General features: G+C 50.3%; 7 protein-coding genes and 3 long non-coding RNA genes across 37 annotated transcripts in view; 5 read left to right on the forward strand and 5 right to left on the reverse strand.

Annotated features, from left to right (window-relative positions):
* Positions 1 to 66542: 66542 nt before the first annotated feature.
* LOC122459611 lies at positions 66543 to 71029 on the forward strand. The gene is made up of 3 exons (XR_006280416.1): positions 66543 to 66552; positions 70314 to 70326; positions 70877 to 71029. It is a non-coding gene; the product is annotated as an uncharacterized LOC122459611 (long non-coding RNA).
* A 3774-nt stretch (positions 71030 to 74803) lies between these two features.
* Positions 74804 to 215322, reverse strand: EPHX2 (epoxide hydrolase 2). Of its 3 annotated transcripts, none has more exons than XM_043510023.1 (19): positions 215283 to 215322; positions 169673 to 169757; positions 168956 to 169115; positions 165757 to 165947; positions 165344 to 165466; positions 161914 to 161988; positions 161289 to 161384; positions 157390 to 157468; positions 154080 to 154114; positions 153264 to 153290; positions 121386 to 121471; positions 119606 to 119717; positions 95640 to 95714; positions 93194 to 93239; positions 91306 to 91408; positions 90833 to 90902; positions 87812 to 87892; positions 87209 to 87267; positions 74804 to 75972 (listed from the first exon to the last, which is right to left on the reverse strand). In XM_043510023.1, the coding sequence occupies exons 2-19, from the start codon at positions 169697 to 169699 to the stop codon at positions 75888 to 75890; spliced, it is 1530 nt and encodes a 509-aa protein (XP_043365958.1). In that variant the 5' UTR covers positions 169700 to 169757; positions 215283 to 215322; the 3' UTR covers positions 74804 to 75887. The 3 variants fall into 3 exon arrangements, with proteins under 3 accessions (XP_043365958.1, XP_038252677.1, XP_038252679.1); XM_038396749.2 differs by lacking the exon at positions 215283 to 215322 and adding an exon at positions 190403 to 190706; XM_038396751.2 differs by lacking the exons at positions 74804 to 75972; positions 215283 to 215322 and adding exons at positions 86220 to 86773; positions 190403 to 190584.
* On the reverse strand, positions 143046 to 145090 carry LOC122459156. Its single transcript, XR_006279655.1, has 3 exons — positions 144961 to 145090; positions 144567 to 144572; positions 143046 to 143055 (listed from the first exon to the last, which is right to left on the reverse strand). It is a non-coding gene; the product is annotated as an uncharacterized LOC122459156 (long non-coding RNA).
* Positions 215323 to 230787: 15465 nt separating the features above from the next.
* LOC119854036 lies at positions 230788 to 240682 on the reverse strand. Its single transcript, XR_005292320.2, has 4 exons — positions 240531 to 240682; positions 233636 to 233774; positions 232688 to 232899; positions 230788 to 232594 (listed from the first exon to the last, which is right to left on the reverse strand). It is a non-coding gene; the product is annotated as an uncharacterized LOC119854036 (long non-coding RNA).
* CHRNA2 (cholinergic receptor nicotinic alpha 2 subunit) lies at positions 237620 to 260746 on the forward strand. The gene is given in 8 exon segments (XM_038395481.2): positions 237620 to 238133; positions 246556 to 246707; positions 249614 to 249658; positions 250529 to 250638; positions 252091 to 253027; positions 253066 to 253110; positions 253112 to 253216; positions 258361 to 260746. Coding segments are annotated over 8 exon segments (1617 nt in total). The 5' UTR covers positions 237620 to 238036; the 3' UTR covers positions 258487 to 260746.
* Positions 260747 to 261328: 582 nt separating this feature from the next.
* On the reverse strand, positions 261329 to 376806 carry PTK2B (protein tyrosine kinase 2 beta). 12 transcript variants are annotated; one of them, XM_038394025.2, is made up of 31 exons: positions 376644 to 376806; positions 315825 to 316072; positions 299683 to 299861; positions 299274 to 299361; positions 298060 to 298139; positions 296048 to 296110; positions 294996 to 295050; positions 292312 to 292452; positions 287958 to 288032; positions 287584 to 287685; positions 285306 to 285423; positions 284621 to 284660; positions 284250 to 284296; positions 283558 to 283611; positions 282629 to 282726; positions 281887 to 281971; positions 281415 to 281515; positions 280628 to 280743; positions 278382 to 278482; positions 277983 to 278072; positions 276899 to 277103; positions 276117 to 276225; positions 274288 to 274353; positions 272623 to 272748; positions 271090 to 271236; positions 268518 to 268553; positions 265718 to 265745; positions 265118 to 265164; positions 264491 to 264634; positions 263797 to 263877; positions 261329 to 262474 (listed from the first exon to the last, which is right to left on the reverse strand). In XM_038394025.2, the coding sequence occupies exons 2-31, from the start codon at positions 316029 to 316031 to the stop codon at positions 262259 to 262261; spliced, it is 3045 nt and encodes a 1014-aa protein (XP_038249953.1). In that variant the 5' UTR covers positions 316032 to 316072; positions 376644 to 376806; the 3' UTR covers positions 261329 to 262258. The 12 variants fall into 12 exon arrangements, with proteins under 12 accessions (XP_038249953.1, XP_038249957.1, XP_038249952.1 ...); XM_038394029.2 differs by lacking the exon at positions 376644 to 376806 and adding an exon at positions 370609 to 370750; XM_038394024.2 differs by lacking the exon at positions 376644 to 376806 and adding an exon at positions 370236 to 370476.
* A 14264-nt stretch (positions 376807 to 391070) lies between these two features.
* On the forward strand, positions 391071 to 408060 carry TRIM35 (tripartite motif containing 35). Of its 3 annotated transcripts, none has more exons than XM_043510032.1 (7): positions 391071 to 391112; positions 392401 to 392827; positions 395835 to 395930; positions 398057 to 398287; positions 400864 to 400886; positions 401774 to 401895; positions 407100 to 408060. In XM_043510032.1, the coding sequence occupies exons 2-7, from the start codon at positions 392405 to 392407 to the stop codon at positions 407663 to 407665; spliced, it is 1461 nt and encodes a 486-aa protein (XP_043365967.1). In that variant the 5' UTR covers positions 391071 to 391112; positions 392401 to 392404; the 3' UTR covers positions 407666 to 408060. The 3 variants fall into 3 exon arrangements, with proteins under 3 accessions (XP_043365967.1, XP_043365966.1, XP_038249963.1); XM_043510031.1 differs by lacking the exon at positions 391071 to 391112 and adding an exon at positions 391883 to 392122 and having other exon boundaries at positions 392382 to 392827; XM_038394035.2 differs by lacking the exon at positions 391071 to 391112 and adding an exon at positions 391937 to 392129.
* A 24167-nt stretch (positions 408061 to 432227) lies between these two features.
* On the forward strand, positions 432228 to 458783 carry STMN4 (stathmin 4). Of its 13 annotated transcripts, none has more exons than XM_038397930.1 (7): positions 432260 to 432349; positions 433091 to 433148; positions 445759 to 445830; positions 447052 to 447147; positions 451783 to 451988; positions 453565 to 453756; positions 456880 to 458783. In XM_038397930.1, exons 3-7 carry the CDS (start codon positions 445818 to 445820, stop codon positions 456937 to 456939), a joined length of 567 nt encoding a protein of 188 aa, XP_038253858.1. In that variant the 5' UTR covers positions 432260 to 432349; positions 433091 to 433148; positions 445759 to 445817; the 3' UTR covers positions 456940 to 458783. The 13 variants fall into 13 exon arrangements, with proteins under 13 accessions (XP_038253846.1, XP_038253853.1, XP_038253852.1 ...); XM_043510035.1 differs by having other exon boundaries at positions 432276 to 432349; positions 451780 to 451988; XM_038397919.2 differs by having other exon boundaries at positions 432313 to 432349; positions 451780 to 451988; positions 453477 to 453756.
* A 28869-nt stretch (positions 458784 to 487652) lies between these two features.
* LOC122459127 (angiopoietin-related protein 7-like) lies at positions 487653 to 523437 on the reverse strand. The gene is made up of 7 exons (XM_043509911.1): positions 523092 to 523437; positions 520141 to 521118; positions 499822 to 500044; positions 496359 to 496496; positions 492846 to 493062; positions 490718 to 490913; positions 487653 to 488838 (listed from the first exon to the last, which is right to left on the reverse strand). Exons 2-7 carry the CDS (start codon positions 520522 to 520524, stop codon positions 488692 to 488694), a joined length of 1305 nt encoding a protein of 434 aa, XP_043365846.1. The 5' UTR covers positions 520525 to 521118; positions 523092 to 523437; the 3' UTR covers positions 487653 to 488691.
* A 46275-nt stretch (positions 523438 to 569712) lies between these two features.
* POMC (proopiomelanocortin) overlaps positions 569713 to 573894 on the forward strand; it is an 11885-nt gene continuing 7703 nt past the window's right edge. Inside the window, exon 1 of the mRNA XM_038395831.2 lies at positions 569713 to 569850. The gene's annotated coding sequence lies outside the window, so the exon portion shown is untranslated. The remainder of the gene's footprint in view (positions 569851 to 573894) is intronic.

Below are 573894 nucleotides of genomic sequence, written 5' to 3' on the forward strand. Positions count from 1 at the left end.
TTCCCTGTCACAAGCTTCACTGTGTGAGTTAAAGGAGTCGCTCCTTTCGCTGGTAGATCTATCAGGCTGTTATCCTCTTTTGTGGACCAGTCACTAGAGGAAGACCCAACTGAGCAAGTGGGTTCCATTTATACACGGGAGAAAGCAGTGCTGCCCACAGCCGTATGCACGTTAAACACAGGATGTATCCCAGAACGTGGGCAAAAGGGGCAGTTTGTTCCAGGCCCCCTGTCTGAGAAGCTCCGCAAACCTGAGTGGCATTGCAATGTGGCGTTGCAGCCTGGCACACAGGGATGCAGGGCCACTCACTGAAATCTGACCCGGCAGTGACCCTTGAAGTGAAAGCGGCTCAGCTGTACACGCCATGAGAAAAATTTAATGGGTGGAGGCACCCCCGGGAGAAGGCTCACAATGGGGGGCTCTGAATGCTGCTAGCTTTTGATTTCGTTGCTCTTTTCTGAATTGCCTCATTCTTTTCTTCCCGCTGTTAGTTTGTATTCCCTTGGAGCCTCTCTGACACCTACATCTTCCATCCCCATTTCATCCTCATGCATAAAGATTGATCTTTAAGGCTCAGCCTTTCTTCTCCTTTCTCTGCCTTCTGTGCATTTAGTGATCGCTATCTGACCTGATTGCAAAATTATTTTCCTCTACTCTCCTGCTGCGAATTGAGAGTAACACTCTGAATCCAGCTAAACCAGGCGCTGCTGACAAGGCAAACTGCTGCAACCTATGGGTATGTTCAAAGCACCTCCACAGTGAATCGTGTGGGAAAGGATGATGCAGTTAGCATTGAAATGCCACTGGCAGCTGGCCTGGCTCAGAGGTAGGAGGGAATCTCATGGATTTCATGCCATGCTATTTCTTTAACATCATGCAGCAAAGAATAGAGCGAAGCGGCCATGCACAGAGCAGGAGGTGCAATACTCCCGCTGTCTGCGGAGGCTTTCTCGGAAAATACAACAGGGACCAGAACAAGGTCAGGATGCGGCGTCACAATTATTTTCCTCCTGCAGGAGGCTCAGGGTACAGAATAACATTTGCCCTCCCTTGCAGGTGGGTTTTAAAGCTCGAGGACGGAAGCTGAGTAGCCTGCAGCAGCTATTCCTTTGCACCAGAGATGGGCCAGATCCTGACATTCAAAAGCTGGTGTATCTTTAAGATTGAACCCCGTCCTGCTCCCTCAGTGTTTGGGTCTAAACTCTGTGAACCGTCCAATCTGGATCCGACCCCGGCTGCTTCTTTCTAAGGTCCTTGCATAGCCCTTCTGCTCCCATGGGATGAGCACAGCTGAGTATCTGCACTGTGTTTATCCTCTCACCACCCCACAGAGGCTGGGCAGGGCTGGGATCTCCATGGTGCAGACAGGGAACTGAGGTCCAGACACATGGCGTATGTGGTAGAGCAGGGAACTCAAACCCAGGTCTCCCCGCTGCCGTCTGCTGGTGCTCTTCCCACTGCGTCGTCCTTCCTGCAAGGAGCCAGCTGGCTTCTGCAGTGGTGCACATGTAACAGGCTGTTCCGTGTTACAGCCCATGTGTCAGGACACATGTCTGATGGCTCCTGCTCCTAGCAAGGGACGGGATTCCTTTAGCTCCAGCTGTGAGGCTCATGCTCTTGGAGCTGCTGAGTCCAGGTTCTCGCCCTAGGCATGTCCGAAATGCCAGGCATTACATCCACGCTCTCCGCTTCGAGGAAAAAGGGGTGGTTGTGTATCAATCAGTCCCAACCCCTCTGATCAGTCCAGATGCTGGCACAGCCATCAGCTTCCTCCTTTTCTTTCCCTGTTCGTTTTTCATTCCCTAGTCAGGGCGTTTCATAGGCAGAGGGAAGATTCCTTGTCCCGTGTGTCTACTTCCTGACGTGGGGCTGCCTGGCTCGTGGCCAGCACCATGCTGGGTTCCTTAGCAATGCCGGTGCTGCAGGTCACAGACGCACTGTGCTCGAGGGATTGGAGAGGGGCAATGCGGGGAGTTCTCTGCCATGTACAATGGCTGTGCCCTGAACATAAGTATCACGAGATGCCGAAGGCCCAAATGGAGCCTCTCAGGGTTAAGGCAGAACTGGTGGATTTGCAGCAGTTTTTTTTCCGGGATATCCCCTGGGGGGGCTCCTGGATACCCAGGCTCTTCAGACAGGGCAGCCGAGCCCAAGCACATGGACCCCGGGACTAAAGCAGGGGGCAGCTTCCTTTAGCCTGGCCTCCCCTTCTGGTACAGGGCAGGATAGGGTGATCACTTCTCCTGTGCTAAAGCCTCTCTCCTGGCAGACAGAACCCAAGTTGGTTGTAGTTGCTGGGTATAGAAGTGGGCGGAGACCTGGCCCTCCGCGGGGAGGATCGCTGGGGCTGCCAGGGCTAAAGGGTGACTTGCCAGTGACTCCCAGCTGGGAGGCCCTGGATCTCGTGAGGAAGATGAAGGGTTCTGGGGAGGAAGCCTCCCTTGCAGAAACAACGCAGGGGTCTGCAGTGTGGGTCTTTGTCCCTGCCTTCTCCTCGCTGGCACTGCAGGGGAAGGCTGACCTGGGGCTAGCGTGGGATTCGGGTGACCTGCTGTGCCACGGGTGACCTGGAGACAGTCACTCTCAGGCTGTTTCTGTGCCTCAGTTCCCCGTCTGTACCGTGGGGATCACTGCCCTGCTTCCCGGAGGCACAGTGAAGGTAAATATAGTAAAGACTCGGCGGTGCTCAAGTACTACAGTCATGGGGGCTGGAGAAGCACCGGAGAGCGGCAGATACTTGCCTTAAAACAGTGTCTAGATCTCTGGGGGTCCCTCCACTCTGCCGCAGGAGGTGTGACTGCCGCACACGCAGCCACACGTGAACGAGTTCGGCTGGAGCCGTGTAAGGACGGGTGGCAGCACCGGCTAGCGCTCCAGTACTGTCCTGCTCAGGGCCCTGGGGACGTCCGTGGGCTGCTGGCCTGTGCCATGGTGGCTACACCGCTGTGTTTAGCGAACTAGCTCGTGTGCCAACCCCTGCTGCCCCGACTGTAGTGCAAACGGAGCCTAAGATGTGCCATGCCATGAGTCGCCAGCCAGTCCCACACCTGTGACGCTCTCCCACCCTCACCCCAGCCCCTCTGTTGTTTGACACCCTCCCATTGCACCAGTGAGACGTCAACCCTCCTGCTTCAGGGCATAAATCAAACTAAGTGCTGGGGGTCAGGAGGAAAGAGCCCCCAGGGGCAGGTTGCCCCATCACTGCTGACTGCAGGATTTCTTCCCCCGTCCTCTGAAGCAGCTGGTGCTGCCCCTTGTCGGAGTGGGGACCCTGGCCTAGATGGAGCTCGGGTCTCATCCAGTCTGGGAATTCCTGTTTCAATCCCATCTAAAATTAGGGCTTGATCCTGCCGGTGCTCAGTGTTTTCACTAGTAACGCCCAGTACAGGCAGCAGTACCGGTAATTGGCACCATGCCTGGGGGTGAGCACAGGTAGAATCTAGTCCTGAGAATGCCGGACGGGAGCTTCATCTCTGCAGACGTTAAGCACCTGCCTCACTTCTGGGACTGCGCTGAAATGTGCGTATTGATTGTTTAACATCTGTACTGCAGCAATTCCCAAAGGGGCCAAGCAGGGCCCAGTCCCAGCTCCAAGGAGCTAACCGGCTAATATATAAAATCACTTTATCCATCACTGCAATGCAGCCCCCTCTGGGATGAACCCTAGCAGCTTTTCAACAAGATACAGCAACACTGCAGTAGATTTAGATCCAAGAAGGGAAGAAAAGATCACAAAGCATTCTCTGCAGACCTAGGCATTCGTCGTAGCATCTTGTATCCGAGTCTTCCACCAGCTCCTCCTGGTTTCTTAGTCTTACAGCTGGATTGATCCATCTAAAGTGAGACACTAGAAATCTCTCTGCACACACTGCTTCTTGAGTGATGCTAGAGCAGACATCAGTGGGTCCTGCTTCAGCACCTCCTCCAGCTGCAGCGAGCATCGCGCTGGTGCTGCAAATTGATCCCAGTGCAGGGGGATGCTGAGGTGTAGAGCACCAAGGGCTTGAGGAGATGCAGGAGCAAACAGGAGGGATAGAGCACAAAGCAGCTGCCTCTGTGGCTGGAGAGAAGCAGGGAACAGAACCAGCGAAGCAGCTTCTCCAGCATTGATAAGGTGAGAGAAAAATTGTCCTTAATACGACCTCCAGCCGGGGATTACTGCAGGAGGCAGAGTTTCTTCCTGGGAGCGAGCAGGGAGAATGGAGGGGTTGGTTTGCTGGCACTGTCTCTGCTCAGCTGGGCTCCCCCAAGGGAACTGGTGCAGAATCTCAAGGCTTTGCTGGTTTGCTAGACACTGACAAAGTCCTCAGGATCTCTGAACTTTCCGATTCCTGGTCTGTGTGTGTGTGTGTGTGTGTGCGCGCGTGTGCGCACTGTTACTGCTGTTTATCTGCATTACAGCAGCACCAATCAGGGCTCAGGGCTCCATGTGCTACTAAGCGATGTGCAGACGCGCTGTAAAAACACAGTCCATGCCCTGAAAAGCTCAAAACCCATTTGAATGAGTCCCTGTGGATTTCCCATTGCATCTCCTCAGCTCCAAGTCTGCCTTCAGGGGGATGCTCACTGCCGTGGACTGGTGTCCATGCACCGTCCTACTCCTGGGAGGCTTTTCCAGCCAGTAGGCCAGTGGACTGGAACTCAAGACCTGGGTTCTCATCCTAACTTTGCCATTGACCCGCTGAGTGACCTGGAGCAATGGGCTTCCCATCTGTTTCCCCTTCCACCTCGATTCTAACAGTCAGCTTTCCGGGATAGAGACAGTCTCTTGGTAAGGTCTGTACAGTGCCTGGTGCAATCTTGGTTGGAGCCTCTAGGCGTTACGCTACTATAAATAATAAAGTCACTTGGGAGGCTCTCATGTTAGGATGGGGGCCTTTGACGGTGATCTCTTTGGGGCAGGGACCACGCTTTGTCTTGTAAAGAGCTAAATGACAAACGAAGCCACAGAGATGAGCGCTAGGGAGAGACGAGCTTTCAGTTCTACAAAGCTCTCAGACTAATTGTTTGAAGATTCTCCAAGCTAGTTTGAGTCCCAAACCTTTTTCTGCCCTGCAATTTAAACCAATCCCCCATCGTCACCTAAAAAGGAGTCTCTAGTTGAAGGAGTTCTGGGGTATAGACTTGGAATAGATGTTCCCTGCAAGGTTTGGCTGGCACCTGCTGCTTCCTCTCTGCACTGTATGTTGTCTGCACTCATTTCTTCTTTGAATATTCCTCTCGGCTCCATTCTTCACATGCTCACTCTGGATTTGCTTTCACTCTCTGCTCCTTTCCCCCCACTTGATTTCTTTCTCTCCCATTAGCTCTTTATCGAAGTCTTAGGATCTCTTTTTCAATCATTATCTGCTTCCACTCCAATTCTCACTGTATATTTTCACTGGTCTCTCCCCTCTGCTCCTTTTTGCAGCCTTTCCGTAGTGAAACGCAAACCCAGTCAAACTCTGGAGTGGGCTTAGAGCTACATTTAGAAGAATTAGCCCATCCCCACTGAAAATGTACAGGCAAAGCAATGGGGTAGCACTGCCTCCTGGATGCTGCAGGTTAATTATTAATTTGGATTTTGACAGTGCCTGGAGGCAGAAAAATCATAAATGTCATGGGCTGCTCAGGGGTGATTCAGAAACCAGGAGAAGGGTACTGATTCTCTAAGTAGATACTTCCTGATAAATAGCAACCCCAGATCTAATAGAGATTCGCGGGTGCCTTGATTGCATGGGTGCCCTCGTGCACCACAGCGAAATAGGGATAAACGGGACAGAGATTCTAAAACCCTCTAGGTTTTTTATCCCCCCCGCCCCCCGCTGTTAGTAATTTGCCAGCTGCAGCAGCTCAGTGCCTGCTGGGTTCAGTAATTGCAGCTCTTCAGATCTGCTAGGACAGCCCCAAACTGCACATTTATTTCACAGGGAAGCTTCCCAGCAATAGGGCCAGTCAGGGCTACATTGTGGCTGATTTTTTGCCTGACCCCAAGTGGCAGATTTGGAAATTAAACAATGATCAAATGATCCTGCAGTAATTTATACAGAGAGAGAATTGCCCAAGTTAAGACAAGGTTTGGGAGGCTTGTTTAAGAGAGTTTCTATTGCAGAGACTCCGAAACCAAAGTAGCTGCAGATTCTCAGGCTCCGATAGGCATAAAAAGGGCTTTTCCCCATTTCAGCACTGCTTTTTTCACATCTGGCTATTGCAGGGACTATGTTGACTTGAATTCAGAGCCTAAGTCTTCAAGTCCAAATAGTGACTTTGGGTGCCTCAGTTTGAGACACTGTAAAGGGGCCTGATTGTCAGCGGGCAGGTGCTCAGCACTTTCTAAAAGTCAGGGCCCTTTAAGGTGCCTGAAGTTACACTCCCCTCCTTGCCCCACCCCCCGAATCACTGAGCATTTCTGAAAATTCTGTCTTTTTAATTTTCTAAAAAGAGTTAAAAATCACAATTGCTATGAAATCCATCGAGCCAGACTCATGCTGGCAAAGAAGCTAGAAAGTGTATTTGCAGCATGCAACCCCTGTATGTCTGGAACCACCTGTAGGCAACTCCTATGACTTGAGCCGGATGTGCTCGTGTTGAGGCCGGGGCACAAAGGCCAGTAGAGCGGTGAGCTGCACAGACAGATTCCGTGCTTTGCTCCGAACAACTTTTAAAGAATTCAAAGCTAATGAGTGTAAATTACACGGGAAAGATTTAGACCTTGAGGGCTTTGAACTAAAGATGTTCAACTTTCTGTGCATTTGACGGGATTGTTTCTGGGGCGTTTCTCCTTACTTAGCTATACACGTTAATTATTAAACACCGAAATATACTGAAAAAAGCCAGAAACCTATGGAATTCACCAACAGTAAATTCTCTGAATGTTCAGTTTCAAAGAAAGAAGTTTAAGTAAAGGGAAATCCTTTACATAAGCTCTAGCTCAATTCAAGTTATTGGGCTGGAAAGCTTATTTTAAGATTGGTTTCAGAGTAGCAGCCGTGTTAGTCTGTATTCGCAAAAAGAAAAGGAGTACTTGTGGCACCTTAGAGACTAACAAATTTATTTGAGCATAAGCTTTTGTGAGCTACAGCTCACTTCATTGTATGCATTTGGTGGAAAATACAGAGGGGAGATTTATATACACACACACAGAACATGAAACAATGGGTTTATCATACACACTGTAAGGAGAGTGATCACTTAAGATGAGCCATCACCAGCGGGGGGGAGAGGGAAAGGAGGAAAACCTTTCATGGTGACAAGCAAGGTAGGCTATTTCCAGCAGTTAACAAGAACATCTGAGGAACAGTGTGGGGTGGGGTGGGGGTGAGAAATAACATGGGGAAATAGTTTTACTTTGTGTAATGACTCATCCATTTACAGTGTGTATGATAAAACCCATTGTTTCATGTTCTCTGTGTGTGTATATATAAATCTCCCCTCTGTATTTTCCACCAAATGCATCCGATGAAATGAGCTGTAGCTCACGAAAGCTTATGCTCAAATAAATTTGTTAGTCTCTAAGGTGCCACAAGTACTCCTTTTCTTTTTGCGAATACAGACTAACACAGCTGCTACTCTGAAACCTGTCTCTATTCTGTCCAAGATTTTTGGACTCTAGGAGAGTTATTAAGGTCCCAGGCTTGTCTTTTGAATGTGTTGTGCAGGTTTTCTTTGAGGAAAAGGACAGAGATCAGAGGAGGATTGATCTCTTCGTAAAAAAATGTTTGTCCATAGGAAATAGGGTGATTTTATGTTTTATGAGTTTTCTGTGTGAGCTCATTCAAGGGCATAGCAATTGTCTGTTTCACCCACATGGTGATAGCTGGAGCGTTTGATGCACTGGATGAGGTATACCACATGTTGTGATAGGCATGTGTAGAACCCATGGATCATGAAAGGTGTGTTTTGGGGGAGTATTGATCATCTCAGCAGTGGAGACATGTCTGCAGGCTTGCATCTGTTCTGGCAGGATCTGGTACTGCTTTGAGTTGGTGTGTCCTGGTCTGTGGGGATTTTGCTTCTGATTATGAGGTTAGCCAATTTGGTGGTTTGTTTGGAAGCCAGCAGAGGGGGCTTGGGGAAAAATTTCTTTCAGGGTGTGATCGCTATCAAATATGGCTTGTAACTGTTTGATAACCAGCGGTTGAGTGCATCAGCCACTCCATTATCTAACCGAGGATCAATGCCAGACTGACAAACCTATAATTTCCCAGGTCATCCTGTTTAAACTTTTAAAATATTGTCACAACATTAGCTTTCTTCCAGTCTTCCGGAATTTCCCCATGTTCCAAGACATAGTGAAAATCAACATTAATTGTGCAGTGAGCTCCTCAGCCAGCTCTTTTTATACTTTTGGATGCAAGTTATCTGGACCTCCTGTTTTTAAAAAATGTCTAATTTTAGAAGCTGCTGTTAACATCCTCCTGAGACACTAATAAAATGAAAAGTGTGTTATAATCATTGTATGATATGAGTAGATTGTGTGTTTTACCCAAATACAGAATAGAAATATTTATTCAATACTATTGCCTTTTCTGAATTATTATAGATTATTTTATCATTTTCAGCTAGTAATGGTCCACTACTATACATCCATTCAATAATGGACAATAATGAATAATGCTATTGTTAGGATTCTTTGTTTCTACAACATTTTAAAAACTCCTTCTTATTGTCCTTAACCCTGCTGACCAAAGTCTTCTCCTGTTATCCTTGTGCTTGCCTTACCAGTTTTCTATAACTCCTAGCTTCTGTTTTATATTAATTTCTATTAGCTTTCCCTTTCTTAGATAAACATAACTAACTATATGTATGTATAGATATATTGATTTTCATGCAGTTCACTATGTTTGGCTTTTCTAGATGAAACCTTAACAGATGGTCCTACTTTGAATAGTGACTGTAAAAATGGCATCGTGAGCATCATTTGTACCATCACTCCAGATGAAATGTGCTCTGTTTACAAGCCACCTGCCAGCGCTGTAAATTCCCTTTGTGATCTAAGGGTCAAGCTGGGCTCTTTTCTTCCTGCCTATCATAACCAGCAATAAAAGCTCGCAGGTCAAACAAGGTTCATAGTTACACCCGTGCAGTCCCACAACTTTCACATGATGCCCTCAGTGTAGTTGATTATGATGAGAACTTCAGACAATGCAGCTGGTGCTGCACCAGATGGCACAGACTCTGGTTCCCTCTCCCCTACCTGGGCTGGCTCTTAGGAGCAAAAAGCTGTGAGATCACTTCCAGGCTCACGTGCTGTGCAATGTGTTTGCTGCAGAACTACGTTATGACGAAGGTGCAGAAGGACATTTCCACCATGCTCAAACTCACCTTGTCTCACCAGGAAGAACTCACTGAGTGGCTGCCAGGTAAAACTCTGAAATCTCCTCCAAGGTATGCGTGTGGCTGGAGCCCCCTCTGTCCCCTGATAGTATGAAAAGATATGACAAAGGGCTCATTAGTCCACGTGCAGGCTTCGCCACAGGAGCAGCTGCTGAACCAGGCCCTGACCTGACATTTAAGTGTGAACTGGCCTATGTCTATGGGGAGAAGTCCACTGCCTTACTACATGGAGCCGCAGTGCTGGGGGAAGCAGGAACGTCCTCCCAGCAAGGGCTGGATGATTGAGCTTTGGCACACCGCTACTCCTCCCACCCTTCGGAAAAAGGGGTTTAACGCAGAAGGTCCCTGTGAGGGCAAGAGCTGCATTTGATGCAGGTATTCCATGGCTCCAGTACACAATCCATCATGGAAGGACTGAAGATGGAGCAGGGAAGGCTGCATGGCAGCCTTGCATCCTGAGGGCTACCTGACCTCCACACATGCAGCCTAAATATTCTGGGAGCTTTCCATTGATTTCAGTGACTGCAGGGTTGGAATAAGTGACTTAGATTCATAGATACTAAGGTCAGAAGGGACCACTCTGATCATCTAGTCCGACCTCCTGCACAGCGCAGGCCACAGAATGTCACCCACCCACTCCTATGAAAAACCTCACCCATGTCTGAGCTATTGAAGTCCTCAAATCATGATTCAAAACTTCAAGGAGCAGAGAAGCCTCCCTCCAGTCAACCATGCCCCGTGCTACAGAGGAAGGCAAAAAAACCTCCAAGGCCTCTCCAATCTGCCCTGGAGGAAAACTCCCTCCCGACCCCAAACATGGCAATCAGCCAAACCCTGAGCACATGGGCAAGATTCACCAGCCAGATACCCAGGAAAGAATTTTCTATAGTAAATCAGATCCCATCCATCTAATATCCCATCTCAGGGGATTTGGCCTATTTACCCTGAATATTTAAAGATCAATTACTTACCAAAATACCATTATCCCATCATACCATCTCCTCCATAAACTTATCGAGTAGAATCTTAAAACCAGATAGATCTTTGCCCCACTGCTTCCCTTGGAAGGCTATTCCAAAACTTCACTCCTCTGATGGTTAAAAACCTTCGTCTGATTTCAAGTCTAAACTTCCTGGTGGCCAGTTTATACCCATTTGTTCTTGTGTCCACATTGGTGCTGAGCTTAAATAATTCCTCTCCCTCTCCTATATTATCCTCTGATATATTTATAGAGAGCAATCATATCTCCCCTCAACCTTCTTTTAGTTAGGCTAAACAAGCCCAGCTCCTTAAGTCTCCTTTCATAAGACAAGTTTTCCATTCCTCGGATCATCCTAGTAGCCCTTCTCTGTACCTGCTCCAGTTTGAATTCATCCTTTTTAAACATGGGAGACCAGAACTGCACACAGTATTCCAGGTGAGGTCTCACCAGTGCCTTGTATAATGGTACTAAAACCTCCTTATCTCTACTGGAAATGCCTCTCCTGATGCATCCCAAAACCGCATTAGCTTTTTTCACAGCCATATCACATTGGCAGCTCATAGTCATCCTATGATCAACCAATACTCCAAGGTCCTTCTCCTCTTCCGTTACTTCTAATTGATGCGTCCCCAACTTATAACTAAAATTCTTGTTATTAATCCCTAAATGCATAACCTTACACTTCTCACTATTAAATTTCATCCTATTACTATTACTCCAGTTTACAAGGTCATCCAGATCCTCCTGTATAATATCCCGATCCTTCTCCGAATTGGCAATACCTCTCAGCTTTGTATCATCTGCAAACTTTATTAGCACACTCCCACTTTTTGTGCCAAGGTCAGTAACAAAAAGATTAAATAAGATTGGTCCCAAAACCGATCCCTGAGGAACTCCACTGGTAACCTCCCTCCAACCTGACAGTTCGCCTTTCAGTAGGACCCGTTGCAGTCTCCCCTTTAACCAATTCCTTATCCACCTTCTGATGTTCATATTGATCCCCATCTTCTCCAATTTAACTAATAATTCCCCATGTGGCACGGTATCAAATGCCTTACTGAAATCTAGGTAAATTAGATCCACTGCATTTCCTTTATCTAAAAAATCTGTTACTTTTTCAAAAAAGGAGATTAGATTGGTTTGGCACGATCTACCTTTTGTAAAACCATGTTGTATTTTGTCCCATTTACCATTGACTTCAATGTCCTTAACTAATTTCTCCTTCAAAATTTTTTCCAGGACCTTGCATACTACAGATGTCAAACTAACTGGCCTGTAGTTACCGGGATCACTTTTTTTTTCCTTTCTTAAAAATAGGAACTATATTAGCAATTCTCCAATCATTCGGTACTATTCCTGAGTTTACAGATTCATTAAAAATTCTTGCTAATGGGCTTGCAATTTCAGGTGCCAATTCCTTTAATATTCTTGGATGAAGATTATCTGGGCCCCCCGATTTAGTCCCATTAAGCTGTTTCAGTTTCGCTTCTACCTCTATATCCTCCTTCCAATTTGTCATGCTACCATTATCCCCAAGATCCTCTTTAGACTTATTAAAGACTGAGGCAAAGTATTTGTTTAGATATTGGGCCATGCCTAGATTATCTTTAACCTCCGCTCCATCCTCAGTGTTAAGCGGCCCCACTTCTTCCTTCATAGTTTTCTTCTTATTTATATGGCTATAGAACCTTTTACTATTGGTTTTAATTCCCTTTGCAAGGTCCAACTCTACTCGACTTTTAGCCTGTCTCACTTTATCCCTACATCTTCTGACCTCAATTAGGTAGCTTTCCTTGCTGATCCCTCCCATCTTCCACTCCCTGTATGCTTTCTGCTTCTTCATAATCACCTCTCTAAGATGCTTGCTCATCCAGCTTGGTCTACAACTCCTTCCTATGAATTTTTTCCCCTTTCTTGGGATACAGGCTTCCGATAGCTTCTGTAGTTTTGATTTAAAGTAATCCCAGGCCTCCTCTACCTTTAGATCTATAAATTCTTCAGTCCAATCCACTTCCCTAACTAATTTCCTTAATTTTTGAAAGTCAGCCCTTTTGAAATCAAAAACCCTAGTTGCAGATTTATTTTTGTTAATCCTTCCATTTAGTTTGAACTGAATTAGCTCATGATCACTTGACCCAAGATTGTCCCCTACAACCATTTCTTCTATGAGGTCCTCGCTACTCACCAAAATTAAATCTAAAATGGCATCCCCTCTAGTCGGTTCGGCAACTACTTGATGAAGGAATCCATCAGCTATCGCATCTAGGAAAATCTGAGCCCTATTATTATTACTAGCACTGGTCCTCCAGTCTATATCTGGGAAGTTAAAGTCTCCCATGATCACGCAGTTTCCATTAGTATTTACTTGATTAAAGACATTAAAAAGGGCTCTATCCATATCCAAATTAGATCCCGGAGGTCTATAGCACACCCCAAGCACTATCGTAGGAGAGGCTTACTAGTTTTCTTCCCCAATGTAATTTTTGCCCAGACGGACTCTGTCTTATCCATTGCATCGCTTCTTATTTCTTTACATTCTAACTCATCATTGATATACAATGCTACTCCACCACCTTTACCTTTGTTTCTGTCTTTCCTAAACAGCACATACCCTTCAATACCTATAGTCCAGTCATGACTACTATTCCACCATGTTTCTGTTATCCCTATAATATCTGGTTTCACTTCCTGCACCAGTAGCTCTAGTTCCTCCATTTTGTTACCTAGACTCCTCGCATTGGTGTACAAACATCTTAATTTTTTCTGTTTGGACTCGCTCACATTTTGTACCCTATTAGGCACAGTCATTCTACAGCCAGTATAACCTATTAGACTAGTATCCACACCGCCCTCGTTCCTTATATACATTCTCCTACCCATGGCTGTATCCTTTCTTACTTCATCTTCTTCCCTCTCAATGCTAAAATTTGGCGTGGAGATTTTCTGGACATCTCCCATCCATCTCCCCCCAATTCCTAGTTTAAAGCTCTCTTTATCAGTTGTGCCAGCCTCGATCGTAGAAATCTATTTCCTTCCCTACTCAGATGAAGTCCATCCCGAGAGAACTGACCTCTGTCCGTGAATGCCTCCCAGTGGCCATACATCCCAAAGCCCTCCTTATAGCACCACTGCCTAAGCCATCTGTTGACAGTCATAATCTTGTCAGACCTTTGTTGCCCTTCTCTAGGAACAGGAAGGATCCCGCTAAAGATCACCTGAGCCTCAATTTCCTTAAGTGTCTTCCCCAGCCTAGCATAGTCTCCCTTGATACTTTCCAGCGAGAATCTGGCTGTATCATTTGTTCCCACATGAAGGATAATTAGGGGATTCTTTCCTGCTCCCTTTAGGATCCTTTTCAACCTCAGGTCTACATCCCGTATCTTAGCACCCGGAAGACAGCACACCCTTCTATTCTCAGGATCAGCTCTAGTTACAGGCCTGTCTATTCTTCTCAATAAAGAGTCCCCGATCACATAGACCTGCCTTTTCCTGGTGACAGTGCTATTCTCCAGTCTCTCCCCTGTTCCCTCTGGCTGCAAGTTCTTTCCATTCCTATTTTCCCTTACAACCCTCTTCAACCCATCCTGTATCCTCTTGGGACTCATATTTGTTGTAGTCTCCCTTGACTCTTTCCCTTTTCCTATAGGACTAGCCTCTCTTCTCTTCTTCCTTACCCTTCCACCTTCAACAAGTACCTGCTGAGCCCCTTCTTCATTTTCCAACTCTGCAAACCTGTTTCTAAGCTCTATTTCTCCTTCACTAGCCCGTCTTTTTCTCTGCCTGGTTCTTTGAGTCACATGTTTCCACTGACCACTTTCCTCACATAGTCTTTCCTCAAAATTCCCCAGCCCTGCTTCCATCTGTGAGTCTGAGCTTTTCCCTTCAGATACCTCATATCTTTGCTCCATCATCTGCTCAAACCCCTTCCTAAACTCAACCAGACTTTCCACCTGCATCTCCAAACCTCGGATCTTTTCCTCCATCAGCTCTATCACACGACATTTCATGCAGAAAAAACTCTTACCGGTTCCCCCCTCCAGGATCATGTACATACCACAGCTTCCACATCCAGTCATCCTCAATGTGTCTTCCACTACAGGAGTCACTCCCACAGCTGCCTCTGTATCTGTCATCTCCTTCCCACCTAAATCCTGTTAATCTGGGAAACACAAGCCACACCAAAAAGACCACACACCCCCCAGCAAAAGCAAACCCCAAACAAGCACCACAAGCCAAACTCCCCTTGCAAACTCCCACTCAAACTCCCCTGTTTAGAGCTCTGTTACTAGCTCCTGTGCTGCTGCCTGACTGGCTGGCTACCTTTATAGGGCCCTTAGTCAGAATAACTAGGTTGGAATAAGTGACTTGCCTAAGGGTTCACAGGGATGCTGAGAGAGCTGGGAATCAAACCCACATCTCCTGAGTACCAGTGCAGTATCGTAACCACAAGGCCATCTGTTCTGCTGAATTCTTCTGTGTGGCCTTGGGTAAATCAGTTAATCACTCTGTGGCTCAGTTTTCCCATCTGTAAAATGGGAATAATGAGACTTTAGCCACTTTTCCAAAGTACTTTGAGCTCTATGGATGAAAAGCCGTAGGTGGGTGCTAAGTATGATTAACTCAAGAGTAAATAGATTAATAAGAATGGGGGTGTCTGCAAAGGCGTATGGCTCATTCGGAACTGTTACTGGCAAATGTCTCCAACAGCCAGAGATGGGGACACTAGATGGGGAGAGCTCAGAATCACTACAGAGAATTCTTTCCCAAGTGTCTGGCTATTGGGTCTTGCCCATGTGCTCAGGGTCTAACTGATCACTGTATTTAGGGTTGGGAAGGAATTTTCCTCCAGGCAAGATTGGCAGAGACCCTGAGAGTTTTTCACCTTCCTCTGCAGCATGGGGCACGTGTCACTTGCTGGTTTGAACTAGTGTAAATGTGGAATTCTCTGTCTTTTGAAGCCTTTAGATCAAGATCTGAGGACTTCGGTGACTCAGCCAGAGATCTTGGGCCTATTACAGGGTGAGGTTCTGTGTCCTGTGATGTGCAGGACGTCAGACTAGATGACCATGATGGTCCTTTTTGGTTTTAAAGTTGGAGTCTATGAGGTGAACGTATTAAAGCCCCAATCTAGCAAAGCACTTAAATACATAAAATTGTAACCCTTGTTTTCCTTCATTTGTGTGGGGGATTAGAACACTTTTCTCTCTACATAATAAAGGGAAACGGACAATTCTTTTTTTAAAAGAGAGACAACTAACCATGTTTTAATCTGCGGTTCTTTTTGCAGACTTCCAGGATGAATACAGAGAAATTAATCGGATTCATAAAATGCTGCAGGGAATGTGAAGTTCTTAAAAAGAGACATCAGAAATTCTCTATCATAAAATCTGTTTCTTTAATTGTGTGGAGTGTTAATTGAGCTATTTCAATTAATTATTTTCTCTAGGTCTATCAATGGCTATTAGCTAGGATGGGCAGGGATGATGTCCCTAGCCTCCGTTTTCCAGAAGCTGGGAATGGGCGACGGGATGGATCACTTGATGATGACCTGTTCTGTTCATTCCCTTTGAAGCACCTGGCATTGGCCATTGTCAGAAGACAGGATACTGAGCTTGATTGACTTTTGGTCTGACCCAGTATGGCCATTCTTATGTTATTTAAGAGTTGTAAATCTAAAATTTAAAACATATTTGATTGTAGTATTAATTAATTAGAACATGAAATATAGGTGAAATGTCCCCTCATTCTGTGCTGAGAAAGTGAACAAGATACAGTCTTATTTCAGGTTTCAGAGTAGCAGCCATATTAGTCTGTATCCACAAAAAGAAAAGGAGGACTTGTGGCACCTTAGAGACTAACAAATTTATTTGAGCATAAGCTTTCTTGAGCTACAGCTCACTTATTTCATGAATTTGCAGTGCATGTTAACAGCAGTTTGTAGGAGTTAAATGTGCTTTTGTACTTATCTTATTTAAAATACTTTGTTCATAGATTTTTAATTCCAAAATACAGGATATGCAGAAAACCCAGCTTGCTAATGATGGAGTCAATTGTGTACGTGTCAAATGCAAACTTGGGTATTTATAGCAACAGAACTAAAACTGCTCAGAAAATGATTTTTTTTATGCAATTTAAAAAAAAAAATCCAAGTTTTTTGGGGAAAAATAATCTGAAAATCTTGTTAGTTCCTAAAAACCAAAAAAGAAAAGTCAGTTTGGGGATTTTTTGGTGTTTTCATTAAAATCGAAAATATTCCTTTATTAGATGGACTTTATTTGCTAAAATTTCTGTTTCATTGAGAAAATATTTTGATGGAAATTTTTCTACCAGCTCTAGTGATGTCCTGTCCCTTGAAATGGTCAGGGGGCTCTGTGCCCTCCCCGCTCTCCCCAGTGCAAAGCCCCACTTTGGGTTACTTTCAGTTTTGCAACCAGAGCAATAAAATCTAACACAGCACTCTGCTGTGTGTTCATCAGCTCCCACTCTGTCTGTCTCCTTGTCTGCTGGCTCCAGAAATATAACATTTGATGACATAGAATTTATATCCCACGCATGTCCAGTGCTCCCACTGCCTGACCAAGAAGATGAACAAGTAAGCAAATGACAGGTTTCAGAGTAGCAGCCGTGTTAGTCTGTATCCGCAAAAAGAAAAGGAGGACTTGTGGCACCTTAGAGTCTAACAAATTTATTTGAGCATAAGCTTTTGTGAGCTACAGTTCACTTCATCCGATGCAGTGAGCTGTAGCTCACAAAAGCTTATGCTCAAATAAATTTGTTAGTCTCTAAGGTGCCACAAGTCCTCCTTTTCTTTTTAAGTAAGCAAATTATACTGTATGTAAGGGGGGTTCACTTCACCCAGAGGCACAGGCTGACCAACTGCTGGTTTTGCTCCTGGAACAGCAGGAACCAGTTAGCTAGAGGGGGGAGAGGAGGTAAATCAAGACAGAAGAGCGGATGGGGGTGTGCAATTACAGCCGGAACTGTTCGAACAGAGCAGTGTACGTGTGAGCAGGCAGACAGATTGATTGACCTCGTGCAAGTGGGCAGGCTGGCAAACAGCTTAGCCTGCACTGAGGACCTATGGCCAGCAGAAGGAGCCCAAGGAGTGTGTAAGCACACAGCCTGCAGTGTGATCAAGCAGGGATAGTGCAATAACACACACATTTCCCTGTGGAAGAGGTGTCTCAGAGGCATGAAGCCCAACAAGACAGCAATGAAATGGCACCTTGTGCGGGCAGTGTTGGTGATTGCAGATGTTTTAATTGCAAAACAGAGGATGATTTAATCTAAAACGATTCAAGCTGGCGCTCTCAGCTTTTTTAAAAATGGTCCCTCCTAACTAGGACCAAGATTTACCACAGGGGTTGGTGTGCCGAGTCTTCATTTATTCACTCTAATGTAAGGTTTCGCGTGCCGGTAATACATTTTAATGTTTTTAGAAGGTCTCTTTCTATAAGTCTATAATATATAACTAAAATTGTATGTAAAGTAAACAAAGTTTAAAAAATGTTTAAGAAGCTTCATTTAAAATTAAATTAAAATGCAGATCTTATCAGTTTAGTGTGATCCTTGCCCTTGCTTTTCCTTGCTGAGTTTTCCAATGTCTGGCATGTATTTGGATACTTTAAACTGCACACAGGCTTCTGAGTGATCGGTTGTTAACCAGCTCAGAGAAGGACAGAGGACAGATTTCATGTGTGAAAATACCTGTTCACACAGGTATGTGGATCCAAATGCTGAAAACATTGCAAACGCAGTTTTCTTCAAACAGTTAAATTTCACTGGTAGGAGCGTCCAGCAGGTCAGAATAGAGGCCCCATGATTTCTCTCGGTAGCTTCAAGTGCACTTTGCAGATCTCCAAACTTCGATGCCCACAATTCTGAGCATTTTAACTGAATGAGCTGCATTTCGAAATCTTCAGCACCCATCCACTGAAATATAGACAAATCCGAGTTGCTTTCGTTGAACTTTTCAGGTTTAATTAGAAAAGGAAAGCATTGGGCCAAATCGCTGGAAATCTTGAAATCTGTCAGAAAATTCTGATTCCAGTCTTTGCATGTACACTCTAATCTCAACGTCAAAGGCAGTGCGCTGTTCCACGTGGCATGATAGTGATGTAAGCAGCAAATCAGGACTTAAAAATATCCCAGCACAGTGGTGCTGGAACAATTTTTAAGGGGGGTTGCTGAGCTGCACCGCCTCTTGCCCCTGTCTGCACCCCTCATTGCCCCAGGCTGGGGCCAGTGGGTCACAGCTGGAGGCAGCTGCAGAGCCCCAGGCCAGCGGCCGGGAACCTAGGCCAGCAGCAGAGCTGGCAGTGGGTTGAGTGGGGCCAGCGGACAGAACCCCGGTTGGCAGGGGGCCAGGGGCCAGTACCCTGGGCGGATAGCGGAGCCCCCGGAACCGGTGGCCAGGACCCAGGTAGTGTGAATGCCACTGAAAATCAGCTCGCGAGCCACCTTTGGCACGCATGCCATAGGTTGCCTACCCCTGATTGACCATCTAGAAACGCAACCCATCCCCATGCGGTGTTGGGCTCTGGCCCTTCCTAGTGGAGTCTGGGCTGCACAGGGTATAGTGTTTTCTGACTGCAAAGTCTAACAGCTGTCTTGGTCTAGACAGGATGAAAGTGTGGGTATTTGTGTGTGCAACACTGTGATCCTGGGAGTCTCGGCAGCAAGAATCAAACCTGAGATCTCAGGATTTAAACATATGAGCCTCGACTGCCGACGCTAAAAGACCCTGCTGTGTAAACCAAGGCTACAGCAAACTACTCTGCCCCCATGGCTCTGTCTGCACGGCCCTCGGGGGTGTGACTGCAGCACATGTAGCCATACCCATGCTAGCTTTGACCTAGCTAGCTCGGGTGCCAATCGCAGTGAAGCCACTGCAGCATGGGCTAGCTGTCCAAGTACATACCCAGGCTCCCTGCGGGGTGGTATTTGGCACCTAGTCCGTGCCACAGCCAGTGCTGCCCTGGCTTCACTGCTGGTGGTACCCGACCTGTCTAGGTCAAAGCTAGCACAGGCATGTCTGCACACGCTGCAGTCATTGCTGTGTAGACAAGACATAGTCCTTTCGTTGAATACAATGGACCCTCCAAAGATGGCTTTGGGCTTGAAGGCTTTATTGGATTAAAGGGCAGGACCCTATTGTTGCTCCTCTGGCTCACTCAATTATTTGCATCCATTGCTGGGCCCTTCCCCTCGGGCCTCCCTCCAGCCAGTGAAGGCTCAGCTTAGTCCTCCCCTCCTGCGTCAGACAAATGGCTGTTTTTAAAGCCTCTGTTACGAAATGCGGGGCTGGTTTTGCGGGCTGACCTCGGCGGCCTCCGTCGGCTTCACAGCTTACCCAGAGCCATGCTTTGAACTCGCAGTGCGTTACAGCCCTAGCCCTGGGTGAGCTGGGCAGACCATCACCCTCCTGAACACTGGACATCAATTTGTCCTTGCCGCCCGCAGGCCACCCCCGAGGAGGAAATTAGCTACGAAGGGCCAGATTCTCTGCCAACAGCCCATGTAAGTAACACGGTGTCTACACAGACACGGTGTTGCTGTAACTACACTGACATAAGCCCTGCGCCTCTCACGGAGATGGCATTATGATGTCAGTATAGTTACATTGGTGGGACAAGGCTGTAGTGTAGACGCTGACATAATCAGGTGGACGTAAGCTGCCTTACATGGCCCTGTGGAGTGTAGACCAGGCCAGAGTATTGCTGTCCCCACCGACTGCTGTGTTCTCGCCCTAAGGGCCAATCACAGTGCTTTTCTCACGCCTTTTGGGGGGTCTCCCCTCCAATCAGTGCTTCGATACCATAGTGAATATAAATAAGGGAAGGGCTTAGCCATGCATGGGGCTTCTTATCCTTAGCAGTTGGGGGGGGGCACTCACTGTGTTGCTTTCTCACCTTAATCAGTCCTGTATGGGGCCCCCCTCCACATGGGACAATCCACCCCAGCCCCCCTGCTTGCAATCAGCTCCCCTCCCCCATCATGTAGGCGTGGAAGGGGTTAAAAGCTGCATGAAAGCAGTGGATGGGGGGGGAGGGGTGGTGAAAGCCACTGCAGGTGGGCAGGGTAACAGGGAGCTTGGGGCCACGGGGGTGTGGTGGAACGCGAAACCTGTAGTACACTGATCAGCAAGTAGGAGGCGCTGTGTGTGACATACCTTACCTGAGCCAGTAACAGCCACACCTGGCCGTGCATCAAAGCAGTGTAAGGAGACACACCCCTCGTAGCTCTCCCCGGGATGGACGCTCTGTCGCCAGGCCGAATCCGGTACACAAGCCAAGCTGCTGGGAGCGGCCCTGCAGCCTGCCGGGCACCTCAAGGAGTCCATGACGGTGCACCACATAGGCAGCACACAGGGTGATAGGCTGGGGGCACAGACACAGTGCGTTTCACGTCAGCCACTCTCAGCTTCCCGGGGCCTGTAGCCAGCCCCGGGGACCAGCGTGTGAGTTGGCGCAGCCCTGAGGCTGCTCTAGCCTACAGCAGGGACAGGCAGTGCCCAGCATAGACCCCGGCCTAGCGAAGGTAAAGATACCTGAGGATCCCCCCCCCGACCCACCATTCTTGCCCCAAGTGCACGAACGGGGTAGCTGAGAGCCTGGAGCTGCTGACATGTTCCCCGGTCGCTCTGCTCACTCCGGAGAGGCTGCTTTGAAGGGAGCTGGCCTCCTCTTCCCTGTTAAATCATTCTCGGCCTGCTCCTAGCCTGAGCAGCTCGGTGGAACCCAGCCCCGGGGGCTAATCCCGGAGACAAACCCAGCTGGGCTTGCTGCAGCGTGAGATCATCCAGAGCTGTTTGCTAGGGACAGCGAGAGCCTGCCAGCGAGGGGCACCGTGCCCACAGCCCTATTAACCCCGAGGCCAGGGACAGCCTGGCCTTGGCCCAGCCATTCCCAGGGTGCCATGTGGCAGGGCCATCTGCCTGCCGGGGGGCAAGGAGGGGTTGGCCTTGACAATGGCTCCTCTTAGCCCCCTATGCAGTGCTTGGTGGAACAGGGCCCCACTGGGCTAATCTATGGCAAGTCCCTGATGAGAACAAGGGGTGAGGGGCTGGGAGACAGGACTCTTGGGTCTCTCTCTGGTTGTATGGTGCAGTGGTTAGAGCAGGGGTTTTGGGGATCCAAGAGGCTGCTACTTCTGTGACCTTGGGCAAGTTACTTAGGCTCCCATTTTCCAAAGTGGCCACCAGTTGTGGGTGCTCAAGTGTTGTGTCCCCAAGCTGGGCCCCCGCCCCCCGCCCAAACAGAACCAACCACGGCTCTCAGAACTGTGGCCTTCACCTCACTGCACCTGACTGTGCCCCTCTGTAAAACCGGGGCAATGACACCGTCCCTGCCTGGTTAGTGCCTCAGTGCTGACCAGGAGCTGCCCACATACAGCGTGTGATGCACTAAGTCACTAGCTGCCAGCCTCAGCCCCAGCCCTGCGCCGGGGGCCCATGGGGCCGGGAGAGCCCTGCCCCCCCTTAGGGAGAGCACAGGTGGGATCACCAGTGAGCTCAGGCTGGGTTTGGAGGGCTTCCTTCGAGTGCTGTGTATGTTCAGGAGGGTTCCCCCGTCCGCCCACCTGGAGCAGGGGTGCCCGATGGAAATGCCCAGGGTTTCTGTGCCATGTGCCAGGCATGGTTGGTTTTGGCCGGACGGCCCAGCTGGATCTGTATTAAAGAGACTAAAGAACCCGCCTCTCGCTCGGTGTGAATCCGCGCTGGGGTGTGAATGCTCTGCGAGCGTTTGGTGCAGGGCTGGGTATGTGTGAGAGCCGAGTGGAGCCGTTTCCAACCAGGGGGGACTCGCTGACCAGGGGAGCCCTGGGGGTCCCATAGCAGATGGAGACGGAGCCGTTTATCCCGGGGGTCTCGGTAAATAAACCCAGCAGCGTTAGCAGGTGGCAGCTGATGGTGGTTGGAGCCAGAAGGGGCCCAGAGGGGGCTTAGCGGAGGGAGCAGGCCCTTCTCCACCGCAGCCAGCGCCTGAGGGGCACACGTGAGATGAGTTTGGGGATGCTCAGCACATTCCACCTGGCAGGCTCTGCTCAGACGGAAGCAGCCCCATATTAACCCCCTCCACACCACAGCCCTTGTGGAGAGGGTGTGGGACCTGGTCTGGCTCTCCTTGGCCAGCTGCATCACTCCCCCCGGTGCCAGGCTAGTGTAGTACCCCCCTGTTGGCCCCCAGCACTGCTTTACCCCCATGGTGCAGGCCAGCAACACAAAGGAAACGGCCAGCGGGGGGGGGGAGGGGCCATCAGGCCTGATTCCCTTTCCCTGGCACCACGCTGACCCTGATAAATCTCTCCGTGGAGCCGGCCCGACTCCCACCACGGGAGGGACTGTGGGATCAGCCCCACTGGGGCCAAGAGGGGCCGCCTGGCTCCGCATTAGCCGCGATGACACAGGGCCAGGCCATCCAGTAGGAGGGTTTAGGGATGGATCCAGGAAACCCGGAGCATCCTCTCTGGGTGCCCGGCCTCCCGCATGGGGCAGGCGAAAGGCAGGGTTCGGAGGCAGCAGGAGGAGCTCAGTCAGCAATTCAGGAGGAGATCTGGGAGGGAGGTGGAGCTGGGGGCTCAGCAGAGTGACATGGGCCTGGAAGGAAGAGGTCACGTGTGCCAGCCACCAGCACAGTGGCAATAGAGGAAACTCTTCCGGTGAATACGGCTGCCTAGGGATTAGGTGTGAAAGGAGCCATGGGGGTGCCAGGAGAGTGCCCCATGCAGCTCCCACAGAGGCGGGGACTAGAAGGTCCTTTGCACAGTGACCCTTGTAACATGGGCCTTGTTTGAATATGAATGATCTAGGGAATGGTGCAAGTGGTTATCCTTTGCTGGTGGAATGGGCTGGATGGGTCTCAGTCCAGTCCCCAGGGGACAGGTGTCCCCAACACAAATCTCACCTGTGTAAAGAGCATTGAGAGGCCTCTCTCACCCCCACCTTCCCTGTTGGCTCCACCCAGCCCCTCTCCACCACCTAACCCTAGACAGACCAAAGCCAGAGGCCTCCACAGAATCATAGAATATCAGGGTTGGAAGGGACCTCAGGAGGTACCTAGTCCAACCCCCTGATCAAAGCAGGACTAATCCCCAACTAAATCATCCAACACAATCCCGACTGTAGGGAGCAGTGCGTTGGCAGAACTGCGTGTATAGAGACCAGGACTGGAATAGCAGGTGTGGTGTGGGGGGCAAGAGGGGGGAGCTGCAGGTCAGAACTGAGGGGCCTGAGCCGAGGCTGGGGGCGCCCAGGACTGAGACAGCAGAGGGCTGTGAGTTGTGATTGAGGAGCGTTGGCACAGCTGGCTGTGGCGTTTGCATAACTGCTACCAGCACAATATCCGTCTCTAGCCAGCTTTATAAGCCCTCCTCTTCAATGAGCGCGACATTTACTCACCGAGGTGAAGTCACCAGCAGGAGGCGCTCTTTCCTCACCCTGGATCTGGCCCAAGCAGAGAAAGCTGTCCCGGTTCTGCATACCAACAGAAGATGGTCAGCGGCTCCTTTCCTTTGCCTCTGAGAGCCCGGAGCCATACTTGAGCCTGCAGCTAAAATGTTGTGTCTTTTCTCCAGACCCTCCCTGCTTTGCAGGCCTAGAATCCGGACAATCTTTCTGGAAAGTGCTTAAATGAGAAGGGTGCTGGAACTAGGGGTGCTGGGGGAGCTGCCGCACCCCTTGGCTTGAAGTGGTTTCCATCATATCCAGGGTTTACCATTTGGTTCAATGACTCTCAGCACCCCCACTATAAGAACTGCCAGAGTGGGTCAGACCAAGGGTCTATCTAGCCCAGGATCCGGTCTTCCTGCAGTGGCCAATGCCAGGTGTTTCAGAGGGAATGGACAGAACAGGGAATCATCACGTAATCCATCCCCTGTTGCCCAATCCCAGCTTCTGGCAAACAGGCTAGAGCCCAAAGCTAGTTCCAACGCCACTGTTAACGAGGAGGACTCCAAGAGCCAATAAACCAGTGAGGACATGTAAGGAATGTCCCATCAGCCACCAGATTGATTTTTATAACTCTGGTCAGGAAGGATTGCTGAGGCAAGGTGATGGATGCTTTGACAAAAAAATCAATACCAACATCCCCTGGGTCACAAAGAACTATTGGAACAACCGAGAAGGCCTGAGCAGAACAGCAAGTGAGGAGAGCAGGGAACTTGTATTATTCAAAAGAAATCAATTGGCTCCTTTCTTCTTCGCCTGACCTTTGTATGTTCCTGGTGTGTGACTATCTGGATACCTTTATGTCCCCTGTCACTGTGGGCTTTGATGGCCTGTCTTTACCACAAGATACAGAGGCTGGAACTTGACTGGAAAAGTCAAATTAAATAACATGATGCTGACGTCCCAGTCTCCCGGTGTGATGCCAAAAGAGTGAATGTGATCCTGGGCTGCATGAACAGGGAATCTCGAGTCGGAGCAGAGAGGTTATTTGACCTCTGTGTCTGTCACTGGTGCAACCGCTGCTGGACTCCTGTGTCCAGTTCTGGCACCCGTAATTGAAGAAGGATGTTGATAAATTGTGGAGGGGCCAGAGAAGAGCCAGGAGACTGATTAAAGGGTTAGAAAACCTGCCTTAGAGTGATAGACTCAGAGAGCTCAGCCTAGTTAGCTTCACAAAGAAACAGTTATGGGGAGACTTGATCAGTCTCTAAATACCTAGGAACAAATATATAATCACGGGCTCTTCAATCTAGCAGAGAAAGGCCTAAAAGGACACAGTGAAGCTAGGAACATTCAGACTGGAAATGGGGCCTTGGTTTTTAACAGGGAGGGTAATGAATCATTGGAACTATTTACCAAGGGTCAGGGTGGATTTTCCAGTCCTAGCCATTTTTAAATCAAGACAATGTTTTTTTTAAAGCTCTGCTCTAGGATTTGTTCTGGGGCAGTTCTTTGGCCTGTGTTATACAGGAGGCCAGACTGGACAATCACACTGGTCCATTCTGGGCTGGGAATCCATGAATCTATGATCAGGAATTTGCAGCCACATTCAACATCAGGTCACCTGCTCATGGTCAAACTCAGATACCCAGAGTGAAACACTGAAATTTTCAAACCAATCTAAGGGGGGATTTAGCCACATGACTGCCTTGGGGGCCATGCATCTAAATGTGCTAGCCAGCTTTGATGTGTTGACCGAACTGAACACTTGCTATAGCTAGACCAAAGGTGAAGTGGAAAACTACTGCTTGTGGCACTATAGTGTGGGTTCCACAAGGGTAGGTTCACCGGGGAAGAAATGGAATTGTACTGAGGACTGTGAAATTGGCTCTTGCAAAGAGAGGTATTAATGCAAAACACGTAAATGGCTTTACTGCTTTAGCTACAGCTGTGATTGGATAAGGTGTGTGGCACAGGCACCGACACCATGGCTGGAGCACCCATGGGGAAAAAATGGTGGATGCTGAGCACCCACCGGCAGCCCCTCATCAGGCCCCCCTTCTTCCCCCAGCACCTCCCGCCCACTGGTGGGCCCCACAGATCAGCACCTCCCCCTCCCTCCCACCTGCCGCAGTCAGCTCGTTTGTGGCATGCAGGAGGCTCTGGGTGGGAAGGGGGAGGAGTGAGGATGTGGCACGTTCAGGGGAGGGGGTGCAAAGAGGCGGGTAGGGGTGGGGACTTGGGGGAAGGGGTGGAGTGGGGTCGGGGTCGGGGCCTGGGGCAGAGCCAGGGTCGAGCACCCACTGGCACATTGGAAAGTCAGCGCCTGTGGTGGCATAACTAACATAAGAGAATAGCTAGTAGTAAACAGGTGTCACCGTGCCTCAGTGGGTCACAGCTGACGATGCCAAATTCAGGACAACCTGCTGAGAAACAGGGCAGACTCACCCCCAATGGGTGGTTATTCTATCATAGATTATACCAAGCAAGTAACAAAAGTGAACTTCTGTCTCGCCACACTGGTTAGCAAAAAGCCAAAAATGTAGTTTCCTTTAGTGTTTCAGCCCTTGTCTAACCACCAGACACTGGATTCTATGATGAGCGGTTACTGAAAAACAGTTTAATCAAATATAGGGTCCTTCTACTCCCAAGAGATCAGTCACTTAGCCAGGCTACTATATAACCCAGATCTTACCCAATAATCATGCTAATGCCAATCTTTTAGTAACTAAAACTAAAAGTGTAATAATAAAAGAATAAGAGAATTAATAACGGCAAATAGATCAGCTATATACAAATAATTGCAAAGTCCATATATCAGGTTTGTAGCAGTGATGGAATAAACTGCTGGCTTGTAAAGTCTCTCTGGTAACTTCCAAAAGATTGGAAGGTTCTCAGACCATCGTTCAAATGCTCCTTTTAGTTGTAAATCCACAGTCCAGAGAAGTCCAGGGCAGGAAAGAGGCAAAATGGAGCCTCTCAGGAGACCTTTTATATCCTCTGCCATGTGGATGGAATTTGTACCATCTCAAACAAAGCTCACAGCCTCTGTTCCTGAACCAAGATGGAGGCCAGGGTCACATGAGCATATCACACGTCTTTCCATGCTTTGATGATTCGGGGCAGCCACTGCCCCATATTCTAGCTGAGGTGTCCACAGGAAGCACTATCTGGGTGAAATGAGTTTCTTCTATGCCCCATTGTGAGAGCTAAGTGTCCTTGATGGGCCATCGATACATAGCTGTCTGGCCTTAATGAAAATCTTACCTGGTGGATTTTACCCAGGAATACAACACCCGTGTAAGATACAGTGCAGAGCAATTGATAACTTCAAATACAAAGATAATACATGCATATGAACTGGGTAATAGCAAATCATAACTTTTCCATGGACACCTGCCATGCCATGCTTTGCACAAGATTTATTGCAATTGTGTACCAGTGGCAATACCAATGATATAAGAAGTAATATTCAATCAAACATAAGACTGTGAGTCTGTCACAGATTCTGTGACTTTCCAGGACCTTTGGGACTCCTGTGGTTGCAGCTGCCAGGGCGGCTTACTCCAGGGCCAGCCACTCAGGCAGCTGCTGGGGCGGACCCAGGTAGCTGGCCCTGGGGACCGCCAGAGCAGCGGACAGTCCCAGGTGGCCATCGAAGCAGCGAAAGACAGAACCTATGAAGGAATCCAGGGTGGCTTGGCCGGTGCATCGCTCTGGCTTGGCCAGATGGACCAGGTTCTAATGATGCTGTACTCTTCGTCTCTCTAGCACCTCCAATGCGGCGTTCCAGCTGGCTGGTAACCAGCCGGGTTTGAGTGCCTGCTCTCACTGCAAATACCCGCTGGGGTGCCTGGGTCCCTGAAGAGTGTCCCAGGCTCTGCCAAGAGTCTGTCCCAACTGGACTTGCTGGGTGCGAAGCAGCAGTGTTGGCGCCCAGGGGCTCAGTCTCGGAGATGGCCTGCCGTGAAGGAAGAGGGAGACCCCTTGGGGGGGTCCCACCCAGAGACTATTTAAAAGCCAGGGCATAGCACCAATGCTGTACATCCACGACACCCCCTTGGGTGAGGCTCATTTCTCTGCTGAGGATCTGCTTCCCAAGCACCTACCCCAGCCCTGCTGGCTCGTGCACCCCACTGCGGAGCCAATGCGATGAGCATGACAGGAAGGAAAAAAGGAGGCTGTAGGAACTGAAGGAAGAATTAACCCAGGATATTTCAAAATCCTCACGAAAGGCATCTCATGTCCCAGCCTAATGCGTAAGGACAGGGGCAGGGCTTCTGAGCAGGGGGAGCTAATGAGAACAGATCTGCTACAGCGAGGGGAGCAGGACGGCGGTCTAGAGAGAGGCCAAAGGGCCTAGTGAGCGGCACAGCGAAGCTGCATGCCAAGGCAGCTTCCATTCGCACCAGGAGGTTGTAAACCGTTCCCTGTCACCGGGCGTAATGCGGTAATGAGGCGCATAATGCATCCGTGCCGAGGGACATAGGTCCATAGAGCATCCAGACCATACTAGACTCCTCCTAATCTGATCAAATAACTTGCTGCGTCCCAGCAACAGAGAGAGGAAAAAGGCTCGGAGGAAAAGTACTCAATATTTAATGGAGGTTTCTGTAACTGGCGGGGAAACGGGCGGTAGGCTTTGACGCATCCCTGGGAGAAAGAGCCCGTGTGTTAAAGCAACGGGCGTGGAATGAGAAGAACGGCAGCCCCGGAACATGTTACAGCGGGAACCGAGTCAAACCTGCAGCTGGGAGACGGGCTGGGATTTGTGGCTTTATTTAGCCGTGTGTTAATCAGAATCCCACGCCCCTGTGAGGGAAACTGGCCCAGGTTGGCGGTTTCTTCAGAAACTCGCTGAACATGTTCGGGTGCAACTAGAAATCCAGGGATTTGCAAATGCACCTCATTTGCATGCGGGACTAAGCATTGCCTCGTTTACATACGCGACTGCATCTGCACAGATTCCCCGGACCCATGCAACTGCCCCCAATCCCTCTAGTGCAGCGGTTCTCAAACTGTGGGTAGCGACCCCCTTTGAATGGGGTCACCAGGGATGGCTTAGACTTGCTGGGGCCCAGGGCTGAAGCCCGAGCCCCATTGCCCAGGGTCCAAGCCAAAGCCAAGGGCTACAGCCCTGCGCGGCAGGACTCAGGTTACAGGCCCCTTGCCTGGGGCTGAAGACCTTGAGCTTCAGCTTCAACCCCCCTGTTCAGAATGGTGCGGCTCGGCCTTTGCCCCCACCCCACCCCTTCTGAGGTCATGAAGTAATTTTTGTTGTCAGAAGAGGGTCGCAGTGCAATGAAGTTTGAGACCCTCCTGCTCTAGCGTTTCACATTAATGACAGAAGAACTTCAACCCAGGCCAGGTTCCTCATCTCTCTCCTCCCAAGCTCACGTTGGTAGAAAGGTTCATGGACCTACGTGGCGAGCCTGGGTTTGTTGGGTGGGTTCCCATCGCAACCACACCAAAGCCACACGTCTCAACATAGGGTTTCCGTGACCTCTGCCATGACTCTTTGTGAGTTCATGGAGCAGGCTACTGAGCCTAGCAAGAAACCATCAAGAAGAGGTTCTCTGGACCAAGCGCAAACTCAGCCCCGGGTCTCTACCACCCTATACCCAATGATCTTAACTCTACTCCCTGCACCCAGACAACCAGGGCACAGCAATGGGCCACAGCACATCTTGCATCTTAGCTACTGACAAGAGAGTCACATGCCCGCTAGCTGCACCACACAGATCTATGGAACACCCATTCCCTGCGTGTGCCACATAATCTGGAGATGGATCTCTGCTTTGCCCACCGTGGCAAATCGGTACCACTGTATATACAGACCAGAGAGCCACTCGCCTTCCTAATACACATCCCCACGTGCCCTGCGCTGGACATTTTCTGCCAAATTTAACCCTTTGCTATCCACATGAGTTGGCCCACAACCACTGCACACATCTGAAATCGACAATGCCAAGGTAGGAACTTGCAGACCGTGATCAAAGTCACCTTTTCATCTTCTTTGGGATGAACTGAATAGATTTCGTCACTTAAGTCTGACTACAAGACATGTCTCCAGACCTGCCCCTCATCAGCTGGGGGGGCTCTTTTCTGACCTCTTCCCAGTGTCTCAACTTCCTTGTTGAATTGTGGACACCAGACCTGCGCACAGTATCCAGCAATGGCCTCACTAATGCCGTACGTGGGATAATACCACACCCCTACTCCTAGTGATACACCCCTGCTCATGCATCCAAGGATGGCATTTGGTTTCTTAGCTACAGCGTCTCATTGGGAGCTCATGTCGAACTGCTTGTCCACCATGACCTGCAAGCCCTTTCAGTGTCCCTGCATCTCAGGGTACCAATTTCCATCCCCTAAGTGTGATCCACACCAGAACAGCCGACTAGCCTCACAGGGTCAGACCAATGGTACGCCTAGCCACTATTCTGTCTTTCGACAGTAGCTGGTGCCAGGTGCTGCAGAGGGAATGAACAGAACCGGGCAACTGCTGAGCTCTTGGTCCATTCAGCTTCTGGCCATCAGAGGTTGTGGGACGCTGACAGCATGGGGTGTGTCCTCCTGACCGTCTTGGCTAATAGCCATTGGTGAACCTATCCTTCAGAAACTTATTTGCATTTGGCTGTGTTAAAATGCGAGTTGCTCAAATGATCCCACTTTACTACGTGATCCAGTTCAGTCTGTATAAACGACCTGTCCCCATCACTATTTATCACCTCACCCATTTTTGGCCTTATCACCAAATTTTACATATTCTTCCTGATCGTTGATGAAGCTATTGAACAGCCTAGATCCCTGTGAAACCCAACAAGAACCCCCCCCCACCCGCCAAGGTGACCATTCCCTATTTACTGTAACTAGCTAGCCAGTTTTTAATCCATTGAACATGGGCTATATTGATTTTGTGTGGTATTAATTTTTTAATCAGAATGTCATGTGGGACTAAGTCAAATGCCTTACAGAAACCTAAACTATTATGTCACCTTTGAGGTAAACTTGAGATCTCCTAAAAAAAAATACACAATATCAAGTTTATTTGGCAAGACCTACTTCCCCAAACCCATATTCACAGACAAAGCCTCAAGGGACCATGATGATCATCTCATCTTCCCTGCATAGCATGGGTCATAAGACTTTCCTGAATTCACTCCTGTTTTAACAACAGCAGTTCTTTTATAAAGGCATCCAGACTTGATTTTAAAATTTCCAGTGAAGGAGAAGCCACCATAGCCCTGGGTATGTTGGTAAATGTGTGTGCCTTATTTCTAGCCTGACTCTGTCTAGCTTCATCATGTTAGTTACACTGCCACTGATTGCCTCCCACACCGGCCTTTCCATGATTATGTCTGGGACCAGGTCAGGTTAACCAGCCTATAAGTTGAATTTTAGATCTACTTTGATTCTCAAGGCACCTGTCCAGCTGGGTGCACCCATTTCCCCAGCAGGAACAAGAGCTGCTCATCAGTGGACAAAGGGGTGACAAATATGAAAACATTGGAGGACGGAAAGTGAAACAAAATGGAGCTGGGAATGTGCGTGGGGCCACATTACTCAGTCCCCAACCGTCTCTCCCTTAACCCTGCACATTGGAAGAGATCTTTTTGTTCCCATTTTCCATGGGAAATTGAGAGCAAAGCTGGCCATGGGGAGGGAGTGGCAGGGACAGAGCAATTTAACAGCTGATTGACTAACCTGGGGGGAGAGATTCATCATCATTTGCTGCTTTGTTGGAGGTTGAAAAGAAGTTCGCCTCACCTAGGAAGGGATTCATACAGCCCTTTCCACCACAGAACCTGAGTGCTGCACCACTGTTAATGGATCTTTGCCTCACAACCTCCCTGTGATGTAGAGAGGTATCATTCCCCTTGGACACACAGGGAAACTGAGGCATTAGGTAGCTTGAATGACTTGCCAAGGTCTTGCTGGGATTCTGCAGAGCCAGGACTAGGACCTACATTCGCTGAGTCTTACCCCAACAGCTTATTCCCTATGCTGTCCACCCTGCCCTGAAACATGGGCTGGCTGCTTTGCACCAAATACCTTCTTGCCATCCTGAGTTTGTTCTGAACTGACACAAATGACCATGGCTCGGTGTTTCCACCTCTCCCTTGACCCACAGCACTTTACAGTCTTTGCACAATCAAGCAGCTATCCGTTCCCTCGCCAAACATAGTTAACTTACAGCTAAGGCCATTGTGCTCAGTATAACCCTTACCCAATGCATGGAACAAGACAGATGGCCCAGTGACATGATCCTCTCGCTAAGTGGTTCCTAATGCCTGGTGGGATCAGTTTGCATGGCATCCTCTTCTCACACTGACAATGAGTCTGTGCAAGCCCCTGGTTCACACCTGTCACCAGCCTCCAGTTCGTCCAGGCATGCTCCAGTCTAGAGAGCTCACAGCCCCTTTCTTGCAATTACGAGCAGGTTCCAAGCAGCCGGTATGTGGGCTAGTCTAGTGGCCAGAACTGAAGCCAGGCAGAGCATGGAGGGGTGGGTTTGCAACGGCATCCAGGTGGGGAAGTCTGGGGCTTGGGGAACTGGAATGACGTCCACCCTCTTCAGGTTTGCTTGGATGAATTCAGACACCCTCCCCGCCAAGGGAACATCTCACCCGCCTCAACCCACGATGGTCCCTCACTCCCTCCATCTTCACCTCAGTGCACTGCTGCAACGTTCAGATGGGACCAGCAGTCTCCCTGGCCTCCAGGGACATAAGCTGGCTGCTCCCCCATCTTCTTTCCCTGGACAGTCCTTAGGCACAGCCGCTGCCCCCGTGAGGGCCATAGGAGGGATCAGGAAGTGTCAAATAGGACAGCAGAGAGAGAGAGAGAAATCCTTCCTTCAGCCACTGCTGTTGGCTCTGCACTGAGTTGTAAGGGGAAGTAAGACCCCATAAGGCCTCAGGGGCATCACGTCCCAGTACCTGGGTGCTGGGAAAGCCTGTCCCAGAACAGCGCACGGTGGGCAGGGGTTATCGTGCAGTTCCGGGGGTTCCGGGCCCTCTTGAGGGAGGCTTTGGGATGGCTGAGTGGGCAAACTGGGGAAGGGAGTGAACTGGCTGCTCTGCTGTCAGTCAGGGGAGGAGAGAGTCACACGGGGTGAAGTGGGGAAAACATTTCCCCACTGGGTGAACTTCTTAAAGTCACAAAACTCAGCCAACCTCAAAGCCAGGCTCAGCTCCAGTGACTGCAAGATTTGCTATGAAAATTTCACACCTGGCTCTACTCAGGACTCCTGGAGTCCACTGGTGTCTCTGCCACTTACTTCCCGTGCGACGTAGATCAAGTCACTTGTCTCAGTTCCCCATCTGTAAAGGTTCCCTTTCTCCTACCCCATGTCTTGTCTATTGAGATTGTAAACTCCTTAGGGCAGGGGCCATCTCTCAGGTCTATGCCCAGGACCCAACACAATGAGGCCTGATGTTGGATGAAATTAGTAGGCAGCAGGTTTAAAACAAACAAAAGGAAGTATTTTTTCACACAACGCACAGTCAACCTGTGGAACTCCTTGCCAGAGGATGTTGTGAAGGCCAAGACTCTAACAGGGTTCAAAAATAATTATGTAAGTTTATGAAGGATAGGTCCATCAAAGGCCATTAGCCAGCATGGGCAGGGACAAACCCCATGGCCTGGGTGTCCCTAAACCTCTGACTGCCAGATACTGGGAGTTGATGACAGGGGATGGATCACTCAATAAATGTCCTGTTCTGTTAATTCCCTCTGAAGCACCTGGCATTGGCCACTGTCAGACAGGGTACTGAACTAGATGGACCATTGGTCTGACCCAGTGTGGCTGTTCTAATGTTCGGGGCTCCCAGGACTCTCCCTTCTGAAGGATGACGACAAAATCCCACCTCCACTGAGTTACAGTAAGTGCATGTGTTGGGTTCCCATTAATTTCCGTCCCACAGTAGGTTAACTCACTGCTCAGAGCCAGCTCAGAGGAGGGATTGAACAAGGAGAGGCGGTGGCGTGGTAGGCTGGGCTGGAGGGCTGCGTGGAAAGAGTCAAGAGATGGCAGCAGGGCGCTAAACCTTTCCAAACTGGACTTGAATTTGCAGAATGGGTGCTCAGCACGTTCAGAAACTCAGGCCCCTTTAAGAGCTCTCAAATTGGGCTCCAAATTCATTAGTATAAATCTTGGCCTGGATAAGTAAAAGGAGGGAAAATCAAGGCTGGGGTCACTGGCAGAATGGAGATGGGGGCAGGGAATGTGGTAAGTATTGCAATGGGGTTAGGAGGAGTTTTTCACCTAACTTCCAGGAGTCTGTAAAAGACAGCTCCGTGCCAGAGATAGCCTGGTGCCGCTCTGCGATGTGCTCAGCATATGCCCCGCTGTACATGACACGTGACACACATTCTCATCCTCCGGGAGCATGGTTCCATCCTAAGTTCAGAAAAATCAACCTTTTCCCAGGGACCCACGCTGTGAGCTGCAGACACCTCCCTCCCCGCCCCCGGAACAAACCCAGCCCTAGTAAAATAAGGGGAACAGATTCACAACAAAAGCAAAAAATGCTGAAAAACTATTTTCGGTGACCCATGTGTCAGCGAAAAATCAAGGCTCTCTTGTGAGCTGAGCAGCAGAAGGCAGTGAAGTGGTGGAGTGTATCTCCCGGGAGAGGGAACGGCTCAAATTCCTTTCTCTGCAGGATCCCGCTATGGTCCTATAGCAAGCTACCTTCCTGTGCTCCCAAGGACCCTATTTCTCTCCAAAGAGTCAGCGATGCTGACCTGAAATTAGGGTAGCCCATTTCCCATGTGCTTATTCAGTCTCTGCAGCATTTCATGAAACAGCCTTGTATGTTTCTATTGGTTTGATTTTCTTCAACTCAAACATTCAGATGGCGACTGAAATTGACAGCCTGAAGGGGACCCATACATATGGGCTGTTGTAGGGTAGTAACCATTTATGCGATGTTTCATTGTAAACACACAAAATGGTGACAAAATCCTCATGTGGTAGACTGCCGAGCCATGTGACACCTCTAGCCATCTCACCGCACGCTCTCCGTTACATGAGATTGGCTGTCTAACATAGTGAACGCCAGTGAAAACTAGGTAGGATCTGAGGCTGAAATAAGGAAATAACAAGTTAAAAATTACTTAGACAAGTTAGATGTTTTCAAGTCTCCAGGACCTGATGCAATACTCCCTCCAACCCATTCCCCTGGACTCATTTTAACACTCGAAACCTCTGAGAAGCTCTAGACAAATGCAGTTTTAAAAAGCAAACTGTCCCCCCTCTCTTCTTCCAAATGACATTGGCTCGAGGCCCAAGATATATTTAGAAGCTCTGACAGAGATTTTTGGCTCTTGAGACAGAACACTTTCCATCTAGAAATGAAGCATATTTGATTGTCTAAAGGCTGAATTAAGCACGGCTCTATTTATTTCAGCACATGCCCATCCTGGAGACCTGCCCTCAGCTCCTCCATAAATCAGTAGGAGAGATCACAGACTGTGCATAAGCAGTGCGTTATTGTCGATCATTTATAACTATGTCTCCACAAATCCTTTTCTAGTCGGGCAAAGCCCCCATTCCTCAGGGAGGAGGAGCCTATCTGCTCAGTACCAGCTGTTAAAACAAAGCAGAAACATGCACGGTAGTGTTGCCTGGCAGTCAGAACAGGGGACTATGAGTCAGGACTCCTGGGTTCTATTTCTGTCTCTGCCACTCACCCTATGAAACGGAACTGGGCAAGCTGCTGATCTCTCAAGTCAGTTTCCTGATCTGTAAAATGGGAGATAATGCAGCCCTACTTCTGGAGCTTAATTAAATTTGTATTTGTAAAGTCCTTTGAGGTCAACCAGGGAAAGTTGCTATACAAGCCCAATGCACTATTGTTACAATAAGGCAAGTGTCAGTTATCTGAGTGCATAGGAAAATCATCAGAGAGCTCTCCGAGAGCGAGAAAAACCCTCTGATGTCCCCCACGCACCAAAGAACAACTCAAGTGGGAGTTCACTAGCGTTTGAAAGTGATTCTCTTGGGCTGTTGGTTGTAATCTCTTTGAGGCAAGGACCTTCTTTCATTTTGCATGTGCAGTGCCCAACGCAACGGGGACCTCCAGACAAACCGTGAAGCAGACAGGAGAAGTGGCATTGAGACACTCCCCCGAAGTACCGTAGGGGACGGGGTTGGAGGGCTAAGGGGACGTAGAACCTTGGCCTGGCTTGGCAGTGAGTGGAACCTGTCCCATCTGACAGCTGTTCAGTGTCCACTGTGTGAATTCAGTCAGTGCACCCTGCTCCAGTCCCTAGTAACCAGATGGCCATATTCCCAAAGCCACCAGCTGGACTGGCCCCCTTGTAGGCCGGCTCAGAAGACACGGGCCATGGAGGCTGAACTGCTTTCTTGCCCATAGAAGACTCACAGATGAGGCCAGAAGGGAGCACTGTGATCATCTAGTCTGACATCCTGCATAGGACTTCCCCAAATTAATTCCCGTTTGAAAAACAGGGCCCCTCCCTCTAGGCAGAGGCTGACGACCCTTGGCAGGGCAGTGTGAGCTAGTTTGAGCTAAACTACAATAGGAATCAGCTGTTCCTCTTTCAGCCCTGTCACTTCCCTAGGTCTCAACTCTCATAAGAACATAATAACAGCCACACTGTATCAGACCAAAGGTCCATCGAGCCCAGTATCCTGTCTGCCGACAGTGGCCAGCTCCAGGTGCCCCAGAGGGAATGAACAGAACAGGGAATCATCAAGTGATCCATCCCCTGTCACCTATGCCCAGCTTCTGGCTAACAGAGGCTAGGGCCACTATCCCTGCCCTAATAGCCTGGCTAATAGCCATTGATGGACCTGTCTGCCATGAACTTATCTAGTTCTTTTTTGAATCCTAGCAGCAGCTGCTCCCATTTGTGCCCCCAGAGCTTAGCTGCACTTCAAACACAATTCATCCCTGTCTGCAGAAACGCACATGTGTCAAATGGATTGGCCAATGTGTCCCTCTGTGCCGTGTGCAGATGCCGGAGAATGCAAGTGACACTGTGTTGCAGAGAGAAGCTGTCCAGAGTCCAGAGGCTGTGCCAAGCCTGGAGAGCCAGGGCTTTTTTAGATCCACAGGGGTGGGCGGACATGTGATCATGGGCTGGAAAGGGACAGTAAAAACAGCCCCATCCTATGTAAGGTGCCTTGGCCAGAATCAGGCTAACATCAGATGTGTCCTCTCCTGGGCATATGCCGGGGAGACTATGTCCTGCCCTGGCTGGGGGATGAGTGCTGCATTGTGACCTACCAGGTGTGTTCCATCTCTGGCTGCTGTAATGCCAGGATTCACTCCCTGCTGAGACCATATTATTAAGCAGGCCTCAAGTTGCCTCCATTTACAACATGAACATTGCCTGTGCAACTCTTTGCTCAGCATCCCTGGCGTGCACCACAGATCCCAAGACCAGAAGGGACCATTGCGATCATCTGGACTGACCCCCTGGGTAACCCAAGCCAGAGAACGTCCCCCCAAAATTCCTAGAGCAGAGCTTTTAGAAACACATCAAATGTGATTGAAACTGTGTCCGTGATGGAGAATCCAGCCCTTCATAAATTGTTTTCATGGTTAATTACTGTCACCATTAAAAATTTACACTTTATTTCCACTCTGAATTTGCCTCACTTTAACTTCCAGCCGTTGGATTTTTAGACTTTTCTCTGCTAGACTGAAGAGCCCATTATTAAATATTTGTTCCTCCATGTAGATACTTATAGACTGTGATCTGCTCACCCTTTGTCCGTCTCTTTGTTAAGATAAATAGATTGAGCTACCACTATCCGGCACATTTTCTAATCCTTTAATCATTCTCATGACTCTTCTCTGAACCCACTCCAATTTATCAACTTCCTTCTTGAATTGTTGACACCAGAACTGAACACAGGATTCCAGAAGTGGTTGCACCAGTGCCAAAAACAGAGGTAGAATAACGTCTGTGCTCCTACTTTCCCTGTATATGCATCCCAGGATTGCATTAGCCCTTTTGACCACAGCATCACACGGGGAGTTCATGTTCAGCTGATTATCCACCAGGACCCCCAAATCTTTGTCAGAGTCACTGCTTCCCGGGATAGAGTCCCCCAGCCTGTAAGTATGGCCTGCAGTCTTTGTTCCCACATGTACATATTTATATTTATCCATATTAAAATGCATATTGTTTACTTGAGTCCAGTTTACAAAGCAATCCAGATTGCTCTGCATCAGTGACTCGTCCTCTTCATTATCGACCAGTCCAATTTTTTGGTCATCTGCAAACTTTATCAGGGATGATTTTATGTTTTTTTCCAGGACATTAAGAAAAACGTTAAATAGAGTAGAGCCAAGAATCAATCCCTGAGGGACCCTACTAGAAACACACCTGTGAGATGACAGTACCCCATTTACATGTTGAGACCTATTAGCCAGCTTTTAATCTATTAAATGTGTGCCAGTTTTTTAATCAAATGCCATATGGTACAAAGTCAAATACGTTACAGAACTTTAGCTATATTACATCAACACTATTATCTTTATCAATCAAACTTGCAATCTCATTAAAAAAAGATATCAACTTAGTTTGACAGGATCTATTCTCCATAAACCCATGTTGATTGGCATTAATTACATTACCCTACTTTAATTCTTTTTTAACTGAGTCCCGTAACAGCCACTCCATTATCTTGCCTGGGATCGATGCTAGAATGACAGCCTATAGTACCCAGGTCATCCTGTTTACCCTTCTTAAATATTGGCAGAACTTTAGCTTTCTTTTAGTCTTCTGGAACTGTCCCAGTGCTCCAAGACTGATTGACATCAACACTCACTGTCCATAGAGCTCCTCATCCAGCTCTTTTACAACTCTTGGGGGCAAGTTATCTGGCCTGCTGCTATAACAATCTCTAACTTTAGTAGCTGCTGTTTAACATCTTCCAGAGATACTAGTGGAATGGAAAGAGTATTATCATATGCTATGACTACATACAGAACAGAAATATTTACTGAACACTTCTGCCTTTTCTGTATTACTATTGAAAATTATCCCTTTTCCATCTATTAATAGTCTGATAGCACTGTCAGGATTCCTTTTGTTCCTAATATATTCAAAACCTCCTTTGTATTGTCCTTAACCATCCATTTCTAATGGTGTCCCTTTGCTTCCCTGATCAATTTTCAACAATTCTTAGCTTCTGATTTCCATTCATTACCATCAGTTTCACCTTTCTTCCATTTGTTTTATATATCATTTTTTATCACGGCTTTCACCTCTCCCTCAAACCAGGTTGATTTTTAACCACTATGGCCTCCTTCCTCAATTGTGGCTTTTGGGGGATCTAGCAAAGTTTTTTTAAACAATTCCCAATGATCATTCCCATTTTTCTGATTAAATTCACTCCTGAGATTGGCGCTCCACCTCCTTTGCCTGAGATCCGGCACTTGAGCTCTCCAGTCAGCCCCGTGGCCCTCCAGGAGAAGCGGTGTACGTGGTACCCTGGATTCGGAGACTGAGATTGTGCTGCAGTGTCTGCACTTCCTTGGTGCCGCCCACCAGAGTGCGCAGAGTTATAAGCACAGGTCTAACTATGCACATCTGCCTGGCAACTCTAATGAGCAGCTTCCACTGACCCTGAGCCACCCACGTGGCAGCTGGAAGCAGACTCTGCAGAGCAGGGTTACCCGTGACAGGCCACGAGACCCACTGCCTCTCGCCCATGTTGTGACAATGGAACTCACCCCTAACATGGCCTGTCTTCGGGAGAGACCCTGATGGTTTAAGCCCTATGGACCGGTTCCTTGGGCTGAGTGGAGAGAACCCTATAGCATTTCATGGAGCAAAAGCGGCAGGAAAACAATCCCATAACCACCCCACCCCATATAATGATCATTGCCTCTCCCAAACACATTGCCTTCCTTGCAATTCTGCCCCAGTTGGGCCCTGCAGATTTCAGAACTAACTGGGGGCTGGGACCTGTGCAGGGCAGGTGCCGAGTGCCAGGTGCACACGCCCAAGGCAGAAAGTGCTGCACACAACGGGAGAGCAGAAGAAACAGATCCTGACTTGACTAGAAAGCTGCTGCACAACCCCAGGTCAGTCCTGCCTGGAACTGCTCATTAGCACCACGAGGAACATGCTTAAACCCCCGTCATGTCAGACACTCCCATTCGCCCGCTGGTCCCTGCTCATTTATTACCCTGCCCTCCTGTGAGTAAGGTGGAGGGCCTGGCATGAGGGCTGCACCTAGCACTTAACCGTGTTCACACGCACCACCTGAACTTGTGATGGAAAAAGATCAGCCTCAGAAGGGACACAACCAGGCCCACATTTAATAATACTTGGCTCTTACATAGCGCTGTTCATCAGCAGATCTCCTTGCAAAGGAGCCTGGCAAAGAAGAGCAGCGTCATTCTACCCATTTTACAGAGGGGAAAACTGAGGCACAGGGAGGGGAAATGACTTGCCCTAAGCCACCAAGCAAGCCCAGTGGCAGAGAGTCGGGAATAGAGCCCAGGTCTCCTGAGGGCCAGTTTTGTGCCCCACCCACCAAGCCATTTGCAGCACCCAAGATGTTTCCATGACATCTTTAAAAGAATGAATTCCATGAGAATGCTTCAGACATCTGAGCCTTGCCCTGCAGCGTTGAAGGCTGCTGCATTTGGCTAGTCCATGGACACCAAGACATGAAACTGACCAGAAACAAAGAATGAAACTGACTAATCCACTCTCATTCTCTAAAATGGGATAAATGCAAAAAACAAACCAACATCATCAGCCAGAAACAGATTTTCAAACATTTCACGCTTGAAAGCTATCTGGTGTTATTAGGAAGGCAGTAAAGACATTTTAAATGTGTATACTCTTCCATCTGTCCACATCCATCTTCTGTCTCTTGTCTCATACTGTGATTGGAAGCTCTCTGGGGCAGGGATATTCCCTTTGATTGGTGCTTGCAAAGTGCCTGGGGCGGATGGAGAGGAGAGGAGTTCCATGTCTGAGGCCCCCAGGCCCAAATCCTCAAAGATTTCCCATCAGTGCAATCTGTGGAAGTTGGCAGCCTGCAGCCCTTTGAGGACCTTTGTCCAAGGCACTGCTGCAGTATGACTAGTTAGAGGGCTTGTTGCTGCTCCGGCTGTAATTACACACACAGGGATCGCTCCAGCCAGCGGGAGGACAGATAGCCAAGAGTGCTAATCTTGGACTTGGGACACTGGGATCTGATCCCAGACTCTGCCACAGACTCCCTGCATGACCTTGAGCAAATCACTTAAACCCAAATCCTTAAAGATGCTTAGGTGCCTGACTCGCATGGAAATCAATGGGAGTTGGGGGATAGCCTATAAATGCGTTAGGAGTAGATATTAGGTTTTGGCCTAATTTAATATCTATTGGGAAGATTGACAATTCAAGGTCCCAGGTATCTAATGGCCTTTGAGGAGCTGGGCCTTAGTCTTTCCGTGTCTTGGTTTCCACATCTGTCTCATGGGGACAGTAGCACTGGCCTGCCTTGCAGGGCCCTGATGAGATTGAACAGCTGCTGGGTGTGGCAATGCAGCCCGGGAATTCCCTAGGACAGATGGCCTATTGACGGGCAGGCCCTGGTGGCCTGAAAGGTGATGCTGGACAGGACTGGCCTGAGCATGGCAAATGTTGGGACATCTGCAGCCAAGCTAGTGGTCTAGGAGGAGCATGTTGTGCTGGCCAGAAGCAGATCAGAATTAAAGCCCTAGGTCCCCTATGATAAGCCAGGACATGGTATCTGGGGGGGATGTGCTCAGTCCCAGGTCTGCATGTCGGCTGTTCTCAGCACTCCAGGGAGAGCCATGGTCAGAGAGCCAGTCACCACAACACAGGTGGGCAGAGCGTGAGGGGAATCCTGTCCAGACTAGCCTGCCATTGAGACCCAGATCCAGCCAGATGATGATGCTGGCGAGAGGCACATGATGTGCCCATCCTACGTTCTGGCGGCACTTCCAGCAGAAAGCAATTCCCCCACTCAGAGTGCTCAGCGCGGCCCCCAGGACTAACCGGGGTGAGGAGGGGCAGCGTGGTCTAGTGGTCGGAGCGCAGGAGCAGGAGCCAGCCTTCCAGCACTTGTTGTGTGGCCTGGCTGGGTCTGATTTCCCCACCTGTGGTTTAGGGTTCATGACTGGATGTGAGGAGGAGTCAGTAACTGAGAGGTGAAGGGCATGAAAGGACCAAGCGTTTGTTACTAGCCCCTCCCACTTCTCCCTGTTCAGGAACTGAAAGCAGCAGCAGGGCTGGGGGGCAGGAGGGTGTTGGGGTTGGGGGTGTGTGCAATATTCCAGCCCTGGGGAGGAAGGGATCAGCTCACTTGACCCCGGGGAAACCCGCCATCTGCCGGGGGCCGTGAGCAGAGACCCCCTTTGCGGGCAGCACCCTGGCAGCTCAGCCTCAGGGAGTTTCTTCCCTCGGAGGATGGGGGCTGGGCAGACGAACTGGACCCTGAGCTGTGAATTCTGAGATGGTTTACCATGCGGGATAAACAGCATCCTGTGTCTGATTTGAAAGGGGCCAGGCAAACTGTTCCCGGCCTAGTTACGGGTTCAAGGCCCTGCCCTGCCTGATTCAGTGCCGGCACTTGACTCGGGGTCCGTCACAGGCCAGGTGAGCGTGTCCTACTCCCCGGGAGTCTCCTTCTCTTCCCAAAGGGCTCATTTTCAACCAGACCTATTCTGAAACGTCGTCGTGGGCAGGATGCCGTGTTTGATGCCCGTGTTGTGTGTCCCCGTTCCAATAACCCCAGCGGCCGCCACTTCCGAAACGGCTCCTAGGCTGCACGCAGACAAAGAAACGTCATCGGCAGTTAGTTCTGGTTGTTGTTCCCGGACGCGTCTCTCGAGATGATATTGATTAATGTGACACCCAGAACGAGGGCCGTTAATTGCCAGCTGTCCCAGATCAGGATGTGCCAAGCCAATGTTATGCACCCGCTGCTTTGTATCAAACCGTGCTGAGATCACAGGCTCGCGGGTAGGGGGTCCAGACATGGGCCTGACTCTCCGATTCAAGACAATCCCTTTGATGCTGTCCCAGGGCCTTAGGCTGATCTCAAAGAATGTCACCCGTTCCCCAAATCCATGGCACGGACCCAGTGCCAGGCATGTGGGACTTGTGCATGGGACAGATCGAGCCCTGACTGCTTCTGGGCACTGAGGGGGCCTGTTCACATGACACCAGTTGAAATGGGACCCACGCCCCTGGGCCACTGAGTGCCCTGCCAGCATCTGAGATCCCCTGCTACTGGGGTAACCTGCAGGTCAGCTCCGCTAACGGGGAGCTGCCTGCCTGGCTGAGCCCAGCTGGAACGCAGCGTGCTGGGACAGCGCAGGGGGTAACGGACCCGCAGCCCCAGCGCACCGACCGCCTGGCCACTGGCTGTTTCCGGGCACAATGCAGGAAATCCAGGCAATGGGGAGACTTTAGCCTGGGATGTAATTCTGAGCGAGGAAAGCAGAGGATTGAGGTTACTGGCATGGCTGCGTCCCTGAGCCCTCCTGGCTGGGGGAGGTGGGGTATCGCCCGGGCTCTCATCACCGCAGGCTGTTTTTACAGTGTGCTCTTGATCTGCCAGGGCTCGTAAAACTGAGGGACTGACAGCATCGTTTACAGCCCCCAACTCAATACAGCATGCAGCCACCCCGGAGCCCTCCCATCCAGCTCTGCCAGGGCAGCTCAGTTCTCAACCGCAGAACCCCCTTCTAGGCCAGTCCCGGGCTCCCCACACAGCTCTGCCAGTGCCCCTCAATCCCAACCCTTCAGCCCCAGCCCCCGCTGTGCCACCCCTGGGCTCCCCACACAGCTCTGCCAGTGCCCCTCAACCCCAACCCACAGCCCCAGCCCCCGCTGTGCCACCCCTGGGTTCCCCACACAGCTCTGCCAGTGCCCCCTCAATCCCAACCCACAGCCCCAGCCCCCGCTGTGCCACCCCTGGGCTCCCCACACAGCTCTGCCAGTGCCCCTCAACCCCAACCCACAGCCCCAGCCCCTGCTGTGCCACCCCTGGGCTCCCCACACAGCTCTGCCAGTGCCCCTCAATCCCAACCCTGCAGCCCCAGCCCCCGCTGTGCCACCCCTGGGCTCCCCACACAGCTCTGCCAGTGCCCCTCAACCCCAACCCACAGCCCCAGCCCCCGCTGTGCCACCCCTGGGCTCCCCACACAGCTCTGCCAGTGCCCCTCAACCCCAACCCACAGCCCCAGCCCCCGCTGTGCCACCCCTGGGTTCCCCACACAGCTCTGCCAGTGCCCCTCAACCCCAACCCACAGCCCCAGCCCCTCCTGTGCCACCCCTGGGCTCCCCACACAGCTCTGCCAGTGCCCCTCAACCCCAACCCACAGCCCCAGCCCCCGCTGTGCCACCCCTGGGGCTCCCCACACAGCTCTGCCAGTGCCCCTCAACCCCAACCCACAGCCCCAGCCCCCGCTGTGCCACCCCTGGGCTCCCCCCCACAGCTCTGCCAGTGCCCCTCAACCCCAACCCACAGCCCCAGCCCCCGCTGTGCCACCCCTGGGCTCCCCACACAGCTCTGCCAGTGCCCCTCAACCCCAACCCACAGCCCCAGCCCCCACTGTGCCACCCCTGGGCTCCCCACACAGCTCTGCCAGTGCCCCTCAACCCCAACCCACAGCCCCAGCCCCCGCTGTGCCACCCCTGGGCTCCCCACACAGCTCTGCCAGTGCCCCTCAACCCCAACCCACAGCCCCAGCCCCCGCTGTGCCACCCCTGGGTTCCCCACACAGCTCTGCCAGTGCCCCCTCAATCCCAACCCACAGCCCTAGCCCCCGCTGTGCCACCCCTGGGCTCCCCACACAGCTCTGCCAGTGCCCCTCAACCCCAACCCACAGCCCCAGCCCCTGCTGTGCCACCCCTGGGCTCCCCACACAGCTCTGCCAGTGCCCCTCAATCCCAACCCTGCAGCCCCAGCCCCCGCTGTGCCACCCCTGGGCTCCCCACACAGCTCTGCCAGTGCCCCTCAATCCCAACCCTGCAGCCCCAGCCCCCGCTGTGCCACCCCTGGGCTCCCCACACAGCTCTGCCAGTGCCCCTCAACCCCAACCCACAGCCCCAGCCCCCGCTGTGCCACCCCTGGGCTCCCCACACAGCTCTGCCAGTGCCCCTCAACCCCAACCCACAGCCCCAGCCCCCGCTGTGCCACCCCTGGGCTCCCCACACAGCTCTGCCAGTGCCCCTCAATCCCAACCCTGCAGCCCCAGCCCCCGCTGTGCCACCCCTGGGCTCCCCACACAGCTCTGCCAGTGCCCCTCAACCCCAACCCACAGCCCCAGCCCCCGCTGTGCCACCCCTGGGCTCCCCACACAGCTCTGCCAGTGCCCCTCAACCCCAACCCACAGCCCCAGCCCCCGCTGTGCCACCCCTGGGTTCCCCACACAGCTCTGCCAGTGCCCCTCAACCCCAACCCACAGCCCCAGCCCCGGCTGTGCCACCCCTGGGCTCCCCACACAGCTCTGCCAGTGCCCCTCAACCCCAACCCACAGCCCCAGCCCCCGCTGTGCCACCCCTGGGGCTCCCCACACAGCTCTGCCAGTGCCCCTCAACCCCAACCCACAGCCCCAGCCCCCGCTGTGCCACCCCTGGGCTCCCCCCCACAGCTCTGCCAGTGCCCCTCAACCCCAACCCACAGCCCCAGCCCCCGCTGTGCCACCCCTGGGTTCCCCACACAGCTCTGCCAGTGCCCCTCAACCCCAACCCACAGCCCCAGCCCCTGCTGTGCCACCCCTGGGCTCCCCACACAGCTCTGCCAGTGCCCCTCAACCCCAACCCCCAGCCCCAGCCCCCGCTGTGCCAACCCTGGGCTCCCCCCCACAGCTCTGCCAGTGCCCCTCAACCCCAACCCACAGCCCCAGCCCCTGCTGTGCCACCCCTGGGCTCCCCACACAGCTCTGCCAGTGCCCCTCAACCCCAACCCACAGACCCAGCCCCTGCTGTGCCAGCCCTGGGCTCCCCCCACAGCTCTGCCAGTGCCCCTCAACCCCAACCCACAGCCCCAGCCCCCGCTGTGCCAACCCTGGGCTCCCCCCCACAGCTCTGCCAGTGCCCCTCAACCCCAACCCACAGCCCCAGCCGCCTCTGTGCCACTCCTGGGCTCCCCCCACAGCTCTGCCAGTGCCCCTCAACCCCAACCCACAGCCCCAGCCCCCGCTGTGCCACCCCTGGGGCTCCCCACACAGCTCTGCCAGTGCCCCTCAACCCCAACCCACAGCCCCAGCCCGCGCTGTGCCACCCCTGGGCTCCCCCCACAGCTCTGACAGTGCCCCTCAACCCCAACCCACAGCCCCAGCCCCCGCTGTGCCACCCCTGGGCTCCCCCCACAGCTCTGCCAGTGCCCCTCAACCCCAACCCACAGCCACAGCCCCCACTGTGCCACCCCTGGGGCTCCCCACACAGCTCTGCCAGTGCCCCTCAACCCCAACCCACAGCCCCAGCCCCCACTGTGCCAGCCCTGGGCTCCCCACACAGCTCTGCCAGTGCCCCTCAACCCCAACCCACAGCCCCAGCCCCCACTGTGCCAGCCCTGGGCTCCCCACACAGCTCTGCCAGTGCCCCCTCAATCCCAATGTCATCATGAGCAAGCCGGCCTCTCCCGCAGTGCAGTGTTAATGACATATGGATGCCTTTCGCTTACCGCGATGGCTGGAGCGCTCAGGTGAAGAACCCCCGGAAGCTGCGCCGGTGGGCTCTGTGTTACCGCTGTGTGTGCGCCCACTGGGTCCCATGTTTATTGGGGTGCAGGTGGGAGCTTGGTTGGGTTTTAAAAGTGCCTAGGCCCCAGATCCTCCATGGTATTTAGGCATATTAACATGTTGGCTGCTTTCTGTCTCCACAGTGCCTGCTCATGGCCAGGGGTGCCACCGCAGCGCCCCACCCTTGTTTCCTCCTTCACAGGGCTCCTCAAACAGGCTCCACATAGTCCATGGGAAAATTTGGGGCCCAAGTTATTCAGCCCTCAGGTACACACTGGCCCTCCAGTTCAGTGTCTCTCTCCCCTTAGTTGGGGGTTCCCAGCCCTCTTGGCCAGAGCTGGGTCCCAGGTCAGCGTCTCTGCAGGAGCCAGTCTTTGCTGCATCTTCACGCCAGACACAGTGTCTCAGGCGTCTGTTCCTGAGCATTCCCCAGGTTACAACCTGGCCTCCCCCCACACTACTTCTCCCCATCACCTGCCCCCTGGCAGCTCCCTGCTCCCTTGTGCAGAGAGATAGGAAGTCGCTGCCTGCTCTCAGCTGGGGCTCATCTGGTCCTCAGGGCTGGCTTAGCCTCAGACTCTCCAGCCCATGGGCAACCACCCTGTTACAAAGTGCCTAACTCCCATTGTAACCAATGGGAGTTAGGCACCTAACTATAGTTGAGGATCTGGGTGCCTAACTGCTATTGGTTGGAAAAATCCCACAAGAAATCTGCATCTTTAGGTGCGTAAACACCTTAACAAACCTGGCCCTGGGGCTCCCTGTGTGAACCGGGTGTGGTGAGAATAAGTCCATCTGGAGGATGATAACAACTGTCCCTAGTTCCCAGGAGACCTGCACTAATAACAGTGACTACCCCAGTGCCAGGTCAGCACGGCAAGGGGAAGAAAAATAAATGCCCCCAACTGTCCCATGCTACACACTGAGAATAGCTGGGCTGAGGTGTCCCAGGACCCCCTTCTCCCAGACCCTTGGCTGTCAGAGCTGGACCCAGCAAACAGAGGAGGTTGTAGGTTAATAGCCACGAGCATTCCAGGCCTGGGGTTTCCATCTCGTCTAAAAGCCCGCTCAGAAGTGCTGGGTCTCGGGAGCGTTCTCTGGGGGCAGACGGCTGCTGTGGGGCAGAGCCAAAGGAACCCCCCACACACACATACACGCACGCAGCTCATTAAAGGAAAAGCTATAATTATTCATCACGTCCCCCGGGACAATGAGTGCTGACCGCAGGAGGGACGATAAATCTGGGCCAGGCGATCTTTAGGAAGCGTGTGGGGGCCTCTGATAAATGATCTATGGCCAAATAAATGGCAGGTGGCGACAGGGGACTGGCTGTTAGCAGCTCTATTATTAAATTCATAATTAGCTGCAGCCGCTCGCAGGCTGGGTGCAGAGGTGCCCGGCTGGTCCCCGGTGAGAAGAGCTGGCCAGTCATAGGCAAGGCTGGGGAGCATGTGCCGGGCATCCTTTAGGTGGAGTTATGAAACAGTGTGTCAGGAGGCAAGGACATTGCTTGTTAACTCCAGGCCAGGATGTATTTATGTCATAGAGTTTCAGGGCAGAAGGGACGAGCGGATCGTCTAGTCTATCACAAGCCACCAGCACCTGCCCCATACGCCACTGAGCTCTGGCTCAAACCCCTGCTGGCGGAGAGGCAGCTGCTTTATAAAGCTTCAGAACCTGCTTAGAAGTCACTGATCCCCAGGAGCTGCCAGCTCGTGCTGGGCCAGGCCGTTTGCTGGTATCTAACAGTCCCACGTGTCTTTCCCGTGTTAAGGATGAGAGGGGAGTTCAGTCTCCACAGCTCATCAGTCGTTGCACTGCCCACAAAGGGTTAAAATGGTGCCCAGTGGGACACTGGCTTTTCTGAGCTGGAAAACTTCCTACCAGAGATCGGACTCCAGCTGAGATCGACTCTTCTCCCACTCCTTTTTGAACCAGGGGCGTAGAGGCCAAAGGCCCTGGAGCCTGTTCCCCACGTCTGATACTTTGCTTACCCCATTTCCTTAATAACCGACATATTCTCTCTAATGCTGATGACCTTGGGGCTTTTTGCTACTTGCCATAATGGTGTCTGCATCATCTTCTCTCGGGGCCTTCGAATCGCCCTTGGAAACTCCTTGAACGGATGGGATCTAACATTGCTCCTCGTTCCAATTCTCCACAGATGTTTTCTTAGCCACTTTTGGTACAAAGAAGTGAATAATTCTGGGTACAGCCCCTGTCCAAGTGACACATTCACGCCAAGTTCCTGGGCTCTGTAGCAGGGTGATCACCCCGCTCCTGCCCTGAGAGGGTTAAAGCAGCCCTGGAGAGGGCTGCGGCTGGGAAAAAGCTAGGCTGATTGGGGGAAAGCAGCCACGGCTGTGGTCAGCCTGATCAGGGCCCAGCTGGCCCTTATAAGAGGGCAGTGGGCCAGAGGCTGATGGTCTCTCTCTAGCTTCTGGAGAGACAGGACCTTGCTGCCTAGGAGCTGGACAGGGTACCTGGAGTGGAGCATGGCTGGGAGAAGGCCAAGGTTGCTGGGGAGCTCCAGCCTGGAGACCCCCCAGGCTGCAGGCCTTGTTAAAGGCTGGGAAGGGTACTGGGGTTGCAAAGATGCAGCCCATGGTAGACAAAGGCAGCAGGTCCAAAACCTTCCTTGCTGATAATGAATGGCTTATATACTGCAGTCTGCCCCAGTGAGCGGGGGATAGATGGTGATTGGCAGTAGCCACTGAGGTAAGGTGGGGATAGAGGGTGGGGGGTTTCCTGGGGAGGGGAGACCCAGAGATTGGGGGACACTGCTGGGAGCAGAACCCTGGTGTAGAAGGGAGGGACACGGGGCCAGTGGTAGGCAAGACACTGGCTGACAGAGGGCACTCTGGAGGCTGGAGAAGCTAATTCCCTGGATGACCAGCAGGAGGCGCCACGGTGGTGAGTCCCACCCCGCCACAGGCTCCGTTAATTCATGCTCCCGTTATCAGACCTCAGCAGGCTTTGGTCCAGCGGCGTAAAATGCAGTCGTGTCTGTGACCCTTGAATGAAAGGCTAGGTGACCATTGGAACATCGGCCTCTTTAACAGATCAGCAGCTTTGATTCAACATGCCAGCTGGGCAGGATCAAAGGTCATTAAAAGCTGCACAACGTGCCCACGGCCTATTCCACAGCTTCATCACCAGGCCGAGGACAAAATGCGACCTAGCGAATGAGCCGGTTAACAGAGGCTGGTTGGTACATTCCAACGTATCGGCGAGTGAACTAGTGCATGGTTCATCCTCTTCCCACCTTGCCAAAGGCTTTCCGGGAAGTCTCACCGGCTGCAGATTCTCAGCTCTGCAGTGGGTCCTTTGGGATTCTTAGAAGTGAACTTACTGTTGCTAAACAACGTGAAGGCTGGTGACCAATATGCTCTGCTCACAGAGCATAGGTGGAAGCAGTGGGATATTTCCATACACCATCATCCCTTATCAACGTCCTTCAGCCATTACCTGGCAGGGCCAGCTCCTTGGGAGAAACTGTGGTTTGGAGTTCTGTGCTCACTCAGCCCTAGGTAGCTGAGAAGACTACTCATGGGGTTTGCCAGATTGAAAAATGATTGAGACCACCCATGCATTTCACACAGGTTGCTGAGCAGCCATGAGATGGTAATTAACACACCCACCCCCACGGGGCAGATGGCTGGTATGTCTACACTGCAATTAAAACCTGCGGCTGGCCTGTGCCAGCTGACGAGCTCTTTGGACTCGGCAAGAGACTGCAAGGCTGTTTAATTACAATGTAAACTTCCTGGCTCAGCCTGGAGCCCAGCCACTGGGACCCTGCGAGGTGGTCAACATCACAGCACCTGTCCTTTTGTGACTCTAGCTCTTAGTCACTCTGTCTCAGTTTCCCCATCTCTACAATGGGTATTATAGTACCACCTGGCCACGCAGGGGTGTTGTGAGGAGAAATACATTAAAGGTTGTGAGGGGCTGAAATACTTTGCTGTGATGGGGGTCATATAAGGACCAGGGAGAGCTGGCCAGAACCCACTGATTTAGGGGAAAATTGGAAAATAAAGGGGGAACCCATATTGTGCTTGGTTTGACCATGTCTGAATAATTACACAAGGTGCCAGGATTTCAGAGACTCCAGCCCAGATGCCATCGCTCTTGCAGTAATTGTCCGCATCTCTCCTATTGCTGCTCTGTGCTAGGTTTCACAGTAGCAGCTGTGTTAGTCTGTATTCGCAAAAAGAAAAGGAGGACTTGTGGCACCTTAGAGACTAACAAATTTATTAGAGCATAAACTTTCGGGAGCTACAGGTCACTTCATCGGATGCATTTGGTGGAAAAAACAGAGGAGAGATTTATATACACACACACACACACACACACACAGAGAATATGAAACAATGGGTTTATCATACACACTGTAAGGAGAGTGATCACTTAAGATAAGCCATCACCAGCAGCAGGGGGGGAAAGGAGGAAAATCTTTCATGGTGACAAGCAAGGTAGGCTAATTCCAGCAGTTAACAAGAATATCAGAGGAACAGTGGGGGGTGGGGTGGGAGGGAGAAATACCATGGGGAAATAGTTTTACTTTGTGTAATGACTCATCCATTCCCAGTCTCTATTCAAGCCTAAGTTAATTGTATCCAGTTTGCAAATTAATTCCAATTCAGCAGTCTCTCCTTGGAGTCTGTTTTTGAAGCTTTTTTGTTGAAGGATAGCCACTCTTAGGTCTGTGATCGAGTGACCAGAGAGATTGAAGTGTTCTCCAACTGGTTTTTGAATGTTATAATTCTTGACGTCTGATTTGTGTCCATTCATTCTTTTACGTAGAGACTGTCCAGTTTGGCCAATGTACATGGCAGAGGGGCATTGCTGGCACATGATGGCATATATCACATTGGTAGATGCGCAGGTGAACGAGCCTCTGATAGTGTGGCTGATGTGATTAGGCCCTATGATGGTATCCCCTGAATAGATAGGTGGACAGAGTTGGCAACGGGCTTTGTTGCAAGGATAGGTTCCTGGGTTAGTGGTTCTGTTGTGTGGTGTGTGGTTGCTGGTGAGTATTTGCTTCAGATTGGGGGGCTGTCTGTAAGCAAGGACTGGTCTGTCTCCCAAGATCTGAGAGAGCGATGGCTCGTCCTTCAGGATAGGTTGTAGATCCTTGATGATGCGTTGGAGAGGTTTTAGTTGGGGGCTGAAGGTGATGGCTAGTGGCGTTCTGTTGTTTTCTTTGTTGGGCCTGTCCTGTAGTAGGTGACTCTTCTGGGTACTCTTCTGGCTCTGTCAATCTGTTTCTTCACTTCAGCAGGTGGGTATTGTAGTTGTAGGAATGCATGATAGAGATCTTGTAGGTGTTTGTCTCTGTCTGAGGGGTTGGAGCAAATGCAGTTATATCGTAGAGCTATCTGAGGGGTTACAGACAGAGACAAACACCTACAAGATCTCTATCATGCATTCCTACAACTACACTACCCACCTGCTGAAGTGAAGAAACAGATTGACAGAGCCAGAAGAGTACCCAGAAGAGTCACCTACTACAGGACAGGCCCAACAAAGAAAACAACAGAACGCCACTAGCCATCACCTTCAGCCCCCAACTAAAACCTCTCCAACGCATCATCAAGGATCTACAACCTATCCTGAAGGACGAGCCATCGCTCTCTCAGATCTTGGGAGACAGACCAGTCCTTGCTTACAGACAGCCCCCCAATCTGAAGCAAATACTCACCAGCAACCACACACCACACAACAGAACCACTAACCCAGGAACCTATCCTTGCAACAAAGCCCGTTGCCAACTCTGTCCACATATCTATTCAGGGGATACCATCATAGGGCCTAATCACATCAGCCACACTATCAGAGGCTCGTTCACCTGCGCATCTACCAATGTGATATATGCCATCATGTGCCAGCAATGCCCCTCTGCCATGTACATTGGCCAAACTGGACAGTCTCTACATAAAAGAATGAATGGACACAAATCAGACGTCAAGAATTATAACATTCAAAAACCAGTTGGAGAACACTTCAATCTCTCTGGTCACTCGATCACAGACCTAAGAGTGGCTATCCTTCAACAAAAAAGCTTCAAAAACAGACTCCAACGAGAGACTGCTGAATTGGAATTAATTTGCAAACTGGATACAATTAACTTAGGCTTGAATAGAGACTGGGAATGGATGAATCGTTACACAAAGTAAAACTATTTCCCCATGGTATTTCTCCCTCCCACCCCATCCCCCCACTGTTCCTCTGATTTTTGTTAACTGCTAGAATTACCCTACCTTGCTTGTCACCATGAAAGGTTTTCCTCCTTTCCCCCCCTGCTGCTGGTGATGGCTTATCTTAAGTGATCACTCTCCTTACAGTGTGTATGATAAACCCATTGTTTCATGTTTCTGTGTGTGTGTATATAAATCTCTCCTCTGTTTTTTCCACCAAATGCATCCGATGAAGTGAGCTGTAGCTCACGAAAGCTTATGCTCTAATAAATTTGTTAGTCTCTAAGGTGCCACAAGTACTCCTTTTCTTTTTGCTCTGTGCTAGTCAGCCACTGCCCAGCATAATGACCTTTCCTTCTCACCACCTTTCCCCTTTCCCCCACAGATCTCAGTGTCTCTTTCCACACACACAGCTCGCGGAGAAGGAGAACAAGAGGGTAGAGAAAAATCAGACAAAGGAGACGTCCTCCCAGCCCGAGGGCCGGGCAGACGAGACAGGCCTCAGCTGGAAACACGGCCTGTTCAATCCTCACACCTGCGGATCAGCGTCCATGTCGAGCGCTGCCCTCCAGCGCTGCCTCTTCTCTTGCGTGATGGGGAAGCTGGTTAATTAGCTCCAGGGTGGCCAGAGGCTTCCTGTTATGCTACAGAACAGCAGCTCCGCGGAGGAGGTCACGGGACGCGGTGACACGCACCTCTCCGGGCCCTTGGCCATCGGGTCTGAGGCGTGACGGAGCCGCCCAGGACCCCGCTATGAGAAGAGGCTGCGGGGCAGCCTGGTTGGTGTACGGAGCCAGACCCTCTGTTGGTATAAAGCAGGAGAACGTCATTGGTGTCACTGGAGCTGGGCTGATTTACACCAGCTGAGGATCTGGCCCAGCGTTACCAGGCTGGGCAGTCTCTGGGTCGCTGCTTCTGACCCACGTTAGGCTGGCAGTGAAGAAAGTTTAGGCCCAACTCTTCCAAAGTGGCCCCTGGTTTGCTCCCCCCTTCTCTTTTCTACGCCCAGCTGAGATTCCTGCAGGCAGCTTTTCCAAGGTGCTGAGCGCCAGCGGCTGCTGTAGGAGCCCAGTGGAGTTGTGAGTTCTGAGTGCCCAGCACCTCTGCAGCTAGCTCCAAGGTGTAGCAGGCTGGACACCCAGAAACTGGGACATAAGAACGGCCATAATGGGTTAGACCAAAGGTCCATCTAGCCCAGTGTCCAGTCTTGCAACAGTGGCCAATGACAGGTGCCCCAGAGGGAATGAACAGAACAGGTTAACATCAAGTGATCCATCCTCTGTCGCCCATTCCCAGCTTCTGGAAAACAGAGGCTAGGGACACCATGCCTGTCCATCCTGGCTAGTAGCCATTGATGGACCTATCCTCCATGAACTGCTCTAGTTCTTTTTTGAACCTTGTTATGGTCTTGGCCTTCACAACATCCTCTGGCAAGGAGTGTTGTGTGAAAAAAATACTTCCTTTTGTTTTCAACCTGCTGCCTATTTCATGTGGTGACCCTGAGTTCTTGTGGTATGAGAAGGAGTAAATAACACTTCCTTCTTTACTTTCTCCACACCAGTCATGATTTTATAGACCTCTGTCATATCCCCCCTTAGTCGTCTCTTTCCCAAGCTGAAAAGTCTCCGTCTTATCTCTCTTCATGTGGAAGCCGTTCCATCCCCCTAATCTTTTGTGTTGCCCTTTTCTGAACCTTCTCCAATTCCAATATATCTTTTTTGAGATGAGCTGATCACATCTGCACACAGTATTCAAGATCTGGGTGTACCATGGATTTATAGAGGGGCAATATGATATATTCTGTCTTATTAGCTATCCCCTTCTTAATGATTCCCAACTTTCTGTTTCCTTTTTTGACTGCTGCTGCACATTGAGTGGATGTTTTCAGAGAACTATCCACAATGCCTCCAAGATCTCTTGTTGAGTGTTAACAGCTAATTTAGCCCCCATCATTTTAGCTGTATAGTTGAGATTATGCTTTCCAATGTGCATTACTTTCTTTATCAACCTTGAATTTCATCTGCCATTTTCTTGCCCAGTCACCCAGTTTTGTGAGATCCCTTTGCAGTCTGCTTTGGACTGAACTAGCTTGAGTAGTTTTGTATCATCTGCAAATTTTGCCACCTCACTGTTTACCCCTTTTTCCAGATCATTTATGAATATGTTGAACAGGACTGTTCCCAGTACAGATCCCTGGGAGGCACCACTATTTACCTCTCTCCATTGTGAAAACTGACCAGTTATGAATCCATGAGAGGACCTCCCCTCTTATCCCATGACAGCTTAACTTAGCTTAAGAGCCTTTAGTGAGGGACATTGTCAAAGGCTTTCTGAAAATCTAAGTCCACTATATTCACTGGATTCTCTTTGTGCACATGCTTGTTGACCCCCTCAAAGAATTCTAGTGGATTGCTGAAGCATGATTTTCCTTTACAAAAACCATGCTGACTTTTCTCCACCAAATTATGTTCATCTATGTGTCTGACAATTGTGTTCTTTACTGTAGTTTCAACCAGTTTGCCCGGTACTGATGTCAGGCTTACTGGCTTGTAATTGTCAGGATCACCGCTGGAATCCTTTTTAAAAATTGACATCACATTAGCTATCCTCCAGTCATCTGGTACAGAAGTTGATTTAAATGATAGGTTTCAGAGTAGCAGCCGTGTTAGGCTGTATTCGCAAAAAGCAAAGGAGTACTTGTGGCATCTTAGAGACTAACAAATTTATTAGAGCATAAGCTTTCGTGAGCTACAGCTCACTTCATCGGATGCATTTGGTGGAAAAAACAGAGGGGAGATTGATATACACACACAGAGAACATGAAACAATGGGTTTATCATACACACTGTAAGGAGAGTGATTACTTAAGATAAGCCATCACCAGCAGCGGGGGGGGGGGGGAGGAAAACTTTCATGGTGAAAAGCAAGGTAGGCTATTTCCAGCAGTTAACAAGAATATCTGAGGAACAGTGGTCTCCCCTCTGTTTTTTCCACCAAATGCATCCGATGAGGTGAGCTGTAGCTCACGAAAACTTATGCTCTAATAAATTTGTTAGTCTCTAAGGTGCCACAAGTACTCCTTTTCTTTTTGCGAATACAGACTAACACGGCTGCTACTCTGAAACCTATTACTGTTCAGTTTATCAATTTGTTCCAAAACCTCCTCTAATGATACCTGACTCTGGGACACTTCCTCAGATTTGTCACCTAAAAAGAATGGTGTCACCTAAATTTTTATTTAATTTATTTATTTATTTTTGCTATTACTTTCCAAGTCTTTGGCTAGCTGTTCTTCAAATTCTTTTTTGGACTTCCTAATTATATTTTTATGCTTCACTTGCCAGAGTTTATGCTCCTCTCTACTTTCCTCACTAGGATTTAACTTCCACTTTTTAAAGGATGCCTTTTTGCCTCTCAGTGTGCTTTTTACTTTGTTGTTTAGCCAAGGTGGCATTTTTTGGTTCTCTTACTATGTTTTTTAATTTGGGGTATACGTTTAAGTTGAGCTTCTATTATGGTGTCTTTAAAGAGTTTCTATGCAGCTTGCAAGGATTTTACTTTTGGCGCTGTACCTTTTGAATTTCGGTTTAACTAACCTCCTCATTTGTGTAGTTCCCCTTTCTGAAACTAAATGCTACAATGTTGGGCTGCTGTGGTGTCTTCCCCACCATAGGGATGTTAAATTTAAATATATTATGGTCATTCTTACCAAGCGATTCAGCTATATATACCTCTTGGACCAGATCCTGTTCTCCACTTAGTACTAAATCAAGAATAGCCTCTCCTCTGGTGGGTTCCAGGACTAGCTGCTCCAAGAAGCAGCCATTGAAGGTGTCAAACTTTTTCTCTGCATTCTGTCCTGAGGTGACATGTACCCAGTCAACATGGGGATAGTTGAAATCCCCCATTATTATTGAGTTTATTTTAGTAGCCTCTCTAATATCTCAGAGCATTTCAGTCACTATCACTATCCTGGTCAGTAATATGTCCCTGCTATATTCTTATGATTAGAGCATGGAATTACTAGCCATAGAGATTCTATGGTACAGTTTGGTTCATTTCAGATTTTTACTTCATTCTACGCTCTTTCACATATAGTGCCACTCCCCCACCAGCACGACCTGTTCTGTCCTTCCAATATATTTTGTACCCTGGTATTACTCTGTCCCATTGATTATCCTCATTCCACAAAGTTTCTGTGATGCCTATTATATTAATATCCTCATTTAATATGAGGCACTCTCGTTCACCAATCTTATTATTTAGACTTCTAGCATTGGTATATAAACTAAAAACTTGTCACTTTTTAGCTGACTGCTATTAAATGAAAAAAAAGTCCCATTCAATTACATCATGTGATTGTTTCTCATCAGATCCTACCTCTATTTTATCATCTTCCATCCTCTCCTCCTTTAGTAGATCCTCCCCTAAGAGATGTCTCTGTCCGAACCATGTGCTCTTCTGTACCTGTCAGCTTTCCCCCAGCCCTTAGTTTAAAAACTGCTCTCTGACCTTTTTAATTTTAAGTGCCAGCAATCTGGTTCCATTTTGGTTTAGGTGGAGCCTATCTTTCCTGTAAAGGCTCCCCCTTTCCCAAAAGCTTCCCTAGTTCCTAATAAATCTAAACCCCTCCTCCCTACATCATCGTCTCATCCACGCATTGAGATTCTGCAGTTCTGCCTATCTAACTGACCCTGCGCGTGGAACTGGAAGCATCTCAGAGAATGCTACCATGGAGGTCCTGGACTTCATTCTCTTACTTAGCAACCTAAATTTGGCCTCCAGGACCTCTCTCTCCTATCTTTCCCTATGTCACTGGTACCTACATGTACCACGACCACCAGCTCCTCCCCAGCACTGCACAGAAGTCTATCTAGATGCCTTGAGAGATCCACAACCTTTGCACCAGGCAGGCAAGTCACCATGCGGTTCTCCCAGTCATCACAAACCCAGCTATCTATGTTTCTAATGATCAAATCCCCATAACTATTATGTATCTCTTCCCAATAACTGGAGTTCCCTCCCCTGGAGAGGTATCCTCAGTGCGAGAGGCCACCACGACATCACAGAATCATAGAATATCAGGGTTTGAAGGGCCCTCAGGAGGTCATCTAGTCCAACCCCCTGCTCAAAGCAGGACCAACCCCAACTAAATCATCCCATCCTCTGGAAGGAGGGTCCCAACTATGGGATTGTTTCCCTCTGCTCCAGTTGGATGTTCTCCTTCCCACAAAGAAGGGCCCTTGGGGGATATACAGGGCTGGCGGATTATCTGCCTGCTGCTGAGCACCCAGAATTCCTATTTGTTTCCTCTTTCAAGAAGAGGCCGCATGATGAATTTCTTTTAGTTCAGGCCACGGGGCTATTTAGGAGCAGTCAGAGGTGACTGGAGACATTAGGCGCCTGACTTGAGACCCTGATTGTCACCCCCCCACCCTCCAAAAATTAGACCCCTTTAAAGAGAGCCAAGCGGGGCCCTCAGAAAATGGGCCAGCAGAAGATCTTGGCTAGGAGGATGAGGGGTGTCATTTCGTAAGGCCCCAGTAGTCCTGGCACGCAGCACGGTGCAGGCCGACAAGGAGGGTGGAGGATCTGTTGTGGTGTTTTCGGCCACATTGCAGCCTATGCTCATGCTGTGCTAACTAGCCCGTAACTCCAAGTTGTAGTGATTTATTTCTGCCTCGTCCAGTTTCGCCCGGTCTGTTTCCCCTCGGAGTGAATAATAAGCCTGCTCTTTTGCTCACCACCCTGCCTTTCCTAGGGTGGCTGAAATACCCGCTTCCCAAACGCTGGCCTGTGGTCCTGCCTGCTCCATGCCTGAGCACATCCCCGGCCTTCTACCACCTAGAGCTCAGCACACGCCAACGCCGGCTGCTTTCGGCTATAGGGTCTCTGTGCGATTGGCACAAAGCGACTTCTCCTGGCCCTGAACAGAGCCGTTCTGGCTCCTGCCAGCTCACACGGGAAGCTCACCTGGCAGAGCCGCTACCTACAGGCTGCGAGGATCCCAGTATGAGTCCCCACTGCAGCAACAGTGAACGGCAGCGAACCAGCGGAGCAGCGGGGACAGCAGAGCAGCTCACAGCTGGAGTTTGCCTGGGACTGGTAAGTATCCGAGTGTGTGTGTTTGCTTGCTGAGGAAGTATCCGAGCGTGTGTTTGCTGGGAGGGCAGGGAGAGAGCCTGAGTGAGTGTCTGATTGGCTGCTAGCCTGCAGGGGGCGGGCATTAGGGTGTCTGTGTGTTTGCGTCAGGGAAGCCTGGCTGTTTAAAAATAGCCAGAGCCTCGCGAACCAGCTGAGCAGCGGGGACAGCAGAGCAGCTCACAGCAGGAGTTTGCCTGGGAGTTCGCCTGGAGTGAGCCCAGTGAGGCTTACATCTTGCCAACGTCTCTGAGGAAGCTCATAGTAGGTAGGTGATATGGAAGGGGGGGGTTCAGCTGCTGTGACCTGCACTGGATGTGCCATGTTTGTCTTTCTTCCACAGGACAGAAGCGACTTTGTCTGTACAAAGTGCAAGCTGGTCTCCATATTGGAAGAGAAGATTGAAGGTCTGGAGCAACAGGTAACGACCCTGCGTTGTATACGAGAGACTGAGGATTTTCTGGACCAAACTCAGGATAGCCTTCTAGGGGCACAAAGCTCTAAAGATGTAGAGCAGGTTGCACAGAGGAGCCAAGAGGCCAGTGAAGAAGCTTGGCAACATGTGACCTCCAGAAGAGGTAAGCGGAATGTCCGGGTTCCAGTAACACAGACACGGGTAACTAACCGCTTTCATGTTCTCTCCACAGGTACCAATGCGGAGAGTGGACCAGATGATATGTCTGGGGGGAGAAAGCAGAAGGAGACTCCGCTGGTTGGGAGGCATGAGATGCGATGTCCTGAGGTTGGGGGTTCCACGACCACCACTCCCAAGAGGAGAAGGCGGGTGGTGGTGGTCGGGGACTCTCTCCTCCGGGGGACTGAGTCATCTATCTGCCGCCCTGACCGGGAAAACCGAGAAGTCTGCTGCTTGCCAGGGGCTAAGATTCGTGATGTGACGGAGAGACTGCTGAGACTCATCAAGCCCTCGGATCGCTACCCCTTCCTGCTTCTCCACATGGGCACCAATGATACTGCCAAGAATGACCTTGAGCGGATCACTGCGGACTACGTGGCTCTGGGAAGAAGGATAAAGGAGTTGGAGGCGCAAGTGGTGTTCTCGTCCATCCTCCCCGTGGAAGGAAAAGGCCTGGGTAGGGACCGTCGAATCGTGGAGGTCAACGAATGGCTACGCAGGTGGTGTCGGAGAGAAGGCTTTGGATTCTTTGACCATGGGATGGTGTTCCATGAAGGAGGAGTGCTGGGCAGAGACGGGCTCCATCTTACGAAGAGAGGGAAGAACATCTTTGCCAGCAGGCTGGCTAACCTAGTGAGGAGGGCTTTAAACTAGGTTCACCGGGGGAAGGAGACCAAAGCCCTGAGGTAAGTGGGAAAGCGGGATACCGGGAGGAAGCACAGGCAGGAATGTCTGAGAGGGGAGGGCTCCTGCCTCATACTGGGAATGAGGGGCGATCAACAGGTTATCTCAAGTGCTTATATACAAATGCACAAAGCCTTGGAAACAAGCAGGGAGAACTGGAGGTCCTGGTGATGTCAAGGAATTATGACGTGATTGGAATAACAGAGACTTGGTGGGATAACTCACATGACTGGAGTACAGTCATGGATGGTTATAAACTGTTCAGGAAGGACAGACAGGGCAGAAAAGGTGGGGGAGTAGCACTGTATGTAAGGGAGCAGTATGACTGCTCAGAGCTCCGGTACGAAACTGTGGAAAAACCTGAGTGTCTCTGGATTAAGTTTAGAAGTGTGTGCAACAAGAGTGATGTCATGGCGGGAGTCTGCTATAGACCACCGGACCAGGGGGATGAGGTGGATGAGGCTTTCTTCCGGCAACTCACGGAAGCTACTAGATCGCATGCCCTGATTCTCATGGGTGACTTTAATTTTCCTGATATCTGCTGGGAGAGCAATACAGCGGTGCATAGACAATCCAGGAAGTTTTTGGAAAGCGTAGGGGACAATTTCCTGGTGCAAGTGCTAGGGGAGCCAACTAGGGGGAGCGCTTTTCTTGACCTGCTGCTCACAAACCGGGTAGAATTAGTGGGGGAAGCAAAAGTGGATGGGAATCTCGGAGGCAGTGACCATGAGTTGGTTGAGTTCAGGATCCTGACGCAGGGAAGAAAGGTAAGCAGCAGGATACGGACCCTGGACTTCAGGAAAGCAGACTTTGACTCCCTCAGGGAACAGATGGCCAGGATCCCCTGGGGGACTAACATGAAAGGGAAGGGAGTCCAGGAGAGCTGGCTGTATTTCAAGGAATCCCTGTTGAGGTTACAGGGACAAACCATCCCGATGAGTCGAAAGAATAGTAAATATGGCAGGCGACCAGCTTGGCTTAATGGTGAAATCCTAGCGGATCTTAAACATAAAAAAGAAGCTTACAAGAAGTGGAAGGTTGGACATATGACCAGGGAAGAGTATAAAAATATTGCTCGGGCATGTAGGAAAGATATCAGGAGGGCCAAATCGCACCTGGAGCTGCAGCTAGCAAGAGATGTCAAGAGTAACAAGAAGGGTTTCTTCAGGTATGTTGGCAACAAGAAGAAAGCCAAGGAAAGTGTGGGCCCCTTACTGAATGAGGGAGGCAAGCTAGTGACAGAGGATGTGGAAAAAGCTAATGTACTCAATGCTTTTTTTGCCTCTGTTTTCACTAACAAGGTCAGCTCCCAGACTGCTGTGCTGGGCATCACAAAATGGGGAAGAGATGGCCAGCCCTCTGTAGAGATAGAGGTGGTTAGGGACTATTTAGAAAAGCTGGACGTGCACAAGTCCATGGGGCCGGACGAATTGCATCCGAGAGTGCTGAGGGAATTGGCGGCTGTGATTGCAGAGCCCTTGGCCATTATCTTTGAAAACTCGTGGCGAACGGGGGAAGTCCCGGATGACTGGAAAAAGGCTAATGTAGTGCCCATCTTTAAAAAAGGGAAGAAGGAGGATCCTGGGAACTACAGGCCGGTCAGCCTCACCTCAGTCCCTGGAAAAATCATGGAGCAGGTCCTCAAAGAATCAATCCTGAAGCACTTAGAGGAGAGGAAAGTGATCAGGAACAGTCAGCATGGATTCACCAAGGGAAGGTCATGCCTGACTAATCTAATCGCCTTTTATGATGAGATTACTGGTTCTGTGGATGAAGGGAAAGCAGTGGATGTATTGTTTCTTGACTTTAGCAAAGCTTTTGACACGGTCTCCCACAGCATTCTTGTCAGCAAGTTAAGGAAGTATGGGCTGGATGAATGCACTATAAGGTGGGTAGAAAGCTGGCTAGATTGTCGGGCTCAACGGGTAGTGATCAATGGCTCCATGTCTAGTTGGCAGCCGGTGTCAAGTGGAGTGCCCCAGGGGTCGGTCCTGGGGCCCGTTTTGTTCAATATCTTCATAAATGATCTGGAGGATGGTGTGGATTGCACTCTCAGCAAATTTGCGGATGATACTAAACTGGGAGGAGTGGTAGATACGCTGGAGGGGAGGGATAGGATACAGAAGGACCTAGACAAATTGGAAGATTGGGCCAAAAGAAATCTAATGAGGTTCAATAAGGATAAGTGCAGGACCCTGCACTTAGGATGGAAGAATCCAATGCACCGCTACAGACTAGGGACCGAATGGCTCGGCAGCAGTTCTGCGGAAAAGGACCTAGGGGTGACAGTGGACGAGAAGCTGGATATGAGTCAGCAGTGTGCCCTTGTTGCCAAGAAGGCCAATGGCATTTTGGGATGTATAAGTAGGGGCATAGCGAGCAGATCGAGGGACGTGATCGTTCCCCTCTATTCGACACTGGTGAGGCCTCATCTGGAGTACTGTGTCCAGTTTTGGGCCCCACACTACAAGAAGGATGTGGATAAATTGGAAAGAGTACAGCGAAGGGCAACAAAAATGATTAGGGGTCTAGAGCACATGACTTATGAGGAGAGGCTGAGGGAGCTGGGATTGTTTAGTCTGCAGAAGAGAAGAATGAGGGGGGATTTGATAGCTGCTTTCAACTACCTGAAAGGGGGTTTCAAAGAGGATGGCTCTAGACTGTTCTCAATGGTAGCAGATGACAGAACGAGGAGTAATGGTCTCAAGTTGCAATGGGGGAGGTTTAGATTGGATATTAGGAAAAACTTTTTCACTAAGAGGGTGGTGAAACACTGGAATGCGTTACCTAGGGAGGTGGTAGAATCTCCTTCCTTAGAGGTTTTTAAGGTCAGGCTTGACAAAGCCCTGGCTAGGATGATTTAACTGGGACTTGGTCCTGCTTTGAGCAGGGGGTTGGACTAGATGACCTTCTGGGGTCCCTTCCAACCCTGATATTCTATGATTCTATGAACAGGCAGACAGCACGCTCAGAATAGGGCATGGGGCAGGGGACTCCTCCAGGGGCTGGCTGAGGGCACCCTGGTACCTGGCCCCCAGTTGCTGTAACCAACGCTACCAGGGGCTCTTAGCAGAACTTGAGCCTGCTACCTTCAGATCCTTAGCACAGACTTCTACCACCTGAGCCAAGGAGTAACTCCATTAGCTGGTAGTAGGCTCAAAGAAAGAAAAAGGAGGACTTGTGGCACCTTGGAGACCAACAAAGTTATTTGAGCATAAGCTTTCGTGAGCTACAGCTCACTTCATCGGACGCATTCCTTTTTCTGGTTTCAGAGTAGCAGCCGTGTTAGTCTGTATTCGCAAAAAGAAAAGGAGTACTTGTAGCACCTTAGAGACTAACAAATTTATTAGAGCATAAGCTTTCGTGAGCTACAGCTCACTTCATCGGATGAAGTGAGCTGTAGCTCACGAAAGCTTATGCTCTAATAAATTTGTTAGTCTCTAAGGTGCCACAAGTACTCCTTTTCTTTTTGATTCCTTTTTCTTTTTGCAAATACAGACTAACACGGCTGCTACTCTGAAACCTGGTAGTAGGCTGTTATCCTCCAGGTGGACCAGCCTCTGGGGGGGGCGGGGGGGAATGACACTGCACAGGGAGGTGTCCCACTGGCAGGCCGGGGAGCAGAACCTTTTCCAGGGCAGGGAAATGGCAAGTCAGTGCAATTCTCCTCACTGGCCTGGCCCAGGGGTCCATCCCTGTAACCTCTGGGGCTCAGAAGGCAGCAACCATTGACACAGACCCCGTACCCCAGCACTGCAGCCCTTCCCCAGTCTCTGCTCAGCCTTCCTCAGGAGCGTCCTGCTGATTTGTGCTACGTTCACACCTGTGGGCTGGGAGCTGGCCCCGCTGTTAGGGTTGCCAACTTTCTACTCACACAAAACCAAACACCCTTGCCCCGCCCCTGCCCTGCCCCTCCTCTGAGGCCCCACCCCCGCTCACTCCATCCCCCCTCCCTCTGTCACTCGCTCTCCCCACCCTCACTCACTTGCTCATTTTCCCCAGGCTGGCTCAGGGGGATGCGGTGTGGGAGGGGGTACAGGCTCTGGGCTGAGGCTGTGGGTTCCAGGGTGGGGCCAGAAATGACGGGTTCAGGGTGTGGGAGGGGGCTACAGGCTGGGGCAGGGGTGTAGGGAGGTGAGGTTTCCAGCTGGCGGTGCAGGCTCTGGTGTGGGACTGGGGATGAGGGATTTGGGGTGTAGGAGGGGGCTCTGGGCTGGGCCAGGGGGTTGGGGTGCAGGGGTGTGTGAGGGCTACAGCTGGGGGTGCAGACTTTGGGGTGGGGCTAGGGCTGAGAGGTTTGGAGTGTGGGAGGGGGCTCCAGGCTGGGTCAAGGTCCGAGGTCCCTTCCAACCCTGATATTCTATGATATTCTATGATTCTAAGGGATTGGGGTGCAGGGGGATGTGAGGGTTCCATTTGGGGATGCAGACTCTGGGGTGCAGCTGGGGATGAGGGGTTTGGGGTGCAGGAGGGTGCTCCAGGATGGGATTGAGGGGCTTGGAGGGGGATCAGGGCTGGGGCAGGGGATGGGAGAGGGTCAGGGGTGCAGGCTCCGGGTGGTGCTTACCTCAAGCAGCTTCCAGAAGCAAAGGCATGTCCCTTGTCTGTCTCCGACACAGAGAGGCAGCTCTGTGCACTGCCCTGCCTGCAGGCGCCGCCCCTGCAGTTCCCATTGGCCATGGTTCCCAGCCAATGGGAGCGGTGGAGTCGGTGCTTGAGGCGGGGGCAGTGTATGGAGCCCCCTGGCTGCCCCTATGTGTAGGAGCCAGAGTGGGACATGCTAGCTGCTTCCAGGAGTTGTGCAGAGTCAGGGCAGGCAGGGAGCCTGCCTTAGCCCTGCTGTGCTGCCGCCTAGACTTTTAACAGCCTGGTCAGCAGTGCTGACTCGAGCCGCCAGGTCCCTTTTCCACCAGGTGTTCCAGTCGAAAATCGGACACCTGGCAAACCTACCCATTGTACGAGGCATCACATCCGAAAACTGAGAGCCAGCCCATGCCTCAAAGAGCTGACACTCCACGTAGATGAGAGAGACAGGGTGGGAGATGGGAAGGATCATTACCCCCATTTTACAGCGAGGAAACTGAGGCATGGAGAGAAAAGGAGTACTTGTGGCACCTTAGAGACTAACAAATTTATTAGAGCGTAAGCTTTCGTGAGCTACAGCTCACTTCATCGGATGCATCCGATGAAGTGAGCTGTAGCTCACGAAAGCTTGTGCTCTAATAAATTTGTTAGTCTCTAAGGTGCCACACGTACTCCTTTTCTTTTTGTGAATACAGACTAACACGGCTGCTACTCTGAAACCTGAGGCATGGAGAGACACATTGATCCATCTACGGGCACCCAGGGAGGCTGTAGCAGAGCCAGAAATGAACCCAGATCTCTAGTGTCTTAGGTTATCACCATATCTGCTAGACTAGCCTTCCTTGCTCAGCCAGCAGGCTGCTCCTGGGATACAGATAATCATGAAGTTTTTTGTGTGTGTGTGTGTGTGTGTATATATATATATATTATATACACACACCCACCCACCCCTCCTCTTACCTAGCACTTTTCAGCAGTGGATCTCACAGTACTTCCCACCAGCCTGACGAGCCCAGGCAACGCGATGATCCCCACTGTACAGATGGGAAACACGAACAGAAAGGCTAAGGGCTCGTCGACACTAACTACACTGCCAGGAGGGGTTCTCCTGTCAGCATGGGTCACCCACCTCCCTGCGCGGTCGTACCCAGAGTGTCAGAATAACTCTGTCGACCTAGTGCTGGCTACACGGGGACTTCAGTCAGCTTAACAATGTCACTCGGGAGGTGAATGTTTTCCTCGTAGTTAAGCCAACCTAGTCTCCTAGTGTAGTCTAGGCTCTGTGACCTGCCCAAAGCGGGCCAAGAACGTGCCTGCTTCGCAGTGAGGATTTCCCAGCGGGCTCTGGCGCGGGAGTGACTCCTGCTCCGAGGAAGGCAGGCCGGTGTGCATGGCTCACTGCTGAAGATATTACACAATAAATTTTCTAAGACCTTCATGAACTGGGTCTTGAGCCTCAAAATACTTGATGTTCTGATGGGCCAAACTTGCGTGCAAAGGAGGTGTGGCATACACGTGATTTTACAACACAAAATTAAACAAGCAAATAGCTTACACGCACTGCTTGAATCACCAGGGACAGCCAACGGTTACTCATGCGTGAGAAGAACTCAGCAATGGCAGATACGTTCTCAAATAGTAAATAGGGTTTTTTCCTCACAGGCATGAATCAAGTGTTCTGTACTCAGGCCAGAACCTGCAAAGATTCATAGAAACAAGATGGACTGGCCACCTGAAAACTTTGGAAATAATCCCCAGTAATTTGGAAGAGATTCACAGCATCCTGTCAGACTCTGGGCATGGATCTGGCGACCTGTCCATTGAAGCAAGAGGGCTGTTGGAAGTTACAGAATCATCCAAATTCTTGTTCTTCACTGAGGTTATGAAAATGATTTTGAGTTGTTTTTGCTCCTGTGAAAAGTTACCTTCAAAAGGAAGTAATGCGGGGTGGCACGTCTAATAGGCAGGGGAAGGCTGTGCCTCCCCAAACAGCCCTGTGTGGCCCTGCCTATGCTCCGTCAGGAGGCCCCCCTCCTGCTGCTAGTTGGCCCCAGTCCAGGCAGGCTGCCCCTCTGCCAGGAAGGGAAACCCGCTGGGGCTGGGGCAGGGGCAGGTGGAACTTGGTATAGCTGGGGCTGCCCAGTACTGGGGGGCCCCGGCCCTGAGACTGCACCGCCCAGGAATTCAGGGCTGGGGGGAGAGGGGTCCACATGCTGCACGCCACTCCATGGCTAGGTGGGGGGATGTCCATGCACTGCCTGGTGCTCCAGGGCTGGGGGCCGCAGGCCCTGTGGTGCTCTGGGACTGGGGGGGGGTGGCTGCGCCCCTGCTCAGTGCTCTGGGGGGCCATGCACCACCCCGTGGTCCGGCACTGGGGGCCGCATGCCCGCCTGGTGCGCTGGGGGACCTTAACTCTGCAGCAGCTAACGTGGCTCTAAAATATCCACGGGTGTCACACTACATAGTTCTTCTCCCTCCAGATACTCGCAGACTCGTGTCCAATCTCAGTCATCTCATCGCCAAGCTATGCACTATTTAACCCTTTAACTCCTACTGTGGAATTCAGTCCCTGGATCATTTTTGTTGCTCTCCTCTGAACTCCCTCCAATCTGTCAGTTTCATTCCACACCTGCATGATGATGGCAATATGCAAGGTGTGTCTGCCCTGGAGCCAGCGAGAGAGATACCTTTCATGACCTCCCACCACTTGCTTTGCATACGCAGTCCCAAATCTCATTGGCCTTATTGGCTTCCACATCACACTGCATGTCTGCTTGTTGTCCATGGTACAGTACAGTTGCCTGTACCATTCCTGCCTTCCAGTTTCCATGCTCCCTTTGGGTATTTCTGTTTTAGATCATTTCCCTCCAAACTGGATCTCATTTCATTTCTTTGCTGCCCATGTTTCTGAGCTCTCCAAGTCCACTTCACTAGCCCCTTGTCTTCTGGGTTATCTGCAACCCCTCCTAGTTTACAGCAGTATCAGCTGTGAATTTCATTAACCCCTTTCCAGGTCATTAATGTTAAATATGACCCTGGCTAACACCGATCCCTCTAGCAATTCACTAGACCCCACCCCGCAACTCAACCCGTTGCTGTTTATCTTTATGCTTGTGCGGGCGGCTTTCAGTCATAACATCATAAGAATGGCCATACTGGATCAGACCAAAGGTTCATCCAGCCCAGTATCCAGTCTACTCCCAGTGGCCAATGCCAGGTACCCCAGAGAGTTACCTTAACAGGTCATTACCTGTGATCTCTCTCCTGCCATACATCTCCACTCTCTGACAAACGGAGGCTAGGGCCACCATTCCTTATCCACCCAGGCTAATAGCCATTAATGGACTTAACCTCCATGAATTTAGCCAGTTCTCTTTTAAACCCTATTATAGTCCTAGCCGTCACAACCTCCTCAGGCAAGGAGTTCCACAGTGGACTGTGCGCTGAGTGAAGAAGAAGGGCGTGACCACATCCCTTCCCAAGCCAATTTGAAGTACTTTTTCAACGAAGATTTCATGAGATGCAGTATCAACTGCTCTAATAAATTCCAAATTCATTACAGCATCTGCATGCCTTTCTAGCCACTTATTTTGTAATCCTATTAAAAAAGCAATCAGGTTTGTCTAGTAGGATTTATTCTTTATAAATCCTGTGCAGTTTATTGCTTCTGGGTTTCTATTATCCCATAGACATTCAGCAATTTTTCCTCTTCATATTAATTACATCTTTTAGGGGGGGTGTTGCCCCAGAATTGTATCAAGCTAATTGCAACCATACTGTGTGCATTCAGGCACCATGAATTAATAAAACAGAACACCACTTCATTAAGGGTTTATTTGAACAAGCAGGGCTTCTGGAGGCAAAGTCAAATACTAGCTGCAGGCTGGCAGTCTCTGCTAATGGGAGAAGGGGAGAAAAGAGGCAACAATTTGAGACTGAAAGAAAATAAGTGGACTGGAACATTGACTTTTGGGCGCCTTTACCAAAGAAGCTTTTTAGGAGATTGTTAGGAATGTTTGTTGAAGTCAGGAGAAGTGATGACCCAGTAGGGGTCACTATGAGCTGTGTGATTTGTAAAAGTTAGTTATAAAAAGACTACATAATAGAGTGTACTTTGGACAGGTTTCTGAAGCTAGCTGGAGAGACTTTTCTGACATCATACGCCCCAGCGGGGAAGCGACAGGCCATCGCTGACCTGCTGCTAATTACTCAATACCATCTCAGAGTCTAGGTAATTATTTGGGATGTTCTAAACCTATTGCTTATGTCTGCTTAAATCTAATAAATTAGTAGTTTTAGATAAGAGCACACTTACTTTCATCAATCTGTCATCAGCCGGAAGTGCTGTGTTCCAATTGATTTATTCTGGACACCGCCTGGAGTGAAAGAGTTTAAGTTACCGCTGCTGTGGGTTCTGAAAACCAGGGGTAACAGAAGGGGGAAAACCAGGGGTAACAAGGGGAGGAGGTAGATTTATAGACCTGCAACTGCAAGGATTGCTCTTATTTACTTATTAGAAGGCTGGTACTAGATTCATTTTTCTCCAGTCTTTTCAGATTTCTCCAGTTGCCGATATTTCTCAGACATGTCAGTGCCATAGTAGGTTTGGTAGCTAATTGCCTTAAGGTGCACGTCCCATGGAGCAGGGGATTTGAATAGTGTAAAAGATGCAGGACACCTTCCCCTGCCCCCTTGTGTCCAGGTGCCTTTAGGTATCAAACAGCATCCCCCTTCTGAGACTAATGAAAAAGACAGACAAGCAAGACGTTCACCCAGACTGCTTATCCAGGATACAAACTCCATCCGAGTGTACCAGTCTGACACCTAGAGCCTTTACCCACTGACACACTCAACCTTGATTCCCGTCCCTGGAGCCAAGACTTTCTTACTAACTGCAACTCTTCTCCCAGACAGGCCTCCTGCAGCTATCCGGGAGATCCCTCCGAGTTCCTTTCCTAGGAGCTCTCCTGGGAGCCCCTCTCCTCGGGAGAGCAACCCTCCGGCTGAACTCTGGGCGCAAGCTTTTCCTTATCTGTTCGTTACCAAAGATAGGAACAGCAAAGTGACTCATCTCACCAACAGCTCCCTCCCCGGAAACTCTTCACTGCTCTGGAGCCTGAAGAGCTGGGGCCACTAAAAGAGTTCAGTTCCCCTTCTTGGCTGTATCAAAGTCCAGGCTACTTTCCCAGTGGCGGGGGGTGGGAGGGAACCCTCTACTCCAGGACCCTACAGCGAGCAGCTGTGCCATATCCCTTTAAATAAACTATGTCACTGCTACAATTCCCTGGGCCACTTTCCCATGGCCCCAGCACATTCTTCACCCGTGCCTGGAGGCCTTGTCCTGGTTCAGTCCCAGTGGCCAGCCTGGAGCTCCTTTGCATTCTCCCACCCCTCTGGTCTCTGCCAGCACTGCCCTGTCCAGGGTCCTGTAGCTCCCTCAGCCAGCCAGGCACACCAGCCACACTCCTCCAGCTCCAGCAAGGAACTAACCTCACGCCCTGCAGCTCTTCTTATACGAGCCTGCTGACAACCACTCAAGGCATAGAGTAAGCTTGTCACTTATAATTATGGGTGGAACATAGTATAGTATAATGTAGCGTAGTGTTAGTATGTGTATGCTCAAGATGTGTGGGACTTTTAATTGCAATTTACATGTTTAAAATATAACTTTTAGAATCATTTCAACTGTATGATGTTGCAGTTTGAATGCTCTTTAACTTGCATTTAAGGATTTGTGCTTTTAACACGTCATTAAGGGATTTGTGTCCGATTTATGTTTTTAGATTATTACTGTATTAGGGATTATTATTCATATCAATAAAAGGTTTCTTGCTTTGGAAAAGAATATTGCCTCTGTCAATCACGTATTGGAAGGCCTTATCTGTATCCTTCAAGTATTTCCTTAACAACCCTGGATGTCCCATACCTTAGGAAAAACAGATTAAGGGAGCATTAAATAGATTACTTTATGGACTCCCCAAAACCTGTTTTTCAATGAGTTCCTGAACCAGTTCTTTTAAAACTCTTGAATGCAAATTATCTGGACCTGCTGATATAAAATTTCTAACTTCAGTAGTTGTGGTTTAACCTCCATCTGAGATAATAGTGGAATAGGAAGAGTGGTATCATCATCATATGATATGAATATATCTTTTTTGGTATTATTGAAAATTCTATCATTTCCCTCTAGTAATCGACCAATAGCATTGTTAGAAGTTTAAGGATATTAACAAAAAGAATCCTTATCGTCCTTAACTCTGCAGGCCATAGATTTTTCCTTATGTCCCTTTGCTTCCCTTATCAATTTTCTACAGTTCCTAGCTTCTGATTGATATTCATTTTTTATCAACTTCCCCTTTCTTCCATGTGCTATATATAATTTTAAAATTGTTTATAGCCTTCACTTCCCTTCTAAACAAGTCAGTGTTTTAACCAGTATGGCCTTCTTCCTCAACTGTGGTATTAGGCGAGGGAGGTGTGGGTTGTGGCTAAATCAGACCGGGAACTCCTTGCCAAACATTTCTTACTCTCCACCCCACACAAGGATGGGAAGGATCTTCCTCCTGGATGGACTCTTGCCATTTTCCTAAGCTTCATTTATTGATCTTCCTCCCAAGCGGGCAGTCAGCTGGCAGCAATCAGCTCTGTATTACAACTGTCTCTGGCTGTGGCTCCTCCAGGAGAGAGGGAGGATCAGCATCGTGCAGAGGAACACTGTTGCATGTGAATGGAAAGGCTTCCTTGCTCCTCACATCCTTGCTGTGGAAACTCGAGCCCAGCTGTGTCCCTGACATGAACCCCATGGCTGCTTTGAGGGGAAGTCAAATGCTTATTAATCACCAGCCTTGGATGCTGCATTTCTCCAGCACAGACTGCAGCTTGCATTGGACTTGCCTTACAAATGAAGCCCTGACAGCTCTTTCCCTGGTAACTGGGCCAGGCTAATCCATCAGGCAAGTATCTACATAGGTAGCTATTGACATCTGCATTAGGGATAAATGACTCAGGGGGGATGTATGAGCAGGGTTCATCATTCTAGCTCTGACTCCTTTTCTGTCTTTAAGAGTTCAGATGCTGGAGTACGGTAGTTGCTGTCAAGTGTCCAGGAAAGATTCGTCCCCAGCACCTGCTCCTTTGAGGATTCAACTCAAGGCTACGGAACTTGGGCTGGGAGATCCTGGGAAGTTGGGAGAGAGGTGCACGATTTCTCCTTGGGGCAGTGACACCACACCCGTCTCTTGTCCTTGTAGTTCAAAAGGTGCAGTATAAAGCTCTTGGCTTTCATACGTCTGAACCAAATCCAATGCCTGAAACTCAGTAACATCCAGTGGCTTCTCTGAAATGGGTTGGTGGCTTTTTATCCAGTCGTTGTGGCTGGGTGAGCCCATTGTAAACCACCACAGAACTGCAGTTAGCACTGAGTGGCAGCCACAGCAGAAGCCAAGAAAAGGGAGCTCACCTCCAATGTTATTCTCTCCTAGGGGAGAGCAGCGCTGGCCTCTCGGATGGGCATGCAGGGTGCTACCCATCTACCTCACCAGTAACACGGCAGCGGGGAGCAATTCCCCCGTCTTCCAAACAACCAGTTCCAACAGCTAGTTTGAATGACAGCGGAGCAGGCTATTGCCATTTGGGGCAGCCCAGAAGCGTCGGCTGAGCAGGGAAAATCCCCTTATTCAAATCCCAGGTGCCCTTTGCTTACTAGTACCCTATAATGTGGCACATTCATGGTGTCGGCAGTCTCCATTTGGGAAGGCACACTGCAGGGCTTTGTCGTGGCACAGGAACATCAGAAAGGAGCCGCTCTCTGTCTCGACCCCGTTTGACCCTGCTGTATCTTCTCCGATTTTCTTTGGGCAGGCACTTGGGGCCTATCGCCTCCAGCGTATTTAGGTTCCGAACTTCCAATGACATCAATGTAAGTTAAGAGCCTAAATATCTTTGAGGATTTGAGCCTTGACATCTAAAATCATCCTGAAATGACCCAATCTGACAGTTTTCACCCCCAGACTATTACTAATGAGGTCTCTAGCTGGATCAGAGAGACCACGGCCAGCTGGCTGTCAATCACAATGTTTAAAGCATTGCTGGAACGTGCCTAAATACTCCGGTGATGGAGAGAGTAGAAAGCGTGTGTGGAACAGTTTTGCAGTCAGTTATTGAGCATGTGGCATTCAACAGCAAGTGGGTTGGAAGAGAAAAGGGAGGGGGAAGGGAAGAGAGAAAGAACTAAGATCAAACTCCACGGACCCTTTAGGAGTTGGCAGCATGGAATGGAAAAAATTACTTCCCCTTGATGAGAGGCCATCAGCAAACGCAGCCCCATGGCTCTGTGCCTTTGATTCTTTACATAATGGGTCACCCATCTCCAGCTTTCCATGAAGAAACCGTCCTCTCGCCTACCTAATATCCCATTGCACCAATCTAGCAGAATGCAGGCTAAAGGATCGCTGGTTTTGCCTTTGCTAAAGAGCTGTAAGTGGAAATAAAAAGCACAATAATGACGCCAACAGACACTGCAAAACAGAGCACAGCTAATACTGGCAAAGGCATTCACATAACAGAGGACACCGAGAGCAATTGGAAACCTGGGCAGAAGAGAGAGAAATGTCTCTACCTGGTGGAATATACCCAGTCAAGAGGGGACAGAGTTAGTAATCAGCAATGCTGACAGAGCTACTGCAGAGGTGGACAGTGAATTTTTTTTTACTCTTGTATCCTACTGAAAATGGAGGTCTCTGGGTATGTCTACACTGCAGTTAGCCATGTGCCTGCTAGAGCAGCTAGACAGACTTGCATTACTTTGCTCGAGCTAGCATGCTAAAAAATGGCAGAATGGATGTAGCGCAGGAGTGGGTAAACTTTTTGGCCTGAGGGCCACATCAGGGAATAGACATTGTATGGTGGGCCATGAATGCTCACGAAATTGGGGTGGGGGTGTGGGGTTTGGGGTGCAGGAGGGTGCTCCAGGCTGAGATCGAGGGGTTCAGAGGGCAGGAGGGGGATCAGGGCTGGGGCAGGGGGTTGGGGCATCGGGAGAGGCTCCGGGGTGCAGGCTCAAAGCAGCACTTACCTCAAGCATGGTGCAGCCCCCAACCCAGCACCCCAGCCAGAGTGCTACCGAGCCACGTGGTGAGGCTTGCGGGCCGGTTTAAAACAGTTCGCAGGCCGTGGTTTTCCCACCCCAATGTAGCGGTTCTGACAGATGTTTGGGTTAGCCCCCGCCCCCAGTCCAAGCCCACCCCACCCAGCCCGGTTGGGCTGAGCTCGAGTGGCTAACCTGAGTCTCTGCTGGAGCTGCACTGTCCACACTGCTACTTTTAACATGCTAGTGCAAGTCTGTCTGCCAGGCTGGATGGCTTGCTCACAGCTGCAGGGTAGACACACCCTACGTGACTGTGTGGTGCACACACCTGCAGGAATAGCAGGGGGCTACAAATCAGGACTCAGGTGCAATGACACAGCTGTGAGTGTGGAGCAGACGACCAGAGGTGCAGGGTTGTTTATGGGATAGGCTGGCGGCGGAAAGAAACAAAAGGACGAATTCCTTCACACAACGCACAGTCAGCCTGTGGAACTCCTTGCCAGAGGATGTTGGGAAGGCCAAGACTATAACAGGGTTCAGAAAGGAACTAGGTAAGTTCATGAAGGATAGGTTCATCAATAGCTATTAGCCAGGAGAGGCAGGAATGGTGTCCCTCGCCTTTGTTTGCCAGAAGCTGGGAGTGGATGACAGGGAATGGATCACTTGATGATCCCCTGTTCTGTCCATTCCCTCTGAAGCACCTGGCATTGGCCACTGTCAGAAGATCGGATACTGGGCTCGATGGACCTTTGGTCTGACTCAGTATGGCCGTTCATATGTTACGGGAAGGAGAGCGGAGATCTAGATTCTAGTTGAAAGCTGTGTGTTATTAATCCCTCATTTTCAGAGCACAACACTTACTCACCTCAAGAGAACCCCCCATCCCACTTCTGGCTTGCAGCAATGGTCCCTTCTAAAAAGGATACCTCAGGATCTATGGGGTTATGAATCGGGTTCCACTGTTAACCCCACTGAGTGTCTTCCAAAAGCCCTGAGGGGTGACACTTACTGCAAACATGCCCTGCAAAGAATCTCCACCAGCATGAACATAACCGGGCCACACTTGGAAGAACACTGGATGCCATGAAATCAATTCTGCAATTTATTTCAGTTGCTGGTTTACAGAAGACGCTTGAAATAGTAAAAGCGGAAGTGAGTTTTCAAAGCAGCATAAAAGAGCAATTAGTATCCAGCAAACCCCGTATGAAACCCTCAAATGTTACAGCTTAAATTGACAACAAAAGCCTCAATCACAAGGAAAATAAACACTGGTGCCCAAGCAAGGCAGCGCTTAGGGCTTGACTAGCAGCTGGCCAGGATCCAAGGTTTGGGCATGCGGCCAGGTCAGAACTGACATCACTGGTCTCCATCTGAACAGTGGAGATCAAGGGGCGCTAGCTGCTTTCAGGAGATTTCATGGGACAAAAACTCCTCCACTCATCTCTTATCACAAAGGTATTGGACATGTCTGAACTAGAAAACAGGCCTTTTTGGTTCGGGGACCGAGCGAAACCAAAACCAGAGCAGTGAGTTTGAATGCCAGAGGTGGAAGCTTAACCCTACAAAATATTTACAGGGTTTCAGATGAGTGGTTCAGTATCATTAATAACTGAATTAGCTGTAGATGCAGGAGGCACTTGGGAAGTCACCCGTCCCCTCTAAACTCTATTTTCTAGCTTGAAATGTTCAGTCACTTCCTAGCCAGGGAATTTCCTCCCCTGCCCCCCCCCCCCCAGCCCCTCTATTTTTCTGCAGTTTATATTATTTGCTAAGTATATAACGACACTCAGTTTACTGCTCCCTGCAGCTTTCAGACTTCGATGTGGTCTCCTCATTTGCTAGGAAACGTCAGTGTCTTACGTCACAACGCATGCAGGAGAACTGCCTCAAATCAGAGCCTGATGCTAGAATCCCTTGCTGAGATGCTTGAATTCAGACACAAGTGCAAAGAAAGGCAGTTATCCGGCTTGATGTGGCTAGCTGAGCCCAGGCTTCCCCACCTTTTCCACTGGCTAGATTGAAAACCAAAACCCAGAGGCAAAACCTAGCTTAGAGAGTGCAGCTGTACCCAGTACAAAACTGGCAGGGCCCACACCGATGCACAAGCAGCAAGATACTCAAATGAAGCAGGAAGTTGGAGGTTGAAATCTTCCAAGGGCAAATTCAGAGTTTTGAAATCTTCTGCAGCAAAGAATTGTCGTGAACATCCTCTAGCCACTTGATGAGGATCTTATTCAGATCAGCTGCCCTGTAAAAAAAAAAAACCAAAAAACAGAAAAACACTCCATGAAGCTAGGACTGCTCCTTACTGTGCTTTCTCCAGCCTAGCTTTCATGTCCCAAGGAATTAGGCTTCCATCCATTTCCTAGGGAGACTGCTCCATAGCCGAACAGATCTCACAGCTGTCCTGCTTTGCTGTGGGGAAATTTTATTTCCCATGAAAAGTTTAGAAGAAAATGATACTTTTTATTAACAACTGGCAGTAACGAGATGGCATTAACATGGGGAAAATGCAGGCTGCCAATTAGAAGAGGCTGAAAATTTGACCCAAAAATGCCTTTTTGACTAAATAGAAAGTTAATTATTTTATTGTTCTAATTTTTCAATCAAAGCATTGTACCAAGTTCAATGCCCTACCAAATTCTATTACATCAACACTCCTGTTTTATCAGCCAAACTTGTAATCTAGTCAAAAAATGAGTTGGACCAAACCTATTTTCTATAAATCCATGTTTACTGGCATTAATTATTACCCTCCTTTAATTCTTTGTTATCACAGAATCATAGAAGATGAGGGTTGGAAAGGACCTCAGGAGGTATCTAGTCCAACCCCCTGCTCAAAGCAGGACCAATCCCCAACTAAATCATCCCAGCCAGGGCTTTGTCAAGCCGGACCTTCAAAACTTTTAAGGAAGGAGATTCTACCACCTCCCTAGGTAACCCATTCCAGTGCTTCACCACCCTCCTAGTGAAAAAGTTTTTCCTAATATCCAACCTAAACCTCCCCCACTGCAACTTGAGACCATTACTCTTGTTCTGTCATCTGCTACCACTGAGAACAGTCTAGATCCATCCTCTTTGGAATCCCCTTTTAGGTAATTGAAAGCAGCTATCAAATCCGCCCCTCATTCTTCTCTTCCGCAGACTAAACAATCCCAGTTCCCTCAGCCTCTCCTCATAAGTCATGTGTTCCAGCCCCCTAATCATTTTTGTTGCCTTCCGTTGGATTCTTTCCAATTTTTCCACATCTTTCTTGTAGTGTGGGGCCCAAAACTGGACACAGTACTCCAGATGAGGCCTCACCAATGTCAAATAGAGAGGAACGATCACGTCCCTTGATCTGCTGGCAATGCCCCTACTTATACATCCCAAAATGCCATTGGCCTTCTTGGCAACAACGGCACACTGTTGACTCATATCCAGCTTCTCGTCCACTGTAATCCCTAGGTTTTTCTGCAGAACTGCTGCCGAGCCATTCGGTCCCTAGTCTGTAGCGGTGCATGGGATTCTTCCATCCTAAGTGCAGGACCCTGCACTTATCCTTATTGAACCTCATCAGATTTCTTTTGGCCCAACCCTCTAATTTGTCTAGGTCCCTCTGTATCCTATCCCTACCCTCCAGCATTTCTACCTCTCCTCCCAGTTTAGTGTCATCTGCAAATTTGCTGAGGGTGCAATCCACACCATCCTCCAGATCATTAATGAAGATATTGAACAAAACCAGCCCTTGGGGCATTTCACTTTATACCGGCTGCCAACTAGACAAGGAGCCATTGATCACTACCCGTTGAGCCTGATGATCTAGCCAGCTTTCTATCCACCTTATAGTCCATTCATCCAGCCCATGCTTCTTTACCTTGCTGGCAAGAATACTGTGGGAGACCGTGTCAAAAGCTTTCCTAAAGTCAAAACAACAGGTCCACTGCTTTCCCCTCATTCACAGAGCCAGTTATCTCGTCATAGAAGGCAATTAGATTAGTCAGGCATAACTTGCCCTGGGTGAATCCATGCTGACTGTTCCTGATCACTTTCCTCTCCTCTAAGTGCTTCAGAATTGATTCCTTGAGGACCTGCTCCATGATTTTTCCAGGGACTGAGCTGAGGCTGACTGGCCTGTAGGTTCCCCGAATCCTCCTTCTTCCCTTTGTTAAATATGGGCACTACATTAGCCTTTTTCCATTCATTCGGGACCTCCTCCAATTGCCATGAGTTTTCAAAGATAATGGCCAATGGCTCTGCAATCACATTTAACAACTCCTTTAGCACTCTCGGATGCAGCGCATCTGGCCCCATGGACTTGTGCTCGTCCAGCTTTTCTAAATAGTCCTGAACCACTTCTTTCCCGACAGAGGGCTGGTCACCTCCTCCCCATGCTGCGCTGCCCAGTGCAGTAGTCTGGGAGCTGACCTTGTTCATGAAGACAGAGGCAAAAAAAGGCATTGAGTACATTAGCTTTTTCTATATCCTCTGTCACAAGGTTGCCTCCCTCATTCAGTTATGGGCCCACACTTTCCTTGACTTTCTTCTTGTTGCTAACATATCTGAAGAAACCCTTCTTGTTACTCTTAACATCTCTTGCAACTCCAGGTGTGATTTGGCCTTCCTGATTTCACTCCTGCATGCCTGAGCAATATTTTTATACCCCTCCCTGGTCATTTGTCCAATCTTCCACTTCTTGTAAGCTTCTTTTTTTGTGTTTAAGATCAGCAAGGATTTCACTGTGAAGCCAAGCTGGTCGCCTGCCATATTTTCTTTCTACACATCAGGATGGTTTGTCCCTGCAACCTCAATAAGGATTCTTTAAAATACAGCCAGCTCTCCTGAACTCCTTTCCGTGTCATGTTATTCTCCCAGGGGATCCTGCCCATCAGTTCCCTGAGGGAGTCAAAGTCTGCTTTTCTGAAGTCCAGGGTCTATATTCTGCTGCTCTCCTTTCTTCCTTGTGTCAGGATCCTGAACTCGACCATCTCATGGTCACTGCCTCCCAGGTTCCCATCCACTTTTGCTTCCCCTACTAATTCTTCCCGGTTTGTGAGCAGCAGGTCAAGAAGAGCTCTGCCCTTATTATTAGAGTCCTGTATCAGTCACTCCATTGTTTTGCCCAGGATCGATGCCAGGCTGACAGGTCTAAGACTACTTGGGTCATCCCGTTTACTCTTTTTAAAGACCGGGGGAGTTATGACAACTTATTAAAAAAAAAATCAACTGGAGGGACTCACAGGTTAGAACCCAGATCTGCAGGGCTCTGAGCAACTGAAGCATCTATGCTACCACGTGGCAGAGCCGCAATCAGAGCATTATAAAGCCTGGGAGACTAAGGACCACAGGAAGTGCCACCCACAGAGGACCTGATTGGTAGCACCTCCCACTGACTTCTGATTGGCCCAGGTGCACTATTTAAGCATGGAAGGAGTTCCAGGAAGTTGTCTGTGCAACTTGGTAGTACCCAGTCTTCTGCTACAACATAGCTCTTTCTTATTCCCTGTATTGGTCCCGGCTCTAACCCTTGGTTTGATTCCTGATCCCAGCTGCCAGCTACGATCTTCAGCTAGACTCCTGATCCCGGACTCTGGTTCCAGTCTTCAACTTGACTCTTGGTTTCCGACGCCAGCTCTGACCCCTTGGCTTGACCCCTGATTCCTGTTCAAACTATCAGGCCCTACTTCTGCTCCAACCACTAGCCCTGACTCCTGGTTCTACCCGCTAGGTCAGACCACCCATATCCCAGTTGTGACACCAGAGAGCCCCTTGGTCAGCTCTTCTAAAACTCTTAGACACAAGTTATCTGGAGCTGCTAATTTAAAATGTCTAATATTAGGGGCTGCTGGTTAACATCCTCCTGAGTTACTGTTGGCCTGGAAAGTATTTCCTCATCCTGTGATATGAAATCATCATCTGGCTTTTTCCCAGTAGAGAAACAGGTCAGCATTAACTCACTGACCTTTGTTTCCACTCATCCAAGTAGGAATGTGCATAGGAGGGGGTCTGCATCAATCCTCCAGCAAATCCATTTCAGGCCAATGGATCAGCCACACAACCCTGCTAGACGTCTTCAAAGGGGAAGACTCACTTGTCAGTGCCTACTGTCTCCTTCTTGGTACGAACCAGTCCCTCATTTTGTTCCCATCCATGCAGATACTTGATATTTTATCCAGTGGTGGGAAGCAGACACATGCATGTGACAGACACAAGGGTGGGGGGCTCAGTCTGCTCGGCTCTAGTGATACCTGGCAATAGGGCACAGTGACCTCAGCCGGTATGTGGGGGAAAGCTTGGGCTGTGATTTTTCTTCAAGGATTGAACTATGAGGCCCGTAAGATAGTCACAGCCCCTGTGGTTGTCAAAAATAGAGCAGTGAACTGGTTGTTGAAGGCTCCTTTACCTCCTAGGTTTTGAACACCTCCTTTTGGAGACACCCAGGATTCATGCAAAGAGAAGCAGAACATTTGCATTAATGGGTTGGTGCCCGGATACCATGGTGAGAGGTGCTGTGGAAACATCTGAGACAGACCAAATCAGCCCATCTTGTCCAGCAGTGGCCAACATCGGAGGAAAGCAACAAATTCCAGTGTGGGTGATTCCCTTCTGCCTCCCTGAAATTCTCCTTGGATATGGGATTCTTCATTTCCCACTCTACAGTGCTGCCTGGTATAGCAGTGCTGCCAAACAGCGTGATCAACAGAGGATGGCAAAGACGGTGCAAGTGAGGGTTGACGAGCTAGTGTTGTAAAGCACAAGGAAGTCTTTAAGTGAAAGGTGCCAAGTTCAGTAGCAGGATTAAGAGAGAGAGCAAGAAGGTATTTAATCATCTGCTACAGCCACAATTCAGCAAGCAGCCCTTTCCCCCTCCCCCCCAGGACATGAATGATCTTCCACGTCCTGGGCACATCTTGACAACAGTCAGTAAAAGAACCACCCAAGAGACAGTGTCACTGGGAAAGTGACAGGGCATCGCCTCCAGATGGAGTGAACCTCAAATATTTATTTCCAGTGATAGACACTGATGTTGACAGACATCGCTTCTGCTGACTCCAGTTTTAGAGAGCGTCAGTGCTAGATAATAAAAAGAACAGGAGGACTTGTGGCACCTTAGAGACTAACATTTATTTGAGCATAAGCTTTTGTGGAGTCCTCCGGTTCTTTTTGCTGATACAGACTAACACGGCGGCTACTCTGAAACCTGTCAGTGCTAGATAACGTCACCACTTTGTCTGACGGATGCTGGTATCTCAGAATTACTCACTGGACCATGATCAAAAGGCCGCTTGTTGATTGGCTCAGAGGATCACTTGTCTTCTATGTTAGCCAATCACATAGTAGCTCTCTCATACAAGTGCTTTTTGACATCTGTTGTAAGTAGTCCATGCATGTTGGCTCCAGGATGGTTGGCGGGGCCAGTGACTGAGTGGTAAATAGAGGTTGCATTTAATACAGTTAGAGAAACGTCAGCATGGAACCTTGACCTTTAAATCATGTTTCTAATCGCATTTAAAAAAAAATCTTTCTAGTAAAATTGGCGAGAGCTGCTAGCTCAGCAAAGAGTCAACACTCCTCAGAACAAATGCTTGTGGACTGAACGGCATTAGGGTTTCTCAGAGAGATTAAAGATGGAAAAGACCTGTTATTAACAGTCACTTGTTTAGCACCTTCCAGCCGAGGATCTCCCAAGTGTTTTACGACACTCCCGCGTTAAGCATCAACGCTGATCTTCATTCTACCAATGAAGCAACGCTGGCACATGAACATTAACAAACTTGCCCCAAATCACACCCAAGGAACTGGGAATAGACACCAGATCTATCTACAGAATAGATGGAATCACAGGGTTGGAAGGAACCTCATGAGGTCATGTAGTCCAACCCCCTGCTCAAAGCAGGACCAATCCCCAATTTTTGCCCCAGATCCCTCAATGGCCCCCTCAGGGATTGAATTCACAACCCTGGGTTTAGCAGGCCAATGCTCAAACCACTGAGCTATCCCTCCCACATCCAGGTCCTTATACTGGCGTCTATCACCAACACCTGAGCTCCCCAGTTCCTGCACCCAAAGCTTTTCCTAAGTCATATTGACTATTGATCAATGCAGAACTGGTCCTTCTACTATCTTCACCAGTGCCTCATCTGGTAGAGTTTGAAGTATCCAGGAATAGGGTTTCTGTTGGCTGATTATTCTACAATCTGACTGGCATGGGGTGAGAACAAAGCCCACAAAAAGAGCATCGAGCAAGAAATAAATGTTATTTTTAAGATGATGTTTTGATCTACTCTATTAGGATTTAGCAAGGTCAGCATTGCCCTTTCACGCAGTTAAAAACCAATTTAGGGAATACTAAGAGTACAGATTGCTGGTTTTGCAAGTTCATGTTACAAGCTCACCAACAATTTGTGCTTTCGTAGCTTCAACTTGTCACAATGTCTGGAATCCTTGGGAAATCCCTTGAAGATTGCATTTTGCATGTAGCTGGCATCCTAGAGTTCTTTATTAATTCAGCTTTTAGAGCCAAATCCTCAGATGGTGTCAGTCAGCATAGTTTGTGGGAAGTCTGGTTCATACACAAGGCAGTTTTCAAGGGATTTCCCAAGAATTACATGTTGGGACCTTGAAACTGAGACAAGCAGAAGCCACTAACCTGCAAACACGTGATGAGTCTGCAACATGAGGAACTTCTGCCAGAGCGCAAGAGAAACAAAATAAATCAGATGTAATCACATTAAACAGCCATGGAACCATTTAAGTTTTGAAAACATCCATTCTGACACTCCTGAGTTATTTGAACACTAAGGAAGAAGTGAGTTTTCACCCAAGGAGATGGTACAGATGCTGCTTGGCCAATGAATGACTAACCCAGCTTTGTTTCAGAAGTTCATCGGGAACGAGAAACTCAAACTTTGTCTTATCTGAGGAAACCTGGTTTTGCAATCAACCTGAACACTTGAAAAAAAATCATGTTCCAATGCAGTGATTGGGCTTTTTTGAACTATACATCCATACCAAGGTATGATACTCCATATGGGTGCATGCGAGCATATAGAACTGAAGGAGAAGGAGCCAGGAAACCTTGAGTTCTAACATGCCTAGACCTCTGCCAGTAACCTGTGCGGGGCTTGATGCAAGCCAATTAATCTCTCTTTGCTTCTGCTGCCTTATCTGTGGAATGAAGATTATAACGTCTATCACACGGGGTGTTGGGAGAAGAGACTAATTAGTCTTTGAAAGCAAAAAATGCTGTAACTCTTTAGTGATGCACTATCACATAATGCTTATGGGCCCAATTCTCCTCTCCTGTATCCCAGTGGAGCTGCCTTGACTTGAATGGAGTTACCCCAGCTTTACACCAAATGGGGCTCAGAAGACAAATCAGGTCCAGTGAGATCAGCTGGGAAAATCAGATGGGATCCAAACTCTCCCAAAATTTAAGGAGCGTTTAGGTCCCATGGCAAAATGATTCAAACCGCCATCGGGGAGAGGGAGAGGGAAACTGAGGAAGCTCTTCAAGCTGTTCCAACAGTCATGCAGGCAACTAACAAACCCTCTGCTGGTTCTTTTCAAGGTGATCTCTGCTTAACATCTTTCTCCTGCAACATCACTGCTCTCTGGGCCTGTCAATGGGAGGCGCTCCATGCAGCTTCGGATCAGGCACTCAAACCTCACATATAAATTATTACGCTTTAGTACAAAATGCTACAATCCAGTTCTGGTCAAGGAGCAGTTTCCATTACAAACCCACTCTGCGGGCAGCCGGTGCATGCAGAGAGGTGTGAGCCTGTTCTGTTACACGTACTAATAGAAAGTAACATTTTTCAGCACTGATCTCTCTCCAGCCTTTGGACTGTCTAACGACTCTGACGTTTACTGCACTAGGCACTCTTAACACTGGCATTCGTACCCTGTAAAGCCAGGACAATATTCCGCCTTGCAATTTAGTTGACGAGAGATTTTATATTATCTTGTAAAACTGCAGAAACCGAGTCTGATTCAAGCGGTGCTGCAGAGAAATTTATCTATCGGCAGTTAGCATTTATCATATTACACATGCACTTTGCAGAAATCCAATTGCTCCTGCTGACTTAACTGCCTTTCAGTCTATTGGCTTTTTTACAGCTTCTCTGACATTCAGGCAGACCCGTGATTTAATTCAAGGAGTCATGGATGAGCAGTCAGTGGGGAGTTATTTCCCAAGAAGCGTCCCTGGAGGAGAAGATGAAGTGCTCTCTCTCAGAGGTGCAGAGGTTTTGGGGCATGAAGAAGGGGTATGCGGGTAATTTGAGAGGATGGATCCTTTCTGTGGGGCTGAGCTCTAGGAGCGAAATGGAATGGAGACTTACATAGACAAGAGACAGAGACCTAGGGATGGTGATTTCACCCTCTGGCTGATGGGCAAATGTAAAGGAATCTCAGCAGTATCGTTTCCTTTCCAATGATATGAAGGTTTAAATTAAAGAAAGGGTGAAGCCTTTAATTTACACCTTTGGCCCCCCCACCTCCCATTGTGGGTCTCTATTTGCTTGAGCCAGGCCCTTTCAAATACCTGCAATGTCCTGCTAAAAGTCAGCGACAGCTAAGGGGAAGAGAGAACTCACTGCTCTTGTGGAAGGAGAAGGTAGAGGTGGCAATATGGTTAGTACGTCTTACACATCCCAAGTGACAGTGCTCCCCCCGCTTCCCTAGGCAGATAGCTTCTCAAACTCCTTGGGAGGAAGGATGGTCCAGCGGTTAGGGTGAATAGCAGAGACTTGAGCTCAACTCAACTCTGACTGCCTGTGTAACCTTGGGCAAGTCACTTAACCTCACTATGCCTCCGTTTCCCCATCTGTAAAATGGAGATACTAGTCACACCCTCCCTTCCAGGAGTGTGTGAAGATAAATATGTTTGTCACAGAGTGAAGTGTCACATGCGGGGAGGGAGAGAGAAAAAAAAAAGGAGTGACTCAAATTATCCAGTCCTCTCAGAGACTGCTGGAAGTGTGTGTGGGGGGGGGGGGGCGCTACATAAATCAGACCCAGTTCCTTGCAAGAGGGGAGAAGGATGAGGAAGGATGCACTCCGAAGCAGACCCTAAGGAAAAACCGGGGCAGGTGTTGGAAAAAAAAAATCAGCACCTGCTGGGGAAAATGTACTACGTTTGGGGTGCAGGTTCTCATACTAGAGCACCTGGGAGACTGGCCCCTATCAGGACAGTGCAATTAAAATGAAATAAATGCGCCCTCTTCCCAATTCTATGAACTCTTTACAGCTGTTAAATTAACAATGTAACGCTTCCACTTCTTAGATGAAGGATCTTTGCAGATCATTTCAGTGTTCCAGACTGTAGAGCTAAGTGTTAGTACAAATTCATAGCTCAGTAGCTAGTACACACGTTCTCTAAGCCTCTAGGGAATAGCAGCAGCAGGATTTCAGAAAGGGTGCCTGTATTCACATACCGGTGAACTATAACCACTGCATACAGCACACTTGTTTGCATTTCCTAGAAGAAAGCCTGGAGATGGCCATTCTGGCCCATATTTAAAATGGAAAATATACAGTGGAAGAATGTGAAGAAATGAAGTAGTCAGATAAAGGATGGATGAGCTAAGATACACTATTCTTGTGAGAATTTGGAGGAGCCCACATCCCATGACAAATATCAGGAGTATTACTAGTAGCACCTCAAATGCATTCACCCTGCACTAGGAGGAATCAGTGTCAGAGACAAGAATGACAGGTTTCAGAGTAACAGCCGTGTTAGTCTGTATTCGCAAAAAGAAAAGGAGTACTTGTGGCACCTTAGAGACTAACAAATTTATTAGAGCATAAGCTTTCGTGAGCTGTAGCTGTAGCTCACGAAAGCTTATGCTCTAATAAATTTGTTAGTCTCTAAGGTGCCACAAGTACTCCTTTTCTTTTAGAGACAAGAATGTACTCTATGAGGGAAATGTAGTGTAATGGTTTATTGCTAAACGAAAGTCAAATTGAATTTGCCATTCACACTCCTCCTAGACCCTCAATGCAGAAGCCTCCCCTAGAAACTGAGGCCTTGCCATAGAGGTAAGAGAACTAGCGACTTTGGGTGTAGATCAGGATACATTAAATAGTGACACAGCCTTTTTGATAAGTATTAGTACCTCAATGACTGTCTGAACTCCCTGGGGCCGGAGAGCATCCACCAGTTCACAATGCTCACGACTGGGGTGCTCAGACACTCCAGTAAAAGGGGTCATAAGGACCACAGAATGTATAGGTTGAACTTTGACTAACTTTTGCCTTTTCCTAACCAACCCCCATGACTCTGGCTCAGGCCCGCCTGCCTCACCGTCCACAATTCCCTTCCCCCTCCAGTGACCTGGAGATGCTGATGGTAATCGCCTCTCCATCACCGGGTATGCGACCTGCACACACTTAGCTGTTCTAATCCGTTCTTGTGAGACGATCCCTCCCAGCCTGGCTCATCTTTGGCTCTCTTTTGCTGATAATTACTTGTGTTGAAATAAGGGCCAGCTGATGACATGGGCTAAGCTAATGAGGCTGCTTTAATAGATCTCATAAAAAAACCCCACACACTCCAACAGGCTGGATCGCACCGTTCTTTACACAATCACAAGCTGCTGGAGGACAAGCTCGGAAGCTGCAACATAGTAAGGCAGGGATGCTCGGATTGCACATGAGCTTCCGGAGGTCCCAGCTGGGCTGATGTCACTGAAGACTTGCCCTGCAGCCCAGGGGAGCTCCCCGTGCGGCACGACTGGCGCGGTAATGAACTCTCTCGTGAGCTGGTGGGCAGGACGTGCATTTGGGGTCAAATCCAACAGTCCCCATGCAGGCAGAATCTCCACTGAACTCACCGGGGGATTTTGTCTGAGCAAGCGCCGCAGCAGCTGGCTTGGTGGGGGTAGTCTCTCCGAATTCTCGAGTTGGGCCATGGGATGAAGATGAAGGCTCGCGGCAAAGTCAGGAGCTGCGTCATGGCCCCAGGCCATCGAGGTAGGCTGGGTTATGCATAGGCCTAATTCATGGAGGTGCTGAGCCACCCTGGCTCCCTCTGAAGTCAATGGGAGCTGGGGGCACTCAGCCCACTGAAAAATCAGAGCCAAATATGCAGTGATCTGTCATGACCCATTTGGTCTGGTCCCTCCAGCATAGGCTCATACTTGTCACTAATTCATTTAGCTAGTTGGACAAGGCTTCATCATCAAGCCGGGGGTGTAGGGGGAATAATTTGTGATGATCTCTGTGGGCAAATAGGTTCACGGATCAGATCACAAGAGCTGACTGCCCTTACTAGCTTCGCTTGTAGGGGTGCAAGCGTTCTCAGTCACCAGACCTGTCCAAGCCTTTAGCAAACACCAGCCATGGTGCCCCACTCCCTTGCCGCACCTATTTAGACTTGCCAAAAGCTCGCTCTGGGCAAGGGCACTGGAGCGAGAGCTGGCTTCCAAGCAGCGCTTACATTCAGGCCCCCAGCGGGTCTTTAACCGCTCACCAACCCGCCCCCGCTGTGCACGCAGTACCTTTCCATCTGAATCCAGTGTCCACACTCTTCAATGTGGCCCCGAGTCAGCTGGGGAATCTGGAAAGAGATGCACAAGAACAATGTGACACAGTTTCGCTCCAAAGAGGCTGCCGTGCCCCTCAAAGGTACAAAGGCTTTTAGAAAAGGTTGCTGCTTAGGACCGGCCGTATGGGATCAGCCCTATCGAGCCTGGCACCATGACCCCAGCAGTGGCCAATTCCTGATGCCTGAGAGGAAGGTCAACTCCCCGGCCCAGGCGTGTGGAGCTGTACCTAGCTAGAAGAGCATTTCGGCCTGACCCCTGCATGTGGCCTGAAGCATGAGGTTTGATCGCCCTTCTCGGCTGGCACAGCTTGTGGGATTTATGCAGCTCGTTAGTCAAGGAAGCTGCAGGCTTTGGTTCAAGGCCCTCCTGCTACTGGGAACTCCCCACGGTTGCTTCACACATGAAGCATGAGCCACTTACGAGGGATGCATTCAACTGGGATGGAGTCCGAGGGAACCAACATCAGCCCAAATGACGCTGGATATCCCTGGCCGCCGGGGAATCAGGATGCCATCGGGCAGCATCTTATCAGGGTAGATAATGCTGATCACTTACCCACTCTTCCATGCCTTTACTCAGCTTAGGATGGAGAACAAAGTCCTTCCCAGCAGTAACCATCAAAGCTGGAACCAGGATCTGCAGGGGGATCAAGACAGGGCTAGGAAACGAGATGCCCCCAGATCAAATTGTCCACTCTGTAAACAATCTCCTTCTGCAGTGGGGTAGCGATCAATAGCCGCTACCAGCCATGCGGAGTGGGGCAGATTCACCTGGACTCCATGGGAGTGGGGTGGAGGGGGACAAGAACTATGGCTACCTGGCAGCTGCCCAGCTCACTGCGTGGCCTCCTGCACCACCTTAGGAGCCCACATCTGCAAGGATGGGGAACACGGCTAGGGAGAGTGGATTGTTCTCAGACCAACAGGCCTTTACAAGCCATGGCAGGGACAGGAGCTGAGCGAGCCAGGGGCTGCCACATGGCAGCGAGTCTGGAGAAGTGGCAGCCATGCCACCTGGCTGTCCCACTCTGTTGCCTGCCTGCCTCCCTCCCCAGGTGATGATGTGCTGCCCAAAGGCCACGCACATGGAACACCTGCAGAAGGAGCCCCAAGACTTGTTGCAATTGCTCCTTTGCAGATAACCACACTTGAATTTCAATCCATTTATCCAGTGTATGGAGAGTATGGGCGGTGCGTAAACCTCCCCCTTCGGGGAGGCTAGTCCTCTGGCCCCCTTCGCCTATAAGAGTCCCAACTGCCCCCACCCCTGCCGATGGAGGAGCCCTGGCCCACCCGCCCCGACCCCCAGGTCACTGGCTGGTCGAAGCCCCAAGTTCCAGGCCACCAGCTGGATCTGAGCCCCCACTGACTTCAGGGGAGAGGGGGAGTGTGGGTGGGGCCACAGCATGGGTTAGGGGAGGCTTAGCCTCCCCTGACCTTTGATACCCACCACCCCTGATGGAGAGCTACAGGCTGAAGCCCCAAAGCTTTGCGACCTTGGCAGGCGTTTCTGCTCTACTGTACAGGAAATCACTCGGGGATGCTCGCCTATTCAGAGGTACAAGGGCACGAGAGAGGAGCCCTTTTGAATTGCCCCAGTTAGGACAATTTATGCCTGTCCAATCACTGTGGCCATCCCAGCCAGAGCACCAGCAAACAGACTGTAGAGAGCAATTCTGCACTGGCACCAAAGGATCATTCCTAGATCTGAGACCACGCTGACCAACCAGTCTGACCTCCTGCGTCAACTAGCCCCGAGAAAACAGTTGGACAGAGGGAGTAGATGGGCTTTAATGAGCCTTTTCTGTCCCTCTTCTCTGAATTCCCAAGGGTAGCTGCTGACCCAAAGAGAGCAGGGCAGGGACAGTGCAAGCGAGACCAGAGGGACATGCCTGTCACACACTGCCCTGGGGGCAAGGGAAAGTGGCTGCAACATGACCACCGTCTAATATAAATCACGACCCAGTCAATCAATGCCCCAGCTTATCTGCAGTGCAGGAAGCCCTAGGCTGGAGGCTACCCATGGACTCAAGAGTTCTCATTTATATTTGTTGAGACTGAAAATGAAGCGAGGTCACAGAGCCGGCGCACGTCTGAGCATCGCATTCACTGCTCCAGCCAGTTGGTTAACCGCTCAGTGCCCTTTGGGTGGCTGGTATTGCCCTCTTACAAAGGCAGCCTTGCAAAGTGGTTAGAGCACAGAATTGCTGTGTGACCTTGGTCATGCCACCTCGCTTCTATGTGCCTCAGTTTCCCCAGCTCTGTAAAGCATTTTGAGATTTCCGGAGGAAGAGAGCCGCATGAGTGCCAACTCCTGTTCTTCCAAGCACAGCCGGGCTGACCCCACATTCTGGCGTGGAGAATAAGGGAAAGCAAGAAGGGGCAGGCCAACACCGGGCACTGCGGCAAGGCAGTTTGGCAACTGCTGAAAGCAAATTCTGGGACCGTGTTCAAATCCTGCTGGGGTGGGCAGGCAGATTCTTAAAGGTATTTAGGTACCTAAAGCAGGCATTGCAGTACCTTTACAAATGTGGCCCTAAGTCCATAACCTACTGGATCACCCCGTCCCGCTCCTGGCCAGCGGAGGATGGTTGACTCTGGGTGTTTTGTCCAGGTGACAGGGATTTCAGCCCTCCACAGCCCCATACTCCCACCCTCCGGAAACTTTTCCTTTCTTGCATGGAAAGGAGGCCCTGAGGGAATAGGCACAACGCTACTAGAGGCTGAGAAGGAACCAGTTGCCAGTTCACTCCATGGGATGTACTGAGTGGGGATGGGTGCGTCTCAATCCCAACTGCGGGATGACCCACAGGATCCCCAGGCCAGGCTCCCACATGGGGGTACCATGAAGGGCACCCTGACCTTTGCCAACACTTTGCCTCTGGCAGAGACACAGACATTCCAGATGCCGGATCCCGATGTGCCTGCAAGCCTAGAGGAGGATACACAGATGAGCCTAGCGCCTGTTACCAAGCTACTGTGGAAGTATTTAAAGGGAATTTGGATGCAGGCCTCTATATTGAGCTGGAGTCAGGCTAACTCTAGCTTTAATAACGGGAGATTTGTAGAAGCCCAGATAGTGCGAAGCGAGTGGAAAACAACTGTGAAAGAGGCTGTTGTGACCTTGTATTAGATAAGAATAGAATGCAGACTATAAGAGAAATGGTAAGAAAAATAAGATATCATGAATGAATATGTATAAACAATATGCAGTTGTTGCTTATTATTGTCTGTAATAAAGATATAAATCCTTTCTCTAATTGTTTTCTTGTAGAGACCTGCCTAGGTGGAGGAAACCCTGGGTCCCAGTGCATTCTCTCCCTCTGTGCAATTGCTGGAGGTAATACAGTGTATCTGATTTCCTGCACCCAACCTGAGAGTGAGAACTCCGTTTTTCTCAAACACTACTGTTAATTCTGCTCCAGGTAACGAAGGCACCGCGGGCTGCTCCCAGCATGTTCCCTCATCTGCGAGTGGCCCAGGGTCCGGGATGGCCGAACCCAGCTCCGGCCCCTGCTCTGAGATCAGAGCCCAGAGACAGCTGCCAAGTGACAACAATACTAGGATCCACTCTCACCTTCCTGTCTTTTGCAGAGAGGCTCCACTGCCAATTGGCTTGCATGTTCCGGTACCAGTTCAATGGTCTCCTAAGGGTGAGAGAGAGAGAAAGCTGGGAGGGACTTGAATCGTTAGTAGGGATCCCCGAGACTTTCTTGATTGCTGCATTCCTTGGGGAGGTGCAGCTGAATTGGCGGACCAAGATTTTGGCTGAGTTGGTATTTCCTTGCCATCCCAGGGCAGACCTCCCCAGCCCTCTTCTCTGGGCTTTCTATGGTGGTTCATCTTAGGATCCACTTGAGAACATGTGCTAGGCCTCCACGCAGTGGGGAGATTCTCAGGGGCCCCAGGCAGGGGACGGAGCAGTTTGTTTGCAAATGAAACAACCGAGGGCCTTGTAACAACTTCCCTGGGAATATTCCAGGCAGAGCCGAAGTTACCTCCCTCTCGCCAGCGCCAGACTCTTGCTTCGTTCTTTAGCTTAGCTTTTACCTGAAGCCAGACTTTTTATACTGCTGGATGAAGTACTGGAGATCCGCTCCCTGTAGGATCTGGCTTGGAGGTGGGTCTTCTGGCATGCCAGCCAGAAGCCCTCCTGCAGAGAGAAAGAGAGAGAGGGTGAGAATATCTGCTAGGCACCGTCATGGGCAGGATCAGCTGCAAATGATCCCGAGGCTGTGGCTCCAACAAAGGACTAAGGGCTTGCAGAGTTACCACCCTCTCTGTTCGTGCTGAGTTGTAAAGCCGGGTGATGCTCTGTGAATGGGATTTAGGCTGAGACAGGGAGCCCTGTGGTGACAGGTGGATGGCGTGTGTGTTTCCTGCTGGCCCAGGAGTTCAGGCTCCTCATTTAAACAGCTATAGCAGCAGCCTCCTCTCCAGAGGCACATGGCAGCTGCAGCTCCCACGGAGGGTGTTCAGTGCCTGTAATGGCAACACCGCTTATTTAGGCACTTAAATGTGGATTTAGGTGCCTTGACTTTACGCACCAGAGCTCGTGATGTTCGGCCCAACGGCTACAGGGGCAGTGGGACAGATGCCCAGTGGTGCCAGCTGGCAAAGGGTTCTCTAGTTTGTAACAGCTGCGCCTCACAGACTCACTACATCTACCACCCCGCTTTCACAGAATGTATCCGTACCGGGGGTCACGTGAGCCTCATATGCAGCCCGGGCATGTCTAGGTGAGAACACAGCACTGGTAGAACTCATAGTGTGACGTTAAGCCAATACGGTTAAACTGGTCCAAAAGGCGGGCCCACACTCCTCGTTCGCTGCGAGTCTCGTTTCTTTCGGCGTGAGACTCCTTTATTTCAGTTTCGTTTGCATGGCTTGAGAACAGGTTTCAGCTAAACCCAGATTAGCTGTTCACACTGAAATCCACAGAGAGGCTCGCTCTAGGCTGGTTTCGAAGCCAACTTCAAGTCCTACCAGGGCATCTTTCTCCTTTGGACTGGCCCTCAGTGCCCAGAGCAGAACCCTGTAGCCCTCTGCATAGGCCACCCCTCCAGCTATCCTGCAGGTTTTTGCAGGAGCCCCGTTTCTGGGCACGTGCCTCCAGCTGGAGCTGCTTAATGAATGCTTATCGCTGCTGCTATTTATAGCGCCTTTCTGTGGTGTGCATTGGTGGGTGATTTGATTAGAAAGCACTGCGTAAGTGGATTTGCAAGGGAAGAAACCCAAGGAGGGAGATAGGAGTTTCAAAGCATTGCCTTCAGGTGCTCTGGTTATCATTCAGCCGCTCCACTCAATCCCCCTGGCCGAGGCCTCCCTGATGCTGCCCAGCTTTTAATTAAGGGAACAGGACCAAGGGTGTTTCTCAGATTGGCTCATAGATTTCACTATTCCCACCCTCACCTAGCGCATGATCTACCCAGAGCAGCTTGCAAAGAAAAGCGATTTCTTTCTTAATACCAGCCTCTCTCCTCCCTGCAGGCACACGGGCCGGTTTGTTATTGCAGGGTTTCTCCCAAGCCTTGGGCTGCACACGCTGCGGTGTTATTGTAGGGTTGCACTATTATGGGACAATTCAACGCTTCTTTCTATCCACTCCTCCGTACACCACCTCTCTCTCCTCCATCCCCTTCTGTCATGTCCCTGGACTTTCTTTCATCCAATGAACAACTCTACAATAACATACCTGCGTGCATAGCCCAGCCCTTGCAAGCAAACCAATCCTTTGTTATTGTAGGGTTCCTTGTGAAGTCGGGTCCAATCATGTTTGGAGGGGAGGGGAGGGAGCCCTGGGAATAGCTTGGCAGTACCCCCCTCTGGCAAGTGTTTGAAATGTTGTTGATGAGAGAGATCCGCCTGCGCCACTAACAAGACGACTGGGGAACAGGGCAACAAATTCCTTCCCACCCGGCCCATTTCGTACCCTTACCTCGCTCCCGGACATTGGTGAAGTTGAGTGGAACAGGCAGGTGGTCCTGCAAGGGAAGCGGCTCTAATTAACAGGAGATAATTAAGTTAAGATAATTAAGTGAAGTTGAGTGGAACAGGGCAGCCAGCCAAAGGGGAACTCGGAGAAAAGCCATGGGAACAATTATGCGGTGCTGGGGATTGATGTATGGGGCTGGATTTTAAAAAGCTACATGCATATAGCTTGGCTGAGCAGTAATCAAGGTGAGAGGGTCAGGGGAGGGAGAAGGGGCGGGTGGCAACGAGAACAGGACCATAAATAGTTGAAGTGACCCAAGAGGCTACAGAGCAATGGGGTGAAATTCACAAAAGTTGGGAAAAGCTCCGGGGATAGCAAGACGGATCTGCCGGTGGGACAGACTCCATGGGGAGAGGTGGGGCACCCCAGTGCTGGTATGTTTCATACTGACCCTAGGGACCATGCTGTAGGAACAATCCTGCCTCAGGACTCTGACCCCACATCTCTGGCTCCTACAGTTCTACGGGCCAGACTGTGACACTTACGCGAGTAAAGGAGGCATGCTGGGAGTGGATGGGGCCACAGGGAGGATGGTCTGCCCCCTGGCAGGCTGACATTAAATATGGAGCCCTATCCAGCTTGTCTTGACATTTACTAGGGCAGAAAAATCCCAACAGCTCTTTTCCCCAGTGATTCCATGACTCCGTCTGCCCCATGCAGAGGCCAGGTTATGCAGCATTGCTCCTCGTTAAAGCTGTTGGCTCCATCTCCTATGAGGGCTGCACCTGGACAGGAAGCTAACGAGCCTGGAAACGTACCGTTATTGGTTAACTCCACCGTGACAGCTTGGCGTTGCGGGGCAGCTGCAGGGAAGTGATAAGCCAGGCTGTGGAATGGTTCCCCAAAGCTCCATATGAAAGTGCTTTTGTGGCCCACAGCAGCACTGGGCCTCCCCTGTGCTCTGCAATCAAGCCCAGCCACCAGAGCCACTGGGGAAGGGGCTTGCTGGGGCCTTCCGAAGCCAGGAGCCGACAGACCAAAGCAACGCCAGATTTGCTCCACGCACACGGAGGCCGGTGCTCTTTGTAGTGAGGCTGCTTGGATTTTAGGACCTGGCCCAGTCCTTCCCAGACCATGCACAGTCCTACCCAGGGCTTCGCTCGCCCGGCTCGGAGAAGACATTGCAGAAAGCTCTAACCTAGCCAACCCCAAGGAGTATGAGATGCTGCATTTGGGGCAAAGGAGGATCCCAGTAATTTGCGAGCGGGCCCCGAGTGCCCCACGCTGCTGCTGGAGCACACTCTCTCCGCTGGGACAGAAAACAGTCATTACTTGACGCCTGAACTCCGATGCCCCAGTGACATGCAAGAGAGTTGGTTCAATTCCCAGGCTGATCTCACTCCCTGGACTTTCACGGGACGGCCTATTACTCCATTGGCTCTGCAAAGGCCTGGAAGCCAAGCCAAAGAACAGCAGCAATGGGCCATATGTCCCTGCTTCAAGCATGTGGCTCCCCCTTCAGCCCCCCTGGATTTACACTGTATATTAGGTAAATCTCATTATCCCTGCATTAGTGATGGCAAAGGGCAACCAACAGTGAGTTAGCAATTGAGCCGGATTAAAAAAAGCCTTAACTATCAATCTTCTGCCTTCCAGACTTCGATTTTGTTTAAATTATAAAGCTCTATCAAGGGTTTTTGCCCTGAAGCTGCTGATAAATATTTACTGCCTCTGTTCTAGGTTAATGAAGTTATTTGTATTGTGCTCCAAGAAGGAGATTAAGAGACTTGATGCAACCCCTGGAGAGTGTTTAGGTTGTGCCTTATGCTCAAGGCCCTGCGCCCTCCACCGAGTCCACCCCCAGCCACAAAAGCATGGGGCAGGATTGAAGCATGTTTCCTTAAAGTACATCCCAAGCCCTTACTAGTGAGAACATGGTCTTCCAAACGTGAAATGGATGTAAGGCAGACAGCAGTGGTTGAGTCTGCAGACAGCCCAAATTATTGTCTTCAAGAAAGGTGTGAACTAACACCCTGTTCATCTCAACAGAGCATGTTAACTCTGAAACCTACCCATGATCTAAATGCCAACATTCTTCTCCAAACATCCAGCGGGCCCATCACCGTTGGATGGAGTCGCAGATATCGGGGTCGGGGGTTGCAACAATTGGAAAAAATTCCAGCTGAGTCTTGATGCCAAACCCCTCCCCCCGGAATTTCTGGTCAGGCCTCCCCAGGTGAGAGAGATGGGAGCAGAGAGTTAACCTTGTGTATGTTCATCTTCAGGGTTATAAGACTCCCTGGCCACAAACATGGCAGCTGTTTGGGTTCCGTGCTGGGTGCAGGCTGTGGCCGGACCATCAGCCTCTGATTCTCCTCCTTCAGACCCCAGTTATGGGATAAAGATCACACAAAGCTCCACCCTGCCCAGCCGCATGCCCCGCCCATACCTCCTTTCTGATGGATCGGATTATGATCCTGAACGTCCTGCTCAGGTCCTTCTCCAGCTCGAGCTCAGCAACACCCTGAAAGAGAAACAGCCTTAGCCACTTTCAATTACTCTCTCCAAAGAGGATCCAGAATCCTGGCGGGTGGCTTGGCGGGAAGCGGCCTGCTGGGTGGTACGGAACCCGTTTCCCAGGAATGGGGTGTTTGGTTGTTATCAGCGCAGCCAGGATGGTGACATTTCAAAAGGCAACAAAACGCTACGTTAGGAGAACCTGGGTCTCCCATGGTCAGGGGACCGGAGAGCTCACGGCCCTTTTGTCTCTGGTCACCCAGATGGCTGTTCAGTGACCTATGTGAAATGGGTACATGGCACAGCGCAGCACAGGGCAGAGCAGCCCCTCGCTGCCAGTGTCGCTGGTCCAAGGAGCTCCACCGCTCCCTATAAACAGTCTCACCCCACCTCAGCAAAATAGGTGACAGCCACTTCACAGGGACTTAACTTCTCTCCCCCACTCATTCTCCGTGTAAGTCCTGCGGCAAATCAGAGGTAGAGTAGGAAACAGCACCCAGGAGTCCTGGCTCAGAGTCCTCTGCTTGGCCCACTGGAGGAGATCAACAAGGAACGGTGCCAGACATGACAGCAGTTTTGTAACATACACACCCATCCACTAGGGACTAGACAGACACACCCCCTCCCCCCAACTCATTTAACCTAGGAGCTACCGAGCAGATGTCAGATGTGAAAACTTCTGGTGGCCATCCTGGTGAGCTGCAATCCAGCTGGTGACCTAAAGAGCAAAAGGCTCCAATAAACACATTACCAATCCCCTTCTGCCACCAATACAGGTGGGATGTGAACTGGCACCCGAAAGGTACAAGGCTCTTACACATTTAAAGATGCATTATCCTAAGACCCTGCAGAAGCCAGTCAATAGTCCTGGGCATGGGCTTTCTGGACTGGCTCTTTGCCAACACGCCAGAACAGATTGAATGGCCCTGCTTGCATTTCAGTTCTGCTTTCACTCACTCGAGCTGTCAATTAAAACGAAGCACCTATTAAAAGAAGAATTCATTTGGGAGAAAATCCAAATGTTCTTAGAAGAAGAGAGAAGGGGAAAGATCAATCAGCTTTGAGGCTGGGGGATTTTTTTTTTTTTTTTTTTTTTTTTTTTTGCAGGTTCCCCACAGCTCCAGCAGGGCCGATAATGCATTGGGCAGGCAGGCGTGTCTTGTCTACCAAGTCCAGTCTGGAGGCTCACATGTGCATTGGCTTCGCATGTACTGAGAACAGGGGAAGAGAGGGTTAAACGCAATGAGGGGTTCTGTCCTGCCCTGCAGTGACAATCTGTGATAGGGAGGAGACTGAAGTTGTGAGCAATGCCCGGGAAAAGACTAGAATGTTGCTTTTCATACAAAATAACCCCTAATTTTAAAGCCTCACAGAGAGCAAAAAAGAGAAAGCTGGGTGGCAGGCATGCACCCCAGATTTCTCACCATATTTTGCAGACCCAAGAGGCAGTGGTGCCGGAACAGGGGGGGCCAAGGCCCGCCCATTTTTGAAAGTGTATCAGCATGGCCCATCCACTTTTTGCCATGGGCCCGCCCTCTGCCCCTTCTCTCCCCCTGAGGCCCCAGCCCAGCCAGGCAGGAAGCTAGAGCCCAGCCCAGGTAAGAGCGGCCCGGGGAGCCCAGGCAGCTGTGGGGAGCCGCAGACCCTCCACCTGCCCTGGGTGGAGGGCCCAGGGGTTAGGGACATAGGCTGAGGGCTGCTCTCGGGTCCCCCATCCCAGGCAGACAAAGGGGCCCAGGCTCCCCAGCCCAGCTCCGGATTGGCCAAGGGGCAGGGCCACGGAGGAGGTGGGGCCTCATGCCCCCCCACTTTTAGGAAGAATCCATCACCCCTGCCAAGAGGCTCAGGCAGTCTGGAGAAGCAACCAAAAAGTGTCAGATTTTTTCTGCTGTGCACGGAGTGGTGCTAACCATGTCAGGGTTTTTTTTTAGGCTGCAAGAGACACAGGCCAGGTTCAATTCTTGATGTTGTGGTACCCTGTGTTTCTGGATATCATTTTCTTTTGACTCAATGTAACGGTTTGGAAGGGGTTACCTTATTTCAATGGGACTCAAGGTTTCATTATCCACCTCCCACAGGATGGACCATAGGGTAAAAAAAAAAAAAAATATACAGTAACATCCATCTCATTGGTGGGGGTGGCATGGGTTGATGTCCATTCTGCGATTCTAAGAAAGAGCCACTAAGTGCTAACAGCAAACAATAAATAATACCCAACTCTTATAAAGGGATTTTCATCAGTAGATCTATAAACACTTCACAATTTTAAATGTATTTATCTTGACAACACTCCTGTGAGGTAGAGCCGTGCTATGATCCCTTTTCCAGAGGGGAAACTGAGCCATGGAGCAGCTCAGTGACTTGCCTAAGGGCACACAAGAACGGACTAAGGAACTGAACCCAAGACTCCCAAATCCTATGCTATTGGACCACTTTTCCTGTACACGTATGGCATTAAGTATGGCATTTAGTATGGCATTGTTCCCACTCCACCATAATCTTGGACCACAAATCATACGTCTCCAAACAAGTATTACTCACCACTAGGTACTTCTCTCTAGTGAGAGATATGGGGGAGGCCTGGAGCATCCTCTACAGGTTGTCTACTACACTGAATTCCTAGAAGAGGAACTTTACTGTTGTGTAAGCCACTTAGATCAGAATCATTTTGGCCCGAACTGAACTGTAGCCAGCGCTGGGATGGAATGAGGCAGCATGCAGCACCAATTCACTCAATCGCGGTAGGATACGAAGAATCCGGCAATCGCAGGAGACAGAACGCAATTACCCAGCGTGGAGTTTACCCAGGGAAAACGGGTTAACTGCTTTGCTGTTGGGAAAAGCACCATGTGTTCTTTGATGACCACAACTGCCTTGGGTTCACGTCTCATCTGAGGGACGGTCCCTCCGCCAGCAGGGCCTAATGGCGTTGTTTACATGCACAAAAACACTCAACTATCTGTTCCCATCTGCAAGAAAGCCGTCCGCACCCGGGAACGGATTGCTCTTCTCAGAGCCAGTATCAGCCATCACCAATGGATCCCTCTTCCTACGTAATGCAGACATGCCCTGTCCCTCGGGAGCCCAACTATATCTGCCAACAGCCAAATCTCCTATGAACCTCCAAGACATTTGAATCATCCGCTTTCCGGGGGGCTCCATACCATACAGCAGTCGCACTGCTCTTGGCTGCAGCCTGCAACCTAGAGGGGAAGGCCCTGACGCGCGCACAGGGAACCCTTGAGAATAAGGGTGCTCGGATGCCAGGGAAAAGCTGCAGGGAGCTAATGTAGCACCACTGCCGCAAAGCGGCATGGGGCTCTCAACAGGGTCAGCCTGCTGCTTCCCGGAGTTGTGTTGATGTCAGTCAGCCGGAAGAGCCTCCCGCTTGAACTGACTGGACGCAGAAGGGGTCAGGAAGTGATGGCACCACTAAAACTCTTACGGGTCCTGCGCTCTGAAGCCCCAGATGCCTAGTGGCCCTGGAAAGCGCAAGAAGGCTGCCAAAGTGGCAAAACTATTGAGGGGAGAAAAAAGACAGTTGGAAATAGAAGCCCAGCAAGCAGAAAAGAGTAGCACGGGGCTGCTGCCTGGAGCAGAGGACAGAGAACAGCCATGGGCCAGAGAACAGAAAGGCTGAGGGCAACCACTGACTGATGGAGGTTAGCGAGAAACTTCTAGGTCAGGGCAGATTACTCCCTAATTACCCCTAGGGGTTTTTTTTTTTGCCCCGTCCACTGAAGGGTGGGATGCTGGACTGGGGGGGATCCCTGGGATGATCCAGACTGGCTGTTCCTGTGTTCCTAATTCTGCCCATCATTAACGTTCACTACCATTGGCCTGGTTCCTCGAGTGACCTCCTAAGTAGAGTGCCCATCCAATTTAAGGATGCTCTGCATCGCAAAAGCACCGAGTCAGGTGCACTCGTTCCCACACGGTTAATCTCGGCAGTGCAAACAAGACTTGCCCATGGTGCACTTGGGACGGAGGCCAGGACTCTTATGTCCCCTCTCAGTCTTCTCTTTTCCAGACTAAACAAACCCAATTTTGTCAATCTTCCCGCATAGGTCATGTTTTCTAGACCTTTGATCATTTTTGTTGCTCTTCTCTGGACTTTCTACAATTTGTCCACATCCTTCCTGAAATGTGGTGCCCAGAACTAGACACAATACTCCAGTTGAGGCCTAATCAGCGTGGAGTAGAGCAGAAGAATTACTTCTCTGTCTTGCTTACAACGCACCCTGGAAATATATCCTAGAATGATGTTCGCTTTTTTTTTTTTTTTTGCGCAACAGTGTTACGCTATCGACTCATATTTAGCTTGTGGTCCATTATGACTCTTGGATCCCTTTCCACAGTACTCCTTCCTAGGCAGTCATTTCCCATTTTGTATGTATGCAACTGATCACTCCTTCCTAAGTTGCATCCTTCCATCTAGGTTGCATTTCCCTAGTTTGTTTACGAGAAGGTCACGCATGACAGTATCAAAAGCTTTACTAAAGTCAAGATATACCACATCTACAACCTCTCCCCTATCTACAAGGCTTGTTACCCTGCCAAAGAAAGCTATCTTTCCGGGTACATGCTGGTGTTAGTGTGGTGATCTTCCCACTGGATGAGAAGGATCTTCTGGAGGGATCATTGGTGGTACCTATCCAGACTCTTGGGGTGCTGTCGATATGTCACCCAGGCTTTGCTTCCATACAGGAGTGTAGGAACAATTGCTCTCCATTACCCCTTATGGAAATCTGGACCCATCAGGCAAAATTGAGCCCACTCAGTGCTTCCTGCAGTTTTTCTGCTTCCCTCCAACGCTCTGCCAGGCTAACGTCCGCATGGCAGCAGCTCCACTTCCTTGGGAAGCTGCAGTGGTGGCGGCAGAGGGGGAGCACACGCAGCTAGGAGCTGATGCAGGCTTTCCAGGGAATACGCAGTAATTTCATTTACCTTTGCCCAGTGGAATCATTGGTCGACGAAAGAAGAGAATAAATAATAAATGACAGGGCCTGGCTCTCCAGCTGTTTGAAAGCAATCAGAATTAAAACTGTCTGCCTGACGCAGCCTGGCATGACAAGGGGAAATAAATCCAGCCTGTCACAGCCCTATTTATATTTGCTTCAGGCTGGAGGTGTTATTCTAGCAAATACCAGGTGCAGGGATATGTGGCGGGCGTCTGACGCAGCTGTGCCTTCTGCAGGGGGTAATGCACATAGCTAGCTTTGGGGAGCAGGACAAGAAAGCCCTGGAGGAGAAGACAAAGGATTTCTGGCTGGCTAAAACCGACTCTCTCTAGGGACAGGGTTCTATTGCTTGAGGGGACAGACCCACACAGACACCTGCTGGGGGTCTGAAGAAGTTAGGCCTTCCGAGGCACACCTCCAGGTAGAATAGACACAGGTACAGACCATCAGTGTTTTAAAATCCATTTACACTTCCATTAGTTTTGCTCCTACTGTTGAGATTAAACGATACTTTGGTTTAATCCCAGGTCTGGTCACTCTATTCGTTGCTGGTCACAGATGCCCTCAGGGAAGAAGTGCAGGGGCTGAACCTGCTGGCTAAGTACAGTGAACCCCAGGACCTGGTCTGAGACTGGAGAACTGCAGGATTCCATCCCAGGAGAGGTAAAGACCCAAGACCTGGCACCAGAGGGGGTGCATTTGAAGAGGCCAGAGTGGGGACAGAGGGTCAGCGAGCCCTGTAATGATGGCACCTGCATTCAGAAATCCTATTTATACTGGCTCTAGAGGGATTATCTCAATGGCCCTGAAGCCCCGGGCTGTTCTAGGATTTTGTACTGCTACCCAGCCCCGTAGTATCTAGGTGCCTTTCACCCCCCAATACTAGTTGAACTGGGATAGGAGCCACACTGCCAGGCTATACTGCACTTCCGTGAATATACCAATGCTCAGCTGCTCGACGACTGGGAGTTCTCTGGCCCATGTCAGAGAAGGCAGACCAAACTATCACAATGGCCCCTTCTGGCCTTGCTACGAGTAAGAATCGAGCTAGAGAAAACCTCACTCCACTTAAGGTGAGCTATTACCAGCAGGAGAGCGGGCGGGGGGGGGGAACCTTTTGTAGTGATAATCAAGATGGGCCATTTCTAGCAGTTGACAAGAACGTCTGAGGAACAGTGGGGGGAGGGGGTAAAACATGGTGAAATGGTTTTACTTTGAATGACCCATCCACTCCCAGTCTCTTCAAGCCTAAGTTAATTGTATCCAGTTTGCAAATTAATTCCAATTCAGCAGTCTCTCGTTGGAGTCTGGTTTTGAAGTTTTTTGTTGAAGGATAGCCACTCTCACGTCTGTAATCGAGTGACTGGAGAGAGACTGAAGTGTTCTCAGACTGGTTTTTGAACGTTATAATTCTTGACATCTGATTTGTGTCCATTTATTCTTTTACGTAGAGACTGTCCAGTTTGACCAATGTACATTGCAGAGGGGCATTGCTGGCACATGATGGCTCTGATAGTGTGACTTTGCAATGTGTCCTTCACTGCAAGCCTGGCGAGCCTAAAGGAGCCTATCAGCGGGGAACAAGTAACATACGTGCATATTCATTTGAAGCCCAGAAGCCGACACTGCGTTTCCTGAGGCTGTATCAGGCCTCTTTTGAGGTTTTGCTTTCTTGTTAAATGCTAGGGGCTCCCACTCTCCCCCTCAGTCAGCCAGCCAAGCCCTGGGCGTGCAGCCACCCTGCAAAGCCCTGCTCATGTTCCTGCCACCCTCTGGTGCTCTGCTTCCCCACATGCATCGTGAGGACGTCTGGGGGTGCAGCCCACGTGTTCCAGTGCTGCAGCAAACCAAGCCGCGCTATGATTCCACCCCACTGAATTGTGGGAGAGCTTGCCTGGCCTGCTGGGCACACGGAGGCAATTGTGGGAAGGCCCTGGACAACTATCAGCACCGAGCAGTTTAGCCTGCACCCTGGGCTACCAGCCCAAGTGAAAGCGGAACATTGGTTCCGCCCCACACCCCCAACGGGACCAGCTAGCCTGAGCAGAAAGAACCATGACACTCGCGGGAGAGGGATATATGTGTGGAGAGGGGAAGGTGGTTAGGGGCCACGCCCGGGTAAGGGTCTGACCTAACTGCAGCGAAGACGGATCTTCCCATCCTCACTTTTCTAACAAAGTTTTGCAGTGGGCGAGACATTCTGAACAGCCCTCAAAACCCCAGACTTCCCTTCGTCCTCAGAACAGACCCAATACCAACCGCTTCCCCGTCAACGTAGCCTGACTAAATGCAGTGCCAGGCTCAGGACTGGAATGGAGATGTGGGGGGGGGGGGACACAGGATTGGGGTGCAGTAACCGAGCTGTGTGAAAGGTTTGTGCAACACCTGAGTCTGGCCAGCATCATCAATCTGTCACTTTCATGAGCACTAATAAAAAAAATTCACTCCCAACCATCTCAAAGGGAATGCACTGGTTCACCAGCCTCTTTGCATCACTATTAATTCTGATCATTGTCTGGCAGGAACAGACTTCAAAGTATGTTCTCTGCCCATCCAGATTGGAAACTGCCTTCAGAAGAAATTGGTGCTCTCATCCACCCACCCAGAAATCACATGCAGAGGCTGAAGTGTAAATGCAATTCCCATTAGCTGGTGCTCATCAACTCACTCTCACTACATGCCTTTCACAGTGTCCCTGCTCACCCCCTCCTAGGGTGACCAGATCCCAACAGTAAAATATCAGGAGACATGAGGGAAGCAGGGCGTGAAGGTGGTGATATACCGTATCATACATAAATATGTAAAAAACCACTGATATTTATAGTAATGGTATATAGAATCATAGGACTGGAAGGGACCTTGAGAGGTCATCTAGTCCAGTCCCCTGCACTCGTGGCAGGACTAAGTATTATCTAGACCAGTGCTTCTCAAGCTATCTGATGTGGGGGACCCACAATTTTTTTCCCCAATGTGCACGCAGACCGGCAGCCGATGGCTTGCAGACTGGCACCGGTCCCCAGACCGCCACTTTGAGTAGCGCTGCTCTAGACCATCCCTGGCAGGTGTTTGTCAAACCTGCTCTTAAAAATCTCCAATGATGGAGATTCCACAACCTCCCTAGGCAATTTATTCCAGTGCTTAACCACCCTGACGGTTAGGAAGTTTTTCCTAATGTCCAACCTAAACCTCCCTTGCTGCAATTTAAGCCCATTGCTTCTTGTCCTAGCCTCAAAGGTTCAGAACAACAATTTTTCTCCTTCCTCCTTGTAACAACCTTTTATGTACTTGAAAATGGTTATGTCCCCTCTCAGTCTTCTCTTCTCCAGACTAAACAAACCCCATTTTTTCAATCTTCCCTCACAGCTCATGTTTTCTAGACCTTTAATCATTTTTGTTGCTCTTCTCTGGATTCTCTCCAATTTCTCCACATCCTTCCTGAAATGTGGTGCCCGTAACAGGACACAATGCTCGAGTTGAGGCCTAATCAGAGTGCAGTAGAGCGGAAGAATTACTTCTCATGTCTTGCTTACAACACTCCTGCTAACACATCCCAGAATGATGTTTGTTTTTTTGCAAGAGCGTTACACTGTTGACTCATATTTAGCTTGTGATGCACTGTGACCCCCAGATCCCTTTCCGCAGTACTCCTTCCTAAGCATCATTTCCCATTTTGTACGTGTGCAACTGATTGTTCCGTCCTAAGTGGAGTACTTTGTCCTTATTGAGTTTCATCCTATTTACTTCAGACCATTTCTCCAGATGATTTTGAATTTTAATCCTATCCTCCAAAGCACTTGCAACTCCTCTCAGCTTGGTATCGTCCACAAACTTTATAAGTGTATTCTCTATGCCATTATCTACAACATTGATGAAGATATTGAACAGAACTGGATCCAGAACCGATCCCTGCAGGACCCCACTTGTTATGTCCTTCCAACATGTCTGTGAACCACTGATAACTAGTCTCTGGGAACGGTTTTCCAACCAGTTTTGCACCTACCTTATAGTAGCTCCATCTAGGTTGCATTTCCCTGGTTTGTTTATGAGTAGGTCATCCGTGACAGTACCAAAAGTTTTACTAAAGTTAAGATATACCACATCTACCACTTTCCCTCCTATCCACAGGTTTGTTGCCCTGTCAAAGAAAGCTATCAGGTTGGTCTGACACGATTTGTTTTTGACAAATCCATGCTGATTGTCACTTATCACCCTATTATCTTCTAGATGTTTGCAAACTGATTGCTTAATTATTTGCTCCATTATCTTTCTGGGTACAGAAGTTAAGCTGATTGATCTGTAATTCCCCAGGTTGTCCTTATTTCCCTTTTTATAGTTTGACACTATATTTGCCCTTTTCCAGTCTGCTGGAATCTCTTCCCTCTTCCATGACTTTTCAAAGATAATTGCTAATGGCTCAGATACCTCCTCAGTCAGCTCCTTGAGTATTCTAGGATGCATTTTATCAGGCCCTGATGACTTGAAGACATCTAATTTGTCTAAGTAATTTTTAACTTTTTCTTTCCCTATTTTAGCCACTTCTGATCCTACCTCTTTTTCACTGGTATTCATTATGTTAGACGTCCAACCACCACCAACCTTCTTGGTGGAAACCGAAACAAAAGTCATTACGCACCTCTGCCACTTCCACATTTTCTGTTATTCCCCCCCCCCCCCCCGCGACCCTCATTGAGTAACAGGCCTACCCTGTTCTTGGTCTTCCTCTTGCTTCTAATGTATTTGTAGAATGTTTTCCTGTTACTCTTTTATGTCTCTCGCAAGTTTGATCTTGTTTTGTGCCTTGGTCTTTCTAATTTTGTCCCTACATACTTGTGTTACTTGTTTATATTCAGCCTTCTCATTTGACCTAGTTTCCACTTTTTGTAAGACTTTTTTTTATTTTTAGATCATTGAAGATCTCCTGGTTAAGCCAGGGTGGTCTCTTGCCAGACTTATCTTTCCTACACAGTGGGATAGTTTGCTCTTGTGTCCTTAATAATGTCTCTTTGAAAATTGCCAACTGTCTTCAATTGTTTTTCCCCTTAGACTTGCTTCTCATGGGATCTTACCTACCAACTCCCCGAGTTTGCCAAAGCCTGCAGAACAAGTACTGAGAACAGAGTCAATTCCCTACTGTCAGAAAGCACAAGAGGTGTCCCCAGAAGACAGTTTGCTACGAGGAACATTGAACGTGATTTCACAACCCTGACTGCAAGGGGATCTCTGGCGGAAGCCGTAGACGACACTCATGCTCCATGAGACAAGGCTCATGCTGTCTAACCTGAGAAGGGGACTTAGTGTTCTGGGCCCCGATCCTGCAGTGCAGTGATTCTCCTTTGCATCATGGTGCTGGTAGATCCTGGTGCTACAGTCAGCCATGGGTGGCTCAGCCCAGAGCACGGGTATGCTCCAGTGCCAGAGAGCCAGCAGAGCAGTTCCTATGCCACTCCCCTCCTGCTGCCAGGGGTAGCGGGCACGGTCATGCACCCAGCCAGCCCAGTAGTGGAGGAGCACAAAGGCCAACTGTCAAAAATAAAGGGAAGGGTAAACACCGTTCCTGGCCAGAGGAAAAACCCTTTCACCTGTAAAGGCTTAAGAAGCTAGGATAACCTCGCTGGCACCTGACCACAATGACCAATGAGGAGACAAGATACTTTCAAAGCTGGAGGGAGGGAGAAACAAAGGGTCTGTCTGTCTGTGTGATGCTTTTGCCAGGGACAGAACAGGAATGGAGTCGTAGAACTTAGTAAGTAATCTAGCTAGAGATGCATTAGATTATGATTTCTTTAAATGGCTGAGAAATTAGACTGTGCTGAATAGAATGGATATTCCTGACTTTGTGTCTTTTTGTAACTTAAGGTTTTGCCTAGAGGGATTCTCTATGTTTTGAATCTAATTACCTTTAAGGTATTTACCATCCTGATTTTACAGAGGTGATTCTTTTTACCTTTTCTTATATTAAAATTCTTCTTGTAAGAAATTGAATGCTTTTTTCATTGTTCTTAAGATCCAAGGATTTGGGTCTGTGGTCACCTATGTAAATTGGTGAGGATTTTTATCAAGCCTTCCCCAGGCGCGGGGGTGGGGGGGTGCAAGGTTTTGGTGAGGATTTGGGGGGGGGGGGAAGATGTTTCCAAACAACACTTTCCCAGTAAACCCAGTCAAATGTTTGGTGGTGGCAGTGGAAGTCCAAGGGCAAAGGGTAAAATAGTTTGTACCTTGGGGAAGTTTTAACCTAAGCTGGTAAAAGTAAGCTTAGGAGGTTTTCATGCAGATCCCCACATCTGTACCCTAGAGTTCAGAGTGGAGAAGGAACCTTGACATGGTGGCAGAGCAGTGGGATCAACTTGAAATCATTCTGAGATTTTTTGAACCAGAAGCACAGATTTAAAAGAAAATATTTTTTTTTCCTTTGGGCTGCTGGAAAGCAAGTTAAACTGAAAACAGAGGTTTTTTTTTCTCTGTTTTGGGGCCAAAGCAGAGACAAAATGGAATTGTCTTTTGTGAGGGGGAGTTTTCTCTACCTAAAGACAGGATAGTTAACCTCCTGCAGGGAAATTCACCAGTCTTCACAGACCTGAAGTTTTTTTTTTTCCCCTAAGAGAAACTAGAGGGATTTTCTGCCTAGTTGCCTGGAGCCAAAGGTGTTAGGGTTTTTTTTTTTTAATTATTTTTCTGTAGGCTGACAATCACTATCCAAGAATATAGGTATCCTATTACAGCACAGCAAAATTTTACAAGACAAGTTTTGTTTGTTTTATTTCTAACCCTCGGGGGTAAAGTTAGTAAAAAACAGAGAGGTTAGGATGACAGACTCCACGGTTCAACAAAAGCTGGAATTAGCCAGATTTGAGGCTGAGGAAAAACAAAAGGAATATGAAAGACTGATAGAACTCATGCGGATGAAGGGATGCACATGCGGCCAGGGAAAAAGAAAGGGAGGCTACCCACAGGAGGGAAATGGAGGCAAGGGATAAAGAAAGGGAGGAGAAGGAAAAAGAGGAAGCATATGGAGGAGGAGAAGGAAAAAAGAGAGGAAGCATGCACTGGAGATGGAGAAGGCAAAGGCTCAGCATAATATACCAACAAACCCTAGCAATCCTTCTCCAGGTACCACTTCCCATCCCAGAAAGTTCCCCACCTACAAGGCAGGTGATGATACCGAGGCCTTCTTAGAAAACTTTGAAAGGGTTTGCCTTGGGTACAGCATCTCTACAGACCAATACATGGTAGAGCTGAGGCCACAGCTCAGTGGACCCTTAGCTGAGGTAGCGGCTGAAATGCCTAAGGAACGCATGAACCAGTATGAACTGTTTAAAACCAAGGCGAGAGTCAGAATGGGGCTAACACCCGAGCATTCCCGTCGGTGGTTCAGAGCCCTAAGGTGGAAACCAGACGTGTCATTTACCCGACATGCCTACCACACTGTGAAACATTGGGATGCCTGGATATCAGGAGCAAGTGTTAAATCTCCAGCAGATTTGCCCTTCCTAATACAAATGGAACAGTTCTTAGAGGGTGTTCCTGAGAAAACAGAAAGAATACATCCTAGATAATAAGAAAAGGAGTACTTGTAGCACCTTAGAAACTAACACATTTATTAGTCTCTAAGGTGCCACAAGTACTCCTTTTCTTTTTGCGAATACAGACTAACACGGCTGCTACTCTGAAACCTGACATCCTAGATAGGAAGCCCAAAACTGTAATCGAGGCGGGGGAGATGGAAGCCAAATGGGTGGAGGTGGCAGAGAAGAAAAAAAACTGGTTGCAGTTGGAGCGGATACCAGAAGGGACAACTTCAGACCACACCGTACTACCCGGGGCCACCCAAGGCCCAACCTACCCCCCAAGGAACCTTCCAGCCACCTTATCGTCCCGCCACACCGTTCTCCAGCAACCCACCTCGCCCCAGTGACCCATCAGCTGGACAATGTTTTAAATGTAAATGAGCTGGGGCATGTAAAGGCCAACTGCCCCAAGAACCCCAACAGATTACAGCTCATTGCACCAGAATCACCCCAGAGATCCACAGGCCCAGATATCTCCCAAATACCCTTGGAGCGGAGGGAAACTGAGTGTGGTCGGGAAGGTCACCACATGGAGGGACACCAGAGCACAAGTGTCAGCTATCCATACCTCCTTCATGGACCCAAATTTAATCAACCCAGAGATCCAAGTGACGATTCTACCCTTCAAGTCCAACTCTTTCAATTTGCCTACAGCCAAGTTGCCTGTCCAGTACAAGGGCTGGTTAGGAACGTGGACTTTTGCAGTTTATGATGATTATCCCATCCCCATGCTGTTGGGGGAAGACTTGGCCAATCGTGTGAAGTCAGCCAAGAGGGTGGGAATGGTCACCTGCAGCCAGGCTAAACAAGCCGTCACGCCCAGCTCTGTTCCAAAAACTTCTACCAGGACCTGGTCAGAGGTGATGGACCCAGACACCAGGTCAATGTCTGCAACAGCAGTAGTGGATCCAGTCCCAGAGACCCAGACAGAGCCAGTCCCAGAACTGGAACTGGCGGAACAACCAGCACCAGACCCATTGCCAGCACTGAATCCAGTACTTGCAACCCCAACCCCAGAGGGCCCCACCGAACCTGAACCGGCAGCAGCTGATAACCCTATACAAGAGGCTCAGCTGGAGCCTGAACCCCAACATAGTGCACCAGCAGAGAGTGGTTCACAGTCATCAGAAACAGCCCCATCCCCTACATCGCTTCCAGAGGGACCAAGCCTAGGTCCACAATCCAATGAGGAACTGATGTCTCCAGCATCAAGGGAACAGTTCCAGGCCGAACAGGAAGTAGATGAAAGCCTCCAGAGAGCTTGGACGGCGGCATGGAGCAACCCACCGCCTCTCAGTTCTTCTAATCGATCCAGGTTTGTTGTAGAAAGAGGACTTTTATACAAGGAAAGTCTTTCCGGTGGACACCAGGGAGACTGGCATCCTCAGAGACAGTTGGTAGTTCCAACTAAGTACTGGGTCAAGCTCTTGAGCTTAGCCCTCGATCATCCTAGTGGCCATGCTGGGGTGAACAGGACCAAAGACCAGTTGGGGAGGTCATTCCAATGGGAGGGAATGGACAAGGATATTTCTACCTACGTCCGGTCTTGGAGTTTTCCCATTTTTTGGCATACCTCACAAGACCAGGTCAAAGCCCCTCTCCAGCCACTCCCCATCATTGAAGTTCCATTTCAGCGAGTAGCTGTGGATATTTTGGGTCCTTTTCCGAAAAGGACACCCAGAGGAAAGCAGTACATACTGACTTTCATGGATTTTGCCACCTGATGGCCGGAAGCAGTAGCTCTAAGCAACACCAGGGCTAAAAGTGTGTGCCAGGCACTAGCGGACATTTTTGCCAGGGTAGGTTGGCCCTCCGACATCCTTACAGATGCAGGAACTAATTTTCTGGCAGGAACTATGGAAAACCTTTGGGAAGCTCATGGGGGTAAATCACTTGGTTGCCACTCCTTACCACCATCAAACAAATGGCATGGTGGAGAAGTTTAATGGAACTTTGGGGGCCATGATACGTAAATTTGTAAATGAGCACTCCAATGATTGGGACCTAGTGTTGCAGCAGTTGCTCTTTGCCTACAGAGCTGTACCACATCCCAGTTTAGGGTTTTCACCATTTGAACTTGTATATGGCCGTAAGGTTAAGGGGTTGGTGAAGCAGCAATGGGAGGGATTTACACCTTCTCCAGGAACTAACATTCTGGACTTTGTAACCAACCTACAAAACACCCTCCGAACCTCTCTAGCCCTTGCTAAAGAAAACCTACAGGATGCTCAAAAAGAGCAAAAAGCCTGGTATGATAAACATGACAGAGAGCGTTCCTTCAAAGTAGGAGACCAGGTCATGGTCTTAAAGGCGCTCCAGGCCCATAAAATGGAAGCATCATGGTAAGGGCCATTCACAGTCCAGGAGCGCCTGGGAGCTGTTAATTATCTCATAGCATTCCCTGCCTCCAACCGAAAGCCTAAGGTATACCATATTAATTCTCTAAAGCCCTTTTATTCCAGAGGATTAAAAGTTTGTCAGTTTACAGCCCAGGGAGGAGATGACGCTGAGTGGCCTGAAGGTGTCTACCACGAAGGGAAAAGTGCTGTTGGCGTGGAAGAGGTGAACCTCTCCATGACCCTCGGGCATATGCGGCAACAGCAGATCCAGGAGCTGTGCACTAGCTACATGCCAACATTCTCAGCCACCCCAGGACTGATGGAACGGGCATATCACTCCATTGACACAGGTAATGCTCACCCAATTAAAGTCCAACCTTACCGGGTGTCTCCTCAAGCTAAAACTGCTATAGAACAGGAGATCCAGAATATATTACAGATGGGTGTAATCCGCCCCTCTGGCAGTGCATGGGCATCTCCAGTGGTTCTAGTTCCCAAACAAGATAAGGAGATACAGCATTTAGCTTATGGTAGTCCACGCAAAAACGTAACTCGCCCAAACAACTATCCAATGCCATGCACAGATGAACTATTCAAGAAACTGGGATGGGCCCAGTTCATCTCTACCTTGGATTTAACCAAGGGTACTGGCAGGTACCTCTAGATGAATCCACCAAGGAAAGGTCAGCCTTCACCACACATGTTGGGCTGTATGAATTTAATGTATTCCCTTTCGGGCTGCGGAATGCACCCGCCACCTTCCAAAGGCTTGGGGTCTCCTAGTGGGATTAGGAGAATATGCAGTCGCCTACCTTGACAATGTGGCCATATTTTCAGATTCCGGGGCAGAACACCTGGAACATCTACAAAAAGTTTTCGAGCGCATAAGGGAGGCAGGACTAACTTAAGGCTAAGAAGTGTCAAATAGGCCTAAACAGAGTGACTTACCTTGGACACCAGGTGGGTCAAGGAACTGTCAACCCCCTACAGGCCAAAGTGGAAGCTATCCAAAAGTGGCCTGTCCCAAAGTCAAAGAAACAGGTTCAATCCTTCTTAGGCTTGGCCAGTTATTACAGGCGATTTGTACCGCAATAAAGCCAAATTGCCGCCCCACTGACAGACCTAACCAAAAAGAAACAGCCAAATGCCATTCAGTGGACCGAAGAGTGTCAGAAGGCCTTTAACCAGCTTAAAGTGACACTCATGTCTGACCCTGTATTAAGGGCCCCAGACTTTGACAAACTGTTCCTAGTAACCACAGATGCGTCCGAGCGTGGTGTGGGAGCAGTTTTAATGCAGGAAGGACCGGATCAAGAATTCCACCCTGTAGTGTTTCTCAGCAAAAAACTGTCTGAGGGAAAGCAACTGGTTAGTCAGTGAAAAAGAATGTTACGCCATTGTCTACGCTCTGGAAAAGCTACACCCATATGTTTGGGGACGGCGTTTCCACCTGCAAACCGACCATGCTGCGCTACGGTGGCTTCATACTGCCACGGGAAATAACAAAAAACTTTTTCGGTGGAGTTTAGCTCTCCAAGATTTTGATTTCGACATCCACCACATCTCAGGAGCTTCTAACAAAAGTGGCCGATGCTCTCTCCCGTGAAAGTTTCCCCAGAATCAACTAGTTAAAATAGTCCTTGAGATGTGGAAAATACTGTTAGTCTTTATATACTTGGTAGTATATTTAGAGGTGCATGTGTCTTATTAACTCTGTTCTTTCCTAGAGCTCCAGGAGGAAATCCCAGCCAGCATTTCACCCTAGCTGTGATTTGGGGGGCATGTCATAAAAATAAAGGGAAGGGTAAACACCTTTAAAATCCCTCCTGGCCAGAGGAAAAATCCTTTCACCTGTAAAGGGTTAAGAAGCTAGGATAACCTCGCTGGCACCTGACCACAATGACCAATGAGGAGACAAGATACTTTCAAAGCTGGAGGGAGGGAGAAACAAAGGGTCTGTGTGATGCTTTTGCCGGGGACAGACCAGGAATGGAGTCATAGAACTAAGTAAGTAATCTAGCTAGAGATGCATTAGATTATGATTTCTTTAAATGGCTGAGAAAATAAACTGTGCTGAATGGAATGGATATTCTTGTCTTCGTGTCTTTTTGTAACTTAAGGTTTTGCCTAGAGGGATTCTCTATGTTTTGAATCTAATTACCCTGTAAGGTATTTACCATCCTGATTTTACAGAGGTGATTCTTTTTACCTTTTCTTATATTAAAATTCTTCTTGTAAGAAATTGAATGCTTTTTTCATTGTTCTTAAGATCTAAGGGTTTGGGTCTGTGGTCACCTATGCAAATTGGTGAGGATTTTTATCAAGCCTTCCCCAGGCAGGGGGGTGCAAGGTTTTGGTGAGGATTTGGGGGGGGGGGGAAAGATGTTTCCAAACAACACTTTCCCAGTAAACCCAGTTAAACGTTTGGTGGTGGCAGTGGAAGTCCAAGGGAAAAGGGTAAAATAGTTTGTACCTTGGTGAAGTTTTAACCTAAGCTGGTAAAAGTAAGCTTAGGAGGTTTTCATGCAGGTCCCCACATCTGTAGCCTAGAGTTCAGAGTGTGGAAGGAACCTTGACACCAACTTTCCCCTCTCCAGAGCTGAGCTGCGAGCTCCTCAGACTACGTACAAATGGAGCCATTAGCTACAGGGTGGCCAAAACCTCGAGCTTAGTCAAAAGCGGAGTTTTGGAGCTGGCAAAATTTTAATTCCTCCTTTGAAAGTCTGATTTCAGGCTTGATTTGAAAAAAGTAGATTCTCTTCCCTAAGGGCACGAATTCGCAGCTGCCCAGCTAACCACTGCTGTTTCTATCCGTGGGACCGGCGAGCACAGCTGGGTGAACTGTAGGCGCTAGTATGCGTACCTGCAATCACCGGCTCTTAACTCTCATCATTCTTGTGAAAGCTGCACAAGACAATCCGATCTGAAGCCAGCACTAGCAGGGACGGCAGCCCTGGTGTGGGAAGCTTTGGAAGCAGTTTGCGTGCTCACATCAGACCCAAGGAGGACACCCATCTCGTGCGCTCTCTGCACGGAGCCTAGGGGTTCTGGCTGGGTTTTCATTCATATTCCCTGCATAACCCAGGCGCGAGACCCCAGACTCCTCAAAAGCAAAAGACTCTTTGGCCTGAGACCTTAGGAAGTGAGACCAGCAAGCATCAGCTTCCCACGCATTTCACGACCTGCATTGTAGAATGCTGTAGCGATATAGGTCTGCTTCTTACTGCAGTGCCTAAACAGATCTCAGTGCTGGTCTCATGGTCCTGCTACCCCTGCTCTCCCAACCCTGTCCTGCTTCTGCTGGCCCTCACTTCCCTCCATCCATTGACCTCTTGCACATTGGGGCCCTAGTGGTCCATACATCCCTCACCTCCCTCCATACAGTGATTCACAACCTCAAACCTGCAGCCAGGCTGGGATTTTCAAAGGAGTTATGCACCTAACTCCCCACTGGGCTCTTTTAAAAATTCCAGCCTAAACTCATACGGTCCCTCCTGAGGCAGCAGTAATTCTCAATATTTCCCAACTCCCAGTCCTGTGCTCATTCCTATAGGCCACGCCACACCCAGGGGCCCTGGTAAGCTTCGGGGTGCGGGGAGATGAGTGGCAGGGCAGGAGGAGTTGTAGGTCAAGATCAAGGGCCATGAGCAGCACCATGTGTGCAGGGAACCCTGGTTTGGAAGAGCAGGAGTGCTGCAGGTCAGGAGTAAGGTGCATCAGCAGAAAAGGGTGTAGGGGAGCCCGGAGTCATGCGGGGTGCATGACTGAGCTATGTTGGCAGAGCTGTGCAGAGTGCAGGGGCGTGGTTCTGCCAGCACTGCAAGAACAGGGGGTGCTGCAGGCCAGAATTGAGGTGCCTCAGTAGAGCTGTATATACTCTGAAGCATATACAGCTCCTGCCCTCGTTAAGCCAAGGTATTTGTCCATCAATCTGCTAAGCAGACAGCAGTCCAGTTTTCATTGCTGACCACTACAGCTATGCACCACAGGATGCTGAACAGACTGCACCCCCTCCACTGCATTTAAAAAAAGCAGACGATAGAAATACTGCTCTGTCTGGATCCACTGCACCCTATCCAATTTGGTGTCACGCATGTGAAAGGGCGAAGAAAGGAGCCAAGAACATAAATGGGATTCAGTTGGATATAGAGACAACTTCCAGATGAAGACAGCGTGTTGATGGCGTTTAATAAACTGGCGGTTAAGGCAAAGCTGTGATTTCTGCTCAAACCTGGGATTTGTCAGGCTAGAACAGCACACATTTGCAAATCCTTGATGTTGAGAAAGATTACCCCTTGCTAGCTGGCTCGGGGGGACTGTTGCCTGCCAGAGGGGCGAGCTTTAAAGATAAAGGTTCGTCTTGAATTATAAAGCCAGAGGATATCTGACACGGCTCCTAGAGCCAGGTACAGAATGCTGGTTTAGGCGTGTGGTTAAAGGCTGTTTCTTTACGCTACGCGGTCGTCCTGGGATATTTATGAATGACCGTTCACTGCTGTTCCAAACTCCTGCCTGGGGAACACTCAGTTAGCCCTCGCCTGTGCAGTTATCCCATTTGCTCGTGCAGAGGCAGTCGGGATGCAGCTTCCATGCTCCCCTTGTGAATGTGGTCTCAGACATTCAGGCAAAGTGAAGAGATGCTCATGGCTCACCTGGAAGGAAACACCCACTGTGTATAGCACACGACTTCAATTGCCTAGCTCAGAAAAACAACTCAACCCCACCTAGTTTAATAGGATTCCAGAGTCAGGGGGTTTCAAACCGGGGACTGACGCAGCCTGGCTGCTGCTCTGTGTAAATCTCACACTAGAAAGACACAGTTTAAAACCCCTGGTCAGCAAAGCAGCTCCAAACTAATCACAGGTCAGCCACATCCTCAGACAGTAACTTCCAGGCCCAGCCAACTGCTTCTGATTCAGAGCCTCCCCTTCTTTCCCCAAAGTTTTCCAATAGCTCCTCAATCCTCCAGGAAAATGATGCTGGACCGTAATCTCCCCACCCAGCCACCACGCTCTGCTGTGAGAATCAATACTATGCCCACATCTAGCCCCTCTTAAAATCCCATCCCTAGCTTCCTGGTCCCTTCAATTCCCTATTCTCATCTTCAAGGCCCTGCGCAGCCAAGCCCCTACCTACCACTCAAAACATCTGCTTTCATTCCCTCTGCCAAGGCCTCTTTGCTCAAAGGGCAGGAGCGTCTTCCTATCTTGAAAGCACCAGAAAGTCCGTCTGTTCTTTATCTCCTCACTTACCTGCCAAGTGTGACAAACAAAGCTCAGCTCTGCCACTTGGGTGGAAAACACATGGAGGAGCCATCTGTCTAAGTATCATTTAAAAGACAAAGTGCGAAGGGAATATGCGAGACCAGGGCGAAATTCATGCTGAAAAAACTTGCCATGCACCACCAGAGTCAGCTAATCGAACTTCTAACGTGCTCTAAGTAATGCAAGGCTTGGCCTTCTGCCTCCAACAGGAGGAAATGCACTTGCCATCCTCAGCGCAGCTCAGAGGCTCAGCCCCCAGCTATGAGATGAGCACGTTAAAGGTTTGTTATCCACCTGCCCTCTGTCAAGAGAGGCTGCCCTCTACATTTCACTTTGCACAGAGAACAGGGACTGAACAGGTGGAGTTCCCACCCGTTCCAAACAGAGGGAACATCTACACTACTGCTAAAGTCGATCTAACTTATGCCGCTCAGGGGTGGGAAAAAGTGATGCAAGTTACAGAGACCTCCCACTAAACTGGGAGGAGAGGTAGATATGCTGGAGGGTAGGGATAGTATACAGAGGGACCTAGACAAATTAGAAGATTGGACCAAAAAGAGTCCTTGTTGAATCTCATTGGATAAGTGCAGAGTCCTGCACTTAGGAAGGAAGAATCCCATGCACCGCTATAGACTAGGGACCGAATGGCTCGGCAGCAGTTCTGCAGAAAAGGACCTAGGGGTTACAGTGGACGAGAAGCTGGATATGAGTCAACCGTGTGCCCTTGTTGCCAAGAAGGCCAATGGCATTTTGGGCTGTATAAGTAGGAGCACTACCAGCAGATCGAGGGACGTGATCGTTCCCCTCTATTCGACATTGGTGAGGCCTCATCTGGACTAGTGTGTCCAGTTTTGGGCCCCACACTATAAGGAGGATGTGGAAAAATTGGAAAACGTCCAGCGGAGGGCAACAAAAATTATTAGGGGTCTGGAGCACATGATTTATGAGGAGAGGCTGAAGGAACTGGGATTATTTAGTCTGCAGAAGAGAAGAATGAGGGGGGATTTGATAGTTGCTTTCAGCTACCTGAAGGGGGGTTCCAAAGAGGATGGATCTAGGCTGTTCTCAGTGGTAGCAGATGACAGAACGAGGAGCAATGGTCTCAAGTTGCAGTGCGGGAGGTTTAGGTTGGATATTAGGAAAAACTTTTTCACTAAGAGGGTGGTGAAACACTGGAATGCATTACCTAGGGAGGTGGTAGAATCTCCTTCCTTTGAGGTTTAAGGTCAGGCTTGACAAAGCCCTGGCTGGGATGATTTAGTTGGGGTTGGTCCTGCTTGGAGCAGGGGGTTGGACTAGATGACCTCCTGAGATCCCTTCCAACCCTGCTATTCTCCGATTCAATGATAAGCGATATCCACACTGGTGCTACATCAGCAGGAGACACTCTCCCGTTGGCAGGCAGAGTCTTCACCAGATGCGGTGCATCGGTGCAGCTGTGCCAATGTAGCGCTTCTAGTGTAGACCTGCACAGAGTAAAACCAAATCGCTTGTACTCTACCCTTTTTCCCTCCCTGGGGCTTGTAACTCAAATCAAAGGCCTCAACCTGAGTTCTCCCCAAAACGTATCTGTTCCTTCACTATCCTTGCAGGACCTCTTCTGACCTCAGCCCTTCATTCCCACAGCCCCCAAGAGACACACTCGTACCCTGGAGCTAGTTAACAAGTTCCACCTGCCAGCATCAATCCATTGCAGTCACTCCACTCCCGCATGTAATTACTCCACATGCCTGGCTTTAACGGCAGAGACTTTCCCAGGCAGGCTCCAGTACACTTATTAGGGCTCCGACACTTATTAGGGCTCCTCTTCATCTTGATCCACTCTGGACCTCTCTAGGAAGAGCCCATTTGGAACGGGTTTCGGTTCACGCAGACATCTGCCAGCTGTGGCGGGTTTCGCAGCCACGCGGCTGTGGGCGTGTCTCTCTAAGAGGGATACTGGGCTGCCCTGGAACTAACCCATTGCCCTTGAGGACACCACACAAAAAACGCGAGTTCGAGTCTCAGCTCTTGATCCATAAGCCGTTGGGTCAGAGAGCCGCACTGAAGCAGGATGTTTTGGCCCAGTGGGGAGAGAGCATAACATCCCTCACCAGGAACGGGCCCCGGTCCTTTCCATTCTTCTCCTGAACAAGGGTTGGTGGGGATCATGGAAAAATTGGGGGGGATCTTTTCAGGACACAAGGGGCACCCAGGGGACATAACGAAGCAGACAGGTTCCACAGCCGCTGCCGAGCCAGGGGCTTTAATATGGCCTCGGCAGCCGCCCTGTGAGTGGCTGAGGTGTGGACGTGTCACCTCAGCGATGCACAATAGCTCGGGGAGAAATGAGCCTGCTGACCCATCCTGGCTCAGCAGCGGCTGGCGGCTGCTTCCCTAGCAGGGGGCACGCAGCAAGGGAGAGTTCGGTTATATCTGATTCGAGGATGAACCCCACTCACCCAGCCCAGCCATGCAGTGAAGACCACTGGGACGCCCCCTGTTGCTGCAGAAGTCCAGCTAGGTACATACTGGGACGCAGTTCCCAGCTAGGGACTTGATGCGTGTGCACTGGTTGTGATGCAGAGTTCAGGTGCAGCTATCGGCCAGAGCGGCCAGACGCCGTGGTGAGCGTGTACTGGAGGCAGAGCTGCTTTAAGGAGGCCTGCTGCACTCTGCTGCTACAGGAGACTTGGGGATGCCTGTGCTAGCAGGGGACTTTACTCAATGTCCCCTAGGACTTACAAGCTGGTCATCGCTGGAGAGCGTCAAGGTAGCTAGAGGTGGCAAGTGGCCAGATGAAGACAATCCCGCCATGCCCTTTGCTGATCCCACTTCGGATTTGCTTGTGGTGGCTTGTGAAACTTTCCATGCTTTGGCTGTACTGGAAAAGGCCAATGGGAGCCTTGCCTAGTCCTGGCCAATGGCCTACGCTCCTGAGCGCCGCACACCCCCATTAGTGTTGCAAGCATCTACTGTCCTTAACCTGGCACTGCCCGCGTCCAGTGCCTGTAATGCATGGATAAGCCTCTTTGAACAAAGCCTCTGAGGCTCCGAAGGCAAGCGCTGAATTTGTTACGCAGAGTTCTTTAAAAAGGCAGGCAGGGGAACTCATGAATCTTGCAGATCCTTGCGCAAATCCTGCAGTGTCTTTCTCGATCCCATGACACTTCCTAGACATTTGGACATTGGAACTGGTTTCCACAGAGGTTAAGATGTCCAAGGGTGGTAGGATGCGGGGGGAGCAGTGCCCAGGAGTCTGCAATTGTTCGTTAACTCTTTTGGAATAGCACTATGGGATCTTTAACCCCCTGCCTTGACAGATACCAAATACAGCAGAATCAGGCTCAGTTTAACATTTCATCTGACGGACAGAGTGCACCCACTGGTACACACTATACCATCAGTGGGGGCATACGACCAAAAGCAGATGTCTCATCAGAAGGAGAGAGCATTACCAATGGAACCATCTCTGTCAGGCCAACTTTCCCTGCTCCAGCTGTTTTATTACCTTGCGAGCTCTCCTTTTCCGCTCAACTCCATTTATGGCACTATGAGGCTAGATCTTTGACAGGCAGAAACCATCAGAGCTAGACTGAAGACAATCCAGTTATATGGATTTACAGCAGCTCCAAATCTGGCCGTCTAGCCAGAGCCATCGTTTATATTTCCTCAGGTAGAGTTCTCTATTGATGCACTAACATCACGGGACTGGCAGGCAGGCAGAACAGAACCCGTGAACCACAGGTACCCAGCACACTGGAATAGAATGTCTTTGGCTTGTACTCACCGGCTCCTGGAAATAAAGCTGATAGTCAAACACAGGATGGGCTTTGATCATCTCCATGACATCCACTTTGGGGTTTGCGGGTTTGTACGGCGTGTTCAGCCCAGCCACCGCCCTAAAACACCAGCAGCAGGAATCAGAGAGGGAGAAACCAAAAGACCCAGTTTACAAGCAAGAGCGATATGCTCTGATTCAAAGGGCAGACTCCGAACTTACACGCTGGCATTGGGCTGCACATGCACACAGGGACATTTACATGGGTCAGGAAGTCGCCCATGAGCAGGCTTCAGAGAGAAGTGCAATATGGACCTTTTCAGGGGCTCCCTCTGAGCTTCAAGCACATGGAGCTCCTCAACTAGGACTCCACCGCGAAGGAGTCTGGGGGAAGCAGAGCCATTGTTTCTGTGATGGGAGGGCAGTGAGAGCAGTAATTGGTGAAATGGGGCGGGGGAGATGGATAGCAGAGACTGTCACTCCTATTACACCCCAGGCCCCAGGAGTAACAATATGTTAAGGACCAGATCCACAGCAGGCATAATTCACCATAATCATATTGGCCTAAACAGAACATCAATTTACACCATCTAAGAATCTGGCCCCGAGTGCCCAGAGCCGTACCCTATGGTGAAACATCACTTGTCAGTGGGGAAGGGCCCAATGAAAGAGGTCACTGAATCCCAGATCCACTCGGTCCACATACTAAGGCTCTAGCCACCGTCACCCCAGTTCTGCAGGCTGGTTTCAGATCCAGCTTCAACAACTGGCTGAATAATTCACCAGGAATTGGCTTAGGCTCTAGGACCCTTACCGTGGCAACATGCATTACATCCACATCGAGAGATCAGAGTCTAAGACCAGAGAGGTTGGGACAGACTGGCAGGAGGATGCACAGAAAAAACTCACTGGGCTGGGCTGCTCCTCAGGCTGTATTTGTTCAGTGGCTAAACAGAGAAACTCTGTCTCCCGGGCTGGCATCCCAGCAACTTTTCCCATCACTAGCTTCACCTAGTGAGGCTCTACTCTAGAAAGGGTCCCTACAAATGGCCTTGTGAGAGGTCACGTTTGTTACACCTCAATGACTATCAAGCATGCTCAGTTTGAATATAGAGGTTTTCCTCCACTAGCCAGCACTGGGAACTCAAGCTGGGCTCTTTCCTTCTCACATGGAACCACCACTTCTAAAGGTCCTGTGAGGAAAATTGGGTGCTTGGTGACACCTGTGCAACCCCAGTGCTTTCCAATTATGACTTCAGTAGCACCTGAGCAATGCCACCAATTTACACAGGTATAACTGACCAGAACCTTGTTAATGGTGCAATTGATGATGATGCCCCCAGAGGAAGAGAATCAAGCTCACTTGCTCTCAGCTGTGTTGGCTCTCGAGAGCTAACAAGAGTAAAGAACAGTAAAAAATAACCTTTCGCCCCTAAAACGAACAGTTCTGCCTCGGACATTCACAACAGGGAGTAGATCTGGTGAGTCGGCTGAGGCCTCTTTGTACAGTCACTTTTCAGAGCAGAACCTCGCTTCTAACCAAGTTTTGAGCAAATAAATATTTTCAAGAGTCAAGTTGGTGACTGTGGTGATAATTTATATGGTGGAAAAAAAAACACCTTCTGGTCACATTAGTGGAAATCGGGAGCATTTTCTCAGCATTCTCTTCCAAAAATAATCTAATTTCAGGACAGATTAAAAACAACCCATGACTAAGTCAGAAAGCTCATTCCATGATACCCCCCCTTTGGAGATTAAATTATAGGGGAGACATCCGATGGTGACTTACCTCACTCGCTCTGGATAAAAGAGGGCCATGTTCCACACCACAGCTCCGCCCCAGTCATGGCCGATGAACACTGCCTGGGAAATGCCCTAGAGGAGTACAGGAAACAAGGAAGGCATCATTGTGAGCATGGCAATGGGTCAGTGATTTTGGGGAGCAAATGTGGTTTTCAGGGCAGAAGGCACTCCAGATACTCTGGCTAGGAACCCAGGAGGGTGATCCAGCACTTACCAGGGGCACAAAGGGTCTTCGGGACAAGACGACATTTGGAAGCTCTCCACCAGCCAGGGTGAGAGAGGAGTGCGGGTCAGCTTGCCAACGTGGCAACGTCTTTCTCCCCTACACATTCAAAGTGCTCTGCGCCAGACCAGGGGTCTGTCCATCGGGGAGGGGAGGGTCAGGGACTGCGGAACAGGCCACCGCTCATTGTTCCCCAGTCCTGGGAAGATGGGGAAAGGGACAGCCAGAGGAGGTGCATTTCCACAGCTCAGCTGCAGAAGCGCTGAGAGCATGGCTCCAATGGAGCCGCAAAGCTGGGAGTTCTGCTTCGTCCCGTCCTCATGGCAATCACTGCTAGCAAAGCCAGGGAGTAGAGTTCTTTGCTTGCACTTGGCTCCTAATGCAGCAGTCAGGGTAGCCCACCCAGAGTGAAAACCAGCCTACTAGTGACCTCGCAAACCCTCAATCCAGCGTACCAGTCTGTTATCACCAAGGACAAACTTCCATTCACAATGCCCCGAACTCCACTCAGGGCCTGGAGCCGAGCACAGGAACCAAAGCTAGTCTCCCGCCAACCTACGAGCCGGCTGTCAAGTGCAATTCAATTAGCTGCTGGCTGGAGTTTTGCTGGATCTTTTACAGATGAATCAATTGCTCTCCTGACTCCCACTGGCTAGGAAGTTTAAAGCCAAAGGCTGGATTCAAAGGGCACCTGGGGCGTGGTGTCAGCTGGAGTCTGATGGTCTCACACCCTTAGCCCTCCTGACCCTGCTGTGCCAATGTGTAAAGGAGCCTCTATGATGTAACTTACAAAGGAGCTGGGAGGAGGGATTTCTTCCATGTAGCGCAGGGGCTGCTTTAATTCAAGTCACCTTGCGTCTCCTGCTAGTTGCGTTCCTTGGGTCTCTCGGCATGTGGCTTACAGAGATTTAGCCTCCCTTCCATTTACATCAGGTGGCCAAGTTTGAAGCGGATATGTAAGCAGCAGGGTCAGTTACATGTAGGCGAGTGGTACAAATCAAAGGCAGGGCAAGAAAATTTGCAGTAGCATAAATGATCAATTTAAGCAGGACAAACCCTTTGCATAAACACACAAACTAATTTAAACTGCTCTTAAGCTTAGTTCAGTAAGGCATGGTCCATACACAGAGTTTCACAGTCTAACTAGAGGTGTGAATTTAAACCAATTTAGTTAAAGCAGTTCAAAAGGGTACAGGGGCACTCTTACTGGGGTCTGAGAGGGGCTTATTACAGGTTAGCCTGAACAGATCTCTAACAGATTTAGGACAGGGCACTGGAATAAGTCAGGATATTATGGGTTCTAGTCCCAGCTCTGCTACTGGTCTGGGCAACTCGCTTCCCTGCCCTGTGTCTCGGTTTCCCGCTCTGTATAAAGGGGATAGCGATATTTGCCTTTCTTTAAAGAGCTGCAGGTGGACAGTGCTACGTGAGAGCTAAGCCTTGCTGTTAGCCACCACCTCTTAAAACAACGGCTTCGCCATGAGGGCTCAGCAGCTGTCACTTGTCATAGGAGGCATGGCCTTGCCGCAGAAGGTCAGAGGGAAAGGGGATCCGGCTCTCAGAAGATGCCACTAAACCAACTGCAAAACAGCAGCAAGACAGCGAGAAGAGGAAAGCAATTTGTTCTGGGTTCGATTGGCCAGGCCCTGCGTTACCTTGAAAGGACCATGGCCAGCTTTGAAGCCGCATCAGTTTCAACAAGATACAGCTCAATCCACGATGCTTCCTGTTTAGAGATGTTATTTGTGTGTCCAGATAGAGGCTGGGCCTGGCCAGAATCTCTCTCCTCCTCTGCACATCCAGCCAAGCTTCTTCAGATGGCACAGAACCCCCCTGGGAGCTGAGCCCCCTTGCGGGGATGGGGTGTCACATCTGGATTTCACAAATACTACTACTTTGTGTTCAACTGGAGCTCTCACAGCACTTACAAATGGAGGCACCATTATCCCCAGATGGGAAATTGAGGCAGAGAGAGGTGGAAGTGACTCACCCAAGGTCACAGAGCCCATCAGTGGCACAGGTGGGAAGAGAACCCCGTGCATTAGCCATTGGACAACACTGCCTCCTATTTAAAAGGGGACTGGATACCAAGATGAACCCAGGCCGCTGTTCTGCCTGCCTTATCTCTGCTAGTCTAAGCTACTTGCATGGCCCCTATTTCCATCATAGAATCATAGAATATCAGGGTTGGAAGGGACCCCAGAAGGTCATCTAGTCCAACCCCCTGCTCAAAGCAGGACCAAGTCCCAGTTAAATCATCCTAGCCAGGGCTTTGTCAAGCCTGACCTTAAAAACCTCTAAGGAAGGAGATTCTACCACCTCCCTAGGTAACGCATTCCAGTGTTTCACCACCCTCTTAGTGAAAAAGTTTTTCCTAATATCCAATCTAAACCTCCCCCATTGCAACTTGAGACCATTACTCCTCGTTCTGTCATCTGCTACCATTGAGAACAGTCTAGAGCCATCCTCTTTGAAACCCCCTTTCAGGTAGTTGAAAGCAGCTATCAAATCCCCCCTCATTCTTCTCTTCTGCAGACTAAACAATCCCAGCTCCCTCAGCCTCTCCTCATAAGTCATGTGCTCTAGACCCCTAATCATTTTTGTTGCCCTTCGCTGTACTCTTTCCAATTTATCCACATCCTTCCTGTAGCGTGGGGCCCAAAACTGGACACAGTACTCCAGATGAGGCCTCACCAGTGTCGAATAGAGGGGAACGATCACGTCCCTCGATCTGCTCGCTATGCCCCTACTTATACATCCCAAAATGCCATTGGCCTTCTTGGCAACAAGGGCACACTGCTGACTCATATCCAGCTTCTCGTCCACTGTCACCCCTAGGTCCTTTTCCGCAGAACTGCTGCCGAGCCATTCGGTCCCTAGTCTGTAGCGGTGCATTGGATTCTTCCATCCTAAGTGCAGGACCCTGCACTTATCCTTATTGAACCTCATTAGATTTCTTTTGGCCCAATCTTCCAATTTGTCTAGGTCCTTCTGTATCCTATCCCTCCCCTCCAGCGTATCTACCACTCCTCCCAGTTTAGTATCATCCGCAAATTTGCTGAGAGTGCAATCCACACCATCCTCCAGATCATTTATGAAGATATTGAACAAAACGGGCCCCAGGACCGACCCCTGGGGCACTCCACTTGACACCGGCTGCCAACTAGACATGGAGCCATTGATCACTACCCGTTGAGCCCGACAATCTAGCCAGCTTTCTACCCACCTTATAGTGCATTCATCCAGCCCATACTTCCTTAACTTGCTGACAAGAATGCTGTGGGAGACCGTGTCAAAAGCTTTGCTAAAGTCAAGAAACAATACATCCACTGCTTTCCCTTCATCCACAGAACCAGTAATCTCATCATAAAAGGCGATTAGATTAGTCAGGCATGACCTTCCCTTGGTGAATCCATGCTGACTGTTCCTGATCACTTTCCTCTCCTCTAAGTGCTTCAGGATTGATTCTTTGAGGACCTGCTCCATGATTTTTCCAGGGACTGAGGTGAGGCTGACCGGCCTGTAGTTCCCAGGATCCTCCTTCTTCCCTTTTTTAAAGATGGGCACTACATTAGCCTTTTTCCAGTCATCCGGGACTTCCCCCGTTCGCCACGAGTTTTCAAAGATAATGGCCAAGGGCTCTGCAATCACAGCCGCCAATTCCCTCAGCACTCTCGGATGCAATTCGTCCGGCCCCATGGACTTGTGCACGTCCAGCTTTTCTAAATAGTCCCTAACCACCTCTATCTCTACAGAGGGCTGGCCATCTCTTCCCCATTTTGTGATGCCCAGCACAGCAGTCTGGGAGCTGACCTTGTTAGTGAAAACAGAGGCAAAAAAAGCATTGAGTACATTAGCTTTTTCCACATCCTCTGTCACTAGCTTGCCTCCCTCATTCAGTAAGGGGCCCACACTTTCCTTGGCTTTCTTCTTGTTGCCAACATACCTGAAGAAACCCTTCTTGTTACTCTTGACATCTCTTGCTAGCTGCAGCTCCAGGTGCGATTTGGCCCTCCTGATATCTTTCCTACATGCCCGAGCAATATTTTTATACTCTTCCCTGGTCATATGTCCAACCTTCCACTTCTTGTAAGCTTCTTTTTTATGTTTAAGATCCGCTAAGATTTCACCATTAAGCCAAGCTGGTCGCCTGCCATATTTACTATTCTTTCGACTCATCGGGATGGTTTGTCCCTGTAACCTCAACAGGGATTCCTTGAAATACAGCCAGCTCTCCTGGACTCCCTTCCCTTTCATGTTAGTCCCCCAGGGGATCCTGGCCATCTGTTCCCTGAGGGAGTCAAAGTCTGCTTTCCTGAAGTCCAGGGTCCGTATCCTGCTGCTTACCTTTCTTCCCTGCGTCAGGATCCTGAACTCAACCAACTCATGGTCACTGCCTCCCAGATTCCCATCCACTTTTGCTTCCCCCACTAATTCTACCCGGTTTGTGAGCAGCAGGTCAAGAAAAGCGTACCATCGTACCTGAGCGCCTCACAATCTTCTGTGCGTTTATCCTCACAACCCCCTGTGAGGCAGGGCAGAGCCATTAGTCCCATAGTGCAGAGGGGAAACTGAGGCACAGAGGGACTAAGGCCCAGTGGTATTTAGGTGCTTCACTATTGAAATCAATGGGAGTTGAGCCCAGATCCTCAAAGGTATTTAGGCACCAAAGTGACTTGCCCAAGGTCACATGCAGAGCCAGGACTTGAACCCAGATCTCTCAAGTCCATGCCTTAATCATCCGTCTTCATGTCTGCTGGGGTCCAGGGGCTGATGTGAAATGAACTGGTAGGACTCAGTCTAGTTCCCCGGGGAACAGGCACACCAAAAATGACCCGCAGAAGTGGCACGTTGCTAGCAGTCTCAGCTGACAGGTTACAAACTGGGTGGGTCATAGCCGACGAACAGACTTCCCTCCGACCTCTAAGTGGGGGACACTCGCAGGAGTACAGGGAAGCTGCTGTTCTGTGTCTACTCAAGACCTTCAGCATGGCCCCCTTCCGGCTACGGCTGGGCACTGCCAGAGCCTCATTGGCACCATGCGTTCCAGCAGGGGCGCACGGAACAGATTTTGATTTAAAACTAGGCTCCTTTGTGAAGCACTTTTCCCCCAAGCTGTGCAACTGCTCTGATGCCAGCTACTGCAGCAGCAAGAAAGAAAGATCAAGGGCTTATCAAAAGGTTTTACAACCCGCAGCGGTCACCGGACCGGGAGGGTTTAATTAAAATGTATCGGGTTGGGGCTGCAGAAAGAAAAAAAAGCAATCAATCGGGAAACTGCGGGGCCTTCCAGGCAAATGATCCTTAACCGTCCCTAACCAGAGGGGAGCAGCTACCCAGAGCTATTGAGCAGAGCTGCTCCATATGGAACCACTGGCTCATGGCAGCGGCCTGTGCGCCAAAAGGGAGATTGAACGGTGCTTAAACAGAGCAGCCATTTCAGACCCAGAAGTTACACTGCAGATTAACGGCCAGTCCCCATCTCACAGCGCAGGAGACAGAGGGAAGGGCAAGGGGAGCAGATTTCCAGTCCCTTCTGCGGATTCTAGCCCCTCCCAGGCATGCTAGCTGCATCGTTGTAGGTTAGGGTGACCAGATGTCCCAATTTTATAGGGACAGTCACGATATTTGGGGCTTTTTCCTATATAGGGTCCTATTACCCCCCACCCCGTCCCAATTTTTCACACTTGCTATCTGGTCACTCTATGTTAGGTACATACAGTAGAGATACAGCCCCGCCGGCAGGGCCACTCTGGAGGCAGGCAGGCAGGGAAGGGAAGGGAAGGGGGCTCGGGGAAACCCCTGCGTGCACGGCACGGGGCAGCAAGGATTGGAATAGAAGGGACTATGCCTAGTGCTGTCGTCGTCTCCCCTCCTGACACAGCACCGGATCCACCTCTGCCACAGAAATAGTATGTCCCGTTAGCCAGCACATCGCCCCAGTGCCACAAGGGGCACTTGACAGAGGCATTACGCTGGCCAGCCACTGCTGTGGATGCGCTGCACCTCCACCCCCACGGCCTAGCTGAGCACACTGTCAGTGATACCGATGTACGAGATGGCCATGGGTAGCGCATCAGCTGCCTGTTCCGGGAGGCCAGTCCCCAGGCCTTCTTCCCCACTCATCCCCCGCTGGAGCCCCCGAACCCTCACATGACCACCAGCCCTGGGCCACCCAACCGGCCCCAGCATCCCCAGCCCCAGATTGCCAGGCACCAGTCTCAGCCGCCCTGAGTCCCGGCCACAGGCCAGCCCGCCCTAGCCCAGACCACAGGGGAAGAGCGAGAAGAAAGGAGGAGTCTCTGGGTGAAGTGTGAGTGGAGCCATGCCCAGCTGTTTGGGGAGGCTCAGCTTCCCCTGGCCTGTGATACCCACTACCCATGGGAATGGCCCAAGACTGGACCCTATAGGGGTATGTGGACAATAGGGTAGAGCTGGGGCTGGAGACATTACCAGAGCTGGGGCCGGGGAGCCTGGACCTGGAAATGGCACAGATTAGGATTGATCGTCGCCCTTCTTTGCTCCTTTTCCAATTCTAATAGATCTTTTTTGAGTCACATTTTCCTAAAACGTAAGGGTCCTTCTTGATTCATTCAGCAAACTCCGCCCCCCCCCCGCCCCACACCTGACAGGTGTGTAAAACATGGGTTAGAACGGCAGAATCCGTCCACATGCGTTTGCATTCATGAATGGGATATTAAACAATTTGGTAGAATACTTCTCCCAAGGGCAACACCAGCCTCACTCCTAGGACCAGCCACATTTATTGGCAAATCTTCCCACAGCTCTGCCCCGTGTAACATTTGCATGTGAACAATGGTGTGAACACTGGGCTCATCAATATCGGACTTAAATCCAGCCAGCCTACAATGCACACAGAGCTAGAGAGAGATTTATTCCACCTCTTCACAACAATCTGATCATTCCCCATACAGTCAAATGGATTGGCCAGCTCTGAAGTCTAGGTAGCAGTCACTGAGGAACAGCCCAATAAACTGGCACCTCCTCGCAGGGTGTCCTGAAAATCAGGAGCAGATATTGATGCGCCAGGACCTGCACCTTGAAAAGCTTACAAATATTGGTTCTGCTCTCGCTGCACCTTCATGAAGATGACTAAGAGCAAGGCTGTGGCTTACTTTCGCTGCCTGTTTTTGCCAAAGCAGATTCACGATTGAAATATGGTTGGATCTGAGGGAAGATGGGGGTGGGAGGAGAAAGGATGGTCAAGAGCATCCTCTCTTCCTCTCCTCAAATGGAGAAGAGGATGGTCAAGTGCAAAGGCACTTGACTGGAACTCAGGAGATGTGGAGTCGGTTCCTGGCTCTAGCCAGAGCTCTCCCCATTCCCATACTATCTCCCAACACTGCTGTGAGGCAGGGAAGTGCTCCTAACCCCATTCTACTGAGACTAAATGACTGGCCTAAGGTTCTTGGCAAAGGAAGGAACTGTAAGGAGACCTCCCGAGTCCCAGGCCAGCACCCTAACCTCTGGGCCATATTTCGTCCCCTCACTTTCATGAGCAGTCAATTCCATCTGTGGACTGAAGGGGCCCTGTTCCAGGTAGGAGCCCAAAGTGAAACCTGGCATTTGCCAAAAATGCATCCACAGAGCTGTAAGATGCCAAGTTAGCACATTGGCTAAGACTCAGCTAGAGAAAGGGCTCCATTTGCGACTCGCTTGGAGGAGCCTGCCAGAATCACAGCTTGAATCTTGGCTGGAGTAGCGCGGAACAGACCCACACACAGTCACAGCCTATCTGGCCACCAGGTTATTCCTGGGGGAATTCTGCACCACTGGGCACTCGCAGAATTCATCGGCTCACCCACAGATTTTTTTTTTTTCCCCCTCAGCAGAAAATACATTCTGGTGGAGAGGCGCTGCAGTTATGCCTTTCGCCCACCAGGGGCTGCTGTGGCACCAGAACAAAGGGCAGTCGGCTCACTGGCCATAGCAGCCCAGCAGCCCATACGGGGGAGGAGAGGCTGCATTCCCCACAGCATCCTGACCACAGGGCCAGGTGAGGATGCACAGGATATGATGGGAGGGGTGGGGGACAGACAGAGCAGGGCACATGGGGCTACTGGGGGATTACATAGACTGGGCTTCAGAATGGCTAGTGAGGGGACAGATGGGGCAGGGGCTGCATGGGAGAGGATGGTGCAGGGACACAGGGACGGGAGAAGAGGTGGCTGAGTGGGGTGCAGGGACACCTGGGGACAGGGGCAGATGTGCCTGACTGAATCGGAGAGGCTAGGGGTCAGCTGGGGACTGAATGGGAGAGGCTCCCCAACTCTAACAAGCCCACCCCCAAATAGGTTCCATACTTCTCCCACCCACACCCACAGGTTCACTCCCAGCCCCCTTCCCAGCAATTACGTTCCTCTCCCTCAGCTCCTCTGTTACCCCTGACTCCCCCAAGCCTTTGCACTGCTGCTGAGGGGTGTGGGAAATACTTTTCTGCATTGCAGTTTAAATGAATTACTCAGAGCTCTCTATTAGTTTGCCTAGTAAGGAATCTATTTGCCAAAAAACTGTTCCTGAATCTTTTTTGTTGTCTGTATTGTTACACGCATACGTGACCACAGGTGTTTTGAAATAAATTGCCAAAATAATTGAAACTGGCATGATATGTTATTTTGACAAATAAATTATGAAGAATTTTGCAAAATTTTTAATTATTGGCACAGAATTCTTCCAGGAGTAACCAGGTGCACTGGGGAGATTGCAGATTACTGGTGAACTGCAACAGTAATCCTGAAATACTAAGCCACCAGTGCGCATCACCTAGCTCCCAGATGCAACCCTTCCATAACAAACCAACAGCACGTGCAGCCCAGTGCTACATACAACCCTACCACAAACTGCAAGTGAGCCCAATAACCCGTCTGGGTACACACAGCAAAGAGAAACATCCCAGTTACAGCACCCTATCTCTATGGGGCTAGAAAAGAGTAGAGTAAGATGCACTTTTAACAATTATCAATACCTCTCTCAAGTCAAAGGAGTTGCATTAGGGAGCATTCTAGTCTGTAACGAACCTTGGATTCTCGCCAGCATTTGAATAATGAAGTGGACATGAACACTGGTCTTGGACTGAAATCATCTTGGCAGTGGATGGGGGTGTGAAATTAACAGCTGAACAGTTATAACAGGAGACACATGGACCATGGTGTGAAAAGGCCATCCGAAGAACCCACTAACCATTCCCAGCCTTTGAACGGAAAAGGGCCCAATGGAAGAGGCTGGGGCATCTCTCGCTGCAATCCCCTGGAGTAGGATTTAGAAATGCACTCGTGGGAACACTCTATAGAACAGCCTTCTAAGAGTTCCTGAATTGAACTAGACAGGCTTGATTCTCCATGGCCCTGCTCCATGCAGAGACTTGTACACTCCCGGACAAAGCAGGAGAAGAACTAGATGCTAATGACAATGCAACCTGCAACGCAGTGAAGGTTCATGGCTCAGCAATCCTAGCTCAGCAGCACTCATCAGCACATGGGCACACAATCAACAGCTGGAAATATCTGCCACTCCAAGTATGGAGAGTGTTCCATCATTAGGTGACTTGTCCCTCTCTTCCTGGAGCCACCTTGTCATGGGGAACTAGCTGTCCCCGAACTCCATACCATACTTAATACAATCCCTTTTGTAAAGCATCAGATGGAATGATGTTGATCTATCCCAGCCCTGGGCACCCACCTACCAAGAAAAGACCGCCCCACGCTGAGAACGTAATCAACCCCAATGACAGCAGCAAGGCCTGCCACAATGGGCTTATCAAGGCTAGGAAGGAGAGGCTCGCTCCTTGTGACATTTCACTTTTAAAAGCCTTTCACAACGCTTTCTACATAGCCTCTGAGGAAAGGAAATGTTAATTGGATTTCTGGCAGAATGTGGCAGTGTCAGAGAAGGACTAACATGTAAGATCTGACTTATCAGTCCGGGAACCTTTGTGCCACAGTTGAGTCTCCACATCAATTATATGACAAACTCAATTCCTCTATCTTATCTTCCTAATTATTTTTCTTTCACCCTGTCCATATTCACCGCCCTGGAAAAATGCATTAAATGGATCATCACAGATCCTAACAAAGCTAGGGAATAGCAGGAGCTGAATTTCCAGGCTTATAGGAACTGAAGGTCAGGCTAGATGAAAAAGTTTACCCTTAGGTCACAGATTTGACCTACTACCTTGAAGTTGAGAGATTATTCATGGTTTTGGGCTTAGCTAGGTCCCAAATTTTCTCCTACAAGCAATGAGGTAGCGCCGATGTCTTAGAGGTAAGAAGTCCCTTAGAGCAGTGGGCCAGCTGCCAGGCAAGCTTTGCCCCCAGATTTCACGTGCAGTAGAGCCCCTCTAGCAGTCCTGGAAGGTGCTACGGCTATGCTCTTACCCATAGAGAGAGGTGGTCGCTTGGGGAGGCTGAATGGAACCCAGAGAGCTGTAAAGCTCAGACCATGATACCCTGAACTTTCCTGGGGGAAAGCCAACAGCATGACTGGAGCACAGGGGAGACGAAGACCCATCCTGTTCACCAGGCATGCTGCCACACCCTTGACCAGTGGAAGCTTTCCTTGAAGGGCTTGCCTTCCCAGGCATGGTACATTGCAGCAAGCTAACCTGCAGCTCACAAGAGCAAACGTTAACCCTCCTAACACCCTTGGGAGGCATCCTCAGTCTGGGGAAACTGAGGCAGTGTGGGTAAGTGACTTGCTGGGAGTGAGTCACTCTTGAGCTGGAAGTTGAGCAACCATCCTGGGGCCATGGCAATTAGAACCTTGCATTCAGTCCAGGAAAGCTGGAACCCAGAAAGGAGCTGAACAAAGAGCCTCTGAAGCTAACAGCAGGCCGGAGGGGTTGAGTTATGAAGGAAGACAGAGGTAGGTAGGTTGATATCACTTGGTCGGGGGGCACTCATGGGAGCAGAAGGGCGACTCAAACTTTCAGGGGGTAAATAGAAAGAGCAGGAAGCAATAGTCAGTAGGTGGGTGACACACGCCCCTCCATTGTACCACCTGTACAGAAGACCCCAGCAATAAGGATGGCATAAATGATTGTACGTGGCAGATTCGTGGAATACCATTGACCTTTTAGGTCAGTTCCCTGCCCTGTCCAAAGATGGACCAGGGAAGAGTCTTCAAAGGAAACTCAGGGGCTTCTGTCATTTAGGACATTTAAGGAGAGGCAGCATGGTCTAGTGGATAGGATACTGGTGACCTGGGTTTTATTCCTGGCTCTCTGTCACTGAGCAGCTGTGAAATCTTGGGCAAATCTTAGACTGTAAGCTCTTTGAGACGGGGCTATCTATGGATATGTACAGCACCTAACACAATAGGCCCCAAATGAGATCTAAGTGCTCTCTGTATCAGTGCTTCTCAAGCTATCTGATGTGGGGGACCGGCAATTTTTTTCCCCAATGTGCGTGCGGACTGGCAGCCGACGGCTCGCAGACCAGCATCGGCGGACCACCACTTTGAGTGGCACAGCTCTATATAGATAACAGGCGGGCAAAAACCCTAGAAATTATACTATAGGGAACAATCTTGCATTGGCTGGGAGAGATGGACACAATCAGTCTCCTCCATTTCTTGAATCATGCCGTTGTTATAGGGTTCCTGTTCCGTTCTCACACACACACACACACACACACACACACGCACGCTCAAAGCTGTGTTTTCACAAGCAATCACAAAAACAACAAGAGTCCGGTGGCACCTTAAAGACTAACAGATTTATTTGGGCATAAGCTTTTGTGGGTAAAAAACCCCACCTCTTCAGACCCAGAAGTGGGTTTTTTACCCACGAAAGCTTATGCCCAAATAAATGTTAGTCTTTAAGGTGCCACCGGACTCCTTGTTGTTTTTGTGGCTATAGACTAACACAGCTACCCCCCGATACTAAGCAATCACGGTCACTCAAAACAGTTTAATAAAAGCACCAGCATTGCACTGAAGAGATCCTCAGACACACAATGCACAATTAATTAAACCTGCTAAACACATTTCCAGCCACCGCTAAAGTTGCAAAGAATTTCCAGGCTAGGCTTCTGGGATTTGGGCAGCCGACCGCAGGAGCTAAGCACACAAACAGCATTCCCATCAATCAGACTCATTAGGAGACAATAGATTTTCCTTTTCGGGAAGGATCAAACAAGCGAGTGAATAAATACTTGATTTTTCAAAAAGCGAGCGTTATCTGACGAGCAAGCAAAGTTTGTTTTGTACTTAAAGCAATTGGGACCTAGGGCCTCCCAAGAAACGTAGATTGATATGATCTCCTGCAAAACATTTTTCAGATTACTTACCTCCTGGGATCAGTAGCACGGCTCTTAAACTCCAACCCCATACAGTTATAGCTGGGCAGCAGATGGTGCAGAGAGCATTTCATCAGCAAGCGAAGTGAAACATGGAGCACACACCTCCACAAATGGATTAGCCACACAGATTTAGTGAGCTGTAGCTCACGAAAGCTTATGCTCTAATAAATTTGTTAGTCTCTAAGGTGCCACAAGTACTCCTTTTCTTTTTACAGATTTAACAATTAGCACTTATATAGCGTGTCCATGTTTAATTAAATTTCAGATGCTTACCACTGCCATCTGGATCGTGACAAGGGGGCGGCTGAGAAAGGGCCTTTAGAGTGGGGAACGGGCGAGAAAAATAATGGAAGAACCATTCAAGTAAGGACAAAGGAAAGGATGCTTTGAACAGTTCATCAAGTGCTGCCAGACACTACAGAGCATTTGATACAATGTCTGCAGGGGGATGGACTCCTGAGGGGTTCAAGATGAGATATGGAGCCTTTCATCTCTACTTTGCCATTTCAAAATCTGACCTGGGTTGGTAGTTAACTCAAGGGATCTCCCTTGACATTTAAGTGGCAAAGAGATGAAAGTACCTCTGGCTCTCAGCATCTGTAAACTGAATGGAGTGAGGCTGGGAAGAGATTGTCTCATGGCCTGGGGACAGCCGTAGCAGCTGGGAATATTCATCCAAAAGGACCCCAAGGAACATTATAAGCCACAAAAGGAACCACTTAGCCCTTCACCTAAATGCAGCAACATATGGGGTAAAACACAACAGCCACTTAACACCACACATCAATGCTACCCAATTATAGGACAAAGCAATAAACAGCCTTGTTCACTCTACAAGGGGGACGTTTTAGGGTTGGCAGAATGCAGTTGTATGCCCAAAACACTGGCTTTTTAGCCAAAGCCCAGCTCTTAGATAGGCTGCCCTGGGACCCTGAATAACCATCAGTAGCCAGGACAACACACACAACGGATAGCACCTCCAACAACAGTGCCCCCTAGCACCTAGCCGGGGCACTGCTTCCCTACCAATTAAAGGAAAGTGCTCAATATGAACAACACCTCCTGCCACATATGGGGGTTTCTTAAAAACTGCCCATCCACACACTGACCCAGCCTAGCTAGAGTTCTTGGTAGGTAAAGAGTTAATGACGTAACCTTTCTGAACTGGGAAGTCTGCTTACTCAGAAGAGTCCAGTACACACTAAGAGGAGGAGGAAGCTGTAGCGGGGTTGATACTTTATCAAGAGATTCAGGCATTGTTTAAAAATTATGTAGCAGAAGGTTCCCAATTAGCCAGCAGGTATTTAAGATGCAATTAAACTTCCCCTTCAAGCAGCAAAGCGAAAAAGTCATCACGTTCCTTGGAAGAGCCTGCAGATGGCAAAGAGGTTTTAATCCTGTCCCTGTTGCTTTACATTGGATTCTCTTTCAGCAGCACACGTCCTCGGAGGAAAAGCTGGCAACCTACATAGCAGGATGATGGGACTGACAAGGAATACATTAGAGAAAGGATTCAGAGTAGCAGCCGTGTTAGTCTGTATTCGCAAAAAGAAAAGGAGTACTTGTGGCACCTTAGAGACTAAAATTTATTAGAGCATAAGCTTTCGTGAGCTACAGCTCACTTCATCGGATGCATCCAATGAAGTGAGCTGTAGCTCACGAAAGCTTATGCTCTAATAAATTTGTTAGTCTCTAAGATGCCACAAGTACTCCTTTTCTTATTAGAGAAAGGAGCGAGCAGAGAGTTGGCCAACTGTTTGCTACTCTCCTTTGGGCCCTTGTGAAAACCCAGACAGATAATTCCTTCAGTAGTAAAGACCACAGAGGGCCATAGCAATTAGAAATGATGAGCATCTGTCAGGTTGTCTACACGTGGAATACAGAATAGTACATACATGCAGCCAGATATGGAGAGAGGCAGGGGACGAGAGTGGAATCTCGACCAAGCAGAGCCGATAGGGCTTGTTGCAACCAGGTCTACAGGGGTCCATCTACACGACCCATGGGCTTTTGAGCGTAGGGAAGAGCACCACACGATGTAGCATACTTCAAAACATGGCTGTATAGCAATGTATGAGAAAATGCTACTTCCCTCCCAGGCCTTCTCCAGACTGCTTGCACTGGGCAGGATACAATTCAAGCCAAACTCTACCTGTAATTGAGATGCAAAAATGCCCAAATTATTGATACCAGATTTGATCTCTTTGGTGGCTTGTGAGGCTGGGCCAAAAAGGGTTAAGCAACTTGCAGGCTAATTGATCCAGATTTAACCTTTAGAGACATAGTAGTAAACAGTTGTGCTTTTTGTGTTTACACATACATCTTGCTAGAGGTTGACAATGTAACCAAATAGTTCCTGTCTATGGCTGTATTCTGTTAATTCAGAGATCAAAAGAAGATCTTAACATTTAAATGTTCTGATATCACAGTCTTAATTTCTCTTTGAAGTCTTTGGTAAATCACCTGTAAAATGACGAAGATAAGCAACTGCCTTATGTTAATCCATGTAGCTAATTACCAGGTATGTTTGGGTACTGAGTCTACTTCCAAGCCAAAATAATTGCCTATTCTTCACCAAGGACTGCATGCTGCATCAGAACTATAAAGGGGACTCTTGGGTCCTGATCCTTTTTATCTCAAATCTGCTAAAGCTTTATCAAAGGAAGCATTGAGCCACAAATCTGAGGTCTCCAATTTCATTTTGAGTCACCCTGATATGGAACATTGGACTATACCCATGGACTAATTCTGAAAGAACTCTTTGCAACTCTCAAGTTCACCGTCTCTACTATGAAACTGGCCTACAAACTCGATTCATATCTGTATGTATAATGATCTTTTAACCAATACACGCTCTCCTTTTTGAATAAATTTTAGTTTTGTTAATAAGAATTGGCTATAAGCATATCTTTGGGAAAGATCTGAAATATTCATTGACCTGTGGAGTAATGTGTCCGATCCTTTGGGACTGGTAGAACTTTTTATATGATGAACAAGATTTTCAATAATCTTCATCGTATTTGACTTGGCTGTCGGGATGGAAGCCCAAGGCTGGATTGCTTTAACGAAACTGTGTTTTGGCTTCTGTGTAACCAGTATGGTATTTTTTCCACCAAATGCATCTGATGAAGTGAGCTGTAGCTCACGAAAGCTTATGCTCTAATAAATTTGTTAGTCTCTAAGGTGCCACAAGTACTCCTTTTCTTTCAGTATGGTATTGTAGAAGCTGTTTGTTTGCTAGCTGGGTGAATCTAAGTATTGGAATAACCACCAGCTTTGGCGATTATCTGTCCCATTCTTTGCAGTTTGCCCTAATCGAGCAACCTCAGTGTGCCCCCCTCCTCCCCCAGGACTCCAGTCACAGTGGCGTAGTCTGACTGGGATACAAATTACCACAGGTTAATTGGGTTTTTTGGATCAGAACCACACTTGTGTCTAAAAGCTCTCCAGTATCAAAATTAATTTTTAAGGTTAAAAATCAGCTACAGATCACATGAAGATCTTGCAGAAATTAACAGAAATTGAAGAATTGTGCTCACAGAGGAGGTTGTTTAAGAAAAAGGCCCCAGAGGAAGAACTGAAAAATCTGTTAATGGTCAGTGATCAGGAAGCAGAAGCAGTGAGAAACAAGCAGCAACTTGAACATGAACAAAAACTGGCAGATCTTTGAATGCAGGGAAAGTAAAATATAGCTGATATGGATTTAAAGAATAGCCTCAGAGATTTGAGATTGGTGAGGCATATGCAGAGAGATCAAGATTTGTATTAAAGCCCAGATCAGAATAAGTATAATCACAATACTAACGCATGAAAAGTATAACAGAACCACCCATGTTACATATACTGACGCATTTTATGGGGAACACACAATGAAGATGGAAGAGGAAACGCTTCTTCCTCGGGTTTGGTGTTAAGGTTCCCACTGTCCGACCATCCCCAACTAAGGGCTGGGCGTACTCCTCTTTTCTGTCCCTTTCCCTTTCCTTCACATGTCTGGGACCATATCTGCTTAAGTTTCAGCCCCCTGCCCATGTCTGGTATTCTGTGGGGACCAATTTTAGCTGCTTATATGGCCATGCCAGGCCAATGCATTTCACAGTGGCTTTGACATGTCAATACAGTCTCAAACATGCTCAGAAAGTACCTCAAATAAACTCTTAAAACCAGACTATTATTGCGGTTAATATGTTTATATTGCTCAACCTTATGACCCTTGGGTCAATTAGTCATGCTAACTCTTGAGGCCTTGTGCTAACTGCTAACTTATGGCCCAGCCTGTTTAAGACAAACATTCATTTTACATACTCTTACTTACATTACAGCTTTAATTGTTGATTTCTTAAACATTTTAAGATGTCCTGAAGGTACACAGGCCTGAACCCAGATTATGAATTACCCAAACTTAGGTCAGCTAATACTTGGAAGATCAGGTCAACATACCCACCTTCCACAACTCGCATGACTCCTTGTTTCATGACGGCCATAAATAAGGACCCAATCCTGAGAGGTGGCCGACCCCTCACTCACAATGAGCACAAACAGGAGTAGCAGGTGCTCAGCACCTCACAGGATCAAACACGCCACAGACAGGAAGAGCGGACTCTTCCAGCTTCTTGAAATGAAAAAACAGATTTGTTCCCAAAAGGCACAAGGCATTTTCAAATATACACATGGCCAGCAAGCCTCTGGACACGAAGTTTGAAAACGGGCGTAGCCTGATCAAATAACCCTAGCTGCAGCGAGAACCCTAGCCGCAGCATTCCTTAGAGTTCAATTGCTCACAATAGGCCCAAAATCCGGAGAAGAGAAAATTACGATGATCAGCTGAAGAGAGAAGTGGGGTTTTTAATCCACAAAAGCTTTATGCTCAAATAAATCAGTTAGTCTTTAAGGTGCCACCAGGCTCCTGGTTGTTTTTTCGGATATAGACTAACATGGCTACCCCCGATCCTTTGTTTCCTCTGAACCTTTTCTCAGTAGAGGGGAGCCTTACTCCAGCAAAATTAGACACAATTAAGAGACATTTTGGGGCAGGATTAAGCCCACTCACATTGTCCATGGCCGTGTTCAGATCTGTGGCAACGGCTGCCTTCTGCTCAGAAATGTACAGAGGATGGCAAACATTTTATCTATTGGGAGAGAGTGGCATTTCCTTGGAGTTTTTGCTGTCGAGGGCACAAACGTGCTCTGCAGTCACATTTCCCTATGCACTGCAGGATGGGGATTGCCAGCCGGGGGACATGTTTACAATATATGGTGACACTGTTCTTATAGTCTTATCAATAACGTAACATAGGAACGGCCACACTGGGTCAGACCAATGGTCCATCTAGCCCAGTATGCACTGACAGTGGCCAGTGCCAGGTGCTTCAAAAGGAATGAACAGAAGAGGGCAATTATTGAGTGATCCATCCCCTGCTGTCCAGTCCCAGCTTCTGGCAAACAGAGACTAGGGACACTCAGAGCATGGGGTTGCATCCCTGACCATCTTGGCTAACTGATGGACCTATCTTTCATGAACTTATCTAATTGTTTTTTGAACCCAGTTATAATTTGGCCTTCACAACATCCTCTGGCAAGGAGTTCCACAGGTTGACTGTGCGTTGTGTGAAGAAATACTTCCTTTTGTTTGTTTTAAACCTACTGCATATTAATTTCATTGGGTGATCCCTGGCTCTTGTGTTATTTGAAGAAGTAAACACTTCTTTATTCATTTTCTCCACACCAGTCATGATTTTATAGACCTCTGTCCTATCCCCCCTTAGATGTCTCTTTTCCAAGCTGAGAAGTCCCAGTCTTTTTAATCTCTCCTCATAAGGAAGCTGTTCCATCCCCCTCATCATTTTTGTTGCCTTTCTCTGTATCTTTTCAGTTCTAATTTCTCTTTTTTTTTCCCCCTCAAGAGATGGGGCAACCAAAACTGTTCAAGGTACCATGAATTTGTATAGTCTCATTATGATATTTTCTGTCTCATTATCTATCCCTTTCCTAACGGTTCCTAACATTGTTCGCTTTTTTGACAGCCGCTGCACTGAGCCAATGTTTTCAGAGAACTATCCACAGTGACTCCAAGATCTCTCTCAAGTGGCGACAGTTAATTTAGACACCATCAGTTTGTATGTATAGTCGAGATTATGTTTTCCAATGTGCATTACTTTGCATTTATCAACATCAAGTTTCATCCACCATTTTGTTGCCCAGTCACCCAGTTTTGCAAGATCCCTTTCTAAAACGTCACAGTCTGCTTTGGACTTAATTGTCTTGAGTAATTATGTATGATCTGCAAACTTTGCCACCTCATTGCTCACCCTTTTCCAGATCATATAAGAACATGCTGAAGAGCTCCGATCCCAGTAAAATATTTTGGGTATACAGTACCCTGCAGTACTGTTTAGGGGCCCCAAGGCATGGTTCAGGACCCCACTATGCCAAGTGCAGTACAAACAGAAAGATAGCCCCTACCCCCAAAGATTTTACAATCTAAGTAAACAGGTGTCTCTTGCAGGTACCACTGCCCTGTTAGCACAGAGGGATAATGGTGTAATGCACGCTTGTGTGAAACGAGTTTGTCAGATCTCAGCCCAGACCCACCAAGCAGGCAGGTGTCTGCATCACAAAAACTATCACTGCTGTTGGTCCCTTTTGTTGGCAGCCTCAGAGAGGTGGTCAGGGATTAAATAGACCAGGGCAAGCATGTTCACCTCTTGGCCAGAGAAGCGGTCCCTCCAGGTGAGGGTTGAGGCTCACTGGTGTGCTGTGTTTACGAAGATTAAGCATAGCCCCATCATGCAGAGGGCTGTTCCTATCTAGAGTCCCTTCAAACTAGGGCCCCTCGGGGCTTTGGATCCAGCCCCTCGGGATTGCCACCCCCCATGAGCCCTGTGCCGCTCCCGGAAGCACACCCCTCCTGGAGTCCAACTCCCTGCCCTGAGCTCCCTGTCTGCAACCCAGCCCCCTGCAGCACTCTGTACCCCAACCCCCTGCCCTGAGCCCCGTCCCGCACTCCACAGCCCTCCCTGCACCACTGCCCTGAGTCCCCTCCCACACTGTGCACCCCCGCCTGCACCCCAACCCCTTCTCTGAGCCCCCTTGTACACTCCACACCCCCTGCCCTGACCCCTTTCCTGCACACCGCACCCCCTCCCATACCCCGCACTCCCTCCTGCACCAACCCTACATTCATGGCCCTGCAAGCAATTTCTCCACTCAGATGTGGCCCTCGGGCCAAAAAGTTTGCCCGCCCCTGGCATATACACATGTATTATCGAAATACGTATCTCATGCAATGTATTGTATTTTCCTAATAAAAGCAAGTTATTTTTATCTATTTGAATGATATAAAAGTAAGGTGAAAAAAACAGAAAAAAAAATGAATACTACTTTTCGTAAAACCTGGGCATATTTCGGTAAAAATCAGTTTAAACTGAAAACAAAGGGGATTAATTATAACGCCGTGACAGGACAAACCAACCATTGGAATGAGGGGCACAAAGGCCAGCCCAGTACTTATGTTCAGTGTAGGGAATTTTGATCAATTTGCCCAACAGAAGACATGACAGCTCAGCCCTATAAGCACACATACAGGGTCAATACACTCTCCAAGTTAAGACTGCCAAGAAACAAAGTAATCAGACACCAAGAATGTCAAGTGTCAGCATTAAACAGATACGTACAGTCAAGGTAATTTAGATAAATCCCCAGCAGTTCAGACATTAGTTTAAAAAGTCTAGATGGAAAAACCATTCACTGAGGGAAGTTCAGTCCAATGGTTAGGACACTAGCCTAGGAGTTAGGAGGACCAGGGTTCGATTCCTTGCTCTGCCACATACTTCCTTTGTGACCTTGGTCAAGTCTCTCTGTGCCTTGAGGTACGTCTACACAGCAACTATAAACCCACAGCTCGCCCGTGCCAGCCAGCTGGAGCTCGCCCGTGCCAGCCAGCTGGAGCTCGCCCGTGCCAGCCAGCTGGAGCTCGCGGGGCTGTTTCATTGCTGTGTAGATTTCCGGGCTTCAGCTGGAGTCCGAGCTCTGGGACCCTCTCACCTTGCAGGGTCCTAGGGCCCAGGCTCCAGCCCAGGCCCGAAAGTCTACGTAGCAGTGAAAGAGCTCTGCAGTGTGAGCCCGAGCCAGCGGGCACCAGCCAGCCCTGGGTGTCAAGTTGCTGTGTAGACATATGCTCAGTTTCCTACCTGTGCTATCGGGATAACCGCCTCCCCTACCTCCCAGGGGTGCTGTGGGGATGAATACATTACAGATTGTAAAGCACTTGATACTATGATAACGGGAAGGAACATAAGAAAAATATTTTTTAAAAACCTTCTCTGACCCCCCTCGGCACAATTGTTATCCCAGCACTTTGCTTTTTGAACTATACCAAAGCTGCCTGAAAACTCCCACAAAACCTTAAGACTTTCACCTAGAGAAGACGCAGGAAGAAGAATTTGAATCTAAATCTGCTCAAAGAGCTGGTGGAGCCAGCTCATTTCCAGCTATAAGTTCCGCAAGATTCATAGAGTTGATGGCCAAGAGGGACCATGCGTTCATCTAGTCTGTCCTGCTGTGTCACACAGGCCATTAAATTTCAGCCAGTCACCCCTGTACTGAGCCCAATAACCTGTCACGGGCAGATAACGACACCTCTTTTGTAAAGCGCCTGGAGATCTGCTGATAAAAATAACGCTGTACAAGAATTAGGTTTTATATTATTGTGTTTGGCTAAAGCAAATCTTCCAGAAAGGCAGCCAAGTTTTGATATGGAGAATTAAAGAGATGGGGAACCCAACATGTCCCCTGGTAGTCTGTACCAATAATTAATCACTAATTAATAATTAATCAGCAGTGGTAAAAATCTGCCTTATTTCCAATTGGAAATGGTCTGGTTTCAGCTTCCAGCCATTGGTTCTTGCTCTGCCTTTCTCCACTAGGTTAAAGAGCCTCAGTACCTGGTATTTACTTTACACTGTAATCAAGTAACATCTGAATTTTTTTTTTAAATAAATTCAGCTCTTTAAGCCCCTCACGGGAAGGCACAGTCTCCAGCCATTCAGTTTCTGCGTAGCTCTTCTCTGCTCCATCACCAATATTTCAACATCCTTTTTAAAATGTGCTCAACAGAACTAGCTGCAATATTCCAGCGTCAGTCTCATCGGTGCAGCAGACCGAGGTAGAATCATCTCTCTGCTCCTACTCACCACTCCCATTCGCACACCCAAGGATTGCATTAGCCCTTTTCTGCTACCACATCCCACTGGGATCCCGAAATTTTCCTCAGCATCTTTTCTTTCTAGGATACAGTCCCGTCCCCCCCACCCCCCATTCTTTACTCCTACATGTATAATATTGCATTTGGCTGAATTCAAGTCACATTTTTGCTTGAATGGGCCCAGCTTCCCATGCAATTGAGATTGTGCTAACTTCCTGCCCTGATCATTTACCCTTTCATCAATGTTCAGGTCAGCTGCAAATTTTACAAGTCGTGACTTTTTATTTACTGCCAGATCATCGATGAAAACATTCAGCAGCGCGAGGCCAAATCCCAATCCTTGCATAACCCCATTAGAAACACCCTCGGTGTCATTGGAGATGCATCAATTAGAGAGCTTAGTCCACTTAATGTGTGCATGGTCGAAATTGTATAGGGTTAATTTTTTACCCAGAATGTCATATGGTAAGAAATCAACCATGTTACAGAAATCTAAGTATATTACATCTATGCAATTACATTTATCAACCAAACTTATAACCAAAGAATGAAATCAGGTTTGACAAGCTGCATTTTCCATAAAGCCACACTGACTGGCATTAATTCTCTTCCTATCCTTAATTCTCTATCAGTTGAATCCCATATCAGCTTTTTCCATTATTTGTCATGGAATTGATTTCAGGCTAACCAGCCTATAATTACCCATCATGCTTGCCAGTGACGAATTCTGTATCCATCATAACAAGGTCCAAAACAGAGTTTACCTCATGCTGGTTCAATATATTGTGCTAGAAAATCACCATCTATAATTATTAGAAACTATAAAGGGCATGTTAATTGTCCCATCACAGCGCTAATATCAAATTTCTTCTTAATGACACTTTTCCATTCTTCTTGCTCGTTACCCAGCCTCCTGCCACTGGTATAAAAGCAACTGAAAAAAACAAACAAACATTCTCTTCACATCCTTTGCCACATTGGTGCAACCCGTTTTCGACACTGAGTTTCAGTGTGTACCTCATTTGCCTCCTTAGCATGCTCCCTGTTAGTTTAATACATTCCCGGCTGCTCCAGCTAGTCTCCAGCATCCCCCCACCCATGAGATACAGGCCATCCATTCATACAGCCCCTTCTTTCACTGGAATGTGGCCCCTCTCCACCAACCCTCTCACTTCATACCAGCCATGCAGGCAATAGTTCATCTCCAGTATTTTCTGCCCTCTTCTCAGAGATCCTTCCAGACCCACAAGCAAGAGATCGCTTGGATTTTACTCTTCTTCCACTGCCCTCCAAGACCCTTGAAGTGTTCAATAATCTGTATAGTTCCACATGATGCCGTGTCATTGCGTCCAGCTTGCATCACCATGACTGGAGACTCACCAGACGACTTTGCAATCTCCTGTCTTCTCTCCAGGGAGACAGCACACAGTCCTGCTGTCCTTGCGTCTCTCTCCGAATTCTGTCTGCTCTCCTCCACCGATGACGACTGGCTTCTTAGGACGGTTGAAGAATCTTTCTTGGTAGCTGCTTGCTTTATACCACCAGGATGCTCATCAGGTGGGTCCACTGTAGCTTTCCATTCCATCCCATCAGAACAGGAACCCCAGTAGCTGACTTGCATTGTATCTGAGAACTGATACTTTGAAAGGGTGAACAGCTCCTGGTTCTCTTTCTCCTCTTGGTCACCAGTTGTCAGCCCACTTCTTTGGTTTCTATTCTCTCCAGTTCCATGATCACCGATTCCCCCCCACTGGTGTCTGTGGCAATGATTTTGGAATCTAGTCTCCAAGAATCATAAAAATGTAGGGCTGGAGGAGACCTCAAGAGGTCATCTAGTTCAGTCCCCTGGACTCACGGCAGGACTAGATATTGTCTAGACCATCCCTGACAGGTGTTTCTCTAAACTGCTCTTAAAAATCTCCAGTGATGGACCTTCCACAACCTCCCTATGAGGGAAGACTGAAAAAAATTGGGTTTGTTTAGTCTGGAGAAGAGAAGACTGAGAAGGGACATGGTAACAGTTTTCAAGTACGTAAAAGGTTGTGACAAGGAGGAGTGAGAAAATTTGTTCTTCTGAACCTCTGAGGACAGGACAAGAAGCAATGGGCTTAAATTGCAGAAAGGGAGGTTTAGGTTGGATATTAAGAAAACCTGTCAAAGCACCTGGTTAAGCACTGGAATAAATAGCCTAGGGAGGTTGTGGAATCTCCATCATTTGGAGATTTTAAAGAGAAAGTTAAACAAAACACCTGTTAGGGATGGTCTAGATAATACTTAGTCCTGCCACGAAAGCAGGGGACTGCACTAGATGATCTCAAAATCCCTTCCAGTCCTATGATTCTAATTAATTCTTCTCCTTCCTACGGATAGTGCTTTACATTTATCCTTACTGAATTTCATCCCATGTAATTCAGACCATATCTCCAGGTTGTCAAGATCATTTTGAGTTCTGATCCTGTCTTCCAAGCACAGATATGGACTGAAATTTAGATCTAGATCTGGTATTTGAGTCTAGACTCACCCACCCCGCTTACCAACATTCTTTCCACTCCTCCAGGCCAGGATCACTTTGCAGGGTTTACATGCAACATCAATAGCAATAGTAATATTTCTATGAGATTCTGGGCTCAACACAGGATTAACGATGAACTTCTCCAGCCTGTGATACACAAAGTCTGACTAGATTATCTTTGGTCCCTTCTGGCCTTAATGTATTAAGCATTTATTGATGTAAATGGGACCGCAATAAGACTTAGGCCAGGTCTACACTACAGGTGCTGCGATAGGTATGCTGCTACAATCCCAGAGTGTGGACACAGGGAAGGTTGTGTGGTCCCTGGAAATTAATCTCCCCATCTGATGGTAGCTAGGTCGATGGAAGCACTTGATCACCTTCTCTGTGGGCTGCCCTGCACCTGTTGTATCCCCTGCTGATGATCCTAATGGTCCTTTCAGCCCTTAAATAGAAATCAGAAATCCTGGCCCCAGCACTCTGTCATGAGCGGCTGACAGGACATCAGACGACAGGGCGAGCCCCGCTGTTACAGCACACCAAGCCCTGAATTCTTAACAGGTCCCTGTCAGCAGCTCCTTTTTTAGGACACACAGTCTCACCCTGCTGCCGGATGGAAAGGGGAACATGACGAGCCACACTTGTGCGGCTGAGGAGAGCAAAAAGACCAATCCCTTTTTTGCTGGAAGCACTAAGGCCACCGGCCTGCTCCCCCTCCCCGCCTCCCATGCTGCCCGCTCCTTCACCGATTGCCACAGCAATTTATTAACCCCAGACTCAGCACTGCAGGGGTGGGAGATGAGGGGGTTTCCATTCCACAGAGGGCACCAAGTGGCAGGCGCCCTTAGAGAGAAGACGCGCAGCCGGAGACGACCACCATGATTAGGCTGGAGCAGTTTTCCACAGCGAAGCATGGAGCCTTCACTCAGTTAGGAGCGCAGCCTCTGTGAGCTAACTGGAATCAAAGAACATGCTCCCCCCTCTGCCACAGAGCCGCCTGCTAAGAGGGAGGGAGGGACAGCAGCTTCAGAGGCCAGCCCTGAATCGTTCTGCACAAAGGCTATGAGGCTTCATGCTCTCAGACCAGCTCCCTCCCCATGCCCATGGCAGGGAGCTCCCCCAGGCAAGGTTGCTGTGACTGATGCATTAAGGCAAGTTTTCCTAGCTGAAGGGGCTGTAGGACAGGAAAGGCCATCACTGGGGTTGGGGCAAGGCGCAGGTCCCCAAGCCTCTCCCACACCCTGAGGCAGCTGCACAGCTGTAGTGTCGGTAAAATGGATGGGCACCGTGGAAGCCCCCCCGTGTTCTGCTGAGGCCTTGTCCATGCTGGGATTGTTACCCGTGTTTGCTCGATTAACGCTAGCGCCACATTACAATCACACCTTCCACTTCAGCGTAGGCATAACCCTAGTGAGCTGTCCGAGGTCACACCAAGAAATTGAACCCAGGAGCTCCCAAGTCCCAATCAAATCCTTAACCACAAAGCCAACCTGCCTCCCCAAGATCCAAGACCTTTCCCGTCTTTCTGAAGTCTTCACTATTTTTGATGCACTCTGATTATAAGGTGAAGTTCTTACTGATGGAAGATGCCAGCCTGGTAGCCTTGGAGTCCTTCCTTCACAGGGCAGGCTCACCACCCCCACTGCTCACTCCCCAGATAGCAGGTCCAAATCCTGACCTGGAAATATTGCCTTTAGGGCTAAGAGGGGCAGTTCAGTCTCATTCAATCCAAGGTTGCTGCTGAGAATGGAAGCCCAGTTTGCATCAGTTGCAACGGACATTTTGGGCAATGCAGCTACTTGTCCAGCCAGGACTGCACACAGGCCATCAACCCATTGGCCTTCAAACAACCAGATAACTTTAGTCTCTCGCGAAGCAGGGGCAGCTTGGAACTCGTCATTTTTTGCTGCCAAAGTCACATTATTCTAGCGCCAACCCCTTGACTGCCCCTTTAATGTAGGTGTCCAGTTAGCCGGGAAGAAATTTCACATACAACTGTGATTCTTCCCCTCCCACAACCAGGTGGAAAGTGCTCCTTGGCCTCCTGAAGCTCAGGCCAGCTCTTAAGAACCGGTCTTTCCCCTTCAGTTTTATTTTTTTGTTTTCCCCTGGAAGTGGGGAAAAACGGGTTGCACAGCACCCCAGGGCGACAACAGAGGCCTTCTGAAATGCTCTGCACCCATACACCTGGGGAGCCAAGTCCGCGACGCCTTCCCCAGCCTTAATGAGAGTCCTGATCAAAGATGAAATAAGCCATCAAGCTCTGCTGGTCATAGAGCTCAGCAGGGTTCCTTCCCGTCCCATGTTTACCCACAAGGCAGGCGCTAACCACCCAGAACTTCTTCCAAGATGCAGAGCAGGCTTCTTGGTGACCCCTGCCTGCATTTCCAGCTCTCCCCCCTCAGAGAAAGAAGAAGCTGATGGAGAAGCTCTGCAATTGGGCAAACTATAATCCCCTGTGGATTCAACCAAGTCGTCAGAACTCCTCATCCTGCAAGGAAATGGCTGCTTTCACCCACAGCAATGGCCCACCCTCCTGCATCATGAGATGCCATCCCGTCCGCTCCCCATAGGCTCTTTGGAAATAATAGACGTGCTTGGAGAAAGCCAAGCGCTTTTGAGAGTAAGCCGGCAGCCATGACTTGATCAAAGCACGAGAAGCGGCACATGTCACAAAATGGAGAGAGGCTTGACCAGTACCTGGATGGGAATCCTCAAGGGAATAGCTAAGTCTCACAGACAATCATATCCAGTCTGGTACACTGTTGGACTAATGTCCTAGCATAGCATTGGGGAATGCTGTACTGCCCTCTTGGAGAGGGCTATGCCGTGTTCTGCATCCCACTTATGGATCCTGAATCATTGAGGGGATGTGTGCCAGAGGATTGCTATTTATTTCCCAAGCAGAGTGAAAAGGAATAAGGAAGTCTCTTCAAATACAGACTTACATGACAGAGTAACAAGCCTTGTGGATGGGGGGGAAGCAGTAGATGTGGTATATCTTGACGTTACTAAGGCTTTTGATACTGTCTCGCATGACCATCTCATAAACAAACTAGGGAAACACAACCTAGGTGGAGCTACTATAAGGTGGGTACATAAATGGTTAGAAAATCGTTCCCAGAGAGTAGTTACCAGTGGTTCATAGTCATGGAAGAGTATAACAAGTGGGGTCCCGCATGGATCAGTTCTGGGTCTGGTTCTGTTCAATATCTTCATCAATGATTTAGATAATGGCATAGAAAGTACACTTATAAAGTCTGTGGACGATACCAAGATGGGAGGGGTTGCAAGTGCTTTGGAGGATAGGATTAAAATTCAAAATGATCTGGACAAACTGGAGAAATGGTATGAAGTAATTAGGATGAAATTCAATAAGGACAAAGGCAAAGTACTCCACTTAGGGAGGAACAATCAGCTGCACACAAACAAAATGGGAAATGAAATGACTGCCTAGGAAGGAGTACTGCAGAAAGGAATCTGGGGGGAGGGGGGAGTCATAGTGGACCACAAGCTAGATACGAGTCAACAGTGTAACGCTGTTGCAAAAAAAAAGCAAATATTCTGGGATGTATTAGCAGGAGTATTGTAAGCAAGACACAAGAAGTAATTCTTCTGCTCTACTCCACACTGATTAGGCTTTAACTGGAGTATTGTGTCCAGTTCTGTGCGCCACATTTCAGGAAAGATGGACAAATTGGAGAGACTCCAGAGAAGAGCAACAAAAATGATTAAAGGTCTAGAAAACATGACCTATGAGGGAAGATTGAAAAAAATTGGGTTTGTTTAGTCTGGAAAAGAGAAGACTGAGAGGGGACATGATAACAGTTTTCAAGTACATAAAAGGTTGTTTCAAGGAGGAGGGGAAAAAATTGTTCTCCTTAATCTCTGGGGATAGGACAAGAAACAATGGGCTTAAATTCTAGCAAGGTTTAGGTTGGACATTAGGAAAAACTTTCTAACTGTCAGGGTGGTTAGGCACTGGAATAAATTACCTAGGGAGGTTGCGGAGTCTCCATCATTGGGGATTTTTAAGAGCAGGTTAGACAAACACCTGTTAGGGATGGTCTAGATAATGCTTAGTCCTGCCTTGAGTGCAGGGGACTGGACTAGATGACCTCTCGAGATCCCTTCCAGTTCTATGATTCAATAATCTTTTAAATTTTAACAGTTTAAGTTGTGGCAACAAAAAAACAAACCATAAATTGAAAATTGTAACACATTAGCAACCCTCTCAGCTGCTGCATGGAGGAGTCTGTTACTAGAAGACTCTTTAATTAAGCGGATAAAGGCAGAATTTAGCTCCCAGCCACTGTATCTCAGCTCGTTAATTTCAAACTTGAAACAAGATGCACATTTTCAACAAGGAGGGTCATTAGCCATTGGAGCAGCTCCCCAACGGATGGGATGGACTCTCCATCAATCGGAGTCTTAATAGAGATTAGACCTCAAACCTGAAATCCTTGGGCATGATGCAGTAAACACTAGGGGAAATTCTGCAGCCTATGGTATGCAGGAGACGGTCGATACCATCCCTTCTGGCCTCAATGTCTTTGGGGAGAAGATGGTGGGTTCCATTGTGGAAGAAGGCACAGATACACGAGCAGGAGAAGGATAAAGAAGAGGACATGTCCTACTGGCAGGACGAAGGCAACGGAGCAGTAAGATATCAGAAATGCAGGCCAAGATGTGCAGACCCGCGGGGATGTGAACCGACAGCTTAAACGCAATAGGAAGAGAAGTTTCAGAGAGCACCGGGGCTGTGGGGAGAGACTTATGATTTGGAAGCATGCAAGCTATGCTATTCCTGAAAATAAAGGTTGGCAGCAAGTTTGCCCATCAGCTGGCAGGATATTTCTGAGACTTCTGTCACTCATCAGGTTAGACACCAGCTGGATTACACAAGCTCAGAACTTCCTTCATCCTCCCTCTCCTTTTCAGAGATGTCTGGAAGTAGGGTGGTGGGGCTGCAGCACTTATGGTCTCAGCAAATGGTCACACACACACAGTCTGAGACTGGCTTTTCCAATCCACCTGGGATCGGGGTCACTCCAGACCCCTCTTTTGTGCCTTATCCCCTGTAATGCAGGTTCTGGGGACCAAACTGGTCCCTCAGTGGAGCTGTTTGACCGTCAGTGGGTTTGCACGGATGTCACCAAGTGGGGCTCTGTGAGCAGAAGCTAGGAAACCATTCTGCTAAGGCACAAGGAAGAACACACTGCAGTTCATTCACCTGTAACCAGACTGGCCCTGTGGGGCTCTCAGGAGTGAAGCAAGAAGCACTGTCACTAGGGTCAGCTGCAATTCTGATGCTGACATACAGCAGAGCTGCTGAAGAAGCCCCCCGGGTATTTTTTTTGTTTTTTTAACAGTCTCTTTAAAAAGCAGGACAGCACTTCAAACTGGGCTAGCTCTCTTGGAAGATGTTCCAGGATATGGCAGGGAAAAACCCCTACAGATACTGACATTTGCCTGTGTCACTACTCTCCGCCCCAACCCACACACTGATCATCTCATTTAAAGGAATAGGGATTGATTCTAGTCTTTCAATGGGATGGAAGCCACTAAACACTATCCTAATTATATTGTCACGGCAGATGAATGGCCCCAGTGGGGCCAAGAGGGTATCTTATTTAATAAGATTGTCATTTGCTGCACACCCGCCCATGTGTCAAAAGGAAAAGTGTTCTCCATCACCGAAGGGCAGCGAGACAGGATTTGCACATAAGTGAATGAAAGGTGAATCAACTAACCGGCTAACGACATAGGACTTGCCATACTGAATTAGATCAGGGCCCATCTAAGTCCAGCGTCCTGTTTGCTACAGTGTCAGTAATAAATGCTTCAGAAAAATATGCAAGGATCCCTGTGGAATAACCTACCTATCTTTTTTTCTTAGCTCACAGCAGCAAGCGGGTAGCTTACACCCCAAGGCATGACTGTTTAAATACCTTCTTCTAGCTGGGCTACTCTGTTCACAGTATCCACAATGATTTTTGACTTCTCTTAAACATGGTCCTTAATTCTTGGCCCCCTGACACCTAGTTACAGCAAGTTCTGCAGGTTAATTATGTAAAAAGACAATTTCCTTTCATCAAGTTTTAAATGTTTGCCTTTTAGTTTCTCTAACTGCCCCTTTTCCATGGAGGGAAGGAAAAACAGGAGCATTCAATTCACCAGTCCAATACAATTCATTGCTTTGCTAATAGTTACCATCTTTCCCTCTTATTAAATCTCCTCTGTAGATGTAGCAATCCCAGGCTTGCCCATTTCTCTCCATACTGAAGTCTTCCCACGCCGCCACTCGCTGGCACCCTCTCGCTAGTGATGATTGAAACATGCCCTGTTATTCCAGCTTCTAGAGGAACAACTGCCAAATTACTCTTCCAAACTGTACAGTGACTTTGTAAATTGAGCATCCTTCTTCCAAGCACTCCAAAGGGACAAAACGTGTTTCATTTGCAACCTTCATCTAAATAAACCAACACAGTTCTCTAGAAGTGAAAGGCTAGCGCAGGAACCCACTTAAAGCAAGCCGCTTCTTCACAAAGCCAGGAGAGAGAAAACAGCTGGGGATTCCCCAGTAGCTGGATGCTGAATCTCTTACAGTCTCGAGCTGTGCAAGCTCCTGCGTGGATTACCTGCCCCTTGAAAGACACAGGGTGTCTACACTGCAGTTGCGTGCATGCTCCCCAGCCTGTGCGGGCCAGCCATGTACAAGCTCTGCTCGAGCAAGCATACTGAAAAGAGAAGCGTAGCTGGGAATAGCATGGGCAGCAGTACAGGCTAGCTGCCTGAGTACAAACCAGCCCGGAACCCCTGGGTACATACTTGGCTGGCTAGCCCAACCCACCAACCACACTACCCCCCAGCTGTACTGCTATTTTTAGTGCACTGGCTTGGACAGAGCTAGCTCATCTGCTTACTCAAGCTGGGAATCATGCTCCCAGCACAGACATACCCACACAGTGACCCGAGGGGAACGCACCACAAGTCTGCAATTCTTTGCATGTCCTCTACAAGATAGTAACATCCTTCCCTTCATCCACAAGGCCCCCTCTCTTCTCCATCAGCCCAAGGAACCACTTACTTCTGCAGTTAGTAAAAAGCGAAGCCCAAGAACTTATGCTGAGCTAGTCTAATGCAACAATTCTACAGGTTAATTGCTGTAAGAAGAGAGAAGAGACTGCAATCACTACCTTCATCTCTTAGGCAAGCACAACAATATCTCCCAGCAGAGGCTGTATCAGATATTAACTAATACTAGGTTTGATCATAGCCAAGAGGCAGAATTAAACCATCCATTCCAGCTGCTCAGCGAGTCACCAGGGATCTGCCTTTCATCTTCTCTCCCCCACTTTAATTCAAGATTACACGAGATAAAGCTTTACAGGCATTTCCAGCTCATCTCTTGTCTCTCCCTGGCAATTTCTGTTCCCAGCAAGTCTGGGGTAACATTGAACAAGGAGGAACGGTGGGTACAGGTTACACATCTCATAATGCTTTTCCCCAGGATCTCTGGCTGTGGCCCAAACTAATTCCACCATTTGGATTTGTACATCTCTGTACACTGAGCAAAGGAAAAACATAAGTCACAGGAGGTTTCTCACCAGTTTGTCCAGGAAAACCATAAGATCCTGTGAGGGGGAAAAAACAAAAACAAAAAACAAAAAACAGATAATCAGATCTTAGCCATGAACATGTCACTATCTTAAGTGCCAACAGGTTACAAAAGGCTGTTTGCCTTTACTAAGATCTCCAAAGTCTCCCGAGATCCAATACACCTCCCCATCCCTACAAGGTCAAGGCCCTGTACTCCAAGCCCTCTGTTTAAGATTAGACAGGAAGGATGGTCTGGGAGGGAGACACTGGGTTGGCATTCAGGGGATTTGGATTCAAATTGCCAGCTCAACCAGAGCCCGTGTGCCTACAGGAGGTCACAATTATGCTGAAGTTCCCCATCTATAAGATGAAAATAACGTTTTGTCTTTTTAGACCTTTGGGGGAGGGACTGTCTCACTATGTCCGTGTAGTGCTTTGCACGATGGGTCTTTGCCCCTCAGTGTTACTGTCACTACTAATGAAGATTATACAACAAGGAGACCTCATTCTGGCATTAGGGAGCCTTTCCTTCCAGGATCTGCGGTGTTGCATGTAGCCTCTCAGATGAAGAGCAAGCTTCACTGTACAACACTGCAAACCACTAAGCAGAGTCGGATTTATACTCTACTCCTTGCTGAACTAAGTTCAATAGCAGAGTTCCCCCGAGTTGGAAACAGCAGCCATGGAATTGCCTTTGTTCTCCCACCCCATCCTGTACCCTTTTCTATCGTCCATAGACACACCCAGGTCAGAACCTCAACTAGGGAGCTCCATAATACACACAGACCTAGGTCACAAACAGAAATCAGGACACAGTCTCCTACCTTGCATATTTCTTCCTGGGAATATTCTTCTATGTCTGCAAACAACAAAAATTAATCATTGAGCTCAGTTAAGTGCCCTTCCATTTAATTTAACATTCTAAATCTGCCATGTACCAGGCTGCGGCCCCCTGGCTCCCATCAGCTCTACAAAAGTTCAGTACAAACTAGGATTCATCTCATCAGCCACTGCACCATCTTTAAAAGAGGGCGGGAGGGGAAATAGGATTGTCCCTAGGATTTCCATAGGCCTGCTCTGGGACATTGATGAAGTATGGCTGCTGGGTTCAACCCGAGAAGTAGGTGCATGTTAGTGGTGGTGGCGGCAGCAGGTCGCGGGGGGGTGGGGGGGAAGGGGAGAAATGATCCTTCTATGGCAGGTTGCCAAGTGCTTTGGGGTTCAGGATTAGAGGCCTGGCAAAGCAGGAGGATGTGCTGATCCAATTTCAGATTCAAGGGCAGGAGGCGGTATCATGGAAAAGCTGTCTCTGCCTGCAAGGTAAAACAACAAGCCCTCCTGAAACAAATTCTGAAATCTCCTCCTATAAGCCCTGCTGTGGAGGAGTGTGGAGTAACTACAGGGGGGATTTAAGGAGACAGCAGGTACTGTCACTTCCCAAGCTGGACTATGACCAGGGCACCAGCCTCCAGAGCCACTCAGCGACTGGAGCGATGAACGGTGCTATAAGGGACTAGGTAGATGAAAACAAAGATCAGAAAGTCTTGCAAAAAAGCATCAAGGAGCTCTAATGACAAATGGGTCAGGGCTAATCTAGACCAACAGGAGCAGAGATCACATGTTGGCACAAGACCCTGCAGAAACCAATATAAATCAAGAGTGCACTATGGTCCTGAACCCCTGCTGACTGTGATCCTAGGAAAACCAAGGCCTTTGTACCTACCACAGGAAGGAAATTAACTGCAGTGGCCTTACAGGAGCTGCTCCCCATGCACCAGCAGGGGTTGGCTCCCCCACATCCACTCTGTCCAGACACAAAAGCCCTCTGGAAAAATGCCCCAGCTGTGCTCAACCAGCTCCTAGGCAAGTAGCTCAGATGTGCTGGCCTGGTTCAAACAACATTGTGAGTGATGGGATACTTTACCACAGGAACAAATGAGTATTTTTCAACCATATTAAAAAGGAACTCGTCAGTTCAACCACCGGTTATTGGGCTCGAGGAGGGAACCAGCCAGGTGGCGAGAGTCTACAGCTGGTGTAGGGGAGAGGACCAGCATTGTCCCTTCTGGCTTTAGATCTACCAATAAACATGGCAATGGGTGTAACTCAATGAGCAGATGTGAGGGGGCTGGGAAACATGGCGTGCTGGAAGGAAGTGGGCTCAGGGTAGCCATTAAAGAGGACAACGGGCACTGGCAGTACTTAGGTAGAGGCAGCTGCAGAAAAGGGAACTGACATGGCACATGCCGATCACCCTCCTGATCACTTATATGTAGTATCCCTTTTCCCCCCCACACCTTAGACTGCAGACTCCTTGGGCTGATGTTCTTCTGTGCTTCGTTAGGTTTGGAAAGCACCCAGGGCCAGATTTAGGTGCCTGAAGACAGAGGCACCAAGCAGGACTTACAAAAATGCCTAAGTGAGTTAGGTGCCTCTGCATCTTTAGGTGCCGAAATACCTGTGTCAATCTGGCCTCTGGTCCATTGTGGGCACCACAGCAACATTCATCGTGAAACGGTACTAAATTAACAGACCACAAAGCAGTGAGGGCTGCTGCTTTGATCAGGCCTCAAGATTAGCAATGGTATTTCACAGGGCCTTGTACCACCAGCTCCCCAGCCCTTCCCTTCCCAGCCCGCCTCGATGTTCACTCTGAGTCGTGCGTGAATACCCTGAAGCAAAAATGAAGATGCACTGTACAAGAGAAAGCTATTTGGCTTGACACAGATATTGCATAACAATGTGTTACAGCCTGGACCAAAACTCAGTTAGAACCAGCAGGTTAGGAGGGCTCTGGGGATCCCAGCCAGACTCCCAACCTCTGTAGTAGAGCCATGCAGGGGAAGACTCAGGCAAGCAGGGTAGGGTGGATGACAATAACAAACCCACTCTACCAGCTAGCCACACCACTCAGCTCCTCCTGCCTTGGGACAGGGGAGTGCGTGCTGCACTGTTATTGCTATTCATCAGGCTTGGATGGCTCCAATGACCCCTCATTCCCCAGGCTTCCAGATGGCTCAGGGGATCGTTAACGGGGGGCAGAGCCTCTCGCTCCTAGTTTGCTGCTTTAAATCCAGCCTAGGTTGATGGTGACAAAGTCACTGAGATCTAGCAGCTGTTGGGTAGTTCATGCAAAGCACCTTACAAGGAAAGAGGGCATTAGCTGTCAGCAGCCAGGGAATTCTCCCTACGGAACACAACCACTTGTTGGCAGCCGCAGCCAAGGCCAAGGATGGAATGTGTCAAGGAAGATCACCATCTTGGGTTTTCTTAGAAGGTTTCCCATTCAAGTACCAACCAAGCCTGACCCTGCTCAGCTTACAAGTTAAAGGGGCAACTTGGTTATCTACAGCCAAGTCACCTCTTCTTGACCTATTCTCCCAAGGCATCATGTGGGCAAGTTCACATCAAGGTTGTGCCAAGGATGGAAAGAGACAGGAAATTAAAATAAGACGGCCCGAAACAGTCCAGTGTCATGAGCAGCACTTCTATAACAGACACGCCAGGTGGTTTCCTCCTTGACACCATGTAAACACTGGGAGGCTTTTGTATTTACTTTCCCTGCTTCAGAAGCATTTCAACTCCAAGCCACTTCTTAGACAAACACTAGAAAAAAAATAGATTCCTAGGGTGAGCTCAAATCACACCAGGAGATTCTAGGAACCCTTGTGAGGTTATGGGGGAGGACAAGGGTGGGTCAGCAGACATACAGATACCAAGTGCACGTCAAGATGGTTGGGGGCTGCTGTTCAGTTTGTGCCACATCACAGACTTTAGAAGTTAGCGCAAGGGAAGAGATGTGTCAGACTATCCAGTTCATCTCCCTGCAAGGATGCAATTCTTCCCTACAGTCCCTATATTCCCAGGAACTTTAGCAAAGGATAGGACATTCTCCCAAGAATCAGGGCTTTCACTACTTCCCTTAGGAGACTTCTGCAGCCTAAATAGTTCTCACCAAGAGTGAATTCTACCCAATATTCAGCCTCAACTTCACCACAATAGTCCTAGCTAGGACCCAACACCCTTCCAAACAGACATGCCAGAAGAAGGCGGAGCAATTTCTCTCTGCCCTTTGTTGCTCACCCCCTCTAAGGGGGCAGAAGGGAGGAGGAGAGGACGCGAAACCTGACTGACCTGGGGGAGCAGTGGAATCTCCGTAGCCTTTCATATCCAAAGCCAGGACCCGGAAGCCAGCCTCAGCCAAAGCAGGGATCTAGAGCAGAAATATAAAGGAACATGTGACCTTGGGAAACAGACGTGCATCTGCTGTAGCTCACCCACAGCTGGGAAGTGGACTTCCATTTATTTGAACTGTCCCCTTTTAGCATCCGTCACTATAGCTACTATGAAACATCAGTCACAAAAGCTAAGATGCCACGTGAATTCCACATGCTGGAAGGGGTGTAAGAACGACAACAGACACTGTTCTAGCAAATATTTGTAGCTGAACAAACACTGGGAAAGAGAATCCAAGCCAGCTAGCACCACAGTCAGAACAAGACAAGAACGAGAAAGTCAGCCGCTAAAGAGTAAAGGTGCCTTATGGGGTGCATTGGCATTCTGATTCAGGCCAAGGCAAATTCCAGAGGCCGAGACCAAAAGAATAAACCCTGTGTCAGGGCAGAGATTCCTCAGGGGTTAGAGGTGGAACGTGAACTTCATACTAGACATTCAATCAGCAAGAGGGAAAGAGGGCTGAGGAGCAGAGCTCATTTGTGCAGAATCACCTCTTGGCTGTGGGTTTAAAAACGTGCTTTGGGTCATAGAATCACAGAAACATAGGACTGGAAGGGACCTCGAGAGGTCTAGTCCAGTCCCCTGCACTCAAGGCAGAACTACACAATAACCAGACGATCCCTGACAGGTGTTTGTCTGATCTGTTCTTTAAAACTTCCAATGATGGAGATTCCACAACCTCCCTAGACAAATTTATTCCAATGCTTAACCACCCTGACAGTTAGAAAGTTTTTTCTAATGTCCAACCTAAACTGCCCTTGCTGCATTTTAAGCCCATTGCTTCTTGTCCTATCCTCAGAGGATAAGAAGAACAATTTCTCTTCCTCCTCCTTGTAACAACTTGTTATGTACTTGAAAACTGATCATGTCCCACCTCAGTCTTCTATTCTCCAGACTAAACCAACCCTTTTTTTTTTTTCCAATCTTCTCCCATAGATCATGTTTTCTAGACCTTTAATCATTTTTGTTGCTCTTCTCTGGACTTTCTCCAGTTTGTCCACATCTTTCCTGAAACATGGCGCCCAGAACTGGACACAATACTCCAGCTGAGGCCTAATCAATGTGGAGTAGAGCGGAAGAACGACTTCTTGTGTCTTGCTTACAACACTCCTGCTAATACATCCCAGAATGATGTTTCTTTTTCGCAAGTGTTAAACTGTTGACTCATTTAGCTTGTGATGCACTATGACCCCCAGATCCCTTTCCACAGTACTCCTTCCTAGGCAGTCATTTCCCATTTTGTACGTGTGCAACTGATTGTTTCTCCCTAAGTGGAGTACTTTGCATTTGTCCTTATTGAATTTCATCCTATTTACTTCAGACCATTTCTCCAGTTTGTCCAGATCATTTTGAATTTTAATCCTAAACTCCAAAGAACTTGTAACCCCTCCCAGCTTGGTACCATCTGCAAAGTTTATAAGTGTACTCTCTATGCCATTATCTAAATCATTGATGAAGATATTGAACAGAATCAGACCCAAAAATGATCCCTGTGGAACCCCACTTGTTATGTCCTTCCAGCATGACTGTGAACTGCTGATGATTACTCTCTGGGAACGGTTTTCCAACCAGTTATGCATCCATCTTACAGTAGCTCCATCTAAGTTATATTTCCCTAGTTTGTTTATGAGAAGGTCATGCGAGACCGTATCAAAAGCCTTACTAAAGTCAAGATATACCACATCTACCACTTCTTCCATCTACAAGGCTTGTTACCTTGTCAAAGAAAACTATTAGGTTGGTTTGACGTGATTTGTTCTTGACAAATTCACGGTGACTTATTTATCACATTATCTTCCAGGCATTCGGAAATTGATTGCTTAATTATTTGCTCTATTATCTTTCCCGGTACTAAAGTTAAGCTGGCTGGTCTGTAATTCCCTGGGTTGTCCTTATTCCCCTTTTATAGATTGGCACTATATTTGCCCTTTTCCAGTCTGCTGGAATCTCTTCCCTCTTCCATGACTTTTCAAAGATAATTGCTAATGGCTCAGATACCTCCTCAGTCAGCTCCTTGAGTATTCTAGGATGCATTTTATCAGGCCCTGATGACTTGAAGACATCTAATTTGTCTAAGTAATTTTTAACTTGTTCTTTCCCTATTTCAGCCGCTTCTGATTCTACCTCTTTTTCACTGGTATTCATTATGTTAGATGTCCAATTGCTACTAACCTTTTGGTGAAAAAAAAAACCAAAAAAAGTAATTTAGCACTTCTGCCATTTCCACATTTTCTGTTATTGCTTTTCCCCCCTCATTGAGTAACGGGCCTACCCTGTCCTTGGTCTTTGTCTTGCTTCTAATGTAGTTGTAGAATGTTTTCTTGTTGCTCTTTATGTCTCTAACTAGTTTGATCTCGTTTTGTGCCTTGGCCTTTCTAATTTTGTCCCTACATACTTGTGATAGTAGTTTATATTGAGCCTAAGTGAACAGGCTCCTCAGGATTGGACTGGTGGGGTACATTGCAGCTAACAAGTGGGAGAGGTGCGGAGCCCAGACAGGCTACAGCAGGGGGCTGCAGAGCAGGACTGAGGTGCTGCAACAGGGTGGCTTGACCCTTCCGGGCCGGAGGGCCTGGAGCTAGCCAACCTTGCTCACTAAAGTGGCCCTGCTGGGTCAGACCAGGTTATTCCCTGTCAAGGGCAGCAGCTGGCTGCGGTGAAGGGGGAAGCTCAGGAAAACTGCAGAACGTACGAGAGGCTCCTGCAGGGCAGACCCCAGGACCAGGCGGTTTGGAAGTCAGAGCCAGAAACCTGCGGCTCCAGCCAGCTAGGGCCTGTGAGCAGCCTGCCAAAGCAGGAAGGGCTCCAGGCAGGAAGGCGTGGGAGGAGGGTGTGGCCAACAGGAGAAGGAAGCCAGGCCAGAGCCTGGGACAGAGGGAGAACTCCCTGTGTGGCAGATCAACCAGGGCCAGGTCTGAACTCTTGGGTTACCATGGTGGCCTTGGGCCCCCAAGGGCTGTGGGAATCACTTGTGTGAAGCCAGCCCCGGGTGAGGCATGGTCAGCCACAAGAGAGACTGTGTGGAGTTTAAGAGACCCAACATGAGAGCTCAGAGAGGCAGCAGGGTGCCTGCGAAGAGAGTGCTGGCCACGAGAGGCTGCTACAGGTGGCCCAGCAGAGCTGAGTGTAGACCCCAGGCTGGAAAGCAGTGTGGGGAGACAGGGCAGAAGTGAGGGGCCAAGCGGAGAGGACAAGGCAGTGCCCTGCAGCACCTAGCGCTATGCCTTCACTTGCTGCTCCCAGCCCCTCACGGGAAGCAGGCAGGTCATTGAACACCTAGAGATGCGTGCCAAGACTGTCGCTCAGCAGATCTCATTGGTGCTTCAGCCCAAATCATGCGCTCGGGGGACTTCCCACCAACACCCGGTAATTACCACCTGCCAGAGCATTGCTGGGCCAGGACAGTGTTATTGCTCTGAGTCTGCCAAGGCAAATTCTCCACTCCTCTGAACTGACCGAGGGGGAGCGTGGTTGCCATCACAGCCTGGCCAATCAGTCATTTCAGCAGAGCAGAAGGGGCTGGGAGAGGGAAGAAAGAGGTGACAGAGATGGAGGGAGGAGTTCAAGATTGCAGATGGAAGAGGGCGATGGGAGACATACCAGGAATGAGGTGGAGTCAGAAGTGGCCTCCACCCCTCACCATACAGTCACACGAGTGTGAGAGCCCCCCCAGGTCACCCCTTCTTTCTTATCACAGAAGGCCACACTACTGCATAACAAATGGCCACAACACGCTGCACAGAGGTGGATGATAACACACAGCACCGCTGCCAGCCATTGGCATGGCTTGGCATTACCTGGTACCTCCAGGAGAACCAGGATTCAGGGAAGCCATGGCAAAGGAACACCACTGGACCATTCCCCATTTCAACAAAATGCAGCTGGACTCCAGGCTAGAAGGAAGAACAGACAAATAGCACAAATTAATTCCCTGCCCCACAGTCCTTCCCCCTCCGTTTTACACGCAGTGGTTACACCCCATCCCCTTGCTGGAATATGGAAGCCGGCCACAGCACCTGGCACTCGGGTCATCGGCCATCCAGAACCTTAGCCCCTGGCTGTAAACATTTCCCACCTTCCCATAGCCTGGCCTACTCTGCAGCAGAGACCAGACCAGTGCTCTCTCTGGTCCAGTTTTAGAGGATTTGACTTCTGGCCTGGCCCTCAGGAAACAGTCTCACATGGTCAGAAAACATCCCCCCATGTAAAGTCTCTATCTGCCTTATTTGAATTTCAACCCATTGCTGTTAAACACCACACACTGTGACCCGACCCTTCATATAGCTCCTCTCCCTCCATGGTGTTAACACCCTTCAGATGTGTGAAGGGCGCCATCACTGGATACTTATGGCCTTCAACACCATAGTATGGGAAACCTTCACTATCAAGATGGCTTTCCCAACACTGTTCGTTACAGCCTACCTTGATTGACACATAACCGTGGGTCAGGTTCACTGGGTCACATGCAATTGGCAGAGTCTCTTCATGGCCAAGAAGCTACATGGTGAATAAAGAAAGTTCTCAGTTCTATACCAGACACCTCCACTGCCAATGATGGTGCCCAGCAACACTGGCCACAGGCTGTTTGCACCAGATATCTTTCTGCTGCTCAGCCAGCCTTCTAAACCAGCCCCACCCTCTTTGGGAAGCTTCCTTCATTCAAAATGGCCATAGCTCATTAGGCATCTAGCTCAGGGTTTCTCAAACCACCTGGTTTCTCAAAGCATCCCCTTCTGACCACAAAAATTACTACACAACCTCAGGAGGGAGGACCAAAGCCTGATCCCACCTGAGCCCCACCACTCCAAATGTGGGGACAAAGCCCAAGCCCGAGTCCTGGGTGAGGGGACTGAAGGCCAAGCCCCGCCGTCCTAGACCCCAGCAAGCTTAACATCAGCCTTGGCAACCCATGTTGGGGTCCCAACCCACAGTTTGAGTGCCACTGCAAATCTAGCCGTTTGCCCACGTTATGAAAACCCCAGGTGATCTGGCAAGACTGGCAGTATCTGCAGGAGAGAGAACCCGGACTGGCTAAGACAACTCTTGGCGGGGCTGCAGTACCGGAGTGCTCTCACAGTTGAGGGAAGAGGAATCAGCCTGACTCATCCAATGCCATTATTCCTTGGCAGTTCTGAATGGAAACAGGCCAGGAGGCAGCTTTCAGATCGAGAGACCAACCAGCAGGCTCAGGTGTGAGGTACTGATTTCAGTTCCTTTCTGATTAAGGGGATTAAATTAATTCACAGCTTTAAACATAAATACCTACACTAAGGGGGGAAAAGCATGGGAAAGAAGACTGCATGCATCTCTAGGTGTTACATGCACGTTGTAGAACACAAGATACCCCTGTTCGAGCTCCCCAAGCCCCATTAAGGGTGAGGATTCCCTGAGAATGGAGAGATGAGACCTGTAAAAGCAAGCAACAAAACAAGATTTCCTCGCCATTGTAGTACACCAAGGATACTACTTGGTCTCTTGCTTCCAGTGCTTGGTCTCTTGGGGAGACCATCAATGAGGAAGGCCAAATTGGCACTAACTTTGGTGGTGGTTTGCATGACATGGGCACCTGCCATTGTAGGAAACACAATGAAACACGTGGTTTGTTTTTTGTGGTAACCTAAGCTACCAATCAGCTACCCAATGGTGGTAGCTGCCAGTCAGGCCTGGATTGGAGCTTGTGAAGCTTACAGGCAAAAGGCTTTGTGCTCTACCACCAATCCTTCGAACTATCCATTTCCACTCAAGCACGTACGCCAATGCTAGGCACCCAAATGAAAAGCCATTGGGCACCTACAGCCTTATTTGGGCAGCCCGGATGGGATTTTCCAAAAGGTACATTGCTTCTTTAGCAGCACAAGTCCCATGACTGTCAGCGGGGTACTTTTAAGTCATTTGGATGCTGCTGAAAATCTCACCCCTACCAACCACCTCGTGTCAGGCACCTCCACAGCTCTCCGCTACATTACAAGACAGACTAAAAATCTTTTAAAATCGTAATTGCTACTATTTGTACTATTGTAGTGCCTAGAAACTCTAATCGTGGATCAGCGCCCCTCTGCGCTAGGTGCTGTACAAAGATACAGACTGTAAACTCTCTGGGGCAGAGATCAAGTTAAAGACAAGAAACAGGCAGATACAGCAAACAGGTAGTGGGGAGCACAAGGGAACAATGAGAATTCTGGTCAAGCAGTGGTCAGAGCACACCCGCTAACTAACTTTTTGGGTTTCAAATATTCTGCCAGTTTTGATAGTCAGAGTATTTACACCCCCAATGCGGATTTTTGCCTCTGCATGGTATTAGCAACCTAATCGCAACCATTTAACATTTGTAAGATGCTTTGAGATCTATGGAAGAAAAGCATCACATATAAGTGATAAGTACTTTCACATAACTAGAACAGCCTTAAAAATAATGTTGTGTGCGGTTGTTGTAGTCGTGTTGGTTAAAGGATATGAAAGACACAAGGTGGGTGAGGTAATATATTTTATTGGGCCAACGTCTTTAGGTGAAAGAGAAACTTTTGAGCTCTAAAGCTTGTCGCTTTCACCACAGAAGTTGGCCCAATAAAGTATCTCACCCACCTTGTGTGTCTGAAAAAATAAAGGTCAGAGTCACAGTGCACTTCTGCACAGCAAAGTCCAGCCTCTGCTAACATAGCTCGGTGAACCATTAACCATGCCAAACAACTCTCCCAAGGGTGAGAGAAAGGGTAGAAACGATAAGGAACCCTCTGTAGAGGGATGGGAGAGGAGCTGCATACAACAGAGCCGACATCACAACGGGTTAGGAAGAAGGAGTCTTGGCAGATGGCAGGCTCTGCAAGGTATTAACCTATGAGCAAGGGAAGCAAGGAAAGCTTCACTCAGGCTCTGCAGGTGGTAACATGATCTGCTTGTGATTAAATAAGCCACCATTAGTCAAACACAGCAAAAGGTGAGAAAGGCTGAGTGGAATTACAATCACTAGCACCTTACCTAAGGAGAAGCCACCTCTTAGTACTGATCCTCAGGGCACCACACTATTAACCGCCTTCCATGCTCATTAAAGTCTTACTTTAGTTCTTAGCTGACAGTTCTTAATCCATTACAGGGATTTACCTCCTTATCAGATCCACCTGTGGGATTTTTTAAATGAATTGTATCTGCCAGTTCTTTCGACACCCTCCTCTATTTTGCTACCTCTTCTACAGAATTCTAACAGATTAAAGCAGCAGGATTAACCCTTCCACGACTTTGCTCCCGTTTTATTACATTCACCCAGGTGCGTCGTAACGGAACCAAGTTCTGCTCTCACTCTGGATTGACAGCAGCGTTAGTAACACCATCACTACAACTGAGTTACTCTGGATTGACAGTGGCATAACTGACAGCCCAATTTGGCCCTCTGTCTTTAACAGAGATGGGCGAAATGAGGGCATTTTTACTTTCGGGCAGCCTCTTTTTATCTGGGTTTTGTTTTTGCAAAGTCAGGAGTGATCTAGACCTGGGCCAAATTTGACCAGAACCCTTAAAGGGCAAGCATATGACATTTTAGCCTAAAGGTGCAATATGTGAGGGATTCTGAGTCCGCTAACAAAAACAGGCCTTGGAATAAAATTAGCATCACAACCATACCTATAGCATCACTCAGAAAAACAAACAATGTACAGTGCAGGGTCAAGAGAGCCACTCTATGGAAATTTTGCTCTAAATTATAGTAGGCTAGGCAAGAGCAGGAGTCCCTATCTACAATAGGTTAGGATATTTCTACAGCACCCAGCTTTGTGGTATCTAAACTCAACTAGGTATTCTGTCCAGAAGAAGAAGGAGACAGTAAATGCACAGATGCATATAGCACTTAGCCACTAGACACCTGAATTCCACACAGGTCCTGCAGTTCCTTCAGGGCAGTATCAGTGTCCTTGACGAGGATGGTGGCTATTCCCATTTCCCGGGCTGGCTTTAAGTTAGCTCCAATGTCATCCAGAAAAATAACCTGAATTCAGGAGAGATTCAGAACCTGGGGTCAGTCAAGGGAGAGGAGAGTTTTGGGGAAAATGGGGGGGCGGGGGGAAGGGGACGTTGCTGTGATTCCCCAGTGATTTGGGCCAAGAGATTTTCACATCAGTGTCTTCTGATTTTGGATACCTAACTTGAGAAGCCCTGGTTCACAGCCAACAGGTGTGCCCAGCACTTTCTGAAAGCCAAGCCCCTTGCATATATGTCTAGTTGGGTCACTTTAGGCAGTCTTTGCCATTGTCCCTAAACTAGAAGTTGCGCCTTCACCTCCTGCGGTTTTGCCTTCAGCACGCCCAGTGTGTACTCATAAATTCGAGGGTCTGGCTTCTTCAGACCGACGCGGCAAGACTCTATCACCAGATCAAAACATCTCCTCAGCAGAGAGAGCGTGAGAGCTGTGATGTGTCTGTGAGGGCTGTCATCTATCCAGTTATTTGTGAGCACACACGTCCTGAACCCTGTAATGGGACAGATGATTAAATGGGTCAAGGGACTATTCAGACTGGGAAGGATTAAGGAGAATCCTTTTCTTTCCACCACCCAGCTGTCTACCAGCAATTACTCATCTTATATCTGTACGTCCACTTTAACCACAGAGGATCTCAAAGGGCTTTACAAACGAAGGTCCCAACTTTATGAGGCTCTACTCATTCAAGGTGTCTAACTCCTGAAGTCAGAAGGGACCATTCGAGTGACGACTCCATGTTGAGCAAGGGGTGCACGATCAAGACCTTCTAACACCACCCAGTCATGTAATTCTGTTCAGAAATTTACCAAGTTCCATCTTAAAGTCAGGTAGGTTGTTGTATAACACGAGCATTGTGCTCTTTATCTAACAGTTTGGGACAGGAAGTGAAGACAAATCCCATGTCCCAATGAGACTGTTGGTGGAATTTAGGTAGGCAGAATGGAATCTGGCCACCATCAGAAGTTTCTGCTTCTGGCCACTGGGTTGAAGAAACTGGCAGGACTTCATTTTGGGAGACTAAACAGTCCCTCTAAGGCAGCCGCTGCATGCAGATTTGGATGCAGTCTCTTTCTAAGGTGGTGGTTTGGTTGCTCGGGTCTGTTTGGCCTAGTCCCAACTGAGGATTGTGTTTTTCTGTTTGTTTCCAATAAATCCAACTGCTCCCAGGATCAATGAAAACCAGGTCTGACCAAAGCCTGTTTAAGTCAGGGGACTCTTTCCCCTGAAGCCAAAAGGCTTTGGGTCAGGCTCATAGTAACTATAATTTTCCCCTCCTCTGGGGTTAATGCCCTCCAAAGCGACACAGTGTTACAGAGATTGCTAGACTGTTTAGTTAGTTGTTGTTGGCTTGGTGACAGCATGCCCGATTTATTGGATAATAACGCACAGAGAGAATATCTAATTAGTCAAGTGGTGGTAAGTAAATATCAGGGAAGAACTTTGAAAATAAAAAGCCGCATCTAAGCCTCACAATTTCATTGGTTAGAGGATTTGGAATGGTTTGCTGATGAGTGATGGCTATCTGCTGCTGCCAGAGATCAACGGCAACCAGCGCTTTGGGAAGGGTGCACCATGGGAATTCAGGATACATTTGGGCCGGGGATGGAACATTATTATGTAAAGTTATGCACATTGGAAAAAATAACCCCAACTATACATACAATATGATGGGGGCTAATTTAGCTACAACTAATCAGGAGAAAGATCTTGGAGTCATCGTGGATAGTTCTCTGAAGATGTCCACGCAGTGTGCAGCGGCAGTCAAAAAAGCAAATGGGATGTTAGGAATTATTAAAAAAGGGATAGAGAATAAGACTGAGACTATCTTAATACCCTTATATAAATCCATGGTACGCCCACATCTTGAATACTGCATACAGATGTGGTCTCATCTCAAAAAAGATATACTGGCATTAGAAAAGGTTCAGAAAAGGGCAACTAAAATGATTAGGGGTTTGGAACAGGTCCCATATGAGGAGAGATTAAAGAGGCTAGGACTTTTCAGCTTGGAAAAGAGGAGACTAAGGGGGGATATGGTAGAGGTGTATAAAGTCATGAGTGGCGTGGAGAAAGTGAATAAGGAAAAGTTATTTACATGTTCCCGTAATATAAGAACTAGGGGCCACCAAATGAAATGAATGGGTAGAAGGTTTAAAACAAACAAATAAAAGGAAGTTCTTCTTCACACAGCGCACAGTTAACCTGTGGAACTCCTTGCCTGAGGAGGTTGTGAAGGCTAGGACTATAATAGGGTTTAAAAGATAAATTCATGAAGGTTAAGTCCATTAATGGCTATTAGCCAGGACGGGTAAGGAATGGTGTCCCTAGCCTCTGTTTGTCAGAGGGTGGAGATGGATGGCAGGAGAGAGATCACTTGATCATTACCTGTTAGGTTCACTCCCTCTGGGGGCACCTGGCATTGGCCACTGTCGGTAGGCAGGATACAGGGCTGGATGGACCTTTGTTCTGACCCAGTATTGCCATTCTTATGTTCTTATGAACAGCCACGGTCAGAAAGGTATCAGGCACAGCTATCCATTTATAAGGAATAGAGCTCTACTGAGAGACGCGTTCTCTGGAAGGGATGGCAATCCAAGTGAGACAAGATGAACACAGACGAGACACAAGCCATCAGTTCAGGGGAGGCAGGGTGTAGGGTTACTAGTGATGACAGCGAGGATGGATTGCTGGAAGCAGCAAGTGTTCAGGAGGGATCAGGAAGAGAACCACTTGTGTGATGGCAGAGGAGGGCAGCATGGCAGAAAGGCCAGGAAGGAAATGAAAGTCAGTGAGGGGAATGGGAAGAGCATAAGGAACAGGATCAGGTTTGGGGCAATGGGGGGGGGGAAATGAAAGCAGAGATCCAGATGGGAACAACATTGCTAAGACCATTTTTCAACATGGTTATTCTCCATTGTGGTTAAGCAACACCCAACACGGGAGGCACTATCCTGGTCCAAACCCTCCTATGGAGTGACTACCAGTTAGCCTGCAGCACAGTTGCTGTACCTGGCTGTACCACTGTCTGGGACAAACATTAGGGTGGATTACAAATCCACAAGACAGCCACACAAACTCTAGCATGGACAAGCCAGAGATTCTGCCTGCATTGTCTTCAAGATGCAAGTCAAAGACTAACTGCACTAAAGAGTCCTTGGAGAAATATTGGTAATCAAATACAGTGGGCCTATGGAAGGAAGAAAACTGGATCTTGTCTTCACTGCAAACATTAGCCAGGTTTAAACATGGTTTTAGTCCAAGCAATTTCTGTCCACAGTGGCAAGAAGTAAGCTCATTTCCTAACCACGTTTTAACCTAAGGACATACCAGGCTGGAGACATGGCCTTTCAGTGCATCTATGAACCTATTTTTTCTGTCCACATAGGCAAAGAGAAACTCTATTGTAGCAAGAATGGGCCAGGATCGCACCGGAACGTGGTTACTGGTGTAGCATAGCTGGGTGGGAAGGAATGCTAACAGCAAGTAGCCATCACTTACCATTGTTCCTGAGAGTTACAGCAGCTTGCAGAATAGCAGTACTGAGCTTTCCTTGTGTCAGAATATCCTCAAAGACCTGTGCTATGGAGAACTTCTCTGGGAGCGAAGCCCCTGAGGAGGCAGCAAACTTCTTGCAATCCTCTTCCAGCTCAGAAACCAGCTTAAAAACACAGAGTTCCCATCACCCAAAGGAGATCAAGTTATATCTCAACACAAAATCAGGAAGTCACTAAAAACTCTGAATCCCGTCAATACATATGCTCCACATTAACTATTTCCTAATGAAGTTTAAGGGTTACCAATAAGCTAGTATTAAAGACCCCTCTCCCCCAGAAAGCAGGAATGAAAGGACTTAGCTCGAAAGTATAGAGAAAACAAGTACATTGTGTTTTAGATCTAATGAAATATCATTGGACATAAGCCAAGTAATTAATCTACCACTGGTGGAAGCTATTTCTCATGGTGAAATTGCCAAACTATACTAAGCTATAACAGATTTAAGCCCATCCTGAGGCCAGACTAGCTAAGTGTGAAAGCGCAAAGTTACAGTTGTCAAGATTCAAACCTAGCCCCTTCATGGCCCAAAGGCAATAGCTTCACCATGTGAGCCAAGAAGAAACCTTGTCTTGGCAGGACATCTGCACAGCTTGTGTCCAACACATGTCGTGCCCTGCCCATCTGCTCAACTCTCAGCGCTCAGCTGAGATGATCTCTTACCTGAGATACGGTGATCTCTCCTCTCATTGCTCTGGCATAGGGACCACTGGGGCCTGCTCCAACAATGACATTTTGCAAAAAGTTCCTAAAAATGAATGAATACATTACAGTAAGGAACGAACAAGCAACAACTGGCTCCAGGCTGCTGCTGTCAAGTTACAACTTCCTGCAAGACAAGGACCGAGCATTGTCCATGCATGGGCCAGAACCCATTCAGCAGTTCAGTTCTACTCTAAAGAGGGACTGTCAAGAAAGCTTCTCACTCCCCATGGATCTTTGATTCATCGAGTGGAGGGGGAAAAGTTTTTCCTTTGTCTCCTGTTGACACTGCAGAGTGTTGAGAGAGAAAGCCAGATATTATTCTCCTTACGCATCATCTACCCATTGGTCCCGTAAGCCACAGAATAAAAACCAGTAGCGTGGGAGGGAAAGTCATTTACAGAAAAGACATCATCTTACTTAGGAGCACAAGGCCTCTAAGTCAAACAGAGATGAAAATGACCTATTAAGCTAATGGTCTAAATTAATCCCTGGTGCAACTCCAGTCAAGTTAAATCAAAGAATAAACTTGGTTCATCCCTTGCCACTGCAGTGTTGCTCACAATACTTCCCGATACTTTGTACAGTCCAGAACTGGAGCTCAACTGCTGAAGCTTCTATCGCTTCTACTAAAAGGATATTGGTGGTCTAGCAGATTTTACATCAGGAAAGCTTTTGTGATGTTCATCTCAGATTTTCCCTTTGCTTCGTTTCATCCCATCACTGATTTGTATTGGGAGGCAGCGCGTGACCTAGTGGACAGAGCGCTAGACAGACTGCTGGGCAACCTTTGGAAATTCACTTCACCTCCCTGTGCCTCAGTTTCCCCATCTGCTTAATTGGGATGATAGTGACCTCCTTTGTCAAGTGCTTTGCAATCTACTTTAAACTGTAGTTGTTTCAGGATTGGGGCCTCAACGTTAGAGCCCTGTGCGGATACAAAATTTGCATTTGCAGCCGATCCGCAAACATGGTCCACGGATATCCGCGGATTTGCAGGACTCTACTCATTGTGACTATCTTAGATACTTCTATGGCCCCATTACCCTAGTATCTCAGCACCTCACCAAGCGCTATTACCCCATTGTACAAATGGGGACTGTAGAGAGATTAAGTGACCTGGCCAAGGTCACACAGTGGGTGTCTGTGGCAGAGCAGGAATCTATTTCTGGTCTCCCACAGCCCAGGCTGGTGCTCTAATCTCTAGACCAGGAGTGGGCAAACTTTTTGGCCTGAGGACCACATATGGGTATGGAAATTGTATGGCAGACCATGAATGCTCCCAAAATTGGGGGTTGGGTGCGGGATAGGGTGAGGGCTCCAGCTGGGGGTGCAGACTCTGGGATGGGGCCAGAAATGAGGAGTTCAGGGTGAGGGAGGAGGCTCTGGGCTGGGGCAAGTAGTTGAGATGTGGGGGTGGGATAGGGTTGAGGGCTCTGGCTGTGGGTGCAGGCTCTGGGGTGGGGATGAGGGTATTGTGGTGCAGGAGGGTATTCCAGGCTGGGACCAAGGGATTCAGAGAGTGGGAGGGGGATCAGGGCTGGGGTAGGGGCGTGGGGAGAGGCTCAGGGTTGTAGGGTCCAGGCGGCACTTACCTTAAGCAATGCCGGAAGCAACGACATGTCCCCCCTCCGGCTTCTATGTGGAGGCATGACACCGGCCATGCGGCTCTGCGCGCTGCCCCGCCCGCAGGCACCACCCCTGCAGCTCCCATTGGCCATGGTTCCTGGCCAATGGGAGCTGTAGAGCCGGCGCTTGGGCAGAGGCAGCGTGCAGAGGCAGCATGTGGAGGCCCCCGGCTGCCCCTACACGTAGGAGCCAAAGGAGAGACATGCTCCTGCTTCTGGGAGCCATGCAGAGTTGGGCAAGCCCCTGATCCCGCTCCCCGACTGGAGCTCAAGGGCCGGATTAAAAGGTCTGACGGGCCAGATGCAGCCCACAGGCCGTACTTTGCCCATCCCTGTTCTAGACCATCCTTTCTCTTCCAATTCTCTGCACCTCCTCTCACAGCAGTACACAGGGTGGCACTTTCACCCTCTAGAGCAGTGGTTCTTAACCTTTACTGCAGCCTGCACCCCTTTGGTTCTCAAAATATGTTCTCGCACTCCTTATCAAAAATCGTTGAAGTAGGTCAGTTCTTTAAACCTAAATATATTTTTATTTGTATATTACAGTAATTGTTTAAAAAAAGGTATAATGTTAATACATAGGTTTGATGAAACAAGTATTTGTACTTACGTGCCTGTGCTTAATTTGTGTTTTCAATGATTTGCCGTCTAAAAAAAAAATCTGGCACGTCTTGCACCCCCAGAAAGGGCATCGTGCACCCCAGGTTAAGAACCACTGCTCTAGAGGAAGGATTCTTGCAATGCCGCTGCTCCAGTGCGCCTTCCCTTAGGGGGCACCCCCAGCAGCAGGACCTCAGAGAGAGCATCCATCCACACCAATGACTAACCCATCCCCCACAACGAAGGGCCGAGAGGGAACTTTTAAAAAGTGCCCTTATTTAAGGCTCGATCCTGTAAGATGCTGGATGCCCTCACCTCCCACTGGCTGCCCACCGGCATCAAAGCCTTGCTGGTCAGACTACAGAGCCGACCTGCAACTAGAGGGCTAAGCTACCCCACCTCAATAGTTTTGAGCCACCCAAACTAATGCCTCCCCCTCCCCCAATTATGCCCTGAAAACCCCTGAAGAAAGTGCCACAATCCCATCTGCTTTAGCAGCAGCTAAATGCACAGCTTAAACTACATTAGTTCATTTAATCTTCCCGCATTAGCTTAATCCTTCCGGCCCCTCCAGCCATTTTGGAGGACTTTGTTCTATCAAGAGTTGGAGCAACAATTTCTCAGACACCTGGCTCCCGTCTTGCAAGGATCCAGCAGGTAACGGAAAGTCTGACACATCAAAAGAAACATGAGAAGCAACAGGAGGAACTAAAAGGATAAATGCCTTTTGAACGGCAAGTCGCATCACAGTTCAAGTGGGGCTGCTCCAGTTTGTTGCTGACCTTAAGACTGTTTAAATAATCAGATCACAGCCAGTCCAGCTCCCTGCTAATGCAGGCTAAACCCCTGCAGCATGTTTTCTAGTGTATTGTCCACTCTGGTTGCCAGCACCCCAAGGAACATAGCTTCCAGTGCTCCCAAATAGGCACTGCTCCATTGACATGTTTCCTTCCCTGATTCATTTCACCTTCTTCTTCCACGTGCCATACTAAATCCTTAGACATCCTTGAAGATGGCTATGCTTGGAAAGATTTGATTTAAAAAAAAAAAAAACAGTAAAAGTCAATTTCACGGTACATGCACAAACCGAGGAAAAGTATTTCCATTGAGTGTAGTATAAAAGTCCTGCTGGAGACCTGACGGTTTGATTTAAGGATATTTACTTAACATATTTTGACTTGTTTCAGAGTAGCAGCCGTGTTAGTCTGTATTCGCAAAAAGAAAAGGAGTACTTGTGGCACCTTACAGACTAACAAATTTATTTGAGCATAAGCTTTCGTGAGCTACAGCTCACTTCATCGGATGCATTAGGTGGAAAAAACAGAGGAGAGATTTATATACACACACAGAGAACATGAAAACAATCCCCGATACTGTCCCTGACTGCTTGTAGTCATCATCTGGACCCATGGAAAAGAAGCTCTTGAGGAATTCCACCATGATTTCAACAATTTCCATCCCACCATCAACCTCAGCCTGGACCAGTCCACACAAGAGATCCACTTCCTGGACACTACGGTGCTAATAAGCGATGGTCACATAAACACCACCCTATATCGGAAACCTACTGACCGCTATTCCTACCTACATGCCTCTAGCTTTCATCCAGATCACACCACACGATCCTTTGTCTACAGCCAAGCTCTACGATATAACCGCATTTGCTCCAACCCCTCAGACAGAGACAAACACCTACAAGATCTCTATCATGCATTCCTACAACTACAATACCCACCTGCTGAAGTGAAGAAACAGATTGACAGAGCCAGAAGAGTACCCAGAAGTCACCTACTACAGGACAGGCCCAACAAAGAAAATAACAGAACGCCACTAGCTATCACCTTCAGCCCCCAACTAAAACCTCTCCAACGCATCATCAAGGATCTACAACCTATCCTGAAGGACGACCCATCACTCTCACAGATCTTGGGAGACAGGCCAGTCCTTGCTTACAGACAGCCCCCCAATCTGAAGCAAATACTCACCAGCAACCACACACCACACAACAGAACCACTAACCCAGGAACCTATCCTTGCAACAAAGCCCGTTGCCAACTCTGTCCACATATCTATTCCGGGGATACCATCATAGGGCCTAATCACATCAGCCACACTATCAGAGGCTTGTTCATCTGCGCATCTACCAATGTGATATATGCCATCATGTGCCAGCAATGCCCCTCTGCCATGTACATTGGCCAAACTGGACAGTCTCTACGTAAAAGAATGAATGGACACAAATCAGACGTCAAGAATTATAACATTCAAAAACCAGTTGGAGAACACTTCAATCTCTCTGGTCACTCGATCACAGACCTAAGAGTGGCTATCCTTCAACAAAAAAGCTTCAAAAACAGACTCCAAGGAGAGACTGCTGAATTGGAATTAATTTGCAAACTGGATACAATTAACTTAGGCTTGAATAGAGACTGGGAATGGATGAGTCATTACACAAAGTAAAACTATTTCCCCATGGTATTTCTCCCCCCCACCCCCCACTGTTCCTCTGATATTCTTGTTAACTGCTGGAATTAGCCTACCTTGCTTGTCACCATGAAAGGTTTTCCTCCTTCCCCCCCCCCCCCCCCCCGCTGCTGGTGATGGCTTATCTTAAGTGATCACTCTCCTTACAGTGTGTATGATAAACACATTGTTTCATGTTCTCTGTGTGTGTATATAAATCTCTCCTCTGTTTTTTCCACCAAATGCATCCGATGAAGTAAGCTGTAGCTCACGAAAGCTTATGCTCTAATAAATTTGTTAGTCTCTAAGGTGCCACAAGTACTCCTTATAGTTTGACTTGTGATGTTGACACTTGGTGTTTTAACTATGATAAAGCTTTAACAGTTTGAATCGCTATTCATAGATACTAAGGTCAGAAGGGACCATTCTGATCATCTAGTCTGACCTCCAGCATAGCACAGGTCACAGAATCTCACCCACCCACTCCTACGAAAAACCTCACCTATGTCTGAGCTATTGAAGTCCTCAAATCGTGGTTTAAAGACTTCAAGGAGCAGAGAAGCCTCCCTCAAGTGACCCGTGCCCCATGGTACAGAGGAAGGCGAAAAACCTCCAGGGCCTCTTCCAATCTGCTCTGGAGGAAAATTCCTTCCCGACCCCAAATATGGCAATCAGCTAAACCCTGAGCATATAGGCAAGATTCACCAGCCAGATACTACAGAAAATTCTTTCCTGGGTAACTCAGATCCCATCCATCTAATATCCCATCTCAGGGGATTAGTTCTATTTACCCTGAATATTTAAAGATCAATTACTTACCAAAAATCACATTATCCCATCATACCATCTCCTCCATAAACTTATTGAGTAGAATCTTAAAACCAGATAGATCTTTTGCCCCCACTGCTTCCCTTGGAAGGCTATTCCAAAACTTCACTCCTCTGATGGTTAGAAACCTTCGTCTAATTTCAAGTCTAAACTTCCCAATGACCAGTTTATACCCATTTGTTCTTCTGTCCACATTGGTGCTGAGCTTAAATAATTCCTCTCCCTCTCTGGTATTTATCCCTCTGATATATTTATAGAGAGCAATCATATCTCCCCTCAACCTTCTTTTAGTTAGACTAAACAAGCCAAGCTCCTTAAGTCTCCTTTCATAAGACAAGTTTTCCATTCTTCGGATCATCCTAGTAGCCCTTCTCTGTACCTGTTCCGGTTTGAATTCATCCTTCTTAAACATGGGAGACCAGAACTGCACACAGTATTCTAGGTGAGGTCTCACCAGTGCCTTGTAAAATGGTACTAAAACCTCCTTATCCCTACTGGAAATGCCTCTCCTGATGCATCCCAAAACCGCATTAGCTTTTTTCACAGCCATATCACATTGGCAGCTCATAGTCATCCTATGATCAACCAATACTCCAAGGTCCTTCTCCTCTTCCGTTACTTCTAATTGATTCCCCAATTTATAACTAAAATTCTTGTTATTAATCCCTAAATGCATAACCTTACACTTCTCACTATTACATTTCATCCTATTACTATTACTCTAGTTTACAAGGTCATCCAGATCCTCCTGTATAATATCCCAATCCTTCTCTGAATTGGCAATACCTCCTAGCTTTGTATCATCTGCAAACTTTATTAGCACACTCCCACTTTTTGTGCCAAGATCAGTAATAAAAAGATTAAATAAGATTGGTCCCAAAACTGATCCCCGAGGAACTCCACTGGTAACCTCCCTCCAGCCTGACAGTTCGCCTTTCAGTAGGACCCATTGCAGTCTCCCCTTTAACCAATTCCTTATCCACCTTTTGATGTTCATATTGATCCCCATCTTCTCCAATTTAACTAATTTTCCCCATGTGGCACGGTATCAAATGCCTTACTGAAATCTAGGTAAATTAGATCCACTGCATTTCCTTTATCTAAAAAAATCTGTTACCTTTTCAAAAAAGGAGATTAGGTTGGTTTGGCACGATCTACCTTTTGTAAAACCATGTTGTATTTTGTCCCATTTACCATTGACTTCAATGTCCTTAACTAATTTCTCCTTCAAAATTTTTTCCAGGACCTTGCATACTACAGATGTCAAACTAACTGGCCTGTAGTTACCCAGATCACTTTTTTCCTTTCTTAAAAATAGGAACTATATTAGCAATTCTCCAATCATTCGGTACAACTCCTGAGTTTACAGATTTATTAAAAATTCTTGCTAATGGGCTTGCAATTTCAGGTGCCAATTCCTTTAATATTCTTGGATGAAGATTATCTGGGCCCCCCGATTTAGTCCCATTAAGCTGTTCAAGTTTCGCTTCTACCTCAGATACGGTAATATCTACCTCCATATCCTCATTCCCATTTGTCATGCTACCATTATCCCCAAGATCCTCTTTAGCCTTATTAAAGACTGAGGCAAAGTATCTGTTTAGATATTGAGCCATGCCTAGATTATCTTTAACCTCCACTCCATCCTCAGTGTTTAGCGGCCCCACTAGCTATGTCTACTAAATAAATGTTTGATCCCCCCCTCTAGGGTTGCCAACTTTCTAATCGCACAAACCAAATACCCTAGCCCTGCCCCTTCCTCGGGACCTCACCCCCCACTCACTACATTCCCCCTCCCTGGTGGCTCGCTCTCCCTCAACCTCACTCACTTTCACTGGGCTGGGGCAGGGGGTTGGGGTGCAGGAGGAGGTGTGGTTCCAGGCCAATGGGAGGAGTGGGCCCCATGCCTGCCCCCCACCTTACGCGCCAGACCTGCTGGCTGGAGCACAGCACAGTGCCAGGACAGGTAGGGACTAGCCTGCCTTAGTCCCAACCAGCACCACTGACCAGACTTAATGGCCCAGTCAAAACCCAGACACCTGATCACATTTATCCCTATCTGCAGAAAAGGACCTGGGAATTACAGTGGAAGAGAAGCTAGTTATGAGTCAACAGTGGGCCCTTGTTGCCAAAAAGGCTAATGGCATTTTGGGCTGCATTAGTAGGAGCATCGCCAGCAGATTGAGGGAAGTGATTATCCCCCTCTATTCGGCACTCATGACGCCACATCTTGAATACTGCATCCAGTTTTGCTCCCCCCACTATAGAAGGAATGTGGACAAATTTGAGAACGTCCAGTGGAGGACAATGAAGATGATTAGAGGGCTGGGGTATATGACTTACGAGAAGAGGCTGAAGCAACTGAGGTTATTTAGTCTGCAGAAGAGATGAGCGAGGGGAGAATTTGATAGCAGCCTTCAACTACCTGAAGGGGGTTTCCAAAGAGGATGGAGCTCGGCTGTTCTCAGTGGTGGCAGATGACAGATCAGGGAGCAATGGTCTCAAGTTGCAGTGGGGGAGGTCTAGGTTGGATATTAGGAAACTATTTCACTAGGAGGGTGGTGAAGCACTGGAATGGGTTACCTACGGAGGTAGTGGAATCTCCATCCATAGAGGTTTTTAAGGCCCGGCTTGACAAAGCCCTGGCTGGGATGATTTAGTTGGGGTTGGTCCTACTTTGAGCAGGGGGTTGGACTAGATGACCTCTTGAGGTCCTTCCAACCCTGATCTTCTATGATCCCTCTTCCCAGATTGTCTGAGCCGTCCTCAGGTCCTTGCAATTGTGAACATTTAAATTGAAAAAAATGCTTAAAAACAAACACCAGTGTTATCAGTCAAAGTGATCTAAAGGTTAAAATTGAATTCCGCCAAGCATATAACAATGGCTCTAATGCAGCAGCAGTACCAGAGCACCCGGATGCATTGTGCCTACAGAGAACAAAATGCCTCCCAGCGAGCAGATGCTGCACAGCTGCTGCAACACCCTTTGAAAGGACGCATCAAAGGATCCACTCTCCTGCCCAGTGCAAGGTACCAAGCCAGGAGCGAGCCCCTCGCTGCCCACCAGTGTTATGAGACTCCAGCCCTGGCGCTGAGAGGTTTCCACGGATAGCAGCTGCATGTACAACCGGTGTGGGGATGCATGGCTCAGCACAGCCTTAGCCTGGCGCTTGCACCCTCCAGACACTGGGAGGGCATTGCACCTCCCTTGGCACATTCAGCTCTTGATTTGTGAGCAAAGATTAACCGCAGTGGAGGAGGGCTAGGCCTGCCTGAACTAGAGGGCACTGCAAAATTCTCAATTTTCAAGGGTCTCCTCCACTAAGAACCCAGCTCTCTGACGTTTCTGAGGTTCCAGTGTCAGCTCCATTTGGCATCAGTGCTGGAGCAAGGCCTCTTATGGCCACATGCTGGTCTGCCATAGGGGAGTGCAAGTTGCCAGGATCAGGGGTATCAGAACAGGGATTAGACACAGTTACGGCTGACGCCACTTGAGAGCATGTTCAGCTTCGTTCATTTCCCCGAAGGTGGGGCAAGAAAAACAGACAGGGCAAGAGTGTGTGGATGACATTCATCATAGCCAAGCTGTGAGAGGAAAGACAGGCCTGTCATACCAAGATGGCTGTCCTCGTAGCTGGACTGGGGCTCAGGAGATCCAGATTGAATTCCTGGCTCTGCCAAGCACCCAGCGGCAATAGCCCAGTTCCTCATCTGTGAAATGGGGATACTTCCTTTCTCCCACCTTGTGTCTATAGCTGCTTTCAACTACCTGAAAGGGGGTTTCAAAGAGGATGGCTCTAGACTGTTCTCAATGGTAGCAGATGACAGAACGAGGAGTAATGGTCTCAAGTTGCAATGGGGGAGGTTTAGATTGGATATTAGGAAAAACTTTTTCACTAAGAGGGTGGTGAAACACTGGAATGCGTTACCTAGGGAGGTGGTAGAATCTCCTTCCTTAGAGGTTTTTAAGGTCAGGCTTGACAAAGCCCTGGCTAGGATGATTTAACTGGGACTTGGTCCTGCTTTGAGCAGGGGGTTTGGACTAGATGACCTTCTGGGGTCCCTTCCAACCCTGATATTCTATGATTCTATGATTCTTATTTACTTAGCTTGTGAGCTGGTCAGGGCAGGGACTGTATTACTATGCGTATGTACAGTTCCCCAGCACAACCAGGATCTGATCTCAGCTGGGGTGTCTGGGCCCGACCATAATATGAAAACTATAAAAACCTTGTCCAAAAATGCAAAGTTAACAAAATCTTAAAAAAAAAAACGAGGAGTACTTGTGGCACCTTAGAAACTAACAAAGGTATTTGGGCGTAAGCTTTCGTGAGCTAAAACCCCCTTCATTGGATGCATGCAGTGGAAAACACAGGAGGAAGATATATACAAACACAGAGAACATGAAAAAAATGGGTGTTGCCATACCAACTGTAATGAGACTAATTAAGGTGGGCTATTATCAACAGGAGAAAAAAAAACATTTGTAGTGATAATCAGTATTGCCCATTTCAAACAGTTGGCAAGAAAGTGCGAGTAACAGTAGGGGAAAAATTAGCACGGGGAAATAGTTTTTACTTTGTGCAATGACCCATCCACTCCCAGTCTTGATTCAAGGCTAATTTAATGGTGTCCAGTTTGCAAATGAATTCCAATTCTGCAGTTTCTCGCTGGAGCCTGGTTTTGAAGTTTTTTGTTGGAGAATTGCGACTTTTAGGTCTGAAATTGAGTGACCAGGGAGGTTGAAGCGTTCTCCGACTGATTTTTGAATGTTATAATGCTTGACATCTGATTTGCGTCCATTTATTCTTTTGTGTAGAGATTGCCCAGTGTACATGGGAGAAGGGCATTGCTGGCACATGATGGCATATATCACATTGGTAGATGTGCAGGTGAACGAGCCTCTAACAGTGTGGCTGATGTGATTAGGTCCTATGATGGTGTCCCTTGAATAGATATGTGGACAGAGTTGGCAACGGGCTTTGTTGCAAGGATAGGTTCCTGGATTAGTGTTTTTGTTGTGTGGTTGCTGGTGAGTATTTGCTTCAGGTTGGGGGGGACTGTCTTACCCTCTCCGTTTAGAGATCCCACATGTTGATTTCTGAACCGTGGGGCAGTACAGGAGGACAAGTTAAAGTTAAACTCCATCTGCCTACTAATTTTGGCATCTGTCAATTTTTAACCAGTAATTATATTGACTGGAAAACTTGATTTTCAATGTCCAACTGTACTAACCAAAGAGGCTGCTAGGGTGTAGGTGGGCAGAAGTTTCACGCTCCTGCCAGTGGATTCTACTTCACTACAGGGCGAACAGATTCTTCTTCTATACCCCTGCCAACAATATGATCAACCATGTATTAACAGAACACTGAATGGTGTATACAGAGATCCCCTTCTCAGGTGTGGAACCCCAGAACCTCTGCTCTGTGTGGTACAGAGGCCTGTTCTCTGAAGCGGTCTATGATCATAAAAATTCAATTCAACCTGTTACATAAAAGTGTAGAAGACACCAGAAGTTAGACGCCAACAGACTGGTAAAAACTAGGACTGTTTATGTTAGAACTGTGCTAATGGGTCTGCAAGGCTCCTGGTATGCTGAAAGACCGTAGAAATGTTCACAGTGAAAGTCCTCATAATGTGTTTTAATGATGAATTTTGATGCAAGGAGGTTGCCCCCACATCTTAGACCATGTTTATCTGGGAGTCAGTACATGACTGGACTGGAAGGAGCAAGCTCTGTCTTCTTGGCTGTCACCCCCATCTCTTCCTGGGACCCCAGAATCCACCATCACATCACTGGACCTTCATTGTCCTGATCCTGAAAGGGATTCTGACCAGGCCAGGCCAGGCGGGTAGCCAGATGACATCACCACCTCCAGATGATTCAGCTGAATCCTGAACATCTAGAATATGAGACTTGGGTTCTAATGTTTCCCATTCCCTCTCTCCTGGGGAGATAAGTCATTTTTCTTCCCCATGTTACTGCTCCTCTTTCCTCTCTTTTTGCCTTCTGTGTAATCAGAGCCTGGTTTAGCCACCAAGACAACGCCAGTCTGTACCTCAGCACTGAGAGTCTGAGCTGACCGGCCACAACAGGCAATGTCTCAAAGGGCCCAACGCTGATAATAGTTTGCCAGGTTTTAGATGGCTGACTGGACCACGTGCTGGGTCTGCGTTTCTCCAACAGCAAAGCTGCAAGTGAGAGTCAGCCCCAGAGACAGAAGCTGTGTTTGTGATCTTTGCTACTCTTGTGTGGGTTTCATTTTGTCTTACAGCAAACGGCTCTGACTCCTAACTCCTCCAGCCCACCAAAACTAGACTTTTCTCCAAAAGAGGAGAATTAATAGCATCTTTAATCCCATCTAAAAGATTGCCAAGCAGAGTTCCCTCTCCCCCAAACTCTATACAGTGAAAGGGAACAAGGGACACTGTTATAATGAACATCTCAATAATTCATGTTTCAAATGCTTTAACTCTTTTCCCCCCCTGCTTTTTCTGCATCTGGAATAAAATATTTTTGATGGTTTTTACAATGGGAGTCTCTAGCAGTAACTTGTCCTGAAATCCCAAACCACATTGAACTGGATAGCGTAACAGTGAGCAAGGGTTTTATTAACATCTTCTCCCTTGCTGGGCCCAAGGCAGGCTCCTAACCCATGACCTCTCTTCTCACCCGAAATGTAGATGCCTTGTTGAGATGAGGAAAAAACACTGAGCTGAGAATGGATACCAAGCAATAAATCCAACTACTACGCCCAACCCGCTGCTGGTCTGGGGTTCCATCCACTGGCTCCTGCCAGCCAGGGTCCAGGCTGCTGGCCTGCTGGCCGCTCAGCCTGCTGCCGGTCTGGAGTCCCGGCCCTGTCCACATAGAGTAGGTACCGACCTTCTCCCTGGTTCTAGCCATTCTCTTCCTCTCTCTGCACTAAGGTGAGAGTGCACTGAGCACAGGGCTGCGGGTGAAGGAGCAGGCTGGGGGTTGGGGCGTAGGCTCTGGCCAGGAGCTAGAATGAGGGAGGGAGCTCAGGGTTGGGACAGGAGGTTTGGGTGTGGAGAGCTTACCTGGGCAGCTCCCATTTGGTGCAAGGGGTGCAGGTTGGAATGGGGGGGATATGCAGGAGCTCCTGTTTGGTGCTCAGGGTGGGAGTGGGGATGTGGGGGGTACAAGAGTCAGGGCACGGGGTGGCGGGGCTGGGTATGTGTGGGAGGTGCAGGAGTCAGGGCAGGGGGCTGGGTATGTGTTGGGGGTACTGGAGTCAGGGCTGGGGTTGTGGGGAGGGTGGAGGGGTCAGGGCAGAGGGCTGGGGTCGTGGGGGTGCTCCCAGCCCCCTGCCCAGAGCGGCTCACGGCAGGGGGCTGGAGGGGATATGCCCTGATTCCACCCCCTTCCCCAAGGTCCCCAGAGCAGAGAGCGTGCTGCGGCTAGACTTTTACCTCTCCCCTCTGTAGCAAGAGCCGTCAGCTGATCCACCGCAGGGAGGGAGAGGAGGGGGGGCAGGAACACAGCATGCTGGGGAAGAGGGGGGGAAGGGGGAAGCTTGCCTGCTCTGCAAGGAGAGAGCGGTGGGGGGGCAGGGGGCAGAAAAGAGCGGGCTGGACTGGGCAGGATTTTTAGTTGCACGCTGTTGTCTGCCCGGGTCCGGCAGGCAGCAGCGTGCCATTAAAAATTGGCTCCCGTGCCGTGTTTGGCACACGGGCCATAGGTTGCAGACCCCTGGTCTAAACCATCCAAGGCAGATGGCTCCAGCCTCCTTCTGAAAACCTCCAGTGAAGGAGCTTCCACGACCTCCTCAGGCATCTGCTCCATTGTCCCGCTGTTCTTACAATGAGGACGTTTTTTTCTGAGATTTAATCTAAATCTGCTCTGCTGGAGTTTGACCCCCTGCCTCTCACCCTGCCCTCTGTGGCAAGAGAACACAGGTTTTCTCCATCTTTTTTATGGCAGCCTTTCAAGGATTTGAAGACCACTCTCGTCCCCCCTTAATCTCCTCTTTTCCAAACTAAACATGCCCAGATCCTTCAGCCTTTGCTCGCATGGCTTGTGTTCCCTCCCTTTGATCATCTTTGTCGCTTGCCTCTGGATCCTTTCCAGTTTCTCTTCATCCTTTCTATACATTGGTGACCAAAACTGGACATAGTCCTTCAGCTGAGGCCTGACGAGCGCCCCACAGAGCAGTACTATCACCTACCGTGACTTGCGCGCTGTGCCTCAGTTAATGCAACCTAAAATTGCATTTGCTTTTTTTTCCTTTTTGCGCAACAGTATCACATTGCTGTTGTAAAAAACCTCATGTTAAGGTTGTGATACATCACAGCTCCCAGATCCTTCTCAGCAGTGCTGCTGCCAAGCCAGTTATCCCCCATCCTGTATTTGTGCATTTGTTTTTTATTCCCAATGTGTAGCACCTGCCACTTGTCTTTGCTGAATTTCAATGTGTTGTCTATAGCCCAGTTCTCCAATTTATCAAGATCCCTCTGAAACTTAGCTCTATCCTCCCAAGTGCTTTGTGTCACCTGCAAACGTGATCAGCAGGCTCGCTACACCTACATCCAGGTCATTGATAAAGATGTTAAACACCAGACCCAGAACAGATCCCTATGGAACCCCACTTGAGACCTCCCTCCAAGCCGACATCATTCCATTACTCTTTGTTCGTGGTTGTTTAATCAATTATGTATCCACCTAATGGTAGTTCCACCAAGCCTGCATTTCTCCAGCTTACTTATCAGAGTAGGGTTGTGAACTTTCTACTAGCACAAAATTGAACATCCTTGCCCCACCCCCTGCGAGGCCCTGCCCCCCACTCACTCAATTCCCCCTCCCTCTGTCACTCGCTCTTCCCACCCTCACTCACTCATTTTCACCATGCTGGCTCAGGGGATTGGGGTGCAGGAGGGTGTGAAGCCTCCAGCTGTGGGTGCAGGCTCTTGGGTGGGGCCAGAAATGAGGAGTTCAGAGTGCAGGAGGAGGCTCCGGGCTGAAGCAGTGGATTGGGATGCAGGAGTGGGTGAGGGCTCTGGGGTGGGGCCGGGGATGAGGGGTTTGGGGTCCAGGAGGGAGCTCTGGGCTGAGGCAGTGGGTTGGGATGTGGGAGGGAGTACGGGCTCTGGGCTGGGGATGCAGATTCCAGGGTGAGGCCAGAAATGAGGAGTTCAGAGGGCAGGAGGGGGTTCAGGCTGGGGCAGGAGGGTTGGGTGCAGGAGGTGGGTGAGGGCTCCAGCTGGGGGTGCAGGCTCTGGTGTGGGGCCAGGGATGAGGGATTTGGAGTGCAGAAGGGGCTCCGGGCTGGGGCTGAGGGTTTTGGAGTGAGGAAGGGGACTCCGGCCTGGGGTGGGGAAGTGAGGGCTCCGACTGGGGGTGCAGGCTCTAAGGTGGGGCTGGGGATGAGGGGTTTGGAGTGTAGTAGGAGGCTACAAACTGGGACTGAGGGGTTCGGAGGACAGTAGGGGATCAGGGCTGGGGCAGGGGGTTGAGTCGTGGGAGGGGGTCAAGGGTGCAGGCTCTGGGCGGCGCTTACCTAAAGCAGCTCCCGGAAGCAGCGGCACGTCCCCCCCTCCAGCTCCTAAGCAGAGGCATGGCCCCGTCTATGCAGTTCCCGGCCACTGGGAGCTGCGGAGCTGGCACTTGGGGTGGGGGCAGTGCGCAGAGCCTCCTGGCTGCCCCTACACCTAGGAGCCGGAGAGGGGACATGCCACTGCTTCCGAGAGCTGCAGGGAGCCTACCATAGCCCCATTGCGCCGTCAACCGGACTTTTAATAGCCTAGTCAGCAGTGCTGACCGAAGCCGCTGGGGTCCCTTTTCGACTGGGCATTCTGGTCGAAAACCAGATACTGGCAACTCTATATCAGAATGATATGTATCCATAACACACTATGTTGGGGATCTGGGGCATGGGTTCTCTCATCCCAAAATCCTGAGGTTAGCAATGCTGCAGTCCCTGGAATCTGGGCCTGGTGAACAATGTGGAACCCTGTTCCCAGCAGAGCATTCCACATTCAAACCTGTAGTAGAGAGATAGAGTCTGGAGCATGGGGCCAGGTGCAAGACCTGAGGCCTGAACTAAAATCAGCAAAAATCAGGCTATGAGCAAAAGTCAGGCCCTGTCATAAAGCAGATGCTTGCCTACAAGTTCACTGTCCGGTACATGAACTTGACAAAGGCATGCCTAGTGTTGCAAAACCCAGGCACTCCTAAGTAGTACTAGCTACCAGGTATTCACATAAACACATTCCAGAAGGTTAGCACCAACCTGGGTAAGACAAAGACAGGAGGACAAGATGATGGATGGAGATGTTTTGTTCGAACAAGGAGGGACAAGTTGCAGGGCTGGTAACTAACCACCTCAGAGATGTGATATCTAACTTGTTTGTGTCAATGTATAATAGGGTTGCCAACCCTGTATTATTGTCCTGAAATCTCCAGAAATCGAAGATTAATCTTTAATTACAGATTATGCCATGTGACTACATCCAACCAAAATTGGCCACCCTAATGTACGAGAGAGAAATAATAGGAGGGGCATCTTTGTCCAGCCGAGGGAGTAGCCAAGACTTCCGCTGCTGACTGAGCGGGTACCTTTGTCGTGAGCACACACGTGTTAGTGTACCTGTAACCAGAGCCAGGGCATGTGGACCGTGCTTCGTCAGTGAACCTGGCCGAGAGCCTTCGCCACTGAACCGAGAGATCTGTAACCTAGAGCACCGGTAACAACTCTAACGTGTCTATGACTGTGCTGTGAAGTTAGGGGTTAATTGATTGTGCTCTAAAGTTAGGGGTTAATTGACTTCTCTGTGCTTTATGCTTTAACAAAAGCCAAATTAGTTTAAAATAGGTATTAAGGTCCCAGCTCCTGGAGTCATGCGACTACTTAAGATGCTCAGCTTTAATTTTATTTGAAAGTTTCTAGCCCTCATGATTACACTGAAAAGCTTGAAAATATGACCTCCAATAGCTACACTAGAATACATACACCTCCCCCAATATTTATTCTATTATTCAAGTCACATGATTTTTAAGCCAAACTTTGATTTTTGGAAAGCATGGGGTGGGAAGGGATTCACAATCCGACCCACTTCACTCTAGAAGGGCAGACATCACCTCTTTGTAGTGTGTTGCGAAAGGTCAATACCACATGCCTTCCCATGTGTCCAGTTGCTCCTCCCACAGAGGTAAGTTCCCATAGATGTGTTCTGGGTAGAAGCTTGCATAGATTCCTGACCCACAGCTTGCAGATTTTGCTCTTAAGCGCACCCAAACTGCCTCACTTAATGTAAAGGCTGGATCATGAGTGGAACAGAAGAACCTGGCCCCACTCCAAGCTAGACACTGGGCCAAACTTTCCCCAAATATACAAACCACACAACCACAACAATGCTGATGCGATCTCACAGGTGAAAAGCAGTTTGGGATGAGGTGTGGGAGTGAGATGGGGATAACGTGCCCAGATATGTTGTTCTGTCACTTTCTTGTGCACTAGTAAGCATCAAAGGCACCAGCCATTTCATTCCACCTTGTGCTCTGCACCAATTCAAGAACCTGCCATGAGAGAAGCCAAGTCAAACCCAAGCAAAGATTCCCAGCTGTGGGGGAATTCAGTGCAGCCAATGGTGTTGTAACCATTTATGCCAGCTGAGGATCTGGCCCCAGTGTATAGTGAGAAAAATATTCAGGAAAAGATGGAGATGCGGAAGGTGAGTTTACTGGCACATGAACCCCAGGGTTAACTTACAAACCCTAGGGTAGGGGCAAGAGAAGCAAGTTAAAGTAAGGAGGGGCTGCCTTAATTCACGCTGTCCTGTTGACTGTTTTTCCTGCTATACCCTTCGTCAAGTTACATCATAGGCTCCAGTTCAAACCAAGAACAGTTGGACTCGGAGCAAGAATCACTGAGTGAAATTCTACAGCCTGCGTTCTGCAGGAGGTCAGACCAGATGGTCGTAATGGTCCCCTCTGGCCTTAAATCAAAAATAGAGAGATCTATCTAAACTTCGTTAGCCCCATTCACTGACATGCAATTTCCATATAATCTCCAAGTTTGGCTCATTATATTGGAAAGCCATTTCCCTTATTATAGTTTTTTTCCCACCCTCTCTTCCAGCTTTTTCTCCTTAACCTCAGTGTCGCTCCCAAATTGAAGTGTGATTTCCCCCACCTCTATTTGTTTAAGTCTTCTTGTCTATTAACAATCAGACATTAGAAATACAGCCAGGGCTCCCTTTGCTACCGCCTAATAAAAGGAAATGGGGGTGAATGAATTCGTTTAAACCATAAATTCTTTTTCTGCACTAGAACTTCGCCCAATCATTGTAAATTAATTTGGCTTTCTTAAAAGCCTAAGGCACATGTACATCAAACCCGTAACTTCAGAACTGCCGCACTTCACGGAACAGACATTGAGACTCACGTGAAAGCTACAGATTTAGGCCACAAATCTAAATTACGAGCTCTGAATGTGGAATGAAGTCCTGCAAACTAGGATCCCACATTGGCCCCCACCCAGAAACTATGGCTCCCACCCAGGAAGAGACCCAATAGAACACCAGATGGCCCGTAACATGCAACAGGTTCCACTCCCTTCCCATCTCCCACAAGTGCCCCTGCACTCCTCCATCCAGGACATACAAGCATTCTGATTCCCTAACAAAAGCCCTTCGGGTCAAGATATATGGAAATCTGGAGCCTCCCACACCAAGCACCTTGTGCTGCTCTATCCAAGGAGAAGAGGATCACAGAAATGTCAGGCTGGAAGGGACCTCAACACGTCCAGCCCCCCTATGCCGAGGCAGGACCAAGTAAACCTGGACCGTTCCTGACAGGGGATTGTCCAACCTCTTCTTTGAGACCTCTCATGACGGGGATTCCACAACCTCCCTTGGAAGCCTGTTCTAGAGCTTTACTCTCCCCGGAGGTAGAAAGTTTTCCCATAATATCTAACCTAATCTCCCTTGCTGCAGATTAAGCCCATTCCTTCTTGTCCCACCTTCAGCAGAAAATAAATCACTTCTTCTCTTTATCACAGCCCTTAACATACTTGAAGACTTATCAGGTTCCCCCTCAGTTTTCTTTTCTTCCAGACTAAACAAGCCCAGTTGCTTTGATGTTTCCTCACAGGTCAGGTATTTGTTTTTGTTGCTCTCCTCTAGACTCACTCCAATTTGTCCACATCTCTCCCAAAGGGTGGTGCCCAGAACTGGACACCCCCGCTGAGGCCTCACCCATGCTAAACTGAGCAGGACCGTTACCTCCTGCATCTTACCCACGGCATTCCTGTTAATACGACCTCCAGGATGATACTAGCCTTGCTTACCACTGCATCGTGTTTATGATTCTCATTGAACTTGTGAGCCACTATAACCCCAGATCCTGTTCAGCAGTACGGCCTGTCTAGCCAGTAAGCCCCCCTTTTGGTAGTTCCGCACTGGATTTTTCCATCCTTGTCTCTACCGAATTTCATCTTGTTGACTTCAGACCAACTCTCCAATTTGTCAAGGTCATTCTGAACCTCCTCCGACATGCCCTTCAACCCCCCCACTCCCCAAAATACACAGGTTCCCTGACCCTCCCCCCCACGCCCTTCAACCCCCCCACTCCCCAAAATACACAGGTTCCCTGACCCTCCCCCCCACGCCCTTCAACCCCCCCACCCCCCAAAATACACAGGTTCCCTGACCCTCCCCCTCCACGCCCTTCAACCCCCCCACTCCCCAAAATACACAGGTTCCCTGACCCTCCCCCCCACGCCCTTCAACCCCCCCACCCCCCAAAATACACAGGTTCCCTGACCCTCCCCCTCCACGCCCTTCAACCCCCCCACCCCCCAAAATACACAGGTTCCCTGACCCTCCCCCCCACGCCCTTAACCCCCCCACCCCCCAAAATACACAGGTTCCCTGACCCTCGCCCCCACGCCCTTAACCCCCCCACCCCCCAAAATACAGGTTCCCTGACCCTCCCCCCCCATGCCCTTAACCCCCCCACCCCCCAAAATACACAGGTTCCCTGACTCTCCCCCCCCACGCCCTTAACCCCCCCACCCCCCAAAATACACAGGTTCCCTGACCCTCCCCCCCACACCCTTAACCCCCCCACCCCCGAAAATACACAGGTTCCCTGACCCTCCCCCCCACGCCCTTCAACCCCCCCACCCCCCAAAATACACAGGTTCCCTGACCCTCCCCCCCCCACGCCCTTCAACCCCCCACCCCCCAAAATACACAGGTTCCCTGACCCTCCCCCCCACGCCCGTCAACCCCCCACCCCCCAAAATACACAGGTTCCCTGACCCTCCCCCCCCACGCCCGTCAACCCCCCCACCCCCCAAAATACACAGGTTCCCTGACCCTCCCCCCCCACGCTCTTCAACCCCCCACCTCCCAAAATACACAGGTTCCCTGACCCTCCCCCCCACGCCCTTCAACCCCCCCACCCCCCAAAATACACAGGTTCCCTGACCCTCCCCCCCCACGCCCTTCAACCCCCCACCCCCCAAAATACACAGGTTCCCTGACCCTCCCCCCCCACGCCCATCAACCCCCCACCCCCCAAAATACACAGGTTCCCTGACCCTCCCCCCCACGCCCGTCAACCCCCCCACCCCCCAAAATACACAGGTTCCCTGACCCTCCCCCCCCACGCTCTTCAACCCCCCACCTCCCAAATACACAGGTTCCCTGACCCTCCCCCCCACGCCCTTCAACCCCCCCACCCCCCCAAATACACAGGTTCCCTGACCCTCCCCCCCACGCCCTTCAACCCCCCCACCCCCCAAAATACACAGGTTCCCTGACCCTCCCCCCCACGCCCTTCAACCCCCCACCCCCCAAAATACACAGGTTCCCTGACCCTCCCCCCCCACGCCCTTCAACCCCCCCACCCCCCAAAATACAGGTTCCCTGACCCTCCCCCCCACGCCCTTCAACCCCCCACCCCCCCAAAATACACAGGTTCCCTGACCCTCCCCCCACATGCCTTCCACGTCCCCCAGCCACCACAGGGCCCTGCACCCCCCAACCCCACTCCGCCCCAGAGCCGGGCAGGTGGAGCAAAGGCTAGGGCGCTGAGAACGCAGCGCGGGCGACCCCGAGACACACAAAATTTACCCTTCATTTCAACGGGCTTCACACCCCCGGCAACCCGAGAAGCAGGCTCGGGCGGGCAGGGGCTAGCGCCTACCTGGGCAGGGCCAGCGACGCCTCGTAGCGGCCGAAGAAGGCCAGCGGGCTGGGGGTGAAGAGCACCCCGCCCACGTCGAACAGCACCAGCCGCCTCGCCACGGCCATGACCGCCGCCTGGGCTGCTCTGGGGAGCCGCGGCCCTCACAGCCCCACGCTATAGGGCGCCGCCGCGGGCCCCGCCCCGAGCGCCGCCTGACCACGCCCCCTCCCGGGCCACGCCCCTTCTGGCGCTCCAGCCCTGCCCTGAGAGCCGGGCTCTCTGGGTCCTAGAGCCCGTCGGGTTGCAGGGTGACCGGTGGGTGTGTGGGTGGCCTCACAGCAGTATAGGCCCTGGCAAGGGGCGTGGCTCCTTCTCTGGGCACGTGCATGGGGAGAAACAGGGGCAGAGGCGTGTAAGGGGTGATGGGGCTTGCTGGGCTGGGAGGCCTGTTGGTGGTAGGGGCTGGGGTTCAGCAGCCTAGTGCAGGCAGAAGGTCGGAGCGGCCAGACTGGGTCAGACCAAAGGTCCATCTAGCCCAGTATCCGGTCTTCCAGCAGTGGCCAGTGCCAGGTGCCCCAGAGGGAATGAACAGAACATGCAATGGCCAAGTGATCCATCCGCTGTTGTCCAGTCCCAACTTCTGGTAGCCAGAGCTCTGGGGACACCCAGAGCATGGGGCTGCCTCCTTGACCATCTTGGCTAATAGCCATAGATGGACCTATCTTCTATGGACGTATCTACTTCTTTTTTGGACCCTATTATAGTTTTGGCCTTCACAACATCCCCTGGCAAGGAGTTCCACAGGTTGTCTGTGCATTGTGTGAAGAAATACTTCCTTTTGTTTGTTTTAAACCTGATGCCTGTCATTTGACCTTAGAAGAGAAGGCCCGTCAGATACCACAAGGCCTTGTGGGAGTGGTTAGATAACCACACAGGTCTAGTGTACCCCAGAGTTCTGCAAGAAGGGAACTGGGGGAGCTTTGGCAATTTGGTTGCTGTGCAGCACCTAAGCAGCTGGACCCCATTTATGTATAGGAATTATTTTAAAATAATGTAAATCTTGAATATTAATGCTCGATGCTTAATTATGGACACTCCCAAGGCCACATATGGATAGAGGAGGCTGTTGACTTCATTATAATCAAGGTAAACAATCAGATCTGGTATATAGCCATACTAGAGCCATAAGGAAGGGTATAAAATACTACACCCAGTTCCCAGGTTCATCAGGTCCCTGAGCCAGTGTAAACTGAATCAGGACCTTTCTTCTGATGGGCACCACTTACTTTCCCTTCTATCATTGTTTCCAACGCTCTCCACAAGTTGTAAGTATGAGAAATGCAGGGATCCACTTTACTGTACTTGTCTAAGTGTTAAGCTTATTGATCCTTTTGTAGGATTTCAGTTAGCGTTGTTAGTAATAAATAATGTTTCTCTGTTTGTTTCAGCACATTCCCTGTTCTCAGTTAAGTAGGCCTCTCGAAAAAGAAGCTGTTAGCTGACAGTGCATGTTGCACGCCAATTCATAATCTTATAAGTGTAATAATTGTTCAGGTTACAGGCCGCTAGTTGCCCCTCCATCGGGCTGTGCCGGCCTGGGGGCAGGGCCACACACCGTCATGGGGAAGATAAGAATGAGTCCCACGGGGATGCAGGGTATGATAGCCCCTCCCCATCAGGGAGCCCCATTAGGTGACCCCCCCTCCCATCCACATGGGTAATGACTCCTCCAGGACACCAGGGTTCCCCACACTGCCCCCCCCATCCACAAGGCCACAGTCAGCACCCAGGACACCGGGGTCCCCCACACACAGCACCCCTCCATTCACAGGTCAGTGAGCCCCCCAAGACACTGAGATCCCCTCTACACAGCCCTCTCCATTCCCAAGGGCATCAGCTACCCCCTGGCCCCCAGGATCCACACACAGCACTCCCCTATCCATAAAGACAGGGACTCCCCCAGGACACCAAGGTCCCCACACACAGCACCCATCCATCCACAGGGCCACAACGCCACCCCAGGACACCAGATAAAACAGCACAGAGCCCCAACCACAGGGGCAGGGACTCCCCTTAGGACACTGGGATCCCCACACAGCACCCCATCCACAGGGACAGAGATCCCCCCCACACACACACCGGATACCTCTTTGGGTCTGCATCTAGAGGGCAACAGCACACATACACACCCCCAGTTCCACACTCCATTCCATGCCGAACAGCTGTTTCAGTAATCTAGAGCCTACTACTGGACTCTTAAGGATCAAGGACCAGGGCAGCCAGGAGACCTGGGCTCTATTCCAATCTCTGTCCTGTTTCTCTTGGGCAAGTCCTGCCCTCTCCCTTTGCTTCATCTTCTTCGGCTGCAAAGCTGGGATTATGTTGTTCCCCTGCATTTGTGAACTGCTTCAAGGTCTCTGGAAGAAACACCCTGTGTCAGCCCTAAGTCCTACATTACTGCTGGCTGGAATCCAGAATTCCCATGTCTTGGGAAATTCGGAAAGTAAACATGAAATTCATTGGCATGAAAGCGCGCAATTGTGAAACTTCCCATCAAATGGGAGAAGTGGGGAGTGGGCGGGTGGGTGCAAAATGTTCACTTCGAAAAATGCCATTGTGACCTCTTCTAAATGAAATTGACAAGGCTCCCCGAGCTGCCCAGATCGCTGGCCGCCTGCCAGGTGGGCGACCCAGAAGCCTGGCAGCCCTGAGAGCGTCAGCAGAAGCAGGAGGGCCAGAAGTCCTGGGAGCCCTGGCTTCAGGCTCTGCAGTCAATGGCAAGGCAGATGAGCTGGGAAGATATCAGGCTGGTTTCCCTTGGAAAAGTCTTCCATTAGAAAACTTCCATTTATTATTGTGCATCAGGGGAGTTAGCGAAGATGGGGACCTGTTAGATCGATGCAGCCCAGAGTACCACCCTCCAACAATATGACTGATCTTAGACTAAGGGAGCTCTTTGCTAGCCTAGTAAGGGCTCTGCGCCAAGGGGCCAGATTCCCAGCTGGAGTAAATTGACATAGCTCCACTGAAATCAATGCAGCCAAGGTGATTTACACCAGCTGAGGATCTAGCCCATAGTGAATTGAAGCTAATACCTGCTGAGCTATTGGAGTGTGTAGAAAGCACTGAGGTCACGCGGTACTAGTGACCATAATATAATTAAATTTAACATCCCTGTAGCGGGGAAAACACCACAGCAGCCCAACACTGTAGCATTTAATTTCAGAAAGGGGAACTACACAAAAATGAGGAGGTTAGTTAAAATGAAATTAAAAGGTACAGTGCCAAAAGTGAAATCCCTGGAAGCTGCATGGAAACTTTTTAAAGACACCATAATAGAGGCTCTACTAAAATGGAAAAATCATGGAGCAGGTCCTCAAGGAATCAATTCTGAAGCTCTTAGAGGAAAGGAAAGTGATCAGGAAGAGTCAGCATGGATTCACCAAGGGCAAGTCATGGCTGGCTAATCTAATTGCCTTCTATGACGAGATAACTGGCTCTGTGGATGAGGGGAAAGCAGTGGACCTGTTGTTCCTTGACTTTAGCAAAGCTTTAGACACGATCTCTCACAGTATTCTTGCCAGCAAGTTAAAGAAGTATGGGCTGGATGAATGGACTATAAGGTGGATAGAAAGTTGGCTAGATTGTCAGGCTCAATGGGTAGTGATCAATGGCTCCATGTCTAGTTGGCAGCCGGTATCAAGTGGAGTGCCCCAAGGGTCGGTCCTGGGGCCGGTTTTGTTCAATATCTTCATTAATGATCTGGAGGATGGTGTGGATTGCACCCTCAGCAAGTTTGCAGATGACACTAAACTGGGAGGAGAGGTAGATATGCTGGAGGGTAAGGATAGGATATAGAGGGACCTAGACAAATTAGAGCATTGGGCCAAAAGAAATCTGATGAGGTTCAGCAAGGACAAGTGCAGAGTCCTGCACTTAGGATGGAAGAATCCCATGCACCGCTACAGACTAGGGACCGAATGGCTCGGCAGCAGTTCTGCAGGTGTTACTAGGTGTTACAGTGGATGAGAAGATGGATATGAGTGAACAGTGTGCTGTTGTTGCCAAGAAGGCCAATGGCATTTTGGGATGTATAAATAGGGGCATTGCCAGCAGATCGAGGGATGTGATCATTCCCCTCTATTCGACATTGGTGAGGCCTCATCTGGAGTACTGTGTCCAGTTGTGGACCCCACACTACAAGAAGGATGTGGAAAAATTGGAAAATGTCCAGTGGAGGGTAACAAAAATGATTAGGGGACTGGAACACATGACTTATGAGGAGAGGCTGAGGGAACTGGGATTGTTTAGTCTGCGGAAGAGAAGAATGAGGGGGGATTTGATAGCTGCTTTCAACTACCTGAAAGGGGATGGTTCTAGACTGTTCTCAGTGGTAGCAGATGACAGAAAGAGGAGTAATGTTCTCAAGTTGCAGTGGGGGAGGTTTAGGTTGGATATTAGAAAAACTTTTTCACTGGGTGGGTGGTGAAACACTGGAATGGGTTACCTAGGGAGGTGGTGGAATCTCCTTCCTTAGAAGTTTTGAAGGTCAGGCTTGACAAAGCCCTGGCTGGGATGATTTAGTTGGGGATTGGTCCTGCTTTGAGCAGGGGGTTGGACTAGATGACCTCCTGAGGTCCCTTCCAACCCTGATATTCTATGAGTGCTGGGGTATGTGAGGTTTAAGTAAAGACCTGGCTAACATGGTAATAGGGAGTGAGGCATGGCAAACACTTTCTTCGTTTGATAGATCAGTTGCCATCCTGCCATAAAGTTCCCTTCTGCTTGTAAAGGAGAGAGAAGCGTTGCAGTTGCATAAGGAATATGACTGTCTGAAGGATCCCCTTTGTGTAAAGAAGTGTTATCTCCCCTTCGTCCCTTCCACTCCCAGCTACGTAAACAAGCTTGGGGTCGGGTGTGGCTGCTTCCTCCCTCCCCTGTGAACTGCTGATTATGGGAATTTGTAGTTACAATTACTGCAAAGAAATGTATCTTCAAGGTAAAAATGTCTGTAGAATATGCTTAATGCTGTAAACAGGGTGGGTATAATTACATTCAGGATATAGCTATCAATATTCATTATATGGGCATTCATATTATCAAGTAAGGGTTTTGGGGTGTTGTAGTAAATGTGGGTATTTACATATTAACTTAGATAAAAGAATGTGAGGTAATTAACTCAGTGCTTACTCAACAATTGGGTCGAGGGGAACAAGTACCACAATAAAGAATCCACCTCTGGGTCCTCCTGCTCCTTCTTTCCATCTCTAACAAGTTCAGCAGCTAAACCATTCACTGTAAAAAGCCCAACCAGCTTCAATTTGGGAGAAGGGTCCCCACAGCTCTGCCCTCATAGGGTCACAGAGCTTAATGCCAAAAGGGACCATCCAATCCTCTCGACTGACCTCCTGGATAACACAGGCCATTACATTTCAGCCAGCTACCCTGGTGTTGAGCCCAACAACTTGTGTTTGGCTAAAACATCTCTTCCAGAAAGGTTTCAGAGTAGCAGCCGTGTTAGTCTGTATTCGCAAAAAGAAAAGGAGTACTTGTGGCACCTTAGAGACTAACAAATTTATTTGAGCATAAGCTTTCGTGAGTTACAGCTCACTTCATCGGATGCATTTGGTGGAAAAAGCAGAGGAGAGATTTATATACACACACACACACACAGAGAACATGAAACAATGGGTTTTATCATACACAATATGTAAGGAGAGTGATCACTTAAGGTGAGCTATTACCAGCAGGAGAGCGGGGGGGGAGGGGACTTTTTGTAGTGATAATCAAGGTGGGCCATTTTCAGCCGTTGACAAGAACTTCTGAGGAACAGTGGGGGGTGGGGAATAGAAAGAGAGCCCATCTGGAGTTGATGGCACCAAGGGATGGCGAAGACCCCACAGCCAATGGTAGTTTGTTCCCATTGTGAATCACCCTCACTGCTAAATAATAGTGTCTTATTTCTAACTGGAATATTTCTGCCTTCAGCTTCCAGCCATCTGTCCTTGTTCTGCCTTTTGCTGCTAGACTAAGGAGCTGTTTAGGATCCAGTATTTTTCCCCAGGAAGGTTCTTGTATACTATAATCAAGTCCCTCTCTATTTTTTTGAAAAGGGAAGCAGATTTTCTCCACCCCTTGAATCATTTCTGTGGCTCTTTTCCAATATTTCAATGGCCTTTTAAAAATGCTGCACCTAATATTCCAGTAGTGGTTTCAGAAATGCCATACGCAGAGGTTAAAACCACCTACTCACCATTCCCGTTTTATACATTCGAGGACCGCACTAGCCCTCTTTGGCACAGCATCGCACTGGGACCTCAGGTTCAGTTGCTTGTCCCCTACCACCCCTAATCATCTTCTGCACAAGGAGTGCCCATGTGGTGAGGGCAGAAGTCATGCCCCCAGCCACCCTGCTGTATCAATGCCAAGGGCTCAGTCCTCCAGTATGTGTATCCACCCTTTCCCACAGGATATTTTCCAGATGGGGAAGTTGCTTTGGGTGACAGTATTTATTTCTGTGTTGCAGCAAAATGCACCATTCATGCAGAGATCTCGCTGTCGTCTCTGTGTTAGAGGGCAATGGAATAGAAAGAGATGCTGGGACTGCACAAGAGAACTGTCGCTCTGGATGATGCGGCAAAGAGACAACTCTCGTTTCGGTGTGCAGGGAAAGTCGTTTGGACAGGAACCCCTGAGAAGTGCCAAAGGATCTGATGGGGAGCTCTGGCCCCTGTCTGGGACTGGTCTCAGGCAAATCCATCCTAGTTAAGCTGCCTGCCTTCTTCCCATGAGCTCAGATGAATCAAACGGTTCCACTTTTCAAAGCAATGGGCTGGACCCTGGTCTGGGTTACAGTAGTTTAAATTTGGAGTAACCCCACTGATTTCCATGGGGTTAGTCTGAATTTGCACCAGCGTAGCCGAGCTCAGACTTTGACCCCCGGGAGAATGTCTAGGAGGGTTCTGGAAGAGGGGAGTCAGGATTTATTTTCTTTGTGCGGGGGACGAGGCAATTTGCTTCCAAAATGGTTAATATCAGGGCTGGTGGAAACTTGTAATTTCCATTTGGTGGGAAATTCCCATGGTTTGACATTTCCTTTCACCCTGGATCAGAAGGGGAAGTTGAAATTTCCCAAGAAATGAAATTGCTGAAGAATTTCAAAACTACCTTTAGCGAACCATTTTCATGAGGTTGACGCACTTTGTTTGGACATATAATATCACGGTCCAAACAATAATATGGCAACAAAGCATCTCCGCCTCAGCAAAATGAAACGTCACGATTGTTTTTCATCAAAAATTGGGATGAAATGGATACGTTTCCACGAAATCGTTTGATTTTGTGGAGTCGGCTTTTTCCTGATGGAAAATGTTCCATCAGAGTTTTTCAACCAGTTCCATTTAATGTTTTAAGCTCAGCATTTCCTGTGGATGGGCATGATAGGCTCAGTGAAGTGGCTTCGGTGTGTCACAGAAGCACATGTACTTGGATTCCATTCACATCACAGGAAATAGAAAAGGAAGAAGTCTATTAGAATCACGTCCCGTTCAACTCCCCTGAGAAGAGAATTGTTCCTTACAGCATATTTCCCCAGGGTTTTGTGCAATCTGGCTTTCCATGTTGCAAACTTCTACCATTTGGTTGTGGGATTATTGATTCCACAGCCTAGTATCTCTCTTTGAGGGAGTTTTCCTGATATTCAGCCTCTATTTTCCTTTGCTTAATTGCATCCCAAATCATTGGAGCTGTTCTGATTTATACTAGCTGGAGACAGAAACCGTAGAAAAGTCAGATTGGAAGGGACCTTGAGGAGTCATCAAACCCAGCCCACTGCACTGAGGCAGGACCAAGTAAACCCAGACCAGCCCTGACAGCTGTCTGTCCAACCTGGTCTTAAAACCTTCCGAGGATGAAGATTCCACAAGGTCCCTTGGAAGCCTGTTCCAGAGCTTAGCTACACTTAGAGTTAGAAAGTGTTTCCTAATAGCTAACGTAAATCTCCCTTGCTGCAGGTTAAGCCCATTATTTATCATCCTACTTTCAGTGGCTGTGGAGAACAAGTGAACTTTATATTACAACAGAGCTTAACACATGTGAAGACTGTTATCAGATCCTTCCTCAGGCTTCTTTTCTCAAGACTAAACGGACCCAGTTTTTTTAACCTTCCCTATAGGTCAAAAGAAAAGGAGTACTTGTGGCACCTTAGAAACTAACAAATTTATTTGAGCATAAGCTTTCGTGAGCTACAGCTCACTTCATCAGATGCATGAACCTATAGGTCAGGTTTTCTAAACCATTGATCATCTTTGTTGCTCTCCTCTGGCCTCTCCCCAGTATGTCCATCATTCATATAGTGCAGTGCCCAGACTTGGAATCTGTACTCCAGCCGAGGCCTCACCAGTGTCAAGCAGAGCGTGACATTGACATCCTTCGTCTTACATACAACACTCTTGTTAATACACCCCAGAAGGATATTAGCCTTTTTCGCAACTGCATCACATTGTTGACTCTTATTCAATGTGATCCACTATAACCCCCAGACCCTTTGCAGCAGTACAACCCGCTAGCCAGTTACTCCTTGTTTTGTAATTCTGCATTTGACTTTTCCTTCCTAAGTGAACTATTTTGCACTTATCTTTATTGAATTTCATCTTGTTGAATGCAGACCAATTCTCCAATTGGATCTGGCCCATTTGATGGAGCTATGCTGATTTACACCAGCTGAGAATCAGACATGTGGGTGGAAGACATAACAAATAGAAGCATGGATAGCTCCTTGTTCTTTGTTCTCAAATTCGCAAGACATTCACAGGACGTTTTGCCTGAGGGATGGCTGATGATGACTGTAAGATCTCGTCCTTTAGAAACTGATTAAACTGCTGGCTCCATGTTGAATATCTGATGTTTTACAGGCCAGATCCTGCCCCCATTGGCTTGATTTGATTCTCCATTACAAGGGTCAGATGTGGCCTGAAACTTACATAAACTGGGTCAATTTCATACATTAGGCCAAATTCTCTGCGAGTGTAAAGTGGCAGTGCTCCATTGACTTCAAAAGAGCTCCGCTAATTTACACCAGCAAAGAATTTGTTTTATCAACTGCAATTTAAGGTTAGATTCTAATCTCAGGTTTCAGAGTAGCAGCCCTGTTAGTCTGTATTCACAAAAAGAAAAGGAGTACTTGTGGCACCTTAGAGACTAACAAATTTATTAGAGCATAAGCTTTCGTGAGCTACAGCTCACTTCATCGGATGCAAATGCATCCGATGAAGTGAGCTGTAGCTCACGAAAGCTTATGCTCTAATAAATTTGTTAGTCTCTAAGGTGCCACAAGTACTCCTTTTCTTTTTATTCTAATCTCAGTTATCCACTAGTGTCAATCCAGAGTATCTATCCTGATTTCAGTGGGGCTGCTCTGGATTGACACTGGTGTTACTAAAATACAAAAGGGGCCCCTCAGGCTTTGTTATACTTTCTCAATTTCACAGAAAGCAGGCAGGTTCCAGGGTTTACAGCAGTTCCATCAAATTAAAGCAGAGTTGGGAAATAAACAGGGTTTTCTGGGTTATTTTTTTTTAATGCTAGGGTATAAATCTGCTCAAGATGTTTTTGTTACAGCTTCTGTTGCTTTTAAGTGAGTAAGAACAATGTCTGGGATGGCAGAATAGAATTTTCTGTCTTTTGAATAATAAAAGCAAAATCAACAGCAAGAAAGAGATGGAATACAAGGCCTTAGATGTGAGGAAATATTTTATTTTTTACTGTATTTCTTTTTGGTAACTCTTTGTAATGATCATGACTTACATTTATAGAATTTAAATGGCACAGGAACAGCCTCTCTCCAAATAGGTCTTCCGGATGTAACATCATGTGACACCAGCAAAGATTTTATAACGCTGTTTGCTCTTGGTCAGCTACTTTGTACAATAAGCAATAAAAATAAAATTAAAACAATGTAAAAAAGTAGAATATTCGTAATTTATAAACTATATTTTTTTAAAATAACTGCATGTTACAAAGTATTTAAACAAACTACACATACTGTTGAATTATAGGTCTAGGTAGATTCCAACTTCAACACAACAGCAAATAACTACCAAATATAGGGTATCATTCTTCCAACCATAAAATATATTTAGATATACTTGGGGAAGCAGATATGCTGACAATATTTTCCATTTACTGTACCTTCTAAGCGTCTATCTGTACACCAGCATTCTTTTATGTAAAATGCACCTTACTGCAGTTAGTCATGGTAATAAAATACATACATTCTTTGGTGTTTCCATTAACTGTTGTATCACAAAGTACTCCTAGGTTGTTCGAAGTCATATGTTCAACAGGCCTCAAGGGAATGAACAGACAGGTTATCATCAAGTGATCCATGCTTTGTCACCCAATCCCAGCTTCTGGCAAACAGAGGCCAGGGACACCGTTCCTGCCCATCCTGGCTAATAGGTCCATCAATGGCTATCTTCCATGAATCTATCTAGCTCCCTTTTGAACCCCGTTATAGTATTGGCCTTCACAACACCCTCTGGCAAGGAGTTCCAGAGGTTGACAGTGCGTTGCATGAAAAACACTTTCTTGTGTTTGTTTTAAACCTGCTACCTATTAATTTCATTTGGTGGCCCCTTGTTCTTGTATTATGAGAAGGAGTAAATTACACTTCCTTATTTACTTTCTCTATATCACTCATGATTTTATAGACCTCTATCATATTCCCCCCTTAGTCGCCTCTTTTCCAAGCTATAAAGTCCCAGACTTATTAATCTCTTCTCATATGGAAGCCATTCCATACCCCTAATCATTTTTGTTGCCCTTTTCTGAACCTTTCCCAATTGCAATATATCTTTTTTGAGATGGGGTGACCACACCCACATGCAGTATTCAAGATCTTGGTGTACCATGGATTTATATAGAGGCAATATGATATTTTCTGTCTTATTATCTATCCCTTTCTTAATGATTCCCAACATTCGGTTCGCTTTTTTGACTGCCGCTGCACATTGAGTGGATGTTTTCAGAGAACTATCCACAATGACTCCAAGATCTCTCTCTTGAGTGGTAACAGCTAATTTAGATCCCATTATTGTATATGTAGAGTTGGGATTATGTTTTCCAATGTGCATTACTTTGCATTTATCAACATCAATGTGAATTGTCTACAATGATTCACACCAACTGAAGATTTACATTGCTATTTGCTATATAGCTATGTTGAGCTATGAGGGGTGTGTGTGTATAAAATATGTGTCTATATGGGTGCATATATGTTTGTGTGTGTGTAAAAATGAACCATTACTCCATCCATTACTAAAATGGACCCACCTCTGGGGAGGAACATATCAGCTGTGAGTATCAGCAACATTATTATTTGTAGTAGGGCAGTGTCCAAAGGCTCCATTCTGAAGCAGGGCCCCACAGCACTAGATGCTGTCCGAGAAGGTAGGAAGACACAGTTGCTGCCTCCAAGAGCTCACAGTCTCAGAAGACAGATGAAGGGTGTGGGAGATGCATACATTAAAATGTCCCATGTGTGCAAGTACATTTTGGTTTTAAAACACGGGTGGGTTTAAAGTGCACCAACTGTTCAGGGCGGGAAGTGGAGAAGACTAAAATATTGGCAGGTCAGGGGAATTTAATAAAAATAAAGTAAATCTCATAAAGGAAGGTTGGTTCTGGGATGGCCAAGCACAGTCCGTGAGAGAGGTCAGCATTATTAATGCCCATTATTGAAAGGGTAAACTGAGGCACAGAAGAATTAAAGCCTACATTTTCTCAAGTGGACTCTGCTTATGAGTGCTTTTGTTTTGCCCAGTCTGGGACACCTGGGTCCTGACTTGCAGAACTGCTGAGCCCCTGCAGCTCCACTTGACTTCCATGAGAATCAGAGGTGCTCAGAATCTCGGAAGCCTGGATCCTAGGTGTCCTGGGCTGCGCACCTCTGAAATTGACCCACCCCAAATTCGCAGCTGCTCCTGAAAATCTTTCCTGGGGTAATATGTCCAAGTTTGATGGCAGAAGAGAACTGGGCTGGTGGGAGGCTATGGAAGGCTTGATGGGTGTCAATTGACAGCGAGATCTCTAGAGATGTCAGAGAGAGAGAGATACCAAGCTCTAGGTTTGCAGGAAGGCAGACAAGACCAGAGTGGACAGATAGACCTGCAGATCATCAGCATAGATATGATAGATGGAGCCAGGTGAGGAGACGAGATCACCGAGAGAGGGGATGTAGCATGTAAGATCATTGGCACTCTAATGACCGCAATGTGCTACTCTCATTAGGTTTTTATATCACACTCATCTGAGCACCTTCCAATAGGCCAGCATTGCCGCATTGCATCCCTATGCTCCTCTGTCTGCATCCACACATTATCTCTCACATCATACTTAGAGTGTAAACTCTTTGAGGCTGTGTTTTGTACAGCACCTAGCGCCATGGAGTCCCAGACTGTAATCGCAGCCCTTAGGTGCTGTTGCAGTACAAATAATTACAACAATATCCTCAGGATTGTTTCTCTGGATTCCTCTGGATTATTTGTGTTCGAATCTCTTCCCTACTCCGAAAGCAAATTAAGTAGGGTCTGATGCACCAGTGCGTGACTCCAGTTTCACACTGGTATAATGCCAGTGAAGCCACTGCTGTGAGGGGAGGTTGTGTATCCTGGTGGACAGAGCACTGGACAGGGGACTAAGGATACCTGGTTCTATTCCTAGGTCGGACCTACTGGGTGACCTGATGCAAATTGCCTCACTACTCTGTGCCTTGGTTTCCCCATCTCCAAATGAGGGGAGGGAGGGTAATGATGCTGACCTCCTTTGTAAAGTACTTTGAGATCTACAAAAGCTGGGTCTTGTTACTGAACCAGGGTAAAACAGGAGTGATGCAGTGGTGGATCAGCCTGCGGTTCTCTGGTCTAGATCATTTATTTCAGATTAAGTTCAAGAGCAAGGAAAGAACAAACCAAAGCTCTGGCTTGGTGGCTCCCTGGGTGAAATTAACTTGTTGGCTCTGTGTCCTCAGTAGAGAGGCTACAGGCTCCATGGGAATGATCCTCTACCCCTCCCCCCCGAGGGGGTCTGCTGGGGGGGGGCAGCTTCTGCTACCTCCTGTGCCATACCTCGTTTAGCTTCCAGCACTGATGAGCTCCTTTCACCTGTGCTACACTCACGTGAAACACTGGCTCTTCCTTACAGCTGTAAGAAACTCCGGTGCGCTAGGAATTGCTGGACCTTCCCTTTGCGGCTTTGACAGGGCAGGGCTCGCCCGCCAGGCCATCCAATTGAAAACAAATTTTTGAACCTGCTTAATTCAATGCTGCCCCGCAGTCTGCCTGAGTTCAGCCCCCAGGCACCAGGGGGTAGAGTAGACTCATGTGATCCATCCCACCTTGGACCGAATAGCCATATACAGTTTTTTCTCATGAGACAGAATGTGAAATTCAACGTGTTAGAGAGAAAGGGGGGGTCATATGGGTGAAATTTAAAGCAAGGGAAGCCACCGTCTGGGGACTCCTAGGCTGCCTCTTTGCTCAGAGAGGTTTGTCCGCCCCGCCCCCCAGTTATTAATGGAATGGAGTAAATCAAACCAGCTGTAAGAAATGGGCTATTGACAGGGTGAAATTCAGCATGTGCAGAAGGATTGAAATGGGATGTAAGAGGCGCAGACACCTTGTGTGATGGGCCAGCCTCAGGGGGTGTCCTTAAACCCTGAACATCTCATCTCTGAATAAACTAACAACTGGCGTTTCTATAGCCCCCTTCACCGTGAAAGTCCCAAGGCATTTTACAAACTGCCTGGACCGGATGACATCTTGAGGTGCCTACATTTCTATGATTCTTTACCCACCGCTGCTGGATCCAGTGTAAACTGCAGGGGGCGCTTTATGCACCCTGCGGTTCTCCATGCTCACAAGTGCTCAGGCGCTTGGCTCTATTGTTACCCGCACACTCTAGGGCACCCCACCTTTACCCTTCTGTGGGCTCAAGGCATAACCCCCATTCTTTCCAAGTTCCCTGGTCTCTGGGTGAAAGGCACCCACCCTTACTCAGGTCCTAGGGCTCACGGCCACCCATACACTGTTCTAGGGCTCAGGGTGTAACCTGGTTAATTTAACTACCCACCCTTACCCAGTTCCTAGATTTGCAGGGTCTTTTACCAGTGAAAGAGCCTTACGCAGTAATATCCTTAACCTCTATTTGCTAACAATTACCAACAGAGAATGTACATGCTAAGCATACAATGCTCACCACTCTCAATAAGGCAGATAAACTCTTCCTGGTGGCCAGTCAGGATCAAGTTGTCTGGGGATTCCAGCTTCTGCACAGTATGATTGGCAGGGTGTTGAGGTCTGGCAGCTCCGATCTTGGCTTATGTCCTGGAGTTAGGTTCCAACGTACTTCCTTTTGGACCCCAGTTTATAGAATGAAACTTGAGTCCTGCTTAACCAATCATTTTAAACTAAAGTACTGCAAAACAGTGGTGGTGGTGGTGGTGTTTTTTACCAATCCTAGCCCATTATGAAACAGGTCTTAAATCAATTAACGTGGTGGGGTCTGGTTGGTTAAAGTCTTGCAACACTAGTTATGCTACAGACAGAACCAATGAAAGAACCAGACAGCAACTATACAGATAAATAGTAGAGAAGTAGGGACCATAAAGGCAAAACGACGGAAGTATAGATTTCATACTCACAGCTGTTGATAAGTCATTCCTTGCCAGACAGAATGCTATCAAAGTTTTCCCTAAACATCTTAAGATCTGTTTCTTTATGGGGTTATGGTAGGTACTATTAGGACAGGAGACTTCTTAACAGCTTGATATTACATTGTTTTGGTGCAATTTAGATGGAATGTGAGGATGTGACTTTCTGCTTCTTAGGTCATGGCTACTGCTATCCTAACGTGGCTGCAGAAAGGGGCCTCAGAGCTTACACTATAAGGCAGAAAACCAAGGAGCAGCAGCATTGCCCTGCTAACACATCTCTGGGTTGTCGGATCTGGGCTGATAATAAGCAGCCCACAAGCTGGGAGTGGGCTGCAGGAATTCAGCTTTCTCCTCTTCCACTAAAGCTCTTGGGTTGGAGCCATGCAGAGTGTAGGTCAGGATTGGACTGGGTGGGTGTGGAATTTGGGTTTGAATGGGATGCCACTTGGGAGGATTTATTGAGAGAGCTGCGAAGGGAAGGCATAGCTGATCTGTGCATGGTGAACATAAGAACAGCCATACTGGGTCAGACCAAAGGTCCATATAGCCCAGTATCCTGTCTTGCAACAGTGGCCAATGCCAGGTGTCCCAGAGGGCATGAACAGAACAGGTCATCATCAAGTGATCCTTTCCCTATCACTCATTCCCAGCTTCTGCCAAACGGAGGTTAGGGACACCATCCCTGCCTCTCCTGGCTAATAGCTATTGATGAACCTATCCTTCATGAACTTATCTAGTTCTTTTTTGAACCCTGTTATGGTCTTGACCTTCACAGCATCCTCTGGCAAACAGTTCCACAGGTTGATTGTGCGTTGTGTGAAGAAATACTTCCTTTTGTTTGTTTTCAACCTGCTGCCTGTTAAATTCATGTGGTGACCCCGAGTTCTTGTGTTATGAGAAGGAGTAAATAACACTTCCTTATTTACTTCTCCACACCAGTCATGATTTTATAGACCTCTATCATATCTCTCCTTAGTTGGCTCTTTCCCAAGCTTGAAGCAGCCTGATGGTTTAACATCCAAGGGATAAGAGGATCAGCTTAGTTTTTTAAAGTAAATTTCATGCTGGTGAAAAGTGGTAGATAGAGAGCCCTGGAGACTGCATCCAATTAATAGGTGCAAGCTGGCAGTGGCTGTGCAAGCTTCTCCTATTGTTGCCCCATTCAAAGTGTCTGACCTGGAGGTCCCACCACTTGAGATGAGTAAGGAGTTCAATCTCCTTATGGTTCTTTGCTTCTCTGCTTGGAGGCAGTCATGAAGATGTTGTTTGCAATACAGACCCTGGTCTGCTAGCTACTGGACTGAGTCCCACTGAACTCATTTCACCTAGCAGCCAGTGAAAAGACACTGTATTGATGCTTTCTGCACCATCTGCTCCATCTGCCGTCAGCTGCAGCTCTCAGGGAGCGAAGAACAGGCATGGTTATAAGTGTTATGGAGCAAAGAAAAGAAACGCTCCGAGCACCCGGAATTCTAGGGCTTTAACTTAACTCCACAATAAGAACCAACTCAGAGCTCCTCAAGACACACAAACTAAACCTCACGTGAAACTTCCCATAGAAATTTGGGTTGAGATTTTCAAACTTGGCTGCCCGCAGCAGGGTACCGGGGAAGTCCTATGGCCTGTGTGATACAGGGGGGCCGACCAGATGATCACACTGGTCCCTTCCAGCCTTGGAATCTATGGCTCCATATTAATTTAGGCACCTAAATAAATGGCTAGATATTCAGAGCTGCTGAGCAGCGGCAGCTCCCACTGTGAGAAGTTAACACCTCTGAAATCAAGTCACTTCATTAGGAGCCTAAACTAACATGGACTGTGATGCCCAACCTAAGTAGGAATATTTTGTCCTTAGTTAAGCTTCTCCTATCCCCTTGGTTTCACCCACTGGTTCCGATCAGGACCAGGTGCCAAAATCTGAGAAGGGCCATCTTCTTGGAGCCTGATCCAATCCCCATTAAGGTCAATGGAAGAACACAAGAGCAGCAGTACTGGGTCAGACCAAAGGTCCATCTAGCCCAGTAACCTGTTTTCCAACAGTGGCCAATGCCAGGTGCCCCAGAGGAAATTAACAGAACAGGTTATCATCAAGTGATCCATCCCCTGTCACCCATTCCCAGCTTCTGGCAAACAGAGGCTAGGGACACCATCACTGCCCGTCCTAGCTAGTAGCCAGTAATGGACCTATCCTCCATGAACTTATCTGGTTCTTTTTTTATTTCTGTTTTAGTCTTGGCCTTCACAACATCCTCTGGCAAAGAGTTCCACAGGTTGGCTGTGCGCTGTGCAAAAAAACCCCTTCCTTTTGTTTGTTTTAAACCTGCTGCCTATTAATTTCATTTGGTGACCCCAAGTTCTTGAGTTATGTGAAGGAGTAAATGTCACTTCCTTATTCACTTTTTCCACCCTAGTCATGATTTTATAGGCCTCTATCATACCAGTCGTCTCTTTTTCCTAGCGGAAAAGTCCCAGTCTTATTAATCTCTCCTCATATGGAAGCTGTTCCATCCCCCTACTCATTTGTGTTGCCCTTTTCTGAACCTTTCCCAATTCTAATATATCTTTTTTGAGATGGGGCGACCACATCTGCACGCAGTATTCAAGATGTGGGCATACTGTGGATTCATACAAGGGCAATATGATATTTTCTGTCTTATTATCTATCCCTTTCTCAATGAGTCCCAACATTCTGTTCGCTTTTTTGACTGCTGCTGCACATGGAGCAGATGTTTTCAGAGAACTATCCAGGATGACTCCAAGATCTCTTTCTTGAGTGGAAACAGCTAATTTAGCCCCCATCATTTTAGCTGTATAGTTGGGATTATGTTTTCCAATGTGCATTACTTTGCATTTATCAACATTGAATTTTATCTGCCATTTTGTTGCCCAGTCACCCAGTTTTGAGAGATCCCTTTGTAGCTCTTCACAGTCTGCCTAGGACTTTTCCAGATCATTTATGAATATGTTGAATAGGACTAGTCCCAGTACAGACCCCTGGGGACACCACGATTTACCTCTCTCCATTCTGAAAACTAACCATTTATTCCTACCCTTGTTTCCTATCTTTTAACCAGTTACCAATCCATGAGAGGATCTTCCCTCTTATCCCATGACAGCTTACTTTGCGTAAGAGCCTTTAGTGAGGGACCTTGTCAAAGGCTTTCTAAAAATCTAAGTACACTATATCCACTGGATCCCCCTTGTCCACATGCTTGTTGACCCCCTCAAAGAATTCTAGTGGATTGGTGAGGCATGATTTCCCTTTAGAAAAAACATGTTGACTATTCCCCAACAAATTATGTTCACCGATGTGTCTGACAATTTTGTTGTTTACTATAGTTTCAACCAGTTTGCCTGGTACTGAAGTCAGGCTTACTGGGCAAACTGTAGTTGCCAGGGTCACCTCTGGAGCCCTTTTTAAAAATTGCCATCACATTAACTATCCTCCAGTTGTCTGGTACAGAAGCTGATTTAAATGATAGGCTATAGACTGCAGTTAGTAGTTCTGCAATTTCACATTTGAGTTCCTCCAGAACTCTTGGGTGAATACCACCTGGTCCTGGTGACTTATTACTGTTTAGTTTATCAATTTGTTCCTAAACTTCCTGTAATGACACCTCAATCTGGGACAGTTCCTCAGATTTGTCACTGAAAAAGAATGGCTCAGGTTTGGGAATCTCCCTCACATCCTCAGCTGTGAAGACAGATGCAGTAAATTCATTTAATTTTTCCATAATGGCCTTATCGTCTTCGAATGCTCCTTTGGCATCTCAATCGTCCAGTGGCCCCACTGGTTTCTTTAGCAGGATTCCTGTTTCTGAAGTACTTAAATTTTTTTTTGCTATTACTTTTTGAGTCTTTGGCTAGCTGTTCTTCAAATTCCTTTTTGGCCTTTCAGTTCAAAAACATCTTCCTCAGGATAACATTGAATGTGTACAAAGCAATGTTTATCGCCATCACAACATATGGCAGTGAGACATGGCAACTTACCAAGAAAGGTAAGCAAAAGCTGGATGCATTTAATCACAAACATCTGAGAAGAATATTGGGAATAACATACAGAGATAGGAAGATGAAAGAAGAAGTCAGAAAAATGAATGGACAAGGCACCTGCTCGCAAATAATCTACAAAAGAAGACCTGGCTGTCTGGGACATGTGCTGAGAATGGAAGAAGAATGCTTACCAAAATACCGCCCTCGAATGGGAACCAGAAAATGCAAGAAGAAAGAGAGGAAGACTTCAAATAATATGGAAACGAACATTAAATAGGAAAATTTGTAGAGAAGGGTAGTTGACAGGCAAGGATGGCAAATGTGGGTAGCCCAATGTGCAGCAAAGCACAGGATGGACTAAGGTCTACGGTAATTATATTTTTACACTTCACTTGCCAGAGTTTATGCTCCTTTCTACTTTCCTCACTAGGATTTAACTTCCACTTTTTAAAGGATGCCTTTTTGCTTCTGACTGCTTCTTTTACTTTGTTGTTTAGCCACGGTGACTCTTTTTTGGTTCTCTTACTATATTTTTCAATTTGGGGTATACATAGAATCATAGAATCTCAGGATTGGAAGGGACTTCAGGAGGTATCTAGTTCAACCCCCTGCTCAAAGCAGGACCAATCCCCAACTAAATCATCCCAGCCAGGGCTTTGTCAAGCCTGATCTTAAAAACCTCAAAGGAAGGAGATTCCACCATCTCCCTAGGTAATGCATTCAGTGCTTCACCACCCTCCTAGTGAAAAAGTTTTTCTAATATCCAACCTAAATCTCCCCCACTGCAACTTGAGACCATTACTCCTCATTCTGTGATCTGCTACCACTGAGAACAGTCTAGAACCATCCCCTTTCAGGTAGTTAAAAGCAGCTATCAAATCCCCCCTCATTCTTCTCTTCTGCAGACTAAACAATCCCAGTTCCCTCAGCCTCTCCTCATAAGTCATGTGTTCCAGTCCCCTAATCATTTTTGTTGCCCTCCGCTGGACATTTTCCAATTTTTCCACATCCTTCTTGTAGTGTGGGGTCCAAAACTGGACACAGTATTCCAGATGAGGCCTCACCAATGTCAAATAGAGGGGAACAATCACGTCCCTCGATCTGCTGGCAATGCCCCTATTTATACATCCCAAAATCCATTGGCCTTCTTGGCAACAACAGCACACTGTTCACTCATATCCAGCTTCTCGTCCACTGTAACACCTAGGTCCTTTTCTGCAGAACTGCTGCCTAGCCATTTGGTCCCTAGTCTGTAGCGGGGCATGGGATTCTTCCATCCTAAGTGCAGGACTCTGCACTTGTCCTTGCTGAACCTCATCAGATTTCTTTTGGCCCAATCCTCTAATTTTTCTAGGTCCCTCTATATCCTATCCCTACCCTCCAGCATATCTACCTCTCCTCCCAGTTTAGTGTCATCTGCAAACTTGCTGAGGGTGCAATCCACGCCATCCTTCAGATCATTAATGAAGATATTGAACAAAACCGGCCTCAGGACTGACCCTTGGGGCACTCCACTTGATATTGGCTGCCAACTAGACATGGAGCCATTGATCACTACCTGTTGAGCCCGACAATCTAGCCACCTTTCTATCCACCTTATCGTCCATTCATCCAGCCCATACAACAGCAAGGAAAGTAACCAACGCCCGGGGGGGAGTGTCAAACAACTACCAACAGTCATTATCCAGCATGGGAGTTATTATTCAATGACTCACCTGCATAAGGCCACACCAGGGGAATTGCTCAACTTTGCCTGGGGACTCAGCAATACCCCTCAGACATGCCTGGACTTGTGTTCTCCAAGCACATGGACTAAGAGTATAAAACATAACACAGAGGCCACATGCTTGGCCTTTGTCCTGCCCCCACCTACACTGCAAGCAGCAAAGACACTCAGAAGACTGAAGACTCCAACAGAGGGGATTGGCCCAGGTTTAAGGGACAAACCTGTATATTAAGGACTGCAATGTCCAGTGGGATGAGAAAAACTGTTTAATGTAGATGTTGCCCAGTCTAATAGGATTGAGAGGTTAGACTGCGTGCTTATATTTCATTTTATTTTGGTAGCTAACTCTGACCTTTTGCCTATCACTTAAAATCTATCTTTTGTAGTCAATACATTTGTTTTACTGTCTATCTTTACCAGTGAGTTTGCCTGAAGTTTTTGGCAAATCTGCTCAGATTTACAAAGGCTGCTGTATGTCCTTTTTCCATTGATGAAGTGGTGAACCAATTAATAAATGTGCATTGCTCATCTTGAGCAGTGCAGGACGGTATATTCCTGAGGTACAGTTCTGGGAGGATTTACCTGGTGCCTTTCTCTGTGTGATTCATGACCGGCTCTGGGAGCATTCATGCAATCTAGCTGGGTGTGGGGGCTCCACATGTGTTATGCTGAGTGATAACAGTGCCTGGAGGGGTATGCTGCTGGTCACTAGCAAAGCATTGTGGGAGACTACCCAGGCTGGAGAGAGTTAAGGGGGCACAGTGATCCCACAGTCCCAGGCTGCTCCCCGGGGGTCCTGTCACAGCTGGGTCAGCCAGAGGTCCATCTAGCCCAGTTTCCTGTCTCTGACAGTGGTCAGTGCCAGATGCTTCAGAGGGAATGAACAGAACAGGGCAGTTATCAAGTGATCCATCCCCTGCTATCCAGTTCCAGCTTCTAGCGGTCAGAGGGTTTAGGGACACCCAGAGCATGAGGTTGCATCCCTGATCATCTTGGCTAATAGCCATTGATGGACATGTGACTGTTGCCCCTCCCCCCTCCGGTATGCCACCTGATGTACTGGGGTCCCACTGAGCCCCCCCATTCCACCAGCCTGGGTTCGCTCACCCTTCCTACTGTGCCAGGCCCCCAAGTCTCCTCTAGCACACACACAGGTAGGGCCACACTCAGCTGCAGAAAGACACTGACACGGAGATCAGCTCTGTGTGGGAAGACTCAGCTCGGGGAATGCCCAACATTCAGGTGCACACCTCCTCTAGAGTGAGAGCCCAAAATTGTATTGTCTTGTGCTGCACAGAGATCTGTATGGCATAAGCTCATGAAAATCATCCCCTCCCTCAATGTGGAGGAAGACATGCACAGCTTTTTGCCCCCCAGTTACGAATTGCACAAACTGGTTTATAGAAAAAAATAAGTTTATTAACTACAAAGGATAGATTTTAAGTGATTATAAGGGATAGCAAACAGATCAAAGTAGATTACTGAGCAAATAAAGCAAACACACAAACTAAGTTTAATACACTAAAGAAACTGGCTACAAGCCTGCATCTGAAGTGGGTTTTTTACCCATGAAAACTTATGCCCGAATAAATCTGTTAATCTTTAAGATGCCACCGGACTCCTCATTGTTTTTGTGGCTACAAGTAGTAATTTCTCACCCTAAATTTTGTTTTAAGCAGGTTGCAGAGATTCTTGAAGACAAACTTCTTTTGCTTGCAACTTAGAATTCCAGATATTCCCTTCACAGGCCAGACCCCTTCTAGTGGGGGTCCAACTCTTCCCCAGTTCAGTCTTAGGTGTTTTTAGCAGTCATCTTGGGCCAGTATTCAGTGAAGAACTGACCCTGATTAACTCACTCCCCAGCCTTAAATAGGATTTACATATGGTGGGAATCCTTTGTTTCCCAGTTTGATCCCTACCCCCTACTAGTGGAAAAATACAAGCAGTCCCAGATGGGGTCCAGCACCAAGTGACTATCACATGGCCATGCAGTGTCAAAGCAGCATCCCAGGAAGTGTCTCAGGAAGGTGGGAGATTAGCATCTTCAAGGACGATTGTTCTCCCTAATGGCCCATCCGGACTAATTGCATTCTGTCTGGTGGGCATTCCCCAGATGTAAACACAGTTGTAATTAGAAAAGGAGTGCTTGTGGCACCTTAGAGACTACCTAATTTATTTGAGCATAAGCTCTCACTTGCTTATGCTCAAATAAATTTGTTAGTCTCGAAGGTGCCACAAGTCCTCCTTTTCTTTTTGTGGCTATAGACTAACACGGCTGCTACTCTGAAACAGTTGTAATTGTTATATAGTCAATATTCCTAACTTCAGATACAGAAATGATACTTGCATACAAATAGGACAATCATAATCAGTACATCATAACCTTTCCAATGATTCCTCATATGACCCATCTTGCATAAAACATACCTTAATTATGCCATATTCATATCATAACAATATCTGTATGAGGAATATGGGGCATAGCATCACAGGACCTATCCTCCATGACCTTATAAATATAAGTATAAATTTATAAATATAAATATAAAGGGAAGGGTAACCACCTTTCTATATGCAGTGCTATAAAATCCCTCCTGGCCAGAGGCAAAGTCCTTTCACCTGTAAAGGGTTAAGAAGCTCAGCTAACCTGGCTGGCACCTGACCCAAAAGACCAGTAAGGGGACAAGATACTTTCAAATCTTGGGCAGGGGGAAGGCTTTTGTTTGTGCTCTTTGTTTATGTGGTTGTTCTCTCTTAGGACTCAGAGAGGCCAGACAGAAATCCATCTTTCTAACCCATCCTAATCCAAGTCTCCAATATTGCAACCAGTAGAGATAAGCCAGGCAAGGTGGATTAGTTTATCTTTTGTTTTATGTGAATTTTCCCTTTATTAAGAGGGAGGTTTGTTCCTGTTTTCTGTAACTTCAAGGTTTCGCCCAGAGGGGGATCCTCTGTGTTTTGAATCTGAATACCCTGTAAAGTATTTTCCATCCTGATTTTACAGAGATGATTTTTACCTTTTTTTTAAATAAAATCCTTCTTTTAAAAACCTGACTGATTTTTCCATTATTCCAAGATCCAGGGGATTGGGTCTTTGATGATTTTGTAACAAATTGGTTAGGATATTATTCTCAAGCCTCCCCAGGAAAGGGGGTGTGTAGGAATTGGGGGGATATTTTGGGGGACAACATCTCCAAGTGGTTTTCCCTGTTCTTTGTTTAAAACACTTGGTGGTGGCAGCATACGGTTTAAGGCCAAGGCCAAGCTTGTACCTTGGGGAAGTTTTTAACCTAAGCTGGTAAGAATAAATTTAGGGGGTCTTTCATGCAGGTCCCCACATCTGTACCCTAGAGTTCAGAGTGGGGAAGGAATCTTGACACCTTATCTAGTTCTTTTTTGAACCGAGTTATGTTTCTGAACTTCACAACATCCCCTGGCAATGAGTTCCACAGGTTGACTGTACATTAGATGAAGTACTTCCTTTTGTTTGTTTTAAGCCTGATGCCTATTAATTTCGCTGGGTGACCCCTACTTCTTGCGTTACGTGAAGGAGTAAATAATATTTCCCTGTTCATTTTCTCTGCACCAATTGTGATTTTTATAGACCTCTATCATATCCCCCTCAGTCTTTTCTTTTCTAAGATGAACAGTCCCAGTCTTTATAATCCCTGTTCCATAACTCTAATCATTTTTGTTGCCCTTCTCTGTACTTTTCCCAGTTCTAATAGACCTTTTTTTGAGGGGAGCAACCACATCTGCACGCAGTATTTAAGGTGTGGATGTACCATGGATTTATATAGAGGCAATATGATATTTTCTGTCTGATTATCTATCCCTTTCCCAACATTCTGTTCGCATTTTGGACTGCTGCTACATATTGAGTGCATGTTTTCAGAGAACTATCCACAATGACTCCAAGATCTCTTTCTTGAATGAGAACAGTTAATTTAGACCCCATCATTTTATGTGTATAGTTGGGATTATTTTTTTTTCAATGTGCATTACTTTGCAATTATCAGCATTGAATTTTCACTGTTCCAGCTCTGATCGGTTACCCAAATCATATGGTGTGGTTTCTGCTCCCTGAATGGACAATCATAACTTTTATAGTTTCCAGCATGCATCGGTGTTCACACAAAAACACATGCTCATGAGTATCATGGGGCATGCCTGCTCTGCATTGCTGGCTGAGAATGCTGCTGCAGGGCACTCCTGGCCTCAGTTTCCTCCTCCCCAGGGCTTTCTGTCTTTTCCAGGGTTCACATGGCCCAGCCCTCCAGCTGAGTGATTGTGTTCAACCCCCTGTCAGGGTAACAAGACCAAACAAAAGTCCCACATCAACAAAAGGTCCTTCTAGCCTTCAGGGCTTCTCTTCAGCTTGATCTCTGTGCCTTATTCCCAGTCCCTTCTGGTTACTGTTCAGTCTCTCTCTGGCTCGGGCATAGAGCCCTGCCTCCCTGCTTCCTTACTTGGCGCTCCCTCACAGTCTCCTGCAGTCCCTTGCTCATGGCCTCCACTTGGTCTCAGGGGGGTCTTCCCTTAGACTGGAGTTCTCAGCCCTTTGAATGAAATCATTCAACTAATCAGGACCAGCTGGGGGGGGGCACGGGGGGGGGGGCTAATCCGGCACAGCTGTGCCTGAGTCCAGCTGTCCTTAAAGGGCCAGCCAGCCTGTGACAACATGCAAACCTAAGTCTTTGTGCAAATACTGGTTCCCCTCTGGACACCGGGAATGTCATGAACCAGGTGAAATTTACCCTGTGCAGAGGCCCCATGGGCTTGCGCTGGCCCCTCAGCACAAGGGTGAATTTCACCTACAGTCAGTAAAATGGGGCTGCAAAGCTCACTGAATAGACTCAACTGGCTTTATTCACACTCTCATCAGCAGATCCTGCTTTGCAGTATTCACCCAGCTCTTTACTAACCCCACATTGAAAACCGGGCTGGGAGAGGTAGAGTAGAAAGAGAAAAGTATCCACAGTTCAACACCAATGAATCCTCTTCTCCTTTTCTTTTGATTTCTTCTATCCATTCCCTTTTCCCCCTTTGCGTTCCTCTCACCTGTTAGCTACCTAACATACTGACACTGTTTGTCCTAGCACAGGGGTGGGTCCTACTGGGGAAGGGTTAAGTGGGTTCTGCTGACTCACCAGTGCAAGTAGTTCCTTACTCCACTCCAGCTATAAGGGAGGTGGGAGTGGCTGGCCAGAGGCAGAGATGATCTAGGGTGTGGGCTGAGCAGTCTTCAGGGAGGAGGCCACCTCCAGAGAGGAGGCTGATTTCTCAGTTAATAAAACCAACTCCAGGAAGGGTGTGAGCTTGGATTTTCTGTGGTGCATGTGGACTTTCTTTTTAAGGCCAATTGAGGTAGCCACCTATTCATACTGTCCTACTGTTGCATCATTTTTCATTTTCATATGAGGCCCTTACTGGTGTAAAACAGGAACGGTGCAGTGGTAACAATAGTGAAATTGATGGTGTAAAACTGGAGAGAGTCAGGCAGCGGTGACTCCAGCCCTTAGCTAGGGACTGTAACAAGTGCACCTTTTTTGTGTGTCTTTGGCCCAATTTCTGCCCCCTTTTTCGCCCATCCATGGGGTTGTTGACATAACTGAGGGCAGAATCTTGCCTTTGACCTAAGCCATTCTTTCTTTCCTTCATTCTGCTTTCTCTGACCCCTCCTGCTCTCTTCCATGCTTTTTATCTTTGCATTCTTCCTCCATCTTCTCGACTGGGGCGGGGGGAGATTGGGGAAAGGGGAACAGAAGTGACCTTCATACAGCTTTCAGGGCCCCTGGGACCCTCCTCCTAGCCCCCCGTCACATTCCCCATTCCAGCTGAGATGCGCCAGGTGCGGTTCTCTTTCACAGCCCTTGTGCTGTGCAAGGCGTTGCTCTAAGATGCACCAGCCTGGCAGAAACTGGAAGCCCCATAACAGGCACTGGTGCAAAATGAAAAGATCTCCATTTAATTCACGGATTAGCAGGCTTCATTGATCAGAATTCCCCCTGCGGGTAGGGCGGCCAGGTTTCTTCTGGCTTGAAAGTTTGTCTCTTTCACCAACCCAAGTTGGTCCAATAAAAGATATTACCTCCCCCGCCTTGTCTCGCTTATATCCTGGGACCCACACGGCTACAACACTCCAAAGGTACAATTCTTGAATTCCTGTCTGAGATCATGACCTCGCTGGATAAAACTACAAATGCAATGTTGACTGGGGGGCTTCTCTGCTTCCTTTTTGCTTCCGTGTTGTCCAGTTGTCAAATGCACCTAGGAGAGAATGTAAGTGTAACATCCCGGGGTGGTGAACCCAGCACCTCTAGAACAATGAGTATCCCCTATATGAGCGATAGACCCACAGCTGTCAAACAAGAGACAATAGCAGGCTTCTCATCTTCTACAGTGGTCTAACCACTACAGCCAGTCAAAGGCCGCACCCTGGGTCACCACACAGCAGAAAGTGGGAGAGGGCTAGTTCCCAATGACAAAATAGCTTCTGGGCCATATACATAGGCCAGCCCAGCCCGAGGACTCTGTATCCCTAACATAGAGCTCAGGCCTTCCCCGGGGTGTACGCAGGAATTTAAATCCCAGCACTTTCAGAGGGGCATGTTCTGTGCCTCTGCTGGGGGCTGGAGAAGTTGTCAGCTCCTGACATGGCCCTTGGGGCTGAAGGAGTTCTGTGACCCCTGCCTATTATGGGGGGGGGGGCAGGCCCCTGCTTGCTGTCCCTTGTGCATGCCCCTGGCTGCCCCTTAGCTAGATAAGCCTTCTGCAGACGAGGTTGAGATCGTTTCCTAACAAACTCTTTGAGCAGCTTCTTTCTGGGGCTGCCAAGCTGGGGCCCTCAGAAGGAGGGAGACTTTGAGGGTGGCACTGACACACATGGCATCAGGGGAGATGCTTTGAAAGCTGCCTTAGCATTAATCCCTCCAGATGTGTGAAGCTGGGCAGGGCTGGGGAGACGGAGGGGGGCTCTTTGGCTCTGTTACCTGCTCACGTTGTTGGGTTTGGAACAGGTTTTCCGAGTAGCTAAGCTGGAGATGAGGGTGTAACCAGTTGCCTAAGAGCAACAGCTTCCTGGTAACTGGCTAAGAAAATCTTTCCAATTTCTCTCTACCCCTCGGCGTGAGACAAGCAAGGTCTTAAAAGCCTGGCACAAGGAGACACCAAAGTCATTTTTCACAATAGGCTGCACCCTGCGCTTCACAAACCTTGGTTCATTAATAGAAGCCATTGTTTAGTTATGGTGTCACCATTGGGGAAACTGAGGCACGGAGCCAGTTAGGGCTAAATCATGCCAGAGTCCCATATGGTAGCACAAAGGTGGAGTAAGGCCCCCACACTTCCCAGTGCAGCTGCGTCCTAGACCTGGGAGAGCAGGGGCTGCTCACTTAATACAGTCTCCCACAAGCAAATGGGAGGGCAAGCTTGGTAATAGGGGGTACCTTGGCTGGTGGGGAGAGCTGACTCTACAGGGTGTATGGTACAACTTGCAAAGGGGTGGTCCAGTCCAACCACCGCCATTCCCCTCCCAATCCAGCAGACGCCTCTGAAGGACAGTGCTTTCCCAGGGCTCAGCAGCAGATAGCTGCTCCCCACCCAACGGCTCCATCTGCTCCTCAAACAAGTCTCCAACAGTCACGTGGCCAGCAACTCAACTGCTGCAGCACACCCCTGTCCTCACCACTAGACTGGACTGCCCTTATATAGGAGCCACGCAGTTCATCATGCTGATATAGCACCCCCGTTACTCTAGTACCTGAGCACCTCAATTTTAATCTCACAACCGCCCTGTGAGGCAGGGCTGTTATCCCCATTGTACAGAGGGGAAACTAAGGCACAGAGCAACTAAGTGACTCACCAAAGGCAGAACAGGGAATTGGACCCATGGTATTTCAGGCCTAGGGGACTCATCCTCTGGGCCAGCCAACTTCCCTGGAAGACTACTTCCATCCCCTCCAGTGGAGAGGAGGGCTTTGTGCCAATCTGAATGTCAAGAGCCCGCAGGCCAGCAATGTTCCTATGGTCTATACACAAAGCCAGCTGTCAAGTCTCCATTGATTAGGAGAAAGCTGTTTCTGTCTCCGTCATTTTTGGTACATCCATTGATTTCCCCAGGGCCCTCCATGCAGGCTTCATCTCAATTGACCAGAAAATACGGGGCGAGCCGGGGATGGGATTGTAATTGGAACGTGTCCCAGTGGACTTTGCCGAGAAGCCTGTCTCTATGTGACAGCTTAATCAGGTTCAGCCGGAAGGTGGGAAGGGTCTGTGGCGTTGTTACAGGCTGCCAGGAGAACACCTTTAGTCTTGGCAACTGCCAGTCAGTAACTTGCTTGGTGGAAAATGCCCCTTTCCACAGACACACAGAGAGGACACATGTGGCACAGGGAGGACAGTAGATTCATAGAATCATAGATACTAAGGTCAGAAGGGACCATTATGATCATCTAGTCCGACCTCCTGCACAATGCAGGCCACAGAATCTCATCCACACACTCCTGAGAAAAACCTCTCACCTATGTCTGAGCTATTGAAGTCCTCAAATTGTGGTTTAAAGACTTCAAGGTGCAGAGAATCCTCCAGCAAGTGACCCGTGCCCCATGCTACAGAGGAAGGCGAAAAACCTCCAGGGCCTCTCCAATCTGCCCTGGAGGAAAATTCCTTCTCGACCCCAAATATGGCAATCAGCTAAACCCTGAGCATATGGGCAAGATTCACCAGCCAGATACCCAGGAAAGAATTTTCTGTAGTAACTCAGATCCCACCCCATCTAGCATCCCATCACAGGCCATTAGGCTTATTTACCATGAATATTTATAGGTCAATTAATTACCAAAATCATGTTATCCCATTATACCATCTCCTCCATAAACTTATCGAGTTTAATCTTAAAGCTAGATAGATCTTTTGCCCCCACTGCTTCCCTTGGAAGGCTATTCCAAAACTTCACTCCTCTGATGGTTAGAAACCTTCGTCTAATTTCAAGTCTAAACTTCCCAATGACCAGTTTATATCCATTTGTTCTTGTGTCCACATTGGTACTGAGCTTAAATAATTCCTCTCCCTCTCCGGTATTTATCCCTCTGATATATTTATAGAAAGCAATCATATCTCCCCTCAACCTTCTTTTAGTTAGACAAAACAAGCCAAGCTCCTTGAGTCTCCTTTCATAAGACAAGTTTTCCATTCCTCGGATCATCCTAGTAGCCCTTCTCTGTACCTGCTCCAGTTTGAATTCATCCTTCTTAAACATGGGAGACTGGAACTGCACACAGTATTCTAGGTGAGGTCTCACCAGTGCCTTGTATAATGGTACTAAAACCTCCTTATCTCTACTGGAAATACCTCGCCTGATGCATCCCAAGACTGCATTAGCTTTTTTCACAGTCATATCACATTGGCGGCTCATAGTCATCCTATGATCAACCAATACTCCAAGGTCCTTCTCCTCTTCCGTTACTTCTAATTGATGAGTCCCCAGCTTATAACTAAAATTCTTGTTATTAATCCCTAAATGCATAACCTTACACTTCTCACTATTAAATTTCATCCTATTACTATTACTCTAGTTTACAAGGTCATCCAGATCCTCCTGTATGATTTCCTGGTCCTTCTCTAAATTGGCAATACCTCCCGGCTTTGTATCATCCGCAAACTTTATTAGCACACTCCCACTTTTTGTGCCGAGGTCAGTAATAAAAAGATTAAATAAGATTGGTCCCAAAACTGATCCTTGAGGAACTCCACTGGTAACCTCCTTCCAACCTGACAGTTCACCTTTCAGTAGGACCCGCTGTAGTCTCCCTGTTAACTAATTCCTTATTCATCTTTCAATTTTCATATTGATCCCCATCTTTTCCAATTTAACTAATAATTCCCCATGTGGCACAGTATCAAACACTTTACTGAAATCTAGGTAAATTAGATCCACTGTGTTTCCTTTGTCTAAAAAATCTGTTACTTTCTCAAAGAAGGAGATCAGGTTGGTTTGGCATGATCTACCTTTTGTAAAATCATGTTGTATTTTGTCCCATTTACCATTGACTTCAATGTCCTTAACTACTTTCTCCTTCAAAAATTTTTCCAAGACCTTACATACTGCAGATGTTAAACTAACAGGCCTGTAGTTACCCGGATCACTTTTTTTCTTTTCTTAAAAATAGGAACTATGTTAGCAATTCTCCAATCATATAGTACAACCCCTGAGTTTACAGATTCATTAAAAATTCTTGCTAATGGGCTTGCAATTTCAGGTGCCAATTCCTTTAATATTCTTGGATGAAGATTATCTGGGCCACCCGATTTAGTCCCATTAAGCTGTTCAAGTTTCACTTCTACCTCAGATATGGTAATATCTACCTCCATATCTTCATTCCCATTTGTCATGCTACCATTATCTCTAAGATCCTCTTTAGCCTTATTAAAGACTGAGGCAAAGTATCTGTTTAGATATTGGGCGATGCCTAGATTACCTGTCTCACTTTATCCCTGCATGTTCTGACCTCAATAAGGTAGCTTTCCTTGCTGATCCCTCCCATCTTCCACTCCTTGCAGGCTTTCTGCTTTTTCTTCATCACCTCTTGGAGATGCCTGCTCATCCAGCTTGGTCTACAACTCCTGCCTATGAATTTTTTCCCCTTTCTTGGGATGCAGGCTTCCGATAGCTTCTGCAGCTTTGATTTAAAGTAATCCCAGGCCTGCTCTGCCTTTAGATCCATAAATTCTTCAGTACAATCCACTTCCCTAACTAATTTCCTTAATTTTTGAAATGCTGATCCAAACCAGACAGTGTGCTCCAGTGGTTAGAGCCGGGCTGGGGGGAGCTAGCAGAGTGCAGTTCTATTAGCAAGTCTGCCACTTGATCACTGTCTGACTGTGGGCAAAGCATTTAAACTCCATAACTGACATTTCCAAAGAGACCCAGGGGAGTTAGATGTCATGCTCCCATTGGAATTCAATGGCAGTTGGCTGCCTAGCCCCCCCAAGGGTTTTCAAAGGCATCTGCGTGCCTTAGTTCCCCATCACTCAAACAGACAATTACAATATGGATTTGAATTTTGTGGCCGGTGCCCAGCTCTGCTTCTGGATGAAGCTGCTCTGGTTGCAGGTGAAATATGCCATTTCGAAATGAAACCAGGTGAGAAACAACTCCACCCACATGGTTCCAGATGAGTTTTGCTGTGTGCATCTGGGTTCCTTCAAACCTGAAACATAGTGAAATTCATGGGGCTGTGAAACACACGTAGATTTGAGCCAGAGGAATTGCTCACCCTCATTGCAACACGTGTACTAGCCCTAGCTGCCGTTTGACCCTGTTCAAGGGCCATCAAGATGCGATTACTTCTGAAGGAATCTGGTTAGCCCTTCAAGTCTAGACTAGGTCCCTTTCTTGAAGAATGAGGTGCTCATGTAAGGGAGGTGAGGCCAAGAGACCAAAGATAGCAAACTGGGAAACTCAGCTACATTCCCTCTCTACCCCCCTGTTCCCCTGCCCATCTCCTAAAATACTAAGATGTCACACCCTGGAGATGACAATGGATTGGTCTGGCCTTCGGGGAGAGGAGATGCAAAGATCAAAGGGCTAAATTGATGAGTCCCTCACACAGCATCTTACAAGTGTACTCCGATCTCTTATCCTCGCCCTCCGCTCTCACACACCATTTCTGAGTGGGGAACAATACTGGTCTATTGCTCACAGTGCTGATCGTTAGGAAGCTGTGCAATAAACACCAATTCCAGCCGCTACAGAGACACCAGACAAAACACCCCAGAGACCTCATTTTCATACAGGACATGTGTACTGCATGATGCGGTTTGCCAGGGGACTCATCTGCATTTGCTTACTTCGAGCACACAATGGGGCAGCGCTGCATTGGGACCCCAGTGACAGGATGGTGCTTTCTTATACCCTTCTCCTTAGCTCAGAGCGGAGCAGAGGACGCGAGGTCAGCCACTGGCTCAGGGTTTGTTATAGACAAGGCAGAACACAGCCCTGATAAACCTGAGACTGGTCCCCCTAAAGCCCCCACCCATGCAGACCCTCACTTTTCACACCCCGTGGTCTTGTGGATCAAACAGCTGCACGGGAAGAGCTGGACCATCTCAAGAACCTGCTGCAGGCCACCAGCAGCACCCTGAAGAGCCTTCAGAACACAGCAAGCCTGGAGGCCAGCAAGCGCAGGTGCCAGGAACTCATTTCTGAATCACTGAGGGCTATATTATATTATTATTATAATATTCATGGTAAATAGGCCCAATGGCCTGTGATGGGACGGTAGATGGGGTGGGATCTGAGTTACTACAGAGAATTCTTTCCTGGGTATCTGGCTGGTGATCTTGCCCATATGCTCAGGGTTCAGCTGATTGCCATATTTGGGGTCGGGAAGGAATTTTCCTCCAGGGCAGATTGGAAGAGGCCCTGGGGTGGTTTTGCCTTCCTCTGTAGCATCGGGCATGGGTCACTTGCTAGAGGATTCTCAGCTCCTTGAAGTCTTTAAACCATGATTTGGGGACTTCAATAGCTCAGACATAGGTGAGAGGTTTTTCGCAGGAGTGGGTGGGTGAGATTCTGTGGCCTGCATTGTGCAGGAGGTCAGACTAGATGATCATAATGGTCCCTTCTGACCTTAATATCTATGAATCTATAAATAAGAAGGGCCAACCCGGAGTTCTTTGAGAACCTGGACAAGCTGACCAGCCCCATGGAGCAGAGAAGAGAAGGACGGAAGGGAAATAGCCCTCAGCTTAGTTGGAATTGAACCAGGGACCACTAGAGATGAACACGTTTCTACAGCTTCCACTAGAGAGACAGACTCTATAATTGAAGCTATAACAGACTTATATCCTTATATCCTTATATATATATATAGACTTATATCCTCCATGGGTCAGGGACACACAACTCACACTGACCCAGTGGGTTACAGAAGCAAATCACACTGAAGCTCTTGGCAGACTTGCAAGGCAAAATCCTTCCTGTTGAGATGTTTAGAGCGGGGCTGATCGGAACAAAAATTTCATTTCAGAGAAATGTGCTCCAAACGCTCCCTGGGGACATACTGGTTCCTGCAAACCTTTCAGCAGGAAGATTCCAAAGACCTTCTAGGTGGGTGGGGAGGATATTAGGGATATGGGCAATAACCCATCGCTCTCACAATCTTGCTAATTCTTGCCCTTAACCACTACCCATGGCAGCAAGTTCTGCCGTCTAAAGACACATTGTGAGGAAAAAGTATTTCCTTTTACCAGTTTTGGATTTCTCCCCTTTTATTTTCATTACCCGTCCCCTGGTTTTGTGTTATGACAGCAGCCCCTCCTCTCCCCTCAGCAGGACACTCATTATTTTATAGGCTTATCAGGTCCCCTTGTATTCATCTCCCTTCTAGAGGTAATGATTCCAGCCTTTTCAGTCTCTCTGCATAGGAGAGCTTTTCCACGCCTTGATCATTCTCATTGCTCTTCTCTGAACCGCCCCCAGTTCTGCAGTATCCTTTCAGAAAAGGAATACCCAGCACTGTAGGCTGTAGCCACGAGACCACATCATTGATTTAGATGAGGACTGTATAATGTTTTCAGTATTATTCTCCATCTTCTTCCTTATCCGCCCTAATATCTTGTTAGTTTTTTTTGACCGCCGCTGCACACTGAGCCTAGGTTTTTGTTAAGCTGGTAACATCCCTTTCCTGAATTATTACAGTTAATTTAGAACCCTGTAAATTACATGAGGAGTTTACATTTTTCCATTCAACGTGCATTGCTTTGCATTGATCGCCACTGAACTTCATTTGCCATCACATTGCCCACTGGAAAATGTTATAAAGAGGACAATGATCTAATGTTCTCCAGGCCCACCAAGGACAGAATGAGAAGTAATGGAGATTTAGGTTAGACAGTAGGAAAAACTTTCTAACTTTAAGGGGAGTTAAGCTCTGAAATACGTTGTGGAATCCCCATAATCACAGGACTCTGGGAGCTGGGCCTGGAAGAAAAGCATCAAATATCATGAGACTTGTGATAAAATCACAACAGCTGGCAACACCCTAAGGTGCCAGGACTCAGAGGCAAGTGCTGAAGATGCATTAGCAGCTAGGCATTTGTTGGTAAGCTGTAGAGTCAATTGCTTGACTATCCTTTGGTTCAGTATGAAATATATCCAAAAGGCTAAGTGTCCGGTCAGCCAGGTTTATCACTAAACACCAACAATAGTAAAGTACAGGAAGAAAGGTTCAGTACCTTCTTAAAAGGGCACAAAAATAATGAGGGGGATGGAACAGCTTCCATATGAGGAGAAATGAATAAGGCTGGGGCTTTTCAGCTTGGAAATGAGAAGCCTAAGGGGGATATAAGAGGTCTAAAATCATGGCTGGTGTGGAGAAAGTAAGGAAGAGTTATTTACTCCTTCTCATAATACAAGAACAAGGGGTCACCAAATGAAGTTAACAGGCAGCAGGTTTAAAATAAACAAAAGGAAGTATTTCTTCACACAATGCACAATCAACCTGTGGAACTCTTTGCCAGAGGATGTTGGGAAGGCCAAGACTATAACAGGGTTCAAAAAGTAACTAGATAAGTTCATGGAGGATAGGTTCATTAATGGCTATTAGCCAGGATGCACAGGGATGGTGTCCCTAGCCTCTGTTTGCCAGAGGCTGGAAATGGGCAACAGAAGAGGGATCACTTGATTCCCTGTTCTGTTAATTCCCTTTGGGGCACCTGGCATTGGCCATTGTCAGAAGACAGGATACTGGGCTAGATGAACCGTTGGTCTGACCCTGTATGGCCATTCTCATGTCTGATACCAGTCACCGGGAAGCCATCTTGTACAGCGTTGTTACATTCCCCTTCCCCTGAAAGTGTGTTCCCAAAGTGACACCTTTCAGCTAGGAGTATTTATGGGATGATTTTAGAAGTTACAAAACTCTTTACCCATCACTAAAATCCAACCCAGCCGTTGGTACCAGTTCCTTAACTCATTGGTCTCTACCTTCCTTATCTATGTACCGGTCCATGAAAGCAACTTCCTCACTTCTACTAAGACACAGAACGAATGTGTCTTGATTTCTGACACGTTTCTTATCTGCTTATGCCCTTTGCTGAGTTGCACGTGCTCAGGGTATTGTGGGATGGAGCTTAGTGGGAGTGAACAGAATTCTGGGAAAACACAGGCCAGTTCAGCTCTTCGAACTGCCGGGCATGAGTATAACGTGGTCTATGGTAACCAGTTGGCTAACAACTTGTAGACACTAGGCCTGGGCCCCCAATAGCCACTCAGACACATTCCCTAAGGGAAATGGTATTTCCCTAGGGCTGGCAGGAAAGGGAAAGGTTGCAGATGCCTTACATACAGACAGAGGCTTAAACGGTTACAGTTCAAAGGATCCAACAGCGGGTCTTGTTAGGCCCCTGGGGCTGTCCCACAGAGAATCGGGGCTCTTCAGACCTCCGGCCTGGGGAGCCCACCCCGTCCAGTCTTTGTTTCAGGCAAATAGGCACTTGTGGGTTTCCAAGCCAGGATCAGGTAGTCTCTCATCGGGGCCCCTGTGCACTGGCTCACTGTTCAGCTGCGGCTGCTCCCCCATAAGTGCCCATGCAGATCTGCACCCGGCTATACCGTCCGGCAGCCACTGCCTGTTCCACTTGCGCCTCTGTCCACAGTTCCTGGAGGTCATGCTCTGCATCCGGCTTCTCAGACTCCTGGCTCGCCGTGTGGCAGCTGCGTCATAAAATCATAGAATATCAGAGTTGGAAGGGACCTCAGGAGGTCACCTAGTCCAACCCCCTGCTCAAAGCAGGACCAACCCCCAACTAAATCATCCCAGCCAGGGCTTTGTCAAGCCAGGCCTTAAAAACCTCTAAGGATGGAGATCCCACCACCTCCCTAGGGAGCCCATTCCAGTGCTTCACCACCCCCCAGTGAAACCCCCCTCTCATTTCTCCTTGTTCTGTCATCTGCTACCACTGAGAACAGTCTAGAACCATCCTCTTTGGAACCCCCTTTCAGGTAGTTGAAAGCAGCTATCAAATCCCCCCTCATTCTTCTCTTCCGCAGACTAAATAATCCCAGTTCCCTCAGCCTCTCCTCATAAGTCATGTGCTCCAGCCCCCTGATCATTTTTGTTGCCCTTCGCTGGACTCTTTCCAATTTTTCCACATCCTTCTTGTAGTGTGGGGCCCAAAACTGGACACAGTACTCCAGATGAGACCTCACCAATGTCGAATAGAGGGGAACGATTACGTCCCTCGATCTGCTGCCAATGCTCCTATTTATACAACCCAAAATGCGGTTAGCCTTCTTGGCAACAAGGGCACGCTGTTGACTCATATCCAGCTTCTCGTCCACGGTAACCCCCAGGTCCTTTTATGCAGAACTGCTGCCTAGCCATTCGGTCCCTAGTCTGTAGCGGTGCATGGGATTCTTCCCTCCTAAGTGCAGGACTCTGCACTTGTCCTTGTTGAACCTCATCAGATTTCTTTTGGCCCAATCCTCTAATTTGTCAAGGCCCCTCTGTATCCTATCCTTACCCTCCAGCATATCTACCTCTCCTCCCAGTTTAGTGTCCTCTGCAAACTTGCTGAGGGTGCAATCTACACCATCCTCCAGATCACTAATGAAGATATTGAACAAAACTGGCCTCAGGACCGACCCTTGGGGCACTCCACTTGATACCAGCTGCCAACTAGACATGGAGCCATTGATCACTACCCGTTGAGCCCGATGATCTAGCCAGCTTTCTATCCACCTTATAGTCCATTCATCCAGCCCATATTTCTTTAACTTGCTGGCAAGAATACTTCACTACTTCCTGGTTCAGCGTCTTTCCATGGCATTGCTGCCCTCTCCCCTCTCTGGCCAAGAGTACAGGGCTGGGTAGTGGGGAAAGGGTTTATGGGAATTGGAGTCTCCATCCCAGAAGTCAGCTGTCAATTAGAGCTGCTCTAATGTATACCCGGCTGGACCCGCAATCTGGGAGGCGTACGGCTAGCTTTGCCTTTCCACCTGATTTGTACCAAACACAGCCCTGGATCAGGGCCTTTGTGCCTTTACTGGAGCCTGCCCTGCCAAGAACAGACCCAACCCTGCTGGTAAGAGCTGAACAGATCCAAGCCCCAAGGAGCTGTGACTGTGGGTGAAAGCTGCCTGAGCGTAATTACCCTTACACACCACCTTAATCCTTGGGCAAGGTAACACAGCTCTCATTCCAGAGGAGTTCTGGGCCCAATTATTGCTCAAGTTCCCAATTAAATCGGAGCGCGGATGTGGTCCTAGCACGCAATCAGCCTGGGAAAAAGGGAGCAATTGTGCTGAGATCATTCAAGCAACCAAGGAAGGGCTCAGGAGCTGGCAGCGGGATATGCAGCTTCTCCCTCAGGCCCCAATGGGAATTTAGTGGTGAAACAGGTTGAGCTTGGACCCTGGTTTGCCTGTCATGGGTCCACTCACCGCTACGGGCGCCTCCTCCTGGCTGCTCTGGGGATTAGCTCCCTTCCAGTACTGCACCCTCCTCTGGTCATCTCTCCACCGTTGTCCTCTTTCATGGCCCCTCTTACTCCAGGAGCTTCCTCTTCCTGACTCAGCCCTCCAGCCGGGTCACTAAAGGACACCCCCTTCCAGGGTATCAGTCTTTCAAGGCAAACTCTCCCAGGCCGGCCGCTCTCCACTGCCTGCTCTGTGCCACTTCCCCAGGGCCAGGTGGGGGAACCCAGGCCCACCCTCTACTCCAGGCTCCAGCTCAGGGCCCCTCTGATCAGCAGCCAGGATCTGCACTGTCCTGCTTTCCCCCTAAGCCTTTCCTAGCGGCCTGGCTCCCCCACTCTCTGGGGTTGCCAGGGAGTAACTGTAGAGTACCTGTTTCTCTAGCCCCAACCACATCTCCCAGGGAGCAACTGCAGCTGACTTCCCTGCAGCCCCCTTTCTGTGCTCAGCTCCGGGGCTTTATACGGGCCCCTCCTGTTCCTGTCCAGCTGAGTCTCATCTAATTAATCCCGGCTCCCTGGCTTCTCCTCCAGATGCAGCCTGGGCAGTTCATCGGCCTGCCTGACCACCTTAACCCCATCAGGCCTTGCGTGGGGTGGGCACCCCATCACCTGCCCCACATTGCAGCAACCTAGGGGGGCCAGAGCAGCTATGTAGCCGGCCAGCATTGGCAGCCCTATGGAAGAGCTGAGCCATCGAATGGGCAGGGCAAGCTTAGGGTGCGTCTACCCTGCCCAGAAACACCTGCAGCAGCGAGCCTCAGCACCCAGGTCGACAGCCTGGGACTCCCACTACAGGGTCCTTGGACTGGAGCCAGGACTGTGAAACCCCATGAGGGAGAGGGTTTCAGAGCCCCAGCTCCACTCCCTGCTGTTTTTAGGCCAGGGGTCTCAAACACGCAGGTTATTTTCTGCAGCCCGCCAGCTCCACACGGCCCCCCCAGCATTTACCTAGAGCGGCTCCGGCCCGGCCCGCGCGCACCGGGGGCAGGGCAGGCTCCCTGCCTGCCTGCCCTGCCCCGCGCCACTCTAGGAAGCAGCCGGGACCTGTGGGGGGACACCCAGGGGTGTCTGTGTTGCCCTGGCCGCGCCTCCAGGTAGCTCCCCTGAAAGTCCCATTGGCCGCGGTTCCCCATTCCCGGCCAGTGGGCTGGAGCCCACCCCCCTGCATCCCTCCTGCAGCTGAACCCCCTGCCGCACCCCTCCTGCACATTGACCCCCTGCTGCATGCCGCACCCCTCCTGCACCCTGCCCTGAGCCCCCTGCCTTATCCCACACCCCTCCTGCACCTGGACCCCCTGCTCTGAGCCCCCTGCTGCACCCCTCCTGCACCCCACCACCCCTCCTGCACCCTGACCCCCTGCCCTGAGCTCCCTGCTGCACCCTGCACCCCTGGAGCAGGGAGGGGGTGGAGTTGGGGGGAATTCAGGGAAGGGGTTGGAATGGGGACAGGGAAGAGGTGGGGCAGGGGTGGGGCCTCATGGAAGGGGAGTAATGTGGGGGCGGGACAGCAGGAGAGGGTTCAGTGATGCAGCCCTCAGGCCAAAGTACTAGTCCTCATGTGGCCCTCATGGTCATTTGAGTTTGAGACCCCTGTTTTAGCCCCATAACACAAGCCCCACAACCCTGAGTCTGCAGACCTAGACTCTGAGACTTGCCACTGTGGGTGGTTCGTTTTTTTGCAGCGTAAACATACCCCGAGAGGCCAGGCTCCAGGCAAGCAGGAGAAGGCTGCATGACAACCCTCAGCGGGAGGTGCCAGGGCTCTGTGAGGGCACAAGGGTCTGCCTGCGTGGATCTGATCTCAGGATCGGAGCCGGCGATCTTATCTCCGTTGAGATAATGGGCCGCATCCGGAGGTGCTCTGGAGAACGGTGTGGAGCAGGCGTATGTGAGTCCACAGCCATACAGGCTACACGTCAAGGGGAGGTGTCGAGGGTAAATCAGTTATTGTTAGCAACCTGCTCAGGTCCTGCAAGGGTGGGGCTGTCTGAGGGTGTAGCTAAGTCCATTCCTATCAGGTCACCTTCACCCCAGGCAGATGGCCGGCAGGGAGGCCCCCAGGGCAGCTCTTGCTTAGTTGTATGATTGTAGCACCCGTTTGTGCTAGGTACTGTACAAAGCACAGAACACAGACAGTCCCTGCCCCAAAGGGCTCCCAGGCTGAGTACAAGAAGGAGACAGAGAGGGGAGTACAAGGAAACAGGCTGTGGTCTCTGCACCAGGAGTAGGGGAAGCTTCCTAAAACTGGGGGCAGGGGGGGCACTTGTGCCTAAAGAGTGGCCCCACCCCTTCTCCCAAAAGCCCCGCCCACATGCTGCCACTTCTTCCCGAGCCCCTGCCCTCACACTTCCCCAGACGCCCCACTTCTGTGCCGCCTCTTCCCCCCAAGACCCTGCCCCCTGCTCGGCCTTCTCTGCCCCCTTCTCCCCCCCTTGCTCGCCCTTACAGATGGTAAAGAGTGTGGGGCCCATGCCTCCCTCCTCTCCCCCCCCAGCACCCCTGCTCTGCACAGCAGCTGCATGACCATTGTCGAGTCTGTTCTTGGCATCCTAGCAGAGGAGAGTTTGAAGCAGGGGTAGGAGGTAGCTCTGTGGACGACTAGGGGAGTGAGGGGCAGCAGGGGAGAAAGCAGGAAGGTGCTCATTGGAAAACGTAACAAGTTGGCGATGGAGGCAGGCCTTGGGGACCAATCGGACCCTTAGATGGACCGGGGGTGCCCAGGGCTATTCCTGTCCCTCTGCACAGAGGGGAATTCCCCTCCCATGGTTCTTTAGACCTGCCTTGAGTTTCCAGCCTTGGATTCCCACGGCAGAAGCGGGCGCAAGGGGCATGTTTGAAAGACACAGAAGTTGCCGTGTCAGTCAAAAGCCTGCTAGGAAAGCTCCCGGGGTCAGCGGAAAGAGCGCCCCCTCTTGCCCACACACACACACACACACACACCCCATACGTTTCACCGCTCCCCTGGAATTCTGTATCCAGCCCTTCAAGCTCCGACCCTGCCAGAAATCTGTTGGTTTTTTACAGCTCTAAAAATGAACCGCAGGTTTGTAAATTAACTCCCCCTGGCCTCACAGGCTCAGTGTTGGTTTCTAATCTGGAGCCTCCTTTGTGCGCAGATGGCCCGATAAAGATGAATCGATAATCCCTGCTATACAGAACGTGAGACGGCTTGTGGGCTCTGGTCCTTCCCTTAACCAAGGCCAGCTTTTCGGTTGACTCATGCACACCCTAGTGGTCGATGCACATTCCCTCCTGCCCTGCTGTGGTAGCTTCAGCTTTGCTACAAGCTCAAATGTCCTAAAACATCAGATCTAATGACCCATCCCGCCCACTCCCCGGCGCCCAGAACAAGCTTCTGCTATTTCTTTGCAAATTTCAATCTCATAACCCAACAGGCAGAAAGTGAACTGGACCCACACACACACACACAGAGGAACGTACGAATTCCCATGCTGGATCAGAACCAGACGTGTGTGCACAGCTCCTAGCACAAAGAACGGGAGCCCCATTCCTGGCTGGGTGCCACTGCAATACAGACACTAAATAATAATACCACTGATGGACATAACGGACTCCCAAGCCTGAGGGAATTAACTCACACGATGACAAATGGAATCTGTCCAGAGGGGGAGAGAGAGAGCATATGTCCACAGGAACAGATTGTATCTGTGTGCTTGTGTCAGTGTCCAGGAGGAGAGATTCTATCTGTGTGTCCCCCCACAGGGAGAGATTGTATCTTTGTCTGTGTGTCAGTGTGTGCCAGAGGAAGAGATTGCGTGTGTGTGCGCGCATGTGCATGCGCATTGTAGCCCCTTCCCCTTTATTTTAAGTTCCCGGACATTTGCTTCCATTCCCCGTGCTTCCCCCAAGCACTCTCGTACATAAGATGCTCCTGCTCCAGATGAGCTGTGCCCTGGAAGGGCTGGTGAATAAATCATGATGCTCTGGTGCTTTACAATCTGGGGAAGTGGCTCCATTAGCTCCCCACAGAAGAGGAGCCTGACTGAAGCCAGAGTTAGCGGATCTATTTGTAAAATGAACCCTCTGTCCCCAGACCCCGAGCACCCCCCACCGCCATCACTAACTAGATGATTCCGCCAGTGCCTCCTCCCCCTACTCCCTTCATGTCGTCAGGGTTTAGTGTAAGCGCTGGGGAGATCTTCATCAGTCTTGCCAGTGCTGGCTGAGATGCAGCATCCCTGAGCAAGGCGGCCACACTCAGGCAAGGCATGAAACCGCCTGGACTGGGAGCGAGATCACAACTAGGACCACTGGGTTCCTGCAGCACTCTTCAGTGAAGCTAGAGAGAGGGGAGCAGAAGAGAGGCAGATAAGGAGTAGAGGGACAGGGGGAGAATAGATCATTTTGCTCCAGAGCTTGTGCATCTTCTCACCGGGGGTGTTGATCAGCCCCTGCTGCGCCGTGGGGGAGCAGTGGGACTGCGGACTGAGCAGGAAGCTTTCATTTCTGATTGCATGAAGAAACTTTGGTTGGACAACACTGAACAGGGCTCCAGCAGGCCTCTTCCTTAGGCTTCCCAACCCTTCCTCCTCCACGCGCTTCGTCCAACAGGTAAGGGGTCTCTTTCTGATCTTGGCAGGTTCGCTAGAAGAGAAGAGCACGCCCAGGGAGATGAGATGCATGTGCTTAGCAGCCAAAGGGGAGCAGAGCAAAGCTTAGCCAACAAACTCAGTGATGAGGAGAGCAAAGGTACTGGAAGTTTTCTTGCTGGTGCGTGAAGTTCCTTTTAAAACCCTCCTTTAGCCTGCCTTTGAAATCCAGACATGAAATAGATTAATATATACAGTGAAGCAAATTATCTGCTTCACTTTACGGCCTATATAGTATTTTGTACCGTGATGGCCTTTGATCTCCTCTTTGGCAGGAAGGAAGCATACATGATCTTACCATTTTCATTCATCAGATTTACACCATAGCACTTGAAATACACGTATACGCACAGCCCTTCATGGTACATATTTCTGTTCACACACACACACACACACACACACACACACACACACACACACACACACACCAGCCACACCATGCCCATCCATGCACACATTACACATACCAGTCACACAACAACACATATTACACACACACACACACACACACACACACACACACACAATCTTAGTTTCATAGATTTTACCCTGCCTGGACCTATGTATTTCTCCCTCTGCTATTATTTATCTATTTATCTCTGCACAGTCTTCAGCTATTGCATGTATAAAATACCCAACTTTCTTTTGCATCACATTGTATAATTATGCCCACAGAGATGGAGTAAATGCAGGCAAAGTCCACTGTATGCATTGCTAATTGTTTCACTTACATTTAGATTTCTTCTCCAAACCCGGGGAGATTATATCGGTAATTTTCTTTTCGACACACACGAGTGAGCATTATTTCTTCTTTTGTCTTCAAACCCTTTTACCATCAATGGATTAATCAAGGCAGCGGCAAGCTGACCACTGTTCAAGAGATAACGATGAGTTAACAAGGTCTCTTTTTTTTCTTAAACAAGTCAGCGAAAAATTAAGCCCAATGAAGCATCTTATTTACTAAATAAACTCATCCTGCTTCTGATTTGTGCTGAGTAAAATCTGAGATCTTTGCTGAATCCATCTCTTTGGGGATTAAAGAAGTTGTGTGTTACTTAGGTCTTTGGACCGGCATCTAGTGAGTGCTCTGTTTGAAACTCAAGGTCAGATTTGGACAAGCTACAGTGACAAACAAGACTGGGGAGTCTTTTCATTTTAAAGCCAGTGAGAGAGGTGATGCATGCCAAAGCTGCAATATGTATTCCCTACCCTTTTCGTGCTCTGATCAACAGCTGCTTTTCCAATTAATATGATCTACAGACTGGAATCTAGCTGTGCTGCATACAAATTCTGCCTTCTGGTCTTTTTCCAAGCATCGCCAATATCATTTCCCTCCTAAAAGGAGATATCATCATAGGAACCTTTCACTTCCTTTTCCCAGGAGGAAAGAGGAGAAGATTAGAGAGAATCTTTCTCTTTCAGAACTGAATTATATTAGTGATTCCATTTTCCCCCCTCTCAAGGAGTGAGATCTCAGTATGTACAAGGAATCCAAGTGTCTCTCCGCTCCCTTTGGGTTCAGGACCCAAATCAAATGAGAGCCACCCAATGAATTTGTTTTCCAAGCTTCAGGAAAAAAGCTCATAGGTACCAGGCCAGATTCTGTACCCACTGCATCCCCTTTATGTTGCCCCATTGGTGCAAAGGGGATGGAAAGCTGCCCTGGCAAAGCAGCTGGGGATGCCCCAGGTGGTGTACAGCCAGTGTAACTCCAATAATCTTTGCTGATGAAATGGCCATATCAGAGGTGTGTACCCTAGAGTAGCCCCAAGGCTGCTCTAATTTGTGCTGGGGAGTAAAAGGGCCCTGCCTGTCACCCAGATCAGGGAAGGCTGGAACAAGCTAGAAAGCCAGCTACACCATCCCACCTCGGTCCTGATCCAGCTGAAGATCGGGCCAATCTGATCCAAATGCACCAGCCTTATGCACCAGTCAGTGTCATTATTCAGGCTAAACTCCCACAGGTTTCAGTGGACGTTCTGTCTGACAAAGTGCTTTGGGACGGGGCCACTGGCAGAATCCAGCCCCCCCCCTTGCTCTGTCTTACTTCCCTCTGCTTTTTCAAAACAGGGGTGTTAGCACTGATTATTTCTAGGAATCATACTTTGCATAATGACACGAGGCTCGATGGGGTCCCTGAAGTGCCAATACCTTCTCCCGGAAGTGACGCTGCTAGAAAAATGGCTCTTGGCTGCCTGCTGCAGCCGTCTGGTCCTTGGCACTGCATGGTGAAGAATCGGGAAGCTGCTGTCGTTGCCTTTGCTCGGATGAGCCCAGAGACTTTGCATCAAGGTCCAGGGTAAAGCAGTAAAAAGGCATAAGTGACATAGGCACCTTGGTACTGTTTTATAGTGTCTTGGGCACTCAGGCCCAGCCCCTCAAAGGTGCCTAGGTGCCCATTTCCCAGGGAAATCACTTCCCAGGGCAAGAGATGAGCATTGGGCATGAGCTGAGATGAGTAAGAAATCTCCACTGCATCTGGGCACAATCAGGGGGACCATCCTCCTAAGCACCTGGCATTGGAGATTGTCGGAGGCTGGGTTGGATGGACCATTGGTCTGGTCTGATGCAGAAACTCCCCTGCTCCAAAACATCTGAAATTATTGCATCATGTGCAAACTGAAGGTTACAATTTGCCTCTCACCCTCCTGCAAAGTGGGTATTTTGCTTCCTCTGATTTGCAGTATAGCTTGATAAATCAGGCAGGTGTGTGAGAGGCCATGGGGCCTGGAAAAGCTGGAAGGAACCTACAGATCTTCACTTGTTTTTGTGATCCTGCAACAACCCACCACTGTGGTGCCATCAACAGGAATTGACCCCACAGCCTCTAACATAAGAACATGAGCATAGCCATACTGGGTCAGACCGAAGATCCATCTAGCCCAGTATCTGGTCTTCTGACATTGGCCAAGGCCATGTGCTTCGCAGGGAATGAACAGAACAGGGCAATTATCAAATGATCCATCCCCTGTTGACCACTCCCAGCTTCTGGCAAACAGAGGCTCGGGACACTCAGAGCATGGTTTTACATCCCTGCTCATCCTGGCTAATAGCCATTGATGCACCTATCCTCCATGAATTTATCTAGTTCTTTTTTGAACCCTATTGTAGTCTTGGCCTTCACAACAACCCCTGGCAAAGAGTTCCAAAGCTTGACCGCGTTGTGTGAAGAAATACTGCCTTTTGTTTGTTTTAAACCTGCTGCCTGTTAATTTAATTTGGTGACCCTGAGTTCTTGTGTTATGAGAAGGAGTAAACAACACTTCCTTATTCACACTCTCCATACCAGTCAAGATTTTATAGACCTCTATCAAATCCCCCCTAAATAGTCTCTTTTCCAAGCTGAAAAATTCATCTTTTTAATCTCTCTTCATATAAAAGCTATTACATACCCCAAATCATTTTAAGAAAAGGAGTACTTGTGGCACCTTACAGACTAACAAATTTATTTGAGCATAAGCATGTAGCTCACGAAAGCTTATGCTCAAATAAATGTTAGTCTCTAAGGTGCCACAAGTACCCCTTTTCTTTTTGTGAATACAGACCAACACGGCTGCTACTCTGAAACAAATCATTTTAGTTGCCCTTTTCTGTATCTTTTCCAATTCCAATATTATGTTTGAGATGGAGTGACCAGCTCTGCACATAGTATTCAAGATGTGGGTGTACCATGGATTTATAGAGAGGCAATATCATAAAATCATAGAATATCAGGGTTGGAAGGGACCTCAGGAGGTCATCTAGTCCAACCCCCTGCTCAAAGCAGGACCTAATCCCCAACTAAATCATTCCAGCCAGGGCTATATCAAGCTTGACCTTAAAAACGTCTAAGGAAGGAGATTCCACCACCGCCCTAGGTAACGCATTCCAGTGTTTCATTATGAATATGATATTTTCTGTCTTATTACCTATCCCTCTCCCTATCCCTCTCCCCATATTCTGTTAACTTTTTGGACTGCCGCTGCACATTGAGTGGATGTTTTCAGAGAACTATCCACAATGACTCCAAGATCTTTCTTGAGTGGGAACAGCTAATTTAGACTCCATCATTTTATATGTAGAGTTGGGATTATGTGTTCTAATGTGCTTTGCATTTATCAGTATAGAAATTCACCCCAAAGGGCAATCCCCTACTATTTGAGCTAAAGGTTAGCTTCATTCGATGGATCAGTAGTAGGCTGTTTTCTTGTGCATGGACCTGCCTCATAATGGGAATCCTGATGGCTTTGCTAATTACCTGTGCTATACTGTAGCTGCTATAAAACCCTTTTAATCCTTTACTGCAATGCAATCTTTACACCCCTTATGTAGTGATATGGCTTGGGGAAGCCCAGCCAGTCTCAGGAGACCTCCAGCAGCAATTGGGCTCTTGGGAAGTTCATGCTCTCATCAGCAGTGCTAGAGCCCCTCTGCCACAAAGCCAGGCCAGATCCTTGGTATAAGAGCCCCAAAGGGCACTGGAAATGCTGCTACTCTTTATCCATAAGGGGTCCGCGCCACATCTGGGGTAAATCAATGTAGACTCATTGGGGACAGTGCTGCAGTTAGTGTAACTCCAGTGCCATTCCACTGACTTCAGTGATCAAACCAGCTAAAACCTGGCTGAAAATCAAGGTCTCCGGGGCCCATTATAGGTTAAGCCCTGCCTAGCCGAGCCCTACAGGTCCCTCCAAATGGGCGTCTAACAGCAGTGTCCTCTCGTTCTGGCTTTCTAGGAACAAGGTGGCCCGAGTGTAGCACAGCTGAAGGAATGCAGCTCATCCCACCACGTGGACTAGCCCCTGGGATCAGCGCGGATTGAAAATCAGATCCGGGCGCAGAGTGCAGAAGGACTGGAAGCCAGCTGACTAGCAGCCACGCTTTCAACACTCCAGACAGCCCCTTGGCTCTCCCTGCTGCTTGCCCGCCCCTGACTCGGCAGCTCCCCACCTCCTTACTAAAGGACATTTGTTAACACTCGGGGACCTCCCCATCCCCAGCAGGAGGTCTCGGCTAAGCCGCATCCGCTGCCACCCTCCACCCAGATTCACTCCCTGCTCTCTTTTGCCCCCAGTGAAGACTTTGCAAACGAAAGGGTCTGTACTGGGGATTGCTGCCTGTGGGAGGATCAGTGTAAGGGGACGGGGTTGAAAATGGTGGTGCTGGCCTCCCGGAACATGGATCGATTCGCCAGCGGATTCCCACCTCTTAGGAACATGGTCATGTGGTGCTTCATCCTGCTCCGATCAGGTAAGGGACTGCTGTGAATATTGAGATTTGACAAAGGCCAGTGGCTGGACCACAGGACTGGGAGCCAGGAACTCCTGTGGTCTAATCCCGGTGCTGCTCCTTGGGGCCTTGGCCAGGTTGTTTAACTTCTATGAGCTTATTTCCCCCATCTGTAAAATGCTTTGAAAATTAAAAGCTACTGTTTAAATGCCACATAATAACCTTTCCCATTTGATTATCAGCAGTGTTTGAACTCAAGACTTCTAGGAATAAAAGCAGGAGCGTCTTTCACTTGAGTTAAAGGGGTAACTCCTTCAGCTAACAGTTGTAGTAGGCTGTTACGTGTATCAGCCATTGTGGGGCCAGAGAGTCACACCATGCTAGTATGGTCCTGAAGGATCCCAAATCAGTTTTGCAAACTGTCAAACCATTTGATATCAAACTGGGAGGGCGTCCCTCTCCCTTCTGAACGGGTATTTCCAGGTTGCGCAGGTCCCTTCCTCCTAAGTGTCTTTCCCAGATCAGCCAGGCTGCCCAGGGACAGCTGCTGGCTTTCTCTTCTGGGACAGTTAACGGTGTAATTGCTACAGTTATAAGACACAGTAACTCCTCACTTAAAGTCGTTCTGGTTAACGTTGTTTCATTGCTGATCAGTTAGGGAACATGCTCATTTAAAGTTGCGCAATGCTCCCTTCTAACGTCGTTTGGCAGCCGCCTGCTTTGTGCACTGCTTGCAGGAGGAGCAGCCTGTTGGAGCAAGCTGGGCGGGGGGCTTGGAACCAGGGTGGACTGGCAGCCCCCCATCCACTCCCTGCTCCCCTAAGGTCTCTGTGTAGCAGCCACCCAGCAGACTACCAATTGCCGGCGGTTCAGCTGTCCCTCCCCCCACTACCATGTGCTGCTCCTGCCCTCTGCCTTGGAACTGCTCCCCAAGCCTCCTGCATGCTGGGGGGCTAATGTCAGGGTGTCCCCCTTCCCCTTGCTCCTGCACCCCACTAACCCCATCTCCAAAGAGCAGGGGGACACATGACAGGGCTCAGGATGGAGGGAGCTTCCTGGCAGCAGCTGTGGTCTCAGCTTGCTGATTAACTTAACAAGGCAGTGTACTTAAGAGTGCGGTCAGCATACTTAAAGGGGAAATGCACATCTCTCTCCCACAGGGTGTGTGTCTCTGTCTGCCATGCTAACTCCCCAACCTCCATTCAATGCTGTCTTGTAGAGTGTGATGCCACATGAACACCAATGTGTTAACCCTTGAGGGCTCAGCTGAGTGCTAGCTCATCATTTAGCAGTAAAGCATTCCTTGGGAAATATCCCACCCTCTGACTTCTCCACCTCAACCAAGCTTCACAACCATCCTTGCTGTGTGCACTATTAAATTGTTTAAAACTTATACTCCGTCTGTGTGTAAATATAGTCTTCTGTGTGGCAAAAAAAAAAAAAAAATTCCCTGGAACCTAACCCCCACTATTTACGTTAATTCTTATGGGGAAATTGGATTTGCTTAACATCGTTTCACTTAAAGTCACATTTTTCAGGAACATAACTATGACGCTAAGTGAGGAGTTACTGTACCACCCAGTAGTTCCTGTGCAAGCCTGCTTTATTCTGAGGGTAAAATCATTACCGAGAAAACATACTGGAAACAAGCAAGGACTCTCCCTGCATGCTAATAAGCCCACCGGAGATCCCCCACTCCCTGGGCCCCTGCCCCATCCTGTACATGGATTCTGGCAGGTCCTTCAACCCCTCCCCCCATCTTAGGCATAGCCGTGTGGTTCCCCATTCAGCCCAGCTCCACCTCAGGACAAGCCCCCAGTCCTCCAAACCGTCCGCTAAGGACAGGGGTCCTATCCCTTTGCTGGCCCCGGAAGTAGGCCCTCAGCCAGTTTTAAACCAGGCTGTTTAACCACAAATACTTTCTTTGGCTGCGGGGCCCTGGAGAATCCAGTCTATATGCAGCTCCTCTCAGGGGCTTCAAAAAGCTGGTACCCAAGGAAGTACATTGGCCTCGCGCCACCCTTGAGGCCACCATAACATACCCCCAATTGCATGTTTAACACAACGGACCCCAAAGGTTTTAACCTTCATTCAAGCAGGTTTCCCAGGAGTCAATGAAGTTTATCTTCCGTCCATCAAGTTTGTTGGAGATATTACAGGAGATTGTTGGGGTCACAGGGGCAACCCCTAGGGGCATGGTGCGGTTCTGCAGGCATGCCACCCTCAGCTGCCTTAGGGTTCTTGCAATAATTCACTCCCAGGCCAGAATACATAAAAAGCCCCTCATCCTTGTGGAGCCCTATTTATTAAGTGGTATCAGAATACATCCCCTTTGGTCCCTAAGTCCCCAACCTTGTTCCTCCTAAAGTGTCTGGAGTTTCACCACCCTCTTTCTTGGGGCCTATGTCAGTAACTTACCTCAGTTTCCCCTCCTTGGTCTGGAGTATCACAGCCTTCCTTCTGGGCCCATAGCTCACGCTGCTGCAGTCCTTGAGTCCTCCTCTGAGATGGCCCCTCCTAAGTCTGCCCTTTGCTTCCCAGCTGGCTGCTCGCTCTCGGGGGTGACTCTCTTTTATCCTCAGGCTTGGGACTGATTTAGCTGCATGACCTTCCTGCCAGGTGGCTGAGGAACTTTTCCCACCTGGGGAAGATTGCTGAGGGAAGCAGAGATGCAGCTGGTGCCATTATCTCTTTAGATTGATTTCAAGGGGAGTTAGGCAGCTATATACCTTTAAGGATCTGGGCCTCAGCGTCTTTCAGGATTAGGCCTGTGGTCAGTGAATTCCCCCCAACTTGCCAGGCCACTGGGGGCCTGCCTGATTCATGCTTATGGGCACAACGCGGCCAGCTGGCCAGACACGCGAAAGAGCCGGTGGCGTTTTCAGCCCAGGGAGAAGAGATTTCACCTCCTGCTTGTTTGCAGTTAAAAGCCCAGCCAGAGGCAGTGTGGCAAACCACCCAGCCCGTCTGTGAGTGGGGGAGAAGGAAGGGAGATTACAGCTGGGCTGACCTCAGAAAAGCCCCAGTCAGAGCATGTAAACAGACAGAAGCTATCAGTCCAGCAGGCTGTAAACCAACCTCACCCTGAGCATGAATCTAGCCAAAGCCTTGTCAACTATCTTGGCTGGAATCACACTGCCCCAGCAAGGATGAATGATATTGTCTGCGCAGGCCTTTCCATCATGCATGTGGGCCCGATCTGCCACTGATGTAAACTGTGGTAGCCCCCTGGGGTGACCAGACTCCCAATATTATCGGCACTGTCCTGGTATTAGGAGCTTTGTCTTATATAAGTAACCATACCCCGCCCCCAAAAAAGTCCTAATTTTTCACACTTGCTGTCTGGTCACCCTAGGTAGGTGTGACACTCTGTACCACAGAGTAGGAACCCCCATATTCATCACTGTCATATAATTATGATACATTTTGGACAATGTACGTCTTGTGAAAAGTCTTGATCTGTTGAAGATTCTTATCCAGTTAGATTGTATGTGCTATCTTTGTATGGGAAGTTATGAAGTTTTGCTATGTGTGTTTCTTAACTATTTTGTGAGGTTGGGAACACCCACAACCAGCCTTTCAGTTACAACAAAGGAGTAGCATCAATAGCCGGCACGGCCGGCTCTAGCACCAGCAAACCAAGCACATGCTTGGGGCGGCAGTTTTCAAGGGGCAGCACTCTGGACCCTTCCCCCCCACCCCCACCCCGCCGCTCAGGCTGTACTTTGGCTTTTTATTTATTTATTTATTTTTTCACTTGGGGAGATAAAAAACCTAGAGCCGGTCCTGATAGCAGGATGGGTGATTAATGGCTCATCAACGCCCAATCCACTATCTTGGAGATTTCTTGGAGAAGGCAGGTACACAATGGAAGCTGCGCCTTATCCCCTGTCACGGCAAAGATCTTTCCAGAAAGCTGAAAGAAAGTACAAAGGGAGAAAGTGACATCATCACTTGGCCTTCCCCCACCCCCAGCTCAACACCTGGAAGAACATCTGGAGGACAAAGACTTTGAACTGAGGGAGTTTGCTCCCAGGTTTGAAGGGGGTCCAGTCTGCGTACTGAGGAACTGTAACCTGCTTGTACCATTGGTCAGGGTGAGAAAAGCTGTTTGATTCACCCCTTGCTTAGACTAAACATTTAGGATTTAGAATGCGTGCTTCTATTTTTATTTCTTATGGTAACTCTCTCTGACCTGTATGCCTACCACTTCTAATCACTTAAAATCCACCTTTCTGTAGTTAATGAGGTTATTTTAATGTTTTATCCTTCCCAGTGTGTTTGTCTAAAGTGCTTGGGGCATTTGCTCAGGTTACAAAGGCTGGGACACGTCCTCTTTCCTATGAAGAAGTGTGAACTAAGTAATGAACTTGCAATAGCCAGGCTTCTGCCCAGTGCAAGACGGTACAGTCCTGCGGTGCAGGACTGGGGAGCTGGGAGAATTGGCTGGAGCCTCTCTCTTGATGGGTTATGAGCAGCTGGGAGATCATTCATGTAACTCAGTTGGGTGTGTCCATGTCTGTGGATGGCTGTATACGTGCAATGCTAGTCAGAGGCTTGTAGCTTGACAACAGCATCACAGTGGGAAGGAGAGCCCAGGCTGGTGGGTTTGGAGCGCTCAGAGGTCCCACAGCCCAGGGACCCGGTCACAGTAGGCCCCTGGGGTTTGGTGGAGCTGTGCTGCTCTGCCCCAGCCAATGATCCAGCCCCACGATTTCACACTGGCCCCTGGAACATCTTCAAGTCACACCCGTGTGCTGTAGCAACACAGCCATGCTGGGGCTGCAGCCAGCGCAGCTATGGGAGGCTCAGCCATAGTCCATGACCCTTTGCTCCTCCGCAGCACTCTGCAGGCCTTCTCACTGCAGCCTCTTCCTTTCCCATGGAGCAAGAGGCGCAAGAGCCCAGCAGGGGCTGGCGATGGCAGGTGGTGACAGCGCCCAGGATTCTGGAGCAGAGACCTGGTCCGGGAGCCCAGGACAGAGCGTGGGTACGGAAGCCCCCTGTGGCCATGCCTAGCAGGTCTGCTGGCAGGTCAGACTCCAAGGGGGCAGGGGAGCGGGAGGAGAAGTGGCACTTTAACCCCTGCCACAAGGACTCCTGCTCCATCAGCTGGAAGTCGATGGCGATTTGCAAACCCCTTCCTGCTGCGGGGGCCCGTTCCCCACTGCCCTGCACCCGGTCATTTCCACCGGTCCAGTGGGAAGTAACGGTCCGGGGTCCGAATGGTTAGAAACATCCCTCCCTGCCTGTGCTCAACGACCCTCACGATGACGAGACCCATTTCTAAGTCATGGCCTGTGTCTCTGCTTACCACAGGTTCATTCAGGGTCACGCCGCTGGGCCCGATCCCCAGCTGGTGTCATCTGGCATCGTGCCATTGACAGAAATGTAGGGACAGGCATTTACACCTGCTGAAAATCTGGCCCCAGTGACTTTGATATGGCTGAGGGTGAGCAACACCAGCAGGGGATCTGGCCCTATGTGCTTTGTGTACAGTTTCTGCCTTTTCCTGGCCTTGCGCATTGTAAACAGAGGATGTGACTCGCTGCTCCATGACTCCAGTTTAATGCTGGTGTGACACCATCACAATCAGTGCAGAGAACCCTGATGCAAAACTGGAGTAGAACAGCAGTAACTCAGGCTCTGCATTTGGGGGCTAAATCTGATCTGACAGCATCTTGTTAAAACCTGGAGCGCGGTGTTTTCTGGGTTAGCAACAGCAGAAACTGCATTTCATAGTCATTGCTAAAGTGGTCGCTGGCTAACGTATGCAGTGTCAGTGTAGCTGTGTCGTTCCCAGGATACTAGAAAGACAAGGCGGGGAAGGTAACATCTATTATTGGACCAAGTTCTGTTGGTGAGAGAGACGCTTTCAAAGAGCTGGTCCTGAAGATCCACATGTAAGCTCAAAAGCTTGTCTCTCTCACCAACAGAAGTTGGTCCTATAAAACAGTGGTTTGCAACCTGTGGTCCGCAGATCCCCAGGAGTCCAGGCTATGTCTATGGTGTCCACGAAAGACTTGGATTGAAAACTGACTGAACGGAGTTCAACTCTATATTCAAACAATAGATCCGCACTCCAATTAAAATTTTTTAGGGGTCTGCAAATGAAAAAAGGTGAGAATTACCGCAATAAAAGAGATTACCTCACCCACTTGCTAATGTGACAAGTAACATTCCTGATTCCTGGAACCAGCAAGCCCCTTAGCACCCGTTGGGCCAGATCCCCCTGCCCTAAAGTCACCTGAGCCAGCCACAGAAGGTTCCTAACAGAACTGCTAAAGGGGGCTCCCCTCCGACCTCTCCCACCCATGCAGCTGCTGCAGGGGGCGTGGCTGGGGAAAAATGGGAGGGGCTTGGAGATCTTCCGCTGCCAGGATCAGCTGGTGTGAATTCAGGCTGGTCTAATGCACCGGGGAACTGACCTGGCATAGAGCTGCCCCTCCTCGGTTGGGCCCAGCTGCAGGGAATCTGGCCCCATGCTGCGAGAGGGCGTCCGCTTTGCTTTCTCCGTTGGACCGTAGCGCCAAATCCCATCGATCTCCAGAGCGGGTCTGGGTGCCCATGTTCAGACCTATGCAGAGTACAAGAACGTAGCCGTAAACTCCACCCCTACGGTGGTTCCCCTGCCCTGCAGTGCGGATTCCACTGAGATCCTGCTTAAGCAAAGCCAGCACCGCTGCCGTCGTACGGGCCAGCTGGGATTTTCCAGCCCCAGGGTCTCCAGCCTGTTGCGATAACTGGGCCTACAAACTTTCCCTAATGGCGAGCGCAGCAAGTGTGAGTTCATCAGACGTCACAACAGCGAATACTGTGGAATAGCAAATGTTGATAGGAAAGGGGTCAAAAGCAAGACCAAGAGGCTGAATGAGTCGAAAGGGGTGTATCAGGAAGTAGGCCTCATTGGTGGACAAAACAATGAGGGGCTGGGCTACTGTACCCACCAGTCCTTTGGTGGATGCGTAAAGAGACTTTGGGGAGAAAAATTGGCTCCTGGAGCGAGCGTCACCATCATGGCTGCCACCCCCACCATCTCCTGTGACCCCAGACCTTCCTCATCCGAATCCTGACCAGGCTGGGCCAGAGAGAGGGACCAGGTTACATCATCACCTTCCTTGACTCAGGCTAAATCCCAAACACCACTTAGGCTGGGACACTGTCACCCCACATCCCCCCCACATATACTTACTACTTTTTGTTCCTTTCTCTTTTTTCCTTCTGTCTTGTGAAAGTCTGGCTTAGCCAGCCGAGCCTGTGTATTTTGCAACCCTGCTGTAAGCCAGTGATCAGAAAGAGGCAGCTAAAAGAAATGCCCTAACCAGCCTGATACTGGGACAAGTTTGCCAGATCTCAGAGCGGCAGATAAAACCATGTGCTTCTGCATTGGTCCAGCAGTGAGACCTCAAGTGAGAGTCCACAGGACAGTTGAGAGGTGTCAACGGGCCAGTGATGGGACAATGCATGGGGAGGGCTCTGAGTTACGACAGAGAATTCTTTCCCGGGTGTCTGGTGCTGGATCTTGCCCACGTGCTCAGGGTCTAACTGATTGCCATATTTGGGGTCGGGAAGGAATTTTCCCCAAGATTGGCAGAGACCCTGGGTTGTTTTTTTTTTTTTTTTTGCCTTCCTCTGCAGCATGGGGCACGGGTCACTTACAGGTTTGAACTAGTGCAGATGGTGGATTCTCTGTAACTTGAAGACTTTAAATCAGGATTTGAGGACTTCAGTGACTCAGCCAGAGGTTAGGGGTCTATTACTGGAGTGGGTGGGTGAGGTTCTGTGGCCTGCAATGGTGCAGGAGGTCAAACTAGGTGATCACAATGGTCCCTTCAGGCCTTAAAGTCTATAAACTGATGAGTCTATAAAGCTGCATTTTCTATCTTTGCTTCTCTTTTCTTTCCTCTCTTGTGTCTGTTTGTCTTGTTTTGCCTTCTAGGAAATCGAATTGGACTTTAACACCAGCAATAACAGCTGCACCAGCCAACCTCGACTAACTTCTCTGTTCCCCAAAAGGACCATTACTGCCATTTGTGACACCTGCTAAGAGACTGCTGGACTGGGGGGTGGGGAAGGGGTTCCTTCTAAAATCTCTCTCCAGCTAAAGGGAACAAGGGATGTGGTTAAAATGAAAGCCTCATTTAATACGTCATATTCTAAATGCTTTAACTGTGTTTTGATTCTTTTCTGTCTCATTAATACAAGGTTAAAAGGATGTTTAATGGTGTGTTTGCCATGGAGCTAAGCAGGCTGAGGTCTCTGCATACCAGACCCTGAACCTCGTTTAACACTGTTTAACGTTGGACAGTGATAGGCTCATCTTAACACCTTTGGCCCATACAGTCTATCTGTATTAATCCAGCATTAGAGGAAGTGCTGAAGTATCCAGGCCAAAAGCAAACTAGCTCATCCGTATGGCTTTTTCTGTCTCTCATTGGTTCAGTGTCTGTCCAGGACCGGACTCACTTGCACGCCGAGGAGCGCCTCTTCAAGTACCTGTTCACCAGCTACAACAGGTGGTCCCGGCCAGTCCGCAACATCTCTGATGTCGTCATCGTCAGATTTGGGCTGTCCATCGCTCAGCTGATCGACGTGGTATGTAAGCAAAGCCGGACTCTAATTCCGCTTCTAAAACCCTCCACAGAAGAGCAGGGCATTTATACTAGCACCTGGGATTACAGCAGGCAATTTAAGCCTAGCAAGGGCTGCATCAGCCCTCATACTTCAGGGCACATGTGCAACACCAGCTGGGGTCAGGAAGGAACTTCTTCTCCCCCCCCTCCAGATAGTATATTGCACATTTAAGAGCTGTAAAAGCTTTTATCCTCTTATCCTTGGGATTAAGGCACTGAACTGCAGTTCAGGAGTGACGGCTACATTTCCTTGCTCTGCCATAGACTCACTGTGGGACTTTGGGCAAGTCAGTTTACTGCTTTGTGCCTCATTTCCCCAGCTGTAGAATGGGAACTACGAGACTTCCTTTGTCTGCCTTGGCTACGTAGGCTGTAAACGCTTTGGGTGCATCTACACAGCAAGCGGCAGCCCACGGGTGCAAGTCTCGGAGCCAGGTTCAACAGATTCAGGCTTGCACTCCGGTTCTGAAAAGAGCTCAGTAGACATTCAGGGTCAGGCTGGAGCTCAGGCTCTGGGGCCTAGGATGGGGGTGGGCTTCAGGGCTCGAGCTCCGGCCTGAGCCACATGTCTACACAGCTATTTTTAGCACCATACTTTGAGCCCCACTCTGTCGCCCTGGGCTTTGATACTCACTTGCTGCAGGCTGCATAGACGTATCCTTAGAGGCAGAGACTGTCTGTCACACTCTGTCCAGGAGGAACCCAGCACAATGGGCCCCAGGCCTCTCGGTACTTCTCTAGACCCAATATTTAGTAATAATAAACTCTCTAGAATTGGCCACAGCTGGAGACATGAAACTGAACTAGAGGGACCGTTGATCTGTTCACTGCAACAATTCCTCTGGTCTGCTGGTCACGTACTTTCTCACTTTCTAGACATGAAGATAAATGAGCTCAATTGGGGATGTTTAGCACAGCCAGTCAGCGTTGGCTGACACAAGATAAAATAGGAGCCAGGCCATGAAGTACTTTAAATGTAACGGGAATTAATATAAAGGGACCACATGTTGCCTCTTGTCTATAAAAGGAGTGTTAAGAAAACACAGTGACAAAGACAAAATGCGTTGGGATGGGTTTTATGTAGTACCCCGTCTTCTAGACAAGATCTCAGTTCTCAACCACACCATGCCAACCTTGGTTTGAGATGATGAAGTGTTCACAGGATGGGAGCTGGTAGGTTGTTCGCCCCCCATGCCCTGGCCACATTGCAATGTGAGTCATTATCTTCCACTTAACTAAACTGCCCCTGCGGTTCCAGCTGGTGACGGTATTCATCTTTATTTCCTGTCTGAAATTGTTGTCCGGTGTTGCTTTGTGGCTGTTAAACAGCTGTTGCGCTCCATCCCAGAGGTGCAGCAGAAAGTGATTCAGCTTAATAGATGTTTAAGGCCAAAATGGCCACTGTGATCATCTTGTCCACCCTTCAGCAGAACACAGGCCAGAAGAAGTCCCTGAATTCACTGACCAATAGCTGTGATTGAACTAGAAAAACATCCACTCTTGATTTTAAAATGGCCAGGGATGGAGAATCCCCCCCAGCCCTTGCCAAATTGCTCCAGTGGTTCATTAAAAATTGTCCCTGAATTTATCTGGCTTCAACTTCCATATAATGGGCTTTCTGTTGCTGTGAAGTGACTCCAAAGAAACCTCAGTCAAAACCGAACAGCAGTAAGAGTGAAAACAAAGTATGTTTGATTTATAAAACCCTTCTAGCCGCGATAATCTCAGGGGTGGCTAGTGTCACGGGGAAAGAAATTATTGTTAGTGTAACTGGGCCAAAATTCTGCACACCAGGATGATCCCTCTGAAACCAGCAGTAACTGATGTGAAACTGACAGTGCAGGGGGATTCCCGCTAACGTCATTCCTTTGCCATCAAGTGCCATGGAATCTTTCCAAGAACCACAAGGGGTCAGGAGCTCAGATTTATATCAGCAACACAAGTCTCCTCAGCCTGGTGGGGAGCTAGTCGCTTCATTTGGAAGCTGTTCCCTTTTTTCGCTGAAGCATTTGAGTGCCTCTCAGTTAGCTCTAAGCACTTACATTAGGAAGTCTCTCGAATAGTCTTTCCCCTATCGATCTATAAATCTATCCATCCCACATTAATCACCACGATATTTAAGCACTGTTGCCCCTGGAAAAGGGGTAAACAATGAGATGGCAAAATTTGCAGACGATGCAAAATTACTCAAGATAGTTCAATCCAAAGCAGACTGCAAAGAGTTTCAAATTAATAGGCAGCAGGTTTAAAATAAACAAAAGGAGGAACTTTTTCACACCATGCACAGCCAACCTGTAGAACTCTTTGCCAGAGGATGTCGTGAAGGCCCAGACTATAACAGGCGTCAAAAAAGAACTAGATAAATTCATGGAGGATAGATCCATCAATGGCTATTAGCCAGGAGGTGCAGGGATGCAAAACCGTACTCTGAAGCGTCCCTAGCCTCTATTTGCCAGAAGCTGGGAATGGGCAACAGGGGATGGATCACTTGGTGATTACCTGTTCTGTTCATTCCCTCTGGGACACCTGGCATTGGCCACTGTCGGAAGACAGGATGCTGGGCTAGATAGACCTGTGGTCTGACCCGGTATGGCCCTTTTTATGTAATGCCCATACTTTGGTAACTACTAATGGCATGCCATTGCCATTTAGTGGCCACACACCTAAAGGAGATAAAATCTCCCTCTCTCCATAGCTGATATTCATTCCTACCAGTATCCGAGCTCTGGAGGAGGGTGGGAAAGGTAACAATTGGGTCTTGCGCTGAACTGACCCAGTGGAAGCAGCTGGTTTCAGGTCTGACATTGGTTTTCTCCATGATGATCAAACAAACTCTCCTCTCTCCCCTCCCCACCATACTTCTAACAGGATGAGAAGAACCAAATGATGACCACAAACGTCTGGCTGAAACAGGTGAGGGATCATTTCCCAGTGGGGTGCTGGGAGGATAGGTGGGTTTCCCAAGTCACGAGGAACCTCCTGGGGCTTAAGAGTTTGGTTCAGAGAAGTCCCGACCAGCCTGGCAGCTGTAGTCTAGCAGACCTTTTGGGGGTCAGAAACTTCATGAGAAGAACCTTGGATACTGGATTTCAGCCTCGTCCCCCTAATCTGTGTGAAACCTGAGAGATAGGATGCCCCAGAGGTTTGGCAGTGGTGCATGGTGACTTTACCCATGTGGACATGGCTGAAATCTAGCCCACGTGAGAAGTGGCTGGAAGCAGTTCCCATCCCACAGCTGCTCAGACTTTGTGAACTGGGTTGGTGGGTCTCAGCCCAGGTCCTCGGGGATGGGCACTGAATGGACCCCAGTGACAGGTCTCTGAAGCGGCTCTGCTAATGCCGGATTTAAAGCATGTTGATGGGACCATCCATCGGGAGCTGATGGCGGTACAGCCTGTGCTATACCTGCCCTATACAAAGAGACCTTCACTCAGCAGGATTGCAGCCTGGGACCTTTTACCAGCACTGAATTCCCACCAGCACCCAGACGCTGTGCGGATGGGCACTTTAGCAAAGTGCCTAATAATGATGAAGACGTGTTTGAAAAGAGAAAATCAGCTCAGGAGGAACCTCTTTAAGCTGAGCAGTGACCCAAGACCCCTTTAGCTCATGTAGGAGGGGCCCATGCTTTGGACACTAAACATCCGTGGGGCCCCATGATGAGCTTGTTACACGAGGACACTGTACAGCAATGGTCGCCCCTGCTCCCTCTGACGGCTGGATCCCCGGCCCTCACTGGGCAGCACGTCCATCTCAAACCGTTCTTGCTCTTTCCTCCCCCAGGAGTGGAGTGACTACAAGCTGCGCTGGAACCCGGCGGACTTTGATAACGTCACCTCCATCCGGGTGCCCTCTGAGATGATCTGGATCCCTGACATTGTGCTGTATAACAAGTAGGTGGTGCCACGGCGCAGATCCGGCAAGGCCAAGAGCTTAGGGATGGAGAGGAGGCCTAGGGGGTCCCATTGGGCATTACAGAGCTGGCAGCATCCAGTCCATGCCTGCCGCCTGCAGGCCAGGCCTTACGGAGATGCCGGTCCTGATCCCACTTGCAGTTGCACCGATTGAAATCAGGAGTAACTCCTCTGAAGTCAGTGGGTTTACAGTGGTGTAACTGGGAGCAGAATCAGGTGCATGGCAGCAGGGAGCCAGAGTGAACCACATGGTCTGTCTGTGTCCAGCAGCCTGAGCAACGAATCCCCTTCCTATGCATTACAGCCCAGTTTCCCATGCTATTTCCACCAGGCAGGGCCCTTCAGTCGACAGCATGTTCCTGCTTATGTCTTGCTGCCACCTTCTGGTGCATCTTGGTCACTAAAGGAAATAGAAAAGCAGTACTTGTGGCACCTTAGAGACTAACAAATTTATTAGAGCATAAGCTTTCGTGAGCTACAGCTCACTTCATCGGATGCATCCAATGAAGTGAGCTGTAGCTCACGAAAGCTTATGCTCTAATAAATTTGTTAGTTTCTAAGGTGCCACAAGTCCTCCTTTTCTTTTTGCGAATACAGACTAACACGGCTGCTACTCTGAAAACTAAAGGAAATGCTATTCTTGACCTGAGAAGGGCCTGTTTTTAAATTAACATCTGGCCTCATTAACAGATTCAGTCACAGAGCAACCGCGGCTGGGGAATTGGGTCGGAGCCGGGTTCCTGGGTTCCAGACCTGCACTGCGTCATTTCATGACCGGCTGCCTTGACAGACTGGGTCTTCATCGGACCCAGGCCCGGCCATGAGTTTGCAGAGTTTCGTGCCACACGCTCAGCATTCTCCCTTGCTGTGGAGACAGGAACCTTGCTGTGCTCGGCTGCAGAGACATCTCAAAACACCCCCAGGCTTGATCTCCTGCTCTGGGGCAGCCCCATTGACTTCTGCCTGATCTGTCCATCCAGCCATGCTCATCACCACAGTATCTGAGCACCTGCCATGGGGTTGTGTTGGGTCACTGAGCCCCTCTGTGTCTACCCATCTTCATCATACATCTCAGCTCCTCGCAAGGACCTGATCTCCCCCCCCCATTTCGTAGATGGGGACACTGCAACCCAGAAGAGTTAGTGGTGACATTCACTCCCATGCAAAGGGCCAGGCACCACTTTATCCCTCACGCCTGGGATGTAAGTGGTGCATTGGCACTGGCTATTTGCATGGGGTGGAGCGATTTGCACAGAGGGTCTGCAGCAGGGCCAGGAACTCAAACTGAGCTCTTTTGAACCCCAGAGCTGAGCTAATCACAAGCCCTTTCTCCTCTTTTACTGCTCCTGGTGGATTTGGCCTTGCCTCCCCCTTGCCCACCACTTTCTCCAAGTCTCTCACCACTCTGACCCCTGATCCTCTGTCCTGCAGCGCCGACGGGGAGTTCGCAGTGACGCACATGACCAAAGCCCACCTCTTCTCCAATGGCAAGGTGAAGTGGGTGCCGCCAGCCATCTACAAGAGCTCGTGCAGCATCGACGTGACCTTCTTCCCCTTTGACCAGCAGAACTGCAAGATGAAGTTTGGCTCGTGGACGTACGACAAGGCCAAGATCGACCTTGAGAGCATGGAACGTGACGTGGACCTGAAAGACTACTGGGAGAGCGGGGAGTGGGCCATCATCAACGCCGTGGGCACCTACAACACCAAGAAGTACGACTGCTGCACGGAGATCTACCCCGACATCACCTACTTTTTCATCATCCGGCGCTTGCCCCTCTTCTACACCATCAACCTCATCATCCCCTGCCTGCTCATCTCCTGCCTGACCGTGCTGGTCTTCTACCTGCCCTCCGACTGCGGGGAGAAGATCACCCTCTGCATCTCCGTGCTGCTCTCTCTCACCGTCTTCCTGCTGCTCATCACCGAGATCATCCCTTCCACCTCGTTGGTCATCCCCCTGATCGGCGAGTACCTCCTCTTCACCATGATCTTCGTCACCCTCTCCATCGTCATCACCGTCTTCGTCCTCAACGTCCACTACCGCTCGCCCAGCACCCACAAGATGCCCCGCTGGGTGCGCACCGCTTTCCTGGACTTCATCCCCCGCTGGCTTTTCATGAGGTGGCCACCAGTGCTAACGCCCCAGCAGGGGCTGATCGGGGAGTATGACCCGCCTGGTGCCAGGCTCAGCACCTCCAGGGGCTGGCTGGAAACGGACGTCGATGACACATGGGGGGACGAGGAGGAGGAGGAAGAGGAGAGGAGGCATCCCGGACGCGCGCCCCTCCAGACAGGCTCAGAGGAGGAGGAAGAGAGGAGGCACCTCAGACGCGCACCCCTCCAGACAGGCTCCCACAAACACAGCGTCCAGTACCACCCTGGCTGCGACCGCCACCTGGGCAGGGGGCCGGGGGCCCGGGCGCAGTGCCCGCCTGCCAAAGGGGACAGCTTGGGGTCAGATCCCAGCCTGCTGCTGTCCCCCAGGATCCTGAAGGCCTTGGCGGGGGTGCACTATATCGCAGACCACCTGAGAGCTGAGGACGCTGATTTCTCGGTGAGTCTGTGCCCTGCTGGCTTGGGAGGGCTGGGCCCAGGCATCTTGGGCCTTTCCCCTCCTCTAGCCATCGGTGGGAGTCTGGCCCATTCCAGGCGCCTCTATCTGATGGCTATTCAGGGGCCCGCGTGGGGCGAGTGGGCGGGAGTCAGTCTAGCTCCCCGTGGCGAGGCACTCCCTGCATTGCCACTGGGGGAGCAGTCACAGCAGAGAGGACCAGGTAGGGATGGGCATGGGGAACTGGCTTTCCTCCTCTCGCCCCAGCGGGGTCCAGGCCCCGGGACTGGGGGGAGGCCCGTCACTCGGGCAGGGTGAAGGGGGCTTGCTCCGCTTGCTGGCCCTGTCCCAATGCCCCCAGCTGTCCAGCCGGTGCTGCGTTTACCTACAGCCGTCGTCTGCAGCTGTTCCATGACCTCTTGGTCGGTTGTCTCCTTGCCAGGGATCGGGGGAGAGCTAGGAAGAGGTGGGGCTAAAAATGAATTAACTATTCAGAGGCCAGTGATTGCCTGACAGGAGAGGCCTGTCTAGTTAAGGAGCATGTGATTGGTCAAATGCAATGGGCCAAATTCATTCACTGGTGGGACTCCATTGAGGCCCAAATGCTGGAGGAGGCCCTAGGGCAGGACAAGCATCTGCACTCAGCTGCAAAGCAGAGCCACCAGACCATGGCTTGAACGGCATTTACTCTCCTCGGGTGTCGTGTCCCAAGAGACTCTGAATTAGCAGACACCCAGGCTGAGCTCTGCAGTGAGGGACACACACACCTAGCTTGGGTCTTCTCAGCACTGGATTAAAGCTACATGTGACCTGGATAGGCCAATTCTGCGGGGCCTCAGTCATTGCTCTTGCATTTGCAGCCGGCTGGGCAGAAGTACGGCTTGGTTTCCCTCTCAGAGTTGGCTTTATTTGCCCCTGAACAGTGGTCTTAGGAGGGGAGTATTGTCTAGTCTCGTTGCTCTGTTCTCACAGTTTCCTTCAGTGTATGCTGAAGCCCCATTGAGGTATTTCTCCTCTCCTAAGATGCAGGGGAGGTTGTTGGCCCCAGGAAACTAAGGCATAGGGAGAGAGATGAGGTGACTTGCCCAAGTCGCCTGTAGTAGGAACAGGAATTGAACAGCTTCCAAGGAGAGCTGGGATTTTTTTTTCACAAACCCGCCCCCTCCCCCGGTGCCAATTCATCAAAACTGAAACTTCATGCAACGGGGTCGGTGCTGACAATGCTTCTGACTTGGAACATTTCTGGGAAAAGAAGTTTCAGACCTGTCCAAATGTCCCACTTGGACATTTTCGAACAGGAACTTTTGAGTCAAAACTCCTTTTTATTTAGAAATGTGAGTAAAGTCAGACTAAAAACGGAATAAAACTTGAAGTAACTAGAACCCTTCTGCCAGTTGTAGTCAGCAGCAACCAGGGCCAGGTTCGATATCTAAGGGTTCCCGTTCAACAGTACAACACAGACCCAGCTCGAGCCCCCACCCAGGAACGTGTGACAACTACACCCCATCCCTGGGTGTCTCAGAGGAAATACATCCCCTCTTGCAAGCACAGTATAGAAAAGAAACTTTTAATGAAAGGAGAGAAGTCACCCAACATTAACTTGGGAAAATGCCGCAAGCAGGATTCATAGACATAAACTAGTGAGCAAAACGCCCACCCCAGAATACACGGGGCAATGTCTTTTGCCTCAGATTTGTGAGTTCTACTACCAAAAGTTCCTTTAACGTGCCCCCTTTCTCCCTCCGCCGCACCCCACTCAGAGTTACTGTCCTTGGTCAGGGAAGACCCAGAGTTCAGAGGTGCATCTGTGTGAATTCACCTCCCACCCTGGAGAGGGGGGCCCCGGCTCACTCTGCTGTCCAGGCTCACACACGGCCAGCCACCCACCCCTTAACACGGCTTGCTGTGATCCCAGCTGTTAGCAGTGGAACCTCACTACTAATGCACGCTGGGCAGTTTCTGGCATCACAGATATCAACCCAAAGCAGGTCTAATGGTTAGGCCGGGTTACCAGTGATTTCAGTTCTATTAGCACACAACAGGCCTTTCAATTCATTCTTTACCAGCTCTGTTGTTACACAACTTTTGTAGTAACGGGAAAAACTTTTTCACTAGGAGGGTGGTGAAGCACCAGAATGCATTACCTAAGGTAGAGTCTCCTTCGAGGTTTTTAAGGTGAGGCTTGACAAAGCCCTGGCTGAGATGATTTAGTTGGGGATTGGTCCTGCTTTGAGCAGGGGGTTGGACTAGATGACCTCCTGAGGTCCCTTCCAACCCTGATAGTCTATGATTCTATGACAACAGACAGAGAAAGGGTCAGGTGGTGCCTAGGACCCTTGGACAGGCACGGCACGGCACGGCACGGCACGGCACCGCACCGCACCGCACCGCACCGCACCGCACCCTCTCTCAACTCACTGGGCTTTGGCACCCCCATCCCCTGCCTAGCAAGTGCAGTTTAAGTTAAGGGTGAGTCTGTTAATCAGGGTGGCCAAGCACAGTTCTGCTGCCCCTGGTTCAAACTACAAGGATAACAACCCTTTAGTACCGCTGCCCCCATAACAAAGAGACTGGGGAATCCATCACCAGCCAAAAGTGATCGTTTGGGCCAAGCAGCCCCATCATGCTGCGCACCTAGGCAGGGTGGGCAGGTCTATGCAAACAAAGGTGGCTCAAGTCCTCTTCCCCAGCTCATTACTAGATGTCAGGGGAGACATTCATTCAGATCCTACTTACATAACAAGAAAAGGAGTACTTGTGGCACCTCTGAGACTAACAAATTTATTTGAGCATAAGCTTTTGTGAACTACAGCTCACTTCATCGGATGCATTCAGTGGAAAATACAGTGGGGAGATTTATATACATAGAGAACATGAAACAATGGGTGTTACCATACACACTGTAATGAGTTAGTCTCTAAGGTGCCACAAGTACTCCTTTTCTTTTTGCGAATACAGACTAACACGGCTGCTACTCTGAAACCTGTAATGAGAGTGATCACTTAAGGTGAGATATTACCAGCAGGAGAGCGGGGGGTGGATGAGGGGGAACCTTTTGTAGTGATAATCAAGGTGGGCCATTCCAGCACTTGACAAGAATGTCTGAGGAACAGTGTGGGGGGGGAGGATTGGAATAAATATGGGGAAATAGTTTTACTTTGTGTAATGACTCATCCACTCCCAGTCTCTATTCAAGCCTAAGTTAATTGTATCCAGTTTGCAAATTAATTCCAATTCAGCAGTCTCTCCTTGGAGTCTGTTTTTGAAGTTTTTTTGTTGAAGAATTGCAACTTAGGTCTGTAATCGAGTGACCAAAGAGATTGAAGTGTTCTCCAACTGGTTTTTGAATGTTATAATTCTTGATGTCTGATTTGTGTCCATTCATTCTTTTACGTAGAGACTGTCCAGTTTGGCCAATGTACATGGCAGAGGGGCATTGCTGGCACATGATGGCATATATCACATTGGTAGATGCGCAGGTGAACGAGTCTCTGATAGTGTGGCTGATGTGATTAGGCCCTATGATGTCGTCCCCGAATAGATATGTGGACAGAGTTGGCAACGGGCTTTGTTGCAAGGATAGGTTCCTGGGTTAGTGGTTCTGTTGTGTGGTGTGTGGTTGCTGATGAGTATTTGCTTCAGGTTGAGGGACTGTCTGTAAGCAAGAACTGGCCTGTTGCCCAAGATCTGTGAGAGTGATGGGTTGTCCTTCAGGATAGGTTGTAGATCCTTGATGATGCGTTGGAGAGGTTTTAGTTGGGGGTTGAAGGTGATGGCTAGTGGCGTTCTGTTGTTTTCTTTGTTGGCTTGTCCTGTAGTAGGTGACTTCTGGGTACTCTTTTGGCTCTGTCAATCTGTTTCTTCACTTCAGCAAGTGGGTACTGTAGTTGTAAGAATGCATGATAGAGATCTTGTAGGTGTTTGTCTCTGTCTGAGGGGTTGGAGCAAATGCGGTTATATCGTAGACCTTGGCTATAAACAATGGATTGTGTGGTATGATCTGGATGAAAGCTAGAGGCATGTAGCTAGGAATAGCGGTCAGTAGGTTTCCGATATAGGGTGGTGTTTATGTGACCATCGCTTATTAGCACCGTAGTGTCCAGGAAGTGGATCTCTTGTGTGGACTGGTCCAGGCTGAGGTTGATGGTGGGATGGAAATTGTTGAAATCCTAGTGGAATTCCTCAAGGGCTTCTTTTCCATGGGTCCAGATGATGAAGATGTCATCAATGTAGCGCAAGTAGAGTAGGGGCATTAGGGGACGAGAGCTGAGGAAGCGTTGTTCTAAGTCAGCCATAAAAATGTTGGCATACTGTGGGGCCATGCGGTACCCATCGCAGTGCCGCTGATTTGAAGGTATACATTGTCCCCAAATGTGAAATAGTTATGGGTAACGACAACTTAGGCTTGAATGGAGACTGGGAGTGGATGGGTCATTACACACAGTAAAACTATTTCCCCATGTTTATTCCACCCCCCCCCCCACTGTTCCTCAGACATTCTTGTCAACTGCTGGAAATGGCCCACCTTGATTATCACTACAAAAAGTTCCCCCTCACCCACCCTCCGCTCTCCTACTGGTAATATCTCACCTTAAGTGATCTAACGAGAGTGATCACTCTCGTTACAGTGTGTATGGTAACGCCCATTGTTTCATGTTCTCTATGTATATAAATCTCCCCACTGTATTTTCCACTGAATGCATCTGATGAAGTGAGTTGTAGCTCACTAAAGCTTATACTCAAATACATTTGTTAGTCTCTAAGGTGCCACAAGTCCTCCTTTTCTTTTTGCGAATACAGACTAACACAGCTGCTACTCTGAAACCTGTCATGCTTACATAACGTTTCGATAGACCCGTTTGAGATTTGAGTTTGTTTGGGGTTTTATAGTTTGGGAAGATTTTGAGATTTTATTTTTTTTCTTTACTTTTTGCCATGATTTGAAATGGGAAAAAATGTCAAAATCTCAAAACTTCTTCTGGAATGGAAAAAGTCTTTCCTGCCCACCCCAGCTCCTGAGTCCAGCCGCAGACTACACCTGCATGACCAACCTCTCTCTCAACAAAACAGCCTCTCTGCCAGGACCTCCCGTGACCCCATGCTGCTCTCGGTCCCCCCACCTCACTCTGACTCTTGTCTGCCTGCAGGTGAAGGAAGACTGGAAGTACGTCGCTATGGTAATAGACCGGATATTTCTCTGGATGTTTATCATCGTCTGTTTGCTGGGGACCATCGGACTCTTCCTCCCTCCCTTCCTGGCTGGGATGATATAGGGTCTGTGCCCTGCGCTGAAGGTGGTCCTGCTCCCAGACCTGCGCCCAGGGCTGGGGAAGGGACAAACTAACTCACCCTGACTGCTGGCTCTGTGGAGCCCCTTTGGGCTTGTCCACACTGGAGAAACATTGTCAAGCCGCGACCCCATTTGAACTCTCACTCTCCCCGGCTTCTACCAGTGCCGAAGCCACACATCAGCTGGGCCCAACACCTGGTTTGTACTACCAAGTGAACAGTGCAGCGGGATTGGGGAGGGGGAACCCTACAGTGAAACCCCAACAAGATTTTTTTCTTGAGTCACGGAAACTGCTTCAAAACTAAGCGGATCAGAACAGAACCACATGGGGTGCTCTGCGTTTGAAATTAACATGCTCGTAGCTACCTAGCAAGGCAGCAGGTGCGCCCCCTAAGATGGGAACACGTTGCTCAGGTGACAAGGTCCATTTCATACTGTTCCTCCCAGCCACACACAGTTACTGAGTCCAATTTATCCCCCACATGCAAACGTAACCCACTGGCCATGAGGTGTGAGAGGTCCCCATCAGCAGCCTGCAGCTGGGAACCTCTAACTACAGCAGCTCATGCTTTTAGCTAGGGAGATCCCCAGGGGTGCAGCCATGGGATAAGCATCCCAGGAGTTAATTCAGCCTAGCCCAGGTGGGAGCAGCCTCACTGCAGAGCCGTGCCTGTGTCCTCACTAGCACTGTGCTCTGCATCTGGCGTTAGGACTCTTGGGGGTCCGGCCCGTGGTTCTTTGTGCTGCCGTCAGCTGAGCTGCTCTTCGATTCTTCCCCATGGAGCCGGGAGAGAACTTGTGGGAGCTGAGCCTGGAACCTGGGCATCCCAGTTCCCCCAGTCTAGCCAGCCAACCTGGACGTAAAGTCAAACTAAAGTTCTGCCTGGCCCAAGTCAGTGCTCCCGCGGAGCTGTTCAAAACAGTACCCTGAAGCCCACCAACACAGGAGGGAAGACAAACATTTCCTGCCTTTTCGGAAGCACCAGAGAAAAATCAAAGAAAGCTTCTCTGATTTTTATCCTTGCAGCGGGCAGGGTCATTGATTGACATGTGTCAGGGCTAGTGCACCCGGGGGAAGTAGGACTCATGTCTAGGGCCCAGTTTCACTGCAGAAGGGATGATCACTAGACAGGCATTAATGTGGTGACCGAGTGGCATGATCCTGGCTTGTGGTGCTGAGGGTCCATGCTTCCAATCCCAGGGAAGGCCTGGTTGTGGATGTATAAACAGGCCCATAAATGTGGATGTCTGGGTTTATTTTTAAATATATATAGCTACATTCTAGCCCAGCTGTAAGATATGGGCTGGATGCAGGAAGGACTTGAATTCCCAGTGTTGCCAGCTACTGGGGTATTTGGTGTTCTATTTAATCCCCAGCCGTTGGACACAAGAGGCTGTAGGAGACACCCCCAGCTTTCTATCCAAAACTAAAGGAAATTGCCAGCCCTCCTAGAGAGCTTGAAATTGTGAAGCAAGTGCAACCTGAAAGCAGAGAAAAAGACCCCCCGCCCCGTTTATTATCTTTAAAAAAAAATCTCGAGTGTTAAACCGATCTCAGGATTGGGGGCAGGGATATGCTTTTGGAATGCTTGAGGGTTGGCCAACACTGCCCCTGAGTTCTGCAAGACATCGACTAGGCATTCTGTGTTTGGACACCACCTCGCACGAGAAGGTCCTGGGGCGCCTACAGTGATACATGTAATAAGTAATAATGGTCCCGTCAGGCCTCACGATTCCATGGCTCTCGAACATCAAGGTGACCTCCCAGAGATGTTTGGTGTTATCTTCCGGGGAGGCTGGATTGTCACCCATAAACGTGCCCCCTTCTCCCTCATTCCAACATGACTGTTTTGGCCTTCCGTCGACCCAGCCTGGCCACGTACGTATGAAGCACCCTTACAAACAGCAGCTTTCCAACACGCACCTGCTGCTGTGGCCACGTGTGATGGCCCTGGGGGCTGGCCTAGTGAGGAGACGGGACTGAGGCCATTTTCAGCTGGGACGCGTTGAATGAATGGACCAGGACGCAGAACGATCGGCGAAATGGAGCCGGGGCACAGGAGCAGACTAGCGAGCTGGAATACATTTTTCAAACACAGGCTTTAGCATTTATATTGGCAGGGCCGTACGGCATACAGGAGTCCGTGGCTGGACATTTGTGTTTCCAGATAGGAGGATAAAGATGTGTGTGCGTGTGTGGATGCGTCTGAGTGGATGTGTGTAGAAGGCCAGGGAGAGGGGTAGGTGGGTCTGGGTTTGAATCTGTTTCACTCAGATATAGCTTTGTAAGTATGGGGAGGAGGGGGATGGGTATATAGGAGTGTGTGAATGGCTATGTAGAGAAGTGTGTGTGGATGGGGGGGTGGGGGGTATCAAATAAAATGTTTTGCACCCGCGATGTCACTACAAGAAGCAAACCCCACAGCGGCTGTAACTGGCCTCCCGTTTAGCCCTCAGAGATAAACAGAACCGATTTTGTTATGGGAGTTGTTCTCCGTTTTCATGAGTCCTTGGACTTGACGTTCCAGCTGACCTATCCTCACAGTATGGTCCGTCTGAGCAAGAGAAACATCGCAAGAAAACCTGGGAGATGTCCAGCCCAGGCTGAGTCTCGAGCTTCAAATAACCCTCATGCTCCAGGGCCTTTGATGCCTGCCCATAAAGAATACCCTTGATCTTGTGTCTAGCACCCCGAAAGCTTCTGCAGCCACAAGGAGCCATTTGAGAGGAAGGGGGGGCGGGAAACACAAGGGATCTTGCAAGCCCCATCCCCAGCCATATAAAGTCCCTAACTCACACACCACAGAAAAGCAAAGGCACAATCAAACTTTGTACATCATTTATCTCGACCAGAATAAACAGCTTCATGGGAATTAATGGCCACAGCCAAACGGTACAATTTTGAATTCACCCACAAACCAAATAGAAAGATTTTTGTCATCGTTGTTGCTTTGTTGTTCTTCCCCCCTTCCCCCCAAGAATCTTACAGAGAAGCAAAGATCAGAAATACCATCCTCGGGGCTGGTTTGTGTTTTTAAACATCAGAACAAAGGCTACAATTCGGCGCTGTCCATGCGCTGGGATCGGTACATGCCAGCTGCAGACGGGGAGGGGGGTGAGCGGATAGGTTCCAGAGATGCACACAGATCACGCACGGTCATTAAATAAACTCTTCTATACAATGTACAAGAAAATAAACAGTCTCTTCATGACTTAGTGGAACATTTCCAGAGCGCCGGGTGTCTAACACCTGGATCTCAGCCAGCAACGTCCAAACGCCCTAGTCTCCCAATGCCTACAAATGTAACAAGGGAAAGAGTGAACCTAAAAGCCACCTGCACCTGTGAAATTCACCAGTCTCCTGTCAACTCAGAGGGTACTATGGAAGTAGAATTGATATGAAAGCTCCCTGGCAGGGCTGGGACTGGCAGGTGGCTGGGTGATTTTGCTGGTCTTTCCCCACCCCACGCTCCCCACCCCTCCAGTGTCTTGTGTGTACAGAATCATCCCCAGCAGCACATTCTATGGGATACAGGAAGACAGTGAGTTCCCCACAAGCATGCCCTGTAAAGGGGAGGAACCAGGAGCGTCTCCACCCTGTTCTCAGAAGACTGACACGACAAAATACAAGACACGAGCGATTGCAGGGAGGGGGGCGGAACATCGAGGCTGGAGGAGATATTTAAAGCCGGGCCTTCTGGAGCAGATTCCTCTCCCATCTCCACCAGCAGCGTGTCTTTCTCTCTCTCTCTCTCTCACTCCAGAACAAGCTTCACCAGGTTGGCTTGGACCTTAGCCTGGTCCACAGCGTCCAGCAGGTTCTTGGCATCCACGGCCAGGGTGTGGGAGGCCGTCAGCATCTGCCGCTTGCACTCCTCGCTCAGCGAGGTGATGGCATTCTGCTGCGCCAGGCGCATCTTGTTGATCAGCTCGGCCAGGTCCTTGTTCAGCAGCTTCTGGGTGCCCTCAATCTGCCAACGCAAAACACATACATGTGGCTGGGAGTGTTAGAGGCAGCAGCAGAAGAAGAGCATGAAGGACACTCCCAAAGCGGGAGGCCTTCTAGTGGCCAGACCACATAGGGGATAACAGCCTACCACTGCTGCCAGCTAATGGAGTTACTCAGCTTTGTGCACCCTCGTTTATGTGCGTGATTCAGGGATGACTGCAGTCCGTGTGGTCAGCAGTTCCTTCCAAGATAGCCTCATCCAGGCCAGGATTTAGGAAGACCCTGTGATGTCATTAGGCAGCAAGTCTGCGCAAGTCACTGAGTGTGAGAGACAACCACAGGGTCTGTCTATGTCCAATAACCTCAGTCAAGAATCACCTTTACATTCATTACACCCAAGCTCTGTCTCTTTTCCAATCTGCCTTGCCGGGCGAAGACGCATGGGGGATTTACCAGCAAAACGTAGGTGTTCCCTATTGAAGCTGCATCCTTGGATTTATCACTGGTCCTGACCATCTAATGCCCTCTCCACCTGCTAGGCCTTTGGTTTGCCTCGGCCTTTCCCTTTGGACTGTGAAATCCACTAAGAGGGCCCGATTCACTGCTGGCTAGTGCTGCTACATTGTGTGGCCAACTCTCCCGATTTTAATCATGAACCTTGCTATGTTTGATGATTTTCTTAAAGCCCCAGTTCCTCGAGTCATGTGATTGGCCAGGCCTCTCAGCTGTCCTTGACCAAAAAACACCACGTTTCCAGCTTTTCCGGGAGAAAAAAGTTGGAAAATGCGCCTCCTTACGACTCAGAGAGCAGAAGTGAAATAAAAAGAAACCCTTTGTGCTGCTGTTGATCCCATGACTTGGGGCGGCCTGACTCATGATTTTGGCACATTCGGAGCCGGCTGTAGCATTGCAAGGGAAGCTGGAAATATATTAAAAACCCGCCTCTGTCCATGTGGGATGAGCTGTCAGCTGGCATTTATAAATAGTGGCTCAAGGAATTCTCTAATCAACTCTGTATGGCCCTGGCAAGCCCTCGTGAGTGTCACTGGGTTTCTTTAGAGCCAGGCCCGTATTGTCACCCTGGCTGGTAGACGTAGCGTGCAGGGGACCGACTCCGGCGAGAACAAAGGACCCTCTGGGAGGGGGGCAGGTGGGGAAGGTCCCTTGTTCTGTGTGAGCCATAAAAGCACTAACATCTGCAGACTGGGATCTGCTCCCAGGATGTGCAGGCAGGGAGCTGGGAGTGGGGAGAGACCATGTGCTGGCATCATCCATTACACCAAAGGCAGGGGATGTCCCACCCAACGGCTCTCCACCGGCAGTAGGGGGCACAGGAGCCCTTACCTCTGTGCGCGATGCCATGGGCAGAGCTGGCAGAATCTCATCTACGCTGGTGATCAGCTTCCGAAGGGACAGGCCCACGTTCTGTGAAGGGGGAAAGGCAGCGTGAAAAGCGTCTCCGGCTTTGGCGAAAGGCTTCGTTCTTAGTAATGACCTGGGCCTGGTTTGGCTCAGGAGGGCTGCTGCAGAGAGATGCACTCTGGGAAATGTTCCCCGCTCTTGGGTCAACACCACGACTGGGGAAAGATGCATCTTGGGAAATGTTCCCCACTCTTGGGTCAAGGCTGCCACCGGGGAGAGGTGCATCTTGAGAAATACGACATGAGCACAGAAAGGTCTAACATGATCCAATGGCTGGAAGTTGAAACTAGACAAATTTAGATTGGAAACGAGGTGTCAGTTTGTACTAATGAGAGTAATTAACCACTGGAGCAGTTTCCTAAGGGTCGTGGTGGATTCTCCGTCACTGGCAATTTTTAAACCAAGACCGGCTGTTTTTTTAAAAGCTCTGCCCTGGGAGTTGCTGTGGGGCAGGTCTCTGGCCCGTGTTATATGGCAGGTCAGACGAGGTGATCACAATGGTCCCTCTGGCTTTAGGATCTGTGACTCTAGGATGTGTCTTAGTCCTTGCCAGTCTTCCCCGGAGGCAGCCTTGGTTGCCTACCCCCTCGCCCCTCACACACCCTGGGTGCTTTACCTTCACCACACTGATGTACCCCTCTGGGGGCAGCTGGCAGATCTCATTCTTGAGCTGCAGCACCGCCTTCACCAGCTCCATGACATTACTGTACACCATGTCGTCCGTCCGGTCCAGGTTGGCAGTGGGGGCCGGCTGGATCGGCTGCCCAGAAACCAAGAGAGGAAACATGATCAGCTTGTCCACAGGGCCGGCTTGCCAAAGGCTTCAGAAGGAAGCCCCAAGGGGAAGGGCCAGCAGCCACGCACGACGCAAGCCCTTCTGCGCCCACATGGTGGATTCAGCTGCCCCGGGATGGACTCTCCACCTATCGGCCAGGCAGCTGATAGCATCATGGTGTGTGCAGACCCACGAACAGCTGGGTGGAGGGTCAATGCTTCCATTGCCGAAGCAGGGCATGGGGGCGTAGCATCAGACCTCTAATCGCTGCCCCCGACTCCAGGCTCAGGTCCGTACTAAGGGGACACTGGGCAAAGTGCAGTGACCATGGGCCATCACTCCCTCCCTCCAGGGGGCCCTGAGTAGCTAGGGCCAAGAAGGGGGCTGAGGCTGGCTTAAAAGTGGAAGAGAAGGGACAGATGCAGGCCGGGAGGGAGAAACCCAGCCTGGTTCGTTTTCACCACATACCTGAGCTCCCAGCCTTGTTGGATTCTGGGGTGTGCCTGTAAACTCGGCTGAACCATGTGTGAAAGAAAAGAAGAATTGTTGTTCCCTTTGTTATTTCTATTGCCGTCGCCCTCGGAGACCCCAGTCAGGCCTCACCCTGCGGGCACATATGGGACCTCTCTACACTTCGAGCTGCCCGGTGTAACTTCCAGCTCAAGCAGACATGCCCATGAGAGCTCTGATCGATCTAGTGTGCTAAAAACAGAGTGTAGCCGCAGGGAAGCAGCAGGAAGGGCTAGCCGCCCGAGTACGTACCTAGCCTCTTGGACAGGTACGTCCTCCCCACCCCCACAGAGCTCACAGTCTGGGTTAATAGGCACTGTTGTCTTGACCTTTAAATAGATTCAACCCCCAACACTGGTTTGGCACCGTGTGTTAACCAGTGGAACTCCCTGGCTCAGGATATTATATAGACAAACAACTTAGAAAGCTCCCCCCACCTCAAAAAAAGGATTAAACAATGTGTCTGAATGAGAGCTGCATGTGCCGCCGGAACAGCTGCTGCCAGAAACCCCACCCCTACACGGGAGGAGGATGGGACAGTCTGGAATGGGCACTCACTGTAGTTGGTCTCCTTCTCCAGGAGCAGCTGCAAAGAAAAGAGAAACATCGTCAGTCAACCTAGGTCCTGAAAACCTGAAATGAGGGAGGGCATGAGCTGGAGCCACCTCTCCTATCTGGCACCAAACGAATCCCAGCAGCAGCAAGGCGCAGACACACTCTCCATGGTCGGAGTATCAGGCGGGCCCCAGGCTCATTCAGATCCCCGAGGTTCCAAGCAGACATGGGCTCCAGCTGGACAAGTTGCACCTAGCGCCCCCTTCTGAACAAAGTCTGAGGGGGCATTGGGATCGTTGGGAAGAGGGGCCATTTGCAAGATCTGAGTCCAGATCTCAAAGACGCCCGGAGGTCAGAGGTGTTGGGTTCAGACCCAGCCTCCAGGCTCTGTAGAACAGAGGGACTTTTCACACCAGTTCGCACATGGCTGGGTGCCAAGAGCAAGTCCAGCCTTCCAGAGAACTGAGGTTCAGCTAGTGGAGGTTTTACTGTAATTTGCATTGTTCAGTTGGGGAAGCAAGTCAGAGATGATCAATGGTAACGGTTAAAGGGCTGGAGGAACTTGCTTACCAGAGAAAGGCCTCCAAGCGAGTTATGTCTAGCTTGGCTGAGCCGTGACTGGGGGTGGAGGGAGAGGCGGGCTATCTAGGAGCATGGCAAGGATGTAAACACCAAGGATGGGGAGTCATGGTTTGGGATGGGATGAGGGCTATTGTCCTGTCCACCTGTCAGGGATGGTCTAGATAATACTTAGTCCTGCCATGAGTGCAGGGGACTGGACTAGATGACCGTTCGAGGGCCCTTCCAGTCCTATGCTTCCATGATTCTACAATTATCCCTATTGTACAGATGGGAAACTGAGGCCTGGGAGGGTAGGTGGCTTGCCAAAGGTCCCACAGGAAGTCTGTGGCGGAGCAGGGAAATGAATGAAGACCTACCAGGTCATAGGCTAGTGCCCTAACCACTGGAACAGAGAGATGTCCCCTCTAGTCCAACGCATGGGCCAGCCAAGTCCCACTCACATTTCTGAGTCTCTGAAAGCACCTTTCATCCCAGGTTCTTAGTTACAAACAGGGATTAAAAAGGTATTTCGATAACCCAGTGAGACAGGGAATAACTAGGGCTGTCAAGCAATTAAAAAAATTAATCGTGATTAATCACACTATTAAACAATAATAGAATACCATTTATTTAAATATTTTAGATGTTTTCTACATTTTCAAATATATTGATTTCAGTTACAACACAGAATACAAAGTGTACAGTGCTCACTTTATATTTATTTTTGATTACAAATATTTGTGCTGTCTTTTCAATTCACTTCATACAAGTACTGTAGTGCAATCTCTTTTTCATGAAAATTGAACTTAGAAATGTAGACTTATGTACAAAAAATAACTGCATTCAAACATAAAACAATAAAACAAATCAATGTAAAACTTTAGTGCCTACAAGTCCACTCAGTCCTACTTCTTGTTCAGCTAATCGCTAAGACAAACAAGTTTGTTTACATTTGCAGGAGATTCTGCTCCCTGCTTCTTGTTTACAATGTCACCTGAAAGTGAGAACAGGCATTTGCATGGCACTGTTGTAGCTGGCCTCACAAGATATTTACGTGCCAGATGAGCTAAAGATTCATATGTCCCTTCATCTTCAACCACCATTCCAGAGGACATGCGTCCATGCTGATGACAGGTTCTGCTCGATAACAATCCAAAGCAGTATGGACGATGCATGTTCATTTTCATCATCTGAGTCAGATGCCACCAGCAGAAGGTGGATTTTCTTTTTTGATGGTTCGGGTTCTGTAGTTTCCACATCAGAATGTTGCTATGAAAGCACGCTCCACACCTCATCCCTCTCAGATTTTGGAAGGCATTTCAGATTCTTAAATCTTGGGTCGAGGGCTGTAGCTATCTTTAGAAATCTCACATTGGTACCTTCTTTGCACTTTGTCAAATCTGCAGTGAAAGTGTTCTTAAAACAAACAACATGCCGGGTCATCATCCGAGACTGTTATAATATGAAATATATGGCAGAATGTGGGTAAAACAGAGCAGGAGACGTACAATTCTCCCCCAAGGAGTTCAGTCAAAATTAATTAACACATTTTTTTTAAACGAGCCTCATCAGCATGGAAAATGTCCTCTAGAATGGTGGCCGAAGCATGAAGAAGCATATGAATGTTTAGCATATCTGGCACATAAATACCTTGCAATGCCGGCTACAAAAGTGCCATGCGAATGTGTGTTCTCACTTTCAGGTGACATTGTAAACAAGAAGCAGTCAGCAGTATCTCCCATAAATGTAACCAAACTTGTTTGTCTGAGCTTAGATTGGCTGAACAAGAAGTAGGACTGAGTGGACCTGTAGGCACTAAAGTTTTACATTGCTTTGTTTTTGAGAGCAGTTATGTAACAAAAAAAATGTACATTTGTAAGTTGGACTTTCAGGATAAAGAGATTGCACTACAGCACTTGTATGAGGTGAATGGAAAAATATTATTTCTTTTATCATTTTTGCAGTGCAAATATTTGTAATAAAAATCATAATATAAAGTGAGCCCTCTGCGCTTTGAATTGTGTTGCAATTTAAATCAATATATTTGAAAATGTAGAAAAACATCCAAAAATAGTTAATAACGTTCAATTGGTATTCTATTGTTTAATAGTGTGATTAAACCTGCAATTAATTGTGATTAATTTTTGAGTTAATTGTGTGAGTTAACTGCGATTAATTGACAGCCCTAGTAACAACTGGAAGACAGTTTGGTTCCTATCAGAATTAGCATTGTGTTACTCACTGGAGGAGAATTGTTGTTCATATAGACCATAGGGTCCTGTAATGGAGAAGAACAAGAAATATGAATAGCACAGAACCAGTGAAACAATTATCTTTATACGTTATAGCTATTGGACTGTCACAGACATGTGGCCCCCTAGGAACTTGAGAGCTGTTTTCATTTTGCTGCACATCTACTTCATGAATAAACTAAGATCTTCCCAGGCCCCTGAGCTAAGAGAGACTCTCCTTTAGCCATTACCAGTATAGGGCACATGACACACAGTAGAACAGTTCCAGTGCTGCCCAGCAGAGGGCAGACAAACATATTAGTAGAACAGGTCAGGAATTTTTTGACTAAGCGATTTTTTGATTCATCTAAAACCAAATTTTTAGCAGAGAAGAGCTGGCCTTGACAAATTTCCTTTTTCAAAAAATTGTTCGGAAAAAGAGTTTCAAAATTGACAAAATGGCCCATTTCAACATTTTCAAACCACAACGTTCCATTTTTGGTTCAAAATGACTTTTTGCTTTGAAATTTAAGTTAATTTATAGTAAAAAATGTTTTTAATTAAAAATGGTCGAAATTGAAATGCATCATTTTGATTGACCCAAACTGATTTTTTTTCCGGATTTTTGGTTTATGAGCAATTTTGAGCTTTCAGGTTTTCGTCCCAGTTCAGGAGAAGAAGTAGTTTCAAAATCTCGAACATATTCCCAGGACAGGAAAACCGCTTCCTGATCAGCACCACACATTAGCCATTTAGTGATGATACTGAATTCTCCATAGCAGAGCGTGTTACTCAGCCAGTTTCACGGTAGAGGAAACCAAAGCTAATCCTGTTTTTATCGTGGGATCTTTCATGTTCACACACTTAGATTGCTACATATTAGCCAATGCAATCATTGTATCTACTTTAAAAATATACTACTACAGCTGATTAAAATACTATTCCAAGAATTTTCAAAATTCACAGTTGTTTCCATACTCCAGGGTTCAAAAACTTTTCCATGAAATTTTCCACAATATTTTTAACCAAGATTCATATGGAAACCATTACAGACATTTTTCATGTCCCAGAAACCAGGTTTTCTTACCAAAAACTGGGGTTTCCACACACAGAAAATTTCTATAACAACTTTGGTACAAATTTTGATCAAAAAGTACAACGTGGAAAATTTAGTAAAGAACAGAAAATGTCCATAGCAGGGGTGGCCAACCTGTGGCTCCAGAGCCCCATGCGGCTCTTCAGATGTTAATATGCGGCTCCTTGTACAGGCACCGACTCCGGGGCTGGAGCTACAGGCGCCAACTTTCCAATATGCCGGGGGGTGCTCACGGCTCAACCCCTGGGTCTGCCACAGGCCCTGCCCCCACTCCACCCCTGCCCACCTCCTCCCCTGAGCCTGCCGTGGCCTTGCTCCTCTCCCACCCACCAGAGCCTCCTGCACGCCACAAAACAGCTGATCAGGAGGTGCAGGGAGGGAGGGGAAGGTGCTGATCAGTGGGGCTGCCAGTGGGTGGGAGGCACAGGGGGAGCTGATGGGAGGCTGCTGACGTATTACTGTGGCTCTTTCGAATGTACCCTGGTAAATTCTGGCTCCTTCTCAGGCTGAGGTTGGCCACTCCTGGTCTATAGTTTTGACAACCTTTCGTGAGAAGTTTTGGGTTTTGAAAAAAAGGCCTTTTTTTGACCAAACAAACAAACAAACAAAAAAGGGTGTGAGAAAAATGTCAACCACCTATAGATACCACAGTACAGTATTCTCTGGTAACAGCCCCAACCTCCAGACTAGCTCTGTTATAAGTGTAGTATATTGGATCATTAGTATTTTTAAAATGTATTTAACCCCATAAATCTATCTTAGGTACTTCTATGGCCCTCATTACGCTAGTATCAGAATATTTCACAGTCTTTGATGTATTTGTCCTCACAGCACCCCATGAGATAGTGCAGTGCTAGTATCTTCATTCTACATATGGGAAACTGAGGCATAGCACAGAGGAGCTAAGTGAATTGCCAAAGGAAGTATGTTGCAAAGCCGGAACTGTGACTAGGTCTCCAGAGTCCAAGCCCAGAGCCCTGACAACTGGAGCATCCTAGCAGAGCAATACGCTGGTCTAATAGTGACCAGAGCTGGGCTGGAACCGTATTTTCTATGTTGCTGGAAATTCCATGATTTCGAAAACATTTCTGTTCCGATACAGAACAAAAACAAAAAAACAGAAAAATTTCCCTTGGGATTAAATTCGGAAAAAAAAAACAACCCTGTTTGGGGTCGATCCAAAAGTTTTGTTTGGTTTTTGACTTTTTAAAATCTTTTATATTATATTAAATACAATTTTAAATCCTGAAAGGAAAAGTCAGTTCAGAACAGAAAAGTGAAACATTCCCTTCCAAGAATATCAAAGGGAAGACTCCGACTCAGCGGAACGCTCTGATCCGGGGTTATCCCCAAAACAAAATTTCCTCAAACTTGACACATTCCTGGGCAACGTTTTGCTTATGACGAATTGGCATTTTCCGGTGGACAAACGTTCCACCGCAAAATGTCTGGCCAGCTCTCTGGCTGAACCCGCTAGGCCCACTCACCAGGGATTTCTCTTCTTGCTTCAGCCACTGATAATCCTCCACCATCTGCTTATGCTGCTTGTCAAGCGTTTGCCGCATCTTGGCCCGCTCCATCTCCCACAGCTTCTGCGCTTCCTCCCTGCTAGTGGGCCTGAGGAAGTCCTCCTCCTTGGAGACAGAGGGTGGACTGTGACTGCGGCAATCTCGGCTCAGGGACTGCCCACCTCCCGCGCGAGCCAGGCACCGCTGGAGAACTCAGCCCCGAACCTAAGGCAATGGGCCACTCTCTGCCCATATTGACATCCCATTGGAAGCTTGAAACCAAGACCGTGTTTATTTCTTTCAATATATTTCCTTCATTGTATGCATAGACATTGGTTACTTATTGCAGGGCTGCCCATGCTGGTTTGTTATGGTAGGGTTACTCAGCGAGAGCTGGGTTGCCTATGCTGGTTTGTTATGGTAGGGTTACTCAGCGAGAGCTGGGTTGCCTATGCTGGTTTGTTATGGTAGGGTTACTCAGCGAGAGAGCTGGGCTGCCCATGCTGGTTTGTTATGGTAGGGTTACTCAGCGAGAGAGCTGGGTTGCCCATGCTGGTTTGTTATGGTAGGGTTACTTAGCAAGAGAGCTGGGCTGCCCATGCTGGTTTGTTATGGTAGGGTTGCTCACAAGCACTGGGCTATGTACTCTAGGTTATTGTATTTATTTGTATTGTGGTAGCTCACAAAGGCACCAATCAGTGCTAGGTTCTGTGCAGACACACGCGGGGCAAGCCACAGTCCCTAACATAAGAACAGCCACACTGGGTCAGACCAATGGTCCATCTAGCCCAGTATCCCGTCTTCTGCCAGAGCCTGGTGCCAGGTGCCCCAGAGGGAATGAACAGAACAGGCAATCATCGGGTGATCCTTTCCCTGTCCTCCAGTCCCAGCTTCTGGCAATCAGAGGTTTAGGAACACCCAAAGCAGAGGGTTGCATCCCTGCCCATCTTGGCTCATTTGTGGAAAGTCCCTTTAATGAAACTAATGGCAGCCTATTGGAGAAGGGCTACCAGGGCCTAAGGAACATCTAGCCACTGTGCTTTTCCGAGCTCATCAGCAGTTCAGTCCCAAGTCCCTGGCTGCTGCTGCTGCCCATGTGCCTGGGGCCAGTGTCGCTGCAGCTAACGCTTCCCCAGTGGGTGGCCCACCAGGCCGGTGAGATGGTGCTGCACAGTGCCGTCCAGCAGGCTTGCCTGGGCCCAGCATACAGCGACACACCTGGGCTGCAGGCCAGGCTGGCACTAAAGGGGTCAATGTCATTTGGGATCAGCTCCATAGACGGGTCAGTACAGCGAAGAACAAAGTCACATGAGACAGCACCCGCTAGTGAGCCCCCCCCACCCCGGCTGCCGGCAACACAGTGCCCCCTAGTGCCACGCCGGGGCATTGGGGTCAGCACTGATTGAGGGAAGAGCACCCTCCTGCTGGCTTACACAGCACCTCACCCCGAAGTGCTCCGCTTAATGCTCCGTTCGGATCAAGCAAGGTGGCAAGCAAGCCGGCGCGTCTTACCCTCATGCTGTGGCGCTTGAAGACATTGTGCCGGTTGAGAGGCGGGGTGTGCAGGGAGTTGACTGGCGACTGGTACTCTATGGGGCTAGTGAGCGTAGGCGAGCTGGCGCACAGACCCTCGGGCACCTGTTCGAGGGGAGCAAGAGGCACCGGGCCCAGAGCCAGACACGGACAATTAGCAGCAACAGACAGAGAGGGGCGAAGAGAGCAAGTGAACAGAGCAGGGAGCGCTTCAGAGAGGGACCTTCGCACTGGGGCAGGCGTGTGGGGAGGGTGGCTGCTGGTGGTTCTTCAATAAGAGATTCCCTTCTCCTCCTGCCAGCTTGGTATCTCTCCGGTCTCATCCCGCAGTGAAGAGACAAGGGGAGGTCTGGCCTAATGGTCTGAGCACAGATCTGGGAGCCAGGAATGCCAGGCCTTTACTCTCCTGTCTGCCAAGACCGTGGGCAAGTCAGCTACGCCCCGGGCATCCAAAACATTGAGGGTCCCAACAGGAGTGACCAGGCCTGACTATTTCGGCCTAACTTTCCAGGGTCCTGAACATCCACAGGCTCCCACTGACTGTGGGTGCTCAGCACCCTCTGACAATCAGGGCCTCTGAGGCATAGAATTGGGCCCCAGAAAAACAGGCCACCAAAATTTGAAAATGTGGGCGAAACCTCTTCCTGCCTCAGTTTCCCCATCTGTAAAATGGGAATAATATTCCCTCTTTCCCAGGATAATAAAGCTTTGTCCTTCTCCTGCCCCTTCTTTCTTAGGATCTCTGAAAGCTTTACAGAGATTAGCCTTTTAATTCTCCCAATCCTACCCCCTGCAAGGTAGGTCAGGATCATCATTTCACAGATGGGGAAACTGAGGAATGGGGAGGTAAAATGGCTTCACCAAGGTCTCACAGCATGTCTGTGGCAGAGCCAGGAAGAGAATGTTGAGCCCCCAACCCCAAATGCTGCACTGGAACCACTAGACCCCACTTCTCTAATTCCCATAAAGTGCCTTACACCTGGTTCTGGTTCTGATCTCAGTTACACTAGTGTAAGTCAGAGGAAACAGCATGGAAATCAGCAGAATTCTGCTGGTGTAAATCCAGCGTGGGATGAGAATGAGGCCCATACTGCGCACTGTTTGTGCGAAGATGTCACACACTGTACTTCACTGCTGGGAGAGGATTAGGGGCAAGGCACGGAGAGCCAACTTCGGCTCCCAGTTCAGCGGGCCCACACAGCGCGAAGGAGAACAGAATTCCAAGACCCGGACATCTTCAGCGAGCAGCAGAGAAGGAAGAAGGTTGGAAACCGTTTTTCTCTCCTAGCCCCCATGTAAAAATCAGTGTGTGCTGGGAGCCAATCGACATCAATGCCATTCCCCAGGGCGAAAGTCTCTCTTTAAGCTTCAGGGCACAAACGGACACCCCATTAGAGCTGCTTGGCCCCTCAGAACTGCACAGGACCAAACCCCAAGAGGTGCTGGGCACCTGCTTGACGTTGCGAGGAGCCGGGGGTGCTCTGCAGCTCTAAGGAGTTGGCTCAGAGTAAGCGACATACAGTAGCTCTTCAGCTATACCCCTGACCGAAATGCAATGATCTCATCCCATCAAGCACTGGGAGTTCTCTGCTAGCCAATATCTTGTTGCTTTCGGGCTGGTCAGTAACAGCCATGAGGCCTTACCTGGAACTGCAGCTTGGGCTCTAATAAGTTTGTCTGGGGAGACGGCTTGTATTTCGGCCTGCTGGGCTGTGGGACGAGAAGGACACGGAAAAGCACAGGGTGAAGTGATCGCCGCGTGACTAGCGCTCGGCCACTGGCAGCAAGAGGAGGAGCAGAACTGGCCGATGCAGGCCACAGCCATGGGCATTACCCGCTGCAAACTCGCAGGCTGGGACTCGTCAGCCAACCGTTACGAATGTAGCAAGGGGCAGGTCAGGAAAACCAACCAGGAGGATACTAGCCCTTTGTCCGTGTGTCTCACAACGCAACCAGGTGGCCGGGTGCCCGGTACACGAGTGCAACGCTTTGCATCTGACTGGGTCTGTGACGTGTATCCGGCGTAACGTGTAGCATGGTCCAGGGGCTTTCACCTGAGGTCTGTCACACGTTACTGCTCCCTGCCTCATGCAGGCATCTAGATTCACTCTCCAGCGGTTGCCTCTAAGACAGGTGAAACCACACATCTTGCTAGATTCGAGACACAACAAATCCAGCACCTTGACAGGGGTTAGACTAGACGACCTTGCAGTCCCTTCTAACCCCATGGGTCTATGAGTCTCTATATGTCATTATTAAGGCTACATTTTAGTCAAGGGTATTTTTTAGTAAAAGCCATGGACAGGTTACAGGCAGTAAACAACAATTCACAGGCCGTGACCTGTCCATGACTTCTACTACGAAAGCTTATGCTCAAATAAATTTGTTAGTCTTTAAGGTGCCACAAGTACTCCTTTTCTTTTTTGCGAATACAGACTAACACGGCTGCTACTCTGAAACCTGTTATATAGCTCTGACTAAATCTGGGGTGCTCTGGAGGGGGGAACTGGGGGGGGGCACCACTGCTGGTGCTCTGGGGCAGGAGGCAGCAGGGGATCGCTGGTAGTGGGGGGGGGGGTCGGTGACATGCAGCCTGGGACTGCCGCTGGTGCTGTGGGGAAGGGTGACTGCCCCACCAGCGGCCGGTGCGGCTGGCTCGGGAGCCACCCGAGCTGCTTGGGTGGCCCTGGGGTCTGTCGCACCAGCCGCTGCAGAGTCATGGAGGTCACGTGACTTCTGTGACCTCCATGACAGACTTGCAGCTTTACCCATAACATGCTAGACTTTACCCATAACATGCTAGACTTCATATTTAAAGGGACAGCGTTAGCTTAAAACTCATGCATTTATTTTAAAAAAGAATTTCTCCTCTCTGTTACTAACCTCAGCTGGGATTCTCTCCGAGCAAACAGGCTGTATTGACACCACAAGTGCACTTGTCACTTCGCACACTGATAAGAAAACACATGCTCTGCCCCAAACAGCTTGCTGTCTAGGAAAGGCAGGAAACTCAAAACATGGTAGACCGCAGGGATGGACCACAAAGGTCATGGTAGTCTCCATCAGTGACAAGTTTTCAATCAAGATTGGATGGTTTTCTAAATGATCTGCTATAGGAAATATTTTGGGGAAATTCTACAGCTTATACAGATGATCCCAATGGTCTCTTCTGGCCTTGGAATCTATGAAAAACCAGATCCCCATGTATGTGCATTCGGGGGATCAGAACCCATGCCCTTCAGGTCTAAACAGCATCAGCTTCAGCTTCTTGAGCTAAAGGAGAGATTCCACTAGGTAACAGGTGTAGTGGACTATTATCCTCTTACGCAGACCAGCCATTACAGGGGACCACATTCTCCTCCTGTGAGTGATGTATGCACTATAGGGATGGTTGTGGTAGGGTGGCAGCTCCTCCACAGCCCAGGTGGGAGCTAGCAGCTTGTTACAGACACGCTGCTCGGCTCCCTTCTTACCTTTGGAGGGGGCTCCTGGAAAGACATTGGCGCCATGATTTTGGGAGGCCGGTGGCGATTGTTCCTCTCTTGCTCCCTGGCGATGTCCTTCTCCATCAGATAAATGTCACTACAGGCAGTAGCAAAGGGAAAGGAAAGAATTCAGCATTTCGCTACCGGGAAATGCCAGGCAGTTAGCACGGGAAGACTTGCTTATGCCAGCATCCCTAACGAGCTGTAGCTCTCGAAAGCTTATGCTCTAATAAATTTGTTAGTCTCTAAGGTGCCACAAGTACTCCTTTTCTTTTTGAGAATACAGACTAACACGGCTGCTACTCTGAAACCTGCCATCTACAGCGTCTGCGGAAACCAATGACCATGGCGGAGAGACGGGGAAATGGTTGTGAGCACACCCCACCCTCTCTCGCCTCTTCCTGCCCCAGCTCCTCCCTCTCCCTCCCAGCGCCTCCTGCCTGTCTCTGAACAGCTGATCAGCAGCGGGCGGGAGGAGTTGGGGAGGGAGGGGGAGAAGCTGATCGGTGGGGCCCACAGGGTCAGCACCTATGGCGGGTTCAGGGTGACCGAACTCTGCGAGTAGAACCAGATCTCTGGAGAACTCCCCCCACTCAGGGAGGCAGGCAGCAGTCACCGCAGGGCTCTGGCTAGCCAGTAACAGGCCCTACAGTGGTGGCAATACTGCAACCTCCACAGCTCCCCGAGTTACCAGCATCGCTAGAGCCTCTTGACTGATCCATCTGGCTGCCCCAGGTCATTAGCACCACGTGATCCCCCCAGCCGCCTACCTCAAGCTGCAGACCAGCTCCTTGAACTTGGGCCTGTCATTGGGGTCATAATCCCAGCAGCGTGTCATGAGGGTGTAGAGGGTGGGAGGGCAGAGGTCAGGCTTGGGGAGGCGATCTCCCTTCTCCAGCACCGCAATCACGTCTTTGTTCTCCAGCCAGAAGAAGGGCTGTTTGCCATAGCTCAGGATCTCCCACATGCACACGGCTGGGCGGGCAGGAGACACAAAGCACCACGTCTCAGGGGTGGCAAGCGAGGCAAGGAGATAGGAAGCACTCACCAGGCGGGTTGGGCAAGGCACGGGCACCAGCGCCGCAGGCTCCCACCACGCTGCACTGACAGACCAGTGATTAGACCCCAATGTGGGGGAGCTGAGTTCAAATCCCTGCTCTGCCACAGATGCCATGTGTGGCCTTGGGCAAGTCACTTAGCCTCGCTGTGCTTCAGTTTGCTATCTGAACCATGGGGTAGTAGCCCTGCCCTGCCTCGCAGGGGGGTGGGAGGAAAAATACATTAAAGAGTGGGAGATGCCGAGATACTGTAGAAATGGGGCCAGACAAGTACCTTAGACAGAGCATGCCTCCTGAGGGGTGAGGGTCCTGTTTAGCCTCTGAAGCCCAGTGAGTCTTTGTCGTGGGGATTCCTGGCCACTCAGAACTGTCCTGAGCCCCCCAAAACTCTTATCAGCTGCAGCCGCGCTGCATGTTGAGTTGCCAGTAGGGGAGGGGTTTGCTGGGGGAGCCGGGGTGCTATCTGCTCTCTTCATTCAATCGACTTCCCTGCTGTCTCCCCATGCTCGAGACAGGATCTCTTCTCTTGGGCCGAATCTGCATGGATCTCCGACATATCGCCCCCCAAAAGGACATCTCTGCTTTCTGCCTGGGCCCTGCCCAGTTCCCGCTACACACTCTGTTGGCATAACTCTAGGATAATGGCACTGAACTGGCTCTGCGTTTACCCCAGGGGAACTGAGAGCAGGATTTGGCTCTGGGTATTGGGAAAGACACCGGCCTGAGATCGATATCCTGCCCCGGACCCTTTCTTGCCCCACGCCGCACCCTTCTCGTAATCCGCAGTCCCGCTCACCAAACATCCACACGTCACTGGCCGACGTGAAGCGACGGAAGTTGATAGACTCTGGAGACATCCATTTGATGGGGAGGCGAGTCACGGACGCTTGGGGAGCAGAGAAAATGATCACAGACCTGCAGCCCCCCTCTGCTCTTCCAGCTTTGGGCTCCCCACCCCGCAGCTCTGCCCATGTCCTGCAATACCTGTCCAGAGCCCCCCTGCTCTCCCTCCCAGTCCTGGGCTCCCCACATACGCACACAGCTCTATCAGTGCTCCTCAGCCCTGACCTGCAGCCCCTCGCTGCTACTCCAGCTTCTTCACCTGACACTGCTAATAGTGCATAGTAGCTTTCTGATAGGGAGAAACGTCCCCCAGCTTTGGGCCAGGCCACTGCAGACGCAAGTTGCCCCTTACCTTTGTAATACTCGTCGTCTTCTATGTACCGGGAGAGACCGAAATCCCCCAGCTTCACACACTCGGAAGAAGCCACCAGGATGTTCCTCACAGCAATGTCCCTGCGGAGACCAGGGAGAGCAAGTCAGTCCCACGGGAGCGTGTTGGACATCGGCTTTGGAGAGAGCCCCGCATGGGGTGACCAGGTAATGGGTGAGCTCTGAGGACCCACTTCTCCATTGCCTCGGACCTAGTTGTGCAGAATGGGTGGAACAAACGAAGAATTCGTGTGGCTCCTTGATTGGATGAGCATAGCTCTTATCCTCAGGAGTGGGGCTTAAAAGCCCACTGGGCTTTGACTCTCCAGGTCTACACGTAGCTGCACGGGACTACATCCTACCACACCCCACGCAACATTGCTACGCCAGCAACACCCCTAGTGTAGATGCAGCTACGTAGCTGACATCATTCAGGGAGGCAGTATTCCTACAGGGGCAGAAAAACCGCTTCTCTCTGTGTACGCTGCGTCTACACTAGGGGCCTAAGCCGGCATGGATTCTGTAACGTAGATACACCCTAAATGTAATTTTACATCTCTCATCCCAATCCCACCATCGAACTGTGGGCAAGCTAGGAACAGTGCGTTCTCAACCCTCTCTCCTCATTTAACTGCCTCTGTAATGGTGCTCCGGTATGGGATGGGGGAGCCTGCTCCCCTTGCTTCGTCAAGCAGGGCCCCAGCCATCTAAAACAGACTAGCCGTGTGACAGAGACCCCGCAGCAAAGCGGCCCCTGTTCAGCTCTTTCCTAAGACCTGACCAACTCACTGCACCCAACATATGTCTTACAGGATATTTATCCCTATAGGGTACCATGTAAGATATATACAGAAAGCTTGGAACCTATCAAGACTCATAACCATTACAGGGCAAATGGACGGGTAATATTTAAGGAGCAATGTATTTATATTGAAAGTCTGATTTGGAGTAGAAATTATTCCCCAGGGCATAATGTGTCCCCGTGACCCCCCATTCAAGCAAGAGGAAGTTGCCATCTCCCCAGTTGGCCAGTGAGGTCACGCAAGGTTCAACTGTCTACTCTTGCCACGATCAATGGAAAACCATCATAGACCAGGACAAACATTCAAGACCTCTTACAGGCGGGAAGGAAAGTGCCACAAGGCCGGGGGTCACCCTGCCTGTGAACAGAAACAAAGGGCCGTTTTCAGTAGAACAGAGAGTACGGCAAGGCACTCTGCCTGCTTTCACAGAGGAATCCCCTTTGGGAGCGGGGAACTTGCGTGGACATTTGGATCCTGGTTTCGGTGAAGCCAGCCAGCTCCGCCACGCACCGCACTTTGCAGGGGGAGCCAAATTTATGAGCCAGGACAGGTAGCTATTGTTAAGACGCAGGTTCCACTGTTTTCGATTTTATTTCGTGTTGTAACTGGCTATTTCCATCTCTGTCTCTCGCTTCCTGTTAAATCTTTGTTCTCACTCACACCAACCTACTTTTGTGTTGTTCTAAGCGCGGTGTGGTTTACAGGAGCAGTGGTTTAAAGGGAAACTGGGGTACACTGCACCTTTGGGTGCAGAGGAATTGGAATTTCTGTGCGGAGCCAGTGTGAGGGGCTGGGTATCACAGCGCTACGATCCAAAGGCATCTCGTTAACCTGCAAGGTGACAACAGGGGTGGCGTTTGGCTGAACGGCTGGTGGTGGCAGGGATCGGACACCAGCTACCACATGAAAGACACCTTCTTGCTAGAGGCAGGGGGTAGCAGGTGACTCACTCCTGGGCACCCCAAGAACAAGCCAACGCCCTGTAATTTGCCATCGTCACTGCAGTTGCTAACCGTGTGTAGAGCTGAGCGAATCACTGGTTCTTTGGTCTGGCTGCTGAACCAAATGGGAAAAAAAAATGCAGTTTTCGTTTTCTAGTTTTTATAACTTTTTTTAAAATAAAACTGCAGTTCAATTGAAACGAGAAGTTGCTTCCGGTGGCAAAATCCAGTGTATGTGTGTGTGTGGGGGGGGTCATTCCCCCCCACGACTGAAACGATTCATCAGCTACAGGGCCAATTCGCAACACGCTTCGGTCGACACGAAGCTGCATTTTTCACACACCCGCCCCCCCCAAATTTTGGACGAAAAATTGTGCCCGGCTCCAGCGCTTGCGTGTGTCAACAGTTCGGCAGCTCTCTGCCAATGTGCTAGCTACTGCCTGCGGCCTTGGTAATGCCCTTGGAGCGCCGTTCCCCAGCTTTACCTGTGCACACAGCTGATGGTCTCCAGGTACGCCAGGGCTTTGCCGATCTGCAGCGCGTACAGGATGAGGGTAGGCACCCTGAGGGAGTTCTTGTTCTGCTCGAGGTAGTGGCCCAGCTGCACGGGAGCAAGAGAGCTGCGGTTGGGGCAAACCCAGCAGCTGGGGGGGACCCAGGCAGTACAAGTCAAAGGAACTTGGGTGTGGGGGAGGAGCAGCCACGCGAGGAAAGAGACGGGAGTCAAAGGCGGCCACGACGGGCAGATATCAGAGACGCTGGAGCTGGGGCGGGTCTATTGGGATGAGCACCCAGAAGTCCCAATGCCTTTCAGCACCATCCAAATCTCTTGAGACTCGTGGGGCCATAATTTTAAGGCCCACCCACTCCGGAGCAGGCAGGAATCAGTATTTCTATTTTATGGGTGGGGAAACTGAGGCACGGAGCGGTGAAGTGACTTGCCCCCAAGGTCATTGGCAGCACTGAGGGTTCCCTGGAATCCACTCCCCTGCTCTAACCACTAGGCCACACTCCTTCTGGCAGGGGCCAATGGGTGAAGGGCATTCCTTATAGCAGCAAGATCTCCATGTTAAGTAAGCTTCTCTCCCGCCTGGCCCTCCCTCTCCCCACCAACGACAGATCATTGCTGCTGAGGAAATGTTGCCTGATGCACATTTCCAATGGCTTTGCTATCTGATGAGGAGCAAGGAGTCCTGCTGTAAAGACCATCCCCCCACTCCCAGGCCCTCCAGCTAGTGAATGCCCCCCATGGGTTTGTTTCCCCCCCCTCACCTCCCCATAGGGGTACAGCTCCATGATGATCCAGGTTGGCTCCTCTTCTGTGATGCCGATGAGCTTCACGATATGGGGGTGGTCCAGCTTCTTCATCAGCACTGTGAGCGAGAGAGAGACACCGGGGTTGGCTCAGGCACTGAGACGGCATGGCTGATGGGGGCAGGCTGAATGGGGGACCAGCAGCAATGGGAACGTGAGCATCCCCCACCAGAGCGAAAGAAGCAGCTGCCCTGGTAGCGGTGGCAGATTCATGACCGTCATAGGAGGCCCATGTGTAACACAGACAGACACCTGTCATCAGCGGGCAGCTATCTCCTGAGCTATCTCCGGCCCCCTATTGCCCCAACACCCCATGGGCCTGCCAGCCCAGTGGATCCCCACCAGAGCAATACAGGATATGGCCAGAGGCGCCCCCGGGGTGGCAGGGGCAGGCTGTCACCATGGCAAGGGGCAGCCGGGAGCTACGTACTGGCTTCGCTCATGAACTTCTCCTTGTTCTCGGGGATGCAGTCCTTCTTGCAGGTCTTCACGGCCACATTGATCCGCACCCCCTTCTGGAAGGAGAAGAAGGCGGAGGAGGGGCTTTCACCCAAGGCCTTGATCACGGGGCAATGTCCAGGGGGTGGGGGAATTAGCGCAGCCTGGGGCTAACCACGGGGGCCTGAGAAGCAGCTGAGGGGGTTTGTCGGGAGGAAAGCGCAGGTAGGAAGTGCCTCCAAAGGGGGTATGGAACAGGCCCTGGGCTGAGAAGAGCCAGGATGAAAGGGAAGCCGGGTTTCAGGGGAAATCCACATCCCTGTGCAGCCGGCCTTGACGGGAAAGGGCCAGGATTAAGGGGAATCAGGCCCTGGGGGCTCATGGGCCCAGAAGAGAAGACAACAGCTGAGAAGGGACAAGAGGACTGGGTGAAGAAGACATGAGCCAGTGATCCCAGCTTCCCAGTGGCTGATGACTGGTGGGTGGAATATCACTGGACTGAGGAGGTAATAGACTGAAAAGACCTAGCCTCAGAAAGGGCTGGATATTAGAGAGGCCAGGCCTATCACAGGGGTGTGCCCACACAGCAACATGGGGGTGCTTTGGGACTGGCACTTTGCCACAGCTTTGTCTGTGGCGGGGCTGGCATCTGCCCTCTTACGCCCACCCCTGCCAGCCCCATGGTGAGGATCAGTGGTTGAGAGTCGGCGGTAGCAAAGAGAAAGCAAACTCACCTGGTTGGTGTAAATGCCCTCGTATACCTCCCCGAAGAAACCTTCCCCCAGGATCCTGCCCAGAGTCACATCCTCTTGGGAGACCCCGTACTGCTGGGCTGGAGGGACAGAGAAACCGGAGGGACAGGGTTCATTGGTGCCACCAGCTAATCCCTGGAAGTCCCTGCTTGGAGATCCCCCAGCGGGCGATGGATCCATGGGGCTAGTACATTCGGTGCAGCCCCTGAAAAGCCAGCTGCTCTGTCAGGTGTGCAAATCCAGAGTCCACTGAGTGTGACTGATCCTATGGCCAGCCACACCTCCGTTCCCAGCCCCGGGGGATCCCAGAGGACAGAGACTGTCCTCGGTATAGACAGAGCCCTTGCTCATCTCCTGCAGGCAAAGCAGAGTCTCCAGGGCTAATGAAACATCCCCCCACGGTGCCTGTTCAGTGCAGGATGACGACGGTATCTGAGGGGCCGAGTTTATAAAACATGAGGCGGGGGGAGGCTAACCAAGGGAAGGATGAACACATGAACCTTTCCACCCACAATCAGTCGGGGGAAGCCAGAGCCGGAGGTTACGGATAATAGGACACATCCAGTGCAGTGTGAATCAGTGCCGCTTCTTCTCCTCTAATGGAGCTATGTGGATTTACACCAGTGATGGATGGAGCCCCCCCCTCTAACATAGAAAAATTACATCCTTCAGACCATGCCCTTAAGGAGCACCTAGTGGGAGGGGCTTATTGACCCCAAGCTCCTCCCCCTCGCAGCTCAGCTCCTCCCATCACATCTCCATGGTCATTTGGGAGCCAGCAAATAGGCGCTGACTGGCCAGCCCCTTTCCCCTGGAGCTGGCGTCCCTTCCTCCAGCATGTGGGTTCTCATGTCTTCAAGGAGAAGCGTCTCTAGCCAAGCAAAGCTGGAGGGGCCAGGCAGGGCACCTACCTCCAGACTTGGGTCTCGAGGCCTTTTCGGGGATTTCAGCATAAATATCCGAATCTAGGGCAAGAGATTCAGCAGTAAAATCAGCCGCAGCACTAGGAAGGGGCTACCTGTGCAGGGCCCGGCCTGGGGTGTTTCTTTTAATAAACCAGCCGGTCTGAGACCCATACGAGCTGTCCCTTATCCTGTGACACCGTGGCAAGCCCGGGGCCTCCGCCTGGACAGCCCATCTGCACCAACCCTACGCATAAGGACAGGCTGTGCAGACCCGCCGTGCCCACAGAGGCCGCTGGGCATGGGAACCGCCACGGTGAGCCATCTCAGGGGTCCAGCTAGGGCAGCGTCCTGCCTGACAGTGGCCAGCACCAGCTGCTGCCAAGCAGGGTCTAAAGAGGCAGGAAGGACCCACATTGGGGCTGCACTAACGGCTTGGTTCCACCCAACTCTGTGGCCATGGGACAGAGAGGAAAAAGAAGCGAGGGTCCCCCAATCAGGGGGCGGGGGCAAGAGGTAGAGGAAGGCTGGATCTGGGGCTTTGCCTCGGGTCCGTCTCTAATAAAAGAGAGCTGAGATTCTCTCTCCCCTTCCCCAAACACTCCCATCCCTCTGTTTTCTCCTTCTCCCATTGGCACCAGCTGGCTTACTCTCCAGTTCCCAGCCATGGCCGGATGGCAACAGGGGTGAATGAAACTCACCCCCACTGATGCTCTCAGTTAACATGGGTCTTCTCTCGTCTATGTGCCTACAGGCGAAAGCATGGGTGAAAACAAGCAAGAGACAAGCTCCGACACCAGATGTCCTATCCATTCATGCATCCATCCATCCGTCTATCCATCCATCTCCTCATTCTTCCATCCATCCACCCAGTTCCAGTATTTCCAAGGTGCCTATCACCACCAGGGTATCTAAGCCCTGTTCTGAAGCCAGGCGTTCGTGCGATCTCTGAGGACCACACGTGGTCAGGGCTTTAGTTTTATGACCCTTCCTTCCAACCTGGACATCCAACATTTGTGGCCTCTCTGCCCAGTGCCAATACAGGTCCCTTGAGTGGTTATGTTCTACTTACTGTGTGGGGATCCGTGGCAGGCTCACCCGCTTCTCATTCTCTGTGGGGAAAGGGGGAAAAGGGTCTTTACTGTGCATCTCCTGTCACCCACTCCTCCCCGCTTCCCCCCCCCCCCCGCAGTTTGGCTGCCAGACTCTGAGGACATCTTAGCCTCCACTCTCCCTTCCTCGGCCATTCTGCTGATCCTCCGAGGAAGATATGGGACAGAAGGCAGAGTGCAGTCGGAGGGGACGAAGAGACCAGCCCTCCCCCACACACCCAGCTGCTCAGCAACCTGCATATGAACATCAAGCCGAAATAGCCCGACACTACCACTGCACCCGCCTTTCACCTCAGGACGCCATCTGGGGTTCAACGCCAGCATGGATCACAAGTGCAGTGAGTTTGGTGGCTCTCAGCTGAGACTGAAGGGATGCTTGCCCCTCTCCTGTAATTTAGCAGGATCGTGGCGATGGTCCAGGACAGGGAAAGAGGGGGCTCTGTGCAGGCACTCCGAACTGGAATGGTCGGGGGACTGTAAATCAGGGCTGATGGATGCTGGGAACAGGGGGTTAAGAAAACTCCCTGCACTAAGCCTGGCTCCAGTTTGGGACATCACCCCTTGATGTTCATGGGCATTGCAATCCCACTGCATCTGCTCCCCCTCTGGTCTCCCAAGCGCCTGTGCTCGGAACGAGTCGCTCACCTTTCTTGGGACGGACGATGAGGGAGATTTTCAGGTCCCCCTGCAGCCGGCAGTAACCGTCTATCAGATCAGCCATGTTCTCAGCCTCGGCCAGGGAGGAAGTTTTAATAGCCAGGGACTGTGAAACATGAAAGGTGGGGTGGAGGGGTGAAACCCAGGTGAACATTTGCATCCAGATTTGCACGCTCCCAGCTGGACGGACAACGGCTGGACACCTGGAGGCCCCAGGGGCTAGTGTTAAGATGCGCTGCCATACTGAGCCCACCCTTCTCCCTTCTGGGACACTGGGGTCCAGTAAACCCAAACCACTCTGGGCCAGACTCAGAGATGAACCTGGGGCCCCAATCACGGGAAGATTTGCACAAGTGAAACCACACCCATGTGGCTGCACTGCTGCAGGTGCCGAGCTTCCACTGAGCCCCCCCGGCGTGTGAGTTACACCTGCTCAGGCTCCATTCGCATCAGAAGGCCAAGGTCACAAGCGACGGGTAAGGAGGTGTACGTGACACACCGGTGCCAGGGGGTGCATCTAACCGTCCCCATTACAGGCTGGAGCTGGGGTCATGTTCCCACTGAAGGGGCAGCAGGAGGTGCAGGATTACACCATGTTACACCCTCTGAGATGCACCTTTGTATCTGGCCCGATGCATTAACATCTTTAAAGTACACCCGGGCAAGCCCATTGATTCCAATGGGGACAAATTGGGTGGCCAGTGCTGGTGCCATCTACAGCTATTGGCCTGCACTCATACCCTGTGCTAAGAACAGCTGGTGCAGTGTCCTTGTAGCCCTGTCTGTCCCAGGATATTAAACAAACAGAAGTTGGTCAAATAAGAGATATTGTTCCCCCCCCCCGCCCTTGTCTTTCTGGTGGCAACATGTGACTGTTATAGAATCATCGAACCATAGGGCTAGAAGGGACCACAGGGCCATCCAGTATAACCCTCTGTCAAGATGCAGGATTCGTTGTGTCTAAACCATCCAAGGCAGATGGCTCCAGCCTCCTTCTGAAAACCTCCAGTGAAGGAGCTTCCACGACCTCCCCAGGCGTCTGCTCCATTGTCCTGCTGTTCTTACAGTTAGGAAGTTTTTCCTGAGATTTAATCTAAATCTGCTTTGCTGGAGTTTGACCCCCTGCCTCTCGCCCTGCCCTCTGTGGCAAGAGAGAAAAGCTTTTCTCCATCTTTTTTATGGCAGCCTTTCAAGGATTTGAAGACCACTCTCTTGTCCCCCTTTAATCTCCTCTTTTCCAAACTAAACATATCCAGATCCTTCAGACTTTGCTTGCATGGCTTTCATTCCATCCCTCTGATTATCTTTGTCGCTCGCCTCTCGATCCTTTCCAGTGTCTCTACACCCTTTCTACACAGTGGTGACCCAAACTGGACACAGTTCTCCAGCTGAGGCCTACCCAGCACTGAGCAGAGTGGCACTAGCACCGCCTGTGACTTGCATGCTATGTCTCTGTTCATTGCTAAAATCCTTTTGCTTTTTTTGCAACAGCATCACATTGCTAACCCATACTGAGGCTGTGATCCACCACAACTCCCAGATCCTTCTCAGCAGTGCTACTGACGAGCGAGTTAACCCCCATCCTGTATTTGTGCAGTTGGTTTTTCTTCCCAACATGTAGCACCAGCCATTTGTCTTTGCTGAATTTCACTTTGTTATTCACTGCCCAGTTCTCCAATTTATCAAGAACCCTCTGATTTTTAGTTCCATCCTCCCAAGTGTTGATAACCGCCCCAGCTTTGTGTCATCTGCAATTTGATCAGCGTGACGCTGTGACCTTATTTATGTTACTACTAAAACCATGTGACGCTTTTTTTGCAGCTATTTTTAGAATAGTTGTCTCCCAAAATACCTCGAAATAGTTTTCTGTCTCCCCTTTTTCTCCCCTCATTTCTCTTTTCCAACCTTGGCACTGGGGGAACAACTATTTGATAATCATGGGCTCTTCAGTCTAGCAGACAACATTCAATGGCTGGGAGTTGAAGCTAGACGAAATCAGCCTGGAAACAAGATGTCATTTTTTAACGGTACGGGTAATTAACCACTGGAACATTTTATCAAGGGTCGTGGTGGATTCTCCAGCACTGGGCATTTTTAAATCCAGCCTGGATGTTTTTTTCTAAGAGATCTGCATTAACTCAGAGGAGTTCTGTGGCTGGTGTGGTACGGCAGAGCAGATGATCAGAGTGGTCCCTTCTGGCCTTGGACTCTACGTGGCTCTAGGACGGTAAGAGACATCGAAGCACTGTTCATCTCCCCCCTTTACCTGGGGGGTCCCGGTGAGCGTCAGCTGCAGCATGGCTCTGCCCTCCTCCACGCTGCAACACTTGATGGATTTGATCTGCTTGAACTCCGCCAGGCAGGTGGGCTGCAATGCACAAAAACTTCAGCGTGATCACAACGCCTGCGGGGGCTGGGAGACAGCTAAACAAGGATGTCACACACGCACACACACCACACACACACGCACGCTCTATTTTGGGATGCCCGTTGCAGCTCCCTCATTCCATAAGCAGCTCCACTTCCTTCAATTGCCAGAAGAGGAACATGCTCTGGGTCCCAGCCCTGGTGGGTGCGGGGGAGAGGGGGGACTAAGCCCTTTCATCTTTTGGGGATTTAGCCCTGCCCCCCTCCCCATACCTTTGCTTCCTGGCTTGTCATCTGCCGGATGCCCTTGGGCCCGATCACCAGATCCACCGTGATGTTCCACCCTTGCTGGAAAGGAAAGACAAGGACATGGGTGTGGTCTCTGCTCTGCCTCCGAAACAGCCCCGTCCCCCTTCCCAAGAGCTTCTCGGTCTGGGGTTGCTGGAGCACCCAGCACTGGTCAAGAGGGCTGGAGAACGGACCCCAAAAGGGGAGCCCGAGCAACAGCACAGTGAACGTCCCCACACAGTCCTGCCCGTCATGCCGGAGCCCAGGCCTGCAGAGAGCACCGTCAGTTCAGTCTCCACAGCCCATACAGTCCTTGGCTTCTCCACTGAGGCCAATCAGAGCACCAGCAAGGGAAGGGGGAGTGTGAGGTGGACGCTTGTCCGAGAACTGGGCTGAGACTCACCCCGTAATTCCCTGGGGGCAAACTCATCTCGGCTGAGTGGAACTGAGAAGCCGACCGCTCTGTCTAGCGCTGGGTGCAGCGCAGATGGCGGCTTCATTGGTGTTCCACACCCGTGGCTCTGCCGGCCCACCTCAGTTCCCGCCTGCAGCACCCCACTGGATGGGGAGCTGGGACCCGTCCCCTGCCAACATCCCCTGGCTGGGCCTCTCGTGGGCTGCAACCGCTGGCCGTTCAGTGACGTGCACCAACCGCAGAAATTCAACCAAAACCGCAGGATTCGAAGCCAGGCCCCATCGTAAGTCCCTACTAGATCTCGCTAATGATAACAGTGCTGGGGGATTCAGGTATCTCCTGGGCAGCTGCGGGGCACTGAAGGCTTCAAACCACTCGCTCCCACCCTGCGGTTAAAAGGGTACGTACTACAGCAGCCGTGAGTGGAGCTACGGGGAAGCCCCCTGGCATCTAGTGGGAAAGTCAAGCTGAGCTGGGGAGCCTGGATCAGGTTTGGGGATGAGCCTGGGTCCAAATGCTAGGTGGAAACTCTGTGAAACTTGGGGTCACAAAGCTGAGTGGTGCAGACCTTGCACAACTCCCGGGGAGCTGAAACAACCAAGCTTCCCACAGCACTCGCCATGAGCACTGGCGGCTGCCGATCCACACGGGATCTGCCCCAGCCAGCCCCACCCCAAAGCGACGTGAAAGCCACCAAGACCGGCTGCAGGGTGTTGTTGGCGGCTAGTGGCTTGAGCTACCTCCAAGCTGCTGGAGAAATTCTGTGAGGAACAGGATATTGGCTAGTACAAACTCAGACACAGACGCTGCCTGGGAGACAGAGTAAGGGGCCACCTTTATGATCAGCTGGAGCCCAGAAAGTAGAAAGCCGGGAGCAGCTGAAACCAAAGCCATGTTACAGTGTATGACCAGGGCAGGGGTCCCCAGTGGGGGAGCCACTTGGGGTTGCGGTATGGGGCGCAGAGGTTTCCAGGAGTTAATCTGGGGGTTACTTTCCGAGATGGGAACATTGGAATGGCCTGTCTCAATCAGACCTGAGGTCCACCTAGCGCAGCATCCTGTCTATGACACTGGCCAGCCCCGGCTGCTCCAGAAGAAGGTGCAAGACACCCGAGGGGAAAGTCCTACCTAACCCCCATCAGTGGTTGGCTTAGTCCCCGACGGGAGAGGGTTTATAACCCTAATACATTTTATGTCTTATCTAATGGACTTGTAATTCAGGATGTTTTTATCCTTACAGTGCCTGTGTTATGCAGGAAGCCAGACTAGATAACCACAAAGGTCCCTTCCAGCCTTATAATCTACGACTCTACCAGTGCCTAGACCTTTTGGGAACCCTGCTGGTACTTTGCCCTCACAGATAGCTAGTGGCAGTGAGTTCCACAGGCTGATTGTATCAAAAAGTATTTTGTTGTATCAGCTTGAAATTGGCTGGGACCAGCTGGCATCAATCAGTGTAGTTGGCGTAGCCAAGTGGAGGATCCGGCCCAGTATCCCTAGGAAGCTTCACCACTGATGTATACAATGGCCCCTATAATATCTTATATCCTCTGATACTTAATATCTTCAGTGTTGCTGTTATGCTGGAAGGTGGTCATGGCTGACAGCAGGGGGCAGTCTTGGACCTAAAAACGATCACAGACCGCCTTAAAGCCAGCACGTGCCCACCACTCTCTGTCAGGAAGAGCAATCCACCCCCTGTATGTGCTCCCAACAGCTGGCTCCTTGAAGCTACTGCCTGGGGCGCCAGACCACGTGGAACGAGGGCTTTCCCGGGTTGTGAACGCGGGACGGGGTTAGGATGTTGGGTTTGCAGCCTCTGTGCGCCGGAGGCAGAAATAAGTCAGCAGGAGGCGCTGCCAGCGTGACCCTGGGAAACAGAGGGGCAGAGCTCCTTGGGCGCAGTGCTTGCCGGAGGGGTGAGCATGCGGATTTCTGAGCCAGGAAGCTGCCTGCTGTTTGTTCCGGCCCACGTTCAGGGAACCGGCCTCTGTGTCCATTCTTTGTGAATCACAGAATATCCGGGTTGGAAGGGACCTCAGGAGGTATCTAGTCCAACCCCCTGCTCAAAGCAGGACCAGTCCCCAACTAAATCATCCCAGCCTGGGCTTTGTCAAGCCTGACCTTAAAAACCTCTAAGGATGGAGATTCCACCACCGCCCTAGGTAACCCATTCCAGTGCTTCAGCACCCTCCTAGTGAAAAAGTTTTTCCAAATATCCAACCTAAACCTCCCCCACTGCAACTTGAGACCATTACACCTCGTTCTGTCATCTGCTACCACTGAGAACAGTCTAGATCCATCCTCTTTGGAACCCCCTTCAGGTCGTTAAAAGCAGCTATCAAATCCCCCCTCATTCTTCTCTTCCGCAGACTAAACAATCCCAGTTCCCTCAGCCTCTCCTCATAAGTCATGTGCTCCAGACCCCTAATCATTTTTGTTGCCCTCCGCTTTTTCCAATTTTTCCACATCCTTCTTGTAGTGTGTGGCCCAAAACTCGACACAGTACTCCAGATGAGGCCTCACCGATGTCGAACAGAGGGGAACGATCACCTTCCTCGATCTGCTGGCAATGCCCCTATTTACACATTCCAAAATGCCATTGGCCTTCTTGGCAACAAGGGCACACTATTGACTCATATCCAGCTTCTCGTCCACTGTAACCCCAGGTCCTTTTCTGCAGAACTGCTGCCTAGCCATTCGGTCCTTAGTCTGTAGTGGTGCATGGGATTCTTCCCTCCTAAGTGCAGGACTCTGCACTTGTCCGTGTTGAACCTCATCAGATTTCTTTTGTCCCAATCCTCTGATTTGCCTAGGTCCCTCTGTATCCTATCTCTACCCTCCAGCGTATCTACCTCTCTTTCCAGTTTAGTGTCATCTGCAAACTTGCTGAGGGTTCAATAAACGGGATGGCGCCCAAGAACCGCCTGGTCTCATGGCCCTGATTTCTCATCCTGACGGAAACAACCCTGCAAGGCTGGGCAACTCCAGCTAACTGCTCAGGCCCTGGGCCAGCACTAGCCTCTGCCCTCTTCTGTACGCACCCTGACGTTTTCATCGCTGCACATGAAGCAGAATGTTTCATACTGAGCTGCCCAGTTCTCCCCCCGCTGCAGGTGGTACAGTGAATATAGAAGCCCCACCATTAGGGTACAGTTGCAGGGTATTTCCAAGAGATCAGGAATCCCCCACAGGGTCCTGCTGTGTGTTCCAGGGTTTCCCTCGGGGAATTGTTCCTCTCCTTTGGCAATTCCCAGCAGGTACCTCCCAGGGCTCAATCATGGCCCGACCAGGGATCCAACCAGGCATTCGCAGCTGGAACGCGGCAACTCAGCTCTGCTCCTCAGCCCCTCCCCGGCTGGCTCCCATTCACTCACAGCAAGATAACTGGAAGAAGCCTGCCGCACAACGCCTGGGCCACAGGACAGCAATGCCCGTTAAGGATGCCCAACTCCCCACCCCCACTCAGGCCTCCTCTGCTGGGTTTGCCCTGACTGGGGGCCTGATTCTGCTCTCCTGCTGGTGTAAATTAGAAGCAACTGCACTGAAATGGTGTCAGAGGGAGCAGAATCAGGCCCTTGGTATGGTGAAATGCATCCTGGGCAGAGAGGCCAGTGCCCAGACCTTTGCACCAGCCCCTTGGCGGGCGGCGAATTTCACACTCAGAGCCCTGGGGCTGGGCATACCGTGTATACTGGCCCGAAACCCCAGGCCAGCAGGAGATTTGGGAATACCGTATTTCCACCTCTATCCGAGCACTGATCCCCAGCCCTCCTCCCGACGCTGGCCATGGAGCGATGCGCTATTAGCCCGCTGAGGTTGGATGATCAGGCTCTAGACAGGTGCTGGCTGGAGGCGTGTGACGGAACCGTACAGATCCCAGCCCCGGCCACAGCGCCCCGTCTTTCCCCGGCAGGTACTCACTATCAGCTCGCAGCGGTAGCTCTCCTGGTCAATGTTGGTGAAAGAGGCGAGGGTGTGGAGAAACTTGATGATACACTCCTCCTCCCGCAGCAGGGCGTACTGCTGGAACGTCTGCTGGATCATCTTCCGGAACTGCTTGGGCTGAGGAGAGAACAGCGCCCGAGCCGGAGAGTCAGCGACGGGCCCCGCTGGCTGGGCATAAAGAACCGACAGCCGGAAGCAGCCCGGTCTGGGAGGCGTCCGTGGCTTCCCTCTCCACATGCACAGTATCTCCGCCAATGCACTTGAGTCCTGACCCCCCTCCCCCCCGCCCGCTATTCCAGTCCTGACCCGTCCCCAGCTGTGCCCGTGCCCTTCACTGCTGACCTGCAGCCCTGCTGTGGTTCCAGTCCTAGCTTCCCCGGCTCTGCTGACGCCCTCAGCCTGGACCCCCAGGCCCCCTGCATCCCCAGCTATTCCAGTCCTGGGCTCCCCCCACACACAGCTCTGCCAGCACCCCTCAACCCTGACCTCCACCCTCTCCCCACCCCCCACTGTTCTAACCCTATTAGTTAAGGACATTGAAGTCAATGGTAAATGGGACAAAATACAACATGGTTTTACAAAAGGTAGATCGTGCCAAACCAACCTAATCTCCTTTTTTGAAAAAGTAACAGACTTTTTAGATAAAGGAAATGCAGTGGATCTAATTTACCTAGATTTCAGTAAGGCATTTGATACCGTGCCACATGGGGAATTATTAGTTAAATTGGAGAAGATGGGGATCAATATGAACATCAAAAGGTGGATAAGGAATTGGTTAAAGGGGAGACTGCAACAGGTCCTACTGAAAGGCGAACTGTCAGGTAGGAGGGAGGTTACCAGTGGAGTTTCTCAGGGATCGGTTTTGGGACCAATCTTATTTAATCTTTTTATTACTGACCTTGGCACAAAAAGTGGGAGTGTGCTAATAAAGTTTGCAGATGATACAAAGCTGGGAGGTATTGCCAATTCGGAGAAGGATCGGGATATTATACAGGAGGATCTGGATTACCTTGTAAACTGGAGTAATAGTAATAGGATGAAATTTAATAGTGAGAAGTGTAAGGTTATGCATTTAGGGATTAATAACAAGAATTTTAGCTATAAGTTGGGGACGCATCAATTAGAAGTAACGGAAGAGGAGAAGGACCTTGGAGTATTGGTTGATCATAGGATGACTATGAGCTGCCAATGTGATATGGCTGTGAAAAAAGCTAATGCGGTTTTGGGATGCATCAGGAGAGGCATTTCCAGTAGGGATAAGGAGGTTTTAGTACCATTATACAAGGCACTGGTGAGACCTCACCTAGAATACTGTGTGCAGTTCTGGTCTCCCATGTTTAAAAAGGATGAATTCAAACTGGAGCAGGTACAGAGAAGGGCTACTAGGATGATCCGAAGAATGGAAAACTTGTCTTATGAAAGGAGACTTAAGGAGCTTGGCTTGTTTAGCCTAACTAAAAGAAGGTTGAGGGGAGATATGATTGCTCTCTATAAATATATCAGAGGGATAAATATAGGAGAGGGAGAGGAATTATTTAAGCTCAGCACCAATGTGGACACAAGAACAAATGGGTATAAACTGGCCACCAGGAAGTTTAGACTTGAAATCAGACGAAGGTTTTTAACCATCAGAGGAGTGAAGTTTTGGAATAGCCTTCCAAGGGAAGCAGTGGGGGCAAAAGATCTTTCTGGTTTTAAGATTCTACTCGATAAGTTTATGGAGGAGATGGTATGATGGGATAATGGGATTTTGGTAAGTAATTGATCTTTAAATATTCAGGGTAAATAGGCCAAATCCCCTGAGATGGGATATTAGATGGATGGGATCTGAGTTACTATAGAAAATTCTTTCCTGGGTATCTGGCTGGTGAATCTTGCCCATATGCTCAGGGTTTAGCTGATTGCCATATTTGGGGTCGGGAAGGAATTTTCCTCCAGGGCAGATTGGAGAGGACCTGGAGGTTTTTCGCCTTCCTCTGTAGCATGGGGCATGGTTGACTTGAGGGAGGCTTCTCTGCTCCTTGAAGTCTTTGAACCATGATTTAAGGACTTCAATAGCACAGACATGGGTGAGGTTTTTCATAGGAGTGGGTGGGTGAGATTCTGTGGCCTGCGCTGTGCAGGAGGTTAGACTAGATGATCAGAATGGTCCCTTCTGACCTTAGTATCTATGAATCTATGAATCTAAACCCTGGGCTCCCCATACACAGCTCTGCCAACAGCCCTCAATCCCGGCTTCCAGGAACCCCTGCTAATTCCTGTGAGCGGCTTTCCCAACTCCACTCCTTGACCGAGAGACCTGACAACCCAGTGCGGGGCGCCGGAGAGCTCTGCCAAGGAACTCCTAGGTTTAGGTGAGTTCGCGCCCGGCCTGCCCCTTCCCCAGGCCGGCTCCCCAGCTTTGTCGTTTCTTGACGAAGGGTGAATTTCTCAGCCCACGTCCTAGGTGCTACTCAAGTCCCACTTACACTCGTAGGGTTGGCTTAGGCCCCAGGCCTGGAGTGGCACCTGTCTCCTCGCTCTGCATCAGGCCTAGATTTCACCCTAACGGCTTAACCCAGCTGCACTGAGCTGTTCTCTGAGGGAGTCCTGGCCTCCTGCGCTGGCCACAAGTGTCCTTTGTCCATAACACCCCAAGGCCGGGCTCTGCAGCACCTCACCTTCAAATTCTCCTGCATCTGCTTGGGAAAGAACAGGTCCAGTCCTACTTCCTTTCTGAAAGGCAGAGAGAGCAAGAGACGCACACACAGGTTAACGATCCCACAGGGACTCTGCAAAACCGACTCCTTTCATCTGCATTTCAGTGGCATTTAGGCTGGCTTTAAAATATCCTGCCTCGCGCATGGAGGGGTGCCAGGGGATGAGTGACAGGCACCCTGAGTCCCCCGGGTCATTGACTTGGATGGGTCTCTGATCAGCGATGACTGGAGCTCAGTGCCACCTGATGGGTGACTGGTGGCCCCTAAAGCGGTGCTCCCAGCCCTGTTCCCTGTTGAGGACCGTCTGCACCGCAGCGAGCAGCCTCAGCAGAGATCCCCAGGGCCACAGAGACGGACCATCTCTCAGTGATCCCTGCCCTCGGGACAGGGACTCTGGCACTGCCCCACTTTGATCGCGATCTATTGTTGTGCTCAGTAATGTTGCCTCATGCACCTGACGTGGTAGGGGATGATATAAGGGGGTTCATCTCACGGCTTTTCAGGCTTCCTGCACTTATGAGGATCCCAGCTTCCCTCACTCTGGGTTTTATTCCCTGCAGTAGGGCCATGACGCTTCGAGGGGCACACACCCACCCCCACCCCCACACACATTTCTGCAACGTCTCCAGGGCAGCCCACTCCAGGATCCTGGCCAGGATCTTGGAATAACCATCAAAGAGCCCAAACCCTAGAACATCCATTCCAGGCTTCACACTGAGCCCAGTAGATTCTGCAGGGATCGGACTCTGGGGGAAGAGGCTGTGTGTGGATACAATCAGCCACAAGTGTCCTTGTGGTTAGGTACTTAACTGGTGAGTCTCCCTCTGTGCTGGGATCTAGGGAGCTGCCTAATCCCCTGGGCCGTAAGTATAGGAGGAGATTTCCTTGCCTTGATTAAGAGATCACGGTGGATTGGACACCCTGTTATTTGTGAGGACTGGGGAACTCCAAGGAGTGGGGGTCGGGGGGGGGGGGGGAAGAGAGTCGAGAAGAAATAGAACCTGGCCACTTACTCCAGGAACTCAAAGTTGGATTTCTTATCCAGGGCATTGTGTGGCATGTCCTTATAGAACCTCCTGCAAGAAGAGTGAACGTCAGGCATCAACATACCGACCTCATGCGTGCGCATCCTACACGGGGCGGGTGGGGAAGGGGGTGCCATGCAAGTAGGCTGCAAATGCCAGGGGAGCAGATTAGCCATCAGCCCCTGGTGGCTCATTCGTACACTCAGTATGCAAAATGAGCCGTACAAAATGATAGGAGGGTGGCAGACACCCCGTTAACCTCACACTCTGACCAGAGTCAGGAAAGGGACCATTGAACAGATGGGCCCAGATAAGAACTGCAGATGCAAAGGTAATAAGTTAGCTAAATGTGTCACGGCCCCCTTTAGTGGCTCATTCTCAGAGAGGATACCAGCCTACCACTGCTACTAGTCAATGGAGTTACTCCATTAGCTCATGTGGCAGAGGCCTGTAACTTAGAGCAGAAAGTCTAGGGTTCTGTATCTGCTGCTTACATGTGGTAACCAGGGTGTTACACAAATTTGGAGAGCTTTATACTCCAGGTCTGGATCTAAATTTGCATATAGCCCCTGGGCTAAATTCTGCTGTGAATTAGATATGTGACGTTCCCACTGAAACTGAGCACAGTGTGGCTCCCTCTCTGCATAACGGGCAGGACCCAAACAATCCCAAACTTTTGAGGTGTCTGGTTCTGGATTAAGCCCAGCTGGACTATGGAGAGTGACAGTCAGAAAAGCAGGTGGCTCTGGGGTTCTTCCCCCATCCGTGACTGTCAGCTTAAACGTGCTTAGCTCCAGACTTTTGCTAACCACCAGCCGTGGCAGTTCCAGTCCAGCTGGGGTCCTCCTGCCTCTTATCAGCAACAAACTCACTGCAGAACTCGGATGGATTCCAAGAGTCCTGGGCTTCGCCTGGCTGGCTGACGAGGCACGAGGAGTACAGAATCCGCCTAGCTCTATCATAGCAAAACCCCGGGCCAAATCCTCAGCTGGCATAAATCAGGAAAGCCCCCACTGACTTGCAGCTGGAGTGTTTCCTCACCCTAGCGAGCAACGGTTGCCCCTCCCGACCCACGCCGGCACCGCCCATGCGCCTGCGTCTCACGGGGGCTGATGGCGACCGAATTCAAGCCTGCCGGGTGGCATACCTACGTGCCACCGCCACCCGCCTTGGCACTGCTCTCTGCCAACTACAGACGACCGTGGGCACGGAGAACGGAGGAGCCTCCTGGGGTTGAATCTCTCCAGTTATTGTTAGGGCCCATCTAACATCCTGCTGCTCGAGTCCATCTGGCCTGTCAGAGTGATTCAGCTGGAACGCACCCCCTCCCACCACCATGTTATTCTAGCTGTAGGGCATGAGAGAGCCATTCCCCAGCGCCCCCCAGGAGACATGGGGCACCAGAGCCCATAGCTCAACTGTGCCAGTTTCTTCATCCTCATCTTTCCTCTCTTCTACCTCCTCCTGACCCCCCCCCCCCCCGCCCCGTGCAGTACCATGGCACTGGAATCTGGCTTGAGCTTCCCAGCCCATCACGTCCAAGGGGGATGGGACTCGGTCAAAAGAAGCTGCTCTCCCAGCCTGAACAAAACCTGGAACTTCTCCCTGGTCCCTTTGCTGGGGGCTTGCTCCAGGCAGCCCCTGTTTTGCTCCAGGTGAGCCTCTGGCTTGGGGCAAAAGGAGCCGCAACAGGAAAACACTCTGCACTAAATGAGCCCTATTGTCCAAGGAGCTTCAAGCTGTTTACAAAGCGTGATCCCCTTTTGCAGAGGGGGAAACTGAGGCACGGAGTGGGGAAACGGCTGGAAACTGAGCCGGTGGCAGGGACAGGATTCACCCCTGGTAATCCCTGGCTCCTTGCCCTCCACTGTTTTAACCACTAGCCAGTGGTTCCTCCCACACTTCTCTGGATCCGGTTTGGGGCTGGGATGCATGTTTAAGAAGGGTTCTTTCTCCGGCCCCCTGGGGACGGTCCCCTACCGCTCAACGTAGGTACGTACCTGAGCTCCAGGCAGCCCAGCTGCAGGGCCATGCCCTCGCTCACCTTGCTGGCGTAGTGCTGCATGTAGTTGGCCCGGAGCTGCAAGGCCAGAAGGAGAGGTCAGAAGGCCAGTCAGGTGTCCGGCATTCCCCACAATCCCTCCTTGCCTCTCCCCTTTCCTGCAGCGACGGGGCTGCAGGCCCGAGTGTGAATGCCGCTGAGGCACATGCAGGGCAAAGAGATTTACTTCAGGAACCGGAGCTGTTCGGTCTCCAGGCAAAACGATTGCCCTGGGGATTCATAGCTGCAAGGCCTGAAGGGGGCATTCCGATCGTTTTGTCCCGCGGTTCTCAAACCGTGGATCAGGGCCCCATTTTAATGAGGTTGCCCGGGCCAGCGTTAGACTCGCTGGGACCTGGTGCTGAAGCTGAAGCCCGAGCAGCACACTCCCAGGGGGCTCGGGCTTTGAACCAGCCCCCCCTCCTCCCACCCAGCTCAGGCCTCTCTCCCCCCACCTAGGGCATCGGGGCTTGGGCTCTCCCTCCGCCCCCGGGGTCACGTCGTAATTTCGCTGTCCGAAAGGGGTCCCGATGCAATGACGTTTGAGAAGCACCGGTCTGGCCTCCCGCAGAACAGGGCTTAGCGCCTCGCCCAGCGATTCCTGCCGGTCGTCCATAGCTTTTGGTTGAGCTATGGTGGAGCTTTAAGAAAGAGACATCTGGTCTTGACTTAAAAGCCACCAGGAATGGAGATGCCACCCCGTCTCTAGTAAGTGGGTCCCGTGGTTAATGACTCTCCCTGGTCAAACGTGTGCTTTAGTTCTAGTCTGAATTTCTCTAGCTTCAGCGTCCACCCCTTGATCTCATTCTGCACTGAGATGAGAGAGTGGCTGGCCCCCTGAAGCTCACGTCTTCAGACACGTCCCCACTCTAACCATCACTGCTGCTGGTCAGCCACACCCGCACGGGGACTGCTGGCCAGGTCTAGGTGCCCACAGTTCTCAGTGACTTCTCTGGAATTGGTAAGTGCTCAGAACCTTTTTCAATCAGGCCCCGGTGTGCTGAGAGCAAGAGAGGAGACAGATTCCCGGGAGACGTATGAATCCAGGGGGATCACGGGTGGGTGCGGACGGGAGGCCAAATTCAACACTGGTGCAAGAGGGCACAATGCCACAGGGAGTTGACAGAATCGGGCCCACTCATGCCCCAGAGAACGTGTTGCAAATACTCTGACCTGTTGGTAGAAGTACAGTAAGGTGGTCCTGTCCTCTAGGAAACACTTCATGTAGTCCTCAGGGAGGTAGCGGATTTGGAGGTCGTACCTTCAAGAAAACAATAAGGCAGCTATTTGGGGTGTCTGCTCTTCCGGGGAAGGGTCTTTCTTTCTGCAACGCGCCTAGCCCCGATAGCTACCACAGCCCTGCCCTGCCGATGCCCCTCGCCCCTGCTGCCCCACTCCGCAACGTGCATGAGCTGAGAACCCTGGATCGAGGTGCGGACCCAACAGCCCCCGACCATCCTCCCGCCATGGCGATCTCCCATGCAGCCACTTGTTCTGGCTGCGCCTGCCCATTTCCCAGGGGCGGGGTGTGCTGGAGGATGATCTCTGGTTCTAAAGACGGGCATGCGGGGTCTCTCCGTACCTCCACTCGGCCTCCAGGTGCAGGCACTCGTACTTGTCCAGCACCTCGCCCACCGTCAGGTCCGGGTGCAGCCAGTGGATCTCGTTGGACTTCACGTGCTTGAGCCGCAGGCCATAGCACTCGGCCAGCATGATGTTGGGCCCGATCCTGCCGCTCTGCAGGATGGAGTGGATGACCTTCTGCAATCGGGGGAGGGGAGATGGAGTGAGAGTGAGAACACAGACGCCCCTTCCCCCGTGGCATTACCCCTTCCCCCAGCACAAGCTGTACCTTGGCACAGACATCCTGGAGTGCTGGGCTTCCCAGTGCATCTCCCGTAATAAAGAGATTAGATTAGATTCTCATGCTCTCTGGAGCAGGAGCTGCCTGTAGCTTGTGTCTCGTGCTGGGCCAGGGCCAGAGGTGCTGGAATTAGGGGTGCTGGGAATGCAGCAGCACCCCGGCTTGAAGTGGTTTCCATCTTATGCAGGGTTTACAATTTGGTTCAATGGCTCTGGGCACCCCCCACTCTACACATTGTTCCAGCTCCCCAGGGCATGTGATAAACACCAAGAAAAACCATCAGTGTCATTTGAACTATTCCCACTAGAGGGTGCTGTGACACAGGCTTTCAGACTGGCTATGACCCCCACGGCCACCAGACACACTGGCTCTGGGGCGCACAGCCAGCTAGCTGTTCATTTCAGGGGGTTTACAAAGCAGTGGTGTGATAACAGGCCGTACTTTTAACTAAATACAACAGGCCTGATGCTGAGCTGGTGTCAACTGGTGTTGCCCCAGAAGATCTAGCCCAGCACCTGAAAATCTGGCCCAGTGACGGGAGGTTAAGGAATTAATTTATTTCAAATGCTGCTGTTTTTCCTGTTAAAATTTACATACCCCCTCTGCCCCAAAACTGAAATCAGAACATGAATGTCTGCAATATAAGCCAGCAAGGCTTTTTAGTGAAACAATGTTCTTTGGGTGCAACAATATATTGAAAGAAAGAAAGAAAGAAAGAAAGAAAGTGCAGTACACAAGGTTTTTAGTGGTTGAGTTGTTTGCACAGCTGACGTCATGCCATACTAGCTTGTTTAGGTACAGACCGGCTATAAACTCTTCTCTTCAGGGTTACACTGCAGACATCTTTTGTTTACAGTTTATCACTCTAACCTTGGAAAAATCAACAGAAATCGGTTTGCAGCTAAATAAAGGATATTTTCCATTTTTTCTTTTCCTTGCTTGGCTTAAGGTACAACGGGGCCAGATCCCCACTGTTGTTAGTCAGTAGCACTCTGTTGACTTCACTGGAGTCTTGCCAGTTGATGCCAGCTATCTATGTGAATGCCACCTGCCTGGCCTGCCCGTTTCATCACATCAGCAGCCTCGCTGCTGTGACCTTCCCCCTGGAAAGCTGTTACCGGCTCTGCACTTCTGGCCTCCTTGGACTCCTTCTTCGAGCCCCCACTGTGAGGCTTGATAGGAACAGGAGCACGCACAGTAGGAAGAACTAGGCCAAGAAATGCTTCTGCTGTCACTAATTTTAGCAGCTTCCTGGCCATGCAGAGTTACCTACCTCTGCCATACTAGTGAGGGACTCAGCTGAGATATACAACACAAGCCTTAACCATTCCTGGTCACTGAAGATTCCCACACGCCCTTCTGCAAGAAGAGGAGTATTAACCCTAGTGCGTTGGCCAAATGCAAGCTCAAGTAATTACATCCTGCCTAATTCATCCCCACCCACTTTGATACGGTAACATTCTTCCCCTTCCACTCTTTCGTCACTGTGTCCTGTTAGCTGCCACGTTCTGCCCCAGAGGAGGCTGCATGTCAGTGCTGGGGGAAGCAATCCCCAGAGCCTGTATGTAGTTTGTAAATCCGTTTGGCGATCATCAGGAGACGGAAGGCAGGTTATGGGCCAGGTTCATCCCTGCTGTAACTGGACTCAAGTCAACGGCTCTACACCTGAGGTGAATTCATCTCTAAACGCGGAAGGTGGGCGTTATACTTGCTGCCGTTGTTATCCCAACATGTTGGTCAACGATCCCAAGCAGCTTTTGAACGTTAACCCTAATTCACAGTTTCCTGTCCTAGTAGTGTCCATTTATTTCCAAAACTACAATGACTTTCCTAGCTTGGGGGCCACCGACTGGTCCTTTCAACCTTCACCTCACCTAGGCAACCCTTTCCCCACGTAACGCCTTCCAGGGCCGTGGGTGAGTGCAGAGCCCGTGACACTGAAGAGAAAATACAGAACTACCCTGCTCCAAGAACGATAGCACAGCCATTCTCCACGGACCTCCTGCCACGAACGTTTACGAGCTGCCTCTTTAAAGCACAGGTTTCAGAGTAGCAGCCGTGTTAGTCTATATTCGCAAAAAAGAAAAGGAGTACTTGTGGCACCTTAGAGACTAACAAATTTATTTGAGCATAAGCTTTCATGAGCTACAGCTCACGAAAGCTTATGCTCAAATAAATTTGTTAGTCTCTAAGGTGCCACAAGTACTCCTTTTCTTTTGTTCTCTTTAAAGCACAGTGAGCAGCTAAGAACTAACCGCCGCACCTGGAGGCCCCAGCTGAGATCAGGGAGCCATTGTGCAAGGTGCAGTACAGAAAACATATTAAGAGACCATTCATTTCCCATACAGCTTTCAATCCATACAAGGTGGGAGAAAGGAACTATTCTCCTACTTCTACAGATGAGGAACTGAGGCTGAGGGAGACGACGGGATGGACGTGCAGTAAGTCTTCGATACTCCAGGAATCAAATCAAGAGCTCCTGAATCTCAGCGCAGTGCCACAAAGCTGTTCTTCCTCTCCAAGTGATGAGCCAATGAAGGGCCAGCAGCCTGTGACTCTCTAACCACTCTCCTATTGAGCTCAGAACCAAGAGACAAGAAGCCAACTTGTGAGCTAGCCAGTCCCTCCCATAGCAGGCCCTTATCTACCACTAGAAATGCACAAGTTGCAGATCTCCTTGGGCTTAGAACATAAGAATGGCCATACTAGGTCAGACCAAAGGTCCATCCAGCCCAGTATCCTGTCTTCGGACAGTGGCCAATGCCAGATGCCCCAGTGGGAGTGAACCTAACAGGCAATGACCAAGTGATCTCTCTCCTGCCATCCATCTCCACCCTCTGACAAACAGAGGCGAGGGACACCATTCCTTACCCATCCTGACTAATAGCTATTAATGGACTTAACCTCCATTAATTTATCCAGTTCTCTTTTAAACCCTGTTATAGTCTTAGCCTTTACAACCTGCTCAGGCAAGGAGTTCCACAGGTTGACTGTGCGCTGTGAAGAAGAACTTCCTTTTATTTGTTTTAAACCTGCTGCCCATTCATTTCATTTGGTGGCTCCTAGTTCTTATATTATGGGAACAAGTAAATAACTTTTCTTTATTCACTTTCTCTACACCATTCATGATTTTATAGACCTCTACCATATCCCCCCTTAGTCTCCTCTTTTCCAAGCTGAAAAGTCCTAGCCTCTTTAATCTCTCCTCATATGGGACCTGTTCCAAACCGCTAATCATTTTAGTTGCCCTTCTCTGAACCTTTTCTAATGCCAGTATATCTTTTTTGAGATGAGGAGATCACATCTGTACGCAGTATTCAAGACGTGGGCGTATCATGGATTTATATAAGGGCAATAAGATGTTCTCCGTCTTACTCTCTATTCCATTTTTAATTATTCCTAACAGCCTGTTCGCTTTTTTGACTGCCGCTGCACACTGCGTGGATGTCTTCAGAAAACTATCCACGATGACTCCAAGATCTCTTTCCTGATTACTTGTAGCTAAATTAGCCCCCATCATGTTGTATGTATAGTTGGGGTTATTTTTTCCAATGTGCATTACTTTACATTTATCCACATTAAATTTTATTTGCCATTTTGTTGCCCAATCACTTAGTTTTGTGAGATCTTTTTGAAGTTCTTCAGTCTGCTTTGGTCTTAACTATCTTGAGCAGTTTAGTATCATCTGCAAACTTTGCCACCTCACTGTTTACCTCTTTCTCCAGATCTTTTATGAATAAGTTGAATAGGATCGGTCCTAGGACTGACCCTTGGGGAACATCACTAGTTATCCCTCTCCATTCTGAAAATTTACCATTTATTCCTACCTTTTATTCCCTGTCTTTTAACCAGTTCTCAATCCATGAAAGGATCTTATCCTCTTATCCCATGACAACTTAATTTACATAAGAGCCTTTGGTGAGGAACCTTGTCAAAGGCTTTCTGGAAATCTAAGTACACTATGTCCACTGGATTCCCCTTGTCAACATGTTTGTTTGTAGATGCTCAGTGCAAGGGAAAGGTTTTGGAGAGGAACCCCTGGGCAAATAGTCTTCAGGAGAAACAAGTGGCCTGGGACATCTGCTATGGGAGAATCACCAGTCCCCACTTCGGTGTTAAGCCTGAATTTCCATGGATGAACCAAGCTGCGGAGAGGAGAAGAAGCCCCTAAGTGGAGAAGAGCTCATCTGGATAACACATGACTTTGGAAAGGCTTTTGATACTGTCTCACATGACCTCATAACCAAACTAGGAAACAGCCTAGACAAAGCTACTACACCGTGGGTGCACAGCTGGCTGGAAAACCGTACTCAGACAGTAGTTAGCAATGGCTCACAATCAAGCTGGAAGGGCCTATCCAGTGGGTTCCCCCTGAGATCTGTCCCACATCCGATTCTTCATATCTTCAGCAATGATTTAGATAATGGCATAGGGAGTACACTTATAAAGTTTGCGGACCATACCAAGCTGGGAGGGTTGCAAGCACTCTGGAGGACAGGATCAGAATTCAGAATGATCTGGACAAACTGGAGAAATGGTGTGAAGTAAATAGGATGAAATTCAATAAGGACAAATGAAAAGTACCCCACTTAGGAAGGCACAATCAGTTGCACACACACAAAATAGGAAATGACTGCCTAGGAAGGAGTACTATGGAAAGGGATCTGAGGGTCATAGTGGACCACAAGCTAAATATGAATCAACAGTGTAACGCTGTTGCAAAAAAAGCAAACATCCTTCTGGGATGTATTAGCAGAGTGTTGTAAGCAAGACACAAATAGTAATTCTTCCACTCTACTTCACACTGATTAGGCCTCAACTGGAGTACTGTGTCCATTTCTCTGGGCACCACATTTCCGGAAAGATGTGGACAAATTGGAGAAAGTCCAGAGAAGAGCAACAAAAATGATTAAAGGTCTAGAAAACAGGCCTACCAGGAAAGATTGAAAAAATTGGGTTTGTTTAGTCTGGAGAAAAGAAGACGGAGAGGGGACATGATAACAGTCTTAAAGTACATAAAAACTTGTTATAAAGAGGAGAGAGGAAAATTGTTCTCCTTAGCCACTGTGGACAGGACAGGAAGCAATGAGCTTAAATTGCAGCAAGGATATTGGGAAAAACTTGCTAACCGTCAGGGTAGTTAAGAACTGGAACAAATTACCCAGGCAGGTTGTGGAATCTCTGTCATTGGAAGTTTTTAAGAACAGCTCAGACAAACCCCTGTCAGGGATGGTCTAGATCAGTGTTTCTCAACCTTTTTGTGCTGGATACCCTCTTTGGACTTAAAAAGAAATTGCAACCCCCTACTTTAAGCCTGGGCTTGAACTTCAGCTCCTAGTGGCTCAGGGCCAACACTGGTTGCCAACACTCCAGGACTCTCCAGGAATTAAAGATTAATCTTTAATGAAAGATTATGTGGTGTGATGAAGCCTCCAGGAATCTCCCCGCCGCCCGGAACTGAGGTGAGTAGCTTAGCTTCACGGGGCCCCTGGGCAATTGCCCTGCTTGCCACCCCCTAACGCTGGCCCTGCACTTGTGACCCCACTAAACCTGGCCCATGACCCTTCCCAGAGAGAGGGGGCGTCACAACCCATAGGTTGAGAAACACTAGTCTAGATTTCAGAGTAGCAGCCGTGTTAGTCTGTATCTGCAAAAAGAAAAGGAGGACTTGTGGCACCTTAGAGACTAACAAATTTATTAGAGTATAAGCTTTCGTGAGCTACAGCTCACTTCATCGGATGCATGGTCTAGATAATACTGAGTCCTGTCTCAGAGCAGGGGACTGGACTAGATGACCTCTCAAGATCCCTTCCCATCCTACAATAATACCTCGCTCTGGTATACCACTTTTCATCTAGAGAGCTCAGAGTGCTATACGAGGAGGTCAGTGTTATCGAATGGGAGGTAAAGCGATTGTCTAAGGTCACCCAGCAGCCTGGGGGCAAAGCTGGAACGAGAACCCAGGTGTCCTAAGGCCCAGGCCAGCACGCTATCCACTAAACCACATTGTTCCCCAAGCGCCCCTCTCCTCGCATGTCCATCCTCTTCTTCATTCTATGGCAATGTTCGTCTGCAGCCCCACGGCTGAAATCTGCTGCTCTCGGGCAGGGTGGTAGATCAGGGGAATGTCAATGGGCTACAAAGCCTGACAGCGCTGGAGCCCATCCTGCCCAGGAAGGCCCCAAAAGCCCTGTGGCCTGCGTGAGATGGGCAGACGGCTTTAATGCAAATCCCACCAGACAGGTGTCGACATCGTGACTGAGCACAGGGGATGGCTGGCCATATTCCCTAGCCCCCGGCTCCGTTCCCAGACAAGGACACAGAAGGGTAAGCACAGACGCCACGCTCGCTGAGTGAAACGGGGTCACCCCGCTTCTGGGGGGTTTCCTGCTGTCTTCTTCTTGACTTGCAGCCGAGCCATGGCAGCAGCAGCCTGAGTTCAAAGCTGCGCACCAGCCATTCAGAACCTGGTGCGTTACAGGAGGGATGCAGCGCGCTGCAAGGGGACCCGTGGCACTGAATTCGCAATGCAATTGCATTGAATTGGGAATCTAGCTGCAGTGCCTTCTGGGCATATATTCCACAAGCCCCAGTGCCGCTCCTGGAAGCAGTGCATCCTGGGAGGTTTCGCAAGGCCTCTGGCACGCTCTGGGAGCATCCACGCATTCACACTGGCACTAAACCAGTTCAGACCGAACCTCTTCTGCCCTATCAGCTTATTTAAGGCCATCTGGTTTAACCGGTTCTTAGAGCATGCTTGAGGTGGCTAAAAAGTGGTGCTGCAAGCAGAGACAGGGTCTGAGTGGCCGAGAACGTCGAGCAATGGTGGCAAATGTATCGAACCCCTCGGTAACACTGCCGCGCCCACGAGGCTGGCTCCCCAGCTTTCCATCACACTCCCAGCCCCCCGGGAAAGCTGCCCGACAGGTCGGAACATAGAGTCAAAGCCAGCTTACGCTCAGTCGACCTGCAGCCCAAGAGAGAGAGGACGGAGGTCAGTTAAAGGGCACAGGTGAAATCCCGGCCCCACTGACGTCAATGGCAAACCCCATGAACGCAACAGGGGCCAGGATCCCACCCCAGAAATTCTCCTCATGCGATCTGCCTGCCTTCTCCCTGTTACCAGGGGGACCACATCTTCCCTCTCCTTAAACTACTGAAACCAGGAATCCTTGCTTGTTTTATAACTTCCCCACCCTCACCATCTAGCACCAGCCCGCACCCACTGCGACATGTCACTAGCCCTCATGTTACGGGGGGGAACCCATGGACTGGGAAACTATGGGAGAGCCAAGAGCAGAACTCGCATCTCTCCACTCCCAGGCCAGCACCTTCAACACAAGTGCAACCTCCCTCTGTCCCTTCAGCCTCCCTCTCTGCATGAGAGCCTTCTCCTAGGCAGCTCTGGCCACCGGACACAGCTTCTCTGTATCTCCAGGCCTCTCCCTGTCTTTTCAAAGCTCAGGCCAAAGCCTCTCTTCTCCCCTTGGCTCAGGTCTCTCGATGGATCGGCTTCGGCTCTGGCTCAAGGAAGCACAACTGAAATCGGGGCTAGAAGGCCCGGCAACCTCCTCCTCCAGGCTGCTTTGTGCCCAGCCTGAAAGGAAGACGTCCCACAAAACACGGTCTGATCCTGAGACACGCTGAGCCCTTCCTGCTCCCGCTGCAGCTGGCAGGGAGCAGAGGGAGCTCCGCACCCAGCAGGATCCGACCCTCGGGCTGTTCCGCCTTGCATCCCAAAGAAGAAACCACAAATCTGGACAGAAAGGGTCGGTAGTTTCATAACCGTGGAGGGACAGCAAAAAGGAAATCAGGGTGCAGACAGAGTGGGCTCGGAAGCCATCACTCTCCATTAAGATTTTTATTCTTTGCAGAGGTGATAAAATAGTAACAATCCACCCCCCCCCCACACACACACACATAGATCCTTGAATATTTTTGCAAATAATTTGCTTTCTTGTGATTCATAGGGCCACAGATTCAGCATTCTCTTGTGTTCGGACAACGGCCGCCCGGGGAATGGGTGGAAATGCCTGCAAATCCCTAGGGAACCATACATTTTAGCCCGTGTGCGGATTTGTCCCCAAATCTCCACCAGAAGCCTGGTCTTCTCTAGGCAATGCTGTCCCAGTTATAAAGCTTGCCTTGTCCAATCAGGGAGCATAAACAATACCAGCTGACTTGGATGACCAATCACACAACAGAAATGGCAAACAGCATGTAGTCCAGGGGTGAATTTCAACCCTGTGCAAAGGGGGCTGTCCCACAAGCGCCTAGGCACCACTCAAAACTAAACACGCTTGCCCCGCCCCCTGCCCCACCCCTAATCCGAGACCCCGCCCCCACTCACTCCATCCTCCTCTTTCTCTGTCACTCGCTCATTTTCACCAGCAGACTGGGGTGCAGGAGGAGGGGAGGACTCCAGCTGGAGGTGCGGGTTCCGGGATGGGGCCAGAAATGAGGAGTTCAGAGTGCAGGAGGGGGCTCGGGATCGGAGAGGGGGGTGAGGGCTCTGGCTGGGGGGTGCAGGTTCTGGTGTGGGGCCGGGGATGAGGGATTTGGAGTACAGGAGGGGGCTCAGGGCTGTGGCTCAGGAGTTTGGAGTGCGGGAGGAGGCTCTTGGCTGGGGCAAGGAGTTGAGGTGTGGTGGGGTGAGGGCTCTGGCTGGGAGTGCAGACTCTGGGGTGGGGCTGGGGATGAGGAGGGTTTGGGGTGTAGGAAGGATTATGGGACCAAGGGGTTTGGAGGGCGGAAGAGGGATCAGGGCTGGAGCTGGGGGTTGGGGTGCAGAGGGGTGGTGAGGGCTCCGGCTGGGGATGTGGGCTCTGGGGTGGGGCTGGGGATGAAGGGTTTGAGGTGTAAAAGGGTGCTCTGGGCTGGGATTGAGGGGTTTGGAGGGCAGGAGGGGGATCAGGGCTGGGGCAGGGGGTGAGGCTCAGGAGGAGGTCAGAGGTGCAGGCTCTGGGCAGCGCTTACCTCACGCAGCTCCCGGAAGCAGCAGCATGTCCCCCCCCCTCCGGCTCCTATGCAGAGGCACAGCCAGGTGGCTCTGCATGCTACCCCATCTGCAGGCGCCACCCATGCAGCTCCCATTGGCCATGGTTCCCAGCCAATGGGAGCTGCGAGGGTGGCGCTGGGGTTGGGGGCAATGTACGCATAGGAGCCAGAGGGGGCCACATGCTGGCTGCTTCCCGGGAGCCACACAGCACGGAGGCTAGCAGGGAGCCTGCCAGCCCCACTGCGCAGTGCCGCCAACCGGACAGTCAACGGCCCAGTCAGCAGTGCTGATGAGAGCTGCCACGATTCCTTTTCAATCAGGTGTTCCCATCGAAAACCAGACACCTGGTCATCCTAGTGCTGGGGGAAGTTTCACCCTCTGGGTGCTGGGCTCTGACTCAGATTTGAGCCCAAGCCCCGTTGGTGTCCACCCACACATCAGAGAGCACTCAGGAGCCAGATCCTCAGACTCTACTACTGGACAAGGTTCAGAGCCTGAGTCCCACTGCGACTTGGGTCCAAGACTTGTCATTTTGCAGGGTGGACGCAACTCAAGCTGAAGAGCCAAGTCAGAAGGTCAGCGTAGCACGGTGTGGACACATTAGCATGGCTCTGAGACCAGGGCAGGAGTGCCGGAACCTCGGTAGAAGTGGGGGGCCATGAGGCCCCACACCTCTCCAGGGCCCTGGTCCCCCCCTACTTCTCCTCTTCCCCCATAGCCAGGCCGCAAGCCAGAGCCAGGCCATTGTAAGAGCCACCCAGGGAGCTGGAGCCACTGTGGGGATCCCTGGACCTTCCACCTGTGCTGAGCAGGAGGCCAGGATACCCAAAAACTTCCCCCACCCCATGTCCCTGCCCCCCGGGGCATGCTGACCAGGGCAGGGGCTGTGCTTCGCGGCGGGGGAGCTGATCACCTCCCTCACCACAAAGCTCAGCCCCTGCCGGCGTTGCTCCGCACCTGCCCGGGGCTTGCAGTCTGGGGAGGCAACGCAGCCTCCTTCCCCCCAAACTACGCCCATGCTAAAAAGTGGGGGGGGCATGGCCCCCCTGGACCGGGGTCCAGCAATTGTAAGCCCAGGCGGTGTGGACGCTTGAGCGTGGCCTGGCAAACACCCAACCCACCAGCCCAGGTTTACAGTGCGGTGCAAACATACCCTCAGCGAACGGTTCACCAACAACTCCCAGCCTCGGAAGGACTCGTCCAAGCTACCTGGTGGATCCTGATGAAGGATGAAAATCCAGCGGCCGAGTTCCCCTCCCGCGCCGGCTTGGGGACACTGGAGCCACCGCTGCATCTCAGGGGTGTGGGCAGAGAATCCAGTCCCGGATCAGCCCACGAGCCACTGACAGAGCACTCAGCAGTGTGACAGTTCAGACTCCCTGTCCCCCAGCAGCCGGGCCATCTGCGGAGATTTTCCTCCGTTTCTCTCGGTCCCCCCGATGTTTTCATTTGAAGGTGCCTTTTCCGCAGTCTCCCAGGCTCACTGCAGCAGCCGGTCCTGTTTTCCAGGGCAAGCACAGCAGCCGCTGTGTATCTGTTCCCCGGTACGTCGTGTACTCCGCACCAGCCCCTTCCAACAATGCTCTGGTCCCTAGATTCAACACATCCTGCTGTTTTCTGGCTTGCTACATTTCTCCTGGCCAGTCTCCCAGGTCTGCATCCTCTCCCCAAGTAGGACGCCAGAGCTCAGTGCGCAGGCTGCTGGCCCGAGAAGTGGCAAGGGAATCAGGTCTCCTGGGGCCTATCCCAAGAGCCGGGAGGCAGCAGGACTGGGGATTAGAGTGACAGGCTGAAGGTCAGGATACCTAAGGTGTAACCACAACTTGTTGCCTTGTCGTTAAAACACAGGACTGTGCCCCAAGACTCCCGGGATCCACAGCCAGCTGAGTTAATCTCTCGCGGGAAACCTCTTTGTCTAGCCACCGACAGCCCTGGAGAATGTCTTTTTCCTCCCACATCTCAGAGTCTCTGACCTTTTCTGCAGGATGAGGACCGAGCCGTGGGTTGGTCACCTCTAGATGAGATTGTTGCGAGGTGCTGCCCAGGGGAAGACCCAGATGGTGCCCCCTGGAAGCATATCACATTGCAGCCCCTCTGCTAAGCAGGGGATGTTTCCCCAGTGCTTCCTGATCTTCACCACCAACCACGCCAGTTCAAAGATCAAGTCAATGGCCCAGTCCTCCTCTACAAACACCTAAACAGGCTGGGAGTCACTCTCTCCACACCCTGTGTGGGCAGGCTGCTGCCTCCAGGGCACCCCCTTACAGCCAGGAATGGCTCTACAACAAGTCTGCCTCAGTTTCCCTCCCAGGTGCTTTGCAATAATTGACATTAGGACCAGCATCCTTGCAATAAGATTCCCCTTTCATGGGGTCTTATTTATTCAGTACCTTATCAACTGCAGACTCTCTAGCCCCACAGTCCCAGCCCTTCATCCCACCGGGGCCTGGGGTCTGAGGGTGCGGCCTCAGACCAGCTTGTCTTCCCCTCCCTGGGCTGGGGGAGGTCAGAGGCCGCTTCCTTCCCTGCTGGCTGAGAGAGAGGGGAGCTCTGCCTCACCCTCTACAACTCTTAAAGGGGCCAGACCACCCTGTTATACCCTGGCATTGCAGCTGCGATCAGCGGGGAATACCCGGACTGATGGGCTCCCCATTGTACATGGGACGAGCCCTCTCCCAGAGGGCAGGCAGAGTCTGAGTCTTGCTACCTTCCAGGCTCATCTCCTGGGTCCCCGGGACCCCAAGCTGGGTCTGCTCCTTTGGGCTGGAGGTTGGGAGGCTTGGGGAAAGCTAATGATGCTGAGGTGCATGCTGAGGGGTGCACAGCAGACAGAGCAGCTCGGAGACAAGGGAGCAACCACGGGAACCCACCGACGAACGACTGCCAAGGACGGGCTGGGGATCACCCTGAGGACCCTCCAAAGGCCAAGGGGTCTTGGATGCTCTCACCCCCTCTGTTCGTATTAGGCCAATTCTCATCTATTCCAACAGGTGGCTGCCTCCCAACACTGGCAAAACAGCTGATTGCCGCAAGGGGCAACTTGCTCCAGACCCACACGCATCCGGGGGCATACGGGGCAGCAGCCGACCAAACCCAAATGTAACTCTCGCTCACTCTGGGCTACGTGGTCTCGTCTGCACAAGATGTGGGAACGTTTCTCTTCCCCGAGCAGCCTCTCGAGCCAAGCTTCACGCTGCTGCCCATCCCCCCAGCTCTGCCAATGCCCCCAATCTCACCCACCCCAGTGCACAGTCACCCCCCTGCCTTCTTCCACACAGCCCCTGTGCTCCACACAACTCCCTGCGCTCATCTGCCAGGCCCCCGCCCTGCCCACGTGTAGGTCCGTCTGAGAACCGGCCCCTGCCCTGCTGCCACAAGGCAGCTTGTGGGTCTGCACAGCAATTGTATGTAAATTGCCTATTGTCATCCCACTGGCCTCTGTCTTCAGCCTGAGAGCTCCTCAGAGCAGGGACTGAGCCTAAGTGTTTGGGAAGTGCTAGGACACCAGGCAGAGACAAATAATAATCATCAATCGTGGACCACCGCTCACAATGAGCCCAAAGATCTACAAATGCATCAACCGTCCCTCTCGGTCAGGAAGTGGGCTGGTGGGAGCGCTAAGTGCATTTCTAGCTGACGGGCTCACAGCCCTGGGGAACTGATGACAGGATAGTTACAGAACAGCCAGCACCACCCATGCTGTGACACCTGCCTCATCTGGAGAGCTGAGCTCCATTTCCCTGACTTAGCCAGGCTTTGCCCAGGCTGCCAACGAGAGACAGGTCAGCGGGTGGGGACATCACAACAGCGACTGCTACTCACTGCTGACCCACGGCAGGATTTGAACTGCTGACCTGGAGATCCAAGGGTCTGTGTTGCTTCACCAACCAGGAGAGGCCTCCAGAGTCGGTATTATACATAGCTGCACACCCCAGGTTGCCTCCAGACTTCATTGCCTAAGAGGGCCCAGGTCATGGAATTCCTGGCATGTCCCAACAGCGCGAGGGATGAGATGCGGGGTCAGCTCTGGCTCTGGGGGTCTGCAAAGCAGCTCCGGGGCAAAGCCCCCGTGGAGTCAAACTAAGCAGGAAGCCCGATCAGCTGCGGGTCTGAGCACCTGCAGCTTACACTGACTTCTATGGGGCTTGGGGGAAGCGCTATTCGCCTGATTCGCAGAGGTGCTGAGTCCCTGTAGCTCCCATGGACTTCAAAGGGACAGGAGAGTGCTCAGCTCTTCTGAAAATCAGCCCATGATCCCCGCCCCTGACTCTCCAGCCCTGCCTCCCCAACAGCTCCACCTTCTACCAAAGCTGCCTTGCTGCACTGCATTACCAGCATGGCAGAGGTCGATGGACCCTTAGAGGTCCATGGTCCTTAGAGGTCCAGAGGTAGATGGACGCTCAGAAGCCGGTGAGCCCTGTGGCTGAGGAGTCAGATGGGATTCCTCTAAGGGTCCATCTACACTGCAGCTGGGAGATGTGATTGCTGGCTCGGGTAGACGGACATGCACTGGCTTTGATGGAGCAAGCACGCTAAAACTAGCAACGTTCCCTGGCGGCAGAGGGATGGGCCAGCCACCCAAGTACAGTAGCACCTCAGAGTGACCAACACCAGAGTTATGAAACGACCGGTCAGCCACACACACCCCCCCCCCCCCGGAACCAGAAGTACGCAATCAGGCAGCAGCAGAGCCAAAAAAAACCCCCCAAAGACAGTACAGTCCTGTGAACTACAGGAGACCCTCAGCGTTAGAGACACCTTGGGAAGGGAGGTTGTTCGTAACTCCAAAATGTTGGTAACTCTGAACAAAACGTTTTGGTTCTTTCAAAAGTTTACAACTGAACATTGACTTAGTACAGCTTTGAAACTTTACTTTGCAGAAGGAAAATGCTGCTTTTAACTATCTTAATTTAAAGGAAACAAGCAAAGGAACAGTTTCCTTCCTTCTTTTTTTAAAAAAAAAAAACTTTCCCTTTTTTCGTTAGTAGTTTAGGTTTAACACAGGACTGTCCTGTATTTGTTTTTGGTTTTTTGGTCTTTGTTGCTGCCTCATTGCATACTTCTGGTTCCGGATGGGGTGTGTGATTGACCAGTCCATTCGTAATGCTGAGGTTCTACTGTACGTCCCTAAGACCTCGGGTTTGATCTCGGGTCCGTCACAATTACCTGTCTCTGTAAACCAGACAGCAGCCATGGGGTCCACCGCAGCTCAGTGCAGAGCATGGTACAGTTGACGAGCCTACGATTGCTCGGCTTTTCTGCCTCAGCCACTTCACTACTGCCCGGTACACAGGGCACAACGCTTCCCTGTGCTGCCAAAGACGCCTCCCGGCATGCTTTAGCAGGGAAAGAGTTAATGCCACAGACCTGGACACAGCTGTCTCCACATTCCTCACCCAGCCTAGCACCTTGGCTGCAGCAGCAGTAAACCACACCAAGCGAGCGAGCGAGCGAGCGAGCGAGCGAGCGAGCGTTAATACCTCCAGAGCAACAGGAAGGACATGTCTGCTGCGCAGAGGACAAGGACATGCCCAAGAGCTGCCCCAGCCCCAGTGTTCCCTAGAATGGCTACATGACTGGCCCTGGCATGACAGCTCTCTCCCTGCTCTTGCGGGGGCCACGCTCCAGAACAGCCTTGAAAAGGGAACCGAAAGCTCAGCAGAATCTTGGTGACTCACTCCAGCATCCCGTGCAGAACAACCCACTGAACCACAGCAAGGAACCAGGCCCAGCTCCTGGCTGCCCACACCAGATTTTCCCAGCAGGCCATGCCGTAGCTGTAGTCTCACCGGGGCCATCAGTCGGGGAGCCGACTCAGACGCCAATCAAGTGAAGAGACCACAGGGGACATCCCGTCCTACTGCACACCCAGCCTCCGTGCACCACACTCCTCCATGCATGAGGCTGTCCTCCGCTAGTGGCTGGCCTCAATCACTAAAACAGTCTGTGGCTTAGGCTGCAGCGAGTTGCTTCTTTAGCCCTAGTGGCCAAGGCCTCTGGCTTTGGGACTGAAGGTCCCAGGTTCAATCCAGGCTGCCGGTATATATGCAGCCACCGTCTGTTACATCAGGGAGCAACAGTGCAGTGCCCTTAACAGGGCACAGCAGTGTGTACCAGGTCTGGGCTTGAGGAAATCCAGATGAGGCAGCTTCCACCCCACTGACCCGGATCTCTGTCACGACTCTGCATCCCGCCCCACTGACCCGGATCTCCATCACGACGCTGCATCCCACCCCACTGACCGGATCTCCATCACGACGCTGCATCCCACCCCACTGACGGGATCTCCATCACGACGCTGCATCCCACCCCACTGACCGGATCTCCATCACGACGCTGCAGCCCACCCCACTGACCCGGATTTCCATCACGACGCTGCAGCCCACCCCACTGACCAGGATCTCCATCACAACCCTGCATCCCATCCCACTGACCCGGATCTCCGTCACGACCCTGCAACCCGCCCCGCTGACCAGGATGTCCATCACGACCCTGCATCCCACCCCACTGACCCGAATCTCCATCATGACACTGCATCCCACCCCACTGATCCGGATCTCCATCACAACCCTGCATCCCACCCCACTGACCCGGATCTCCATCACAACCCTGCATCCCACCCCGCTGATCCAGATCTCCGTCACAACCCTGCATCCCACCCCACTGACCCAGATCTCCATCACAACCCTGCATCCCACCCACTGACCAGGATCTCCGTCACGACCCTGCAACCCGCCCCGCTGACTCGGATCTCCGTCACGATCCTGCAACCCGCCCCGCTGACCCAGATCTCTGTCACGACACTGCATCCCACCCCGCTGACCCAGATCTCCATCACAATACTGCATCCCGCCCCACTTACCTGGATCTCCGTCACGATGGAGCATTTCACCAGCTTGAAGTTCTTCCCCATGTTGAAGCTGTTGCTGTGAAAACACACTTTGAGGATCCGCATTTCCTCCTTCTTCAGGTCAATGGGCATGGACACCATGGTGGGGTCCAGGGTCCCACCCAGACTCCGGAGTGAGCTCCCCCGCAGCCGGGTCAGGGCCTCCGGGATTCCCGACATCCTGAGGGGCACGGTGCTGCTAAGAGCACAGCATCACTCTCCTGCAGGAACAAAGACACAGGTGGATGAACGAAGAAGGAACAATCCTGGCTCAGGCTGTTTAACCAGGTGATGCGCGGCTCTGGCTCAGCGCTGGACAGGGGACAGGACAGCAAGACAGCTGGGCTCTCAGCAATCACCCCAGGGGCCAGGACCCTCCCAGCATATGAACTGAGTTGGGCGGGAAGGGTGGTAGGGAGAGGTCAGCAAGGGGGTGGGTGGGGAACCTGGCCTGAGGCCAGTGGGGGAAAGGCAGGGAAAAAGCACATGAGATGGGGTGGGATGGTGGAGGGGCAGGGAAGGGAGAGGGCATCCAGCATGGATGGGGAGGGGAAGCCGGCATACAGGAGATCCCCAAAGCACTCCCCCCCAGCAGGAATCCTGTCCCATGCCATGTTTACCGGAGGGGATTTGAACCCCCGCCCCCAGGCCTGTGCTCCAGCTCACCGGCGAGAGGCGAGAGGCTCCGCAATTCCGCCCCGCACCGGCAGCCTGGGACAGCGGCACGGGCAAGCCGGCCTGGGAAGCAGGCGTGTGCTCCAGATGGGCCTGTCGGGGCAGGCGGGCGTGACGTGGGCTCGCTCAGCCGGCAGGGCGCCACTCCCCTGAGACGCTGCGGCCGTCCGGAGCACAGAGACGCTGTGGCACCCCGGCCCTGCTCACTTCACCCGTACAGTGTAAAGGTCCCAGTTTCCTCTGCCCCGACAGCTGGGACGCGACCTGACCCGACACACAGCATGAGGCTGTGAGCGCCCGTGTCCTGACCAGTAGCGGAGCAAGCCAGCTGGGCCTGCACCCTCCAGCACAGGGCATTACAGCCGTGGGCAGAGATGTAGGAGCAGTCATGATCCCACCATGCTTAGCTGCTACACTCGCCCATCCCGCCAGCTGCTAGGCCGATGTAACTTGATGGCTGCTCTGCAGCACTCTCGTTCACGCAGGATCAGATCTCCCTCACCCAGGGCTTTCTGATCTGCTCATTACTTTCCACCTTGGACCTACACACCCAGCTCCCCCCACCCTCTCCATCTGCCCCAGGCCGGATCTTTCCTGCGCTGGGAAACTACGGCCGAAAGTCTGACCCACTCTGATCCTCCAAACCTTGATTTTCTTCCCTCTTCTTTTTAGTCAGTTCAGCCAAGGCCCCCGGCTACGGCTTTGGATTTGGGGTTTTATGCGGAAGGACCAAATGGTGCATTTCCCAGCCTTCCTCAGCAACCCTACAATAAACAAGCCAATGGGCACAGCCTAGCACTCACAAGCAACCCTACAATAACAAGGAAGTGCAGACAGCTATGCACTTGCAATCAACCCTACAGACGTATCACAATCCGGCCCTCAGAAGCAACCCTATCATGACAAAGCAGCGTGCACTGTTGCACCTTCATCAGCAACCCTACAATAATAAACCAGTGTGCACTGTACAGGTGGGTACAATTTTCTAAGTCTGCAGATCTATACATCATGCATCCACCACTATGGGCTAGGTTGTGAGCCCTTTACTGGCATGGGTGAGCAGTGTCACACACAAATACTCTTGTGTCCTTGAAGGGCATTATTTGTGTCAGTAGCTGCTTGTCAGTTCATGGGCTTTACAATCTGGCCCCTAGTGAGACTTTTCCCCTGAACAAAATCTTTGCAGTGCCCCTTTATAACAAACCCCTGCAATGCCAAAATCGATTGTGAGTCACAACTGCCTTGATTTCTTATGACGGGGCATGGCAGAACCAGGAAGCACACACACATGAAAAATGATTCGCCAACTAAATGATTCACCAACTATACCACTGAGATGCTGCCACCTCTGGGGTGGAGGGCAGCAGCTAACTCACCCAGCAGCTGCCCAAGACAAAATGTTTTCCCACAACACCCAGTGGAAGTGTTTTCATGGAATCACAGAAAGGCAGGGCTGCAAGGGACTTTGAGAGGTTATCTAACGCAGCCCCCTGCGCTGAGACAGGACCAAGTAAACCCAGACTACCCCGACAGGAGTTTGTCTGGCCTGTCTTAAAATCCTCCCATGACAGGGATTCCGCAACCTCCCTTGGAAGCCTGTTCCAAAGTTTAATTCCCCTGAGAGTTAGCAAGTTTTTTCCTGATGTCTAAGCTAAATCTCCCTTGCTGCAGATTAAGTCCATTACTTCTTGTCCTGCCTTCAGTGGACACAGAGAACAATTGTTCACCACCCTCTCTATAACAGCCCTTTACATAGTTGAAGACTGTTGTCAGGTCTCCTGCTCAACTGTCTTTTCTCAAGGCAAAACATGTCCTTTTTTTTTTTTTTTTTTAACATTTCTTCACAGGTCAGGTTTTCTAAACCTTTGATCATTTCTATTGCTCTTCTCTGGACTCTCTCCAATTTGTCCACACCTTTCTTAAAGCGTCTCACCCAGAACTGGACACAGTGCTCCAGCTGAGAGCAGAGCAGGACAGTTACCTCCCGCGTCCTACATGTGACTCTTCTGTTAATACACCCCAGAATGATATTAGCCTTTTTCATAACTGTATCACACTGTTGGCTCATATGCAAATTGTGACCCACTATAAGCCCCCCAAGCCTTTTGCAGCAACACTACATCCTAGCCAGTTATTCCCCCATTTGGAGTTGTGCATTTGATGTTTTCTTTATGGCACTTTGCACCTGTCTTTATTGAATTTCATCTTGGTGACTTCAGACCAATTCTTCAATTTGCCAAGGTCGTTTCAAATTCTAATCCTGTCCACCAAAGTGTATGCAACCTCTCCCGGAGAGGTGTCATCTGTAAATTTCATAAACCTACTCTTCACTGCATTATCCAAATCATTCATGAAAATATTAAATAGTACCAGACCCAGGGCTGACCCCTGTCGGTCCTCACGAGATACGCCCTCCCAGTTTGACAGTGAACCATTGATAACTACTCTTTGAATAAAGTCTGTCAACCAGCTGTAAACCCACATCATAGTAATTTCACCTAGATCACATTTCCCTAATTTGCTTATGAGAATGTCTTGAATGACTGTGTCGAAAGCCCTACTGAAATCAAGACATATCACTTCTACTGCTTCCCCCCAGCCCCTAGATCAGTGACCCTGTCAAAGAGAGGTGGAAGAAGACAATGACAATTCCAGAGAGGCCCTGGAGACCAAGTGACCCTATAGCAGTCCATTCATGGTGAAGCTGAAGCACACGGAAGTGTGAAGCATTTACCCTACAACTGCATATGCTCAGTCACTGGGACAGCCAACCCATGACCTTTCACTAGCATTAAGGGAAACAACCCAGGCTGATGACCGGTGACCAGCTCTCGCTTGTCCTACTTCGAATTAAAGCCAAATGTCTCGGCCTGAAACGTAAATCACCTCCGATAATGAGGCAGGAGAAGGATCGATCAACCTAGGGAGAGAGAACTCCCTGGAGCAGAATAAGTGGTTGATGGTCGCCATTCCCCCTGACACATAGCAGGGGGAGGACTCACTAACAGATGGGGATTCCTGCCAAGACTGGATATTATTCTGCCCATGCAGAAGCAGGAATTAAAGCAGAGTTGGGCCAATGCTACTGAAAAATGATGCCCTACCATCCGCTCCAGTTTGTATTCACTGTTGGGCGCTGGCCCCGCCGACTCAGGCTGGCCTGGACCCAGTGCAAAAGGAAATTTCAAAGTCACATCATTCAAACCAAATCTCAAATACTTTTGCACACAGGAGAATTTGTGCCATTATCCAATGGAGGGACAGAAAAAATACCATGTGACTCAGCTGACCAATCACAAGAGTTCAAATACTGAAAATTCTGATATTGCTCACAATCAAGCCACCTTTGGAAAGGGTGAGGCTGGATTTCCGCTAAGGCACATGCACTGCACTGTTCTGCAAGGGGATGGCTGGATCCCAGCTAAGGTGCATTAATTGCATTATTCTGCAAGGGGATGGCTGGATCCCAGCCAACGTGCATTAATTGCATTGTTCTGCAAGGGGATGGCTGGATCCCAGCTAAGGTCCATGTTATACAAGGGAGTAGCTGGATTCCAGCTACCAAAGGGGGCCAAGGGAGGGGCTACAGGTGACCAAACAGATCTTCTCCAATCTTGAATACAGCATTATTCCAAGTGAAGCCTTAGTACGTGAGACTTCTGGGTTCTGATGTGTCCGAGTGCTCCGGATAGCACACTTTGTGCATTGCTGAAGCTACAAAATCTGTGGATATGTACCTCTGAATGAGCCTCTGTCCACAAAAACCTCACAAAGCATGTTCTGTGGCACTGAAATGGCTCCACTGCACCCCTGCCCTGGCCGGGGGAGATGGACGGGGTAAACTCCTAGGTCTTTTCCATCTCTAGTATTTATAATAACGTGACGAGAAACTCCTAGAATAACATTACACTCCAGTGCACAGCCACTGACCTGCCTGCCATGCCAAACCCAGCTGGTTGCTGCTGTTTATACCCTGACACTGTTCACCCCGGGAGCGGAGGTGGTTGATGCATGAAGGAGCTCTCGGAAAAGGACACATCACTGCAGGCAAAGCTGGAGCCTCAGACCGAGGAAAACTATAAGAAGCAGAACTCCTGAGCCAAGAAACGACCAGCAGCAGTGAAGAAGGTGTGTTCTCTGTACCTCAAAGACAGGGCTGTTGGCATGTGGCTAGTTCCCAGCTATTTCCCTTACAGGGACGAGAGGCCCTGCCCTCGGGTAGCTAACGCTGGGCAGCAATCCACAGCCCAGAGTGTGATGCTGATGTTTGCACAGTGCTCAGATGTTATCGGCAACATAGCAGCAAATGAGGGGGGGAAAGCACTGATACAAAGCGTGGCTGGCCAAAAGGTCAGGGCACAGGCATGTCTTGTAGCAGGGGATATCGCTATTATTTATTATGTGGATCACAGCAGCCCGTGTTGGGATCGGACCCCACATTGCACTGAATGTTGAATGGACACGGCCCCTGTCCCGGAGGAAGGTAAGTGACATCCACAGGGCTGAGAGCGGGGGATACAATCAGAGAGTTTCTCCGTCGGTGTAAATCAGTGCAGTTCTGTTGCTGTCAACGGATGTACACCAGCTGAGGATCTGGCCTTCATGCATAGATGCAATGGCAATTTTTCTCTTTCTTTCTCAGAATGATGACAATTCCGAGTCAGTGCCAGCTAGTTCCACCTGCCCATGGGGTGTCATGAATGGGCTGAGCCGGGTATACTGCGGAGGGGCGTGAAGGAGGAGTCCAGCTGTTGAAAAGGGACCTGGAGAAGGGAGATGGGACAGTAAGTGGAGAAGCAGGAGGGAGTCAAGACAAAGGACAGTGTTAGAGGGAGTCAAAGGCAGCGAGTGATCAGCTGGGATTAGGGGCGTAGGAATCGCGCAGGCCAGCAGGAAGCTGCGGTTTGCCCAGGACCAGGGCAGAGCTGAAGGAAGAGGGGAGGCACCTACAATGGAGGAAGCCGGTGGGAGCATGGGGCGGGGGGTGTTTGCCAGCAGTGGAGGAGACGGGGCCCGTGGGGGCTGAGCCAGGGCTGGCTGATGGAGGGACGCGCTTTGCAGAGGGGCCGAGAGCAGACAGGAGCGGAGGGAATCACCAGGTGAGCCAGCTGAGGAGGGAGCGGAGAGAGAGGCTTCGGTGCGCTGGAAGCACGTGGGAGATGCTGGAGGGGGCAGTGATGGTCACAGGGAACATGACCGGGGGCACTGAGGGAGCAGCATTTAGGGGGATGAGGTGGGGTGGGCCAGAGAGCCGGGCCAGGCATGAGGCGAGGGGAGGAGCCGGGCGGCTAGCCCCGTGGCTGAGGCCAGGCACAAGGGGGAGACCCGGCCAGCTCGCGACAGCACATCCTGGCAGACGGAGACATTTGCTCATCTCCGGGCCCGTTCCTAACAAGTACAGCCGCTTCCCAAGAGCCGCAGTGAGCTGGAGCCATCCTCCCGCTTCTCAGCTTCATGCCAGTGAAATGTCTCCATCTGTTCCTCGAAACGCTTCCTTCTGCTGCCTGCTTTTCAGGGCACAGAGCTGGCGACGGGTGGGGGAGTCTCCGTTCCGCCTTCGGTACGTTCCTCTTTTCAAAAAGCCGCCTTTGAAATCCCCCACAACAAGTCAGCTGCGTGCCGGGCGATGGCCCCTGCTCGTCCCAGAACGGGCACAGCCCGGAGGGGGAATATCCTTGATGCCACCAGCCTCCCATGGGCCTCAGCCCTGCCCAGGTGGGGGAGAAGGGCAAACAGGTCCAGCGCCCAGTCAGCTGGAGAAGGCTGAAGGCCAGGGAGCAGCTGCCTGCTGGCTCTAAGCCGGAGCCAAGGGCCACGAAGGGGCTGAAGGAAGGGATGCAGCTACCACTGATGTCTCCTTGTCACAGCTGGGCCCAGGACTGTGAGAGGGCCCAGCTGGGTGAGGGGTGCACCCCTGGCTAGGACGCTCCCAGCAGAGAGGCTGGGGGAGTCCCATCCCAGAAGGCAGGGCGGGGCGGCTGTCTGGGCAGAGGGACAGTGGCGGACTGACAGAGAGGCCGGAGGTGGCGGAAGATGCCCGAATGCTGCATGTGTTATGTCAACGGCCAAAAGGTGCCGTGATTTTTAAGGGTGCCGGGGGGATAGGGACTACGCTTTGGGACTTTAGCACTCGGTTTTTTTAATAAACGATGAGAATGGACTTGGGGAGAAGATTCCATGGAGTTACTGGGGGGTGCAAAAGGGAAACTGAGGCATGGAGCCACTCGCAAGGCTGCCCCGAGGCCTCTGGTTTCCACTGATCTTCAGGGGAAGCCTAATCCCAGTCCCACTGAACTATCACAAGTCAGCATAGCCCAGTTCTCACATGCCAGCCCTATGGCAACATCCCCCCTAGTACAGCAACCTAAGAAAGCCAATGCAGCAGGGACTCTGTTAGTAAAAGAGCATTAACCATTGCCCTAGGTGTGCCCCCTGGAATTACTTCCTAAGCCACTGCATCCTGCTCACCCCCGATCCTCCGGTATCCATGCAGCCACCTCCCAGTGGGGACCATGCACTAATGGAGATGCTTTCACCATGCTCCCAGACCAACATCAATGTCTTCTAACACAAGAGCTAGGCTCACCCACACTAACTGACAGCTCCTTCTTTTTGGATTTCTCTCCCCTCAACCGCCTGGCAGAGCTATCTGCTGGCCTTCAGGTGTATTTATTCTGTTTAGCATTGGACTGGCTTTTTTGTTTTGGAGGTTGGGTGTTTTGTTTTTAATTTTCTGTACTTAAAGAGACAATGCCAACATATAAATAGAAATTTGTCTCCATGCTGTATTCTGTCACTACTTGGAATCTAATGCCAGCAGTAGGGATAGAACTCAGATCCTCCTGCTCAAGCTAAAAGAGAATCTCCGTTATCAATTGGCAGTACAGGGCATAGGGGACACAGCTGTGCAGTTCTTACTTCATCCAGCAGAGAGTAATAGCAACACACACATACATCCACACACTTACTTTTCATTACAGTGTATTGTTAAACCTATTTTCTTGCCAATGTTACCAATAACAATAACCATGGATGGTTAAAATTCTCTCTCTTTTAATCATATAGTTTACTGTTGATTCTTTTACACTCTTTATTTGCTTGTCCATCGCTTGGACAATGGGAATCAACAAAGCGAGTATCACTTGGGTTCATAGGGACACACAGTGGGGAGGTAATATCTTTTATTCGACCATCTTCTTCCAGAAGTAAAGATTTTACCTCACCCACCTCGTCTCTCTAATATCCCAGAACCAACAGGGCTACAACAACACTGCAGATAACTTGAGTTCATAGTCAACTACAGGCTCAGGTGATCAGCCACCCATGTTTGGGCTGCAAATATTCCAGAAGAATATTTCATTGTTTGCAAACAATCGTATCTGGGAAATGACACAGAAACCCTTCTATTTAGTCTTCTTTCTCCCCCCCCCCCGCCCCCTTGCTTTTCTTCTTTGTAAATTTGAGGCTGGATCTCTGCTGAGATAGCTTCATGGCCCCACGTTTGCACAAGATCTAAATTTTGGAACAACCACAGCGACACGGATTAATTAAAAATAAATTAGCAAAAGAGCCATAATCAGTGTGGAATTTCAGATCAAAATTAGTGAAACAGAGAACCTGGCCATTGAAATCTAACTTGAGCCTCAAGGCTGCTGTCCCTGGTCAGGACAAGGGAGGAATAAAGGGGGCTCAAAAGGGAATTGCACCTGTGGTTGGCTTGCATAAATTCAAGCAACGGCAGGAAATCTACTCAGGTTTGGCGGATTGATCCATCATTTGTGGGGGAACATGGAAAGGGCAAAGGCATCAGTTCCCATCTCAGACAGCTAGAGCTGAAGACGGGATCAGAGCAAGCGTAACATGGTGGCAGTGTGTTTTGTGTCCCTGTCTAGTGGCTGGGCCACTAGAGGATAAAAGTCTACTACTGCCGGTGGGATCCTCCTTGAGCTCAAGTGGCAGAGGTCTGTGTGAAAATCCTGAGCACCACTTTACAGGGACAGGCCTGGGTAGAAAAGGCCCCAATCCTGCAAAGTGCTGAGCACCCTCAACCCCCGGGACCTGGGAAGCATTCAGCAGCAGGCAGGATCAAAGTGCTGCGGGAGAGACCTTCCCGGTTTTTTTCAGCCCAGCCCTCGGAAGATTGGCAGGTTGAGGAGCATGCCTCGTTGTCTGTGAGCTGGGCAGGGTTCTTGGACAGCAGCTGGAGTAATGCCCTCCCCCCCCCCGAGGGAGATGGAGTGCCCCGCTCAGGGGGACTGGGTTCCAGTGGCATTTCTGAACCTCACTGGCAAAGCCGAGTGTGGGGTTCCCTGGATGGATGGCGATTCAAGTCAGCCTTGAGCGGCATCAGCAGAGCCATGTATGTGCACAGCAAGGGAGACAAACGTGCACAGCTGAGAGGCAGTGTGGCCTAGCAGATGGAGCACTGGTCTCGGACTCAGATGACTGGGTTTTATTTCCTGCTCTGTCTGCTGGGTGACCTTGGGCAAGTCACTGTGCTGCTCTGTGCCTCAGTTTCCCCATCTGTAACACGGAGATCATGATGCTGACCCCCTTTGTAAAGCGCTTTGAAATCCACTGATCGAAAGTGCTACCGAAGAGCTGGATTTATTATTTTTACTTGCCTGCACCATGCCTGGTTCAAAGCAGCCCTATTAACCCCTAGCTGCCACAAAGACAGAAAAATAACTCATTAGACTGCAGGCCAGGATGAGGATTTGAAAACACGTCTGTTGCATTAAACAGTGAACCTGCCGTGGGGAAACAGCTCAGCTAATTCCCTGTAAATTTTCCCGGCTATTTAATAGCTGCATAGATTTTAATAACTCATGATAAATAAAAACAATCTGCAGATGGGAGAAAAATAGGTGTCATAACGGCCAGAGTGATGCACTGGCAGGTATGGCCTTTGCTAATTATAAGGATGCAGAGAAGGCCCAACGGAGGTGAGACACCGGGGAGCATGCATGCGTCATGAATACAGCTCTCCTTTCACTTCTGCTAACAGGTCTGACAAAATAGGATTCAAATATTTTTATTATACACACACAACCACAACAATGCAGCTGCTACCTCCACAATCCACATGGACAAAGGCAATTTAAAACTGGCAAAATCGGCCAGATTAGCAGCCCACAACACTGAAATCCCCATCCACACCGGCAACACACACCGTGGCTCATCAGACCTGCTAACAATCATCCACGAACACTTTTGTATCTTCTCTCCGGCAGCTCCCTACATGCACGACACCCTCCTTGAACTCGCCCCTAAGCCATCCCTCTTCCTTCCAGTCCCTGCCTCAGACCCTTTTGTTCCATGATGACCCCAAGACTGGGAAGGGGCAGGCAGGTGGAGCTGCGGAATGACAGGGATCTGATAGTCTTTCTCCCCGTGTTGCTTTTGAGGCTGCAGGCTCCTTGGGGCAGGGACTACATCGTCCTATGGGTTTCTGCAGCACCTAGCACAGCGGGGCCCTGAACCCAATTGGAGACTGGGGCTGACCACCATGGCAATAATGCCAGCATGAGCACATTCCTTATCCGCCCCCAACTCTGACACAGAGTCACCGCTTTTAAGGGGTGGAGTTCAACATCCAGAGCCTCATCACTGATCGGCCCCTCCACAGACGCTCCCAATTAATACCCAAGGTGACCGTTACACTGAGGATGTGGACGCCACTCTAGCCGGAACTGGACTGAGACCCAGCAAACCCATTTCACTAAGCCACCAAGCAGCCTCTTTGCTAGCAAGTTTGGATCACCACTGACCTTAAGAACGTAGGCATGGGCAGAATGGACCACAAGTCGTCTAGCCCAGTATCCTGTCTCCAGCAGCGGTCAGCACCAGCTGCTTCAGAGGAAGGTAGGAGAAGCCCTACTATGGGCAGCGATGGGATAACCTGCCCACAGGGGAAGATTCTTCTTTACTCCTAGTAGTTAGGGCCTGATGCAGGAAGGGTCAGATTCCCTTCCCAACACTTGGATAGGGGTTTGTTTGTTTTTATCATCTTTATTCTAACTCTGGATCTCCTTGTTATCCATGGAAATGTCCAATCCCTCTTTGACTCCTACGAGGTTTCAGTTATATCTTGTGGCAATGAGTTCCACAGGCTGACTGCACACTGTATGAAAAAGTATTTCCTTTTCTCACTTTTGAACTTGCCACCTTTCTGTTTCATTGAACGCACCTTTGCTCTTGCATCTCCCTTTCTACGAGATTTTTTCCATACCTTCAATCATTCTCAAGTAGCCTTGGCTGTATGTGAACCAGCAGCCTAGAAACAAAAGCCTCTCTAGCCCACTGTTCACCAGTCCTCCATGACTGACTGAGCATATTCTGCTCTGAAGTATGAGTCGATTCTTCCTGCTTTTCTGGTGTCATGTGTTTATGGTACCAGTCCTGCCACTGAATCACTATGTGGCCTGCAACAAACCCCGCCCTGGCTTTGTGCCTCAGTTTCCCCACTGGGGAAATGATAATCCTAGGCCATCTTTGAAAGCAGTGCCTTTATGCAGCCTCATGTTCCCCATGCACTCAGAAAGCATTGTGGTCACAGCAGCAGGGCAGTGGGAGAAGAAGGGAGGGGCTAAAAGTTTTGCTAACTTTGGTGAATGAGCTATTTTCCTAGCCAGGTCAGTGAGTAAGGTCAGTCAGCAGGCAATCGGAACAGTTGACACCAGCGCCATTCAGTGCAGCAGAAGAAAGCGTCCCCAGCAGCCTGCCTGCTGCGAGGGCTGTTTTTATTTTTCTTTCTGTGCCAGTGTGTGCTCTTTTTAGCTTTCAAGGAGGAATAATGCAAACCCCACCCCCCCACTGCCCCTAACTGGGCTGCCCTCCCATCTGTTGACGGCATACATCAGCAGAGTCAATGCCTCAGTGCCTGTGCCAGAGCCCTCGCTGACTCATTAGGTGCAGTCTGAGTCGGGGGTACATTGTTTCACGTAATGCATGGTTTAAAACAAATCTGCTCACCCCAAGCCCTGGCTTTTGTCCACCTGAGTCTCCTCCTACGTCTTTATCTCAGCTGGCTCCCTCCCCCAGCGCCAAGGATTTGGGAATGCTAGTTAATTCCTGGAATTTAATCTCTCCAGCAATGTCACCTCCCCGGCACTCCAGGTTCATACACAACGTCTTTCCGTCCCTTCCCCTGGTTCCTTGCGTCTTCTCTCCCCAGCTGCCTGGCACAGGGCCACGGCACCGAAAGAACTTTTCAGACGCAGGCACAAGGTTCTACTCTAGATCCAAAGTTTGGTGCGTGCCCATCACTACGTGCCTCTAGCTCCGGTGCAGTCCCGAATGACGTCACCCCTCTGCTTGTCCATGATACCAGCCTGGCCCTTTGGCCCACTTCTCCCACAAATCTTCACGTCCTTTTCCATGCCTGGTTCACCCTCCCAGCTCTGCTCCGCTAACCCACTAGCCCCTGTCCCTTGTTCAAATCCCCCTTCGAGACTCATTTTTTTTTGCATTTAGTTGTCCGAATCCCATTGACTCTCTCTGCATTAGGTGCCCAGCTGCCACCTGTGCCTTTGAAACGTCTCTCCCACAGCACTAATTGTACTATCAAGGCTATCTCTGAAGAGCCCAGAGCATGACTAAAGGATTAGAAAATATGTCTTATACTGATAGACTCGAGGAGCTCCATATCTTTACCGTGACATAAGGTTAAGAGGTGACTTGATCACAGTGTAGAAGTACCTACATGGGGAACAAATAGTTCATAATGGGCTCTTCATAGGATTGCCAACTTTCTAATTGCTGACAACTGGACCGCCCTGCCCCACCCCTGCCTCTTCGCCTGAGGCCCCGCCCTTGCTCCGCCTCTTCGCCTGAGGCCCCGCCCTTGCTCCGCCTCTTCGCCTGAGGCCCCATCCCTCGCTTACTCCTCTCCTCCTAGCCCCCTTCCTCAGCTGGATCCTCTCCACCTCCCTCCCCCCAACAGCTGGGCTCTCTCTGCTCCTGCCTATGAGATGCAGGTAGGAGGCGGCCCTGGCTGAGCAGCAGCCAGCGCAGGTCGATGACCCAGCGCCTCCCCCACGCCCTGCCCGCTGTAACTGGACTTTTGGTGTCCGCTCAGTACTTCTGACCACACACGGCCAGATCCCCTTTTCGACTGGATTTTCCAGGTCAAAAACCAGGCCCCTGGTAACCCTAGCTCTTCAATCTAGCAGAGAAAGGTCTAACACGCTCCAGTGGCAGGAAGTTGAAGCTGGACAAATACAGACTGGAAATAAGGTATCAATTTTTAACAGTGAAAGTAATTAACCGCTGGAACAATTTACCGAGGGTTGTGGTGGATTCGCCAACAGGGACAATTTCTAAATCGAGATTGGATGTTGTTCTGAAAGCTCTGCTCTAGCGGGGCAGGTCTTTGGCGTCTGTTATACAGGTCAGACTAGATGATCACAATGGTCCCTGCTGGCCTTGGAGTCTACCCCAACGATTCCCACAGCCAGTGCGAGGACAGGAATAGGGCTATACGCTCCGTGGAAAAGGGAACTTTCATTCTGGAGACATGTGAAATAAGCACAATTCCGTTTCCCTGTCACCCAGCCTTGGCCAAATCTATCCCTAGTGTAAAGCCAGTGGCTTGGATGGAGTTACCCTAAGCCAGAATTTGGCCCTCTGTGTTTTGTAACTTGCCCCTCTATGCTTTGCTGCTGTGGTTAAATATTAAACGTGTTCGGGGAGAGTGGGAAGCTGGAGACAGAACCTTTCACCTCTCAGAGGTGGAGTTGAATTCAGACCACATGCGCCATGGTCAGAGGGTGTTGCCTTGCGAAGACTGTTAAGGGCTGATATGAAATGAGATTGGCAGGTCTCAGCCATTAAAATATAAGAACGGCTACATTGGGTCAGACCTAGGGTGACCAGATGTCCCGATTTTATAGGGACAGTCCCAATTTTGGGGTCTTTTTTTTTTTTTTAAATATAGGCTCCTACTACCCCCCACCCCCATCCCGATTTTTCACATTTGCTATCTGGTCACCCTAGGCAGACCAATGGTCATCTGACAGTGGCCAGCATCAGATGCTTCAGAGGGAGTGAACAGAACAGGGCAGTTATCCAGTGATCCACCCCCTGTTGTCCCATCCCAGCTTCTGGCAGTCAGAGGTTTAGGGATACCCAGAGCAGTGGCTGATTAGCCATTGGGCCCCATGTCCAGCGGTCCCAGCCAATTTGGGGGGCCCTGGAAAAATGCGTGCCCCCACATCCTGACCCGCTCTGCCCGCCTGCTGGGGAGCGGGGTCAGGGTGAGGGAGCTTGCCCCGCTCTGCCCATCCGGCACTCCCGCCGGGGAGAGGGAAAAGCCCTCACGCCGAGACCTTGCTCCCCAGCAGGAGCGCTGGGTGGAGCAGGGCAAGCCCCCATGTCCTGACCCCATTTTTCCAGAAGGAGTGCCAGGCAGGGAGCCAGGGGGACTGCAGACTGAAGGGGTGAGGAGAGGCCCCTACACACCCTTGCCCAGGGCCACACAAAACAGTAATCCGCCTCTGACCCAAAGCATCAGGTTGTATCCCTGACCATCTTGGCTAATAGCCATTGATGGTCCTATCCCCCATGAACTTATCTAGTTCTTTTCTGAACCCAATTGTACTTTTATCTAATTCTTAGATTAGTCCAATTCTTAGCAAGATGGACGTCCACGGCACAAAAACCACCCTAGCAATTAGCCCTAATTACTCCCCTCGGTGGTGGTCTCAATGGAGAATGCAGGGACTAAGTGGGCTTAAAGGATGAGCTACCAACCGCTGACGTGGTCCCCCCATGTCGTGGTTGAAGCGTGTTGGTGGGGTGATGGGAGGGAAGCTTGCAAGGCTACGGCCTGCTCTTTATCTGCCCTATGAACAACCCCTGTGCTTCTGCATCCCGCACCTTCCAGCACTACATCTAGTGAGAGAAGAGAAAGGCTTAGGCCGAGATGAGACTGCTGCAACCCATGGTTTGTGAAGTCCACAGCAGGGCATGGTCATGAGACTGCCCTGCTGACACGGGCCAGCGAAGACTAGAACAAAGGGCTACAACTACTCCAGGGGAACAGGCCAGATGCAAGGGAAAAAACACAAAGAGGGTGTGTATGAGGAAATAAAGCCCAGGTGAGGCTAGCAGGAAAAGACTGGGAGGAGGAGACCTCCTTTGTCCCCCCTCTCATTTCTCTCTTGGGGAACGAGCCATGTGACAGAGAAGTGAATGAGCCCCTCCCAGATCTAAACTCCAGCCCACGTGCACTCTGCCGCCTCTAAATCGCATTAGGCAGGCGCTGACAGTTCCCCAGCCAGATGCTGGTAGATGCACAGGCACATCCCATGCTCAGCTAATGCAACTAACAAGCGTGAAGAGACCTAATTAGTGCACAGGAAGACTAATCATAGATCAGCGACTCATGCAGACTGAGCGAGGTGTTAAGCCCCAGGATGTATGGGGAATAAACCAGTTGGCCAAATGGAGGCTTTTCTATGGTTCAGCTGAGAGTTGTTTCAATGGCGGGTTTGAGGCTTATGTACCTGGTGCAATTTAGCATTGAGAACTCAAGATGACTAATGGGCAGTAGAGGACAGATGCCACGGTGATGGACGCGAGGTAGACAGACTGGGTGGATGGAGGACGGATGGTTACTTGGCTATCACATGTCTTGGCTCACACATGGGAATAGATGCTCAACCAGGTGGATTCTTGCTCCTCATTAATTTGGGGGTAGAAAAAACTCTTCCTATAACTGACTGGTGGGGTCCTGGGAGTGATGGTGGATTGTCTTTCCCCAGAGCATGGAGTGAGGATCATCCATCAGGATCGAACGGCTCATTCCCATATGAGGATCAATTCCTTGTGATTGCAGCCTGCAGGGGATGGACAGAGGACACTGGTAGAGCCACCCATCTCCCTCTGAAGCAATGGTATGGACAGCAGCTGGAGACAGAATACTCGAGAGCATGGACCTTGGTCTATGGCAATTCCTAGATTCTCTTTCTCCTGTTCTATGTATATTCCTAGCTTTGAGGAAGGCCGCTTTGGCTGACACAGCAGTGTCCAGCTCCATGCATGGGACCTTTATTCCAGACTGCAGCAGGAGGTGGCATTAACCAACCAGAGTTCTTTCATTTTCATATGGGAGGAACGAATAGTGAGATAGGGACAATTCTTGGACTCTGGCTTTGCACAACAGTTAGTCCAACAGGGCCCAATTCTGACTGGGGCCCTTAGCCCTACTGTAATACTAATAACAGCTGGCAAAAATTCATGTGGGATTGAAATTGTAGTGACCCTTTCCCCATGTAAATTTCATCTTTAGCACCCTGTGGTTCTTTCTTTGCACATCCCACACTCCCATGGCCTGCAGTGGAGGCGAAGGACCTCAGTGGATTGCATCTTTTTACATTTGATTCCAACACAGCAGATTTGGTCCATGGACCTTTTGGGAATCCATGGACCAAAAATCAAGCTAGCACGCTAAAAACAGCAGCATGGACGTTCTGGCTCAGATGGCAGCTTGGGCTCTCAAGCACACTCAGTCCACTGGGTCTGAGCTCAGGTGGCTAGCCCAAGTTTCCGCTGGAACCGCAACATCCAGACTGCTATTTTTAGCATGCTAACCCGAGACCCACCCAGCTCCCAGCCACACCAATGAGAGATGCATGTCGAGACAATAGTGCAGTCTCTGTTGACGCTGTGCTCTGTCTCCGGCTGCAGGGCTGGCGTCAGAATTGACCACAGTTCTCTGGTCAGCAGCAGCCACTCTCCTGGCCTCTGATGAGTCTCGTGTTGTCAGTCCCTCGTTAACTGCGGGCCAGCAGTGTCTATGCACCAGGCACACTACTGGGGAGAAAATGACAGCAGCTGTTTAGGCAGGGTAAGTGCAGTCCAATACTCCTGCTGCAGGTAGATATCCTCCTTCAGCTCAAGCGCTAGGGGCATCTGGTTCTAGGACAGAAGAGTTCAAGGGCTAGCCCTACTCCCTCTATAAAGTCTCGCATGGATGTGCTTCTCAGCAGCGTGACGTCATAGGTGGTCGCGGCTTTGTTAGAATGGGCGCTTGGAGGTAAACCCTAGATGCTCATGGATTAGCTCTGTCTCACTTCAGGGAGTATGCGGTGTGTGACGGCGTGCCTTTGCTGGAGTCCAAGGAGCGACTGCAGCTTGGCCAGACATCCCTGAGCTGGAAGGGCAGGCTGTACAAACAGGCCAGAGACCCTGGGTACCTGCTCACGTTGCTGAAGCCAGAGCTGCTGCAGGTACTGTGACAGATATGGGAATGGCCTGCCACATCCTTGGGAGACAGCATCTTTAGGATCCATTGTGTTCAATGAATGGTTTATGTATTATTGTGGGCCGGGGTTCTAGGTCACCAAGCGAGACCTGGGAATTCCAAGGACTGTATCACTCAGATTACCCAACTCCAGTTAGGGCAAAACCCAGCCTTTTGCCCAAGAGAGGTGACAGCTCAGAATCTAGAGCAGGGCTCTGGAGGGACCACAAGGGGAAATACAGATGCAGTTGCCTGAAACTGTGACATCCACTCGGCTATTTTTAGCAATGGTAGTGCAGGTATGTCTACCTGAGATATAATCACCCTTGGATTGTAGTGTAAACATACCCCGAGTGTCACAGCTGTTCTGTGCTGGATGGAATGTCAGATGCTGAATGCGTACAGTTTAGAGGGAGACCCTGGTCTGTGTTATTAATGACCATGGATTTGTTAAATCTGGCAATGTAAAGTAATGCTAAAAGTAGCCAATGGGCAGCAGAGGTCGGTCCCTTTGGACACCTTGTGCCCGATTCCCAGCAGTGCTGAGCATCCACAGCTCAGTGGAAGTCAAAGGGCGTTGTGGGCACTCAGCATCTCTGAAAAGCAGGCTGTTACCTTCAGTCAAGCCAATAAGGCCAATCAGACCTCACGTTTCAGGCCGCCAGCAAACAATTGTTTCCGCTAACTTACAGCAGCGCACAGATGGCAGCTGGCTACTTTATGGTGCGTTGAGAGTTCTCTGCTCTCCCAAGAATCAGGTGTAGCTCACCTGGATTAGAAAAGCTGTGTGAACGCACAAAGCCAGGCCTGGTTACTGGGAAGAGATAAAAGGAGCACAGTAGCAGGAAGTTGTCTACAGAAAGCCACTTGGCTAAGCTGGCTGGGTGAAAGTTGTTTGTTCCAAATGATCTAAACTGAGCTGCCACTAAGATGCAGTTTCTGACTTTCCCATCCCCCAGTTTACTCTCTGGTGATGTGTTTTGTGCTGTAATTTGCACAGCACTTAGAGACAGCTTTGATCTGCGAGGTGCCACTCTAATTACAGCCTGCATTGTGATGCTGTATTGTACAGAACGAATCCTGAGGGCTCGCTGCTCTGTGTACATCAGAACTCAGCCAGGATGCTGCACGCTGGCTCCTCGACACTGCAAGGTTCAGCTTTTTAAAGTAACTTGATGTAATCACAATTATGTAAGAATACATAATTACAGGTCTGACCCTCCTTTCTACAGGAAATCAGTATTCTTCACCCTGCGTGGGTTTTAAAGGGACAAGCCTCTCTTTTTCAGATTTCTCTAAGGGGAATTTTGGAGTAGAAAGACCCAAGCATATGTCATCAGCAGGATTCGAACCCAAAATCTTCAAGTACTGCAACACAGAGCGCGACCACTGGAGCTAAAGGAGTTGCTCCATTAGTCAGTAGCAGTTACAGGCTGTTATCGACTAAGGGACAGCCACTAAAGGGAAGCACAGCACACACTCTGCCAAAGTGTTACAGGGTTAATTGGCTTCCTTCCTTCCTGCCCCCAACAACTCCTGCTCCTTTTTAATCCTGCAGCACCAGGGCAAAGAGGGGTGAATTTTGAAATTACCCACAATGTTTGGCAACATACATGATTCTCCCAGATCCGCATTTAAAAAAAATCAGGTATTCTTCCCACCCTGCCCCCTGTTGTGATAACTGGGCCTACAAATTTACCCTAGTGCTGAGCTCAATTGTGAAAAGTTAATAAAATGTCACAACTCCGTATATCAACAGTAAACGGTGAAAGGTGAAAAAGTGAGACAGACTGAATGAGTCCAAACACAAAGGCTTCCTGCTGTCACTCAAGGACGGTGTTAAGGTGATGGCTGGTGAACATGAAAAGTGTGAGACTGGAAATTGGTGAACCAAAGCGGATGTGTCACAAATTAGGCCTAACAGGGGGACAAAATGCTGAGGGGAGGGGCTATTCCACCCACCACTCCCTTTGTAGGTCCTTAAAAAAAGAGAAAAATTGGCTACTGTAGGGAGTTTCACCATCATGGCTGCCACTCCCACCATCTCCTGGGACCCTGGACCTCCATCCTAACCCAGAGAGATTTCTAGGCCAAGCCAGAGAGAGGAACCCACTACCACCTCCACCAACTCAATCGCAACCTCCACCTGGGGTGTTAAACTCTCTCTCTCTCACACATACACATACACACACACACACACACACACCCTCTTCTTTCCTTTCTCTCTCATTTGTCCTTCTGTCTAACAAGGGTCTGGCTTAGCCAGTCGAGCCGGCGTATTTTGCCACATAAGCCTGTGACCAGAAAGAGGCAGCTTTGCCCTACCCGGCCCGAAGCTGGGACAAGTTTGCCAAGTCTCGGAGTGGCTGATAAAAAAATCTATGTGCTGGGTCTGTGGTTTTTTCCAACAGCAAGAATGCAAGTGAGGGTCAACATCACAGCATCGCAGGCAGGCTGTGGACGGTCAGACACTGTAGTTGGAGCCAGAGTCCACAGTCAGGAGTCGGCTGGGTCAGAGGCAAGAGGTAAACTGGAGTTAGGAACCATGCGTCAGCACCCAGGATCAGGATACCAGGGGTTAGAGATAGGAGCCAGACTAGAGATCAAGAGCCACATGTCAGATGCCATTGGAGTGGGGTGCACACAGTCCACCAAAAGCAGGATGAAGCCCTGTTCAGGAGCTTCCTCTACCTCTGTAACACTGACAGACCCCGGTCGTCGGCAGGCAGGATCGAACCTGGGACCTCTGAAGCTAAATGCAAGAGCCTCTACTGCATGAGCTAAAAGCCATATAGCTCAGCTAAGGCTGTAAAGCAGACTCGTTAATCTCTCGCTCTACATGGTCTCAGTGCCACTAGATGGGACAGCACACCACGCCCATGAGATGTGTGGGTTACATATTTCCCCTACCTGAGGAAGCACATCCCAAGCTTCAGAGACTTCCCAGTTGAAATCCCAGATGAGCTCCCACTTGTAACACCGACAGACCTGGTCGTCGGCAGGCGGGATCGAACCTAGGAATCTCTGGAGCTAAAAGCATGAGCTTCTACTGTATGAGCTAAAAACCACCTGGCCCTTCATTAATGCTGTAGAGCAGACTGATTTTGTGTGCCTCTGTCTCTCTCTAGGTGGGCTCGGTGCCACTAGATGGGACAGAACACCACATCCAGCAGGTGTGTGGGTTACACGTGCTGCTGACTTAAATAGAGCCAGCGAGCTGATCAGCTGCTCTGGGACTCTGCCACTCGGACCTCAGGTGCAGAACCACTGGGGCTGGGGTTCAGGGGTCCCAGGTAAGCCATCGTCAGCAGGCTGCCCCATGGGCCCAGGGTCAAGCCATGGTGCTTGTGACAGACAGAAGTTGCATTTTCTGTCTTGGCTGTTCTTTTTTTTCCCCCTTTTGCATTTGGCTTCTTAGGAAACAGGGTCAGACTTTAACAACCTCAGCAACAACCCCAGCTCCAGCCCATCTCAGCTGACTTCTCTGTGCCCCCAAAGCACAGTTATCCCCATATGCAATACCATCAAAGAGACTGTCAATCCAGGTCTGATTTTTCCTTCTAAAAACTCTCTCCAACTAACAGGCGTGAGGGCTGTCGTTAAAATGAAAGCCTCCCTTCATAGGCTACATTCCAAAGGCTTTAACTCTTTTTCCTTCTTTTCTGTCTCTTTAATAAAAGATTAAAAGGATGGAGAACGGTGCACTTGCCATGGCGCTAAGCAGGCTGAGGTCTCTGTTTGCCAAACCCTGAATGTTGTTTCAAATTGTTCCATGTTGGATGGTTTCAGAGCCCTTAACTCTTTGGGCCAGTCGGTTCCATCTAAATTAATGCAACAGCCCCCACTGTAACGCCCACTGGCCTTCAGGCTCCAAGTGTTAGTCACTCCTGGAGGCTGGAGCTGGTGACTGCTGCTGTTTAAAATCCCCACTGATGCCGTGTGTCAGCCTAGGGAGTGGGTGTCGGAGAGGTGAGCCGGCTCCGAACTGCGGAGGACTCGGCACCGGGATCTGGCGCTGGCCTGTGTCAGCTCTAACGCCTTGTTGGCTTGGCTGCTTCTCTCCGTCTCTGCGCAGAGGGGCACGCTACAGAACATTGTGAGCTCTGCAGCTGGCACGCTTCCATCAGAGCTGCTGTAGCAGGAAGGAGACGGGTGGCTTCCTGCAGTCGGGAGAGGGCATCTGGGTAGCAGCGGCCTGGGGGAGCTGTAGGAGAGGGCTGGCAGGCAGCGCTGACATGCTTCCCTGCACCATGTGCATCACAGAGCTGGCTGCTGTGAGGGACACACTCCTACTGTTCCCTGTCACTACAGGGCCCCATATGCAGAAGTTCTCCTGGGGCAGCAGCCTGCAGGTTACCCTGGGGCAGGGAGTTCTCATAGTGCAGTCCACAGGCTCCCCCCGCCAGTCCCTGTGTCTGGTGCTCATCCTTCTCCGGTTCTCGGTCTAACAGAACTAGTCATCTAAGTCCAATCCAAGAGCCAATGAGATTTCTCAGAGCCAAGTTACCACACCCAATGGCTTCCAAAGCACCAATCCGGTTCCCGTAGTCAATCTCTTTCCCGCCCTCCCCCACCCCGGAGTGCAGTCTTATCGGCGGCAGAACCTGAACCTTTGCCCCCTACCGGTCTAGAAAGGTTTCTGATTGGCTGGCGTTTTACTGGCCATCAGCCCCCAGAGCTGCCTGGAGGAGGTAAACACCAGCGTGAGAATTTACCTGCAGCTGACAGGACAAAACATCCTTCAACAATATCTTTAAAAATGCATGACAGCAGTCCTGCCTTGGCACAGAGCTGACTCGAGTTCAGATCTCAGTGTCCGGCTCCCGCTGGCGGATGAAGACCTCGCCTCAGTGATTCGCACCTTTGTCACTTCTCGGCTGGTCTACAGCAACCCAGTACATCTGGCCAGGAAGCCATCGGCGCTTGGGCAACTCCCACTAGTACAGAACACTGCAGTGTCTCTCCTCAACAACCCAGGCTACTCCCATCCTCTGCCCCCTCCACCAGCTTCCCACAGAATATCCAATCAAGTTCAAGGGCTTGGTCCTTATTCATGGCCTGGGCCCAGAGTATGTAAAAGATCTAACCGAGCTCTGGGATGAAACTGTGGTTGACAACTGCTCCTCCGGCACCATGGAGCTCTCAACAATAAGGGTGAAAAGCTCATCTGGGCAGGAGACAGAACCTTCCCCAGGGGAGGTCTGGGACTGCAATGAACTCCCCCAGGAACCGAGGACCATCCCCACCCCACCACTTTCTGCTCCAAGTGCAAGGCGCATTTCTTCAGCCTGCCTTCTCGAATACAAACACAAGGAAATGTGCATGTGTGTGTACATATTCCAAACCAAGACCCTCCACGTCTCCCCCTGGGAGAAGAGGACAGAATGTAGTCACGTGGCTTCATGCATGACTGGAAGAATCATAGAAATGTTGGGCAGGAAGAGACCTTGAGGTCACAAGTCCAGCCCTGTGCTGAGGTAGGACCAAGTAAACCTAGTCCATCCTTGACAAGTGTTTGTCCAGCCCGTTCTTAGAAACCTCTAGTGATGGGGCTCGCACAGCATCCCTTAGAGTTAGAAAGTGTTTCCTAAGATCTGTTAGAATCCATAGGTCCATAGCACCTGGGACAGCTGATGTCCCCACATCACCACCAAGAGGCTACATATAGTTACCTCCAGGGAGCACTGTGGAGATTAGGCACTGCAGGAAGTACCTCCCAAAGGGTCCAGAGTGCCAGCGCCCTGCAGCCTTCTGATTGGCCCATGCTCACTATTTCACTCTGGAGAGTGGCCCAGGCAGTTGTCTATGCAACCACATAGACTTTGGGCCTGTTGTGATGCCGGGCCTCACCTGGCTTTCTGATCTCCAGTCTCGGAGCCCAGCCTGCCTCTGATCCTGATTCCTGCCTGTTGATCCTGGCTCATTGGCTGCTGCCTTGTGGCTGTCCTTGACCTGTGGACAACAGCCCAGCTGTGGCTGCTAGGCCAGACTGGGCACATTCTCCAGATGTGGCATCACCAGTGCTGAGTAGAGAGGGACAATTACCTCCCATGTCTTACCTACGACACTGCTGTTAATACATTCCAGCATGATACTAACCATTTTTGCAACTGCATCACACTGCTGACTCATATTCAATTGGTGACCCACTGTAACCCCCAGATCCTTCTCAGTTGTACGGCCACCTAGGCAGGTATTCCCCAGTTCGTGGTTGTGCATTTGACTTTTTCCTTTTTAAGTGCAGTACTTAAGTGAAGAAGCTCAGGTGCCATGCTGATGAATGCAGTCTATGAGTCTATACAGGACAGAACGTCGGAGTATTTCCCTGATATTCAGTCCACATTCAGTCTTCCTCTATTCAATTTCCTCCTAGTTTCCTCTTTATACCGCTGGCTGGAAGAAGTGTGGTCAGAGTGCAGGCCATGGAGCCAGGAGAGACAGGCTCCTAATCTAATGTGCCTTCAGCGATTACCAGAGGCCTCAATCACCAACACTGCTCTCCGGTCTGTGTGCTGCTGGTTATTGGCCACTCCCCAACATGTATTTGCCAGAGTAGCTCTATATCAACTCCTGTTTCCTGCCCATGATGGCTAGTTGACTGAAACTAAACTAAAGATGGAGGTGATGCTTGTCAGCCAGGGGGAGCACTTAGAGGAGATGGCTAAATCTATTGTTGCTCCCAGCCAATGAAGGCACCTGCCTGATCATTGTGGATTGCAAACTCAGAATCCTCCTACACTCAATGCTGCTCCACGCCTCTCAGAACTGGTCAGTGCCCAAAATCAGCCCCTCCTCTGAGATGCACACTTTTCAGGGTTTCAATTTGGGTGGCCACCCACCACCATCTCCTCCTCTCTGAGGTGCCCATTTGTTCTCCAGAATCTCAGCTTTCATCCTCTGGTCCTCATGGTTATGAACTAAACTTTCAGAGTCTGACCTGAGTGTAACCAATGCAGTGATTCCTGCCTGAGTCTGCAGGCAGCCTGAAGCAATAGCTCTGAGAGGGGCCAACTGCCCCTGTTCGTTATGGAGGGTTGGCAGCCCAGATGCCCAATGGCGATTGTCACAGCATGAAAGGGAAGGCACCCAGGACTGATTGCCTAATGCCCGAATGACTGAAAGGAAAGGCACCTGAGATCAATTAACTGCTGAGGATTGAAAGGGAAGGGGCTTATAAAAGAGGGAATCGGGCGGGCTGCTGACACAGAATGATGAGAGGTCTGAGCAAGGATTAACCAGCGAACTGAAAGGGGCCTGAAGAAAATAGCTGGGAAAGGGGTCAGAAGAGCTGCTCTGAGCAGGAGTTACACAGGTCTCCTGCAAAGTCCTTGGCCAGGGGAAGGGTTTGGTCCCAAAATCCAGAGAGCTGGAAAAGGCTGAGGGCCCGGGAAAGCACACTCCACAAGCCTTCAGATGGGAAGGGCTGAGAGTGAAGTGCTGAAGCAGGGAAGAAATGCAGAAACCAGGCAGAGAGGAGGAGCAGAGAAGCCTCAGGACTGAGCATTGGTTGTATTAGATGCCAATAAATTAGACCCTGGGCAAAGGGCATTTCTGGGCAAATAAAGGCAGTTTATTGAAGGAGCCCCATGAAGGGGGGAAAACAGAGGCAGGCCCATGGCAGAATCACACCTGGTCAGCAGAACTGCATTTATAGTGATTGCTGTAAAAAATATCACCTCCGTTAACTATTTCCCAGCTGACCAAAGCAGATACAAGAGCAGAGGACGGATGGCGTTTGAAGATCTATACATGCAACATCTCCCTTTGGCCCTCCAAGTGGGCAGTTATTTAGGAGATGCAACTACTTTCCCCCACCCCCATCCTCCCTCGAGGAGGAGGGAAGCCCCACAAGCCTAGCAGGGTACGTAAGCCCCACAGAGGGGCAGCCAAGACCAAGGACCGAGGTGGGGCAGCCCAGTCACACAGTAGAGGGATCCGCAGGGCACCCAAGAGAATATTTTGAACATCTGCACAACAAGGCATCTCACAAGGTTGGAGCCTGGTTTGTGGGTGGAGCTTGAAAGGTACCGCGACTCCGCCCACCGCCAATTCAGTTCCTGAGTCCTTGCCTCTGCCATTCCTGACCCCTAGGCTTGACTGGGGCAGCGGCCGCTAGCTGGGACTGACCACAAAAGCCCCCCAGAACCTCAGGCTCGTGCAGACTGCAGCTGCCCACCTTCAGAGTGGAGCGGACTGGCAGCAGACTATTGCCCCATAGGCTCCTATCGCCGTGCGGCTGCTAGTCCACACCCAGGTGAAATTCAAGGTGCTGGTCGCTATCTACAAAGCCCTAATCTTCCATGTGAGCACTGGAAGCCCTGTCTTGATGGGGCTGAGGCATATCGTTACCCAGGCTTCCCACTGCTATGGAAATCTGGTCAATCAGCTCCCCAGTCCAGTCTATTTCTACTGTCTATACCAGGTTTCAGAGTAGCAGCCGTGTTAGTCTGTATTCGCAAAAAGAAAAGGAGTACTTGTGGCACCTTAGAGACTAACAAATTTATTTGAGCATAAGCTTTCATGAGCTACAGCTCAATCTCCCCACTGTATTTTCCACTGAATGCATCCAATGAAGTGAGCTGTAGCTCACAAAAGCTTATGCTCAAATAAATTTGTTAGACTCTAAGGTGCCATAAGTCCTCCTTTTCTTTTTACAGCACACTCTGACTGCAAAATTGCTGACTTTCTCCTTTTTACCATATAAATATAAAATTAAGCAATTAGAATATAAATACTGTACTTACATTGCAGTGTATAGTATAGAGAGCAGTATAAACAAGTCATTGTCTGTATGAAATTTTAGTTTGTACTGTCTTTACTAGTGCTTCTTATGTAGCCTGTTGTAAAATTAGGCAAATATCTAGATGAGCTGATGTACCCCTGAAAGACCTCTGCGTACTCCCAGGGGTATGTGTACCCTGGGTTGAGAACCACTGGTCTATACAGCTGCAGGGTGAAGGGTTTAGCTCTTCCAGTGTGGCATATTAACATGACTCATGCCATGTCACAGTGACATGCTCCTTATACACGCACGTAACTACAATAATAACCTGCCCAATCACCCTGGCCCCCTTCCCATCCTATCTCTCCCCTCACTGCGGCTAATCCCACCACCCAACCTCGAATAACCCATGCATTTCATCATGCTGGTCATTCCCTCTTCTGGGAAAGGGAACATGTTAAATTGACAGTCAGAGACAAAATAAGAGCAGACCGAGCACCTACCCCAGCAGCTCCCCATCAGATGCCTCTTCCCCACAAGATCCCTTCTGCATACTGTTCCCTTAGCTCACCAGCTGTCGCAGCAGGGTTAGACGCAGCAGAAGATCCAGAGACGGATAATCTAGAACTCCCATCTAGTCCAATCCCTTCCCCCAAGGCAAGCTTGTTCCCTTCCCGCTGCTCTCTCTGTCCAGTCCAGCTGCGAGAGGATCCTCCACCACTTATACTGGGAGTTTATTCCACATCCCCATAGATTTCAGAGTTAAGTAGGGTTTCCTGATGTTCAGCCTAAATTCTCCTCGGCTGCTTTTCACCTCCAAGGGAGAGCTCATCCTCTTTCTCTCCCAATCTCACAGCTCTGTTTATTTTGGGCTGCCTCTCTAAAATAAACGCTGGTAATTGGAGCGAAGGCTGCTGAGCCGTTGTGCCCAGACCCGAGGTGTGGTCTGGACTCTCCTTTCTCTTCTCCCCCCAGACCAGGGTCCATGTTGCAGTGCCTGGCTTGTCTGACTGGCCCAGGGGAGCTGGACATAGCGCCTTGTGGGTCCGAGCGACACTGAGCTCCCTGGCGTGTTCCTACCCCCCCAGGAGGAGGGCAGTGCTGGGTAGCATGTCTGATGGGTAGCAGCCAAAGGCTGGAGCAAACCCAACTCATGTACAGAGTAATCTCCCCTCATTCAGGCTAGAGCACTGGACTGGGACTCAGGAGACCTGGGTTTCATTCCGGTCTCTGCCACTGGCCTGCTGGGTGTCCTTGTTACGAACCCTGTTTGTGCCTCAATTTCCCCATCTGTAAGAGGGGGGGAAATGATACTGACCTTGGTAAAGCTCTTTGAGATCTGCTGATGGTCAGAGTTAGGCGCTATTATTTATTATGGACGCCTTTCGGTGCATCCCTTCCTCGGGACACCCCCGACTCTGAAGGAGGGAGAAGGGTGGGTGGGGAGTAGCTACAGAGACCAGACGTGGAAGCTGAAAATCCCAGGGTGGAAGACACATGCTTTCCCTCCCACCAGAAAAGTTGGTCTCTTGACATACAGCAGCCCTGACTTCGGTTACCCCTTTTCTGCACTTGAGCTGGGGATCGGAGGCAGGGGGGCTTTCAGCCACCTCCGCAGTCCCCATATCCTGAGGCCTAGACGTGACTTCCCGTGGCCCTGGGATAGAGCAGAACAGAGCAATACCCTGCCATACCCTGTCCACCGAGAGCTGAGAGCTGGGGACACCCCCATACAGGCTATTTCTGCCCCCTTTCATTGTCAGGACAGCTTAAGACGACATTGGCATAACTGAGTGAGGGCCCGGGTCTAATCCCCTCCCAGCGGGCCAGGGTTCTCCCTACACATCCCCCCTCATCCTCTGAGCCTGGCTCTCCCGCTACATAGGCCCTATCCATTCACCGGGCTGGGAGATCTCCCTGCGGCTGCCTGGCTAGCAGGGTGACCAGGGGCTCATGAGCCTGGGGCTAGGAACGCCCCTGCATTCCCCTTCATCCCCTGAAATGCCCTGCACGTCCCCAGCTTGCTCTCCCCTGTCACCCCAGGAAACCAGCTGGCCACTGGGAAGCCGAACCCCCGGGCTCCAGTTTGACTCCGGCCTGAGCTGGTGCTGACCAAGAGTTCCTGTGGTATGGCTGTATGGGGCAGCACAATGACTGTGCTGGGCCCCAACCCAGCCCCTGGTGGGCACCTCAATACCCATCACCATGGATGGCTCCCCCTGACAGGCTCAGCCCCTGCTGCAGTCATCCTGCAACCCGCCCCTGCCCTGTGTATATTTCTGCCCCTGCAGCGGTGTCCCTCCTCCAGCTCTGGCCTTCCAGGGCCCCCTCGCACAATCCTTTGGGCTAGCTAAGGTAGCGGCGCAAAGGATTCTGGGATGCACCTGAGACCCACCGCTGCCCACCGCACCTGCTGGCACAGAGCGGGCCCACCCTGGCAGACACCCTGGATCCAGAGAAGGGCCATTTGGGGTGCCCCCACACCTGTCCCAGGGCTGGGGGCACCCATGGGACCTGTGCTAAAGGCTGCCCCGGCAGCATCCCGTCCCCCTCAGGGCTGAGCCACAGAGCAGGAAGCTTACCCTGCGGCTGCCCATGCCCTGGTCTGCGGATATCCAGAGGATTTCACTGCCCAGGGCTCCTCTCACCAGCACTAAATCCAGCTCTGGAGACACCCAGGGCCAAAGCCAGCCCGGCTGGTACTCCACTGACAGCACCCTCTTGTCCTGGGGGCTGACACTGACCCATCACTGTTTGCACCCCCGTTGCAGAGTGTGACTCACCCCAGCCTGTCCTCCCACGGTCCTAGTGGCACCTGAGGGGCCAGCCTCAGCCAAGCTCAGGCACATGTCTGGCAAAGGGCCTCAGAGTCCGGGGCAGCCTGGGAAAAATGCCACTTACTGTCGAGACAGCTGTCTCCGCACACCTCGCTGCCTCTCACTCTACCAAGCCCGCTCTGACAGAACAGACGCTTCCTTCCTTCTCGCACAAGTGTGCAGAGAGGAATTTGCATATTGCAAAGGCAGCCGGTGAAACCGCAGCATCCAATGCATGAGGAAAACCTCCCTGCACGAGGCGGGGGGGGGGGCTAAGGAGATGAACCTGACAGCTGCAAAACCTGCTCCCCTACCTCAGCCAGACACTCCCTGAATGGGCCATTCCTCGAGTCAGTCTTTAGCCCCCTTTCCTTCGGCACTTCCTTTTTTCTTCCCAAGTGGCTCCGCTCGGCTTCCCCTTCTCCAGCATTCTTGGAGGGGAAACTGCTCCCACACACACACCAGTCCGGCTTCTATCTGCCTTCGGCCTCCCCACGTAGTGGGCGAAGCAACCAGGTTTACATTCAGTTCACCTGTGCTTCTAGCCCCACCAGAGCCTAGCTGGGGATGTGGGCAGCTAGCTGTATCCTGGCCAAGGTTAGGACATGTCTTTAACCCTGGTCCACACAGGCTGGCCAAACGATGCCTGAAACCTGATCAACTACCGTGCCTCCATTCAGCGTCATGGAGTTGCTACCGCTGCCACAGATTTGCAAAGCTTGAAATTGGGCTGACCTGGGACACGAGATGGCTCCGCAGTGATGCTAGAACAGTTCCAACAGCTTTCCTGCAGAAAGGTTAGCCCAGAGGTTGGGGAGGGGGTAGTCTACATTTCTGTAGAGCTCGGGTCAAGTCCCTGCTTGCTGCAACTTTCAAGTATGACTTTGGGTGAGTCACTCCAACTCTCTGTGACTCAGTTCCCCATCTGTACTGGGGGATAATGATGCCAAGAGGATAAATACATCAATGATTGTGAGCCACTATGGTACAGGAAACCTGCCAAACAATCAGTGGGGCCACTGGGTGATCGAGGTGGTAAACGAGCATTCAAGGATGATAAGGCCATTGCAAAGAAGTTAAATGAATTCTTTCCATTGATCTTCACTGCAGAGGCTGTGAGGGAGAGGCCCACACCCAAGTCATTCTTGTTAGGTGACAGACCTGAGGAACTGTCCTAGATTGAGGTGTCATTAGAGGAGGTTTTGGAACAAATTGATAAATTAAACAGTAGTACGTCACCAGGACCAGACAGTATTCACCCAAGAGTTCTGAAGGAACTCAATGTGAAATTTCAGAACTGCTAACTGTGGTATGTAACCTATTACTTAAATCAGCATCTGTACCAAATGACAGGGGAACTGGGAGGCAGTGACCATGAGATGGTCGAGTTCAGGATCCTGACACAGGGAAGAAAGGAGAGCAGCAGAATACAGACCCTGGACTTCAGAAAAGCAGACTTTGACTCCCTCAGGGAACTGATGGGCAGGATCCCCTGGGAGAATAACATGAGGGGGAAAGGAGTCCAGGAGAGTTGGCTGTATTTTAAAGAATCCTTATTGAGGTTACAGGAACAAAGCATCCGAATGTGTAGAAAGAATACCAAATATGGCAGGCGACCAGCTTGGCTTAACAGTGAAATCCTTGCTGATCTTAAAAACACAAAAAAGAAGCTTACAAGAAGTGGAAGATTGGACAAATGACCAGGGAAGAGCATAAAAATATTGCTCAGGCATGCAGGAGTGAAATCAGGAAGGCCAAATCACACCTGGAGTTGCAGCTAGCAAGAGATGTTAAAAGTAACAAGAAGGGTTTCTTCAGGTATGTGAGCAACAAGAAGAAAGTCAAGGAAAGTGTGGGCCCCTTACTGAATGAGGGAGGCAACATAGTGACATAGGATGTGGAAAAAGCTAATGTACTCAATGCTTTTTTTGCCTCTGTCTTCACGAACAAGGTCAGCTCCCAGACTACTGCACTGGGCAGCACAGCATGGGGAGGAGGTGACCAGCCCTCTGTGGAGAAAGAAGTGGTTCGGGACTATTTAGAAAAGCTGAACGAGCACAAGTCCATGGGGCCGGAAGCGCTGCCTCCGAGAGTGCTAAAGGAGTTGGCGGATGTGATTGCAGAGCCATTGGCCATTATCTTTGAAAACTCATGGCCATTGGGGGAGGTCCCGGACGACTGGAAAAAGGCTAATGTAGTGCTCATCTTTAAAAAAGGGAAGGAGAAGGATCTGGGGAACTACAGGCCAGTCAGCCTCAGCTCAGTCCCTGGAAAAATCATGGAGCAGGTCCTCAAGGAATCAATTCTGAAGCACTTAGAGGAGAGAAAAGTGATCAGGAACAGTCAGCATGGATTCACCAAGGGCAAGTCATGCCTGACTAATCTAATTGCCTTCTACGACGAGTTAACTGGCTCTGTGGATGAGGGGAAAGCAGTGGACGTGTTGTTCCTTGACTTTAGCAAAGCTTTTGACATGGTCTCCCACAGTATTCTTGCCAGCAAGTTAAAGTAGTATGGGCTGGATGAATGGACTATAAGGTGGACAGAAAGTTGGCTAGATTGTTGGGCTCAACGGGTAGTGATCAATAGCTCCATGTCTAGTTGGCAGCCGGTATCAAGTGGAGTGCCCCAAGGGTCGGTCCTCAGAGCGGTTTTGTTCAATATCTTAATATAAATGATCTGGAGGATGGTGTGGATTGCACCCTCAGCAAGTTTGCAGATGACACTAAACTGGGAGGAGAGGTAGATACGCTGGAGGGTAGGGATAGGATACAGAGGGCCCTAGACAAATTAGAGGATTGGGCCAAAAGAAATCTGATGAGGTTCAACAAGGACAAGTGCAGAGTCCTGCACTTAGGATGGAAGAATCCCATGCACCGCTACAGACTAAGGACCGAATGGCTTGGCAGCAGTTCTGCAGAAAAGGAACTAAGGGTTACGGTGGACAAGAAGCTGGATATGAGTCAACAGTGTGCACTTGTTGCCAAGAAGGCCAATGGCATTTTGGGATGTATAAGTAGGGGTACTGCCAGCAGATCGAGGGACGTAATCATTCCCCTCTATTCGACATTGGTGAGGCCTCATCTGGAGTACTGTGTCCAGTTTTGGGCCGCACACTACAAGAAGGATGTAGAAAAATTGGAAAACGTCCAGTGGAGGGCAACAAAAATGATTAGGGGACTGGAACACATGACTTATAAGGAGAGGCTGAGGGAACTGGGATTGTTTAGTCTGCGGAAGAGAAGAATGAGGGGGGATTTGATAGCTGCTTTCAACTACCTGAAAGGGGGTTCCAAAGAGGATGGAGCTCGGCTGTTCTCAGTGGTAGCAGATGACAGAACGAGGCGTAATGGTCTCAAGTTGCAGTGGGGGAGGTTTAGGTTGGATATTAGGAAAAACTTTTTCACTAGGAGGGTGGTAAAACACTTGAATGGGTTACCTAAGGAGGTGGTGGAATCTTCTTCCTTAGAAGTTTTTAAGGTCAGGCTTGACAAAGCCCTGGCTGGGATGATTTAGTTGGGGTTGGTCCTGCTTTGAGCAGGGGGTTGGACTAGATGACCTCGTGAGGTCCCTTCCAACCCTGATATTCTATGATTCTATGACTGGAGGATAGCTAATGTAACACCAATTTTTTAAAAAGATCCCAGAGGTGATCCTGGCAATTAAAGGTCGGGGGTAAGTCTAACTTCAGTACCAGTTGAAACAATAGTAAAGAACAGAATTAACAGACACATAGATGAACATGATTTATTGGGGAAGAGTCAACATGGCTTTTGTAAAGGGAAATCATGCCTCACCAGTCAATTAGAATTCTCTAACAAGGTCAACAAACATGTGGACAAGGATGATCCACTGGATATAGTGTACTTGGACATTCAGAAAGCCTTTGACAAGGTCCCTCACCAATGGCTCTTAAGCAAAGTGAGCAGTCATGGGATCAGGGGGAAGATCCTCTCATGGATCAATAACTGGTTAAAAGACAGGAAACAGAGGGTAGGAATAAATGGCCAGTTTTCAGAATGGAGGGAGGTAAATAGAGGGGTGCCTCAAGGATCTGTCCGGGCACCAGTGCTGTCCAACATAGTCATAAATCACCTGGAAAAAGGGTTGAACAGTGAGGCGGCAAAATTTCCAGACAATACAAAACTACTAAGTCAAAAACTGGCTGTGAAGCATTACAAAGGGATCTCACAAAACTGGGTGATTCAGCAAGAAAATGGCAGATAAAATTCAATGTCGATAAATGCTAAGTAATGCACATTGGAAAACATAACCCAATTATACATACAAAATGACGGGGTCTAAATTAGCTGTTACTACTTAAGAAAGAGATCTTTGAATCATTGTGGATAGGTCTTTGAAATCATCCACTCAATGTACACTGCCAGTTAAAAAAGCTAAGAGAATGTTTGGAACCATTAAGAAAGGGATAGATAATCAGACAGAAGATATCATATTGCCACTACATAAAGCCATACTATGTTCACATCTTGAATACTGTATGCAGATCTGGTTGCCCCATCTCAAAAATATTTGTTAGAATTGGAAAAGATGCAGAGAAGGGCAGCAAAAATGATTGGGGTATGGAACGGCTTCCATATGAGGAGAGATTAATAAGGCTGGGACTTTTCAGCTTGGAAAAGAGACGACTAAGGGGGGATATGATGGAGGTCTATAAAATCATGACTGGTGTGGAGAAAGTAAATAGGAAGTGTTATTTACCCCTTCACATAATACAAGTCACCAAATGAAATTAACAGGCAACAGGTTTAATACAAACAAAATGAAGTATTTCTTCACACAACGCACAGTCAACCTGTGGGATGTTGTGAAGGCTAAAAATATAACAGGGTTCAAAAAAGAACTAGGTAAGTTCATGGAGGATAGGTCCATCCATGGCTATTCGCCAGGATGGGCAGGGACACAAACCTCAGCGCTGGGTATCCTAAGCCTCTGACTGCCAGAAGTTGGGAGCGGATGACATGGGATGGATCACTTGATAATTGCCCTGCTCTGTTCATTCTCTCTGAGGCACCTGGCATTGGCCACTGTTGGAAGACAGGATACTGGGCTAGATGGACCACTGGTTTGACCCAGTATGGCTGTTCTTATGTAGGTACTTCTAGACTGTGGTCAAGTCACCCTTAACCTTCCCTTTGTTAAGCTAAATAAACTGGGATCCTTGAGTCCAAGACATGTTTTCTAGTCCTTTAATCATTCTCATGGCTCTTCCCTGACCCCTTTCCAATTCATCAACATCCTTCTTGAATTGTGATGACCAGAACAGGAACAGGATTCCATCAACGGTTGCACCATCGCCAAACACAAAGGTAAAATAATCTCTTTATTCCTAATCGAGATCCCCCCATTTATGCATCCCAGGATCACACTAGCTCTTTTGGCCACAACATTGCCCTGGGAGCTCCCATTCAGCTGAATATTCACCAGGACCCCCAAATCTTTGTCAGAGTCACTGCTTCCCGGGATAGAGTCCCCGCTTCCCGGGATAGAGTCCCCCAGCCTGTAAGTATGGCCTGCAGTCTCTGTTCTGTGGTGTATGCATTTACATTTAGCCACATTGTGTGTCTTGATCACAAGGACCCTCCATGGTTCCAAAGGCCATCACCTCTTTAACACCACATGGCTGACCTGGGGGTTTCTTCCAGACCCATCTTTGTGGTTCTCTAGCAGGGCAGGAGAGTCCAATGAGCCCTGAGTGTCAGAAGCACATGAAGACATTGCGTTGCTCCACCTTGATATGACATCATCACTAGGGCCCTACCAAATTCACAGCCATGAAAAACGCGTCACGGACCATGAAATCTGGTCTTTTGTATGCTTTTACCCTATAGGATACAGATTTCACGGGGGAGACCAGCGTTTTCCAGATTGGAGGTCCTGACCCAAAAGGGAGTTGCAGGGGGGGGGGTCGCAAGGTTATTTTAGGGGGGTCGTGGTATTGCCATCCTTACTTCTGTGCTGCCATCACATCTGGGCATCTGGAGAGGGGTGGTTGCTGACTGAGGGGCCAACTCTGCAGGCAGCAGCGCAGAAGTCAGGGTGGCAATACCATACCACACCATGCCATCCTGACTTCTGCACTGCTGCTGGCAGTGGCTCTGCCTTCAGAGCTGGGCTCCCGGCCAGCAGCCGCCGTTCTCTAGCTGCCCAGCTCTGAAGGCAGCACCGCTGCCAGCAGCAGCAATGCAGAATGAAGAGTAGCAGTACAGCAACCCCCCTTGCAAAAACCTTGCAACCCCCCACTCCACCACTCCTTTTTAGGTCAGGACCCCTACAATGACAACACCGTGATATTTCACATTTAAATAGCTGAAATCATGAAATTTATGATTTTTCAAATCTTATGACCATGAAATGGACCAAAATGGACCGCAAATTGGTAGGGGCCTAATTATCACCCGTCAGGGCAAGCACACTGATGTCTTGATACTCAGGTGCTGGCAGAGTAGAGGAAGTTCAGGAAAGGGCAAGGAAAACGGTCAGGGCAGAGGTGGGAAGGGCTGACTAATGGAGAAGGATTGAAAAAGCTTCCCAATTTGTCTAGCGTGGCTAAGGCATCTGAGGAGTGTGAATGCCAAGGTAGTTGTTTCTGGTGGTCGAAGTGCAGGGACAGGAGCAATGGGATGAAATTAAATGGGGAACACTTCGGCTGGAAGTGCACGCTGGCCAACCAGGCGGGTTTTCTGGGTGCTCCTAGTTGTCTACGCTCCTGGCCCTTTGCACACTTGCCGCTCCTCATCCTGGGTTTAGGGACAGACAGGGAGTGACGCACAGAGCGTGGTTGGGGGGCAGGAGCGTGGGGAAGGCGCTGGAGGCCAGGGAGAGGTCACCTGCAGATTCCCACAAGTCCACTTCCTAGTCAGCAGGAAAGGGAAGGGGTGGAACGGCCCCCAACGGGAAGGGATGGAGCGCTCAAAGAGGGACTCTGCAGACAGTGAGGGAGCCAGGAATCCCAGGGCGGGAAGGAAGCAGCAATGCTCCAGGTGCCTTTCACGGAGAGATCCAAGCTAGATACACAGAACAGATCGGTGCTTCCCAAACTGGGGGGCACCAGGCTACTTCAGGGCTAGGTGGGGAAGGGCACAGCGAGGCAGCGTAGATGGGGAAAGCAGCAGGAATCCTGACGGAGGAGACCAGGACTGGCGGGGGGGGGAGGTGGTGGCGGGTTTGTGAGTCAGGATTGAGGGGCATAGGCACAGCTGTGTAAAGGGGGAATGGAGACACACCTGTATCATGAACTGCTTTGAAACCAGGCTGCCCTAGAAGCACAGTGAAACAACACGGATGCCAGCCTGCAGCAGTTAATCACGTGACTCCCTCACAGGAAGTCTGGCTTCCACAAAGCAGAGGAAATGACACATGACACATGTTCCACTCTGACAGGTTTCAGAGTAGCAGCCGTGTTAGTCTGTATTCGCAAAAAGAACAGGAGGACTTGTGGCACCTTAGAGACTAACAAATTTATTAGAGCATAAGCTTTCGTGAGCTACAGCTCACAAAAACCATTTTCCACCAAATGCATCCGATGAAATGAGCTGTAGCTCACGAAAGCTTATGCTCTAATAAATTTGTTAGTCTCTAAGGTGCCACAAGTACTCCTTTTCTTTTTATGTTCCACTCTGTAGCAGATGATTCCCCCGGGGTGGGGGCTGGAGGAGGCCTCTAATGGCAGGTGCAGGGAGACACCAGCCCATGAGACCGTCCCCATCACCCTAGATTCCCCCAATATTGGCCAGGCCATTGAAGTTTGGCTGGGTCTCTCTTCCCACCCAGATTTGGACTAGGCTGGTTCCCAGGGGCTATCCCTGCGACATCTGGAACCCTGGATCCGAACACAGCAGTGCTGTGGGGCCTGCACACCCCACCAGAATGGACAGCACCTGCAGACCTGGGGCAGAGACTGTAGGCAGCACAAGGAGCTGAACTCTTCCCGCTGGTGAGCCAGACATGGGGCCAGCTAAGTGTGACTCAGCAGTGTCTGCCTGATTGTTGTTTACAGCCTATGCTGGGGCTCTGGCAGTCCCAGGTTCAAACCCTGTTGCACCTGACAAATATGAACTAACTCCAGTTCACAGCTGTGCCCAGCGAAGCGGTGAACTATCATCCCCAGATGGGGAAACTGAGGCACAGAGCAGCAAGGAAGAAATAGGCTCATTTGGGGAGCTGAGCTGCAAACACCACAGAATTCAGCTGTGTTCAGATCCAGGGTTGCGGCTAGCCCAAAGCCTGGACTTCTGTCTCCCAGTCCCGGGCTCTCACCACCAAACCAAGGTTCTCTTACAAGGTCACTTATTAACCCCTGTTTATTTAAACAGGCCTCGCCTGGGAGCTAATAATAAATGCCAGGGGCGTTCTAACGAGCCTCCTCGGGGTTCCAGGGGATGCAAAACCCTAATTTCCCCCCTCGCCCAACAGCTCCTGTCAAACCCACGCTCTGCATCTCAGCCAAGAATGGGTGAAAACAGATCTTCTTGTACCAAGCACAGCAGCGTAACCATGTTTATTTGGAGCCGATGAGAGGACAAAGCAGGGACCATCTGGGAAGCAATTTATCACCAGCTGGTGGAGACAGCATCCTAGAAGGCAGCTGCTTTCAGCTCAGGCGACAGGCATCTGAAGAACTGCGCAGCCCTCTAAAGGTTCACAGTGGGAACCCCAGATTCACAGGACCAGATTGCTCCCATTGAGCCGGACCCCCGCTCCCTCCACGGTTAGCCCCACTGATTTCAACAGGGCTACTCATACAGCCTGGGCAAAGGGTGAGTGAGAACAGAGCCAGGCCCACAGACTTCCAGCTCGGTCTCGCAGACACCAATGGGGTCACTGCATTTACACAGGGGGGAGTGAGCCCAGATCAGGCCTCTACAGTTTAATGGGGCAGCTCACTTTGTATTTACACCGGGTTGGGGGGAGGGTGAGCGAGCTCAGGATCGGGCCCACCACACTGATTTCTCTTGCCTTTCCCAGCGTCTCTCCCAGACATCACGTATAACATTGGAGCCCCTAGCCTCGTTGGCAGGGGCGTGGAATTTGGCCCCAGTTCGCCCCGCCCTAATCCTTATGCTCAGCACTTTCCTTCAGCCGGGAGGGATTTCGGGGTTCAGTGCTGGGGAGTTGGTTTGTCTCTCACTGGACAGGGGCCCGCACCTCACCAGGGGTATGATCACAGCTGCCCCTCTTGTGTCTCTGTCCCAGCTGAGAGCGGCCAATGAGGCAGAGCCCCCTGGCAGTGCCCTCTCCAGGCCAGGGTTGAGATACACCTGTGATGGTATCTCACAGTTTTGGGGGTCCAAACCCCACTGAAATCAATGGTAAGACTCCCCCTGATCGGGATCAGGCCTGTAGTGAGATGGACACACCTCGGCTGAAGGGAACTGGCCTGAGACCTATCACACTCATTGCATGTAAGCCAGCAGCTGCTTCCTAGGCACTGTCCCTCCCTGGGGAAATGCAGCTCCACATAACCCCTGAGTCAGGGCAGCGACTACTGCTACAGTGTCCCCTTTGGCATGACAGCCACTTGGGGACTGAATACAGGCGGTGCTGAGTGCACACAAAAACCACCAAGCCAGCCACACACGTATTCACACCACCACCTACACAGATCCAGCCAGCTTCCCATGTACACACACAGACATACAGCCACACGCTTGCACACAGAACACCCATCTAGATACACACATCCATCTAAAAACACATGCACACCCATCTAGGTACACACACATCTAAATACATACACACAGAGAGTACACCCATCTAGATAGATACACACCCACACCCACACACACACACACACCCATCTAGATCCACACACCCACCTCTAGGTACACATGCACACTGATCTAGTTACACAAACACACACATCATTCTAGACACACATACACACAGCGTATACCTATCTAGATACACACACATCTAGCTACATACACACACAGAATACACCCTACACTCATCTAGATACATACACACATTCACACCCCAACATACTCATCTAGATATACACCCACCCAGTACACCCATCTAGACACATATGCACACCCACTTAGACACACGCACGCACACCTCTCTAGATACTCACACACCGCATGGCCACATGCATCTTCCCAACTTTACAGACACAGACACGCCCTGCCACGTGCACACACATACGTGCCTACCCCCAACCACAAACACACCCTCACACCCCCCACGGCACCAAGCCCTCACCAAATGGAAAGGAGCCGTGGCCACAGTCCCGCCTCACAAGGCCTGTCCCAACCAGCCTGGATGCTGCTGGGCACGCAAAGGGCAGACGGATCCACCAGACTGCTCTGGTCCTGAATTGCCTCCCCGCATCAGCCAGGGCTCCTCTCCCCACTGGCTGGGAGGAAGGTGTTATCGGCCCCATCCCATCCTCCCGCCCCCCGCTACGCACACACAGCAGCCTCCACCACAACCCAGCTGCCGTCCCCGTGAGAGGGGTGGCTGGCACCCCCCATCCAAGCGAGAGCGGCTTGGACAGTTTCAGCGCCTCTGCCCCTGTGCCCTAGGGGCAGCTGCAGCTCTTGTGAGGATCCCAGCCGATCACAGCAGGCACGTGGCGTCCCCTGAACAAGGGACAGGCTGGTGGGAGCGGTGCTACCTGTCCTAAACTTCGCCCAACTCTCCCAAATTGCCCAGGGCCCTAGAAATCCCTATCCTGGGTCAGACTCAATGTCTCTTCTGTCCCCAGCACCAGATCAAAGCCCCCTTTACCACAGTGCCGAGTCAAGTACCTGACTCCCAATGAAATCAGTCGGAGCTATGCACTCAATACATTTAAAATAGGGCCCTTCGTGCCTTATCGTCTTTAATATACTTTTCCTCACCAAACCCCCTGAGGCAGGACAGGGCTATTAGCCCCATGGTACAGAGGGGAATGTGAGGCACAGAGCAGCTAAGTGACTCACCTAAGGTCACACAGGGGTCTGTGGCACAGCAAGGACATGACCCAGGTCTCCCAAGTCCCAGATGAGCAGCCTAATCACGGGACCCTCCTTACTCACTAGCTGCTTCAGAGGAAGGTGCCAGACCCCCACAGCAGGCAGTCGTGGGGTGACTTGCACCTCATGAAGGCCTCACCCTAATCACCAATACTTATAGAGTGGGGTCAACCTTGACACGTGAGGTTTTATCTCCCTTCCAACACTAGCGCCAGCATGAAGGAGCATGCACTGGGGTTTAGGGGACCACTGTTTTAGTCCCAGCTTGGCCTCTTAGATGTGCCTCGGTTTCCCCATCTATAAAAGGGGGATCCTGCCCTCCCTTTGTGAAGCCGTCTGAGATCTACTGAGGAACAGCTGCGTGGTGGTGATACCACTATTTCCCTGGGGCTGCTAATCAATGCCCTGCTCTTCAGCGGGGCCATGCTGGAAAACACCAGGATATTTCCCAACTCCATGATGACTCTTCGCTTGTAGGAAATTGCCAGGACCCTTGAGCTCTGGATTCGCTGCGTGAGCGGCACCGGGAAGGAGTTCCCACCACAGAGGGGGGAAATTCACTCCTGGGCAAGGGGACCCAAGGCAAGGCCAAAGCACGACTTCTGTCCTGTCCACCCTCTGCTGAGACAGCTGTGGCAGAGAGCCTGATCCCAACCTCCCCCCAAAGTCAGGGGAAGACTTTCCACTGCCTTGGGATCAAGCCCTTAGTATCTGGTAACGCGAAACCACTTTGTTCTGATAGGAGGCCAGGGCTGAACTGAGCCCTTGGGGATTCTCCTTATGTTTCATAGGTCTGCCTGCTTGGGAGATTATGCACATAAGATTATGATGTTCTCCTATTGACCCTTTTTCATCATGGGCTTGGTGGACCATTGGTCTGACCCAGTACGGCCATTCTTCAAATACAAGCAAGAGGGGTTACGAAATGGAAGCCGGAACACATTTCGCACACCGTGTTTCACAATGTTAACCTGCGGAATTCACTGCCACAAGTATCTTAGAGGCCGAGTCAGGAAAGGATCAGACATTTATATAGACAATAAGAACATCCACTGTTGTGTTAGACAGTAGTGTAACAAAGCATCAGTGGCAATGGGGGAAAGACAAACACTAGCTCCTGTAAGTTACATCTGAAGCAGCTGGTACCAGACACTGTCAGAGACAGGATACTGGATAGGCCACCAATCTGGGATGACGTGTCCTATGTTCCTGTTCACCCAGCCCACGAGATCATGCCAGAATAGCAGGCCCACGGGTTTGGCTTCTCAATCGCATTCAGACCCCTTCCAGCATTTCGCTCCCTGCTTAAAGCTCTTTGTTTAACTGTCTGTTCTGAAGCTCAGAAATACAATCGCTTGTAACAGCCGCTCAGCGCGCACGGGAGAAATTAGGCAGCAGAACAAGTGGCGCTCCCCTCCTCCCATCTCCGCCCCCACACCTGGAACAGCAGCCTCCATACCCAGGGAAAGGGTCAAAGAAACTCCCAGCGAATTAAATTTAAAAAGAAAAAAAAAAATCAGCGTTGGCACTGAAGAGTGGAAAGTTGCTCTTGCTGCACTCCTGAATTCCAGCACAGCACATTGTGAGGGGAACGCATCAGCCAGCCCCCTCCTTCACAGCAGGGGGCGGTGACTCATCCCCAGCTATTGTGGGGGGGCCTTGTGCGTTGGCATGTTAGCATCAATTGTTGGGTTTGCAACTGTAGCCTTCCCAGGAGGCACAATACCTGTGCAGAATAAGATGCTCTCTGGAGAGATCTACAAGCCCATGTCATGAATGTTTCTGCAGCGTTATCATGACTGGAAGTATCAGCCCAGCTCTCAGGACTCCTGGGTTCTATTTCTGGGTCTGCCACTGACTAGCCTTTGACAAATTCACGAGGCCAAAAGTTTCCAACTTGGGTAGGCCTGACTTTAAGCATCCAATTTTGTACATCATCCCTCTATGTCTCTAATCCTGTGTGTGCCTGATTGGAGGAGTCTAACTTTGTACCTCCCCTCTCTAGGTCTCTATTCCCTCTGTACAAAAATGAGGTTAATAATAGTGTAATGAACCTGGCTGGTGTGTATGTCTCTGTGCAACACTGCTCTGTACTGGATGGAACTGGAATGTCTCAAAAGTGTGTCCTAGGCCCTACACTGCTAATAGCTGACAATGATTTAGCTAAGCCAGTAGGGACTTGGGCTCTATAGGCAGGAAAACTGGAGTTCTATCTTTGCTCCTGTCATGGTGCGCAGCCAAATAACTAAAGGAGCTGCTTGGAAATATGCAATTTCAATGAAAGTTCAGCTTTTAAAGAGATCATATTTTTCCTAAAAATGTCCAGGAAAACCATATGCGAGTTCCAACCCATTCTAGTAACTGCAAAGTCCTCCAGTGCCCAGATTTGTTACAATTCCTCCCCTCCCTGCCCGACAGGAGTGGTGCAGGACTTAATCCATCTGCATTTGCTACCCTTTGTTAATACTGTAATTTACAAATTACATTCTCTAGACCCTTCTCCATCCCCAGCACTCACAAATTAAAACATAGCCAACGCAGCGTCGACGCAGAGAACTTGTCAATGAATGAGCTGGACCCCTTTGGTGATCAGAGTTAAAATGGTCTAAGGGCCTAAGTCACTAAGGAGCTTTTGAAAATCGGACTTGGCTCCCAAGTCTCATAGACTTTAAGGCCAGAAGGAACCAGCCATGATCATCTAGTCTGACCTCTCCTGTACATTGTAGGCCACAGAACCTCACCCACCCACTCCTGTAACAGACCCCTAACCTCTGGCTGAGTCACTGAATTCCTCAAATCATAATTTAAAGACTTCAAGTTACAGAGAATCCCCCATTTACACTAGTTTAAAGGTGCAAGTGCCCCATGCTGCAGAGGAAGGTGAAAAACCCCCAGGGTCTCTGCCAATCTGACATGGGGGAAAATTCCTTCCCAACCCCAAATATGGTGATCAGTTGGACCCTGGGCATGTGGGCAAGACCCAGCACCCAGGAAATAATTCCCTTACATGCTTTTGCCAATGTGAGCTGTGGGCTCCAGGCTCCAAACATCTGCGCCAAGCGTTTGGCAGGCCTCACTCACACTCCCTGGGGGGCATTTGCCCACAATCCCAAACCCCACCGGCTTTTGGCCCCCGGGGGCTGGGTTTGCACCATCACTGACGCAGTGCTACAGGTCCGTGCGGTGCTGTGCAGACAAAGTGCAAGAAAAGGTCCCAAATCCTGACTGGTGCAGCCCAGGGATGGGCAATCAGGGGTGCCCGACAGCTCTTTGGAAGTACTCAGGCCCAGATGCTCAAAGGTATTTAGGCCCCTAACTCCCATTGGAACCTGGTGGGGGCGGGGGGCAATTGATGTCTGTAAGTGAGGAGCGAGGCAAAACATCCCCATAAACACCAAGTCCTACTGCACAGAGCTAATATCTGACCCAGAACCGCCCAGCGTACAAGAGGAAGAGGACACTGCAGCCTTGAGCAAGCGGAGCTGGTTGCAGCAATCGCAGATCCTGCGCGTGTTCTGAGCTCAGCTCTTTCTCGGACACTGCAAGCACAGGGCGCGAGTGCTGCTCACATGCACATGCTCGAGCTAGCTTGGATCTAGCCAACTCTGGTACCAAGGCTGTGAAGCCACGGCAGCAAAGGTAGCCCCATGAGCAATGACCTGGGGGCAGAGGTGTGGGTAGGAGCCCAGGGCTGGGATAACAGGGGGCTGCGGGTCGGGATTGAGGGGCATTGGCAGAGGGGTGGGTGTCGGAAGCCCAGGGTTGGGATAACAGGGGGGCTGCGGGTCGGGATTGAGGGGCATTGGCAGAGGGGTGGGTGTCGGGAGCCCAGGGCTGGGATAACAGGGGGGCTGCGGGTCGGGATTGAGGGGCATTGGCAGAGGTGTGGGTGGGAGCCCAGGGCTGGGATAACAGGGGGCTGCGGGTCGGGATTGAGGGGCATTGGCAGAGGGGTGGGTGTCGGGAGCCCAGGGCTGGGATAACAGGGGGCTGCGGGTCGGGATTGAGAGGCATTGGCGGGGGTGTCGGGAGCCCAGGGCTGGGATAACAGGGGGGCTGCGGGTCGGGATTGAGGGGCATTGGCAGAGGGGTGGGTGGGAGCCCAGGGCTGGGATAACAGGGGGCTGCGGGTCGGGATTGAGGGGCATTGGCAGAGGGATGGGTGTCGGGAGCCCAGGGTTGGAATAACAGGGGGGCTGCGGGTCAGGATTGAGGGGTGTCAGCAGAGCTGCAGGGAGTTATACCCATGTTATTAGCCCATCACTTTCACAAGAATCAAAACCAAAAATCCAACAAATGCTGAAATACTAAAAATAAATCCAACTCCGCAATGAAACGTCCCCTTGGGGAGGGGAACCCACTTGCAAGGAGCAGGGTGGGCGTGTTTCCCGGTAACCTTTATCTGCGGGAAGGAAGGAAGCAAGCAGAGGAACGCTTGAGTCCTGTTCTGCACCAGGGGAAACTCTGGGAGGTGTGATCACAGGTCCCTCATTGCCCACTAAGCACGTTGGCTGCTAAGCACAATGGTCGCTAAGCAACCAAAGTGAAACCAGGTGTGATGCTGCTGTCTCATTTGGTGGGAAAAGGAAAATAAAAGGGTCTGTTTTCCATATTTGGCTGCTTCTGAGAAAACACCAAGAGCAGCAAGAGACAGGCTGGGGTGGAGGGACGAAGCTGGCAAGATGCAACATCCCTGGGATGCCCCTGTGAATCCCATCAGCGAGCCTCCTGAAGGGCACGCAAGTGCAGCCTGGCTTGGCGACTTTCCAGTCACTATCTTGCAAACCCACAGTATGATGGGGACAACACAGAGCTCTTCCCAACCAGCCTCCCCTAATGGTCCATTTAGCCTGGTATCCTTCAGGGAGCAAATAGTAAAGCCCCCAGGATGTCCCATAATAACTTTGGGAGCTTATACAGCACGTATAGATCTCAAAGCACACTATGCAGGTGGGTGAGCATCATCCTCGGCAATTTAAAGATGGAGAAAGCAAGGCAGGGCACGTACTAAGTAATCCGTGTAACGGAGTGGCCTGTCCCTTTAATGGCCAGAGGCCCTCGGCCCAACCAACCCTATTAATTTATCAGACCCAGCGGGGAACGGGGGAGAAGGGGGTTTCAGGTGACCCCCATAAACAGCCAGTAAGTGGCTCAGCTGAGAGGCCTGCAGGTGGCTCTGAAGCAGGGGAGCAAAGGGAAGCTAAGACCCCCTTCCAGCCCTGAAAGGGACCGGGGGAGAATGGCTGGAAGCTGTAGCCCAGGGTGGGTAGAGGGACTGCTTTTTTATTTTGAAGAATAAAACTGAGCTCAAAAAGAGTCTTGAGCCTGGCTTACAGCACGGGCCACAGTGGGGCCCTGAGCTCAGTTGGGGGCCTCTAGATTTTTGTCCTAATGATTACCTCATTAATTAGGCTGGCTTATCTCCTGAAGCGGGGCAGGGGGTGGGAATTTTACCTCCCTTCTAAAGCTCTTGTTTATTTTTTTTAGGCTGGGATTTTCTTCAAAGAAGCCTACATTTGAGTTCCCAAATCCCATAGCCTCCTTTGGAAAGGAAACTCGGGATATTTTTGTTACTCCTATATCAGGCTGGTTCTTTTTTTTTTTTTTTTTTTTTAATCCTACTGTGCTCTTAGCCTCATTGAGATCTTGTGGCCATGAGTTGCACAGGCAGCTTTTGCACTGTATATAAGTCTTTCCTTTTCTCCCTTTGGAATTTGCCACCTTCCAGGTTCATAAAATGCCCTTTTGCCTTTGTGTTAAAAAAAAAGGGAGGGGGTCAAATGTTCAAAAGCGCTTAAGTGACATCTACATGGTAGCAGTAAAAAAAAAAAAAAAAAAGCAGCCCCAGGGCAGCAAGTCTCAGAGCCCAGCTCAGCCGACTCGGACTCAAGCTACAGGGCCAAAAATAGCAGTGTAGACGTTCCTGCTTGGGCTGGAGCCTGGGCTCTGAAACTCAGAGAGTAGGGGAGGGTCTCAGAGCCTAAGAACTCCCATTGATTTAGGCACCTACAAACCTTTGTGAACCCCACCCTTGGGCACTTTTGCCCAGGATCAACACATGTCCCCCAACTGCCTTCTCCATACCATGCATTATTCCGTATACCTTTGCCACATCCTCCCTTATTTGTTACCTCTCCAAGATAAAACATCCCAGGCTTTGCAATCACCAATGTGCTCGTCTTGTGATTAATATTTTGTTCCAGCCTCAGTCAACAGCAGTAAAATCGTTTCATAACACATGGGAAAGTTGACACTTCCCAGGATATATCTGCTGTCCGTGTTTTTGGCAATTCATTTCATAGTTTAATTAAGTATTTTGTTTCATTTATGATCATTAGTAACAACTGTTGTGTATTATTATGCTCTTTCCTCGTCGTGAGAGGTCTGGTAGATTTTACAAGAAGTAATATTATTATCTATCAGACCTGGCTATGTCTAGTGATTACAGCTGCTTAGGGATTCGCCCACAGAAAATTCAGCTTCCTCAACACTGAATTTTCCATGGGAAAATTTTGATATTCCAAAACATTTTCAAGTGTTCATAGGGAAAACCAAAAATGAAATATTTTGTTTGGGGTCATTTGGACCAAATCAGAATATTCTGATTTTTTTGTTATCTGACTTGAAACACTTTCAGATCAGTTCAATAAAACATTAGATTGAACATGAGAACAGCCATCCTGGGTCAGAGCAATGGGCCATCTAGCCCAGTATCCAGTCTTCTGACAGGGGGAAATGCCAGATGGTTCAGAGGGAATGAACAGAACAGGGCAATTTTGAGTGATCCATCTCGTCATCCACTCCCAGCTTCTGGTTGTGAGAAGCTAGGGACACCCAGAAGATGAGGTTGCATCTCTGACCCTCTTGGCTAATAGTCACTGATGGACCTATCCTCCATGAACGTATCTAATTCTTTTTTGAACCCAGTTATACTTTTCGCCTTCACATCATCTGCTGTCAATGAGTTCCACAGATTGACTGTGCACTGTATGAAGAAATACTTCCTTTTGTTTGTTTTAAACCTGCTGCCTATTAATTTCCTTGGGTGACCCATAAGAACATTAGAATGACCACACAGGTCCATCCAGCCCAGTGTCCTGTCTTCTGACAGTGGCCAATGCCAAGTGCTTCAGAGTGAATGAACAGAACACAAGACCCCTTGGTGAAGGGGTAAATAACAATTCCCTATTCACTGTCTCCCCACCAGTCATGATTTTATGGACCTCTCTCTCATGCCCCCTTTGCATTTCCCCATCCGTGCACTGCTTTATGGGAGTTGTAGTTTAGACCCCCATTCTCTCCTATGGGATGGGCTCCCCAAAAGACTTAAAAAAACAAAAATAACCAGAGTTAAAGCAATGATCATGAAAGCTCAGCTGAGCTGGATAGAGCACATTATCAGAATGGGTGATGGCAGATGCCCAGAAAAAAGTTTCTGTGGTGAATTGAGACTCAGAAAGCACAGGAGGGGCAGTCAACGAAACCCCTAGAGAGGTATCATTAGGCTGAATAGCACCTCACGTAGCACAGATACTGACAACGTCGAAGAGGCAGCCACGGACAGATGTGAACGGAGAGCAAGTAGCAATAAAGGCTGCAAAACTCTGAGGAAGCCCGACGTGAAAAACTGAATGAAAAAAGGGCCAACCAACATGCCAAGGCTTCCGTGGGAGCCTGCACATTCCTATGTGACATCTGTTCGCGATCCTGCTCTCAAGGATCTGACTATACAGCCACAGGAGAACACATGCGAGGCCATGATGTCATCACTGGATATGCTTAAAACATGCCCATAACACAATGCAGATTTCCCTCTGACCGAGCCGCCTGGTGCATCATGAAAGTCCGATGACTCCAGATGCACTATTGGTCCAGTCAGAGTGTTCGGTCCATAGGGCGAATGAGGGCCTCAGTCTCCCAAACTACATCTCCCGTAAGGCAATGCACCAGCATGGCGAAAATGCAGTTTAAGATTGAACTGGCTTGAAAATAAGCATTTTGTGCCGATCCAATAAACCCAAATGAAACACATCAATTCCAGGACTGTCAAATGTTTTCTTTTGATTGAAAACGTTGAAACAAAATGTTCCCCTATTTCCAGATTGAGAGGTTTTGGAACTGCCGTTCCACACAATAGTTCAAAACTTCAACTTTTCCTCCCGTTTTGGGATGAAAACAAAAGTTGGAATTTCCCATGGGTTGGAAATGCTGAATTTCCCGCTGCTCTCTGAGTGACCCTTAAGGCCTCACCCAGACCCCACTTAAGACCTATTTTGGGGTGTACATGGGCTTTAAACGGTGCATTTGTGCTGACACTCCATTCAGGGGCAAATTTTACCCTTTGTAAGTCAGATTGTAACACACAGCAGCGGCTACACCACAGAAAAGCAAAATACCAAATGCTAGCAATAAGTGATGGCATTTCTCCCTTGGCTCAAGTAGCAGAGGTGTGGGCTTCTGAAGATGAAGGAGAAGGATCATCTCTCCAGTGGGGTAGAATTTATCTAGTAAATCTGCCTGGAGCCTGGAGCGCACGAACTCCCTACAACCCTCCTGTTACAGGGGTACTTGAGTTGCGTATAGTGGGATTCTCGCTGCAGAAAGATGTGGGAAACAGTAGCATATAAACAAGAGCATACAACCCAAGACACGACAGGCAGCGAGTCCCATCCGAGTTGAGCCTGTGGCGAGACTGGAGACGGGAGGAAACCATAATTGGCCAGAAAACAAAACATTTCAGTTTGGATCAGTGTAAACATTTTGATAAAATTGAAATGTTTTGTTTCACACCTTTACATTCCATGATAATTGAGAATAGAATATATAAAACTCTATGCAAATGGCGTTTGGAAACACGTTGAAACGAAACCATTTGATTTTTGTCCCTGGGAAATGTTGCTGAAATTGACACCTTCCCACAGAATGATTCAATAGCACCGAATAAACGTTTTCTGATGGGGAAAAGGCTCCATCGGAAAATTCTCAGCCAGCTCGAGTCATGACAATTGGATGCGTATTCAAAGGACCCCCGGCTCAGAGTCGTTTTTGCAGTTCGACCTGTCGTAGTGACAGGTCTGGAGGGTGGAGATTGGGCCAGAGATCGGTATGGCCTCTTTATGGGAACGTGCCCCATTCCCCTGTGACGGATACGATCCTGCCTGCTGGGCTTGATGGGGATCAGTTGACATTAATAAAAGGACGGCAAGAAAGCTCCCAGCAGAGGGGGAGGGGTCCTAGTAGATCGATTACCACAAGCCCCGAATGAAAGGGGCAGAGAGCAGGGAAAGGCCTATGCCAGGCAGCCGAACTTGCTTCGTTTGCATTGGACAATAAAGCGAACGACTGAGAAAAAGGCATGCAGCAAGACTTGAGAGGTGGCGTCTGTCCTTACGGGCCAGGGAGACAGGACTGACTGGGCAATGAGAGGGGAAACTGAGGCCTGGCACACTTGCCGAGTGGTGACCGGCCAGCAGAGGAGACTTGGTGACAGTGAACCCGGCACAAGGTACAATGCAGCAAGCTGGCACCTCTGCACGCTGCAGCGTGGACAACGGATCCCTCCAGGTGGAACGTGTGCAGGCCCAGAAACTAGAAAGCCTGCAGGCACCGCTTGTCGGGATGCTGTCGAAGGAGCAGCCGGGCAGAGGTCGCACGAGGGGCCAGGCTTCCAGAGCTAGGAATCTGCTGGCTGCAGGGCGAATACGCTGAGTGGGTGTTCGCAGGTGCTAGATGGCAAACTCCACCGTTATCTCCAAGGAGGTACGGCTGTACTGTGAAAGCACAACACAAACGCAGATCGGTGCCAGGGCAGGGGCAGGGTAAATCAAGGAAGATCAACACTCGCTTTCATAATAGCAGGTGAGACTAATGTGAGATCCCAGAGAGCTCTCCGACAAATAGTAATACATGATGCATCTTCAGAAGCGGATTAACTACCCAGGAGATGGAGTTAATGATCCTGACCTATTTCACAGAGGGGGAAACCGAGGCACACACAGGGCAAGTGGCTCGCCCAAGGTCACAGAAGACGTGAGCATCTGTGCCAGAATTAGCACCCATGTGTTCTTGGCTCCCAACTCCATGCTCAGATCTCCAGGCCGCGCGGCTTTTGTGATTACCTGCCTCCGATTCCCGAAAGAATCTCAGCATCTCTTGGGACGGGGTGAGAGACTAAATTAAAGCAAGTTGCCCAAGTTCTAGCAGCTCCGTGTGGAGCATCGACACCAGGTGGCTACTAGTTATCTATCTGCAAGTGAAACTTCGATTCTATTCATCAGCATAGGATTTGATAGCTGCTTTCAACTTGGAAGGGGGATTCCAAAGAGGATGGATCTAGACTGTTCTCATTGATAGCAGATGATAGAACAAGCAATGGTCTCAGGTTGCAATGGGGGCGGTCTAGGTTAGATATTAGAAAAAACTTTTTCATTAGGAAGGTGGTGAAGCACTGGAATGGGTTATCTGGGTGGGGGAAGGGAGGGAGATCTCCTTCCTTAGAGGTTTTTAAGGCCCAGCTTGACAAAGCCCTGGCTAGGATGATTTATTAGTTGGTGTTAGTCCTGCTTTGAGCGGGGGTTTGGAATAGATGACCACCTGAGGTCCCTTCCAACCCTAATCTTCTATGATTCTTTGATTCTACAGCATCTAGACACTGCATAGACAGAGGCCTACCAAGGTTTGGAGGTTAACCCAGGTTAATCCATATGCTTCATGCACTTAGACGGTTCCATGTGAAACTCACCCCCACCATGGGATGTCAGGAAGCATCAAACCGGGGACCTCCAGCACCAAAAGGACAGGCCTCTGTCGTTTGAGCTAAAAGAGCAGCTGTCTCCTCTGATGGCAGGGGTGAGCTCTTCCTCTCCATGTCACATTTAGCCAGCGTGTTACAGATATGGTTTTTGGGGTCCCAATCCTGCAGCCTTTCCTTACCAGAGACACCCCTGCTTGCATCAGGAGTCTCATTCGTTTCAATGGCTTTTCATGCCCTAGACAGTGTTACAACATGAGTCACTATCCTGGCTTAGGCCTTGCTGAATTCCTGACAAATCAAAAATATCAATTCTGACATGCCACCACGGTGCCTCATGAGGGATCTAGTTCGGGAGCTTCATTCTCCTCTGTGGGCTGGGCTCTCCAGCTGGATGTCATCTCCCAGGATGCACTGCCTTCTCTCACCAAGGGGAGAAATCAGAGTGCATCATGGGGGATTGTAGTCTGACTGGGCAGTCCAACCTGTAGAGGGGAATTGGGAGCATGAGACCCCATAACTATAGCTCCCATGAGTCACCATGGTCGCATTTCCAAATTGAAATATTTCAGTTTTTGATTTGTTATTGAAAGTTTTTCCATGGTTGTCAAAATTTTCTGTGTGTGTGGGGGGAACTTTTCCAGCTAGTTCTTCCAGCAGCTCAGGGAATTACTGCTTTATCTATTGCATTCCTGCCATAACCTGTAGGGTTACAATGCTGGGGCATTCCACAGACCCGTACGTTATTATAATTTTAAATATAAGCAAAGCTTGGTACAAAGGCCTCGCTCCTGCGTCAACCCACTGTGAGTAATAATTATGCCGAAGGAAAAGCAAAGTGATTCAGAAGACATTGCCTTCCCTGCCCCGTCACCCCGAGGAGTTTGCACAGTGAATGTTAATAATAGCCCAAACGTGAAGGCAATGGAAAAGCAGAACTCGGAGGAGCGCCTGGGTTCCACAGGACAGGGCGGAAGGTAAAAATTACAAACCCAGAGCCGGAGAGCTTTCAGAGCAAGCAGGAGCAACAGCTGGGGAGGCTTTCCCATTCAAGGGGACGCAGAAAAAGCCCGAACGCTTTATTCAGCAAATGCACTGGGGAGAGAAGAAGGGGAAAGACACTCAGGCCAAGCAAAGTGCTGCTCTCAGGGCTTCCCAGTGTCCCACCGGCTCTAGAAAAGCCATTCACATGCCCACTGCCTCATCTGCACAATGACCCACGGAGAACCTGGGGATCTCGGAGAAACGGTCCTTTACCCTGCTCTCCCACACACACATGGAAATCCAGCATCTCTCTCCCACACACACACACACTTATACACCGAGTCTGTCTTTTTCACACACCCTCAATGAACGGCCCACAGAACGCGTCTGTCCCCTGGACACCAGTAAAGACACACAGTATTTCTCTCCCTCTCAAGCTCCTTCAGACACATACTATCAGCTGCAAGTTTTAACTCCAGATCTCAAGTTTAAAGGTGTTTACCTCTCTCCCCCTCCCCCGATTTTGGGCTAGGGACCTGCTGCAAAGATGATATCGAGGTGCACAGATGGGGGAGGGGGAACTGATTCAAGCCTGTCATAAGAATCTCACTGAAACACAGAGGCCGATACACACCTTCTCATAGGTCTTGACCACCGTTCTGAGATGATCATAGCACCCACAGATGCAGACACAGATAAGCCTGAACATCTAGCCTGCGCAAACAGGGCCTCAATGCACCCAGCCAAGAACACTGCGTTGCTTTTAATAACTCAACTCATGGGGTGGTGAAAACAAATCCTTCTCTCCCCTCTCCGTGTACCAAGGGGAAACTGAGGCCCAGGATTGCAGGATAAATAGGAAGGATGGCCCAATGGTTAAGGCACTAGTCTGGGACCTGGCATCCTTGGGTGCATCACTTAGCCGTCCTGTGCCTCAGTTTCCCCTTTGTTCAATGGGGACATTAGCCCTGCCCTGCCTCACAAAGGCATGTGAGACTGCGTACATTGCAGAGCGTGAGGCACTCAGATCCTATACAAGCCCCTGGGGGAAACAAGGCTGAACAGACTGCGGGCCTGGAGCGATTGAGCACCATCTTCCCCGGTCGGGTGAGAAGCCCAAGCTTGGGCTGACACACACAGACTCTCCAGCCGGGGCTGCAACAGTCTTGCATCTTCCGCGGTTCAGCACACGCTCTCCAAGGGTGACACTTGCACGGATCCTAGCACACAGTGTGGGAAAAGCCGGGGCCATCCGCAAGGAACCTTCCCCCCTCACCGAGCACCCTGCAGCATCCCAGGGCAACCCAAGCCAGGCCTTTGTTTCTAGTTCTGTCATGCCTCTGCGGGCAGCTTCCTGGGCCAGATGCTTCCAGGGGGTAAACAGGCTCCCTGGGCTGCAGCGGAGCGAGGCTGGTTTACGCCAGCGGAGGCTGTGGCCCTGGAGGATGAACCCCGAGGCTGCGTGTTTCTGCTATGAATGGCATGCGCTGGGCAAGAGCCAGCGGCATCGGTAGCAAGGGGGAAGGCCAGCCACGCTTTCACTGCAGGAAGGATCGGGAGCTTTTTCAGCGCTGTGGACGGGGCTTTCCCAGGGACCACATTTCATGGTATGAGGGGGTGGGGGAAAAGGCCAGCAGGCGTTTTAAGGAGACTTATCTCCGTTGCCATCTGAGCTCTGCAGACGCCCCCCTCACCTTAGCTTCTGCGGCCTTTAGGGATCAGAGGGGAAGAGGCGAAGCAGGGAAGGAATAAGAAATGAGAGGAAACCGATGGAGCATGAAACGCCAGGAGCTTGTGTGATTTCCTCCTCACTATCAGAGCACAGGGGAACTCCAGACAAAGCCACACGCTCGCTCAACATCCCCTGAGAGCTGGTGAGCCCTGTGTAGAGCACAGAGGTTTGGGCCCAGCTGAGCTGAGGTGGGTGGAATTGCACTTTGGGACTTGCCAGCTCACAGTCGGCTCTGGTTCAGGCTCAGGGAAGTTTCCAGTTTGTATCTCTGCAGCTACAGGCGGCGTTTGACCCCCTGCCCCTACAAAGCCGACAGCAACCCAAGCAGGGCAGGATCCACTCCACCCCCAGCACCCAAGGCAGGATCATTCCCCGCTGCCTGTTCTCCAGTGCTTTGGCCAGCACGACTTGCGGGAGCAGCCACCCCTCCCCCTGGCAGACCCTCATCCCCATCGCTCTCGCAGGGAGGAGGAGCCGTCTGATACCCAGCCTGCGCTCTCCCTTTGCTTCCAGCCCTCCTCAGCCCATCCCCTCCGCGGTGCTCACAGCCTTCATATGGCAACGGGGACCCCTCTCTGACTAAGCTTTCACAGCATGTCCTCTAGGATCCCGTTCCAGACAAGAGTCCCGCAGACCACCCCTCCGAGGCAGGTCTCTCCCCGGGGGCAGCCTCCACAAGCCGCCGGGCCACGGGGACGGACTTGGCCAGCAAGTCAGCCAGCCAGTGGCTGGGTTCATTTAGGAGGCCATCTCTCCTTGCATGTGGCAGACTTTAACGGGGATATCGATAGGCAGACCCCCAACACCCAGTCCAGGGCTAGACCCCAGCTCATCTCGGACACATGGTGCTCTTGGCATCGGCCATCACGAGACACGTGCCCCTTCCCTTAGCAGACAGCCCTACCTGCTGTCCCCTCGGAGCATGCCACCATCCCCAGCTCTCCTGGCCCGGGTGCCGTACGGCAGGGCCTGTCTCAGCCCCTCTCCAGGGCATTCCGACTAGTAAACACAAGGAGCCATGCTCCCCACGTACAGTTACGCCGGGGATGGATTTGGCCCAGCCACGGCAAATATTTACCCAGCTATCGGCATACCGATGGCCCGGGAAGGTACGTGCCGTCACGTGGGGGATCCAGTCCAGAGCCTGGCACTGTACACCTCAGGGTTCAATCCCAGCTGACAAGCTACAGCAGCCTCACACCAGAGAGGGGAGTGGGGAAGATTTTGCACGGAGCCAGAACACACACATGTGTCCACAGGAGCATGTACTAGCCTGGCACATTCACACCAGCGGGGCCAGGCGCCCTGCCTCAGTCGCAGCGATTCCCCCAACGATCAGGAGCCGATCGCCACCCCACACAAGCCAGAGTGCTCCCACAGGCACTACACAACAGGACACCTTCAGTGCCCGGACCCCGGCCATACCCTCTCAAGGACCCTTCAAGCAAGGGGGTTAACAACCCCAGCTCTCTCCTACCTTTTCACCCACCTTCGAGGACCCCAGTGTGTTAGCAAAAAAGCCGTAGATCCGCAGGCCCCACCTCCTCCCAGCCCCGTGACTGCACCCCAAACCTGGGGTACCGGGGTAGGGACAGAGGTATGGAAAATGGGATCTTCCTTCCCCGAAGGCCCTGGAGAAAACACCCTGGCAGTTACACACCCTCAGTGCGCTCACTTCCTGGTCTGGGCTGCCTTGCATTCCTCCGAGCACCGCCCTCCCTCTCTCCTTGCCTGCATCTCCTGCCAGCCCCAGCAAGTCCCTCGGGTGCAGAGGCTGCCCTGTTCCTCCCAGGAGGCTGACAGCTCTGCCTGCAGCACCCTGCTGCCTCCCAAGAGCCTGAGGGACTCACCTATGCAAGGGGGAAGCCGGTGCCAGAGCCCGGGGACCTCAGGTGGGTTCCTTTGCTCCTCCTCTGTGCAGGTCTCTGGCTTGCCAGGCAAGAGCAGGACCGAGGAACTTGCAGGGTCTGGCCCACGTGGGAGTTGGTGCTAAGGGGAAGGGCATCATTCTTACTACTACTGAAACCACACCCCAGCGGCCCACTTCCTGGATGGGTTCGGGGCAGGTGTCAGTGACATGAATCCTCGAGCCCACATTTCCATGACAGCAGCCGTCACAACTAGTGTGCCAGGCAAGATAGAGAGCAGACCGCCCCATGCCCCTCTCTGGGAAAGGGCTCCACAAACAAGGAAACCCACCCCCATCTTACTCAGAACGCGGGTGCAAGGGTCTGATCCCCAACCGGCCACATGGAGAGTCAGGCCCGGATCCTCAGGTGCATTCAAGGACCATACAGCATGGTGCCAAGAGGCCTTTAGGCCAGTGGTTCTCCACCAGGGGTACATGTCCCCCTTGAGGTACACAGAGGTTTTCCAGTGGGTACATCAACTCATCTAGATATTTGCCCAGTGTTACAACAGGCTAAATAAAAAGCACTACCGAAGTCAGTACAAACTAAAATTTCATACAGACAATGACTTGTTTATACTGCTCTATGTACTATACACTGCAATGTAAGTACAATATTTATATTCCAATCAATTTATTTTATAATTATATGGTAAAAATGAGAAAGGAAGCAATTTTTCGGTAACAGTGTGCTGTGAGACTTTTGTATTTTTATGTCTGATTTTGTAAGCAAGTAGTTTTTAAGTGAGATGAAACTTGGGGGTACACAAGACAAATCAGACTCCTGAAAGGGGGACCATAGTCTGGAAAGGTTGAGAATCACTGCTTTAGGCCACCGATGTGCTTCCCTGATCTCGGGCCAGCTCTGCACCAGGCCAGTCCCTCTATGTAACTGAGAGCAGCCTCAGGGCTGCTCTCCATTACTCACAGCCCCACTGTGAAAAAGGTAATGGGTGTATACATTGATCTCTTCAGCCACCTCTTCTGGGGTGGGATGCAGCAGCTACTTCACAACAGCCAGCAACGCTACGTAACAGTTCTGGTCAATTAAATGCTGAAGGACTTTGCATCCAGCTGAAATGGGGGCCAGCTGGGGAGATAGACCATTCCTTAGCTGGAAGGTGGCCAGACCCCGGAGCTAACCCCACAGCCCTTGGAAAATGCACAGGCGGTCTGGAATTATTGGACAGAAAATGACTATTTGTCAAAATCAAAACCTGTCGTAAAAACCTGTCACTAGCCACAAGACTGTCACTGGGAAGGTGTCTCAGGTCCAGGGTGAATTTCTGGGAGAGAAGAAAATAGCCAGGAGGCCAGGACATTCACATGGGATCTGGGCTCAAATGTGAGTCTCCAATGCTCCCAGGGCCTACCCTCACCACTGGGCTGTAGAATCAGTCTCTAGCTAGTCCTCAGTATTAAAAAGCAGGCAAAAGAGAGACTGATTCTGTAGTACCCAGTGGTAGGTGTTATACAGACATATGGTAAGAGACGGCACCTGTCCCAAAGAACTAACAGTCTATACAGCTAAGGTATTACCATTTTAGAGGCAGGGCACTACAGCACAGAGAGGGCATGTGGCAGGACTTGAACCCCTATTTCAACACAGTCAAGCCAGTTCTTTAACTACAAGACCACGCTGCCCTTCCACCTGTGGGTTAAGCTTTCAACAGCCCAGGGGATGCAATCATGCGTGTTGCAACCTGTTAGCCGCATTTGTTAACAGTGGGTACAAGCAACAATACACATTCAGGAAGTCACCATAGATCCAGCCACCTTTCTTCGGCCTGTGTTGGTACTGGCTTTTTGTTCCCTCATTGTACACCCAGAGGGTGCAAAGCCTCCGGCACAACCGAGCTCCCTATCACATTGTCTTATTGCAGCTATTATATATACCCAAAATCACTTTCAGCCTATGAGCTGTTATTGTCCAATGTGCTGGCACTTCATAAGCTTTACTATGCGTTTGTACAGCGCCCAGCACACTGGGGCGCCAGCCATTTGTAACCTCTAGGCGTCGCTGCTATTTAATAAATAACTACACTTTTCATCTACAGATCTTCAACTCACTCTACGAAGGGGGAAGCAAGCATCATCAGCCCTATTTTGCCAATAGGGAAACTGAGGCACCGCAGGTGCAGCAACTTGCCCAAGGCTTCGAACCCAGGAGTACACCGAGTTGGGAATTTTTTGACTGCTCCTTTTTGGCAAAAAATAATGTGGGTTCGTCAGAACTGAAGCTGTTCATGAAAGTGGGTCAGTTTCAACCCATCTCCCCACACAAAACATTTGTGAAAAAAAAATCTCTCTGAAATTGTCCAGATGTCCCGTTTCAATGCTTTCAATTCAGAGAGTTTTGGCTTTTCAAGTTGAAATTACTTTTTGGTTCAAAATTTTAGTAAATTTAGAATAAAATAAAGGTTAAAAAAAAAAGAGGAAAGGTCAAAAATGAAACGGACCATTCTGAAATGATCAAAACAAAACATTTCCACTGAGTCAAACTGATTTTTTTTTTCTCGGTTTGTGAAAATTTTGAAGATTTTGACTTTTCGTCCCAATAGAGGCCAGGAAAAAATTTCAAAATCTTGCAAAGTTTCAGAGTAGCAGCCGTGTTAGTCTGTATTCGCAAAAAGAAAAGGAGTACTTGTGGCACCTTAGAAACTAACAAATTTATTTGAGCATAAGCTTTCATGAGTTACAGCTCAGCTTACCTTAAGTGATCACTCTGGTTACAGTGTGTATGATAAAACCCATTGTTTCATGTTCTCTATGTATATAAATCTCCCCACTGTATTTTCCACTGAATGCATCCGATGAAGTGAGCTGTAGCTCACGAAAGCTTATGCTCAAATAAATTTGTTAGTCTCTAAGGTGCCACAAGTACTCCTTTTCTTTTTGCGAAAATCTTGCAAACACTCCCAGGACAGGAAAGCCATTTCCTGCCAAGCCCTACCCAGGTGTCCTGCACCCCTCCCCACATCAGCCTCTCTCCTTAAAAGTAAATGCATGGAAGGCTCCCAGCCCAGATCCTCCGACAGCACCTGCCACCTGAATTCATGATGCACACTGCCTGTGACCTCCTGGAAGATCCTCCTTCCTGCTCCTGACCAGGACCTGAGAACACCCGAGGAGGAGAAAGCCTTGAAAAATCCACCCCAGGTTTCACACAAGACACTGCATGTACCACGACAGGATGCTTGAGGCCTCAGTTGCATATAGCCCTTCAGTCATTCCTACATCTCCGGGCTATCCACCTTCCCCAACGTATGGTTATCATCCACTCCACTGCCCCTTATTACAGCCCCTCCAGGACCCCAAGCACCATCTCTTCCCCCTCCCATACACTGCCACCTTTGACTCTGCATCCTAGCTACACTCCGCCATTGCCCCCATTGCCGTGGTATCTGGGCATGCACTGCTTTCTAGCGCCCCCTCTGCCTGGAGCATATCTGCCAGCATATCGCACAGAGCTCCGGCCAGAGGGGGTGCTAGCGTGCAAGGCACGCTCAGGTACCAGGGTGATGCGTGCAGGAGGGATGGAGAGATGCTGGCCTCGGAAGCCTGGACCCCCAACCACAACCCCTGGGAGGTGGCAGCACAAGTTTGCTGAGCCAGGTGAGCGGCTGGTGGGGAGAGAGGCTGTTCCCCACTGCCCTGTGCTGGATGCAATCAGACCTGCTCAGGAGTATGCGCTGGAGGCTTACGCAGGTCGCGATCCCTCGCGCACTAGTGGCGGCTAATCGAGCTTATCCTCTGACCATGACCATCTCCCCAGGCTAGCACGGAGAGGGCATATTTATGTATTTAAAGGTCACACAGCTCTGCCCCAACAGAGGCCGGGGTGGCTGTTCTCTGCAGCTCCCTGCATTCCACAGCCCCGCCTTGCCAAAGGGAGGGGGACCCTGCACCCCACATCCTTACACAACAATGCCAGATGCTCCCCACGTCACCCCCTTCTGTCCACCATGGGTTCCTGCCAGGCCCCACAGCTGGCCCACCGCTGGATCTACCTTCAGCCTTGGCGCATCGCTCTGTCCCTCCTCGCTGACATCAGAGTTCCCCGCTCTTGGGAAGACCCTGGGGCGTCTCAGAAGATTTAGGAAGCCAGCTAGCACCCCTGGGGAAAACTCTGTCCGGAGCCATGGGGAGCCCACACGCTGGAGCCCTGCAAGCAGGCTAGGGAGAGGAATAAGAAGAGGAAGGCGGGGCTGGAGAGAGACGATATCTGCCTGTCCCTGGGACTGGGGAGGGGGGTAGATTAAGGGGCCAAAGACTGACCCACCCACCTAGAGCCATATTTAAACGAGACACTTCGGCAAGGCGTGGGGGACAGGTGCCCGTGGAGCTGTGTTTCTGCAGCAGAAGGGCCTGAATCCCATTGCTCACGGCTTGGGTGGTGGCCGGGGCGTGTCGGTGAATCCGCGGCAGATGCGCCCTGTCGTTAAAGCTGCTCGGACAAAGTGCACAACTGTCCGGAAACGAGCTTGCTGATGGCACAACGGTCCCAGTGAGTGGGGGTGCAAGGCACCAGTACAGGTGCCTTGGCTACACCGTGATCAGGGCTGGTTTAGCAGCCACTAGCCCTGAGACTGTTGGGGCACAGGTGCCGCTTCAGGCTGTGCTGTCTCATGCCTTTCCCTGCCCCTGGACAGGGCCAGGGCCAACAAAACTCACCTATGCAGGGGGTGGGACATCACAGCGTTGGCATCCTTTGCAGAGCGCCCTGATGGTGCAAACTTTCCAACCCCTTGGTCATCACCCCTAGTGCTTTTCAACCATAAATCACAAAGGGGAGGGGAGTAGCCTATTTCAAAGAGGGGGAAACCGAGGCATGGAGCAATGAAGTGACTCTCCTAGTGCCAGAGTGAGTCAGGCACAGGGTCAGGGCTCCCAATTCCCAGTCCCTCTCCCCTGGGCCATGCCGCCTGTCCTACCACAAGGCAACAGTTCTGTGATACACCTGTATCCTTATAGAGGGCTCATGTACAGCTCCCTGCACTGCTATTGGGCTGGCACTACAGGACCTCACTGCCATTATGGTACCACATGAACTGTAGACATTGTCAGGTCAGCCACGGGGGAGGAATCAGGGAGGTCCAGGGCACAGACTGGGGATCATGGCAGTGGCCCAGCTCATTCCAGGCTGCAGGGGGGACTTGGAGCCATCTTTGCTTCTCCGCCTCAGCCCAAACCCGCTCTAGTCCCTGGCCCGTGGAGCCTCCGAGCCATTTCTCCAGCGCCTGCCCTCATTCTGCTGGGGGAGAAGATCAGCAGCCAGGAACTCCGAGCAAGGCTCCTGCAAGAAGGGAGTGGCTGGGGAACCCCGCAAACCGTCCGTGGGGACCCACTCACCTGCCCCAACTCCCCGGCCGCGCGCGGGTTTGAAATGGGAGGCGGCAGACAGACCATCAGGCAGGATGCCAGCCTACAGCCTGCCCGCAGCCACCCAGACCACCTAGGCAGACCACCCCTGCCTCGTGCCCTCTTCCACAGATCCAGCCAAGCACGGGCAGCCGGCCTCAGTCTCGCCTGTGCCAACTTCCCCCCACGCCGCACCCCGTGCCCAGAACTGCCCAATGCCCGCCCCGCACGACAGTAGCTGACTCCGGCTCCATCCGTCCTGGACGGCTAAGATGGGGAAAGAGCCACTTGCTTCACCAGAAACCTGGGCACCTCCCCACAGAGGGCAACAGCGTTTGACCATCCTCAGTGGGCTTGGGGCTTAGAAGGGACAGGGTCTCGTAGCCCCTTCTCGTAGCCCCCCAGCCCTGCCCTCGGGAGACTGGCTGACTTTGTGTCTCCAAACCCTCGCCAGCCACACATTCCTCCCCCTCGCTGGGAGAAGCTACCAGCCATGCCAGGGGAAGGATTTATTAATAGCCCCTCATCGCCCACTCCAAAGCAATGGCTTCAAGCCTCCAGCGTGCAGGAAAGACCCCCCCCCCCCATCACATTTACACACCCACACCAACTTACTGTGAAGGAGAGGCGCCAGGGGCTGGGCAGGCAGGCGGGAGCAGCTGTTGGCCCCGCAGCCGGCCGGCTCCGAAAGCGATCGGCAGCGGAGCGCACGTGTCCCGGGAGTGGGGAAAGGCGGCGAGCCGGCTGGGGGTGGCCGTGCCGCGGCAGAGCTGGAGCGTGTCTGGAGGCGGTTCAGGCGCGTTGGTGCTGCCCCCGTGTGGACCTGTGCGCACGCTGCCGGCGGGCGGGCGGCCCGGGTCCAAGTCGGGCGCTGCTCAGCCGGTGCGGGGCGCTGGGCCACCTAGCTGCGGGGACGAGTCTGCGGCAGCCAGGGCGCCAGCCGCTTGAGGTCCCGCCAGCCGGGCTCTGGTTCAATCCGGCGTGACAGCCCGCGGGGCAGGGGCAAAGAGGACTGTGGCCTGGCAGGGGTTGGGGCCACCCTGACCCCATCGGATCACCCCGTCTGCTGAGGCCCCTTGCACCACCCAGAGGGACACCAGGCTTTGTGCAGGGCCAGTCCCGCCAACGCACAAGGGCCTGGTAGGGCTGGAGCGTCTGAGAGCCCCCGGGGCGCCGGGTGTCACAACCGAAGCGAGTGGCTCTGGGCTCAGTGGACGACATTAGAACAATGGGCAAGGAAGGCGAAGATAACATGGCAGAGACGGGGGCCTGCTGCGTCCTCAGCCGCACCTGGTGCCCTTGTGAACCCCAGCACGAAGAGGGCGCAACCTGCGGCCCCATCGCACCCACTTTTGGGGCGTACTTTGCCCAATCTCACCCACGCTGTCGACCGAAGCAAGTCAAACACAGGCACCCAGGTGCCACTGGCCTCCGGGTGGCGCTAATGTGTGTCTGGGCTTGTCTGTTTAGACTGGGCATGTCCCCCAGAAGCACCAAGTGCATTGTGCTTATCTTATCAAAGGAAAAACTATTAGTAACACTAGTAAAATAACAAAACAAAACAAAACAAAATAGCTGTAGGGCCAGGATACCTGGGTTCTGTTCCTGGCTTGGCCTCTGACCAGCTGAGTGACCTTGAGCAAGACACTTTCCCTCTCGGGGCCTCTATTTCCCTCCCCCCTCTTGTCTATTTAGCTTGTAAGCTCCTTGGGCTGGGAGGGTCTCTCACTGGGGGGGGGGGGTGTACAGAGCCCAGCACAGTGGGGTCATGCTCTCTGCTGGAGTGTTCTCCAGATGCAACTGTCACACTGCTGCTCAGGGTTGCCAGCTCTAAGGCAAGTCTCACGATCTTTAGTGAGTCTCCTAAAGACCCAGCTGCTGGAGTCATGAGATCATCAGAGAGCTCAGCTGTCTTTTAAGTATGTTTCTTGGCCTCACGGCTGCAGGGAAAAACTTGAGAAGCACACCCTGAAGGCTCAAAGCCAGAAGACAGAGAAAAAAGCCCCAACATTAGTTATTTAACATTAAAGGCACCTTTTTGAGGCCCGTCTCATGATTTGTGAATGTTCTGGGGTAACAATACTGAATTACTGATAATGAGCTACACTCCACATTCTGCATAACTCAATGTACCAAACCTGTACTGTTTGGCCCAGTGTTTGCATAATTGGCTTGGAGAAAGCCTTGCGCTCTTAGGCAAAATGTCTCCTTGCCCTTTCCTGTATCGCAGCTTCCCTCTCCACTGCAGCACAGATCAGAGGGTCGTCTTTTCAGGATTTAGCTGTGTTTATATACATTCCACAGAGTTAAATCCCTGAGAGACGTAGTGACAAAAGGGAAAACCATTTGCTAAAGCTGTACCTATATCTAGACCGATAAATGTGCATGCATTTGCTTACCTTTAATCCATGAAATAATTGTCTGTAGTGTCAATTACAAGTTTTTAAACATTTTAGGGGGGGGGCCCAAGTTTTAGTGCTTCTTACTATCCAGTTCAAATGCAAAATATAATTGCATGCACTCCCACACACGCTCCCCTAAGTCAGTGGTTCTCAACAAGGGGTACACGTACCCCTGGGGGTGAGCAGAGATCTTCCAGAAGTACATCAAATCCAGATATTTGCCTAGTTTTACAACAGGCTACATAAAAAACACTAGGGAAGTCAGGCAAACTAAAATTTCATTCCGAGAATGACTTGTTTATACGGCTCGATATTTTCAGCGGTTTTCAACCAGTGGGTCGCGACCTCAAAGTGGGTCACGAGTTTATTTTTTTGGGGTTGCCACAGCCGCCATTAGACTTGCTGGGGCCCAGGCCAAAAAGCTGAAGCCTGAGTGGAGCTGAAGCCAAAGCCTGAGTTTTTAAGTGAGGTGCAAGTTGGGATAGGCAAGACAAATCAGAGTCCTGAAAAGGGGAACAGTTGTCTGGAAAGGTTGAGAGCCACTGTTCCAGGTGTCTTCTCTAGGCAGACTTATCCATCTCAGCCTCTGCAGGATGGTATCTGTAGCGCACGCCAGCTCCTTAAAGTTAGGAAACAAGCGATAGTCCCACTTTGTCCTTGAGTCTCTTCAACAACAGCCTGCAATTTGCCCAGCCTGCAGCAGTTCTAGCCCTCTTCCTCTTCGGTGGGGGAAGGGAGCCTGCCCCAGGCTAAATCCAACAGACTGGCAGAGTCCCTGGAACACAGGGTGACCAGATAGTAACTGTGAAAAAATGGAACAGGAGGTGGGGGGTAATAGGCACCTATATAAGAAAAAATCCCCAAAAACAGGACTGTCCCTTTAAAAACGGGACATCTGGTCACCCTACTGGAATACAGCCCCTGGCACTGCTCCACTGCTGAGTTTTCCGGATCACTCTGGCTCCCACTCCTATTTATTCACTCCTCCCCATTCCCTTGAGCTCCCCTTGGTTCCACGTTCAGAGGGCGACTCTGGGTATGTCCTGCCAGGCTCCTTGCCCACAATGGAAATCATCCAGGCATTTTCAACCAGCTAATGAGCATACCTAGTACCTGCTACACCCAATTTCGACATGATTTTGACCCATCCTGCAGAGACGCTTCACCCAGCTCTGTGTGGTCTGCAGGCACACACTGTGCCCCTAAACAAAAACGAATAACTGTGTATCTCCCCCCTGTTTCTTCCCTTCTTTATCTCATTAAATGCTGCAATGCAAGCGTGTGGCTTAGATTTGCTGCCTCTGTGCCCAGGCAGAGCCCTGGTGGCTAGTGGATCCAACTGCAGAGCGGAGCCATAAGTGTTTGTAGGACAGGGGCCTGTTTTCAGGACCAGCCTTATGGGTGGGCGACCACCCAGGGCACCATGGTTGCGGGGGCACCGTGGTCAAGAGGCAAGGAGCAGGGCGGGCCTGGGGGGCAAGGCTGCAAAAGGGAGCTTGGAATAATGGGGGAGGGGAGACAACGGGGCCCAGGGGAGATGAGTGGGGAGCCCAGAGATGCAGCAAAGGCCTGGACGATTGGAGGGAGCCTGGGGAGACAGCAGAGGCCAGGGGCACCAAAATGCAAGTTTGCCCAGAGCATCATTTTCCCTAAGACTGGCCCTGTCCATTTTCACTGCTGGCTCTGCTCCTATGCCATCTAGCGGCTTCTCCTGCGATAACAGGCAAGCGACTCCATGGGCCGGTGCATTCTGATGAAAGCAGGCAATGCCAGTCACCCCTGGCTTGTCAGAGACCAGCTGCTCCGTGTGGAAAGAGGAACAAACCGACCTTTGCATAGAACCAAAAACATATCTCTGCCTTCATTATTAGGATTATTATTTGTAGTCTCAATACTCTCAGGGCGTGTCCACCTCTCTCGTGACCCCCCTGCTGTTTGCGACCATCGATTCCTGGCCAATGCACACTGCATCACGCTCATGGAGTGGTGGCAGGCCTCAGGATCCCAAATCATATTGTCGGTCTCTTTCTATGTCGGCACAATTCCTCTGATTATCAGCTTCCCGCATTACAGGCATCGTCGTTCTCAAGTTTTCTGTTGAACAAAGCGTCTGAAGGTGACAAACCACATTTCACTAGTGCTGCCTTGTAATTTGACTCATCTGAGTACAGCTTGGTCTCATGCTGTAACCATTTCCTGTAGCCATTTTCTTATTTTAGCACTGGTTTCCACCAGCCCATGGGTCTGGGGACAATGGCGACTGTGGCGACATAGAATCATAGAATCATAGAATATCAGGGTTGGAAGGGACCCCAGAAGGTCATCTAGTCCAACCCCCTGCTCAAAGCAGGACCAAGTCCCAGTTAAATCATCCTAGCCAGGGCTTTGTCAAGCCTGACCTTAAAAACCTCTAAGGAAGGAGATTCTACCACCTCCCTAGGTAACGCATTCCAGTGTTTCACCACCCTCTTAGTGAAAAAGTTTTTCCTAACATCCAATCTAAACCTCCCCCATTGCAACTTGAGACCATTACTCCTCGTTCTGTCATCTGCTACCATTGAGAACAGTCTAGAGCCATCCTCTTTGAAACCCCCTTTCAGGTAGTTGAAAGCAGCTATCAAATCCCCCCTCATTCTTCTCTTCTGCAGACTAAACAATCCCAGCTCCCTCAGCCTCTCCTCGTAAGTCATGTGCTCTAGACCCCTAATCATTTTTGTTGCCCTTCGCTGTACTCTTTCCAATTTATCCACATCCTTCTTGTAGTGTGGGGCCCAAAACTGGACACAGTACTCCAGATGAGGCCTCACCAGTGTCGAATAGAGGGGAACGATCACGTCCCTCGATCTGCTTGCTATGCCCCTACTTATACATCCCAAAATGCCATTGGCCTTCTTGGCAACAAGGGCACACTGCTGACTCATATCCAGCTTCTCGTCCACTGTCACCCCTAGGTCCTTTTCCGCAGAACTGCTGCCGAGCCATTCGGTCCCTAGTCTGTAGCGGTGCATTGGATTCTTCCATCCTAAGTGCAGGACCCTGCACTTATCCTTATTGAACCTCATTAGATTTCTTTTGGCCCAATCTTCCAATTTGTCTAGGTCCTTCTGTATCCTATCTCTCCCCTCCAGCGTATCTACCACTCCTCCCAGTTTAGTATCATCCGCAAATTTGCTGAGAGTGCAATCCACACCATCCTCCAGATCATTTATGAAGATATTGAACAAAACGGGCCCCAGGACCGACCCCTGGGGCACTCCACTTGACACCGGCTGCCAACTAGACATGGAGCCATTGATCACTACCCGTTGAGCCCGACAATCTAGCCAGCTTTCTACCCACCTTATAGTGCATTCATCCAGCCCATACTTCCTTAACTTGCTGACAAGAATGCTGTGGGAGACCGTGTCAAAAGCTTTGCTAAAGTCAAGAAACAATACATCCACTGCTTTCCCTTCATCCACAGAACCAGTAATCTCATCATAAAAGGCGATTAGATTAGTCAGGCATGACCTTCCCTTGGTGAATCCATGCTGACTGTTCCTGATCACTTTCCTCTCCTCTAAGTGCTTCAGGATTGATTCTTTGAGGACCTGCTCCCTGATTTTTCCAGGGACTGAGGTGAGGCTGACCGGCCTGTAGTTCCCAGGATCCTCCTTCTTCCCTTTTTTAAAGATGGGCACTACATTAGCCTTTTTCCAGTCATCCGGGACTTCCCCCGTTCGCCACGAGTTTTCAAAGATAATGGCCAAGGGCTCTGCAATCACAGCCGCCAATTCCCTCAGCACTCTCGGATGCAATTCGTCCGGCCCCATGGACTTGTGCACGTCCAGCTTTTCTAAATAGTCCCTAACCACCTCTATCTCTACAGAGGGCTGGCCATCTCTTCCCCGTTTTGTGATGCCCAGCACAGCAGTCTGGGAGCTGACCTTGTTAGTGAAAACAGAGGCAAAAAAAGCATTGAGTACATTAGCTTTTTCCACATCCTCTGTCACTAGCTTGCCTCCCTCATTCAGTAAGGGGCCCACACTTTCCTTGGCTTTCTTCTTGTTGCCAACATACCTGAAGAAACCCTTCTTGTTACTCTTGACATCTCTTGCTAGCTGCAGCTCCAGGTGCGATTTGGCCCTCCTGATATCTTTCCTACATGCCCGAGCAATATTTTTATACTCTTCCCTGGTCATATGTCCAACCTTCCACTTCTTGTAAGCTTCTTTTTTATGTTTAAGATCCGCTAAGATTTCACCATTAAGCCAAGCTGGTCGCCTGCCATATTTACTATTCTTTCGACTCATCGGGATGGTTTGTCCCTGTAACCTCAACAGGGATTCCTTGAAATACAGCCAGCTCTCCTGGACTCCCTTCCCTTTCATGTTAGTCCCCCAGGGGATCCTGGCCATCTGTTCCCTGAGGGAGTCAAAGTCTGCTTTCCTGAAGTCCAGGGTCCGTATCCTGCTGCTTACCTTTCTTCCCTGCGTCAGGATCCTGAACTCAACCAACTCATGGTCACTGCCTCCCAGATTCCCATCCACTTTTGCTTCCCCCACTAATTCTACCGGGTTTGTGAGCAGCAGGTCAAGAAAAGCGCTCCCCCTAGTTGGCTCCCTTAGCACTTGCACCAGGAAATTGTCCCCTACGCTTTCCAAAAACTTCCTGGATTGTCTATGCACCGCTGTATTGCTCTCCCAGCAGATATCAGGAAAATTAAAGTCACCCATGAGAATCAGGGCATGCGACATGTAAACCCAAACTTTGCTGCAAGCTGCTTAAACACATGCCTGCTGCACTGCAGCCCATCATCAGACATCGCTTGGTCAGGCAAACAACGTCCAGCTAAAATAGATCTGACATGCACAATCACCTGTTTAGCCACAGGATCTGCTAATAAGGCTATCTTGGAGAAGTGAAAATAATCATTTAGACCAAGTACATCATTTTCCCCCCAGACAACGTAAACAAATCTATGCCTGTTTTGCTCCAGGGGACAATTTTTTCCCGTGTCATCACCAGCATAGTCACTTTCACTTGCCTTTGACAATTTCCTCAATGTCGCTCTTCATTTGTGGCCAGTATAAAAAATCTCTGGCCCTTCTCTTAGCTTTCTCAGTCCCTCAAGGTCCTTCCTGTATCCTTTGTAACATATTCCTCTGTAGCACCTTAGAGAATTGCTACCCTGACGTTTTTAAACAAAATCCCACCGGATTGAGAGCTCCACCCGAATCAGTGATAGGGACTGAGAAGATGCTGTCCTGGCCACCCTGTGCTAATAAGCATTATCTGCTTTCTGCAGGTTCTCATCCTGAACTGTTGCTCTGGCAATCAGAGTCCACATTTCATCAGAGACTGGATACTTGGTGTCTAGCTCTGGATTTTGCTCCATTGCACTTTTGTCAAATGCCTAGAGAGCACATGTGTAACTGCCAGGTCTCTCCCTGCCACTTGCTCCCGGCATGAAATCAAGTAAGTTATTTGCTCTCTTTGTGCCTCAGTTTCCCACCTGTAAACTATGGATAATTATACTTCCTTTACCTGGCTTGTGTTGTTAGATTGCCTGTCTTTGGCCATGTGTGTGTCCGGGACCCAGCACAATGGGACCTCTCGGTAATACTGTCATGTACATAATAATGAATTCATAAAAAGCACTATCTGATGATAAAAGAGAAATACAAGGCTAGATCTGTTGACTAAAAAACCCAGAGATCCGAGCCAGCCACAGAATACATTATGAGCAATTTCTTCACAAATGTAGCCCTTTTTCTTGGTGTGTGGGCTTGACATGTGCTTCCGAGGAACAGAACTCCACTTGCGCAAATGTGTGCAGAAAAGGTGTGAATGTGATTGGCCTGAAACATGACAGCAACTCTACCACAGTGTTCCGGGGAGACGCTGGCATGGATGCCGGGGTAGCAGCTGCATTGCTTTAGAGGACTGCTGGGGCACCACGAAGAGACTACTGGAGTCCATATGGTGACACGTTCTTTCCCCCCGATTGCTGTCCAAAGAGCAAGGAGATTTTGGCCTTGTGATGGGGCATTCTTTGCTCCATTCTCTTTGCCTGGCATAGACCCGCCCAGAGACTTCTTGCATAGATGCCACCATGCTGTTTATTTACACTCCTCCACCTACATACTAGTGCATTTGCAGGGGCCTCTAGCTTTACTACCCCTCCTCCAAAGGGGAGGGTGGCAAAGGTGTCTCCTCCCAGAGAATTCCCTTGTCTCAGGCCCCACTGGCCTGTCTTTCTCTTCCGTTTCTCCCCTCACATTTCCTGCCTCTGCCCTTTTGTCCAGCCCCCTTGTTAATGGGCTAATTAGCTGGGTAGCTATCCAGCCCCCATCTGACCTGGTCATCAGGAACGCCTCTCCTGGACCAGGCCCCTGGGGAGGGTCTGACTGGTTAAACAGTGATCCAAGCGCTGGTTCGGCTGCTGATTTGCAGCACTCTGCCACCCACCTCCCGCCCAGGTGTTTCTATCTCCAGGCTACTGGAGCCACTACTCAACTTAGCCACCCCTTTGCTTCTCTAATGGGAAGGGATTCCAGTCTGTGTCTAACAAGAGAGGGTGGGGCAACCCATCTACTACCCAGAACCGACCATAGGGTGGGTGACAAGGGTGACTGCCCAGGGAGAAATGGTTGGGGGGGGGTCACCATCCAAGTGCCGCAAGCTGACGGGCCTGGGCTGCTGGAGCAGGGGTGAGTGTGGCAAGCCCAGGGCTGGAGCCTCTGGGCAAGGGGTGGGTGATGCCACCCAGAGCTGCCAGCCTGGCGGGGAGGTGCAGGCAGCAGGGCTTGTGTCTGCAGAGCCAGAGAGACAGCTTCTGTGTCCCCCCTCTTCCCATGGGCACGGTGGTCAGGGGAGGGGGCTCCCCTGGCTCAGAAATTCCCCCCTGTGCTGCCCTCCCGATAGGCGATGGGAGGGGGAGTCTGTGTGTGACGCAGGACCGGGAAGCATTAAGCATCCTGCAGGATACATGACTCAAATTCAACCCATAATGTTTGTGTTTTTGTGTATTTACATATATATTGTTAAAGGTTAACAGTGTTATCAAACAGTCCCTGTCTGTGCTGTATTCTGTTCATTCAGAGATCAAAAAGACATCTTAACATTTAGATGAACTGTAAACATAGGATATCACTGTATTCATCCATCTTTGAAATGTACAGAAAATCATCTGCGAATGGTGGAAAAACAGGCAATTGCCTTATGTTAATCTGTGTAGATAATTACCAGTGATTCTTAGGAAATGGATCTACTTCAAAGTCCCCATAATTGCCTATTGTTCACCAAAGGACTCCGAGCTGTCACAAGAAGGCCTGAAACTGTATAAAGATGTTTGGGTCCCAGTCTTTTTATCTCAAATCTGCTTGAGGCTTCATGCAGGGGAAGTCTAAGCCATAAGGACTGAATCCCAGTCCTGACTGGACCACCCTGAATATAAACATTGGACTATAACCTGTGAAATATTTCTAAAAGAACTCTTTGCATCTACAAAGCTCACCGTCTGCTATGAATCTCAATCTCAAGAACTGAACTCATGTCTGCATGTGTACTGATCTTTTTACCAAAAAGCTCTCTCTTTGCTTTTTAAATAAATTTTAGTTTAGTTAATAAGAATTGGCTGTAAGCGTGTATTTGGGTAAGATTTGGAATATTCATTAACCTGAGAGGTAATGTGTCTGATCCTTTGGGATTGGTAGAACTTTTTTATATGATGAATAAGATTTTGAGTAATCCTCATCACATTTGACTTGGGTGTCTAGGTGGAGGCCTGTGGGTGGGTTACTTTAAGGGAATTGTGTTGTTGGCTTCTGGTAACCAGTGAGGTATTATAGAAGCTGTTTTGTGCGGTCTCGGTAAATCTAATCATTGGAATATCCACCAGCATTGGGGATTTCCTGCCTGATTCTTTGCAGTTCACCCTAATTGAGTGACCTCAGTTGGCTCCCCTGGGACTCCGGTTACACCGTGGAAGCCAGGGGAGATGGGGTAGGGAGCCCGGGGAGCCCATGGTGGCCAGAGGCAATGGGGGGGGGGAGCCCATGAGGGCCAGAGGTGATGGGGGGCCCACAGGCACCAGGGGTGCCAAAAAACAAATTCACCCAGGGCACCATATTCCCTGAGGCCAGCTCTGCCACTACCCCAACCTGCTTCCATTTAAACATCTTCTGAACTTCTTGGGGCACCTGTGCCATAGGGCAGAGGTTCTTACATTGCATACATTCAAGCTTCACTTGTGCGCCGGTCTTCCTCCCTGGATCCAGACCCTTAAACTGCTGACCCCCTCCGGGAATGTCTCCACAAACTCCTCTGTTCCTTTAGCTGCCCTCTAGGGTGATGGATTGATGCTGCCTGACCCATACCCGGGCATTCTCTGGGAGGCTCTGCAAGAATTCACTACCTGAAAGGGGGTTTCAAAGAGGATGGCTCTAGACTGTTCTCAATGGTAGCAGATGACAGAACGAGGAGTAATGGTCTCAAGTTGCAATGGGGGAGGTTTAGATTGGATATTAGGAAAAACTTTTTCACTAAGAGGGTGGTGAAACACTGGAATGCGTTACCTAGGGAGGTGGTAGAATCTCCTTCCTTAGAGGTTTTTAAGGTCAGGCTTGAGAAAGCCCTGGCTGGGATGATTTAACTGGGACTTGGTCCTGCTTTGAGCAGGGGGTTGGACTAGATGACCTTCTGGGGTCCCTTCCAACCCTGATATTCTATGATTCTATGATTCTATGATAATTGTTCCAAAATGACAGCATGCATAATATTGGCCATGCCTTGGGCACCTGGCCTCAGCCGACGCATGGCCCAGTCTGGCAGTTTGGGGGCAAATGTCCAGGGCCGTAATCCCCTAGTCCATCTTGCGGCTCAAAGTTTTTGCTGGTATTTTTCCATCAAAGCGCCACCCAGTCTAGAATGGCCACCTGAACCTTTTCATAGACTCTTGCTTGCTCATCACTGAGAGCCATGTAGGCCACATGATCTTCTCCTGTTAAACAGCATACTAGCATAGGGCCCAGCTGCCCTTATCCCATCCTGCCCCCACAGCCCTCTCTCAAACGTGACCAAAAATGGATCATCTGTGGGGCCCCTTTTGCCGAGGCATATCCCCTGAGTGCGACTGCCAATCCCTGCCACAGACTCCCCGTGCTTTGTAGCAGCTCTTGCTGCACCTGGGTGGCTCCCTTATCAATTCCTGCAGGCGTTTTTTGTTGTTTTTTGAGCAAGGTCTCTCCAAGTGGTGGGACAACTGGAAGGTCTGCAAGGTCTTCCGCGTTTCCTTCTGTTGTTTGGCCAGCCACCGTGTCTCCTCCATCTCTGAGCCTGCCGAACCTTTACACCGGCTCCCCCTTCTGGTTCTCCATCCGCATGGATAAAGGCAGGATCCCAGACGAGCCCCCAGGCACCCAATAGGTTAACCAGTGATCAGAGTGCTGGTTCAGTTGCCGATTCCCAGCTCCCTGTCACAGCCTCTTTAAGAGACGAGGAGGAGAGTTGGAGGCTGGGGGTTCTTTGCAGTTTGAACCGGGCAGAGGGACTCAGAGGAGAGGGCAGGATCGTACGACAGGGACGAGGGGACAACTAGCAAGCTCAAGGGAGCCCAGTGATGGAGCAAAGGAAGGAAGTGAGAACGGAGGGTGGAGCAGCGAGAGAACAGCGGGAGGAATCCGCTTGAAGAGATCCAGCGAGACCCCGCGTGTTGTGCATAAGGGCCTGGCCGATGTGTGGAAATACCAGGGATTTGCTGCTGATCCTTCGCTTGGCCCGTGTCAGCAAGGGAGGGGCTGCAGCTGGCGGACAGGAAGACGGAGGGACAAGGAAAACGTGCGCAGTCGTCTTCTCACTTAAAAGAGCAGTCTCAGAATAACCGTGCTGGGCTCGGCGGGGCTATTCCGATGAGTGAGCATCACTCCCGTGAGTACGGGTTGGCAGGATCAGGCCCATTCACTACTGAGCAACAGACCCCTTGCTGCAGGGCATGTGCCAATGCACACTGGTCTCCTGGCTGGTGGAAGCCGCAGGGCTGTGGGACACTACGGTGCTTTTGTTTGTGGGTTGCTACGGCGAGGAGGGAGTTCGGTACCAAGAAATGAGCGAGTCGCCCAGGCCCTGGCTAGAGTGTTCGCGATGTAAGCACAGGGGCAGGGTGGCCACGTCTCATCCACAGGTAGCAAATATCCCCAACGGCCGGTGGTGGGAGGGCTCTGAGTTACTACAGAGAATTCTTTCCCAGGGGTCTGGCTGGTGGGTCTCACATGCTTAGGGTATAACTGATTGCTGCATTTGGGGGAATTTTCCCCCAGTCAGATTAGCAGAGACCCTGGGGGGTTTTCACATTCCTCTGCAGCATGGGGCACGGGTTACTTGCACCTTTATACCTGCTCCTGTATTTTCCACTCCATGCATCTGATGAAGTGGGTTCTAGCCCGTGAAAGCTTATGCCCAAATAAATTTGTCTGTCTCGAAGGTGCCACAAGGACTCCTCGTTGTCTTTAAATTAGTGTAAATGGTGGAGTCTTTATAACCTGAAGTCTTTAAATCAGGATTTGAGGACTTCAGTGACTCAGCCAAAGGTTAGGGGTCCATTACTGGAGTGGGTGGGTGAGGCTCTGTGGCCTGCAGTATGCAGGTCAGACTAGATGATCATGCTGGTCCCTTTGGGCCTTAATGTCTACGAGTCTATGAGCATTCTCTAGACAGCAGCCGCTCAAATGTAAGCATTGATGGACGTGTGCGATGTGGGGACAAGCAAACCAGAGACCAGAGCGGAGGAAGCAGCCTAGGGCTGGGGGCAGGATCCAGCTGCCCTGGGTTCTTGCTCCCCGCAACACATACACACGCTCTGGGAAGACGTGTCAATTTCATGGCTCAGCCGTGAAATTGACAAGATAGTCAATATTCCCAGCGGGGAGCCAGAGGGGGGAAGCCATTCTGGCTTCTTGCCTAGCTGGGAGCAGGGTCCAGCCACCCAGCTCTCCATGGTAGCAGGGGGCAACTGGGCTCTAGCTGCCTGGCTTTCTTGTCAATTTCACAGCTCCTGACGACAGCAGATGTAAGACCCACAGCGTCTACACAGACACTGCATCGCCTTAGCTACACTGACAAGCCCTATGTCTCTCGTGGCGGTGGAGTTATTATGTCAGCGTAGCAAAGCTACAGTGTAGACACTGACATAATAAGGTCAACGTAAACTGCCGTACGTGGATCTAACTGTGTTGTCTAGACCAGGCCTGGGTCTCTCGGTGCTACGATGAAGGGCAGTTCTCTTGGAAGTCCCTGGGGCTCCCAACATCAATTTGTATTCCTGGTGGTTCTCAAGATGCGTTCAGCTTGGCCACTGGCCCCCAAAAGGAGGTAAAAGGTCCCATTCACTCTGCCATGATGTGGCTCTGAAGGCTGCCTAGGAATCGAGGATCTGAGAGCCCCATTGTGGCCAGTGATGTACAAACACCAAGAACCCAATGCAGAGTCAAACCGACTGGCATATAGATTTGAGTATGGGGAACCAGAGCTGTGGATTTGCAAAGATACCCCATTGATCGGTGCTTAGTGATACCGGCACAGTGGCCACCTCGCTGCTGCCAGATGGTAGCCACTCCCAACCACGGCTGACGGGGAGCAGGAAGCTGCAGCATACATCACACACAGTGCGAAGAGGCAAACTGTCTTTGGCCCATCTGTATCCCAGGCTAGCCACTGCTGTTCCATACAGGCGCTGGGCACTCTGCAAACAAATCATGCAGGAAATGGAGTGACACTGAGATCCAGAACTTCCCTGCTAGTACACGGCTTGGCTGGGGAGTGATAGAAAGATGCTACCCTCCCATGGTAGAGGCGGAATGAGTAAATCCAGTTCCTAGTAGACACACATCTGCTTCTCTCACACACAAAATGCAACCACACCTCCTGCTGGCATCATGCTGGGTGGGGTCCAGGTAGCACCAAAAGCTAAAGATATTTATTACGCACCAGCAATGCACTTGGCAGTGTAGAAGACCCATAAGTCTCTGCTCTGAAGAGTTTACAGTCTGAATACGAAAAATACAGATGAGACATAATGCATTGGGAAGCCAAGAGAAGTAAAAACAAGGGTCTGATTCTCCACCACCTTGCACGGTGGATTGTCATTTACACCAGGGTCACATGGGTGTAAAATTGTCTTACCCTCACTTTCCACAGCCACAAATGAGGACACACAGTGCAAGACAACGGAGAATCAGGCCCAACACAGTGTTTTCTGCTCTCACAATTTTAATCACAAGTCTCATGATGTTTGGGGCTTTTCTTAATGCCCCAGCTCCCGAAGCACATGAGAATCTCCACTTTCATTTAAAAAAATAGTAAACGTCTAGCCCTTCCTGCTTGAAAATGTGACCCCCTAAAGTAGGGGTGGGCAAACTAGGGCCCGGGGGCCACATCCGGTCCTTCAGATGTTTTAATCCAGCCCTCAAGGTCCCGCTGGCTCCCAGAAGCAGAGGCATGTCCCCGCTCCGGCTCCTATGCCTAGGGGCATCCGGGGGGCTCCACAAGTTGCCCCTGCAGCTTCCATTGGCCGGGAACTGAGGCCAATAGGAGCTGCATGAGCAGCGCCTGTGGATGGGGCAGCATGCAAGGCTGCCTGGCCACGCCTCCGCATAGGAGCTGGGGGGAGGGGGGGACATGCTGCTGCCTCTGGGAGCTGCTTGAGGTAAGCACTGCCCGGAGCCTGGACCCCTTACCCCCCTCCCGAACCCCCAGCCCTGGTCCCCCTCCCACCCTCTGAACCCCTCAGTCCCAGCCCATAGCATCCTCCTGCACCCCAACCCCTCATCCCCAGCCCCCACCCTCTCCACACACGCCAACCCACTGCCCCAATCCCCTCCTGCACCCTGAACTCCTCATTTCTGGCCCCAGCCCAGAGCCCACACCCCCTCCTGCACCTCGACCCCCAATTTCGTGAACATTCATGGCCCGCCATACAATTTCCATACCCCGACGTAGCCCTCGGGCCAAAAGGTTTGCCCACCCCGGGGCTAGCATCACCGTTGGGGGGTGGGCTCTGTGCGAGCCTCAGACCCGCGCCCTGGGTCCAGGATGGTAGCCAAGCCTCGACAGCACCCAGGCCCTGTTGCGCCAGCCCCTGTAGCATGGATTTAGGTAGGGAACAAAGGGCTGGACAATCATTAATGTAGGGCGCTAATAAACCCCAACGCCGGCCCCTCTCAAGGCCGGGGCAACGCGCAATAGACACGCAGGCCCCGGGACAAAGACTAGCCCAGCCCCGCCCAGCTGGATCATGGGGCGACAAGACCCGTGGGGTCTCCCTGGGGATCTGGGCCCCGTGTAAAGGGGTCTCCGCCGGGGGGGGGGGGGCGGCTTGCGCAGCGGCCGCAAAGCGAAGCCTGTTTCCCTCTGCGGATCCCTCTCCTTGTTCAGGGTTGGAAGAAAGCGACTCTTCCGTCCGCCCCCCCCCCGCTCCCGGGCCGCACCCCGGCGTGGGCTGCCGGGGCCGCTCCCCAGCCCCGCAGGGGCCGGCCGGGGGTGGAGCCCGGCTCCAGCCCAGGGACATACAAGGAAAGAGCCGGGCTGCGGCGGCTCCTCTCTCCCGGGCTCCGATCGCCCCAGCGATGCCCGGGGGCTCCCCCCGGCCGCCGCGCAGGCAGCGCCGAGCCCCGGGCGGCTGCGAACGGTGCCTCCCGGCCTGGGGCCCCGCCGCCGAGCCCAGGTAAAACCCGGGCGCTCCCCCCCCCCAGCTGGCAGGCGGGAGCGAGCCCGCCCGGGGCAGCGACCGTCCGATCCCCTCCCCGCGGCGGGCGGGCGGGAGCAAGAGGCCCCTTCCCGGCCGCGCCCCTCACCGCGGCGCTGCGGCGGCTCCTACCGGCCTGACGCCGCGTCGCCCCGCCCCGAGTCAGCGGCCGGGAGCGCGGCGGCGGCGGCTTTCCCCAGGCGGGGGGTTTCTCTCGGCGCCGCTTTGACTCCCTCTCCGCCCCCTGCAGGGCCATGGCCGCCGGCGCTGCTTCGGCCGCCTCCCCGCCCAGCTTCAAGGAGGAGCTGCTCTGCCCCATCTGCTACGACCCCTTCCGAGAGGCCGTGACCCTCGGCTGCGGCCACAACTTCTGCCGGGCCTGCGTGAGCCGCTCGTGGGAGCGCCAGCCCCGCCACGCCTGCCCCGTGTGCAAGGAGCTGTCCGCCCTGGGCGACCTGCGGGTCAACCACACGCTCGACAACCTGGTGGAGATGCTCCTGCGGGAGGAGAGCCGGCGGGGCGCCCCGGGGGGGCCCGCCCTGTGCGCCCTGCACCGCGAGGAGGCCAGGCTCTTCTGCCAGGAGGACAAGGAGCTGGTGTGCGCCTTGTGCCAGGGTGCCAAGCAGCACGCGGGCCACAGGGTGCGGCCGGCGGCGGAGACGGCCAAGGACTACAGGGTGCGTGGCCCGGGCCGGGGCGTGCCCTCGGCGACCCGGCCGGGCGGGGGGGTCCACGTGCCAGGGCGGGAGGGCGGTGACGGGGAGGGCCCGGAGACGTGTGCCGGGCGGCGTGGCGCCCCGGCGTGCACGAGGGCCTTGCACTGGCATGGGGGACCCGAGATTCACCCTCGGCGGGTGCCCCGTGGCATGGGGGCACGCAGCTGGGATGCGCCCGGGGGCGCGTCGGACACAGGGATGTGCACGGCTGGGATACGGGGATGCACCCGGTGGCACTTGCACGATGGGAGTGGACTACCCCGTGGATCGCCCAGAGGCAGGTGTATCTTGCTGCGGGGAGGTGGGCCTCAGATTGGGGAGGGGGTACACAGAGCTTTCCCCCCTTGCAGAATGACATGTATGTGCAGCCCCTCCTTACATGGGAACTGCCTGAGGTCCCGGGACTGAGAATTTGATAGCGCTCCCCTCAGGAAATAGCAGGAAGTAGGTGCGGCTGTAAGCAGGAAGCCAGTTGTAGGGTGACTGTGTGTTGGGGGGTCCTGAGTGAAAGGCACCAGGTCTCTGCTCTTGCTCTGATTGCTTCCAAGGTACCCTGTCTGTAAGGGTGCTGCTTCGCTGCTCTGCCAGCTCCTCTCCTCTCCACATGGCCCAGTTGCTGGGGTGTGTTAAGAAAGCTGGTGTGCCATGTGGCTCGCCCGCTCTGTGCCCCGGCAGGACACCCAGGGCTGTCGCTGGCCCTGTTAGCAGTATGGCAGGCGCTGGAGAGAGCTCTGGAACGGGGCCCCACGGGGTCCAGCCCCCCACTATCCCCGGCCTGGAGACAGTTTGTGTCCTTGGACAGTGAATGGCCCCTTCTCCAGCAATGATCCTGCCACGGCCCCAGGCCTGGAGAGCGGGATCCATGGGGCAAGGGCAGTGAAGTTTGCTTAGCGCTGGCATGGGGGGAGGACGAGAGACCGTGGCAGAGCGGTGGTGCTCTGAGGCCTCTCCCCGCTCACGAGCCAGGGAGCAGGGCCGATCTCCAGACGGCCGTTTTGCTCTTCCAGCCGGAAAAAGGAAACTGGAGCTGCTGTCGTCACTGGCTGAGTGAGTCACCCGGGAAGGGGCCGCGCCTTAATTCAAACGCTGCAGCAGCCCTTGGGGCAGGCTCTGAAATCTGTTTATAACCCTGACTGACAGGGCACAGGGCAGGTAGCATGGCCTAGTGGTTGAGACACAGCCCTGCCAGTCAGGTCTCCTGCGCTCTCATCCCAGCCGTGCTGTGAGCGGGCGTGAGTCACTGACCCTCTTGCCGGGCTCTTCCTGTCTGTAAAACGGGGAGAATCAGCATAGGGAACATCGGGATTGCCAGACAGGATCAGGCCCAGGGCTCCTCTAGCCCAGGATCCTGTCTTGGACGGTGGCCAGGACCAGATGCTTCAGAGGAAGGTGCAGAAAACCCTGCAAGAGGCATTCACTGGCTCATCTGCCCCCGGGGCAGTGCCTTGGGGGTTGTCTGCTAAACTCTCCTGCTTCAGCGTAGATTCCTGAGTGTTGTGAGGCTAGATTGATGTTTGTAAGGTGCTTGGAGGTCCCCAGAGGGAAAGGGCTAGCGAAAGGCAACTCGTTATTATTAATGAGCTAGCCGGGAGACAGGACTCCCCCCACCTCTACCCCCCAACGCAGGCGCTCAGGGCTGCGGCGGGGAGAGATGCCTCTCCCTGCCGGCCCCAACCCAGCCCCGGGGAGAGGTGCCTCTCCACCCCAGCCCAAGTGCTGCTGTGGGGGGAGAAAGCTGGGGGGAGTCCTGTCTCCTTGTTGTAGCCCTGGGGCAGCCTGCACCCCAAGCCCCTCATCCCTAGCCCCATCCTAGAGCCTTCGCCCCCAGCCCTGAGCCCCTCATCCTTGGCCCTACCCCAGAGCCCACACCCCCAGACGGAGTCTTCACCCCCCCCCGCACCCCAACCCTCTGCCCCAGCCCTGAGCCGCACCACACGCCAATCCCCTCGGCCCCACCCCTGCCACATGTCACCCATCAGCTTCATATTGGTGCACATGACAAAATTCGTTCCGCACATGGATGGGAAAAACTAGAGGGAACACTGTTAATGAGCTGGTGTGATTTCACACCGGGGGGGGGGGAGAGGAGAGAGAGAGAGAGAGAGTGTGTGTGTGTGTGTGTGTGTGTGTGTATATATATATATATATATACACACACACACACACACACATATTATATGTATATGTATAAAAATAAAAGGGGTCCCTGACACAGGCCTGCCATTGAGGAATAGGGTGACCAGATTACAACAGTGAAATATCGGAGGGGGACACCCCCACTCCTTCCAGGCTCTGCCCCAGGTCTTGCCCCCTCCCCGCTCAGCCCCCGCCCTGCACCCTTCCTCATCCCCCAGCCCACCGCTGGCTTGCTGTGTCCCTCCTCAGTTCCCCACCCACTGCTGGCCTCTTCATCCCCCCCCTCGCCCGCCACTTGCCTTTTCACCCCACTGCTTGCTCGCCCGCCACTCGCCTTTCATCCCGCCCACCGTTCGCTCGCTCGCCCGCCTTTTCACCCCGCCACTTGCCCCTAAGGCACCAACTTCCCCTCTTCCAGGTGCGTGCTCGCCTGCCCCCTTCCCCCAAGTCCCTGCCCCGGCCCCGCTGTGTTCCCACTCCTCCCCCTCCCTCCTGGAAAGTCCAAAGTGCCTCCAAACAGCTGTTAGGTGGCGGGATGCACTGGGGGGAGCAGGGACACAGTGCACTGGAGAGAGGGAGGGAGAATGAGGTGAGGAGGGGAGAGCTTGGCTGCATTTTTCCCTGTGGGTGCTCCAGCCCTGGAGCACCCACGGAGTTGGTGCCTCCTTCCCACTCGCCTCCTTACCTGAATATCGGGACAAATGGCGTTCCGATCGTACATCGATCGGGATGCAGGACAAAGGGTTAAATATTGGGACAGTCCTGATTTTATTGGCACATCTGGTCACCCTATCGAGGAACATGTCCTATAAGGAACATCTCCTTCCTACAGGCCAAATGGAAGAACATGGAGAACTCCCTGCGGGAGAAGGTGAAGGATTTCGGGACAGTCCGGCGGTCGTATGAGTCCATCTCCAAGCACAACCAGGTAAACCACCAGGTTGAAGTGGGTTGGTGGATTACACCATCCCTGCCCGGACAGCCGGGGAGATAGTCCTACAGGAGCTGCAAAGGGGGGGGTCTTAGCTGATAGCAAACCTGGAGCTGGCCTTATTGTTTGTGGGGCCCAACCCACAGGGAATTGGCTGCTGAATCTTTCTCACTGCTGCCAGGGGGGGCCGAGTTGAGCCATGAGTTACTGAGTTGGTGTCACAGCCCAGGGCCCCCTAGTCTCCCTGTGTGAGGCTGGACCTTGTTTGAAAACGTCTCTCAATGGAACCTTTTGTCCCGCAGGATCCAAAGGCCCTTTGCAAACTGTACCTAGCGGCTCACACTCCCATGGCAGAAAGGCAGCCACCTCTGCGATGGAACGCTGCCCCTATCCCGTGCCAGCAATCCCACGTAACGGCAGGAGGGTTGTGGGGAGACAGGCTGGGGTCGCAGGAGGGAGAATCCGCCCCTGTCGGTTGTGTGCCTAGGGGTCAGGCCTGGGGATTGGGAGGTTGGGGGCTGGAATAACGTGGCAGCAGTGGGTGCACCGGCACATGCCGCAGCCCGGCAAGCAGCTGGGAGCCCTGGGCTTTGCCCTTCTTAGTCCCTTCGCGACAAGCAAGGGCAAGTCCGCAGAGATCTTTGGGAACGTACCAGAGGCCCCTGGTGAAGATGCCTGAAACCCCCCCGCAATGGACAGTGTAGGGAGGCGGAGAGATTCCCAAAGGCACAAACGGGAGCCGGGCACCTGATTCCCATTCCTTTGCAATGGCAGAGAGGCCTCCAGCTGCCCTCTGTGCCTTGGAGAATCGCCCGCTTGTGGGATGCCCTGGGCTGGGGAGGGCTCGCCCTGGCCTTGTCCTCTGAGAGCCCTGGGCAGTGGGAGGCCTGTGGACCAGGTTTGGTGACCTGGGGAGAAAAAACCAAACTCCCTTGAGGGTGACATCGGCGAGGTGAGGGCAGTTGCTGCTGCGAGAACTCGGGGGAGCTGAGGTGAGTGCCGTGTGGGGAGGGGGGATTATATGGCGTTGGGGGGGCACTCAGCCCGTGTCGCTCATCATTCTCCAGCACGCTTAAGCCCTGGGAATGGTTAGTAGAACGATTGGCCGGGTGGCCACAGGTGTGGCTGGTTTAACTATTGCAAGCCCAGCGGAGGTCTGTAGCTTCCCCTACCCCGGAGCGCCCCTTGACTCTGAAATGGATTGAGCGGTCGCGGAGGCTGTCGCTGGATGGGAAATGCTGGCCGGTCTCTAGAGCTCCGGCCCACTGCTGGGAAACCCAAGGGCCAATGGCTCTTCCGGGTGATGGCAGCCGGTGAGGTTCTGCTGGTGTCCAAAGGAATAAGCTATAATGTGGCAGTCATCCAAGGGATTCCCTGTGGGAGCGAAGGCATGCCCTGGGGACTGGGGGTTGGGGAGTGGGGCTCAGGATTCAGGGTTCAGCTGCTGGCTCTGTCAGACTCTGTGGGACTTTAGGCAAGTCATTTCACCACTTCTGTGTCCATTCCCCATCAGCCCAATGGGGCTTCTGCCCTGTGCCCTATTTAGCAGAGCTGGTCAAAAATCCTTCCCCCCTCCCCCCCGGAAAAAACATCAGTTTTTGGATGGAAAAAAATTAGATACATTTTCATTTTGAATTGAAACGTTTTGATTTGCGCTTTGAACTCCCTTCCCCGCCATTTGGGTTTTCAGCTCTCCCCCTCCCTTTTCAATTTTTCCAGGGGGCCCGAAACACAAAATGTTTTCCACCGGGGAAACACAAAACTCACATTTTTTGCTTTGTTTTTTGAGTTGAAAAATCAAAAGATTCTTCAGCCTCAGACGGTTTGAGTGCCACCAAGATTTGGACAGAACGGACTCTTTTTAATGAAAAAGTCATTAGAAAAACTCTGATCAGTCTTTTTCGGTTGTAAACTCCTTGGGGCAGGGGCCCTCCGGCTATGTGTTTGTGCAGCACCCTAGCTAGGTGCCATTGCCATACAAATAACATTCTTCCCTTCCTGTCCTAGAGTGGGGTTCTGTTGACCTGAGGGAGTCTGTTGGGTGCAGTGACCCCGTGGGGGCGGAAAGGGCCAGGTCTAAGTCAGGTCGCTGCTATGGTCCTGCTCTTCCTCCCGCCGGGCAGATGGAGGTCGCCAGGCTGGAGGATCAGATCAGGAAGGAGTTTGAGAAGCTGCACGAGTTCCTGCGGGGCGAGGAGAAGGCCGTGCTGTCGGAGCTGCACGAGGAGGCCCGGCACAAGCGGGGCCTGATTGAGGGCAAGCTCAAGAAGCTGTCGGAGGACAGCGATGCTCTGCTGCACGAGGTCAACCAACTGCAAGCTGACCTGACGGAGGACGACGTCTCCTTCCTCAGGGTAATGCCACCCTCCCGCCCTCTTCCCTATGCCTGCAGTGCTCACCTGGGCCCCCCCCCCCAAGTCAGATGGGGGAGTTGTGGGTGGGGGGGGTGGTCAAACTACATCCTAGCTCCGCCCACTGTCAAATCTCCACCCAAGTTTCTGCTCGAATGATCTGTAGTGCAGTTGTTGACACACGGTCATCGTTCGGCTATAGCCGGTGCAGCCGCCTGCCTCTCCTGGGACCAAATAACCACAGGTTTCCAGAGCCGCTGTGGGCCTCTGTGTGGGAGCCTTTACCCCCCGAGAAATAACAGAGAGGATCTAGGGACCAAGGCAGGACATAACCTGCAATTTGTCTGGAAACAATCATCTGAAATGGTGCTTAACGGGGTGGGGGCAGGTCATGAGACCTAGCCAGGGGTGAAAGTAAGTTGAGTGACTTACCGGTACGCTGGGGCCAGCTCTGGCCCCCGGAAGGGGCGGGGCCTAGGGCAGAAGGGGGTCAGAGCCAGACCCTGCCCACCCTGTAAAGGAGGAGGGGGGGCACTTACCTCTCCTCCTTCCCCTCTCCCCCACCAGGGTAACTGCAGCAGCCCGGAGCTCCGGGGGTTATTTAAAGGGCCCGGGGCTCCCCTGCTTCTACTGCCCCTGTCCTTTAATTAGCAGCTGGAGCTCTGGGGAAGCGGCAGGTCTCCAGTGGCTATTTAAAGGACCGGGGCGGCAGAGGCAGCTGGAACCCCAGACCTTTAAATAGCCCCTGCTACCCCAGGGCTCTGGGGGCTATTTAAAGGGCCTGCAGCTCCCCTGCTTCTACCGCCCTGGCCCTTTAAATAGCCCCCAGAACCCTGGAATAGCGGCGGTGGGGCTCTGGTGGCTATTTAAAGGGCCAGGACGGTAGAAGCAGGGGAGCCCCAGGCCCTTTAAATAGCCGCCGGAACCCTGCAGCCACTACTCCCGGGCTCCAGCAGCGGGGCTCTAGAGGCAATTTAAAGGGCCTGGGGCTCCATCCGCTGCTGGGAGCCCCAGGCCCTTTAAATTGCCCCCTGGGGACAGGGCTGCCCAGAGGGGGGAGTAAATGGGGCAGTTTGCCCCGGGCCCCCACGAGAGTTTTCAGGGGCCCCACACGAGAGTTTTCGGCTCCACTTTGGCAACGGGTCCTTCAGTGCCACCGAACACACCCGGAGTGAAGGATCCGTCGCCGCTTCTTCCGCTCCGGGTCTTCAGCGGCGAAGTGCTCCAAAGACCCGGAGCGGAAGGACCCCCGTCGCCGAAGACCCCAGGCCCCCTGAAACCTCTGGGTGGCTCTGCCTGGGGAAGCCGGGCTGCCCCAGTACGGTGCACTGGCTCTTGCCGGTATGCCGTATCAGGGCCTACCAGCTTACTTTCACCTCTGGACCTATCTCTGATGTGAAGTGGCAGCGAAAAACGACTGTTGCAATTTTGGGTAAGGAGTGGTGGGTCCCTCTCCATATGGCTCTTGGTAGCTGGCATCCGTTCCGAGAACCGTTTCGCCAAGGACGTTGGTGCATTGGAGAGGGTTTGGACAAAGGGTCAAGGGCTGGGGGGGGTGGGCATGACTTGCAGCGAGCGAGAGGGTTTCCGGTGCTAGATACATGCAGCTCAGCTAAGGGCATAAAAACTCTGAGCCAGGTGGAGCTCCCCTGATTGACACCAGCTGAGGATCTGTCCCTGTATTTGAAGGGTGTAATCACTTGGGATGAAAGCAAACCCCTTAGGGCGGGTCTGCACTAGAAAATGAGATCAACCCAGCTTCATCGCTCGGGGTGAGAAAAATCCACCGCCTGAGTGACGTAGGTAAGCCAGCCTGAGTCCTGTGTAGCCAGTGCTGAGTTGATGGAAGAATTCTTCCGTTGACCTAGCTACCGTCTCTGGGAGGTGGATTACCTACGCCAGTGAGAGAACCCCGGAGTGTCTACACTGACACTGCAGCTGCGCTGCTGTAGTGTTTCAAGTGTAGACGAGCCTTAAGCATGCTACAGAAGGGACTGGGAGGGGAGGGAATAACTAGAAGGGAATGGGATGCAACCGGAAAAGGAGACCTTGCCTGTCTCCTGCCTGTGTTGTGAGTCGGCACCTCTTCCGGACTGTTTGGTCAAAACAATCACGTTTTCAGTGTAAAAACTCTGAAAACTGCTCAGAAGCATGTGGTTTTGTTGTGGGGGTTTTGCACTTCGGGTTGCCCCAGTCCTGGGCATGAGAATAGCAGCCTCTCCCCCGCCCTCCACAGATGGTGCAGTCAGATGCTACAGTGCATAAGAGTCTGGTCTCCAGGGCACGTTTCTGCCCACCGTAGTCAGGGAGGGGAAGGGATAGCTCAGTGGTTTGAGCATTGGCCTGCTATATCCAGGGTTGTGAGTTCAATCCTTGAGGGGGCCATTTAGGGGTCGGGGCAAAAATTGGGGATTGGTCCTGCTTTGAGCAGGGGGTTGGACTAGATGACCTCCGGTCCCTTCCCACCCTGATATTCTATGATTCCTCTGATCATTGCAAAAGTGCTTTGTGCAGGTTTAACGTGCGACTTCTCTCTCTCTCTCTCTCTCTCTCTCTCTTCCCCCCCCCCCCCTTTTCAGAAACACAAGAACCGCAAGCGCAGGTAGGTTCCTGAGCATTTGAAATCCCGAATGTGCAGCTGGGGTTTATTGGATCAAACCTGGCCCTCTTACGCCGATTCCCACGGCATTACCAATCCCGAGCAAAACGGCTTTGTCTGTGACATAGACCCCACATCGAAACCTTCCCGCGGGGAGACGTTAAAATGCTGCAGGATACATACGGCCGCTGCTCTGAATAGGTGGAGGTGGTACTTTCGGAGAGATCCTTGTTTTCGAGGGTGCAGAGTACCATCAATTCCTGCCAGTGCCAAGCACCTCTGACAATGCAGTTCACGGTCCCGTGGGCCCCAGAGCAATTTACAAGTTGCACATGGTAAAGATGAGCCTGAGGTGCGAAATTTGGCTTGAAACCATTCTAATCCCACCCTCCCGAGCTCCACCTTGGGCCCTGAAGGGCTGGTCCAGGGCTAATCTCCAGTACCTGAGGCAGGAATTGCAACTCCGCTCCCCCCCAGGAATGACTCTAGGCTGCCGTTCAGGCCTGGAAATGAAGGGTCCCATCTCCAAATGAACGAAGGGCATTAGCAGACAGGCTGTAACTACCCAAGCTGGAATCTAGCCAGGGAAAGTGCTCTGGAACCACTGAGGATTTGTCTTTCAAACGGGGCTTTGAAACCACCCCCTCCCTCAGCACAGTGCCTCCTATTTTCATGCTGGGCTGACCCTGAGAATGGAGTGCTGTCCTGACTCAGCAGTGCCTTGGAGATCTCCATCCCTGGCCCGGCCTCAGTGGTGGGACGTTGGACTGTAACCATCGCCTGCAGGCAGGACCAAATGTCCTCCCTGACTTAAGCGACCCTTTGCATTAACCCCCTAGAACATGGCCTCTCTCAACCGGTTCCGTGTAACCTTCTCCTGCATTCCCCAGGATTGCCTGCACGGCAGAGGAGCCAGAAGCCATCCCACCGGGCATGCTGGTTGATGTCCCCAAGTTCCTGGGGTCCCTGCAGTACAACGTGTGGAAGAAGATGCTGGACATCATCACAGTGGGTAAGGCGCTGAGGACACTGGGCAGTGAGTGAGGCGGGCAGGTGGTGGCCGATGCACCGGGTAACTTAGAACCACAGGGCTGCTCAGACTTCAAGGCTGGGAGCGCCATGGAGCTTTGCATGCCTTCAAAGGTACTCAGGCTGGGCCACGTGGAGGCTAACAGCCTACTACTGCTGATGGACTTACTCGTTTAGCTCAGGTGGTAGAGGCCTGTGGCATTGAAAACTGTGTGTTCAGACCCTGCTGACGACCTGGTTATGGGGTTGTTACACTTGGACATGTAACCCAGGCTGGTTTGTGTCTTATGATGCAGAGCTAAGAGCCTGACCAAACCCGCTGGCTGGGAGCTATAACCGATTCCTCCTCCATCCCCGATCTGCAGAGAATAACACACCCTGAACCGTGGGTTACATGTAGCAGCCACAGATGCTGCATAAACAGACTCCAGATGCTCTAAACTGAATTGTAAACTGGTGGAGAGGAAAGCTCAACTCTCCCCTCTTTCGTTTGAGCTAGAGAGGCAGCCCCGTCTTCACTTCCCCCCCCGATCCCCATTTTATCCACTAGAGGGCAGTGGGACACACGCAAGAGCCTAAGAATGACAATCGTGGATCAGACCAATGGTCCGTCTAGCCCCGTATCCTGTCTGCCGACAGTGGCTGGTGCCAGGCGCTTCTCAGGGAAGGAACAGAACAATTACCTAGTGATCCACCTCCTGTCGGCTAATCCCAGCTTCTGGCAGTTAGAGGCTTAGGACACCCAGAGCATGGCGTTGTGCCCCTGACCATTGTGGCTAATAGCCACTGACGGACCAATCCTCCATGGGAACTTCAGTTCTTTTTTTGAACCCAGTTATATTTTTGGCCTTCACAACATCCCCTGGCAAGGAGTTCCACAGGTTGACCATGCGTTGCGTGAAGAAATACTTCCTCTGTTTCTTTTAAACCTGCCGCCCCTTAATTTCGTTGCGGGACCACTGGTTCTTGTGTGTTCTGAGAAGGAGCAAATAACACTTCCTAATTCACTTTCTCTGCACCAGTCATGATTTTATAGACCTCTCTCATATCTCTCCCTTACTCGTCTCTTTTTCTAAGCTGAACAGTCCCAGTCTTTATAATCTCCTTATTTGTTGCCCTTCTCTGTACTTTTTCCAATTCTAATACATCTTTTTTTGAGATGGGGCGATGAGATCTGCACCCAGCATTCAAGGTGCGCGCGTACTGTGGCTTTACATAGTGGGAGCATGATATTATGAGTTTTATTATCTGCCCCTTTCCTAATGGTTCCTAACATTCTGGTTGCTTTTTTATGGCTGCTGAGTATTGAGAGGATGTTTTCACAGAACTCTCCACAATGACTCCAAGCTCTTTCTTGAATGGTAACAGCTCATTTACACTCCATCAGTTTGTGTGTATAGTTGGGATTGTTTTCCAACGGGCATTACTTTGCTTTTATCCACACAGCGTTTCATCTGCTCTTTTGTTGCCCAGTCACTCAGTTTAGTGAGATCCCATTCATAATTTTCGCAGTCAGCATTGGACTTAACTTCTATCCTGAGTAGTTTTGTATCATCTGGAAACTTAGCCACCTCACTGTTTACCCCTTTTTCCAAATCGTTTATGAATATGTTGAACAGCACTGGCCTCAGTGCAGATCCTAGGGGGAATCTGCTATTTCCCTCTCTCCTGTCGAAACTGACCATTTATTCCTCCCGTGTGTGCCTTATCTTTTAACCAGCTACTGATCCATGACAGAATCTTCCCTCTTATCCCATGACTGCTTGGTTTGCGAAGAGCCTTTCGTGAGGCTCCTTGTCAAAGGCTTTCTGAAAGTCCAAGTACACTATATCCACTGGATCACCCTTGCCCCCATGTTTATTGTTATTGACACACACAATGAATTCTAATAGATTGGGGAGGCATGATTTCCCTTTACAAAAGCAGTGTTGACTCTTCCCCCGAAAAATCGTGTTCATCCATGTCTCAGCATGACCTACTCTATTCTTTACTCTAGTTTCAGCCAGTTTGCCTGGTACTGAAGTTAGTGATCACTGGCCTGTAATTGCCAGGATCACCTCTGGAGCCTTTTTAAAAAATTGGCATTACATTAGCTACCCTCCAGTTATCTAACACAGACTGATTTAAGTGATAGGTTAAATACCACAGTTAGTAGTTCTTCAGTTTCGTATCTGAGTTAATTCAAAACTCTTGGGTGAATACCATCTGGTCCTAGTGACTTATTACTGTGTAATGTATTGATTTGTTCCAAAACCTCCTGTACTGACACGTCCGTCTGGGACAGTTCCTCAGGTCTGTCACCTAAAAAGAATGGCTTGGGTGTGGGAATGTCCCTCACGTCCTCTGCAGTGAAGACCAATGCAAAGAATTCATTTAGCTTCTCTGCAATGGTCTTGTCTTCTTTGAGGACTCCTTTAACATTTCAGTCGTCCAGTGGCCCCACTGGTTGTTTGGCAGCTTCCTGCTTCTGATGTACTTAACTTTTTGTTTTTTTGCTGTTTAGTTTGAAGAGAACTAGCAAAAGACAAATTCTTTTTTTGGCCTATCTAATTATACTTTTACACTTGACTTGCCAGAGTTTATGCTCCTTTCTATTTTCCTCAATTGGGAGTTGACTTCCAATTGTTAAAAGATCCCTTTTTGCCTCTAATCACTTTTTTACTCTGTTTAGCCCTGGTGGCATTTTTATTTTTTTGGTCCTCTGGTTGGTTGTTTTTTATTGCGGTAACATATAGTTTGAGCTTCTATTATGGTGGTTTAAAAAAGTTTCCCTGCAGCTTGCAGGCATTTCACTCTTGTAGCTGTGCCTTTTAATTTCTGTTTAACTAGCTTCATCATTTTGGTGTAGTTCCCCTTTTAGAAGTTAAATGCTTCTGTGGTATTTTCAACCCTACAAGGCTGTTCAAATGTAATTACATGATAGCTGAACCACACAGTGATAGCAACCATATTTACGACGTGGACCAGATCCTTTGTGCCACTTAGGACTAAATCAAGAATCGCCTCTCCCCTTGTGATTTCCAGGACAAGCTGCTCCCAGAAGCAGTCATTGGCAGAGTGTAGAAATTTTATCTTTGCATTCTGTCCTGAAGTGACATGTACCCTGTCAACATGGGGATAGTTGAAATCCCCCATTATTATTGGGTTTTCTGTTGTTGTTGTTGTTTGTTGTTTTGTAGCCTCTCTAATCTCCCTGAGCATTTCACAATCACTTGCTGAGGTGTCGGTAGTATATTCCTGCAGCTAGACTCTTTATTATTCAAGCATGGAATTTCTATCCATAGAGATTCTGTGGCACTGTTTCTTTCACATAGTAGATTCTTTCACATACAGGGCTTCGCTCTAGGCTAGCCAGGGGTGCAACATCTGAAGATGAAACGGTTATGTAAGGGGTTTCCACCAGGGGGTGCTGCTGCTCGGGACTGAGGTGTATTGGCGGAGCTCATCTGCAGGTTTAGGCGTGCAGCAGCAGGGGCTTAGCTGGGGATGTGCAGGGAGAGCCTTGGGCAGGGGGACCTTGCCCAGAACATCAAGCTCAGGTCCAGCCTCGCTGTGGCTTTGGCACATAAGGGGTTAACCATATGTGGCTGGTTCTGCGCTCTGCACACACGCTGCTGTCATGATAAGAAGGTGAGGAGCCTGCTAGTCATGGTGAATCTGGGCTGTGAGGGGCGAGGCCCCTGCTCTGAGTCTCCCCCTCCGACTGCACACAGGACAGTACCGGGTACAGGATGGGGCTGTCTGGCCAATTCATGCCCTGCAATGAGCTGGTGGCTTTGATCCATCAGTGCGGTACAGGGTGGAGAGAGGGGAGGCCACTCCTGTTAGCACAGTAGGATCACATTGTCTGGGCTAAGGGGTGAACAGCCAGGGCCGGCTGGAGTCGAGTTGCAGCGGGGATGGTGGCGTTGGGGGAGCTTGATAAGAGCGTATAAAAATCCCTATGGGCCAGCTTCATCCTGGGTGTAACCCACTGACTCCAGGAGTCACACCGGGGTAGAGAGCACTCTGGGCTGAGGCCCCTGGGCAATGCATGTTGGGTGCCGACACTCCATGCTGTCTGGGACGTGGAGGGTGACGATCCCGGCCTAAGAAACGTTGAGCTGGGTGCAGATCCACGTTCACCCGCCATCACGGCAGAACTTGAACGAGACCTCCCTGGTCCTGATCACACCGGCCACGGGCTGGAACCTTCCTGAGAGACGACCGAGGCTGATCGCAGGTCACTCTGCACGGGCGACGTCGGCATTGCTGGTAACTCTCCAGCAGCGCCGATGGCCTGCCAGTGCAGGCCGAGCCGGGGGGCTACAGGGTGGAGGGCCCAACACTCATCCAGTTCCTAAAAAATTACAGGTGTTTCCATGCCAAAAACAGTTAAAATAGAATTAAGGTGGAGACTGTGTTGCCCTTTGAAACACTTAATAGGAAAAAACCCACTGAGCTCTGCCGGGAGGGTCTCATTCGGACAGGTCCTAGAAATCTTATCACTGACATGGGTTTAGAGCCAGAAAGAGGGAGGGAAGATGACCTGTGGTGCTCTGGGACTTGGGGAATGTGGTCACGTTCTCAGCTCTGCGACAGACTCCCCGCATGGCTGGGCTGTGTCACTTCCAGCTGTCCGGCTCCGCTGGGAAAGGGGGCTGTAGCTGCTCTGCCTCCCCGGGGTAGCCTGTAGCAAGGCGCAGCGGTGCTGGGGAGATCTGACGTACTTAGGTGGTAGCGTTCCCTGCAGGGCGTAGGTGTGGCAAATACTTCCCCTGCCGCAATGCCTGGCCACCCCCCAGCAGTGCCGTGCTAGGTGTTGTACAAACACCCAGCCAATGAGAGCCCCAGCCCCAAAGGGCTGACGGTCCTAAAGACGAGCCAGAGCCAGTGGAGAGACGGGGTTGTGCAGACAATCGGAGGTGCGTGGGGCTCAGCCAGTTGGGAGCAGCGTGAACCATGTGCCACCTGGCGTTCCCCATGGACACTCCAGCTGGGGTTGTTCTGAGGGGAGACTTGAAGGTGTGTTGGTGGGGGTTATGAGTCTGGACTGGGGCTTTCCCCAGCCACAAGCGGTGGGCTGGGGGAGCGGTTGGGTGATGGAGGCTGGCAGGTGGGATGTTTGCCCTGGGCTATGCCTGGCACTAGCATGACAGTAGCTCCGAAGGCAGTTCCTGGCACCTCCTGACAAATCTCCTTTCTCAGTTCCCTTCAGCTTTGACCCCAACTCCGCTGCAGGCTGGCTCTCCGTCTCCAGCAACCTCACCAGCGTCACCAACGGCAGCTACAAGCTACTGGTGGACAACCCGGAGCGCTTCTCCTCTGCCCCCTGCATCCTGGGCTCCCGGGGCTTCTCCAAGGGCTCCCACGCGTGGGAGGTGGACCTGGGCGGGCTCACGAACTGGCGCGTGGGCGTGGCCAAGGAGCGGGGCAGCCGCCGGTGGAACTTCCACCACGACGCCCGCTCGGGCTTCTGGTACATCTACCGCCTGCAGGGCGCGGACAGCGAGATGTGCCGGGCCTCCAACTCGGCCAGGTCGGAGACGGCGCTCCGGGACCTCAAGCGCATCCGGGTGGAACTGGACTGCGACGAGGGCGAGCTCTCCTTCTACGACGCCGACCAGAAGAGCCACATCTACACCTTCCATGAGCAGTTCAGTGGTGAGGTTTTTCCCTATTTCTACGTGGGCAGCCCAAAGCCTGATATGCCTCCCGGGTCTCTCAGGATCTGCCCTTTGCGCGTCCTGATCAAGGAGGACCTTCCACTTTAGGCTGTTCCATACAACCAGTAAAGGCTCCTTCTCCTGGCCTGCCCCTTTCGCATCCTCCATTCCCCCTGGCCTGCTGCTTCCAAGCACCGTTCTACAGTGCGGCCCATCAGGATGTCCTGCTCCAATGGACCAACCCCCTCAGGCCCCTGGTTTCCTGCTTAGGCTTTCTCAAGGGAAGCTGTTACTGGTGGGTTTTTATTTTCTGCTGTTTGCCTTCATAACAGATTGTGGCTCTTTTTTTTGTCTTTTTAATAAAACTCTGTGGTGGCAGGACCCAGCAGTGGCTGCGGGGGGCTTGTGTTTTGGGTCACAATTTCCAAGCGTCTCCCTTCGAATCTTCGTCAGGAAGGGTTCCGTTAGCTGCCAAACCCCCCCTTCCCCCTCCTTTTTTGGGGGGGGAAAATCACAGCTGAGTTGGGAAAGCATTTCCTTTTGCAACCGGAGCCTGTGGAACTCCTGGTCACATGATGCTGAGGCCAAGAGCTTCTCAGGATTCAAAAAAATGGGTGTGAGCTAATGAGACTGTTCTGTTATAAACCCCCCCCCCCGGCCCCAGCACATAAACCAGCTACCCGAGGACAGGGTAGCAGATACTCAAGGAACTCCCTCAGGGCAGAGGGTATTCCAGAATTACCCCGTGTAAGATTTCTTGCACCTTCCTCCTTGACTATCTGGTGTAGACCCCTGTTGAGACAAGATCCTGGACTAGCTAGACCACCGGTCCATTGTAGTGCAACGTATCAATCCTCTTCTTCACTCTATCCCTTGGCTGGCATAAAACCAACACCTAGCTCTCGCACAAATAGTTTAATGAGTTTGACAGACTAAAGGGCTGTAGCTGTTTTTCCTATATGAAAAAGGGGGGCACCGAAAGCTTCAGGGGATTGGTCATAACCTACGAAGCCTCTTCGTCCAAGGTAATAGGCTCAAATCCAGGCCAAGTCAATAGAGATAACCAACAGGTCCTGTGTTCTGGCTGGGTGGCCAAGGGGAAATGAGCGAATGTTCCTGATCTCAGACTCCTGCCTGTCACAGTGGGTAGCTCAAGTAGCCAGGAGCTCTGACCTCCCCTTGTCCATCCTGTTCACGGTGAGAATAATCCCTAAATGAGTAGCATCAACAGGAGTGATCAACCTTGCACCTTTTCTTTAGTGTTAATTTCTGCGTAACCCGTCATCTCCCTGGCCCCAGCTGCTCCGTGTCCTGACTGACTGGATGCCTCTACCCAGGCTGACGTGAATCCATCTAATAAAAGCATTTTTCATCAGGAGCTCTCAAAGCACTTCCCAAAGGAGGTCAGTGTCCCCTCCATTTTACAGATATGGAAGCTGAGGTTCAGACGGCTTTGACTTGCTTAGGTCTCCCAGTGGCAGAGCTGGGAATAGAATGCAGGTCTCCAGAGGGTCTCCAAAAAAAGAAAAGGAAGACTTGTGGCACCTTAGAGACTAACCAATTTATTTGAGCATAAGCTTTCGTGAGCTACAGCTCTGTGCTCCCCGGAGTTGTCTTCTGTGCCTGTGGATGAGAGAGAAAATAAAACTGCACCTAACCCACCTGGCTTTGGTGCTCTAGCAGTTGTTGTGTAGAAAGTGACTGAATCCGAAAGAGTGGGAGACTCCTCAAACTGGCTCTGTTGGTCGTAAGCCAAACCTGATGTGCATGGCAGGGCTTTGGTGTGTTTTCAACCCAAAGTGCCCTAAGGAGACTCTGCCTAGATAACTGATCACTTCCCATTTTATATAAAGTGCAAAATTCAACTCCCCCTCAATCGCAGAGCTCTGGCCAGGACTTCCACAACAGGCAACGTCTCGTGTCCTGCACGACTCCAGTGTTTCATCTGAGCGTGTTCGATCCTTGTGCTGTAGCAGGGAACACAGGCCGTACGAAACGCAGACTCAGATGCTTCCGGGAGCTATACAGCACAGATGTCTAAGAAGGACCCGAGACTAAGACGAGTGGCTTTTCACCCCTTCCTTGTCGAACCTCAAAGAGTTCTGACGGACTGTTAACTTTTGGAGCCCATGGCTCTGAGTCTGACCTCACACGGGCTTTAGATTGGTGTAACCCTGTTGCTTTCAGTGGAGTTATTCCTGGTTTCCCCCCAGGGCACCTGAGATCAGAATCAGGCCCTCAGTATAACAGGGCAACGTGAACTGTATTCAATCAAAGACATGAGAGCAACGTGCCCAAGATTCAAAGGCAGTCTGGAGCTCTTGCAAGCAGCCATGGGGAGATCTATGCCAGTATGTTCTTAGAATCAGAACTGCCTCCCTTTGAGCCCCCAAAATGGGCTAAGCAGCCACTGGAAGATGTTGTTCCTGTCTACTGGATACTGCCGGGAATGCAGCTCAGCTGGCTGAGAACTCGGGAAATGCACCTGATTGGCAGATCCCATTACGGCTTGTCCTGCCTTCGGTGGCCATGGAGAACAATTAATCAGCGCCCCCTTTCTAACCGCCCAGAACAGATTTTAAGCCTCTCGCGTCGTGAAAGCTGCCTCAAGCTGCTGTAACTCCTCTCCTCCAGTCAGAGAGTTCAGAGTCCGGTTGGGAGCCAAAACCAGACCCCCTGGATGACAGAGGAACTGGGCGGGACTGAGGGACTCCATGCAGTGGTGAGCGCGAATTCCAAGAGTCCCACTTTTATTTTCACTGTGGTCTCAGACACCTAATTTATAGCTTGAAATCTCAGGTATTAAGTGTGTGTGTGTGTGTGGGAAGGTGGGAATGGGGAGACATTAATGGCGAATCAGGTATTGTCCTTCACCCGGCTGAAGGGAAAGCCTCCAAATTGCCTTCACACCAGCCCCCTTGAGTGCCAAGGTGGACGGATTTTGGTGGAGAAAAGCAGGAAAGTATTTTAAGAATTGTGTGTGTGAATTATTTTTCCATTCTTCAATCAGGTCCAGACTTCTTCCCCCTCCATGCTCCCAGCAAACATACATTTCCCTGGGCAATGGGGCTGCTCCTCTGTGGAGCCCACTGAGCTAACCTCCACATCAGATACACCCACCCTCCTTTCTATTTTAAGCTATTTGAATCCAGCTCTGCCCTTTCCTGCCTGCCCGTTAATTCCCCGGGAGAATCAGGAGAGTGGAGGTGAATTTGAATTGAAATTGACACTGATTCAAACTGCATTATGTCCCTGGGTAAGATATAACACATGGTGCATCTTATGTGTTGCCATTATATAACTTTAGCAGCAGCTAGAATTACTGCCACGACAGAAATAGCCTGAAGAGCTCTCTTATTATTATTTAACATGTATAATGTGGTAGCACCTAGAGGCTGACCAAGTCTGGGCCCCGCTGTGTCAGGGGCCGTACAAACTCTCCAAACATGTAGTAGATCTCCAGGTCAAAAGAGCATCTAGTCTGACCTCCTGCAGAACACCGGGCTGTGAACTTACCCGGCCTGTGACTGTCCGTGGCCCAGAGAGCTTTCAGTCCCAAAGACAGGACAGAAGAGGTGGATTAAGCATTTAAAGGTAAGAATTGCTAGTTGCTTTCCTGTAGCTTGGGATGTTCAGAATCTCCCTTAAATCCGTTATGTGCCTCTGAATGCTTTGGGCTCTCTGGCTTTCCATGCACACTTACCTTAAAGGCCTGGTCTGCACTCATTTTGTGTACCTGTATAACTATTTGTTATGGGTGTGATTGTTACCTATATGGTTGTGATGGGATCCCTGGGGTGCAACCTGGAATTGGGGTACCACTGTCCAGCCAGGGCTGTCTCTCACAATCTTTGCTAGTGACACCCCCAGGACTGCTGCTGCTCTGGCGGTCCCTGGAGCTGCCCCCGGGACCAATGCAGGGCCCTCCCCAGGGCTGCTCCTCCAGCCGCCCTTGAGACTGCTGCTGATTGGTCGGTTCTTGGGGCCATCCCCAGGACCAATGCTGGGGCAGTCCCCAGGGCTGCTGCTCTGGCCGCCTCCACTCCCAAGCGCCAGCTGCACCAGTCACCGCTGAGGCCAGCGGCTTGGGCAGCTGGTGGCCAGCTGCACTGGCCACTGCAGCTGCAGAAGTCATGGAGGAGGCAGAAAGTCTTGGAATCCGTGACTTCCGCAACCTCTGTTACAGAATTGCAGCCTTATTTATTACCCAGTCTGCCCCCCCTCGATGTGGAGAGGACACGCACTAGCCTTTGAAAACTGAGCTGAGATTTCCCAAACACTTCAACCAAAACACACTGTTTTAGGTAAAATATAATACAGGTTTATTAACTACAGAAAGATAGATTTTAAGTCGTTGGCACAAAAGGTTAGAGAGAGTTACCAAAGAAAATAAAAGGTCCTCGCACAGTCTAAATCTTAACCTTTATTAGACTAGGCAGTATTTAGATCAAGCAACTTTCTCACCCCAGTGGATGTTGCAGGCTGGTTATAGTTCTTAATACACAGGCCTCCCCTTTGAGCCTGGGACCAGTCTCCTCAGTTCAAGTCTTTGTTCTCCCACCGTTCTTGTTGCTTCCTGTGTAGGTGGGGGAGGAGAAATGCCAAAGCATGATGCCCCTGTCTCCCTATTTTATATCGTCAGTCCATGTGCCTAGAAAACACTAACTCAGATATGTCCTGGTGGGCTTTGCTGAGTCACAAAGTTGAGTAGTCCCCCATTGTCTGATGCTTCTCTTGCAGAATTGTAAAAACCTGGGTTACAACTCCCCTGCTGACTAATGGTCGCTTAGCACCCTCCTGGGAGTGGATCACCTCCTGTGTTGTAAAGACACTCAAACATACAACACATTTCAGTAACAACCATGCAGCAAAATCTCATAACTTCATACATGCTAACGGTATGCATATTTGGACAGAACAATGGTTTTTTGGCAGATCAAGACCTTTCATCTGATATCTTACATGGCATGCTTTGTATGAAATATACCATAATTATATGATGGGGAGAATATGGGGGCTCCAGGGGTCTGCTTTGAGGTACAGAGTGCCACAACGATACAATCCCTCTACTGTGAACACAGTTATACTGATATAAAGGTGACTTATACTGGTATAGCTTATTCCCCTTCCTGTTCAGGAATGTAATGGGGTATACTGGTCCATTAAGCCTGAGAGCGGGGGAAGACACTGTTCCAGCCAGGAGCACAGGCTCAGAAAGCAGTGAAAACTGGAAGAGAGGAACTGGTCCAGGGGAATTAGCAGTGGGGTGGGAAGATCCCAGGACACTGTCACTTTCAGGGCCCGGGATCAGAAGTCCTGTTGGGTAGGATGGGGCAGAGCTTCCCTCTCCTTGGGCCAATCAGGGGAAGCTTTCAAAAGGAGGGCAGTATATTTACTGCATTCCCTCGCAGAACAGGGTGTGTGTGGGCAGAGAAGGAAACCTGGGCCAGAAAGCTACATTTCTGTTGAGCGGAATAGGGTCTCCATGACCAACAGCAACATTGTGGGGGGGAAGCAAGGGGGAAAACCATTTTTCAGGTAGGACTTGCCCTGGGATGGGCAAGGTTCTCAAGGGGGCTGGTGTGTACTGGGGTGGCTTGCCCGTAGGCTGGAGAGCTGGGGGCTAAGCCAGCCCTGATGAGCCCCACCTTAGAGGAATCAGGGATTCCAATATAACAGGCAGCACAAGCTGCAGGGGGGAGTTGCGAGAGTAGCAGAGACTGCCAGAGGCAGGAGGCTCAGGAGACTGGAGGTGTGTGAACTCTGGGGTTTGCTGATCCATTGTGTAGCGAGTGGCTTGATTACACTTCGGTTCGTTATGAAATATACTCAAGAGCCCAAATAACCAGGGCCAGTGAGGGTTATTGCCCTAAGACGATAAGAATATAGGATGGGGAAAAGGTTCAGTACGATCTCAGGCCCTGGGAAACCGTCCTGTGCAGCATTGTTACATTCATCTTACCAACGGGACACACTGCAGCTGGCATTAGTGACCTGAGGATTTCCCACATGACACATCTCTTGGCACGTCACGAAAATCCAACCCAGCCATTCGGCCCAGTTCCCTCATTCGTCGTTCTGTTCTTTCTAGGGCGACCATATGGTTTTGGCCGGGATGGTCCCTTTTTTAAGCCCTGTCCCGGCCGTCCTGACTTTTTTTGGCAAAAGTGGGCATTTGTCCCGTTTGCTCTTGCTGACTTGAACAGTTGGCAAGAGCAATAATAGTGGGGTGTAGAGGAATGTGCTGGGGGGAAGGTATGGTTCAAGTGGAGGGCAGGCAGGGCTCAAGCGAGTAGCAAAGCCAGCATCAGCCTTCTGCATGGTGGTGGGGTGTCCAGCTAGCATCTCGGGCCTGTGAAAGGGGGATAATGACATATCTGTCCTTTGTAAAGGAGATTTTGAGCTCTACGGATGAAAGAGTGCTAGATAATAACACCGCCAGCCAGCCTTACTATTGTATTACTCCTGTGCCCTTCACAAGGGGAAATCTAACTATTCAGCTTTGCAATTTAAGAATTTGCAGGTCTCACTGCTCAGGGGACTCGCTCCTTCCATTCATGCTCACAGTTGGACTGAGGTGTTGGTGCTGCTCTGGGCCTCAGTTTCCCTCCCCCCCCACTGGGAGTGACAGGGCAGCGTGGGAAAGCTTGTGTGATCCACGCTGTTGGACTCCTATGAGATTTCAGTCACCAGCATTGCCGGGGGGCACCTTTCACCAGTGCTAATGTCAGAAATCCAACAATGTGCAAAACTTAGGGCTGGAACTATCCTTAGGTTGTTCCCCGTGCAGGCCTGGGAGAGTCGGAGTCTGAATGCAAGTGCCTCTGTAGCTGTTGGGAAGCTGAGAAGGGGGCCCGACATAGTCCACACGAGGCTTCGGGTATCCTCCTTTCTAAAGCATGGCTGGGGGAGTAGTTGCAATCGGCCCCAGTAGGGCGGTGGTGCTGTTTCTCCTCTTCTTCCTTGTGTCGTGTTCGCACCCAGGGGACCATTGTGCCAGGCACTGTGCAAACGCAGAGCAGAAAGGTTAGATTGTAAACCAGGGTCTGTGAAGTGGCCATCAGGGGCCCTCTATCAGGCAAAATGTGGGTGCTCCTGTGTCCGTCATCCTGGCCAAGCCAGGACTGGGAGGGTGAAGTGGGCACTGATTCTGCCGGAAGCGGAGGCTGGTTGGAACTGAGCTGTAAGATCGCAGAGGACAATGATCATATCGTCAACCTAACGGACATCTGAATCTTGGCTGACATTAGAATTTTGTGTGTGGAGCTGATGGTGCCCTGCTCTGTCTCCTGAACAAGGGGTTCGTTAGCCGCTCAGACAGCCACGATAACAAGCAGAATACCTAACAGATCAATGGAAGTGATTATTTCCCTCTATTCGGCACTGGTGAGGCCACATCTGGAGTATTGCATCCAGTTTTGGTCTCCCCCACTACAGAAGGGATGTGGACAAATTGGAGACAGTCCAGCAGAGGGTAACGAAAATGATCAGGGGGCTGGGGCACATGACTTGCGAGGAGAGGCTGAGGGAACTGGGTTTATTTAGTCTGCAGAAGAGAAGTGGGGCAGGATTTGATAGCAGCCTTCAACTACCTGAAGGGGGGATTCCAAAGAGGATGGAGCTCGGCTCTTCTCAATGGTGGAGATGACAGAACGAGGAGCAATGGTCTCAAGTTGCAGTGGGGGAGGTTTAGGTTGGATATTAGGAAAAACTTTCACTAGGAGGGTGCTGAAGCACTGGAATGGGTTACCTAGGGAGGTGGTGGAATCTCCATCCTTAGAGGTTTTTAGGCCCAGCTTGACAAAGCCCAGGCTGGGATGATTTAGTTGGGGATTGGTCCTGCTTTGAGCAGGGGTTTGGACTAGATACCTCCTGTGGTCCCTTCCAACCCTGATATTCTATGATTCTATCGTTATCTTGGCGGCTTTGTGTAACAAGCTCACAGTTTCTCTTCCCTCTCTGCCATCCAGAGACGCTCAGCTGCCGTGCCTGTAGTCCATCATAGAAGCAAACTGATTCAGCAGAAGGCTGATCCTGTGAGTAATGCACTAAATGGGGAGCCAGGCGAGCTGGGTTCTCTTCCCTGATCTGCAACAGCGTCCATGTGTGACCTTAATCTGTCTGCCTCAGTTCCCTGCCAGCAGAATGGGGATGGTGCTTCCTTTATCTGGGCAGATTGGAAGCTCTTTGGGGGCGGGAAATATCTCTGCATTCAGGGCCTAGGGCAGTGGGGCCTTGACCTCAGCCAGGTGCTATTATTGAATAATAACTTCCATGGCAGGCTCCCATGCTTATTTCTTCATCCAGATGCCTTTCACCCTCCAACGCCATCTCATAACAGTAAATCATCCCAGAGCGGGTTTCAAAAGCTGACAGGCTGCTTTTATTATCCCTGTAACATCGTCCACCAGGCTTGACAAGGCCGCGCTCTGGGAAATATGGAAATGGTTCTCAGGCTGCCCTCAAATTGTTGAATTACAGCTGCCTGCCAGCTTTTAGACGGAGCAGGGTCTATATCTGACTTCGATATTGCCGTCGCTCCAGAAAGAGACTCGGTTTACAAGGAGCCTTTACGGTACCCGCTTGAAAGGAGGCAGATAGATCTGATGCGGATAGATCTGATAGCACTTTAAAAAAGATGGCGGGGGGGGGAGCGGGTGAGGGGGGCAGACCAAGAGAAAGTGAAAGTGATGTGAGATATGATGAGAAGCCAAACAGTTACAGCAAAGTCTTTTTTCAAGGCGTATGCCCATGATGGGTAGCGAAGCGAATGGGCAAACAAGCTAGCCTTAGATTGCTCGAGCTCTGTTTTCAATTCTCACTTGTCATGAGTGTAGCGTTTTCAGCAGACATTTATTATTATTATTAAAGTAGCAGCTAGAGAGCCCAACTGAGATCAGGCCCCCAGTGTGGTGAGAGAGTGTCCCGGCCCTGAAGGGTTTACAACATAACTAGACAAAGGAAGTATTATTACCCTCATTTTACAGATGGGGAAACTGAGGCACAGAGCAGCAAAGTGACTTGCCCCAGGTGACACAGGAAGTCTGTGACAAATCCAGGAATTAAACTGAGGTCTCCTGCATCATAGTTAAGCACCTTCACTACAAGGCCATCCTTTCTTTTGCCTGGGTAGATCACCTTTATCACAGAATAACCCCAGAGGTGGGAGATTCTGCTTAGCAGCCTTTTCCCTGGAGCTGGTAGGGGGTGGACCCGGTCAGGCCTGGCATGCGTCGGAAGAGAGGTGGTGAGTAGGATTCCAGTCACCTCTGAGTGCTGGTGCTCAGGGGTGCATTGACCAAGCCTGGGGACAAGGAGATGATGCAGAGCCCCTAACTGCATTTTGTCTGGCTTTAACCAGTGTGATTAGCCCCTCCATTTAAAATTTTATTCCCAAATTAGAAATAAAAAGTATGCATCTAACCCCTTCAAATCCATTTCAGAACTTCTGTCTAACAAAACAGTGTAACAGTGTAAGGGCCAGATCTTCACCTGGTGTAAATCATCATTGCTCCATGGATTTGCCATAGCTGAGGGTCTGGTTCTCAGTTGTTAGTCCTAAACTTTCCTGGTCTAAGAGCCTGTCTGGGGCGTCATTCATTGACCTACTGGCTCTTTAAGAGCTGATTTTCCTTTCTAAATCCTAAAGCAAAAAATGATTGAATCTTAACACTTGGTGAGCGACAGCTCGTTGTAGCTGCTGTCGGTCAGTGGCATGAGATCTGAAGAAACGTTTCTTCCCTCTGCTCGAAGTATTAAGTTTCTGTGAGCTTGGTGCTACCAGTGGATATGGCCCTGGACCAAGCATCAAGCGCCCTGGGTTCTATCATGCCTCTCTGCACCTCATTTCCCACCTCTGTCAAATGGAGATGCTGATCCTTCCCTTGTTATATGCTTTGAGAGCTATGGAGGGAAAGTGCTGAACGGTGTTTGTTATTTCTATCACTTGCTATTTGTTTTTTGCATTTTGCTTCCCTTAGTCAATTTCACTTTCTAGTCAATTTCCTGTTCCCGCTCTTAGGCACTGTTGCTTTTAAGCTGCCAGTAATATAGGTGAATATTTTCAGTCCCTCCCCATAAGACACAAAACTGCTTGCATTTGTTTTTTTCCCCCTAAATGAAAACATAAGAACGGCCACACTGCATCAGACCAAAGGTCATCTAGCCCAGTATCCTGTCCTCTGATGTGCCCAATGCCAGGTGCCCCAGAGGGAATGAACAGAACAGGTAATCATCAAGTGATCCACCCTGTCGCCCATTCCCAGCTTCCGGCAAACAGAAGCTAGGGCCACCATCCCTGCCTCTCCTGGCCATTGATGGATCTATCCTTCATGAATTTATCTAGTTCTTTTTTGAACCCGGTTATAATCTTGGCCTTCACAACATCCTCTGACAAGGAGTTCCACAGGTTGACTGTGCATTGTATGAAAAAATACTTCCTTTTATTTGTTTTAAATACTTCCTTTTGTTTGTTTTAGTATTGTTTAAATATTTCCATTCACACTGGGTTTTATTAAAACAGACCCCACTGAAAGCCAGAACTTGGGGCTTAAAATTATGTTGTATTCCTTTAAGCTAAAGATGTTAATATTTAGCATTTACATTACAGATCCTGCTGAAACACCAACATTGGTTTCAGGGGAGTTATTCTGCCTTTACACTAGTTAAGACAAGATTCCAGTCTGTCTATGCAAATGGCTATGCAAGCATAAGCCATTTCCACTCATGTTACCAAATTGTCATTTATCCTAACCCTTGTATTTACCAGCTGAAATCTTCTCTGTCTGCTCCTCTGAATTTTTTAAACATAATGATTTGGAGAGAAACATGTTATAGTTCATTCGGATCTAACACATAACGTATTATAGTTTGCGGTGCAATTGCACCATCTCACGGCTGGCCAAGAAGAACGGGCTCACAAGAGGAAGATATTAACAATTGGTTTCCATGGTTTCGCCTACTCCATTTGCATAGGATTCTCCTTAGGAACAGGAACCCAGGAGTCACCAAGGAAAATACAAAAGGAGGATGTTCAAGCTACATTAAGGGGGTGTTGAGCAGCGTTAATGGGGGTGAGGAAGCATCTCCAGAGGGTTGGACAAGGCCACCTATTCCGTGGTGAGTACAAAGGGTGATGCAGAATGCAGCCTGGAAGATAGCTGTTAAGCTTGGATTCACATACACAATGCAGCACTTAATGAAGCAAATTGAACGGGTTGTGTGGATGTCTTAAAGGCTTCCCATCAAAGCGAGTGAAACCCAGTCATGGGACATCATAGATGTTAGCAATGGAAAAGTCCTACGAAAGAGCCAGTCTGGCTCCCTTCTGATGCAGGATAAGTACTTTGTTATCAAATCCTCGTTCCTTGCGTGATGCATGTGACCTAATTGATTCCAGGGTTGTTGGTCCCAACCGTTCAAAAAACCTCGACTCAGGCCCCCCGAATTATAAGATTTTTAAAATAATAAATGCTGGCTTCTTCTTATTTGGCTTATGGGTTAGGAGGAATGGTCAGCAGGACACATTTTGTCCCATTCTATGAAAACTTTCAAGACTTCAAAGCTTTTTCCTGTCCTGAATTGGGACCAAAAGTCAAAAATCTTCAAAATTTTCGCAAGGTCAAAATCGGGAGGGAAAAAAATCCTTCTGAGTCCAATGAATTTTGTTTTAATTTTGTTTGTTTGACTCTAATTAGCTTAAATTTTGAAGCGAACAATTGTTTTGAACCAGAAAATTATTTTTAAAAAAAGTCAGAACAAAACATTTCAACCATTCTAAAGCTTTTTCTCAAAATTTTGTTGAGCCAAGACATTTGTCTAAATCTACCCTTTCTCACAAAAAGTTTCCATTTTGACACCCCACCCTCCCCCCAAAAGTAATTTAATTGTAAAAATTCCTGACCTGCTCTAGTTTTGAGCCTTCAAGGGGGTCATGTTCTCAGGCTTTTCTCCATTACTGAAAGGATAGAAATGTACCTTTTCTTCAGTGAAAGCTGAGATTCTCACATAATCTCATGCCTCCAGGAGCTGGGGCTTTAAGGAAAACTTCATATATTCCCAAACTTGTGATAAAATCACAAGAGCTGGCAACGCTGTGTATTCAGATTTTCAGATCAGAAGGGACTATGGTCATCTTGTTCCTGCATAACACACACCAGAGAATCCACCCTATGATTCCTGCATCAAGCCCAAACCCTGATCTATATCGCATTCCGCTCTTCCCAGCCCAGTGCAGTATCATTACTCTGGCATCTCTTGTGCTTTCTTTATTTTGATTTCCCATTTGTTGCCCCTTCTGCCAATCGAATGTCCTGTTCTGACAACAGTGATACCTCTCTGAGTAATAGCAGAGATCTGGGGTATTACAGGTTGGCTTCCCATTGGAGGAGAAATCAATGATGTGGAGCCAGGGTATATTCTAAGTGTAACTTCTTTAGTTACACAGATACATCAGTCATGGAACAGAGGTGGTCATAAACTGCATGAAGGCGATCCTTTCTTCCGGGAATCTTATCCCAACCCCAATGCCTCGTTTCCATGGAGCACTTTTGCCAGAAGAACTGATCAGAGAGTCAGGCAGAGTTAGAACTTTGATGCGATTACAAAGGGAAGTTGAATTGTACAGTTTGTGAAAAGGCTTGTGACACTGGTGCAATGGTGGGCATGTAGGGGTACTGCTGCCCTCTGTCAGAAGGAATGTCAGCCATGTATTTGTAAGCATGTGGTCAGAGCGCCCTGGGGTAATTGGAGTTCCATGGACAATATAAACTCTAAGGCTTCTACTGTTAACAAAGTTTTCCTTTGGTTACAGGGGTGGGAGTAGGGCTGTATTTTTGGAGGAGATGTTTCCTACCTTGATTCTTCTGCTTGACTAGGAAGTCCATGCAGCAAGAGTTTTTAATTGATGAAATGCCCGTGGCCATTGATTCTGTGGATGTGGAGTTACAAAAATAGTGTCCTAGCAGGAGCCACCAGATGGCCCTGTTACACACACACTTTCAAATTCTTTTGAAATGCTCATTCTTTGCAGACATGCTGTAGTGTTGTTAGTGTTATGATGTAGGTTCTTTGGGGGAGCTAGTGCAAATAGCAAGGGATTTTGCTCTCTGCCTTAATTTCTCTCACTAGAGTCAATTCTCAGTGCAATGTTGCTTCCTGGGTATCATGCATTGGTGTTTGGGCTCAGAATCCTGAAGTGGGGGTTTACCTGCATGTTGTTTGATCTACCTCTGTTCCAGGACTGGTGTATAGGGTGTAGATAAAATAAGTTACACCAAAAAAGTTTATAAATTCCACATCATTGATCCTCCTCCACCAGGAAACTGACCTGTAAACCCCCTGCATCTGCTACCTTTCAGCAGAAGGCATGCCAAAATGAGTTAACAACACTTAGGTAGCTTCTGTGATCCAGCAAGTCTGATATTTACTTGTGCTTCATTTACTACTTTGGGAAAAAAATAAGTTCTCTTCTGGTAGAAAATGCAGAATTAGCATGTGATGGGGTGTATTGACCCAACACCTGCTGAGAAGGAGTTAACGGGAGACTGAGAGCTCCCCACCTGGTTACACCTAGAGGGTGTGCCAGGTTCAAGGAGGAGATAAAAGGAAGGAGTTCCAAGCAGCTGGGAGAAGGAGACCCAGGAGAGGGGTGGTCTGAAGGTCCCTGTGGGGAAGGCCTGAAAGGAACCATATGGAGAGAGAACCATGGGGAAGCTCCGGGAGTGGAGTCAAGTCCTGTGGTGCACCTTGGAAAAGCCCAGGAAGGCAGCGCTGCTGACGAGTGTTCTGTAACGAGCAGAGACCTGGGGAGCACCAAAGAGGGACTTGCAGGTTCAAGCCTGGGGTGACTGGAAGTGGCTTAGTTGGTATTTCGCCCGGTGCTTGGGATCTGCTGAGGAGCCCTGGGAGCTGCTGCTCTGAAGGCAGAGTGAGGTGGAAGAGGAGCCCAGGCAGAGCGGGAGACATGGCGATTGCCCAGAAGCGGTGGAACTCTAGGGTGGCCCAGGCGGACGGCCACGTCCTCGCTAAGGTTACCAAATTTCTGACTGAATAAAACCAAACACTCTTGCCTTGCCCCTTCCCCAAGGCCTCGCCCCACTCACTCCATCCCCCCTCCCTCCATCACTCGCTCTCTCCTACCCTCACTCACTCGCTCATTGTCACTGTGCTGGGGAGGGTTCCTTTTCGACAAGGTGTTTGGTTGAAAACTGGACAGCCGGCAACCCTTGCCAGGCCACTGCCTCCCAGAGGGAGAGAGTCAAGTTGAGTCACTGAAATGCCAGGGTATGTCACTGGGGGCGCTCCAGGTCAGTGAGTTTACAGCATAGATGCACAAAGTCCTGCCTGAGTTTGGGAGACATCTCCCGGGAAGGGGTGGTGGGTTTACGGTCGGGCCCGGTCCATGGTGTTCATGCCAGGTGTTCTGGGAGGTGCTTGGCTACCCCCCCCCTCGGTCTGCGCTCAGAGCCAGCCCAGCACGACTTGCTCACCCTGCTAGGATCTGAACAGGCTGATCAAAATTTTAAAACAACCCAACCCTCAGAAAACTCCAATTACTGGCCTGACCTTTCTGTAGCTAATACATGTCCCTACTTCTAATTGGAGGGTGTATTCTTCTAATAGGAGCAACTCAGGGGATTCACAGATTTATCTTGAGAAATGAGTATTTCTGCATAGCGTTTCTTTTTCCATAGCCACTGAAGTAGCAGCAGGAATTAGAGCGTGTGGGCAGGGTTTTGAGCTGTCCTGATTTTCACAGAATAGCCCCCAGTTCTGATTGCACCACACTGTCCTACAAAGTGTTTTAATGACCCACATTAAACGGACACCGTTTGATCCCCACCTGTCATCAGTGGGGATCAAACCCAGAGCCCCTGGCACTTCTACCACCTGAGCTAACAGAGCAACTCACCGGTAGTTGGGCATTAGTAGTAGACTGTTGTAGTTATGGGGGTCTACTACTAGTGGGAGCTGTGATGCCATGGGCTGTGCCGGTGTATTTCGGGATATTGACAGTGGGCCCAGGAAGGGGGCAAGGAACTTTCACTCTCTGCTACTATTTGGTGTTGCATTTTCATTGTGCTTGATCTCTGACTTGCCCCGAAGCTGGAGGGAGTGGGTGGGCATCAATCATGTTCCCTCCCTCCTCTCCTGCCTGGCACTGCACTGTGATGCCAGCCGCCAACAAGCAGCAGCAGCCTTTGCCATATCTGTGCCAACCCATACACTTGGCTCAGCCAACAGTGGCATCTTTGTATCTCGCCAGCCAGGCACCGGCTCCTTGGCAGGTGGACGTCTCAGCTCCCAGTTGCCCGGACCAGCTCAGGGCGATTGATGCCGCATGTGGCAGAGGGAAGTCAGGTGCTCGATTTCATTGGCCCAGTCAGAAGCCCCGGCCACTGGCCAGACCTGCTTTGTGGTCATGGGGCCTGCGTGTTGCTGTAGCCAAGGCTCTAGCTAGCTATGACTTTGCTGAGCACCCAGGTGAGCTTAGCGCCCGGGGACAATGCCCTGCCTGTGTATCCCAGGTCGAATTCCCCTGCTGCGCTGCTGAATTCCCCATGTACAGCCAATTCCAGTGCACTCGCAGTGTGTCTGAGTGTAACCATGGAACCACGTGGAAGGGGCCTGGATCGGGGTGTGCTTGTCACCATTCCAACTGGCCTTCACCCACCTGAATGTCTCGCTTCAAAATGTATCAGGCTAGCGTGTGCCTGACTGTCCTGGGCTCGGTTATTCACCTCCGCTAACCTCTCCCTGGCCTCCCGGTTCTCCAAAGCCATGTCCCGCCGAAGCCACGTGCTCTCAGCGGGGCTTGTTCAACGCAGTGACGGGAGAGGAGAGGTTACGCACGTGCCAATGGCAGCAAAGCCAGGAGACAAGAATCTCCGATCCCATGGGGCTTCCCCCTGCTCCTGTCCCTCCCTTCTCCCCTCGTGCCATGGCCAGGTTAAGAGAACGTTCTGACCAACGGGCATGAGACGCCTTCTCTCAAGCTCCTACTGACTGCTGGGGACCCCTTTGTGCTTTAACGATCTCGTCCCACTTCCCTGCTCTGGCTCTGCCGGACCCGCTGGGACTGCCTGCCCTTTCCATAGGTCTGTGTCGGGGTTTGCCCATCCAGCCAGGCCGGGTGGCCCACTGGGGCAGGTTGAGGTGGCCCAGCCGCACCCGGGGAGCCGGGGTCAGCACGCACGCGGCCCGAGAGGCCTGGCTCGTTCACAGGCGCATCACGCACGCCTTGCAATGATGTCACCCCAGCACCCAGCTGGAGCACGTGATGGGGCCAGGCCGTGAGCTGAATCTGTGATTCCCCAGCACCTGTGGGGGTGGTGGGTGGGCCGAGCGGGCTGCACCGGGTAAGGGGAGGGCGAGGCTGCTCCAGCACCATCTGGAACAAAGACATCACTTTCCCATCCCTCTTGTCCTCCCCTAGGCCCATGGCCCGGATGCTAATGAGGCTGTAATTAAAGGCAGCTCAGCCTCCTCCCCCTGCAGCACCCGGAGCTGGAGATTTACAGGGATGGGAAGCTTTAAACAGGGAGGATGGTTTCCTATTCATCGCTGTAGGCAGCATGATGTCATTGCCATCCAATCAGGAGACAGACCGCTCCCCTTCTGCTCCCCCCCCCCACCTCATCCAGGAGTGTGTGAAAAGTCTGGCAGGAATTAACCCCTTGTGGATTTTAGTCTGCCAGGGAGAGAAGCCCCCACCAGCATGCCTCCCCCTCCCCCTCTGCTGGAGGGCCAGCACCACCAGGGCTGGGACACCTACAAGGGGAAGGAAAGGATGGTATGGGCCCCCGGGGAGGGGTGGCAGTGCCCGTGTGCCTGGCTGCATATGGGCATTTTCCATCAGTGCCAACTAGCATAGAGAATCCAAGACTCCACCCATGCCACCCTCCCCACCCTCCATTTGCCAGGCTCTGGGGGCGGGGGGGTTGCATTTGAAAAAGGCAGCGCTCTGAAGGTCATTTCTCTGCAACTTGATGGGGAGGAGAGGGGTGTTGGGGGAACAGCCAGGGAAATGCTCAGCGCCGAGCAATAGGGAAAAGAGCATCTGTCCAGGTTGCAAAGCTGACGAGGCTGCACCTGTGTAGGACTCAGCCCAGGTGCGCCCTGGATGGAGACCCCGAGTTCCTGGCTCTGCCACAGCCCTTGGGCGTGTCCCTCAGTCGCGCTGTGCCTCGGTTCTCCAGCGGTAAAACGTGAAGAACAAACTGTCCCTTAGCCAGCCTTTGTCTGCCTTGTCCGTTACTATGTGTATGTACAGCACCTAGCACACGGGGGCCCCAGACTGTGCTACCAAAGAGGTCATTTCTCTCGCTGCACCCATCACCTCCCACCACAGCCTAAGTTCCACCAGCACCCTCAAACTAGCCACCAGGAGGGGGAGGCAGAGACGACCCAACCCGGACCTGCTGACAGTGCGGGGGCAGAGAGAGGGCAGTGGCTTCAGCGGATGTTACTGAGCATGCTCAGTCCATGTGAAACCAAGCAGCAAATCTGGCTGAGGCACGTAACTCCGCATGCCCCCCCTACCCCCAACACACACACACACATTGCCTCTGGGTCCATGAATGCCAGAATTAGACGTTCCACAGGGGATGGACCTGGACTGCGGAACTCACTGCCACAAGAGCTAGGGGCGACCATGGGCCTCATCACATCTGGACCCAAATGTAAAACTCATCTCTTTGACTTAGCTCTCCCACATACACACACCGGCCCTATTGACTGATCAACCCATTCCCCTACAGGCTGGGCAGAGAGACTGGGACTGCAGTTCCCTTTCCAAAGACTTGGGAGATGCTCAGGTACTGAGGGCATGGGAATGGGGAGGAGGGGGCTGCTTTCCAGCCTGTTATCCTTTGTGTGTGTGTATCAAGGGGAGGTGTAGAGCTGAGCTGGCTTGAAGCTTTGCTGCCCTCCCGTCCCCCTGTAGCTGTTATTGCCCCACTGGGATGAGGCTAAAAGCCTTTAAGGAATGAGGCAACATCAAATATCTCTTGCCCCTCCCCCTTTAGAGCAATATTGCCCAGCTCAGGTACCGTGGTCAATTTCAGTGAATGATGCTCCCTCCTTCTGCCTCCCTTCATCACTCACATCCCGTTGCCATAGCAATGGGGACCAGGGATAGCCTCTGCGGGTTCCCTCGCGGCTCACCCCGGCTGGCCTCTGCAGAGACATTGGCCCCAGGGTATTGTGTCGGGGGGCCACGGCAGCTCCCTCCTCCCGCTACACCTCACTGTCCCCTCCCCTCCGTCTCTCCAGGGGAACCTGCTGGGATCGGATCCAACGTGAGGCTTCCTGCGATCCCAGGCCTGTGTCACCCTGTTAGACCATGGGAGCTGGTGCCAGGAGAGCTGCCCTGGGGGACCTCGGTTGGCTGGACTGATGCTGTGCAGGTGTCTGTGGGACAGCTGGGCAGGAGATGACGAAGGTCCTGGAATGAAGCCTTGGTTCGTTAGAAATATGTCCCGTTGGCTTTTCCCCCTACAAGGAAATCAGCCAGGAATTCCACATCACATGGGATGAGAGACTTAGCTGGTTAGTCTGAGCTCCTTGGAGGCTTTGGACAGGTATAACCTGAGCTTTGTGAGCCACGGGATGAAGGCAGGAACGGGAAAGGTTGTCTCATCTTCTCCATGACTTTAGGCCTCCAGCTGGCAAGGTATGTCAGCACGGGCTTGATTTTAAGTACATGGGTCATTAAAGTTAATGGGACTATTCCCCCGCTTCAAATGAAGCTTGTATTTAACGGGTTGCTGGACTGGGTCCTGAGGATATGGGGATGGGCACTTCTTATCGGAAGGCTCAGAGTTTGATCGGTTGGGCTCTGACTCTGACTCACCAGACGTCTTGGGCTGGAAGAGTCCTGAGAGCTTGTTCTCTCTCATGATTCCTGGTCCTTCAGGCTTCCAGGCAGGCCAGAAAAATCTAGAACCGATGCCCAGTTTGTGAACTGGCCAGGAAATCCCATGGAAACAGCCTGCCCTGTGTTAGGTAGGCCTCCCTTCTTCCAGGCTTGGTTAGACCTTGGTAGAACAGGCCCCCTACTGCTGAAAGCTAATAGACGTTATCCCTTTAGTGGCAGCAAGCGAGGGCTCTGCTGATGGTCCCATGTTCAAACCCGCTGCTGAGTCACGCTCTGCGGCCATGATACCATCTTGGTCGCTAATTGCTCTTGGACCCCGTGACGGATAATTTATAATATTTTGGGTGACGACTGTGTGTGCCTCAGTTTCCCCTGTGAGCTGCTTGGTTTACTAGGTGGTGCAGGGGAAAGGTTGTTTAATCTTTGCAGGTGGGACTGATGCCTGGCTGCCTGGGTCTGGGGGCCCCTTGCCTATGGAGAGTCCGGGAAGGTGATTGCCCGACATTGGGTACTAAGCAACTAACGACCCAGGTGGCCCACCCTCTCTGGAAGCCAGCCGGGGGTGACCAGCTGGAGAACAAAGCCTGAGACGGAGGCCAGGTGACCTTGAACAAAGGACTAAGGACTAAAGGACTAAGGCTGCTGGAAGCAGGCTGGGACTCAGGAGGGGTCAGAGGGAGCTCTGGGTTCTGAACTGAGGCGGGTGGACTATGTTGTAACTCTCTGTTCTCTGGGATAACTAAGTACTTCATATGCCACGTTCCTGACATCTGATACACCCGCCTGCTTTTTCAGCGCTGGCTGCGAGTCACCCCAGAGCCAGATTAAACTGGGGGTGCCTTGCTCCCTTTGGGAGTGTAAGTTTTCCCCAGGTGTCCGATCCAGGTGGACTTGCGGCTGGGAGCTCGCGGGCATGAAGCCGGGGTGCTGAAGGCTGGGAGGTTTGGACCTAGGAGGCAGTGAGGCCAAGGGGTTGACCCCAGCAAGAGAGTGTGATCCCAGGGGGCTAACATACTGTAGGGGGTCCTCCCAGGGACCCTTCCAGAGCTGGGCGAGAGAGCACCGGACCTGTGGATGCGACAGCCACTCAGCCAAGCTGTGACGTTCAAACACTGTTTGCTCTGGCCCTGGGCAGCAGCATCCCTATTTGTTACTGTCTCACCGCCCTGGCCTGCCTGTCCATGGAGCGCATGTACCAGAGGGGATGGCTTTGTAGCCTCTGGACTCCCTACAGCCCACATATTGAAGTCTGGCAGGGTTGTCTCAGCCCTCCTGTCCTTCCAAGAGCCTGGCTGGTCTGCATGGTCTCTTCACCTCCCCTGCCATGGTAACATGCCACTTATTTACCCAATTGATGCTCCCTACCCCAGAGGTGACTGCCCTTTAGAGGTGCTAGATGTACAGAGAACCAGATCCTGGTCCCACTGAAGTCAGTGGCAAAATTCTCATTGATGTCGAGAGCACCAGGATTTGGCCTGCAGCCCCGCTGTAGGCGGTCCTTGAGAATGACGGGTGCTCCAGGGACAGAAGATTGTTGAATCCCACCATCCAAGCCGTAGCAGCTGTGAGAGGGGGTTGTACAAAGAGCTGGACACGCGATACGGAGAAGACAACCCTTTGGATCTGAGATCTTTCAAACTAGAAGGGTGGACAGAGTGACTGGCTCTTCCCATGCGTTCGGGGACAATAGCGTTTCAACAGTCTGGCCAGGTGCTCTGTCTTAGGTGCCAGCTCTCATCCTCAGCCCACTACTCCAGACTCTCTCTCTGCTGGCCTCTAACGTTCTTTGCGGGCTTCCTATAACAGTGACACTTAGCTCTTATCCAGGCATCTCTGACCTGGAGGGCCATGCTGGTGACCTCTCGTGAGGCTGACTTGAACTCCATTTGGACTGCAGTGCACAGCCCAGTAGTGTTTGTCCCTGGAGCATTTTCCCAACACATTAGCTGCAGCTGCAGGCTTGCGTCCCTGGCTGCGTTTGAGGACAATTCTGCCCTGGTTCAGCAGCACTCACAGCCACATTAAAGGAAAATCGCTCCCCAGAGGCATGGAATGTGGGCCAGCCAGATGTATGGATCTGGGGCTGTGACTGCGATCGACACATAGGAGGTCACGGTGGAGGATCTGTGCTGGGTGCGAGTTTGGTGAAGCGGGGCTGCGGATTCCTTTGGGGGATCCGTTGCAGGTGGAAAGAAAAGCCATGGGAAGCATTGGAGGGCATGAGCGAGATGTTGCAGGTGGAAAGGAATGCACCAGTCTTCCCCCTTGTTTCCTGGCTTTTCATGTCTTGCGGGGATGGGGCTTATCCTGCTGCGGCCTTAATGGTCCCTCCCCATTGGTTTTGTTTGCCAGTTATAATTTGTATTGCAGTAGCTCAAGCCCCCGTGGGGATCAAGGCCTCATTGTGTTGGATGCTGCACAGACAAGACACTGTCTTTGCCCTGAAGAGCTTCCAATCTAAATAGACAAGTGAGACCCAGGACTCTTACCCGATTTTCCAGGTGGGGAACGGAGGCAGGGAGAGATGGACTGATTTGCACACGGTCACACAGGGAGGCTGTTCTTTTCCAGCAATCACCGGCCATGCTGGGCTGGGGTCTGTTTAGAGACAGGCCTGATGTCTCTCGAGTCTTCTGCCTCTGAGAGCCAGCCCAAACTCCATCCAGGCGGGTGGGTGGGGGGATGGGTTTGGCGCCCATGGTTCTGTAGAGACCTTCTCCAGTGCTCTTGGTGCAGATGGGGCGACCTTGCGCATCATCTCCAGGAGCCCAGCCTGGGTGCAAGAGAAATGTGGATCGATTGATCGGCTCAGAGGAGGGAGGCTGCCATTCCGGGGACACCTCACTCCTGGACTTGCCGTGGTCTCCTGGGGACCAGAGATGCCCGTCCCGCTTTGGCTCCTGCTAACACATTTTCTACAACAGAACTCCACCGGGCATGTCGCTGCTGATGGAAATGAGCGATGGATGATATTGACCAGCACACGCATGGTGCAGGCAGGGACAGTCAACACAGCTCTGTGTCAAGGCATCAGCGAATCTCCACGGCCTGCCACGCCCCTGCTAGTCCAGTCCAGTCATTGCATCTGGATGGTGATGGACTTGGACACACAACTCTCAGTCCTGGTGTTCAGCTGCCCTCTGCTCTGCCCCTCTCCGCTTAGCTCTGCTACTGCATCCTGCTCTGCTCTTAAGCACCCTTTGCTACTCTAGCCCTGGGCAGGGGACAGATCATTTTGCCAAACTGCCTGGTATTTCTTATGATGAGAACTAACCTCAGGACTGTTGCCCCTCAAACCCAAGTCACATGTACACCTGATCAGGCTATAATAAATCCACTCTCAGTTCCACCTGCATCATTCACCTTTCTCCCTTGAGTGGAAGAGTTTATTCCTGTAATTGAAGATTTGTGGTCCATGGATTAACTCTGGAGTTAAATTAACTTCAGACAATTTAAATCATCCACTTTAATTTTCTGGTCCTCTGAATATCCCAACAGAAATCTGGAGCAGATAGGAATGGCTTTTGCTACATTTCATGCCAGGGTTTATCATTTTTATAGTTTTTAGACGGTTTGGCATTTTCCTGCCATTAATCAAGTTCCTCTAAAATTTGCTTTGTAGATCCATTCATAATGATCCATGGATGTATACATAGGGGTCATACTTGTTAACCAACCAATTATCTGTGGCAGTCGGAAATGGGGTCCATGACAGTGAGCTCCGGAAATGCTGCCCTTGAGGAGGAAAGAAGCAGCACCTCTGCTATTCAGAGGGAAACAAGATATGTAATCTGGTCTGATGCACTCTGTGCAACAGAGGACAGCAGTGCATGTACGTACACAGTCCTCCGGAGATGTAGGGCTGGGGATCATTGCTCAACGTGGATGACTATGAATGGATTGCAATTAGGACAGGGTGGATTGAGTCTAGGAGAAGGACATGCCTGTGGTTAGTGCACTGGGTAGAGACTCAGGAGATCTAGGATCAGTTCCCAGATCTGTTCCAAACCCTTTGCGTGATCTTGAGCAGCTCACATTGTCTTTCTGTGCTTTCGATCCCCAACTGTAAAATGGGGATAAATGATCCTTCCTTTATGTCCTATTTAGATTGTAAACTCTTCAGACCTGGGATTATCTCTTACTATGTGTTTGTACAGCTCCTTGAACAGTAGGGCCTAATCTCTGTCATGGCCTCTAGGTGCTACTGTAATATTAATAGGCAGCCACCCCAAACTTTACCTAGAACTGTAAGAAAACCAGTAGCATCTGACTTTGGAGTGCTTAACTGCATGACCGGAAGGGTCCCTTAATGTGGTTTTTAGTGGAATTTCTGAGGTTTATTTAAAATACATGCCAGGATTTGGAGCTATTTGGCTGGGCCACGTGGGAATAGGTGCTCGCTCAGCAAGGCCAGGGCAGTTTGAGAGCTCTGGTCTCATTTAGTCTGCACCGGCTTGGCCTAGTAAAATCTTTATGCGCTGTCTATCCTTGCTCGTTTCAATGCTGGAATTGGTCAAAAAGGATCATGACATTTCCTGTCCAGCTTTGTGAACTGGGAGGAGGAATGGCTCACAGACACAGAGACTGAGAGCTAACCAGGCAGGCCTTAGCTAAGCAAATGACCCAGGGCCAGAGTTTCAAAGGCGGTCGGCATGTTGGGTGCTGAGACCCTTTGAATATCTGGCCCTGATGGTGGAGGCTGGACCCTTTAAAATCTGCACCGCGTCTCTCTGCGTTGGCGGGACAGTGAAGGAACCTAAGGGGTTCTAAATTCATGTGTCCCCTCCCTCTTGGGAGGAGCTCCCCATAAACGCCTGCAAAACAAACTCATTATCCACCCTCAGAACTCTCCTTTGCAGCGATACCTGCGGAAAACAAATGAGAACAGTCATGCTGCTGGTGCACTGATACCATGGCCTGCCTGCTGACCAGTATCATCTCATCATTTCCCTGTACTCCCCAGCTGCCTGTCTCCATCTGTCTGTGGTCTCTTGTCTTATACTGAGATTATGAATGCTGAGGGGAATGACCGTCATTTTGTCCTGTGTTTGTACAGCACCTAGCACAGTGGGGGTAGGCTCCTAGTGCTACAGGAATACAAATAATAATAATGATTTAGGATAGAGCAGGGCAGGTATAACTAGGAGGACTGGGGTGACATTAATAAAAGTACGATTTACCTTGAGCAGCAGGAAAAACACCTGGGGAGGTGTAATAAGGGCTGTGGGGTAGAGGGGAGGCTCACTATTTCAGACTTTTAAAACTAGCCTGGACAAAATAGTTTTTTCCATCTTATAGGGGCAGGTTCCCTGGAGGCCTCACTCCCCTGAAGACAAGGGAAACAAACCAGCTGAGAATCTGACCCCCGTCGTGGGGTGCATGACAGATTGAGTGAGATGTGGCTGATTTTTCATCCTCTGTCTCTTTGTTTAATGGTGGCTCAGGTCCCCCAGTGCCCTTTGCAGGGGAAGCAGGAGCTGGGCATTGGAGTCTCTTCAGGACAGGGACTGTGTCTCCCTGTAAGGTGCGGGTTCAGTACATGGCACAATTGGGGCAGGATCCTGGCTGGTGCATTTGAGGATCCCTGTAATGTCCATTAATAGGATTCTCCAAAGTTGCCCCGGATCTCTCCGGCCAGCTTTGCTCTCCCCCAGCCTCTCTCCCGGAGTTGAAAATAGCTTCTTTGTGTGACATCATCCTTTGGGTACCTGGCCTGCAAGGAGTTACTCAGGCAATCCCTGCTCCCCTGACAAGAGGCTGCCCAATCAGCAAAAGCCCTGGGCTCGGCCAATCGGCTGGCTCAGAGGTGATGTCATGGTGAGAGCCTGGCAAGCGGGGCTAATGCTGGCAGGAGCCCTTAGCAGCATTAAGTGAATGAGTAGCACCAGGAGCGACAGACAGAGCAGGTGTTGGGGGTAAGTAGCAAAGGAAGGGGAAGCAGCGAGGAGCTCAGGGAGGGAGGCCAGCATGGGGGTCTGTTGCTTTGGTGGGTTTGAACCCTGGGATCCCAGGTGGGTTGTGCCCGGCATTGGGTTAACAGGACAATCCCATGGGGAGGAAGTGGCGCGAGGGGGTTTTACAAAACCGATTGGCACCGTTTGCCGTCTTTCTGTTCCATGTCTCCTAAAAGCCCGGGCTGGGTCTGAAAGCGCCGTGATCCCACACATGCAGAGTGGCTCCCCATCATTGGGTGCGTCCAGCTGCAGGCTCCCTCTTTGTCTGCCTGTCCTGTCTGACTCCCATGTGCTGGCTCGCTCTAACCCCTTTGCTTTGCTGCTTGGTGAGGCGCAGGCTCCGGTGCCTGTAGCAGCATCCAGGAGTGGTAGCCACTGGACCACTCCAAAAGAGAGACTCATAGCTCCACCCCAACAGCTGGGCACCAGCTCTCTCCTCATCATCATCCCAGAGCTCATCTGTGCTTGGAGCAGGGCTGCCTGTGCCCAGCTGGGGGCGCATCCCCCCAGGCAGGGAGAAAGTGCAGTGAGTCCAAATCTAAATGCACTGGTTGTTTTTTTCCTTTCAAAAGTGGGTGCCAGTCTTTACTCCTGTATGATGTTTTCTTTCATACTAATCTGTCTAGCCATAACCTGGATTGCATGGGATTTTACCTCTCTCTCTCTCTCTCTGTCTTTCTTTCCTGCTCAACACCACAATAGATGCTTTGGGCCTAATTCTGATCTCCAGCTGGTGTAAATGAGGAGTAGCCCCACTGAAGTGAGTTTACATGGGGGTAAAGTCAGTGTACATGGGATCAGGATCAGGCCCGTTGAGTTCGAGGCTCGCCGACTGTACACAAGCGGGTCTCTCTGATCCCACTTCCCAACTGGCAGAGAGGAGGGCTACAAATCCCTGCCTCCCTGTCCACGCACCCCACCCAACCTTTGTGTGGGAAACTCCATTAGCCCCAAGTAGAGTCAGTTAGGGTCACTCCATGCTTCTGGAACATGCCCCGAGGATGTCGCCTTTGGGGGCAGCCCCACCTGAGAGCCAGCTGGGGTGGGACGGGATTGCAGAGGCCTGGACCAGGGTTCCCAGGTGGGACGTCCCAGAGACGGAGCGTTCCAAAGAGGCTTCCCCTGCCTTACTAGATGGGAACAGCAGGTGCCAAAGCAGCAAGAAGTGAGGAAGCAGCCAGGCTGGGGGGGAGGGAGGATGCTGTCAGTGCTGGAAGGGGGGGCACAGCCTGCTTTATTGATGGAGGCGGGAAACGTTCTTTCCTTGTGATGTCTTTAAATATTATTTCAGACGGGGAGGGGCAAGTGAGAGAGAGGAGGACTGGGGGGCAGCTGGAGGGCATGGAGCTTTTAAAATCCGAACCAACCCTGGAGAGGGTGGAGGTTTCCCCGCCTGGGGAGGGCTGTGCAGGCAAATCGCACCAGCCCTTCCAGACGCACGGGCGCCTCATTGTTCAGCCCAGATGAGCTCATCTGGCATTATGCAAGGCGGCTGCTGCCTCTGTCTAGCGAACAGCAGTGCTCACAGCAAAACTCAATGGAAGTGGTCAGTGGGTTTGTTTTAACCATCAGCGCCTGCTTCCACAGTCCTGGTGGGCTCCCTGCCCCACAGCCCTCCTGGCCCTCAGGCTATTTCCAGCTGTGATGCTGGTGCCCCTCACTCCTGACCTGCAGCACCCACCCCCCGGCTATCCCTGTCCTGGGCTCCCCACACAGCCCTGTCCAGGCCCCTCATTCCTGACCTGCAGCCCCCCTGCTATCCCAGTCCTGGGCTCCCCACACAGCCCTGTCCAGGCCCCTCACTTCTGACCTGCAGCCCCCGCCCAGCTATCCCAGCCCTGGGCTCCCCACACAGCCCTGTCCAGGCCCCTCAATCCTGACCTGCAGCCCCCGCCCGGCTATCCCAGCCCTGGGCTCCCCACACAGCCCTGTCCAGGCCCCTCAATCCTGACCTGCAGCCCCCCTGCTATCCCAGCCCTGGGCTCCCCACACAGCCCTGTCCAGGCCCCTCTCTCCTGAACTGCAGCCCCGCTTGAGTAAAGAGGTACAATGTGGAGATTTGTGTGGCGATGCTGGGAGATGGACAAACATCCACTGGGGCCTGGGGGGAATCATTTCAAGCGTTCTCTTCAATCAGGCCTTCAGAAGGGCTAGCCCGCGGGTCTGCAGCACACTTCTTCATTAGCCACTGAGGAAGGTGCGTTTAAATCGGAGCAGAGGGGTTCCAATCAAGGTGGCCGGGCTGTCCCCACGCTGCATGGCCTGTCAGAGCCCCCCGCGTTTTGTAACTCTGTTGGCCTCTAGTGGCAGCAGCCACCCGTGGGATCAGCCCGCAGACTGCTGCAGCGGGGGAAATTCCCCCTCAGCTGAAGAGGCAGCAGCCTGGGTCGGGGGGCAGTAGGTCTGGTACCTGTGACGTCTATGCTGCCCCAGCATGTGGCTTCGCTCGGTGCCCGGGCGTTGGGGGAACGATGGGTTAATGATTTCTGACCTATTTCGCTAGTCTAGGTTTTTCCAGAGTACCTGTCACAACGGCAGCAGGAGTCAGTCCACCAGTGACACACGTTTGGTGTTCAGACACCAGCACAAACCGCTCCCCGCCAGGAGCCCCTTTCCCATGTGGCCCAACCTGTCCCGGTTAGTGTGACATCCCCGGACAGGAGCGCTCTTTGCTAAGCCCTGGCTGTGTGGCTGGGGCTGTCCAGGAAATAACAGAGTTTTAAAGAGGGTTTTCCATGGAGAGAGGCCAGGTGCTTGCAGAAAAGAGGGACCTTCCCCCTAAAGAACCTTGGACGAGTCAGGTATTGGCCCCACTGCCTCACCTGCCACTGTAGCCTAGGACAACCCATTGGTTTTTAACGCACTTGTGGTTTCTGATGGGAGAGCTAGAGGGCCAGACGAGGTGACGGTGGCCCCAGGGCTCTCTGTGAGCTCCAAACCCAGAGGATCAAAGAGCAGTTTAGCAAACTCGCCTCCTTCTGGGATGTGAATAGGTCTCTAGCGCTCTGGGCCATTGGCTTCCCCTGACACAAGGCGATGGGGATCTGAGGGATATGGAGGGTCGATGGCGCTCATCTGTGGATCAGGATCAAGGCGCCTCAGCAGGGGTGAGGGGACTGGGCTAGTAAGGGGTGCTGCAGGCTAGGATTAAGGAGCTTCAGCAAGGGGGATCCCAGGACAGGGATGGCGGGGGGTGGGGGGAGCTGCAGGTCAAGATTGAGGTGTGTCAGCAGAGCTGTTTGTGGGGAGCACAGGACTGGGACAGCAGCAGGGGCTGCAGGTCAGGAGTGAGGGGCATGGACAGGGCTGTGTGGGGAATGGGATCTCCCAGGACTGGGATAGCAAGGGGGGCTCTAGGTTGGGATCGAGGTGCAGCACCAGAGCTGTGTGTCAGGAGCCCATGGCCAGATTAGCAGCTGCAGGCCTGCTCTGAGATGCACGGAGGTGACCTCATTTATCCTCTATCTCTGGGCATTAAAGAGCCCTGGCTAGAAGCCAGCCCGGGGTGGCCAGCAGGGTTATTGTCATTTCCGAGTCCCATCGCTCTGACAATGTGCTGGGCCCTTAGTGACCGGGACGTGCCACCCACAAGGCCGAGGAAGATAGGAGCCCTCGCAACAGAGAGGAAACCCCTTCCTCTGAGACCTCGCTCCCCCTCACACCACCACAGCCCCCCACCACCAACCCAGGCTCCATAACAAGGAGGCTGGGTGGTTCCTGGAGACTTGCTGGGGCAGATCCACTTGGGTTCTGCTGCTTCCCCAGGCAACAGCTGGCAGGCAGGTTCTTACTCCCCACCTGCCGTGTTCTCTCGTGATCCCAACAGGGCACTGCTCAAAGCCTCTCCCTCCGGGCCTGTCACCTCCTGGCCGTACCTCACTATTAAAGAGGAAAGTTGTCCCCATCTGGGCCCTGCTTCCGGACCTGCCTGGTAGGTGCTGCCCCAGACCCAGGCGAGGGGCGGGAGCACGCGGGCTGGATCAGATGGGGCTCGGTGAGCCGCCCAGCAATTCTGCCATGGCTCCAAACCCAGCCCATTCTCCCAGCTGGAGGAAACAATCCACCCATTGTCAGCACGCCGGCTCACAGCCTGCTCCCCGGGCCTGGCACGAGGCCAGGCCCATTGTTTGGGTTCCTCTTTCCCCCTGTTGTGGGGTTTGTTTACATGGCACAATGTTGACCCGGGACCTGCTGGTTCTTAGAGCCTTTTCTGGATGCCAGGAGGTACCCGGGGGATCACAGCTGGCTGCACCAGGGGCCCTGGGCCAGTCCGATCCCAGCTCAGAGACCTTAGCTACTGCACTTTGCATGCCAAGAAGAGGGTGGTACAGAGGACGCTGCTTTAACCGCTAACATCCTGGAGCAATGCCTACATGCATTTGCAGCCCCCCCCCATCTCTCCTGAAACCCCGCCCTCTCCCCCCCAGTGACTGACACCCTGTCCTCCATCAACAGACCCACCCACCCCTCTCTCAGGCACCTCGCCTGACCAATGATTTCTCCATTGCAGCCCACTCCTGCCCCCACCAACACGCACACGATGGTGTCAGTTACAGCACATCCCCGCGTGGTGTTGGGCCAGGAGCCAGGACATTTGGCACCAGCCCCCTCCGCACTCAGTTCTTCTCTCCAGCACAGGCAGCTGCCACACCCCGGTAACCTGTTCGCACACCCTGGAACAGATCAATTCAATAGGGCATAGCAAACCTGCCTGGGAATTGCGTTGCCTGCCCATCCCTGGCTTGATAGCTCTTGGAAAGCTTTTTAGAATCATAGATGATCAGGGTTGAAAGGGACCTCAGGAGGTCACCTAGTCCAACCCCCTGCTCCAAGCAGGACTGACCCCCAACTAAATCATCCCAGCCAGGGCTTTGTCAAGGTCTTCACTCCCTCTGTAGAATTTCAGTAGCCAGCTATCGAGCCAGACTCGCCGGGGACTCAGCCAGAGCTTGCAGACCTTGCTGGATCTTTCACTGAGCCCGGCCCAAGCCCTGGATTTGATTGACCCTTATGGATTGAGTTAGTCCTTATTATGAAAGTCTTGCCCAGCACTGGCCTGAGCAAGGTGAAGGGTGGGGCTCCTGGCATGCAGGAGATATGGGTTCTAGCTCTGCCATGGCCTTTTTGTATAAGCTGGCATCAGATTCTTAACAGCTCCGTGCCTCAGTTTCCCCATTTGTAACAACGATGGTGAGTGCTTTGCACTTTGGGAACTTTGCACAAAAACTGCTATCTAACTATACACTGTTATTAGCCTTCCTGGGTAGCACCTAGAGATCTCAGCAAGTCTGGGCCCTCGATATCCTGGATGCTTTACAAGCATATAGTATAGCCCCAGCCACAGGGAGCTGGAGATCGATAAGGTTCAATCTATTATTAGCCTTCCTTCTGGGTAGGTAACTATTATTACTTCCTTTTCAGAGATGGGTAAACTGAGGCACGCAACCTGCCCAATGTGGCAGAGTGGAGTCAGCGGCAGAGGTAGGGCTGGAACCCCGAGCCTAGAATCCATAGTCAGAAGGGACCATTTATGCTCATCTATTGCGGTCTGTGCTCTCCCTCACCCAGAGATTCCTGCATCAAACCCAACACCCTGGGCTGCTGAGCGGGGGCTTTTCATGCACAGCCCCCGGGCACCATCCTTTGGGATTAGCCAGGCCAGGGCTCGGCATTGGCAAGGCTCTCTCATTAGCGGAGCCAGTGCAGTGGGGAGAGTGGGGTTCAGGCCAGCCTCGGCTGCTGCCCCCCCTGTCTGACATCGGGCTTTCCAGTGGCACACAGCGTTGGCCCATCGCCACTCCCACCAAAGTCAATGGGCATTTTATCATTGAAGCCAGCGGGATGTTTACTACTGACCTCAATAGGAATGGCATTGGGTTAACACTGAAAACCCACCTGTCACTGCTCTGTGCCTCGGTTTCCCTTATGTGTACGATGGGGCTGAAACTCTTTCCCCGCCTCCCTGGGCCGATTCAATCCGAGGGGCTTTGAGATCTGCAGAAGGAGGGTTCTGCAGCAGGGCTAAGAGCTATTACAACACCCCCTACTTTGGGGGCCAGCTCCTGATGCTGCTCAGAGACCAGCTGGAGCTGGGGAGAGTGAGGCAGCGGGATGAGTACAGGAATAAAGCCCTGTGCCCTGGGGTAAATAATCGGGGACACTGGGAAGAATGTTAATTGTGGTCCCTTTTCCAGCACCGTTCTGGGCGACCCATTTAAAGAGAGGCCAGCGCCTGTTTTTATCCACTGTACCCAGGCTGGGATAGTACAGGGCACATTGCATCCTGCCAGCCTGGCCTCCCAGCCGGGGGGTGGGCAGGTCACAGCTCAGAGCAGGGCAGGCTAAGAAGCAGCTGTGGTGGAGAGCTGTTTAGTGTGAGAGCAGGTCAGTGTCCTTCCTCTGCGATGATCACCAATTAAAGGGCAGACGGGACTTGTCTGCCCTCCTGAAGACCCCAGGCCACAGACAGAACTGCACCTGGAGATCAGACTTCACATGGGGCTGAGCTAAGTAAGCAGCTGATCTTGATTGTAAAGGCTCCAGGTGACAGAGGGAGGAGATATTTTTCATAGCTGAAAAACCTCTTTTTGTTGACAATCAACACCAAGACCTATTTCCCTTCGAGAAAGCTAGGCCCGCCTGCTGTACTTTTGCACCCTGGTTTGTTGTTGCAGGGTTGCCCATAAGCAAGACACACATTTTACAGGTTTCAGAGTAGCAGCCGTGTTAGTCTGTATTCGCAAAAAGAAAAGGAGGACTTGTGGCACCTTAGAGACTAACAAATTTATTAGAGCATAAGCTTTCGTGAGTTACAGCTCACTTCATTGGATCCGATGAAGTGAGCTGTAGCTCACGAAAGCTTATGCTCAAATGAATTTGTTAGTCTCTAAGGTGCCACAAGTCCTCCTTTTCTTTTTACACATTTTACCTTAAGTCTGGAATTGCAGGTCTGCTCTGAGTGTGCTGGGCTGCACCTGCTGCTTTGTTATTGTAGGGTTGCTTGCCAGTGTTGGCCTCCACACACTGGTTTGTTGTTGCAGGTGGCTGCGTGGATTGGCCACACTGATTTATTATGGTAGGGCTGCTCAGGAGCGCTGGGCTGCCCCTGTTGGGTTATTATTGTAGGGTCACCTACTGAGTTGAACTCGCTGATTTATTTATCAGCAGGTTGTTCGTGAGTGCTGAGCTTCCCAGGCCAGTTTGTTATTGTAGGGTTGCTTGTATGATGTTGCAGCCACTAATTGTTTTGATGTGCAGGGTGGAGAAAGGTATGAAAGGGTTTGCTTTGACAATGAAAAGAGATGATCTAAAGAGGCGTTTAGAAAGAGCTCTTGGTGGGAAATCATACCACGTCTTCCCAACCTTGGCTATGCCCGCTATGCAGAGAGAGCCTGCGGGAACCAATCCACAGTCACACACTAGGGGTCGGGGAAAGCACCGGTGCTGGGGAAGGGGGGCAGAATCCGAGACTGGGGTCATCCGATGGACTTGAACCTCAGGATAGGCCTCTACCAACTGAGCTAAGGGAGTAACTGATGCCCCGATGGGGGGGGGGGGTCTCTTGGCCTTGGGAATTAATTGTGCCACATCCTAGCATGTCATAAGGAAAAGAAATTGGACTCTGGGCTCTGAAACGGCGCTGATTCCAAACACAAGAGGCGTCAGCTGTGTAACGTGGTGGGGATTCACGAGCCGTGCACACGTGGTTGGAAGACCGGGAGATGCCTGTGCCCTGTAGGAGAAATAACTTCACTGGTAAATTACTTCAGTGGCATATGCCCCAGTAGTCGAGTGGGTCTTTCCAGGCCAGGTTGCCAGCTCCCGGGCACTGGTCTGAGGGATCCTTTGTGTTATGAGTAAATCTCACTGAGTATCGTTAGCGATGAGTATTAGACTCTCCTGCCCATTGTCCCCCAACTCGCACTGTGCTGCACCCCTGCAGGGATGCGTGCCTGGCCGGGCAGCCCCCGACCGGTATGAACTTGGACAAGCAGAGAGAGAGCAAAGCTGGAATATGTGACCCACAGACCCATATAGGCCCTGCTGTGCTGGCCGCGTGTGGTCTCCGAAGGGCGCCGGGCGTTACGTAATGCTCCAGCTGTGGGATCTACGCCCTGTTTCAGCGGCTCCTTCACTGCAGGGAGGGAAGAAAAGCGGCTTTGTCTGCTCCAGTGGCTGTTTTTTCCTTTGCTTTGTTTTGTTTGGCTTCCGAAAGAACGGTTTGCATTGTCCCGATTGCCCCCTCCTCACCTCCAGCTCTGCTGATGCTCCTCAAGGCTGGCCCACAATGGCCTCTGTTATGCCACTGCTGGGCTCCCGCCTCCCCCGCTCCCCAGCTTGGCTAGTGTGATGGGTGCAGGGCAAGTGTCAGGTGCATCAGCAAAAGGGGGGGGGGGTTGGTAGGCGCTGGAATAACATGACAAGCTGCACGTCGGACGATGGGGCGTTGGCACAGTGAGGTGCGGGGAGCCCAGGCTGGAATATCAGGGGGCTGCAGGTCGGGATTGAGGGGGCATTGGCACAGCGGGATGTGGGGAGCCCTGGCTGGGATAGCAGGGGGCTGCGGGTTGGGATTGAGGGGCGTTGGCACAGCGGTGTGTGGGGAGCCCTGACTGGGATAGCGGGGGGCTGTGGGTCGGGATTAAGGGGCGTTGGCACAGCGGGATGTGGGGAGCCCTGGCTGGGATAGTGGGGGGCTGCGGGTCAGGATTGAGGGGTGTTGGCACAGCGGGGTGTGGGGAGCCTGGCCTGGAATATCAGGGGGCTGCGGGTCGGGATTGAGGGGCGTTGGCACAGCGGGGTGTGGGGAGCCCTGGCTGGGATAGTGGGGGGCTGCGGGTCGGGATTAAGGGGCATTGGCACAGCGGGGTGTGGGGAGCCCTGGCTGGGATAGCGGGGGGCTGCGGGTTGGGATTGAGGGGCGTTGGCACAGCGGGATGTGGGGAGCCATGGCTGGGATAGCGGGGGGCTGCGGGTCGGGATTAAGGGGCGTTGGCACAGCGGGATTTGGGGAGCCCTGGCTGGGATAGTGGGGGGCTGCGGGTCAGGATTGAGGGGTGTTGGCACAGCGGGGTGTGGGGAGCCTGGCCTGGAATATCAGGGGACTGCGGGTCGGGATTGAGGGGTGTTGGCACAGTGGGTTGTGGGGAGCCTGGCCTGGAATATCAGGGGGCTGCGGGTCGGGATTAAGGGGCATTGGCACAGCGGGGTGTGGGGAGCCCTGGCTGGGATAGCGGGGGACTGTGGGTCGGGATTGAGGGGCGTTGGCACAGCGGGGTGTGGGGAGCCCTGGCTGGGATAGCGGGGGGCTGCGGGTTGGGATTGAGGGGCGTTGGCACAGTGGGGTGTGGGGAGCCCTGGCTGGGATAGCGGGGGGCTGCGGGTCGGGATTGAGGGGCATTGGCACAGCGGGGTGTGGGGAGCCCTGTCTGGGATAGTGGGGGGCTGTGGGTCGGGATTGAGGGGCATTGGCACAGCGGGGTGTGGGGAGCCCTGGCTGGGATAGCGGGGGGCTGCGGGTTGGGATTGAGGGGCGTTGGCACAGCGGGATGTGGGGAGCCATGGCTGGGATAGCAGGGGGCTGCGGGTCGGGATTAAGGGGTGTTGGCACAGCGGGATTTGGGGAGCCCTGGCTGGGATAGTGGGGGGCTGCGGGTCAGGATTGAGGGGTGTTGGCACAGCGGGGTGTGGGGAGCCTGGCCTGGAATATCAGGGGGCTGCGGGTCGGGATTGAGGGGTGTTGGCACAGTGGGGTGTGGGGAGCCTGGCCTGGAATATCAGGGGGCTGCGGGTCGGGATTAAGGGGCATTGGCACAGCGGGGTGTGGGGAGCCCTGGCTGGGATAGCGGGGGGCTGTGGGTCGGGATTGAGGGGCGTTGGCACAGCGGGATGTGGGGAGCCATGGCTGGGATAGCAGGGGGCTGCGGGTTGGGATTGAGGGGCATTGGCACAGCGGGATGTGGGGAGCCCTGGCTGGGATAGCGGGGGGCTGCGGGTCGGGATTGAGGGGCATTGGCACAGCGGGGTGTGGGGATCCCTGGCTGGGATAGCGGGGGGCTGCGGGTCGGGATTGAGGGGCATTGGCACAGCGGGGTGTGGGGAGCCCTGGCTGGGATAGCGGGGGGCTGCGGGTCGGGATTGAGGGGCATTGGCACAGCGGGGTGTGGGGAGCCCTGGCTGGGACAGCGGGGGGCTGTGGGTCGGGATTGAGGGGCATTGGCACAGCGGGGTGTGGGGAGCCCTGGCTGGGATAGCGGGGGGCTGCGGGTTGGGATTGAGGGGCGTTGGCACAGCGGGATGTGGGGAGCCATGGCTGGGATAGCGGGGGGCTGCGGGTCGGGATTAAGGGGCGTTGGCACAGCGGGATTTGGGGAGCCCTGGCTGGGATAGCGGGGGGCTGCGGGTCGGGATTGAGGGGCATTGGCACAGCGGGGTGTGGGGAGCCCTGGCTGGGATAGCGGGGGGCTGCGGGTCGGGATTGAGGGGCATTGGCACAGCGGGGTGTGGGGAGCCCTGGCTGGGGTAGCGGGGGGCTGTGGGTCGGGATTGAGGGGCATTGGCACAGCGGGGTGTGGGGAGCCCTGGCTGGGATAGCGGGGGGCTGCGGGTCGGGATTGAGGGGCATTGGCACAGCGGGGTGTGGGGAGCCCTGGCTGGGATAGCGGGGGGCTGCGGGTTGGGATTGAGGGGCGTTGGCACAGCGGGGTGTGGGGAGCCCTGGCTGGGATAGCGGGGGGCTGCGGGTTGGGATTGAGGGGCATTGGCACAGTGGGGTGTGGGGAGCCCTGGCTGGGATAGCGGGGGGCTGCGGGTTGGGATTGAGGGGCATTGGCACAGCGGGGTGTGGGGAGCCCTGGCTGGGATAGCGGGGGGCTGTGGGTTGGGATTGAGGGGCATTGGCACAGCGGGGTGTGGGGAGCCCTGGCTGGGGTAGCGGGGGGCTGTGGGTCGGGATTGAGGGGCATTGGCACAGCGGGGTGTGGGGAGCCCTGGCTGGGATAGCGGGGGGCTGCGGGTCGGGATTGAGGGGCATTGGCACAGCGGGGTGTGGGGAGCCCTGGCTGGGATAGCGGGGGGCTGCGGGTTGGGATTGAGGGGCGTTGGCACAGCGGGGTGTGGGGAGCCCTGGCTGGGATAGCGGGGGGCTGCGGGTTGGGATTGAGGGGCATTGGCACAGTGGGGTGTGGGGAGCCCTGGCTGGGATAGCGGGGGGCTGCGGGTTGGGATTGAGGGGCATTGGCACAGCGGGGTGTGGGGAGCCCTGGCTGGGATAGCGGGGGGCTGTGGGTTGGGATTGAGGGGCATTGGCACAGCGGGGTGTGGGGAGCCCTGGCTGGGATAGCGGGGGGCTGCGGGTCGGGATTGAGGGGCGTTGGCACAGCGGGGTGTGGGGAGCCCTGGCTGGGATAGCGGGGGGCTGCGGGTCGGGATTGAGGGGCATTGGCACAGCGGGGTGTGGGGAGCCCTGGCTGGGATAGCGGGGGGCTGCGGGTTGGGATTGAGGGGCGTTGGCACAGCGGGGTGTGGGGAGCCCTGGCTGGGATAGCGGAGGGCTGTGGGTCGGGATTGAGGGGCATTGGCACAGTGGGGTGTGGGGAGCCCTGGCTGGGATAGCGGGGGGCTGCGGGTTGGGATTGAGGGGCATTGGCACAGTGGGGTGTGGGGAGCCCTGGCTGGGATAGCGGGGGGCTGCGGGTTGGGATTGAGGGGCGTTGGCACAGCGGGGTGTGGGGAGCCCTGGCTGGGATAGCGGGGGGCTGTGGGTTGGGATTGAGGGGCATTGGCACAGCGGGGTGTGGGGAGCCCTGGCTGGGATAGCGGGGGGCTGCGGGTCGGGATTGAGGGGTGTTGGCACAGCGGGGTGTGGGGAGCCCTGGCTGGGATAGTGGGGGGCTGCGGGTTGGGATTGAGGGGCGTTGGCACAGCTGAGCAGAAGGGGGCAGGGGATGAAGCTGCTCTTGCACACAGTCGCCTGGCAACCGTCTCGTCCCGCAAGGCCCCGTGAGCCCGACTCTAATGACCGGGCTGGAGGAGGGGGTGGGCGTATTCCCATCTCAGCCCCCACTGAGGGGTTACTGGGCGCGGGACCTGGCGAGGCCTGATTGCCTTGGATTAGCTGGGCCGCCACCTCCTGCCCCGTCTTCACCAATCTATCCCCTTCCCCCCCATTAACCTCTGGCTTCCTCGGTTGGGGGGCCGGCGAGCCCAGCTGGAGGGGATTCTCCTCCCCAGCGAGCCGTCAAACGGGCCCGTCCTGGTGCTGTGAGGCTGCACCGGCTGCCATGACTCAGGCCAGCCTTCACCCATCTGGGGCTCCTCCAGGGGCCCCCCGAGGCTTGCTATGGGCACAGGGGACTTGCAAGGCCAGTCCATGAGCAGTGTTGCTTAAGCCAGGATGGCCTAGTGATAGCACCGGACTCCTGGATTCTCTCCCTGGCAAGCCACTTCTGTGCCCCTAATGTCCTGTGGGGTCTCACTGGCCCCTCTGCACGGTGGGGACCAGCCCACTGGTCTCGCAGTGCGGCTGGTTGGCTCGGCTCCCTGGTGTCTTGAAGCGCCCTGAGCGCCTGGGGTTTGAATTCTGTTTAAAGGACATCGCTGGTAGAAATGCAAAGGGGGGGACGTCATGGAGGCGAGCAGGGTGTGGGCTGGCAGTGAGACGGGAGGGGGGAGGTCTGGGGGAGTGCGTGGTTGGGCGGGTGGGTCATATATTGAGGGCACCGGGTGCGTGTGTTTGTGGGTATGGGGGTGTTTGTGTCTCTGATGAGTTTCACTGGGTGGGAGAGAGAGAGAGTAAATGACAGTTTTCAGAGTAGCAACCGTGTTAGTCTGTACTCGCAAAAAGAAAAGGAGGACTTGTGGCACCTTAGAGACTAACAAATTTAGAGTAAATGGTATTTGTGCGGGGAAGGAGACAGGGGGGTGGAGATATCCCACCTACCCAGGGGCAGCTGGAGTGTTTGAGCATCCCTTTGTGAGGGGGGGTATATATGGAGAGTATTTGCAAACTGGATACTAGCAAAGGTCTGGCTATATCCACAGGGCTGGACAGAGAGATGTGCGGGGAGGGAGTGTTTGTGTGTCTGTGTGTGCATGTGTGAGTTTGTGTCCCTGTGCATGACTGCCTGTGTGCTCGTCTGTCAGTGTATATTTTGGCCAAACAGGTGTGACTGCATGTGATCACGTGTCCATGGATCATGTGTGGGTGTTGTGTACCTATGAGTGGCAATGCATGGGAGCTGTGTTCATAAGGGTGCTTATGTCCAGCTTGCGTGGCTGTTTGTGTGTGTGTGTGAGCATCCTGCTTGCCTAGAGTGCCGTTAACAGGAGCCCTGCTGAGCACTAACCATCTGGTCTCTTTGCTCCTGCAGGCCCCGAGAAAACTTCTGGCCACACTTGATTCCCAGCCTGCAGAAGGAACCCGAGCACCATGACTCTGGCTGGTACGGACGTGCCATGAGATATCCCCAGCCCGCGGCACCTCACTCCCCCTGCTACCGCAGAGGGGAGAGCGCAGCTGGCGTCTAGCCCTGACCCCTTTCCTGTGGGACAGGCAATGGCCTTCATCTCCATCAGCCACGTGCAGGGCAGGGGAAGGATGAGGCATGGCCACACCCTTGCCCTGCTGGGTCCCTAGCCCCGGCAGGTGCTTAGAATCACTCCAGCCCCTGTTCCTTTTGAGTTTCCTGGGAGAGTCACCTGATTAAATTGGCAGCTCAGAAGATGCAGGAGGTGGCCCAGATAGAGATGGGCCCAACCTCCCACCCTGAGCATGTCCCCCATGGGCAATGCCCACGCCTCCCAGCATGCTCCTAGGGGGCTGCAGGGGGGAGGCCTGGGTGTTGCAATGCAGTCGAACATGCCTGGCATGCCGCTTTGCTCTCCCACCTCCTCATTTCCCCACCACCGCCACCACTCAGTGCTCCGGGATCAGGTCACAGCTTCCCCTGATTCTGGCGTGCAGCCCTGGGGTTTTGCTTCACCCCGGCAGAGCTCTGCAGACCCAGCCTTGCTGCTACAACTCCAGTAGGGGGCAGGGCAGCCTAGCGAGTAGGATGCTGGCTTCCTGGGCTCTGTTCCTGGTCCACTCTGTGCCTCAGTTTCCCCTGGGACAGCAACACTTGCCTGCCTTTAGGTCTAGTAGTTAATGACAAGTGATGTGAAAAGTGAGGAGCTGTTGGTATTAAAGAAGTTTACCAAACTCAGCAGCACATGACCTGTCTCAGCCACCATCCCCCCGATTTCACTGCTGTAGGGGAGGGCTTGGAGCCGCGGGTTTGGAATCCCTGCCCGCAGATGGACCTGTTCATCCCCTTGAGACAGAGAAGGAGCGTTTGGCTCTGGGGTCCTTCCCAGCAAACCTCCTCACTGCCCCGCAGCTGCTCCATCCCAGAGGTGGCTGCATTTCGGTCAGGGAGACGTGTGCGGGGTGACTCAGAGTAGGCAGGATTCTCTGGCCGTCAGCCGGGGCTGCGGAGACTGACTCTCCCAATGGTAAAAAGGAAAGGAGTACTTGTGGCACCTTAGAGACTAACAAATTTATTTGAGCATAAGCTTTCGTGAGCTTTTGTTAGTCGCTAAGGTGCCACAAGTACTCCTTTTCTTTTTGCAAATACAGACTAACACGGCTGCTACTCTGAAATCTCCCATTGGTGTTTTCGCAGCGTACAAAGAGAAGATGAAGGAGCTCCCCCTCGTGTCCTTGTTCTGTTCCTGCTTCCTGGCCGACCCCTTGAACAAACCAGTGTATAAATATGAAGGTAGGTCACTCACCCACTTGCTCCTGTTAGGAGATGGGGGGTGTAGGGGGACCAGTGCACATGAATTCCTTCTGGTATTACCAAGGGCCTGCTGTGGGGAAAACAGCTGGTCTCCTGGGGTCCCCACCTGTCCTGGGACTCTGCATGGCTCTATCCCACACAGCAAACATCAGGCTGGGCCAGGATGGGCCCCCGAGGGTGAGGTTCACACCTGCTGACCCAGAGACATCGAGACCTGGCTGGGGCTGTGCAGCTGGTGAGGGCCACCTGCTGGCAGAAGGGAGGATTACACCACAAAGTTTGGTGCGAGAGATTTCAGAGTAGCAGCCGAGTTAGTCTGTATTCGCAAAAAGAAAAGGAGTACTTGTGGCACCTTAGAGACTAACAAATTTATTAGAGCATAAGCTTTCGTGAGCTACAGCTCACTTCATCGGATGCATTTGGTGGAAAAAACAGAGGAGAGATTTATATACACACACACAGAGAACATGAAACAATGGGTTTATCATACACACTATAAGGAGAGTGATCACTTAAGATAAGCCATCACCAGCAGCAGGGGGGGGAAAGGAGGAAAACCTTTCATGGTGACAAGCAAGGTAGGCTAATTCCAGCAGTTAACAAGAATATCAGAGGAACAGTGGGGGGTGGGGTGGGAGGGAGAAATACCATGGGGAAATAGTTTTACTTTGTGTAATGACTCATCCATTCCCAGTCTCTATTCAAGCCTAAGTTAATTGTATCCAGTTTGCAAATTAATTCCAATTCAGCAGTCTCTCGTTGGAGTCTGTTTTTGAAGCTTTTTTGTTGAAGTATAGCCACTCTTAGGTCTGTGATCGAGTGACCAGAGAGATTGAAGTGTTCTCCAACTGTTTTTGAATGTTATAATTCTTGACGTCTGATTTGTGTCCATTCATTCTTTTGCGTAGAGACTGTCCAGTTTGGCCAATGTACATGGCAGAGGGGCATTGCTGGCACATGATGGCATATATCACATTGGTAGATGCGCAGGTGAATGAGCCTCTGATTGTGTGGCTGATGTGATTAGGCCCTATGATGGTATCCCCTGAATAGATATGTGGACAGAGTTGGCAACGGGCTTTGTTGCAAAGATAGGTTCCTGGGTTTCTGGTGCGAGAGAGTTTCACTCGACTCTCATAGGAACAGCTGGGAAATCCCTTAATAACGAGGGCAGAGGCAGGAGATCAGCTAGACCGAGCTCATCTGGAAAGCAAACTAGCTCATCACAACCCGCACCCCGGATCAGGGCGGTGATTGAATCCCACACCTTCTGCCCCAAAAGCCGCTTCAGCTAAGGGAGAGACTCCATGAGCTGGTAACAGTAGGAGGCTGTTATCCTCTAGCCAGACCAGTGCCTGGAATGGGACATCACCCCTTTAGCCAGTGTATTACTAACATCAGTGATATTGGTCGCATCTGCTGTTATTTCCTCAAACGCCTTCTTTCCTGGCCTATAATTAGCCTGCAGAACCCACTCTCACTAATTGCTATTAGCTTAGCACAGTTTAAGAAAATCCCACTGGGCATTTATGTGATGAAGTACAGCCTCTGGCTAGGATAACAATGATCAGGGCCATCCACCCTCATGCTTCCTGGTACAGACGGATCACCACATGGGATCAGGAAGAAATTCACCTTCCCTTTCCTCAGGTACAAAGGAATTTCACCATGTCAGAAGTATGAAGCATTGGCGTTTGTCAAAGACAAGCTACTGGAATAGGTAGCCCATTGGTCTGTTCCTGTCTGACAGCAGCTATCTTCCTTGAGTCTCCCTTCATCTTACTTGTATTGTTAGGATCTAGAGGCAGGGCGCATGATTTCCTAGGTACTTTTTACGGCACTGTGCTCCCTGCAGGCACTCAGCAGATGCTAGAGAATAATAATAACGTTGGCTCCGACTCCCACTGGCAGAGGAGTCAGAAATGCAAGGCACTCACAGTGGGCGTTTCCACAGATTGATTTTAGGGAAGCCTCAACTAGATGGATCATTCCAGGTGACTCGCATTGGCAGATCCAGTCATGCTCGACAGCAAGGATCCATGGGAATTGGGCGTCACCGCCCTTGGAGTGGCCGGTTCCCCACCACCACCACTCCCAACGGCCGTGCCCCTTACACCTTCTGTTCTTGTGTTGGGGCGCAGTGTTAGGTCACTCTGGAAGACGCTGGCCCCAAGCAGCAGGGAGCCTGGCTTTCCGGATTGCGACGAGGATTGGCTCATGCTGAAAACTTGACTCTTGGCTGCATTGTAGCATGTATGGTTTCATCTTCTATTGCCAAAGCATAGAATCATAGAGTCATAGAACCACAGGGCTAGAACAGACCATAAGGGTCACCTAGTCTAACCTTGCCAAGATGCAGGATTTGTTGTGTCGAAACCATCCAAGGCAGATGCTCTCCAGCCTCCTTCTGAAAATCTCCAGTGAAGGAGCTTTCACAACCTCCCCAGGCGTCTGTTCCATTGTCCTGCTGTTCTTACAGTTAGGAAGTTTTTCCTGAGATTTAATCTAAATCTCCTATGCTGAAGTTTGACCCCCTGCCTCTCGCCCTGCCCTCTGTGGCAAGAGAGAAGAGCTTTTCTCCATCTTTTTTATGGCAGCCTTTCAAGCATTTGAAGACTGTTATCATGTCCCCCCTTCATCTCCTCTTTTCCAAACTAACCATACCCAAATCCTTCAACCTTTGCTCACATGCCTTGCATTCTGTCCCTTGGATCATCTTCGTCGCTGCCTCTGGATCCTTTCCAGTTTCTCTCCATCCTTTCTATACATTGGTGACCAAAATTGGACACAGTTCTCCAGCTGAGGCCTACCCAGCACTGTGTAGAGTGGTATTAGCATTGCCCGTGAGGTGCACGTCATGCCTCTGTTCATGCAACTTAAAATTGCATTTGTATTTTTTTGCAACAACATCACATTGCTGACACATGTTAAGGTTGTGATCCACCACAACTCCCAGAGCTGGGCGTGTTTTTTGTGTGCGTGGCAAATAGCAATAGTAGGTTGTTATCCTCCAGGGGGATCAATCCCTGGAATGGGACATCATCCCCTTAGCCAGTGTGTGATTCACAGCAAATTCACCAAAAATAAATTTTTCAGGTCAATGAAACTGCTAGTGAATTCGGATTGGATTCAGCAAATAGTTTCTTCCAGAAAAAAAGTGGGGAAAAAATGCTTTTTTGAAATGTTGGAACGGTTTGTTAGTTTAGCTAATTAGAGAGAGAGAGATGAAAAATACCTCCCCAAAAAAAGAACTGAATCAAAACGAAACATCATTTCATTTTTGGGTCAAACTTAACATTGTGTGACTCAACGATTCCCCCCTCCCCGCCCCCGGCTCTTCATTTCAGCATGAAAAACCAAAATAATTCAGCTTCAGTTTGAACCAAACCAATTTCCCCCCCCAGATTTTTCAGTTCAGCTGCCAGACCGAAAAAAAAATCCTAATACATGATTCACTTCTATCTGCTCTAAGCTGAACCTTGCTCATAGAATCATAGAATCATAGAATATCAGGGTTGGAAGGGACCTCAGGAGGTCATCTAGTCCAACCCCCTGCTCAAAGCAGGGCCAATCCCCAATTTTTGCCCCAGATCCCTAAATGGCCCCTTCAAGGATTGAGCTCACAACCCTGGGTTTAGCAGGCCAATGCTCTCATGAAGTGCCATGTCTCTGCAGGGGCATTGCCTGTATCCTGGCACTCTCCTGGTCCTCCCAGCCAGGCCCGCTCCGAGTTTACACAGCCCATTGTAAGCCAGTCCAGCCTGCAGCCTCCTTGCCAGGAACAAGCCGTGAAACTGCTGGGTTTTGTGCTTTGAACAAATGATTGGCACAAGGGGCGGGGGGGGAGGGAAAGTGCACTGGTGGGTGTGTTGGCTCAGAGAGGGTGATGGAGCCTGAGACGAGAGGGCGTGTGAGCTAGAATGAGAAGATAAGGGGTGAGGAAATGGATGAGTGACCGTTGGCTGGTGTGTAAGGGGGAGTGTGTGTGACTGCTGGGGGAAGCATGGGTGAATGCCGGAGGAAAAGAGCGGTGAATGGGGATGAGTAAACCAGAAGGAGTGTGAACATGGGCATATGGGGTGAATGAATGCTTGGTGCATGAGGATGTGTGTTTGAGTGTGTGTGTGTTAATACTGGGGAACTGAAGGTGTGAATGGCTGCTGGAGGACTGAGTATGTGTGTGCTGGTGTGAGTGGATGGCAGAGGATTAAGCTTGAGCAGATGTGAGTGTGAGCAGCTGGTGGGGAACTGAGTGTGAGTGAAATGTCTAGGGGTGGCGGACTGTGAGTGGCTGTGGGGGGTTGAGTGTGTGTGTGGCTGCAGAGGGGTTGAGTGTGAGTGTGCAAGTGGGTGTGAGTATGTGAGCCAGTCTGACTGCATGGCGGTGGGGGCAGTGTGTGGGTGGTGCAAGTAAGTGTGAGTAGCTGGGGGTGAATGTGCATGTGGACGGTGTGTGAGCGAGTGAGTGTGAGCAGGTGTGACTGAGTGGCTGCAGGGGTGCTGTGAGTGTGTGAGCAGGTGTGAGTGTGTGTGTGAGCACGTGTGCGTGGCTGCAGGGGGCAGTGCGAGTGTGCAAGCGGTAACATCTCGCTCACTCGCTCGCTCTCCCAGCAGACACCGTCGACCTCACCTGGTGTGTCATTTCGGACATGGAGGTCATCGAGCTGAACAAGTGCACCTCGGGCCAATCCTTCGAGGTGATCCTAAAGCCACCGTCCTTCGACGGGATCCCCGAGTTCAACGCCTCCCTGCCCCGGCGGCGCGACCCCTCCCTGGAGGAAATCCAGAAGAGGCTGGAGGCAGCCGAGGAGCGGCGGAAGGTAGGCAGAAGGGCCCCCGGGGCTCACGCTGCATGTGGCGGGGGGAGACCCTGGGGAAACGTGGGACATTGGTGCGTCATGGCGTGGGAACAGGTGCAGAGGATTCTGGGAAGTATCTGAGGAGGTCCCTGGGGAAGCAGTTGAATGTAGTGGGCTCACAGGGTGAAGAACTCACGACGCCCGGCCCTGCGTCCTCCTCAGGATGGCGCAGCCCAAAGGAGGGAAAGTGCAAGCTCCGAGCAAAGCCACGGTCAAGCACCTTCTGCCATCACCAGGGCCACTCTGCTGAGGGCGCTCGTCCAGCCCTGGCAGGCATCCCCGAGTGGGCATGAGCCACCTGGCTAGCTCATGTGGTTTGCCAGCATGTGAATTATTGATCATTCTTCAGCATCCCCCACCATTACGGTGGCCAGGTGCTCAGTTTTCAGTTGGAAAGTCCGGTTGAAAAGGGGACTTGACAGTGTCCGGTCAGCTCTACTGACTGGACACTCAAAGTCCGGTTACTGTAGGTGGGGGAGGTGGGGAGGCGCTGGGTCATCACCCACGCCAGCCCCTACTCAGCCGGGGCTACCTCCTACTTGCATCGGGCAGCTGCCATTCCCAGCCCCAGCTCTGCAGGCAAGTCCCTCCTGAGCGGGTCAGGGGGGCGGGTGGGAGGGGAAAAGCAGCAAGCAACAGGGAGCGGGGGAAGAGGAGTGGATGGGGGCATGGCCACGGGGGAAGAGGCGGGGCAGGAGCTGGGCTTTGGGTGGGGGAATAGGCAGGGCGGGGGTGGTTCCGGGCCTCAGGAAAAGAAGCAGGGCAGGGGTGGTTCCGGTACTCCTGCTGGAGTGTCCGATATTAAATATTACCAAGTTGGCCATCCTACCCACCACTGACCCAGCCACCAGGAGCTCTGCTGGGCAGTGGTTCGGCTCAGCGCCAGCCTCTGAATCGCCCTTCGCAGGAGAGGGAGTTAGAGATGCCCTAACGGGTCTCTCCCAGCTCTCGCTTCCACTAGTCACACAGGGGAGGACACCCCCGGTCCTGCCTTAACTCCATGCCAAGCTCTGTCCTCAGCACCCCTGGGCGACTCCACTGAGTTCAGCGGGGCCAAATGGGTGCACCGGGAAGGGGTGGGGTAAGACCTTGCACTGATTCTTTCTTGCCAACGCTGCAAGCTCCCCCCCCATTGCTTGGAACCGGGCTGTCATGAAAAGCTGCAGGCAGGAAAACACATTCGCACGTAGCATGGGCTTGTGGAATGACTAGCAGCTTGGCCATCACTGGGCTTTGAACTGTGGGAGCTAAGAGCCAGAGTTGCCGCAGCTTGAGCTAAAGGACTAAGACTGAGATCCTCAAAGGTATTTAGGTGCCTAACTCCCATTGAGTTAGGCACCTAAGTAGCTTTGAGGATCCTGGCCTCAATCTCCTAGGCAGCAGCTGTGGCTGGGGTGGAGCGGGGGTTATGTATCGCAGGCTGAACAGCTGGTTCCACTCATGACTCAGGCACCTCGCTGTCCCCAACGGGCCCGGGACTCTGCGTGGCTCTCGCCCAGCCCTCAGCCGGCTTGTCCTGTTTGCTTTGTGGGTGCAGTACCAGGAAGCGGAGCTCCTGAAGCACCTGGCGGAGAAGCGGGAGCACGAGCGGGAGGTCATCCAGAAAGCCATCGAGGAGAACAACAATTTCATCAAGGCAGCCAAGGAGAAGCTGGCGCAGAGGATGGAGTCCAACAAGGAGAACCGGGAGGCCCACTTAGCGGCCATGCTGGAACGCCTGCAGGAGAAGGTGAGCGGAGGGCGCCAGACCCAGGGCCACAAGGAAAGGGCATGGCAAGGTGCAATCGATGCACCCAACAGGTGCCCTGGGGTATCCCATATTGTTATTACATCTCAGTAGCACCCAGAGGAGCCAAGATCAAGGTCCCCATTGTGCTGCACAAACACTTAGTAAGAGACAGGCCCTCTCTATTCAGACTGTAAAGACTGAGGCAGGGTTATTAGGCCCTTTGGGCAGAGGGGGACACTGAGGCCAAAAGCGATGACAGGCCAGATTTTTAAAGGGATGTAGGTACCGAAACAGACAGACAGGTGCTCAAGTCCACCAAACCGGTGCCACTGACCTTGTCAGAGCTACGGCTCAGGTCCTGCTTAATCCCCCGGGTGCAGAAGTTTCAAAGTGGCTTAAACCCTGACGCCGCCCCGCAGCTAACGAGCTGCTCGGGGACCTAACTCGAGCTGAGGCCCTGAGCGGGATTCCTGGAGGAGGCAGAGGACCGCCTGGCTCACCAGCAGCGCCCAGTCCACCAGGCCGGCTCTGAGCCAGGCCTAAAACCGGGCACCTGTCAGACCCCGCAGCAGGAGGGCCAGAGACAGGCTGCCCAGAGATAAGGGGGGCAGCACTGCACCCACATGAAGGACAGCCACTCAGGGAAATGCAGGCCAAGCGTGTGAGCGGGACTGGCAGAGGAGGGGTGGATTTTCAGCTGCTAGGGCCCCTATCTAAGCTGACTCAGGCCCCTGACTCTGGGGGAGAGTTCACGGATGAGGATCCCACCCGGAGGCGTCTACCTCTCGCCCCCACCAGCTCAGCCACTTAGCCCCTAAACCCTTTCCCCTTCCCCGCCCTCTCCTCAGCATTTCACTCCTGGCTGGCCTGCTTCAGAAAATCTCCTTTTTAGGGGCTTAACGATCCCCCTAGACCCTGCAGGGAGCCACCAAAATCAGGGCAGAAAGTTCTGCTTAGGAACGGGTCACCCAGGGGCTGGGCCTCGTTCTGCTCTGCTGGGCAACACCTAAACCCCTTTCCCAAGCTGGACCCAAGTGATTTGCTCAAGGCCAAGTCTGTGGCAGAACTGGGAACCAAATCCTGCTCTCCTGAGACCCAGCCCAGTGCGTTGCCCCCCTCCCTCGCCATGCCGTCCCCTGCTCCCCGGCTCCACTTGGGGCTGGTTCCCTCCTAGCTCTGTTTAATCTCGGCAGCTTCATTCTTAATTGCGGGGGGGGCCAGCTGCAGCTGCTGGTGTTGGGGGTGGGTTTGGGCAGGGGGTCTGCACCACGTGACTCATTGGGCCCAATCAGCACCTCCAGCTGCTGGGTAGCAGCAAGATAATCACAGACTGGGGAAGGAATTGGAGTATGGTGGGCAGGAGGGAGATGGGGGAGCTGCCCGGGAGCCTGACTCCCGTCGGTACAGTAGCAGAGATTTTGGGGTCCGCGCTGAGAGAGGGCCAGCAAAGGCAGCTGCCTTTGTTCAGTGATGATCATTTCCCTCGACCACCTGCCTGTTAATCTGACTTGGGCTGGTGTTAAGTGATTGTCCCTGTCCCCATGGAAAGGGAGGGATCATTGGTAACCCCATCATCTCTCTCCTTCCCTTCCCTTTGCCTGCCTGGGAGGGAGACTCCAGTCCCAGAAACCCACCGCTGGTATGGGGCTTTCCAAATGGTGGTTCCCGTCCCTCTCTCCAGCGCCTCTCTGAAAGGCTTTCAGCTCAGAATAGGGTGGCAGAGCAGGGTGACCTTCAGGGACAGCCAGGCGGTTCTGGACAGGAGTCAGAGACAGGCCAGGCAGACAGACAAACAGCTGGGCTTGTCGGCTAGCTCACAAGGGCAGCTGCTGGCCCTCTTTTCCATCTCGTGCCGAGGCGTGTCCACTGAATCTCTCTCTTGGCCTTCCCCCAGCCGCCAATCCAGGCTCGTCTATGTCTCAGTTTAAGGTACTTCGATGGCCCCATATCTGAGCACATCACAGCCTTTACTGTCTTTCCCTTTGGACGGCAGGGCAGTGCGATGAGCACCATTGTCCAGATGGGGGAACTGAGGCACAGGACGTCTGGGGCAAAGCAGGGATTTGAACCCAGGTCTCCCAAGGCTCAGACGAGCACCCTCACCATGGGTCCCTCCTTAAAGACTTGCCTGCTGCTTTGTCCAGGCTAGTTTGAAGGGCCCCGAGCAAAGCGACGCCCAGCCCCTTCCCAGGGAGACTCCACAGCCTGGGAAATGGCTCATTCTAAACGTTCATTTACTTCGTTTCACCTCCTGTCTCCTGAACCCAGCTCCTTGGGCTGCCCTATATGCAGTTCCCCTGTCTCCTGGGTTACAGTGCCCCCACCAGGCACCGTCCACAGAGGATAGCACCCTGGTACAACCCAGCGAGGAGACCTTGGCACCCCCCACTCCCGTGGGCCACACCCATTGAACATTAATAGACCTCTTCTATCTCCTGGAAGAGAGATAAATAAATCCATCCCAACTCCAGTGCACCACGTCCTGCTCCTCCGCCAACTCCCATCTTCACTAGCCTCCTCCAAACACCTTCTTCAGCCTTCATCTTGTATCCGAGACCAAGAGAGTGAGATGGAGAAGACCAATCTAAGAGCACGTCTACAGTGCAATGAGAAACCCGCGGCTGGCCCATGCCAGCTGACGTGGGCTCTCAGGGCTGTAGATGTTTTGTCTTGGGCTGCAGCCTGAGCTCTGGGACCCCCCGCCTCACAGGATCCTAGAGCCCGGGCTTCAGTATAAGCCTGGACATCTACACGGCCATTCAACAGCCCTGGAAGCTGAGCTCCATGCACCTGAATCAGCTGCCATGGGCCAGCCATGAGTTTTTAATTGCAGCGTGGACATGCCCTATGTTCACAGCAGTCTCTGGGACATGCAGTGTGGTCTTCTCTGATCGGCTCTCCCTTTCTAGATCTGGGCCAAGGACTATCAGTGCCTGGGCACCACTGCAGCCCTTAATAATCACGACACGGGTGGCTTTGGTGGTGTTACGCCGGGGAAGAACCTGGGCCATCACACTCTGTCCTTGCTTCCCAGTCAAACCCCTCCACAGTCCCCTTGTCGCTGCCCATCATTGAGTCCTGAAGCCCAGCACACTAACAGGGTCCCCCTTCCACCTCCCCCAGGACAAACATGCGGAAGAGGTGCGGAAAAACAAGGAGCTCAAGGAAGAGGCCTCGAGGTAGAGAGGCCAGGATGGTGGCGGTTTGGACTGACAGCTCCGGTGAAACTTTGTGACCGATGACGGGGAGTTCCTCTGCTTGCTTTGTTTGTGAATGTAAAGAATTGACCAGTGAAGCCATCCTATTTGTTTTGGGGGAGGGCAGGGAGATGGGGAGGAGAGAGATGGGGCAGGGGGGTGTTTGTTGGAGGGAGGATGGGGGGCGGGAGGGAATAGACACACCCCGTTTGGGAAGTCTACAATCCTCTCCACGGTTTCATTTTTACTTCCTCATCATTAGTGTCCAAGAAAGAGTCCAAACGAACAAAGGGTCGGTGATGCTGGCGGTTAGGGGAGGTGACACGACGGGGTGGGAGAGGGATGTGCAGTGTGGGTGAATTTAATTTGTGGATCAGTGCCAAGTGGACGGAGCTGCCCTGTCTGCATCTCTCTGTAACTGTGGGCAGGAAAGTCGTCTCTCGGGGGTGCGTGTAGCCTGTTCTGTGTTTGCCATGAACTTTGGTCATCAATACAAATGAAACATCTCCTTTCGGTGTCTCGGTCTTATTCTTCTTTCTGTCTCTAACGATAGGCCTGTTGGGGGCCTGGCGCTGTTTGGCTTTGTTCTTCCCAGAAGCTCTTGCAGTCTTTTGAAAATAATGCTTCTCCAGCAATTCAGTATTGTCAGACATTAATTAACAGGTTTCCCACCCTCTCTCCCCCCACCAATGAGAAACAATAGCTTCCTAGGATGGTGTTATCTGGTGGTAGGAGACACTTGTTTGGCTGTAGTGAAGTGAAGTTCAAAATCCCCGTGATCTCCCTAAGAGTGAGGATTTGTCAGATAGAGTCCGGGATGTCTCTTCTAATGAGAGATCCCTTTTTCTAGATATGGAGCAGCAGAAAATCTTGCTGCGGTTTGGAGTGAGGAAAGCGGAGGAAGGGCAGAAGGCATCTGTGGCTGGGATGGCTGGGAGAAGAGACCTTCAGCTCCATGGTGAGCTAGAGAGAACCCAGTGCAGGGCAGTGGAAGTGATGGTGATGCAAGGAGCAGAGAAGAGGAGGGACTGAAGGAGCCCAGATGATAGCGACAGCGAAGACAGGGGCGAGTATCTGATCACAGGTTCTAACTAGCTTCAATCTAGCTGTGTCCATGGAGAGGAGAATTACCTTTGAGGCCAGCAGGACAAGGAGTGACGTCCGGAAGGGAAGCGAGGAAAAGCTGAAGCTAGATATTCAGAATGGTTTCATCCCAGTTGGGCGGTGGAGTGGGCTCCTGGAAGAGATGGCGGATGTCTCCTTGTTACAGAGTTTCAAGGGCACATTAGTAAGGAAGATAGTGGAAAAGGGTTACCTCCAGATCCCCGGGCCGGGTTGCACTGAAAGATCAGCCAGTGCTGGTGTTCACAGCCCCATGTGCGGGGCTGACCTTCCCTCTCACGCCTGGAAAAAGCAGAAAGGCTGAGGTGGGGGTCCATCCAGCTCTAAGCCAGAGGGCAGAGAGCCGGAGCATGGAGCCTCTCTACTCCAGCTGACCTACAGACAGAGCCTTCCAGCTAGACCAAGCCCTATGCACCATATCGCTTTCCCACAAGTGAGGTCTCGCTGGCCACTACAGCCGGATAAGGCTTTTAGGGCATTAACTGATTAACTGAGAGGCCTTAATAAAGTGGCCTCTCTGGAGCTTTTATGATGAAAACAATTAATCAGACCCTCTTCAGCGACCAGCTCGGCAGGATCTGGCTGTGGGAGCTGCGGGGAAGGGGTGGGGAAGAGGCAACGGGGGTCTGTTCCAGATGTGGCACCAGCTGTCTTTTTGTATACAACCGTTGTAAATAAACTGCCTTGGCATTTCTTTCCTTTCTGTGATCTGTGCAGTGTCTCGGGTGCATTTTGTGCCGTGGCCTTCTGGTTCTCCTGCAGCCGTGCAGGGGGACGTACGTACATGTGTGTGTGTGTGTGTGTGTGTGCGCGCGTGCGTGCGCCCATGGGTTATGACCCAGACCCCTCCTACTGTGCATTCAAGGTGGCGCAAAGCCCAGACCACCCCCCCAAATAGCCATAGCTGTTCAACATGGAGCTGTAGGCAGCTAGACGGCCATACACGTCACTAAAGGGACAGCAAGTTGCTCCTGTGGCAGCTCCCAGTGTGATTCAGGAGAGGACGGTTGGCAACCAGTGGTTACTGGTATTGAAAACCGGGGCCATACTCTGCATCCACCCACGAAACGTGAGGACAGAACCACAGGGGTCTTTGAAGGTCACCTGCCCTTCCTAGGACCAGCCCCTGCAATCCCACATTCAGCCACTGGAGCAACTCCCTGCTAACTCATCAGGATACCCCTGCCTGAAGCATCCACCGAGCCCATCAGCGAGTGGTGGCTAGGGAAAGGCAGGAGGCAGAGACTTGACTGGTTCCAGGGGCCTGTGTCCTGAGCCATGGTTCCTCTGGGGCATGGGTTCAAAGCCCTATGGACCATGTGTCACTAAAGACCAAGGGAGCTAGCGGGTGGGCTGCCTGCCTTCACCTGGGGGAAGTGCTCTAGTGCTTGTCCTACACGACTTCCCTATACCTGGTGAAGGCCTGTGTGGGTAAAGTGCCTCTCCCCCCACCTATCACCCCAGCAGTGGGGCCAGGACTTCATTGGGACAGGTAGAATCATAGAATATCAGGGTGGGAAGGGACCTCCGGAGGTCATCTAGTCCAACCCCCTGCTCAAAGCAGGACCAATCCCCAATTTTTGCCCCAGATCCCTAAATGGCCCCCTCAAGGATTGAACTCGCAATCCTGGGTTTAGCAGGCCACTGCTCAAACCACTGAGCTATCCCTCCCCCCCCCCATAGCTGTGTGGTGCCTGAGACTTTAAAGGTCTGTCTACACTGCCCACTGAGCCTGAGCTGTGATTCAGGTTTGAGCCCAAGCCCCTCTTCCATCCACACACAAATCGGTCTGACGCAGCTCAGCAAGCGCTCAGGAGTGGAGTCCTAGGACCCTACTTGGGAGGTGGAGGGGGGAGTCAGAGCCCAAGTCCCATGATGATGCAGGTCTAAGCCCCGCCATCTTGCAGTATGGATGCAGGTCAAGCCACAGACCTGAGTCAGAAGTACACCATGGACACGTTAACATGGTTGCAACACCTGGGTCCAGCTCAGGCTCACTGTGCTGTGTGGACGCATAAGCGTGGGCTTGGAAGCACCGAGTGCACGAGCCCGGGTCCCACACAGCTGGGGTTCATGGGCAGTCTAGACACACCCTGACAGGCTGTATCCTCCCTGCCAGCAGAGGGCAGCCATAGCAAGACAACTTTGGGAGTGGGTTTATATGACAGCTGGCTGGGATGGCAGGGGGCTGGACTCAAGCTTGTTCCTAAGACAAGGCGGGGGTGTCTCTCTTACCCATTTCCAGTGGGGAGGCAGCAGATTTACTATCCCCCTGTCTGCTCACAGCTGGGTGATTGTCTTCTTGCTGTAAGCACGAAGGCCCAGATCCGCCTAGATATTTGCAGTCAATTGGAGTTAGGCACCTCGATAGCTTTCGAGGATCTGGGCCACAATGTCTACCAGGTCGAGGGTAACATGCCTGGGCAGGGGAGCCAGCAGGGTGAACTCATGGCTCGTGGAACGAAAACCCCATTTGAATCCAGGGAAGCAGTCGAGGGCTTCAATTCCACTTTGCTACGGCTGGAGTTCCAGTAAACATGAGTGCACCACACGGGGGACCGCTGTCAAACACCACGCTCGGACAAGCCAGTGATGGAAAGAGGACTGGGGGCGGGTGATATTGAAAAGGAGAGCAGAGAAATGGCAACGTCAGTGGGCCATGATGGTGAGTGAGATGGAAATCGTGTCATGGGTGACGTCCCTCAGCCGTTTTGAACCATTTGTCGCTGGCGATGCCATTCCAGACAGATTTCAACCTTGCCGGCCATGCTGGGCGAGACAGCCCACAGACTGCTGCTGCGTGGCCTGTTGCCTCTAGCTGTGCCCAGAACCGCCACAGACGCTGCACTCCCTACAGCACTGCAGGGGCAGCGTTCTCCTGCACCATCGACAGCAGCGGACCGATGCCGCTTCCATCACCGCAGCAAGGGAGAGGAGAGTTGGTGGCACCGTTCCTTGCTGCACTAAGGAAGTTGCCGGCGCATTGTCCATTCAGACAACCATCAAGGGATGTGCCGCGCAACTGTTTTGTCCCTTGATTATGCACTGACCAGATCCGGGAAAAGCTACTGACTGGATCAGCTCTTACGTTCAAGAAGGCTGATGGCAAAGCAACTACCATGGAAACGGTGGAGAAGGATTCTCTGGAATTTAGGGTGAGCCGAGACATTCACCTCCTGAATCGGCGAGGACCTCGGGAACGTAAGGAATGTCCCCATGACTGCTGTGTACAAACGATGCACGCTAAGGACTGCTGGGCACACCAGGTTTTTTGCAGAAAGTTCCAGAAGAAAGGACACATTGCCCTGCCCTGGCACACAGTCCAACGTTCAGCCAAGACGACACCTATGACGATTGACCCTAAAAAAAGATGGAAGTTGGGAATTCATAATATGGAGAAAGACACTGACCCAGACCTGGCACTGCATGTGGACTCAGACATGGTGTCCAAATCCCACCGTTGACTGAAGCAGTTCCTACAAGAAAGGAGTTTGATATTAGAGCTGCCATCTCACTGATTCCTGCATCTACCTATCACCAGACTGTGTCACAAGTCCAGCGGGTATTCCAGTTGGACTTTCTGTTCCTCTTCCCGTTACAACTCCTAATTTCAACGATCTGAGGGAGGAAACGTTGATACTAGATCTAGCTGATTCCTTACCTCTGACTGGTGCTGTTGTTCAGGGTCTGGCCGCACCACCATCGCCAAGAGAGTGAGAAAACGAGGGGGGCACCAGAATTTATAAATTCTTTAGTTAGTGAGTTGCTTTTCCAGGGCAGAATAATCCATTTTAATTTTAAAGTCTGCGGTATTCCACCCACAACTATTAGTTAGGTCACATAGTGTTTTATCGGCAAAGAGTCCTGTGGCACCTTATAAACTAACAGACATATTGGAGCATAAGCTTTCGTGGGTGAATACCCACTTCGTTGGAGGCATGTAGTGGAAATTGCAATACGAAGTGGGTATTCACCCACAAAAGCTTATGCTCCAATACGTCTGTTAGTCTATTAGGTGCCACAGGACTCTTTGCCGCTTTTACAGATCCAGACTAACACAGATACCCTTCTGGTAGTGTTTTACGGTGTCATGTCAATGACAATGTGTATATACAGTAAAAGCTGTGTTATCCGGCCCTGTACCCACCGGAAAGCTCTATAAACTGGCATTTCTAATCTTCTTAGAAAATCCGGTTTACAGTTCAGTTGACGTGGGACCGGCAGGCTCCCTACCTGGCTCTGTGTGGCTCCCCGGAAGCAGCAACATGTCCCTGCTGCTCCTAGGTGGAGAAGCAGCCATGAGAGGTTTGGAGTGCGGGATGGAGTATGGGGCTGGGGCACACGTGGGCTCTGGGAGGGAGTTTGGGTGCAGGAGGGGGCTCAGGGAAGGGGGTTGGGGCACAGGAGGGGTTTCAGGGTGCCGTATCAGGCTGGGGCAGGGGCAACGCGCAGAGCCGCCTAGCCACACCTCCACCTAGGAGCAGCAGGGACAGATCACCACTTGCAGGGAGCCACCTGAGGTGAGTGCCTCCAGATCCATCACCCTGAAACCCATCCTGCACCCCAACCCACTCTCCCGAGCCCCCTCCTGCACCCAAACTCTCTTCCTCTGAGTTAACCGGAATTTTTCACTTATTGGCACCTCCGGTTCCTCCAACATGCCGGATAAAAAAGCTTTTATTGTATTTACATGTATATCATGGCAAGTCTTTTAAAATAGGGTGAAGGAATGTGATGTCCTGTCCCGTTAAATGTTTGGCCATTCTGTACTCCCCCCTGCCCCAGGGCAAAAACACAGCCCAGGTTTACACTGGGGCATACTTCTCTGGAGTGAAAGTCTTAGGGTCCATCATCAGCAAACTGAGAACGAGCTAGCAGGATAACTGCGAAGCAGAGCCCAATGGTCTTCTCAGATACGTATGCACAGAGAGGGCCTCTCTACAGACAGGGAGGTCACTGTGCCATGCTGCAGAGCCCTGGGGCCATAATAGTGTGCACAGTTCTGGTCCCCAAAGCTGGGCAACAAAACTGATCCAAGGACAGAGGGACAAAGCAGGCGAGGAAGGACTGCAGGAGCTAATTTCGTAGAGTCTGGAAAAGAGAAGGCTCCAGGAGCGGGGGAGGATGATCACATACATAAATACCTGCAAGGAAGCAGAAATGAAGGAAGGAGATTAGTTGTAGACTCAGCAGATGGTAAAACGAGGTGCAGAAGCTGGAATCTAAGGAAGAGAACGTTTCAGCAACACACAGTTCTTGACTATAAAAGCAATGGGGTGGTAGGCTAATCTCCCAAGGGAGGTGGCAAGGCAGCATTGCTGAAGGTACGCCAGTGCAATTGAGAGAAGGTGCTGATCAGTCCAGGACTAGGTGTCTGATCAGCAGTGCCTTCAGCAGGGGGGATTCTCCAAGGTGACGGATGGGAAGCCTTTGGTGCCCCTCTCTGATCCCTCTGCCACACGCGGGCTGTTTGGAATAACAGCACTGAAGAGCAGGAAGGGAAGTTGGGGGGAAATAACCACCATGCTTATTAAGAGAGGTGTATTCAAACTACAACTCAAGATAGAGGCTCTCGCTCGCGAGGCTACACACACACAGAGTCCCGGTCAATAAATCGCAGCATAGCAGAATTACCTCACCCCATCAGATCCGAGTGGCTGAATACATCCAGCGGCTAGGACATTGTTACCTAGCAACTGCTAACAGCTGTGTACCACTTGTGTGGGTAGGGCAGCGCCTGGGGGGGCAAGACAGCAGAGGCTGGGCTGGGCACTACTAATGCTACCTAGGGCCTCTGAGTGGGAATGAGGCAGGCTAGTGCCTTGTGAAATGCCGGGTGTCATGTTAGACGGTCCTTTTCCAGCCCTAGGATCTATGATCACCTCATGCCTTGTAAGACTGGAAGTAAATGGTCAGCAAAAGGCCAGGGAATGGCCTGGAGGAGCTAACAGACCTTTTCCAACTCTATCTGCCATGGGACAGCAGAGCAGCTCACAGCAGGAGTTTGCCTGGGACTGGTAAGTATCCGAGTGTGTGTGTTTGCTTGCTGAGGAAGTATCCGAGCGTGTGTTTGCTGGGAGGGCAGGGAGAGAGCCTGAGTGAGTGTCTGATTGGCTGCTAGCCTGCAGGGGGCAGGCATTAGGGTGTCTGTGTGTTTGCGTCAGGGAAGCCTGGCTGTTTAAAAATAGCCAGAGCCTCGCGAACCAGCTGAGCAGCGGGGACAGCAGAGCAGCTCACAGCAGGAGTTTGCCTGGGAGTTCGCCTGGAGTGAGCCCAGTGAGGCTTACATCTTGCCAACGTCTCTGAGGAAGCTCATAGTAGGTAGGTGATATGGAAGGGGGGAATTCAGCTGTTGTGACCTGCACTGGATGTGCCATGTTTGTCTTTCTTCCACAGGACAGAAGCGACTTTGTCTGTACAAAGTGCAAGCTGGTCTCCATATTGGAAGAGAAGATTGAAGGTCTGGAGCAACAGGTAACGACCCTGCGTTGTATACGAGAGACTGAGGATTTTCTGGACCAAACTCAGGATAGCCTTCTAGGGGCACAAAGCTCTAAAGATGTAGAGCAGGTTGCACAGAGGAGCCAAGAGGCCAGTGAAGAAGCTTGGCAACATGTGACCTCCAGAAGAGGTAAGCGGAATGTCCGGGTTCCAGTAACACAGACACAGGTAACTAACCGCTTTCATGTTCTCTCCACAGGTACCAATGCGGAGAGTGGACCAGATGATATGTCTGGGGGGAGAAAGCAGAAGGAGACTCCGCTGGTTGGGAGGCATGAGATGCGATGTCCTGAGGTTGGAGGTTCCACGACCACCACTCCCAAGAGGAGAAGGCGGGTGGTGGTGGTCGGGGACTCTCTCCTCCGGGGGACTGAGTCATCTATCTGCCGCCCTGACCGGGAAAACCGAGAAGTCTGCTGCTTGCCAGGGGCTAAGATTCGTGATGTGACGGAGAGACTGCCGAGACTCATCAAGCCCTCGGATCGCTACCCCTTCCTGCTTCTCCACGTGGGCACCAATGATACTGCCAAGAATGACCTTGAGCGGATCACTGCGGACTACGTGGCTCTGGGAAGAAGGATAAAGGAGTTGGAGGCGCAAGTGGTGTTCTCGTCCATCCTCCCCGTGGAAGGAAAAGGCCTGGGTAGGGACCGTCGAATCGTGGAGGTCAACAAATGGCTACGCAGGTGGTGTCGGAGAGAAGGCTTTGGATTCTTTGACCATGGGATGGTGTTCCATGAAGGAGGAGTGCTGGGCAGAGACGGGCTCCATCTTACGAAGAGAGGGAAGAACATCTTTGCCAGCAGGCTGGCTAACCTAGTGAGGAGGGCTTTAAACTAGGTTCACCGGGGGAAGGAGACCAAAGCCCTGAGGTAAGTGGGAAAGCGGGATACCGGGAGGAAGCACAGGCAGGAATGTCTGTGAGGGGAGGGCTCCTGCCTCATACTGGGAATGAGGGGCGATCAACAGGTTATCTCAAGTGCTTATATACAAATGCACAAAGCCTTGGAAACAAGCAGGGAGAACTGGAGGTCCTGGTGATGTCAAGGAATTATGACGTGATTGGAATAACAGAGACTTGGTGGGATAACTCACATGACTGGAGTACAGTCATGGATGGTTATAAACTGTTCAGGAAGGACAGGCAGGGCAGAAAAGGTGGGGGAGTAGCACTGTATGTAAGGGAGCAGTATGACTGCTCAGAGCTCCGGTACGAAACTGTGGAAAAACCTGAGTGTCTCTGGATTAAGTTTAGAAGTGTGTGCAACAAGAGTGATGTCATGGTGGGAGTCTGCTATAGACCACCGGACCAGGGGGATGAGGTGGATGAGGCTTTCTTCCGGCAACTCACGGAAGCTACTAGATCGCATGCCCTGATTCTCATGGGTGACTTTAATTTTCCTGATATCTGCTGGGAGAGCAATACAGCGGTGCATAGACAATCCAGGAAGTTTTGGAAAGCGTAGGGGACAATTTCCTGGTGCAAGTGCTAGGGGAGCCAACTAGGGGGAGCGCTTTTCTTGACCTGCTGCTCACAAACCGGGTAGAATTAGTGGGGGAAGCAAAAGTGGATGGGAATCTGGGAGGCAGTGACCATGAGTTGGTTGAGTTCAGGATCCTGACGCAGGGAAGAAAGGTAAGCAGCAGGATACGGACCCTGGACTTCAGGAAAGCAGACTTTGACTCCCTCAGGGAACAGATGGCCAGGATCCCCTGGGGGACTAACATGAAAGGGAAGGGAGTCCAGGAGAGCTGGCTGTATTTCAAGGAATCCCTGTTGAGGTTACAGGGACAAACCATCCCGATGAGTCGAAAGAATAGTAAATATGGCAGGCGACCAGCTTGGCTTAATGGTGAAATCCTAGCGGATTAAACATAAAAAGAAGCTTACAAGAAGTGGAAGCTTGGACATATGACCAGGGAAGAGTATAAAAATTTTGCTCGGGCATGTAGGAAAGATATCAGGAGGGCCAAATCGCACCTGGAGCTGCAGCTAGCAAGAGATGTCAAGAGTAACAAGAAGGGTTTCTTCAGGTATGTTGGCAACAAGAAGAAAGCCAAGGAAAGTGTGGGCCCCTTACTGAATGAGGGAGGCAAGCTAGTGACAGAGGTGTGGAAAAAGCTAATGTACTCAATGCTTTTTTTTGCCTCTGTTTTCACTAACAAGGTCAGCTCCCAGACTGCTGTGCTGGGCAACACAAAATGGGGAAGAGATGGCCAGCCCTCTGTAGAGATAGAGGTGGTTAGGGACTATTTAGAAAAGCTGGACGTGCACAAGTCCATGGGGCCGGACGAATTGCATCCGAGAGTGCTGAAGGAATTGGCGGCTGTGATTGCAGAGCCCTTGGCCATTATCTTTGAAAACTCGTGGCGAACGGGGGAAGTCCCGGATGACTGGAAAAAGGCTAATGTAGTGCCCATCTTTAAAAAAGGGAAGAAGGAGGATCCTGGGAACTACAGGCCGGTCAGCCTCACCTCAGTCCCTGGAAAAATCATGGAGCAGGTCCTCAAAGAATCAATCCTGAAGCACTTAGAGGAGAGGAAAGTGATCAGGAACAGTCAGCATGGATTCACCAAGGGAAGGTCATGCCTGACTAATCTAATCGCCTTTTATGATGAGATTACTGGTTCTGTGGATGAAGGGAAAGCAGTGGATGTATTGTTTCTTGACTTTAGCAAAGCTTTTGACACGGTCTCCCACAGCATTCTTGTCAGCAAGTTAAGGAAGTATGGGCTGGATGAATGCACTATAAGGTGGGTAGAAAGCTGGCTAGATTGTCGGGCTCAACGGGTAGTGATCAATGGCTCCATGTCTAGTTGGCAGCCGGTGTCAAGTGGAGTGCCCCAGGGGTCGGTCCTGGGGCCCGTTTTGTTCAATATCTTCATAAATGATCTGGAGGATGGTGTGGATTGCACTCTCAGCAAATTTGCGGATGATACTAAACTGGGAGGAGTGGTAGATACGCTGGAGGGGAGGGATAGGATACAGAAGGACCTAGACAAATTGGAGATTGGGCCAAAAGAAATCTAATGAGGTTCAATAAGGATAAATGCAGGGTCCTGCACTTAGGATGGAAGAATCCAATGCACCGCTACAGACGAGGGACCGAATGGCTCGGCAGCAGTTCTGCGGAAAAGGACCTAGGGGGGACAGTGGACGAGAAGCTGGATATGAGTCAGCAGTGTGCCCTTGTTGCCAAGAAGGCCAATGGCATTTTGGGTTGTATAAGTAGGGGCATAGCGAGCAGATCGAGGGACGTGATCGTTCCCCTCTATTCGACACTGGTGAGGCCTCATCTGGAGTACTGTGTCCAGTTTTGGGCCCCACACTACAGGAAGGATGTGGATAAATTGGAAAGAGTACAACGAAGGGCAACGAAAATGATTAGGGGTCTAGAGCACATGACTTATGAGGAGAGGCTGAGGGAGCTGGGATTGTTTAGTCTGCAGAAGAGAGAATGAGGGGGATTTGATAGCTGCTTTCAACTACCTGAAAGGGGGTTTCAAAGAGGATGGCTCTAGACTGTTCTCAATGGTAGCAGATGACAGAACGAGGAGTAATGGTCTCAAGTTGCAATGGGGGAGGTTTAGATTGGATATTAGGAAAAACTTTTCACTAAGAGGGTGGTGAAACACTGGAATGCGTTACCTAGGGAGGTGGTAGAATCTCCTTCCTTAGAGGTTTTTAAGGTCAGGCTTGACAAAGCCCTAGCTGGGATGATTTAACTGGGACTTGGTCCTGCTTTGAGCAGGGGGTTGGACTAGATGACCTTCTGGGGTCCCTTCCAACCCTGATATTCTATGATTCTATGATTCACTGGCACTACAATGATCTACCAGTGAGCCCATGAGATGAGACAGACACAAGTGTTCTCCTGTCCCCACACATCATTTATGACAAGCCACATACAATTTCACCAGGCCGGGTCTTGTGATGTATTTTGCAATCTCGAGGGATGTTCGATCGCCTTCGCTAACCCACGTAAGGCTAAGCACTTATTTCAGTCATCGGAGCAAAGCACATGCCTTTGACGATAGTAATACACCAAGGCAGGAATATTGGGCAAATCAGCAGAAATAAAATTCCTGCTGCAACAATCAAAGGCGGATAGTGACACAGCTTCTGTTTAGTGATTACAGTCAATAAGAACCTGTCAGTTCCATTTCCTCTCAATTGTCCTTTTATAGAGCAGGGTAATGAGTCACTGAACTCAACAAGACTTGGGCTATTTAGACTGTCAGGGACGAGTCGGAGACGCTTTGGTGCTCTGATTCCAGAGTATAAATGTCTAGCCAGAGAGTGCCGAGATTAATAGGATCAGAAGGCTAGAAAATAAGAAGTATGAAATTGCTGAACTACTAACTGTGGAATGTAACCTATCGCTTAAATCAGCCTCTGTACCAGAAGACTGGAGGGTAGCTATTCTAACAATGATTTTTTTAAAGACGCCAAAGGTGATCCTGGCAATTACAGGCCAGTAAGCTTAACTTCAGTACCAGGCAAATTGGTTAAAACTGTAGTAAAGAACAGAATTATCAGGCACATAGATGAACACAATTTGTTGGGGAAGAGTCAACACAGCTTTTGTGAAGGGAAATCCTGCCTCACCAATCTATGAGTCAACAGTGTGCCCTTGTTGCCAAGAAGGCTAATGGCATTTTGGGCTGCATTAGTAGGAGCATTGCCAGCAGATCAAGGGAAGTGATTATTCCCCTTTATTCGGTGCTGGTGAGGCCACATCTGGAGTATTGTGTCCAGTTTTGGGCCCCCACTACAGAAAGGATGTGGACAAATTGGAGAGAGTCCAGCAGAGGGCAACGAAAATGATATGGGGACTGGGGCACATGACTTACGAGGAGAGACTGAGGGAACTGGGCTTACTTAGTCTGCAGAAGAGAAGAGTGAGGAGGGATTTGATAGCAGCCTTCAACTACCTGATGGAGGGTTCCAAATAGGATGGAGCTCGGCTGTTCTCAGTGGTGGCAGATGACAGAACGAGGAGTAATGGTCTCAAGTTGCAGTGGGGGAGGTCTCGCTTGGATATTAGGAAACACTATTTCACTAGGAGGATGGTGAAGCACTGGAATGGGTTGTTGCTGCTAGCAGGCTGGCTTACAGGACAACTGACACAGTTGCTGGTAAAAAGCACTTTATTTCCCTTCCCACAGCAATATATATACAGCACTTGTTTATTCCTTTTCTGTTGTTTATCACCCAATGTTCTCATCATTCTTATCTTTGGGTTCCATTATCTTGTGGTGGTAAAGACTCTCAGGTGCTGCTTATCTCATTAGTCCTTAGTTCAGCCAAAGTTTAGTCCTCAGTCCAGCCAAAATCTTCTGGCCTTGTCCTTCAACTTGCCACCCGCAGCCCCGCCTCTTGTACTGTTATTTTCCATTACTTGGCACACATTTCTAAAACATCTGATACTCAGCATTTCCCACATCTCCCCCTTTTTGTTTAAAAGCAGCTTGAATCATCCGTGACATTCCCCAACGCATACATTGAACTATATATGGACCACACAAACAAATTATACCAATACAGGTTTCAGAGTAGCAGCCGTGTTAGTCTGTATTCGCAAAAAGAAAAGGAGTACTTGTGGCACCTTAGAGACTAACAAATTTATTAGAGCATAAGCTTTCGTGAGCTACAGCTCACTTCATCCGATGAAGTGAGCTGTAGCTCACGAAAGCTTATGCTCTAATAAATTTGTTAGTCTCTAAGGTGCCACAAGTACTCCTTTTCTTTATACCAATACAGATACCAATTAATAAAAGAGTGTGCTATAATGATGTTATTCATATTTTGTTCTAATTTTGCAAGTAACTCATGAACAGAGTGAGAATGATCTAACAAATTAACACAACACATACCCTCAAAATCTTCACATCCGGGTCCATGTGCTAATAACAAAAATTCACTCGCAGCACTATTATATAAAACTGCATGGCAAATGCTATCTACATCGATTAATAACTCAGTTAATATTTCAAAAATTAGATTAAACTGTTTAATACTCCAACACACTAATTTCTCTAAATTAAAAGTATTTTCCATAATAGCAACACCAGGGATGCTTAAGCAATAGAAAATCAATCGCAGCTCGATTATCTAAAATGGCATCTCTTAATTCCTGTTGTTCCATACTTAAAAGAGCAAATGCCTGTAATATAGCATTAAGCGCTTTAACATCAAAACAAGCTAATGCATTCAAAGTTTGCACCGTGTAATAAGTTGCAAAGCCAGGAATGCCTGCAACAGCATTCAGCAAAGCCAAATATTCTGAGTGACTATATAAGGTAACATCGGCGGAACACGTATTTTGCAGGGCCGTGCTTCGCCGATTTCGCTGCTGATTCTTTCCGGGCAACAAAAGGGTCATTCGGCTAAGACAGCACAAGGTATTATGACTTAGATTGGCAGGAATATAACTAAAGGTTCGTTCGCCGCAGGTAAAAAACCAACCAGACGGCAAAATAATATGTCCATAATTAAAAGAAACATTAACCGCATTAGTACAATTCAAAAGGGGGGCACTTACGGTTTGGCAGCCCATGGGTACCTTTGTGCGTGTGCAATTAACCACTCGCGCACACGTTACATTATCTGCCCCGGCTGGGTACGGGGTATGTAAAGATAGGGCCCCAGGGGGCAAGGAGTAATTGGCGGGGCCCCAATTTGCCATATTCGAATACTGTGAAGACAAATTGGCATAAGCTACAAGCATGGTGTGACTGCCAATTTCTTCGGGATGATGACATATGGGCACAAGACAAGTGCCCAGTAGTTCCCCGGCTGCCACAGAATCAGACAAACAAAAGTGTGTGACATTGGCTATCAATGCTAGACGTTCCCATAGGTTATACGTCATTCGCACACGTAGGGGTACAAGGAGTCTCCCCTGTAACCCAAGCAATACCACTATAACAATATCGATAACCCACATCCTCATTCTGGAAATAAACAGGATATGGCCACAAGCACAACCTCCTCTAATGCTTCCCCTCCAAGCACGGGATCTTGTTCTCCAAGCGCCGGGTGCAAGGGCGAGCGAGGTTGCTGTAGCCACGGCCGCACCCACTTAGCAGGTATCCACCGAGGACCTTCATCAAGGGAGACACAAGCATAACCCCGTCCCCAGGTTAGCAATTGTGCTGGCCCCTTCCATTGTTGAGAGGCATAATCAAACCATTTCACCTTAGGTTTCTTCTGCTCATGTTCTATCCCAATACTTCCTAGATGTCTTTGCATTGGAACATGATTGTTATCAGCACTACTAGGTTGCAACCAATTAAGGACATATACCTCTTTAGCTAATCGCCCAGCTGGTGTCTGAACTACTGCATCCTGTCCAGTTTGTGCCTGCTTATCCAACATTCCTTTCAAAGTACCATGAGATCGTTCAATAATGGCCTGGCCTGTCGAATTGCCTGGCACTCCTGTTTTGTGTATTATCCCCCACATTTGCAAAAAGGTTGCGGTGCGCCTGGCCACATACCCAGCTCCATTATCTGTTTTTATCGATCGGGGCACCCCTAATGCAGCAAAACATGCCTGCCAATGTTTTATCACTTCCTTACTGCCCGTGGACATGTGGGGTGTAGCCCAGATAACTCCAGAGAAGGTGTCTACTGACACATGGATGTATTTCTGCTTTCCGAATTGGTTATATTGGGTGACATCTGACTGCCATAATATTAAAGCCTCTAGACCTCGGGGATTAACCCCGGCGGGAAAGGTGGGTGTCAACCTATTACATTCTGAGCAAGAGGCTACAATACTTCGGGTTTGGGATATAGGTAGAGAGAATTGTTGCGCTAGGGCTTTCGCTGATTGATGGAAAAATCCATGAGACAGGCGAGCTTGCTCAAACCGATTGGGTACTACTACAGATCCCATCAGTGCATCTGCCTGATCGTTGCCCGTGCTTAAGTATCCAGGCAGGCCAGTATGGCTCCTGATATGGCCTACAAAGTATGGATACTTTCTTTCATTGAGTCGATGCCAAAGGCGCAAGAGTATCTGTTGCAATGCTGGATTATGAACCTTTCCCAGCATAGCTCTCTCCAACCTGTTTACTAACCCCACGGCATATTTAGAATCGCTCATCACGTTGAGCGATTCTTGGTTCCAGTGATCAAATGCCAAAAGTATAGCTAGGAGTTCTAATATCTGTACCGACCCCTCGCTAATAACCTTCTTATGGGCCCAAGTATGTCCATCCCACCAGACTACCCCTGCTCTCCCTGTTCGCCCAGCCGCATCAGTAAATACTGTTATTCCTGTCACTGGATTCTCCTGTCTCATAAGGTGTTTTTCCAACTGCAACAGGGAAGAAAACAGGCGGTCCAAAAAGAGGGCAAAAGATTCGCCCACTCCCTGCGTGACTTTTAAATAGGGAGGTGAAGGGGTGCCCAAATCAGGGAGCTCTTTGAATGCCTCCAATGCTAGAAGCTGAGACTGTTGTAATATTTGGGGTACCAATCGCGCCTGTAGCTGAGGCTCTTCAAATCGCCCCTGTCCCAACAACATGTCTATTGATGCTACCTGGAGAGGGTCGTCCTGGCAGAGTCGCCATCCTTCAAGGGCAACAGTACCTCACTGGGGTCCAATGGCGCCAAAGGAATCGTAGGCGTTGTTTTACCAAAAAGGTCTTTCGCTCCTACCATGAAGGCCCCTTTCGCTGATGATTCTAATGCCTCGCGTAATGCAATACGCGCCCCTGCCTGAGCCGCTGCGGTGGTAACGGCTCGATGAACAGTCCGCCAGATAGGGCTCAAGGCAGCAGCTTCTTTATTTCCGACCCCTACAAAGTCCCACAGGTCTTCCCCCACTGTTTTCCACACCGAGGAGTCAAACACATTCTTTGCATTAACCAGGAAACCCCGTCGCTTTCCCCACCGAAGCAATTTTTGCAGAGCTTCTGGGGAAAATTTTTCTCCCTGGTTATTAAGCAGATTGCTTAAGACCTTAGACACGGCCTGCTCATCTGCTGATGCTGCCGCTCCCATTATGAGAGATATTCCCCGCCGACAACCTTTCAGTGGGAGCTCCCCCGCCTCTTGGGCGTCCCGGTCCCTCACCTGAACGGAGGACACCGGCAGCGGCGGTCCCTGCTATTTCTTCCTCTGTCTGTGGTATCAAATTCACAGAATTCTATCACGTCGGGATCACCATTTGTTGCTGCTAGCAGGCTGGCTTAGAGGACAACTGACACAGTTGCTGGTAAAAAGCACTTTATTTCCCTTCCCACAGCAATATATATACAGCACTTGTTTATTCCTTTTCTGTTGTTTATCACCCAATGTTCTCATCATTCTTATCATTGGGTTCCATTATCTTGTGGTGGTAAAGACTCTCAGGTGCTGCTTATCTCATTAGTCCTTAGTTCAGCCAAAGTTAAGTCCTCAGTCCAGCCAAAATCTTCTGGCCTTGTCCTTCAACTTGCCACCCGCAGCCCCGCCTCTTGTACTGTTATTTTCCATTACTTGGCACACATTTCTAAAACATCTGATACTCAGCATTTCCCACAATGGGTTACCTAGGGAGGTGGTGGAATATCCATCCTTAATGGTTTTTAAGGCCTGGCTGGGATGATTTAGTTGGTGTTGGGCCTGCTTTGAGCAAGGGGTTGGACTAGATGACCTCCTGAGGTCTCTTGCAACCCTCATCTTCTATGATTTTAGAAGTCTTTGCGGGGGTCAACAAACATGTGGCTAAGGGTCATCCAGTGGATATAGTGTACTTGGACTTTTAGAAAGCCTTTGACAAAGTTCCTGCCCAAAGACCCCTAAGCTGTCCCGGGATAAGAGCAACGGTCCTCTAATGGATCAGTAACTGGTTAATAGATCGGAAAGAAAGGGTTGGAATAACTGATCAGTTTTCACAGTGGAGAGAGGTAAATAGCGGGGGGATCCCCCAATGATCTGCTGGGAGCAGTGCCGTTCAACATATTCGTAAATGATCTGGAAAAAGTGAGTGGCCAGTGAGGTGGCAACATTTGTAGATGATACAAAAATTACTCAAAATAGTTAAGTCTAAAGCTGACTACAAAGGGATCTCACAAACCTGGGTGACTGGGCAACAAAATGGCAGATGAAATTCAATGTTGTTAAATGCAAAGGAATGTATATTGGAAAACATAATCCCAACTATACATACAAAATGATGGGCTCTAAATTAGCTGTTACCACTCAAGAAAGATCTTGGAGTCTGTGCAGCGGCAGTCATAACAGCTAAGAGAATGTTGAGAACTATTAGGAAAAGGATAGATAATAAAACAGAGACTATCATAATGTCACTATGTAAATCCATGGTACACCCACACCTAGAACACTATGTGCAGTCCTGGTCACCCCATCTCAAAAAAGATTGAATTGGAAAAGGTGCAGAGAAGGGCAACAAAAAGGATTGGGATGGAATGGTTTCCATATGAGAAGAGATTTCAAAGACTGGGACAGTTCAGGTTAGAAAAGAGATGATTAAGGGTGGATGTGATCAAGGCCCATAAAATCATGAATGGTGCAGAGAAAATGGATAGGGAAGTGGTATTTACCCGTTCACATAACACAAGAACCAGGGGTCACCCAAGGAAATTAACAGGCAGCAGGTTTCAAACAAACAGAAGGAAGTATTTCTTCACACACCACACAGTCAACCTGTGGAACTCGTTGACAGGGAATGATGTGAAGGCAAAAAGTATAACTGGGCTCAAAAAATAATTAGATAAGTTCATGGAGGACAGGTCCATCAATGGCTATTAGCCAAGATGGTCAGGGATGCAACCTCCAACTGACATATGGTGGGGCTGGATGACGGGATGGATCACTCAATAATTGCCTTGTTCAGTTCATTCCCTCTGAAGCACCTACACCGGCCATTGTCGGAGACAACACACTGGGCTAGGTGTGCCATTGGTCTGACCCAGTCTGGATGTTCTTAAGAAAGCCAAGTAGCTTCTCTGATTTACCCCATCTCAGAAAATACCAGGACACTGGGGTATTTGATTCCAAGACAACAGACTTCTCAATTGATTAAAAGGTGTAAAGCATGCGTGACTTGGGAGCTGGTGCAGAATGACACCCCAAAGATGGAAGCTCTCTGATTATCCATGGAGCTGAGGACAAACATGCCTCAATACAAACCTGATGGGATAGCCTCCAGGGCAAGAGGTGAATTAGCTCTTTATAGTCTGCGCAATCCCTGACCGCCCTGCTGATGTGGTCAAGGAGGAACCTGCTGGGTATATATATAAAGCTGACTGCAGCAATGTTCACACTAGAGCAGCACAGTTATGGCAATTTCTGTCACGGCAGTTCATCAACCACTCTGAGAGCTGGCAGCTCGGTTGACAGAATAATTATTCCATCAACCTAACCGCATCTACACTCGCGTTAGGTCAACCTATCTATGGTGCTCAGGGCACGAAGTTTTTCACAACCCCAAGCGATGCAGTTAGGTCGACCTAACTTTTAATTGTGGCTCAGGCTTACGTTGTTAGCCTGTGGAACTTCCTGCTGCAGGGTGTTACTGAGGCAAATAGCTTAAGACTCAGGACTGGATTAGACATTTATAGGCGCAGGAATGGCAGTAGTTGCATGCAGAGAAAAGAGAGATCTATCAATCCTCATGCCTCACTGTGAAAAGACCCATTAGGAAACCTGCTCCATTTTCCCAGCCAGTGCAGGATTGGCTCCTATGGGATACTATCCAGGGCTTTGTCCTGGCTAGTTTCAAAAAGGCTCCAGCGATGGAATTTCCACTCGTTCCCTTGGGAACTCCAGTGACAGTCTTACAGACTTCCCAGCCAAGGAAGGTTTCCTACACTGTTGCTGGGTCTCTGTAATCGCACCTACGGTGGCAGTGATCATCCCAGTGGGTGTAATTGCAGGGTAGCTGGGGAGATGACAGGGTTGCTGCAGGTGCTGGGTGACAGATGGGCCAGTGTGTACAAACTTCCAGCCTCTAGCTACTCCCTTCGTTCCAGCCCTCCAGCTCTGTGTCATGCCAACAGCCCAGGGGCGGTTCACTCAAGGGATGAGCAGCAGCCGGCAAGCTGCTCTGTGACTGGCAGGACAGCCCCAGTTGGCTCAACAAGGAGCTATCTTTAGCCCTGATCACTTCTTTGCGGTGTCAGGAAAAGCAAAGCCCAAAATGCACTAACATTATAACTGTTCTTCCCTCCCCACTGTTCCTGCTGATGTGCTGACGGGTGCTAATTAGCAGGGAGCTGCGATGCAGTTGACGAGACAGTCCCACTGCTTCTTGGAGAAAGGATCAGGACAGAACAGCCCTAAGGGGATGCATGGCGAACAGGCAAGCTCCCACCCCTGCAGCCCCCCAGGACTCCCTCACAGCACCCCGGTCCACCCACCCTTGCAGAGCCTCCTTACAATGCTCTGACCAGCAACAGATCCCCTTTCATCCAAGGAGATCTCAGCACTTTGCAGTTCATTCCCATACCTCCCCTGTGAGGGCGGCAAGTATCATTTAATTCCCCTTTACAGATGGGAAAAACAGAGGCTCAGGCTGGTTGCAAAATCTAGGAGCCTCGACCCCCACCACGAAGCCACAGAGCTGAAAAAAGAATCCCAAGGTCCTGACACTCACAGTCCCTCTTCTAACCAGACTCCTCTGCCGGAGCCAGGAATGGAATCCAGGAGTCCTCAGACCTCGTCCAGTCACTAGCCACAGGCCAGGGGATGTAACAGTGACCAATGTTGTTCTCCAAGTGAAGGGGAAGTGACAAATGAGTGGGGGAGATAGGGTTAGTCGGGCAGAAATTTTCCAAACTGAAATAGGCCAGTGCCAGCAGAGAGAAAGTGAGGGAGACCAGACACCCCTAATAATGGCAGAGGATTTACCCTACGCTCCACCTAGTTCCCACATTCAAAACATACCATTTCACATTGTTCTATTGGGCCCACACTTGTAGGGCTTGTCAGCCAGTCATTTCAATGCACTTTTCAAGTCTGCCCAGGAAATGGGGGCCCATTTTAAAGCATACTCGATTACCAAAGCACAGGGCAGGAATGGGGCCAGTCCTTATGCAGGTACAAGCAGGGGAGGGTTCAAAAAGCCATCTCTGCCTGGCCTATTGAAAGGCCGGATGCAAATGCAGTCCCTGCTCTCCGGGGCCCCTGCATCTGTAGCTGTGCTAAGCTCATTTCATCTGCAAGGGACTCTTTGCATTTTACTGCTGTATGGGCCATTTTCTCAGCTGGTGGAAATCCGTGTAACCCACTGGCCTCAATGAAGTGAAGCCAAATTATGTCAGCTAAAGATCTGGCCCATGGTGTATTTTTAGAGTTAGAATTGTACAGCAGAGTCATTAGGTGTCTGGAAATGAGTCACTGATTCTTGGTAACAGCATTGTGTATCAAATATGTTCTTTACCTGCGTTTTATAGCACTTGGGTGATTTTTTTGGCGGGTAGCTTTAAAATGCAGCTCGGCTCTGAAAAGTGGCTGTGAGACAGAAGCATGGGCATCCTGGCTAATGTGTCTCTGTGATACCAGATCAAATGGGCTCTGTTTACAAGTAAAACTATAGTTTTTTTCCTACTCACTGATCATGCAAACTCCCCCTGGGATCTGATAGTCAAGCTGGGCTCTTTCTCACTTGTGCATCAGCACCAACAATAAAGATGCTGCAGGGAAAATTCTGCCCTCAGTCACACCTGGGCAGCTCTGTTACCTACCTCTTGGTTTGCAGCAGTCCAAATGGTTAAGCCAGCAGCTCTGACTGATACAGGGAGAGGGAACTGTTTTTGCCTGTCAGTCTTCAGAGCAGAATAACACATTAAGAATATGACTAGCTTGTTAGGCTTGACAGTCACCTCCCCCTTGCCAGCTGTCCTGTCTAACATTCATGCCAAAGGATCCCAGAGATGTACTCATTTCCAGACCCTTCCTTGCTGTGGTAGGGGCAAACACCAGTCTCACAGTGTAACTCACAGGACGTGTGAGTGACTCACAGGCCAGGAGATTTCAGAGGTGTGGGCACCCCAAACTTTGATTAAACTAATTGCAACCATATTATATGCATTCAGCCACTATGAATTAATAAAATAGACCACCACCTAGTTAAGGGTTAATTTGAACAAGCAGAGCTGCTGGAGGCAAAGTCAAGTACATTTGCAGGCTGGCCGTCTCTGACCCTCAGACTGGGAGGAGGGGAGAAAAGAGTCAACAATTTGAGACCGAAAGAAAATAAGTGAATTTTGGGCATCTTTGATAGAGAAGCTTGTTACGACTAAGATTGTTAGGCATGTTTGTGGACAGTAGTTTATTGAAGTTAGGGGAAGCGATGACGCTGCAGGGATCACTATGAGCTGTATGATTTGTAAAAGTTAGTTACAAAAATGACTCGATAATAAAGTGTATTTTGGAGCAGTTCTCTGAAGCTAGCTTGAGAGGCGTTTTCCCTGAAATCTTACTCCCCAGCGGGGAAGCAACTGGCTATTGCTGAACTGCCACAATTTACTCAATACTGTCCCAGATTTTAGGAAAATAGGTGGGATGTTCTAAACCTATTGCTTATGTCCATGAGTGCTTACATCTAATAAATTGTAGCTTTAGATAAGAGCATGCTTCCTTGTGTTAATCGTTCATCAGCCAGAAGTGCTGTGTTCCCATTGATTTATTGCTGACACCACCTGGAGTGAAACAGTTAAGTTACCACTGCTGTAGGTTCTGAAAACCCTGGGCAACAGACGTGGCTACTAACGGGCATCGTCGTGGGGATTCTAATGACTGAGGGGCAGAGACCAGGAGCCTTGTCCTTTGGCTACACAATCCTAAGCAGTGCCTGTGTTTATTAGGAGTCTGCCTGCTCCTCCAGCACCTGGAGACACAACCCCCTGCTTGCAACATCCCAGCCAATGGCTCCGGGGACAACCATGCCACAGCAAGGGAGGAATAAGGCGTCAGCTGATGAATAAACAAGAGGAGAAGGGGAAACAAGGAGACAGGGAGTCTAGCGGTACTAAAGAATGAGAGAAGAGCCATGCCGAAAACATGCGGAGGAGGCTGGGTTTGTGAGGGCGGGGAGAAGCAGGGACTCGGCGGTTCCCCTGGCCAAGTGTTTTCTGAATTCTTCCATCATGGGGAGAGAGTTTTATCCCACCCATGGAAGAAGCAGGAGATTCATGATAGGGATTCATGTCTGCACAGAGGTGTAGGGCCTCCCTGCCTCCTCCCCATACATCTCCCCTTTGCTCCATCAGCAGTACAATCTAAGGAGGTGCTACAGGGAAGATTTACAACAGGGCTTGGAGAGAGACCAGCTGGCTCCTCCTGCCTCGCCCAGAGCGGCTTCGTGACTTTTCTCCGGCATGGCTGCTAGTCTCTGCTTCAGAGAGGCTCCAGGACTAGAATGACAGGGTGAGTTACAGACTTTGGTCTCAGGCACATTGGTGCAGCTGTGGAAAGATAGCTTTCCCAGCACCTGGTCGTGCTAGCCAATGGCAATCGTCCTTCACCTTCAGGAGCACTAAATCCCATGGCACTGAGTCTCTAGACCAGCTAAGCTGTGCTCGGCCCAAAACCAGAGAGGAGGGACACGGCTCTCCTGATCTTAGGACCAACCCAATTCATCTTACAGGTGCCTGAGGGTTACTGTTGGCCCATGGAGCTCTTCCAGTGAGGATCGCAGGAGCATAAAGACTTCTTGGACACCTTCTTTCTCCCAGAAACACCCACTTCGTGGTGGCAAGGAAGCAAGGCAGTGTTGAGCCTCTATGGCTAGTCATCACACAAGGGTTGTGCCTATGAAGCGTCATGGGACTGAATCAGCTACCAGAGTGGTACACGGGGACCATGCGGGGTCAAGCTGGCAGCATCAGGGCAGGGGCCACCCAGTGGTTCCTCCAGCGGCACTTTCTGCCTCTTAGCCTGAGTTATGATTTGCCTTTTGAGGGTCACACGCCTCCTCTGAGGCAGGGGCACAGGGACAGACATGCCCATAACATCACAGAGACAAGATCCCCGCTGCACCTTCTGCTCTCCTGGCTTCTTCCATGGGTAAGCTAGAGCTTACTATATTTAAACAGGTATGTTTAATAAAAGGGCGAAAACTGGCTAAGCACCGGCTGAGGGAGCTGCTCACGAAGACCTCAAACCAGGAATCAGAGTTAGCACAGGCTCATGGTCCAGTCTGCCGGTTGAAGCTGAAATGACACTATTTGGAGAGACTTCGATTAGACAAACGGACTTGCCCTGTCACTGCAGACCCTTTGAAAGAAAGAATGAAGAATAGGGGTTGATCACTAACTGTGAAAGAGATGTTCCTAGGAACCCAACACATAACAACCGGCGACTGTATCCATCAACCCCAGGGTTTTATCTTGCTGCTCCCGGGTGTCACAGGGTATCTGTGACAGAGCTGGGCACTGCAGCCCCCCCCCGATCAGCTCCTTCCCTCCCCTCAGCATCTCCCCCCCACCACAGATCAACTGTTCAGCGGCATGCAGGAGGCGCTGGGGGGAGGGGGAGGAGCGAGGGCTGGGCGCACTCAGGGGAGGGAGGGGAAGAGGCGGGGCAGGGGCAGAGCAGGGGCAAGAAGAGGCGGGGTTGGGGTGAGGGCTTGGGGGGGAAGGGGTGGAGTGAGTGTGGGGCCTGGGGTAAAGTGAGGGTTGAGCACCCGCCCCGGCAACTCATAAAGCCAGCGCCTCTGACTGGCACTGACCCCCCGCTGTCTGCCCTGGGTGATCTGAGAGAGGAGGCTGCAACGGTACCAGATGAGGAACTACATCGATTCCTTAGGCACCTTATCAGGAACTGCCCACGTTCTGGGAGCGGGCGTCAGGAACGACATGGTCCTGCTTCGCCCACTTACCCAGATGTTGGATGAAATCCTCAAACAGCTCAAAGGGACAGTGCCTGGGGATCCTCCAAAGAGACATTGAAATTACGAGTGAGAAACTGGAAAGCTTCAAATCCCACAGTAATGGCAGGTTAACCGAGGCAGAGGAAATGGCTCCTGATTTTATGTAAGAGTTCATGTTCTCCCGTATAGGAGTCACGCATACAGGCAGCTTTTAAAATGCCTGTATCTTGAGGCGCTAGGGTGACCAACCCTCCAGGATTGTCCTGGAGGCTCCAGGAATTAAAGATCAATCTTTAAAGAGTATGACGTGCAATGACACCTCCAGGAATACATTCAACCACAATGTATTAGGCACCTAAACACCTTCACAACTCTGACTCAGGGTTTTCATGTTACCCGTACAGCCAGCTCACCGGGCAGATAGGAGCTGGGACTAAAAAAGGAGCAGGCAGTTTAGTACAGGGGTCTTCTAACTGTTGCCACATCGCTGCAGTGGGCATGGAAACCTGTCAAAAATACATGGTGATTAAAAGTAGAGTTGTCACTAGGCTGCTGTTTGATCACGTTGGGACTTCAACGCCCACTTCCTCACTGCAGAACTTCTGAGACTCACAAACACGGCCAGAAGCAACGGAGGCAAATCGCTTGTGTACACAAGTTTGACCACTTCAGCGAGCAGGCTAATGAAGTGCCAATCTGACCACCTAAAGTACAAAATGGAGTATCTTACTGAGCCCTGGAACTGTAGCTAAGTTGCAGTCTCTTTGTGAGTGTCTGGCTTCTTCTAACGTGTATCAACGGTGTCACAGCTAAACTGAGTTTGCTGCACTCCCATGAGGGGCTGTGGAGTAAATATGAAGTTAAAGAATGAGCGTTAGTTTAAGTTGGGTTAAGGAAATAGATGTGGCAAGTGGAAGGAAGGCCTTGGAAGAAGTGAGCGATAAGGCCTGGAGGAACCGGGTTTGGGTCAAAGAATAACCACTGAGATAAGGGAACGTTTCTAAAGAGAAGGGCCTCTGACCATAGGGGTGACTGCAGATGGCTTTAAGTAAAACAAAGAGAATCTGTCTTAAAAAGAGCCTGCATGGACCTTGCCATCCCACATACCAGGGTTATCCTCAAAGTAAAGCCTATGTGAACGCACATGCAATGAAAAAGCTACCGGTCAGCAGACAAGAGTGGAAGAGATAAGGAGGAAGGGCCTTGGGGAGAGAGGAGACTGTAAATTTTACCTGGATTAAGACTGGAGATAAGGGTGAACTGTCTCCAATTGTTGTTAACTAAAACAGATATCGGCTAGGACATCGTTTGTTGCTGAAAGGTATAAAAGGAGTTATGAATTTGAGGGTTCTTTGTCAGACCCTACCTGATCCTGCTGGAGCAAACCAGGACCAAACGGTTCCCTCTTTGTCTGGCTGGTCTGTATGCTATTGATCACATGCTTCTGAATGTTTTTCTACGGTGTGGTAACTGCTTATTCTTTAGGTCAGTGTTTCTCAACCTGGGGAGTCAAGGGATGGGTTGGGGGGGGGTCACCAGGGCTGGCATTAGGGGGAAGCAAGCAGGGCAATTGCCCAGGGCTCCACCCCACAGGGGCCCCACAAAGCTAAGTTACATGCTTCAGCCCTGTAGGGCAGGGCTCAAGCTGAAGCAGGGGCCCCCTGTGGCACAGGGCCCCAGGCAATTGCCCTGCTTACCACCCCTAATGCTGGCCCTGAGTAATATTTATAATTTACTTAATGATATTTAAGGTAGGGGAATTGCAATGTTTTCAAGTCTTAATGTGAGGGGGGTCAGATTTTTTGTTAAGTTCAAAGGGGGTCCCCAGCAGAAGGTGGTTGAGAAACACCAGCTGTTAGACTGAGGCATGTTTAAAGCCACTGTATAAATACCATTTGGTCTCCGGGCTTCCTAAAGGAATTCATGGTTAAACTAGTGTTTGGTGGTTTCCCATGTTATTATTAGTCATTCGAAGTATGAATCATAATTCCAACAGCAGCCATGCTTAGCATAATCGCTTGATATTATAGTTCACTCGGTCATTCTTGTACACTTAGATCTGAGTTTATTATAGTCTGTGAACTGATGATGAATTTGCTCTGCTGAACAATCTAACCTCCAGCCTGTGAGTGTTAGCTTGGTGTATTTCCTGCCTTCGAATCAACACTTTGCTATATGCCTTTCTTGTGGTGATTAGACATCTAGCCCTACTTTTGTAGATTAATAAATGTAGATGTTGGTTTATGTGAGAATCAAACCTTTCCTACTCTTAAACGGATACAAGCAATGGCAGCAAAAATCTTCAGTGCATCCTACAACTAAATTTCACCTTTGACCATTCACCACCATCATTAGATCTCCAACTCCCATTGAGAACTGGATTTCAGAGCTTCCCACGCAACCCCAACCTCTGGCTTCATATCCTTGTACTTCCCCATCTGCATACTCTGTCTTCTCTTGTCCAGGGTCCATTCTTTGGGCCAGAGTCTGAGCTGCTGTAAATCAGCATAGCTCCATTGGAGACAATGGAATTATAGCAGTTTACAGCAGATTCGTTTCTGGCTTTTTGGCTTCTGGTGCTCCATCTATATGGAAAAAATTGTCGCTTCCTCTTTTTAAAAATCTCTACCTCAAAACATCCCCTTTACGATTTTATTTATTATTCTCTTCTCACGCCAGCGTACACCAGGAGTACCTCCACTGAAACCAATAGAGTTACACCACTGTAACGGCACATTTCCGTGTCCCTTTTGGTTCTAGTCTCCCCACCCCATAAACTCACCCCTTTAGAGCAGGTTTCACAGCCTTCCTCCTAGGGACTGGATCTTCTTCCTCGGCTGAGTTTGGAGCCTCCTTTTGATTCACCTGCCCAGTCATCTGACCACTGCTTTAATCCTGCCCAGGTGGGTCTGATAATACATGTCTGGGCCAGCTGGGGAGAGGGGACCTTTGTCCCACCCACTCTACAACGGTCCCAAGCCCTTAAAGGAGCAGCAGCCTGGGGTTTTTCCATACCTTTTTTCTCCCAGACACTCACTACTCCCTAGAACCACCCTCCTCACACCCATTGTCCAGTCTGGTTCCCTGGAATGGGGTAACTGGCCTCTCCTACTACCTCTTGTGACCTTGAAGGTCGAACAGCCCATCACGGGGCCTCAGAGAAGGAGCTGCTGGTGGGGGCAGTCTCCATGAGTGGCTCTTGATTTTGGAATCTACTCACTTGATCTTAAATAACCCAAATCTGTTGAGTCTCATGCTGCAGCCAATATCTAGTGCAGCTAATGCTTCCATATTAATGAAGATCAACAAAAGCCCAACCAAGTTAAGGGTTGCGCGGGGGGGAATATCTGTCATTGTCAGACTGGGACACCTAAAATGTTACATCTGATGAGCCACTTGGGCTAGAAGCAGCTTGTATATATCCATGGAAACCTTGGATTCTTGGCATTTCAGTGGTATATGCCGTTCATTTCTAGACATAGGTGTTTGCACATCATTATACCTCAAAACTGTTATTGATCCCTGCAACCAAGCAAAAATATGGATTATTTACGTGACAGGTGAGGATGCTTGAACCAGTCCAACTCTGCAATAGCACATGGCTCTGGGGGTAGAAAGAGGAAGGCACCAGCTTATTGAAACTTTCAAAGAAGGACGGGGTAGGGATGTGGGATACCATGAGAAGGCAAAGAGAGGTATGATGCTGAGCCAGCAAAGGTTAAGCAATCAGCAGGCTGCATGACCTGAAAACAATCCTTAAGGACATATTAGAAGAGTATTGAAATGGCAAACAGGGCCACTTCTTGCAGATAGGTATCAGAGTCATATTCAATAGACGAGAGCCCTTGAAATGCAGGCCTATATTGATAAAGAATTAAAAATAGATCTGAATTGTATGTGTCTATGTTCACCTATATCCTGTTAGAAGTTTAACAGTGTGATCGGATTATCTTGTATGTGCTAATCTTCTGTTCCTGTCTGTAATGTTTCATTACTGTATTCTATTGATTCAGAGATCAAAAGAGGGTATTATCATTTAGATGGGGCTTGTGGTGTAATAATATTATTGTCTTCATTTCTCTGTGAAATTTGTAGTAGACTACCTGTGAACTGTTTGATGGCTATTTGCCTTATGCTAACAAATGCAACTGGTTACTAGTGTGTGCCTAGGAAATAGGGATTAGCTTCAAAGCAACAATATACGTTACCTCTCCTTCAGACAAGGAAGCCCTGCCGTGACCACAACTTGCTTTAGGTATAAAGGAAGTTTGGGGCCTGAGCCTGTTTTATCTCAGATCTGCTTACACTTTGACTGCTTACCTGGATCCAGGGATCGTCCTCAGTCTCCTCTGGGTACACTGCCAAGGGTAGCGGTAGCAGCTCCTCTGCGTCGAGCGCGTCGGGGCTCCCTGGAAGATCCTGCTGGTCCCTGGGGCAACAGCGGTTCTCCTTGGTGCTCGCCTCCAGCAGCGGGGAAGAAGCGTCTATTGCCTCTGGCGGCTTCTTCCTAACTGAGCAGCTGGGCCGGCCTGTTATAGTTCCCCTTCCTGTCCTGCCACTCTGCTTCTGGCATGCGGGCCATGGCCCTCCTGGCTCCTCCCACCAGGCGGCTTGCGGCGTTCCCTCTGCATCTGCCTCTGAGGGGGGCCATGCTGCCTCGCTACAACCCCCAACACCTCCAGTTCAGGAGATTGAACCTTTCCCCCCCTCCATCACCCTCCTCTTTGCTGATGCTCCAGTTCTCCAACCCTCCCAGGCCCTGATCCCTATTAATGGACTTCAGAGCAGCAGACCGAGCTCAGCGACCCTGGAGCAGGCTGGTGCCAAGGGAGAGAGAGCGAGGTGGAGTGGATAGGGCAGTGGACCGGGAGTCAGCAGACCCACTGTCTCACCCTGGGACCAGTCACTCCCCTCTTTGTGCCTCACCTTTGCCCTCTGTAAAAGGGGGGTAATATTTACCACCCTCGCCAAGAACCTGGCAATCTATGGATGGAAAGAGCCAGGGGTTATTTAAATGCCCCCGAGCCAGCTCATCCCAAAGCCGGTCCACAGGGCATCCTATATTCTACTGGGTACACTCCCCTGTCTCTGGCTAGTTATTAATAGATGGCCAGTATCTCTAGTCATCACATGCCAAAATAGCAAGAACCTAAACTCCACATAAAGCAAGTGGGGGACGGGGGGGGGGAACAGGCACTCTGGGGGGGTCATACATCACAGCCAGTTGTCTCGGGGGGATGGTAGAGGAATTGGCAGCTGGCAGGGGACTCAGCTGGGTCTGCTCCTCATTGAGGGGGTGTCGGGGATAGTTGAGAGGATTAAGGGGGCTCAGAAGGGTGTGGGTGGAGCTTTGACAGAGGTGCAGGCAGGTCGGGCAGCCCAGAGGAGGGGAGGGGGAGAGTGTCCTTGAACGGGAGAGGGCGGACAGGCGAGCTCTGAGGCACTTTACCTAGGAGCCTCTGCCATAATGTGGGTCCACAACCCCCCTCCTTTGTTAACCCCTTCTTTCCTGCCACCCTCCCTCCCCCTTGTTTAACCCCACCCTGCCCTTTCCTTCCCAACGCACCCAGCCCTACTGCATTTCCTGTGGTGGAAACCGTTGCATCGGCCAAGTGCCTGAACCCTGGGCCAACATCGGCCCAAGGAAAAGCCACCCAGAAATCACTTCCAGCCTTCACCCCCATACGCCTAAGGGGTAACAGCCTTCCCCCCACCCCTTCCCCAACTGATACCTGCCAGCCAGACTCTGATATTAAGTAAATAAAAATCTCAGCACACTTTTCTCAAGAGGGGATGCTTTAGCTTTCAGGCCCAAATCCTTTCCCCTGGTTATGGGTCTTGCAGGAGACTTGCATAATTCCAGCTCAGAGCAGGTCCTGGGGAATCCTTTCCCTTACCTCTCAGGGCTGGGTGCATGGTCCACAGGGAGCAGCCCCCTGAAGGATTCCCTCTTGTATAAAGCCCTGGTGCTTTCCCGTAAGCCCCCACTGGCCCACAGGTAATTAGTCCAGGTGCACTGGCCCGTACTTCCTCCTAAAGGGCCAGTCTCCCTGTGCCACCTTCTTTACCCACCACAAAATTATGAGAGAGAGCACAAACCCAGTTCCAGCCCCCCCCCCCCAACAGGCCGCCTTTGAGGTAAATAGAAACCCACCTCACTGCATGATCTCTTCCCCGAGAAGGGACAGGAACTGTGAAAATGGGACTGAAATGGCAGCACTGGGAGGCTTTTGATGTCTGTTTTATTTGTGGTGCAATAATTATCCCAGCCCTGAGGAAACTCAGCTATGGAACGTCAGCGTGCCAGACAGAGGGCAACACGGGCTGGAGGGGACGCTAGCAAAACTTCCCCCATCCCCGGCTAACACACAGTTCTCTGCGAGCCGTGTACAAACAAACAGTATCAGGAACCGGGTCCAGGAGGCAGCCGCCCCAGCTCTCCCCCGGGGAGATGAAAGCATGGCCCCACGCATTACAGAGGCAGCCCCAGGAAGTCGTAGGATGCATGACAGACTTTCAGCTCCAAACACATGCAAGTCTTTCTTCTTTAAGGGAATACCAGAGTTCTGTCAAGCAGAGAGCTCTGTCTTTATACCAGAGTAGGGCCATTGTGTCCCACTAGAGGTAAACGTACACCCAAGCCAGTAGATTGTGTGAGCCCCCCTAGAGCTTCCCCCTAGGTCATCATTCGTTCTTGAGCTCACACCAAGAGCATCTGGGGTCTCCAGCCAACAATCCATGCCTGAATCCATCCAGAGCCATCAAAAGGTGGCATCCGGATTTGGGCCAACGCACCTGAGAAGCCAAAGGGGCAGCTCCGCGACCCCAGCCAGCCAAGGGCACTGTCATATGGCATGCAAACAAGTCCAGCATTCCTCCAGCAAAGGGCAGCGCTGCGGTCCCTGAAGTCACTACATGGCAGTATCTCATGAAAAGTTTAAAAACATTTAAATAGTTCCCCTAAAAAATGGGATCCTCTTGGACCACGATCTTCCATCTTTGGCCTGTTCTCAGCCTTTGGTAGGCCCAGTTTAGGAGAGTGTTGAATAATAAGATTTCACTCAAACTGGCCTTGGTAACACAGGGCTTCACCATTTAACCACACATTGAAGGCCTTTCTTTCTTTCTTTCTTGGTTGTCTTCATTCTCTTGACCCTGCCCCAAAAGCAGAAGCAGGATGATATGGTCTCCGGAGTCAGTCCATCTCCAGCTATAACAAGCCACTCCCATTCCTCCCTTTCTGGAGCTGGGGATCAGCTGAGAGGAGAAAAATCCCCGGTCCCTTCAAGGGGAGAGATGGGGTCGGAAGGTGCGTGGACGGATCATCATGGTGACTTTCTTCAGGGAGTAGTAATCAGTGTCTTTCCAGGTGTACCACACAATGCCGTCTGGCCCCAGGATCTTGCGGTTTTTTATGGAGTACCTGCCCCCCTGTGACAGAGAGAAGGAGAATGTAAAGCATAGGAGACACTCAGAAGTGGCAGAAGAGTCATTTGAAACCAGAACCTCCAACGCCCTAGGGAGTACATCTTACCCCTGCAGTTTCAGCCATAGGGGAGTTGCTGATCTTTACTAGTGCTGCTAGTGCATCCAGCACTATAGAAACATTCCCTGGCATCTGGAATCATCTCCCACCAGACGCTGAAGGCCTGTCAATTGGCATGAAAGGTTGTACAACCTGGATTGTTTTCACTGGATGATAATTTATTTACAGGTTCAATGATGAAAACACTCAGGCACGAAATCTACATGAACAGAATTCAGCCGGGTTTTCCCTCCCTTTTCCAGCGGGCACAGACCCATCTACCCAAGAGAAAGGATGAGGTTGCCTGGAAGCAGAAGACAATTCTATTTTCTACTATGTCTGTAGGACAAAAAAATATAAGTTAAAGAATTAGAGTTAGCTTGAGTTAGGTTAAAGAAATATGCACAAGTGTTGTAACAAAAGGCCCTGACTAGCAAGTAGAAGGAAGGCCTTAAAAATAATAAATTATAAGGCCAAAAGAAATGAAGTAGGGAGGATGAATCGTTCAAAGGATAGCTGATGAATTAAGGAGAAATGCCTAAAAAGAAGGCCGCTGATGGACAGGGTGACTGCAGATGGTTTTCAATAACACAAAGAGAATGTCTCTTCAAAGGAGTCAACAGAGGCCTTCCCACCACACGCACCAGTGGTATTTCCTATGTGAACCCAGGTGTAATGAAAGAGGGGGGCAGGGATAGCTCAGTGGTCTGAGCATTGGCCTGCTAAACCCAGGGTTGTGAGTTCAATCCTTGAGGGGGCCATTTAGGATCTGGGGCAAAAATTGGGGATTGGTCCTGGTTTGAGCAGGGGATTGGACTAGATGACCTCCTGAGGTCCCTTCCAACCATGGTATTCTATGAGCTGCTGGCCAGCTGGGAGGGGAAGTGCTAAGGAAAAAAGAAGGTTGTAAATATGATCTGGATTAAGATGAACTGTCGCAGGCTGTTTTTAGCTAAAGTCAGTAATTGGCAACGGGTATAAAAAGTAAACTCTTAAAGGGTTCTTTGCTAATTCCTGCCTGACCACGTTGGAGCCAACCAACATAGGTCTAAGCACCACTGGGTTTAGACCATTTATAAGTATCTTGATCAAATGCTTATAAATGTTTTGTTACTTTTTGGAGGTAGTAAATTGCTTATTAGTAAGGCTATGATTTTGTCACGGAGGTCACAGAATCCATGACTTCCAGAGATCTCCATGACTTCAGCCCTAGGCAGCTAGGAGCTGCAGGGTCCTCCCGCTGCCCGCCATGGCTCAGAACTCAGGGGGCCCCCTTGCCTGGCTGCCCCACAGCTCCCAGCTGCGGCAGGCGGCAGAGGGGTAGGGGTGGGGAAATCCGGCAGCTCCCCATTTTGTCACACATATTTTTAGTAACAATCATGGACAGGTCATGGGCTTCAGTGAATTTTCCTTTACTGCCCGTGACCTGTCCTTGACTTTTACTAAAAATATGCGTGACAAGATCTTAGCCTTTCTTATTAGTTAGGCATGTTTAGAGCAATTGTACACGGTACCATTGTACCATTTGGCCTTGGGATTTAATAAAGGAATGTATGGTTAAATTTGTGTTTGGTGGTTTCTCATATTCGTATTAATAACTTCAAATATTATTAATAATTCCAACTATGTCTTTCCAGGAAATCAGGGTATCTCAAAGCAACAAGGGAGAGCCCTGTAGTGCTGTGGTTGGGCAGGCAAAGAGGAGCTGTTATACGATGAACAACAGCTTCCATGCAGCCTCACCCATGATGTAGCAATGCCTATGTCCTTACGTGGCCACCGTACCTTGTAGTACACGCCATTGAGGTTGGAGAAGAAGCACTGATGATACCACCAACCTCCGTGGGAGATCTCGGCACAGATGTTCCCCGTGTCGGGCGTGCTGAAACTCCTTTTGTTGTGGTACTGGGCAAATGAATCCTCCACTGTCCCACTGAAGCCATCCACATGCAGGCGGTAATAGTTTGCCTCATCCTCAATGCTGCAAACAAGAGGAAATGGGCTGGATTGTCTCCTGGGGTTTCTACATCTCCTTTCCAAGCTGGGCATTGCAAGCTTTATTCTCGCAGCACATCCATCTGCATTCAGTTATCTAGGCTGGGCATGCTCAGTGTAACTGCATCTTGCCAATTCAGGGCCCAACCCCCTCTCTCTCCCTTGGGGAAGATGTGATCCCTCCTCGCCCCAACCCACTGCATCCCCATCACTCTCACTGCATTCCTCCCTGTCCCACCTCCCACACTTCCATCCCCCCATCACTGTATCCGTCACCGTCCCAAACCCCCACACCTCCATCCCCCTCACCGCATCCCTCCCCGACCCACCCCCGGCGCATCCCCATCCCACTCCCCGCATCCCTCCCCATCTCACCCCCCTGCATCTCCATCCCCCTGTCACTGCATCCCTCCCTGACGCACCCCCCGCACACCCATCCTCCTCACTGCATCCCTCCTCCATTCCATATTGTCCTGCCCCCCACACCTACCCATCCCATCCCTGTACCCCTTACATCGCTCTCACACCCATCCTCTCCACCTCCCAGAGCCGGCATCCCCATGTCCCTCACCCCCCACAGCCCTTCACCCCATTCATCACCATACACTGCTGCACTCCCATTATGTCCCTATACACCCCTGTCCCCCCCACATCCTCATGCACCTGTAGCCTTCTGCCTCCCACTGCATCCCCATCCACCCCACATACCCCCCACATCCCCTTCTCTCCTTCAGTAACTTTAGTGAACAAAAAACATGGAGCTGGTTACGAAAAATGGGACAAGGGGAGGGAAAGAATTGTGAAAACCTTGGTGAAATGTCATTTTTTTGTTAAATGACCCTTTTTGACTATTTTACTGCCAGCTCTAGCGCCCCGTAACAAATAAAACCTGAACTACCACTCAGAACAAGAAATACGCCTGTTTGGGCCTTGCAGTGAAAATGAGCATGTGAGAGAGGGTGGGGGAGAGCAAGCGATGGGGAGGAGGGGGATGGAGTGAGTGGGGGGTGGGGCCTTGGGAAGGGGCGGGGCAGGGCCTCAGGGAAGGGGGCAGTGGGCGGGGCAAGGGTGTTCGGTTTTCTGGAATTAGAAAGTTGGCAACCCTACCCACTAAGGCCAAATGAAAGTCTTCCCAATGACTCCAATAGACTTCGGATCAGCTCCATGCACCAGAGGTTGGTGGACCGGCAGACCGAAAACCATGAGCTGCCACGGCTGCAGGGCATAAATTAACCCCGGGGCTGATGTCTGCACGGCACTCAGGAGGTGTGATTTCCAGCTTTGGCAGGCTTACACGCACTAGCTCTGCTTGAGCGAGTATCTATCCCAGGGCAGCTGTGGCGAGTGGGGCTAGCTACCCACATACAAGCCTATTGGACCTCCTAGACACGCACTCAGGCAGCTGGCCCTCCTGAACCCACACTGCTGTTTTCAGGTGCTGGCTCAAGCAGAGCTAGCCGTGTATGTCTGTGAATCACATCTCCCCACTGCAATGGAGGCACACCCGGCGAAGGTCAGGCGGAAACTTCCCCTCTGGGCCAGTTATTCCAAACTTGTCCATTAGGAGGATTCTTGTCCCTTCCTGGAATGCCTCTGGGGCTGGTCACTATTGGAAACAGGACATCAGCATGGATGGCCCTGGTTTGATCCACTATGGCAATTGCTGTGTTTCTACAGTATGTTCCTAAACCAAAACAACACACATCTGACCAGGAAGTGAGGCCTTACCCTCCATGACACTTGTTATGGGAATCAAGCAAATAGTCCAGGAACTAACCATACCTTGGGGCCAATCCCACAAGCCTTCTGGGCCCAAAACTTCCACCGATTCCAGTGGGATTTCCATGTGCTAAGGCCTTGCAGGAGACGGCCCTTTGCCTGCAGCAGGAACCCAGGGAAGGGCACTGTGCCCTCCTACCTGAAGATCTGGTAGAAGGCGTGCTTGTGCTTGTTGTTCCAGTCTTCCAAATCAATGCGGAGCGAGTAGTCCCCTTGGTTCGTCACCTTGTGAATGTTCTCATTACCCAGCCAGAACTCGCCGTTTAAATCCCCAAAGCCGTCTTTGTACTCGTTCCACGTCCGGGTGAAGTTGACAGAGCCGTCCTGCCGCCGCTGGATGACGGTCCAACCTCCACCTGCCAAGGGGAGAGAGGTGACGCTGATTTGAGTCTCCCATTAGCGTCATTAGTGAGGAACCCAGCATCATCCTGAGCCAAAACCTTGACTCAGCTCCGCCTTGTACTGACATTGGCCGACTGGCCGGCTTGCAGAGATGTCTTCAACTAACTTTGCCCCTCTTCATTCCTTGCCCCCCCAAGCCCCCAGAGGAAAGCTGTTCTGCTGGTTCTGCAGTGGAGATAACTCTGCGATGTGTATCAGTGGAGAAGTTTATAGATCTCAGAGACTGAGTCTGATCTGTCCTACACCAGTGCTGACAGCAACACAGTTACTCCTCATTTACACTGGCATACCTGAGGGCAGAATCAAGCTGGTAAATTTAAAGAAAGAAGCCGTTTAGGCATGAAATTAGGAGATTCCAGCTTGTTGGTATTATTATGTATTGGTTCCACAGCACCACAGATGTGCATGTAGCCAAAACCACACTGCGTGAAGCATGTGTCTCTTCTAGAGAACCTCAGTGAGACAGCCATCCAATCACTGCAGATTCAAGGAGGGGTCTCTGATGGCTACCAATGGCATCCTTTCTGCTTGCCTCCGAGTCACTAATGGGTGAGACTGTGCTGTCTAGGACAGATATAGCGACCAAGTGCAGGTTTTCTTGGAGATACTGTAATGGGTCACGAACTGAATATGACTAACAATGTGATGCAGTTGTGAAAAAGGCTAATATCATTCTGGGGTGTATTAACAGGAGTGGCATATGTAAGCAGGGCCGGATTAACTCTCCTGTGGGCCCGGGGCTATTAGATTTTGTGGTGCCCCTGTATACAGTCTTTTTCCTAATTTAAAACAAAATGATCACAATTGTGGCATCGAGGCAATTAACGCTATACTAAACTTGCCTTTTAAAAAACATAAAGTCATTTTGTGGTTACATTTCAGTCTTAAAACATGTAGAATATAGTTAAGTTAATTCAAAATAGCCCACTTCTTACCTTAGAATAGCTGTTATATTAGTTTCTTTCTGGGAGGGAGTTTGGGTGCAGGACGGGGCTCCAGGCTGGGGCAGGGTGTCGGGGTGCAGGAGAAGGTGAGAGGTGCAGGCTCCGGCCGGGAGATGCTTACCACAGGCAGATCCTGGCTGGCGGTGCAGTAGGGCTCAGGCAGGCTGCCTGCCTGCATGCCGTGGCCCCACGCCGCTCCCGGAAGCGGCCAGCTGCTGGCACTTCTCTGCGCGCTCCTGTGGGAAGCGTGTCTCCGTGTGCTGCCTGCGCCCGCAAGTACTGCCCACGCAGCTCCCATTGGCCAGGAACTGGGGATGGTGCTGGGGGCGGTGGCAGCACACGGAGCCGACTCCATCTTCCCCCAGGGGCTGCAGAGACATGCCAGCAGCCGGCCGCTTCCGGGAGTGGCATGGGGCCAAAGCATGCAGGCAGCCTGCCTAAACCCTGCTGCGCCGGGGCTCCCCTTAGCCCAGGGCCCTGGACTGCAGCTCCTAAAGCTCCTGCATTAATCCGGCCCTGTATGTAAGACACAGGAGGTAACTGTCCCGTTCTACTCAGCGGCAGTACTGTGTCCAATTCTAGGTGCCAATCTTAAAGAAAGATGTGGACAAATTGGAGAGAGTCCAGAGAAGAGCAACACAAATGATTAAAGGTCTAGAAAACAGGGCCTATCAGGAAAGATTGAAAAAACTGGGTTTGTTTAGTCTTGAGAAAAGAAGACGGGGGGCAGATCTGGTAACAGTCTTTAAATACAAGAAGGTCTGTTATAAAGCGGCTTGTGATCAGCTGTTCTCCATGCCCACTAAACGCAGGACAAGAAGTAATGGGCTGAATCTGCAGCAAGGGAGATTAAGATTCGATATTAGGAAAAACTTTCTAACTATAGAGATATTTAAGCCCTGGAACAGGCTTCCCAGGGAGGTTGTGGGATCCCCATCACTGAAGTTTTTTTAAAAACAGGTTGGACAAATCCCTGGCAGGGATGGTCTAGGTTTACTTGGTCCCTCTGCCCTGCACAGGGAACTGGATTTGATGACTTCTCAAAGTCCCTTCTAATCCTACATTTCTATGATTATCAATTTATGACTGGTTTATGGATCATTGTGGGCATGCAACTCCATAGGCGAAGGGTTACCACAGCTCTGCCAGGGACTGAAAACAGTGGGGAGCGATTACTGCCGTCTCGGAGATTCTATGCAGCTCCAGAGAAATATTCTCCTGGGGTGGTTTGCATATACTGGTTTAGGGCAGTCCCAGCGAAGAGGTCATGGGCAAAGAAAGAAATTGAGATATAAAGGCTGAGTTTGGGGAGATTAGGGGTCTTCCTTTTGATTCAACAAGCAGACAGATCTTGGGCTTTAGGGGAACCCCAACCCTTGCTGAAAGATTGGAAAGTCTTTGGCCTACTAGGGCCCTATAAGACTGATGGGTGAGTCCTGGGGGATGAGTCCTTAGTACGTGTGCAGGGAATTTTATCGTTTTAGAAGTTTTTTCTGTATGCTTTTCTATCCTTAAAATAAATGTACTCTTCTGCAAGGAAGAACTGTGTGCCATCTGGTAAAAACACTGCCATTATCCTCCGAGAGAAAGCAATGCACAGGGGCTGACCCTGAGGCAGTCTGGCTTGCTGGGGATATGCCAGTGTATAGAATAATAGAATCACAGACTCATAGAAGGGTAGGACTGGAAGGGACCTCAGTAGGTCATCTAGTCCAGTCCCCTGCACTCAAGCAGGACGAAGTAATAACTAGATCATTCTGACAGGTGTTTATCTAACCTGTTCTTAAAAGGCAAACAGCTGTGCAACCTTAAAACCCTGGTCAGGAGAAAGAGGGATGCAGGTTTCTGCCCAAGAAAGATGATGCCTGGGAGCCTGAAACCATATGTGTGTGCCCTTGAGGGACCACGGACAGAAAATACAGGTGCAGTTACCCTGAAAGCGTAACACTGTCCTTCCCCCGTTTAACCAAGGCTCTAGGCTCCAAGAGCACAAACACCATGAGCTCTTCCAGCACAGGATGCACCAAGATGGAGAATGCATCCTTGCTTGAATAGGTCCCGGGGGCTAGAAGCACTAGCTCCACCACTGCAGCTCAAGGAGACACTTCAACTGGGGTTCCTATAGCTGGTCTTCCAGAACTCCAGTAGGTGAGACTATCTCTACAAGGAAGCTTGTGCCTAGGTACTAGGGTGCAGTGTGCTCTAGGTACATATCCAGAGTACATAGAAGTCTGACGCTGTGCCTTGGGCCCTGCCTGATCCTTGTGAGAAAAGACATTCAGGCATATGGTCGCTTCTTACTATACCTTCCGTGTCCATTTCACACAGCACTTCTACTGGCATCCCACCGACAGAGGGCATAATGCTGTAGACCCCAGACCTCCGGATCCCATTGTAGTAAATGGAAGCACAGTCTATTGGGCAGTTCTTTGCATGCTTCACGTCTAAGACAGGGCACAGAGAGACACAGTTTAATATTTCACTCAAACAAGGGAGGACTTGTTTGGCTGAGTTTAGAACTCAACCACAAATTTTTGAGTTCTAGATGTAGATCAGAGCTTAAGACTTTTGAGGTATGAGCTCCATTTACTCTGGCAAAATTTAAGTTCTGGGATTCCGCATGGACTGAGGGATAGTTCATTGGCATTTATTTCATTTTATTTTATCCCTCGGGCCATCCTAAAATGGGAGCAAGACTGATTTTCACAGACAAACCTCTATCCATTGCACAGAGCACAGGGGAATAGAGTTTGAACCAGAACCCTATATCCACACTCAACCACAATTTCAGGACATCTGGAATCAAATCTGGTTGCTAACCAGAATTGTGTGGCTAGGACCTGTCCCTGAGCTGGAAGTGGAAACCCCTGCTCTTGAGCAGATTAGATTCACAGCTGATTCTGGATATAAAATTCACAGCTCAGGCCCATCTCCACGAGTGCAGACCTCCATGCAGTTGTTAGAATGACACGTTCTTTGTTTTTAAATTAAAGTTTCTTTGCCATTTAAGTTAAGGTGGAAATGGTAAGAGTTTTGCTGAGCTCAAAGTTCTGCTGGGCTCTTCCCTTCCAACACTGGGACAGAATGATCTAGTCCTGTTTCCATTCTCCAAAGGTGGCCAGTGCTGGATGCTTCAGAGAAAGGTGTCAAACCTCCCATAATGCACCTTACATTACTAGGCTTTGATACTCTTAGCTTAAAGATGTATGGACAAGTGGCCAAACCCTAGCATCCTTAGTCACACCTCTGGGGCGGCAGAAGCTTCCGAACAGTAGGGGGACCACTGGCGCCCAAACCATGGCCCCACCCACCCCGTGCCACTCCTTCCCCCGGAGGCCCCAACCTTGCACCGCCATTCCCCTGAGGCCCCTCCCGCATACCACCCCTTTTCCCTGAGCCTCCGTCCCTGTGCCGCCCCTCAAACCGAACCCCCCCCTCACACTGCCCCTTCCTCCAAGGCCCCGCCCTTGCACTGCCCCTTCCCCCCCAAGGCGCTGTCCCCTCCACCTGTCGCTTGTCCTTACAGACGGTAAAAAGTGGGAGGGCCATGGCCCCCTAGGCCCCCCTATTCCAGCACCCCTGCCTCCCGCTAGGGGGTTGGGACACAAGATGTGTTAGAGCCTGTGTCTACACTCCAGTGTTGACGTACCCAAGGAGGGTTTGCCTGGGGAAAGACTGAGTGAAAGCTGAGGAAGATCATCAGTGAGAACCATTCCCACCCACACAAATTCTCTAAAGAGCTTTGCAGAGAACGGCCGAGGGAACAGGGGGCGAATGAGAGAGATAAACCAGAGATAAACTTCCCCTTATCCACGCTACACCAGCCCCAACCCCAGCTGACCCTAATACCAAACCAGAAGCATGGCCAAGTTTGTGGGATTGAGAGGGTTATAAAGAGAGAATTGCCCTTTTTTTCCAGAAGGGAAGAGCGAGGGATGAGGTCACAACTCTGGCAGCCAATGAAAGGACATTGGGAAAGGAGGCATGGGCGTTGCAACATTCCAAGCCACCAGTTAGAGTGCCCGTTTGCTTTGAGGTCTCCCATTGGCTGTGGGAAGGGGGGACGGAATGGAGAAGCAGCCAATCAAGGCCACTCATTGGGGACTGGTCTCAGAGTTCCATTGGACTATTTCTGGCCAGCTGAACCGGCTGCTAAAGGGAACCCTGGGAGAATAGCATGTAAGGAAATCTCACAGGGGAGACTCTCTGGGTCTATTGGGTCTAGTTTCTGCTGCCTAGTGAGGGTATTACCACCAGCACCAGTTCTCCTTTTTCCAGCAGGCCATTTACTCTTCCAAAGAGAAATTATTTACGTGTACCTGGTGGCTAGAGGAACTGGAGCCAAGCTATCATGGTATCTAAGGCTGAGAGAGCTGGCTTCATTTAAAACAAGGATGATGGAAAACAATTAGACTGGTTAGCTCATAGGCTCAATAACCAACTAATGCGCCTTTCCTCCCAACTTCACTGGCTCAAATCGGATTCAGGTTGGTAGGTGAACGGCATTAACAAATCAGGCCTGTTGATCAGCGTGTGTAGAAGGAGTCACTGGGCTCAGCCGGCTTCTTACTGGATAAGTATCCACATCTCCGAAACCACCGTCACGTGTCCTTTTCAGTCTTACGACAGAGGCCAAGAAGCCAACGGCCGAGAAACCAGACCAGCGTGCCCATCTGACTTCTAGGGCTCAGCGCTCCAGGTCGGGGCAGTGGCGAGGAGCTAGTGGAGATGTTTTAATCACAGCAGCTTTTCGGTGAAAAATGGGTTTTCGACCAAAAGGAGCATTTTTAGTTTTGGTTGAAATTTTCCTCTTTTTCTAAAAAAACAAAACCAGAAACCAAAACCCTTTTGGTAAAAAATCTTCAGTTCTTGGTAACAGAAAAAACCAACACCTCAGGTTTTGCTTAAAAAAAGAATTGGGGTTTTGGTTTTCAAAAATTGTACCAAAAATGATTTTTTTTAACCAAAAACTTTCATTTTTTCAATGAAAAAAAAGGGAAAATTTCAAGAAGAGAGAGAAAAATTTTCCATGAAAATGAATTGACCTTTTTGAGTCAGCTCTACTTGTGGTACATGGGCCAGGAGGCACTCAGGACACCTGCCTCCTGCCACATGGTGCGGGCATATCGCCAACATCAAGAGGACTTCAGGGCCATCTTTTCTGAGGCTCTGAGAAGTTCCAGGTGCAGCCTGACGGTTCCGAAGGTGCTCAGTAATTCTGACAACCACAGCCCAGGGGGCCTCAAATTGGACACCCCAAATCTAATTGTGAAACGTTTGGCCTAAAAAATGGAGCGAAAGTCCATGAAATGCAATGACATAGTCTGGTCTTATTTTTTACTATTGGCATTTATGGTAACAGGCCTGATCTCCGATTGTGCTGAGCACGGTACAGCTACATAACAAAAAAATGGCCTTGCTTCCTCCCAGTCAAAATTATTTGGGACTTTCACCCCTCTTCATCAGACCGGGGAAGGTTCCCTCTCATCTCTGCACTGCAGTCGAACATGTGACGACGACACATGTAGCCATACCTCAGTTAGCTTTCATCGTACTAACTAGCTCTGGCACCAATAGCAGTGAAGCTGCAGCAGGTGGCTAGCTCAGGCCAGCCGCTCAAGTACATACCCAGGACGGGGCTGTACAGCTCATGCTGCTGCCCATTCTGCCCCAGCTTTCACTGCTATTGTTATGTGAACTAGCTAGATCAGGTGTCTAGTCTGGAATCTAGCCCCTCACCCCCAGCCCGTCCCAGGTATTTCCCATCACCTGGATGGTGCATCTCCTGCTGCGACCTCATCTCGGCAGGAAGGAGGCAGCCGGGGTTGTGCCGGGCCCACTCGGTCAGCAGGGAGATGTTGTGGATCTGGGCCTGCATGTCGTAGAGCAGCGTGGCTTGGATGTGCTGCAGCGTGCTGGCCTCATTGTAACGCTGCTCCAGCTCCTGGACCCGCTGCTCCACAGTGGAGTTCCGGCTGTTCTTCTCCTCGTGCTTCAGGGGAGCCAAGAAACCAAAGAAGCGTTAGCTGCAGGAAGTGTGGAGGGTTCGGCATAGTGTGTGATGTCACAGGAGATAACAGTGCAAAGGACAATGTGGGGCAGTGGACTGGAAACCAGCTGACAGCCAGGGCAGAGCCGCGAACACCAGGGAACGTGATCCTGGTCAGTGACAGGTGCATTCTTTACCAGCCTTCTAAACCGAGCTAAGGGGCAGCCCCAGGTAGCAGCCTGTTCTCTAAGTGACAATACACCCTAAAGGAAAGGCTGTTCACCCCTGGCCAGACAGGGATGGAAACAGCCATCCCGGCCACAACTGCTACTGGGTCTTCAGAAAGCAGCTGTCAGGAATACTAATTATAATCTGATAAGTAAACTGGAGAAATGCAGGCTTGGCGGAACTACCATTAAGTGGATACATAATTGATTAAACAACCACAAAGAGTAACTATTAATGGAATGATGTCAGTTTGGAGGGAGGTCTCAAGTGGGGTTCCATAGGGATCTGTTCTGGGTCTGGTGGTGTTTAACATCTTTATCAATGACCTGGATGTAGGACTAGAGAGTACACTGATCAAATCTGCAGATGACACAAAGCTGTTAGGGGTTGTAAATACTTTGGAGGACAGAGCTAAGATTCAGAGGGATCTTGATAAATTGGAGAAATGGGCTATAGACAACACAAAAACAAATGTCAGGTGCTACATGTTGGGTAGAAAAACCAAATGCACAAATACAGAATGGGAGATAACTGGCTTGGCAGCAGCACTGCCGAGAAGGATCTGGGAGTTGTGGTGGATCACAACCTCAACATGAGTCAGCAACGGGATGCTGTTACAGAAAAAGGAAACACAATTTTAGGTTGCATTAACAGAGGCATAGCAAGCAAGTCACAGGATGTGCTAGTACCGCTCTCCTCGGTTCTGCTCAGGCCTCAGCTGGAGGACTGTGTCCAGTTTTGGTCACCAATGTATAGAAAGGATGAAGAGACACTGGAAACGATCCAGAGGAGAGCGACGAGGATGAGCAAAGGGAGGGAATGCATGCCCTATGAGCACAGGCTGAAGGATCTGGGTATGTTTAGTTTGGAGAAGAGGAGAAGATAGCAGTCTTCAAATATTTTAAAGGCTCCCATAAAAAAGATGGAGAAAAGCTGTTCTCTCTTGCCACAGAGGCCAGGGCGAGAGGCAGGGGGTCAAACTCCAGCAGAGCAGATTTAGATTAAATCTCAGGAAAAACTTCCTCATTGTAAGAACAGTAGGACAATGGAACAGACGCCTGGGAAGGGCATGGAAGCTCCTTCACTGGAGGTTTTCAGAAGGAGCCTGGATAGCATCTGTCTGGGATGGTTTAAACACAACAAATCCTGCATCTTGGCAGGGTTTACATTAGATGACCTTTGCAGTCCCTTCTAACCCTCTGGTTCTATGATTCTCTGACTCACTAATGTTACTGCTTTTGGCCCGAGCAGCTAGCCAAAAGTTTGGGGTCTAGTAGATTGTTCCAGCTGGGAGTAGAAGCTGGTGATAGGTGTTTCTCTGATGCAGTTTTGTTTATTTACGAAGAAGAGACACGGAGCTATGTCTTAGCTAGAAGGATCCAAGAACAAGCAGAGCAATTTGTTAGCCTTCAGCCCCAAGCCTCTTTAGCCAACAGACCCAAACACTCTCACTAGCTTTTTCCAGGGTCACACTGTGCTCACAGGCTACTGCTGGGCTTTCCTGCCTTTTGCTTCTGCCTCTCTGTTCTTGTCTGTTCTCAATTTTCGATGTATTCTCTCTTTTCCTCCCTCCCCCCACCTACCCAAAACAATACTAAGCCAAAAGCTCCTGGGTGGATTTGCACACACCTTTTGTCTCAGTTGGTGGCTCATACTTACAGATATGTAAATTGAAGGGTGAGTTCACGCCTATCGATCTCAATGGGGTTTTAGATCAATCCGTAACAAGGTTTCACTCAGCTCATAACAATAATAATACTAAGATCTTATGTATTTCATCTGTAGATCTTAAAGTACTTTATGAAGGAGGTCAGTATCACCACCCCCATTTTACAAATGGGGAAACCGAGGCACAGAAAGGTGAAATTGACTTGCCCAAGATCACCCAGCAGAGCTGAGACTAGAACTAAGGTTGCCTGAGTCTTAGTCCCATGCTTCATCCCGCAGACTACACTGCACAAAAATGTAGCCAGACCCCAGGTTATGAACTCGGGTAATGACCAGCAGATATACTGCCTCAATCAAGGGAGCCAATATTACCTCTGGCATCATGTCCCGTTGTTTTCCCAATTTACCTCCATCAACCCCATGCGATCTTCCGCGAGCTCACTCCCATTCACGTGCCCAATCTCCATCAGAAGCTGGCCTCGAAACGCACCTGCACCAGTGTTTAACAACGTTGGGAGCCCTAGTGTAGACAAGGATGCTGCAGCTGCCAGTATTTTTAACACCGCATCAATTAGACTTGCTTGGAGCTTGTTTTAACTGGCTACTGAAAAAGTCCTCAGTACGGTTTGTTCTTGTCTGAACTTGCAGCTAAACTGTGTCTGGCTGCATCCATTGCTGACGTCCATCAGCAGCCCAGTGGATATGTTCTTAGGGCAAGCTCCTACGGATCCAGTCCTGGAAGGTGCTACGTGCTTTCAATGCATATTGACATCAATGACAGCTGACGGTATTCAGGACCTTAGAGAATTGGGTTTGGAAGGAATAATGATGCTAAGTGGCACTTGGCTATGCGGTGACAGAAAAATATCATATTGCCTCTATATAAATCTATGGAACGCCCACAACTTCAATACCGTGTGCAGATGCGGTCGCCCCATCTCAAAAAAGATATATTGGAATTGGAAAAGGTACAGAAAAGGGCAACAGAAATGAGTAGGGGTCTGGAACAGTTTCCATATGAGGCGAGATTAATCAGACTGGGACTTTTCAGTTTGGAAAAGAGACGACTAAGGGGGGATATGACAGAGGTCTATAAAATCCTGACTGGTGTAGAGAAAGTAAAGAAGGAAGTGTTATTTACCCTTTCACATAACACAAGAACTAGGGGCCACCAAATGAAATTAACAGGCAGCAGGTTTAAAACAAACAAAAGGAAGTATTTCTTCACACAACGCACAGTCATCCCGTGGAACTCCTTGCCAGAGGATGTTGTGAAGGCCAAAACTACAACAGGGTTCAAAAAAGAACTAGATAAGTTCATGGAGGATAGGTCCATCAATGGCTACTAGCCAGGATGGACAGGGATGGTGTCCCTAGCCTCTGTTTGCCAGAAACTGGGAATGGGAAACCGTGGATGGATCACTTGATGATTACCTGCTCTGTTCACTCCCTCTGAAGCACCTGGCATTGGCCACCGTTGGAAGACAGGATACTGGGCTAGATGGACCTTTGGTCTGATCCAGTATGGCCATTCTTATGTTCTTATGTGTTGCCTTACCAATGAATAACAGCAAGTACTAGGCCTGCCTGTGTTCTCCACTCCCCATGACCACCCCCTCCTGCTCCTGTAATTCTTGTGACTTATCTGAACAGTCATCCGTGCCTGAAGTCGGTGAATGGGACTTCTTGATATGCAATCCTGTTACAAAGACTTTGATTTGACCAAGAAACACACCCATCAAGGATGCATGGAAAGCAGCACTTGATCACCTGGAGTTGTTCATCAAATGTTCTTTTATCATTTTCCTGAGTGAGTTCATTTGAGAGCGTAGCGATTGTCTGGTTTCACCCACATAGTTGTTGTTCGGGCATTTAGTGCACTGGCTGAGGTACACCACATGCGGTGATTGGCATGTGCAGGAACCATGGATCTTGAAAGGATTCTGGAACCCTACAGAGAACTATATACAAGAAACCCATGGATCACCACACCTATCTTCATAGATCCAGTAACCACCCAAACAGTCTGTTATCTAAAGCCAGGCCCTCAGATACCACAGAATATGCTCCGAGGAGAAAGCCCGAGATATACACCTTAACACATGCTAAACCACCTTCACCAAACAAGGACACTCCATCAGAGAAATAGATCACATCATGGAATGGGCCACTCAAATACCCTGAGAAAACCTGCTTCAATATAGAAATAAAAACCCCTCCGACTGCACACCCCTAGTTGTCACCTACCACCCCACACTGGAACCCATATGGAGTATCATCAAACAGCTACAGCTCATACTCAATAGGGATCTTATCCTGAACCCCCGCTTCTGGCCTTCAAACAACCCCTCAGTCTCTCCAAGCTCATCATCAGAAGCAAGCTCCCCAGAGACCAGGACACACCAATTCAAACTGGCACCAGACCCTGCCAGAACAACAGACGCCAAATCTGCAGCCATACCTCCACCACTACAATGATCAACACCCTGCACAAAACACCTGTCAAGATCCATGAGTCCGACACATGCCTATCACAAGATGTGGCGTATCTCATCCAGTGCACTAAATGCCCCAATAGCAACTATGTGGGTGAAACAAGGCAATCCTTGCACTATGTCCTGTGGTTGAACACTTTACACAGAGTGATCACTCTATAGCTGATATCTCAATCCTCATCCTCAAAGGAAACCTGCACAACACATTCAAAAGACCAGCCTAGGAGCTGAAATTCATAACTTTGCTAGACACTAAAAAGCACGGTCTTAATAAAGATGCTGGATTTATGGCTTATTACAACAATCTGTAACTCACTAACCCCCCTTTCGTCCTATGACTATAAGGGAGCTAACAGGCCACTTCACCTCAAATAGTCCCTTAGGCTATGCGCTAACTCTTGGGCTAAACTATCTGTTTGGTCCTGTATTTAGCTGTGACGCTCAGCTGAAGAAGAGCTCTGTGTCGCTCGAAAGCTCGTCTCTCTCACCAACAGAAGCTGGTCTAATAAAAAGCCTATATCGCGGCAGCTCCTGCATGTACCTGACTTACCTTGTCCTTCGTAGTGGAAGGAAACCCTTATTCACCTGTGCTAAACCCTCTGTCCACCAGATGGCACAAACTGGCATTAAAATTACATCCACCCTCTGAGCCATCTATAAAAAAACCTACCAACAGCCCCTGAAAACTTTCAGTTTCAGTAAAATGCAGCTTCTTGAGCAGGTGCTCTGTAACTCCAATCAGGGGCACTGGAACGGGGGAAGCCAAGGAGCCATGGCCCATCCACTTTTCGCCATGGGCCTTCTCCCCCCCGAGGTCCCGCCCATCAGCAAGGCCAGAAGCTGGAGCCTGGCTCGGGTAAGAGTGGCCTGGGGAACTGTGGGGAGCCGTGGACCCTCCGCATGCCTGGGGTAGGGGTGGAGGGCTGAAAGCAACCCCCAGCCTATGTCCCCACCCCCTGGGTTCTCCATCCAGGGTAGCTCTTACCATGGCCCGGCTGTGGCTGTTTGGCCCCCAAGGCCCTGCCACCAGGCCAGGCTGAAAACTGGAGCTGAGTTGGGGTAAGAGTCACATGGGCAGCTGTAGGGAGCCACAGACCCTCCACCTGCCCTGGGTGAGGGGCCCGGTAGGCAGGGACACAGGCCAGGGACTGCTCTCAGGCCCCCCTACCCTGAGCAGGTGGAGGGACCACAGCTCTCCGGCGTGGCTCCGGCTTCTGGATTGGCTGGGGAGTGGGGCCTCGGGGGAAGAGGCGGGGTAGGGGCAGGGCCATGGAGGGGACGAGGCCTTGTGACCACCTCACTTTTACGAAGAATCCATCACTCCTGACTCCAATCCTCTGCTTTTGTTATCACTGTGGTTAGATGTTGATAGATGTTTGGCTGTGTGTGGGTGGGTTTTTTGTGTGCCGCCCCCAGCCCTGCGCAGACAGCTGGCACAGTGGACCTTGAGCAAACCGCCCAATGACCACAAGATCTGTTAAGGGATGAAGGCACCCAGCCGGATTTCTTGTCGATGCAGCAGGGTACTAGTATTCCGCAGACTTTATCAGACCAAAAAGAAAAGGAGGACTTGTGGCTCCTTAGAGACTAACAATTTATTTGAGCATAAGCTTTTGTGAGCTACAGCTCACTTCATCGGATGCCATCCGTAGGCATCCGATGAAGTGAGCTGTAGCTCACGAAAGCTTATGCTCAAATAAATTTGTTACTCTCTAAGGTGCCACAAGTATTCCTTTTCTTTTTGCAAATACAGACTAACACGGCTGTATGCCCGTAACAATGGACCAGCTCAGTGAAGGCAGGACTTTCTGTTCCTCCCTAGGCCAGACATAAGAACGGCCCTACTTCCATCTAGCGAAGTATCCTGTGTTCCAACAGTGGCCAGTGCCAGGTGCCCCAGAGGGAATGAAGAGAACAGGGAATCATCAAGTGATCCCTGTCGCCCATTCCCAGCTTCTGGCAAACAGAGGCTAGGGACACCATCTCTGCCCATCCCAAAGATACTCCCTCTGAGATACATCTTTATATCCTGATACAAACAAGTTAGTACTGCCCCTCTGACATAGTTACTGCTCCCTGATGTGGCTAGTTATCACTCATTACCTTGAACATGTTGGTTTGATTAAAACATTTTTATTACATTCTGTCATCCTGACCTTATCTTTTAGGAGAGATCAGTGTGTTCCTGTTATTCTTGGAAAATGTTTTTGTACCATTTTTGATACTGGAATGTTTTGATACCACTGGGATGTGTTTGCGTAAGTACTTTGTGACTAGCACTTCTTAGGAATGTGTATTTTTGCAATATCAGCCCTGTTGTTGCCAGATTCTGTGAGCAGGTCCTGCCCCTGACCAGGCCTCTGACACAAGGGCTTATGTCTCAGGCTCTCTTCCTACTACAATCACCAGAGACCATTAAAAATAGTTTCCAGTATATTACTAGAGGCATTTCTACTGGATCTATATTGTTACTTGGTTGTGCTGTCTGCTATTCTATTCTCTGTCACTCAGTAGAGCTGGGCGATCTTCAGCACTGACTCTGAGTCGCGGGAACGCCATCAGAGCCAAAGATTTGAGGTTGAATGACCATGGAACACCTGTTCTGAGCAGAACTGAACTTCCTCCGGCTTTGTCATTCTTTATCGAGGTTCTTAGTCGTGGTGCCCATCCCTGTTATATCTGAGCCTCGGCCAAGAGATAGAGCAAAAATACAACTGACTGACAGACCTCGGCCAGGGGCCAGATCCTCAGCAGGTGTAAATCAGGGTATCCCTATTGATGTCAGTGGAGCTACATCATTTTGCACCAACTGTGGGTCTGGCCCTAGGTTTCCATCCCCCAACGCAATGGGAGCTATGGAGTATTTTGTCCCCTGCTCTTTTCTCCTTTGCTGCATCTCTGGGAACACCACATCATGTGCATTAAGTTCTGAAGGCAATGAGATCTGGGTCCTTCTAACCCCCTCCGGAGATGAGATCCAGGCCTTAGCCCTGCGAAGCCCCGTCTCCTAATCCCACCATCTTCCCCCATGAAGGTGACAATTCCATCACTCCCAAGGAACTTAGCTGTCATGGAAGGTGCGTGCAGCAAAGAGGGGAGCAGCCTAGGTATCTTGGGAGCTGGAGGCCTGGGCCCCAGAAAACCTATAGATGGCGTCTGGAGAAGACACCCTCTGGGACTGGCCATTGTGGCCAAGGAAGTGGCCACCAGGAGCCGTACGATAGGTGAAGTCCCCTGTAATGCAATGTCCAGGTCTGAGGGGTGCCCTACAGGGATAACACCCCTACTGGGGGAGAATTAGGAATAACAGTATGACATTAAGCAAATGCAAATGTAGGTTGATTATGAGGGAAAACATCCTCCCAGTGAAACGGCCTGAATGTGAAAGTTTCTCCCCAAGGGAAGAGGTAAGAGCCCCCCGGGCTTGGGACACTTGCAGCACGATGAGTGAAAGCTCTGCTACTGTGCGTAACTGTTGCATGTAGGTCTTGCTGAAGCCCTAGACAAAACTAGCAGTGTGAACCAAAGTAGGCCTGGCCTTGCCAGAAGAGTAACACACTGAGTATTGACTAACCAAGTGAGCACACTCCTGATTGGGGAACATGGTACAAGAACACCCAGAGTTCTCGAGTAACTACCTAAACAAATTCCCAAGGGATGGCCCAGGAACACACCGGCCCCTCGTAAGATAAGGCTCGGATGATGGAGACGGAAAAGCATGTTTTGTTCGAACGAGCAGGTACAAGGTATAAGGGTGATAATGAACAACATCTGGAGTGGCATATGGAACGTGTTTGTACCAAGTTATAGGAGGGGCACCTTTGTATCAGCCGAGGGGCCCGGACCCTGGTGCCCTGATTGAGTCTTTGCCTTGTCACGGGCGTACATGTGGTAGGGTCCCTGTAACCCGCTGGCCAGGGCATTAATGCTGTGCTTTACTGACAATAAGCCTGGCCGAGCGCCTTCACCACCGAACTGAGCCCGAGGCCTTTCATTACAAATAACAGCAAGGCCTGCTGACTCAGCACGCTGCATCCCCTGCTAGTGCAGCTCACTGAGACGGGGCTCCAAGAACAGCAGCACTCAGCAGCTAACAACACTGCACTGCCCCCCCCCCCAGCAGGAGGAACCAGAGGTGACCTAGGGGACCAGATCTCCCAACCCTTGCCTCCCTTTCTGTGCCCACGACTTTGTCCTCTTAGACACCAAAGTGCCAGTTTGACTGGTGTTATTCCCCCTAATTATATGGACATATAAACAGTGGTGAGCTGGAGCCGGTTCGCTAGAACCGGTTGTTACATTTAGAAGCCCTTTTAGATCTGGTTGTTCGGCGAGGGAGAACTGGTTCTAAAAGGGCTTCTACATTTAACTGGCCAAAAGTGGCGCCGTAGGTGCCGACTCCGTGGGTGCTCCAGCACTGGAGCAACCAAGAGGAAAATCTGGTGGGTGCAGAGCACCCACCGGCAGCTCCCCGCCCCGCACCCGGCCCCAGCTCACCTCCGCTCCGCCTCCTCCCCTGAATGCGCCGCCCCCCCCCCCGCTTCTCCGCCCCGCCCCCGGCTTCCCGCAAATCAGCTGTTGGCGCGGGAAGCCGGGGAGGGTTGAGATGCGGGCGGCGGCTTCGCGCTCAGGCCCACGGTGGCGGAGCGGAGGGGAGCTGGGGCGGGGGGGGCGAGGAGGGCCGCCCGCGCCGCAGCAGGTAACTGGGGGGGGGGAAGGGGAACCGCTCCTCTCCCCAGCTCTCCTCCGCCACCCTCGGCCTGAGCACGAAGCCGCCGCCTGCACCTCAGCCCTCCCCAGCTTCCCGCGCCAACAGCTGATTGGCGGGAAGCCGGGGGGGGGGGTGGCGGAGAAGCAGAGCAGAGCAGCACATTCGGGGGGGGGAGACGGAGGTGAGCTGGGGCTGGGCACGGGGCGGGGCAGGGAGCTGCCGGTGGGGGCTCTGCACCCACCAAATTTTCCCCATGGGGACTCCAGCCCCGGAGCACCCAGGGAGTCGGTGTCTAAGGCTCCACTTTTGATGTGATCAGTGGGGGGGAGCAGCCACTCCCCCTGTTCCCCCCCAGCTATGCTCCCCCCCCTAGGAGCCAGAGGGACCTGCCGGAAACTGCCCCAGGTAAGCACCTTCGGGACTCCCCACCTCGTCCCCCAGGCAGGTCCCTCTGGCTCTTAGGGGTGGGGAGGGCACCCACTACGGTGGCCCACGAGATCCTTCTGCCCGGTTCTTGGGGCAGTCAGGGGACAGGCGAAGGGGGGGGGGAATGGGGCAGGAGTCCTGGGGGGGGCATCAAGGAACGCGGAGGGTTGGATGGGGCAGGAGTCCTGGGGGGCGGGGATGGGCAACGACCCCCTCGTGGGGTGAGGAGGGAACTGGTTGTTAAGATTTTGGAAGCTCATCACTGCATATAAATGGTCTAACGTTGGGGCACCAAGGTGCAACATTGTGCCTGAAATTAACTGCACCCTCAGCCTTTCCATCTCTGAGATCAATGCCTCTGTATTCTGACTCCTGATCCTCTAATGGGGCTGCCTCCCTTCTGCAGCTGCTAGTGTGAAACCCCAAATAGCAGTGCAAGATTGTTGCTGGTTAAATTTGCCACCCAAGGTATATAGACTATGCACCTCCACTTACGATCCACTCTGAATCTGTGACGACACTGCAGAGATGCCTGAATCTTCAGTTAGCTGAAGCTGTTTTTCAAGTGTCCACAATTTGGTCTCTTTTAGCTGATACTGATAATTCAAAGACCCAGCTTCCCCCATCCTTTCTAGCCAAGGAAAGTCATTTGGCATTTCTGCCACAGGATGGTGCAACTGCCATTCTGTTATAACTGTTTCTGCTGGCTTCAAGATTCACAGGAAAACTTTGGAAAACAATCTGGAGCAGATATTTGCTGTAATTCTCTTTGCCTAAGGTATTCATGGATTTTCACTGGAATCCTGATAATACTGTCCCCAAGTCGGCATTTGATTATGCTGTGTGCTACCTAACAATCTGCATAATTCAATGCAGCCAGCCAATCTGGAGTGCCATTTGACAGCAAAGATTTACGAGATTCAATAATAACGTGAAACCTTTTCTCACCTGGACTGAACTCCCTCTGGCTGTGTAATAAATCACAAGGACCAGACAATCCAACTCTGCTTGTCATATCATTTTGATTATTGTTTTATAATGTATTGGTTGTGGCTGTGTCAATAAACTGCATCTGAAGGAATACTGGAGTTCATTTTCTCCTGCCCCTTGATTTCCAGCAGCCCTCAGACTCCTTAGAATCATAGAATATCAGGGTTGGAAGCGACCTCAGGAGGTCATCTAGTCCAGTCCCCTGCTCAAAGCAGGACCAACCCCAACTAAATCATCCCAGCCAGGGCTTTGTCAAGACTGGCCTTAAAAACCTCCAAAGATGGAGATTTCACCACCTTCCTAAGTAACCCATTCCAGTGTTTCACCACCCTCCTAGTGAAATAGTGTTTCCTAATATCCAACCTAAACCTCCCCCACTGCAATTCGAGATAATTTCTTCTTGTTCTGTCATCTGCCACCACTGAGAACAGCTGAGCTCCATCCTCTTTGGAACCCCCCTTCAGGTAGTTGAAGGCTGCTATCAAATTCCCCCTCACTCCTCTCTTCTGCAAACTAAATAATCCCAGTTCCTTCAGCCTCTCCTCATAAATCATGTCACAGTCAAGTCCTTGTCACATCACAACTCGTTAACACACCGTGTGTGGGACATTGCACCTGGCATTTTTATTTTGGAGAATAAACAGGAAGAACAGATGAACTCTTAATAATGAGACACTGTCACCTTCACAGGACTCTCCCTCTCTGTCTGACTGCCTGAGGGTATTACATGGCTTTTCATCACGATAGCATCTGAGCACCTCTCCATCTTTAATGTGCTTATACTCACAACTGCCCTGCCTCCCAAGGGACTGGTTCCCCCCAGTGTTGATGAATGCAAAGCAATGCACATTGGAAAGCATAATCCCACTATCCATACACAAATTAGCTAAATTAGCTGTTCCCACTCAAGAAGGAGATCATGGAGTCATTGTGGATAATTCTCTGAAAACATCCACTCCATGTGCAGCAGTAGTCAAAAAAAAAACTAACAGAATGTTAGGAATCATTAGGAAAGGGATAGATAGACAAAAAATATCATGATGCCTCTCTATAAATCCATGGTACGCCCGCACCTTGAATAGTATTGTGCAGATCTCTTTGCCCCATCTCAAAAGAAATATATTAGAATTGGAAAAGGTACAGAAAAGGGCAACAAAAATTATTAGGGGTATGGAACAGCTTCCAGATGAGGAGAAATTAAAAAGACTGGAACCGTTGAGCTTGGAAAAGCAGCGACTAAAGGGGATATGATAGAGGTCTATAAAATCATGACTGGTGTGGAGAAAGTAAATAAGGAAGTGTTATTTACTCCTTCTCATAACTCAAGAACCAGGGGTCACCCAACAAAATTAATAGGCAGCAGGTTGAAAACAAATGAAAGGAAGTATATTTTCACACAATGCACAGTCAACCTGCGGAACTCATTGCCAGGGGATGTTGTGAAGGCCAAGTCTATAACTGGATTCAAAAATGAATTCGATAAGTTCATGAAGGATAGGTCTATCAATGGCTATTAGATGGTCAGAGATGCAATGCCATGCTCTGGGTGTCCCTAAATGTCTGACTGCCAGAAGCTGGGAATGGACGAAAGGAGATGCATAACTTGATGATCGCCTGTTATGTTCATTCCATCTGAAGCATCGGGCATTGGCCACTCTTGGAAAACAGGATACTGGCTAGATGGACCAGCCAATTACTAGCCAGCTAATGTTCAAAAATAACAATCAAACCAGTGAAACCAGCTAGCCATAACAAGCTGCTTTCAGTCACATGATCATGTCTCAATCAATGGGGTTGAATTTGGCAATCCAACAGGATAGAAATGAACACGCTTGAAGCATGGAGTACGTGAGCAGAGAGAAGGGTTTGAGGGGATGTCGAGTGGCTGTGAGACCTTACACTAGGATTCCAATAACACAGCTACAGCCTAAGCTTGCTCCATGTGACAGGCAGCATGGTCCAATAGACAGGGAACTGGACAAGGGTTTTACTCCTTGCTTTGCTCTGTGCCCTTGAGCAAGCAGTACAGAGGTTATTTGACCTCTGTATTCGGCACTGGTGCAACCATGGCTGCAATCCTGTGTCCAGTTCCAGTTCCCACAATTCAGGAAGGATGTTGATAATTGGAGAGGGTTCAGAGAAGAGCCATGACTGATTAAAGGATTAGAAAACCTGCCTTATAGTGATAGACTCATGGAGCTCAGTCTATTTAGCTTCACAAAGAGAAGGTTGATCAGAGTCTCTAAGTACCTGCATGGGGAATAGATATTTAATTATGGGATCTTCAGTCTAGCAGAGAAAGGTCTAACATGGTCCAATGCTTGGAAGGTGAAGCTAGACAAATTAAGACCGGAAATAAGGAATACATTTTTAACAGTGGCAAGTGAATACCCACGTTGTCGGAGGCATTACAAAATATTCACCCTCAAAAGTTTATGCTCCAATACAGCTGTTAGTCTATAAGGTGCCACAGGACTCTTTGCCGCTTTTACAGATCCAGACTAACATGGCTACCCCTCTGATTTTTAACAGTGGCAGTAATTAACCATTGGAAAAATTTACCAAGGTTCGTGATGGATTCTTCTTCACAGACAATTTTTAAATCAGGGTGGGTGTTTTTCTAAGAGATCTGCGCTAGGAGTTATTTTGGGGAAGTTCTCTGGTGTGGTTTACATAGATGATCACATTGGATGACCACAGTGGTCCCTTCTGGTCTTGGAACCTTTGAAACATGCCACGGCCACAGTTTCCCCATCTGTAATATGGGACTGTGATACTCACTGACTTTTGTAAAGCCCTTAGAGATCTAGGGATGAAATCTGCTATGGAAGAGTTAAGTAATATTGTTTGACAGGAGCAACAATTGGCCCCAAATCAATTATGAAACTACAACAAACTCCCTTTCTTGTGTAGTGATTGGTGTTTCTTGCAGTCCTCCACTTGGTAAGTCTGTGAACTTACTTAGATTGGTGTTATTCATTTATATTATCTAGTGCTTAGGAGCTCTGGCCATTGATCAGGACCCTAGTGTGGCAGAAAGTCCTTTATGTACCCACTGTCCTGTTTTTAGCTAGCGCCACATGGTCCTGCAGCCTATCAGAGAGGAGGGAGAAGGAACAGAACTAATAGACCTTTGGTCAGTTCAGGAGCGCTCCTTGCAGTATGTGCTTCCAGCTCCTTTAAAATTTCCCAAGCAGTAGGGGTTCCATGGCTTCCCTTGAGAGACCAGGCTGTGGGATCCAGAGTAATGAAGAGATTCCTGATCTTCAACCTCCATGTTTCTTTGGGTAACTGCCCTGCACTCCGCCTAGCTACAGCCCCTTGGGTTCCCCTAGAGATCCCTCTCCTTCTCTGGAGTGGATTCCCCCTTCATCAACTTCTAGATAAGCTTCCCCCACTGGATCCTCAGCAGGAGGAGCTCTACTGACACCAGCTAAGGATCTGGGCCCTGGCATATCGCAGTGCAAAAAACAAACAAACGAATGAATCACCGTCCTCCACTGAGAGGCCTAGATGGGCTCTGAGCTGGGCAGAGGACAGATGGCTGGAGATCTCATTAAACCAGGCAGCATGCAGGGCAGTCTCACACTAATCCTTCCAGAGGAGGGATCTGAGCTAATCCATTGCTGCTACAAGACTCACAGGCAGCTTAGGGGGTGAAATAACTGCAGTGCACCTTTATTTGAGAAGTGCAGCTGTTGGGGTAAAGACAGCCTTAGAGCAGACCTGGCTCATTCGTAAACAGTCATGTCACAACGGTTCTGGAGGTTACCGGGACTTTTCCACTGCCCCCGGGGGCTGTCGGTTACATAGTGGAGTCACTCTGGATTTACAGCACCATCATAGCCAGCAGAATCTGGCCTGGTGAAGCTGGGCAGAGGACAGATGGCCTGGTGAAGCTTTCTGGAAAAAACAGCACTTTAGGAGGAAATGTGAACACATTGCAAGAGGTGGAACTTGACCAAACCACGATAGGGGGTAGATGTAGGTGGGAGATGGATAGGTTGGAGGAACAAGGGGTTGCATCTGGGAGAAAGGACAGGGAAATGAACAACAGGAAAGAGAGGCTAGATGGCAGGAAAACTGGAGATGGGATCTATTCGACTGTGAAATAGCCTCCCAGCGGCCATGCGGGAAGCCCCATTGCTTGAGACATTTACAGCTAGGCTGGAGAAGGTCCTGGAGCACAGTCTGTAGGGAGCAACCCTTCATTGACAGGGGGTGGAGACAGGGCTTGTTGGGTCTCTTCCAATCTCCAACATCTGGGAACACAGAGAATGGAATTCCAGGCATCCCTGAGGGCTTTGGGGATGTCTTCACAGCAATCAGACACCTATGGCTGGCCTGTGCCAGCTGACTTGAGCTAAAGAGCTGCTAATTGTAGTTTCAGAGTAGCAGCCATGTTAGTCTGTATTCACAAGAAAAAGGAGTATGTGGGGCACCTTAGAGACTAACCAATTTATTTGAGCATAAGCTTTCTTGAGCTACAGCTCACTTCATCAGATGCATCACTAACATTGGATGCATCTGATGAAGTGAGCTGTAGCTCACGAAAGCTTATGCTCAAATAAATTGGTTAGTCTCTAAGATGCCACAAGTACTCCTTTTCCTTTTGTTAATTGTAGTGTAGACATTTGAGCTCAGGCTGGAGCCTGGGATCTAAGACCCTGTGAAGCGAGAGGGACCCAGAGCCCTGGCTGCAGCCTGAGTCTGAACATCTACACCGTAATGAAACAATCCCTTACACCAAGCCCTGGGAGCCTGAGTCAGCTGGGTGTCTAATTGCAGTGTAGAGGAACCAAAGGGTACATCAGCATGTCCGTCCAGGGGCAGGACTCAATCCAGGATCAGACTGGGTTTCTTAGACCAAGGCCTGCAACGGAAACTCTTGTAGATCCAGCCAAGCATGAAGCGGGGAGGAAGGGGAGAGAAAGCATTCAGTGGGTGGATGGGGTACAGCAGGCCTGGGAAGGCTGGTGTGGGAGGGAGACAGGTTCTCAGGGGTACGTGCTGACAACTCCCCACCTGGTGCAGGCAGCCAGCCCTTTCCTCCTCCCTCCCTCCTTTCCAATACCATTAGCTCCAGGGTCTGAGAGGCTGCAGTGAGAGGCAGAGGCTCAGGGTCATCACACCTCTCCTGAGGTGAAATATTAACAGTGCCAGTATCCAGTGTTTTCCTCTTGTCACATTAATGTGATGCTCACGCCCCCCGTCCTTTGCCCCATCTAGCTGCTGGCTAGTCAGCTCCTAAGCAGAAGCTTAAACCACTAGGTGCCAGATGTGCGCAGCTGGGGCCGTTCTGGTTGGGCACAGCTGGCCGCGTACTGGCTCTTCAAAGCTGGATGCATGTGCCCCCTGCTCCATTGGCTAGCACGGCCTAGCTGCCTCTCGCTGTAGGTGGGTAGGAGACTGCCCCAAGAGCGTGTTGGGCACAGTCCTCCTAGAAACAGTGGCATCAAGCACTGATACCAACCTGCTGCAGGTGGGAAGGGACAGGTGGTCTTGTTAGGCCTAGGCCCTCAGAGGATAGCAGCCTAAAGTGAGGAACACGGGGGGGGAGGGGGGAGAACGGCAGCCCTAGGTAGAACTTCTTTAGCACAACTAACACTTCCTGCTGCCTCTGGGCCTAGGGCAAAGACTGTCCAGTCCTAGCAGCAGGGCTGGGGGGCAAACCAATCATTTAGGGTCCATACAGAAGGAGAGTGGGCCTAGTTAAGGACTGATGAAACCTTTGCAAGGGTTTCAGGATCCAGGTGGCAGTGGGAAAGGGCTGACAGATAACCTGAGGAACCTGGAGGCACATCCATTTGTAACCAGGTCCGGTGGAGGATGGGAATGGAAAACAGGAAATACTGATCAAATGGACAGGATGAAGTAGGAGGAGGAGCAGAGCAAATGACAGAAGGGGAGAGGGTAAGAGAGGAAAGCAGAGGGTGGCTTTGAATGGCAGGATCTATCCTTGCAGGTGCCAGGACAGCTGAGAGACAGAGGGGACCAGCATGAACTGGGAGGATGATGAGGTAGGGATTGAGTGGGAGGGATATTTGGAGAAGTTTGTTTTAATCACATGTAAGGGTCTAAATGAACTGAATGAATGCTTCTATGACAGCTAGCTGGGAGGGGGAGAGAGACTTTGGATGTGTTTATGTAAATACAGTTTGCTCCTGCTCCGCTGAGTTATCCAGCAGATAGACTGGTGTTTTGCTCAAAGTAAGCAACTTTGGCTGGTGTTAGGTTACAAAAAATCACTTTAGTACTGAATGAAGGGGTAGTGAAATGCTGTTCCCTGTATTCCTATAATCACAATATTGGTAAACTTAATCTGTCCCAAAATGTGCTTAAACTGTCCCAAAATGAGGGGGGCTACCCTCAGCTGAAAGGACCTTGTTAAACCAGGGGCTTGAATGCCAGAGCCCAGTGACAGTAGAAGGGTAAGGACAGGTATCCTAGCCAGGAGGATTGCAAACCCTCCAAGGGTTCCCCCTAGTCTGGCTTAATCTGTTCCTCCCCACTGTTCAAAGAAAGTGATAAATGAGGCTTCATTAGGAGCCTCTTGTTATTTTAAATGCTCAATCAGAGCTGAAATCAGTTGCAATGGGGCAGTGCAGTCTGGGCAGAGGCAAAGACTGATATGCAGAGATCACAGCAGAAGGCAGGTGGCAGCCAGCAATGACTTAGTCAGCTGGTGAATGAGTGGCTGGAGAGGCTCTGAGTGGCCAGCAGGAAGGCTGGTGAAGAGGGCACTTATCTGCCACTCGCTGTGCCAAGCAGTAGAGCAAGTAAGGTGCCTCCTTATCCCACCCAGGGTGTGAGGTGAACTCGGTCTGCACTGAGCAAGGACAACAACTGAGTGGGGTGCAGAGAAGGAACAAGCTCCTATCGCAAGTTCAAGTTATTTGCTGGTGGTCCTATCCCAATACCTGGGGAAGAGGTGTCTGAAGCCTGGACAGACCATACCACTGAAATGCTGCAGGAGTGGGCTGTACCAGACACAGAAATGTGAAGATGTCAAGTAGGGAGCCAGAGGGCCCAGCATTAGATGTGATTCACACCCTGAAGCTCGCTAACCCTGCGGTCAGTTTGAAGAACTGCCTAGAGGCCCCCCGATCACACCTTTGGGAGTGTAGAGGGCTCTGAGGACAGTTACTGTAAGCTCCTTAATTCCTGACAGGAAAGAGGGTGTGGGGGGGGGGGAGGTGGTTTCAGCCTATATCCAGAGGTGAGAGAGACTGCTTCAGAGAGCTGTCCAGAGGGGAGCAGTGACTGCTGAGCAGATGGACCAGACCAGCTCAAATTGTAAGAAACTCAATATCAGAAGCTGATTCTAGTTCATCTCCGGTTAAGAGAGCAAGAGGAATGTCCCCCAGATTACTCCCAGCGGATGTCAGTGAGGAGGAAGAAAGGCAGGCTGCCAGTGAGTTTTGGGAAGCCTAGACATCTGAGCCAGCCAGCACAGCACCCCTGCGGGCAACCAATGTGCTGAGGAACTTGCCCAACAAATGCAGGTCCTGACAGAACACATAGCTGAGCTGCAAAACACCACTGACCAAGCTAAGACTTCCAGGAGTAAGGAGCCTCTGGCTTTGGCGATGGAGAAGTCACCATTTAGAGCTACCAGCCCACCTGGGTGACAGGGGAAAAGGACAATTCTTCTGCTCCTGGTGTGGTCAGGATGGGCACAGTGCAGCCAAGCACTGTAATGAAGAAAATCCCTCCTTAGTGTATGGAAGGCTGAGGACCAGTTGGGAAGGGGGTCAAGGAACTGCTGAAGGATCTGGGGGTCACCCAGACCCACAGGACTTGAAGGCTCTTCTGGAAACGACTGTCCAGCTGGGATGCTCGCAGGACTGAGAGGGCCTTAAGCAGAGGTCATGGTGAGGATCGAAGGGACAGAACGTGAAGAAGTCTTGGCACTGGATCTCAAGTGATGATTATGTTTCAGTCCTTCTATCAATGGATGTTTAAGCACCTGCCTATACAGCCCGACTGGCCTTGGCCAGTGTAGCCTCAGCATGGATGAATACCCCTGCCAAGGGTACATCATAGTGTACCTGGAATTCCCAGAGGAGGTGGCTAGGGTAAGAGAAGAGGTGGACACAGCTGCCTTAATATGCCCCAACTCTAATGGAACCTCTGATGTGTCTGTGCTGATAGGGACCAACTCCAGTCTCTTCAAGGTACTTGTGGATTATTGCGAACAACGAGCGGGGACCAACACCCTGAAGATCCACACGCTTTGTGCTGAAGCCTATAGAAAAGGGCAGGTATCAGAGCCAATGCAATCACTGTATATATGTGATGAGAGAGAGGTGAAGTTCAGGGCACAGAAAGGGTCCCGCCTGGATTGAGCTCAGACAGGCAAGAGAGGGTCAGTCTGAACAAGGTGGCTGCTGGACTGAGCGTGGCTGAATCAGGACATGAGCATGGGGTGGATGGAAAGGTCTGACTCAGGCCCAGGGACAAAAACAATGACCTGGAAATCTGCCAGGAAGGTGATATATTGCAAAATGGGGATCAGCAGAAGGAGCTGGGGGAGGAGGGCGAATGAGAATGAAACAAAACCAAACAGCAAATGACTCACATCACTTTGACATGCCGGACTCATCTCGTCCGGCCTGGGGAGGCTAGTGCAAGATTGTGACCCACGGTCTGCTTATGCTCAAATAAATTTGTTAGTCTCTAAGATGCCACAAGTCCTCCTTTTCTTTTTTGCGAATACAGACCAACACAGCTGCTACTCTGAAACCAGTCTATTCTCTAGGACTTTGTCTAATGTGGTTGTAATGACTCAAACAGCTTCCACCACTTCCTCTGAGAGCCTAATAAGATCTCACTGCCTGGAAAGGTTCCCCCACATAGCTGAAATTTGCTCAGTCCCCCCCCCCATTCCTCTAGTTCCTCCCCAATGGACCAGCCTGCTTAATGCAAATCCAGGCAGCCTAAAGCCAGGAGCAATTAAAGCCTGTGTGGGAAATTAATCCAGCCCTGGTTGAAGCTACATTTGGCATGAGCTCCACTCAGGTCACCTTATTACAGTGCCAGGGATGCTGCATTGCTTGTAAGCAGCAGGAGGAGACATGACAGCTGAGGTTCTAGAGAGTGCATCAAATTTCACACCTGGGCCTGACTTCTCTCTGCACCTTGCAGTAAGTGTTTGAATGAGAACGCTATGTGGATGTCAAATACTAGCAGATCAGGATTCTCTCATAATAGTGATTCAGACCCACTTTGACCAGGGGCAGATGACCAAGCAGGGGGCAAAGAAGTGGGAAAACCCAGGTGCCAAAAACCCAGCTCTGTACTTCCATCTGTCTTTCAATGAGCAGGGAGGCGATGCAGAAATTATAGCAGAGGGTAACCCTAATGATCCAAGAACTTGACAACTGAGAAAGGGAGCTGGATGGAATAATAAGGCTGGAGATTCCTTGTGTTGGTGGGGACAGATAAGTGACCTCAGAAGAGGAAGGGTCACAATAAACCTGTGTGTACCCTACAGTACCCACCCACAAGCCCACCCCTGGCAAAGACCAGAGGCCTAGGAAAGGCAGTTGGACGGCCAAGGAAATGCTCCTGGGCTTTACCTGCAGCTCAAGGACTTTGATGCGATGCCGGTGGTTCCTCAGCTCCTCCTGCAACTCAGAGATCAGCTCCCGCAACTCCAGGATCTGCTGTTTGCGCTCCTCGTTCTCGTGGAGCCAGTAGGAGACCTCGTCCGTGCAGCGGAACATATCTGGGCACCGCTGCTCATCCATCTGCGGCAAGGTGGCAACAATCTTACACCGGCCATTGGGCAGGACCTGGTTGCTGTACTCCCCGCACTGGATCAGGCCTGTGTTCCCATGGTGCCCCCCGCTGTCATCTTCAGCAGCCAGGGGCTTCTGCAGTGAGGGGCCATTCAGGATGGCCATGAAGATGAGAGACCACAGGGCCATCCTGGTGGAGCCGAGGGGGAGGGCGAACTTCATGAGGAAGGTGAAGGGTGCAGACAAGGAGCCACCTGGGTAACACTGTCATTCATTCAGTGCCCAGGATTGAGATGGCCACTTGGGGAAACCCACATGCATAGCACTGGCCAAAGAGGAAGGGTCCTGCTGGCATGTAGCTCACGGCAGGGATAACTGGGTAGCAGCCACACACAAATGGGGAATGCAGTGTGTGCGAGAGAAGTGGGTTATTGAGGAGAAGGCACTGGCCTGACCCTGTAGAGCTTTACTGCTCCTCATTACACCAGCTACCAACAGGCGAGGCCTACCTCCAAGCGACAACCTCTACGGGCTCCTACCAGCTCTCCACACTAGGATGGTTCCTCTGCATGGATCTGCTGGCAGCTGAGTCACTTTAAAAATGTGCTGGCTGAGCGGTGAATTCCTGTCTCGGTTTACAGGACCCCGGACAGCTCTTTCCATCTGCCAGTCACAAGCCAATTCCAGGAGACAGTGGGCTTCCCTAGAAACAGGTAGGGGAAGACACCCATCAGCAGGCTTTTGCCATCAGCAGCTGAGCTCCTTCATTAATCCAGGGTCAGTCCTCCACAATAGTTCCCTGTGAAACTATTTAACCTGAAAACAAAGAACAAAGGAAAAAATGTGCTTCATGCCTAGGCTTAATCAGTGTCTGAGAAAGCTGAAATCTTAACCTACCTTGCCCAGTTAGTTGCTCACAGAAAACTGCAAGTGGTGTAACGACCATGGGAGCAGCTGAAGACAGGGGGCAGTCAGAGCAGAAGACATGAGGCCAATCTGGTCCCATCTGTTTGCCCATCTCAGCTCCATTTTAACCTACCACCTTCTCGCTTTCAGTGTCCTCCCCTTGGCCCCATCCTGTTCCAAAAAGGAAATTTAAATGTCTTCTGAACTTGACGGCTGATCCCTCTGACACTGCCTTCCCCAAGGACCACAAGTGACTCAAGGTGAAGAAGAGGGATTCGCAAGTGGCGCGAGATGTGGAAAAAAGCTATCCCGGCTTTGAGCGAAGGTGAAGGCCATAAACAACAGATATAAATGGTTGCTAGGAGCCCAAGTAGGAAGTACTCACTTAGATTTAGTGTAGTTCTTGCTCAGGCAGAACTCCATTTGATGTGCACGGCAGCCCTGCGTTAGTAAGGGCTGAATATAAAAATCGAGGAGACGTCCGGATTTGGAGCTATAGCTCCACAGAGACATTTATTCCCTTGCCAAAATATCAGTCTTGCAGAGATTCCTGTCTAAATGGAATCCCAAACCAAACAGTCCTGTATGGCTCTGTCTGGGAGCCAGAGAGAACCACCAGTTTGCTGTGTGCCCAGCAGCCTCAATAAATCATCCCCTTTATATTCATTACAGCCTGGTGTCCCATCTTCTGTACCAATAGGGACACTTTGATGGACTCCCATTTTAACCTCACTCACTAGGGGACAGGTTGAGCCCCCCCCAACTTCCATTAGGCAGCAGTTACTCACACTAGGTGTCCCATCATGGGAGCAGGGGGTTCCCAGTCAGACCCCTGTATATGGTGTCAGTCCTTTTCCCTTTCATAGGATCTTCCAACCACGATGCTCAGGGTACTTGGAAAATTTATCAGGCTCCCAACACTCCTGAACTGAAGCCCCAAGAGGCGACATGCCCAAGGTCACCCAGCAAATCTGTGGCAGAGCAAGGGAGAGAAGCCAGTTCTCTCGACAGCTAGTCATGCTTCTATCCCTCGGCCATGCTCCCTTTACACAACAGCAGGGAGGGATGACGTTTAATCCACTTAACTTGGAGCCAGAGAAATTCCAGGGCCAGTGAATTAGAACGAAAGCTCTAAAGTGTGTCAAAGCTATGGCCCAGCACAAGCTGAGCCCTGTGTGGGACTCTGCCTGGAGTGTAGCTCGGCTGGTTCGCAAAACTGCTTCGCTCTACAAAGGGTTCAGGGAGAAAGAGACCCAGAGGGACGGGGCCGCGAGCCTCCAGGGCCTTGTGCTAGCTGTGCAGAGTGGGTGTAAAATACAGTTCCATCAGGAGGGGAGCATTTTACACTTCATCACAGCTGAAATCTTTAACCTTTGTGGGGTGATCTTCCAACAGGACAGAATGAAAATCCGCCCTTGAGCCACATTTTAGTTGGGGAACAGCAGTTGCAGCAACATGACTGAATAAATGAGCCAGAATTGGAAATCCCGCAGAACCACCCCAGAGCCTCACCCCAAACATTGCCACAGGAACTCCACACCTTGCAGCTGCCAGCACCAAGAACCCCCGTCATGGCTCAGTGCCTTGCTAAAGGGCTCATCTTTCCTGGCATAGTCCTAAAAACTGCCCCTCGTGCCCATGTGGGTTTTTGACCAGCCAATGCATGAGGTGGGCAAGCAGGGTCAGCTTGCAGTGAAAGCTATGCCACCGCCACCCCCGGGAAGTCAGAAATGAACTCTGATTCAACCCTGTGCTGACTATCCCACCCAGAATTTCCCTCTAGGAAATGCTGAGGCAGAGATAGGAGGTGAAAAGGGAATAGTTCATTTTACATCAGAGTGACACCCCCCCCTCACCCAGTGATAAGAAGAGACCAAACTTACCTCCAAAAAGGCCAGATTCAGCCCCCCAAGCTGCCTGGAGCCCCGTGCATGTCATAGCTGCTCTCACTTCGCCAGAGAGAGGTAAACATGCATGGGACAAGGGAAGCAGGGTGTGTTTCAGGGGATGCTAATTACTTATTCCCTTTGATCCTATCATTGCACTATAAATAGGAATATAAAAAACCCCTGCAGTCTTAGACAATTCATGAGAGGGAGGAGTCCAAGACTCAGTGTGACCTTCAGAAGGTGACCAGTGTGAGGGGGATTAAACCGGAGCCTTGGCAGAGATGAGTTATTCTTCCTCTTCTGGGAGGAGCCCTGAAGTTACAGCGTCTCTGGACTATGCTTTGGAGGAGAGGCTCATTTAAACACACTGGGACACATGTGCTGCAGGGAGATGTAAATTACATCCCTGCTATAGCAGTCCATCCTGCTGCAGCCCCAGGGGTCAGAGGTACCAGTGCCCACTCTCCCTAGGAGATTCCGTCCAGCAAGGGCAGCTTTCATTTCCCCAAGCTATGAAGCCAAAAGCCAAGTGGAGAATTTGATGGGTGTCACATAGCAGCTCCTTCCGTCACTACACACCACAAACCAGGACTGAGAGGCCCTGAATGAGGATGCTGGCAAACACAGGCCATGTGGCTGTGTCCAGGATCTAGAGAGAACCACTGAGTTGCTCTGTGTCCAGCAGCCTCAATAAAGCATCCCCTTTATAGTCATTACAGCCTGGTGCCCGGTCTTTGATACCAATGGGGACACTTTGATGGACAGGGCACGTTTCATCCTTCTCAGCCTTCATGACGTACATGCAGTAATCCCTTGCTGTCCCCCACCACATTTCTGAAGCCGAGAGGGTCTGTCTGTCAGTCCAAGCAAATGGGTTTTATTTCTCTGGCATGGTTATTGACAGATCTGACCTTTCTCCACCTCACGCTATCAGTTTCTTGGGAGAATACAATCGTAATGATCTGTCTGACTGTAAATGCCAACAGATTTACTCAATTAAATATGCTAATCGTTTAGAAGTAGGAACCTGGTCCGGAACCTTGGGTTTCTGTGTTTGACAAAAAAAATGAGTTTTGTAGTTATTGGAAACAGGTTTGACTTCAAATGTTCCCCATGGAATAATTCCCAAAGAAAACACTGTTAAAGACCAACTCAGCTATCTTAACCCACATAAACACTAAAAAGCAAGGAAAACGTTCAGTCAAGGATTCCTCCACTAAACACACCTTATCTCCCACACCTCACATTTGCAACTTGCACAGACAGACTCCACTCCTCTATAAGTCCTGCCCAGTAACAATACACACGCAGCATTGCACACCATCACATGAAAATGTAAAACCTTGTCTCCAATCTGAGCAACACCCAGTCCTTTCTGGTATGCATCTGTGCACCACTGAACCGTAGAAAGCAGCGAGCCCCCCCTCCCCATGGGGATGCATGAAAGCTGAATCAAGGGTTTTTGATTACAGAGGATCCAAATCAAGTAAAAACCAGCTTGGACCCTGAATCCAAACTCAAATTGAATTTTTTTTTGGTGGTTTTGAAAAAAGAGTGAAGTTACCTGGATTTTTTTCCTCCATTGTTTTGCTCCTCTAGGCTGCCAAGATGTGGCTGGAGCAGAAGTGAAAAGTGGCAAGCATCAAGAGGTGTTGCATATGTTCATTACACCGTAAGGAGTGTGCACATCCCATTCACCTGTACTGGAGAGTTTTCCCTAGCAGTACTTATAGGGGCATCCTTGCCCACAACTCAGCTCCTTGTGCTCTGAGCACAGGGTATAAAGCCAGAGGGTAGGTTATGAAGCACTGAGGAAGGAAGGTGGGTTGTATAATGGACATATGCAACTCCTCTTGGAGAACTACCATTGCAAGGAAGTGAGTAACTCTTTGTTCCCTCTTTGATTGTTTACATATGTCCATTATACTGTTGGTGACTCCCAAGCTGCTATCCAAGGCAGTGGGGCTCAGTGTCTCATTGGAAGAGGACCACTTTTCCTACATTTGCCTCGTCCCTTGATACAGCAGCCAGTGAAGGAAGTCTGGTGAATGCATGTACGGAATACCATGTCTCTGCCCTACAGATGTCCACAATTGGGACCTGTGCTTTCTGCTTCCCAGGAGGCACGATCCCTTTAACACCTAGCAATGCAGCTGGTGCTCCACTTGGCGAGTTGCTGCTGACCTTGCATGTGCGGCGCATAACAAACAGCTGGAAAGAAACTCAAATGGGCTTTGTCCTTTCCAGGCAAAAAGCCAAAACACAATACACATCCAGAGTGCAGAGTCTTTGTTCACCATTCGAAGCATGCGGCTTTGGAAAGAACCCTGGGACATATACGGACTGGTTTTGGTGGAAATCAGATACTATCTTTGAGAGAAATTTAGGGTGTGGAGTAAGACAGACCCATGACAAGTGCGTTTAGCTCTCCCATTCTCCTAGCCAAGATGGCCACTAAGAAGGCTACCTTCACCGAGAGGTATAGAAGCAAGCAGGAAGCTAAAGGTTTGGAAGGAGGGCCCATAGAAACAGGTGCTGGATCCTAGACAGGTGGGAACAACCAGCCTAGACCTTTCCAGAACATGGTCATGACTGGGTTAGTGAAAACAGTCCTACCATCAGTTCCAAGGTGAATTGCTGAGATAGCCATGAGATGCACCCAAAAGGAGCTGAGGGATAAGCCTGACTCCTGAAGATGCGAGAGGTAGGCCAGAATTGTGTGAATCTTGGCCTGAGCGGGGGACACCGAGTATGGGAGGCTGCCAAGATGGAGGTGGTCTTCCATTAACTCAGGTAAGGAGCTCTTGGGAGGATTTTCTGCCATTAAGGAGGATATTCTGCACTGCTGTAGAGCAATGAGCCTCCTCTACTCTAAACCACTGATACTAGGAGGTACAGCACACAAGGATTTGGGGACAACACCCACCCCTGGGTCTGAGGTCTCTGGTTAGGGGCAGCAGCAAGGGCTCTCAAGTAGACAGCTTGCATAGGTTGGAATTCCACAGCTGCCTCAGCCAGGCTGAAGGCATAAGGATTGTTCTGCCTCAGTCTTGCTGCAGCTTGAGAATGACCCAGGGAGTCAGAGGGACTGGTGGACATGCATACAATAGGTCCTTGTCCCATGGAAGCAGGAAAGCATCCGAGGCTGGCCCAGAGTAGGACCCAACCTGGAACAGGACTGGGGACACTTCCTGTTTTATTGAGTTGCAAACAGGATCCACCCTTGGAAAGCCCCCTGTGCAAAACACTGCAACTAAAATGGCTGTGTTGAGAGACCATTCATGGTCTAAGTTAACGAATCTGCTCAGGTGATCCACCAGGCCAGTATGAACACACAGCAAGTGAGATGCCCTGAGAGTGAACGAGATCCATATGTATAAATTCTGCAGCTTGACTGTCTCCTGGCAGAGACTGTCTGACTTGGTGTCCCCTTGCTTCTCCACATAAAAAACTACCATGGTGTTGGTGAGCACCTGGACCCTGTTGCACTGAATATGAGGGAGGAACTGCTAATATGCACAGAATATTGAGAGCAAGTCAAGAGTTTGTGTAACCTGGCCTCAGGAGCTGTTCACAAACCTGAGCCTGACAATCGCCCAGATGTGCTCCCCACCCCCCGGCTGAAGTGCCCATTACCAGAGTCACAAAATGGAGAGGTGTCGTCACATCTGGGCAATGGGCAGTCTGGCCTAGTGGTTGGAGCAGGAGCGCTAGGCTGGATCAGATGCCAGGAGATCCGAGTGCGAGACAAGCCAGACAGCAAGCCAGGCTCAGGAGGCAGAGAGGTGCAGGTTACCAGATCAGAGTCAGGCAGTAGAAGCAGGTATCACAAGGGAAGCAGTCCCAAGCAGGGGAAACCCTGTTTCTGTGGTGGGTTGAAATAAAGCCAGGAACCAGTTGGGACTCCCAAAGTTCTGCCAATCAGATCCCAGGACTGGAGTTCAGCTCCTAGTTCTGGAAACTATTGGCACATCAGGACTTAGTACCTAAGAGCCCTGTGGACCAGGCTTTAAGACCCATAGTCCCCAATATCTCAGGGTGATAAGGGACCAGGTTTTGGGGGTGTCAAGGCTGATTCCCCACTCTGGCACTTTGAGTGCAGAAGGTGGGAGGTCAACAAGGATTTTAAAAATTAATATTTGCCACTCCAGGCTTGTATTAGACCCCCAAGGTTACAGCTTCTAACCTTGGCTTGGTAAAAGCTACCACCCAAATGCAAAAACTAAGTTCTTTCTCAGCTATTCCTTGGATGGCAGCAGGTGGCTTGGAGGAAGGGGTTTGCCACAGTATCTTAATACATGTTGCATAATGGCATGATTTATAGGGCAGGGCTACCTTTCCTGCCATAGCCGGATGCAAAATGTCAATCACTTTGCAGGTCTTCTCCTCCTCTAGCTCCAGCTGCATACCAAGAGAAGCTGCTATTCTCCTGAGGAGCTCTTGGTACACTACAGTCACCTGGCTCTGGGTAGGACACCTCCAGCACCAGGGCCTCATCAGGTGAGGAGGAAGTTGCATGAGGGGGGAGGCAAGGGAGAAAGCTCTCAAGGTTTGTCCTGTGGTATCAGGGTAGGCTGCAGCTCCCATGCAGGTTGAGACAAGTCCTGTAATTGCGAGTCCATAGGTAAAATCAGTTCCAACCATCACAGGCCTCAGTACTGGCGGGAGACGGCTCTTTCAGCCAGGTAGTGTTGATGTTGATCTGGATGCTGAGGGGGATCCAATATGGCCAGTATCAGACCCCAGAGGTGCCTTGCCCACATGTCCCAATCCCTGGCTCTACTTTTCTGAAATCTGCCTTGACTAGTATGAGAACGGACCTGCTGGAAGCTCTGGCCTCTCGGGAGTGTCAGACTCAGGGTAAGATGAAGAATCGGAATATTCTGAGAGCCGAGGTGGTGCCATGCCAGGGGGCCTCACTAGGAATGTGGAAGCAGAGAGCTTCCTAGCTGCTGGTACCAGGCCTTGAATGGAGCTGGTATTGAAACAAACGAGGCTGAAGCACAGGTGCTGACTTTCATTTTCGCAGGTAGGGTGCTCCACCCCCATATCCCTTCCCCTGAGACTGCACCCTGCTCCTTCTCTTCCTGCTCCCACTCCACCCCGTCCTCCAAGCACCTCTCACCTGCCACCGAACAGCTGATTGGCTGGTGAGTAGTAAGCATCCACTATTTTTTTTCTGAGAAAGTTGTCAAAGACCTTCCTTGGATGACTGAGGAGGTTCAGATGCTGGCAAAAGGGCAGCCCTGAGGTGCTGGAACTAGGGGTGCTGGGGATGCTGCCACACTCCCTGGCTTGAAGTGGTTTGCATCATGTCCAGGGTTTACAGTTTGATTCAGTGGCTCTCAGCACCCCCACTCTACACATTGTTCCAGTGCCCCGAGACAGCCACCACAAGACTATAAAGAAGGTCAGCTTTTGACCTGGTCTTGAAACAGAGCACCCGTCTCTTACATGGCCTTCACCCAAGCAGCTGAGGCAGTGTGAATACGGGTGTCACTGACAGGCATGGGCTTTTGACAACTTGAGCCAGGTTTGAAAGCTGGGGTCCTTGGCAGAGGCTCCCCTGGTATCAGGCGAGGTCCAGAAATGCATCTGACTAAAAAAATTAACTAAAATTCAGACATTTTGAATTAAAATTAGAAAAGAAAAGAAACAATCCAATGAAGAAAGAATATATCTCTGGGTAAAAAGACAAGCAACAAGAAGTTTGTTCACGGGAAACACAGAATGCTCTGACCAGTGATGGCAAGAAGGACCAAAGGAGAGGTGGTGCAGCTCCACCCTTTGTACACTCCAATCATAGCACAGGGACCTGGGATGGGGTCCCTGCTATGGGTACTGCTAGGGAAAACGCTTCAGCATTGGTGCATGGGACATGCATGCATCCTACAATATGAAGGACATACGCAAGCATTTGAAGACTACCTGTGATATGTCCATCTTATCCAAAGCAGGTCATGTCTACACTGCAATCCAAATTAGCATTGCAGCATGGGCAGATATACCCCTGCTAGCATGGCTAAAAATAGCAGTGTAGATGTGGCGGCATGGATTTCAGTACAGGCTGTACAAGCTGGCCAGGGTCCCTGGTTACATACTCCCATTGCTAGCCTATGTCACCATTTCCATACGGCTATTTTAGCCATTCTAGCACAGGTATGCCTACCCCTGGCTCCAGTCACACCTTGGATCACACTGTAGACACACCAGGTTACTGTTCTGACTCCTTTCCTTCCAGTTACCTGAGCTTTATCCAGCCTGGATTTATACATTCCAAGCAAGGGGGACTTCCACTGCTTCCAGAGAATCCTCCAGAGCTTTTGGCATATCCTGGCCTGGCAGGTCTTCTTCGTCATCAGCCTACGGGTCCTCTTGGCTCCCATTCCTGCCAGCAGGATGGAATTCCTCCACTGAATGGAGAGTGCACTGAAGGAAAGATGAAGAGCAGATTGTGTGTCTAGAGAAAAGTGGAAAGGAAAACCCTGTGGAAATGGTCCTGGGATATTATGCTGATGGGTGCTATAGAAACAGAGGTAAGAGTTTCCTTACCCTGCTATTCCCATCAATGTGAGATTGGCCAGCCTGGCAGCTTCTCTGATTGGAAACCCCAATCCTCTCATTTCCTGTGATGGTTAGAAATGAGCGACATGGCCTTTAGAGCCAGCCCTGAGCCAAGGGAGATGTGTAAATTGCACCACCCAGTGAGCAGCTTGTGTAAATCCAAAGCCTCTGACTACTCTTCTCCATGCCCACCTGTCCAGGGAGGGAGGAATCAGGTATGTCACAGCTGCTTAAATCTGCCTGCCCAGGCATCTAGCCTAGGGGGATAAGAGTGGGTTCAACTCCCCTCTGACTCCCTCGCTCAGGGGCATAGTGCAAGGCACAATCTAGCCCAACTCTTTTTTACAGTTTGATCAAACACCAAATAGCCTCTCCCCATATTGCACCACTCTTACTCCCATGGAGAAGAGCTGTACTCCTTGATTCATCTCACCAGAACTGTGGGTCGAAATTCAGACTTTCCATTCTGTGGGAGATTCCAGCATTTCAAACTGATCTTTTGTCCTGAATCAGGATGGAAAGTCAGATTTTTGAAGTTTCCCACAAAATGAAATTTCCCAAAAGATCTGTTTTAGAACTCTCAGCTTCCAAGGCCAGAAGGTACATTTGTGATTATCTGGTCTAACCGCCTGTTTAAACTTCCCCACAATAATTCCTAGAGCAGATCTTTTAGAAAGCCATCCAATCTTGATTTAAAAATTGGAAGTGGAGAATCCACCAAAACCTTGGTAAATTGTTCCAATGGGTAATTACTCTCACTGCTAATAAATTGTACTTTATTTCTAATCTGGTTTCAACTTCCAACCATTGAAACATACCTGTCTCTGCTAGATTGATGAGCCCATTATTAAATATTGGTTCCCCATTTAGGTATTTGTAGACTGGGATCAAGTCACCCTTTTAATCTTTTCTTTCTCAAGATCAGTAGATTAAACTCTTTGAGTCTACCTCTTCAAGGCATTTTCTCTAATCCTTTAATCAGTCTCATGGCTCTTCTCTGAACGCTCTACAGTTTATTAACTTCCTTCCTGATCTGTGGGCATCAGAACTGGACACAGTATTCCAACAGTGCCAAATACAGAGATAATATGACCTCTCTCCTCCTACTTGAGATTCATAGAATATCAGGCTTGGAAGGGACCTCAGGAGGTCATTTAGACAACCCCCTGCTCAAAGCAGGGCCAACACCAACTAAATCATCCCAGCCAGGGCTTTGTCAAGATGGGCCAAAAAACCTCTAAGGAAGGAGATTCCACCACCTCCCTAGGTAACCCATTGCAGTGCTTCACCACCTTCCTAGTGAAAAAGTTTTTCCTAATATCCAATATTCCCCTGTTTACAAGCCCAGGATCACATTAGCTCTTTTGGCCACAGCGTCACCCTGGGAGCTCATGTTCAAATGATCTTAAAGCACTTCATTTCTACAAGGTTAAAGTGCATCATTTCTATAAAGTGAAAAACCTTCATCTTGACTATCACTTCATGTTTTTCAATTTCGTAGAATCAGCATTTTCCAATGGCAAAGAAGTTCCTTTGGAAAATTTTCAGCCTGCTCTAGTGTGGAGTAAGATACTAAAGTGGAGTAAGGGTGGCAGAATCCGGCTGCAAATAAATCCAGCGCAGCTCTTGGATGTCTTGTGTGATACCACAAGATCATTACAGTCGTGCCAGACAGCTAGAGCATGGTTTGCAACAGCAAGCAGGCACACAGCAGCGCAGAACGGATTTCCAAGTACAGCATGCTTATCACAGCTGAGGACCGAGCCCATGGCTTGCTTCAATAATGATACAGTGCGAGTCTACACAGTGCCTTTCATCCAAGGACCTGAATGACAGCTCACTGGGTGATATGGGGGCTCAGCACCTCTGAAAAAAAAAAATCAGGCTACTTCTCACTAGGTGCCCAATTTTAGGCATTCATGTCTGAAACCTTTGCTGTGTGACTATGGGCAATACCCTTAGGTCAAGCTGACAGCAGAGCTGGGAGGATTAACAGCAAATCTCCTAGATAATGGGCCCCACCAGTCTAGCAAAGAAATGTAGAACATGATCCAATGGCAGGAAGTTGAAGCCAGGCCAACTGAGACTGGAAATACATGGCATATTTTTAACAATGGTGATCAACCATTGGAGCCACTGACCCTGGGTTGTTGTGGATTCTTCACCAAAGCGAATTTTTAAATTGAGACTGGATGTTTTTCTAAAAGCTCTGCTCTATTTCAACCAGAATTAAGTCAGGAAAGTCCTGTGGCCTGTGTCGTACTGGAAGTCAGACTAGAGGATCACAATGGTCCCTTCTGGCCTTAGAATCTATGAATTTTTGTCTCGCTGCTAGACTGTGTTAGCAGATAGAGCCAATTCTCAGTCACCTGAGAGCAAAAAATAGATTAAGCTGAAAATCCGCCTTCACACAATTTCTTGCCCCAGAGCCAGAGTGCTCAGAAATGATCGAATGGGATTGTACCAGACTTCCCCCAAAGAAATTTAGACCTCAAATCTGAGGAGCAGCACAAGAAACTTCAATCCAATGGGCACACCTTTGTGAAACACAATAAGGGGCTTTGTGTGACAGTGCCTCCCATATCATGGTATAACACCATGTCCCTGGGTAAGTCATTATCTGTGGGGATCGGACCCTTGATCACTGGTTCTAAGAGCTTTCACTCTATTACCTAAGCTAACAGATCCAGGTCTGTAAGGCCAAACCCAGCAGCAAACTCATAAAGCGGTGGGTTACAACAGTGATAGCAGAACATTCAAGAGAATGGGCTAGATTAATAGAGGGGGACTCATTTTCCCATTTCCTTGGGCCCTGAAGTTACAGGGGCTTTCATTGGAACACAGCTCATCTTTCCACCAACTCCTGGCTAAGTGATGCTAATAGCTGCCCAATTCCTCTGGTTGAAGACCAGCCTCTATTGTGTATGAATGGATACATCTATTTGCTCTAATGAAATCCATTCTCATCATCTTTCACTCAAATCCTAGACATTGAGTTGACCTTTTAAGGCATTGTGGTCTATGCAGCAAAGTCTTCGTGAAACCATTTAGGAGACATTCTGCCAATATATTTATAGATCGGCTCCTAAATGGATTTGGCCTCTCCTCCCTCCTACTCCTTTTTCTTTCGTTTCCCTATTATGCTCCTGAAAGCTCATCATTAGCGTGCCCTGCATGAATGGGAGCGAGTGCCACATGGAAAAACCATGCTCCTAGCCCTGGCCACTGCATTCAATGAGCATGAAGTGGTGTTTCACTCAAGGTTGCTCTTTGTGAAAGCAAAATGAATATGGCCCCTGCTCAGTGGGTTCCTTCATGGGTGACTGCCCACTTGAGTGAAAGCCTCTTGAGTGAAACAAAAATATTTCTTCTTCCATCAATTACTCCCCGAGTTGTTCTGGGAGCATTTAGCAGAGAAGGGTTTGGGGCAGGGGGAGGAATCAAAGTAATGAGAGAGAATGAGCAGCAGATTGCGGTGGGAATAGTTTCCAGAGAAGAGTTATAAAATGCTTCTGTAAAAGGGTCATGGTCAGGGTGAAACTGACATTTGCCCAGCTGCCCTGGGCAAAAAGGTCTTGTGTTTGCAATGTTCATATTGTTTTTACATTATTTTCCTGTGGGGGGGGGAGGCAATAGGAGGAGGTTGCCCAAATGCATCATGCCACCAGACCAGCACACAGGAGCAACCCTTTGAAGAAAACTGGCCAGCATGTGCAGGGCAACCCTACAAGAATAAATCAGTGTGCACTGGTCAACCTGCGATACGAAACCAGAATGTGCATCCCCATAACACTGTACGCACAGCTCAGCTCTCATTATCCTGTTCCCACTGCATCAAAATCAAGCTTTGTTGCGCTCTGACACCCTTCACAACTTAGCCCATCTCCACTTATCTACTATAATGTCACTCTGCCAATATCCCCTGCTCTGCCAGTGATGCCATCCCATCTCCCCCAAGTGTCTGTGCGTTCTTCCATACTGTCTCATGCATGGAACCCTCTCCCTCAATTAGACAATAAAGCCGGCACCTTGTCCTCCTTCAAATCCCTCTTCTATACTCACTTCTACTGTAGTAAATTGCCTGCAAGCATTACCGATGTCAATTATATTCACAGAAAGAAAAGAAGAAATCTTTGATTGTTCTGCTTCTAAATAACTTAAGTGATGGCACATCCAGCACATCTGGAGAGGCTGGTGTCCACCCATCACATGCTATCACTCAAGACTGTCCAGATGTTAGTGGCACAGTATCCTTTTCACATACCAAATGTGAGCTCTGCTTCTATGCTTTCCTCTGTCCACATGCTTCTAGAGTGGACAGGGCCCCATGTGGTTCCCGATGCTGGCCTCATTCATGTTTGTTTTGCGCTCTGTTGTATCCAGTTCTTGCTGGGGTAATAAGCAAAAAGCTCATCAGCTGGCGACCTTTTCATTTTTGATTTCCCCATATTAGTTTCCTCTGGTTTGCATAGGTTCCCTTCACTTGCCCCGTCATTGCTGCTCTTTTGAGCAGGAACACTGACGGTTCACATCCACCCCGACAATGTCACTAATCCCCAGAGAGAGAGAGAGACAGACAGACACACACAGGAGGGGAAAGGAGGAAGGAAAATTACAAAACAAAAGCCTCCGCTAGCCTTGGTCTGGGATCCCTCTAGGTCCAAGCTAAACAGGGTTGGATGTGTTCAGTACTTTAACAGGGGACCTCTAAGGAAGCACCATGCTTCAGGAACCATTGTTTGCTCATCAGTAAGAAGTGCTCCGAGAGAGGGATGAGCAAGTGACCCAACAGGCTAGAAACAGTGCTGGAATGTGGTGAATGGTGCCTTGTGCTGTGAGATGCCATATTGATGATTTAGAAAACTGAAGTTTTGAAAAACAGACTCCAACGAGAGACTGCTGAATTGGAATTAATTTGCAAACTGGATACAATTAATTTAGGCTTTAATAGAGACTGGGAATGGATGAGTCATTACACAAAGTAAAACCATGTTATTTCTCCCACCCCACCCCACCCCCCCCAGTGTTCCTCAGATATTCTTGTTAACTGCTGGAATTAGCCTACCTTGCTTGTCACCATGAAAGGTTTTCCTTCTTTCCCCCCCTGCTGCTGGTGATGGCTTATCTTAAGTGATCACTCTCCTTACAGTGTGTATGATAAACCCATTGTTTCATGTTCTCTGTGTGTGTATATAAATCTCCCCTCTGTTTTTTCCACCAAATGCATCCGCTGAAGTGAGCTGTAGCTCATGAAAGCTTATGCGCTAATAAATTTGTTAGTCTCTAAGGTGCCACAAGTACTCCTTTTCTTTTTGCGAAAACTGAAGTTGTATCCATGGATGATGGCTGAAGATCCCATAGCACTTTTCATAAGAGTACAGGCATTATCCCTAGTGTCTTGGCCCAACTTAAGCTAAAATTTCCTCTGTACCTTCAGCGCAAAGAAAGTAAAGAATCACTTCTCATGGCTAAAATATGCTGATGGGAGTCAGCTAGAATTCAGATCCAACTCTGAACTTTCCCAAAGTCTGGAGTGGAGGTAATTGGACTTGGTGAAGTTTGGATTTGGAGCCAGATCTCTAGCGCATTCTGATGGTCTTCTCCAAGTCTGCCTTCTACACACGCAGCTCCTTGGAGAAGGGCTGTCTTTATTTCCATCTTGTCCCACCCCAAGCATGTGGTCAGCACTTCAGTAAGACACAAGAGTGTTTATTTCATTTCTGAGAACGTGGAATGGACGGTGCCATTGAAAAAAATAGGAAGCATTTCTATTTCTCTGCAACTCCACCACTTGGGACTTCTCAAATAGGTGGAGCAAAGCATTGGAATGTCTCCTGTAGGGGATGATCCTGCGGTTGCCCCATGGCAAAATGGACAAGATTACCTGAGAACTCTCACTTTGGTCGTTCTAGGATTTCTATGTACCCTGAATAGCTCCTTCCATTCGCTAATGTTAGGCCTAAATCATTCGCGGTGAAGAAATGAACACCAAGAGGAAGTCCGAGGCCTTCAAAGGCCAATGGCAAATCCTTAACTGAGCAAATGTTGGTCATCTGCTGGAACTATTCTGGGATTCCTGGGAAGACCTGCTGATGGCAACATTTTACAAATATTAGGAAAAAGTCAATAACCTCATAAGGGTGTTGCAGGCAGATACAGTTTTGGCTGGACACTCATGGCATTGGTGGGTGTCTCAGGACAGGGAGTTTATCTCCATCAGTTACTAGGCCCCAATTGTCTCCCAGGAGTCCTGGGTCATTCACAGTGATGAACGGTGGGGCTGTGCAGTCTATATACTCCCCTGACTTGCAGCTGTCATCCATCTACCTTATACAAGGTTCATAAACTGGATACTCAATTGCTGGTCCACACTTTGGTTCATTATGAAATATGTTCAAGAGACCAAATAACCAGCATCAGTCAGGTTTACTAAAATCATAGAAGATTAGGGTTGGAAGAGACCTCAGGAGGTCATCTAGTCTACCCCCTGCTCAAAGCAGGACCAACACCAACTAAATCATCCCAGCCAGGGCTTTATCAAGCTGGGCCTTAAAAAGCCTTTAAGGAAGGAGATTCCACCACTTCCCTAGGTAACCCATTCCAGTGTTTCACCACCCTCCTAGTGAAATAGTGTTTCCTAAAATCCAACCTAGACCTCCCCCATTGCAACTTGAGACCATTGCTCCTTGTTCTGTCATCTGCCACCACTGAGAACAGCCGAGCTCCACCCTCTTTGGACCCCCCCCTTCCAGTTGAAGGCTGCTATCAAATCCCCCCGACATCTCTTCTGCAGACTAAATAAGCCCAGTTCCCTCGGCCTCTCCTCGTAAGTCATGGGCTCCAGCCCCCTAATCATTTTAGTTGCCCTCCACTGGACTCTCTAATTTGTCCACATCCTTTCTGTAGTGGGGGGCCCAAAACTGGACACAATATTCCAGGTGTGGCCTCACTAGTGCTGAATAGAGGGGAATCACTTCCCTCGATCTGCTGGCAGTGCTCCTACAAATGTTGCCAAGAAAGCTAATGGCATTTTGGGCTGCAATGGCACATTGACTCATCCAACTTCTTGTCCACTGTAATCCCCAGGTCCTTTTCTGCAGAACTGCTGCTTAGCCAGTCCATCCCCAGCCTGTAGCGGTTCCTGGGATTCCTCTGTCGTAAGTGCAGGACCATACAGTTGTCCTTGTTGAACCTCAGATTTCTTTTGGCCCAATCCTTCAATTTCTCTAGGTCACTCTGGACCCTATCCCTACCCTACAGTGTATCTACTTCTCCCCATAGCTTAGTGTCATCTGCTAACTTGCTGAGGGTGCAATTCATCCCATCATCCAGATTAATGAAGATCTGGAAGAAAACCAGCCCCAGGACCAACCCTTGGGCCACTCTGCTTGATACTAGCTGCCAACTAGATATGGAGCCATTGATCACTACCTGTTAATCCTGACTATCTATCCATCTTATTGTCCATTCATCCAATCCATACTTCAACTTGCTGGCAGAATACTGTGGGAGACTATCAAAAGCTTTGCTAAAGTCAAGATACATCATGTCCACTGCTTTCCCCATATCCACAGAGCCGGTTCTCATCCTAGAAGGCAATCAGGTTGGTCAGGCATAACTTGCCCTTGGTGAATCCATGTTGACTGTTCCTGATCACTTTCCTTTCCTCCAAGTGCTTCAAAATGGATTCCTTGAGAACCTGCTCCAGGATTTTTCCAGGGACTGAGGTGCAGCTGACTGGTCAGTAATTTCCCAGATTCTCCTTCTTCCCTTTAAGGATGGGCACTACGTTAGCCTTTTTCCAGTCACCACAAGTTTAGAGATAAAGGCCAATGGCTCTGCAATCACATCAGCCAACTCCCTCAGCACCCTTGGATGCATTAGATCCAGGTTATTGCTATAACCCAGTAATATAGGAATCTAGGAAGCAGTCTTGTGCAGCATTGTTACATTCACCCTATGCAGAAGGTCCGCTCCCAAAATGACACCCCTAAAGCCATCTTTTTATACCTTACCTGTTTACAAGTAAAAGGTCCTGTGTACATCAGTTCAAACTTGATTCAACCAGTTTCCCATCTTCTTTCCTTGTTCTGAACACATGCATTCCAGGTAACAAAGGGCATGACGGCACCTCCTAGGTTTGTACTAGGGTAGAAAATACAGAGCTCTTTGCCTTTTCCTTTGGGACATTCCACTGTTAGCTTGTGAGAGTAACTCCCTACTGGTTGCTATGGGAAAGCTGTCAGATGTCCTGATGCCAGGAGTCTTCCTATCTACTGGAGCCAAAGCTTGCTTCAGCTAGTGCAAGTTATGGGATACTTGACATGGGTGGATAGAACTGTGGGGCAAGTACAAGACATTTGGTTAACAACTTCCTGACACTTGTAATATTATTCCTAACTTATCTGTATTGGCCAACAATAGGGCTAGAGATTAAACACAGGAGGGGAATGCAAGGAAGGTGTTTGGATAAAATCCATCCACAAAATAAACTCCACCCATGTGAGCTGCCAAATGGAATCGGGCAGCTCTCTGGGGATCACAGGCAGCTCCTTGAGTGGGATCTGACTATGCCCATGGGCTCTGCTGGGCTCCTTGGCCTTCAAGCCTTCTTGTGCGGGGGAGAAAAAAGGAACATAAGACTGGAAGGAACCTCCTGGGTCAGTGAGTCCAGTCCCCTACTCTCCAGGCCACTCTGCTGATACAGCCCCTCATGAAGCTCCATCTTAAAGCCAGTTAGGTTGTTTGCCCCTTCTACAGCTATTGGGAGGCTTTTCCAGAACCTTTGTTCTTAGCCAATTGATCCCCATTCAATCCTGTGCCAGCATTGTCCTTTTGCTTTACTCACCCTTCACCCTCCCTTGTATTTACCCCTCCAACATATTGAGAGAGGGGCATCAGATCCCTCTTCAGCCTTCATTTTTCTAGGCTAACCAAGCCAAGCTATTTAAGGGGATGTCTGCATTTGAGCTGGGAGGCACAAGTCTCAATGGGTATAGATGTATTGATATTAGTTCCGCTCAGGCTTGAGCCTAAAAACGAACATCTTTGTCCATGGCAGCATGGGCTAGCCAACCTGGCTAGCCACCCCAAGTACAATCCCACCTGAACCTCTGGCTATGTACACCCCACCCCACTGTGAACATACTGCTATTTCTTAGGCAGGAGCTCAGGCAAAGCTAGCATGGGTATGTCTACATGCACTGAGACTCATCTCCCATCTCAAATGTAGTCCTACCATGTGTAAGATAGGTTCTCCAGTCCGTGGTCATCCTAGCAGCCCTTCTCTGCACCTGTTCCAGCAGGATTCCAAGGAGAGGCAGCTAAAATGGCACCAGAATGAGACTGGGACCATTCTGGGACCTGCGTTAACATCTTACTGAGAGGAAGGGGGCAGTTCACACCTGTCAGAGCTGCTTTTCCAGGCTAAACATTTCCACTTTGGTTACACTCAGTTCACATCTTCAAGGTTTTATTCTCTACCACAACAGCTAAAGACTTATTTTAATGAGAGCTGCAATTCTGGAGAACAAGATAGTGGCTTCAGAGAGGAGCCCTACTGGCTGTTGCCGAGTCATGATCTTATCTATGTCATGTGCTTTAATCATTGTAGAACAAGTATTGCAGGAACATTGAATCGGTCAAAGCTACCTTGGCTGATGGGGCAACTCATGGTGTTGGCCCAGGGCCCATGCAACCACTACGCGAATTAGGTGGTCACCTATGGTGCCAAGTGGTTGGGGGTGGTGGTGGAGCGAAGGTAAGCTGGGGCAGGGGGGCATGGGAAAGGCTGCCTGCAGCAAGTAACGGGAGGGGGCACACAGGGGAACTGCTCCCTGCCCCAATTCACCTCTGCTCTGCCTCCTCTCCTGAGCACACTGCCCCGCTCTGCTTCTCTCCCTCCCAGGCTTGTGCACCAAACAGCTGATTGGCACTGCAAGCCTGGGAGGCAGGAGAAGCGGTGGTGTGCTCAGGGAGGAGGCAAAGCAGAGGTGAGCTGGGGGGGAGCTGCCATGGTGGGGGGGGAGCACAAGGTGGAAGTTTCACCTAAGGCGTGAAGCCTCCTTGCACTGGCCCTGCGTCAGACACCATCAGGTGGTCGAGGGACATCTATCTAGAACACATTACTGGACATCAGCAATACCAGGAGAGATCAGCTGGAATGCTGAGGAGAAGCAAAATCAGAAAGTAACTTAAATACTTGCCTGATGGATTGTACTTTCTAATGGACAACCTACCCTAAATTCTCAACTACCGAGGAACAATCTTCACTCAGCAATATATTGTGCTTTCAACAACCAACTCTGTCCAACTTTTCATGAGTTATGTACCCAAATACTTGGATGATAATATCTAAACTGTATTGTTAAATTTATTCACCTAAATTTGGGTTATTGCTGATTATGCACTATATGCATCTCATGACTTAAAAGAAAACTTTGTATTTGTGGATAATCTAAGCACTTTACCCAGATGTAGAGACACTTTTCTTTACCTGTGTACTATACAATTTTTTTTACATTAGCTTTAACAACATTTTTAAAATCTAAGGGCTGATCTACATTATAAGAGTTCACTGCTGTAAGTACAGCCTTCTCTACACGAGAAAGCTTTACCAGCTACATCACTTTAGATACACAGGTATAAGAACTAAGTGGACACCCAAGAGAAGCGAAAACTGAAAAAAGCTAAAATCTCTTCCCAGGCAACATAAGCTACACTGAAAAGAGCGACTCTTCTACTGGAAGAAGAGTGCCCAATGGGTCGGGGGGGGGGAGTTACACTGGTATAATTCACACCATAGGTCTGGTCTACACCATCAGAGGCTCGTTCACCTGCACATCTACCAATGTGATATATGCCATCATGTGCCAGTGATGCCCCTCTGCCATGTACATTTATGTAGAGACTGTCCAGTTTAGCCAAAGGATAAATGGACACAAATCAGATGTCAAGAATTATAACATTCAAAAACCAGTGGGAGAACACTTCAATCTCTCTGGTCACTCGATTACAGACCTAAAAGGGGCAATTCTTCAACAAAAAAACCCTTCAAAAACAGACTCCAAGGAGAGACTGCTGAATTGGAATTAATTTGCAAACTGGATACAATTAACTTAGGCTTCAATAGAGACTGGGAGTGGATGGGTCATTAAACAAAGTAAAACTATTTCCCCATGTTTATTCCCCCCCACTGTTCCTTAGACATTCTTGTCAACTGCTGGAAATGGTCCACCTTGATTATCACAAAAGGTTTTTCCCCCTTGCTTTCCTGCTGGTAACAGCTTACCTTACCTGATCACTCATTACAGTGTGTATGGCAACACCAATTGTTTCATGTTCTGTGTATACAAGTTTCCCCACTGTATTTTCCACTGAATGGATCCAATGAAGTGAGCTGTAGAGCTCATGAAAGCTTATGCTCAAATAAATTTGTTAGTCTCCAAGGTACCACAAGTCCTCCTTTTCTTTTTACTTAAGATTTGGATTGACATAGCTACATTGCTCAGGGGAATTAAAATTTCACACCCCTGAGCGGCATAACTATGCCGGCCTAACCCCAGGTATAGATGCAGGTGGGTCACCTGAAGAATGCTTCCATCCAACCTAGCATAACCTAGCTGCTTGGAGAGGTGGATTATCCACAGCAATGGAAAAACCATTGGAATGGAAAAATGATAGCTGTGCCATTATAATGCAGCCAACCCTATACCTTATACTAGCACAACTTTCCCATCAATTTACAATAGATCTAGTTAATAGGGTGCTAACCCCAGTGTAGATGCACTTACACTGCTCTAAAGCTCAGGTGTATCAGATTCCGAGGCCAGAAAGGACCATTGTGATCATCTAGTCTGACTCCCTGTCTAACACAGGCCAGAGAATCTCCACCAAAATCATTCTGAGAATAGATATTTTCAGAAACCATCCCCAGTCTCGATTTAAAAAAAAATTTGCCTGTTATGGAGAACCCAAGGCCCTTCGTAAATTGTTCCAATGGTGAATGACTCTCACTGTTAAAATGTTGTGCCTTATTTCTAGTCTGAATTTGTCTAGTTTCAGCTTCCAGCCATTGGACCCCGTTAGACCTTCCTCTGCTAGACTCAAGAGCCCGTTATTAGAGATTTGTTCCCAAGGTAGATACTTAGACCAGTAGCTCTCAACCTTTCCAGACTACTGTACCCCCTTTCAAGGGTTTGATTTGTCTTGCATACCCTGAGTTTCACCTCACTTAACGACTTGCTTACAAAAGTCAAATATAAAAAACACAGAAGTGTCACAGCACACTAACTGAAAAATTGCTTCCTTTCTCATTTTTACCATATAATTATAAAATAAATCAACTGGAATATAAATATTGTACTTACATGGCAGTGTATGGTATATAGAGCAGTATAAACAAGTCATTGTCTGTATGGAATTTTAGTTTGTACAGTCTTCGCTAGTGTTTTTTATGTAGCCTGTTGCAATACTAGGCAAATATCTCGATGAGTTGATGTACCCCCTGGAAGACCTCTACATATCCCTAGAGGTACATGTACCCTGGTTGAGAACGACTGCTATATACTATAATCAAGTCTCCCTTTAACCTTCTTTGTTAAACTAAGAAGATTGAGCTCCTAGATTCTCTCAAAAGAAAGCATATTTTCTAATCCTTTAATCATTTGCATGGCTCTTCTCTGATTCCGCTCCAATTTATCAGCATTCTTGAATGGTGAGCACCAGAACTGGACACAGGATTCCAGCAGTGATCACACCAGTGTCAAATGGGTGTAGAGGTTATTTTACCTCTGTACCCATGCAAAAGTCCCCTGTTTATGCACCCCAGGACTGCGTTAGCTCTTTTGACCACAGCATCACACTGGGAGCTCATGTTCAGCAGTTGGGGCAGGGAATTTGCAGCCAGTCAGGAGGGAGTGAGACGCAGGTCTCCGGCCAAGAGAAGCGACAGCTTGGAGGCCAGAAGCTTGAGAGTGGGTGCCCTCGCTGGACTACAGAGAAGGAATCCAGGTGCAAATGCCCTGCGACACACCCGACCTCTACAAACTAACGTAACGAAGCTGCCTTTGGTGGGACACTACGGAGAGTATCAATTCAGGACAAATTGCTAAGAGCAGGGCAGTTATAGCCCAAAGCTGGAGTTCCTTTACTATTAAGACAACCCAAACCAGGCAAACAGAGGACTTTGGTTTTACCCCACTGGCTAACCAGACATCATACAAGCAAAACAGATCAGCGGGCGTCTTGGGTTGCCTCTTCTTCATTTCACACGTGTTCTCCCAACTTAAAAGCTAAAATTAATTCTCGCTGGCAGCAAAGCAACGCTTGCTGGGTGCCTGATCTCCACATGACTTCCTCCCCATCTAAGCCACACTAAGCCCTCTTAGGGGCACGTGCTACAGGCAGGACGGTAATGACAGCACAGTAATCGGGGATTTGGTGCAGCGTGTGTGTTTGAAAGAGTGAGAGCAACAGGCAGACACATACACAGCTTGGCTACGCTTGAAACGCTACAGGGACACAGCCACAGCAGGGATGCCGCAGCACTTCAGTGTAGACACTCCTTACGCTGACAGAAGGGGTTCTCCCACCGGGGCGGGTCAGCCACCTCCGAGCTGTGGCAGCCAGCTGGACCGAAGAGTTCTTCCCTCTAGCTAGTGCTGTCTACCCCAGGAGCTAGGTCACCTGAACTACATCGCTCGGGGGGGGGGGGGTAGGGATTTTTCACTCCCCAGTGTGACAGAGGTGGGTCAACCAAGCTGTTTACTGCAGACAAGGCCTCAGAAAAAGTGACTGTAAAAAACAGAACCAGGCAGCTTCCTATTTAGATGCTCTCAGGGCTCCTCGATCAAATGGGGTCAGTCTGCAAAGCAAGGCCCCAGTGCTGCAAATGGGAATGCCATCTCCACCTCCTGTGGTAATGCAGCTCCAGCTGTGGGACCAGGGGTGCCAGAACAGGGGGCCATGGCACCCCTACACTTTGTATCGGCCCTAAGGACAACTGACAGGGGGAGGGGAGAAGAGGCTGTGCGGGAGCAGGGCCTCCTGGGGAAGGGGTGGCACGAGGGCAGGGGCTTGGGGAGAAGGAGAGATGGGAGCAAGGCCTTGGTGGGGGAAGAAGTGGGGTGGGCCCTCAGGGGACGGGTCAGCAGAAGGGTAGGAGTTCGGAGGGAAACGGGCAGAGTGAGGGCTAGGGCATGGCAGGGGCAATGCAGGGGTTGGGGCCACAGTTCGGGCGCCAGTGGCCCCCCACTGTTAGGAAGCTTGCACAGCTGCTGTGTAGGACCAGGGCCCAAAAGAAGATTTCTCCAACTACTGCTGCTGCTAACATGCCCTGCAATCCAACCAAATGTAACCGAAGTGCACATCCCAGGACAAAGGACAGAGGCCGGACTTACAGGGTGGGGGGCTATGTCCTGCAAAGCAGTGACTCTGGAAAAAGCTTGGAGGGGGCATGGTGGCTAATCAGCTGAACAGGAGCCCCCAGTGCCATGCTGTGGCCAAAAGGGGCTCATGCAATCCTGGGACGTATAAACAGGGCAATCTCACGGAGGAGCAGAGAGAGGCTGTTTGACCTCTATTTGGCACTGATGCAGCCGCTGCTGGAATCCTGTGCCCAGCTCTAGAGTCCACAGTTCAAAAAGGATGTTGAACCTTTGGAGGGGGTCAGAGAAAAGTCACAACCACGATTAAAGGATTAGAAACGCAGCAGTATATTATCACGTACGTCTGCACTGGAGCAGGAGGCAGAACATCCAGCTCAGGGAGACATACTCGATCAATGCGAGTGAGGGTCAGTGCACTAAAAGGAGACGGGTAGCTCAGCTGCGGAGGTGGAATGGGGGCACTACCCAGAATACCTGGCTAGGGTTTCAGATGGGATTGTGTGTGGGGTGTTAGCATCTCCTGCTAGTCACACAGCCATGGCTTACTTGTCAAGCTTAGCACACTTGCTCTGTCAGAGCTAGCCAGCAGTGGTGCAGACATACCCACAGTGAACATTTCAAAGAGCTCCATCTATAGAGCTTATCAAAGAAAAGGTTAATGGGTGTGTGGCAGGGCTAGTACCTTGACAGCCCCATAAGTCAAGGGGATGGGAGGTAACCCAGTCTCTCTAACCCAAGTGTGTGTTTTAAACCCCTCTGTAGTTAGAGTGTAGCCCAAGGGTCAGAGTCCATTTAATTCCCCTCCTCTGGTGGGGCAATGCAGCCTAGCAGCCAGAGTCAATACAATTGCCCTAGGGGTCAGGGCAACGTGGCCTAAGTCAAAGAAGTAGGCCACCACCTAGGGGTGGGTGGCTGCAGAGGTGGTAGGGGGACCCAGCCCCTCCCTCTCCACCAGGTCCTGGCCCAGGGCTCTGTCAACAGTGAGCTTAGTCATCACCCAGTCAGCAGGGATCCTTCCACAACACACTGACCTTCTTCAGGTGCAAGGTACCACTCGCTCCACCCCCCAGGCCACTTCCTACCATGGGTCCCAAAGCCAGGGTCTGTTTGCCATCGGGGTCTCCAAGCTCCTTGGCGCAGGTAACTTGCTGGGACTCCAACTCCTGTAGACTCACTGTGGGTAACTGGCCTCAACCTCTCTGGTTTCTGTGGTCAGGGCTAGAGCCTCCACCAAGCATCCTTCTTCCCCAGCAGTCAGCCCTGACTGAGCAGCTCTGCAGGCTTTTATACCTGACTTCCAGGTGGAGCATGCCCAGCAGAGCCTCAGGGGCGGGGCTTCTTCTGCTAGGACGGAAGGTTTAACCCCCACCGTACCAGTGTGGGGCCGATCCGCCCCATCACAGGCTGACTTGATCCCAGTCTATAAATACCAACTTGAAGAAAAGAAATTTAATAACAGAGGGTGCTTCACTCTAGCAGAGACAGGTATAGTAAGATACAATGGCTGCACGCTGGAGCTAGAGACATTCACATGAGAAATAAGGTGCAAATTGTAACTAGTGAGGGTAATTAACCCTTGCAACAGTTTACCAAGGATTTGCCATCACAGGAAAGCTTTCTCTAAAAGATCTGCTCTAATTCAAACAGGAATTCATTCAGGGAAGGCCGGTGGCCCATGTTATGCAGGAGGTCAGGGTAGAGGTTCAGAGTCCTAGCTGGACTTAGAAGCCATAAGATATTTCCTTGTTACATTCTGCTTTGGGAATTATAGACCCTTGCATTCCCATTTGGAGAGGGTATTCTTTACTTCCTGTCCTAACCAACTACCTAGAAACAGCTGCCATGTTCCACCTCAGAGGTGGCTGCTGTTCAGTGGTGAGAAGTGATTTATTCTTCTGTGTAGTACAGTAGCACCCAAAAACACCTGCCAGGCTCTGTGCCAGGGTGGTTTGGTTGGCCAGCAGGCCAAGCTTCTGGCCCTCCCACCTCAGTCTGGCTTTCAGTTCAATATGTCCCAGGCTCTCTGGATGAGATCCCTGCTGGACCGGAGTCTTCGCCAGTGACCCTTTGCTGTGCCCTTCTTGAGGCCCGAAGCCGGGGCTCTGGGGTGCCTACAACCTTCTGGTGGCTTTGCCCCTGGTTCTACCTCCCTCTTGGGGAGAGACAAGAGTGTGGGGGGCGAGAATCCCCAGACTCCCTTGGTAGCAGTTGCTTCTTCTGCTGCTCCTCCAGGAAACAGCTTCTCTCTCCCCCCACCCCCTCCCTGGGGCTGCTGGAGCTTCCTTTATATTGGCCTTTCCCCCTGCACCCGCCCCTCCCCCCCCCCCCCCCAAGAGCATTGCTCTGCTGAGAGTGGGCCCTTCCAGGCCCAGTGCTGCTCCAGCCCTTCCTCCTCTCAGCCTTAGCAGGGGGTCTGAAAACCCCATCATGGGCTCTTTTTTCTGTAATGTGCCATTCAAACAGATCAGAGGATCTAGTCGCTGCTGTGATGCTGGCACCAGGTGCCAGCTCATGCCAAGGTCTCCCTCTCTCAGTGGCACTCTGGCAAGTACCTAGCTGGAATCCGTTGGGCTTGCCTACGTGCTAGGATTGTTACAATAGGTATTAGGATTGTAGGAATGTGCTTAGACTTTATTGAATGCATGTCAGTGGCTGCCTGCTTTAATCTCACTTACAGCATCTCTACCCCATATCGTCAGGTAATATTTGAGCGGTTGTATTGTGAGCCTCTGTGACTGGAAATCACCAGATAGAAGAGAGATGCTAACTAGTGTGAAGTGCCGTCCTGCCTCACAGGAAAGGGCCATTGACACCACACCAACTATTATGGGCTTCTAAAGGGGAAAAAAACCTTTGCTCTGCTCTTCCCTGTCCTCTCCCCCTTCCCCGCACAGGAAGATAAGTCATGCAAGTGGATTCCTCCCATCAGCTGAGTTTTGCAGCTCAAAGCACATGGCGGGGGGTGGGAGGGGGGCCAGCCAGAAGGAACTGGGAACTGAACATCTCTGAGCTGCTTGGACTCTGGGAGGCCAGGTTTAGTAGGCAAAAGCAAGTGATCCCCAGTGCTTACCCCATATAGAGCTTGCTTATTTTGAAACTTAAGATTGTAACTCATTTATGTATATATGTTACCTGCTTTAAACTGTTGTAAACAACTCTCATGTCCTTTTTCAATTGTATGTGTCTTTATATCGTTTTTGTAGGATTGGCTACTAGTGTTGTCTTCGTGGTGAGATATAAGGTGCAATTGGCCTGGGTGAGTGACTGATCCTTTGGGACTGGGAGTAACCTGACTATTTCTGTGACCCATCTACCGCCAAGATACGCTCACCTGGGTAGTGAGATAGATCAAAGTACCCAAGGAGACTGTCTGTGACTCCATGTTAAAGCTGTTACAGTGCCAGAGGCATTTACACTGGATATTTGGTTGGTGAAATCTAAATCTAGAACTCACAGCCAATTTGGGATTTGTGTCCTGCTTCCTAATCGTCTGCCCTGAGGCTGGCACTCACGCTCTCGAGTCACTGCAGGCAGCTTTCCACCAGCCGGAGGGAGCTGCCAGTCTGCGGCTGTGTCTTCACCACAGCCACACAGCTATTGCACTGCAGCAGAGCCTCTTCCGACAGCAATGAAAGGAAGTTCCCCATCAGCCTAACCACGTCTACCCTGGGGATTAGGTTGGCTGAATTATGACAGTAAGGGCAACATAGCTACATTGATCTAATTTTTAAGTGTGGACCAGACCTCAGACTCATATCTGCGTACAGTCTAAACAGCACTTTGGACTCTTTTGAGAAGAAAGGCACTAGATTACGCACATGTGAATTCTACATGGACAGAAATAATAAAGCACTTGGATAATATATGTGCTAAGTGCTGTTACAGACATTAATTAAGCCTCGCTGGGTAAATATTATATGCTATTATTAGAGATGGGGAAACTGAGGCAGGGAGAGGGGAAAGTGACTCACCCAAGGCCACACAGCTATACTGATCATGCTCTTAACCCTTTGCTCTTAAGTTTGCATTATATTTCCCCCTTGATTGCGTACAATTATCACCTCTTTCAGAAGAGAAACCAGCACTGAATTTCCAGGATAAGTCCATGTCTGCACATACCGTGCTGCAGCTGGCCCGCTACAGCTGCACCACTGCTGGGTGTCTGGTAAAGATGCTCTATGGCGACAGCGCTCCCATCAGCGTAAAAAACCCACCCCCGTGAACGGCATAAGTTGTGCTGGCGGGAGAAGCTCTAGGCAGTAGGGTAGCCAGAGCCTTAGTCTCACAAGCAAGTGTCCAGACAATGACAATTTGTGAACGACAGGAGGCATGTGAAAAAGCGTCCGCGAGGGGCATCAATAATAAAGGGTCAAAAGGGCCGTTATTCCTAGTTTTGGGCAACGGTTTTCACACAACTTTTTTTGGCCAAAAACCACCGCTTCTTGACACTAAAGCATTTGTCTAATTCACGGTGCTTTTGCTGGCTCACTCGGCGCACAGGGGAAAAGTCCATTCCTTGCCCAGCTCCAATTAGCCCTCCGCTCGGTTCTGTGGCCTACCTTCGCTGTCAGATACATTGACCCAGGCTACGAATGGCTGCTACCAACGATAGTGACGAGCTTGGATTTTAGCTTCCTGGAAGAGAGAGCTGAAACTCTGAGAAATCCTGGTGCAATTAAGAAAGGTCACAGCAGTAGTTGGTTTCAGAGTAGCAGCCGTGTTAGTCTGTATCCGTCAAAAGAAAAGGAGGACTTGTGGCTCCTTAGAGACTAACAAATTTATTAGAGCATAAGCTTTCGTGAGCTACAGCTCACTTCATCAGATGCATGCAGTGGAAAATATAATGGGGAGATTTATACACACAGAGAACATGAAACAATGGGTGTTACCATACACACTACAAAAGGGGTTTTTTTCCCCCACCCCGCTCTCCTGCTGGTAATAGCTCACCTTGCCTGATCACTCTTGTTATAGTGTGTATGGTAACCGCCATTGTTTCATGTTCTCTGTGTATATAAATCATCTCCCCACTGTATTTTCCACTGAATGCATCCGATGAAGTGAGCTGTAGCTCACGAAAGCTTATGCTCAAATAAACTTGTTAGTCTCTAAGGTGCCACAAGTCCTCCTTTTCTTTTTGCGAATACAGACTAACACGGCTGCTACTCTGAAACCAGGTAAGGTGAGCTCTTACCAGCAGGAGAGCGGGGTGGGGGGTGGAGAGGAACCTTTTGTAGTAATAATCAAGGTGGGCCGTTTCCAGCACTTTACAAGAACAGTAGGAGGGGAAATAAACAAGGGGAAATAGTTTTACTTTGTGAAATGACCCATCTACTCCCAGCCTTTATTCAAGCCTAAGTTAATTGTATCCAGTTTGCAAATTAATTCCAATTCAGCAGTAGTTGCTTGCCTCTGGAGTCCAAACAAACTGGCTTTGCAGGCAGCCAGCACAAGTCAGGCGCAAAGCGCAAACAACAAAACATGGCGGGTATCATAAGCAATTATTTCTGAGGCTAAGAGCCCAGGGCCTAACCTAAACCAATTTGACCAGCTCCTGGAGGAAGCCTGCTGCTTATTTCCTTGGGATGGATCATGGGGGAAAGACTAACACACATAATAAGAGTAAAGCCTCAACCGCTGGAATTGGCTGCACTATGATTGATGGGTAAGGGCATCGGAATGAAGCAAGCCCTGGCCCAATTTTAAAAGAGGCGAGAAATCAAGGCTTTTTGTAAGCCGTTTCGATTCTTTTGTCATAACCCATAACCTTAAAAGAGATCCAGGGTGTAATATACACCGGTGGGGGAGGATTTCATTCCCTTACTTGGGAGAAGTAATGTCCTGAGTGGATTTAGTGCTTGAGAAAGTGAGTGACTATGGTCGTGGCTGGAATGAGGTGTAGCAAGGGCGTGGCTGCACGGATGCGTTTCACTCTTGATCTGCGGCACGCCCTGCTACTCGGGTGCTGTGCCCACACAGCACTGCCCCGCCATCCCAATCAGCAGCCCCCTCTGCTATTTCAACCCTGAGCTCGCCAATGCACCTCAGTTCTCATCTGCCACACAGCTGAGTCCTGGGCAATGCATTGCCTACCCTGATCTGCAGTACGCACGACTGGGACAGTCCTAGTTCCCCCACTGTTCTGCAAAAGCCTCTGGGTTCTGATTTTCAGCCCTCCCTGCGACTCCGATCCCAGGCTCCCACATAGCTCTGATCGTGGTCCTGTAGCCTGACCTGCAGCCTCTGATCGCCAGGCTGATGCGGAGAGTGAAGCAAAGCCACCTAGAACCATCCTCATCCTCTCCACGCTGCACCATGTCCCTCCATCCCAGCTGCTGAATCACACTGCCCCAAGACGCTCAGCCTCCACACCACACCCCCATGGGGAAGAGACTCTGCACTATATCAAGAGAAGCAGCCACTGTCCGTCGTGAGCCCTCTGCCTTCACTGCCCATCTCCCTGCCCTGTCACGGGATAGCAGAGCACGAGCTGGACTGTAGTTATGGTGGACACCAGCTTTCTATTTAAATCTATACAAGCCGAATGCTCCCCCTGCATCCAGGATGCTGCATTTGTCAAGGGAGACTGCAGGAATGAGAGAAGGGAGAGGCTGTGCAAAAGGCAGCGGAAATTAGGGTCAAAGTGGAGAAGTGGGGCCACAGTGCTTATTCCTGGCTTGATAGTGTGGTCTAGTAGCCAGGGCTTCAGTCTAATCCAAGCTCTGCCACTGACTTCTTGTGTGAACTTAGGCAAGTCCCTTAACTATCACTGGATGCTGCAAAGCTTAATGCATTCATGATTTTCAATTGCAAATAATTATTTATACTAAACATGTTTTATTTTCTAGTGTGGCTTTTTTTTTTAAGTCCTCTCGACAAGAAACTAATGTACAAACGATTCTGGCAAAGAAGTAAAACCGCAGAAAATATTACCATGGCAGCCAAACCAAGCAAAAGGAAATTGAACTACTGGAAATTATGTTCAGACCTGCAGGAGCAAGGCTGCTCGCCTTGTGCCGCTTGTGGATCTTGGACTAGTGTGTGAGCTCAGAGTCTACCCAGCTGGATATTTATGCCCGCAAAGACACAAACCTCTGCTAATTGAGAATGTGTGTTGATCAAGCTCCTGTCAATGCAGTCAAAGAAATCACCAGCTACACAAAGTTCTGCAGCAATCTCTGTTCATAAACACTACCACCAGATGATACAATACACAAAGAAATCACAGACTCTTCATTTCCATAGCAACCTTCCTTTCACTCCCTCGCAATACACCCCTCAAATCCCTCTCTTGTGCACAGACATAAGGTGGGCATGACTGGGTTTACTTATGTAGCAGTGAAGAAAAGTTCCCTCCATGGCAAGCAATTTATTGGGTGAAACTCTAAGGCCTGTGTTATGTAGTAAATCAGATTAAATGTGAAATCTGTGAACTATGACCCATCAAGGTTCAATTGCTTGTTCCCCACCAGACACACTTTCCCTTTATTTCTCTTTGTGAAAGGCATATACATTCTTTGTGAATTCCCAGCTCCCTGAGAGATCCCTTGATGCATAATTATTACCTAACATACAAATATCATAGGTTGCAATGAGATTTCTGGTATTCAGGATCTTGTATCCTGGGAGATTTCCAGAGACCCAAGAAGTACTACGAGGATGAGACAGGTTAGGGGAAGAGGAGACGGGGTCAGTGGTGTTTGGCCAGTGGACAGAGGTGCAAAATGTCACGCTCCCATCTGTAACTAGATCAATTGGTAAATAAAGATGAAAGGAAAATTAAATGAGAACACAAATAGGGATTTTATTCTCATGATTTTCAGTGCAGTAATGTAACCCATTTTACGACTTTTTCAGCCTTTTATTTGTAACAGGACTTAGACTCATTCTGTGATCGTGGGCTTCCTGAAGCAGGGACTGTCCTTCTTAAGGGCTTGGAAAGGGGGTGATACCACAAATAAAAAAAATACACTATTCATTTGAGGGCTCATCCATTCATCCATTCCCATGGCCCCCGTTGCTATGGAATGTGAACACCTCACAAACACAAATGAATTTACATGCCAGGGAGGTAGGTCAACATAATTATCCCCATTTTACAGGGGGGGAAACTGAGGCACAGTGACCTTGGGCAAAGTGACATGGGGAGTCTGTGACAGAACCAGGAATTGAACCCAGGTCTCCCGGCTCCCACGCCTGACCATTTGTAGGTGCAGAGAGCTCTCTTGTCATTGGTGTGGCTCCGCTGCAGAGAGAGAGAGAATGAGAGTGTGAGTGTGAGTGTGTGTGTGAGAGAGAGAGAGAGTGAGTGAGCCAGGATGAGGTTGAGGGTGGGAACAAGGCCAGGAGATCTACGGAGACTTTTTTCCCAGCCTGAAATAGCAGCCACAATGCTGTTTCAATATTGTTCGTACCCCAGTAGCGATACCCCATGGAGGTGCTTGGCTGGGACGCCGAGGAGAGGACTTGCCTCTTAGGGCTTGTCTACCCTTGAAGTGCTACAGCACCGCTGCAGCTGGACCGCTGCAGTGCATCAGCGTAGACACGACCTACGTCCACAGGAGGGGTTCTCCCATCGGCATGGGTACTACCCCTCCCCGAGAAGCGATAGCTAGTTCCGTGGGAGAATTCTTCCATTGAACTAGTTTCAGAGTAGCAGCCGTGTTAGTCTGTATTTGCAAAAAAGAAAAGGAGTACTTGTGGCACCTTAGAGACTAACAAATTTATTTGAGCATAAGCTTTTGTGAGCTGTAGCTGTACTCCTTTTCTTTTTTTTTCCATTGAACTAGCGCTGTCTACGCCACCTGCAATAACAGTTCCTGTGGCCATCGATCACAGACTGCCACAACACGTCCTCGAATTACTGAACGAACGGGAGAAGCCGGCTCCCAAGGTGGTCTATCCAATCCCTGCAACTGGAGAGATACTGAATTCTCCAATTGGGAAAATCTACAATGCCAAGGCAGTGGAGTCACTCACTTTGGAAATGATCAGATCAGCATTGACTGGCTGAAACACCATAGTGGGACATCAGAATGTCAATTCCTTACTGCCTTAAGTACATCGCTCAGGGGGGTGGATTTTTCACACCCCTAAGCAACGTAGCTGAGTTAACCTCACTTTTTGTGTAGGCCTGGCCTTAATCAAGCATGGAGCTGGTCGGGAATTTACCCAGCTGCCATATAATTCTAGTTAGCTGCATTCCCTTTATCAGAAAACGTTTGTTCTCCAAATCCAGGCCCATCCCAGCAGTAGCCCTATGTTAGTTAATCGCCTGCTAATAACTTCTCAACTAGCCTCTTAACACCTGCTACTGCTAATCAACAGCATTTCCGATCTGTTGCCTGCAGTTACTGAGACCCATACAAACAGCCTGGGATGAGTCAGGTTTTTAGAAAAAGATAAATAATTCAGAATTCAATTATGCCCACAATGGTACTAATACAGTTTGGGTGTTTCGATCAAACTGTTTTACTCTTTATTAAAGCACGCATGTTAAGCTAACATCAGCATTCAGAGTAGCAGCCGTGTTAGTCTGTATTCGCAAAAAGAAAAGGAGTACTTGTGGCACCTTAGAGACTAACAAATTTATCTGAGCATAAGCTTTCGTGAGCTACAGCTCACTTCATCGGATGCACACGAAAGCTTATGCTCAAATAAATTTGTTAGTCTCTAAGGTGCCACAAGTACTCCTTTTTTTTATATGGACGCTGACCACTAGGCCACGCTGCCCTGCACTCAAGGGTCACTGTATTGACTCCAACCTTTGGATCTCATCGTGTTGAGGCCCAAGACAGTGTGATAGACTGTAACCGCAGTGTCAGCACATCCACTATCCACCCCGAGAGGAGACAGAGTGTGCATACGCCACCACACCTCAGAATCAATGAATTTATCCAATCTGGATTTTTTTTTTCTTTTCAGATTATAGTCTTGTGAAAAAATTTGAGATTTCAAATTTTTGTCCTGATTCAGGATGGGAAAAGTGTTAAAATCTCAAAAACCCACAGGACGGGAAAAGTGTTTCCCACCCACTTCTAGGCATACACTGCAGTGTCCAGTGAAGGGGATTTCATTGAATTATTGAAAAGACAATCGTTGTTCCACTTAAATATAAAGTTGTTCTTCCAATGTTCCTTCAGCATGGAGGCCTCTTGTTAGGAGGACTGAGGCAAGAGGAGAAAGATGGTCTTTGTGGTTAAGGCATTGGCGTGGGACTCCAGAGACCTGGCTTCTATTCCTGGTTCCGGCGCAGACTCCCCGTGTGATCTTGGGCGAGTCACTTAGACCTCACTTTTGAGAAGTGGGCACTGATTTCGGGTACCTCCAGCTTCCTGGCACCCACCTTAAAACAGATAGGGCTGAGTTGCTAAGATCCATCATTGATGGGATGGAAAATCAGGCCCACAGCTCGTGGGTATTTTTCAAGAATTTGAAACTTCCATCAAACGTTTCACAATTCCCCACATTTTCTGACCTGCTCAAATGGTCTCAAGCCAAGTGCCCCAAAACCCAGGTGTCCAGAAGTCATTCGCTGCTTCTGCAAATTTGGCCTGAGAGTTTGATTTTCATGGGCCCTGAGTAGGGCTCCATGTCTGTCACAGAGGCTGTGGAAATTACGGATTCTGTGACTTCCTGCGACCTCCGTGATTTCTACAGCGGCCAGTGTGGCTGACCCCAGGGCCGCCCAAATAGCTGGCCCCGGGGACAGCCACACTAGCCACTACTGGAGTGGCTCTGCAGCCAGCCATACCAGCTGCTGCTCTGGGGTCCCCAGGCTGCTGACCACAGGGACCAACTGAGCAACAGTCCCAGGGGCAGCAGGAGCTGCCACAACTTAGTGGCTCCTGGCAGCGGGTCCAGGGCGGCAGTGGGCCTCCCCCCACCGCTGGTGCTGCCGGCTCCCCGCTCAAGATTCAATCAGGGTTATTTATGGTAAAAGTCATGGACAGGTCACAGCCCATGAGTTTTTGTTTCTTGCCTGTGACCTGTCCATGACTTTTACTAAAAATACCCATGATTAAATCAGAGCTTAGTCCTGAGCTTCCATAGCTTCGCCTCCAGGTGAGGGCATGCAGCACTTCTGAAAAATCAGTCCCTTAATCCTTCTCTGCCTGAGCTCCTCCCCTGTAAATAGGCATAATAAACCTTCCTTGAGTCATAGTGTTGGGATTCCCTCCAAGACCTTTTCCATTCGGCTTATCCAGAAAAGCCTGGCCAGTTCTGGGAACACTTCATCCAGTTCTCTGGGATCCAAAACACTCAGTTTGACTCTAGATTTTAAAAAAGTTCCTTTATTTGGCATGCAGCAAAGCGAGGCGGAGTTGACCAGACTCAAGTGTAGGGGATGGGTATTCAGCGACCACACATCCAAAGTCACATAGACGGCCTCTTCCTTTATGTACATTTACACATTACACTGCATTTGCTATCCATTACACCACACATTTTTGGATTGGACTGGTTACTTTACAGGAACCAATCCCTGCTCTGTCCTGCTCTGTTCATGTGGAACCTGGTCTTTACATTCAGGTTTATCTTGTCCATAGTCCTTAGCATCCAGATGTTGCTGCTTATCTTAGCTAGCACAGACCTCCTGACTCCAGCATACGTTTGTCAAGTCCCTCTTTACCACTTAACCTTCCATTCACCTTCCCAATTATGCCCACTAAGAAATGAGGCAAGTTACTTACATCAAGCCAGGCCTAAATAAATAGTCAGGATTTATCGTTAGGATAAATAGTTGGGAAGCTCTCGGATGCTACATGACTGAAGCAGTACATAGCAAGACAGTAGTTGCCTTCAGCTGATGACAAACAATGTGACACGTTATAAAAAAGAGAAGCTTTGTGAACCTTACCTAGCACTGATGTCTTCCTGTGTTCTTACCAAGGAGAGCCAGTCTGTAAGATGAAGTGAGCTGTAGCTCACGAAAGCTTATGCTCTAATAAATTTGTTAGTCTCTAAGGTGCCACAAGTACTCCTTTTCTTTTTGCGAATACAGACTAACACGGCTGCTACTCTGAAGTCTGTGAGAGAACTCAGACCTGACCCCGAGGATGGAAACACGCTTTGTTTGCCTACACGGTAAGGCAGAAAGCTCTACACAGCCTTGGAGATTAATTTCTTTATAGTTGATGAAAAATGGGTACTGCTCAAGAGGTTATAAAGGCATCTTTTATCCTGCCTTAGGGAGTTCTAGAATGGCCTTCGATAGATGCAATGGTACCATGGGATGGTGTTCCATGAAGGAGGAGTGCTGGGCAGAGACGGGCTCCATCTTACGAAGAGAGGGAAGAACATCTTTGCCAGCAGGCTGGCTAACCTAGTGAGGAGGGCTTTAAACTAGGTTCACCGGGGGAAGGAGACCAAAGCCCTGAGGTAAGTGGGAAAGCGGGATACCGGGAGGAAGCACAGGCAGGAAGGTCTGTGAGGGGAGGGCTCCTGCCTCATACTGGGAATGAGGGGCGATCAACAGGTTATCTCAAGTGCTTATATACAAATGCACAAAGCCTTGGAAACAAGCAGGGAGAACTGGAGGTCCTGGTGATGTCAAGGAATTATGACGTGATTGGAATAACAGAGACTTGGTGGGATAACTCACATGACTGGAGTACAGTCATGGATGGTTATAAACTGTTCAGGAAGGACAGGCAGGGCAGAAAAGGTGGGGGAGTAGCACTGTATGTAAGGGAGCAGTATGACTGCTCAGAGCTCCGGTACGAAACTGTGGAAAAACCTGAGTGTCTCTGGATTAAGTTTAGAAGTGTGTGCAACAAGAGTGATGTCATGGTGGGAGTCTGCTATAGACCACCGGACCAGGGGGATGAGGTGGATGAGGCTTTCTTCCGGCAACTCACGGAAGCTACTAGATCGCATGCCCTGATTCTCATGGGTGACTTTAATTTTCCTGATATCTGCTGGGAGAGCAATACAGCGGTGCATAGACAATCCAGGAAGTTTTTGGAAAGCGTAGGGGACAATTTCCTGGTGCAAGTGCTAGGGGAGCCAACTAGGGGGAGCGCTTTTCTTGACCTGCTGCTCACAAACCGGGTAGAATTAGTGGGGGAAGCAAAAGTGGATGGGAATCTGGGAGGCAGTGACCATGAGTTGGTTGAGTTCAGGATCCTGACGCAGGGAAGAAAGGTAAGCAGCAGGATACGGACCCTGGACTTCAGGAAAGCAGACTTTGACTCCCTCAGGGAACAGATGGCCAGGATCCCCTGGGGGACTAACATGAAAGGGAAGGGAGTCCAGGAGAGCTGGCTGTATTTCAAGGAATCCCTGTTGAGGTTACAGGGACAAACCATCCCGATGAGTCGAAAGAATAGTAAATATGGCAGGCGACCAGCTTGGCTTAATGGTGAAATCCTAGCGGATCTTAAACATAAAAAAGAAGCTTACAAGAAGTGGAAGCTTGGACATATGACCAGGGAAGAGTATAAAAATATTGCTCGGGCATGTAGGAAAGATATCAGGAGGGCCAAATCGCACCTGGAGCTGCAGCTAGCAAGAGATGTCAAGAGTAACAAGAAGGGTTTCTTCAGGTATGTTGGCAACAAGAAGAAAGCCAAGGAAAGTGTGGGCCCCTTACTGAATGAGGGAGGCAAGCTAGTGACAGAGGATGTGGAAAAAGCTAATGTACTCAATGCTTTTTTTGCCTCTGTTTTCACTAACAAGGTCAGCTCCCAGACTGCTGTGCTGGGCAACACAAAACGGGGAAGAGATGGCCAGCCCTCTGTAGAGATAGAGGTGGTTAGGGACTATTTAGAAAAGCTGGACGTGCACAAGTCCATGGGGCCGGACGAATTGCATCCGAGAGTGCTGAAGGAATTGGCGGCTGTGATTGCAGAGCCCTTGGCCATTATCTTTGAAAACTCGTGGCGAACGGGGGAAGTCCCGGATGACTGGAAAAAGGCTAATGTAGTGCCCATCTTTAAAAAAGGGAAGAAGGAGGATCCTGGGAACTACAGGCCGGTCAGCCTCACCTCAGTCCCTGGAAAAATCATGGAGCAGGTCCTCAAAGAATCAATCCTGAAGCACTTAGAGGAGAGGAAAGTGATCAGGAACAGTCAGCATGGATTCACCAAGGGAAGGTCATGCCTGACTAATCTAATCGCCTTTTATGATGAGATTACTGGTTCTGTGGATGAAGGGAAAGCAGTGGATGTATTGTTTCTTGACTTTAGCAAAGCTTTTGACACGGTCTCCCACAGCATTCTTGTCAGCAAGTTAAGGAAGTATGGGCTGGATGAATGCACTATAAGGTGGGTAGAAAGCTGGCTAGATTGTCGGGCTCAACGGGTAGTGATCAATGGCTCCATGTCTAGTTGGCAGCCGGTGTCAAGTGGAGTGCCCCAGGGGTCGGTCCTGGGGCCCGTTTTGTTCAATATCTTCATAAATGACCTGGAGGATGGTGTGGATTGCACTCTCAGCAAATTTGCGGATGATACTAAACTGGGAGGAGTGGTAGATACGCTGGAGGGGAGGGATAGGATACAGAAGGACCTAGACAAATTGGAGGATTGGGCCAAAAGAAATCTAATGAGGTTCAATAAGGATAAATGCAGGGTCCTGCACTTAGGATGGAAGAATCCAATGCACCGCTACAGACTAGGGACCGAATGGCTCGGCAGCAGTTCTGCGGAAAAGGACCTAGGGGTGACAGTGGACGAGAAGCTGGATATGAGTCAGCAGTGTGCCCTTGTTGCCAAGAAGGCCAATGGCATTTTGGGATGTATAAGTAGGGGCATAGCGAGCAGATCAAGGGACGTGATCGTTCCCCTCTATTCGACACTGGTGAGGCCTCATCTGGAGTACTGTGTCCAGTTTTGGGCCCCACACTACAGGAAGGATGTGGATAAATTGGAAAGAGTACAGCGAAGGGCAACAAAAATGATTAGGGGTCTAGAGCACATGACTTATGAGGAGAGGCTGAGGGAGCTGGGATTGTTTAGTCTGCAGAAGAGAAGAATGAGGGGGGATTTGATAGCTGCTTTCAACTACCTGAAAGGGGGTTTCAAAGAGGATGGCTCTAGACTGTTCTCAATGGTAGCAGATGACAGAACGAGGAGTAATGGTCTCAAGTTGCAATGGGGGAGGTTTAGATTGGATATTAGGAAAAACTTTTTCACTAAGAGGGTGGTGAAACACTGGAATGCGTTACCTAGGGAGGTGGTAGAATCTCCTTCCTTAGAGGTTTTTAAGGTCAGGCTTGACAAAGCCCTGGCTGGGATGATTTAACTGGGACTTGGTCCTGCTTTGAGCAGGGGGTTGGACTAGATGACCTTCTGGGGTCCCTTCCAACCCTGATATTCTATGATTCTATGATACTGCAGCATTACAGCCACTTGCGGGTCTTTAGGCTGCACCCACAGAAATCCAGCAAAAGCAGTGAAGATGTGTTTCTGTCGTTAAGTTCAGCGGATCTATCTGAGCAGACAGGGGGCAGAGCAGTTAAAAAAAAGAGGCTCCCATTTTTACAATCATTTGTCGGACCATAACTGCACATGAAAACGAGGGTGTAAAAAGAAAGACTGTAAACATTTTAACGCACATGCAATGATAAACATTCAGAACTTTAACAATTATCATGTCAATTTTCTTCAAACTAGGAATAATTTTTAACTCCACAATAATTAAGAAGCCAAGGCTGAAATATCCAACTTCAGACATTTTTTGGTTTTCCAAGAGCAAATTATCTGATTAGATCAGGTGGGAAAAGGAGATATCTTTACATATTCAAATGACTCAGTGTTCCCGATAGGTATGAGCAGCTGAATGAAGGTGGAGGCTCGAGTGGAAATTGCAATCCAAACTGACCTTTATAATAGAATCACTTATTACCCTTGGGTAATCCAATCTATTTGCCACCCAGGTGAGCCTGACTTTGTGATAAATGGCAAGAATCACAGCTACATTCAGGTTACTCCCAGTCCCAAAGGACCAGTCACTTATCCCAGGTCAGTTGCACCCTAGATCGCACAACAAAGATAAGGCTTGTAGCCAATCCTATAATAAATTATCTAAAGATTTATTAAATAGGAAAAGGAAACAAAGCTGTTATTTACAAGGTTAAAGCAGGTGAACGGATACACAAATGAGTTACAACCGTAAGTTTAAAAGGTAATAGAAATTTTATAATAAGCAAGCTCTATATGGCCTTCAGGGCTAACCCAGGGTAAGCAGCTGGGGATCCCTTGTTTATGCTTAGAGAACCTTGCCCCCCAGAGTCCAAGTAGCATAGAGATCCAGTTCCTTCTTGTTAGGAGTTTTTATTCCCTCCTTCCCCCCAACCCCTCCATGTGTTCCTGGTTGTGAACTCAGCTGAGGAAGTCATATGCATGACTCATCATCTTGAGGGGAGGAGGCATGCATGGAAGTGCAGAGCAGCAAAGTCTTTTGTCCTCTTTAATGTTCCACAATAGTCCACCTGGTGTCAATGGGCCGCCCTTCCTGGGCAGGACATCACACCTCCTGTTGGGTACCAGCTCTTTACACTGTTTTGTGTCTCTCTCCTGTCTGGTGATTTACAGTGTCATAGAAGCTTACCATAGAAATGCTTAAATATTACCTTGCACTATGGGCTACAGATGTTATAAGCTAAATTAATGCAGGCAGCAACTTACAAGCATTTCTTAAACTCTAAACACGAAACACATTCTTATAATTCTAAGACCTATTTTAACAATACTAACACACAGGGGAGCCAGACTGATTTCAGCAATGAATTTATTAGTGGGCAGTGAAGATATGGAGACCTTGAGAGGAGCTAGCACCCGGTGTGCCAGCATTATCAATGATACATGTAAAACCTTGCACAACAGGAAAGGCTGCTAGCGATCCAGCAGTGTCATGAGGTACCAATGCTCCCCTCCATCATATAAAGACATGCCACCTCCTGAGAGAAGGGGAAATGTTGTTTCTTTTCCTCTTTACACCACACAGATAGGAAGAAAGCCCACAGGCATAGCTGGGTCCCAGATAACCATGTGTACTAAATATACAATACAGTGAGCACCACTAAAAAGCTCACAAACTATTTAAATGGACACCACCCAATTCCTAAACACAAAAGGAAACACAAGTTAACACCACTGACTGGAAGGAAGGGTGGGAGGTACAGCCAGCAGCACTCAGATGAAAAATGGCCACCTTATCCTTCCCAGATATAAAGGGCCAGCTACCAGAAGAGCATGATGGGAAAGTCTCCTGTCTACAAGGAGCACTCAGATACTATGGGGATGAGGGGCATATAAGTATCTGGATGGTAGACAGATAAATTGAGGACCCCACATGGAAGAGTCCAGGGGGTACTGGGTGCCAGGGCCAAGGCATGGGCAGCATAGGTGGTGGGTATCATAGGTAGGGGAAGGCTGTGCCTCTCCAAACAACCTGGCATAGCCCTGCCCACACTCCACTTCCAGGCCCCCTTCTGCCTGCTGTTCCCATCTGCGGCTGAGAGGCTAGGACAGGCAGGCTGTGGGCCGCAGTGTGCACAAGACCCTTGAGATGGGGCATGCTATGCCATGCAGCTCATTCTCCCGGCACTGGGAACATACTGCCAGGCCCCCCCAACTCTCCAGTCACCCCCCCACATCCCTAGCTCTGGGGCTGAGGGCACTCCAGCTGCACCACTTGCCCGTCTGCCCAACGCTGGGGCCGGGGGCACTCCAGCCATGCTGCCTGCCCTGTGCACTGGAGCTGGGGGTGTGCAGGGCGGCCGACGGCCACACAAGGGTGTGTACTTCGGGCTCCATCAGGAGAGGGGGCAGAAGGGGCGGGGCCTCAGGCAGAGTGGGGGAGCCAGGGGCTAGCCTCCCCCAAGCACACGTTCACCCACCGTCCATGATGGGCAGCCTGGTCTAGGATTAAGCATCAGGCATGGGCCCAGGATCCAAGTAACAGGAACCAGGCCAGGTTGGAATACCAGGAGATCAGAGTCAAGCAACAAAGCAGATGCCAGTATGAAGAAACAGCTACCAGGAGGCTGGGACCAGACGACAGTAGCCGAGGGCAGGAACCAGGAGTCAGGCCAAGTCAGGATACCATGGGGTCAGTCTCAAACAGCAGGAAGACACCAGATCAGCAGTCCACGGCTGGGTAGAACACAGCTAGTCAGAAAACTGCCTCTTCTGGCTTAAATAGGGGCTTCAGCCCAATCAGGAGCCTTGGAGCTCTCCCAGTCAGTGTGTCTGGGTGGGGCTTGTGCCCCACTTGGCCCCCCATAGGGTCCTGGTCCCAGCAGCTGTGTGTGAGCTGCCAGGTCAAGGATTAGAGCATGGTGACTCCCAGGACTCCTGTGGATCCAGTTTAAGTCTTGCAGGCCCCGGCTCTGGGTGGTCACCAGCTGCTCTGGTTCACATGTAGGAGCAGGGGAGACCTGGTAGAAGCCACGTGATTCTCAGGGTTGCTACCTTCCCCCAGAATTTGGGAGGTATTGGCTGAATTTTCAGGGGTTGTTTGACAGCAGAACTCAATGGGGGCAAAACTACTGCAAAGAGAACCACAGGGGCATGGTACAGCTTTACCCAGGGTAGATGGCAACCTTGGGAGTCAATGGAAATAATCCAGATGTGTTTGGCTGACATCTGGGAACTAGAGAGGATAGTAATATTAATTGTTTCCAATTCATAGATTTCAAGCCCAGAGTGATCATCTCGTCTGACTGCCTGGATAACACAGACTAAAGAACTGCCCCACAATAATATCTAGAGCAGATCTTTTAGACAAACATCTAATCAGGATTTGAAAATGGTCAGTGATGGAGAATACACCAATGATTAATTACTTTCACTGTTAAAAATGTATACCTTATTTCCAGTCTGAATGTGTCAAGTTTCAACCTCCAGCCATTGGATCTTGTTAGACCTTTCTCTGCTAAATTGAAGAGCCATCATTAAATATTTGTTCCCCATGTAGGTACTTATAGACTGGGATCCAGTCACACCGTAACCTTCTCTCTGTTAAACTAAACAGATTGAGCTCTTTGAGTCTGTCACTCTGAGACATGTTTTCTAATCCTTTAATCAGTCTTGTGGCTCTTTGCTGAACTCTCTGCAATTTGTCAACATCCTTCTTGAATTGTGGGCACCAGAACTGGACATTGTTCCAGCAGCGGTCGCACCAGTGGCAAACATAGATGCAAAATTACCTCTGTAGTATTTAAGATTCCCCAGTTTATGCGTCCCACATTAGCTCTTTTGGATACAGATCATGCTGGGAGAACATGTTATGCCAATTAGCCATTATGCCCCCTAAATCTTTTTCAGAGTTCCTGTTTCCCAGGATAGAGGCCCCCCATCTGTAAGTATGGCCTGCATCCTTTGTTCCCAGAAGTACACACTTAAATTTAGCCATTTAAAAACACATATTGGTTGCTTGAGCCCAGTTTGTCAAGCGATCCAGGTCACTCTGAATCACTGACCTGTCCTCTTCATTATTTTTTCTCATGGATCACCACCTCCTGTACTGGAAACCTTCACCATGTGCTCCTTACCCACTCTCTGAGTTGAAGGTGATGGCTGATGGAAGGGAATCCTGAGGAATCCCTCAATGTTGCTCCTGTCTCCTATGCCAGTTGAGAAAATGCCACCACACCTGCGAGCACAGTGAGCCCCTGAGTCAGGGTGTCCCACTGCAGAAGGGCAGGGTGCCGTTTGCTGCTTATGCACCAGCCTGGCATGGGATGGGGCTACATGCTGACAGAGCCCCAGGGTAAGAACTTCATCTCTGTTTGCTCTGCGCCTCCTCTGGCTGGAGCACATCATGAGGGCTTTCACCCACCCAACCACTCTTTAAAACAGGAAACCACTATCCATCCATCCATACGCACTTGTCCCACCTTCATTGTGCCTCCAGGGAGAATGCTAGAGAAGCTGCAGAGGAGTTTACACACTGACAGATGGCCCCAATCAAAGGCCTCCACAATCAGCCCCAGATCTGCTTGTACCAGCCTGCCCTGCCTTTGCCAAAGGGCCCGTAAGTTGCTATACCCGTGTTGCGTTGGTGCCCCTGCCCACAGGAAGTGTGTGCTGCGAATAGCCCACGAGCAATGCTATGCCTAGATTAGTGCTGTGGGGGGCCCTGCTTGGCTCCCCCGCATCCCATGAGAACGCTGAGCTGCCAGGATGGTGTGATTCCTATTAGAAACCAAAGAGCATTTGGAGTGAGTTGCTGGCACAGCTGCCTCTGTTGTTTATGACTCCACCACAGGCTTGATTTGTTCCCCTGAGTAGCAGATCATCCCATCTCCTGCTTCTACGCGGGCCAGGTGGATTTGAACAAAGCTGTCAGAACCGCCGTCTGGCATGGGGCTCATTCACACCAAGATGCGAGTTGTTATCCAAATTAAAATGCCCTTCACTGAAAGGCCAGAAATTACATGGCTGATTAGCCCATGGGTCCATGCAGACACCACCACCCACTAACACATCCGCCCTGCCAGACAAGGGCTGCTTTAGCCCTAGCGACACCAAGGCGCTGCAGACAACTCCTCTCTCTCCCCCTCCAGGGTCTCATCCCTCTGCCACCACTCGAGGCCTCCCTGTTTGGTGCCACAACATGGCAGCCAAGGTCAGTGAACTAAGCGCCACTCGCTGCCTCCTAACACAGAGATGCTCTGGGACCTTAGCTGCTTCCGTCCCAGCCAGAGGTACCCAGCGGCAAGGGCACGGAGGCCGGGCAGAGGAAAGAGACGTTCTGTTGAGTGGAGAGGGGGCCAGGCTGGGACTCGCTCTGCTCTCCAGTCCCCTCCTAGATGCCTGTCTGATTATCTTGGTTTTTACACCACTCTCACATGCCTAGGAACTAGTTGATTTCCAAATGGGTAATCACTCAAATGCGCCATTGCTTTCAAAGAAAAGCTTCTAAAATAAAAATAAATCCTGAGTTTCCTGATATGAAAAAAATACACTTTAAATTCAGAGGAGGAAAAGGAAAGCAGGACGAGCTAGGGCCCTTTAGATAGTGGCATGCCATGTACGTATGCAACACATTCATCGCTTGCCCCATGACAGGCTGTGCCCATGGGACAATTCTGTCCAGCCACAAAACGGCGTTCTCTGCATAGCGTGGTCTTGCATGTACTCCCAAGTGTAGAATTGCATGCCTGGCTAAAAGCGTCACAGCACGCCACTGCATTTAGAAGCATGGAATGGGAAACCAGGAAATAGCTAACATATTAAACCCCTGGTGCTGAGTATTCCCGACATCCCAAGTCAATCGCAGCTCTGTGTGCTCAGCACCTCTGATACTCGGATCACCCAAAGCAATGCATGTAATGAGTACAGACGCATGAGACTGGTGGATCAGCAGGCTGCAAATGGAGTGAAAGGACCTGTTACCTTTAGATTATAGGTGTAAATTCAGCCCATGTTGGTAGGGACCAAAAATCACTACCTGATGGCTCTTTGGTAGAGCTGGGTGAATATCGGATTTTTTCATTCACTGGCAGTTCCAAAAAGATTTCGTTTCAGGTGAAACCAAATCCAAAAACCACAAAACATTTCAGGGAAACAAAAAAAATCAGCTTGGGGTTGAACAAAATTTGTTCCGTTCAACCCCAAATGGATGGGGGGGGGGTGGCTGTTGCAAAAGGCCTGGCAGCAGAGGACTCAGCAGGTTTCGTTTAGTTCCTCCCTCTGCCTGACGTAGAGAAGGGATTTGAATTCAGGTCACCCACATTGTAGGCATATCCCCCAGCCACTGGGCTATGGGTAAGGCTAAGATTTTTGTCACAGACATTTTTAGTAAAAGTCACGGACAGGTCACGGGCAAAAAGAAAAAATTCACAGAAGACATGACCTATCCCTGACTTTTACTAAAAATATCTGGGACAAAATGGGGATCTGCAGATCCCCACACCCAGGGCCAGATTAACTCTCCTGTGGGCTCTGGGCTATTAGATTTTTTGGGGCCCCTGTATACAAGTCTTTTTCCTAATTTAAAACAATTATGGCATTGGGGCTATTAATGCTATACTAAACTTGCCTTTTAATTAACATAGAGCTGTTCTGTGGTTACATTTCAGTCTCAAAACATGTAGAATATAGCTAAGTTAATTCAAAATAGCCCACTTCTTACCTTTTAGAACAGCTGGTATATTAGTTTGTTTCTGGGAGGGAGTTTGGGTGCAGGAGGGGGCTCCAGGCTGGGACAGAGTGTCAGGGTGCAGCAGAGGGTGAGGGCTCTGGGAGAGAGTTTGGTGCAGGGAGGGATTCTGACCTGGGGCAGGGGGGTTGGGGTGCAGAAGCGGGTGTGAGGTTCAGGCTCCACCCAGAAGGCGCTTACCACAGGTGGCTCCCGGCTGGCAGCGCAGTAGGGCTCAGGCAGGCTGCCTGCCTGCATGCCGTGGCCCCATGCTGCTCCCGGAAGCGGCCGGCTGCTGGCACATCTCTGCAGCCCCTGGTGGGGTGGGGGGGCAGGAGGTGGCTCTGCATGCTGCCCGCACCCGCAGGCGCCGCCCCCACAGCTCCCATTGGCCGGTTTCTGTGAATCTCTGCTCACATTTCTTAATACATTAATTTCATCTGTGTCCACTCCCCCTTTGGGTCCATGTCCCACAACTATTTGTGCAACCAAGTCTCGCTGACAGAAATGCTTAACGGAAGAGGCTCTCCAGTGACTGTGCTCAAAGTCTTGTAGAAGTCTTGTTTTACATTCACTTTCTGTGACAATTCACACTAGAAACTGGATTATAAGGCCTTTACTCAAGCATTCAGTGACCAGAAACAACCCCAGGAGACTTTTCTGTGCCTATTCGCAGCACAGCTTAAATTCCAGATTTGGCGTAAACACAAGACTGGCAAAAAATGTTCTCAAATAACGTCAAGTTCGGGAAAATTCACAGTGAATTATTTACAAAGCTCTTGCCACGTCACTTTGATGTCCGTGACACAATGCCACTTCACACACGCTGAGGATCGGCTGCCTTTCTTTTTTGTAACAGGCCTGCAATTGAATGCCTTTGAAAGATGGGAATTTGGATCTAAAGTCCAAACTTCGCACTGGAACCCATCTCTATTCTAAAGCGAAAGGGGATGAAATTGTAATACCAGATGCTCAATTCTGGGGTGGGTGCTGGCCAGCCGGGGTGAGCTCTGAAGTGAAAATCTCATCCCATGTGTGAGTACCCTCCTTGGGCTGCGTGCATTGGAGGCATTCAACACAGACTGGAAAAGTTATTGCAATGTGGTACTTTACCTTCACATTTCCCCTGTAAATGTCTCAATCAATAAGATTTTTGGAACGTAGTAAATTGATTTCTGAGCTTCCCTGTAAAAATAAAAAGCTCAGAGCGGCTTGATGATGATGATGGAGGATCCTTTAAAGTGAAAATCATGGACACCTTTTAGCCATTGGTCAGGCTCATAAAATGTCTCAGAATTGCTCTGCTGTCAAGGAAAAGAATTTCACAGCAGGGGCCGTGGCACGGAGAGTAGAGGCAGCTCAGGTCGTTATGTGCATTGACGAGGAGATGAATTGCCTGTGGGATGTCTCCGAGCAGGCCTTCTGGATTTTAAAGGAGAGGGTCTGCTGATGGAATGCACTGAGCTAAAATTAAAGCAGGTAAAACTGGAGCAGGAGACACCTGTGAGAATTGCTGATGTTTTAGACAGTGGCTTTCACCTAGAGGGCCTTACACGGTTATTGCTGGGGGATCAGTGATGGCTTTGCCATGAGCCCCAGTACAGAGCAGAGCACCATGAAGCTGCCTCAGGAGCAATCCAAGAAGCAGACTCAAAGAAAACCAAGGCAGCAATACAGGTAGCCAGCAGAGGGAGTAAAGGGGTGCAGGACACATCAGAGTCTGTCCCTAAGGCAAATTTCCAGCACAGTCAATGAAGTAAGAAGAAAGAGTAAAGAGCTCAGGATGGTATATTAGAGCAATGCAAATAATGCACTAGGCAGAATTTAATCATCACATTTTGCCTCGTTTTCTGTTTGTTGAATGTCCCTGGAGAAATCAAAGTGTCCCTCAATTTATTAAATATACAGATTTATGTGATGATTTTTTTTTCAGATTTCTTTCCCTCTGTGGATCAGTCGCAGATGGCTTGAGAGGAGCATCCAGTACTTGAGAATCAAAATTCAGGCTGTGTGGTTATTTGGCATTGGCCAGAGAAGTCACATGGCATTCGTTCCGTTCCCGGAGTGCAACATTTGTAAAGCACCCTTTAACATTTGTTCAGCTCAGTTATTTGCCTGGGCAAGCTGGGAGGCCGCTTTAGACAATCGGGTCTGAAACAAACTCTATTGTTCAGGGATGCTTGTGGAAAGTGAACACAAAAGGGGCATGACAGCAAGATGGTATCTCATCAGTGGTCTTCTAAATAAGGCCACAAGCACCTGAGATGAAAGGTCACCTCAGAATCACGCTACTTCACAAGGCATTGGGCATAAAGGAAGTTGATGCAAGCTGAGATTTCTCGATTGAGTTCCAATAGCTCCCACCTCCTTTGTCTGGTTTGCCCACCTCTTGAGCCCTGACATGACTGTAAGCACCGTGGGGGAAGGATTGTCCTCTTTGCTTGGCCATAAGAGAACAAGAAACAATGGTCTCAAGTTGCAGTGGGAGAGGTTTAGCTTGGATATTAGGAAAAATTATTTCACCTGGAGGGTGAAGAAGTACTGGAATGGGTTACCTAGGGAGGTGGTGGAATCTCCATCCTAAGAAGTTTTTAAGGCCCAGCTTGACAAAGCCCTGGCTGGGATGATTTAGTTAGGGATTGGTCCTGCTTTGAGCAGGGGGTTTAACTAGATGACCTCCTGAGGTCTCTTCCAACCCTAATATTCTATGATTCTATGATAACAGGCCTTGCTCCTTGATGGAGATTCCTAGACACTACCACAATACCAACAGGAACGTATTTTAAATATCCAATATCCAAGGCCAACCCTATTAGAGTATCTTGGGTCTGGTGGGTCCCAGTCCACCTCCCAGTGTCCACACCTCAAAACCTACAGTTAGCTCCAGCTGGTCTTCTGGCTGACAATCTCAGCAGAGGGGCCAAGGATTAACTGGGAGATGGATTTTCTCCTCTGGCCTCCAGATAGGGTTGATGCACCTTAGCAAGATAACATGGGGGAGCTTGCATTGCCACTGTCCATGCTGGACCTGTTCCATGCGGCCCAGAGCTGTCGACCTCCCATCTTTCACCAGCACAATATTCACTTTTTAAAATGCAGGAGAACAATATTTTTTTCTGCTAAAGACAAACAAAAATCTGCAAAGACCCATGGCGCCCAACATCTGAGACTGAACAGTGACTAACGACCCCGCCAACGTGCATGTGATAAACAGCACCAGGATCCAGAAGTGATACCTTTATTGCTCACTAATACCTGCTCCAAAGGGGAGTTTGATTTTTAATTAAAGCCTGTTATCTCTGCTCTGGAAATACAATTAGCAAGCATGACTGGAAAACTTTACCAGGCTCCACCCGGAGTTTCGGCTCACAGGGAGATGCTAATCTCTCCCCATTTACCATGGGGCTAGATCCAGCAAACGTTCATCTTCCAGACACTGTTTGCTAATCTTTTGTTCTGTTCCAAACCTGGAACATTCCCTCGTCACTGGCTTCTTTGCCCATATCCCCACCCCACACGCCCCCTTCTCCCCAGCCCTTTTCCTGTTGCTTCAAAAGGTCTGTCCGGAAGGTTGTCTTGGATGAAACGCCCTGCACAAAGCCCAGCCTGTGGTATAAAAAGAGCCAGGGCTGGAGCTGGGAGCTACAGTCACTCACAGAGACTGAGAGTGAGGCATCAGACTGAAAAGCCAAGATCACACTCCACAGCAACAGGTAAGTCGGAACGACTCCGGCTCTTCCTCTTTATTCCTTCTGCTCTGATCTTTTCTCCACTCCCGTTAAGATAGGAGCTCGGAGGCAGTGTCTTATGCCTTTGTTCCTTGCATGGATAAAGAACAAGCTGTTGTCCTTTAGCTGTAACCCAGCAGAAATATTTCAGATCAGGTGTGATTTAAAGGAATTAGCCGTTCCAGGGAACTATAAAGCTATCAGAGGACAAACCCCTGTATTCCCACTAGCTTTCATCTTTCGATGGCATATTTCAGAATGGGATCAACTCAAGATTGATTGTCCCAATTGTTATGTGAGTCTTGAAGGAATGACACTTGACTGCTAAGCCCTCTTTGCTCTAAGGGGAAATAGTTAATATTAGAGCTATGTTACAATTCATTTGCATGCTAAGATAAATTACTCGTAGTCAGTGATTTAACTGCAAGGGGAAGCCAGTAAACACAATACCCCCCCACACACACACACAAAAAACCCCTACCAACTAAGCCCCTCTCCCCATTCTTCCTTGGACCTAAATATTTAATAAATTCTTACCTAGAGCCTTTATTTTTCCGTTGTTCCTCTATTTTGCTGTGGATTGTTCTGTTTTCTAAATATTTTACAAAACCCCTCTCTGACTCTTTCGACAGCTCCAAGCCCTTTTGTACTTTCTCAACCTCCTTAATAATGGCAAAAGTTACTGGTTGTTGCACGCTGACAAAAGATCAGGAGAGGACGTTTTTTATTTTGGGTTTGATCTGTTCTCTTTTATAACCTGCTTTATTAAAAGCATCCTTGTGTTCTCGCTGCAAATCTGCTCCCCAATCAACTACTGTCTTGTGGTGTATTAACCAAGAGGAATCTGTTAACAGTGTTGATAACAGCAGTGATGTTTGTTCAGTTAAGTTAAGGAAACAATCATACCAAATCCCTAAGTTCAGGGAAAACCACCAGGGCCAGAGCAAGAGAATTTTAGACCAGGTCTACACTACAGACTTCTGGCAGCACAACTATGGCCTTGTCTACACTACACAATTTTGTCAACAGAAGTCAGCTTTTGTCCACAAAACTGGAGATGTGCACACTGAAATGCTCCTCCTGCTGATGACAGGTTTCAGAGTCTGTATTCGCAAAAGGAAAAGCTCATGAAAGCTTATGCTCAAATAAATTTGTTAGTCTCTAAGGTGCCACAAGTACTCCTTTTCTCCTGCTGATGTAACTCCCCGGCTATATTGACATCATAAAACCACCTCGACGAGAGATGTAGGGCTTATGTTGGTGTAGTTAGGGTGACACAGTGTCTGTGTAGACACTGGGTTCCTTATATCAGCTGTTGGCTGTCATTCTCGTAAATTTCACAGCTCAGCTCCCCAGCCAGGCTGCTGCTGGGTCTCCACTCCAGTCCGGGCTGCCACGCAGGCTCCTGGCTTGAGCTGCTGCCAGGGCTCCCCACTCCCTGCTAGAAGCCCTGCTGCCCTCTGGGGTCCCAATTCCCTGTTCCCCACTGGGAGCACAGCAGCCAACTGGACTCCAGACGTGGATCTCCCCACCAGAGGTGAGAAGCCGCAGGCAGCTTTCCCCCACTCTTGGCGGGAAGGTGAGAAGTTCCAGGGGGCAGCTGGACTCCCGCTGGGGAGCTGCGTGGGACTGAGAGCCCTGGCTCTCAGTCCCCTACACTGCTCCTTTTCAGTCAGTAGAAGCGCTCCTGGTGAGGATGTGTACCACCGAAAGAAGGAGGGTAGTGTGGACATCAGCCACTGCAGTAATTAATGTGGTGGCTGTAAGCTGACCTAACATAGGCCGACTTAAGATTGTAGGGTAGACACAGCCTATGTTGGACAGGGGCATGAAGAAGTATGACCCTTGATCGACAGAGTTTTGCTGGCAAAACTGGCAGTGTCAACACAGAGTACCAGCAAAAAAGCTCTTTTGCTCACACGGAGTGGTGTCAGGGCATGTTTCAATCACAGAGGTGGTTTTACTCCACCAGCACAAAGCACAGCTTGCTAGTATAGCTGCATCCATTCTAGGAGGGCTTTGCTGGGATACTGTATTGGTAAAAGGGCCTTGTGTAGACCTGGCCTCACTCACATGAAATAGAACTTTTGTCCATTGACTTCAATGAGACCAGTCATGGTGTAAGGGAAAGTCAACGGGCCCAATCCCATAAAGTGGTAAGAAGAGCAAGTGGAAAAGAATATCTTATTTTCCATGAAAATAGTTAGAAAAACAACCCTAACCTTTTTCATTTTTACCACAGATTTTTGTGGCATTTTTCAGGGTTTAACCAAAAAAAACCCAAACCCCCCAAATATTTCTGAACTTTCAACTGAAAACCAACAAACTTCAGATTGCAGTTCTAGAACAAAGAAATGTGTGCGTGCCTGGTTTGGTTTGCGGCCGTTTTTGATTTTGTTTTTAACAACACCTGAGAAACCTCTTCTCACAAAAATGTCCATTTAGTCAAAGGCCCACTTTTTTTTGTCGAAAAGCACGTTTCTAAGAAAAGACTGGCTCTACTGCAGTCCTCCTTCAAATCCCATTGACCTCAGCTGAAGTTCTCCCTGGGTGAGGAATGCTAATTACAGTTCTTTTCCTCAGCCTTTTATAGCACTAAGAGCTAGCCCAGGTCCTGAAACCTACCTTCTCCACAAGTGGTGCACAAGCTGGGGGCGCACACCCCGAAGGTTGGGGCAAGAGGTTCTCAGGGGACGGGGGGTGAAGAAACTGGGATCCCACAGGACCCGCTGCCATAATAGCGGCAGCGGTCTAAAAATAGAGTGGGTATTGCAGGGCAGGACAGGCGTGGGGTTAAAAAAATAGCCCTTCTGTGCCACAAACAATATGAATGGCCCAGCCAGCAGGCACCGCTCTCCAGTCACTCAGCTCTGAAGGCAGCGCTGCCGCCAGCAGCCGTGCAAAAGTAAGGGTGGCAGTGCCCTGCCAGCAGATGCCACTCTCTGGCTGCCCAGCTCTGAAGGCAGCCCCATGGCCAGCAATAGTGCAGAACTAGGGGATTATCTCAGACTACAAGTAATGGAGTGGGGTGGGATGACAAATTCCGTGAATGGAAAGGGGGGCACGACTGGAAAGTTTGAACACCTTTGTTTTACACCCCCGAGAGATGTTCCAGCTGTATTCTTCACCAAGATTTAGAGTGGCATTTTCAAAGCACATCAGCTTCTGACCCCCCACTGCAACTTCCAAGTGCTGTCTACAAGCATCTGATGACTAAATCTTCATCTATTATTTACAAAAGCAACCACTCTCTCATATGCGCTGCAAGGACAGTCCCTGTTCAAGAGCCTTGCCATCTAAGTCTAGGGAGAGAGAAGTTAGGAGAATGGGAACAACAATAAGCAATTTCTATACAAGGGCAGCTCGGTTCACTGTAAGCTGTAGCCGAGAGTCTATCAGAGGGGCTTATGTTCTGAAGAATGCATCGCTAATATGTTTCAATTAGCAACCCTAATTGCATTTATCTATCCTTAGATGGACCTTTAGGTAGCAAATGCCAGCCAAGAAAGTCTCGCTTTTTCCCTCCACATAGAATCAAATTCAAGGAGCCGGGTTCCTTCCCAAAAAAGAAGCTTTTTAATTAGGAATGAAAGAGATAACATTGGATAAATATATTGTCTTGTATTCAACAGAACAAAAGCCAAGCTGCATTTTGACTGGGGATAGTGTGATCTATATGCGTCTGTGAATATAATTGCAGATTCTGAATCTCTAATCTGTTAATAAAGAAAGTTATCTAGTGGTTAGTGCAAGGGACTAGGAGTCCAGCCTCCTCCGTTCTATTTCTGAGTCTCCGGAACACTCCCTGAGTGACTTTGGACACATTCCTTCTGTACATGGTCCCTTTCTGCAGAACTGTGAGGGGGATACTTGCATAACTCAGAGGCATGAGTGAGGCTGAATGCATTAGTATCTGCAACAGGCTTTTAGACCCTCCGATGAAAGTATTAGAGACAGGCCCAGCGAACATTGCTAATGATGTCAGCAATAATGTTCAAGTAACAGCTATAACTTGGTGTTATACAACGA

Source organism: Dermochelys coriacea, chromosome 3 (assembly GCF_009764565.3).
Source record: "Dermochelys coriacea isolate rDerCor1 chromosome 3, rDerCor1.pri.v4, whole genome shotgun sequence".
Taxonomy (NCBI): Eukaryota; Metazoa; Chordata; order Testudines; family Dermochelyidae; genus Dermochelys; species Dermochelys coriacea.

Excerpts from the sequence above, each read along its gene's own strand:
- EPHX2 (XM_038396749.2), bottom strand. The coding sequence starts at position 190,509 with ATGGCCGTGGCGAGGCGGCTGGTGCTGTTCGACGTGGGCGGGGTGCTC. Across the intron at positions 161,385-161,913 it reads ACGGTTATGTGTCAATCAAG|CCTGGAGTCCAGCTGCATTT; the intron begins GTAGGCTGTAAC and ends TCTTCCTTCTAG. Across the intron at positions 154,115-157,389 it reads AGATTCCACTGCTCCCCCAG|ACATAGAAGAATATTCCCAG; the intron begins GTCAGTCAGGTT and ends TGTTGTTTGCAG.
- PTK2B (XM_038394025.2), bottom strand. The coding sequence starts at position 316,031 with ATGTCGGGAATCCCGGAGGCCCTGACCCGGCTGCGGGGGAGCTCACTC. Across the intron at positions 283,612-284,249 it reads AACTGAGAGCATCAGTGGGG|ATTCGGATATTTATGCTGAA; the intron begins GTGAGTTTCATT and ends CTCTTGCCCTAG. Across the intron at positions 276,226-276,898 it reads GAGCTGGTCTGCAGCTTGAG|TGACATTTATCTGATGGAGA; the intron begins GTAGGCGGCTGG and ends TACTGCCTGTAG.
- TRIM35 (XM_043510031.1), top strand. The coding sequence starts at position 392,032 with ATGCCCGGGGGCTCCCCCCGGCCGCCGCGCAGGCAGCGCCGAGCCCCG. Across the intron at positions 398,288-400,863 it reads ACGACGTCTCCTTCCTCAGG|AAACACAAGAACCGCAAGCG; the intron begins GTAATGCCACCC and ends CCCCCTTTTCAG. Across the intron at positions 400,887-401,773 it reads CACAAGAACCGCAAGCGCAG|GATTGCCTGCACGGCAGAGG; the intron begins GTAGGTTCCTGA and ends TGCATTCCCCAG.
- STMN4 (XM_038397918.2), top strand. Across the intron at positions 447,148-451,779 it reads ACCAGTGTATAAATATGAAG|CAGACACCGTCGACCTCACC; the intron begins GTAGGTCACTCA and ends TCGCTCTCCCAG. Across the intron at positions 453,757-456,879 it reads TGGAACGCCTGCAGGAGAAG|GACAAACATGCGGAAGAGGT; the intron begins GTGAGCGGAGGG and ends CACCTCCCCCAG.
- LOC122459127 (XM_043509911.1), bottom strand. The coding sequence starts at position 520,524 with ATGAAGTTCGCCCTCCCCCTCGGCTCCACCAGGATGGCCCTGTGGTCT. Across the intron at positions 496,497-499,821 it reads GCAGGAGATGCACCATCCAG|ACGTGAAGCATGCAAAGAAC; the intron begins GTGATGGGAAAT and ends GCCCTGTCTTAG. Across the intron at positions 490,914-492,845 it reads GCCTTCTACCAGATCTTCAG|CATTGAGGATGAGGCAAACT; the intron begins GTAGGAGGGCAC and ends TCTTGTTTGCAG.